The sequence below is a fragment of the Melopsittacus undulatus genome, chromosome 9, assembly GCF_012275295.1.
Source record: "Melopsittacus undulatus isolate bMelUnd1 chromosome 9, bMelUnd1.mat.Z, whole genome shotgun sequence".
NCBI classification, from domain to species: Eukaryota; Metazoa; Chordata; class Aves; order Psittaciformes; family Psittaculidae; genus Melopsittacus; species Melopsittacus undulatus.
Window position 1 is genome coordinate 11,609,243 of NC_047535.1, and position 404,286 is coordinate 12,013,528.

Below are 404,286 nucleotides of genomic sequence, written 5' to 3' on the forward strand. Positions count from 1 at the left end.
GGTACCCTCCTTTTGCCTGTTGAAACACCTGTCTTGGGTAAGATTTGGTCCCCAGGAGAGGTCCGGGAGTTCCTACCCATTTCTGAAACCCAGAGGAGGATGAAAGTGTCAATCACAGTGAAGCCCAGCAGATGAAGCCCACCAGGTGAAGCACACTCTGTTTGCCATGCCTGGATTGTGTGAGAAATGAAGGGGAGGGAAGAGCTATGGATTCCCATAGCAGGAATGGGAGACTGGAGAATCCTGGAGACTTCAATCCATTTGCATCAAAGGAAAAGCTGGGATTTCTCCTGCTTTGGGAGCAGGACATTTGGGATGTCTTTGGAGGTACTTCTAGTTTCTGGATGGAAACTCTAGGCTGGTGTTTTCCTGCTTTTTCTGCCCCAGGGGCCTGAGCTGCTACAGCTGTTTCCTTGCTCTTGGTGCCCTGCCCACAGCTCCACAGTCAGTGCTGGGCTGAGATCTACAAGTTCAGCGGTGGCCTCTGCTCCCTCACGGCATCCCAGCTGGCTCAGCTGATCTCCTACTGCCATCTGCCGTCTGACCCGACACCGCCGTAGCGTGGCGGTGATGTCCCCGTCCATCCCCATGCTCAACCTGCGAAACGAACCGGGAGGGGCAGTCTACTGCCAAGCTCAGGTGGCCCCCACTGCCCGGTGCTTAGGAAAGAGCTGAACGTGCCATTGCTGTGTCACCACGTAAACTGTTGTGTTTTCTTAGGTTTTAGCTAAATGTGTAACCCTATAAGCTGTGGACTGGGAGAGGCACGTGCAAGACGAGATCTCCAGCCGCAGATTTCCCAGGCTCAGATGAACCAAGCCATGGTTGAGTGGCAGATGATGGTCTCACCACAGCCGGGATGGGCTATAGACAGCCTCCCCCCAGCAAGCCCGCTGAGATGCAGTGTGGTTTTGGGTAACAAAACAATCGCTGAGCAAAAGTAAAAAAGGTTTTTTCCCATTGGTTCAATACTGAGAAGTGTTTGTGTCACGACCCGGCCCTGTCCCCATGCCTGGGGAACAGGATGGTACAAGACAAAGTCTATGCATTTTTCTGTGAAAAAAATCTGTTTTCTTCCCTGTCCAAAATTGCAGCCTGCTGTTAAGCTCCCACATGGGAGTGTCCTGCTTTCTCTGCTCAGGTCTCGGACGCCACCTCCTGGCTTTCCCACTGTACTATGCATCTCACCGACACGCTGACGCAGAGCGGGAGCACCTTTCCCATTGCACTATCAGATGTAACAAAGCCATGTCAAACCATAGTGGTTCAAAGCAGCTTTTATTCTTTGCAGCTTGACCCAGTCTTTTGAATCAGGATGGAGATAAACCCTCTAATAACCTGCCCGCGGTTAGAGAGTCCAGGCTTTTGTGCAGAATCCCATCATGGCAGCACCTTGACTCCCAAAGTTCCTCTGGGCTGTGACCCATCGCCTTGGGCCTGGCACATCTCACCTTTCACCAGATGTTATTGTGGAGGGTGTGTTTTGCTGCTAAAGGCAGATGCAGCCTGAGTCTGGGACTGCTTGAGACATCTCCTTATAGCTGTGGCCACTGGTGTCTGCCAAACAGACACTGGGAGGACAACAGTGATCATTGAAATGGTCTTTAACCATGAAAGGCTTCGGCCTAAGTGAGGAAGGATGCCTATGGAAAAGATGTGACAAACTCTTTTCCTTGCACTGCTGGTACACACCAGCAGATGGAAGTTGTTAGGATTTGCAGGAGCCATTTTGATCCCTTGCAGAAGCGGTTTCAGTTGCACTTCAGTTGCTCTTCAATGCATTTGCTGTAGAAACGGACTGAAGGCGCCAGATCATGGAATCTGCACAACTGAGCTGCATCTGGGTACCCTTCATCATCAGCAGGACCATGAGGAGAGCATCCTGACCTTGGAGACTGTTGTGACCAGCAGGCCCCTGAACAAATGCAGGTGTTAAATGACCTGCCTCCTTTCCTATATCTCTGGCTTCACACGGAGACTGAGTTTTGCATGTGGCCTCCTGAAGACACCCTGGCCTGTGACGTGTCTCATCAGCGCAGCTGTGCCAAGAAGCCTTTTTGCATCAGAACAGCTGGATTTTCTGTTTCCAAAGTGCTCGTGGGCCACAGGCCATGCCAGAGCACAGTGCTTTTGGGAGAGAAAGATTCAGATGCTCCCACATTGATTTAGCCTTTTGTCCCACCTTCAAAATGAGACAAAGAAAAGGAGAGTTTCCAGAAAAATTAAAATGTGGCAAAACCAGACTTTTCCCTTATTGTGCTTTTTCCAGCCCTGATGTTCAGGGCGCATCCCTTTGAGCAGGACACAAGTGAAGGCAGATGGGAGGGGCAGGGGCATCGCACACACCCAGGAGCAGGCACGGACACGGCAGCAAGCACACACACGTGTGCACCGGCCAGGGAGGGGGACGCCTGGGGACCCTCAGCACAGACGTGACCTACTTTAGCTCCGAGGCGAGCCACGTTTTGCAGGCCCGGGTAAAAGCTTAATAGAGCCAGGCATGAATTATTGACGGCCCGGGCATGTTAATGCATGGACTAACGGTGCTTTTCTGTAGCAAAAAAGTCTCCTCTATAATTTAAAGCCTCTCACACTCCCATCACTGCCCCCCTGCACTCTCTGGGGTGTTTCCGCTTGGGTGAGCAGAGCAGTGAGATGTGGATAGACCCAACAGGGTAGAACCGGCCCAGCAGGAGCTGGGATGAGGGTAGGAGCCAGGATGCAGGCAGGAGCCGGGATGAGGGCAGGAGCTGGGATGAGAGCAGGAGCCGGGATGCAGGCAGGAGCTGCGATGAGGGCAGGAGTCTGGGTGAGGGCAGGAGTCTGGGTGAGGGCAGGAGTGGGATGCGGGCAGGAACCGCGATTTGGGCAGCAGCCGGGGTGAGGGCAGGAGCAGGAACCAGCTTTGCCTGAGCCACAGGCAGGGGGATCCCGTGGGAAGAGGCTGGCAGCACTGCTCTGGCTCGGGCAGCCCCGCAGCGAGTCACTTCCCGGAGCGGCAGCGCTCCGCGGAGCCCATTCCCAGGCGAGGGGGCCACTGGGGCTATTTTTAGAGCTGCCTTTTGCTGCTTCTGGTTGTTTTATTTTCTCTCAGTGCCCCTCGCCTTCGCGCAGGGCTGCGCGCACAGCCCCGGGAGACAGGGAAACATCGGTCCTGGGGCGGGAACTTGTGCGGAAGGGCTGTAGGAGAACCACAAGGCAGGGACAAGCTGAGCTACAGGAACCCTTCAGCACAGCAGGGAGACTGCCCCAGTACATCTCCCACCAGGACAACCACCCCCTGCCCCAGGGGTGCTATTCCCACAGCCCTTTCAGCAGGTACAGATAAAGCTACAGGAAGACAGTGTCAGCAATGGCCAGGGCGCCCTGCACTGAAGGAGGAGCTGGGCGATGCTGCAGCTCCAGAGGACATTTGCCTTCTATGGACATCTCTCCTCGCTGCACCACTGGCACAGAGGAGAGGCCTCAGCCTCCACAGGCACTGGGGATGGAAACAAACACACCCCAGAAAGGCTCACTGAGGCCTCCAGCAGCACTCAGCCTCAACAGCCCCTTTAACAGATGGGAGCAGGCAAGGACTCACCCTGCTCCTATGGGGACAAGATGCCCCAAACCCCAGTCCCAGGGCTGGGGCTGCAGGCACAGAGGGGAAGGGGTGTGGGTACGAGCAAGCCTGAAACAGCCCCAGAAGAAAACACAAGAGACCACAGAAAGAGTCACAGCAGCCTCTGGGGATATATTTTTGTCCTTTTTTTTTGTTTTGCATTTCATATATTATCCAGTTTCACATTCTCATAGGATCAGCAATTATATAGCAACTTATTCTCAACTCTTTTAATACAAGCGAGACAGCCATAGTCATATAATACTGAAAGCACTTCAATACCAAGCAATAAGATGCTAGAACAAAAATTGCACAAGTTCTCATTTACTATGCCTGACTGAATCATTGGTACAGAAGACAACCCCTCTCTTTCAAGCTTTGAACTAAACATTAACTTATCTTACAGGATTACAATTTCTCTTTAATAATAATAATAATTAATTGCACACAAACACACAAAAAATTCTTTATGATGCATAAATATTTCCTTATTACACATGGTACAAAAATACTCGTACTTTTTTTGTTCGGTATTCCCATAAGGATGGCTGATGTTTGGCAGGACTGGATGCTCTCCAATCAGAAGGATGTGGAAAACAAAAAACCCCCCCAAAAAAAAGAGTTTAGAACTTTTACAGCTGTTCTATAGATAGAAGTTTGAGGAAGGAAAAAAAAGCTAATAAAATAACCCTGACTTTGAGAGCAGAGGAGAACGGCTGCGAACAGAAACCCAGTGCATTGTACTTGGGAAAAACCAAAACAAGGAAAAAAAACAACGGAGCATTTCTCAAATTTTTCTGGGCGTACTGGGAAGGGGAGGGTAGAGGTGGGAGAAGGGGTAAGACAAGGACAGTTTAGTATTTCTCAAAGCCCAGTCTTCACCGAAGCAAGATGAAAATGTTGATGGGTCAATCTGTTGGGCCAAGACCTGTTGCTAACGGTTACACAAACGCTAGAACAAACAAACTTACACTCACACATACACAAGTTAAGTGTTTTAATTCATGCCAGAAAACATGCAAAACCCATTGCCTTTCGTTCCCTTCAGCTGAGCCACTGGGACAGGGCGAGCCCAGGGAAGCCCAGGACAGAGACCCCCAGGCTGGGCTTCGGCACAGCCACACTGCGAAGCTCAGCCAGGGAGGGTGTTCTGGAGAGAGAGGGAGGGAGGAAGGGATGGAGGCGGCGCATAGCCCATGGTGGCTTCACAGTCCAGGGATGGGGGATGCTGGCAGCCCCTGGGGAGCGCGCCGGGGCTGGGTGCCTTGTCACCAAACCAAACCAAGAGGAGTTTGAGTGATCATCCCTGGCACATCGCTCCGGAGAGGCAGGGAGGAGGAACACAAGCAGAGGAGAGACACTGCAGGAAAGGAGCAGCAGTGAGCAGGGCTGGCTGGATCTGCTCCGAAAGCAGCACCCACAGCCCCTTCTCCACCCTCACACTTGGGGCAGGGAGGGTTTCCCTGCTCCCACAAGGTGGATTTGGCTTCATCATCCATCACTGTTAACCCAACCACACTGGGCTGATGTGGAGGGCTGAGCCCAAGCTCCCATCCCTCCTCCCCACAGGAGCCCAAGAATCCCAGGGATGAACAAGGCAAGCACCTAGCTCCAAGAGCCATCAATTACTTACTAAGGAACTAACAAAATTGACGAGACTTCCATCCTTGCTGGGTAGCTTCAGAGGGAGGATACCAGCGCATCTGGAAAAGAAAGCCATGCCAGAGGTCTATGATTCAGGATTATCTCAGCCAGAACCCAAACCACCAGCTCCTTAAGCCACGTACAAATTCCACTGATTTTCCATGCTGGAGTGAGCCACAAATACTACCTGAGTAGCATCCCAGCTGGGGGATGCACTGTGCCAGCCCTACACTGGCCAGCTCTGGTGGCTCATGCAAGGACAGGCCCAGGCTCACCAGGCACTGGAACCAGGTCCTCCCCTAAGGAGCACAGCAAGATCCCACACATCTCAACTACTGTCTGCCTACTGGCATAACCAGAAGACAGCCACCAAGTACACACTCATGCCTGGCCCCTGGCCACTACAACACACAGAACATCACCCTCCAAGCTGGGAAAGCTCCTCACCACCAAGCTATATATGAAGTTTACCACTGCAGAAGTGTGCACAAGGAGCGGCTGTTCCCCCTTAACCCAGCATGCTCCCACTCCCACACACACTCCAAATTTACATCCTTCCCCTTGTTGAGGCTAAGGCAGGTGGAGGCAGCTCATGTTGGGCATTCAGCATCCCAAAGCAGTGGCCGCTCCACCCTCAGACAGAAGGAGGCATCTCCTCACCACACATTTAAACCAGACCACATCTACATGACATGCATTGGGTAAGAACTGGCTCATCCAGCAGAGAGAAGACCCATGAAAATTCTAAGCCACAACCCAGCCATCAGAAAAGGCTTCAGCCAAACCACATCATAGGAAGAACTTGGTAGAGCTGCAAACCAGCAAGACTCGGAGGCTTCCCTGGCAGATCGCTGCTGCCATAATCTACAGGCGCTAGATGGGGACCCAACAAGAGACATGGAAACAGTAACTGAACAGACACTTTCCTGCTTGTCAGTAGATGCAGCAACCTGGCAACACCCAGTAGAACAGCATCAAACATCCAGATTCAGTACATCAGACTGAGCTAGCAGCTTCATGCCTGAGAGCAGCAGGAAAAGTCTGTATCACTTGACTGAGCACAGATCAGAGCAGGAACAGCTCATGGTTCAGTCCTGCTGCTGCTGCAAATGGAGCTGAAACACAGTGGCCAGCCCCCCTCTCCTGCCTCCTTAGCTGGTGCTGGCAGGCATCAAAGATCAGAAGCTACATAGAGGGCTCTGGGTACCAGCAGAACAATGGACTGTAAGATGGGCAGAAAGTGGCAGAAAACCCTCTGGAGCCTAGTGTGAGCTGTTCCCTTGTTAAACCATCCTGGCGAGGTTGTCCCCTTGCCTGAACAACCCCGGCTGGATGCTCTCCTCCCAAGCACATGAAGGGAAAACAACAGTATTCCCAGAGCAGCTCCAACCCCCACGCATAGAACTCTCCCACTAAGACGGACCCTTGGTCAAGGACATTCAGGCTTTCTTGAAGCAAGGACCCAGATCAGTTGGGCAAAGGAATAGTTGCAGCCACAGCCAAAGCATCTAGCTTGGCAGAAGCTTTAGAGCTTCTCTAACCCATACCTGCCTGTACCCAGCAAGGGAGAATCTGCCAGCCAGGGCTCTCACCAGAGTCAGGTCTCCTCTGCAGGCTCTAAGTATGCAAGAGACCTCAAGAAAGCCACAGTAGGTTGAGATGTAACTGGCAATGAGGGGGAGATGGGAACTGGCTATGTTCTAACCAGGCACACCATCTAACTGATGTACTACGTGACTTGCTGCAAAGGTAACCAGGAGTGGAAATGCAAACCTGTGTCCCAAGTCCCAGCTGTCTAGAAGCTGTGCACAGGCCTTCAGAAGAGTCAGAACTGAAAACCAGGACACCCAGAGTCTCAGTGACAGCCCTTGGATTATTCCGCAGGATAGGCACATTCAGAGTCATTTCCCTTCAAACCCTACCTCCTTTATGCCTGTAGGAAGCAGATGTCTGGCATCCAACGAGGATGCCAAGCCAGAGGCATTGTATTCACTCCTTCATGTGAAGACACGCAGCAAACTACCAGGACCTTGACACTGCAGCATCCTTACTGGAGCTGAAGGGAACAATAAGCACACACCTCCCAGAAAGCACAGCTGCCTGTGATACCCAAGCCCTCCCTCCACAAGCACAAGGGCTGCAATGCCAGTAACTGGACAGCTTCAAGCATGATTCAGTTACCTCAAGTCTGTCTTCTTGTGACAGCTCCCACAGGGAGGAGCTCCTGCTGGATCCCAGCTCCTGTTCAGGCACCAGCACCACATTTGAAGCTGTCTATAGCTTGGGACACTGGGCTGGTTGGACTTCTTGCCAGACACCTTCACAAGGCAAGTGTCACCAGATCAGCTCCCACCTGGCCCCATAGCTCGCTCCATGACACAGCAGCCAGATGTGTCCCATTTAGTCCAGTCTTGGGTGGAGGGAATCAAGGACATGGACTTGACCAAGACTCTTCTTCCCAGTCCCATCTAGCGCTATGAACAAAAAGCTATCTTGGTGCCATGCACACCATGCTCCATCAGCCTGTAACAGGGACCCAGCTCAACTGCACTCTTGGTGCCCAGCCTGAGGCCACCACACTGGTCTGGGGCATGGTTCTCTCCTTCTACCAACACAGGCCACAAAGACAGCAGCATCACTGGTAATTATGGGTCCACCACAGTGCAAGGACAGAGGCTCCTTCCTGCCCCCAGCCCTGCCACCGGGAGGTGCTTGCTCAGCAGAGCCACATCTCAGCAGCCACAGCCCTCCAGGGCCGAGGTTTCACACTCCAGCACCCTCCCCTCCACAGCTGGAAGTCGTTTGCTTCCTCCTGCCCAGCAGCAACAGGAAACTCCCCCTGCATTCACAAGGCTGTGAGTGCTTAACCCTGGGAGCTGCCTCCATCCCACGCCAGGCTCTGTGTGAGCAGCACCACTCTGGGTAAGTGGGCACAGCTCCTCATCCTCTCCTTGGGGGCCTAAGCCACTTCTGCCCCACACACACACCCCCCACCCCAGGTCTGGCCAAGCTTCAACAGAAATCCTGTTTTGTTTGTTTTCTTAAAGCCCACACTGTCAGTAGTTACAGCATTAATGAGCCTTCACTTCTGATGGAGCACTTCTCCTTGCCCCCCTCTATAGGTCTTCAATGCTCGTACATCAAACACAACCACCCTGACTCATGGCAGCCCCACATGCCAGTAGCACAGAGGAGTTCAGCCTGGAGGCTGGCAGGAGCTTGTGCAGATGCAGTGATCCTGGGCACAAGCCAAGGCTCTAACACCTTGGCAGGGTGAGGAAATGACCTGCCAGGTCTTTCAGCCCACAGAAAGAATAAGGACTTGATGGGATGAGGCAGGAACACCCCTCACCAGGGGGGGATGTTTCTGAAACCAGCAGAAAGCACCAGAAGAACCAGATTGGAGGCAGCGGCTGGGCAAGAGAGCAGTTTTCACACCTAAGGTGTCTAAGCACCTTGCTTTTGCTACAGGAGCAGAGGCTCTGCAAACAGAGGGCTCCTGGAGCCATCTGAAAGAGACCACCAGCACCATAGAAGAATGTACAGGATTGTCCCAAGAGGATTGCACCCTGGCAGGCCAAGCCAGAGCACTTACCATAGGGAGCAGGTTTCTCCAAGAGCTTTCAGAAGATCTGTTATCTCTCAAAATACTACATCTGTCAAGGAGGAAGGTGAGAAAGGATGATTGGAGACATCCAGCATGGGGTGAAGAAAGTAGAGCAAGGGAGGCTTTTACTGGAAGAGACACAGTTGTTTCTGTAACTGCATTAGCTCACAGCTGGAAAGGGGTCTGGCCACACCACTGCAAACATCGCGTCTGCCTGTGGGGATGAGACAGACACCATCAGCTCACTGCAGCCAGCCTTGAGCTGCAGTGTGCAACATCTGTCCCAGGAAACAGCTGGAGATGATGAATTTGTGCCTTTGCCTGACACCTTCCAGGGACCAGATAAAACATCCAGAAGAGAAGAGCCTCTCCCTTGCTGCAGCACAAGAAATCGTAAATGGGATAAATACCCCATCAGTGCTTCACTTTTCTTGTCAGGTCCTCCACTGCCTCTCCCAGCTACCCTCAGAATTTCAATTTCCCATCTTGCCTACCATCCTTACGGAGAACAATTCCTTCATTAAGGAAGTAGGATGAAGGATCGATGGCCTGAATACAGAGATCCATCCTCAAGCTGCATTTAGCTCAGGTGGCTTATCCTTCCTCCTTAGTTACTTCTAGGTCTTTTTATCTTTGCTTTGCAGTCAGTTCCAGCATCTTGTGGTGAACAGAGCTACCACTGGAATGGACCCAGCCACCTCCCCAGGTACAAGAAAGGCTCCCCTGTGCAGGCAGGGGCAAAGCACAATGTTGTGCTCCTGAGAGTTGGTGGGACTCCAGCCAACACATCCACGAGCTGTATCTAGGTTACCAGCTACTGATGTGCAAAGTACTGAGACAGCCTGACCCTGGCAAGCCACAGATACATCACGGTCACCACTTTCCCATGCTGAGGGTCACTGTGTGCAAGCCTTGGGCACACCACAGTGGTGGCCAGCAAGAGCTGCTCTGCTCCAGCTGGAAACGCAACTGACAGAGACACAACTCAGGGCAGGCTGGACAACCTGCAAAGGTGCACCCATGAGGGACTAACATCACCCATTAGCACTCTCTGGACACACGTTTCCAGGCTCAGCACCAGGCACTTCACCCGAGCCACACACTTCAGGGGTCTGGGTTAAGCAGGGGAGCATCCAAACACTTGCTGGTTAAGACCCAAGCAGCTCAACCCACCACCAAGAATACCTCACTTGCAGTCAAATCAAGCACATACATCCCCAAGGCAGCTATGGTGAGAGAGGGCTAGAGGACATCTCACACCATGTTGAGGAGCATGCAAGGCACAGAGGACAGGCACTGATCCATTCTGTTGCTTAGAAGGAGTTTTAACAGGCATCCATCCAATGCCTTGTACCCCTCTGAGCCTTGAGGCAGCTTATGCTGCAGCTCATGGAGACATTCCCATCTCAAAGTCCATAGCAAACAAACATTTTTCCTTTTTCCAGACTGGACACGAGTTGTGCTATTTTCCTTTGGGTTGAGCTAGGGAGAACCAGGTTGGCCACAGGTCAGGGAGTCACTTCAGATGGCATCTTGGTCCAGTTCACTCATCACATGTGATTTAGCAAGAATGGCTGCTCAATAGGTACCTGGAGGAGCCAAGAGCATCCTCTGCTTGCTCTTCTCCAGCTAGAAGGGCTGGCCCGGCGAGAGCTTGCTCAGGGCTACCTGGCCAGCTATGCTAGCACTAAGTCACTGGAGCTTAGAAAGACATGAAGGTCTTGAAGAGTGCTTCACACCTCTGGGAAGCATGAAGGTTGCCCAGAAAGAATAATGCTGCAAAGTCCTACACAACAGCTCCAACAAACACAAGTTTATCAGGTGTAGAAAATCCATCACTGTCTGCAGTCTCCCATCCCAGGGAGCTTCTATCAGAGCTCAGCTGACACAACATGAAGTTCAGGAGATTTTTGCAGATGGGACCATGGAGTCCAGAAGTTAGCGGTGCACAACAGCAGATGCCCTTGTCCAGCAGATCCACCATGGCCATTGCTTGGTGCTCCAGGGCTCAGCCAGGCTGGTGGCACCAGGCAGTCACACACCCAGCAAGCAGGAGCCTCCCAACAGTACAGTACTGAAGGAAGAGGACCTGAGCCTGCCCCAGCACAGCTTCACCATACTCACAGTTCTCACCAGATCACAGCCACCATGATCTGGCTCAGTCCATCCACAAGAGCAGCCCCTGCTCAGGAAAACCAGCTTGCTCTAAGCCAGCTCCGGCAGAAAACAAGAGGGGAAGGGTTTTTTTGAGCACTGACATCTTCTTTGATCACTGGGCTCTGCCTCAGCTAAGCCTGGGAAGCCTTAGGCTCCTTCTGGGCTCTTGCACCATCACCATAGCCATGGTCCAGGCCTGCTCCTTCCACCCACCATTTGCTTGGCCAGATCCTAAGTTCAGGGACCCACATCCACTATCTCCTTAAAGCCTCCAGACAAGGCTGCTGCCAGCAGCAGCAACATCCAAGGGTACCTTGAGCAGCCCACCCCTAAAGGACTAGCATCTGCAGCCTGCTTCCTGCCCTGAAAACATCTACCCAAGACACTCTCCTGGGCTCTGGGTACGCCACGTGTCAGCCTAGTCTCCTACAAGCACCATGCTATAACCACCAACAGCATCAGTCATGTTCTTAGGAAGTCTCCTACTCCCCACTCAGAGCTTGGCTTTGCAGCACTCCAAAACAAGCAGTTTCCCATCAGAGACACAATGTAGCCCAACTCCATCATACAGGCAACAGCTGTTCACCTGGTCCCAACAAAACATGACAAGCTGCATCATTATCTCCATGATTGCATCAAGTTCTCCCCATGAGACCAACCCTGCACATCTTTGCACCTCACAGTCTTATAAGGGCAAAGGCAGATCTGGCCTCCCATCTTTAATAAATTCTTTCCCCAACATTACTACCACACAGGAAAAATCACTACCCAGAACCACTGCAATGAGAAGTGAGCCAAGACTCAGTTCCTTCAGTTAGAGCTGACCACAGCAACCATCCTCCCTGACAACCAGTCCCAAGCCAGGCCTTCTTCCCCCTTCACCTGTGATGTCAGGTTGCAAGGGAGAAGCCAAGCTCCAGGTAGGAACTTGCTCCATTTCCAGTAACTGGAAAGGAAAGAGGTGAGATTAGACCCATGATTAAGGGCAGGATCTGTCCCGATATATGATTCTGGAATAAAGTGACTGGCAAGTGCTGTTGTCTAAGGTGCCCACTAGAATTTAGTCGTGTGCTATCACTATCACGTCACTCACCTCCCCCACCGTGTGCCAGGAGTGAGATCAAGGTGTATATTTCTGGTTGCCCTCAAAAGGTCATGGCTGGGGAGAAACCAGGTTTCCTTCATGCTGAGCAGCAGGGTTGCCTCTGCCCCTGGCTCAACCAGGCTGCTCCCCGCCCTCCGGCAGGACCTGGCTGAGCCTGGCTCAGCTGGGAAGAGTTGATGTAAGATGGTGCCATGCTGTGTGCGCCATGTCATGTGCTGCCAAGTTGGAGATGTGGGTTAGAAAGAAGGCCTGGCATCTCATTCCCCAGGCTCTGGTGGGTGGGTAGCGTGAGGCCCATGCACTGGGTTGCCAAGGAGATACGGGCTACAGAGATGGGCAGAAGCTTGCAAATCCCATGGTGCACCTTGGAGGAGAGATGGTTACCTTACCAGTCTTTCCAGACGGGGCTGCCATCATGCTTAACACTTCTAGGAATGAAGCTGTAGTACAGCCACTCCACTAGCTGCAATAAGGCATCACTAGGATGTCCCATCTCCAGGGACAGCTCTGAGCTTCAGGGCTAGCCTGCGCTGGCATCATGGCTGGAGTTCACTAGGGACATCAAAGGAGGGATTTGAGAGAGGGTGGGAGGGAAGGAAGGCAAATGGGACAATCTTAAAGTCAGCAGAGTTCCCACAGGTAGAGGCCCTTGGTGGTGCAGGGTCAGGCCACAGTCACATCTGCAGCAGCCAGGTGCCTGCTGGGAACATCACCAACAGCTCCCATTGTGCCAGGCTCAGTTTGTGCCATCTGCCCCTTGTCAAGCTGTCAGCCCTCTGGGCTGGTCTCAGGAGGCTGCATAGGTGCAGGGAGCAGCCACCTCCTCTCCTGCTCACTACCAGACTTGAACACAGCTGCAGGAGGGCAAGCACTGCAGGTTTAAATCTTCTGCACTAAGCTCTCACTTTAGCTAGAGCCTCCAGCTTCATGCTGCTTCCAGACTGATTGTTATAGAGCTACAGGTCTGGCCATCCCCATGAACATCCTCCCGCCAACACTAGCCTCAGGAGGAAGAGCTGCAGCTGTCCTGGAGAATGACCCATGTGCCCACCACCCCACCAGCAAGGAAAACCAGCCCCTAACCAGCACAAGCAGAGGGCTCAGCACACCGAGACTAAGGTTAGCCCAGTCTGTGAGCAAAAGTCACTTTACTGACTCACTCCACCCTGCCCCAGCTCTGCGAGGGAGAGGGCTCCAGCCTAGAGACCAGGCAGCTCGGACCTGCCAGCCTGAGTAATGTTTAACCCTATAAAACTTTATTGGTAACATATACTGTGTCAGAATGTCTCCCTGTGAGGTCACTGCCAGCTCCAGCACAAACCAGCAAGGAGCTCCTGTAACTACTCGGCCAGCTCAGGTACTCTTGAAAGAAAGCTGGGTCCACACTTGGGGAGGAGGAGCTACATTTGCTCTTTAAATGGTGACATGCCCCCAGGTCTTATGGACCTCCTTGGGCAAGGACTCCTACCTGTACAGGGAGCTCCTTTGTGCCTCAGGATCATTACTGTGACCAGAAGAGCTCTTTGAAAGCTAGTAGCCTGCCAACTGGAGGGCAGAAACTAAGACCCCAGAGGAAAAAGATGCAGCTGAAGGTGAAGGCCTCCTTGGCACTTCAGGAGAGCAGAGTTTTTCTCCCCCATCATGCACCATAAAGCTTGGGTTCTAACCCCTATGCTCAGGGTCTCCATACAGTCACCAATTATTATCCTTGAAGGAACTGCAGTAATGGTTTCATCTTCCTGGTGAGGGTGCTGAGGCGCTGGCACAGGGTGCCCAGAGAAGCTGTGGCTGCCCCATCCCTGGCAGTGTTCAAGGCCAGGTTGGACACAGGGGCTTGGAGCAAGCTGCTGTAGTGGAAGGTGTCCCTGCCCATGGCAGGGGTTGGAACTGGATGAGCCTTAAGTTCCCTTCCAGCCCAAGCCTTTCTATGACCTTATCGTCCCATCAACCACATCAGCCAGATTAGGAGGGTTTTTTATTGGTCCTCCTTGCCAGGGGCAATTCAACTGGCAACAGCCCTTAGCTTCATTAATACACAAGGGGCAGCAAAATAGGGCTACCCAGAAGCAGAGCACACTCATCTAGTTGTGGGCACCATCAGTAACTTCCAGATAACACCAACAAGCATCAGCCTCCTGGTGAAGGATCAGCCTGACTCTGGAGGCTCTTGAAGAGCAAGCCAGTGCCTGGTCCTGCCTTGGGCCCTGTGCACATCTTGCCTACCCTGCAGAAGCTTGTGTCCATAACTAGCTCACCAGTAAAAGGGCAAAAGCAGCAGAGACCTGCAGGGGTGCAAGGGGTGGGACAGACAAGCCAGGAGCTTCCATCCCCTCCACTGCCTCCATATTGCATTTGGGAGACAAGCTGGGGCTGAAGCTGGGCAGTTACAGTCAAGACACTTGCAAGAAACAAGAGGATGCCAAAGGGCCAACCAAGCATTGGCCAGGTGAACAAGGTGAGGGGACACAGATTTTCTTCTCAATTTGAGTAGGGAAGATAAACACCCTGCAGAGAGCACAGGTTAGTTCCCAATGCTCTGGGATTTAAGCGAGTCCAACTGCTGTAGTCCCCCATGGTACTACCAAAGGAGCAGAGACCAAAGCAGGCAGAGCACAGCTGGCTGGTAACACTAAGCAGGGCAGGGACAGGGCCTCCAGTTTCTTCTGTACAACTGCTCTAGACCAAGCACCTTAATCTGGAATTAGGACACTACTTCACTATTTCAGCTTTCCCTTACATTTCCATGGTTTCAGGGGCTTCATGCTCAGAAGGGGTGTTGGTCTCAATACATTAAAGCATTCCAGTTTCAGACCAGTACAGGCATCCCTACATCTCCAGCTGTCACTACAGACCCTGAGGGACTAGGCAGTGGATTGAACCACCACCAGTATTTCCAGGGGCTCATAGAGTAACCCTCTCTAGTCTGCATCCGGGGTATATAACACTGTCCTATCAGAGCTCCTCACTGTGACAATGACTCACTCATCTCCTGCAGGACCTTCTCCTCCAGCTTCAAGAGTATTTGAACTGCTTGTCCCCGGGGGGGCCCCAGCTGAGCCCCTCAGCTTCAAAGCTGAGCTAAGCCTGTTGCCTTTGCCATAACTTCAAGGAGGACATCTTACTTGCTGGCAGGTAGTTTTTCCTCCCAGCAATTCCAGCCTCTGGCCACAGGGATCAAAGCAGCCAGCCAGAAATTGAGCCCCGACTCTCCCATCTGCCTGCCTCCTGCAGGGAAGCAGGCTGGACCTCTGGGTCAGAAGTCATCATCCAGCCCTGACTGCTCTGGGCCCCACAAACCCATCCCCTGCTGTTTGATCCAAGCTGGGGGGCCCCAACGCACTTGAGCCAGGGGGAGGCTCTGCCCGGGAGCCAAGGTGCGGAGGCCAGGGTCGGACCAGCCAAGCAGAGCCCGCGGGAGCAAGTGCCAGGACAGGGGAGAAGGAAGCCAGGTTCTGGCACAGGGAGCAACTCACCTGAGCGTGAAGAGCAGCAGCTGCGGCGGCGGCTGCTGGGTAGGTGAAGGCAGCATGGGGGATGGCAGGGGTCAGCTCCGTGGTGTACAGCGGGTACGGAGCCCACGCCTCTGGTGATGCTGGAATAAGAGCTGCTCCAGTCAGGTCATCTACACAGCAGGAGACAAGGTGGCAGCAGCTCAGTTGCTGGCCCCAGCAGCTTGGTTCAAGGGGTTGCCAACCCCAAGCTGGAGCTTTGCACTGAGGCATAAAATCTTGCACCCCTCCAGCATTCCTGTGACCAGATGCTCCTCCAGCCTTGCCAAGAGAAGCCAGGAACATGCTCTGTCACTGCTGAGCTACCCACATGGGCTTTGGACACACACATAGGGTGGGGCTGGTGTTACAGGATGGCAAGACAAGGGACAGGGCTTTCAGTACCACATTACAGGCTGCCCAACAAGCCCCAGCAGGGCTGCTCACCCCACCAAGCTACACTGAGGGCACGTAGCACAGAACCCATCCTTTCTGCTTGGCACCTAGAGATGATTTAAAGGACTTTTGGTATCACTTGACCTACCCAAACCAGTTCTGCTCTCCCAACAATTCTAGTGTCAGTCAGAAGCCTTACCAGATGCCTGTTACTCTGTTGTAACCCTAATATTCCAGCCTTCTTGCACCAAACGTATTTCAGCCAGAGCATACATACATATGGTTCTTTTTCTACCCTGTCAACATTCCCAGGGTTGGGTACCTCCCAGGTTGCACCAGCCATGACCTCAAAGCATACTCACAAGGGTCCCGTGCAATGAAGTGTGCGCCCAAGGCAGGGTGGATGTTGGTAGGGTTTGGCGTGGCCATCAGCTTGCTCTTGGCCATCTTTGTGTTGGCTTTTGCAAACTCTAATCTCAAGGTCTGGGGGTTCTCTGGGTCGAAGCGGATGCCCTGTCACACACAGAAGAAAGCACAGGAATCTCTCAGAGGGGAGGTTTCCAGTCCAAGCAAGGGCTGTGCTTCCCAGTTGGGAAACCAAGGCCACCATGCTGGAGTCACATGCCCATGTCACCTCACCGCAACACTCAAGCTCTCACATGCTTGGATTTCTATGTTTGGCTGGCCTAGAACCACTATTTCCAGCATGATGGATATTTCTACCAACACTGGCCAGGAAACATCCACCTGTTGGAGCTGGGATAACCCACCTGTACTGGAGCTCCTACCTGTAGCGCTGCTACAGACAGAGACACTAGCACATGCGCAGTGCCCCAAGCAAGGTCTACAGCAGAGCAGAACCAGATCAGCATGTCTTACTGCCTAGCTCCCACAGAGTATGCAGATAGTTTTGGGTATGCCTCCCATGTTGACCATCTTCAGGTCTTTTTCTTGAGCTGCAGCAATTCAGAAACACTGCTAATGTGCTAAAGAGCCCATACAAGACAGCATAAGCCCTGCCATGCAAACAGCAGCATGGGAAGGCTGGTTTCCTTCCTTTCTGAAGGAAGGACCTTCCGGCTGCAGAGGTCTTAGCAGATCACAGCCCAGGACAAGGACCTGCTCTGCTGACCTGTCACACACTTGACACCTGGACATTTGTTAAGTGAGGCTTTAACAAGGCCACTAGCACCAAGCAAGTCCTACAGCCACATGACAGACCAGCTTTGACCTGAGCTCCTTTCTCTACCCTCATACCCTAGTAAGCTTGACCTAGAACTTCAGAAAGCTCATGTTAAACAAAAGTTGAGCTCCACATGCCTACTTAAAGCATTACAGGGTGTCAGATGGGTATCACTCTGTGCCTGGGAACCACCTATGCCCACAAGACCTCTCTTCTCATGTTTTCCAAGGGCTGGGTCCCCAGAGAAAACCTGGCTGCTCCAGGTACCCCAAACAAAGCCCAAGTCAAGTGAGCACCCACCTTGGTGCTCAGTGCTCCTTGAAGAGTAGCTCTGGGCACACATTGACACATGTATGTAATCCATGCTCATTTGAGCAAGATGGCTCTCTTAGTTCACCAGTCTTCCCCATACAGGAGGGAGCACTTAATGGATAAGAAATAGGCTTCGCAGCCTGGATCTTGTCATCAGAGGCCAATTGTTGAGTTGCATGCAAACTCAAGGAAAAGAAGTAGCTGTTCTTTCCCCGTACCCTCAGAGGCCCTGGAGCAGTCTTCCAGTGGTCAGAAACTACACCTACACTAAGTGTGGAATAGTCTGCATTCATTTGCTCACACTGACGTCAGCCTTAAACAGCTCTGCTACTTCCTGGCGAGATGCTGCAGGACCATTTAGCTTCTGTACTCAAGGGCACAGCTAAGACATCCTAACCCTTCCCGTGCTATAGGCAAGCCAAATACAACTTTAACCCACAGCTCTGGGTCTAGCTACAGCATATGGGCCCTAGACCCCCAGGGTCATCAGGTACTCCCAGCACATTGGGTACTCACATTCAAGGCGTTCTTTGCTGCTTCAGCACCAGCCCGGCTGTCAAAGGTCACAAAACCAACTGGCTAAAAGAAATAATGCTGATTTTAATTTGGATGTCTCTTCCAGCTCCTCAAGCTACCTGCTACCCCCTCTGCCCCACACAGCTTACAGCAAGCAGAAGAGACCACCTAAAGCTGCAGAGGGCCTTCAAGCAGGGCTGAAGTGCCTTAAGTCATCTGCACAAGAATCCTGCTCTGTGGCTGCTCCCACCACACCAAAATGTTTTGGCATTCATGTATGCAGGGGCACTGCTCATCCTGGTAGCCCCCAGCAAGGGTACCCCATGCTGACAAGAAGGACTTGTTAGGAAGGGGATTAGGGCGGGACTAGGGAAGGCTTCTGGCAGCACAGGGTTTGAGGCTGAAGCATCAAGTCTCATCCAGCTCATATGGCCCTGGGAAGCAATAGAAGATATGGAGCCATTCAGCACATACTGAAAGCTGGGGGCCACCAGGATAGTGGAGGTGAGCAGAACCCTGCTGTAGACATGGCGCTAAACACAACAATGCTCTACACAGTGAAATAGTATCTGTCCCCCTCCCCTCCCACCATGTCTGGTTTTCTAGCAAAAACCAAGAAAGCTGGAAAGAGGAGATACCTGCTTTGAAGTTAGCTTGATCAGTGACCCTTCATAACCCTGCAGAAGGGAAGAAAGCAAGTCATTGTCAGGTTCCTGAAGGAGCCAAGATACAATTGAGACATGACAATACCTCCAAGAGGTCCTGTAGCACCAAATCCTTCATGAGGCAGGGTTTGCAACAGCAGTAGGCACATTAACACTTCTTTCCCACCAAAAGAAGAGACTTAGACTAGACTAAGGGCAGGGAACATATCTGAGCTAGTGTTTTCTGGCCCTTTGGAAAGAAAACCCATTTTCTAACCTTTCATCAAGCTACTAAGACTAACACCCTGCCAGGCTAGTGCCTACAGAGCACTGTTCACCCCCCACTAGAAGAGTGCAAACAAGGAAATCCCACTTCCCCCAAGGCAGCCTACATGTTGATCTAGCAAAGGATGGAGAGTTAGGAGATCAGGATACATCCTCAAGGAAGTACTGATCCAGTTGGGCAGCAGGGCTGGCCAAGCAGCCTTCATCAAGCTTGGAGATGGCATGATTTCAACAACTGTCTCCAAGGGAGAGTCACCAGCTGAGTACAAGCCATAGGTTACCATGCTGGTTTCATAGCAGGTTCCCCAAACTTTCACAGAAGGCCAACCTTCCCAGTTCCTCCTTTCTGCCCCTCTGACAGAGATCCTGGCTGCAAGGTTGGCCATAAGACAGCAGCTTTCTTACCAGAGACCAAATTTGAAAACCTTCTTACCTTGAAGGGTCGGAAGAGTAGGTAGAGCTCTCTGGGCTTGATATCCACAGGAAGACCACTTACAAACAACGTCCGTACCTAGGAGAGAGGTCAACGAGGTCTACTGAAAGGAGATGCTTAGCACCAAAGCAGGAGAACAGAGCACAGCTCCGAATCTAGGTGCAACAGGAGTAAGACACCTTGCACCAACGGTGGCCTTGCATGCACCAACCTTTCCCTACTGTAGAAGGGCACTGACCAGGATGAAATACACTCACTCCTTTCCTCCATGCCACACGAGATTTAGACCTTTATAGTCTCCAGTAGAATAGTCTGGGTTGATCAGGGCATGGACACAAGCCCCACAGTCTGACTGGTCTTCGATGACCAAGACTTGAAAAGACCATAAACTGCCATAAGCACTAACACAGAGTTTGACACATATCAATGGTCCAGAAGAGACTAGTACATCTCTAGCTCTTTCTACAGATCATACACTAGATCTCCTTGCCTTAGCCTATCATGGCACTTCTGCCACTGATTCAAAGAGCCCTCAATTTTGGAAACCTCACTTGTATACTCACATCACTGGGAGGATGGTTTTGGGGTCTGTTCCAGTTCCTCCAGCAACATGCATCAGATCTTTCAGAAGCTGCTCCCAAACCAGCTCCAAAGTGTTTGTTTATTGTGCCCAACCAAAAGCCAGCTGTGCTGCACAAAGTCCATGGAGGCTGCTGCTCTCTCCAAGCTGTAGAAGTCATTTACTGAGACCAAACATACTCAGCACATATAAGCAAAAATTGAGTACCAGAGGAAGATTCCAATCCAAAGTCTTGAAATTATCTATGACAGCTCATGTGAATAGCCAGGAAGAAGAAACAGTGCTGAAGGCCCATGGCCTGGGAGAACTCAGACCATCATGGCCACCTTCTCCCTACACACTGGGAGACACTGGCCTGGCAGTCTGTTTCCATAGAAAGCACCATTATGAAGCCTCCAAGACTTCTGATAAAACAGCACAGATCTACAAAGAGAAGTTATGTGCAGAGGTCACAAAGACACTGGTGATCATTAACAAGGACCATGAGACCACAAGCACAGCTCAGGCAGCACTGACAGATGGGCAAGGGAAGCAAGAAGACTATATGAATAAGACGGAGCTCTGTATCCTTCACTTTTCATTGCATAGGGAGGTCACCCTCTGAGCCAGTCCTAAACAAACCATAAGAAGGTCATGGAGCAATGCCCAAATGTTCAGAATGGCACCAAATAGTCCCAGACACTTTTGAGCTGCAAAACATGCAGTCAGACCAGGAGCTCTCCAAGCCAGACCCCATCTCCTAGCCTGTTCCCAGGCTGGAGTAACCCCACTGCATTTTCAGGGCAGAAGAAATCTGCTCCCACATTTTAGCTTCCACTCCACGACGGTCCCTTCCCAGACATCTGACACATGGTTAAACTTCTTTTGCCACCCAAGTGAGCAGCACACACTTGCCCTGCTCCTGGGCTGGAGACAGCAAACACCTAAAAACACAGGAGCATGCAGCAGAGCCTCTGCACCCTCTCACTCTGGAGGCAACCTCCTCCAAGCAGGGAAGTTTCTCCTTTTTACAAAGACAACACAGGACTCCTTGAGCTCCTGTGCCCAAGGTAGTCCTGCCAAGGCAGGGAGACACCCTTCACATCAACTCAGGGCAGCTTAAGCCCTCCAGGACAGAAAGTAACCATGAGAGCCTTGGGTCCTCTGCCCTATTTGCTCTCTGTGCACACAGAGACCAGCTGCCACCACCCAGTGAACACCCCAGTGGGCTGCTACCACCCCATCAGTATGCAGAGCCCTTCTCCAGCCTGGTGTGCCTCCAGAGTGCTGCAGAACGCAGCCACTGAGCACCCTTCCCTCCAACACCAGCTTTCTTCCCATGCCCTCCCTAATTCTTCAGTATGAATGGCCCTACCACACACCCCAGCTTTTGTGTCTAGGCAAGCAGTATGCTATCTGGAGCACTCCAAAAACACTTTCCAAGCCCAAACTCAGGCTGACAGTATTCCCACCCTGCTCAGCCCCTCACTTGATGCTTCAATGGATCACTCCAGGGCCACCTCATGCCCAGAGCTGGCAATGGCACTGTCTCTCATTGTGCTGGCTGCCTCTAAGACTTTGGCGCCTGTGCTTCAGCACCAGCTACGTGGAGCACTTGCAGTGCATTCCCAGAAGACACACAGCCATCTCCTGCAGAGGAGGTCTGTGCAGTGTGGTGGCACACATGTGCTTCAGCCATGTGAAAGCACCATCCCTTTTCAATATTTCAGGATCTCAGGACCCCAGAATGGATGTTTCTTCCAAGCAGATAGAAATCCGCATCCCTGTTGGGCCTCTAAATGGTCCCGTGATGTGTCATTTGGTAAGTCCTTGCGACAGGCGTGACAGAATAGAAGATGCATGGCTGCTCAGGGAAGGGGAACTCAGCTACTCAGAGCCCTTAAAACAGCCTGAACAGAGCAATGCAGGTGGCTAGGAAAGCTCTTTGTCAGGGTAACAAGCTCCTAATACCAGTCCCATAAGTTGCTGCCAAAGACAGGAGCAAGAGACATTTCTTGAAAGCCAAAAGCTTCCCTTGGCCTCCATCAGCCTGTCACCATACACTGCATTGGGAAGGGTATCTCAGCCAAACCACAGCATCCACCAAGGGCTGGCATCACCCCAAAGAGAGCCTGGAAACAACCAAATGTCACCAGCTTCAAACCTACAAACAAGGTTTCCCCAGAGGATCTCAACACAGACTAAGGAAGGTCCCTGCTCAGAAGAGGGCAACAGGGTCTGAACAAGCATCTCCCAATGGATTAGCTGACCTGGGACTCCAGAGTCACTCCTCTGCAGTCCTGCAGGCTTTGGGAGGCCACCGGGACCAACCAGGGCCAATGGAATCCCACCTTCTAGCCCTTGCACTCAACATGCAAAGACAAGGTAGGCTTCTGCTTAAATAAATTTTCCCTGCTTCAACACCCTGCCACCAACCAGCAGGTTCAGCCTCCCCAGAGCAGCTGGAAAAGCACAGGAGAATAAGAAAACCCATCCCAAGTAAGATCTGGAGCTGTCTGGGACAACTGTATGCTCAGCAGGAACTTGGAGAAGATATAGCAGAAGCACATCTCCAGGAATACCTTGTTCTTAGACTCCACTTGAGACACCAGGCAGGAGCAATCCCATCTTGCCCAGGATGGCCAAACCGAACAGGAACCACAGACAGGAGGGAAGCAGGGCAGGAAGCAGCTCATGTACCAGACAGCCCTGCAGGGTCATGCTGCTGCAGGCCCTGCACAGAACACTTCCCTTTCCCCATCCTGCCCCCTCTGGGGATCTCCCCAGCCCAAGCACCTGGCAGGGATGGAGGAAAGCCATGGAAAACAGGACTTGTGCCAGGAGGAACAAGACCATCTAGGCCATCTCTTTGAGAGGGAGGATTCCAGCATAGCTTCCCACACAGGATGGAGGGAGGGACAAGGACAAACCCAGTTAGTGCTCAAGTGGCTCTGAAGCACTCACACAGCTGTATCTCGCAGAAAAGACATCTATTGTGAGCATAGCCAAGTACTTAGCACCAAAGCTTTTAAGAACCCAAGCAGAAACACCTGCCTCTTCCTACCAGAGCTCCAGCAATGCCAGGACATTAGGATGGGTCTTACAACATCCACATCTCCCAGCCATATCTGCTTTTGAAGAAGAGCTCTTGAAAGGGTCCCAAGAGGAGCCAGGCACTGCCCTGGGGGCCAGCAAGGGTCAAGTTATGTGAGAAATATTACATGTGAAGGCATGAGTACCCAATACCAGTGAGGTGGCTCTGGTGGGTCCCCAGTGCCAGGCTTCTATTAAGAGACTGCTCTAAATCATCCCAGAAGCCAACAAATCTGACCCTTCCCTCATGCAGGATCAGCCTTGTTTTTGCATAGCTGTGGCCTCTCCAGTGCCACAAAACCAGCCTGGTCCTAGGGCCATGCTCCCACCACCTGGAGCACACAAGCCTTTATCACCAGCGGTTAGGAGATGCCCAAGAACAGCTACAACAGGAACATACTCTAAGTGCCTCATTGGCACTATACCACTAGACACCCCCTGCTCCAGGAAGCCACCCACAGCTACATGCCATTTTTCCTGGACACAAGCCATCTCCCTCTCGTTCACACCAATACATCCACCGAGACTTCTCCCTGTGCCAGCAGCCAAAGGGAGCCCCTGCAGCATCCAGAGACAAGCTCAGCTGCAGCATCCCAAAGGCAATATCCTCAAGGTGCCAGCAGCTCAGACACACAGGCTGCAGCTCTTCCCCTGGGAGAGCATCACAGTGGTGTGCCCAATGGAACCCGGGGCCACCAGCAGAGCTGCAGGGGGAAACACAGCCCAGGCCACTTGACGCAAGGCCGCTGGAATGCAGCGAGGCTGCCCCAGGAGCCAGGACTTATAAGGCACAGAGGCAAAAGGCAGGGAGGCGAGGTGGCAGGACAGGGCTGCAGGGAGGGAAGCATTCAGGAGCCAGCCACAGGGCTTAGAAACAGGACAGCGCCCTCCTCTTACTGCCCGTACCGACATGGGGCTGCAGGGTTCCTGTCCTGGGCAGGTCTGCACAGCAGCACATCGAACCGCCCAGGACTCCCAGCAGAGGGGAAGCTGGGGCAGAGAGATGGCTGGTCTGTGCTAGGGACAGCTTGGCAGGAGAGCAGGGCAGCCCCACGGCCATGGAGTGTGCTTCCTGAGGGGAAGAGGCTTGCTAACAGCCTCCATCACTGTTCCGTGCCTCAGTTTCCCCCTCACCAGCAGTACTCAATAGCAGAGAGGCTGCAGGAGCTGTCTGCCCACTCAAAATTCCAGCACTGTGTCCTCAATCCCATGTCCTCAGGCAGCTCACAGACCAGTAGCCCTGAGTCCCAGCACAGGATCAGACCAGGGGCTGCTCCAGCCAATAAGCCCCAAGCACCAACACAGCAACCCACACACACAAGAAAGGTGTTCACCCATCCCCAGAGGGCAAAGAGGGCCTTAAATCATCCCCAACACTTGAAGCAGAGAGGCATTTCCCTCCTAAATCAGCCTTTTGTACATAAGACACCCCAGGACTCACATCCTGCTGACCCAGAGGGGAGGAAGACAGGCTCATCACAAGTATACAAGCAGTTTACTCCCTGAGGCTGGGGCATTTAACATGTGTCACCACTTACAGCTGGATCAGCCCATCCCAGCACAGCTCTTCCCTATGTTAGGCAGGGAGGGTGCCAGCAGGGCTCAGCAACCCCTGTGGTTAGGGTAGGAAGGCATCTGGAGTGAGGGGGAAGCAGAGAGAGGCACAAGCCCTGCTGGGGAGCAGGAAGCACATGTGAACCGATAACCCTGGGCACAACGAGCCAGAACCCAAGAATAGTGCATGGCCCTCACAGAGGAAGTGCTGCTGGAGCAGCTCTGCCCTCCTATTGAGTGCCATCCCCTGCATTGCTTCAGGATCCCATGGAATGGGTGACACCCACCCATGGGTTCAGAGCTGTTGAAGCATTTGTGGAGGTCAGTTCCACAGCTCCCAAGGAATTACTGTCCCAAAAGGCCAGCTCCCCAGCTCACGGAGGTGTTGGTTGAGCATCCTCAGGATGCTATTGTGGCCTTCCACCTTGCCAAGAGGTCTGCTGAGCTAGAGGAGGATGTGCACAAGTATCACAGCCAGTGTGCTGAGGGATGCTTACATCCACACACATGCTATCCAGCCCATGGTACTAAGCCCATGCCTTCAGAGACCCAGCAACACATGTGCCACGCTCTGATGTTCAGGGACCTACAGATCCCTTTCACCATCTGCTGGAGCCAGAGACCCTTCCCAGAGGGGCAGCTCTCATACCAGGTAAAGTTGCTGCAGACCAGCTCCTGACATTTGCTCTTCTGCCAGGAGACACAGAGGTGAGCCAAGTTCCTGTTGGCCTTCACCCAGAGAAGAACACGTTGGTATGGATGCAGGACCCTCACAAGGTACATTCTCAACTCTAAAGCAAGCAGAGCAGTCTGCTTCACCCACCCACAAGGGGATTCCTGAGCACTTTTCAGTCCTGTTCCTCCTCTGCTCACAAAGGTACTCAAATATCACCTTAAACCAACCCAATTTGGGGCAGCACACAGCTAGCTGCTGCAGCCCCACAGAGCATGCCTGGTACCCCCACAGCCCAACAGCAAGCAAGGCTCTCCCAAAAGCCAAGTGACAGCAAGCTGAAAGCTTGCAGCAGCTCTCTGCTGTTGACACTGGTTATTGGAGTTGCACCCCCATCACAGGGAGATGTCTTGGGACACCAGTAGGATGACAAGCACCCACAGGACTAAGCCACCATTGCATCAGTACAGTTCTTGGCAAGACAGCCCTCTCCACTGCCCAGTGGCCCTGTGCTATCCAAATATGGGCCAGGAATGCCAATCCCAATCAGCATCATGCCCCAATCTCCCCACAGACCCCAAGCAGGCACCATTCCACACAACACAGAGGCAAGACCCTGAGCCCAGAAGGAGAGACTGGGGAGCAGGGTAGAGCACACAGCAAGAATAGATACAACCCACAGCCCAAGCTTTAAGGTGCCCACAAGGAACAAGTCATGTCCCAGCCAGCTCTGCAGCAGCATCCCAATGTGGGCAGAGAAATCCTGGGAAGTGAAGCTTCCTTCCCTCCTCCAGTACTTCTCAGAGGAGCTGGGTGCTCTCTCCAAGTCCACAGCTTGTTCTGCACTTCAAGCCACTGCTACAGGTGGCCCAGGGAAGTCACACTTGATTGAATGTACCACACCAAACTAGGAGATGCAACATCTCCATAGCCTCTTCTGGGCTATGCAGCAGGACTGGAGATTCTCCTCAACATGTAAGACTGCCCTCCTGGGTCCTTGTGTTTCCAGCAACCACAGCCTATGGCCAGGTAGGCTTGGACTCAGTGACCAAGGGGAGCAATGTGCAAGGCCAGCACATACTGCCCTATGCAACTGTCCTCTAGAGAAGCTCGCCCTAGCAGCCACTCAGCTGGATGGAGGCAGGATCTCCTATCTCTGCTTGGTCACCCTGCCCTAGCACAGGACAATTGGTCAGTTGGGCTCAAAACTCTTCCTTCCCACAGAGCACACAGCAAAGGTCAACATCTTGTCCCTGTCCACAGAGACGATGCTCACTAGACAGCTGGACAGAGCAACCCTCAGCACTATCCCTGCTCCCATCTCCAGGCAAGAGCCAGCAGGTGAGCCCTGGGGCCAAAGGAAGCCTTGGCACCTCAGACACACCAAGAAAAGCCCAGACTTTGCAGAAGCCTTTAGCTCTACATGCACTGCCCTCTGGGCATCAGCCAAAGCATCACAACACCCCTTTGCTGGGGTGAAATGAGGAGAAGAGCAGGCCTGGGGACAGGCAGCATCTCAGCCATGTCATGACCTCCTCCTCCTCACCAGACATGCTGGGCTAGTTCAGGATCACAGGGTTACCCTAACCCTAACCCTAACCCTACACTGACACACCTCAGCATGGCCCTAGTTCAGCAGCTCCAGTGCTGGGGCCGAGTCCCACCACCCTGCTCCCCCACCAGGTCCAGATTCATAGCACTGGGAATGCAGGAGGAATTTGGTTTCAGCCATTCCACATGGCACACATGTCTTTTAAAGCACAAATGAATCCTTTTCATTTACAGCCTCTGTCACATGAGACTGCAGAGATGTCTACTGAGAAGGAATTGGGTCCCAGCCAGTGCCTGGTACTCCTGAAGAGAAGGTGCCCACCACTGCATGAGATGCTGACCACCTCACTTCCACACTCATGCCCTGGTGAGACTTCAAGCTGAAGCCTTTACTTCAGGCCCTCAGAGGTCCAGGACAGGCAGGAGGAGCATTGGTCTGTGACCCAAGTTTTTATGACTTGGCATGGCCAAGACCAGCAAGCATAAGGGATCTTTTGGCTCCAGAAGTCCTGTGTACCAGTTCCAGCAAGAATCATACTGGACCTTCTACACCACCAGTTCCTCTAGCAGAGGCATGAGGAAGCACAGTAAAGCCTGAACCACTCTTAGCTCCCTTACAGACACCTCCAAGCATTTCTGAAGCTGGGTCTCATTTACCAGATCAGCTACACAGCCAGGTAGCAGGAGGAAGAACAGTTACCCCATCACAGGGTCCAGCTGGGATACTGATGATCAAAACAACTTGGACTCATGTCTAAAACTTAGATTTGAAAGAGCAAGAAAGGAGAAACAAGCTTCTTTACAGGGTATTTACAGAGGCATATTTACATTGTCCTGGACGTGAGGAGATAACAGGGAGGTTCCCACAACTCTCCCCCAGTAAGAGCAATCATTGATACACCAAGAGGAGGCCTGGGAACACACCAGTTCCCAGAACCTCTGCGTGCATGGTGACTTCAGGGTATTTGCTCAGCCAACAATTTGTCACTAATAGAAAGCTGCATCTAACATTGAGGGGACTTTTATGATGCATGAAAACAGCTCTGAAGCACCATCCTGCTTCAGCCAGACCAAGTACAAGAGAATTAGCAAGTGGTGAGCATAACTACTACACCCTCAAGTTCTATGTAGCAAAGAGCAGCTTCACAGAGTCATTTGGCTTCAGAAATTATATTAACCTTATTTGTTTCAAGTCAGAGAGCTAGAATCCATGCATGCAAGAGGTATCCAGGTCCACTCAAGCAGAGATTACAGAAATCAAGAGATGCCTGGCAGTAGTCCAGGAAGCGCTACAGGCATCCAGCACGTAACACAGGCTGCTCACCACTGGCATTCCCATGTGGTTCTAGCAGCCTCATTGTGCAACAGCTACAAAAGGCTAGGGATGAAATACTCACTACTTCAGAGTCTCCCTAGGAGTCAAGAGCCTCCTGCCTCCCGTACCAGAGCATCTTTAACAGGTAATGCTGCAGCCTTGCTGTGGACCAAAAGGGAAGATGATCCTTCCATAGCAGTAGCTTCTCCTGGTCCTCATCTTACATTTGATGCTTTCCACATTCAGAAGTCCATGATGTCCAACCTACCATGATAGCAGCAGCCACCACCCATGGACTTGCAAGCAGGCCCTTGAGCCTGGCCAAGGGAAAGGGCCAAGAGGGCACGTGGGATAACCAGACTTCAGCCACCTGCATTGGGCATCTAGACAACAAGTTCCAGATTTTCCCTGCTCCCCATCAACACAGAACTGTACAGTGACCTCCTGGGAGAAAAAGGATGAACTTCCAGAGTAGAAGCAACACTTCTACATCAGAAACAGCAGGGTGAACACATAGAGTCCTTAATGCAACGTGGCCACAAACACAACACACAGTGTCCATGTTCAGGTCCTCCAGAGGCTGGAGAACACTCTGCCTGCAGCACCCAGGCAGCTCCTGCCTCACACCACCCCTCAGGAGTGCTGTCACACAGATTGGCGGCTGCCTGGAAAACTAAACAGAAGATAGCAGCAAGTGGGGAGGGATTGAGGTTGGGGAGGTGTCTGGTGAGGAACAGCAGGGACTGACATTAGGCCCTGTTTGTTTAACATTCCCGTTAACGACCTCGAGAGGAGCAAGAGGCATTCCTGTCCTCTGCATGTCACCGGGCAGGAAACGGCTGCGAGATCCAGGGGCTTGCAGATAAGATAAAGGGAAAGGCTGAATTTGGGAGCTTCGCCCCACACCATATCTGGGGCGCACGGCGCCCTTCTGCAAATGCTCAGGGATGCGGCGAGGGAGGCTCATGGAGGGGGGGAATGGAGGAGTGTCTGCAGCACCAGGATCTGGCTGTGTTATCCACACAGTACAGGAAGATATCCCAGCACACCTCCTATGTACGCTGGAACTGTAAGATTCCACTTTGGACTAAATATATTTATCACTCTGTGTCAAAGGAGCTCCAGGCAAGAATTTGGGCTGGATCTGGAATTAAGCCCCTCAGACCACACCAGGACCCCGAACACAAGGTCACTCCTTCTGCCACCATTAGCTGCTTCTGTAGCGAAGAATGGCTCCCAGTCAGCCAGGAGGATGTACAGGGAAAGCAAACGCTCTGAGGGCTCCCACAGGCTCAGTGTAGCCACCACAGAGCCCAACCAGGAGCTCATCACCCGCAGCGTTATTTGTGATGGATCCTGGCAGACAGAATCCTTCCCAACAGCAACCCCACCAGGGATGAGGACACCCCCATTAGTTCCAGTCCACCAGCTCCCAGGCATCCTCAGCCACCTCTATGGTGGCCAGTCCTTTGCTGCATCCCTGGGTGCAGCACTCAATGAAGCTGCAGACCACCTAGCAGGGTGGATGAAACCATTCCCCTCCAGCACACACCCAGCCATGACATGATGGAGAACAGCAACTGCTTCTGTTCAACTCCTGCCCTATTCTCAAGGGATGTAGTCTTTAACTCTGTTTTCCAGCCACTAAGCATCACTCCAGAGAAGACCTGGCCTCCCCAGAGGGCTGGGATTTCCACACTCCCAAAATGCCATGGCATCCATCACCCACTTTACCAGACCACCACCCAGCAGCAGAGAATAGGCCAGCACCAGAGGGGCACCAGGCCAGCTGGAGCAATGCCACTGGGATGCAACAGGCATCATTGACCTCGGGGAGCTTTGCAGGCCAGTGAATAATTGGATCAAGGAGCCACGTTGCCCTGTGCGCACACGTGCAGAGCCCACAGAACCCCTGGATCCGAGCCTCCAACACCAAGGAAGCATCCACGGTCCCTGGTGCTTGGTCTATCTCCACCCACACCAGAGCCGCCCAGTGAAGCTGGGACATGTCACCACCATCACATCATCTAAGCCTTACTCCACATGAGGGGGAGAAATGCTACGGCCACCACCTGCCAATCCATTCCACCCCATTACACACATCCACCCATGCCGGATTGGAGACCAGTGGGGCAATGGCCCCAGGACAGCTGGCACATGAGGACTGTGTGGTCCCGGTGGGTGGTGGAGCAAACCAGGCGCCATGTTGCGGCGGTGTGAGCGCACGGCGCGCTGGAGCCAGTGAGGGGAGGGGACACGGCACCTCCCCAGGCGTGAGGACTGCAGCAAAATGCTGCCGAGTCCAGGCATTTTCTGATACCCTTTCCAAGATGGATGGCAGCGGGTGACCCACTGCACCAGCACCTGCTGGAGGGATGCAATGAGAGAGGCACCATGCTCAGAGTGATGCTACCGACATCACTGCAAGAGAGCCAGAGAGCAAACGTGCAGGGCTGCAAGCTTGGCTTTAGCATGGTGCTACGGGCAAGAGACCCTTGCAAGCCCTCTCAGCACAGAGTCCAGCAGCAGCCAGGCTCCAGCTTGCAACAACCATCTAAGGAAAGGGGACTGTTGGCAGGGCAGCTCACAGCCCTCCAACACCACCAAGGCTGCCAACAGGGAGCTAAGCAAGATCTCCACCATCATGGTCCAAGTGTATTGGGCAGAGCAGTGCCCAAGTGCCAGAGCCTGGTGCTCTCCAGCCACAGGGACTTAGGAACAGGACACTTTGCCCACGGGCACAGGCTGCAGGGAGCAGGTACCTGCCAACCCCCTGCCCTGAGAAAGTACTACAGGAACACAGGGCTGACAAGGGAGCTCCCAGTCCCTGCTGCAGCCCCGGGGTGGCCCAGGGACGCCAGCCCTGAGAGCTGCTCGCAGCGCCCTTACTCGAGGTGCTCCAGCCCCAGACTCCGACGCTCCGTACCCCAGCTCCCAAGTCGAGGCAGCTTCAGCATCCTTTCCCTGCGCCCCAACGACCCAGGACTGCAGCTCCAACGCCGTACCCTCGGTTCCTCGAGCACGGCGCTGTGCGCCGGCCTCAGTTCCCCTACACCACGGTACCGCATCCCTGACGCCTCATCCTCAATTCCCCGACGCCGCCGTGCTCTATCCCAGGTCCTCCACCCCGACGCCCCATCGTTCCAGCCCTGCCATGCCTCGTCCCCGGTTCTCACCTCCTCTTCGACGTTGCCGCTGCCGTTGGTGTGCTCGGTGTCCTTGTTGAGGTTGCTCATGGTGAGGTGCCGGGGTAAAGGGACGAACGGGGCGGGGGTGGTGCCGGCTGCTTTGGAGCTCCGGTACGGTGCCGGTGCGCAGGGGCGGTGCGGGGCGGTGTAGGACGGCGCTGCCCTCCTGACTCACATGCGGCGTCCCGGGACCTCACCGCTGTTAAGGGCCGGGCCGGGGGTAGCGGGGCCGAGCAGAGCGCAACGAGCCACAGCTGCGGGGCCGACGCACCCCAGCCCCCGCCGCCGCTCCCGGTGCCGCCGCCGCCGAGCACCGAGCAGCGGGGCCGGGACCCGCCCGCCCCAGCCCCGCCCGCGCGGGGCCGCCCCCGGGCCTCCCGCCGCCAATCCCGGCCCGGGCCGGCCCCGGGGGAGCGGCGCCGCTGCTGTCCTCGCGTTGGGAGCCAGTTAGTTTAATTATTTTTGTCCTCCCCCTTTCTACGAAAACTTTCTCAACTTTGATGAACTTTTGGGCTTCGACTTTCTTAAAGGGCCCGCCCGCCCCTCCGCCCGCAGTGGGGCCGGGCTGCTCCCCCCAGGCACCCCCGGGGCGGGGGGATGTGGCTGAACCCCGCGGAGGTCCGAGAGTCCCGAGACGGCCCCTCTGTGACCCCCTGAGGAAAGCCCCGAGCCCCAGGAGCAGCAGCCTCAGGAGCTCGGGACGCAGGCCCCGTAACCCGGGGACAGCTGCCCTGCATCCCCCAGGATGTGGTGCTGAGACCGCAGGAGAGCAACCCCAGATCCCCTGAAACAGCAGCGCCTGGTTCCTGGGGACAGCAGCCCGATTCCTCTTGCCAAAGCTGCCCCACATTCCCGCAGACAGCCGGTGGGTGCCACGATCACAGCCTTGCTCTCAGGCTGGGAAGACAAGCCCGGTTGAGGCACGTCCATCTTCCTGTCCTTCTCCCTCCCCAAATCGGTGCCTCACCAGCCTCATCCTAACAAAGCAAGCAGGAAAATGGGCACGGGTTGGGTTCCCAGCTCCTCGACAGAGATCCCCGCGGTGCCCAGGGAACAGACCAGCCCATTCCCATCTCTGCTGTGATAGGTCCCTGTGCAAAGCAGATGTGCAAAACCCAAAGGGTCTGGGGTCAACCCACCAAGCACAGTTTGGAACTAGATGAACCCTAAGGCCCCTTCTAACCCAAACCATTCTATAAGCAGGAGATGCTCAGGGGATCTGAGCCAGTTACAGCATTGCTTGTCCCTAGTCCTTGCTGTTTCCCCAGTGCTGGGGCTGGGTAAAACATCATCACTACTCTGCCCCAGTGAACCCATAGCCCTCCTGAGCTGTCAAAGCAACGTGTATTCCCAGCCTTCAGCTTGCCAGGGTTAGCTCTGTCTGGAGCTGCTCTAATGCACTCCTGGCCTGTGCTGTCCCAGCTGCATTGAATGTCACTTCAAAATCAAACTGACCCCATGACCACCCCTGAGCACATTTGCTGTAGCTGAGGGATAATGTTTTGCTCATGTGCATGTTGTGAAGAGGTGTGAGCCTAGCTGGGGACAATCACAGCTGATTTCTCCACTCACACCTGGGCTTATGGTTCTGTTCAAGCTCCAGCCTCTGTCTTGCTTTGCCAGATAGGTATGCAGTGGCTGCCCATGAAAATTTAACCCTAACCTCAACCATCCCCTGCACAAGCATCATCCAGCATCATGTCCAGCACCGCAGATGACCTGCAGGCAGCACCATTGCTGGGGGGGGGGGGTCCTGTAGTCAAGCAAGTGTCTGTGGCACGGTGTGGTTTCATTGCAGGAGGTGTGTTGGAGGGGAGGAAACATGCTTCTGGAAGCGTCAGCTTTGCATTTCCTTATTTTTGAGGTTAGGGCTTTTAGCAGCAGCTGTTTGCATGTGGCACCATGGATTTATGTATTGAGTTCTCTTACAGACAGCAGCAAAGTGACAATTTCTTTTTGTAAGTCTGTGTAATGAGGGGCTCAGCCACAGAGCCTGGTCCCTGCTGGGTCCTCTAAGAGGGGACAAAAAAAACATGCTTTTTAATTTAAAAACCAATCTACTGATGTACAGTGATGTCCTGCAGCATGTTTTTGTGGGAGACCTTTCACACCCAACCCTGCCGAAGCACAGGGAGAGCCCCCCAACCCACCCATGGAGCTCGGCACAACAGAACTTCAGCAAAGAAAGGACTATCTCCGGTCTTCGGTGGTGCTTTGCTTCACCATAACCCCATCCCAGCATAAGGCTGCGTAGGAATAACTCCCAGGGGTAGCTTTGCCTGTGTGCTGAGAAGACTCGAAGCGAGCCTGCCCTGACAAAGACCAGGAATATTTGCTCCCTGACCTAAGCCAAAACCAGCGGAACCTCACAGAGCTTTCTCACTGGTTGGGGTTGTTTTCTTTTACTTTCTACACAGTTTAAGTCACGAGATGCGGAGCCTGCGGCAAGCGGAGGGAGACACAGAGGGTGGAAGCCAGAAGCAGCAGCAGGATTTTGTCAGACCCCCAAGGAGGAAACTGCTGCCTCTTCCAGAGCAGCAAAAACACCCGCTGCAAGTGGGAGAGCTGCTGCATCCATCACACTGGGGTGAGAACGGTGGGCCTATCACATCGCTGCCAGACTGATGGCCCATAACCTGTGGTCTATTCTGTAGGCAAGATCATGGTGTGACTGTTGGGCAAGAGAGAAGCATTCTCCTTGCATCACTACTCCTCAGAGCTGTATCTGGTGGCAGCATCCTTACATCCCAGCATCTTGTGGTTCCTAAGTCCCTTTGAGATCCTCATAAACATCACACCCAGGCAGCCTCTCCCCTCCCAGAGCACTGCAGAGAAGCAGCACGTGCTTCAGCACATGGAGCCTCTGATGGTATTTTCTGCTTCCAAGAGCTTGCAAGGATGGATGAAAACTGGGACAAATAAAGCAGTAATTGCTGCCAGCTTGTGCAGGTGAGCCAGCCCACCACCAAACAGTAATGGCTCTGAAGTGGTTTTGGCTGAGGATTTTTTCTTTGGGCGATTCTCCACTTCCACATGGAGATGCTCAGCTTTAACTGTACAATCTGAGACTGCAGTAGCTGAAGTGGTGCAGGACCAGGGTCACACTCTGGTTTGGACCATGCCTATTCAAGTCTTACAGCAATGTATTTTTGCACCAGCAGTCATGACCCTCAGGCATCTACCTCACAACAGCATTTACCTCTGCAGTCCAACCAAGGTCTGCATCAGAGACCCTGTCCTTGCCATACCATATGCACTGAGATGCCCTACTTACAAGAGTAGAGGTGATGCTGTGACTATCCAGCCTGCACCCACTAACCTTTCCCACATTGGTTCTCATTTGGGGTGAAAAAGCTGACAACAAAGTCAAATCCACATTGATGAAAAGCACCTGAAAGAGACCAAAAATTTATTCTTATGCCTAAGACTGCATCATCTCCTGTGGTCATCTGAACATGCACTTCACTTGCAGTGTTGTGACCTATGCAGCTTGCATGGGGTAACTCAGCAGCAGTGCCCACCTAAAACCAACTGTGCTGCATATGATAGGGCTCAGAAAGCAGCTTGCAAGGGAGGCCTCCAAGCCATGAGCCCCATCCAGGTCACTGTCAGCTGGAAAACAGCATCTTCACCTCTGGAGCAGCTTCCAGATCTCTTCCATGCTGCTTCACATACAGAGACAAGCAGCATGCACAGGGCTATAACTGTCCTGAGCCATCTTACTACAATGCCCTATGTAAACAGTTCTAATAGCTGTAAATGATGGAAACTGCAGTGCCTTGCCAAGAGAAAGGAGCAAAAGCAATGAGGTGCTCACAACCATCAAACAGTGCCTAGCTAAGGGACTACTTAAGTAATTGAGATAGAAACAGATTGTAATCAGCTGAGAGATCAAGGTGGGACTTGAAATGACAACCACCTGCACACAATTCTGTGTTTTCACACAGTTTCTTAGCTTGATGTTATTCAAGGGCTCTTTCTCACTCTTGAGCAAGCAGGTTACCAGCTCAGGAGGCCAGAGAGCCAGGAGCAGGCTCCAGCTGCTTAGATGCTATTACAGGAGGTAATGAGGGATGTCCCTCTCCAGCTGGGCTCCTATGTCCTGTATCTGCTGCCTATCTGTTTTGTGATCTGAGGACTCATTCACGCACCTGTAGATAGGTGGCAAATTCCATTGCAGGGATCATGGTGGCTGTCGCATGGTGGGTCCCTGCTGCCCTCAAGCCCATCGCAGCCTGGGCCAGCTTTGCATGAGGTGCTAGATTGTTTTGCTGTTTCTTGCTGCTTATCTGGGACAACAACTGAGCCTTGGCACTTGTCCCAAGGCAGAGCAGACTCTCCCATGCCATTTCCAACATATTTGAGGTATGGAGAGGGAGAATTTTCTCTGCTCACCACCAGCTCCAGCTCCCCCTCCTGTCCTTGCCCAGGAAGCCCCATGTCTCTGGACCATGCCAACTGCTCTCCTCCATCCTCCCCCAGAGATTCCCCTGTGCACTTCTCAACTGCTCCTGCCTCATGCCCTTAGTCTTTCTGATTAATTATTCCAGGCTACGATTTGTAACACCAGCTGGAAAGAGGCCATAAGCCATGGGATATGGAGAAACACTGATTTCCAAGCAAATAGCACAGACCACCTAACCCTGACACAGTGTCTGGCACTGCCACAGCAAGTGATGGCCATGGGCAAGCTGGGTGCTGGTGTCACAAAAGACTCTTTACAGGACCTTAAATGAATTCTCAGAGACCTTTCTGGCCACAGGCAGGAGAAGGCTTTAGGGAGGAGATGCTGCTTTTGGTATAGAGTGCCATCTAAACATCTGAAGACTTGTTACAGCATCACACAGCGATGGTGGGAAGAGATTTCTGGAGTCCCCCATCCAACAGCCTGCAGGACCGTCATCAGCACTGTATCATATTGGTCCTGCCTGGAAAACCCCCAAAGATGGAGCAACCCCACCTCTCAAAGTGTCTGTCCTAAGGCTGCACCATCCTGCAAGGAGAAGTCTTCCCTAACATCCAACCCTCCTGAGCCACCATATTTGGTGGTTGTCCCACATTATATAATCTGCAACCATCAAGGAAAATGTAGCACCATCATCTTTGTAGCTATCCCTCTAGGAGTTAGTTGTAAGCTGCTAGTAGACCCCCTTTCAACCTCCCTTTGGCCAAACTAACCCAGCCCAGCTCCTTGCCAAGCCCTTGCTGAGTCTTTCTGTGGTTCCCCTACCTTAGAGTCTCCATCTCTGCCCAGTGCAGAGCCTACATGGCTGTTCCTCCTGGCCCCACAACCTTCTGTGGCCCATCTGTCCCTAGACAGCAGGCACGGCACTTGGCCAAGGCCAAGCTGAAGAGCAGCTCCCAATCCCTTCCATGCTTTGGACCAAATGCCATGTGTGTACACTGATCCTAAGCACCACAAAGGTGCAAGTGGTGAAGAGCTGCTCCCATCAAACCAGATTCCTGCTGGTCTCAGTCCTTTTGCTGTATTTAACTGTGGTAGCTGCAGGACACATCGCTCTTCCCGGGAGAAGGGAATGGGCAGCCTTGGAGCATGTGAACACAAAATGCAGTTACAGGCAATGTTGTCATAAGAGGCATTAAAATTCCAAAGCAATAGGAGAATGTTCGAAGGCTGGAGAGCAGTGGATCACCTCATGGCATGCCCAGAGCAACCCCCTGATGCATCCACTCCATGCCCCAAATTGATCAGTGAGGCATGACCAGCCCCTTCCCCTCTGAACCTGTGACATCCCCAGGAGGGATTTAACTAGCAGGGAGACAATAAAAATAGTGGCAGGAAAATCGGTGCTGGGGACTGCTGATATCTGAGTACCAAATGACATGGTGCAAATAGCCCCAACCTGGGGGCTGTGCAGGAGTTTGGGTGGCCTGGTGGGTGCTGGGCAGAGATGAGGAGTCGGGGAACGGCTCATCCAACATCACATGCCTGGAATAGCTGCTTTGAGGACAGTGGTGAGTGCTTTCAAACTTTAATTCCTTTCCATACGTCACCACTCGTTTTCTCCAGCTCTGCCTTCCCTCAAGAGGACAAAGCTGAAGCTAACTGAGAGAGACAAGGGCTCGGAGGTGTGCGCAGTGTTTGCTCAGATGCATCACAGAGCTGCAGAGCGGCTTTTATGGGCATTTCAGAGCAGCTTCTGGCAGCGCCGCTGAGCTGAGCACTGAGGACTCTCCCTGTGTCCCATGATGTGAACCCACTGAGGGGGCTTTACACCAAAAAGGGGCGAGGAGAGCTCGTGTTTGCCAAGTCTAAATGAAAAGATGCCACCAAACAGAAGAGCCTGCTCGGAGCCTGGAGCAGAACAATGAACCCAAACGCTTCCCACCGATGGGCTGCAGATGCAGCACGCCAGGAATTTCCTTGTGGGGAAAGCACTGCTGCACAGAGAGCTTTTGCTGTTTGTTCACCTAGGAAATAGAGACAATCCTTTAGTCTGCTCCAAAACTCTTTAGTTTTTTGCCTTGAAGATGAAATATGGAGAAAAAAAAAGGCAGAACTTTCCCTTGCTTATGCAGTGCTTAAACAATGTGCTGTTATCTCTTCACTTCTATAATTAATGTGTCATTTCCATTTTGCAGGCATACTAATTATGGGGAAAGAAAGCAATGGGAATCCCTTATACAGGCTTTTGTTAAAGGCCCCAGAGCCAACCTAAGCCCATGCACTGAGTGTTTGCAAGCCTGGCTCCAGCACTCATCCTCCTCTGAACTGCTGCCCAAGAGGCATCAGTAGCTGGAGGCAGAAACCTGGCTTTGCCGAATGTGGGACGAGAGCTGTCTCAGTGCTGGAGCACCTTGCAGCACCATTTGAGCACCAGGGCTCTCCCTCCATGTCCCTCCCCTGTAGCTCGAAGTGATGAGCTCACCCACAGAGGAGCTGGGAGCTACCCAGGTTGCTGTAGTCCCATGCAGGCCATAGCAGACGGACTTCTGCAGATGGATATGTCACAGAATCATAGAATCCCAGACTGGTTTGGGTTGGAAGGGACCTTAAAGCTCATCCAGTTCCATGGGAAGGGACACCTTCCACTGGAGCAGCTTGCTCCAAGCCCCTGTGTCCAATCTGGCCTTGAACACTGCCAGGGATGGGGCAGCCACAGCTTCTCTGGGCACCCTGTGCCAGCGCCTCAGCACCCTCACAGGGAAGAGCTTTTTCCTTATGTCTAACCTGAGCTTCCCCTCTTTCAGTCTGTACCCATCACCCCTTGTCCTATTGCTACAGTCCCTGATGAAGAGTCCCTCTCCAGCATCCTTGTAGCTCCCTTCAGACATTTACTTCTCACTTGAGCATCACTGGAGCTTTCCCGCAGGAAGAGGGACAGGCTCTCAGCTCCACTGGGAAAGGCTCCCCCACCCCCACTATCGCAGCTCTGCTCAGCACCTGGCACTTGGCACCAACAAGGTAGTACCAACGGTATCCAGGTCTGTCCCAGGGCAGGGAAAAGGCATGGCACTGTGGCAAGCCCTCACCAGGCCAGATCCTGTCCCTCCTGCCCTCTGTGGTTGGCTGACTGAGGTTCTGACAGGGTGCACAGTGAGATCACTGGCTTCAGTACCCATGTGGGTGGCTGGAGCAGCAGGGACAGAACGTGGCTTGACCCAGGGCATTGTGAGAGGATCAGTGTCATTGGTGTCCTGAGCCCTCCTGTGTTGGCCTGGCCCAGGCACCTCTGGGTAACAGGAAACCCAGGTTGCTCAAGCTAGGATCCCTCATCCAAGTGCTGTGAAGTTGATGAGCCATCCCACTCAGCAGACCCACCTCTGACCATCAACGTGGCCTCTCCAGACCAGGATCTCTTAATCCTCTGCTAAATTATCTTCGTACCAAATTAACAGTCATTATGGATCATATGGAGGGCAGAAATGGTCCCAAACAAGCATTGTCATTAAGCATCTAGACAACCAAAAAGGGCCACCTTGAGGGAGGAGGTGTGCAGCTTCGAACTCTGCCGCATGATACATTCCCTGGTCATCACGGGAAGTGTTACCCAACCTCTCCCAAGAGAAAAGGCATCCCATTTTCATGCACGTTGTTCATGTCCAGCCCTTCTACACACTTGGAGACCTTGTCAAATAAAACAAAAGGACTTGTTGTGGAGGAATCCTTGGCAACATGACCAACATACACATGACCTTCCGACTTGGAAAACAGATGGTCAAAACCCCAAGTGAGCAATACCAGCGCACGCAGTGTGGCTCAGCTCCCCTGCTGCCGGTGACAGGCCACGCTGCACTGTACTCCCCAAAGCCTGGCAGAGCAAGCCAGCGAGTGCAGGATCAGCATCATTCCAGCCTGGATGTGGCACAATCTCTGGCAGCCAGTAGCCTGGAAAAGCCCTTTATCTGCTCATGGATCATGTCCTTCCAGAGGACACTCCCTGCTCCCACGGATTCCCCTTGGGCAGCCCACTCTGCACCTCCACCCTGGGGTGATGTGTCTCTGGGTGGCTTCAAGGGTAGGCAGTAAGTCTCCATGCAGCCTTTTTCCTCCTCCTTGCTGTTCTCCAGGTGCATGTAAAGCCAAAGGAGGGCAGCCTGGGGCACCTCCATTGTCACAGTGCACTGCTCAGCATGGGGGAGGTCACAGCCTACCAAGCATGGCATGGAGGAGAGCTCCTGCTGGGTTCAACCTCCCATCTCCCCTAGTCAAGGAGAACCCATGCCCTCCTCCTGGTGATAACTCCTGCTGGCCAAGGGTGCAACCTGCTCTGCAAATGCTGTGCTGATGGCACTTTGAAGGCTGCTCCTTGGTCATGTGGATAATGAGAGGGATTAGCAAGTCAAGGGAGGATGAGAGCCAAATGAAGCATTGCCTTGCAAGACGCTGCTCCATCCATCCTGCTTTGGGCAGAGAAGGGAAGCAGAGAGCAGTGCAGGCCTTCTGCTCTCCTGGAGTTGGACGTATGAAAGCCAATGCATCACAGCAGCACCCTTCCCAGTGCCATCCCCACACAGGGGATGCTCACAGCAGCTCAGTCAGGCAAAGCCAAGGAACCTGCATGATTTGCAGGGTTTTTGAGGGCTCCTTGGCTTGGTCAGAGCCCATGGTATGCCAACAGGCACAGTCAGTGACCTGTCCCCATCCCCAGGGCACCCCAAGTCTCACCCCTTGGAGTTTCAAGAGTTGGCAGCAAACTAAAGCAATATATCTTCCCAATTCTCAGCCCCAGAAATGCCAGACTTGTTTAAACTGGACTGTTTAGATGAATTTGTGTACGTTGGTATGTTGGACACCCAGCATGAAAGACTACAGCTCATGACTGAAGTTTGACAAAGACTTAAAACCACAGAAAACAAAGAGTTTTATCATGGGAAGCACTGGTCCCTGGGACAAGCTATAATTACTTCTGTTCTGCTTCGACCACAGCTCATAAACTCCAAAGGCCAACAGCCACAAAGGCCAACTTTCAGTAGCTGGCCTGTTTTCCATGGCTTCAGCTGATGGGATGGGAGGGGAGACGCTGTGGTGTAAAGTGTCCATGTCCCCGTGACTGACACACTGGGCTCACACCTGCAGTCCAGGCATTTCCCCCAGATCACAAATTCCTGCAAAGTACCCATTGCATCACTGACCATCACCAGAGCAAACTTCCAAGGAAAATTTCCTTTTCAGGCAGGGAATATGGCCTGGAGAGCTGCAGCCTCAGTGAGGAATGACAAGCAAGGGGCTGTGACAGAAACTGTTTTGCAACCTGAATGATCTTACCCCAAACAGCCCAGGCAGTGCCTCCCGCCCCATAATCTCATTAGTCTCCTTGGGAACACCCGCCCCACAAGAGCCCCTCTTTGCCCTCTTATCACTCCCTATGCACCCCAATCCCCTCCAGGCACTGAGACAAGCTCCCTGTGAGGCTCAGGGGTCTGGTGAGCCCCCTGTGTGTGCACCCTGCCAGGCACGTCCTGGGAATGCCTGATTTATAGCCCTGTGCCTCGTTCTGTTTACGCCAGGCGAGTTATTTAAAAGGAGCAGAGTGAGAGGAGCCCGGCTTTTGTTTAAAAGTCCAGCGAGGAGATTTGCCTTAAATAGGCAAGAGCTGAGATTGGAGGGAGGCCGCCTGCAGCCCGGACCTCCGGGGCGGGAGCGGAGCTGGCACCAGCGCAGGAGCTGGATGCAGGAGAGGTGGCTCCTGCTTAACCCAGGGAGCTGAATCATGCGGCAGCATCGCTCCAGCCCTGGCTTTGCGTGGTCCGTGGCACCAGAGACACGCTTCACCTCCATGACATGAAACACATGAAACAGCAGTTGCGGGAGGAATGGCACCAGCCCTCCCAAGCTCGCTCTGAACACTAATGGTGGCACTCCAAAAAGCTGCTCCATGGCCAGCATTGGTGCAGCCACCCCAGAGGAAGCCGTCTGCAGCCTGGCACAGCCCCAGCTATGAGCCCTCCGAGCATCCCCCCCTGCACTCCTCGAGGCCTCTTCCTTAGGGGCAAGGCTAAACGTGAGGCCATGCTGATGGAACAGCCTCCCACGGGGGGACAACCCCAGCTTGGTTTGTTTGGTGCTGAGCACAGATCTGATTGCTCTCTATAAATACATCCGGGGTCAACAGCAGGGACAAGGAAGAGCTATTTAAACTCAAGGGGGATGCTGGCAAAAACAAAAGGCTATATATAAACTTTCCATGAGCAACGCCAGGCTGGAGGGAAGGTTTTAACTCCTGGAGCAGGGAGGTGGAGAAAGAATCCCCCAAGGAGTGGGATGAAGCAGTGGAATGGGGATTTTTCTGCATCCCCGGGATGGGAAACCCCAAATTCCCTCCATCCCCCATGCCCAAGATCAGCAAAGTCAGCAGAGAAGCCAGCAACCAGCCTTGGCTCCGCAGCAGTAGCTCCCCAGCACTCTCCAGGCAGGACAGCAAGGGGCAAGAAGCACTTCAGATATTTTTCAACTTTCTTGACTTATTTGGTCAAAATTGCTGACGAATTAATCAGAATAATGAGTAACTTGCGTGCCTCAAAGCACTCGGCAGCAGCAGTTGAACACTGAACGGCAGAGCTCTTGTGCAAAACCTGGCACCCTCTGCTAATCCCTGCATCGCTGCTAATGCCTGCGCCCCAGTAATCCCTGTTCCTCCTGCTCATCCCTGCACCCCTGCTCTAAATGCTGCACCATTAGCACATGCATCACCTGCTAATCCCTAATCCCTGCAGTTTTGCTCATCCATGCAACCTCGCTGATCCCTGCGACTTCCACATGTTCATCCCTACACCCTGCTTCTCCACTAAGAACCCTAGGGAGCCCTGATGTCTACAGAGCTGCTCCTACCCGTTCCCAGTGTCCCCATTGGGTCCATCTGATCCTTGAATGCCAACAGTCGCGTGTGGGAATGGCATGGGCAAGATATACTGTGTTTGGGAGGTGTTACGGAGACAGCGAGGAGAAAAGGAGGAAAAGGGGCTGCATGGTGGGCAGGCTGGTGTCACGGTGCCACTGACCAAGCAGGCTTGTGGGACACGAACCTGCCTTTTTTTTGCAGGTTATCTCTGATTGATCTGAGCCCAGGGACATTGCCAGCTCCAGCAGAACAGAAGCACTATTCATGGGATGGGGGATGAAATATTCAGAGAGGTTTAGAGCAGGTCAGTGTCCCCACAGAGCACCCTGATGAGTATTTCAGGGGATAGGCACCCACAGGAGGGCTGGGCGGCACTGGTGGCAGAGCATCAAACAGGCACCCTATAACCGCAGCAGCCACTGGTGGTCTGGCAGGGAATTACTGGGATCAGCCGGGAGCATCAGGCCACACCAGCAGGTATGCTTGGCACAGCCAAGCTCTGGGACAGCCTGAAAACAGCTGGCTGAGGCAGCGACCAAGGAGGACACCTCTCCTTGAGGTGTCAGCAGTGAGGGTTTGTTCCCATACATGTGTCCAGAAATCCGTCAGCTGTTCAATGTCAACAAACACTGAGACAGACCCCATCTTACCAGTTCCTTCCAGCTGACCCCCGATCCGCTCATCCCCTCCAAGCAGTATGGTCACTGTACTCCTACACTGTCACCCCATGCTTTGGGCTCTCTGCAGGGGTGAAGGTGACTGTATTCAGTACAGAGGACGTGTGTACCCATCATGGGAGCCCCCTCTCTCCTGGCACACCCCACAGCAATCTGGTCCCTTCTGGGCTGTAAGAGAAGGAAGCCAGCCACAGAGGCAGTGAAATATGGGCTCCAGCATGAGGCCCTGTAAATCACTGTAAATTAAAACAGAGCTGCCCACGTCTGCCAGGCTCCCAAATCCCCTAAGACGCAGCCCTGATAGCAGCCCCACCGGCACTGGTGTTGCAACGGCCATGGGAGTGCATGGAGTCACGTCCTGGGTGAAAAGTTCACATCCGAGCTCGAGGAGCAGAGTAAGGGCTGCGGGGTATGCAATGCAACACCCAGGATGTGCTGGCACCCTGCTGTCTGCAGTCATGGAGCTGCAAGCCACCAACAGACAAGTGCCCTCTTTGCTCCCAGCAAAGCCAGCACAGGGCAGGACCTGCAGTGTGCTGGGAAGGGGCTTTAACTCCTGCTACGTGTCCCAGCTGTGGCAGTAGCAGGTCAGGAGCTGGTGGAGCAGGGATGTGGGCAGCTGATGGGGAGGTTTGGGGTAGCAGGAGGAAGGCAGCACGGTGCTGATGGTGCCACCACGACAGAGCCGCGCTGGGGCCGCATTCCCCCGGGACAGATAAAAGCTACCGTAAAAGGGGAGACCTGTCACCAGGGCTGGCCTGGCTTGTCTCAGCACCGCGGGGAGGGCGGCGAAGCACTCTGTGAGCGGGTGCCACCACAGCTCCTGTGGCTCAGAGCCACCTTATCACAGCGTGCCACGAGTCCTGTCACTGGCTGAGCCATGCCAGGAAGGCACTGACCCACCGGGCATCTCTGAGCTGCTCCGGCTCTGGCCCCTCTGTGATGGCAACCTGCAGCCACATGCTGGGATGAAGCCATCATATCCCAGCTCCGCAGTTCCCTTTGGTGGGAAGCTGGGATCGCTCATGGGGGAACCCAGAGTTTCCAGGGTACAGCCCATGCCTGGCTCCTTCCTTCACCCTTGTGCACTCAGGGGAGCAGGGACCTGATACAAAGGGAAGGCAGGAGAGAGCAGCACCTTCCAAAAGAGCCTGGAAGGCGATGCTGGGCACTGTCAGCACGAAGCAGGGGCCCTGTAGGAGCTGCAGGGGGGCCACTGACTATAACAGCTTTTGCTTATGACAGGCAAAATGCTCAAGATTCATAAGCAGGAAGAAGCTCTTTTGCAGGGAACGGCAAATTATTGTCTTTGCATAGCTCGACTCCCCCACCATGCCTTCTCCTGATGGTCTCACAGCTTTCAGGGGGAAGGTTTCCTTCCTCCTCACCCCTCCACAAGCAGCAATGCTCCTCCTGCAGCCAATTAGTGAGCTGGGGTCGGGGGCCAAGGGGCTTCCTGAGTTCACAGCACTCATCATGGAACCACTGCCAAGCGGAGCCTGCATCAACCAGCACACACGGGTCAGCCCCTCATGGTCATCCTGAGGACAACTGACTCGTTGTGTCCCGCCCCAAGGTCTCTGACTTCCCCCTCCATCACCAATTGGCACACTCCCTCCTCGCTGCCTGGCTCCCTGCTTCATCCCTCCCTCACCCTGACAGCCTCCAGCTGCCACCGGGCCTCACGCATCCCCGTGTGGAGGCTTCATCCCACCACGGGCAGGTGGCAGGGCTGGAGGAGGAGCATGCATCTGCCCACAGCCACACCAGCCAGGGAAGCCCCGCTCAGTGCCAGCCCCACCGCCAGCCCCACACCAGCCATCTCTTCCCCACAAGCTGCGCTGCAGCGAGCTGGTGGCCGCTATCAAATATTCATGGCACTGCTGGGTAAATAAGCATTATGAATTTATGACTTGCTGAATTAAACAGGCTCCATCTCAGGCCGCAGCCGTTCAGCGAGGTGGAAGGAACGCGGCGTTGCTGGCACATGCAGCAGCAAAAGTGCCGGCATTGCCCCAGAGGCCAGCTGCATTCAAACCCAAACCAAGGCCAGGCTTTGGGAAAACCCTGAGCACGGAGGAGCTTGCCTCAGGGCTCCTTCACCTCTTGCAGATCCTTCGCTGCCCTCTTCACTTTAGCTCTTCCCGGGGCAGCTGACAGTGCAAACTTCGCCCTCTGTGGAGCTGCAGTACCTTGGAGCAGAAAGGAGTGAGTGAATTCAGGCTCAGGTTCACCGCTTTAAACAATCTTTAGTCCAGTGCTGCAGCTCTGTGACTGACTGGGTTAATGAACAACATAGAAAGTGTTTGCCTGCACAGGCAAGAAGCACAAAATGATCCCGCTTGGCACAGAGAGGCCATCAGAAAGTCACCCGCGAAAGCCCTGGGCAGCAACACAGAAGGATGCACGGAACAAGCAATGCCCAGCTCTGCTGGAAGAGGCTGGTTTTCCACAGCCAATCCAACACGCTGGGTGCAAGCAGAGGCCAGCATGGCTTGACATCCAAACCCAGCCTCCTCTTGAGGAGATGTCCAGGTGTCTTTGTGAATATCTTTGCAAGAAGGGAGATGTAGGGATGGGATGTGAGGAAAAGAGATGGGATAAGCACTGCAGCAGCAGGTGAGACATCACCTGACCTGCGCCAGCAATGTAAATGCCAAAAGAAAAGCCAAGAGATGGAATTTCCAGGATCGTCACGACAGGGAATGCAGTGAAATATATAAAGAGCAGCCTGAAAGGCTCCCTGACAGCACTATCACCCAAGGGACCAAGGGAGCATCATTCAAGGCTGCTCCTGTGTAAGGATTCAATCAAGAGGGGGAAACATGCTCAGCAGATGGGACCCCCACCCCACCGTTAATGCAGCACATTTTCTCCTCATGGCTCCCTTGCAGTACCACGCTGGGGCACATCCTCCAAGGAGCAGCACTGCAAGGCCCTGGCCCAACACCATCAAGCCACCATCCTGAAATTGCAAATCATCCTGTGTTCGGGTGATCTGCTTCCCAAATCAGCCTCAACACATCTGCCCTGAGCTCCTTTTCCTTGAATGACAACTGAGCCACCACGGAGCATCACCGATGGGGTCTGGCTGGCTGGGGCTGCGTGAGTCAGTGCTGCCCCTTCCCACCCTATCTTCTTGCCCCTGTCGGGCATTCAGGGCTTTGCCACTGAACAACTGGAGCCATCCATGCTCCTGGTGTGCCTGGCTCATCACACAGCAGCCAGAGCCAGTCATGCTTTTCCTCTGCCACTATATTCACCCCTGAAGCCATTTTCCTCAGTGTGGCCCATTCCTGTCACTAGGGATGCTTCACTCCTACCCCTGCCACTTTCCCCCCATGTCCTCTGCCAGGACAGGTTGCTCCCACATGGCTGCACATTCTGGCAGAGGCCACATTCACACTCACGGCAGCATGGCCAGACCCCAAGGGTGCTCCAGCCTGGTCACCCCCAGCCTCTCAGCACTGGGGAAGAGCCTGCAGGCTTCAGCCTGGCCCTAGTGGGGCCCTTGCTGTGCCCACCATGAGCCAAAGCAGCAGCAGCAGCTCCTCTGCCCAGCTGGGCTGGGTGCTGCAGGGCACATAACAAGAGGCTGACAATGGGTTTGGGGGGCTGCACTCAACTCACTCCAATAAGGTGATCTGGGGACTGGGGGGGGGGGGGGGGGGGGGGGGGGGGAGAAGTGGCTGAGATGGGCAGAGGTGACAGAAGGGATGGAGGGCAAGCTGGGGGGAGATCCCCATCTCTGCAGTCAGTGAACACCAGCCAGGGCAGACCCATGACCTTGGGGTTTGCCGCTTTCCAATTCTATTATCCACAGGCCCTTTCTGGAGAGATTGTAATTGGCAGGAGGGGAAACCAAGCATGAGATAAGCCCTCCCCACAGTTTGCCCTGCAGGGTCCTGGCATCACCCCATACTCCCCTTGTCTTGGGACTGCACCGGTTTTGGGGTGCCAAGGAGGAGGCTGCAGTGACCATGACAAACCCCACTGCATGACTCTATGTGCCAGACCCAAGTGTGATGCTGTGTAGGCTTAATTCACATCACTCCCTCCCCACCAATGATAGATGGGAGCAGCCAGATGATGAACAGATCCCAGCTCCATTGCTGGATCCAGACCCACAAAAGCCCAGGGAGCTTGAACACTTAATTTACTGTGCTTCTGAGGCCACATTAAAAGCTCATTTCTGTATGGGTGTGCTATTTAAAACCAAGATCTTGCTGACCCTGTGTTCATCCAGAGGACATAGTCCCGAGACTATGAAATCCCAACCAGCACAGCATTAACAGGATGCAATGCTCTGAGTTCCTCATCTCGGAAAGCACAACTCGTGCTCAAGAGGAAAATGCTCGTTGTGAAAGAGTGACCCCAACCGTCGTGCTGGAAGGAAACCTCTGTGCTGCAGCTCAGCCAGTGTAAAACCACTGTGGGGAGGCACGGGAGAGGAACAGAAGTTCCAGGGTACTGCAGGTGACATGGCTCCAAGTTCCTCTCCAGCAAGAGCTGGCTGTTAAAACATTTAACAGCATAGTCAAGACCCAAAATGTCAGGTGTTAGCAGATGGGATTTAAATGCATCAATCTCTCCACTGCCAGCAGCACTGAGACAGACCACTGCTCCTGGTGGAGCCCTCCTGGTCCCACCTATGAGACCATGGGAAGATCATGCTATATGGTGTGAAGCCCATAAAATGGAGGAAAATGCTGGTGGGAATGTAGGGGACAGAGGACTAAGGGAGGCACAAAAGACCAGGTAATGAATGGGGTGACAAGCAACAGTGATGGGGGCTGCCTGAGGCTGGAGCACAATGGGAGCAGGGTGGCTTTAGGCTGATGATGAGGTTTTGGTCCCGGAGACCCCCCCACCCAGCACCATTCCCCTCCAGCAGTGGGTCAGCCCCTTCAGCATCACTCTCACTCCAGCACAGCCCAATTTGGACATCCTCAGTGACCAACACGAGCTAGGGCAGTACCAAGCAGACTGGGAGCGCTGTAGGATAACAAACCTGGTAAGCCACCACACGCCTGCAGGGCACAATCCCACATGCAAGACACCCAGCTCACACTGAAGTTGGCCAGGGCCCAGACATGTGGAGCTGGATGGTGCAGGAGCACACCACTGTCCCGTGGCTGCGCCTGCCTACGGCTTCTGGCCACAGTCACTGGTTTTTCCCTGACACCAGTAGAAACTCCTACAGAAAAACTCCTGGTCTGTATTTTGCCTTTGCTTCAGCCACCTGCTGCTGTTCCCTTTGGCTTCTAAGCAATCCCACACTCCAGTCCTGAATAAACCACCTTCCCTGCACGCATCCAGCTCCACTGCAGGACAAGTGTGAGCTGGAAAGGCACTGAGAAAACAGCCAGGAAATGTTGGCTGAGCTGAATATCCACTAAAAACACCCCCACAGGGCGATAGGGTGAATCGGGCCCAACAAGGCTATGCCTGGGGACAATGATGGGGCTCTTCTGTGCCCATATTCCCAGGGCTCTTTCAGCAGGATACGGCCCTAGCAAGCCCTGGAAGAGATTTGGGGAATGAGGAATTCCAGAACACATCATTTTTTCGATGAACTAAAAGCAAAACTTTGCAAATAGTTTTAAAAATGCTTAGAAAAAAAAAATGCTGGCAGAGCCAAAAGTGGCACTTTGATATTTACCAAGTACTTGGAGCTTTTAATGTTCAGAAGAGGCTCCTCACTTAATAAAAAGGAGGAAAATATTAAAAGGCACGAGACATTTCAGCTGGTCCATAACCTGCCCCTATGCTTCATGCAGCAGGCAGACAGGGGGTATGGCTAGTGGAAGTGACACTGAGAAGGAAATAGGGTGAAGAGGAGTGCTGGGGACCCCACTTTAGAGAGGGACACAAGGAGTGTGACCATGGGAACTCGTGCACAGGATGCATAGAAGCACAATGCCAGCCCCATGCATCCCATGTCATTCCATGCTCCCTCGCCCACTGCAGTGGATGCAGTGTGCTGGGGCGCTGCTCCTGCTCCCAGCCTTAGGCCGGTTCCCACGACCTGCTGCACTTCCTGCGGCTGCTGCACGGCTGCGGGACATGGTGGCGGAAGCACTACAATCCGGCTGGAAGGAGAGGCTGAGCCCCAGCCCCAGCCTGGGAACAGCCTCCATGCAGCATTCCCCCCAGCCATGACACCTGGGGTGGGATCCGCTTACAGCCAGGAACTGGTCACACCTGGCCTGTGGATGAGCAGGTCGCAGGAAATCAGACCTTGGACAATTCCTCGTGGATGTCTACAGCAGGACTGAGACTAAACAGGGCCCTTATAAGATGTTTTGCACATTGCCCAGGGCTGGCTCCAGCCCAAAACCACTTCCTCTGTCTCCAGAACGGCCGGCTGAAGGGGGCACTGCGGGAGGCGGATGTCAGTGCTGCTGGTCCTGCAGGGCTTCCCAGCCTTTTTTCCAGAGATGTGCTGGAGGAGGCAGGGAGCAAGGATGCTTCCCAGGCTAGGCTCAGCCTCTGCATGCTGAGCACCAGAGCTGCTGGTGGCATCTGTCTTAGGTATGTTGCATACTGCCCATCACACACAAGGCAAGCAGAGCTATCAAAAACCTCAAATCCAAAGGATCCAAGCACCAGTTTCCCTTTGAGAGGCTTCATGAGTCCCCTCCACAGGACAGCATGCTCTCCTAACAGCTAATGTACTCTGCAGTAAGGTTTCTAATGGGTGTAGTACCTCTACCCATACCCTAAAGCTACAGGTGAGCTCCAGCATCATGTGTACACTCAGCTTTTGGTACTGGATTTGGGAATGTCCTCCATGCAGGTAGCTCATGAACCTTTATATCAGTGTTTTGAAGCCTGCTCACGAACCCCTTACTCAGCTATTTGATGGGCATTTTCCCAAGTTCCTTGCAAAACACTGGGACCTTTCCTGAGCTTGGGCTCACTCGGTGGCTGGAACTAGAGCCTCAAGGAAGGCAGGCTGTCCCTGTACACAAGAACACCAGCATGACAGACCAGCCGTGCTTTTGGTTTGGGTCTCCTGAAAAAAAAGAGTTCTCTCTAAATATTTATAGCTTTATGTGTGTTCTTGATTAATAAAGCATTTGTTTCTCATGGAATCCTCTAGGTGGCCAATGCAGCAGGATGAATCCAGCTGGAGTTACCTGCAACACAAAGGTGTTTCTGTCCCAGGGCTGTGCAGAGCCCAGGGAGGCCCTTTTCCTGTCTCCCCCTCGTTTCTTTCCTCTTTCCATTCTTTGTGCAAAGCTGTGTTCAAATAACACTTCCCTGGAACAAGGAGAACTGCAAGGTAATGAAAAGGTTTGCCATCTGGACGTGCCCTGAGCTGACAAACTCTCACCCCTTATAACAAAGCTGGGAAACAATGCACAGCACAGGGGTTCACTGCAGGGAACCCGCCAGCAACAGCGCTCACAGAGACAGGGCACACACTGCCCAGCAGGCAGACACAGCCAGGGAGCAGGGAACATCACTTCAGGCACTCCAGAATGCTTGGGGGTGCTCTGTGAACAAAGGAAATGCACTGGAGAACCTCCTCTCCCACCTTGTGGGTGCACAAAACCTTCCCAAGCTGTGTTTCCTGCTCCCCCACAGGTGCACATCCCACATGGCTTGCCATGAATGTGTGGTAACAACCCCCAGGAAGGTTTGCAGGCTTCTTTGCAAGGTAAGATCTCTTCATCAGGGATTGTAGCAATAGGACAAGGGGTGATGGGTACAAAGTGAAACAGGGGAAGCTCAGGTTAGATCTAAGGCACAAGCTCTTCCCTGTGAGGGTGCTGAGGCGCTGGCACAGGGTGCCCAGAGAAGCTGTGGCTGCCCCATCCCTGGCAGTGTTCAAGGCCAGGTTGGACACAAGGGCTTGGAGCAAGCTGCTCTAGTGGAAGGTGTCCCTGCCCATGCTCAGGGAGCTGGAGCTGGAGGAGCTTCACATCCATTCCAATCCTAACCTATGATTCTATGAATCTATAAAACCTGAGCCATTCATCCTCTATCTTACAGGGAAATTTTGTATTAAAACCTCAGGTTTTATTTCCTTTCTACCAGTTTGTTGCCAGAGTTATGTTTTAAGCTTTGGAGTCTTTTACAAAAATAGTGCAAGTCTTGGTTGTAAAGGAGCTCATAGCATTTTTCTCATCACAAACTGCCCTCCATCCACTAAGTTAAACTTTCAACTCCTCCAGAATCCAAGATGTTTCTTCCCATCTGTGTGCCCAAATAGTGATTTCTGGGGTTGATTCAAATAAGGAATGTCATTTTATGAGGGTAAATTAAATCACACCTAAAAACCCCAGAATGCACTAGAGAATGGCATATTTGCTGGGTTTGAAAGGAACAGAAAGGAAAGGATTGTAAGTTTCCATCATATGAAGCAAATTAGTTATACATGTTGTGAATAAATAATTGGCCTGCATCATTTGGGAAAACATCCATTGGACCATGGAGCACAACCTTCCAGGAGACAAGCACCTATGTATACATACATTCATAATAAAACTACCCAGAGAACAGTTTTAACAGTATTTGGAAAATAGAAAGGAGCTCACCTCCAGAAAATCAGCACCTTGAGGGTTAGCAGCACCCTAGTTTGTGGTTACCACGCTGCAGCTGCAGAGAGCAGCCAGAAGCTACGCTTTGGCTCCCAGGCCATGAGCAAGACAGGCAGCTTTGCTGTGGGAAACATTCCTTCCACCAGCTCTTCGCCTCCATTCACAAACTGGAGGGCAAACACCCAGCAAGCCTCAGCGGGAGCCCCCAGCAATTCCACTGAGCCTGCACATTCCTGCGGGGCCATGAAAACATGAGTGTTATGAATCCAGCAGTACAGGAACAGAAATGCACCGAGCAGAAGCCTCACATGCAGGGAGCCACAAGAAAGAACTGTGGTGGCAGGGCCAGCCATGGAGGCAGAACTGACAAGTTGGTTAAGGAGTTTGACATGATCCACACACCCAACCAGTCAAGTGCTTCTGCTCCTGATGTAGGTGACCCAGAGGCTTTCTCAGCTCTGTCCTAAGCTGGATGTCATATGCTCCCCCTGCCCTTGTCAGGCCTTCCTCTCCACGGCTTGCATGCTGAAGGATCCTAAACAACTATGAGATTCAAAAGGTTTGATTTTGGGTTTTGCAGGGAGCACATCCCCAAGCTGAGCAGCCAAGTGCATGTTTGCACACATGACACAGAAAGAAAGGAACAACATTACTTTCTTCCAGAGAATGGGACAGAGGTGGGATCAGGTTTGAGAAATACGGATACCAGACCTCAGCTGAAGCCTCTGAGAGATCCAGTACTTTAAAACAGGCCTGGACACATTATTATGGGGGTGTAGAATTGAGAGAAACAAAATTATTAAAGCAAATGGAGAAGGTGTTTTGCCTGGACAGGTCCTCAAGATTCTCAGCTCTGTCTGCAACAGCTTCACTGCCAGCTCGAGGTATCAGCAAACAGGCGTTCCACAGCAGTGACAGAATCCTTCGCTTCCCTGTGGGAATGGGCATGCCAAGGCATCCAGCACAGCATCCCCGAGACCTGTCCCCAGACACCAGCACATGGGCCCCATGGAAGGATGGGACCAAAACCCGGGTGTCAGACCCATGGGACCCACTCCTAAGCTCTGTCTGCTTAAATCTGTGCTGCTAACATGATGGGAGAGTGTGGGTTATTGTGCTGCCTGTGTCACCTCACCACCACACAGCCTCTGCTTAGGGAATTTGGAGACAGTGCTTTAAGGATTTCAGGCCTGCAGGGACTCCAGATGTCCCTTCCAAGATTTCTTAGTTTGCAGTGCAGCCATAGGGTAAGAAAAATGATACAAAACAAGCTCCCCCAAGACACAGTTCTGAATTCTTGTCATGTCAGATTTCTAAGAAGCCTTGCTCAGATACTGAGAAATGCCATGAGAAGCAAGACTTTAATTTTTAGGTTGTCCTTGCAACGTGCAGTCAGCTTGTGGTCTTACAAATGAAACTCCAAGATGCCCTCAGGACTTTTGGCTGGACTTGCACTAGCTCCCACCATCATTGAGCCTGTTCACACCGACACCCCCATGAATCCCTTTCCACAACCCCATTTCCAGTCATGGAACCTATCCTGAATCACCAAAACCACACAGCAAGAACAGCTTCCAAGGAAGTCCTGTTGCACAGAGGCAGGATACAGGCCCAATTTTGGCTAAATTCAGGCAGCTCCATTAGAAACACCTCCAGCTCCATTCATTCCATCTTCTCATAGCATCTACAAGACGCCAAGACAAGACACCTTTAAAGTACCTGTCTTTCTCCAGGGGCAAGAGGCTCACATGCAGATGACTCAAGAGAGGTGAAACTATGCCATGCCTGTAGTAAATGAACAAGGGAGCAGAGATGTGCCAGAAAGGATGAGCTCATTGCAAAATTAATTGAAAGAGCTTTTACAAAAATCAATGCAATGATCTAGCTGGATTCAGACATGCAAGCTGCCAGCAGCAAGATACCTTCTTCTTGCCTGTGTGCTTTCCTGCATACTCCTTTTTACTGATTTGTCCTTGATTTTTTTCCCTTTTTGTCTCCTTCTGCCACCCACCAGAACCTGCACTGGGAGGCTTTGGCCATATCCTGGAGCATGACCTACTCCTACAGCTAAGGAAAAGAGCTCTGGACACAGGGATGGTACAGAGAAGAAGCTAAAGGCTGGTTTCCTTCACAGGAAACAGAGGCAGGGAAGCACAGAAATGTTTCATTGGGCCAGAAAAAGGTGACCTTTCAAGCTAACCTCTGCTGGGGGAGTGCTGCTTCTGCAGCTCTGCCATGCTGCCAGCTCCTGCCTGACAGGAGCTTGGGCCAGGAGCCGCATGCCTGGACCTCACACCTACATGTTCACACCCTTGCTGTAGGCTTTGTACTTCCTGACATGCTTTTTCCATCGTACCCCATTCCCAGGTTTTTCCATCATACCCCTGCCAGGAGATCGCATGAGGAGGGACCAACTGCCCCTTTTCCAGTGTTTGCTGGCAAAATTCCTGCCTGCCTCTCCAGGGCAATCACTCCTGACACTGTGTGCTTGGAGGGATAGCAGGTTTGACAGGGACTCACTCTGCAGTAGTATCTCAGCCCATGACCATTCCATCATCACATCAAAGTGTCTGCAAAGGTGTTGGCTCTAGCCCACAGCATCCTGTCGGAGCACAGGCCTCAGCAATGACACACAAGCCCACAACAGGCCCATCTCATGGTGGGCCACCATGTCCCATCACGAGCTCTCACCCCCTGACACCATCCAGCTCCTCATCCCAACCAAATCTGTGCTGCACATGAACATCTTCACCTGGTGCCAATGCACATCCCACTGGTATGAAGAGGGACAACACATCTTCAGAGAGCAGCAGAGGGAAGCCATACCTTGCCACAATTTCTACATCCTTTCTTCTGTGCACACTCTGGCCCAAGGCCTTGGACATGCCAGTTATGGCCCAAGCTTGATGCTCAACGTATTCTGAAACAAGCTGTTCTCTGACCTGCTTTTCTCTCATCACTAATTCACACCTAGCATATTTCCAGCTCAGCTCACGCATGAACTCTGCGCTGGCACCACTTAATGGCTAAATAATAAATTCTGACAAAGCTCATTAAAAAAGAAAGCAGTTGATGTCAGCAATGTGCCTTAAACTTGACCCCCAGCTCTGCCAAGGAATCATCTCATCCCGTTGGAAATACAAAGGAGCAGCAGAAAACTGTATCAGCACAGCTTGGAAGGAAATGCTTCTTTTTGTTACAGATGTGAAATGGACAGAAGACTCAGGTTAATGACACTAACCAATGTGACAGTTTAAACAACTAAAATCCACCTGTTGGATGGACACTTGCATGAAACTCTCAAGACAAGATTCCAGGCTCATGGCTGCATAGATGGGCTGGCTTTAGGGAATTTATCCACAGTTCACTTAGAAACACAGGGCGCCAAAATCCCAGGAATGCTCCTGGTACTTCTATGGCTGTAACACAATATAGGCATGTCAGCACAGGAGGATCAAGGTATGAAAACAAAATTCCCTGGCAGTGTTCATTTTAATTTTTCCCCTAGCAAAACAAGATCCCCTTGTTAAAAAAAAAAAGGGGGGAAAAAGAGCAGTCAGAGAACAGGGGAAGAAAAGGCTGCTGATGAAAACATTCCATTCCCAGATATGCCCTGGAAACTTCTGAAGGACACATTTCTAAAGATGGTTTTAAATAACCATGGGGTATCAATCCCATCTACAGCTCTCAATCCTTTTCTCTCTCTATTCTGAAACCTCTGTTTGGAAGAGTTTTCCATTAGGCAGCCCCTTTCCAAGGCAGCAGCTGAGCAGCGCTGCCGGAGGAGCTGAGGAACTGCATCCGAGGCTCTGGCTGGACATGGCATCACCACACACCCCGGCACTGGCTGTGCTTTACCCTGACAGGGAGGGCACAGCCAAAGGACTGAAATGTGGTACTCACTGGGGGAACAGGCACAAGGAAGGGCTACAGCTGCCACTTCCCTGGTACGGCCTCCTCTGCAGCAGCGCCGGGTTCCGTATCTGAGTGGCTGCATCACCACAAGGTCAGTGAGAGGGCCTGTGACTGCATTGCCATGGGGCCGGCTGAGTGGGTGAACTCACTTCTGCCCCTTTCTCATACAAAGGCAAAGACAGCACAGTCAGGACTGCAGCCAAGGAAGAGCACGGAGCAATGTTTGAGAGACAGCCCATCCCGCAGGGACCGCACTTGCCTCCATAGTCCCGAACATCTGGGCAGTGTCTCTGCTGTCAACCCTGTGAGCAAGAAGGCTGTGACCGAGCAGTTGTCCTCCTGTTGTCTTGTCCTTGCCTGTCTCCATCTAGTGTCTTCCATCCCATGTCAGGCTGTGATAACCTGAAGAAGCCCAAGAAGCTGTGGCTACCCCTGCTCAGCCACAGCCCACCAGTGCTCATCCGCTCTGGGAGCAGATGTACTCCAGTTCTTCAGTTCTCAGCTGTGGAAAATTGTTTCAGTATCTGTCCTGATGGAAAGTACTGTTCAAGAGCTATGTAGTCCACAATTAATCACAATAATCAACGAGAATAATTAAGGAGATATCCAATGAATGTTTGCAAGCCTCTAAAATAGAAAAGGTTGCAGATGTCATCTATTCTGTGTCTAGAATTTGGGATAACCCAAACCCACCCTGGCAAACAGCAAGAACTCACTACAAGAGAGACACTGAGGTGCTGGAGTGGGTCCAGAGGAGGTCAGCAGAGCGGGTGAAGGGCCTGGAGTTCCCCAGCGCTGCCAAGGCCTCAATCTGGTGCAGCTTGATGCCATTTCCTCTTGCCCTGTCACTTGTTAACTAGGAGAAGAGACTGACTGCACCTCACTCTATCCTCCTGTCAGGCACCTGTAGGGAATCCATCAGGTCCCCCCTGAGCCTTCTCTTCTCCAGACTGAACCCCCCAGGTCCCTCAGCCGTTCCCCATCTCTCTTGTGCTCCAGGCCCTGCACCAGCTCCGTTGCCCTTCCCTGGCCCTGCTCCAGCACCTCAAGGTCTCTCCTGTAGCGAGGGGCCCAGCGCTGAGCACAGGATTCGAGGTGCAGCCTCCCCAGTGCTCAGTGCAGGGACGATCACCTCCCTGCCCCTGCAGAAACCCCCTCCCATGCAGCAGCTGAGCAGGACTCAGGTGCGGGGCCTTACCAAGGAGGGGAAGGGAAAGGCCAGAGGCACTGTGGGCAGCGAGGCAGGTGCCGGGTGCCTGAGGAGAGGACAGGCAGGGCACTGCCTCTGGTGTTCCCTTGCCGGGCAGTAGCTGAGGGAGGCAGGGGCAGCAGAGAGCTCGGCCACGCCGTAGCCAGACCATAATATCCCAGTACAGCTCCTTGTGCAGGACAGCCTCACATGGCCAAGAAAGGCAAAAAAAGCACCCGCTGGATTCCGCTGGCAGCAGCAGCCCAACAGCTGCTGACACTGTGACCTGGTTGTCATGCCCAGCCCCAAAACTGCAGCACAACTGCACTTGTCAGTGCCAGAACCACGGTTGTGGCACTAATGGTGATCCCATTTCCTGAGCAGGGGTACTGGTCTTTCCTCCTCCACACAGGAGACACCAAGGCACAGAGCAAGCATGCGACATGATGAGTGCTCCTGGGGTTCAGTAACAAGGCAGGGGGTATCAGTGACAGTCCCTTGGCTTCGAGGCCCTTGGCCACCAGCACGTGTCCCAGAGCACCCACTGCCCTTCCCAGCAGGGCAATGCAGGCAGAGACACCCAAACCAACAGCAAAGCCTTCAAGAGCCGCGAGCAGCAGCTCTTTTGTGCTTTGCAAACTGTCCTCAGCCTAGATGGGGACACAGAGTGACACGCAATAAAAAAAGAAATAAAGCCTTCCCGTGGGTATACAAAAATAATACCATGAACGTTCCAGCTTCCCGAACAACAATCGTCTGTGAAGCCAGCACTGTGGGAAAGTCTCAGCTCGCTTTTCCTGGGTATTATAAATAGAATTATGGCTGCAAACAGGGCTTGAAATGCAGAGGAAGGGGGAAAAGGCCATTTCAGAGGCTGTGTTTGAACTCAGGCTCTGGCCAGCATCCAGCTTTCTGCAAACAGCTGGTCGCTTCCTGCCGCTTGAGGGCCGGTGCCGCAGTGCTGGGAACCAGGAAGCTCAGGCCAAGGGCTGCATGTTGGATCCCAGACCCCATGTGAAGCTCAGCACCCACCGAGCTCTGTGGGACCAAGTCCCCACAGGTTACTCACTTGGGGGCTGCTGCCACCTCTCTTCTGGGGTACATTGCTAATCACAAGCCCTGCAGAGCCCTGCCATGGGCAGGTCAACATCCTGTTACCCACATATTCACTCCTCTCTTCCCTGCTCTAGGTCCTGCTCACCCAGGTGCGGAGCCTGCAGCTCCCCAGGCCACCTTTTAAACACTAGCATCATACTTTAAGCAGGATATGGAACAGGCTAATCAAAGAAGTGATGAATGCTCCCTCCCTGGCAGTGTTCAACGCCAGGTTGGACAGACCCTTGGGTTACATGGTCTAGGGTGAGGCATCCCTGCCCATGGCAAGGGGTTGAACTGGATAATTTTAAGGTCTTTTCCAATCCAAACCATTCTGTGATTCTATGATCATAGCCAGCAGCTCACTGTGCAGTGGCACCACCAGGGCCCAGAATTCTTTCCTTGTCACCACTCCCTGACCTATTCCACCACCAGTTCTGCAGGAGCCAAAACACTCCCAGGAAGCCTCCAGTCAGAGGCCCTGGCCTCTTCCACCGTGACAAGCAGTGCAGACATGCTTCAGCTTCCCATCACAGGGCTGTCACTTCCCATACCTCCCTGCACCATGGGCTGCAGGCTGCCTGCTCCTACCCTTGTGTAGAATCACGGAAGGGTTTGGGTTGAAAGGACCTTAAAGCTCATCCAGCTCCAATCCCTGCCACAGGCAGGGACACCTTCCACTGGAGCATCTTGCTCCAAGCCCCTGTGTCCAACCTGGCCTTGAACACTGCCAGGGATGGGGCAGCCACAGCTTCTCTGGGCACCCTGTGCCAGCGCCTCAGCACCCTCACAGGGAAGAGCTTCTGCCTAAGAGCTCATCTCAGTTTCCCCTCGGGCAGGTTAAAGCCATTCCCCTTGGCCTGTCCCTGCGCTCGCACGGACAGTGACGTCACAACACGGAGGTTTGGAGCGCACTGAGCATGCGCGCAGGGTGGGCACGGCGCAGCGCGCGCCTTTGTTTGGGGCGGTCTTTTCCCGGCCTGCCCGGCGCCGGAGGAGCGCGCGCGGCGCGGGGCTGGGGGGGGGCGTGCCCGGGCGGCGCGCGAAGGGGGTGGGGCTGAGCGCGGGCCCGCGGGGTCAGTCGGAACGCGGCGGCGAGTGCGGGAGGTGGCGGTGCCGGTTGGAGCCGAGCGGAGCCGAGCGGGCCCACACGCACCCACAGACCCACGGAGCCCAGCGGAGCCGAGGATGATAAACACCCAGGACAGGTGCGGGCCGCCCCCTCCCTGCCGCGGCCTCCGCGCCCCTCGGAGCGGCGGGCCCGGGGTGGGCGGGTGCTGAGGCGGCGGGAGGGGTGCGGGCTCTCCGCTCCTCCCGGGGTGAGCCCCTTGCTTCTGCGGGAGGGCAGAGCCCATCGCGGTGTTTGGGCTCCCCGGGGCTGGGTCTTGCTTGAGGGGGCCACCCTGGCTAGCTCCCTTCTGCTAACGAGCCTTTAACGCCGGGCAGGGCTTGTGCCCTCCCTCCCACAGTCACAGCATCACAGGATGGTCCGGGTTGAAAGGACCTTAAAGCTCATCCAGCTCCAACCCCTGCCACAGGCAGGGACACCTTCCACTAGAGCAGCTTGTTCCAAGCCCCGTCCAACCTGGCCTTGAACACTGCCAGGGATAGGGCATCTCCAGGGAAAGGTGCTTCTTCTTGGCACATTGGCTGTCACCGACCATGAACTCGCTCCATTTCTGGGTATTTCTGTTCTCAGCTGACCAAATACTCTCGTGTGTCTGCTCCTTGTTTAGAGTCCCAAAAGTCATTTCCTGACCCTCTGCTATAGCGTGTAGATAAGCTCTTGGAGGATGTGTATAAACAGTCTTGTTTCTTGGCTGCTGCATGTAGGGTAATACCTGAGCTGCGCTGTGTTCATCAGGCAGTTATTTGCAAGTTGCTCCTCAAATCCGGTTCCTTAATATATGATTTGCCATGCCTCGCAGCATAAAATCTTATTATTATGGGCAAAGTGCAACAGCATCTTCAGAGCCTGTTTTGAGAAGGGGTAAAAAAAAAACCAAGCAAAACCAGCTTTGGTTCTGTAATGTCAGGTGAGCTGTGTGGATCCTCCTGTCTGATCCAAGTGTTCGCTGCAAAGAAAACCCCCAAAACCCAGGAAAATGTGAAGGTTTTGGGCCCCAAGCTGCTGGCTGTTGTGGACTGACAGCAGTGCTGGCCTGGGTCTTGGGTTGCTGAGGAGGAGCTGTGATGGGGTTCAAAAGTTGACGAGTTGTCCTTTGCGCTTCCCAGGGACAGGGCACGGGGTTGGGATTGCTGGAAGCTTAGCGAGTTAAAATTATACAGGCTGGCTGGAAACCTGCACTTGCTTCCAGCTCCTGTTTCAGGCTGGACTCAGTCACTGAGAAGCTTTTGCTTGGGAGTTCCTTTGGGGAAAGGCCCTTGGGGATCCAAATGCATTTTCATAGAATCACAGAATGGTTTGGGTTGGAAAGGACCTGAAGATTATCCAGTTCTAACCCCTGCCATGGGCAGAGACACCTCCCTCTAGACAATGTCACTTAAAAAAAAGAATTTTGATCTAAGCTAAGCTGATGGAAAGCAGCTACTGAGAAGAGGGGCTGAAGGGAAGCACAGTCCCAGTTGTTGAGTGTCACATGCTCTGGGGAGCAGAGTAGCGGTGGGCTGCGTGCACATGGATGCATGAGGGTTGTTGGATGCTTGCGTGAACTTCTTCCCAGCGTGTTTCTGGGAGAAGCAAAACCTCTCTTAATGTGTGCCACACGCTCACCCTCCAGTGTTGCCTGATGGTGCTGTCCTGCATGTGCTGCTCTCGGGACCCTACCAAATTCTGGGGCATGACAGTGGTGATGAGGTGAAATCCCAGTGCTGCAGGCAGAGCTCTGTGGCTGAAGGGGTCTTGTGTTTGACTTCTGCATGTGCCAGAGGAAGCAGAAGTGGGAAGTGTCTGGGACTGCTTTGCATGGAAACTGCAGCCTCTCTTCTTTTTTTTTTTTCTTATTTTGTTTTTTTTCCCACAACTACACTTCATTATCCAGCTTCTTGATGCCTTGGCCGCAAGTCGGAGAGAGCTATCAATAGCACATTGTTGACTGGGGGGTGAGGGAGGAGGGAAGGGAATAACAAAGCTGCCAACAGCTTTCTGGGGGTGGGGAACGGCACAGCAAAGTGCTTTGTCATGCCTCTCAACATCCACTACTACTGAATACACACTGGTCCATTGATAGCCTGGGTCATGCCTGTGGAGGGACTGTATTAACACAAAATGCCACTGAGCATGTGTGCGAAGGGTTTTGCCCTGAGACATCTACATTGCAACTGCTTTGTATCTCTTCCTAGTTTATTTAAACAGCCTTTTCTCCAACATGTGCCTGCTGTGGTCCTTGGGTGCGCTGCTGAAGAGCCCAGTCTAGCAAACCTGGAGGAGGAGATATATGGAGGAAGAATATTTGTGTTTCCTGTAGGAAGAGTATTTTGGTGTGAGGTGGCAAGCCAAGATCTTAGCAAATGCTGCCTGTGTCGTAACTGTGTTTGTGAGTTATTTTTTGGCATTCAGAAATGCCAAGTTTCAGTAGTCTGTCTGCAGTCTGGTATGGGTTCTAGCAGCACTGTGTAGGCAGTGCAGGTTATTCTGACAGTGCAGCTCGGTGCTTGTCTTTAGATACTTAAGCCTGTCTCCCTTGTGGAGACGGATTAGAGTGGAAAAACACTGCCTTGGGAACAACTCAAGTGAGAAGTTTTAGGACAGACAGTAAGTTATCAATACATTTATGGAGCCTGCCCATCATAGCCTTGTTCCTTGCTCCCTGTGCTTATTGAAGGCCCTCATGATCCCCTTTAATTTGGTGGTGTTTATATAGCTTTGTGCTGACATATTTCATAATGGGAATGCTGGGGAGCAACTGGTTTCTCTGGGTTGCTTTTGCAGGCTTTGTTAGAGGAATACCAGTGCTGTGCCTTGCCTCAGTAAGAACTTTTGTGGTACTGATAAAGGAAGCAATGCTCCAGAAGGAAAATAATTTGCTTTCATGAACTTCATAAAATCTAGAGCAGATATTAAAGCCTGTGCTCAAAGTGATGCTGAAAGATCACGTTTAGGACATCCAAACAAATTTACAAACTGCAAGGGAAACTTGTTTTCTGGTTTGTAAAAGTAAACCTGGGGGTGAACTTGTAATGTTTAGGGTTGAAGTGAAGGGTGCTGGTATGATGTTTCATTTGCATGTGAAAATGTCAACTCAGATCTTGTAGAGCCCTCAGAAAATATCTGAAGAATCAACCCTTTCACTCCTCCTGGTTTTGAAAATGTGAAACTTAAACCTCCTTCTGGGTCCTGTTGATCTATTTGTAGATATTTGTCTATAGAAAATGTGTGCTCATCTGGTCATGCGTTTCCAGCCATCTGCTGCTGGCAGCCTTCCAGGGGTCCCTATTAGCATGAGGTTGCTCAGCACTCTCTGGGTTCTTGGCTGCAAACCCCTCCACATCTGACAAGCGGCCGCTGGTTCTGGCACGGCTGGGGCAGGGATGTTTTTAACATGGGTGTCGGGGCACTAGAGCTGCAGTAGCTGCCTCTGATGTGGTGTGGAGGGGCAGGGGTACAAGTAGGTTGGGGTAGTGAGGAGCTGTAGCACCTGAATCGTTGTCCCTGCTAACCTAACCTGGTGTTCTCTCTCTCTTTTTTTTTTGCAGTAGTATTTTACCTTTGAGTAACTGTCCCCAGCTGCAGTGCTGCAGGCACATTGTTCCAGGGCCTCTGTGGTGCTCCTGATGCCCCTCACCCACTGTCGAAGATCCCCGGTGGGCGAGGGGGTAGCAGGGATCCTTGTCTTTCAGCTCTGATATATAAGGTGAGAAAGATCTGACATCCAAATAATGACCTGTACCCCTGTGGTGACTGTGTTCAGTTCCTCTTACAGACTGATGGGAATAAATGCAAATAACTCTGAGGTGATAAGTGGGAGAACAGTTCATTTTTCAGCAGCCCTGTTGGCAGATCGCTGAGCTGCATGCAGTGCTCTCCTGCTTAAATATCACCTGCCTACTAAGAAACAAGAGACCTTTTCTCAATGGTGTGCAGTAAATAACTCCCTAGTCCTGTTCCCAGAGGCTTGTTTCAGCTGTTCTGTGTGGAGCCACTTTAATCAAAACATCAAACAACTTTCTGAATGTCTTGCAAAAAGAGGAAGTGGGAAGCAGAAAGGTGAAATGCAGAGAGAGAGAATGGTTGATAAGCTCCTTCCTGTGCCCTGGTCCGGAAGGTAAAGCTGCACAGAGTAACTCCTGACTTTACAAAAGGGTGAGGCGATAGGAACGTTTCTAGAACGCAGGCACAAGACACGGTCGGAATGTGCCTAGAACACAGGTGTAAGACGAGGGAAGGTTGGGAAGGCTTTGTATGTGCAGCCTTCCTTGAGATCTGTGTAGCTTGGGTTTTGGCCCTCTTCATGCCTCGGGACCTTTCCCTTCGAATAAGGAGACTGGGCTCTTCCTTGCTGTAGAATAATTGGCACTTGTGAAAGTTTGTATTGTGTTATGGTGGTGCACATCTGTCTCTCTTCTGGCCAGGGGCTGCTTTTCCACATGCTGGGGGGTAAAGTGCTATCAGATGAGGTAGCCTAAACTTATGCTCAGCTTGCAAATTTAGCTGTTCAGATAGGAGTGTCATCATAGGTGTTTGACTTGATTTTTAATTACCCTGTGGGAGGCACATAGACTTCATGTGATAAAAAGATAAAGGCCCTTTTAGGTCACAGCTACCAAAGTCTCCTCTTGAAATTCATGAGAATCAGAGACCTCACATCTGCTTTCAGAGGAGTTTTATTTCATGCAGCCTTGGTGGATTTTATCACATGCCTCACCTACTTACCTTGTGAATAAATGTCAATCTCTGTAGTCTCGTAATAATATCAGCTTAATGCTATTGAGTTGAATTGTCACAGACGTTAGAGGGGTATGAAATCCAAAGAAGTAGCAGAGCGCAAGGGCCTTCCTGTCAGATAAAGATGATGCATAAATAGCTTCAAGAGGGCTTGGGACAAATAATGAATTCCCTCTGGGTGGAAGGGGATGAGAAACAGGTGACCCTGCAGCTTCAACTTCTGCAGACCTGCTTTGCCAAGCCTGGCACACAGCAGGCAAGGTCCAAAGGCAGAAAATGGGCTCAGTGTGGAGGAAAGAATGGCAGTTTGGAGACTTTGAAGTGTTTGAAGAGTATGGCCTTGAATTTGTGCAGAAGCTTTTTGTGCTGGCCTGTGGGCAGGATTTGCTGCCTGTGAGGATGTCATCTAGGTAGCTGCATCCCAGAAATACGGATGTCATTCATCCTGGGTTTATTGCTGACAAAACCTAGCAGAATCTGTCAGAAAATAATCCCCTTATGTAGCTTTGCTCATCCCAGACCAGAGTTGGCTGTGTTGCCCAATGGTTTAAAGTCTGACCTCAGATGGGGGTTATCAGGGCTCTCCCTGCTCCCCTCAGTCACCAGCTGAATTGAGTGGTGCTGTAGTTACAGCAGGATGAGCTTTGGAGCCAGCAAGCTTCAGCATGACATGGAAAGGTATCTAGACCCAAAAAGCTTAAGTCCTTTTTCCAGCTGTATTAGCTGGTGCAGCTCAGGGGATGCTCTGCCTCCTTCAGAGCACCCAGCACAGTCCTCATGTACAACAGTGCTGTAAGTTCAGCAGCCAGGACTCCCTATAGTTGTTGTTTTTGTGTAAGAGACTTAATACTCGGCCCTTGGTCAGGGAAGCTTTACCTGAGCTGGGAATGATGCACAGCCGGTACAGGCTTGTGTGAAAGGACATGCCGAGGCTTGCAGGCTTGGCAGGAGGCTGCAGGTGGAGCACATGCCAGCAGGAGGCTGCTTACACGGGTCTTCCAGTCGCTTGGCGATGGCAGATCAATAACATCCTTTCTTCTTACACTGCCAACACATAGGGGTCTCCCCCCATCCTTCTTGGAGCATCTGAGGAGTGTAGCTGGAAAATCTTGTGCTCAATGAGTTGTAAGCAAGTGGAAGCTGGTCTTTGTGGCTTTACTGCACTGAGCTGGAGCTGAGGGCCAGCCGGGTGGTGGTTTAGGTGGCTGGGTATAGAAGAGAGTCTGGTGGGATATTTTTTTTCCCGCAATAACGTGGTGGGGGATTTTGTAGGGGTGAACTAAAAACTGAACATTTGTTGTGTAAACCAGGATTTTGCTTTGAGCAGCTTCCAAAGAATTCTGGGCTGCTGCTTCACAGGAACAGCTTCTCTCCCCAGCATCTCTAGGCATTTCGGTGCCTAGAAATAAAATATCAGCTGCCCCAGACAGGATGTGTAAACATAATTCCCACTGAACCAGGGGAACTGGTTCTGTTAATCTCTGTGGTTGTGCTGCCTTTTCATGGGCTGTTGCATTAGGAGACTTTTAAGTGGAAAAAGCCCTCTAGGTTTGGAGTGCAGGGCATAACGTCTGGTGACAGAAGGGCTGAGCCAGGAGGCTCGGTAAGCTTTTCCCCTCCTATTGCAGGCTGCTGCCTGTCTTTCCACACAAATGCATGCGTGTGCCTCCCCCTCCAATGTGTCAATCCCAGCCTGCTTTTCTCAACTTCCTCACCCTGTTTTTGTTTTCATGAAGTGTAAGAAAAGAAGCATCTGTGAGCTTTTTGGGAGAGAAGGATCTTTTCTGAAACAGAGACATTTTCTGCTTGGTAACAACAACTGTAAAAGGCTCCTATGAAGTCACTGCTGAAGGATGTGCGTATAATCCCCTTGTTTTGGGTTTTAAACACACCTCTGTAATGCAGAGCTCCCTCTGGGCTCAGATCTGTGGGCGCTGCTGGCTCAGCTGCAGTCTGACTTCACTTGAGAGCTGTCGGTAGGTTTCTCAGTGTGCTTGGCTTAAAACTAGTAAAACCTGGCAGTAGATGCAGCCATGAAAACTTCTTTCAAACTTGATGAATAAACTTATTTCCTACAGGATATTTATTCTGTTGAAGTGTAAACTTGTTTTTCAGCTAAGCTTTGTGGGCTTTAAACAAACGGCAGCTTCCTCTGCTCCAGTTACCGAAGCCAGGCAGTTCCTCGTTTACATGCGGTGTTATTTTGATGCCAGCATTAACACACTTGATGGCTTTTTCTTTGCCACAATAGTCAAACTAAGAGGGATCTATTGTAATACACATGGTAATAGGAATTAAAGCACTGGGACATGGGTTTGAGGAGCCTGGAAAAGTTCTTGGTGGTGTTTTTGCTGAACCACTTGCTGGTCTTACAGCAATACTCAAGCTGTTGGAGATTAAACCACCCAGGAGACAACATCTGCTTGGAAAGTGGCAACACTGAAGAGTTCTTCCACATTCTTAATGGGCACCACTGGCTGCTGATGGATTTGTACTGCCCATCTTTTAAATGCTGCTTCACTGTAGATCCAGACTGGTCTGAGGTTTCTCTGCTGTACTGACTGCGTGGTTTGGTCAGAGATGACTGTATTAAAACTCATCTGGTGAAGTGCTGTCTCTGCAGCAGTGTCACTTGTGTCACTGTCAGTCTAGCTGGTCACCAGCAGATCAGAGCTCACAAGGAGCTGCTGAATTAATAACCCTGTTATAGTCAAATGCCTGAAGACTGGACCTAATGCCCTAATGGGCTGAGCAACCTCGGTCCCACCTGTTGGTGCTGTTGAGGAGAGAGGAGCGCGTGGCCTTCCCAGGTACTCTTGTGACTTAGGAACAGGTATCTGCTGTTCCAATATCTGCTTTGCTTCTGCCCTTCAAAGCTGTGCAGGTGACTTTGTAAGTAAGTGACTCGAGAGGCATGAGCCTGTAACCGAGCAGATGGGAAGGGTTCAGCTTCTGCTGCAATTGACAACGTTAACTCGGGAACCTAATGAATTTCTTCATCATTTCACTTGGGCTCTTGGCAGTGAAATGTGGAAGTCGTTTACTGGGTAAGCAACTGCCTGCAGAAATTGTCAGGAGAAGAAATGGAGTTTTAATGACAAAATTGTTTTCTAGGAACTTCTGGGCTGAATCTGAGGTGGTCTGCATGCTTGGCATGCTCCTTAGAGCAGTACTGGAGAGGAACATGTACACTTGTGGTCTCTGGAAGAGACCTTACAATCTTCAAGTCTCTGTAGCTTCTCCCTGTTTTGGGATCCTCTCAGTGCTGTGTATTTTCTTCCCTTATACCAGGAGACAAACCATTTGCCATTCCAGTTGGTTGTAAAATGTGGGAAAGCAATTTGTGGTCATCCCTTAAACAAAAAGACTGTGTTGAGGATTGGGGAGACAATGAAACTGGGTGAGATTGCGGCAGCAGATGCTCTTCCAGCTTGTGGTTCAAGTTGTGTTCTTTGAAGGGTAGTTCATGAACCGCCCTTCAAAGATGTGGCTGCAACCTGCAGTGATGATGGACTGTCATTAGACAGAAATTTAATATAATGTTAATATGCAAAATTACATTCCCTTGAACAGGAAAACATGACTAGAAAATCACTCTGAGGTCTCAGTACCTACTGTGGTGTGTATCTGAGCCAGCAGAATGGAAAGGGAAAAGTATAATGTTCTTCTTAGTAAAGCTGTAACACAATTTATTTTGCATTTGCTCTAGTTACACTTCCCTGGCTGTTTAATATGTAGGGCTTTCTTTTTTTTTTTTGTTCTTTATTTCTGTATTGGGTTAAAATTGAAGTAAGGTATTACAGGTAGTCCAGAGCAATACCTCTTACCCACTTAAACACTTGTTTAGAGCTCTGAGACTTGGGCAGAAGCTTACATCAGACTGTACATACCCTCATGAGCTATGGTGAGTCTCATGGTATGAATTTTAGCGATAGGCTGAAACCGTGGACACACACCAGTTTGTATGGGCTCATCCCTTGTCAGGAGGGTGCTCCCATTGAGAACAGTCTCTCTGTTTGCTCTTCGAGTGTGATCACTTACATTTCTTTGTCTGCAATCTCACGGCTAATTTTCTTCAACCCTAAAGCCTATTTCATGAGCTCTCCTCCCCTGCACAGGACGAGAAGATCACTGTTAACCAAGATGTCCCAGTGCACGAAGGGAAGCCTCATATTGTCCACTTCCAGTACAAGGTCACAGAGGTGAAGACCTCCTCCTGGGACGCAGTGCTCTCTAATCAGAGCCTCTTTGTGGAAATCCCTGATGGATTATTAGCTGATGGGAGCAAAGAAGGGTAAGTTCAGGATCCCAGAGCAGAACTGTGCTTACATGCATGATGCTGTGCATGAAGGAAGGGTGGGCTCTATGTACAGCAGCTCTGTTCCAGGTTTGTGTATATATGTCCTTACTCCCTTGTCTTCCGAGACTTGCCCTCCTGTTAGTCCTCCATATGTTTGTTTTTCTCTCCAGTGATATTTCAGATGGGTTACTGGTTTTTGAGCTTCTGTGCTAATGAGAGATAGTAAATGAACAGAGTGATTCTTTGTGTACTTGGGCATGGAAAATCTACAAGCTTTTTCCTGAATTTTTTGGGATTTATTCTATTTTTTTCTGCTGGCCACTTGGAACACTTGTTGCCAGCTTATTTTGGCAGCTATTTCCTCTCTTCCAGGGGAAAAAAAAACCAAACCCAAAACTCCATTTTACTGATGCTCTCCTTCAGTAGGTGGATCTTTCCTGGAGTCCTGCCACACAGGCGCTGGGCTCTGCCAGAGCCTCTGATTTTTCTCTGTTGGCAGAACACAGCAGTGTTTTGTCCAGACAGCTCTGCTCTGGGAAGTTTGTGTAAACGCAGCTTCCAGAGCAGCTCCTTCCTGCCAAGTGCTTTGCCAGAGATCTCCACTAGCAGAGAGCGCTGTAGTGTAGATGTGGCTTTACTGGATTCCTCTGCAGAGCTCTCTGAAGTCCTCCAAAAGCTCCAAATAGGCTTCAGCTGTAAATGACACAAGCTAATTGAGAAAAAAACCCCTCATTGGGCACCTTCAGTAAGTGACAGTGGTTTTGCTGTTTCACACTTGTCATATTTTACTCAATCTAGATAAACGCGTATGTAATTTCTTCATCCTGTAACTCTTTGCCCATTCTTTTGCGACTGGGTTCTTCTGAGAGGGTATTTGGACAGCTGTGTCATTATGACTTAGTGCTCAGTTTTGCCAGACCATTTTTAGCTAGGTAAAACAGCCTGGCAGAGGCTGTAACAGTTCATTACCGCATGAACAAATGCAAACTGAATCTCCCTTGCTGCACCCCGGGCTCACTGACTGCTCTTCAGCTAGATGTCAACTGAAGCCCTGTTTGTCACTGCTCTAGCAGCCTTCATCCTAACTGGTTCAAGGCCAGCAGTGACAGCGATGGCTCTGCCATGCTGATTGCCAGGGCTTGGAGAGGGGTTTGTGCAGTGCTGCTTCCATCAGGAGGTGGTAGAAGTGCTTTAGCTGGAAAGAGGGAAGTGTGGATTCAGGGAGTGCCAGCTGTGCCATGCCGCTGATGTGCTCAGGAATCTGCTTTGCCTGCACACGTGCTCCTTTAGTGGTGGTTTTCTTTGCTCTTCTGCCTGGCAGGAGCTCATTTTTTGATGTTGGCTTTTTTTATCCCTTCCCATAAAGCATAAACCTCACAGACCCCCCTGTGCATGTTGCCAGCGAAGGGGCTGTAGCCTGGCTCAGATCTGCTGCAATGTTCAGGTCCCCACGTACGAAGGCTTTGGTACAAAACCACTGAGTGGTGGGGACCAGCATTTGTGCACACTGGCCGACGACAGCAGGTTGGGTGACTTGGTGTGAGGACAGCTCTGGGTTCTGCAGGGGTGGACAGCAAAGCAGGAAGCCCATTGTTTCAGCACCCATTGTTCACTGGAAGGGGGCTGTAAACAAGTGATCTTGCTGCCTGAAAACATCCAAGCAGTTGATAATGCTCAGAGGCTTCCTCAGGACAGGACTTCCTATGGCTGATGTTCTTTTGTCTTCCTCCTCCTTGGCAGGTTATCAGCACTGCTGGAATTTGCTGAAGAAAAAATGAAAGTAAACTACGTCTTTATTTGCTTCAGAAAAAGCAGAGAAGATAGAGGTGAGAATCCCCCCACGGTCGGGTTTGATCCCTAGATCCACTGCTGAAGCGCTGGAAAAATGTGGTAATCCCAGGGCAGGACTCTGTGGGATGCTGCCTATTGCAGGAATTGCCATATGCATAATTCTCATGGTGTTCTTACAAATCAGAAATGGTTTCTTGTGGAGGAAATCAGCCCTCTCTTGAGACTGAAGGAGAAGGAGTATTTTTGGTTTCTCTAGCAGATACGCTTTGCTGTCCTGTCATTAAATTACTGCTAGTGCTGTCACGCTGAAAACTGCTCCTGAATTACTTGGAGGATTTTCTTGTCCAGAAATTGGTTAATCTGTCTCCTTTGGTAAGGAGTGAGGGTCTCTGTTTTGCACCAGGCTTCTGTGATTGGAAGGAGAAACAGGAGAAGTTGTTAAATGGGATAAGAACAATTTATTTCCCATAAATGTTTTATGGGAAAACACAGAATCATGGTGAGGTCTCAGGTTGGAAAGGGACCTCAAGGATCATTTGGTCCAAGCTTTCTAGGCAAAGCATGACCTAGACTAGATGTCCCAGCACCCTGTCCAGCCCAATCTTAAAAGTACCACTGCTGGAGAGTCACCACTTCCCTGGGGAGATTATTCCAGTGGCTGGTTGTTCTCATTGGGAAGAATTTTCCTCTTGTGTCCAGATGGAATCTCCCTGGGAGGAACTTGTGCCCATTACCCCTTGTCTTTTCCATGGGCCTCCTTGTAAAAAGGGAGTCTCCATCTTCTTCACAGCTACCCTTAAATACTGAACCGGTATTTAATGAACACTTAGAGCTTGTTGCCCTGAGGTTTATCTCCTTTTAAAAGATCTCCCAGCACTTTTTTCCCTTCCTAGACTTAAAGGTAATCCTGACCCTGGCTCTAGATACTTACGGCTTAAGGGGGCTGCATTAGGAGCTAAAGATAGATGTGTTGGATGAGTGATTACAGCACGGAAGTTTGAGGAGATTTGTGGTGAGGTACCAAGCTATGGATGTGTCACTTTAAATCTTACCAGATGCAGGCTGATAACCAAGTAATTGCCATGGCAGGAGTAATTCAAACCTGAATCTATTTTTACTCTGCTGCTTCACAAGCTGCATTGTCTTCTGAAGCCCGTTCATGGAGCTGAGCTGTGCTGAGCCCAGGAACACATCAGGCCATGTTGTGATGCCAAGACTGATTTTCGGATTAATCTCCTGCTATATTGTCACCAGTGTCATGGGTTGCACTGGTGACCTCCACAGTGGCTGCTCACAGGAGCTGTCTGATAATGGGGTTTGGTTTTTAAAATGGGCTCTGTGTTGCTCTTGGACCTTGCCTATTAGTCTGGCATGCTCCAGATCCTGGGTCCTTGTCTGTGCAGTTGAAAGGTGCTGTCTTGAAAACAGGTATCTGGGAGCTCCCCTGGAGTTCAGTGTCTCGGAGCTGACCATCAGAGGGTACCGCAGGTGCTGCATCAGGGTAACTTCCATGGGTCACAGGGAAGTGATGCTTTAGCACAAGTGAGGATACATCCTGTCACTGCGTAACTGCAGTCAGGCATGTGGGGTCTTCTGGACTGACCCTGCACTGTTTCTGTGCATAGCTCATGGTGGCTTTCCTGGGGGACCGCACTGGGCTGGGCTGGGCTGTCTGGAGTTGTACTGAGCTCTGGGTCCTCACAGAGCAAATGTCTACCTAGACCCTGAGTTTGCTGCTGTCTGACCCACTTTTAGGGCTCAAGGGGTGGAAGACCCACCTAAGTATAGAGTAAGAGCTGTGACATGCTGCCATGGCCACGTGCAAGAAAGTGGGTCTGTGGCTGCTGCAGGTAGATAACTAAACCATCGCTGTTCTCAGAGGGGATGGACGAGACATTGCAGGGTAGACATGGATGAACCTGCTCTGCTGCATAATTAAAATCCCCTTCCCGCTCAGGAGCAGCTGTGATGAATGCAGGAGGAGACACAGCCTCCCATTCGAGGGGCTGTCACGTTAATATGGCTTCCTTCTTTGCAGGAAGCTCTGGATGCCCTTTCAGAAGGTGCTGATATTTGTGGCTTTTTAGGGTGACAGGTAAAGAGGATTGTTTCTGGCAGTAACAGATTTCCTTCTCTTTGGTAGCTCCTCTCCTGAAAACATTCAGCTTCTTGGGCTTTGAAATCGTGAGGCCTGGTCACCCTTCTGTCCCGTCACGACCAGATGTGATGTTCATGGTGTACCCCCTGGATCAGAACTCTTCCTCTGATGAAGAATAGCTGCAGCGGGGAACTCCAGCGTGACCTGGAAATGCTGTTGAGGGGAGAGAGGGTTCAATCTCCTTTCTTGAGGAAAGGGAAAACAAGCTTGTGGACTGAAACTGCATTTTTCATTGTTAGGTTGGCCTGTGTATCCTCAGAGTTGACTATCTCATTGAAATGTGTTGCCTAGAGAACTATATATACACACATGTAATCACCAAATAGTAAATGGAAGATGTTTATGAACTGGCATAGGAGCTCTTTACGTGCAGCTGTGTGGTGTGTTAGCCTCGGGGCGCCTGGCTCCCCAGGCCAGGTGTGGGGAGCACAGCGGTAGGTGCAGCACCGACTCCTTGATTCTCTAATCCGTGTTGGTCCTTCCCCGATTGCCCGATGTGTGCTCATCTGACAGACTACATCTTGACGTTTCACTCAAGACTCTTAAGCAGGAGGCATGTTTTGGGTGTCAGGCATGTGGAAGAGACGTGCTCTTGCTTAACCTTTAACACTACATTAAACCCCCCATGTGTCTCCACCTTGGGGCGACCAATGATGTTTTAACTGGTCTAACCTTTTCTTTTTCCTTCCCCCCCCCCATCCCTTTAGAACTTCTTGCTCTTCCAGCTTTTGTTTTAAGCAGTCTTAGCTCTGTTCAGTGTTACCACTGCACTATCACAGCATTCAATAAAGGGGCATTCCGATGAACTTCACACAGCTGGGGCTGCTTATTTGAAAGGAGCAGAGCTGCTGGTGGGCCCATAGTGCTGCGATGGCCTCGGAGGGTCAAACGAGTGTTTGGAGCAGCACCTCCGCTCAGAGGCAGTACTTCTTCCCTGCCTGCAGTGTGATGGGCCAAAGAGCTCAAGCCTTTACCCTCTGCCCAAGGACGGGTGCGGAGCAGGCCCATTGCCATCACCTCTGTTCTCCCTCCTCACTTTTCCAAAATGTCAGGACTTGAGACGGAGCTGGCAGCTCTACCCAAACCAAAGGGGGTTGTGTGTGGGGACTGGCGTGGACGGCAGCTATGCTGACTGCAATGGGATGTTCTCCCTGTCCAGGGCCTCTCCAGGTAGGGAGAGATGGGGTCTGGTGGTGGCAGGCGCTTGTGTTTCAACCCTGCCCCTTAGCTGGAGAGTGAGGGTTGTGCTCTTGTTGTGCCATGGATGGGATGGAGGTGGCTTTCTTGGGAAGGCTGTGCGGCGGGGGTGTTTCTGCACTGCACCTCATGGTGAGCTCTGCCTGGCCTGGCTGCTTGTGTGTGGAACCATCCTGTGTGCTGTGTTAGGTTCTTGCCCTTCTTGGGGGAGATGGGGGGTGTCAAAAGCTGAAGCTGAGCCATTCCATAAAAGCCATGGTCAGTGCTTTCTGTCTGGGGGAGAGGTGGGGCTGGGATGTTTGTGTGAATAAATCATCTTAAAGTTTGTGTCTCTCTCTCCCTCCTTCCCTTCCAATGAAAGCAAAGGGCTTGTGGCTCTAATCCCTCTTCAGTGGGGCATTAAATGCTAAATCAGGTGTAAAATGAGAGGCGATGCTGCTGAGAGCCTCAGCCCCAGCTGTCCTTGCTCCAGGGAATGTATGGGGACAGATCAGACCTTGCCTCTGCTCCCCAGCTGAAACAGCGGTGTCTGGTTCTGGCCAAGTCTCATCCCTTCTCTTTCCCTGGCCCTCCCGAAGTGTTCTGTGAGCTCTAGGGCCCTGCTCCTGCCCTCTGCTGCTGTGGTGCAGTGTACTGGTGAAGTGCAATGTTCTCATCACCGGAACTTGGGCTAAGGATGAGCTCCTGCACTCACCAATACTGTGCAGTTACGGAGCATGTGCCAATCATTGTCCTGTCCTGACTCATGCACCTGTGGCCAGATGAAGGTCTCACATCAGCAGCTTGAGCAGTTCCCTGCTGAAGCTCCAAAAGGCACTTCTGGTTCCTCTGGGTGCTGCCTCGAGGCTGGGAGAACCACACCAAGAAGGGGCTCTGGGGAGGCCAGGGGGTGGTTGTCCCTTGCTAGTGCCCAGAGCTCCAAGCTTGGGGAGTTCTGACCCAAACTCACACAGAGCTCGGCTGCAGTGTCCCTGCATGAGGCCATGGATGCTGGTGGCAGAGCATTGGGTGCTGGGGGGCAGGACCTGCTGCCCCACTGAGCCACAGTGGCTGCAGACCCATGAGTGTGGCATCAGGAGCAGCATCTGTTTCAGCCCTTGCAGCTGCACCAGAGATGAGGACACTAGCCCATAACCCACCCCAAAGAAAAATCACTGGCTGCAGCTTTTGGGGACAAAGGACCAGAACTGGGGCAAGCAAGAAAAAAAAGCCACCCTCACAGGTTTGTGATTGTCTCTTAAAAAGATTTATTCTCTCTCCTTGCCCAAATGTACAAAGGCAAGAAGAGTACAGTTTGTATATATATATATTTATATATATATATATAAAAAAACAAGGAACTTGGTAATAATGTACACTTTACAGAAGGGCAGAATCAGGAAGACTGAAATGAAACCCAACACAGCAACGCCAATGGCAACGAGCTATAAACACCAACAGTTTGACACCCTGGCTGGCCACCTGGAGGGCCCAGGGGGTGCTGGGGAGAGGGGACCCCCCCAGCAGGGGGCTGCACCCCCCGGGCAAGGACTGACCAGGAGAACCCGGAGCAAGCCAAACCTCAAACCTATTCTGCATAAACTGCTGCTTCATTTAACACCTAAAGGGAGACGCAACTGGAACCCAATTGGGAAGGTGGGGAGCCCCCCCGGCCCCCTTCAACTGCCTGCATGGACTGTGGCACCCCCACCACCCCCTGTCCCGCTCAGGCACCTATGCCCATGGAGCTGCCAGCTCTGCTGGAGGCAGCTGGGGTGCGGGGCTCCCCCAGCACCCTGACCCCTCCAGTCTGCAGCCCTGTGGCTGCATCAGGATCTGTAACGGGCGCAGGGGGTTCGAGCCACTGCCCCGTCCCCAGGAGGCAGCGGGGCCACACAACCCTGTCTCCTTGCACAGACAACCAAGTGTGGAACTAAAACACGTTGAACAAGGAGAGCCGGCCGCAGCCGCTGCGCTCCCGGCCCCCCGCAACGAGGGCCGAGACCAGTGAGTGCCTCCTTTCCAACTGGGTAAATGGGATGGGGGAGAACTGGGGAAAGAAAACAAAACCCAAAACAACAGCTTTCAAACAATTGCTTTTTACAGTATGTACAGAGCCCGGTGGGCAGAGCATCCCGGTACAGCAGCCCCAAGGGGCCGGGTGCGACACGGACACACACACACACACACAACCGAGACTGATGCCCCCCTGTGTTCCCCCAGCCAGGCAGCAGGGAGAGCGCTGGGGCAGCCCGGCTGTGTGGGGCCGAGGTAGAGCATCGGCCCGGGGAGAGCCACTCTGGGGCTGGAAGCAGAGGACCAGAAAGCCCCTGTCCTTGGGCACGGGGGAGCAGCCAGGAGCAGAACCAGCTTCCTCCAGGGCCTGGTGCCTTGGCACGAGGCTGGCAAGGGGGAGCCTGGCAGGGCCCAAGTGCCTCTGGCAGAGCCTAAGTGTGCTTGTTCCTTGCTGGGCTCTGCCCGCGGTCTGGGAAGCACCTCAGAAGCACAAGGTGGGTGTGAAGAAGAGCCGCAGCCCTTGTGCCCTACCTCGATGCACTGCCCTGGGGCTTGGGGAGCACTTCCCGGGGCTGGAGGCAAAGGCTGGGGGGTGCAGACACAGCTTGGAAATCAAAAGCCTCAGGCATGAGCTGCCAGCAGGTCTGGGCCGTGCAAGGCACAGGGAGGAATCCTGCAGCCACCAACCCTGCAGAGCCCCACTTACCCTGGGGCAGGGGCTGCTTCATGGGGACCAAGCACAGCCCCGGATATCCTGACCCACACAGGCACAGAGCAGCGAGTGCTGTGGGTGCAAGGACTGACAGTGCGACAGGGAGAGGCTGCACCCCATGTGCAGCACGTCCCTGTGCCCCATGGCAGCCTCTGGCCAGGCTGACACCTGCCCCAGCCCCACAACACCCACCTTGGCTCTATGTGAGCCAGCTCTTCCTTTCCTGAGACCTCCCATCAGGCTCAGCCCTGCATGCCAGCCCCAGTGAGGAGCAGGCAGCAGGCAGTGACCCCGCCAGGCCCTGGTCCCATGGTGCTCAGCCCCATCAGACACGGTGGAGTCCCAAATCCATCGAGAAACCTCAGTGCTTGTTTCCTCTTCATATGCACCAGGCAGGCGAGTCCCCTCCAGCCCCAGCGCCAGTGCCCAGTAGAATAAATATTTCTGCAGGTACCAGCTCATCCGCTCACCGAAGAGGAGGGTGCAGAGGGGGAGTCAGTGTGTGTCCAATGGGGTGTGGGAGGGGAGAAGACAGAGTCTGCCTCGGATCACGGCAGGAACGTCAAGCAGAACAATTAACACCATTCAACTGATGTCTAAAGGAGTCTCCAGCGCTTCCCCATGTGAGCCAGTCACATGTCTCGTAGGGCCCAGGCGTCCCAGCGCATCACGTCCTGCCACAACCCAAGCTCAAGTCAGCTCCCACAAGCCCAGGGGGGATGGGCAAACCCTAAACCCTCTGCCCAGGGCAGCCCCTGCGCACCCAGCCCCAGTCCTGCCGGTGCTGCAGGAGCAGGGCCTTACCGTTCTCACCTCCGGGGAGGCGGGTACAGGGAGGGAGCAGAGCCTTGCTGGCTGGCAACGATGGCTGTGGAGGAGAGACCTGTGGAGGAGAAGCTGAGTTAGGAGCCAGCAGCCCAGGAGGGGCACCCGGCCACGCCAAGCTCAGCACAGGGGCACACACTGCCCAGAGGTGGTTCCAGCTCCTTCCTGGCCCCCCGCGCGGTGCAGAGGGAGGCTCTCACCTGTTGCATAGGGCAGGTTGTACTGCGCGGGCAGCAGCGAGTACCCGAGGTGGTGGTGGTGGTGGTGCGTTGAGAGCAGGCGCTGCGATGGCGACGTGCGTGGCCGGTCCGTGCTCCTCTCTCCCCCACCGGCTGCCCCGACGCTGCTGCAGCTCCCGCTGCCCCCCACCACCCCGCAGCCGCCACGGTCCCGCTCCTGAGACGTCTTCTCGCTTATCTGGAGAGGAGAAAGCAGACGCATGCTGAGGACCACTGCCAGTGACCCCGAGGTGCAGGGGAGCACTGGACCACAGCCAGATGCTTGAGGCTGAACCCTTAGCATGATATTCCCCCACCTTCACAAAAAGGCTCCCCACAATGCTGACGGGAGATGATAGGATGGCTGGTGACAAGCCCAAAAGCAGTGGGGAGGATGAGGGTCTGTCTCAGGGCAGCTCTTTCTGCACCATGTCAAAGCTCTGCCTTCCAGCTAAGCCCAAGAGGATCTTGTGCCCCTGCAGTGCCATTGGATAGACACAGCTCCTGCACCCCCCCACCAGCTCCAGTGCTGAGGACAAGTGTCACCTGGGTGCTGCAGGACCTGGAAGAGCCCTGGTGCTTCCCTGGACTGTCCATCCCAGAAGGGTTGTGCTGTGGGATTACTCCACAGTCCCAGGTCTCCTACAGCAGCAGGGATGGCAAAACCCCACGGCAGGCAATGTTGCTTCAGGCTGGTTATCCAGGAAGCACTCGAAACTCATTAACAGAGATGGGCAAAGCCAGCACCTTCCTGAACCTCACCGTGGGTGATTTGCTCTTGTAGTGGCTGGCATGCTGCTGCAGGATGTCCAGGGCCTTGGACTCTGAGCTGGATTTACAACTCACGCTGGGGCTGGCTCGGGACTTGTCGCTGTCGTCGCTACCAGATGCCTTGCTCCCGTATGGGGAGAAGGAATAGCTGGAGGGTAGGTATGATCCTAGGGGGGAAAAGAGCAGTCAGGGCACGAGAAATCTTTGGGTGGCACAACGGGAGCATGTGGCTCTGCACACAGGCCACCATGTGCCAGAGGATGTCCCACAGCCATCCCCTGCTCTGGCAGCACAGGGACAGCCTGGGAAGAGACATCCCCGAGATGTTCCCAGCTCCCTACCTGGGTAATTCTGCATCATGACGGTGGGCATGGCCCTGTAGCTGGGGTGGTTGGGGTCATACGACTGGCTATAGGAGTAGCCGTGCATGTAGGGGATGTAGGACTGATGCTGTGTGAGGGGTGAAGAAACAGGGACATGGACGCTGGGCCTGGGGTCCTTTCCCACCATGCGAGCCTCCTCGCTGGGGGTCAGCTTGCACTCGGAGCTGCTGCTCTCCTTCCCATCCTCCTTGGAGGCAGCTTCTTTGCTTCGATTTCTTTCTTCCTTCAACTTTCGGTCCCTTTCCTCTTTCCACCGCTCATCCTCCGTCTTGATGTCCGAGTACTTTGCCGGGTACACATAAGTCCACATTCGGGGCTCAGCTTCCTGCAAGAACCAGCAAAGCATCAGGGCAGCTGAATCCCCCAGCCCTGCTGGTCCCAAACCCAGGCTGCATGTGGGGGAGAACAGCAAACCTCACTCCCATTCCCCAAGCTCTCCTTGGCCCAGTCATGGCCTCCCAGACCCACCCTTTTGCTGGCTCCACAGGAACCTCACGGAGTCCCATCACAAGCAGAGGACAACACATGTTCTCTGAGGTGATGGCCCCAGCAAACCCCTGCAGCAAAGCCACATCAGAGGCTTCTTCCAGTAAGAAGCTAACTGCACCATTACCTGTCTGTACCAGAGCACAGGGTCCACCTCCGCTTGCCGGCCACACTCAGAGCCAGACTTCGTCTCAGCAGCCTCCTTCCCGAGGTGGCTGCTCTCACTCAGCTTCACCTTCAGCCCCTCAGCAACCTGGCTGCTAGGCAGCTTGGACGAGTCCTCCAGCTTGGGGATGATGACGGATTTGGCCATGTCAGGACCTCCCTGCTCCTTGGCCTTGCTCAGACCTGACTTGACGAGGTCGGTGAGGCTTGGGGCTTTGGTCAGCGTCGGGGGCATGGGTGGCTTTTGTTTCCACTCCTCTTTGAGTGCTGCCTCCCTCTCCTTCAGGCCCAGCTCTGCTTTCTTCTCCAGCCCTCGCTGCTGCTGCTCCAGGCTCTGCCGCTGCTTCTGCTGCTCCTCATACTGCTGGCGGTAGGCAGGGTTGGTGCTCAGCAGGTGAGCATGGTAGCCCTGCTCATTGTAGCCATAGGGGGGTACATAGGCATACTGGTTGTAGTAGAGGGACTGCATGTACATGTTGGGACGCTGCTGGATGACTGAAGGCTGCTGGCTGGAGCTGCTGAGCTCTGCTTTCTTCTCTTCACACCCTTCACTCTTCACCTTCACCTCCAGGTTCTCCTGCTCCTCGTCCTTCTTTAGCTTCAAGGCCTGTGTCTCAGCTGTGGCCTGACTGCTGGGGTTCAAGGGCCCTGGGCTCGCCTGGGGATAGCCAGGGGAATAGTAGGTTTCAAAGCCTTGGTAATAGGGAGACTCTTTACTCTGTGGTTGCGGGGGGAAAAGAGCTTTCTTGGCGCCTTCCTTGACCAGCTGCTCAGGATCCTTGGCCTTCATGCTCTCCAGCTTGCCCTCCCCATCCTCCCCAGCATCCGAGATGTCTGAGTAGGCTGGGCTGTTGGTCTTCACTGAGCTGGCCTCTGCTCCGTTCTGGGTGACGACATGCAGTGGGGTCATGGGTTGGGCTGGGTTGGTGTTCTCCAGCCTGCTGGCACCACCAATGGAGGGGCTTGGGGCATTGTCGGTGAAGCTGTAGATTTTATCAGCCTCAGCCTTGATGCTGGCAAGCCGGCTCTGGTGGGGATCGGAGGAGCCATTCAGCAGCCCCTCACTTTTCATTCCCAGGTCACTGGATTCCCCCCGGAAAGGGCTCTTGCCTTCCTCCACTCTGCAGGCTTTGCCTGGAGTCAAAGGGTTTTCTACCTCCTTGGGCTCCTTCTTCTTCTTGTCCTTCTTCTTCTTCTCCTTGGAAGGGGTGAGGGCAGGGTTGACTGCAAAGGGCTCTCCCATCACCGTGGGCTTGGGCTGGATGGGTTTAAGCTGAGGGCTGTTGGGCATGGTCTGGACCACAGTGGTGGCCAGGCCTGTGGAGGAACCAGGGCTGGCTGTGGTGAGGGTGGCTGTCTGGAACGTGTAAATTGGCTGGGGGGGGATGGCTGGCGCAATGGGTCTGGCAGACTTCAAGCTTTTGGAAGGGATCTTCTCTGGCTTAGCACCAGGTGCCTTCTTCGACTTGTCCTTATCAACACATCGTTTCTCCAGAGAGTCAAAGTCATCATTACTCGTCTCATCAGCCACTGAGGGACCATCCTCAGAGCCATCATTGGACAGAGCACCTGGGTCAGTATCTCCTTCCCCAGCCAACTTCTTCTTGCAGGCCACCTTGGCACTGAACTTGCTGGATGGGGAGGGACTGTGGGGCTCCATCAAGCGCACCTTGGGGGTGGCCGAGCGAGCTGGTGAAAGTGAGCCCTTCTGTGAGATGGCGGCACCGTTGCAGCTCCCCATGTCTGCGTGCAGGGACTGCTCCTCGCCATACTCGCTGTCCACATCTGCCTCCAGCTTGCTGTCATCGTCCGTGTGTGCGTGGGCCTGATGGTACTTCAGCCCGTTGATGTGCTTGTACTTCTTGTTACAGTTGGGGTGGGGACAATCAATGAGGATGGGAGAAGGGCAGTTTCGGTCGAGGACAGCCGGCTCCACCTTGACCGCAGCAGGTGGCATGGCTGCCGAGCCCATTGAGTTTGTGCGGATGCGTTTGCTGCCCTTGGAGTCCTCCGAGCTGGAGTTCAGCTCCATGTCGGAGAGGGGTTTGCTCTTCCGCTTGGTGACGGAGGAGGGACTGGCCTTCACGTCCTCGGCTGTGCCACCGGGTGGTGTGCGGTGGTCTGAGGAGTTCTGGCTGCCCCGGCGCCCTTTGCTGTTGGCTCCCGCCCGGGTCTTGCTGCTGTTGCTGGTCCCTTTGCTGTCCGAGGCAGCGGCCGTCTCATTCACAGGCGTGTTGCTGTTGGGGCGCATGCGCTTGCCCCGTCCCCGGCCGTTGCGCATCTCCAGGTCACTGGTGGGGGAGTCACAGAACCTACGGGAGGAGGACAAGAAGGTGTTAATGGAGACACACTATGTGGTGGTGACCCCCTTCCTCCCTTCGCTATCAATCTGGCAGGCTCACCCCTGCACTGACTAGTCAAAAAGAACTAGAGGGCTCCATTGCCAAACCCTCAACCTTCTCCAGTCTCCAGGACAAGGCATCCTGTGACCACAGGGAACAAACAGCCATGGGAGCAGCCTGGCTGGGCAAGGAGGAGATGCAGTCCCCCAAAGACAGCCCCATGAGCACAGGGCAGAGCAGACTGGATGCCGGTGGCTGTCCCCTGCCCCTGGGTGATGGGGACTGCTTACCGGGGAGGTGCCCAGTCGTGCTGCGTGCAGTCGAGCAGCGTCCCCACGTACGTCTTGTTCCTCCAGGTGACGTTGACCACCAGCATACCTGTAAGGCGAGGGGAGAGGGTCAGGCAGGGCCAGGTGTGACCCCAAGGTTCCCTGGGCATCAAGGGTAAAGTGGGATCTACCCTTTGAGACAGGCAGAACTCAGCTCCAGGGCTCGAGGAAGGTGAACAAGGGGTCTTGGGCTCCAAGATGAGACCTCAGGCTCTAGGCTGGAGTGGCACCAAGATGGGCACTGCAGGCCCTCAGCACGGCTCTCCCCAAAGCCTGCCCAACCTCTCTTCCTTGAGCCACTCAGTGCTCTTCCCTGTTTTTATGGGGATACTAAAACAACTGACCCCCAAAGGTCTGCAGGATTTGGAGGAGAGTGTGTGTGAAGATCCACATTGCTCCACATGCACTCAGCTAGGGTAGGGAAGGCAATCTCTGAGGAGTCAGGCCTGGGTACACCCCGAGAGAAATGCAGACCGTCCCCAGCAAGCCTGTGCACCCCAACACGGAGCAGCAGACCCCCCACTGGAGCTCTGACCGGCCATGTGCAGCCATGAACCTCATGGTCTTCCGGAAAAGGCTGTTACTGCCACTAGATGGCAAGCTGATACCAGCATCCCCATGCAGTGACTACCACTGGAAAGAAAACTGAAAGCTGGGGGAACAAGCCTCATCCTCCCACTTTGCTTTGGTCCCGCACACACACACACCCCACCCCCTGACATCCCCCCCGAGGACACACATCAGCCCTGTATCTCTGCCTGGAGAACCATCCATCAGGCTACATCTGCTCCGATCATGCAGCAGAGGTACTGCACATTTTGAAAACCTGGTGGGTTCAGCTTTTTCAAGCCCATTTCAGAGAAGCAGCCTGGCTCACACCTGCACTGAGGACACAGACCCCTGGCATCGATTCTTGGAAGTGGAGAATGATTCGCAGCATCACTCATGACCTGCAGTGTCACTCAGCTTTGTGGATATTTCCTCCTGCCATGGACCACTCTGATCACTGCAGAACTGATCTGACCGAGAGCAGAGCCCGTTGTGCTGAGCACATTTATCTGAGCAAGGTAACACTCAGGAGATGGGAAACTCATTTGCAAAGGCTGATGAGTGCACCAAGAGGCACAGCCAAGCAGCCTGAGAGATGGATGGCGCGGAGGGAGCCTGAAGCAGCTGTGCCTGGAGCACCTTTATAAATCTCAGCTTGTGCTCCCTGTTGTGCTGTGCCAGCAGGCAGCTGCAGGCTTTGAGTGGATAATACACAGAGACAAGGACCAACATGTGGGGCTCTTTCAGAAAAAGAAATGAAATGCAGGTTTTCTCATTCTCCTTCTGGAAAATGTTGGGTGCTCCAGTGGGAGCAGGTCATGGGAAGACAGTATCAGCACATGGACAAGACCTCTGGCCAGCTCATGCTTGAGGAGAGGCTGGGTCCTGCATTTGGAGGAAGGTGCTAGGGACCTGTCTTAACAAGGACATACCCAGGAAGTGACGCTGGAGACGACTTTCCCAGGGGCAGAATGAACTGCTGGGAGCCCACAGTGCTACACAGGGAAAGATTCATGGGAAAGAGGGGATGCTGACCCTAGGCATCCCAAGGAGTGCAATAGGAAGATGGTCTTCTACCTTCATTCCTCCTAATGAGGCTTTTCTGGACAGGCAGAAACTTGTCCCTTTTTTCTTTAAAACCCAGGAAGGTGCTGGCTACATCCTGTGCCCCAACCCAAACCCACCATCCCCAGGACACCTCTATCCACCTGTGGCAGGATGCCCCCAGGAGGTGCAGAAGGAGTAAGCAGCTGCTGAGGAACCAGCAGCCTTAATCCAGATCCCATGCAGTTCCTCCTGCTCTCCCTGCTGCACAGCCAGTGCTGGGTCAATCCTTCTTTGACGCCAGTGACCCCACATGTGCTGCTGGAAGCTAACTGCACGACAAGCCACTGGAGCCCCTCGTGCATCCTGCGGCCAGCGTGTGAGATCAGAAAGGACGTGCTGGCATTTTCTTTTCCCCCACCACCACAATCACAGGCGCCAGCTGAAAGATGAAGGGGTGAAGTGAGCCAGCACGTAGCGTCCCTCCCTTCCCTGCTGGAGCATCAACCCTCCAGCACACACCAGCCTATATTTAACTCGCTGCAACCAATCATACCAAATCCCCTCCTAATCCTCCAACAATAACCCAGGACAATTTAAACCCTGGGGATAGATCCTAAGCAGCTTTTTCCACTCGCACGTCCCCCTCCCGTGGCAGGATGATGAGCAGCATGGGCAGGGCAAGGGTGGGCAGTCAGGAGGCGATGCCCTTGCATCCCCCAGCCTCGAGGTGCTCATGCACAAAGACCTAGTGGAGGAATCCCACCTGGATAGCTCTAGTCCTGTCTGGTTTCACAGCAAGATGACACCCTTGAACCCCCTAAGCAATTGACAGCACCCAAATCTGGGTGCAAACACTCAGCATCCTGTGCACCGAGCGTTCACATCACTGCAGTTATACTCTGGCAGGAAAAATTAACAGTGGGTGGACGGTGCCAGGCTGCTGTCTAGGAGGCAATATATGAGATAATACTGTAAAAAAGGAAAATGAGATGAAAGCAACAGTGGGGAGGCAAAAAACACCACTTGGTCCTCGTAGGGTCCCCGCATGGGGGGAGCTCAGGCTTTGGTAGGTGCACCCAGCTGGTGGGGACACAGGATGGACAAGAGCAATGCTGCCTGAAGCTCTCCATCCCAACACAGCCCTAAATCACACCAGACTAAGCCTTTCCAATGGATAGTCCCTGCTGGGGCACAGTTCTCCCATGTTAAGATGAAGGTGGTAGAGTGTCTCCAGACCAGGGTCACGGCACCAGGAACTACAATATCAGCTGAAAATGTGTCCCAGGTCCCCCCAGTCAAGTTTCCCCTCTTTGAAAAGATGTAGCCCCAAAGCCTAGCCAAGAACATCTCCAAACCCTGAGGAGAAACCACAGTGTCAAGCACCAACACTGAGCAGGGATGTTCTCAGAATCATGCAGGGCCACTTCATCCCATGGCTCAACACCCCAGCCACAGTCCTACTGAGCCACCTCCAGCAAGGCCAGGTCCTCAAGTACCCCAGGGGTTGCTAGAGCAGTTGGAGGAGTGTATCCAGCCTTGTGGGGAACAGGGAGATGTTGCTTCTGCAGTTAGAGAGGACACTCCACTAGGCTTCCACTAGTTTTGGGGTGCAGAGGATCTTTGCAAGGCAATGGGATGATGACTGGTGGCATATCCCACTTCAAGGAGAGGTTACTGGAGAGATATGGATTTGATGGATGGATCGTTAGGAGAATGAGGAATTGACTGGATGGTCGCATCCAGAGGGTAGCAGTGGATGGCTCAATGTTTGTGCCCAAACTCCACAGCATGTGTCCACCTTTGTTAACAGCATTGATGTGACTATGGGTGAGGTCCTGCCACCATCCTGCAAGAGAACGGCATGTCCCACTGCAACCCACACAAGCCAGCACCCACGTGGCACTAGGGACCGCAGCTCCCTCTTTGTGGCCCAAAGCACCATAGAATCACAGAATCAACCAGGCTGGAAATCACGTTAAAGCTCATCCAGTCCAACCATCCCCAGCACTGCCCAGGCCACCCCTAACCCATGGCACTGAGGCCTCATCTCCACGCTGTGTGAACACTTGCAGGGACGGTGCCTGCAGCCCTGCCCTGGGCAGCCTGTTCCAATGCCTGAGCACCCTCTGGGGAAGGAATTGTTCCTCAGCTCCATCTAAACCTGCCCTGGTGCAGCTTGAGGCCGTTTCCTCTTGTCCCATCCCTTGTTCCTTGGGAGCAGAGCCCAGCCTCTCCTGGCTCCATCCTCCTGTCAGGCACTTGTAGGGAGCCATCAGGTCCCCCCTGAGCCTTCTCTTCTCCAGACTGAACCCCTCAGGTCCCTCAGCCGTTCCCCATCTCTCTTGTGCTCCAGGCCCTGCATCAGCTCCATTGCCCTTCTCTGGCCCTGCTCCAGCACCTCAATGTCTCTCCTGTAGCGAGGGGCCCGGAGCTGAGCACAGGATTCGAGGTGCAGCCTCACCAGTGCCCAGTGCAAGGGCACGATCCCTGCCCTGGCCCTGCTGCTGCACTGGTGCTGATACAGGCCAGGATGCTGGGGGCTTCTTGGCTGCCTGGGCACAAGCTGCTCATGTTCAGCTCCGTCAATCAGCACCCCAGGATACCTCCAGGATTTTGGGAATCCTTGTGCCTCTCAAGGCTTAGCAGGGTAGGCAGAGCATAGCCTCAGCACCAAGCCTCTGCGAGCAGTCCAGACATCCATCCTCACACTTCTGGAGAAGGAAAGCAGAGGAATCAAACTCTGTTTAGCTCCCGGGAAAGCACGGCAGAGCAGCTTGCAGCTCGAGAGCCTCCTTGTAAACAAGTCCTTTAATCCACGGCTCAGCAGCTAAGGCAGGAGCCCCAGCTGGTATTACCTGGGGCAGCTACAGAGATGGAAGCGAGCAATAGTCCTGTCTGGAGCAGAATATTGCTCACCTATTGATAAAACAGCCTCTGTCCAAAGCTGACAGATGCTTCAGGAGCGATAAGCGGTGCATTAGCTCTCCTCCAGCTCCTCACACTGTCAAGCCAGTAGCTATTAGACACGAAGAGGTGGCGCCGGGGGAGCACTGGGGAATGACACATAATAAAGCTGTGCTGCTCCACACCAACAGACCCGCAGCACTGTGCTCGGAGGTTTGCAGCCTCCCACCCACTGGTGAAACAGGAGGAGGGGGTGAGGCAGGAGCCCAAAACACCACCAACCCCCACGGCGTCAGAGACACTGAGCGATGCTGGAGGATGCTCCCACCAGTGCGAGGTGCTGGACGATGTGAAGATGAGAGTGGTCACAGCCGCACTGGTGCGGCTTTAGGAGGCCTTGCATCAGCTCAGCCACCCTGGAGGGGATTTACAACCCCTCATTAATTTGGGAAAGGCCATTAAAACAAATGAGAAATCCATATTCCCACTCCTCACCCTTGCTGCATCAGCCTTAAAAACTCACCTCCTGTTTTTTGGGTTCAAGCACACACAGCTAAGAAGACTGGAACATGCTGCAGGAGACAGTTTGAAGCCCCTAAACCTACCCATAAGCAGTGCAATCTTAGCACATTCAGCTTTTAAAACATCCCCAGAGGCAAAGAGCAAACAGAGGTGCAACTGAAGGCTGTGGGTAATGGCCAGCCAGCATGTTCAACTTGCAAGGCTATCAAATTTGGAGTCAAGCTTCCTCACGGTTATGGTAAAACATTCCAGTCTTTGCTCTCACCTTCCAATCCTTCCCTATCCTCCCCCAGCCTACTGCATCTCTCCTGCTCCAAGCAAAGACATGTCCATTCTGGCACCTGCAGACCCCAAGGACACTCCATCAGATCCCCAAGAGATGTTTGCAGAAGGACAACCCAAACACCTTGAGTGCACAAAGCTCACCATGGGTGACCCACTGCCACAGCTCCAGCGTGGAGCTGGAGGAAGGGATACGGAGTTGTTGCTGTTTTCTTGGTACTGCTACACCATGATCCTTGCTGCTGGAAGGTTTTGTGTGTCAGATGACAGATCGTTTCAGCTGCACAAAGCATCTGTGTAGTGCTGGGACCTGCGCCATTCACCACAAGCAGAGGTGAGGAGATGATGTACTCTGAGCCAGGTGACACCAGCTCCACTGAGAAGGATGGAGGAGACCTGGCAGCTAATGAGGCAGCAACAGAGCAACCCTTTCCCATGTCATTAGATCAGTTCATAGTTCCTGCAGAATGAAATCACACCCAACAGAATGAGGGGAACTGCTGAGACAGCTGCTCACCAAAGGTGTTTCCGTAACACATCCTCACACAAGATGGGCTTGGCAAAGGGACAGTGTCACCAGAAGAGCTGCCAGACAGCGTGTACGATCGGTGCCACCACCAGCAAGAATACACCTCAGCCCAACACCACCCTGGAGCAGTGGTGGAGACACAACAAAAGCCCAGAGATGCTTGGTGGTGGGAGCCCACCAGGATGCCTTTGGTGACAATCATGATCTTGCAGCACGCTTTCTAGTGGGGGGAGAGGACAAAGCTGGTGTTCAAGGCAGGAGGGACATCATGGGGCTCCTCAGAGCTTTATGCTCCTACCTCAGATGGGTCAGCTTCAGCTTGTCCTTCCAAGGTCACTCCAGCATTGCCTAAATCTGGTTAAGGGCTCCTAAAGCCAGAGCTTTAGCAGCCTTTCTCCCACATTTTTCAGCCCCATGGCTAACACAAAAGCCATTTTCTACCAAAAGGGAGCTCTGGTCAAAGAACTACATTGCCTTCCTCTCCCCAACCCCTTCCAGAAGCCTTCAAGGCAGGAAGACACCTCCAACAAACCATGGGCTTCTTTGGGGCATACAACTTGGTGAATAGCAACTGCCTGAGCCCAAATAACCTTTTGCCAGCATACTCCAGTGGATTCAGGGATGTCACCCCTGGGAAGAAAGCAGCTGAACCAGCAAGATCCTCTCCACCACTGGAAAGGCCACTTGGTGCAAGCCAAGAGCTGCTCCTGATGCTCCGGGTTCTTCCTGAGCAGTCCAGCAAGGCTGCAGCATCATGAGCAGCACAGTGAGAAATGGATCTCCCTGAAAATCTTTGGGATAGTCTCCAGGCACACTGCTGTGCACACACGTGCTGAAGGCACATCATTCGGCTTCACAGACATGCCCTTGGTGTAGCTTTCTCCTCCTGTATCCTTTGGGAGATGCTTGCTGCATCTCTATACATTTCACAAGCTTCAGCCTTGGACAAGCAGGTCCAGCATCTCCTTGGCATCGCCCTTTACCCCCACCATTAAAACCAGAAAGGCAGGAGAGAGATGACAAGCAGGAAAACAGGATGGTTTCACCCTGACTTTTCACTCAAGGACAAGAAATGCCACTACAACAAAAGCCAATGCCCACAGTGGACCAGAAGTGACAAAAGGCAGCACCAGGGTTTGTCTCCTGAAGGGCTGGCCATGAAAGTCATTGTTCCCAAAGGTGGCAACCAAGCAGCAGCCATCAGAGAAGGACCTTTGCATGAATTACATAAGACTAAGAATAGGCAGGCTGCAGGAAAGGGCAGGGAGCCTCCAGGGCATACTCTGGAATGGTGTCTGTGGGAGCGAGGGGTAATGCTGATGGACAAGCAGATGGGCCACAGAGCTTCACTGTGAGGTGAGATGCAGCAGAAAAGAGAGGAGAAACCAGAACAGCTCCCATGTAATTGCCTCTCAACCAGGAACTGGCAGTGGGTGAAGAGGATGTTTCTGTGCTCTCTGCCTCAGGGATGCTGTGTTCCCACGGACAGGGACACCTCACACTAGACCATGTCACCCAAGGATCTGTCTAACCTGACCTTGAACACTGCCAGGGATGGAGCTCCCACACACCTTTGAATGCAGCACCAGAAGTGGGAGGTGCTGATGGCCTAGTACTCAGCCCAGATGTGCCTCAGTTTCCCTAGCTGAAGGTACTGCATCCTGTAAAGCCATCAGGTTCTGCAGACACAGAAAAAGCAGCGCCTGTGCCCTGGCAGCTCAGCAGACCTCCTGCAGGTTTCCTCCAAACGTATCTCCCCCGGAGACACCCCAGCAGGGCTCCTGAACACTCCTGCTTTTGCTTCCTTGTCCCCACCAGGAAACAGAGCCCAAAGATGAGGATCGTTGGGCCCAATTTTACAATGTGTGGCATCCTTCTGCCTTAGAGCAGCAGAGAAAACCCAACACTTAACAGCTCCCAGCTGCCTCATTCCAGACAAGTTTTTTTCCTACAGAATGGACAGTGAAGCAGAGAGGACAGAGGAGTGTGGAGGTCCCCATTTCCAACCTAGCACATCTCAGCCTGCTCCAGCATGATCCATGCACTCCCCTCTTCCCAGATAGCTCAGGTCATGATGCTTCTCCTAATGGGAATGACTTCAGTGCTCACCAACCCCACATCAAGGGCCATCACAGCACTTGGCCCTGCATCAACCACCATTTCAAAACCCATTTCCCCGTGGGGAGAAAAGAAAGGCAAACTGGGCCCATCCCCAGCTTTCCAGAGCACGTGACAAGAAGGGAATCCCTCTCATAGCAGCTCCTGGGAATGCAGGTTTCAGTTCAGCTTCCATCAGAGATAACAAAGACAGTTGCAGTGAGAAGCAGTCAGTGAGTAAAGCCAACAACAGCTTCATTCTCTGCACGCCACAGTGATGGAAGAGTAGGAGCAGATGTCCAAGAGGAGCTCTTGGATACCCAACTGAGATGAACTTCCACACCATTGCTCTTTCTCACCTTTGTGCTTCTGGGCTCTCTTTCTGCTTCCAGCCCAAGCTGAAGTCAGACACAAATATGAGGAGCTTCCCCCAAGCCTCTAGAAGCAGAAACCTCCTGCATCAAAACAAGACTGGAGGGAAGGCCAGGTTCCAGCACTCACCGTGGTCCACTGAGCCACCTATTCATCCCTGCGTTACTTGGCAGAGCCCCAACAGCAACAAAAGCCCATCAAAGGCCCTGAGAAAGCAAAGCAAGCTGTGCACAGATGAGACGAGCTCCAGCGGAAAACAAGATTGGATTGGCTTGGCACGAGAGGCGAGAGCCTGATCTCCTGCTGAGTCCATTTGAGAGCTCCGCTGGGGTGTTTTAATCCAGCGGGAGATTGCTGCTGCCTCCCAGGGTTTGAGTGGGTTTGTGACAGACCTGTGGGTTGCCAAGCAGAACCAAAGTCAACTCCAATGAGTTCCTGTGCAGGCTGGCACTGCCCCGCTGGTCAGCTCTCGTAGGAAGGCAGAGAAATGGCAGCTTAGATCTTTCGCCCAATGTCTGGGTAAGGGGGCAATGCAATGCATTGGTCTGACGCAAGTTTTGGCCCATTACTCCCTTTGCTGGACAGATTAAGGGCCGCTCCCACACAGCTCCTCTGTCCTGGCCACCCAGACAGTGAGGGGAAAGCCCAGGCTGTGCCAACAGCAACAGAGCAGGGACACAGGAAGGAAGGGATTGCCATAACTCCATAATGATATCATAGGAGAGCAAAAAGCTCTCCGGTGACACTTACCATCCTCTGTCTCTTGCCAGACGATGCCCTCCAGGTTGACGCTGGTCCCAGGCTCGCAGGGGCCCAGGCACTCAGGCTCGGTGGCCAGGGCCACGTCGCAGGTGTTCACTCCCACCGAGCGCGTGCGTACCATGATCTGCTCACAAGGCGACGAGATGTCATTGTTGACAACGGGGACAAGGAGGTGCAAGGGCAGCACTGCAGGTGTGGAGACTGGAGACTCCATCTGTGGGGAAGGAGAAACATGCCGGTCACCACTGGGAATATGGGAAGGAGAACAAGTATTAACAGGCACCTACATTCCTGGAGAACCTCAAGCCCAGGCTGCCACCTTCCCAATGCCTGTGCCAGCAGGCAGTTCAAATCCCACACCCCATCACAGGACAAGGATCTCGCAGGTTTCTCCCATCCTGGCGTGCCCATACACACGTAACCCTGAAGAGCAGGCACTTTGTAGTCACACAGATCACACCCAAAAGTCTCTCCGCAGGAGATATCTGCTCTCCTGCTTCAAAGAGTTTGTGCCAAGTTCCTTCCCCGACGGCTTTTGCCAGAGTAATCATCCCCAGTGAGGGTGCCTCTGGCTACTGCTCAGATGTTAATGCAGTCAGTGACTTTGGACCTGATAGCTCATTAGAAAAAAAAACCTGGCAGGACAGGACCAACAAGGAGCAGCCTCCCTCCAGCACCCATCAAAACCAACGTCCTCCTCCTCCCAACCCCAACCTGGGACCACCTGAAGATGCAGATGTTCAGATCACATCCCTCTTCTCTGCATAAGTATCCAATTCAGAGCCTGATCTGGCAGATGGCGAAGGCCAGTGCGCCAGTCATCAAGCTCTTCTTGTGCATGGAAATCACATCTCATGGCCAGAGCTGGGCTTGGAAAGCCAACAAGCCAACATGCCAAGTGAAACCATGGCCAAGTCACCCTGCTGCTGACAAGCCAAAGTCCCTGGCCACGCTGCCACGCTAGCAGATTGCAGCAGTGTTGGGAGAAGGATGGCTGATGGGTTGATTTTGCTGCTGGCCAAGGGAAAGGTAGGGTGGAGACCTTCCTGTCCTTCAGGGTTCATCAGCCAAGCCAGCTGCAGGCAGTCATCCCCTTGCCATGGCTCACGAGGATGTGCAGCAGTTCTGGGGCCAGCTGCTCTTCCTCTGCTCCGATCTCCTCTCTTTATGGTTTATGATCTTGTTAAGACACTGAGGAACCTCAGAAGAAAACCAGACTGAGGAAACTAACCAAATCATCATCGAGTGCTGACCTGGGTTTTGGTTTCAAGCTGGGGAAGATCCCTCTAGAGCATCCGGCACTACAGCAGGAGATGTCCTCCTAAGTCACTGCTGAGGAGAGATGATCATAATACTGGAGAGGCCAAGCCTGCTGGTCACCAAGGGTGGACACAGACACCAGTCCACAACCACATCCAACTTCGCTGCTGGCTCTCCTTGGTCAATGATGCTGACAGCCACCAAACAGTCAGACTCCCACCCTGAACTGGCATCCTGCTCCTAATAAGCTGCCAAAATCATCTGCTCCCTCTCTAGCTCACCTGCCTCCATCCTTCAGCAAGATGATAAGCTCCAGTGACGCTCTTTTGAAGGGGCTAAAGCAAACAAATTGCTCATCAATGCCACCTTCTGCAAACCAAAAGCAAGGCTCCAGCAATGAAATAGCTGAAGAGGCAGCAGCAGGGCTGCCTGGCGCTGGTGGGAGCATACAGAGCCCAGGCAGTGATGGGGAGCTCCCTGTCACCATAGGAGCAGCAGCTCCGAGGACCTGCGGGTTTGAAGCCATTCAGCTTCCTCCCACTTTGTGACAGAAAGCCCAGCGCAGCACAGGAGTGTTTAATTACAGTTCCAGCTCTGCTAATTATCGCCTGGTCACATTCCTAATCTGCATTATGCCATGGTGCATAATAAGCAGCTCGCTGAGATCTCGCTAATAAGCAAGGCGGCTTGAGAGGATTTCATATTTCACTCTGCACTGGAACAAACAGAGCTTCGTTCAGCAGCCATGGGGACACCAGGCAGCTCCTGCTCCCTTGCCTGAAGCTCAAGAGCAATATAAAAGAGCCCAGGGTGGCTCTCCAAGGTGAGGACAGAACAGAGCTGCCTCACAGGGATACATCTGAAAAGAGCCGAAAGCCACACTGGAGAAAGAGATAAATGCATCAATTCCTGAATTCATCCCTCCCTGCATGTGTCTTATCTTCCAGTGCCACAGCTTTTCATCCTCCTGCTTTATCGAGCAAGGTCAGGAGATTCACCCACTGGTGGCTGCAGGAGGGCCAGGGGGAGCTGAGGCAGCCTGGGCCTCACCATGAGCAGGCACCCAGCTCTCCCAGGCCAGCAGGGAAGGGAGGTGCTGGCACTGGGCAGCGTTCATACCCTCGAGCAGCAGCCCTCGCATCTCCTTCAGCTAGCAAGGCTGGGCTGTGATCTCCAGCTCCCCAAAGCAAGCCCTGCACCCTGCTGGCTTTCAGCTCCAACGCACAACGCCCCCTGAGCAAAGCACTTAACGCTGCTGGGCCCTAAATCCCCTTTGCAGAAGGAGAATTTCTTTCTCTTCCCTTGCCAGGTAGGCTCAAAGATGAAATGCTGGCGAGTGCAAACGCGGCTGCTACGTGCTCGCTGCTGGAGAGAACTTGGTTTGCCTCCAGCAACCCCTCTGCAAGAGTTACATGGGGTGAAGCTTCCCTGTACCAGTGCTGGCTGTCTGCATCCGCCTGCCGCTGCCTCCCCTAATGAAAGCCCTTTGTGTTCCTTGCAGAGCCTTCCCCATCACGAGGAACGTGCTTTCACCACTGCCGAAGACAGAAGTGGAACGGAGCCAAGCCCAGGCAGCGGCAGCGGCCAGCACAAGCACTACTCGATGAGGGAAAAGCAAATCCACCAGCAGCCGGGTGATGTCAGTCCAGGGGGATTACACTCTGGGTGGGGGATTAAAACCCACCCCTCGACATAACCTGCACTCCAAGGTGGGACAGGGTCCCATGTGAAGGGAAGCACAGCAGTCAGTGGCAGCGTGGGGAGATGCACACAAAGCAGTTCCTGCCATCTTAGAGCGGTGCCAGAGCAGCTTCGTTAGCATCAGTCACCATTAAGGGATTCCACAGCAGCAATTAGGTAACAGGAGAAAGAAAAGAGGGCACAGCAAAAATAAAACCACCATATTAATATTGATGCCAACCCCCAAACCACCCAGAGCACCCACTCCTGTTCATTTGCTTTGCTCCCAATAATCAAAGTCAACCAGGCAAAAAAAGTGCATTTTTGAGCAATAAAAGCCAACAGGGATGCCAAAAACCCAGAGAAGAACAACCAGCACAGATATCTGTGGTGCAGCTGCACGGACAGAGAGAGGGTGAACAACACCACAGTGCAGGGCACCCACAGAACTACACCCTCCTTGTCAGCAAGGACCTTGCAGTAGTCAGCATTGCGAGCACTGATTCATTTGAGATAGCACTTGGCTTCCAGCATATGTCCACATCAACAAGCTACACAGCACAGTGGCCCATTTTTCTTATCTGGAAGGGTCCTTCAACTCCTGCAGATGAAGACAGACAACAAAAGCAAGGGGGAACCTCAGTATTGGTCACAGGAGTCACTGTGCCAGGAGTCAAAACATGGAGCAAAACTGTTCCATCACAGTAGAAGACACAGCACTGCAGCAGGTACTAAGAGAAAAATAACTGTTACAGCTGAACCCAGGACTTGCACTGCTCCAGGCTACAGCCAAAACCTCCCACACTACTGCATGGATCAGCCCAACGTTTGGGAGCTTTGATGTCCTGGGAGCTCTCATCCTGCTCTGTCACCACATCCCCAACAGCTTTGCTGTTTCAGAGCAGGACCTGGGAACATGAACTTCCAGTTCCTTGAAGAAAAATAATTAGCGAGCAGATCCATTCCCTTAATGCACATCTTTGGTGGGCATCTTCAAACCTCAGAACTGCAGCACCCAAGGTTTCTCTCCCCCATCACCAGTGACCTCAGTGAGGATTTCGAAGAGGAACCAGAATCTTCTCCAGCCTGACCCCCGAAGCCCAGTACGCAGAGGCTGCAGACACACCAGTGCCCATCACACCAGTGGTTCAATCTTGAATCTACCTGTAAGCATTACTCAGTACTCTCCAACAGACTCACCCAGAGCTCCCAGTCACATCCCCCAGGAACAACATCCCAATACACTAGAGGCACACAACCCCAGCAAGTGTGGAGGAGGCTTCAGGATGTATCCATGAACCCTGACTGATTGCTGCCTGGGTTTTTCTGGACCACAGCAAGAAAACAGTCAACAAGAGCTTCCAACAAAACCCCACGTGCAGGGAAACAATGGCAGCACAAGCAGGACATTAAAGATGGAGCAAGGAGCATGGTCTGGGGCAGCAATTCTGACACTGTTGCCCATTGCTCTCCCCTCTCACCGGAGGATGAGGTTGCTGACATTAAGATGTAAACCCAGAAATCTGTTTCAGAAGGAAGGTTCCTTCCCTGGAAAGATGCCAGCTTAAATAAACAGCCAGTTCCTTCTACAGACCATGGACACATGGGGAGGACCCTGCTGGGGAAGTCTGCCCTGGCCAGAAGAACCAAAGCCTGAACAAGGACTTCTGCAAGAAGCTCACATCCCACTGCTGAAAACAGACCCGGGCATGGTTAACGAGTGTATCAGTGTATGGGGTACAACCTCCCACCATGCCAGCGATGAGGAACTGATCCAAACGCCCAGGTGATCCAAGCAGTTGTATCAACCCTGGCCACACTGCTGAGTAAATGCAAGTATCACCCAGCACGACCTCCAGCGAGCCGCTTCTCCCCAGCAGAGAAGGGAATAAAATCCCTGTGTGAACACAACCAGTCTTATCTCAGTGCTTGCAGTGTTTCAAGATCAAGAGGAGGCAGACGCCACAAAGGCACAGTCTTGCATATTACTGCATCTTCAATAAAGCCAGGAATAGTATCCAAGACAGACGTGTTGGCACCAAGTCACCTCCTCCAACCACTTACAAGACTATCAGATCTTCTCCAAGAAGGTAAAAACACCCTGAAAGGTGTCTCCAGTAGGAGAGAGGTAGTGAAGAGCAGTGATAAAAGGGGACAGTTGACACGAGTGAGAAACATGAAAAAAGGAAATCCAAGCTGGGACTGCTGTGCATTGGTCGAGACCAATGCTCACCTCCTTTATGGAATTAAAACACGAAGTAGCTGGGTTGGTGATGAAAAGGGGAGAGATCCACTGCAGAGATGCACTAGAGATGTGTCTGGCTCAAGAGAGGGCAAAGATGGTTGGAAGCATAGAGCCTGACCACAGATGGCAGCAAGCATCCTTCGTGTTGACCAACACAGCCTTTGACGCCTTCTTCTTTGGTCCCATGCAGGGGCTGCTTCTGGCCACTGGTGTCATCCTCACCTCCAGCAGTGCTGCCTGAGCAGGAAAGCTCCAATAACAGCAAGCAACTTCCCACTGGGAACCCAGTGTCTCACATTCAGCCCCAAATACCGTGCCCATACTACTGTCAACATGGCCAGCACTGCACCAAGCATGGTGTCTGCATCCAGCTGACACCATGCACGTGTCCCTCAAGCCAGGATGCTGAGTGGAACAACCACCATGGGGCAAAGTCTTACATTTCTTTATTTTCTTTCCTCCAAACCCAACAAGATAACCACACACCTCTACCCAAGCAGAAACAAGAGACACAGCAGATGCATTTCCTGAGGACCTTCTCAACCACCAGTGTAGGCCTCCCTTCATGGATACTCGGGTCATCTTCTTGCTTTGTTGGCTGGAGGCCATGGTCTGTTCCCCAGGAACTGGCTCCCCAGCACAGTCCCAGTGCTGCACTCAACCTTCTTGCAGAATACTGCTCTTCAAGTCCCTGAACCCCCCAGCTCACGATGGATTCATCAGCTGCCATTTCCCAGCCACTCCCAAGCAACCAGCCCTATCTTCCTTTTCTGGTCTGCTCCCACTAAAAGACCTTCACACATGCAGATCAGAAGCAAGAGGATCATCACAATGACAGCGAGGCAGATGCATTTTCTGCTTTGGAGCACGTGAAATTCCTGCCTAAATCCAACCAGCACTCAAACAGCCACTGTTAATACCAGCACTCCTTGACCAGCACATTAAAGCAGCCAAAGGAGCAACACGAAAGGTTTCATGAGCGCCTTGGAGCATCAATCTGCCAGAAGGAGGATATAAATCCAAGAGGCCTTTCACGAACCACTTGCTGTGTGTGATGCAGCTCCAGGCACTGTTAAAAGCCCGCTGATAACCACTGGCTACATAAAACCAGGACACAGAGGTTGCAAACAGCCAAGCTAGAGACAACCCTAAAACAGCAATCCATCGAGACGTGAGGGAAAACACGTGAAAAAGCAGCATCTTTGTGGCAAGCTGCTTTAACCCTGCCAGCTCCCCGGTGGACAATGAGACCTATGGGGTCTGTCTCACCCTACAGAGCACCCACACCGGGATCCTGAGCACCAGGCCACACATTCATTTGATAATGACCACCCAAGCAGCTCTAGGGATAAGAAACATATGACAGAGCTTGTCAACAACATTTAGGCAAATCAACAGATCTGTCCTGCACTCGGTGTGGGTAATCCTGTAACACCCAGGAGGCTATAAAGCAAGCAGTTAATCTCTGGTTTTAGGGAGAAGGATATTAGGCTCAAACTGAAGTTCCTACTGCAAGCATTACCATGCCATGCCAGGTATGAGCCCCAGACAGCAGGTTTCATTGCAGTTAGAGGTCTCCATACAAACACCCACATCCGGATTCATCTTAGAGGATACCCAACTCCTCTACCACGTAGTGCCACAGTTTAATGGTGCACTTGGCAGTTCTGGTGTAAAGGTTGGACTTGATGATCTTAAAGGTCACAGCTTCTCCTGCCTGGTTCAAATATTTCTTCTTTTTTTCACCTAATTTTTCTCCACCTCTCTCTTGCAAGCCTAAACCTCCACCACCTGGAGCCTGGGGCTGCTGGGCCACAGGAGCACACACACCTACATGCAGCCTCAGAGCACGCACAATTAAATCATGTCATTCTTTAATCATGTCCATCCAGGCACAATGTTCTGCACAAAGTTCTTATCTTTGGAAAGCTGCATTACAGAAGTCAACCAGAGAAGAGACAGCTCAGGATTTACTAACAATCTCAGTATAAAACTGGACTCCAGCAGAAGGGAGGAGGAGATGGATTCAAGACTTGCAGTAGAAATGAGCTGGGCTCACATTACCTCAGCTAGGATGGGTTGCTCTGCTTCTGGGCACACAGGGACCACCTTTCTTCCCATCCATCCCAGTATCCAGAGCACCTGCACTGTTAGCATCCACTCCCAGGTGAGAAGGGACAAAGCCCAGTCCACAAGTCACTGCAACCACTCATTTGTTGCTGGGGAGACAAAGTACCCATGATGGGCAACACAACCAACATGCACAGATGCAGTTTTATTACGCCACTAAGAAGCCAACTTTTACAACTGGTAAAGCACAAGAGATGATGTGAAAAAAGGCCCTTGTATTTTCACAGAAGGACCTAGAAAGGACCTTCTAGGTGAAAGATGGGCTTGACTTGCAGTTGTTTTAATCAGCCAAGCTGCAAATGTGGCATGGGGACAGCTGTACCTTCCACAACAGCCAGAACTACAGCATCATTTTCATCTCCCAACATCCAAGGGCTACAAATGGATTCAAGAGCACCAGTCACACTTGCAGTCATTATGCAAGAAAAGCCGTGGGGATACAGGGTAACAGACATTCATAAATCAGTTGAGCATTACTCCATGGTGGTCCTTCCAATGATCCAGAAGGGGATTATCTCCATGATGACATCTTAGCATCACAGACTGGTTTGGATTGGAAGGGACCTTAAAGCTCATCCAGCTCCAACCCCTGCCACAGGCAGAGACACCTTCCACTGGAGCAGCTTGCTCCAAGCCCCTGTGTCCAAACTGGCCTTGAACACTGCCAGGGATGGGGCAGCCACAGCTTCTCTGGGCACCCTGTGCCAGCGCCTCAGCACCCTCATTGTAAAAAAATTATTTCAAAGCTAAATCTACCCTCAGTCTTTGTCCATGCAACGTGATCTGGGGCTCTTCTCAACACTGAGATGGCACAGAGGTGCAAAGCAGTGTCACCAAGCTGGCTTGGCTACCACTGGTCCTATTCCCCATAGCTACTGGGAACCCAGGTGCTAATGGAGTGAGACAAGCTTGCAAAGAAGACCGTAAGGCAGAGTCAGGAGCATCAAACAGCACTTTGCCCACCGAACTCTCCTTGCCTCTCCCAACCCAGAGTCACCTGGGACACAGTATGGGAGAAGAGGGAATTTCCTATTTTTTTCCTGATGGCTCTTCTCAGGAGAGCAGTGGCTGCACTGAGCTCTGGACATCTCATTACTTGAAAGGACACAGGCAAATTGGAGGAAGTTCAGAGAAGAGAAATAAAAATAACAAGGCTGAAGGGACTGGCTTGGAAGAGGAGATTAAAGAGCTAAATATGGACAACTTGGTTCAGCAACAGCTACATGGGGACACTGTCGTAATCTACAAACACAGGGGGGAGAGAGGAATTATACAGGGTGTTGCAGAGGGTGACAGCAGGAGGAATAAGCTGAATCAAGGATAGGAATATTTAAGAAAGATGTTGGCCACAGCTTCCTGTGGCTGAAATTGTTCCTAAGCACACCAATATTTTCCAAGTGGGAAAATCCATCCCTTCCACTGCCCTCCTCCTACCCACATCCTTCTGTCAGTACAAGGAACCCACATCACTCCCCACGGTACTCCCTCAGCACCCAAGTGCTGCTGAGACCCCAGTTCTCCCCCATGTTGGGCCCCGAATCACCAACCACCACATTCATGGTGCTCCCAAGACACAGCAGTGATCCTTGTCCTCTCCCTGAGAGCCAGCATCCAGCAGTTTGGGGCTTGCCCAAGTTCAGACGAGGAACCAGTAAATCTCAGGATGGCCGTATTCTGGCAGAGTTTTTTCCCTTGATGTTCTTCCATACTTCAACCATGGTAAAGAGCATTGCTTATGATGTGAGAACAGCTTCAGCACAGAAGTCTGCAGATAAGAAAAAATCCTTCTCTCATCGCATCAGTCTACCTACAAATGGCAGTTGGAGCTGCATCTTTTTCTAAGCAGTTCTTCTGCACAAGAAACCCAATAGCCTGAGGCTACAAACAACATTTGGTCCTTGTGGATTCATCTCCAAGGCATGAGAAGCCAAGCTGTGTGCTCAGTGCTTGTACCTATAACATTTGCTTAGGGAGGAGGTAGGAGGGAAGGAGATGACACAAGGTTCCTGCAAAGTGGGGTGCATCTCCTGAGCTACCTACACAGGTCCTGTAGATGTAGCACTGAGGGAGCATCACTATGAGGCACCAGGGGACATTCACCTTGGTGGCATGCTGAGAAGCATCACCTCTCATTTCCCTGTCCAGACCACAGGGCGCAGGCAGCTATGATCTGGGGGAAAGGCAGCACATCCATTCCTGGGGCACTGTGTTTGGAGACCTGTCAGCACACCACACATACACTACATGAGCAGGAGTGTTTTACACACACGTTGTAGCCGGGGATCCATGGCTTCTGGAGAGGCTCAATTCCAGGGTGACACAAATGTATTTCAAATGCGATAAGCAGCAAAGTCTAGGAGGAGTTTCAGATCTATTTATCCCCCAGGCAAGAGGAGACATCTTCCTTCTCTCTATGTAATATTAAAGACCTATTTTAGCATGATTTTCACAATCCCGGCCCCTGCAGGCTGCACGTTTAGGAAGCTGCCCACTTGGCTCTCATCTCCTCCTCTTGTAGATTTTGCTCAAGTTGCCAAGAGAGATCTTGCTGGTTTCCAGACACAGGCCCAGCTCCGTCCAATGCCTCATGGGGAGATTACAGGAGGGGAACAAGCAAGAAATAAGCCAAATCACATGATCTGGGTGGGAGAGCAAGAGAAGGGTGTCACCACGCGTGTCCCATGCAGTGTGGGTGGAGAGCAGGGACGAGCGTGGTGCTGCCCTTTGGGGACTCGCATCCAGAGGTTCCCAGCTCCACGTCTCCTTGCACACAGGATGGAAACCTCATCACGCTAAGACAAGGCATGACAAACATCTCCACTTTTTGTGCTGGGTCCCAGAACTGCATCTCCCTTCACTCCCCAGATCCCAGGATTCCACCCAACATGTTTCAAACGTGCTATTTTTGAAGCAGCACTCTGTGTTCTCCCCAGTACTTCAAGCAATAGCTGACATCCATGTCCGTCGGCTCCCACCAGGAACACGCAGGCATCAGCACCTGCAGGACACAGCCATTTCAATAGAAGAGTCTCCAAGCCACTTCCTGAGGTTTCATAGTGCCTGAAATCAAGCTGCTGTCTCTCCAACCCCCAGGCAGAACAATGACAGTCGCACACACCAACCCAAGGCAGCACAGCGCGTGCTTACGTTGACATGAAATCTCTACTGATGAGCTGCAAGAGGAGGAGGATGAGCTTTGCATGTGAGCCCATGGACTCCCATCACCTACCATCACTCTGGATTTTAATCACAGCCTTGGAGGTGAAAAGCAGCTTTCCCTTCTTTGCTTCAAATGTCCCTCTGGCCTGATCAAAAGCATTCGCAAGGAGGAAGGTGAGCTGAGCTAGGCTCTGCCAGGAGCATGGGCTTCACCATGCTGGGAGAACATCCCAGCCCACGCTGGGCTTTGCCAGTGAACCCTCCTGCAGCACAAGTCTGGCCTGCACCCACCGGATCAATAACGCACAGCTTTGCTCAGAGTTGCAGCATTCCACACAGCCCATTTTTAACACCCTGAGCATGACAGCATCAAGTGAGGCACCTTCGCTCCCACTGATCTCCCCATGCAGCATGAGTCAAGCCCTGGGCACTCCTCCTGGGCCCAGTTTCTCCTGGGCTGCCTTTGCCATAAACACACCCTTGCATCAAGCGCAGCACCTTGCAAACTCCACGTTGCTGGACACAGCAGGGATGCGATGCCTCAAGGTCTCACCCAGCAGGATTTGTGCTGACAGCCGCTGGCTGCAGAGGAGGGATCAATGGCAGGAAGCTGAGCAGCCCAGGAGAGAGGAGATGAGCTAGAGCTGAGCCAGCCCATAACTCATCACCTGTAGGCTACCCAACTGCCAAGAGCTGCAGCCAGGCTGGGGGCTTTCAGCACATCTAAGGGAGAGGGCTTTGCAATTCACATGATGGGATGATGCTGCCCGCAGCCATGCTTCTCCCTGAGAGCATTCCATAGAAAACCAGTTTCAAGGGGGTGCTTCATCGGCACCTCCAGACCATAGAGAGGGCAAGAGCTTGTATCTGAAATCCAAGTATGCCCCCAGCAAAGGGGGATGCTGACACTAGCTATGGCTGAAGCTTTCTTCCAGCCCAATTAAGCTCCAGAAAGGTTTTTAGCCTCTCACCTTAGTTTCTCAGCCTGCACACAGGGATACCCACGGGTCACCGAATTCCAGCTAATGAGAAACTGCTCCCCTTTGCCACCGAACAAAGCACAATGCTTGTTTTGAAACGAGACGCAAAACAGACACCACTGAAAAGCCACCATCCAATGGCAGCAGCTGCTGTGCCTCCTTCACCCAGCAGCACCTTTTGCATACACGTGGGCAGAAACCAGCTATCAGGGCTGGCAGGCACACAGGACACATTCAACCAGGGTCGTGTCCAACCAACGTGCTGGATTTTCAGCTGGCATCCCTGAAACAAGGCAAAGATGCTGCTAGAGACAGGCCCAGATCTTCATCACTTTTATTCCCTGCCCTCTTGAAATGTCATCGATTCTTCACACTGACAGCCAGCTAAAGCAGAGTAATCCTATGCCATGAGAAAGAGCAGAATAACAACAAATAAGGGTATTTTAAAACCTAGGACACCATGCTCAGGGCACCTTGCCATGTATCAGGCCTCGCTGGCCACTGCGGCCCTGGGCTTGGACAACCATCATTAAAAATCAGCCACTATCCTGGACTGAGAGGGGTCATAGTGCTCTCATCCAAAACAGGCAGCCTGTGGAGGAGAATGTGAGTCCTGCCTGGCAAGACAAAATGGAGTTGCAATCCAGAGCCTGAAGGGGCTTTATGCCCATCAAAAGGGGCATAGAGGAGCCCCTGGCAGGAATACAAAGCGCTGATGCTGCACCCTTAGCACCCCGGCTGGCCTGGGAAAGCAGCCATGGGTTCAGCAAGGGAAGCCCACTGCGGCTGCCAAGCACCCCAGTGCCTGCACAGAGGCTCCCACAACTGCACAGAGCAATCCCATGGCAAAAGAAGTCAAGAGGAAGCAAGCACTGGGGTTAAGCACCTGTGGCTGTGTGTTTCCACCTCCGTCATCCTCCCATCCTGCCTTGATGAGAGTTGAGAAGGGATCAGGGAGCTCCACAGCTGCTCCCCCAGGCTTTCCACACCCATGGGTAGGCTTGGAGGGACAATTAAAAAGCCATCTTGCTCAAGAGATGCTGAGGGTTCACAGATGGACTCCACCAAGGGTTCAGAGCTGGCCTGGAGGCCAGGGGTGGGCAACACATGCTGTTCAAGTCATCCTTCTGGTTGCTCTGTAAAAAGGACATCCTTATGCAGGAAGCCCACTACCCCACACTCCCAGGCTCCTCGGCAGGCTGGTCCCACAGTGCTTCTGGCCTTGGATTCCTATTCGGGACTTTTTTGGTTTTTTCCAATTCCAGGTTCTCAGGGAGTTAAAAAAACCCCAAAATACAAAATCAAGGCACGTGGGACAAGACAAAATACCAGAGCCCCTCCCAGGAACATCCTTGTCACATGCCTGTCCTGGACCAGTGTCATGATCCAACAGCACCCCTTAGAGAGGATTCCCATTACCAACGGCATGGCCTTCCAGAGCCTACATTGGAAGCTACAGGACTACCACAATGGTTGGCTAAGAGCTTCAGATACCTCCACTTCAGCCTGAAGCAGCAGAAATGCACTTCTGACTGTAATAAACCCATCTGACCTTTAATCACACTAATCACTCTCTTGAAATCATGGGAGTGGTGTGTCTGTACGCACTCATCTACTCTTACCTTGTACCTACTGGAAAGGAGTGACAGCTTTTTACTAACAATACTCACATGAGACATTATTTGGACTGAGGAAGAAGGTCCCAGATGTGCCAAACAGCAGCTCCAGGCTGTCAGGGCCTGCTGATGGGCTGCTTGTGTGCTGCCAGCTGGGCTGTGCACACCTGTAGGACACCCTGGGAGCAGGCAGGAAGGTGAACACAAAGGCAGAAAGCAGATGGATAGAGGGACGAATGGCTGCTTGGGGCAACCCCTGTGCTCAGAGCAGTGCTGGCAGCAAAAGCCATTCCTACTCCCACCACCTACCACTTTGGGTCAACATCTGCACCTGATGACAGCTTTCATCACACAGAGGCAGAAAGTGCCTGGCACCCTTCAAACATCACCAAGCTCTTCTCCATAGAAGACACGTCCCCTGAACATCATCACATACCTCATGCAGGGACAACCAAGGAGCTCCAACACAACACAGCCCAGCAGCCCAAGCCAAGGACATTGTTTCTGGGCAACCCAACCCACTCCCACCAAGAAAGCAGAGGCACAGGGCAAAAAAAGGAGTTAGGAAGCAAAGAACAGCAGTGTGGAGAAGCCATGCAGCCCCAGAGCTGATTTTCTGAGGGTCCCTGCTCGAGGGATCAAACATGCCCAGCAGCAGAGGCTGCCAGGAGAGGAGAAGGACAGAGCGGGTATGTCAAACCCCAGAGATGCTTCTTGGCCATGAAGAATAAAGACAAAATGCTGACATTTGAAGGGCACTGCCTCAGAGAAGACAGTTGATGGCTGCAGGGATGAAAACCTTAGCAAAACTGCATGGGGACTAGGAAAGAACATGGGGCTAGGAGGGATTCAACAGGATTAAAGACATAAAACTTGGTAGAAAGCCAAGACATTACTCCCTTCACATTGGGGAAACACCACCACAGACATGATGGAGAAGAGGATCTGAAGAACGAGAGACACAAACAAGATATAAAAAGCCAAAGCGACACAGCAAAGGGCAGTGCTAGAGGAGCGGAGCCAACTTCCAGAAGGAGAAAGCAAAGAGACCAGAAGACCTACAAGACACAAGGCTTGAAAGCCAGAGAAGCAGGCACCAGCTGGAGTCATGCTTTGGGCAGAGCTACATAAATGGGGAGAGATGTGGGATGCAGACCCATAGCAGAGAAAAACCTTTCCCCATTATATCAGCTCGTCCCTTCCCACCCACATCAGAGCAAATGTCTCTGTGGCCTCTCTTGCCTCTACGCCAGCAGCCCCTGCAGCTGCAGACCTCTGAGATTACTGAGCCCCGGCCCTGTTCCTTTGGCTGAGCATCTCCCATGGTCCATGGCTGCCACTCTTCTTCCCTTGAAAGCCAAGGGACCGTTACCCATCAATCATTCAGTTTCAGTTGCTGCACAAATGTTTCCCAGCCCTGCAAGATGTGCTACCCATCACTCATCACCACCTCAGCCTGGTAGCTCCGGCCCTTAGACATCAGCAGCAAGAATCCATCCAGGTTCTGCTCTGTTCACTTCCTCAGGAGCAGTGAGAGCCAAACAGCACCCTCCCAGGCCAGCAGGGACAACACTGCCCAGCCCTGCCCCAGCCACTTCCCCTCCCATGGAGAACCCAGCCCTGAGCTGCCTCCTCAAGCCAGCAGCTCTCCCCTCCCTGCACACAAGCCCAGGAGAGAGCAAGCACAGTGGCTGCAGACACATCTTGGTCTAATTGCGTCAGCAACCACTAAGCAATTAACAGCAGAGAAGAGGAGGGAGAACAGGGCACTGGGAGAAGGGGATGCAGCAAGCAAAGGGAAGTAATTTACTCTGTTCCCTAAGGAGAGGGGCACTATTTACATCCACAGCTGCAGTCACCTCACCTGCTGCATCCTGCTTCTGGAGCATCTCTTGCACTACACCCACACCACTAATGTGGATTCCTTTGTGCTTTGGGAAAAGCCAAAATCCTTTTCCTGGTCATCTCTTAGTTTCAAATGGAGGTCTCTGATACTTCCTCATGCACAAAGCCTCCCATAGGCTTCCCAAGAGCCACAAGCCATCACAAAACCACAGGTCAGGCAAACACCACTAAGGGCAGGCAGGGACACCACTGTGCTGGGGCTCTGGTCTGCAAAGGCACCACAGCTCCCACCCAAGCAGAGCCCAGTGCCACCAGCCACAGCCAGCAGACATTGTCCTTCAGTGCCTCTGTGGCTTAATCCCAGAGACTGCAGCTCCCCACACACAGCCTGGAAAGCAGACGTGCTGTGATGCCAGGAAAGCAACAAAACAAGTGCCAGGATCCATGACCAGCTTTGCTGCATCCTGAGCTATCAGAATCAAATGCTCAAGGAGAAGCCTAAATGCAGCAGCACTGGCAGCTGGAACAAAACCCTTCAAAGAAGAGGAAACCAAGCAGGAGCTGCTGGTTTGATTCCCAGGTGGAATTCCATGAAAGGAAGGCAGACAAATCATAGAATCATAGAATAGGGTTGGAAGGGACCTTGAGATCATCAAGTTCCAACCCCCTCTGCCATAGGCAGGGACACCTCACACTAAACCATGCCACCCAAAAATGAGGAAAGCATCCATGGGAATTGTCCACCAACCAGTTTGCAGCCTTCTCACCTAACTAACCCTCCTCTTCATGAGGCCTGGCAGCCCAGCCCATGGCACTGCTGCTCCCGGATGGCACGGGCAGAGCTCCTGCCGCAGGAATACGGAGCTATGGGAAGTTTCTGCTCTGTTCAGTGACTGTGGGGACTACCAGTACTTACACAGCTCAGAGCCTGGCCGTGCCCACCGGGCAGGTCCTGCTGCACTTCAGTGACAGAAAATGGCTTTTAGCCCATTAACAAACCAGTGCAGAGCTGTGGACTCACTCCATTCCTGCTCCTTACATTTTACAGGGCAGTCTGAGACACCCCACAACTCAGCACTGGTAACTCTCCAAGCCAAGCAAAACCCTTGGCCAGACCCAGTCCCTTCTCCTGCTTGTTAGCAAACCTGCTGGTGCCTCCAAAACCATTGAACAAAATGGGCACTGATTTCCCTTATGCTTGGAGGAGAGGCGCAAGCCTTTCCATGTCAGAAAGCTGCCAGCTCGTGTGGGGAGGTGGCAGGAAAGGCTCAGATGGCAGCAGAGGCTTCTCTCTGAGGACACCTGCAGGAATTTGGCATCCCCAAAGGAGACACCACTGCATTCTACCGCATTGATTTCACTGTTTCTAGAAAAAGGATGAGGCACAGACCCCATTTGCAGGATGAGGTTGCTCCTGGGACAGTTTGTGACCAATCACAGCAGATGAGTGAAGACCCGGTGCAGTTTAATCCCCACAAGCTCAAAACCTGATGCACCCCAATGCTAAGCACCAGGCAACTACACAAAACCCAAGCTTTGCTACAGCAAAACCATCCTTCACTCACTGATCCTTGGCCTTTAAAGATTTAGGCTGTTGGTTGAGGTTGGGCAGCAGTCCTGGTGTCTGTAAGAAGAATCACAGAACCAGAGTGCTTTGGGTTGGAAAAGACCTTAAAGCTCATCCAGCTCCAACCCCTGCCACAGGCAGGGACACCTTCCACTGGAGCAGTTTGCTCCAAGCCCCTGTGTCCAACCTGGCCTTGAACACTGCCAGGGATGGGGCAGCCACAGCTTCTCTGGGCAGCCTGTGCCAGCACCTCAGCACCCTCACAGGAAAGAGCTTCTGCCTAAGAGCTCATCTCAGTCTCCCCTGTTCTGGCAGGTTAAAGCCATTCCCCTTGGCCTGTCCCTACAGGTCCTTATGAGGAGTGCCTTTAGGCACTGGAAGCTGCTCCAAGGTCTTCCCAGAAAGGTCTGGTCTCCCCAAAGTGCAGCAGAGGTGAAGAATCCCGTCCCTCAACCTGCTGCTCACACTCTGGGGTGCAGCCCAGCCTGTGCCTCCAGTTTATCTGAGTTAATTTCTGTGCTCATCCCTCGAGAAACCATGTTAAAAAAGCAGAGGGGCCTGGAGGGGAAGCCCTACCTGCTCTGCTGCCCCAGCACAGCGATCACAAGCAGCACACCCACCCAGCGTGGGGAGCAAGCAGTAGCTTCACAGTAGATACTGAATTTGCCAAGAAGCAGGAGGGAAGTGCGAGGCACCGGCATCGGCAGGCAGTGATTTATAAAGCCGACGTGCTTTTCCAGGTCACACATGGATAGGAGCCTCACCTCCTCAGCAGGCAGGGAGCCAGGCCCATTAGCTGTCATATGCTGCAAGCCATGGTGCCAGCAGCCAGGCCCGGATCACCCAGCTTGTTTGTCAAATAAATAAGTAAAGCCACGCAGATGCAGGCAATCGGCTCTTGTTCAAGCCCCTGCTTGCCGGTGGAAGGTGAGCCAGCACATCAGATGCGTGAAAGCATGTAATGCCTAGAAGCTGCTCCTCCCAGGAGCTCCTGGAAAGAGGGATGGCAATGGGCAGGCAGGAGGCAGGCAGGAGCATTGCTCATGGGAGCAGCTCTGCTGCTGCCCAAGGCCTGCAGTGGGTGTTCTCCCACCTCCAAACATCCCAAATTCAGCCCCAGGGCTTTTGTGGTGTTACAGCCTTCGGAGGCAGAGCTGGGTGCTCTGTGAATCCCACAGAGAGCTGAGCGTTCCCTTCTGCAGGTGAGGAGCAAGCAGCAGAACAGCCTGTGCAAGGAGAGGGTGCTCCAAGGTCCGCTCACACAAGCCACAGGGCTTTTGCAATCAGCCCGTGTTAAGGACCACACTGTCATGTTGGCTGTTTGGGGGCTTTACATTAATTTTAAGAAGTTAATTTCTCATAAATTTGAATTTAATAAGGTATTTCCTCCAAATCCCATTTCCTCTGCAGACTGCAGGGATAAGCTGAGAACCACCTGCACCCAAGTCAGGCAAGAGCAGCCAGGCTGAACCACAGCAGATTGAAGGACACAAGCTCTGGAGCTGCCGGCCGCCAAGACCGTATTAACCTTTTTTCCTTCCTTCTGTTTTACCAAGTAATCCCCAGATACAGCCACTCTGCAGCAAGATGCCATTTGATATTCCTCATGGAGTCTCAGAGCCTTTCTTTCTCCTGGGATCACAAGTGGGAAAAGGTTTGTAATGCTTGTTTGACATCGCTGGAAAGTGCAATGCAGATCCCATCATTTCTGAAGCATATTTCATCCAGTTTTGAGAGAGGAACCAATTTACAGGGAGACCCAAGACATGCAGGTTGAGACTTTGAGAAGTGCTCACCAATTGTGTTGTTCCCTTTGGGTGTAGTAGGTGCCCGAGGACACCAATTTTCCAAGGAGAAGATACACGAAGGTCCTCCAAAAGAAGACACGCAACAGCTGAAGCATCCAAGCTAATCACTGATGAAAATACATCCCAAATGACACAACCTTGTGTTCTGAAGGAATGAACAAACCTGGAAGAGCCAAGGCACCATCATCATCACCAAATGTAACACAAAAGATTTTAGAGCCTGGGTGCAGAGGTGAGCACTCCTATAGAAAAAGCTTTATTCTAGTCTTTTTAGCCCATTTTGGTCCCACAAGCTGCATGTCCAGCCCAAAAAGACCAGCAAAGAGGCCAATACATGCTGCCCCATGGGACAGGAGGCTCCTCAGGTGCTGGAGCGGGGCCAGAGAAGGGCAATGGAGCTGGTGCAGGGCCTGGAGCATGAGAGAGATGGGGAATGGCTGAGGGACCTGAGGGGTTCAGTCTGGAGAAGAGCAGGCTCAGGGGGACCTGATGGCTCCCTACAAGTGCCTGACAGGAGGATGGAGCCAGGAGGGGCTGAGCTCTGCTCCCAAGGAACAAGGGATGGGACAAGAGGAACTGGCCTCAAGCTGCACCAGGGCAGGTTTAGATGGAGCTGAGGAACAATTCCTTCCCCAGAGGGTGCTCAGGCATTGGAACAGGCTGCCCAGGGCAGGGCTGCAGGCACCATCCCTGCAAGTGTTCACACAGTGTGGAGATGAGGCCTCAGTGCCATGGGTTAGGGGTGGCCTTGGCAGTGCTGGGAAAGGTTGGACTGGATGAGCTTAAAGGGCTTTTCCAACCTGGTTGATTCTGTGATTCAGAGAGGCAAGACCTCAGCCACACTGAATGTGAGCAACAAATCTTCACCTGCTACTTCCAACACCATGCCACACGGGAACCTGTCATGAGGTAATTACAAACCTGACCATTTTTACACCTAGGATACATCACTGCAGGCCACGCATGAGCAAGGCACCCACTGCTCCACAGCAGCGGTAGCAGAGCCTCCAGTGCTGGCCAAAAACGGGACCAGGAGCTGATGACCTGGGAATAAAAAATTCTTGGGCTTGCAAGCTAGGCTCTGTCGCAGCCAAGCTTGCGTGCTAGAAGTTTAAGAGGGGGGTTGTTTGCTGCCAGCTTAAAGGATTTAAGGGAAGGATTAACCATGGGCTTTGCTGATGAGGGAACGGGTGGCAAACTCTGAGCAATCCCATGAGCATGGGGAGAAGATGCAAGAGGACAGAGAAGGGGGGATGAGTCTACGATGGCAAAACCAACAGGGACAGTTTGCTTTGTGCAGTGAATTCAACCAGCACTACTCTTCTCTGCATTAACAACCTTGGTCTGCTGCCCACTAAATCCGGGACAGCCAGCTCTGGAGTGCTACCTCCACAACATGGATCATTCAGGGAGCCAAAGGTGCCCATATGCAGTAACAAGTGAGAACATTCCAGATTTCAGTCATAAGTAAAGGTGCACAACAGAGTGTGGAAGGCCTGCAGAAGGACACAGTGCTGGGAGTCCTGGCCGGAAGGAGGGAAATCCTGCTACAGAGCAGCAGGCAGCAAGGAACCACACATCAGCAGCACCAGCCGATCCAGGGTTTGTTGCCTGAATACTCCATGAAGTGTTTACAGCCAAATCAGGCTTATATCCAGGTGGACATAACAGATAAAAGCAGGAAGCAGATCTGCTCCAGATCAGCAGAGGAACACGCAAGTGGAGGGGGTCATTCCAGCAAGCACAGGGAACATACTTAGACAGATCGATGGACTTGTCTGGCAAGCTGGGGCCAGCGACAAGGGCATGCTCCCGCTGGGAGCAGCTAAACCACCCTCTCAACCCACTCCAGCTGCTCAGCAAACAGGCACGGTCCCCTTAAGAGAAAGCGCAATCAGCCCAGCTTTAGCTGGAAGAGGGCTGGGATATCGCTGAGCTCCAAGCCATGCTCTGAACCTTATCTGCTGCTTTAATACCTATCAGTGTTGATACAGATTAAAGGATTAGTCAGGATTACTGAAGGCCCCCCCTCGCTGTGGGCGATGAGGATGGGCATGGGTGCGGTGCAGCTCTGGCATTCCCCTTGCACCCACAGCCCTTTGCACTGGGAGAGAAGGAGCCTCCCAAAAGCATAGTGAAGAGGCTCCTCGGAACATCATGAGCCTTGGAACATCAACCCATCCTCAAGGGAGCCAGACTGGGCTCTCCGGGAGGAAAACAAAGCCTCACCTGCCAGAATCCCAGTAGGAGACAGGTTTGTCCCTGCGGCTGCCTACCAAAAAAGGCCATATTCCACAAGTCTTTAAGGACCAGCACCACCACCAGAAGAAATGATCCCATCACACTCCATCCAAGGCTTCCCATTCCTACCCTGGCCCAAAGCAGTCTTTCACCAACACAGCATTTGTGCAGCACTGGGAAACCGCCTGGTTAAAACCTGCTTTTGATGCTGCTCAGCACAGCTTTTAATAGGATCATTCCCTTGACCCAGTTCCCCACATGGTTGCAAAAACCCTCTGGCATCAGTGTGGGAAGAGGTGGCCAGGAGAAGGCAAGACACCTCCAGTGTACAGGGAAACTCTGGTGATCACACAAATAGGCAGGCAGGTTCCCATGCCCAAGCATACACTGAACACAGACTTTTTGTGGGGAAGCTCTCCTCTGAGATCTCCCATCTTCCAAGAGATAATAACCAAGTATCTGTGGTATTGAGAGAGCTGTCTCCTGAAACCTGGCTGGGCTGAAAGTGGTTCAGGACAACAGGTAACACTGGAGATCCAAAAGCAGAACAATACCCCAGCACTGCTCCCTCCAGGTAGGAGCCATCGAGTAGGAAGAGCATGGCAGTAGGGAGTGCAGCAGAACCTCACATCTCAGCCAGACAATCCAGGACAACCTGAGTCTAGAAGGACAAAGGCGCAAGAAAATACACTCTCCTTTTGGGTCAGTTTAGCTAGGGTCAGCACAGCCCCCGTTCACCAAATGCCATCAGATGAAGCTTTGCTTGCCCAGAGCACTAGTCGTGATTCTTCACACTTGGCTTAGGAGGGAGCAACATCCTGAGATGCAGACGGGCTTCAGCATGTGCCCACATCCCAACATTGCCGCTTTCATGTGCAAGTTGGCTTTGATGGAGATCCTACCAGTATGGAATCACCGGGCCATGTGAAAAGAGTCACACAATGGTTGAGGTTGGCAGGGACCTCTGAGGTCATCTGGTCCAACCCCCTGCTCAAGCAGGGCCACCTAGAGCAGGCTGTCCTGCTCTAGGGAGTGCTTTACATACCTGGCCTGCCTCCATCACCAATGACTCCCAGTCCAACACCTCCACACCAAATCTGCATGCTAAGCATCGTCTCAAGCATGGGAGGCTCTCAAACCACCACCCATCCAAAGGGCTTTGGAAGTCAGATACTGCTGAGACTGAAGATGGAACCAAACCTGGCTCCTCCAGTTCCCTTGCTTCCCCCACAAGGACAACGGTAGAGAATGGCAGCAGCACTGAAGCAGTCAGCACTCACATCCACATGCTAGCATCCCACATTCTTTGTGATTCAAGGATGACCCTTCAGATCAAGCTGCAAGGCCAAGGCCGTCCTCCTGCCTCCCACGAAAAGCAGCTCCTCTGCAAAGTGAAGCCCAGGCAGCTGTGCTCCAACAACCAGCTTCTGCCCACCAAAATGCCACCAGGCTGCAAATGGCCCCAGCCACATTCTGCTCATGAAAAACATACATAGGTAAAAGACTCCTCCCCACACTGAGAGGGTCTGCTGAGAGAGGACCAAAGCCTTTACAAAACATCATGTATCAGTCAAAAATACACACCTCTCCATAAGAAACAAGATCCAGAATCATGGAAAAGTTTGGGTTGGAAAGGCTCTTAAGATCATCCAGTTCCAACCCCCTGCCATGAGCAGGGATACCACACACTAGACCCTGTCACCCAAGGCTCTGTCCAGCCTGGCCTTCAACACTGCCAGGGAGGGCACATTTACCACTTCTTTAAGCAGCCTCTGCCAGGGCCTCACCACCCAGATGAAGCGTTGGACACTCAAATATCTTTCCAAGCCTAATGAGTATCCCAGTGCTGAGGTGTCCATCTCAGTCCAGTAAAAGCCAGCAGCATTTGTTCCTGAAACACATGAGCTGCAGGAGCTGCCCCTGGTGCTGGGGCACCCGCCTGCCAACAGCAGTCACCATCATAGCCCAGCACCAGGACAGGCCCATAAAGCCCCTATGGATTCCTGGCTCAGATGGAAGAGCCTGCTTTCGGTCCCACTGGGTTACAACACAAGCCAGACTGCCCATCCTGCCCCATCACCCCGGGCACCGTGGCTCCTGCCCAGCACGGGTGCTTCTGAGGAGCTCCATGGGCAGAGCCACCAAGCCTGATGGTGCTTCCAGAGTTTCTGTTTCTGGAGCCAAGAGAAGCCCCTGAAAAGGAACATGCATCCCACCACTAGGATCTTCTCCAAGTTAGTATCAAAACTGTTTATGGAGTCAAGGCAAGCCATGACTTTAATCTTCTGCCCACAGTCGATGGTGCCACACTCTGTTTGCAACCACCTCTCAATCCTGTTCCCTCCAAAGCCGCTTGTTGTTTGAACTGAGCTCAAGCACAGGCACGCTCAAGGCCTGGCTTTGTGTATTACTCAACAGGACATGACAGCCACTGATGTTCTCACCAGTAACGTCTCACCTACAAAACATGAACCCTAAGGCATGTGCATATAGATAGGTACTATCCATATTGACAGGATATGAAAGTCACCAGCCAAGAGGTTCAGAAGAAAGTCCTCACACAAGCACACTTTTCTTAATAGCACCTTAAGAGTTGTCAGCATTCAGTTAATCATGAATTGACCCCATAGAACCAATCCAAGTGCTTTGGGAGAGGCACGATACAGCACAGAGCCAGAACTGGATCCCCTGCAAGCCAGGCAAGCATGTTAAGCTTCCTGCAGCAGATCTAACTCTGCCCCCTACAAAGCAGATGGCATCCAAAGCATTATTTTGTTTCAGGGCCACACAACTTTGGAGAACACATGCTGCATGTACCTACACATCTCGTCAAGGAAGAGGCGTAGCTCCCTCTCACTGCACAAGTTGTCAAACAAAGTCACAGCATACGGACATGGGATTTCAGCAAAAACACTGCCAGAAGGAGCATGACGAGGGGGCAGAGTTAAACTGCAGCACTCAGCTCTGCACTTCCCAGGTGCTGAGAACCAAACGCTCCAGTGCTGCACCACCCTACTTTGCAGATGGTTCTTCATACAATACCTTAAAGATCATCCCTATCATGTTGTCACCAATGCATCCTCAACACCTAAAGCTGTGCCAGCTATCAGGCTTGTTATGTTAGTCACAGGATTGAATGCTAGAGGAGCAAAAGCAACTCATTGCAGGGGGTGAGGAAGATGGATGTGTGCAGCAGGTTCCAGACTGTTCCCATCAATCCAACCACGTGCACATAGATCCTTCCTCTCATGGATTTGGTCACCTCGACCACAACTCCCTGCAACTTCCCTGACCACCATAAGATCAGCTCACACAGCACATGACAAACTCAAACACTTCATAGTCCTCTAACCCCCAGCAGGAGCAACCAACTGGAGCATGTTCACTGTGCTCACTCACAAATTGCTGTACAAGAGGAAGTCCCAAAAGTGGTACCATAGTCTCAAGCAAAGATTATTTTTGGCAGCTTTATCCTAACAGTTCTCACTCCCTTAGCCTCTTCTTGAATGAAAGAACCTTTAGGAAACCAGTCCAGATGCTGGAGTATCAATAAACCAAAAAGCACTGGTACAACACAATCTTGAGGAGCCCTTTACAAATAAACACAACTTTGGGGGGTTCTGCTCAGCAGCGCCAGGCCCACACTCGGAAACCAAAACTCCACGTTCACCTCACCGGGACTCAGGAAATAAAAGCTGGTTTGGGTTATGGATCTGCAGGACAAGCACAGAAAGAACCACTCCTGCAGCTCTGCTTCCCCTAAATGGTCAAGCTACTTGTGCCACCCCATGGGGTTTTAATCACATTTTCCAAAATAACCAGGACTTACAGCTGAGCCAAACCCCAAAAGGAAAAACTTGAGCTAAGAAGCTGTTATGGGAAACTCACCATCAGCTCTAAGTGAGGGTCTGGGGAGCTGAGATTAATCTCCCATCACAGCAACAAGGTCTGTCCAAGCAAGGAGACACCCTTCACATATACCTCAGTTTGAACCCAGACACCACTCATGAGGGCTTTGAACCTCACAGTAGCATTTCTCACTCCCAGCAGCATTCACCATCAGCAACTTAGCACCACAGAACCACAAAACAGTTTGGGTTGGATGGGACCTTCTAAGACTCTAGTCCAACCCCTGCGATGGGCAGAGACGTCTTGCCCCATCATCCAACCTAGTCTTGAACACTTCCTGTCATGGAGCATCCACAACTTCTCTAGGAAACCTCTTCCAGTGTCTCGTCACCATCAGCATGAAAATATTTCTTCCTTATGGCCAATCTAAATCTCCCCTCTTTTAGTTTAAAACTGTTGCCCCTTGTTCTGTCACTGCAGGCTCTGGTAAAAGGTCTCCTTCCATCTGCCTTATGAACACCCTTCATACGTTGCAAGGATGCAATCTGTGGATTCCCAGAGCCTCCTCTTCTCCAGGCTGAAATAGCCCAGTTCTCTCAGCCTGTCTCCAGAGCAGAGCTGCTCCAGCCCTAAGACCATTTTTCACAGCTCTCCACCAGACCTGCTCCAACAGTTCCACATCCTTGTTGTGCTGGGGACCCCAGAGCTGGACACAGGACTGCAGAGCAAAGAAGGAGCATCCCCTCCCTTGGCCCACTGGCCACGGTTCTTTTGATGCAGCCCAGGCTGGCCAGGAGCCACTGGCTCCTGCCTGGGGTGATGGGAGCAGTGCCAGCTCATGTCACATTCAATCACCCACCAGTACCCACAAAACTGTGTGAGAAAGCACATGGCTTCTCCACAGGGCTGCTCTCAATCCATTCACCCCCCCAGTCTGCACCAACAGAGGGGACTGTGCCGACCCAGGGGCAGGACCTTACACTTGGCTCTGTTGATCTTCACAAGGTTCACATGAGCTCACTCTTCCAGCCCATCAGGTCAACTTCTTGAAGAAAACCACCCAATTCACACACTGCCCCAATGTGCAAGGCCACTGCTGTAACTTCAGTAACCTTCTCCTCAGCCACGCTGGCCATGGCCAGCATGTCTGGGACAACTTTCATCAACCGCTCTGCCTCACCTCCAGCTGACAGCAAGTCTTCAGCACGTTGAAGGCAGCTTATCTTCTCCCTCCTCCCACGCAGCCTGGGGCAGGCAGGAACACTAATATGATACCATTAAACTGGCAAGAAGAAACCCAACCCTCCCAAGCCACGGCCCCGTCTCTGCCCTTTCCATTCACTGCCAATCTCAGCGAGAAGCACGCTTGTCAGAAGATTTCTTGGGTTTCCTTCAGTTCTTCTGCCAAGTTCTGATTAAAATCTTCCTAAGTACTTTTCTCTTTATTAGATTCCCTAGAACTGAGGAGTAAACCGGACCCAAGAGCGGCACCGAGTGCCAGAGCTGATAGCCACCAACAGCCACGCCATCGACTCCCACACTGCCTCATTAGGATCAATGAGAAATTGAAAGTAATTCTCTTCCCTTATCAGACCATCAGCTCCCAGAGGAGACTGGTTTTTAATGGCCTTGCTCACTAGTGGGAGGCTGGAATCAGTCAGCATGTGCTGCTGAAGCACCTCTCACCAGGCATTACTTTAGTGTCATTTTGAAGCAGGATGACCAGGGAGGATGGTTCCCAAAAGGTTTTGGGTAATGCACAACAATGGAGCAGTGGGTAAGGAGCAAAGCACAGCACCATAACACAGGTCTCCATGCCCAGAAACCATGGTCCCATGTACCAAAACAGTGGTCCCCTGCCCCAGCTTAATGTGCTTTGCTTCATGATGGTGGTTTCAAATGAGGAGCCAACCTCTCATCATGGGCTCCTTGTGCTACCAGCTTGGGATCTGCACTAAATTGGATCCTGCACTTGCCCAGAAAATCTGGCTGCTTCAGTGGTCTGGAGGATGAAGCTGATGGTTTCTTGCCCAGAAACAAGTCACCTGCAAGTCTGGTGGCTCTTGTTCCTGTGGACAAGGGCTGGAGACCATGAGGACACCATGAAGATGTGGTGCATCTTAGCAGTCCTCCTTGCCAAGGGCAGCTGAGGAGAGCTGCTTCCCTGTGGGAAAGCGGATGCGTTTGACCCCAGGGCTCGAGCGTACTGGGAGTGCTGGGTATGGAGGTGGCACAGTGGGAACCCCAAAAGAGCTTCTTGCTGTTCACACAACAAGAAAAACCAGAACTGGATCTCTCGCTGCCCTCTCCAGTGTGTCTTCTGTCTTTGAAGGGCCTGCAGAGGGAGGAGCTCCTGCCAGGAGCCAAGGAGTACACAGCCTGGAAATCCCAACATTTCCACTTTTTAATGCCATGCACCTCCTCACACCCGTGGGGGAATGAGTTAACACTGAACCTGCTTAAAGGCCATGTGGGCAGGACACAAACTGGTCCAAGCTACCATTAGCTACCATTGAGTATCCCAGGGAACACCAACAGCTTCTGCTTTCGTGATCTGCAGGATGGAACAGAGAGGAGCACAGGCTGTGAGCCCCTTAAAAGCAGGGCCTTTTCCTTGGATGTTGCTCCTCCACAAACAACCCAGGCAGCAACCCAGCAAAGCCATGGCATGTTCAATCACCTTTATGCTGGAGGGTGGTTTCATGTGCAGCCTCTGCTTTTCGTGCAAGATCCAACCCCTGCAGAGCACAGCCTGAGAGCTGAACCCCCCTGCTACCAAGAGGCTTTAACTCTTCCCCAGATCAGGGCAGATAAGAAACACTCTGCTTGTGGCTGTAGGGTTCCTACCAAAAGGCTGGTTTCTTTCAAAGGCACATTCAAAGCTCAGCCCCTCCAGCTCCCTTTCCCCTGTACACAAAGCAGATTATTAATAGCCAGTGTGGAAGAAGACCATAAAATACTAAAGAGTTCCTGTACCTTGAAATGTTAATGCTAAGCAAAAAAAAGAAACCTTCCTGTTAGCAAACTGCTCAGCTCTGTGATATATACATATGGTTGCCTTCCTCTCCTTCAACCACAGAACAGCAAACAGCATCCGAAACCCTGAAATGTCGCTCTGCTCACAAGGCATCCTACAGATGCACTGGTCTCCCAGTGCTCGGGCAGGAGAGGCCTCACCAGCACAAGCCAGCTCTGCCTGATGACTTAGTTACCACCTCAAAGAGATGACTGGCACCTGGCCATCCTCCCCTTATAGGATCCTTTCCAGCCTCCCAGTGTGATCTCTCCTGGCCCCAGAGCATCCATGGCCTGGCTCTGGATCTCCCCTGTGCTTTCAAGCCTCCCTTCCACACTCGGTTGCTGGAGCTCAGCTCCAGCACTTGTGTCCTCCCTTTTCTCCCATGACTTTGTTCCCTCCTCCTTGCAATAGCCCTTGCTTGCCTCCAGCACAGTGGGTCAAGAGGACATGGAGCAGGGACCAGAGGCTGTGTGTCCTGCCAGGGAGGGTGGGCTGGGATCCCAAGCTGGCAGAGTAACACCAGCTGGAAATACTCGCTTGGAGCTGGCACAGTCACGTTAACCATGGCTCTCAGCATGGACCATGCTCGGCGTGGAACCATGAGGACAAGACAGCCCCTTTGCTGCACCAGCTGGTGACGCATCACCCAGGCACCAACACCAGCTCTAGCAGTATCCGTTATGTTTGGGACACCCTTCCCAGGGAACAAGACCCTTTTGGACAACACATCCCATGCCTCCACTGGGGAGCCACCGGGTGGGTGCTGCTTTGCCTTCTCCAGCCTGACAGACACAGGCTTGACCCCAGCAGCAAGCCCCAGCCCTGGGGTCTTCTTCGGCAGCCACCTGGCACACAGCTCGCTCCACAACAGCCACGTCCACCTGTGAACCAGAGGAGCAGGGCTGTTCCCAGCACAGGAGGCAGCGTTACCTGCAACCCAGTGAGCACAGGGAGGGACGGGGTGTTCGTTTACTTAGCACCTGGGGAAAGAAGATGGCCACTTTGCACCGGCATCTCTCACAGGGGACTGAGTTCCTGGAATGGAGCTGCTTTCTGGCTTGGGAAAATAAACACACCACCACAACCACAGGACCTGTAGCTGTAATGGTGCCTTCTTCACCCAGAGCATCTCAGGTGCTCTCCCTGACAAAGCCCACACTCATGTCTAACGGGAGCATCCCATCCGTGCAGGGATTGGTTTCCCTGTATCCAGGGGGGAAACTGAAGCACAGAGGCTCTTGCATTCACATCCAGGAGGGGCAGCCATAACCAAGAGTGCCGACAGGTCCTCTTGCTCCCTCAGAACCAGATGAAAGCGCTTTTGAGTCACATGGTGTCCCATTCCCTTGATGAGACTTAAAATGTGGTGACCTCCATGTCACAACCAGTATTCAAGTTCAGCCTGCAAAGCAGGTGAGCTCTCCACATCACTCACTGCAGCACACTCCAAGAGACCCCATGAGAGTATGGGCCAGACAGCATCTTAAAATAAATCCAGACAACTCACTGAGGTTTAAACCAATTTCAGTGTCAAGCACAGGGGAAACATCAGCAGATATGAGCACAAGCCATTACCACACCATATAAAAGCTCTGTGGTCAACGTCTTCCTGCAAAGGGATCTATCCTGTCTGCAGCGGGTGGGGATGGAGCTGGCACCAATCAGCTAGCCAGGGGCAAGGCTGGGAGCATGGGACAAGGAGAGACAGACAGCACAGGCACCATGCGTCCTCCTGGGCTGAGTGGTGCTGGCCAAGGTCACTGCAAGTCCCGCGAGAGGCAAGGCAGAGCCCCTGACCCCTCACACCACAGCAAGGTCCCGGCAAAACCCCCGTGTGCAGCCCTGGCAGCACCAGCACTGCCGTGATCCCAGCCCTGTCCCTGCGCCAGCTGCGACCTGAGCTCACCCCAGAAAACCCCGGCCACATTTATTTACACCAGCTCCATCTCTGATCTAGTCCGTGGGCAGGAATGAGTAACAGGGACAGGAATATCTCCAGCAGATGTTGTCACCAAATACAACACAGCATCGGGCTGCTGGTGCCTTTAAATCATTTCAGAGCCCGGAGATTCCTTTCCAACCCTGGGCTGCCCTCCCCAGCTCTGTGACTCCAGCTGCTGGCTCCACATCTAGGAGGCCTGGGGTGACTCCCAATGAGTCCCGCCTCAAGCTCCAGGTGTTGATTATCAAGAAGTAGGAACATCACAAAAAGTCACCCCAAAAAGTCTACTGCAGTGGCCTTTTATCCTGCACACAGGTGCTGCCTGCTATCAGCTCAGAATATTCAGGTGGCCTTTCACTCAACACATCTCTGATGTTGCCTGCACACAAGGACACACAAGGAGGAAGGACTTCACAGCTCCAGCCCAAAGCATCCTCAAAAACAGTGGCAGAGCAAAGCAGCGCTGTGTTTGCATGACAAACATCAGTAAATCAGTGGCACAGAAGATGCCAGGCCTGGAGAAAACAAGGAGAAGGCAGTGAATACCCTACAAGCCAGAATTCACAAGCAGAGGAAGGGCAAAGCAGGCAATGCTTTGCTTCACAGCCCTTCCCGAGGCCTCCCCACTGCTGGTGCAGGAGCAGCTTTGCTCATTAGCGGGTTATTCCTGGCAAACTCCCCCTGCATCAGCTCCCGGCAGGGCCGTGGGAGCAGGCGCCAAGTTTTGAAGCCTCCGGGGTCACACAGCGCTCCAGACGCATGGATCTTCCTTTAAAGAAATCTCACTGTGCAGATAAATGGTGCTGGGTAACAGGGGTCATTAGGCTAATAAGCAGCCAGCGCCAGCCTGGGAGCAAAGCAACAAACATGAGAGTCTACCCGAGCCAGTCAGCCTCAAAATCGGACCCATCTCAAGCAGTTCCCATCTCCACGGGAGGAGAAACCAGGTCCATGAGTCAGCAGCACTGATCACCCCCAGCCTTCCCATCAAAATCTCTAACCAGAGCACTGGGGGTGGGCAGATCTGCAGGTCAACTGCACCAAGGAACTGGTGCAAGAAGAAGCCATCCCCTCTCTGCCAGCCCCCTCACTAGCGTTGTCATTCTGCTTCCATCTTCAGGAATGGGAGACGTTTTCTCCACTTCTTATCACTCTGTCCTTGGTGCAAGTCCTGCTTCCCGCTCCAGCAGAGACCGGGCTGTGTTTCAGCACAATGATCCATTAAACAGGATACAGCAACGCCGGATGGGCATCAAAACTAACTCACTCCTTAACTAATCCTCCCCAGCACTGCCAGCCAGGAGAGCAAACAGCGAGAGAGGCAATTTTTCCTGTATAAAAGCTTCCGAGGTGGGATCAGCTGAAGCTCTCGGCCTGCTACATCTAGTGGTTAGAAAAAAAAAGAAAAAGCCCACATATAAATAACCTCTCAGCAGGAGCCAAAACTCAAAGACTAACCCCATGGTTTTAAGTGAACGAGGCCAATTTCCTCCTTTGTAGCTCTTGACACATGTTGGCTGCGTGCCCCCTTCTTGCCTTGTTCCTAGAGCAGAAGGCTCTGGGCGGCGGGTCCAGGGACGATAAGGAAACGAGTGGTGTAATTCCCAAGGCCTCCCCACACAGCCCTGTCAGCAGCTCTGGAGGCGGCTGATTCCAGCATGGCTGGAGAGAAGAACCCACAACAAGAGGAGCAGGCAGGAGCCGGCAGCTGCCTGCACCCCCTGCCACTTCCTTTGGGCTGCCAATGCTGCTCCGGCTGCCATTCTTTGGAAAGAGCCGACCCCATGGAGTGAGGGGTGGGAAACTGCACTGAGATGGCAAGAAACTGGCTTCTGCCCAGGGCTGTCAGTATGAGCAGGTCCCTACCCAAAGCACTAGGCTTCCCACATGCCTTAAAAATCCCTGCAGAAAACAGCAGAGCTCTGAAGGATGCAGAGGGAGCTTTGGGGTGGCTGTAAAGCAAAAATTCTTTTGACCAAACTCCCTCCATTAGGAGTTTCTCTGCCCAAACTCTGACCTCAAGACAAGGAAACCCACCAGGCACTGCACCTCACATCTGGGTCAAAATCACAAACACATCTTTGAAACACGAGGCTGGGACAAGCCCACGACACCCCATCACAGCCCCACATCATAGAATCACAGAATGGTTTGGACTGAATGGACCTTAATTCTCATCCAGTTCCAACCCCTGCCACAGGCAGGGACACCTTCCACTGGAGCAGCTTGCTCCAAGCCCCTGTGTCCAACCTGGCCTTGAACACTGCCAGGGATGGGGCAGCCACAGCTTCTCTGGGCACCCTGTGCCAGCACCTCAGCACCCTCACAAGGAAGAGCTTCTGCCTAAGAGCTCATCTCAGTCTCCCCTCTGGCAGGTTAAAGCCATTCCCTTGTCCTGTCCTTACAGGCTGTTGTTAAAGGTCCCTCTTCAGCTTTCTTTTCAGCCCCCTTTGGGTATTGGAAGACATCAAACAACTCCAATTCCCAAACCACCTCCCTAAATACAGAGTTCATCCTCAACTCACTGGGCATCTATTCTCAGAGCAGCCTGGGTTTTGCCAAAACCTTGCACCAAATGTCTTGACATGTGGAGTGGGAAAAGCTGCTCTGCTGTGTTGGGTTTTTCTGCAAGCACAGAAGGTGCCCAGCATACAGAGGGCTTGAGCCCTCAGCACAGCAGCTCCCTGCTCCCACACCATTCCTCAGGGAGCTCGGTGGTCAAATCCCAGTTGAACCAGTTTGTACTGAGCAAGACACAAAGAGCTGCCAGTAGAGGGTGAGATCAAGTCCTAAAAGGATGCATGGACAGGTCTGGGCAACGTGAAGCAGCCTGCACTGATGCGACCATCAGCTAGTGAAGGAGAGGACAAGCACTAAGGGACAGCAAGAAGCTGGTGATGGCCAAGACGCTGCGACAGAAGATGCCAGAGCAGAGCTGGAGCCCTTTACACACACTAGCAGAGTGATGTTAAGCAGCAGCACAGGATGAGCAGCTACATCTCCACAGCCACATTCCATGAGCTACCTCCATGTTCAGGTTGGAGCCAAGCCCATGGTGGTCTCCAGGCTCTGCACAGAAGAGCATCACCCTCCAAGGTGCAAAGCTGGAAGCAAATACAATATATAATACACAGAAATGTCCCCAAGAGAGTCTACAGCCAACTCCTGCTGGGCTTGCACCTAAGAGAGCTAGTGCCTTCTAGGAAGATCTCACCACTTCAAGCCAGAGTCATGCAAACACCTCTTCACCTGAACCCTCACTGCTCCATCAACCACCAAGTCTCATCCCTTCCACCAAAAATTACTGAAAAAGAAGAAGCAGATGTGATTTGATTCTAGGTAAAGAATGAATGGGTGGGAGACACCCAGCACTGGGGGGTAATCCCATGTCCTGGTCAGGCTGGCACAGTCGCAGCTTATAGGAAAAGCACGGACACCATGCAAATTTGCCTCTATGGGTTTAGGGAAAGAATGTCAGCACAGATAACACCACAGCCACACTGCAAACCACTGGACAAGAGAGCAGCAGCAGGAAGAGTCCAAGGATGTATTTTGGGGGACTATTTCTTTCTTCGGAGCTGCCATCAGCACCACCTCCAGCACCATGCTGTCCTCCCACAGCACCAGCAGTGTACGTTCACATCAGCTCTAGGGCCCATCCACTGCAGTGTTCCCCACCTTACAATGTCCCCTTCCTATTGGGCCACCCAAAGCACGTGCAGGCCATACCCACACTGTGGGTCAAATCCAGGGCACAAACTGCACCGGTGGCTTTTGCCTCCTCTCCCGCAGGGGGCCAGGACTGAACCCAGCCTCCTTGCTGCCCAAAGCCGCAGCACACATGACACAGGGAGGCTCTGAGGGGAGCTGAGCCTCAGCGGGCTCTCCTTGCCCTTCCCATGTTTGCGGCAGTGTCGCATCTGGGCACTCGTTGCAAGAGAAGAGAGGGGAAAAAAAGAGAAGACAAAAACCCGCCTCCTGCTCTGAACAACCTCTCCATCACAACAAAGCCGGAGCGGCAGCCAAGAGCCGGGAGCCTCTTTTGTCTAATGCTCACCGTGCCCTGGGCAGGCCGGTGCCGCAGCGCGGGCGCAGGCAGGGGGCCAGGCACAGCACAGGGTGAGAGGAGCTGGGGCGGCTCAGCCCCACGGGAGTGGCTGTGGGGCAGGGGGGGCCGGGGCTCCCCAGCCCGGCCGGCACCGCTTCCCCATACACGGCCATTTTGCTGAGCACAGCGTCTCACCCAGAGCAGGCGTTCCCTGTGAACCAAGCCTCAGCTCCAGGATGCCCAAGGACTCACGGCTTGCTGCTCGACACCGCAGGGACAGACCCAGTTGCTGGTCCACACGCTCCAGACGTGCTGCATTAGCACAGGCTCGTTTCCCTCACTGTTGCAAAAAGTACTAAGCTCTCACTCCTGCCCTAAATGTCTTCTGGGGCTCCAACAGCCTTGGCTGGTGCAAGGAGCTGCCCAGGTACCAAAGCACAGCCCAAGGCAAACCTGCGCTAGGTGCTCAACGCACCCCAGAGAGCCTGGCAGGTCTCAAGAGGGTTACTGCCAACAGGAGTCATCAGGACAAGCCCCATTCCTGGCAAAGTTAACCTTGTGTCCCAGCACAGAGATAGCATCAGGCTCCAGGAGGGTACATAACAAGCCAGGGCAAGCCACAATAGGAGGCGGGATATGGCCAGATAAGCACCTAGAAAAGGGGTGTTTGGGATCTTTGGATCCCAAGGCTTCACCCCAGGAAGCAGCAACCAGAGGAGCCGTGTGGTCACACTGGCAAAATATATTCTGTCGAGCCCATGGGCTGTGTCCACAGGCTCTATCATTGTCACAATGTCAGGTAAGCGTCACCTTGTCCTGTGTCAGACACAAGGTGCAAGGGTGATCTCGCCCATGGACACCACACCAGCTCAAGCAGCTGCTGACACGAAAGGGTGGCCAAAACTCCAAAATCAAAGCTCTTTTCTACACCCAGAAGGACTGGGAGCTGCAAAATCTTACAGTGAGATATTTAAAGAGCACAAAAGCAGAAGGAGGGGCAAAGAGTGAGCTGACTGTGGCACCGAGGCACCTTGTTCAAGGAAAAATACTCACTGCTAAAGTGCTCTTTAATCCTCAAGGAAAAATAGTCTCAGCTAAAGTGCTCTTTAATCCAGCCAAGGAGATCCAACAAAACCTCCTGGCTGGAGGCTGACTGCTCAGCATGCACGTAGGTATGGGGAGGTCATCTACCCCAGGCTGAAGCTGGTGAAGAAAGAGACATTCTCTCTTTCTTCATCCCCAGATGGAGACCAGCCTCCCTGCCTGAAACGGAAGTGGGAGCAGCACAGGGTTAAGCAGAGGACAAGCTGCTAGAGACCAAAGGTTGGGCTGAGTCACAATGTGGCTGTTCCTGTTTCAGTCTGAGCAAGTTTCTTTCTTCCCAGGCAGGGTTTGTCCCCAGGCCTGAAGGAACCAGCCGCCTTCGTCCCCCTCTACTGCTGCTGCCCTCCACCACTGGCTCTTCACTTGTCCTTCAGACTCCACACTGGGCATCTCTGCAGCTCCCAGGAAACAGGAAGAGCTCAACACCACTGCCCACCTCCACCTCATCAGCCACTGGCCCATCCTCAGGCTCTTCCTCAAGATATAAAACTGCTTTCCTACCTCTCATCATGCAGACAGCTTTCTTCTCCTCACCCTCAGCTTTCCCGAACTGAATGAATCCATCTAGCCAACAAAAGAGAGCTGATGGCTCCTCCCGAGTGCAAATGTGACACCATTTCCTGCAAATCCAGACCTTAAATCACTTCTCAAAACACGGCTGTGTTTGCATCCATGTGGGTGCACCAGAACCTGGACAAGTGAAACAGCAGAACCATCCTTACAGGGTATCTGTACAAAGATGACAGAACAGCATGGAAAGGAAGGGACCTTAAAGCTCATCCAGCTCCAACCCCTGCCACAGGCAGGGACACCTTCCACTGGAGCAGCTTGCTCCAAGCCCCTGTGTCCAACCTGGCCTTGAACACTGCCAGGGATGGGGCAGCCACAGCTTCTCTGGGCACCCTGTGCCAGCGCCTCAGCACCCTCACCGGGAAGAACTTTGACCTGCTGGTCATGCAGCCCAGGATACAACCAGCTTTCTGGGCTGCAAGGGCACAGCAACAGCTCATGTCCAATTTATCACCCACCAGTACCCCATGGTCTTTCTCCACAGGGCTGCTCTTAATTCATTCATCCTCAACTCTGCACCAACAGCAGGGATTGCCCCAACCCAGGTGTAGGACCTTGCACTTGGCACTACTGAACTTCATAAGGTTCACATGGGCCCACTCCTCCAGCCTGTCAAGGTCCATGTTGTTTGGTCCCTCTCTTCATAATCCCCACCTCACTTTGGCAATTCTATGAGCAAAGGGTTTCTGCAGCTGCATCAGTGGAAGACATAAATCTTTAACACAAAAAGCACAAGCAAAGCCATGCAGGGCACAACAAAAGGCCCAGTCAGCTCCCACAGTTTTCACAGTGGCCAGCAGCAGATGGCTATGAAGGAATGTAACAGCCAAACATGTTGAGATATTTTCCAAACCACTTCCCAAGCTCCAGCCCTCCTAGGGCTTTTTCCAAAAGACACTGCCCTGTACACCCGACCATGGGTTCCTCCTCCACAAATCCACCCAGGTGCCCCAGAGCATTGGTGAACTTCCAGCATCCAGTTTCTGCAGCAGCATTCAAGTCCACCATGCAAAAGAGCACCTGCTCCTCTTCCTGGTTTCATTTACTCTGCTTCCACTGCCAGAAAGGACAAGGCTACAACACGTCACCTTCATACCACTCCTTCATCTTACAGGCTTCAGTCACCTGCTCCAAGAGCCTTCCCCTTGAGCAAAGGAAGCACTGACCTACTTAGCAGCTCTTCTCCCATGGCTGACCATCCCCACCAGCCTTTTCTCCATGTATGCTCTTTTTGTGGATGTTAAAAATAGGCTCAGCAACTCTCCCAATCCCACTGAGCATTCCCCACACAACCCTTCTTGGTGCACAGCACTGGGATCCCCATGCCAAAACAGAACCTCTCCCAGCGAGCCCCCAGATACAAACACAGCAAACCTGCACCCCCGACACCCCCAGCCACCCTCCCCACACCCCAGCACCAGGGCTCAGCCACCCCAAATGCACACCCCACGCACAGCAAACGAGTGTCTTCACAGGCCTGGACCAGCAACACCACGAGGGCAGCTGGTGCGGGGAGCTTCTGCTCCAAGCATGAAGAACTCCAAGCACTCAACGTGTTCCCCATCTGCCCACGGCAACCACCGCACTTGAGATCACTAAGAAACAAGCTCACTCTGCTCCGGGCGGCTGCATTCAGAGCTGGCTGCACAGCCCCCAGAGCCAGGCACCGCTCGGACAGACAGACAGCTGTTCACTGGAAGGGCTCTTTGTACCCCTGGTGACCTGGAAAAGCAGCTTCACCAGCTCAGCATCGCTGCTGCACGTCAGCAAGGAGCGACATGTACAAACATCACCCACAGCAATCTGTCATCCCGAGGCTGAACGTCACAAGTGGGACAAAGCCCAGATACCAACAGCAGACCAAGAAATAAGGCAGTGACTCCTGTCAGCCCTTCACCTTGTACTTGTCTACACACCCACAGGGATCCCACATTTGCTAACATGTTAAGGTCTCCTCTCTGCAAATGATGCAACCACAGAGAAATAAACTCCCCCGGGAGCTGCAGGGAGCTTTCACACAGGACTTAAAGCCACCAGGAAGCAGAGCATGGTGGACAACAGACACGGCCCTGTCCCATTAGGAGCTGCAGCAGGCACAGGACTAGGACATCACCTTCATATTAACCCAGGTTCCTCCCACAGGAGCCGAACAGGCTCAGACCTGCTTGGCACAGACACAGCACTGAAGAAACCAAGTCCCCGAGGGCAGGGCAGGCTGGTGCCCTGACGCACGGTGGCTGCAGGCTGTTTGCTGGTGCACAGCTTGACCAGTGCCCTCCCATCGCCACATCCAGACCACCAGCCAAACCATCTCCACACCAGAACCAGGGGGCACCAGCCATACATGAGGGCTGGCCCCCAAGAGCACAAGACACATGGTCCTGCTGCAAGCTCCACAGCGGCACATCCCAGCACAGACGGGATCACCAGAGTCAAGCAGCAATGTCGCTTCCACCCACACCCCAACACCTCTCTTACCTTCTCCGACTTCACCTTTTTCAGCTGTCGGCACTCGCTTTCCCCGTCCTCCAGCTCCGACTTAACTCCCAAGGGATTGAGTGCAGCTCCCGTGTCAATAGCTATACTCCCAAGCTGCTCGGCAGCAGCAGGCTCTGTCCCCTGGCCCCCATCATACTGTCCCACCCTCACTGCCAGGGCCAGGGGCTGCAGCACGCTGGGCTCCTTCTCCGATGCAGCCCCTGCACCTTCACTCCTTTCCTTCTTGCTTTTGGACGAGCCGCCCTCCTTCTCCTTCTTGGAGCCGGCCACGCTGCGAGATGCCTTGGCCGATTTCTCTGAGCCCTTCGGGGTGACGGCAGGCACCAAGCTGCCTGAATTCGCACCATCCCCAGAACGTCCTTGAGCCTCCTTCTTGCCACCAGCTCCCTCGTTGGGAGTGAACAAGGAAGTCCCTGGGGCTGGCTTGCCACTGTCCTTGCCAGTCTTGCTCCTTTTTGACTTGGATTTGCCCTCCTTGCCCTGCGGGCCCGGCACTGGGCTCACAAACTTGATGTTATCCGGCAGGGTCGCCACCGCGTTGGGTGCCGGGAGCCCCACCTCTTTGGAGCCCGACATTTCCAATTTCTGCTGATCCTTCTCCAAATCAGCGTCCAGGTCAATGATGAGATTCCCTACGCCAATGTCCCACTCATCCCCGCTGTCGTACGTCTCAACCGGGTTCGCATCGATTCCTTTCCCTCCGGAAGCTCCGCTGCTCAAGGACATCTTAGAGTTAACAGCCCCTCACAGTTCAAGGTTCTTCCCTGCCTCCACACCCTGGGGGTCACCTACGTCCTTGGGGGGCTTCCAGTGGTCTGGGTCTGCCCAGGTGACGGCATCGCTGCTGGAAAGGAGAGCAAAGAGAACAAGGTTACACACGAAATGCCCAAGCAGGCAGAGCTGAATGTCAGAAGAGCCACACGTGCAGGCAAGAGCAGTCCCGGGCAGGGTGAAAGCCCTCAACCTCCCACATCCCCATCACAACAGCACGAGGCAGCATCTTCCTGCTCCCTCCCCCAAGGCTGGGGCTGCTCCTCAGCCATCCCCGCAGCAGCAGCAGCCATCTGGCACTGGTCCCTTGATCAATACCAGCCCTGGCAGGTCACAGCTCTCGGCTCCACAAGACATTACTCACACGTTTCCCTGCTTGCCATTTCCTTCTGAATTATCGAGTGCTGCCCTTGGGAGGGAGGATTGATTCCTCTCCTGCTGATGCCACTCGGGGGGAGGGCTCCTGTCCACACCAGAGCCACTTACTTGCCAGGGAAGTCAAGTGCTTTGGTGGGAAATAAATCCCAAGTTTTCAAGCACCTGTGACACTTGGGACACATCGAGCATCTGCTGAAGGCCAAATAGGAGCAGGAAGTGCAGGGTTTCCATCCTGCAGCTCCAAGCAGCACAACACTGCTCCAGTTTTGGGACATTAAACTACTGTCACCTTCAGCATGATGAGCCTGCTGGCTTCGAATGATGGGAAACTGAGACACAGCTACACAGGTACTGGTCTTAGCTGGGAAGAGAGGGATCAGCCCTACCTGCCTGCGCCATGGCAGACCCCACAGAGCCCAAAAGTTCTACTCCCAGCTTCCCCAGGGCAATGAGGGAGGAAAACAAAACAGACACCCACACACAACGTGGAAACACCAGAGCCCTCACTGGGATTAGCTCCTGGCAATTACACTGAGACACAATTAACACATGAAACAGCTTCTCCCCAGCAGCCACCCAGCCAGGTCTTTGGCCCCAGGTTCTTGGCCCCAGCCACTGGCTTTCCAGATTGCTTAAGAACTCCTTGAGTACCCATTTGGATGCAGCTCCTCTCCACAAGCACCATTCCACCTTTCCCCAACAAGCTCCAGGCCTGCCTGCTCCCAGTACTATTTATGAGCAACACTTCAAAAAACAGGTGACTTAGAGAAATGAGAAGGAAAAACAAGAAAAAAAAACTCTACACAGGCACAAATGTCTTCAAACCCAGCAGGCAGGAGCCTGGAAAGCAGCTTCATGGTGCGTTTCCAGAGATGCAAACACTGTAGAAATGCCAGGGATTCTTTCATCAGACAGGCTGCCACAGCCAGACCATTTTCCATCTGCTCCCCTCAGCATCCTCAGCTCCGTATAGCTAATAATCTCCTCTCTGACAGGTCATTACGAAGATTTTTAACCCCAGGAGCTAGGGGCTAGCATCAAGCTGGAAATGAAAAGCACTGACCTCTCATTTCAGTGGCAGAGAAAGTGCCGAATCAGGAGATCACTTTGTGCACTGGCATCACTAACGGCTTCCCAAAGCCACCCTGTAGGTTTCTACCGTCACCTTCTCCTCTTCCTCTTCTTGCCCCAGCACTCGCTCCCCAGCCCCAAGCCAGGGCACCCAGCCCAACCTGCCTCTCCAGAGCCTCCCTCCAAACCACAGATGGGGCCAACAACCAGCAGTGACCATCTCATCTCTGCACGGTGCAAAGCTCTGTGGCTGGTGCACAGCCAGCTCCCTTTGTGCCATGGATCCACTCTGATTCCTTTGTCTGGGTGGGCAGAGCTGGGAACAAGGTGGATGAACCCAATTTTTATCTGCTAACAGCCCCTTCCCAGCCAAAAGCTGTGACACAGCATCCAGCCACAACCCTGCTGGATCAACACATGGGATGAGGCTCAGGCTCCAACTCCAAGAGCTGTCACCCAGGGCTGGAGCATGCCCAGGGCCACAGCCAGCTCAGAGCAGAGGGACAAACCAGCCTCACAGTCACAGCAGGATGACAGACAACCCACAGGGTTGTGTTGCAACAGGCACAGCACCTCCTTGACGCCGGTTTGGATGGCTCCCAGCTCACACAGGGAGCTCACCTTGCTGTATGTGTGTGTATATACATGCACATATACATAAAGAATATTTATATATACAAGAAATAAGGAGAGCAGATGAGCAGGACTCGGGTCTGGAACTATGCAAAGAGCAGCAGCGTTTGCCAATTCCTACCACAACAAAAGGAAGAAGGAGCCCAGAAGGCCGCTGGGTCTCTAGTGATTAGAGAGCCAGGAACAATCAAAGGGCTCGAAAACAAGAAGAGAAAAAACATTCACCCTACGAGGCGTCGAGGGAGCCCCAGCTCAGCTAATGCAGAGGGAAAGGAACCGCAAACAGGACAGACGAGAACAGGCTGGATGTGCAAGTGGAGGAAAGGCACGTCGAGCCACAGTGGGGCAGGGAGCTCTGAAGGTGCAGCTGCTGAGGAGGGAGCAGGGCAGGAACTGGGCCTGAAGGTGCGACCTGATACACAGTCTGGGGGGGGGGGTTCCCCTGAACATCATCCACAGCACATGGCTCTGCAGCACAAACCCCCTCCCTCAAACTCCCATCCCATTTCTCCAAAGAGCCACTCTTGCAGGCTCAGTCTCTACAGCAGGAGGAGTATTTTGTGTCCCTCAACCAAGCAAGTCCCCACAGGGACCCACCATGCCACTGTGATTTTGGGTGGATAAGAACCCCCGGCTACCGCAGCCCCGTGGCCCAGATAAGGTCTTTTTCCCACTGCCTGGTTTGCCCAAGCTGGAAAAGTGCCGGATGCCATCCGGATCCTCCCCACTCCCCTGCTGGGGGTGGGTAATGCCACCACAAGTCACAGCATCTCAGAGAACAGACTGAGGAGATTGATTCAGCTCTAAACGCGTCCTTCCCCTTACCTCCTGCCACGGCAGGATTGATCCCCGCGCAACATGAAAAGCATGTGCTCACTTGTTGGCCTGGAGACCTGCCAACAAAGCATTTTAAGAGCAGTCCTGGAGCGCAGATCCTACAAGGAGACAGCTTTCTGCTTGGGAATGCTGCACACACACAGCACCAGACATGAATAATTCAGCTCCATTAGGTGCCGAGACCTCTACAATCCGCATCTAGGGGCTGGGAGGGAGCCAAGCATATTAAGAGACAAACCTGAAAGTTCACTTTAGAGCTGCAAACACACCTAGAGAAAGCTATTCAAACAGAAGAGCTCACCTTTGAAAGGGAGCGAGGAAACCGCACGAGCCCACGGCTCTTTGTGCTAAAGCATGTGCAGGATGCTGGGCACTGAACCCGCCGAGCCCGCGCCGCCCCAGCCTTTCCTGCCAGGTACTGCAGGCCAAGAAACCAAACTGGGACAGGACTGATCGCCCAAGGGAAACGAGCTGCAGAAGAAAGCTCTTCTGGCAGCAAGCAGCCCACACGCAGGGAGCCTGTCTCATACCCATGTGCTCCAGCCTGCAGCGCTCCAGGATCAGCCTCTGGTGGCTTCCAGACATGACCGACTGGCAATTTTCACCCTGATTAACTTTCAGGAATGCCCGCAAGAAGGAGCGGCGAAGGCGATGGGAGGGGGGGAATCTCCAGGATGCAGCATTTCCTCTGGCGGGGCACAAGGCAGGGAGCAGAGGGTTTCAGCACGATGCTCTGGAGCAACCGTGGAAGCAAACAGACCCCTCCGCTCCCTTCCACGGGGAGGCAAAGGCGGCTGAGGCAGAGACCCATGGAAGAGCTGCTGGCCCCCACCGCTTGCCGAGACCCCGAAGGGCTCCCCAGGAGCCGTGGCACGAGGGGCTGCAGCAGCGGGGCCGGCCCCCAACCTGCTGCCTCCGCACAACGTCCCTTTTTGTTTCCTTCTACCAGTAAAGCAGGTCGGGCGGGGGGGCCGCGCTGCTGCTCCCGCTCCCCGCTCGGCTCCCACCGCCGCATTTATAATCCCCCAGCTGGGCTTGTTTGGGTTGGATTTTTGTTAAGTAACTCCCATGTCTTTTCTGCAGATTTCTTTTTAAGATGTTCCTCTCTTTCCCCGCCCCCTCTCTCTAGAGATGGGGGAGAGAAAAGAGAGATGTTGAACGCGAGCCAGCTGGCACGCACGGGAGGAGACGGAGAAATCTGCACAAAGGAGCTTCCTCACTCACTTGCTGCTTTCAGCTCAAGAAATCACAGAGGGGAGGAGGGTTTGCTCTACCCCATACATCAGTCAAGCCGTTAGCAGACAAAGGAGATTTACCATGACACCCTCCAGAACTGCCACCCAACGGGGGCAGGATCCCCCCACCGCCTCCGCCCGGCGGGAGGCCGAGCTGTTGCAAAACACGCAGAGGCGCAGGGCTTCCAAACAAGCTGTTCCATGTGGAATCCAGCAAGATGTGAATGGAGGAGCCACGCTCCCGCCTCCCGCTCGCACAAGATGCCGGCAGCACTCGGGCGGCCCCGGGCCCGAGCCGGCATGCTGCCCGAGGGAGCGGGCTGAGCCCCATTTGAATAAAATGGAGCCACCCTGCTTTTTTTAATATGGAGGTGCACCCCGCCAAGACTACAGCTTCCAGCATGCACCGCGGCCCGAGCGCAGCCAGGCGCCACTAACTTGTGCCGGGACTCCCAAGTTTCCATAGGCTGAGCCTTGACACTGGAGATGAACCTGACCCATGAGTCATTTGCTGGCATTCTTGAGAAAAGCCTGAAATATTTCAGTGCAGGCATTCCAAAAGCAGGACAGACGAGGTCACTGGAAGAGGCTGGAGAGGGCCCAGCATGACCCAGCCTGAGCAGCAGGTTGAAGGAGGTGATCCTGCCCCTCTACTCTGCTCCCATGAGGCCCCGCTTGGAGCAATGTGTGCAGTTGTAGTGTCAACAGAAGGACATGGAGATGTTGGAGCAAGCCCAGAGGAAGTCACGAGGATGATCCAGGGGCTGGAGCACCTCCCATACAAAGACAGGCTGAGAACATTGGGGCTATTCAGCCTGGAGAAGAGAAGGCTGCATGGAGACCTCAGAGCAGCTTCCAGTGTCTGAAGGGGGCTACAAGGATGCTGGAGAGGGACTATTCATCAGGGGCTGGAGCGACAGGACAAGCGGTGATGGGTTCAAACTTAAAGAGGGGAAGTTCAGGTTAGATCTAAGGCAGAAGTTTTTTATTGTGAGGGTGCTGAGGCGCTGGCACAGGGTGCCCAGAGAAGCTGTGGCTGCCCCATCCCTGGCAGTGTTCAAGGCCAGGATGCATGGGCCTTGGGTGACACAGTCGAGTGTGAGGTGTCCCTGCCCATGGAAGGGGGTTGGAAACAGATGATCTTAAGGTGCTTTCCAACCCAAATTATTCCATGATTCTATGAAGGAAGACGGGAGAGGTGGGCAAAAACCTTTTTCATGCAGGGGTGGCCGGTCAGTCACCTTACCTGGATTTACCAGATTTATCAGTCACTGCAACCACTTGTTTCCAAATACATACTCAAGTGTCAACCTCACATCCCTCATCAGTCAGAAGATGCAGCTCAGATCGAAACTCAGTCTCACATCTACCCCATGTGCTCATGACCTTCAAATGCAATCTTTACAGCAACACCGAGCAAGACCGTGGCACACAAAGTTCACCAAAACTGTAGATAGAAGAGCAGATCTCAGCCCGGCTGTGTCTGAGGAATGGGCTTCACCAGATTAGCTAAGACTCCGTTCTTGCTTCTTACTGACACTCCTTTCACCTTGATACCAAAAAGGCATTGAGAAACTCATTCTGCACCTGAAAAACCCAACATTCTTGAGCACAGCTCAATGGCAAAGCTATCCTTGCCAGAACCCCTCACTTCCCTCAACATCCAAACACATCACTGACACACAAGGCTAACAAAAAAGGGGAAAACAAAAAGGAGGAAACATTTCAAGCCTTCCTTTATATCACAAAATGGGGAAAATTGGAACAAGTTCCTCTTTAATCCTCCCAACACGCTTGGAAGTGTCATCACCAAAGGTGTCATCACCAAAGTCCCAGTTTTTCATTTGTTCATGCCTCAGGAGCCCACAGTTCTTCAGATTTACAATGATTTGATTTTGAAGCCTCTCAACCCTTGCATTTTTTTCAAGCTCCAAGCTCTGTACTGAATAAAGCACAGCTCCATTTCCTCTGCCAAAACACAAGTCCAGAGCTCCAGGTTTCAAGAAAACTAATGGTGAGAGAAACATCACTCAAGCGCAGGGTCCTCAGCTCAAGCAGGAGGACCATCAACACCTACAGACCTACAGGAAGGCACCACACTTCATTCTGTTCTCATCAGGGCAGAAGGCAAATGTCACCTCAGCACATCTGCCTACTGGAATTACTTCTCCAGTGCAAAGCTGAGCAAGTACCATCATTACACACAAGCATGACTATACACGTCAACACAACTCCAGTCACAGAATGTAGAGTAGACGAGGTTGGAAGAGACCCTGAAAGGTCACCTGGTCCAGCCTTTTGTGGGAAAGGGAGCTCAGATGAGATCATCCACCATCCCGTCCAGTCACATCTTGAAAACCTCCAGGACTCTGCCGTGTCTCTGAGGAGGTTGCTCCAAGAATGGTTGTTCTCACCATAAAACATTTCTTTCTTACCCTGAGTTGAAACTGCTCTCGGTGCAACTTGTATCCACTGCCTCCTGACTTCTCCCTGGGGCTCCTTGTGAAGAGAGCCTTCACCCTCTTTGTAGCTGCCCTCTAAGTCCAGCAGTTTACCTGCATGCACAGCACTTCCCTGAAGAGCTCCTGGACCTCCTGCCAAGCACAGGACAGGTTTGTAGGAAAGGTCCCAGCGGTGGGATAAAGCAGCAGCATGGACTAGAGGAGCACCAAGCACAGCCAAGGTTGACGAGTGTTGCACCAGCACTTCATTAGACCTCTCACTGCACTGTCCTGTGCGAGGCACAACCCCTTCCCAGGTCTCTCTGCTGCAGAGATGAGCAGACAGCAGCAGTGCTCAGGCTTGGCTGTTCCTATGAACACTGGCTCATGCAAAACTGGGTAGAATTCTTCCAATAAACATGACCTCAGAGACTTCAAAATCTGACAGCTGAAAACAGCCAAGAGTTTTCTCAGCAACCCCAGCACTCAGATCTACATCTGTAAGCACAAACCGGTACCCAGCACTCTGAATGTTCAGCTGTACTGGGAAAGAGGAACTGAAAACCCCACATGCATGGGAGAAAAAGCATTCAGCGGGTAAAATAACAGCCCGCTTCCTTCCTGCAAGCCTAGCTCTTGGATCTATCCTGAATTAGAGAATCCCAACAGGGATTCACCCCTCACCATTGTGCCTGCACACTGGAACACACCACCATGTAATTGCCACGCCCAGACTCGCATGTGATGGTTTAAGAGTAACACAGCCTCATCTTCACCCAAAACCTGCATCCCCGCTCGCCCCACAACCCCCAGGTGCCACCCTGAGGCACACAGCACCCAGTGGGTGCCACGGGAGCAGGGAGGCACCACCACAGGGTTCGGCTGCTGAAGGCTGACACACAGGCCGCTGGTGGCTGCATGGTGGCAAAGGCAGAAGCAACCCTGTCAGCAATAACCAGCCAGGATTCAAGCATTTCAGAGGAGCCCAAGCCAGACAAGCTGGTGCGCTACGGCTCAGGGCAGGCTCTGCCAGCAGCACCAGACATGGTTCCAGTGCTCCCCTACCACCACAGAGCCCATTCCTGTTGAACCCAGCCAGACATGCTGCTGCTGCTGCTGCCTGCTGCCAAAAATACCATTAAATACTCCAAATGGGACAGCTGAGGAAATCAGTTTGGCACCGAGCTCTGCATCACGGTGCTTCCCATAGGGACAAACCCGGGGGTTGACAGTCCCTTGAGCAGAGCTGGTTTCCACCAGGAAAGTGGAGCAGCCATGCAATTTAAAAACCAGTCTGGTTACACACTTGCAGAAGTGAAATGATTTATGAGGGACTCAAAGATACCTGAACTGGTGGCCTGTCCTCACTCACAATCTAGAAGGGGGTACAGAAAATGTAAAAATAACCAAAAAAGGCTTACAAATTCCAGATAAAGCCCCGTGCAGGCTGGAAGATTGCCAGCAGACTGAGAGAGTCAGCAGTGGGAGGAAGCAGCAAGATGGATGTGACCAGGAAAGATCCCTGAAGCATCAGTCACGGAGACAGGAAGAAAGAAGAGCTGGCGAAGACCAACGACAACCAACAGGCATAAATAACTGCTGGAGTAAGTGCCGGAAACAAGGAGCTCGCCCTTTCCCCCCATGCCCAGCACCATCAGCGGGGCTGCACAAAGGCACCCACACTCTTGGCAGCAGCCTCAGCTCCTGGCACTCGTGGGAGCAGGCACTCGGAGCAGGCACGCAGAGCAGACACCTCTGGCCCAGCCATGCATATGTACACTTCCCTTACAGGGCTTTAGAGGCAGAGACGCTCCATCCCTCAGTCCTACAGTAGTCTCAGTCCCAAGCTGGGGCTCTCTCAGTTGCATCCACACATGCTTCCAATGAGGATCACACTCCATGGTGTTACAGGAAAGGAAAAGCATCGGCTGTATTGGCAGATGCAGGGAGGCTTTGTGGTGAAGTCAATGTCTCGGTTCTGCCTTCTTCATCCAAAGGAAGAGCAATGCCCAGTTGAGCAGCATCCTCCCAGCCACAGCCCTCCCTCAGCAGCAGAGGGGTACATAGCAGTGCAAGACAGAGAGGATGGACAGACGCTCACTTGCTCCCAAGGAAGGGAGAGAGCTGCTTGGATTTGTTTTCTTTTAGAAGAGCATGCAGGCAGCCTTGGCCACTTCCCAGGCTTCAGAAGAGGACAAGCATCTCTCCACAGCTCCAGAAATGAAGGATTCGCCACTTCACCTATTAATGCCTTTAATTCCCTTCATTCAATAACCAATTAGGGCACCTTGGCTACATGAGCAGAGGCTTGATTTGCAGCAGAATGAAGACTGTAGATGCTGCTGTAATCTCTCTTGCTGTCAAACCATCAGCCTGAGAACACTTGGGGGAAAATCCAACCAGGCTGCAAAGTAAAGGAGGAGAGAAGGCGTACACAGACAGGGGCAAATGCAAGCAGAGTGAGTGCCATGCCAAGAAATCCCTCTTTTTTTATTTCCTGGGAGGGATAATAAATAGGTGTATTTCACAGATTAATAAAGCACATTTGCAGAGCTATGATATACATCAGAAAGTTGCTAATTCACGCTAATGACCCATTGCAAATTGCTGAATTTTGTGAATTAGCCAGCATGGAAAGGAATACAATAAACCCTGCGAGAACCATGCATCAAAGTGTACAGGGCTGCTTTTGGTGGTCAGAGCCCACTTTTAATTACTTGTGGCAATAAGTAGAAGGAAAGGCACAGATTAGACACAAAACCCATAAAAAATATACAGGAAATCTTCAGGATAAGGAACTTCACCATGACATCAGCTAGTAAGTCTCTGGGGAAGGAGCAGGGATTCTCCTGGAGATTACCAGACTCTACCTCTTCAGTTGAGCTCAGGGTAGTTAACATTGGCTAAGTCATTACACACCTCATTTTCACTCTTTTAAGAACTGCAAAGCTGACTCCTGGAGCCACTCTCTCCTGCTGCAGAAGCACCTGAAGAACTCTTTGGCCTGGCAAATTCATCAAAAACATTCTCAGATTTATTAAAAACATTTACTGATAACATTTTGCTACCAGGAAATTGGTGCAGCCACGCAAAGCAACAAGACACCACCCGAGAGGCAGCGCTGTACACTGGTACCATCCTTCCAGCCCTCGGGAGAGTGGCCGAGGAGGCCACAAACAGCTCAGAGGGAAAATGCAATGCCACAAAACCCTCCTGCATCCACAACGTGCTCGGGAAAGGAGCAGTGTAAAGGGACAACATAATCTTCCCTTTTCCTTTCTTCTTTTCACACTATAAACACGGAAATGATTTGTAGAAGTTCAGCATTTAACGTTTAAATACAAAATATCAAGATTCTCCTGAAATCATCCTTATTCATGCACAAAAAAGGACTCACATCCTTTCATACCCTCTCTCCACACACCCCCCTCACACAACATCTGAGCTGACGCTTAAGCAGCTACGTCAGTAATTTTTGTGCATGTGAAGGACACTCAGCTGCAGCAAAAGCAAAGCAACCTCTTGGTTTCATCTCAAAACCTGATTTTTCACCAAAACCCAGAAGGAAAATAGGTACTTCCTTTAGAGAAATTATATAATTAAAAAAAACACAAATTACAGAAGCAACTGGAGCCACAGAGCAAGTTTCCCAGACAGGCAGCCATTCCCTCATTTCTTTACTGTAGGATTGTCAGAGTAAAACCTTACTCCTTCCTCTACAAGGCACTGATCTTCCAGGATTAACAGGAGAAAGCATTTTCAATGGAACTGTGTGGCAGAAGAAGCCACATCCCAGTGGGATTTTTCATTTTTCCCTTCCCCAAAAGCAAGCAGCACCCCATCCCTGAGCCAACCTGGCTGCAAGCAGCCCAGCTACTGGGGGATGGCCAAAGCCCCAGTTCAGTAGCTATATGTGGCCACCAATGAGCTCCCAGGGCAGCCACGAGCTCTGAGCTGGCTCACCTACGCACCCTTGATCTTCTAGAGCCCTTCACACCCACATGAGCTCCTCAACATACCCCCGACACCCCAAAACACAGCTGGAGTCAGGCACTCCCATGCAATGGCATCATCCTCCTTCCACCCTCTACCACCACAGCACAAGCATCCAAATGATGACCTTCCTCAACAAGTGGCCAAAGTCCACAGGGAAGGGACCAGCTCCACCCATACCCAGAGCCCAACAGGCTTGAGCTGTGCCTATGAGCATCAGAAGAGGCATCATGGGAGAGTTGTGGAGAGCCCAGGCCACCTCCAAGTGCTTCGGGGACTTTGCTGCTTCTCAACGTCTCTCCACCAAGCGCAACCAGCTGCCAAGAAATACAGGGCAGGTTTGGGAACAGACCTGTGATGCTCACCGCCAGCCTAGAGGCTGGTCAACACGAGTCCATACCCTGCAGCAAGCCTGCAAAGATCAACACAGATCTCCTTCTAAACTTGGTGGGAAACCACCCCATCTTCTGCAGACTACCCAAGGCCAACCTGCTTGCTGTGCTGCCTGTGTACACGCAACCAAGCACAGTTAAACTGTCACCAGCCCCTGGCAAGGTCACCTGCAGCTTCACCTCCTTTCGGTGAGAAGCCGGCACGTGACAGCAGGTCCTTGCCCCTGGCTGGGGAAACAGCCAGAAGCACCAGTGTCAGCACTCAAAGGGCATAGCTGCGCCTGCCCGCTGCCACACATCACCAGAACAGCATACTTGGGACCAGAAATACCATCTTATTTACATAATACTCCAGATAAAGGAGACAAAGAGGCTTACTGCATTACATCTGGGGCTGGTATTGCATCAGCACCCACAGGCCCTAATCCGAATGGGAGCCCTGCCACACAGGGTGCAGCAGGATGGCAGCGAGGCGCATCTCTGCTTCCGGCACACCCAAGGTCAAGAGCAACACATAGAGCCCAGCTCCCTCCACAAGCAAGCAGGGAAAGAGCCCTTTTTAGGCAGCACACACACAGGAGACACCAAGTATACCACAGTGTCAGGCATGACATTCAGTTCTGGTCCCCAACCACCCTTCTGTCGTGGCTGAGCCACAGGAATACAATCCACAGGTCTCCAGCCTCTGCCATGGCATGGACACAGCTCATGGACATCAACTTTGTCTTAGTGGAAGTGCTATAAAGAAGAGACAGCTTCTCAGTTTCTTTTAATTGATGCAATTCAAATTAAAAAGATACTGTAAATATAACCTGGAGGCAAATTTGGATTCTCAATTCAAACATGGCCCGGTTCTCAAAGAGAATAAACCAGACAAAGCCAACTCTGGTCCTTCCTTCTTATTCATCCATAATAAAGACACAAAAACTGTTAGGGGGCTCCAAGACAGTGTGAGAACCCCTCACCTGCCTGTATACTTTGCAAGCCCTTTCCTCCTGAAAAATGCATGTTTTCAGCTGGCCTAAGGATTTAGAGGGAAGAAGCTCTGGAGGTGGCAGAAGCAGATGCTGTGCCTGTGTTGTCCTGTGAGTTGGGTGCAGAAAGCACGAGAGGACTTTGCAACCTTGCAACTGCAGAGAAGGAGATGATTTGCGGCTGGCACATGGTCGGTGGCACGGGGCTGCGGATGGATGAATGCCCCTTATTCACAGCAGCTTCCCCCACCCCAAGAAAAATAACATCATTTTGGGCACACATGGAGGACAACTTGGGGGATAACACACATATTGAGACCCCTCTGCATACACGCATGTACGCAGCAGCCCCTCCAGATGACGAGCAGCCTAATGGCGACTCACACACACAACACACAGACCCTCCACTGGAAACCGAGCCCAAGCGCCCGGCTTGGAGAAAGCAGAGAAAAGCAGCCCCGTGTCCTGGCCATACTCAATTACAGATCATTACAACTTGCCTGATAATTCATTTCCTCAGGTGGCTCAAACCGGCTTGCAGCCCCTGTCCTGAACACAAGGCCAATTTAGGTGAAACATTAAATCCTTGTCCTTTTGCACCACTGAGACAGCCGCGCTCCCGGTGCTGTGCACATCGCCCTTCCTCAGCAAGCTCTACCCCACGGGAGAGGAGAAACCCTTGCTGGCTGAACGAGGGCACAAAAAAGGCAAAGATTTTCATTTCAAGACTGAAACGCCTTTGAAATAATAAATTATAAATTATTTCTGGTCAAGAGCTAATCAATAAAATACGCTGAGTGGATTTTTCGAGTGCCGTGCATGTGCGGTCGTGTACTGCCAACAAAGGGCTAGAAATGTGCGGCATAATCCGATGCTGGAGTCATTGCACAAAACGTGGAAATTGGTTTTCCTGAGGATGTCCAGGCAAGGAAGGCAGCGAGCCCGCGCCATGCAGGAGCCCGAAAGCCAGCCCCGATGCCGGCATCCTCAATTCTTCTGGAGCAGGGGGGAAAAAAGGGCCTGCGAGCTCTTCAGTGTGCTCCACACAAACGTGCGTGTCTCACACCTCCCCTGAGGCAAGAACCTTCCCAGAAAGGGGGAAAAAGGAAAGGAAAAATAAAAGAAGAGGGCTGCCGGGAGATGGAGGGGAGCCAAGTCTCACAGACCAGACCTGAACCTGTGACCTTCCCCGTGTACACAACGGGCGGGAGAGCCCCAGGCAGGAGCAGCGTCCTCGCCTCGCCTCTCCTTTCACCCGCAGACACCCGCAGCCTTTATGGGACGCCTCGGCCACGTTGTCACTGCCGGTGTAACCCCGGGACCGGCCCCGCGCCCCGGCCCTCAGGGAGCTGCAAGGGCGGCCGCGCGGGGACAGCATCGCAAAGGACCCCCCACGGGCCCTCTCCAAAGAGGGGCTGGAGCCGGAGCAGCTCTGCCCTCAGTGTCTGCCCCGAGCGCAGGGACAGTTCGGCCCCACTTAAACGCCTCTGGGGAAATGTAATCCTCCCTGATCTGTGCCGAGCACACCCCGCGAGAGGCTGCGCTCCCCCCGCTGGCACCCCAGGTCCCCCAAGTCCCCTGCACAGCGACAGGGGATCATAAGGGGAGAACCCCCAATCCCCACCCCAACCCCGACTCCCACCTCAAAACATGCCGCTGTGGTGACCCCACACACGGGGACCCCCCCTCACACACAACAGCTTCGAGGGCTCCACGAAGCCCCGCAAGCCCCAGGGGCGGTGGGAGCCGCGGGGACCAGCCCGACCCCCCCGCAGCTAGGAGGACCCGCACACAGTAACCCCACATCACACCGCCCGCCGGGGGGAACACGGCCCAGGCAGCCCGTGGTGTCCCGGCACCCTGCGGGGACCCGACCCTACCGGCCCCGACACCCGGCGGGGGGGGGGGGGGGGGTGGTGTCTGTGCCCGACGGCCACGGAGCGGGACAGGCCACACACCCCCGTCTGGCGGCCACGGAAGGACAGCCCCGGCCGCGGGAGGGGGCCCACACCGGGTGGGGGAGCGCGGGGGAGGCTGGGGGGGGGGCGGGTCCCGGCACCAACGGCCACGGAGAAGGCCCCAACGGTCACCGGGAGGGGGGAACCCGGGCCGCAACTGCTGCGGGGGGCGGCGACCCCGGCACAACGGTCACGGGGGGGGCGGGCCGGGCCCAACGGCCTCGGGGGATCCTGAACCGACACCTCCCACACACACACCCGGCCGGGGCGCCTCGGGGGCCGGGCCGGGCCCGCACTCACCCGGCTCCGCTCCCGTCCCGGGCGGCCCTAAGTGTCCTCCATGAGGCCGCCTGGCCGCTCCTCCGCTCCGCCGGCACTAAAGGCCGGCCGCCGCGGCCGCCATGCTACCCGCGCCTGTGGGCCGCGCCGCGCCGCGCAGGCCGCGCCGGGGTCCGCCTGCCGGGCGGGGCGGCAGGGGTGGCAGGGGCGGGCGCTCGGCTCCGCTCGTAACCGCTCGGCTCTGCTCGGGTTCTGTCGGCTCCGCCCGCCCGGCTTCGCTCGGCTCGGCCCAGCTCGGCTCCGTTCGGCTCTGCTCGGCTCCGCCCGGCGGGACGCGGCACCCGAAGCCGGGACCGACCGGCAGCCGGACCGGGGGTGGTGCGGGCGCGACGTAAAACCCGGAAGGTGGAGCGTGGAGCGGGAGGGCGCAGAGCACCGCCCCCGGCGGGACGGAAAACCCGGCGTGGAGAACCCCGGACAAAGGGGGGCGCGAGGTCCCGGCAGCCGCTGCCGGAAAACGCGGAGGCCGGATCAAGATCCGGGGCGCTGGACCAGAGGGCAAAGCCCGGAGCGGAGTGTTTGCCCTCTGCGGAGCCGGAGCTCCGGGTCACCTCGGAAGGGACGGGGGAGGGGTGGCACCCTTCTGGGGGTGTTTTAGGACCCCCTGCCCGGCACAGCCCCATCACGGCTCTGCTCTCTCCGGGCCACCGTTGCTGGTTCCGCTCCCTGAGCTGGTACCGAACTGCTCAGGCTGGGTTTGGATATCCCAGAGGGGTTTGGGGGGTACAGCTCCGAGGAAGCGGTCAGGACGGGGTCACCACCCAGAACGCACCCCAAAACCCTGCGACATCTTGCCCCACGCAGTCATCACTGACCCCCAAACAAGGACAACACAAGGGCTGAAGCCCCAGTGGAGGGGGTGGAAAGCTTGAAGGGCTGGGTTTGGGTGCCATCAGCCTCCGGCAGCACCTGGAGGACTGGGGAAGGAGAGGGGAGCCAGAAGAGATTTAAAGCAGTGGGAGAGAGGGATGAGGAGAGCATTCACTTTGCCTGAAAGAGATGAAGAGGAGAAATAATTCCTTGTCACGATGAAGAGAAGAAACTGGCTGTGCATGGCCTAAACCCCACACTGATGGGGTGGGCGAATGCCCTGAGAAAGTTTGCTGGGTGTTAGGTGTGATGGGCATCACACGAACCCCTTCTCCCCTTGTCCCATGGGGGTGCGATGAGGTCTCACTCTGTCATGGCTTGTCTGATGATGCTGTTCTCCTGGGATAGGGCGCAGGAGCTGGAAACACCAGGACTGCAGCATGTGGAGCCCAGCCTGGGTGCTGAGCACATCCTCCCTTGATGTCCCAAGCTTCTTTCTCATCCCAGGTCATGCGGGTGAGACATCAGTGATGTTCTGAGGAAGACATTGGCCCCCACATAACTAGATGCTCCTTCTCTGTGCCTGGAAGAGTATCTCCCCCACCTTGGTCCCAAAAGTGCTGGCTTCAGGCTGGCTCCTCCAGCAGAGATGCTCCAGGGAGCTGCCAGCAGCTCAGCAAAGCAACCTCAGTGTCCTGCCTATCCCACCCAGCCACCAAGTCCTCTCCTGCCTCTTTCTCCCCACAGCACCAGGAGCCGAGATGCTGCCCCAAGACCTCCAGCTCCACTTGGGCACTGTAACCAACACTTAATTTCTTCATTAAGCACATCGCTGTGAAAAGCCAACACGGATTCATCAGGGCACACTGTGTGCGACAAACCTGATCACCCCCTGAGATTAAGGAAGTCCTCAGTTGACCCGGGGCAAGTGGTGGACACTCTGGATTTCTCCCAGACTTTTGATCCCACTTCCCACAGCCTTCTCCTAGAGAAACTGATGTGTTACAGTCTGGACAAGTAGTGTGTGCAGTGGGTGGGCAATAGGCTGATGGGCACCCAGAGGGTGAACAGCTCTTTCTCCATATGGGGACCTGTCACCAGTGAGGTCCCTCAGGGATTGATATTGAGCCCAGCACTGTTCAGTGTCTTCATAAATGATCCGGAAGGTGGGATCAAGTGTACCCAGACTGAGTGGGAAGTGGCCACTTTGGCAGGGAGAGGCACCCTGCAGGTTGACCTGGATGGGCTGGAAGCATGGGCTAATGAGAACGTCATGGAGTTCAACAAGGACAAGTGCCAGGACTTGTGCCTGAGAACACACTCCAGGACTGCGGCACAGGCTGGGATCTGTCAGGCTGGGAGCAGCTCTGTGGAAAGGGAGCTGGAAATCCTGGGGGACACAAACTCAACAGGAGTGAACAATGTTCAGCTGCAGCAAAGAAAGCCAACAGGATGTTGAGGAACATCAACAAAGGCGTCACCTTGTTCATAAAGGTGTCATTGTCCCACTCTACTCACTGCTTGTCAGGCCACAGAGATGATCCAAGGACTGGGCAGCATGTGAGGAAAGGCTGAGACAGCTGGGCTTGTCCAGCCTGGAGAAAAGAAGGCTCAGGGGAGACCATATCCCCATGTTCCAAAGCAGATAGAGAATCCCTTTTTACAAGGAATCCCATGGAAAAGACAAGGGGTGATGGGCACAAGTTCCTCCTGGGGAGATTCCAACTGGACACAAGAGGGTTCCATTTTTCACAATGAGAGCAACCAGCCACTGGAATAATCTCCCCAGGGAAGTGGTGGATTCCCAGCACTGGACACTTTAAAGATTTGGCTGGACAGGGTGCTGGGACATCCAGTCTAGGTCATGCTTTGCCCTAGAGAGGTCGGCCCAGATGATCCTTGAGGTCCCTTCTAACCTGGGATTCCATGATTTTATGATTTCCCTTGCTCTCAAGGCACATCCACCCAAAAGAGGAGCACCTCCATGGTACAAGAAGAGTGCAAGGAAGTCAACAGGAGACCCAGCACAGCTGACTGGGCCAATACTGAGAGGACAGGGCCAGCCTGGTGGATGGAGGAAAGCAGACTGAGGAGGAAAGCAGCAGCCCAAGCCCATCTCCCTCTGCCACGCTAAACAGCAGCTCCCAGACCAGAACCTCTGCACCAAGCCCAGGCAGCTCCAAGCAGAAACACCCGCGAGGGTTTTCCAAACAAGGAATGACATGTGTGGGTGTTGAATCCAGATCCAGCACCTCCAAGATCCCACAGGCAGCAGAAGGAACCAGCAGGCAACTCCCAGGGCAAACAGCAGAACTCATGGCAGCTCCAGCACCACAGCATCCAGGGGCACGGGTAACTGGCACGAAGGCTCCGCACCCTCCTCCTCTGATGGAGCAACAATGGGAACTGAGGCAGAGGCCTGGCACAGCCTGCAACCACTACCCATCAGTGGAGCTGGTGGCCTTGCTCTGCTCCCTGCATTTACTCAGGCCAGAGGGGGAGGGATATTGGTAGAGGTCAGGGATTGCTCTGTCCCATCTGGAGGAGGATGGGATCCATGGAATGAGGAGGAGGACTTAGACCATGGTGAGACAGAGCCTGGAGCAACCTGGCACGAAAAGCTCTCAGCCCAGTGAACACAAATGCAGAATGAGGACAGAGAACATGGGGAGATGCAGGATGTGAGGGATTAAAGAAATTAATCTCACAGGAGAGAGGGACATTTTGGGAAGGAGGAGTTGCCAAAGCCAGGATGGAGCTACCTCCTGCTGCGAGCTCCCCTCACCAGTCTTGCGATCTGGTCTTCGCAGGAGACCTGGAGATGCCAGAGCCTGATTGAATCCCATCCTGCCAAGCTCCATCTCCCACCCACCCTTGTCCTCAGCCCACAAGGACTTCCTGGGAAGCACAAGGCTGTTGAGGAAGAGCTGGGTAAAAACGTTTCTTTTAATGCTTTTGGAATACAGTGGATAAAGCAATACCTAAAAGCACTCTGAGATCAGTCTTGCACCTGCTTTCAGGAGTTGAGGACCATCCCGGCACCCTTCAGATGCTGGCTGGGAATGAGGCACTGCTCCCTGCGGCTCAGCCTGTCGCCTTCTGCTTCATTAACCCCTTCTTTGCTCCCTGATGGATCTTTGCATCCAGCTTCCCTGTAAAGAGGGGATTAAAAAAAAAGAAACCCCACAAACCCTCATCACTCTTTATTTGTAAATGCCATTTGCAATGCAAATCAGCTGGAGGCACCGAGGTCTCCTAGTTAGTGTGTTCCTGTCACATCCAATTATCCTGCTTGAGGAGCCAGGCGTTCCCAGCCGCCACGGCCTCCCTCGGCAGGCGAGACACCAGGGAGCCGGGGGCAAGTGTGTCCGGCTCGGGAAGAGTTGCTGGAGAGGGGGAAATGCAGCAGGGAGGAGAAGAAATTAACATCCAGCACTCCCCTGCCACTACCAGCGGGGAAACCAATCCCTTTGCTTGCCCACAGGATGCATGTCAACACGTTTGAAGGAGACGGGACTGTCAAGCACCATGTCAGGGATGTGCTTCTCTGTGGTGTGGCAGAAAGCCGGGCATGGGGACGACAAACCCTCAGCTTGGGGATGCTGATGCTGTGTGGCACACGCTGTGCTGCCAAGCACCAGGTCAGTGGCCATCAAGGCCACCAGCTGGGAGGGCCGTGCTGCCTTTGCCACCAGGCAGCACCCTGGGGAGCCCAGGTGCTCCAGTGGGACCTAGAGGAAACTCTGCTTCCCCTCATCCTTCACAGCCCTTGGGAGCTTCACTGCCAGCCCTGCTTTCCCACCTGGGAGAGGAGCAGGACACCAGAACATGGGATTTGAGCAGTTCCTGTGGAAGAAGCCAAAAGCCAGGCATGGTGAGCAAGGCAGGAGGGTGATGCGCTGCCTCAGAGGAGCGTCCCCGTTCCCTCTCCCTGCCCATAAGAAAGCAAGGATGCTCCTGCTCCCACAGGCAAAGCTTCCTGCTCCAGAAGGGAGAGAAGGTGACCTTAAGTGAGGCAATACAGCAAAAAGCCAGCCTCCTGGGGATGCTCTGCCATCAGCCAGCGCCTGTCACCTCCTCTAATGCCATGTTTCCTTGGGAACTTCCCTGCATCTTCCCATCCTCCAAACGCCAGCCTTGTCCCATCTCTCCCTGTAGCTGGGGCAGCTCCAAAGCATTGCAGAAGCTGGCAACATAAACTGCAGAGCCCATTCTGAGGTGGGAAGGACAGCCCCAGTCCCTGGGGAGCATCCCCTGCATCCCTTGGGAGGGACACAGGGGTCCAACGGACTCACACCAGGAGTAGAGAAGGCAAAGGGATCAAGGACATGGACAGACAGAATAGGTTCCAGTGAAATCCCAGTGATGTGGATGGAGCTGGAGGTGCTGGCACTCCAGTCCCGTGCACCACCCCTTTTGGGAAACAAGCCTCCTGTCACCCCGTGGGTGAAGCACAGCACATGGAGTCCCTGGAAGAGCTGTGTTGCTACAACACAGCTACAGCACACAGCAGATCTCATCTCTGGCAGTCTCAAGATCCACCAAGCTCCAAACCAGTTCTGCTTTGGCCACTGCACCAAAGCCTGCTGGTAAATGCTCGTGTGCCCTGAGAAGGTGCTTGAACAGAGAAAATGGCTCCAAACCAGCCAGGGACCATCCCCTTCCCCTCAAACCAACTCCCAGAAGGTCAACACAACCTCCCCGACATCAGTCGTCCTCCTTCAGCTCGAGTTCTGGGCCAGCCTTGCTCCTGTCTCAGCTAGAGAGGGAAGTTCAATGCACCGAAACTGTAACACATGCAAAACATAAAACACAAGCAAGGGTCTGCAAGTCACCCTGCCACAGATCCACAAATGGATCAGGTTCGAACCGGGGACAAGAACCAGATGCTGCCAATGCCTTGGTGCAGCAGGTGCCAACCTGCAGCCCGCGGGACACAAAAGGCTGTCTGCAAAACTCTTCCATCACAAATGAGAAAACAAAACCCAAGGCCAAGCAAAAGAGTGAAAGTGGGCATTCCCTGGAGCATGAGGTCTGGGAGATCAGCACCCAGCAAGGAGCTGGCACAGCCAGACTGTCCGGAAGCACGTGTTGGACCAACGCATCGCCAAGCCACGGGGTTTTTGGCAGGAGAAAGGCAGCGAGTTCACACTCGCTCCATGCTCTGGTCCCCACCCCTAACACTGTGTCACCTCCATGGTTCATAGGCTTTGTATTTAACATGCCTGCCTCTTCCTCCTGCATCCCAAAAGTGATCAGGAGGCTCCCTTGCTCTACCAGCTGGTGAATATAAAACACCACACACAAACCTTTAGGAAAAGGCTAAAATCAAGGCAGCAGCCCCAGGGTCCCCTTCTCTTTCACTCAATGATATGGGGACTCTCACCCTGCATTATCACACGTCCCTGTTCCCGCTCCTCCAGCTGCTGGCTGCTGGAGGGAGGTTTCAGAGCAACACATGAGGAAGGCTTCAGGGCAGCTTTGCCCGGACCCAAGGAAATCTCCCACGAGAACCACCACTGAGCTGTGTCCTCACACACTAAAGCGAAGCAGGGATGTGTCTGGGTGAGCAGTGCTCCCAGATGCAACACAAAACACAGTGCCCATCCCTTCCACACAAACAATAACCCTGGCAGCATAAAATCAAGCTATGTTCCCTTTTTTTCCCCGTCCCTGGGCTGTTAGGAACAACTAATTTGCAACAGAGAAGCATTCGGATGTCATCATGGCAAGGTCCATGCTGTTATCTGGCAAGGAAGACCACTCTGGCTTAGCTTCCCAACAAGACAAACTGGCATTTTGTCATGGCTTGAGCCAGGCTTCAAGGAGACCGGGGCAGCCGGCAAGCTCAGGTGGGGACCTGAGCCAGCACCTTCCCCCTGCTCTTCTTCCAGCTTGGAGACTAAAGCTTTTGACTGTCATGGATGTAATGCCAGCTCCTATTAAAGTGGTGCCTTACCCCAGTGAAAGGTCAAAGGCTGCCCTGCTCCTTCCCTAGGCTGTCACAAATATCACCCAGATGGATGATGTCCCCTCCGGGAGCTGAACGTGCAACTCCACAGTCTCCCCCACCGCTGCTCTCGTGACAGCTCCTGTTGGGATGGAGGGCAGGAAAGGCAGGGCCGGCAGCAGGAGCAGGCACAGCACAGCACAGCCGGCTTCCTTCCCGGCTGTTAGACTGATCCTTCTCCAAGCAGGAAAGTGTCACAACACAAAGGAGACGATGTGACAGATGGGGAGGGGACCGGCAGCACCTGCACCCGGCGAGGCAGACGCACAGAGCCCTGCGCTCACCCCGTGCAGCAGCCTCCCCTCCAGCGGCTGCCAGCAGCTCTGCTCCAAACCATAGCCGGGGGGAGGCAGATGTGGCAGTGAAGGGGCTTGAGAGAGTCTGTACAAGAGCATGGGGATTAAGCCAAGAGAAAGAAAGGATGCAGCGGCTGCTCCAGCAACGGTTCCACCGCAGCAAAGACGTCTGCATCCTAAATAATCTGCCTGCTCATGGGTGCTGGGGAAGACCTGTCCCTGGGGGAGGATGGTGCTGCGAGCAAGATCCAAGCGCTACAGCTCACCAGCATCATTACTGCCATTGTCTGAACCCACTTCCCAAGTGTTGGTACAAAAGGCAGGAGAGAAACCAAATCACTTCGCCCTGCTCAGGGCAGGAATACTCCCAAAACCCAGGGAGAGACGAAAGCCATGGGAGAATGGGGCTTCTCTGAGTGGAGAGGGCAAAAATCCCCTCAATCCCAACAGAAATAACCCTTCAAAACCCCTTATTAACTGGTCCTGAAAAACCCTACTGCTCCTGCGCCACTGGGTAACTACTCCCAGAGAAACACACTGCAAAAGAGAGAGAAAACCCAGTTGTGGGCTCTGCTAAACAACAGCCAAGACTCTTTCTGCTTATGCTGCTTTTAGCCCCTCAAATTAATTCTTCCTACCCCCTGAAAGTACGCACCATGCCTTCCCCAGGCTGTGTGCTGGGAGGCTGATCCTCAGGCCGGAGCTGACTGCAGCTCCCAGCTGCCGCATGCCTCCTCCATCCTATGGCAGCGGGCAGGAGCAACCGGCAGAATGAGGAGGGGCTGGTGCCTCATAAAAGGGACTATAACGGTGCTGGCAAGCAGCACACGGACAGATGCCACGGCGCTTCCCTGCGCGCCCTGCCAGGACAGCCCATCCTGCCGGATGGACAGCATCCAGCTGGCCCTGCAGCTCCTGCTGCTTCGAGCCCTCACCACCCTCATGGACAAGAGGGTAATTCTGAACCACAGGCAAGAAGCAGGTGCCCAAGCATTGCTGCACCAGTGCATATCCCAACCCAGGCTGATGCCAGGAGCAGCTCGGTGGCAGCCACACAGCTCTTTGCCTCCCAAGTGTTTGCAGAAGCAGGAAGAGACTTGTATTTGGAAGGAAGCAACATCTGGAAAAAGGGGAACCGAAGACAAAAAAAATATTACAGACGTATTCGAGTCATTAAACAAACACCTACAGATCAAAGAGCACAGGGCAAAGGTTGCGAACTCATCTGACAAAGGCAAGCAGAGGTGGTGATGAGAGCAGGCCAAGGGGGGCATCTGTGGAAACTTTACTACTTACAGATTTTGGGTTTTCCTTTGATGGGAAACTTCACAACCATCTCCTGGGGATTCATGCAGATAAAGACAAATGGAGACCCGGACTCCTGGCTCAGATCCGGATACTGTGAAACACAGACACACACACACAGAACAGAGTCAGGCCGGCTGCTGTGGTGCAAAAAGAGCTCAGTGGTCAGGAGCAAGGAAATTGGCAAGAGGTGGATTATATCTGGGCTGTAGCAGCTCAGACTAAATCAGTTTAGTAACTTCTAACAAAAACTAAAACCAACAATTCCAGGTTTGGGTTTTAATCAGTGAGCTCCTCACTATGCCTCTTCTCATTGTGCCTCTGCCAGATCCTGCTCCCTTTCCAGACCTGTTCCCAAGCCACTTCCCTGTGTGCTCCCCAGGCCTCCTCAGCCCCCTTTAGCACTGATCTGTGCTTCACTGCCTCAAAGGTGCGGCTTCTTAGAGGGCTTAAACTCATCTAAAGCGTGGGGTGTCAACAGAGAGGTAGTCAGGGCCCTGCCCTCCCAAGCTTGCCTGCTCACTGCCTGCTTCACGCTGGGACAAGCATGATGCATTCCCAGATGCAGCTGGCTGGGGATGTAGATACCTCATTCAATCCCAGCCGGTCACCAGCAGCACACCAGCACCTCAAACAGAACAGCTTGGCAAACCCAAAGAGGTGATGGCCACATCTTCTACTGAAGCAGCTGTTGGAGCTACAGATATGTCCCCATCTTTTCACCTGAGAGCTCTGTCCAAACACAAAGGCTTTGAGACTTGGAGAGCACACACCATCCTGTGGTGGGACATGCAGTCCCTGAGATCTGGCTGCATCTAAAGGCTGAGCAATAGAAAACACTTGCAACTCGACAAGGTGATGGCTTGGAGAAGCTGGCTGTTCCTGTGCAGGACTGGCTCTGTGCTCAGACTATGGAGAGATTTTGCTGTGATGAAGACATGGGAGAATTTTATAGGAAGAGCATAACCAGATTGTTTGTTTCATTAACCATGGGGGGAAAAAGAAGAAGGAAACCACTCAGTGAGGGAGGTGCACCCAAGTCCTATCTGGATGCAGCTCAGCCTCACTGGTGTTCAGAAGTGAAATGCAAAACAGCAATAGAAAATGTATGTACCAACCACCACTGGGATTCTCCATTAGCTGCAGCCCTTGCACTGACAGCACAGAGGCAAGGGCATGCCACAAAGGTGCTGCAGCCCAGGAAATGCTGTTCCAGCAGACAGCAGAAGCGGTTTTCCTTCCATGGGAAAACTGCCCCCTACTTCCTTTTGCTCCCCTGCCTTCCTCAAGCAGATCCATCAAGGCTGCTGTAGGGGACAGGATGCCAGACCAGATGGAGCAGCGTGTCCTGGCAAACCCCCCATTTGTTACTAACAAATGACTCCAAGGCTGAGTGTTTGAAAAGCTCTCACCAACCTGCCAAGATGAGTTTGGATTTGCCCTGGAACAGCTGGGCATGGAGAGGGAAGCAGGGAGCGACCCGCTCTCCCTGCGCTGTAGCAGTGTTTGGCAGCTTTGCCAGAGGTTAGGGGAGATTTACAGAAGCCTGACACTGGAACTGGATCAAGCAGGGAAAGGATTTCCAGCTCCTCTCATTTTACAACAGCATGTAAGAGCTGTTCACCAAGCTAGAGAGAGATGTACATGCCCTTAGCTGCTCTGTACAATGCCTACGCCAGGGAGCATCACCCGCGGCTGCCTTGCTGTACCCATCCAGGCTTGGACAGGCTTCTTCCTCTCTTTTCACTGAGCCATGCTACTTGACTTGCTTCCACTGCTCCATGCCAGTGCCAAGGATTTTCATTTCCCATCTGCAGGGAAGGAGGATCTTGGAAGGATAGAAAGAGCCAATGTGAATATCCCCGGCCAACCCCTGGTGAGTGTGAAATGCTGGCACCACTTCATCGCTCTCAGCGTCACACGGGTGCCTGGTGGCCTCTCTGGAGCCAGAGGACCTGACATAGCCAGCAGCTCCCTCACCAACACAGGCTCCAAAGGTCACACCACAATATGTGGGGCACAAGCCACCATCAAAACCTGGTTACAGAGATAGTCCATCCCTGTTCTACCACATGTGGTTCAGACAGTGGCTTCTTCAGCCAGGATGTGTCTGGGACCAGAGGTCTTGCTGCCTGAGTCCAGCTGCTTCCCAAATCTCCCCAGCCACCACCTCCTAGGTGGATGTGACAATCACTATGTGCCTCTGACACACTGACAGCCACCTCTACACCCTGGCATCAGCAGTGAGAGACAGCCAGATTGGTTCCTCCACTGACAGCTTTCATCCGAAACCAGGATCAAACCTTCAGCTCCAAAAGCTTCCAGCTCAATTCTATCCCAAGGCCGAGGCGTATGTCACAGCTGCAACTTGGGTTTACACTTCCACACCGCAGCCTTTCATCTCTGCTCCCAGGGTACGTCTCTGTACATGTGCCAAATCCCTCCGTGTCCTGCATTTTAAAGGCTTCAGTCCTTCCTCTGGCATCTCACTCGCAGGAGGCAGGGAAGGAGACCCCAGTCGAGACGCTGCATTTAAGGCTTCCTATTGTATCTACCCCGGAAACCTCTTACCCATCTTGGTGAACAACAAAAGCAGAATATTCCTGCCTGCTGGAGCTGAGAAAAAGCTGTAACCCTTTCCTCTGCCTAGAGACGAGATACTCACAGATGGAGAAGATGAGGCTGAGCTCCCACAAGATGCTGAGTCCCAAGATGCTGAGCTAAGCTAATGGGCTCCCTCTTACCCCATTCCCTTTCCACAAGTCAATTAAACTCATTTATCCTGCAGAAATTTAGGGACCTTTTGGGTAAAGTCAGTTTTCTGGTGGATTAATGGGCTGAACTGCTCAAAAGAGGGTCTCATCGCCAGGAGCAAAAGCAAAGCCACAGTTAAGGTGCTTAGAAACCACCTCCATGAACCTCATTCCCTAGAGGTCACTGCTAGTATTTCCTCCCCAGAATCTCTCCCTGTTGCTGTTTAGCCCACTAAACAGTGCTTGCTCTCAGTGTCACGCAAGATTGCCATGAGCAATGTCACCTGTAGACACCTACTGATTAATCTGATGTATCTATAGTGTCTTGTCTGGTCATCAGACACATCACAACAGGCAGTGTGGCTGAATGGCGGCACTCTTCCACCTCTTGGCTCTTTCTGCAGCTTAGCTCAGCACTAGGACATTGGTACCTACCTGCCCTATGCCAAAGATGCCTCTCCTACTGGCAGCTACTGAGCTGACTTCAATACTGGCACAGGGTGCCCAGAGAAGCTGTGGCTGCCCCATCCCTGGCAGTGTTCAAGGCCAGGTTGGACACAGGGGCTTGGAGCAGCTGCTCCAGTGGAAGGTGTCCCTTCCTGTGGCAGGGGTTGGAGCTGGGTGAGCTTTAAGGTCCCTTCAACCCAAACCAGTCTGGGATTCTGATTCTATGAGTTACTCAGCAGAGACACTGCCACCAAGGCACCAAACATATTTGCCTCTGTTACCTTCTCCAAGGCCACTCAAGTGTCTAACAAGTAAAAAGCTCATTTCTCAATGTTTCTGCTGTGAGAGGTTGGTCACGTCACTCTACAATCCACAATACAGTAAGCTTAGAAGACAGAGAACAAATTTACTGCCAACTCCTACACCCCACAGAGAACAGCCACTGCCCATCATCACTTCAGCAAACCTGAGACTTGTAGTAAAAGCCCAAAAGCCGCATCTAGTGTGCCACAGAGGGAAGACAGAGCAGATTCCCAGTAAAGAGGATCTGCAACAGCAGGCCTTTGAATCAAAGGTCAACTTCGAAGGAAAGCAAGAGACAAGGGCTAAACTCAGCCAGGAGACCGATAAGGGATGCTCCTTCTTCATCCCAACTGCACTCATTGTTACAATCTTGATGTTGTAAACAACAAAGGTGTCAGTACTACAGGCTTTGACATTGCCTTCACCAGGAAGCAATGCAGTATTTAGGAGAAGATGGCTAAAAAGGCTCTTTACACCAAATATAGTCCAGAGGCCAGCTTGTCCTTCAAGGAGAACACCCACTTTCCTCCAATCCTGCAGATGAGCAGGAAAGCTCAAAAGAGAGGGATTATGCAATATAACTATGGTGTAAAAAAAATGATTCAGCCTCTTTTCAGACCTTCTGCCACCTTGTAGCGGGCTTGTGACAGGCAGTTGGGAGGACGATGGGCTCCGTGGGCTGCCAACAGCCGGCACAGCTCACCAACTGCTGCTCCAGCCCACTGCTTCACACAGTGGAAAACCCCCACGTACGCACTCCCTGCACCAGCGCCAGCACCGGTACTACCAGTCCTGCTCAGCCCATGGCTGCAACCACACCAGCCGGGCTTCCATTTGCTGCTAACAAACAGGTCTGTAAGATCCCTGCTGCAAAGAGATTAGCAGAGAATAAAAGATAACTCAAACCCAAAGCAGATCTCAAGGCAGCATAACGCACACAGAAAGAGCTTGAGGTTAAATGGCAAAGGGAGCTGAGTGCTGTGCTCCTGTGCAAACCAGCCACCACATTCACCCTCTCGCTGGAGTCGCGCTTTGAACATGTATTAAGAGGCTATCAGATGTCCCCAAGAGCCGCCCCAATCAAGCTGCAAGCAGTGATAATTGCTAATGAATGTTCCCTCCACTTTGTTTTCACCATCCCTCATCTCCAATCCCCAGCTCATCACCACCAGAAATAGCAGCAGGGCTGCCAGCCTCCTCACTCCGCAGCCCACAGCAAAAGAGCAAAGGAGGGGACAAGCCAGCTTGGAGCCATGGAGCCAGGAACCCACCTTCTCTGACATTTGAGAGAAACAGAAAATCCTGCTCATTTTTTTCCCTCCCTCCAGTCTGTTGAAGTAAATCTTTTTGTTGTGATTTGGGTACAGCCTGCAGCGGGATACAGGGGCCATGTGGTGCTCAGGACCCTCAGCTCATCCCAATTCCATCTAAGCACAGGGAAAAACAAAACACGAAAAAGGACTGTCCCGAACCCCTCGAGTTCTTCACCCCTCCGCAGTAAGGTGCACTTGCTTGAACCCAAGTGGGGTGCACTGATGGCAGGGGAATAGAAGGACCCAAAGGCAAACATGCCATGGGGGAGCCAAACCATCACTAACGGGATGAGCTCTGCTCCGGTGCATCCAAGAAAGGAACAAAGGCACTGCATGCACCGGAGTGGCAGCCCCGCACAGCACAAAGCCAAATGCTCCCCGGTAGCTTTGCTACCGACCTTTCAAGAGCATCTTTTGCTCTCATTAAGGTCTCCACATACAAAAGGAGACAAGCAAAGGCGGCGCAAGAGACAGAATGCTACCACCAGGTGGGAACGGCCCCGGCATTTTACACATGCTGGCCTCAGAGCCCTGCAATGCAGCCTGAGCTCTCTCCTCCACTCTCCTTGCCCACGGAGCCAAGCGCGCCAGCGCACATTCCCGGTGCGCATCCTGGTGAGCCAGAGCGCAGCGCAGAATTGCACGCTGGAACCTGTAGTCCTTCAGTGGGTGGCTGCCATCCTCTCCATCTTGCAGCTGCTGAGGGGTGGCCCTGGGGCACTAGCACCGAGCAGCAAGGAGGTGGTTGAGTTGTTCTGCAAGGTTAATAATGGAAAGGGTTGAATCATTTTCCTGGCATGCCTCCTTGGTGAACAACAGGGGAAATACAGCTGCTCTGCCAGGCAGCGCAGGGCCAAGACACCAGCTCCAGCCTTCATTTCCCTGCTGCTCTCCAACAGCTCTGAAATAAAGGAGGCAGCACTGGAAAGCAACACTGTCTGGAAAGAATAAAAGCAAGCAGAGCCCATGTGTTGGCAAGAGAGCTCCCTGTAAAATGCATTCAAAGGGAAAAAATCATCTTGGCGGCAACAGCATCTCCTCTGAAAGAGCAGGGCTGCCCTAACGAGCAGAGGCAATAAATCAGCCTTCCCCAGCAGGCAAAAACACGCACAGGGCTCTTCTCTGGGTGTTGTGAGAAGCCCCTTGGCCACGTGCAAGGGAGGGCAGTGGGATGTGAAGCATCCCCCGGGAGCCAGGCACAACTTCCTTCACCCCGTTTTCACGGTGATTTGTGGGAGAGGCGGTTCTGCTCTTCTTTCATGCCTCATAAGCTTCATAGCTGTCAGACCAACGTAACAGGTAATTAACTACTAAACAGCCATTTTCTCCTCCTCTCTGGGGGGAAATCGCTCACCATCCAGCTAGAAAATGTTTCTTTAGTGGTTTGCAAAAGGGAAAAGAAAGTCGGGAGTTTCTGGCAAGCACCAAGAGTGCAGTAGCCAAAGAGGAGCATTTGTGGCAATGCCTGCAACACAGACACATGGATGCAGGAGAAATGGAACCATCAAAAGGGAGAAAGATGATGCTTATCCGGTTGTGGGTGCTGCAAACTCCCTGATTCCAGTAAGTCAGCACCAGCAGTAACACTGGTTCCAGTGCCTGATGCTCAGTCACCAGCTCTGTGGTCCATCTGCAGGTAGGAGTTATTAATATCAGAAGGAAAAAAGCCCCATTCTTCTCCCAGCCCACAGGATCAGCCTTTAGGAATCACTGTGTCCATGCCACATCCCTCCTTGTTGCTTTTCCAAGGAGAATGACGTTGAAGCATCATTTCCCCATCTGCTGTTCTAACAGCATAGTTTCCACCACCCCATTAGCAGGACATTCACTTTGAGGGATCACCTGGCCAATTTTCCCAATCCTGATGTGCTCCAGGGCATGTTCACCCAAAGGTGGCACCTGACTGGCAACAGGAGCCATTGCCCGAGCCAGGAGTCTCAGGTTTGCCGCTGCTCTGTGCCACCTTCTCTGGACTCAGACCTCCAGCACCGCAGAGCACCAAGCGCTCCACTTCAAGATCTGATCTCCCTCACGATGTGGTCTGGCATCAAACTCAACTCTGAGCACATTTTCAAGCACCACCTTTTACGGCCCCGTTCCCTCTGCCTTAGCACAGGCCAACCAGCCTTTGGCCAAAGAGAAACAACATTTTCCTAAACAGAAACTCCAAAACAGATCCAGCTTTCTAGAAACGCCAAATTTTCTAGCCTAAGGCAGAAACATCCAGTACTGCAGCCTGTACACATGCACTCGAGGCATTCTAGACACCACTCTTCTCACAGAAGACTACATGGATGCAGAGGAGATGCTCCATGGAGGCTGCGTTACAGAAGGGATATGTGTTGATGCTCAATCCAAATCAACACAACGGGCAAAAAGGAAAGAAAGCAGGATCGCAAAGAAACACAAACAAAAGCCGGCAGCCAAACTTTTGTTTGAAAGCCTGTCAGGTCTAGACTGCAACGTGTGAGGAAGAAACAGCTCGAAACCACAGCTGCTAATGGTTATGGATTTGGCAATCAAAATGTCTTTGTTAAAAAAAAAGTTAACTGCCTTACTATTGAGGTTACAAACCGCAGCCTTGATGCATTGTTGCAGTCAACATCCTCCCCGCTGCTTTTGAGAGCTTACATCTGCTGCTGGCAGATCCTGTGCTGGCACCGGCACCCTTCGTGAGGATGCACAAGGAATTCTGCTCGCCTGCTTTCCTTTCCCCTTCATCCCACAGTGATGCCTCTCAGCCCTTGTCTGCTCTGCCCCTCGCATGCTGGTACACACCCAGATCCAGGCACAGCAGGCTGGGATCCCTGCAGGATCCTTCCCCCAGCCGGTTGGATTTATCCAGTGGGTGTTCTTCGTCTCTCAGCCTTGAGCCTGGCTCTTGTCATGTTCCTATACCACAAGCTGTACTTTGATTCAAAGGGCAGGGGAAGCAATTAAAACATAGTAAAACTAATACTAATACTTTGAAACGTAGATTTAATATTCAAACCTGTGCTGGTGCACTCGGATTTTAAATGCTGAGCAGAATGCCAGAGCTCCAGTCCACAGGAAGAGGGGAGGACTTAGCGGTGCTGGCAAACATGGGGCACACAATGCACCCCCCTGTTCTCCCTGAACTGGCCTGGCAGGAGCCACCAACACCCTCCTGCAGCTCCAACACCAGTCTGAGGAAACACCCACCCATGGTAAACGCTGGAAGCAGCATGAGAAGGGCTTGAGAGGTTTATAAAGTGCTTGGTGGCCATCAGAAAAAACTGGCTGGACTTGGAAAAACACTTAGTAGTGTTCTAAGCTCAGCTGGAAGAGCTGCTTTCATCCTCCTGTGCCCAGGGATGGAGGAGGCAGCGCTAATCCCAGCTGCAGTGGAGCCCCGCCACCGCACTCTCTGTCGACCTGGCAAGGAGCAGGCAAGAGGCAATGGGGAGGAGAAGACGAGGGGAAACCAGGGCACCTGCTTGTGGCTCGAGCAGCTCGCAGCACCTCCGCCCTCCTAGACAGACAGAGAGCCTCAGCTTCGTGAGGACCCTGCAGAAGTGAGAGCCACAAAGCACAGGGGTAAAACATCAGAGCTGAACGCAGCAGGTGATGAAGATCAGCTGAACCCTGGACAAACCCAGCACAGACAAGGCACTTGCATCCCTGCCCTGATTCACTTCACCCCCTGCTGGCCCTTGTTGCTGCTCCCTGAGGAGGAGTGATGCTGCTTCCAGCTACTGATTCGATGCCACCAGCAGCATGGGATTTCTCACAGCCCAACACACAGCAGAGCCGGGACACACATCCCTGCAACTGGTCTGTTTGGGGTTATGAAATCAATGACGTGACAGCGACAGCTTTAGCAAGTGTGGTCCTTGGGCACTGCATTTTTACCACAGTTGGTTATATTTTGTTGCTGCCAGCTCCCCTCTCATTGGGGGTCACCACCTCAGGGGTGGTTACAGCTCAGCCTGTTGGAGCTACAACCAGACGGTGAACGTACAGGGCACCTGAGTGGCAGCCAGGCTCGAGGTTGGTCTTACCTAAGCCTTGATTTCAGGATTAAATAAAAACCAAGCACCAAGAAGGCGGCACGTATCAGTGACCACATCTGAGGGAAGGGGGAAAACCTCGCAGATCACTGCCTCGTTTGCTGCAATGGTAACAGAGGCTAAGTCCACAGCCAGCAGTAATTAAGTCATATACTTCAGCCTTGGCTTCGCTTTTTCCCTAGGGTCTAGGAAACCAGAGGAGAGGGCAAGCTACCCTCTATCATTCGATTTCTTTGGCATGTTAATGCATTCCTAAATTAATCATCATCAAGTGACAATCTCTCCTTCATCTTAACAGACTGCGCAGTGGCCTCAGTAAACCTGCTGGCTTATGCAAGGCAGCTGGAGCCTTAGCAGAGCCTCTGATGAAAACCAAAGCACTTCACATCAGGAAAAACTCCCCCAGCTCTTACTGCCTATAATCCAAACCAGCTGCCTGCCTGCTCTGTTCTGCTCCTAGAACCATGAACTAAGGGCTTTGTGAGAAACCAAATAAAGGGATGCATCACCCTGCAAGCCAGGCTAAGGCCTAATACTGCTTGATCTGGCATCGGCCTACAGGCAAAAGACAAATTCAACTTAGGAGAATTCAGGGACCTCTAAAGTTCAAAGGCCTTTCGTTGATTTCAATCATTAACAACCACCTAGACTGCTGCTGAAGGAAGTATATCTGATCTAGCCTTTAAAACCCTCAGTTGAGGTGCAATAACTAAGCCTCAGGAATGAAAAAGCAAATATCCCATTGCGGGAGGGCAAGGAAGGTGCCAGGGCAGCCACAGCAGCACACAAACACGTTTGTCTCACTCACAGCCTACACTAGGAAACATTTACTTTAGGGAGAAGGTCCTCATAAAAAGTGTCTATGTATTTATACTGTTCTTCAAAGTCCACGTCAGTCTACATGTTTGTGTTTCTCCCTCTCATTAACTTCTTCCTTAGGAAAATATGACCAGCGGGCTATTGTTCCTTTATTTGGAGAGAATCTAAACAGGCACCTTCTGGAGTCTAAACGTAGAAAAATTCTACCCTGTTTCACTCCTGCTTGAGAATTCAAAACAAGTTCTCCATACCCGGCACCTGAGTCTCTTTTTATCTTACTGTTATTTTCACTGGGGAGGGAAGAGAAGGACAAGAGATTAAACACAGATTTCCTGAGAGGGAAAGATGATAAGTTGTTTAAATGATAGTTGCAATCTCATGGCACAAAAATAGCTTAGACGTGTTCCCTTGTGCAGATTTAGGACACTAAGTGAGCACCTAGAAATGAAAACTGAACACTTTACTCCTGTAAAACACAATTACCCAATATTTCAGCCCCCGATAATGGCTACAACTACATATTGGCATGTGTGTGTGCTCGTGTTCAAAATAAGTCCAAACACACTTATCAGCTACCAAAATAGCGGCAGCGGAAATGTTCTTTTTCCAGTTAAAGTAATAGTCTCTCAGATCAAAGTCATCAGCAAAACGAACATGGACTTCAGAGCACATTAAAAGGGCATAAATGTAAATACTTCCCTGCTTGGTTTAGCCTCCTGCCAAGCCCTGCCTGCGCCATCCCGTGTTTCCCCAGTGAGCACTGCTGAAGTCACCAACACCTCATGCAGGAAAAGAAAGGCAGCTCCTTGCTCGGCTCGAGGTGTCAGTGATGTCAGGCCCGGAGCAAGGAAAAGCCGTCGTCAGTGCTCAGATCTCAGCAGGGAGAAAATAAACCCAAAGATTCCAGGTCACCTTTAGCACCGAGAAGCAAAACAAAGGGATCATTCTGGTCTCCAGCACCGCTTTTTGGATGGCTGCCATGAAGAGAAGGAAGCGAGCCCAGAAGGCGCTCCCAGGAGGTGCAAGATGTGCAAAGCTCAACTGGAAATACTGAGATTTAAGAGCCACATGGAGGGATCTCCTGGCACCAGCCAACCCCCGCCCATGGCAGCGGGGCTGCAGTCAGAAAGTGGCTTTTGCTTCAGTCCCCTGCGAGCAAAGCAGGTGACACTTGATACCTGGGGTGGACTTTCCTGCCTGACAATGTCTTCTGCTCCTAAAGCAGCTTCAATCCAAAGATCATAGCTTTCAGCAGTAAAATGAGGTGTAAATAACCTCTGACGGGCTTTATTTTCCATGTAGGAAAGAGACCCAGAGGAATAGATTTAACTAGCTCATGCAATAAGTAGCACAACTGGGATTAGGGCAATGGCATCTGTTGTGACGCTGACTTTAATGACAAGGACATCTCTTCCCTGCTCTTCCTCTGATCCCTGCCAGCTACCACATACATGATACTGTTCTATCATCACTTCTCACATGGCCCTGAAGATCTCCAAACCACTTCAACAACGTCTGCTGTCTTCAAGCACTGCATGTGGGGCAGAGCTGCAAGATCCCTCCAAAAGGGTTATGCAGGGCCAGGCTTACATGTCCAGTAATACCAGGGATAAAAAACAAGTCCCTACCCTGACAGCAACACAAGCTGTCGGGCAGGGACTCAGCCTGAGCCTGCTGCATCTGGCAAAACAGAGCACTGTTGCTTCAGTTTGCTTCTTTGAGCCCAAGTGTTAAACAAAAAGATAGAGTAAATGAGGATAATGATAGAAAAATACCAGCAGGGTGCCACTAACATCTTCATTAGCAACCTGAGAGAGGATGCAAACAGCACGAAAATGAGATCTGCAGATAGTGCTGAGCAGGGAGCGGGTGACAGCATCATAAGGACTGAAATAACAGAGAAGTCATGGGAGGGACAGAGCAGGAAGAGTCTCCCTTGCCTATGGGAACAAATGGCCACAAGTCATAACAGACTTCTATGGCAGCTGCACCACCACAGGACAGTGAGCAAGACAAGGAAGTGTTTCATCTGTGGGTGGTGGGAATAATCTGTAGACATGACTTGTCCTGCACTTGCATAAGGATTTCTTCTGGAACAAGTTTCAGATATGAGCTGGTGAAGAGAAGTGTGAGGCAAAGCACAGTGACTGAAGAGAGTGGTATTTGCATGCAAAACCATGTTGTCTTCCTCTCCCTCTTCCCCTGAGCTAGGAGCTGTCCTTGTACCCCAAGAAATGCTGGATTACACTGCTGACAAGTGGTTTTGGTGCTGGTTGCTGATGAACCTGGTTTGAATCACCAATGTGAGCAACTGGGATTTCCTACTCCCAGTGTGATCCAACTCACATTTCTGAGCTGGCACTGCAATGCTTTTTCACCTTGCTAGCACTGCAGTTAAATGAATCTCAGCTTCATTCAGATGCACTTGCTGCTCATGACAGTCCATAAAAACACACATTTCCTCATAAACCAACTTCAGAAAGAGGCTCAGTTCTCAGAGTTCAATCTTACCAGCTAGGGAACTGAGCACTACATAAAGCAATCCTTGGGGGAAAATGGACAAAACCACTGTAAAAAGGCAAAAAATGAGGAATTACAAATAGTTTGCAATATGGGAGAAGCAAAAAGCCAATGAAATATAAAACAGGAATTGCCATGACACTGAGAAGAAGTAAATCTCTCACCAATAGGTGTAATAACAGCAGTCCTGGAAGACACTGCTCTTCCTCCCGTGCCTCTGTGGCCAGCCAGTGACAGCAGACTGGGAGGCATTTGCAGAGAACACTGCTCCTTGTGAGGTTCCTCCATGGGAGGATTAAAAGCTGGTTGCCTACAGCGCAATTTTCAGATTGGAAGAAGCTGTCACAGCCATTTTACCAGTGCCTGGAGAATGTATCCACAAAGAGGAGGAATTGTTCCAGACAGAGAAGTACTTGTGAGAGATCAAGGTGTACTTTTCCACCACTGTTATGGACAGCAAAAGGATGAGAATCTCCATTGAAGACCAAATGGCAAATGAGTGGATGCTACAGAAGAAAATCCCTACACTGGCCCCAGAGTCCTCTCCTCTCTCTAGAGGCCTGCTCCATACAAGGCCAAATACTCCACTAGATTTCATTGTACTCCAGTCCCAAAGCTCCCTCTGCTGCTCATACTCCAACCTCTCCCCCTTCCACCCAAGACTGAACAGGCACCACCTTGTCAGAAATACTCTTTTCATCTCTAGTTTCCAGGCATCTAGCCCTGCTAAAAAAACTTCACAGGGCTTGGGAAAGCCAGGAGAGCACTTCATGAGAAGGAGCCCCCAGGTGCTGGTGCCTCTCCAACACTTCATGGCAAGAAGATGCCCATCAGCCTGGGGGATTCCACCTCACAAGATGGTCTCAGTTCACTCTCAAGCCCTGCATGGTCTGGTCATTCCCATCAGACCAAACCTGTATGTACAGGGGCAGTGAGGTGAAGAGGTTATGAAACAGCATCAAGAACAGCTGTGTTGTGCTTGGTGTTACCCCCAGGTAAATCCACACCAGCTATTCCCAATGCCCTTCTCTGTGTGCCAAAATTGGCTTCCAAGAGGAGTTGCTCTATGAATTTCCTGGCCTGAAGTGTCCAGGATCATCCTTCCTTCCCTTTTCAAAGATGGATGTAATAGCCAGATTTCTACAGTTACCATGGTCCTCTCCTGATCTACGCAACCCTTCCAAGGTAAGAGTGGCTTCACAAAGACATCTGCCACACTCTCAGCATATCTGGATGCACACCATCAGCTCTTATGGACTTCTATTAGTTGGGATTTCTCAGAAGACTCCCAATTCTATCTCCCTTTGCTACAGGCAGTCCCTCTCCTCCTTGAACTCTTCCTCCAGGCATGAGATCTCTGGAAGATCTTGCTATTGAAGCCTGAGGTGAAGAAGGCCTCAACACCTGTCCCTGGTCACCAAACCTCCTGCCTCATTCAGAAAGAGGCCACTTAAATGTTCCTTGAGGAGTCCTGATCTCCTCAGTAATCTGCAGCTGTCCCTCCTTCCCTGTATCTAGGGGCTCTGATGTCTCTGCAGGGTCTCCATGAAGCCCCTGCTGCTCTCCTGCTCATCCTCCCTGGTGGGAGGGTGCTCACCTCCTCCCACAGCTCCTGCTCCTGGTGACTCTGCTCTAACCAGAGCACAGCTCTCACCAGTGAGGCCACTGTGATCTCCAGCTCCAGGAAGAAGCACTGGGCAGCTCCAGCAGCTACGGATCTAGATGGGCCAAGCACCCTCCCTCATACCAGGGTACTTGATCCTGCTTTGGAAGCCACATGCAAGTAACATGTAAGCTCTCGAGTTTGCCAAAAGAGGATGAAAACAAGAAATACAATGTTAATGCTTTGCAGGGCCTTGTCTTCCTCGGTCAAGCACAGTCACAGCATGTGGTGAGCATCCATCTGTGCAGCAAGGGGAGTAACGGCTGCCCCGATCCCTTGCAGCATTGGTTTAATTAAACAGGCACAAGTCCTTACGGAAAAGGGTTTCAGAATGTGAGGAAGTAGTTTAACCAAAGTACCTCACCACCAGAGAGGCTAACGATGGATTTAGTCTGTATTAGCCCACTGCATGCTTCCACCACTGCTGAAATGCATTTTCTCAGTACGTTTTCTTTCCAGGCATACAAGACCACATTGGTTGTGTCTTCTCTCAACACAAGTCTAAAATCTCCATTCACTGCCTTCTGCAGAGCACCTCATGGAGGCGAGTTACGCTGTTTAAAAGATGCTGGCTAATGCAAGCTTGCAAAGGTTTGTTTGCTGTTCTCACCTGCTCATTAAATTGCTCTTGCGATAAGCAATCAGTCACATCCACACAGCCCAGGAGGCATCCGGAGGGATAATCGCTTGGAAATTCCACATCTGCAGCAAAAGAAACATCTCTTCAGGGGTTCCACATCACCACACACATAGCTGAGGTCTGCTAACCCCAGGCACCCTTCCCTCTCCTCCACACACTGCTACTTTTTGAGGCACAAGGAGAAATACAGCCATTTTAACACCCCATCGTTCCTTATCCAACTCAGGATCTTCACCATGACAGGACTAAGTTTGGGAGATTTCATTATATAAACACCTTTCCCTGCTTAGCTTCTGACGGAGTAACATAGAGTGTGGGAAGAGCTCCTCGCTCTGATGAGGGGGCAGACAATCCTGCTGCATGACATTTAAACTGGGTGACGCACAGAAATACCACACAAACAGATGCAGAGTGCAGCCACTAGCACCCTCCTGCCCACATGAGAGAACATCTTCCTGAGACCTGCAGCTTTTCAATCCTGATTTCCACAAGGTCAGAATCCATGAAAAGCCTTTAACATCACTGTAAACAGACTGAAGCACAAGCCACTGCACATGCATGCAAGCACGTGCTTGACTGCTTCTTGCTCAAGCCAAGAATAAAATGAAGTCCGCTGCTGCTGCAGAAGTCAGGTGCCATTCAATAGTGCTTGTGGTTTGAGTATGTTATCAGCAGCAGGATGAAGTTAAATGCTGCCACCAGCCCCATGTGGCTGATGATATGCAGAAAGGATGAAGAGAATTTCAAGAACTGAAGGTTAAAAAGCAAAGCAGCAATAACTGCTCAGCAGAGGCCTTTCTGACACTGCTCATTATGTGGCTCAATGTACCAATAATACAAAGATCCAAGGAGAGAAGTTCACCTTTCCGGAGCAGCATCCTGTAGGTGGTCTCTAGTTCAGAGATTTCCTGAGGGGAAGGTCTTTTAGCAGTAGCTGCAATCCACAACCGCCCCCTATGAGAGGTGTACCAGGTCCTGCCCTCCACCCTAGAGGACAAAGGAGAATTTAGGACTTAAATTTCAGCAGAAATCACCCACATGGACAGGTTTTTCAATCAGACGTTTCACTAACGCAATCCCTGCTGCTCAGCTTTGCCCTGACTATTTCAACATAAAGCAACGTGTCAGCAAAAAGCTGAGATGGGCAACAAATAATGCCACAAGCAGAGCATGTCCTTATGGCTTCAGAGCAACAGCAAAGGACATCAATCCCCTGCAAGCACAGCAGTATCCCAGACACATCCATGGGGCAATCTGCTCATGCAATACCCTGACAAGCTCAAACAACTCTGCATGGTAAGAACACATACAAAGAAGTTGTTAGCTGCAGCTCCTGGGCTCCTAGAACAGACACCAGGCCCTGCAGCTGTACTGGGGCAGCCAACAGCATCCACATACCACCAGGATGCACAGCCAGGCACAGGAAGATTTACAGTGTCTGTCGCTTGGGAAGTGGAAAAGCTTTGCTCCCTAGAATAGAAAATTCTGTAGAGGAAAGGGGAAACAAAAAAAAAAAAGGCTAGAGAAGATTCTTCCATATGAATAGTAGGAAAGGTGAATTAACGTGCTAGGGATGCTGGGAGGAAGGAGCTTCTCTTTGTAACCTGATTCTGGAGGGGGAAGTAGTGGCAAGGGGTGTGTCCGTGTGGTTGTGTTTTTCAAACAAAGCCTAGTGCTACTGTTCACTTCTTTACAATGGTCAAAACGACCAGTAGAACATGTCACATGTTCAGCCCTTCTGCCTGTTCAAGTCCACAAAGGTACATCCCAACGGTAGTGCAGAAATACCAGCCTCTCTGTAATTTGCCCACTGTGAGAAAACTTGTACCCTCCAGGTTAGCTACTCTCCTGAAAAACAGCATCACCAGCTTCCCAAACCAGGAGTACACTGGAGGAGGAAGCCCAGCTTCGAAACGGGAGCTCTCGGTAGGTATCAGAAGCTATCCCCTGAGGAACACAACTTGCCATCTCACCTACAAAGTAAGAGCTGACCAGGACACATCACAGCTCAGGCCACTCCTTTACCTTTTAATTCCTCTTACAAGCAAGGAAGCCCAAGGTTGGTGCATGCTGAGGCACCAACCATCATCTGAGATCTCCTGCAACTCTCGATCCTGAATCCGCAACCTATTTCTCTCGGAGCCAGGCTCATTTCCAGTGTCCATGGAATGGATGGGTTTCCTGTGTGGGAGCAAACCAGTTTGGTCCACCCACTTCAGAGTGTTCAAAAGAAACAAGAAAGATGTTAGCACCACTCTAGGAACAACATATATCAGGTGTAAATTCTATTTGAAGTTTTCCATCATTTAAGGACAGAGGTATTACTGGGATCACTTTTCCTTCCATGCAAACCCACTCTGTTTCCATGCCATGCTTGGCAGTAGAGAAAGCAAGGTCATGCTCTGTTCCATGAAGCTTCTCCTTTCTATGAATCACAGCTGTACGATGGATTTAAAGAATAAACTTCTCCCTACTATCTAATCCAAATCTCCCCTCTGTCACCTTAAAGCCATTCCCCCAAATTCTATCCCTACCTGCCCTTGTAAAAAGCCCCTCTCCAAATTTTTTGTAGGTCCCCTTTAGGCACCTGGAAGGCTCAGAGAGCCTGAGATATATAAATAATGCTGAAAAACTCACATAACCTTAGGCCGAAGTTAAAATTCTTAAAAATTCTGCCACATTCCTGAAAAGGAGGCAGGAGACTAAAATTTGGATAAACCAAGAGCAGAAAACAGAGCAGGGCACTGGCAAACCTTCTTTGTCCCCAGATCAGATGGCTAACAGGGATCTCAGACACAGGGGAGGACAGAGGTACTACAGCCATGCCAGAATTCACAGCTCTTATGCTCAGTTCTCCCAGAGTTAGTTGCTACTCCAGAATAAATCATTCAACCCACACTGACCAAAGGAGCAGGCTGAAGAAGACGGGGATTCACTAAAACACCAGGACCCAGGGTTGTCTTTGCTTCCGGGCTCCTGGCTGGCTCGCTCAGTGTGCCACGATTCATGGCTTCGATGGTTTCATCCAACCTGCAAGCACAAAAAGAGAAATGAAAATTCCCCCCGGTAACGTCTCCTTTCTCCCCACACGAACATGTCTGACCCACAGCATCTTCCCTAACGACACAATCTCCTCACTCAGTCTGATTCCCAGTTTGAACAGTCACTCTTCTCTACCAGAGAAGCTCAGCTTGCTTTGAATTTGAGGTCAGTTGGTTCTGTCGGGATTAGCCTTCTGCAATATCTCTTTCCAGGGCATCTTTAACAGACACACCAACTACCGAAACCCTGTGCAAGCCTCTCACATGGGAACTTAGCAGAGGGGCTCAGCAGAACTGTACTGAAAGAGATGATATGCTGCAAGACAGAAAGACCCTCAAGGAAGAAAAAGAACCCAAACCTGCACCCTCGCATCAGAGGCACCCTTCAGGGGATCAGCTTGCTCAGTTTTCCATACATTTGCTCTCCAGATTCAGGCAGACCCTGTCACCTCCAGTTGTCACCTCCTTGCTCTCAGGCACACCGCGGTGTTGTTACCCCTCACTCACATGCTGTGGTACTCTGTCATGCTGTTGTCCTCCTCCAGGATCTGCCTGCCAGCGAAGTCGATGGTGATTTTCCTGGTAAGCCGAGAGGCGTGCCGCAGCTCCCGCAGCTCCTGCTCCCTCTTCTGGAGAGCTTCCCTCTCCTGCTTGGAGAGCCACTGGTTGGAGTCAGTGGCAAAGTAATCCGATTCATCATCAATGACCTGGGTGCGGCGCACACTGGTGAGAAACAACCAGAGCAGCAGCAGATGGGCAAGGTGTGACAGTGACACAGCACTGACTGCCGCAAACCCGCCCTCCTACCAGATCTTCTCTGTTCTTGAGAGAGCGAGACCTGAGCTGTCAGGGACACGAAGTGAGTTCAGCCTGGACAAGAGAAGGCTCCTGAAGGGGAGACCTGAGAGCAGTGCCTAAAGGGGCTGCAGGAAACCTGGAGAGGGGCTTGGGACAAGGGCCTGGAGGGACAGGCCAAGGGGAATGGCTTTAACCTGCCAGAACAGGGGAGACTGAGATGAGCTCTTAGGCAGAAGCTCTTCCCTGTGAGGGTGCTGAGGCGCTGGCACAGGGTGCCCAGAGAAGCTGTGGCTGCCCCATCCCTGGCAGTGTTCAAGGCCAGGCTGGACACAGGGGCTTGGAGCAAGCTGCTCTAAGGGAAGGTTTCCCTGCCTGTGGCAGGGGTTGAAGCTGGATGAGCTTTAAGGTCCCTTCCAACCCAAACCAGCCTGGGATTCTATGATGATTCTATGAATTCCAAACAGGACCTATTTGAGGGTTTCTTACTTGTGCCACAATTTACTCTTGTGCCCTCAAACTTCAGTATTAGAGTGTCTGTAGCTACAGCCCAGGTTTTAGAAGGAACTCTCTGATGTTTCTGTCAAAGGCAGCTTAGCTTGCAGAGCATTTGTGCTCTCTCACCCTAGTTTCACAGCTGGTATCTTACCTTGTCCTGTCAAACTCCAGCAACTTGTCTTTGTGTTTCACAGCCATCTCCAGGCCTGCTTTGAGTCTGGCCTCTTGGCGAGGCAGTAAGTCTTTGCTTATGGCACTCAAATTCCCTGAACTTTCAGCACCTAAGATAGAAAACAAATCACAGCTCAACAGCCAGTTTTAAAGCCCAGTCGTGGCAGGCCTGGCTGAGGAAATGCTCCCTAAAACAAACACCATTTTAAGGGCTTTGCCCCATGATCAGCACCTTTGCAAACCAGGTTCAAGTCCCAGTTTTCCCTCTAGCCTCTCTCACAGAGTCCTTTCTCCAAAGAGGAAGAAGCATTTAAATACTACAGTGACAATGTCCAGGTAGTGTTTACAGAGAAAGTCCTTGTCTTTGATTCTCCTTCACCCTTCCTTAACAATTTGGCCGGTCTAAACTCTGCCCGTCTCCAACCACAGACCCTGAGTCCTCTCCTAAAAGCCAAATTCTCTCCTAAGTGTTGTCACCTCCACAGAGAGACTCTTGGTGAGAACAGATCACTGACAAATGGCCAGTTAGCACAGATCAAGCCTCTGTCTGCTGCTGCCTGTGCCTCTGCAAATGCAATCCTCCCCCAGAGCACCTCAGCAGGTTTTCAGACCAGCTATTGTTAGTGAGGGAGAAATCCATCCCCAATAACCATCTCCTCTTTCTTACCATTCCTGGCAAGGGGCCAAACCCTGACAACCAAACAAAAGGGAACAAAGACCATAAAAGGTTTGCATCAAAGCCACAATGGAGCAAACCATTTCACAGAAGACATCCTGCAGGTTAACACCTTTCTTTCAGGGAAACAAAAAAGCCTGTGTTCCCCTGTTGTGCTGATCCAAGACAAACAACTAATCACATTTCAGCTTTCACCTACAGAGACAAGGCACAAAGCAAGGCCTGGCAGGGAGAGAGGGGAAGAGCAATAAAATGGGTAAGAAAAGAAGATCCTGAAGTACACTGGCATAAACAGAGCGACCTGTGATCAGCCTTTACTCTCAAGCACTTACAGGACCTCCTGCCACCTCAGCAGCTCCAAAGGGAAGCTGACACCAAGACCAAGAATAAATATTTCTCCAGTTCTTCAGCAAAGTGTATTTTCCAAACCAAGAACACTGTGACCTTGGCTATATTTCAGCTAAACTCAGACAAGCATCCCCATAACGCACAGGTCTTTGCTGGGAGACTGGGTATTATTTCCTCTCACTTTCCTTGGCTTTGTCCCTATTTTTAGCTCTCCAGATAAGTGTTAGACAAGAGGAGTCATTAGAAGATATTAACCACCACCTCTCTAGACCCAGCAAATCAGATAGCAGCACTTCATCTTCCACAGCATACATTCCACATGAGACTTATCCTCATTTTCAAGGACTGCTACAATGATCCGGTTTATGTGATTGATTCAGCAATGCCTAATGAGCAGCCCTGGGGCCTCTGTGTGAGGACATTTTATGCTGCCATTTGACACTCGCAGTTACCACCTCTGTTCCAAGTCCAGAAACGCTGCTGAGCTCTTGCAGAGAGGATACAAGGAGCCAACTTCCCAGCCCTTCCCTTCCCTTTTAATGCCCGCCACATACACTGTGCAGCAATGAGGGGAAGTGGCTCAGTAAAGTCTGTAGAAAATAAAGTTCACGACTGTCCAGGCAATTTACATCCCAGAGAAACACTCATGTGTCAGCTCCCAGGAAAGAATCACCTTTAGACTTTGCCAGCAATTCTTTATAATTTGGATTAATGGATTAGACAATTTCTACACCAGGACACAAACACTCTCATTTCTGCACAACATCGAGGTAAGTGTAGTGCAGGGAGGCAGAGGAGGGCTCCTGCTGATGTACAGCCGATAGGATTCATTATATTACACATGTAAAATTGATACTGACCTGCCATAAGCTTCTTCAGCAACTTCTGGCTCTTGTTTGAGTCCCGCTGAAGAATGTCCTGCTCTTCTTTAGTGCACACCTAAGGAAAGAAAAAGGAAATGAAGCCTTGAGAAGGATGCCACATGCTTGACCAGCTTTGGAGCCTGGGACAACAGCTCAGGGCAAGCTGCTTAAAGCACTAGACTAGTCCACACCTCCCTCCCTTCAGTGTTATTCACACAGGGAGACTCCCAGTAGTTCATTCTTTCCTAAAAGCAATCCATGAGAAATGTACAGCTTGGTCCTTCTCAGTTCTGTGGGTGGGCATGCTGCTAAGTGATCTTGAAGGATGAGAAATGCACTCAGAACCTCCTGAGCAGACGACCAAACACAGAACACAGAGGTCCCCCCTCTTGGCTGGCCACTTCCAATTAAACGGATCCTTAAAAATAGCACAGAATCAGATTTAAAGCATTTTCTTCATCCCACCAATGCTTTCCTCTCTCCTGAAGTTAACTTTACCTAATCTGCTGTCATTACCTTGCCTCCTTTCTCCAAAAGGTGACCTTTGAATCAAACACAGGGTGTAACAGGTATCCCAAATGCTGTTCACTAAACAAGTGTGGAAGGGAAGTCAGCACGCCAGCCCCAGCTGCATCTCCTGCCCCTTACAAGACTGCCCAGGATGGGGCTGAAGCCTTGCATGTGTTTTGGACACTGGTGTGATGTCTGGGACAGCCATGGGTGATTGTCATAAACCCGCAGCTCCAAAGTGATGTAAAGTATGAGGGAAACCTCTCCACTCTCTGATAGGGTACATCATAAAAGAAACACAAAGTGACTCAAAGCCACGGCAGTTCTTCCCCCAGAATGACGTTGTAGAGATCCTTCTCTGTCCAGCTTTAGAGGCTGGAGAACTTTGCCAGAGGAACTTTGATCCTAGAGGCTAATTCAGCCCCACGGCATTCCAAAGCCCTGAGCAAACTACACTGAATTCAAGCACAGCAAATAACCCCCTCCTTGTTACTAACCAGAGCTCCACAGAACAAGCAGGGCCCAGAGCCCTCCTGCTCACAGACAATGCGCCCACAATCCAGGCAGTTGTTGATGAGTTTGTGCTTCTGGCCCAGGCACTCACAGGCGTATCGCCCAGGGAGCAGCACTGCCAGCTTGTCCTGCCCCTCCTTGGTGTACAGGCTGACGTATTTGGGCTTCTTCTTCGAGGAACTGCTCGTGCTGCCAACTCCACTGCTGCTCTCCTGTGCCTGAGAATCAAACCAGGAAACAAACTGTATTTGCAGTGCAACACTGACAGCAAAGGGAAAGCACTGACCCTGGAGCAGGCTGGGGAGGCTGGAATGGAACTTGGACCAGACCCCAGATTCAACAGAAAGCTTAAGCCTGCCAGAAAGGGTCCAAGGAATCTAAACAAAGCAAGGACATGAGGATGTTGCTGGTCTATTTAATATTTGCTCCCTCTGACAGCTAAAACTGCCTGGGTTGAGGTGGCAGGTGTGCCATTCAGTGTTCCAGCCCACAGGATCAATTCACAGGTACTGAAGAGCTGCAAACAGAAGCTCAGCTGTGCCCTGATTCAAGGGCTATTTAGGTTACAGTAAAGCCCTGTGTGCCTTGGGTTGGGTTTTGCATCAGGGACGAAGGTTTGGGTCAGTCCCTAGTAGAGAAACCCTGATGAGAAACAAAGCAAGATATTGTAGACAGTGGCTGGATTAATCATCAAATAGTGGAATTCTCTGTTTTCTCTCTCAGATCTTACACCCTGATGGAAGAAACAAAGAGCTCCTCCTCCCACCCAGCATCTACAGCAGGTACCACTGAGAAGCGAATGCTTGAGAAGCTAATTGCAGGAATTAATTACAGCAGAGAAATCATTCCAGGGGAACAGAAGAAATCCAACTGTTCCCATTGCTCTGGCAATACTCAAAACCAGATGCTTTGAGAAATAAGCACAACGCATTCCAGGCACAAACCTGTCTTGTCACACTCGATGAGGCTGGTTTCAGCTGTGGACTGCCTGCCCGCCACAGCCACAATGACCAGGAGCTGTGGTCCCTTATCTATTTCAGCAAGCAGCACTCCAACAGAAATGCACTCTCTGGCCTTTAGCTGCCGAATGTGTGACACACTTGAAAATTCCCTTGCAGTGCAAGCACAGCTTTTCTTTGCCTCTCCTCTCCAGTGTCTCTCAACAACAGAAAACAGGGTTTGTCAGAAAGCCTTTCCCAGAAAACCTCTTTTCATTCATCACAGAACAACTCATGTTCTCTTCCTGCTGCATGCTAGAGGATCACTCCTGCTCCCCGTGACACCGCTGCTCTATGCCCCGTGTTGCTTTTTGCTATGCTGGTGCTGCACTGTGGCACTAGGATGCCTCTTGTGCTGACTGTTTTTGCCTGCTCTCAAGAGCAGCAGGCACTGGTCTACTGACAAGCAGATGCAGCATTCCCAGCACGCCAGTTCTGCCTAATGGCATTTCTGCCACTGCCAGATTAAAATGCTGCTGTCACGGAAAAAAAACAAACAACAAAAGCAGACAATGCAACTGTGCTCAGCAAACCTTGCAGAGTGTTCCCAATTTTATATATACATTTTAGTTAGAAGATAACTACAAGGAAATGGACCATTACTGTCCCTTTTTACACCCCAGTTCAAAAAAGGTGTTATTTTTTTTCTTATAAAAAATTACTTTCACAAACACTTTAAGCATGTTGAACTCATAAAGTTCAACAAGACCTAGTGCAAGGTCCTGCCCCAGGGTCAGGGTAACCCCCAGCACAACACAGGCTGGGGGAGACTGGATGGAGCAGCCTGAGAAGGACTTAGGGTACTGGGTGAGGAGAAGCTCCACATGACCTGGCTTCAATGTGTGCTTGAGTGCAGACCCCCCCCTGTTCTGGGCTCCCACAGAGCATGAGCAGCAGCTCAGGGAGAGGATCCTGCTCCTCTGCTCTCTGGGGAGACCCCCCCTGCAGCCCTGATCCAGCTCTGGGGCAGCAGCAAAAGAGGGACATGGAGCTGTTGGAGCAAGTGCAGAGGAGGCCATGGAGATGCTGCGAGAGCTGGAGCAGCTCTGCTCTGGAGCCAGGCTGAGAGAGCTGGGCTGGGGCAGCCTGGACAAGAGAAGGCTCCTGAAGGAGAGACCTGAGAGCAGCTCCAGTGCCTAAAGGGGCTGCAGGAAACCTGGAGAGGGGCTTGGGACAAGGGCCTGTAGGGACAGGCCAAGGGGAATGGCTTTAACCTGCCAGAGGGGAGACTGAGATGAGCTCTTAGGCAGAAGCTCTTCCCTGTGAGGGTGCTGAGGCGCTGGCACAGGGTGCCCAGAGAAGCTGTGGCTGCCCCATCCCTGGCAGTGTTCAAGGCCAGGTTGGACACAGGGTCTTGAAGCAAGCTGCTCTAGTGGAAGGTGTCCCTGTCCGTGGCAGGGGTTGGAGCTGGATGACCCTTAAGGTCCCTTCAACACAAACCAGTCCATGACTCTATGATCCTTCATTAACATTTGATATTACTTTTCCCTGTGTCCTAGGCTCAACGCATCCTCAGCCCCAGCCACACGTAGCCTGTCCTCATGTACCAGACACACTCACCTTGGCCAGGTCGAGTGGGGTTTTTACCTCTTCTACATATGCGCTCGGCTCTGCATGGGCAGGTGCCTCCTGCTTGTTTCTTCCTTTACGTTTACCCTTTTTCACTTGGTCTCCAGGCCGAGGCACTTCCAAAGTCTCTGGAAGCATATATAAGCACAAGAAAGAGTGAGTAACAGCATGAGAAAGATATCCACTGTTACTCAGTGAATGAAATGTGCTTTACATCGTCAGAACAGACATAAATAGGAGCAGGCACGAGCATTTGTAACATCTAATTGTTTGTAAATTGAATAACTGAGTGAAACTTATTTGAGACTTCAATTCCTTCCTCCCCATAGCACTCACCATCCCTTTTCCGATATGCCGGCACAGGCTCAGGTGGCAGCTGGGAGCACTTCCTCCACCGGGCCAGCAGCTCTTCAACAAACTGACTCTTCTTTTCATCAGTCCCCTGGATGAGGTCAACAATGTACTCCCGTATCTCGTCCTCGTTTGTTATTGACAAGATATACCTGTGAGGGGTGAGGATGGAGAAAAATGGGTAAAGGGCCTTCTGATCTGAGGAAAGCAACAGTCTAATTGCACACACATGCAACTTATGTCTCTCTTTTCTGTAGAGACCATAGGATGAAATGGGTTTGTAAGTCAAATTTTGAGAGACATGCTTTGGGAAATCTCTTGCAGTTATTTCACTTAAAAAAAAAAAAAAAAAGAAAATATGAGGTATATTATTGCAATGGCTTTAATCTGACAGGAATGGCTTTAACCTGCCAGATGGGAGACTGAGATGAGCTCTTAGGCAGAAGCTCTTCCCTGTGAGGGTGCTGAGGCGCTGGCACAGGGTGCCCAGAGAAGCTGTGGCTGCCCCATCCCTGGCAGTGTTCAAGGCCAGGTTGGACACAGGGGCTTGGAGCAAACTGCTCCAGTGGAAGGTGTCCCTGCCTGTGGCAGGGGTTGGAGCTGGAGGAGCTGGAGGGTCCATTCCCGCACGAAGCACTCTGTATTTCTACTCTCTTCTTTCCCGTTCCAGCACAGGCACATCACCCCCGACCCTTCTGCCGAGCACTGAAAACTCCACCCCGACGCTCCAGCTCCCACCAAGCCATGTCAAACACGGCGCCGCAGAACGCGCTCCTGCGAACACACATGAGACAGCGGCGCGCCCTCCCTCTGCTGCGCGTACGGAGCCACCCCCTGCAGGAGCGCTCCCCGAGGGTGCCCTGCAAACACCGCGATGCCCCGGTGCTGGCTCAGGGCCCCGTGTGCCCCGCTCACCTCACCACCTCCTCGCCCACGTCCAGCCCGAAGTCCCCGCGGAGCTGCTGCACACACCAGGCCACCAGCACGCTGGGCGCCGCCATCTTCCGCTCGGGGGACGGGAATCGGTGGCGCACCGCCGGCACGGCACCGCGCCCCGCCCCCGGGAACGCGGCCCCGCCAGCCACCGTTCCGCTCGCGGCCCCGCTGCTCCCCCGGGGCTGGCGGCGCTGGGAGAGTACCCCGGGGCGCAGCCCGAGCCCCGCACTAGGCCGGCACTAAAGGCTGGTTAAGCAAACACGCATGAAAGCGTACACTAAAAGGGAAAGGGAGCGATAACTGTTGCAAAGGGAGGGAATGCTTTTAGGACCGACAGCCGCTGAGACGGTGAGATTTCTGAGGAAACACAGAGCCCTGGCTGGGAATGGGAGTGTGAGGTCCATCACCTGGCCAAGGCGAAAGTCACCTGCCCCAGCAGCTGCCAGACTAAAGCATGTGAGCCCTGCATCTCATCACGTTGGCAGGGCACAGCTGACACAGTGAGGCCAAGGTTTAATCTGCCATAACCTGCAGGAACTGGGGTGCCTGGCCTTTCACACTGCTTAGCTAAATCTTCACAGCAAGACTTTACTTGTATGTCAGAGGGAGCTTCAGGTGCAGCCTGGAGCTACCAAATGGTCCCATCCCCATGTATGAGCTCCATGCCCAGTGCCCCTCCTACCTGCCCGGTGTCCCTCCAGGAACACCAAGTTTCCCGTTCATTGACGTGCCACCAGTCCCATGGTGCGTTTCACCTGGGAACAGATCTTGCTGGGAACAAAAGAACACGAAGAAGTGTAATTTTTCACAGAGCAGTTTTCTCCCACCCTGTTCCTCGTCAACTCACCCTGAGCCCACCTCAACTCATATGGGTGCACAAATAAACAGACCAGAATGCGGCAGGGCTTTCTGGGCTCCCGGCCACACTGACATGTTAACACGCTTTAGGCAGGCAGCAGACTGTTGGGAGCCAAGCACCTGGGAGCAATGTCCCTCTCTCAAAAGGCTCGGTGTTTTTGGTGGCACAGCTCAGCCCAGCCATTGTGGTTTGTCACAGCCGGGAGCAGTGTGGCTGCTCCCCCATGTGCTCCTCCCTGCCCAAGGCAGTGAAGGGCTGGCTGGCCCAGGGAGCAGAAGTCGGGTGGCAGCCATGGCCCTGCAGCCTTCAGGAGGCACAGACGTGCTGTGCCTGGGAGGGACTGCGGTGACGATGGACAGAGACGAGGAAACGGCCTCAAGCTGCACCACGGGAGGTTAAGATGGAGACGAGGAACAATTCCTTCCCCAAAGGGTGCCCAGGGCAGGGCTGCAGTCACCATCCCTGCAAGTGTTCCCACAGTGTGGAGATGAGGCCTCAGTGCCATGGGTTAGTGGTGGCCTGGGCAGTGCTGGGAATGGTTGGACTGGATGAGCTTAAAGGGCTTTTCCAGCCTGGCTGATTCCATGATTCCATGACTCTCAGGTGGGCTGAACGGACCGTACTGAAAGACCCTCGATGGTGGTGCCGAGCTGAGGAGTGCTGAGGGGCGGTGCTGAGGAGGGGTGGGGCCCCTCCGACCGGACGCATTGCCATTGGCCCGCCGGTGGCGGCTTTTTGCGCCCGGCCGGCAGGCGGGATGGTGCGGACGAGGGCAGAGTGCGGTGGCGCATAGCGAGAGGGTGCGGGAGCTGGCAGGGCGCCCCGCGGTTCACCTCACCTCACCTCACCACACCTCACCTCACCTCACCGCACCTCACCGCACCTCACCTCACCTCACCTCACCGCACCTCACTTCACCTCACCTCACCTCACCGCACCTCACCTCACCTCACCGCACCTCACCTCACCTCACCGCACCGCACCTCACCGCACCTCCTCACTGCACCTCACCGCACCTCACCTCAACGCACCTCACCTCACCTCACCGCACCTCACTGCACCTCCTCACTGCACCTCACCGCACCTCACCTCAACGCACCTCACCTCAACGCACCTCACCTCACCACACCGCACCTCACCTCACCGCACCTCACCTCACCTCAACGCACCTCACCTCACCACACCGCACCTCACCACACCACACAACACCTCACCTCACCGCACCTCACCTCACCTCACCGCACCTCACCTCACCTCACCGCACCTCACCTCACCTCACCGCACCTCACCTCACCTCACCTCACCTCACTGCACCTCACCGCACCTCACCTCACCTCACCTCACCTCACCACACCTCACCTCACCTCACCTCACTGCACCTCACCGCACCGCACCGCACCGCTCTGCTCCCGCGGGCCCTCAGGAGGATGCTGGGATCCAGCAGCCTCAGAGCGGGGCCGTCACCAACTGCTAAGAGAGGTGAGAGTGGGGTGTGTTCCTCCATCCCTCCCACTCAGCCTGTGGTGGAGCTGACAGCCGCTCTCCCCGCAGGCAAAGGCCACCGTGTGGTGGGGAACCTTGTGCGTGTGAGGCCTGCCGCCCTTGGCAGAGGAGCATTGGCAAGTTCCTGCAGCAGCTGCAGAAGGAGAACTGGGTGCCCGACGGAGAGGCGGCAGGGAGCGACAGTCAGGGGCTGACTGCTAAAATGTAGGTGCCAGCTCTTGCCCCTCTGCCCACAGCCTCCTGAAAACCACTGTGGCATTGGGGAGCTTATTTCTCTCTCCAGCTTGGAAACAGCACCATAAGTCTCCACATCCTGTAATTGGGATGCTCTTCCTTTTGCTTTCTTTTTCCCAAGCTAGCTGTGGTCCTCAGCCAGTTTCTCCTCTGAAGTTGCCTAGAGCCAGCTGAAATCACTGCACTCCTGCCAGATCTGCAGGTCACCTGCACCTCTGCTGGGGCTGGCAGAGGTGCACAAGTGCCGCACCTCAGGGCTGAGGGGCGGGGAAGGGGTGCTCAGTGTGTCAGAAGCAAAACGCAATACGAATAGGGTTTGTACACTTGAGTTCTGGTGATTGGCTGCAGCTGGGCTCTTGGGACATGTTGCTTGAGCTTCATGTTCACTTCCTTTAAACAAAGCTATTTAGAAAGCTGTCTGAAGCATGACAGAGCTAAGCCCACCTGCAGGGCAGCAGCAGCACAGACACAGCTGATGCTCTGTGTCATTGCTTCAAAGTGTGCCCTGGTGCTGTCAGTGTGGTCTGCGGGGTGGCATTAAGCAGCCAAATCCCTGGTGCTTTCAAATAAGACAGAAAACGATGTGCCTGTCTGCCTGCAAGGGCTGAATTGAGGCTGTCAGCTCATCCTTGGATGAAACAGATGTGATGAGTCTTCCTCTGTGACTGCTTTGAAACTACAATTGATTTTTGAAGGAGCTGAAAGTTGTCGGTGTGTCTCTTGACCTTTGTATGCTCCTTGAAATCCTGTTTCTAGTAAAGTCTGGCGAAACACAGCACCTGTCTCCACTGACCTCGTGGGGCTTTGCTAGAAATGGGTACAGTAATTTGTAGTTCAGACACACTGCACACAAACCAGAGCAATGTGATGCTCTGTGCCTGTCATCTCTGTTTCAGAAGGGCTTAGGAGACTGGAAGTGCCTTCTCTATGTCAGAAATTGAATTGCTCTACTGAGCTGATGCTTCTGAGATTAACTTGTGGGCTGCACTACTGACTCAAAAGGTAGCTGTGTCTTATAAACACTCTATCCTCAATTGTCAAGGGTTTTTCTCTCAAATATAGATAATATTAAGCCACCTGAGGCTCCCCCATGAGAATTATTCCTGAATTGTTTTGAAGGAAAGCAAACCAAGACTTCTAAGCACACCCCACCTCAGAGAAATAAGATGTGCACTGTCGTGCTGCACACCTTTTATCTCTGCTATTTAAACTTTGCTGGGCTAAGTGAGGGCCGTGTGGTGATAACCCTGTCGAGACTGCACAGTGTCACTGTCTAAAACAACTGAGAGCTTCCCTGGGTGTTCTGGAGGAAGCAAGAGCTGGACTCATTTAACTGCACAACTGGGGGGGGGGGGGGCTTATTTTCAGTCACATGGGTTGAAACTTGGGTGTGAAATGAGAAGTAGGTTCACAGGTTCCTGGAAGTGGTGTGAGATCTGCATGCGGCTTCTGGGTCAAGAAGGATGCTTAGAAAATGTCCAAGGTTGTATCAGTGTACAATATTTTCTGTGCTGGATTAGGCTCTCCCAGTTGAAAGGTCAGTGAGTGCTGCTTCATCTGGGCTACCAGAGCTTAGGATAAAGCAGCTTGTGTCAGTCTTAAAGTCTTGATGTGCAGTCTGGAGCCTAAAAGTCAGTTAGCCTCCTAGAAAAGGGCTTTGTTAGCCTTTCAAACAAGAGCTGATAGAGTTCTGCTAACCCTTTTCAGTTGATGATGCTTTTTACAGAGCCCAACCCCTGCTACCAGATCCTGCAGAAGGTGAATCCTCTGAAGAACAATAAATGTGATGTGACCCGGACCTTAATGATAAACTGCATCTCCTATGCTCAAGCTGGGTTTTGTGCAGTTTATGGCTTACATTCAGCTGTTGTACAGAGCTAAAAGTGTAAGTATGAGAGACTGCGAGAACACTGCAGTGAAATTAATACATACTTTTTGAAACTCAGCGTTCAGTGTAAGTTGCTGGTTTAGTTTTTATCTTGGTTTCCTTGAGTTCCTCAGAGACTCCTGCACATAATGTAGCTTTTATGTCTTGATTGCCTCGTGCTTGTCAAGAGACTTGCATGTTTGTGCCTGTTCTGGTTTTAGGAAGCAGATCCTTGGTTTTCTAATACACTGAAGCATTCTAAAAATACATGTGTGTCCTGACTTTAGTGAAGTAAAAATCTTCACATGAAGACAGGCTGAGAAAGTTGGGGCTGTTCAGCCTGGAGAAGGCTGCGTGGAGACCTCATAGCAGTCTTCCAGTATCTGAAGGGGCCTACAGGGATGCTGGGGAGGGACTATTCATTAGGGACTGTAGTGATAGGACAAGGGGTAATGGGTTGAAACTTAAACAGCAGAGGTTTAGACTGGATATTGGATATAAGGAAGAAATTATTTACTGTTAGGGTGATGAGGTACTGGAATGGGTTGCCCAGGGAAGTTGTGAATGCTCGATCATTGGCAGTGTTCAAGACCAGGTTGGATGAAGCCATGGGTGATATGGTTTAGTGTGAGGTGTCCCTGCCCATGGCAGGGGGGTTGGAACTAGTTGATCTTAAGGTCCTTTCCAACCCTAACTATTCTATGGTTCTACGATTCATGACAACCTCTTTGACCAAAGATGGGAAAGCTGGATTTGAAAAGACGTCAATGAGCTGGACAGCTCTCACTTGCTGGGGTTTAGAGGTGAAGGTTAATTAAAACAAACTGTGTTCAGTCATCATAGAACCATGAATCCCAGATTGAAAGGACCTCAAAGATTATCTGGGCCAACCTTTCTAGGGCAAAGCATGACCTAGACTAGATGTCCCAGCACCCTGTCCAGCCAAATCTTTAAAGTGTCCACTGCTGGGAATCCACTACTTCCCTGGGGAGATTATTTCAGTGGCTGGTTATTCTCATTATGAAAAATGGGAACCCTCTTGTGTCCAGTTGGAATCTCCCCAGGAGGAACTTGTGCCCATCACCCCTTGTCTTTTCCATGGGATTCCTTGTAAAAAGGAGCCTCCATCTTCTTTGTAGCTGCCCTTTAAATGCTGGAACATGGTGATAAGGTCTTCCCTGAGCTGCCTTTTCTTCAGGCTGAACAAGCACAGCTGATCTTCACACAGCTTCCTGGGTCTTGGATCATCAAGGATGCTGCAGAGGCTGGAGACAGGCTGAGGGAGCTGGGCTGGTTCAGCCAAGAGGGGCTACAAGAAACCCGGAGAGGAGCTTTGGACAAGAGCCTGTAGGGACAGGACAAGGGGGAAATTGATTTTTATGATTTTTTACAAACCCAGCTGGAGCCAGAGCATGAGAGTGCTTCTGTGATGTGATCTGCAATTTAGTTTAGAACATAGAGAACAGGACAAGCAGAGATCTGCTGGCAAACGTAAGGCCCTGCATTGACCAATTCATTAATCTCTTAGCCTCTGTATTTCCTCTGACTATTGGTAATGTCTAAGCTCTGAATTTCAAATTACTTTTTCTACGTTTGTTTGTTAAAGAAATAAGTACCCAGAGCTGACAATAGATGTCAGCAGCTCCTCCAGCTACCAAACACCGGCTGTGCCAGGGCAACGCTCTGCCTTCAAGTCTATTTTTTAGGTAAGGTGTGGGGAATATAGAAGCACATGGATGAGGGGCTGAAACTGTGGCCATGTCCTGAGACTCAGTGTTACCTCACCAGGTGTCCCCAGAAAAACAGCATCAGCACCATCAGCTGCTGTGTCACCAGCTGAATTGCTGTGGCTTGCTCAAAGCCAGTGCCAGAGGGGCAGTGAGGGGAACCTGCTCCTCACAATGCATGAAAGGTCTAGGAGCAGCTTCTGACCTGAGCTGGGGGCACCTGTACCTTTCCTGGGGGATGCTGGACGAACTGACATGGTGTCATTCATTGCTGGTCCCAGCTCCTTCAAGCCAACCCAGGGCAGCAGAAGCAAGGCTTCTCTGCTGGGAAAAGGGCTGGTTCCCCATGGAATGGCCAAAACTCCTCTTGTCCCTCAGTGCCGACACTTGGACTGAACTTCTGTCAGACAGGCAGAAATGTTGGGGTAGGAAGGGCGAAAAGAGTGAAGGAAGGCTTGGGGGCAAAGCTCGCAAGGGGGACATGGAGGGGGGGAGCACAGGGTGTTAACTGCTGGCACAATTAGATTTGTGTTTCCACAGGCACTCTTGGGTGTTCCAAAAGCAACTGCAGAGTGAGCACAAACAGGGTGTTTAGGAAGGGAGGTCATGTGTTTAGAGAATAAGAAATCCTAAGGGTCTAATATAGAATTATACAATCCCAGACTGTTTTGGGTTAGAAGGGACATTAAAGCTCATCCAGCTCCAGCCCCTGCCACGAGCAGGGACACCTTCCACTGGAGCAGCTTGCTCCAAGCCCCTGTGTCCAATCTGGCCTTGAACACTGCCAGGGATGGGGCAGCCACAGCTTCTCTGGGCACCCTGTGCCAGCCCCTCAGCACCCTCACAGGGAAGAGCTTCTGCCTAAGAGCTCATCTCAGTCTCTCCTGTTCTGGCAGGTTAAAGCCATTCCCCTTGGCCTGTCCCTACAGGCCCTTGTCCCAAGCCCATCTCTAGGTTTCCTGCAGCCCCTTTAGGCACTGGAGCTGCTTTCAGGTCTCCCCTTCAGGAGCCTTCTCTTGTCCAGGCTGCCCCAGCCCAGCTCTCTCAGCCTGGCTCCAGAGCAGAGCTGCTCCAGCTCTTGCAGCATCTCCATGGCCTCCTCTGGACTTGCTCCAACAGCTCCATGTCCTTGTGCTGTGACACCCAGGGCAGGGCACACTGTTCCCGGTGGAGCCTCAGGAGATTGGAGCAGAGGAGGAGAATATGTTGAATTTTGAATCTTAGGGGGCAGAATTATCTTTGAGCAAGAGGAAGTGATGGGACAGACCTTTTCCCACCCCCAGCACCTGAAGCTTTTCCCTCTTCCAGTAATATGGAGTAATTTCAAGCTGCTGCTGCTCCAGGGCATGTTCAACCTTTTCCCAGCAGAGCCCTTCTCTCCTTGTGCCTGAAGCTGGGCAGACTGCACATTCCTGGGGGATCTCTCTGGGCTGGGTGGAAGGATCTTCTCCTGCTCCCACACCAGGGCCATGCAGGGGCAGATGTCCCTGTGTGGGGACACAAGACTGAGCAGTGGGGAAGGGCTGTGAACTGTCAGGCTGCTGCCCTCTCACCCCACAGAGGGAAATCCAGCATGAGACCTTGGGGCCTCCTCACTGTGGCATGTGCTATGTCCAGTTACAATCACCGGCTCTTTAGTTCCCACTCCTTGAAATGAAGTCTCCCTGCTGCGGATGACGCAGTTTTGAGTTCAGGTGCTGTGTGCTGATGTTAAGAGAGGTGCACAGGATGCCCTCTTGCACAGGATCACTGTTAACTGGTGAATGCCAAGTCTGCCCATGTATATTCGTGCTCTGGGGTGAATGATTACAGGAGGTACTTCCATCAGTATCCTGGTACCTTCTCATTCTGTGGGGTTGCTCCTCTGCTCTCACTCTCCTACCAACAAATGCTCTTTTTTTTTCCCTCTATGACTTTGTGGGGTTTTTTATCTCTTTGCATGCTCACAGCATCACCCCAGAGGACACGAGGCCTCTTTGCGCTTTTGTCCTGCAGGGTCCCTCCTGCCCATGCTGCTTGTGTTGGGGTCGTGCTGCCCTGTGCCTGATCCTGAACAGGAGCCTCATTGTCCTTCCTGCTGTCCTGGACAAAGGGGTATTGTCCTTCCCAGAGCTCCAGCCCGGCACCCTGCGGCATCGGGCTGGTTCATCCCAACATGAGACACCGCAGGGCTTTCAGGAATGATAGAAGGACATTTCCCCTCTGTTCATAACAAGGCACTCAGGAATCAGTCCAGCTCCCACCTAGGTTAGTTCAGGATGAGGAGGTGAGCATTGTCTGGGAAAACTTCCCGCAGGATCAGCACAATCTAACAGAAAGGTTTTTGGGTCAGCTGCATGCTCCTTTTGCTCCATCTGTCTTTCAACATGGGGGCCTGTCTTGCGGTAGACTCCCAAAAGATTATCACAGGGCTAATGAGAATCTGCATGTTCAATATGACTGACCTAAAGAATGGCTTGGACTGAAATTCATAGAACCACAGAATCCCAGCCTGGTTTGTGTTAGAAAAGACCTTAAACCTCATCCAGCTCCAACCCCTGCCACAGGCAGGGACACCTTCCACTGGAGCAGCTTGCTCCAAGCCCCTGTGTCCAACCTGGCCTTGAAAACTGCCAGGGATGGGGCAGCCACAGCTTCTATGGGCGCCCTGGGCCAGTGCCTCAGCACCCTCACAGGGAAGAAATGTTTGACAATAAACCGTTTTTCAGGATTAAGATTCCTTGGGAGCTCCCAGATGGTTCAGAGCAGAAACTGGGAAAATTCAGATGACACTGGAGTTTCTACTGAAGGACACAGCATATTTCAAATATGCTCAGCTGCCCTGAGCCCTCCGCATCCTGCTCCAGAGTAACACCAGAATCTGCTTCCATGAATTTTTACCATTTTCTTCTTATGGCACTTTAAAAATGGGGTCTCTGTGTCTGAGCATTGCAAAAGCACTTCTTCTCTCTTCCTTTTTATCCAAGGTGAGGTCATGCTAATAGTGTTCTTCCTCTTTCCATGACTAAGATCCCAAAGAAACAAGAAGGGCAAAACAAGCTCATCCCAGAGCAGAGCTTGGGATCACAGAATCAACCAGGTTGGAAAAGCCCTTTCAGCTCATCCGGTCCACCCGTTCCCCAGCACTGCGCAGGCCACCCCTAACCCATGGCACTGAGGCCTCGTCTTCACGGTGTGTGAGCACTTGCAGGGATGGGGACTCCACCACCAGGGTGGGCTTTAAGGTGGCTGAATTAAGACATTCTACTTTTGGTATTAATAGCAAGTTCAAAGGTGCAGTGTGGTACCTGAGCTGGCAGACTGCCCAGGTGTGGTGAGAGTATGCAAAAAATATAGGGGAGTTTTACTAAAACTGAGCTTTTTTCCCCCACTCAATTACGGCACCAGGGGAAAATTTACAAGCCTGGGGTACTGGGGAAAAGAGATCATTTGAACGTATACATTGTGGATCTAAGCAGGACGTCCAGGTGGCTTTCCAGAAGTAACCCGTGGCTCATTCATGGTCGGGACAACGTGAGACACGTTTCCAGTCCCCGAGACTGCCCTCGGGGGCCGCCGACCTTCTCCTCACGGTGTTTGTAGCAGTTCCCAGGGAATATCGCTCGTTTTCCCACCGAACGCGCTCTGCAGCCCCTTTACAGACGCCTCCCGCGGGTGCTGCGGGCGGAGGCGAGCCGGGGCAGCGCTTCCTCCCTCGCTGGGGTTGATGTTTGTGGTTTATCACCCACCGCTGGCTCCTTAATCCCTTTTACAGCCCATTTTTCCCCTCTCACGGATGCGCAGGAGGCGTTGACCGGGGCGGCGGTGCCGAGGCCAGCAGCGCTCCCGCTCCGCCCCCCGCAGCACCCGCGCTACTTCCGCCTAGCAACGCAACGCGGTTGCTAAGGTGAACCTGCCGCCGCGGCGCCCCGGAAGCGGTTGTGGGCGGCGCGGGCGCGCTGCTTCCATAGGGCGGTGCTCGGCGAAGGGCGGGGTAAGGGGCTGAGCCCTTCCGGGTCGGGGCCCTCCCCGTCGAGCGCGGCGGAGGGAGGAGCCGCGGTGGGGCGCGGGGAGAGCAGCGGCGGGGCCCAGCCCATCCCGGCCCAGCCCATCCCGGCCCAGCCCAGCCCAGCCCAGCCCAGCCCAGCCCGGTCCGGCCCGCCTCGCCTCGTCTGCCGAGCCCAGCCCAGCGCCGCCGGAGACAGGTACGGGCGCGGGGGGCTCCGGGGCCGCTGCTGCAGCTGGGCCTGGGCGGCGGCGGGGCGGTCGCTGTGCCCCGCGGCTGGGCCGCTTGCAGGGGCCGCGCCGCCAGCGGTGGCGGGGGAGGCTCTGCTGAGCTCGGAGCGGGGCGGGCGCGGGTCTCCTGGGGCTCTCCAGCCGGGCGGAGGCCGGGCACGGAGCGGGCCGGGGGGCGCAGGGGCTTCCGTAGCTGTACCGGGGAGCGTTGGGGGATCCGGCCGTTGGTGGAGCGCAGCTCTGGGGGTCCCTGTTCATGTGTGAGGGAACCGGCCCGGTGAGAGGTGCAGTGACTTCGCAACGGCTGCGCACGGGCGGCTTTCTCCGGGTATTGTGGGCTACGAGCTCGGTCAGAAAGGGGGGATGTGGAAGGGGTGGCTGGACAACCGGCCGCCGCGGGCTGGGGGTCAGTCCGCAGCTGGGGCAGGGCATTGCCAGGGAGGGGGCTGGAGGCAGCCTGGGGACTTTTCTTCTGAACCTGATCGTGTCCCAGGTGTGAGGGAAACAAAGCACTCCCTGGGAGTGTCTTTATAGCTTCTTTGTGTGAAGAAGTTGTATATCCCTCTGGATCTGGGAAACGTGTGTGTGCTGTTTTGGTGTATGAAACTTTAAGGTTTGGGCTTTATTGCCTTGTCCAAACTGCTCGTGAGTCTTCATCTTCCCTCCGTGTACTGCACTGCTGTTGACCATCCTCTTCAGCCTCTCAACAGTGACTTTTCAGTTGGTAGGAAACGTTGTGTACTGGGGGCCGAGCTCATGGTCAGTCCTCAGTCCATGCTGCCTCCTGTTCCCTGATTCATGGCAGGTTTTCCCTTCCCTGTTCTGGGCTCACAGTGTTCAGGTCCCACTGTCCTGGGTGTGATCTCAGGCCTGGTTATTTTTTTTTTATTAGTGAGCTCATGCATGTGTGTAACCGGCCTGTACTGCCACCCTCCATGTGCTCAGGACTTGCCTTTGCCTCCTCTCAGCTCCCTGCCCCTGGCTTGATTTATCTCAATAAACCACCTCAACCCCCAGTCTAGTGCTCTCAGGTAACTTGGTGCCTGTCAGCCTGCTGGGAGAGGATGATGGGTGAACCGGGAAGTGGGAGCTTTGTTGTTGTTGAGAACCTGTTCCCAAATATCAGCAGCACTTTCCCACAGGTGCATTCCAAAAAGTACAAAGAACACCTTCGAGCCCCAAGTCTGGGGAAGTTGCTCTCTTAATGCTGCAGGAGCCATGGGGGATTCCTCACTGCGTGACAGTTGCTGGAGCTTTGGAAATGTTGCCCAGGTGAAATATTACTGCTAGGAGAATTTGAAGTTTATCATGTTGCTGTTGTAGTGAGATACATGGAGTGGTTGTCTCTGTGTGAAGCGGGGCTGCTGCTGGAGGTCTTTGAGGCAGAAATGAGCTGGAGATGCTGCCAGTCCTTGTGTAGGGAAGGTGACCGCTGGTGAGGGGTGGCCAGATCAGAAAGTAATTTCAGTATCATGGTGTGTAGAAAAAACAGTAATTCTTAGTGAAAGCCCCCGATCTACTTTGAGAGCATGGAGGGTGGTGGTGAGGACTGGCCAGGCAGTCTGTGTCCTCACACTGCAGGTCCTGCTGGCGGTGCACTGCTTCAGCTGCAACTGCAGCCTTTGGGCAAAAATGCTGCCGACTCCAGTGAAACTACAGACTGTCCCCTTGCTAAAACCAGGCTTTACGCTTACACTGTGCAGAAGTTCATAGGTACAAGTCTTTCTTCAAACATCGTCTGTCCTGAAACTGTTTTTTCTGGACACAGCAGAGTATCCTGGCTCTGCCTTTGTTTAAGAGCTGTTGGGCTGTGGGGTAGGCAAGGTGCAGCTCTGCTTTACCCTGCTGCGCTGTAGCAGCTTATTTGCTACATTGCTGCATTAGTGTTGGAAGGGCCCCTCTGCAGATCATCCAGTCCAGCCCCCTGCCAAGGCAGGGCCACTCAGTGCAGGTCCCACAGGAGCATGTCCAGGTGGGTTTGGGATGTGTCCAGAGACAGAGACTGCACAGCCCCCCTGGGCAGCCTGTGCCAGGGCTCTGCCGCTCCGTGATGGAAAGAAATTCTTCCTTGTGTTGAGGTGAAACTTGTTGTGTTTTAGTTCATGGCCATTGCTATGAGTCCTGTCACTGAGCACCCCTGGAAAGAGTCTGGCACCATCCTCCTGGCACTTGTGTTTGAGGTATTGATCTGTGTTGATGAGTTCCTCTCTCAGTCTGCTCTTCTCTAGACTAACCAGGCCCAGCTCCTGCCATCTGTCCTCCTGCTCTTGCTGGTGTAGGCCAATTTGGGCTTCTTGTTGGGCTCTTCTGCTATTCTCCAGCCACAATGGTGGACTGTACCACCTGTGTACTGACTCTCTGTGTTTGTGTCTCTCCTTCGCTTTCAGAAAGCACTCACCCTATGGCTTCTTATTTTCAGACCACACACACCAGCCTTGGCAGTTGCTCTTTTCCAAGTTTTCTGTTGATCTCTTCTGCACGTGTGTTTCTTTAAAGCTCATCCTGATTCCCACTGACCAAAGCAGGGCACAGAACAGCAGGGGAGGGCTTTCTGTGCTGCAGGTAATGTCTTTATTCTGGGCTCCTTCGCGTCTGAAGGAGGTTGGTGGCCCACGGGTCACAGCAACAAGCTAAAACTCAGTGTTTCGCTTGGATTAAAGAGCCTTTGAGTTTGTAGTACTGTTTCTTGTGAAGTCTGAAGCTCACAGCCTTGCCTCAGTCCAGTCCATCTATCTGGCTGTTCTGCAGGCGTTTTTATGCAGCTCCAGTTTTCTGTATTGACAACAATTTGACTTCCTACGGTAAAGCTACTGATGGGAAATGTGCTGGTGGGAGTGCTCAAGCAGGGAGGTTCACAGAACACCGTTTCGAGGGGAGTTGAGTGAGATCAAGCGCAGCCTTGTCCGCAGACAACCTCCTGCCTTCTTTACACCCAGATTTGCTCCTTTTCGTGTTTTTAAAACTAATTTCCAGCTCTTCAGAAGCAATTGGCTGCCGCATCTTTCATGTTAACAGATTAAATCCTGTATAATGCTCTAAAAGGTGCTACCAGATGAGACCAGGAATCCACCTGGCCCTGATCCTGCTCACTAGGAACTGCAGCAGATGCCTGAGTAGGGGAGTACACAAATACAGCAGATCTGATCTGGGGAAATGATGCCTTCTTCTTCTCTCTCCTATAGTTTATGCCTCCGCTGAGCTGGGTGTTTGAATTTAGCAACCTTTGCACTTCTTCTCCATGGGTTTGTCCTCTTGCTTGGAGCCATCTTGATGTTCATTGCCTTGTAGAGAGAGACACAAAGCTGGCCACTGAGTGTGTAGGCTACACATTGCATGGCCTGCACGTGAGGAAGAGACAGAAAAGAATGGGGGTGTCAAAAAAAAAAAAACACGGAAAGAAATAAACGACTTCTTTTCTTTCTCCATGATATTCACAGTTTTAGCATACTATTTTTTTCTGGTGGTCCTTTGGCTGGGATGAATTGTCCTTGTCTGTTCAGACTTCCCTTTCCAGATCTCTTTTACTTGCTCTTTGTGTCACTGCCAGCTCTGCTCCACCTCCTCGAGATGGGTGTCAGCAGGACCGGTGGCACACATGGCTGTCAGCAGAGGTGCTGTTCAGATCAGAAGAGGATGTTTATGGTGTTGTGCCTCTTCAGAAAACACTGGAAGCTGTGGATTTGTGTTTTATTTATATTATTGTCTCTGGTTACAGACGTTCTGCCCATTCCATAGTGATCAAAGCACCATGGAGCTCAGTTTTTGGGGAATACTCTGCTGCAGCCCTGGTGTCCTGTTTCCCAATGCTGGCTCGAGATCAGTCTGTCATATTTTTTGTCAAGTTGAAGTTAGGGTGCTTGTTCCTGATGTGCTGTGCTTTGAATTGTGTCACCCACTCATATCACGAGATTTTACTGCAATTTCTTAGAGTCATTGCTCTTACTTACTGATCGTGTTGAATTATTCACAGTAACAAATGCTGGCATCTTCGTATTCCACAGCTTGGTGGAGCAGAGCAGAGTCCTTTGGCCAGTCCCCTAACACTACAAAATTTACCAGTGGTGCTTTTCTTCCCTCTACTTTACCCTTTCTTAACCAGTTATTTTATACATGTGAGGGATTTTTCCTTTTATCCTAGACTTTTGTTCTCCAAAGAGCTTTGAAGTATCTTGTTGTGTAGTATATTTGTTTGGGTTTTATTTTCAGTTAACTATCTGCTACGTTTTCCTTACTCACACACTGTCTCCTGCAAAAGAAGGAAGGGGAAAAAATAGACAACAACCTCTAACTGACTCCTGAGACATGACTTCATTTTATAAAATATAATTAGCACTGCATCCATTTAGATGGTTCTTTAAGACAGTTGTGATGTGCCCAGCCTGGCTGCCTGGTTTGTGGTTGCTCACATGGCCCTGAATGGTTCTGAATTTGTAGAAAGCTGGAGAAAAGGGTCTTTCAGGTACCCTCGTGCAGCTTCAACCAAGAAATTCTGCAAGGACCTCCCTATCTTCCTCCTGTGTGATTCTGTATGTCAGGGGAAGTCATTGTTGTCACCTTATCTTTTGAGTGGTCCTCTGCCTCCCAAAGCCTTATTTGCTGGGCTTCACTTCCTGGAGGCAAGGAGAGAGAGTGGAGATGGCCAAGCTCAGCACAGAGTGTGTCAAAACCAGTTTTAACTGTTGGGAGATGCTGTCTTGATTATTTAACCCAGTAAGAAATCATGTGACTTTTTTAATATCTCTTTATATATATATATATAAGAACCTTACAAATTTTTATTTTACTTCCTTCTTGAACACTCAGCCTCACTGTGTTGACAGGGTTGGCTTCTCGGCTTCTATAACTTCTATGGCATGGTCAGATTACGTGGTGGGGGCTCATCTCAATACACCATCCTCCATTCAAGATAAAGGCAAGAACTGCTGCTTCCAGTGCCTAAAGGGGCTGCAGGAAACCTGGAGAGGGGCTTTGGATAAGGGCCTGTAGGGACAGGCCAAGGGGAATGACTTTAACCTGCCAGAACAGGGGAGACTGAGATGAGCTCTTAGGCAGAAGCTCTTCCCTGTGAGGGTGCTGAGGCACTGGTACAGGGTGCCCAGAGAAGCTGTGGCTGCCCCATCCCTGGCAGTGTTCAAGGCCAGGTTGGACACAGGGGCTTGGAGCAAGCTGCTCCAGTGGAAGGTGTCCCTGCCCATGGCAGGGGTTCAGAACTGTACCAGTCTCGGATTCTCTGTAGAGGTGAAATGTCAGAATTACATGCTGACTTCACCACTATATTCCATATTAAATCCCCTTAGATTTCTGGGTTTTTTTGGTGTTGTGGTTTTTTTTTTTTGTGCAGTGAAGAGGCATTATTTAAACTTGTAAAATGCAGTTTATTTCTTTTGAATTTTTGTTTTTCCTTTTTTCTCCCCTTTTTTTTCATCTCCTGAGATACTGCCTGCCTTTTTAAAGACCACTTACTTCTAGAAGTTGGTAAAACCACCCGTGAAACACAATCTGTGTGGGAGTACCACCGTTTTCTCATGGCTTTTCATACATTATTCCTTCTTGCAACAGCTCTTTAGAGCACCTCATCTACCAAAACATATAGGTGCCGCTTACCAAAGCAGAAGATTCCGACAGGTTTGCTTGTCTCTTGAGCAAATCTCTTCTGGGTAACAACTTAATAGCTTGAGGAGTTGACAGCAGTTCCACCCTGAAGATTAGCCTGACAGTTTCTGCTTTGTGCAGAACAATTGAATACCTTGGATTTGCCGCTTCTGGCATTTAATATGGCAATTGGGGATCCTTATTGGTGAGATGGGAAAACCATTCTGTCTGCGTCTGCTCTCCTCCGTTATTTAATTTTCTTTTTTTCCTTATGCTTATGTTACAGCATTCCTTTAGGCTGGGAACATTGTGGCTGTTTACAAAGAAGTGAAAGTTTCTTTGCAGTCCTGAATCTGCTGTGGTTTCCTCTTCCCAAAGCAGTTGTGTTTCTGTAGGCTTTCAGGAGGAGTTGGCCATATTGCACCTGGTGCTTTAGACAAGGCCACATCATTTATTCAGTATCCTGAGTGACTGCTGTCCTAAATATGTGTCCTAATGTCTGTTGGTAAAGCATTGTGAGTTCATACATTCTGTGATGATGCTGAGAAAGCTCTGGAGTATTGGCTTCCTTTAGAGGTGCTTCCAATGTGCAAGGAACCACTGTACTTCAGTGCTGAAGTTAATGAATTTGTAGAAGAACCCTGATGAAACTCTGAAGACAACCAGTCTGGAGTGTGTGTGTCTTCAAGATACTTGTTTTTACATTGGAAAATATGGTTGCTTCCATCTTGGCCTTTGCTCGGGAGCTTGGTTAATGATTGAACTCCTCTAATGTAGCAGAAAATCTTGGGCGCTGGTGCGGTTGGAACCTGCATCTGTGCATTTGGTTTTCTTAAATACTTATCTTTGTTGCACCTGTAGTGAGGGCCACATCATGTTTGTAGAAATAACACGCCAAACTCAGTGTTCCTTTGCCAGCTGCAGCATGTTCATTTGTGGGGTTTAAGTCAGAGGATGGATTTGAACGCATTAATTTTGCTTCCTTCACATTAATAGAGAGTGCATTACAAGAAAAAACATGAAGGAAATCTGTCTGCATCTGTCTAGTATTCATATCAAAGAGGGGCATTGAAACTGAGTTACTATTTATCTTGGGTAAAGTTCTTTAGGTGGGTTTCTGAAGAGCAGTAATTTTAAGCATCTCAAACTTTCTGAGTCTTCAAGGTTTCATCGCTTGTGACTCAAAACTCTGTGTAGCTCTGGCTTCTTAAAATCTGTTAAACAAATGAGAGTAATCCTTCTAAAATACCACTTATAATATTGTTCCATTAACAGTGCCATTTCTGATTGGAGTGAGTCCAGGGGAGGCCATGGAGATGCTGCGAGGGCTGGAGCAGCTCTGCTCTGGAACCAGGCTGAGAGAGCTGGGCTGGGGCAGCCTGGACAAGAGAAGGCTCCTGAAGGAGAGACCTGAAAGCAGCTCCAGTGCCTAAAGGGCTGCAGAAAACCTGGAGAGGGGCTTGGGACAAGGGCCTGTAGGGACAGGCCAAGGGGAATGGCTTTAACCTGCCAGAACAGGGGAGACTGAGATGAGCTCTTAGGCAGAAGCTCTTCCCTGTGAGGGTGCTGAGGCGCTGGCCCAGGGTGCCCAGAGAAGCTGTGTCTGCCCCATCCCTGGCAGTGTTCACGGCCAGGTTGGACACAGGGGCTTGGAGCAAGCTGCTCCAGTGGAAGGTGTCCCTGCCCGTGGCAGGGGTTGGAGCTGGGTGAGCTTTAAGGTCCCTTCCAACCCAAACCTGGCTGTGATTCTATGATTATTCACCTCTTCTCAAGTTTGGTACAAACTGCTTAATTGGAAGTCTTGTAGAAACCCTGTTTTCTGTCTGTCCTTAGGTATCTTGTAACTGTCTTCCTCTGTAATGTCCAAGGCTGGTTTCTACGATGTGTTTTTATTTCCTAGATTTCAACAGAACAAGTCTCAACGAACAAATTAAACTTAAGAACCTGTAATATTTTATTCTAATGAAGCAGAGACCACATACTTTGTAGTTGTCTCATTTCAAGTCCAAGTTAGACTTCAAAGGTCTCACCTTTAGGAGGCTCATGAAGACTGGTTCTTGCTGTTGCTTTTTGGCAGGGCTGCCGTAGCTGGTAACAACACTCTTGTTTGCCCTGGGAGGGAGGGCTGGGGGCAGCATGTGCTTTAAGCAGCTTCTTAGGTAGAAATAAATGCTTCCACAATACCTGCTCTGTGTGTATCCACTGAGTAGTGAGGTTCTTCCTCATCCTGAAAAATGTTTTCCCTGTGTTAGCAGTTCCGTCTTGCTTGCCATGGACTTCATCAGCTGGCTGAGCATCAGTGCCAGGTTAGGTGATTTGGAGGCCTTGGAGTTCACTCTGCTGCTGAGATCAGGCCCATAGCCACTTCAGCATCTGATATTGCTTCCCAGCTGTCCTCTGTTTGGAAAGGTTTTGACAGGTTTCTAGTTCTGAAAAAGCTCAGTGAGGTGTTGGCAGTACTCAGGTTTCAGTTTTACTGGTGATAGATGCAACACCATTGATGGTAAATCAGAGTTAGGTTGTGCTCTGCTTCTGTGGGAAGAATCTCTCCACCAAGATTTATGTTATTCAGTGGTTAGGATCCCAAATTGGTATTAGTCTCCAAACCAACAAACAGTCCTTTAGTTTTGTCTGGATTTACTGGATACAGCACTGGTACTCAGTGTTTTTTGCCAGTCCTAAATGTTAGTAGTCACTGCGCATGCCAGAGTTGCCTCGTCAGAATCTAGGATTGGGAGCTGTTGTTTTGGAACCCTTGGTTCTTTCTGGTTTCTACATAAACCAGAGTGCTTCAGTGTTAAGGAGACAACAGGATTGAAGGCAGGGGGTTGGGTGTAACTTGTTGGCTGCTGTGGTGATGCTCAGGGTTTTGGCTTGGAGGATCCAGGCTGGGGGGGCTAAAGGATCTTGGCATCCTCCAGCTGGAGATGCTGCAGGGCAGGTCTGGATTTAAGAGCAGCTACTTGTGACTGTCAGCTGTTCAAGCAGCCCCTTGTGTTATCATCCATTTGCAGAGGCTTGAGGGGATGGAGCATGGTTTACATCTGTCTTGTGGGGCCATGTGCTCAATATCTACTTCAAGAATCCTTCTGCTTCTCTGGACTTGGTGCAGCCTTATTGGTAATCCTGGTTTTGGTGGTGTGATTGAACTACCATTCTTGTTTGGGTTTTTCGCAGCAAACCATGTTCTTCAGGGTCTCTGAGGGCATGCAGGGCTGAGGCAGAGAGTGGAGATATTTCCCAGCAGTGTCTTGAAACCACATTCTTTAACTTTTTTTTTATGGATGCATTCTGTTGAACACTTGTAGTGATCGCAGATGTGAAACCACAGTCTAGCTCTGTGGTCCAATGGGCTCATAGCTGATACTGATCCTGACACCCAACACAGCTCAAGAACCTGAGTCATCACTGTCTTTTTGGCTTGGCAAATCATTAAACGCTTTACAAAGCTGTTCCCTGTGACATCTTTTGGTAACCTGGGGCTTGTCTTCACAAACTGTTCAATCAGCCTCTGCTAACATTTACAAGAGCTTGCAGTAATTCCCTCTGTTCTCGTTGATCCGCTCGTCTGTGGCGTGTTAGGACTGTAGCGTGAGGCGTGTTAGAGTAGGAAATATGCTTGCTAAGGAGGTGTTCTAAAATACATTTATGCTGAAACCCCATCTGTTAAATCTTCTTGAGTTTCTCTTACTGCTGCTGACGTTGAGCGTAGTAATAGTTTATACCTCTCCAGCAGCCTTACAACAGTATCGCAGGGTCCTGGTGTTAGTGTTGGGTGGTATTCACATACATCTCCTCTTTGAGGAATTGAGATCATGCTCCCCGCTAATAGCTTTGAGATCATTTGCAATTAAATGGAGTCAGGTCTTCCAAGGGATTTACCCTTGCAACCAGTGCTCAGCACCAGTATCAGCTACCCATAACTAACACACTTGCCTGAGGCACAGGTGGCTAAATTTAGTCTTCTAGCAAGCTTGCTCTGACCTTGTGTTGCAAGGACTTCTCCTTGTGCCTATAGCAAAACATAAAGGCTGCTTTTCTGTGGTTGACAGAGCTTTGAGGCTTGGTGACGCCAAAAAGCTTTTTGTATTGGATCATTGGCTGCTGCTTCCAGTGTCACTGCCGGCAGTGCTTAACTCTATGCCTGAATGCAGCTCAAAAGGCCTATAAGTGATCCACTGGTACAAAGCCATCCTCACTGGGAGCTGTTACAACTTCAAAGACAACAGATGTGACTTGGTGCGCAGAGCACTTGGTAATGAACATTTCTAATTGACAGCTACACTGAAGATTAAGGACTGAAGGTGGAATTTGAATCAAAGTAGCTTCGTACAGATGCAGTTTCCTAACTGTGAATGGTAATGTTTGCCTTTGAGGCAACATTAAGTTTATCTGTGCAAAATAGCACTTTATTCCAGCTTCTGGGAGAAGTTCTTAGTGTGTGTGAGGCGGTGCACAGAGGTAGATGGTTCTGGCATCTGCTTTATTGCATGTGTTTTCTTCCTAGTGTGAAGTGAGACTTGTCCTCCATGTTCAACTGTAGCAGCTTTTCGTTAAGGCTGCTACTAATCACAGAATCACAGAATCCCAAGGGTTGGAAGGGACCTCAAAAGATCATCTAGTCCAACCCCCCTGCAAGAATAGGGTAACCTAGAGTACATCACACAGGAACTTGTCCAGGCGGGCCTTGAATATCTCCAACGTAGGAGACATAATTAAATACATATTTCACCCTATGAGTGTAATGAAGGTGCCTTCCACGTGTAATCAGACTTCTGGAGCTCTTCTGCCACCCTCAAAAAGTGCCCAACTTCTCTGAAGTTGGTAACACGCTGCCAGCTGGGTTGGAGAAGTTGTTGCTGGGAAGTCAAACAGGATTTTCAAGGTTCTAGTGTGCTTGCTGATGTTCAGGATGCAGTGGGGGCTTGTGAAAGAAACTCTTGCAGGTAAGCGGGCAAAACCTGTATTGTTTGCTATGGACATGGCTTGAGACTTTGGCATTGACTTGATTGTCGTTAGCATGCTGGTTTTCTTGGTTGCTACAGATAGTAGACGTTTCATTTCTAGGAAGGCTTAAGTATTAATGTAATTAAGGACCAGGGTCATTGGGTAATAAGCAGAGTGAATTTCAGTGGGTGAGTGTGTATCAGCTGCGTTGTGTGCTTCTGGTGGTGGCATCTTCAGCAGAGTTGGAAGCATGCAGAGCAGGGCAGCTGAGTTGAACGCAGGGGAGCAGCTGCCCATCCTGGGGAGAATAAAATGTCCGGGACTCTCAGGATTGGAAGGGTTTCTTTAAAAAGTAGGCAGCAAACTTCTGGATATGTTGTTCTAGGAGTCTGTGGAAGCTGATGGTTTAGATGCATTCAAAACCCAGGCTCAGCATGTCTGGAAAATGAATGTTGGTAGGACTGGGCAGTTGTGTCCATGCCAACATCTGCAGTCCAGTAGAACATACTGCGGCTCATGTGTTTCAGGGTGGGATGGATAGGAACTGAAACCATGCAGATGATAAAATTAGAAATGAAAGATGAACAAAGTAATTGAACATGAAGCTCTTGGTCCCTTTAAAAGGGAAAAATTCTTGAAATGCCACCTTTTTGTGCAGGAAGTGGGAGGAGGTGATCATAATGCTTCCCTTCAGCTTTCCTAGTGTGGGCTCGTGACCAGCAGGCAGCCAGGCGTTTCTTGCTGGCAGTGATGGGCTGTTGGCCCAGAATGGGGCAGGGACAGCAATGAGGGAAGCATGCATCTATTAATGTCCTACTCTGCCTTGTACTAACTATATGGAGTATATACAATGGTGACTGCAGTGCTTTGCTGTTCCTGTTTTGCTTATGTTCATCATGGCTCACCAATTTGGAGCGCTTTTTAGTTTCTTAGCTTGCTGCTCTGTGCCTGCCAAAATCTAGTTTTAATCAGCAATTGGGCTGTTAAACTAGTAGCCTTTTTAGCATGGTTGAGATTCATGGTTCATGTAGTTTTGTACCTAGACATGAAACCTGGTGTCTCGATACCTTGCCTGGTATTGAAACCTGCTGTTACGGAGCATTAAAAGCTTGTGAGGCTGTGGTGGTAACTGCTGTGCCCAAAAGGGGAGGTTTTGGTTCTGCCTTTCCCGTACACTGCTGCTGGTGCTCGTCAAACCTGTTCCTGAGCTGCCCTAGCTCTCAAACCTGGCACAAAGCTCTCCAAGGATCACTGGGTTGGTTTTCTTGTGCTGCTATAATGAGTTAGACTTGTTCACAAATGGGTCCTATAAGCACATGCAGGGGAGAAACAAGCAGGAATTCCTGCTGGGGGTTGTTGCAGCTCTTTGGTTGCCCCGTCTCATAGAGAACTTGCTTCGGTTTTCCTTCAAAGATCCTGTTTCGTCCTGGTGCCAGTTCTAGACTGCAAATGTCTTCCCAGCTTTTGGGCCACATGTGGGTTGTTGGTCTGTCCTAAATGGGGTTTGCAGGTGGAAGAGGAGAGCCAGAAGGGATAACCGGGAGCTTCAAAGAACCTGAAGCCTACAAAAACTCTTGAGGAGCAGCAGAGGCCTTGATAAATGGAGGTTAGTAGGCTTTTCTTGGGAAGAGTCCCCTCCTCTTTGAAGGGCCAGTGGTGTCACACGAGTGCATGGGAAGCTTCCTGAATCTGTAAGGTGAGGAAGAAGGATCTCAGATATCTGCATTCGCCTTCCTAGCTTGTGATTAAGCCTGAGGAGGAGCATCAGCTGAGCAGGCTGTTCTAAAGAGCATTACATTACAAGTCTGTTAATGATTTAGTAAACCAGTATAGTAAATGGGGGAACACAGAGCAAATGGTCCTTGCTGCAGCAGGTGGGAGAGGCAAGTGCTCTAGCAGAGCTTGTGACTCTCTTCTTCAAAAGCATATGAAGAGCCAAAGCAGCTCATCTTCAGCTGTGAATCAAAGGGATCTGCAGGAAAACTCCTTCGACTAAATAGGATTTCTCTAATTTATTTATTTTTTTAAAATATGGTTGTATGAAGGTGCATGTTGGGATTCATGTGGGGAATGTGGACTCTGCCGTGTCAAAGAAGTTAAATGCCATTTGGGACAACTTCTTTTACTCTTGACTTAGGGCTTCTTTTCCCAGAGGGACTGGGAGTGGAAACATTTCTTGTGCAGACGCTAGAAGAATGTCAACTGTGTGACTCATGGAACCCAGAAAGGGAACCCGAGAAAAGAAGAGGCAGAAAAAATGCAAACTATGAGCCCAGTGCACTGTGGTAATAGTAATCATGCCGTGTGTGATCCAGGTAGTGTGCATGTTAGAAGAAGATGTAAGGTGAGTGAGTGTGTAGAGGCACTTAAGACAGATTGCAATCAGAGTGTTCCTTAAAGCCTCTTTCGATAAGATAGTGAGAGTTCAAAATCCCACTTTTAAATATTTATGGTACCTCAGTGTTTGATGGAGGTGGATGCTCCCTTTCCGTGGTCCTCTCTCAGCTCACAGCACCCAGGCTGGTACTTGGTGCTGTCTTGTTGGGTAACCCCCACTCTTGTTTCAGGTGGAGCCAAATAGGAAGCTCTCTTCCTTTGCTGTGAGGAAAAAATAAGAGCAAAAAGCAAATGTTTCATGTGAAGATGGATGGTGTTTTTCCCAGAGCCACACACTGCCTTTCTTCAGGTTGCTGCTTTCTTGCACAGTGTCTGCAGCAGTGTCTTGCACAGTGTCTGCAGGGGGGGAAGAAGGTTAAATCATCTGAAATTGCAAAGTAAAATACTCCCTGGGTGGGCTTTCCCAGTTTGAGTTTCAAGCTTTGGAGGCTGTATCCAACAGGTCAGGGTTTCAGGAGTGAGGGTGAGTACGGGAAGCATGAAATACAGTTACCTTCAGGAGCGTCCTCAGCACAGCCGTAACATCTCTGTGTGCTTAGGTTGTGGTGTCATTGAACCATGTAATAATGAATGATTCCTTGCTTCTGGAAACACGTAGTCTAGTTCCATGCTGGGATTATCACAAGTGGGTATAACATAAGTACCTTTATATAATGATATCTAATTTAGAGTAAGCAGGTCTCTGTTCCTGATGAGCCAAAAGATTTAAAGAATTTCATGTCATGATACACGTGTCACGAGTAGACTTTTACCTGAACTTGCCCGCGTGCTTTCCCCAGATTCTGTAGTCTCCTTGTCTTATTTGAGGCACTGTTCTGTTGCCTTTCATCACAAAGACCAATTTTGAAGGCATCAGTGGTCTGCTGTTAACAAAAGGTGGGCTTCTTGTTCCTCACTAGGAGTGGGTTTCTGCAGATTGCTGGCAATGTGCACCCTTCACACTCACCAAGATCAGAGTCAGGCATCCCACTGGATAACTCAAGAAACATTTGCTGTTTTTCTTTTGTTAAGGCAAGACTGAGATCTAGACCTTCTTGCAGCAGTCCCTTGCTACGTTTGAAATGCGTGGGCTACTCATGAGTCAAAGGAGCTGAGTGAGAGCTATCAAATGGGTTTTGCAAACAACAGTATTTTTAGGTTTTGGGGGTTTTTACCTGGGTGTCAGACAATAAATACTGTTCTGAGCAGAGCCCAATACAGTGCTACAATAAAAGCTGTCTCTTTCTCTAGTTGAGCACAATGAATGTAGAAGTCAGGGGTGTATTCAGGGAGGAATTCACAAATTACTGAGTTCAAGGAGGAGCTTTGTTTCAAGGCTGCACTTGTGAAGGCATTCAGCTTTGCATCCAGCTTGCTGCCAGGCGTTGAGCAGACTTAGTTTTGATGAAAGGACAGCAAAATCTACCCAACAAGGTATGACTTCCTGGTTCGACACTGCTGCTTTCCCTGTTTTGAGGGCAGGCAACCTTAATGTGGAGTTTGGGTCCTTTCTGCTTTGCTGCTGCTCTGTTGTCACTAGACATAGGTTTCAATATCTATTGATAATTGGGAAATAGTATTAAATAATATGTGTTCCAGCTAGTCAGCATATAATGATGCTTATTTAGTCTATTAGTTAGCCTCTTGCTCCTTCCCTTCTGACAAGAAGGCTTGTTCGGCCTGAAGAAGAGAAGGCTCCTTAAAGGGAGACCTGAGAGCAGCTCTGGTGCCTAAAGGGGCTGCAGGAAACCTGGAGAGGGGCTTGGGACAAGGGCCTGTAGGGACAGGCCAAGGGGAATGGCTTTAACCTGCCAGAACAGGGGAGACTGAGATGAGCTCTTAGGCAGAAGCTCTTCCCTGTGAGGATTCTGAGGCGCTGGCCCAGGGTGCCCAGAGAAGCTGTGGCTGCCCCATCCCTGGCAGTGTTCAAGGCCAGGTTGGACACAGGGGCTTGGAGCAAGATGCTCCAGTGGAAGGTGTCCCTGCCTGTGGCAGGGGTTGGAGCTGGATGAGCTTTAAGGTCCCTTCCAACCCAAACTTGGCTGTGATTCCAAGAAGGGGTTATTTCTATTTAGCTGACATCAAAGGGTCAGCAGTGGGTTAGGTCACGTCAACAAAGTCATCACTGGTGGATGTGGGAGGATGGTCTACTGCTGTGAGATTCAGGAGTAATCAGATGGAGCTCACAGGAGGTGGGTTTAGAAGCAGGAGGATGGTGTTTTTCAGGCAGCAAATAGTAGCTGTGTTGAACTAGCCGAGGGCTGTTGTGCCTACAAAACTTTTGGGTGAGTTCATAGAGGAACTAGACATGCTCATGAAGAGGCTGCACCAATTGTTCCTGAACACCCAGAAGTGCAAACTTATGTGGGGAGGCCCAGAAATAAAAACCTGCATGGAAATGTGCATTGAGAAGTTACAAATGGTTGCTCTCTCCTTTCCTCTTTTAAGTGTTGCAGGTTTTCTTTTACTGACTCAGGCTAAACTCTGTGAAATGAGAACAAAATACTGAGCTGTGAAGCAAAATTGATGAACCTGATGTTTATGCTGAGATTGTTTGGTGCCATCTAAGAGGGAATGGAAGCCTTTTTCTAGACAAGGCTTTGGAAGGCTTATGTATTTGACTTGGAACAGAAGTAAGTTCAAAGTGTTATGCTGGAGCTGTCTGGCAGCATTGAGGTCTCCGGAACAGGCTTTCTGGCACAGCAGAAATGGTCTACAAAGACCTGATTTTTCCATATGGGTATGGAATGCTTAGGTTGAAAATGTGCTCACCTGAACATACACTGATCCAGGACTGTCGGGGTGCTCTTCAAACAAGGCACTTGCTTCTGGAGGACTTCACATTCTGTGCTCTGCTGCTCAATGTTATTGTTGAAGCTTGATGTGAGTGCTGGAGCAACGTGTTTGCTCTTGAGGTTTTTTTTGTTCCATCATTCTAATGCCATTAGGAGATGTCTTACCTTTTTGGCCATGCTTGACAATGTAAATACTTTGGAGTAGGGCAGTGTCGATTAGGTTGGCATTTTAATCTTGTTCCCGTGCATTCACTTGGTGAGACCATAAATGTATGTAAAAGCATTACCCAAAGTTTTGTGTTGCTAACTGGTGATAAAATAACAATGAGCTGAAGTACAGAAGATCTCAAAACTGTCCATGTACCAGCTTCCTGAGAGAACAGATAAGGAAGGGGCTCGTAGAGTCATGTTCCCTGCTGCAGCAGAGGCAATATCCTCCAGGGGCTGAAAAGCGTCTGTGGTATACCCCAGACTTCACAATCACTGCACTTGGAAATCACATCTCTTGGCTCAGGCTAGCACAGATTTCCCTGGCCCTCGGAGGAGATGAAAGACCTGGTTGTGTACTCTAAGGCAGCAAATATCATCTCTTCCCAAGCTGCCTTCAGGGATGTTAGTTTTCACTCTGAAACTAAAACAAGCTTCTCATTTGTACTTTGCTTCAAAAACTAATGGGGGAAAACATCCGGTAAAGCTTTTGGTGTAGCCCAGTTCTCTCTCACTGACAGCTGGAAGAGGGTTTGGGAGTCTGTCAGACATTTCAGCCAATGTGATGGTGTTTCTCTGAATATTGTGGCCTTTGAGAGCTGAACAGAAACACTGCTCATGGACTGCTGAGAAGGTTGGGCTTCGCTGTGGTTATGTCAAGTGTCGCATTACATACAGGAGCATGGGACCCATGCCCAGCTCCACTCCCCCGAATGCCCCTTATCCGTCTGGTTTTGGCATTCTGTAAAGTAAATAGCTTTTCTTCCTGAAGCAAGCTGCCCAGCAGGAAGCAGAGCATCCCCTCCCAAGGATTCTGTGTGGCTGTTCGAAGCCAAAATCTCTTGAGTTCAAGCTGAGATGTGTGTCTCTGAGCCTAAGGCCATCAAGGAGGTGTCACAGGAAAGGGGTTCAGTGCCTGGAGGTGCTAATTAAACACCAAAAAGTTTAATTATCTGTCAAAAGTGGGAAGGGTCCCTCTTGCTGTTCATGGTTTCAGATTGCCTCTTTCACTGTTATTCTGCTTTCTGTGGCTGCTCTTTCAGCTGCCTTCCCTTCACCAAGGGGTATGATCCCTACATAATGTTAGGCTTTGGGCAGCGAGGCTCTCTGGCAAAGGAAAGACTGGAGCTTGTTACCCTGATAAACTTGTGCTCCAACCAGGTTTTCCACATATTCTTCACCTTAACCATTGCTTTTTGTTGCTGCAAGAGGTGGCTTTGTTTCATACCATTCTTGGTTCTTGGCTTCTCCAGTAGGCTTAATGTGTGCTGCAGTCAGGAGCTGAAGCCTGTTGTTACTTTGGGCTCCTCTGTGCTTTGTTTGAGCTCTCTTGGTACCAGGCGGGATTTCTGGTGAGCCCATTGCCATGGGTATGTGGCGGGGAGAAGGATGGGAGCTGAGCTCTGCCTTCTGAACCTTGGATGCTCTGAAGATGCTGCAGTTCTGTCTCTGTGAACATGGAAAGAGTCATGTTTGCTGTGCTGCAGCCAAAAGACCTGTTGGTAAGTGTCTTGTGTGAGGTGGCGATGTTTTTGTCATAGGTGCTGCTGGTAGGAAGTGGCAGAGGCTGACCAGCGCGGGGGGGTTTCTCATGTTCCACTTTGCCTCCTCCCTTCCATGCCTATCCTCTTGTTCTTCAGGCAGAGCCTGAGTGATATTTAACCCCTGGTACGAACCTGAACCTCAGTGTAGCATGAGATGATTTACCTTCTTTTATTCCTAGAATAAATTGTACTGTGGAGCAGGTTATAAATTGTCTTTGGTTTAGCTTCCTTGTTTGGAGATGCTGCTTTTTATTAGAGGTCGGTATTCATGTAAAGAAACTGAGACAGTTTCTGGCCAATGAACCCAGTTTGGAATTTTTATGCACAACTTCTGGGTTTTCTTTCTAAGTTTGACTGGAATGTGTTCGAAGTAGCAAAAGAGCGAACTTCCCAGGCCTAAAGAGTGCTCAGTATTTCAGTCTGTGGACATCATGTTAATGGGATGCTCCTACTCTTTGCCCAAGAGTGCTTTTATGGTTGCACTGTCAAGTAACTAAACATAGCGACAATTCCTCTTTCCCTGTGAATATAGGTACTTGTGTTTTCCCTTTCTTGTAGGGCTTCATGTAGGACAAGTTTGGCTGGTTCTTCCTTGCTGCAGCCTGTGACCTGGCCAAATAACTTGGGAGAACTTTAACATCAAATAGAACAACAGCTCACCTTAAATGCTTTGCAATAAACTTAATATTGGGGATATATTTAACTACCCAATGCCTTTTCATGGGTGTCATTCACCACTTGTATACTGGTGGTGTGCTCCTCATGCCAGTGGTTGGCTTCATTCAGGAGCTGGTGCTGGGTAATTGTAGATGAGGATTAGTTAATGACAGCTCTCGTGAGTTCATGGAGATGTTTGAAGTCTCCTGCGATGCCATTGAGCAATCCTCCTGGCTTCTTGAGGACGGAACTCATAAATGACATTGAGAGAACGTGTATGTGACCTGAACTGGACTAATAACAAGATTATGAAAGTACAGGGCAGAGGTAGAGCAAATTCCTGTGTGCTGCAGTCAAAGTGGCGTCTGTTGGCAGTGTGGTGATGGTGAGTTTGGTCTGTCCTGCACTTGATGCTGGAGAAGGCAAACATCTCTCCAGTGCACGGTTTCCTTCTGCTGTGGCCAGGGTAAAGAAGGCCCAGTTGTCTCTTGTGTGCTTGCAGAGCGAGCAGTTTGAGAGGTTAGTGTGGACCTACCCTTGCTGTAACAGTCAGGGAAATAGGGACAGAAGTGGCACAGGCTTGGAATGCCCCTTCAGCACTGGGGAGTCTGTGTCAGAGCATCATCTGTAAGGGAGTAGTAACATTGTGTTTCAGCGTTGTGACAAGAGCCCCCTCTTCTAGATGATGGTCAGAGCTTCTCAGAACTTAAAGTTGATTCTTAAAATTGTAATTTTTGTTAGAACATCCCACATGTTTCCTACCAAAGGAAGTTAAATGTCCATGTTTTAAATGTAGAGCAGAACAGCCTATGTCTCGTCACCCTGGGCAGAGTTTTCCAAAGTTTCACAGAATCACAGAATCCCGAGGGTTGGAAGTGACCTCAAAAGATCATCTAGTCCAACCCCCCTGCAAGAGCAGGGTAACCTAGAGTACATCACACAGGAACTTGTCCAGGCAGGCCTTGAATATCTGCAACGTAGGAGACTCCACAACCCCCCTGGGCAACCTGTTCCAGTGCTCTGTAACTCTTACAGTAAAGAAGTTCTTCCTGATGTTAACGTGGAACCTCCTATGCTCCAGTTTACACCCATTGACCCTTGTCCTATCACTAGATATCACTGAAAAAAGCCTAGCTCCATCATCCTGACACCCACCCTTTACATATTTGTAAACACTGATGAGGTCACCCCTCAGTCTCCTCCAAGCTAAAGAGACCCAGCTCCCTCAGCCTCTCCTCATAAGGGAGTTTCATTTTGGCTTGACCTTCATATATCTGTTACAGCACATTCCCCCTCGGAAATGGGTGCTTGGGCCCTCTTCTGCCCTATGGGCTGCGTGCTCTGGAGGGTGTTATCTTGGAGGGGAAAAAGGCACAGACAAAAAACCTCTTGTGCTTCCTTCTGACCAAAGTGCCTGGAAGCATCGTGGGAAATGGAGCCAGCCCAGAGGTGCTGCGTCATGGGAGTTCGGGTTTGGGAACCTGTTTCCCAAGGTGACGAAACACAGTTTACCAACAGCCAAAATCACTGAAGAGTCAGAAACATCTGTATTTTAAGAGAACACCATCTTCTGAACCAAAAGTCACCTTATTGCACAGAAAGCTTTTAGTTTGGCCTGATGGGGCGTAAGGAGAAATACTAGATCTTTCTCTAAGAAGTGGTGTTTGGTTCCTGTTTATCCACAGTATACTTGGAAGCTGGCATATCAAACTGAAAACTGCAAACAGTGCTTTTTCTTTCTTTGTTTAGCAGAATAAAGCAAGATTGGAAGTTGCTTGTATGAGCTGTTGCATGGAGACTTTCTAATATGTCCTTTCCTCTTTTCCAGATTCACCACAGATATGCCTGGCCAGCTGCTCTGCTGCTCCTGTGCCTCAGCACTTGCTGCCCTGTGATTGCAGATAACAAGCATAAGAAGTGATTGCAGATAACAAACATAAGAAGTGAGTTACAAAGTTGGGGTGAGTCTCATGTGGCTTTGATATTCTGGAGCATCTCAGCATGCAACTCAAAAACCAAATCCAGAGAAGACACTGTAAAAACCTGTAACTTACAGCCAGGGTACATGAACTGTCTGTCAAGCCTGTGGAAGGATGCTTAGAGACCTGAATGCAAGTTGTTGAATTCTTATTCCTTATTTCCATTTAGTTTTCTTTTCCTTTCAGTTTTGTCAGCATTTTTCATCTGAAGTAACTTCTCTGGAAACTTGCATCCATCACCTACTCTCCCTGGCTTTATTTTTAGAACATACGCGTTGAGCTGAGAAGTAGGTAGCTTCAGTGCTGCTTGTCAGTGATGAATATCTACAACAAGGAAATTGGGTAGGATTGAAGTCAGGGAGAGTACAGACTCTTCTGTGGTGAGCTGAAGCTTCTCTAAAAGAGCTTCAGCTCTCCGCCAAGTAGCAAAGTTAATGTGTTCTGTATATATGTACAGTTTGTTCCACTGTGACAAGTAAAATGTGGGCTAAATCCTGTTCTGTTACAAGTGACTTATGAAATGAGCAGAAAACTCACAAATGAAGATGTTGGGAAAGTTTTCCTCTCTAGAACAGTGAAATCAAAAGGAGTAACATTTGTAGGTGAAAGTGACTGATTCCATTGTGGATGCATACCTTGATTTCATGGAATGGACAAGTTATAGATTCATAGAATCCCAGGTTGGAAGGGATTCAAAGGATCATCTGGGCCAACCTTTTTAGGCAAAGCATGACCTAGACTAGATGTCCCAGCACCCTGTCCAGCCCAATCTTAAAAAGTGTACAGTGCTGGGAATCCACCACTTCCCTGGGGAGATTATTCTAGTGGCTGCTTGTTCTCATTGTGAAAAATGGGAACCCTCTTGTGTCCAGTTGGAATCTCCCCAGGAGGAACTTGTGCCCATCACTGTCATGGTTTAGATCCAGTCAACTATAAATCAGCCATGCAGTCTCTCTCTCACTCCCCTCCCCTTTTCTTCCCCCCGCTCCCAGAGGGATGGGAAAGAGAATCAGATGAATGTAACTGCCGCGGGTTGAGATAAGAGCAGTCCAGTAACTAAGGTATAACACAAATCACTGCTGCTACCACCAATAATAATAATGATAAAGGAAATAACAAGGGAAGCGAATACAATACCACCCTCCAACAGATAATACCCAGCCCGACTGAGCACCGACCGACACCTAGTCCAGCCCCGCAGTGAACTATCTCTTGACAAGTCTTTGATTTGAGCAATCCAGACTGGTGCAGTACAGTGCTTTTAGTATCTTAGTATGAGTCCAGTGGAGACTGTAGTCATTTGGCTGTGCTTCATTTTGTTCTTTTGTCTTAAAGATAAGCCCCTGAGGACTGAAGCTTTGTGATGTTGTGGAGGGTTTCTTCTGTGACTGAAATCACCCTTTTGTTTTTCTTTATCCTTCCTGTAATATGGCTATGATCTTCTGAACTCTTCTTTAACTTATCAAGATATTTCCGTGGGATTTGGGATCATAGTGTGCCTTTTCACCTGGGGGAAGCTTTTACTCAGCTCAGGATGTCTGATTCCCCCCCCCCCCTTACTCACTGATGAGGATGTGAATTCTTAACTCAGACTGCCAGGCAGCATGCATGCTAAGTGATATAATGAAGAGCTCTGCCTTCTACTGTGTTAAATACAAAAGATAAGTTGATAATGCATTACTGAAATCCCTTATCAATTCTGAGACACTGGAAACTGGTGCTGTCTCAGCCATGGATCTTGCAGTCAGGCTGCCTGTGTTGTATCCTGTTCCTGCCTGCTTTTATCCTTATGTATGTTTAAATGTAATATTTAAATGGTTTTCCCATTCCATGACTTCCACTTGCCCATATTCCTGTAAGCGAGCACCCTGACTCATGGCATTACTTCTTCAGGGAGCATTTGTGCCTTCATCTGTGTGTTCCCTGCCACAGGATCCAATAGCAGAGGTGCGCTGGTTGGACTTCTTCCCAGCTCCAGTGAAACCAGTGCTTCCACTCCTGCATTTGTGCTGAGGAAACAGGCATCGTCCATGCAAGTGAGGAGTTAACTCTTGACTCTGCTGGGTTGTCCTTCAATGTGCATGGTAAACCATTTCCAACTTGAGGAATCTGGCTTTAGGGGCAGTTTGTTTTCCCTGGACAGCATAAATGAAGAAGAGCAACAGTGACCACTGGTTAAATGGTTAAATTCTTGGCTTGGAGTTACTAATATGGCACATCTCCACTGAGCTCACCAACTGGTGTGTCGAAGCAGCTTTCCACTTAGTAGTAGATCAAGTCCATAGCAGTATAGGATAGACCTGGACTGATGGTGGCTTGTGCAGAGAACGTTGTGCTTCTAAGCAACTGGAGTTGACTGCAGAGAGGACTTCTCTAGCTGGGGCTGAAGGAAGCTAGCAAGGACCAAAGTCTTGGAGCCTGTGCCAAACACAGGGAGACAGCAGTGAAAGCTTTAGGTGCCTCCATTGTTCTTTGGCTGCATGTTGAAAGCGTTGAAAGGTCCTGATGATGTGTGGTAGCTAAATATCCTCCTGTACACAAAGCTTTCTAGTTGTATTAGTCATCCATCAGGCTTCTGGATTATTTAAGGGCAGAAGCTCTCCTCAAAGAGCAGCAGTATCTATTTGTAGAAAGGTACATAATGTGAAGTGCAATTCCAGTGTGTTAGAGCTATGCTGCTTGAGATGTTCTTGGGAATGCTGCCTCTCCTGCTATGATACTTCATGATCTGTAAAGCTGCACTATTGAAGTTCTGTAATCTTAGAAGGCATCTAGTTGGTCTAGGGACATGAATGGTGATAGTGTTGGAGCCCCTTCTCAACTTCTTCCACACCTTCTGTTCAGTGCAGCTTGCTTCAGCTGTTAGGTGCTGTTCTTCAAACACTGATGAGCCTCAAGGAAAAGGGGGCAGTGACAAAAAAAAGTGCTCCAAGGAAAACAATATTCTTCCACTAGGCATCAGGGAGCCCCTAACTTAAATAGTTAATGACCAAAACAATCTTCTATAATTCTTCAACTTGTACTGACTTGATCTAAGTCTGAAAATGCCCTGAGCAGAGCTGGTCCATTTTTAAGCTGTAATTCATCTCTCTCTGCTTGGAAAATCTTTCGGAAGTCACTGGCTAGAAAATTAATTGCAACACAGCATTATTTTGTTCTCATAAACTTAAAGAAAACTCAAACCTTTGTGGCTTTTGTAGTGTGTATGGGCTCACTTCATTGTATACTAACCCCAAAACTAAACAAGAGGTTTCAATGTTGTGTTTGAGGCTCCCTGGCTGGCAGAATTCTGGGTCTTGCTTTCGCAGTCTGGCTTTTATGTAACTCATTGTTTTTGCTCAACTGTTGCAGGGAGTCTGTTTCCTTTAGCAACAGCCAGCAGATGTTTAGCTGAACAAGTCTTAATTCTTTAAAATTGACCTGTAAGAAATGTGTGAAGGCGAATATGGGGGTGGAACAATTGTATGTCAGCGTGATTTCCATTTCCTTGCTGAAACCCAGTGCAAGCTGTGCAGCTCCATTGGAGCCTTGATGGATCCTTGGGTGCTGCGGTATGCTCTGTGGCCTTCTCCAGGGGCTTTACTATTTCTGTAAATGTGCTGTTGAGGGAGTGGGATTGAGCTGTCTAATGAGAATTAGCATTACTTGGTCAGTTAGCACTGTATGGGTTAAGTATATACTTGCAGTGATAGGACAAGGGGTAATGGGTTTAAACTGAAACAGATGAAGCTCAGGCTGGGTATAAAGCAGAAGTTCTTCCCTGTGAGGGTGTGGAGGCGCTGGCACAGGGTGCCCAGAGAAGCTGTGGCTGCCCCATCCCTGGCAGTGTTCAAGGCCAGGTTGGACACAGGGGCTTGGAGCAAGCTGCTCCAGTGGAAGGTGTCCCTGCCTGTGGCAGGGGATGGAACTGGATGAGCTTTAAGGTCCCTTCCAGCCCAACCCAGTCTGGATTCTGTGATCTGGTGGATGTGCCACCAAGCTGATCCTGCTAGGAATTCCAGTTATTATGGGTAGAGAAGTATGCTCTGCACATGGCTTCAAGGTTTCAGAGTTGAAAGTATCTGCTGCTTTAGTTTAAAGATGCTTTTGTTGGAAGTAATACTTACCTAGTGCTGGAAATGCTTTGGGCCACTGTGTGGATGCTCCAGTCTTCACAATTAGGGATTTTGTTATATGTTAGCCTTGGGTTTGGTGCTTTTTCTGAAGTTCTAGATGCCTGCCACAAAATTTTGACATTACTTAAGCAGGAGGTAACTTGAATGTCCTTTTCTACTAGGATGTGGGACTGGTACTCGAAGTAGGACCTCAGACTCCTTTCCCTAGTGCTGCTTGCATCAGGTTTGTGTTTCTAGTAGTCTTCAAAACTAGTGTGTTGGGATACTTAGAGTAAAGCCTTGCTGAAATGAGCTCACAGGCCGTGTGCTCGCTGGGTTTTACTGCAGTCAGTGGCTGTTGTCATCCTTGCACAAGTTGAATCTGTTTCTCCTGTAAGTACATGCTAGATACCTCCTTTCCAAAATGCTACCAAATTAGTTTGCTTACCAAATATCTGCCAGTTTGGAAATTCAGCTTTTCCATCCTGTTTTCTGCTGGTGGGATGGGAAGGAGGCTCTGCCTCGAAAACATGTGAGGGTGGAAGATGTGGCTACAGCTTCAGTGAAAGCTGTTGCTACGGCAGTTAACAGAACTGAAAGCCTGTATATTCTTGGCACTCTGTTATACCACAGGATATGGGAAAAGCTACTGAAAATTAGCAGGAATACATGCATTTATTTTAAGGTGTTAGAAGATCATAAATGTCCAGTTGTCCACGAGTTCTTTAGCTGTTAATTTAGTGGAACGACAATGTGTGACAACCTGCTGCTGCTGGAAAAGATGAGACCATTTATCAGTACCTTTCTTCAGGCTATCTCTCTGGCTTTTCTCTAACCTTTCAGTAGGGATGCAGCTCAGAAGCCTGATGGAAGGCGGTGCATTTCTGGTGTTGGCTTGTGGAGAGATCAGACAAGTGCCAGAGCCAGTGAAATGGAGAGACTTGAGGGTGTTTGATGGATAGAGGAACAGGAAGATGCTTTTTAGGGTAGCTAGATGTTATATAGGATAAGCCATCTCATTTGTCTGTATGAGGCATGGCTGTTGTGATAACCTAGAGGCTACTCAGCTCTTCTGACCAGGTTATTTCTGTCTCCTTCAGCTGAATCACCCCCAGGGAGACACATAAAGCCTGGGTTAGAATCCAGCTTTGTCCTTCTTGTACCCAGGACACAGGGAGAGAAAGCAGGTTGGGAACAGGTCACATTGAGGAGTAGGGAGGTGATGGTATGCTCAGGCTCTGCTCTGCCTGACCCATCCCTGGGGATACAGGTTGTAAATCTCTCCCTTCCACCCAGCACCAGGTTTGGGAGTCCTTAGACTTAGTGCTTCCCTTTGCTTGTCGTGTGCTCGCTGGTGCTGGGATGCTGCTGGTACTGCTTGGGAAGCTGTCTCGTACCTCACAGGCAGGTTGTTGGCCTGTAGCTGAAGATCTGTGACCCTGATCTGCGGTTGCCAGCTCTGGGAGCCTCCTTTGGGCTGGAGTTGCCTAATTTCAGGTTTTAGCCTGTCTCAGCCTGGCTGCTGAACTACTGAGGCTGCTCTAGCCTAGGCTAATCACGGTCTGTTACATCCCTGGGGATGGGGTGGAGGAGTTTGAACCACTCTGTGGTGTGGAAGCAGCTTTCTGGACCTGTGGGATGCTCTAGGGGAGTGGTGGAGCCATTTGGGGATTCACCTGAATGTAGCCACCAGGAAGCATATGGGAAGTGGTGAATGTTACTGGCATAAAGCTATGGCTGTCTGAGAAAGGTTTGCTGGCTGTTTACATCCCTTGGGTCATGAGATATCTGGAGGTAAATGCTTTATTGTTTCACTTCTAAGGTTTTGGAGGTTTTTCTCATCACTTTGAACATCTTCTGTGCTTCAGCACTTGCAGTTGATGGAGTATTAAACATGTCACCATGTATCTGAGCTACTCTTAAGATCAAAACCAGAAGCAGAGTATATGTGGAGCTTTGACTTGCACCTGAACTCTGGTAGTGCTGTCATAAATAGATCTGTGAAAGCTGTTTTTGAGCTGTGCATGGATGCTTTGTCTCACTGATTGCTTTCTTGGGGAAAAAAGCCCACCACCAGGAAAAGATCATATCTGATCACCACATAGCTCAGGTATGGGCACGTGAATTGGAAAAACTCATACAGTATCAATGACCTTTCCTTAAAACAACCAAAACCCACCGCTAACTTGTACCTACCACAGTAATACGGGGCATAATTCCTGTAAAAAGGCTGTCAGATCTTAATCTTTTTATTTCCTCAGCATGCCAGTGTGTAGGAGAAGGACAGAGAATATGTGGATGTCATCCCTTGTATTTGGTAGCATTTCAGGGGAAACCAAAAGGGTCCAAGCAGCAATAAAGTGAACTCTGATGTGGTTGAATCAGTGATGAACAGTGGCTGCTGTAACCCAGCTGTGCTCAGATAAACCACTGCTGGAAGTGGAGGCTTCGGTTTTCTTTCAGAAATCCTTTGGTGTGAGAGGACCAAGATCATGCTCTGCTACATTTGCACTTGTGCCCTGTGGAAGATGAGCAGACAGACTTCAGGCAAGGGCTGTCCTACTTGCTGTCCAGCAGCTGCCAGGTGACAGTAGGCCATTTGTAAAGGCAAATACCTGGTTGCTGTCAGCTTCTCTTCCTTCAGGAGCAGCAGCAGGTTTGCAGTGTTGTAGTAAATCACTTTAGAGAATGGAGGTAATGAAGTGAGGTCCCTGGGGAGGCTGTGGCAGCTGTTGGACATCTGACTTGTACTTTGCAGATGTGGTAAATCGATGATCCATCACAAAGAAGGGTTTAACTATACTTCAGTAGGCTGTCTCCATTTCCGTGTGCAGCTTTACCTTGTCTGAGGTACGTCCTGCAGGGGGATGATGGCCAGACCACTGTGGTTGAGTGTTTATTTTCCACTTTCATGTTGAGTCTTCAGATGTTAGGAAGTCCAATTTTTTACATTTCCTTTAAAAGGCAGCAGATGTCAGGTTGTCTTCAGCATCCTCCTTTCCTAAACTTTCTTCTCCAGCGGAATGAGAATCAAATCTGTACAGTTTCTATGACAAATGAGCTCTTCCAGCTCTGGTTCTTTTGCATAGTGATGGAAATGTCACTTAGAAAAAGAAAAGACCTTCCTGATGTAGATGTCCAGGCTGGCCATGCTGAAACTGTATTGAGTTTCACTTTATCTGGGATTCTGTCTTTGGGGAAGTAGTGCTGGTCCTGTGGGCAAGGATGCTGGTTAACCTCAAATGAGCTTTGAAGGTTGCAGCTTTAACAAGATGGTGACATACCTCACTTGATGCAGTGTTCTGCGAGCTGTGGGTATCAGAACTGAATGATCTTAAGATCCTTTCGAAACCAAACCATTCTATGATTCTTCTGAGGTTAGGAGGAAACCCCTGCATTGGAAAACAAACAAACACTTCCTGGTTTAGATCATGATATTAAAACTAATAGGGTGGAATAAGGTGTTGTCTCTTTTCTTAACAAGATTAATGCTTGTGAAATAAATGCTAAAGCTCAATGTGAAGAAATCTACTAGCCATAACTGAACCAAGGCCATGTGTTACAGGGCAAAGAAATGTTGTCAGGATGTGCTTTGCTTGGCTAAAAATTTCTGCCAGTACTTGTGTTGCATCTCTATTTTAAACTAGAAACTTAACTCTGAGTCTAGGTGAGTGTGAAAGAGTAGAACAAAGAGCTTTCTGCTCCAGCTTCAGGGACCAAGGACCTTCTCTGATCATCGCTCCTTGCTTGCTGTTTATTTCTTTGCTGGGCGTTGGCTTCAGTTTCTCCCTTTGCAAATACAGGGGAAGCCATGAGGTGTCTTCTCATCTCTACACCAAACTCAGATGAGTTGATGTAATCTTATCACAGGGACTTGGTTTGGGTCTTGAGAAATCTTCAGGCTTCTTTCCACAGTGTCTCTGATTCTGAGTCATTATAGGATGAGAAATAGAGTAGTGTGGTGCCGTTGACATGCTTGGAGGAAGAGATGGGATCCAGAGTGACCTGGACAGGCTGGAGAAGTGGGACCATGCGGACCTCAGTGAGTTCACCAAGGCCAAGGGCAAGGTCCTGCCCTGAGTTAGGCCAATCCCCAGCACAAACACAGGCTCGGGGAGGCTGGATGGAGCAGCCTGAGAAGGTCAATGGGCAGCTCCCCATGACCTGGCTTCAGTGTGTACTTGAGTTCAGAACCCCCCCGTGTGCTGGGCTGCACCCCCAGAGCGTGAGCAGCAGCTCAGGGAGAGGATCCTGCCCCTCTGCTGTGCTCTGGGGAGACCCCCCCCTGCAGCCCTGATCCAGCTCTGGGGCAGCAGCACAAGAGGGATGTGGAGCTGTTGGAGTGAGTGCAGAGGAGGCCATGGAGATGCTGCGAGGGCTGGAGCAGCTCTGCTCTGGAGCCAGGCTGAGAGAGCTGGGCTGGGGCAGCCTGGAGAACAGAAGGATCCTGAAGAGGAGACCTGAGAGCATCTCCAGTGCCTAAAGAGGCTTCAGGAAACCTGGAGAGGAGCTTGGGACAAGGGCCTGGAGGGACAGGCCAAGGGGCATGGCTTTAACCTGCCAGAGGGGAGACTGAGATGAGCTCTTAGGCAGAAGCTCTTCCCTGTGAGGGTGCTGAGGCGCTGGCCCAGGGTGCCCAGAGAAGCTGTGGCTGCCCCATCCCTGGCAGTGTTCAAGGCCAGGTTGGACACAGGGGCTTGGAGCAAGCTGCTCCAGTGGAAGGTGTCCCTGCCCATGGCAGGGGTTGGAATTGGATGAGCTTTAGGGTTCCTTCAACCGAAGCCATGCTATAATTGTATGGAACACAGGAATGGGTTAAAAGCTTGCAAAACAGGAGGGGTATCAACACAGCTAAGCCAACACTTAAGTAATTCCTTGAGGAATAGAGCAAAATATTTCTTTTTGTTAACTGCAAGACTTTACTCTGGTTCGTTCTAGGGGGTATTTATAGTTTTAATGGTAGTGCCTTGCCTTTCCTTCCTAATAGATTGTTGGACTGCAAGTGGCTGGAAGATTTGTTTGTTTTGGCACAATATTCCCTTTACATAGGCATGTCAAGTTTACAGCAAACAGAGAAGCCAAGCCATGAATTGTGCGAAGTCCTTAAGATGAGGGAAGGGAGAGAAATAGGACTAGTTGTCATGTAAAATTACCTCCCCAAACCTGAACCATCTCTGAGCTTATTTCTTCTTCCAGCTTGCCGTCTCCTTAAGGTGACGTTGCTCCATCAAATGCAATGTGAATTTGAACACTTGTGTCGGTGCTGCTTGTTCCTGCTGCTTGCAGCCATTGCTCGATACTAAACGTGCTGTGGGTTGGGCATTCAGTGTCCTCATTTTGAGTGTTGGGGAGCTTTGATGGTGGTCCTCTTCTGGCACTGTGCAGTTCAAACCTAACTGGTCGTAACCAAACCAGCAAAAGTAACCAAGGTGTTCACTTAGTGCCTGAGAACTGTTTCTTGACCTGAGAATTAAGTCTCACGTGGTGAGAAGGCGCTGGGATGCACATAAAGGGTTGTCAGTAATGGCAGCAGAAGTTGTCATGAAGTCCACTGCCATGACCTTAGCACAGTGTTGTCACCGAGTACATGTGGCTTTCATAATGAAATGTGCTGCGGAAGCTGGACATGACTTTGGAGCCATTGTTTATGACTGAAAAATGGGTCTGCTTGACAGGCTGCAGGCACCAAGTGCCCTGCTCTGAGGGACAGGGTCTGTGCCCTTGGTGTAGGGGGGGACCCTGTTGCTGCCCGTCTTCAGGCCTCCTTTTTGTGGAGGCAGAGGACGCTCTGGTGTGCAGGGAGGTTTTGGATTGCCAGATATCCTTGCTGGCTTTAACACCCTCTTGTGTGGTGGGGACGTCAGCCATCACCTGGCACAGGTGTGATGTCTGGCTGCCTCTGGTTGGTTGGGTACAGTCAAAAGAAAAAGCTCCAGAGCTTATCTCAAGACTGCGAGTCTGAGAAACCAGAGTATTTGTTGCCACCTTATGCTGCTGGTGCTCTCCAGACGTGCCTCAGTGTGCTTGATGGTTTTACATGGGATGCCAGTGTGGAGAGGCTGCCTCTCCTAATGCTGCCTTACCTCACATAGCCCATGGACATCATCTCAGCAAACGGTCCGGGTGATTTCTATGAAGAAACTGAATCCTATGAAGCATGAGTGGAAAAGTGATGGAAATGGGATAGTGTGTGCTAAGAAGTGTGGAAGAAGCTAAAATACCCATCCATGTGAAGGCTTCTAGTGCATGAAGACTTTTAAATCAACTTGCTGCCTTCAGAAGAACTTGCTTGTCTTCCTTTCAGGAAGAAAAACCCTCCAAAACCTACCAACAACAGAAACCTACATGCATGAACAATTTTTTTAGCTGTGTAGCTTCTTATCTGGAGTCTTGATGGCTTCTGCTCGGCTGCACGCTGTGGGCCGGTTGTACCAGCTAGCTTCTTGCCACTCAGAGGAAATAAGCAGGCACAAACATTGACTTTCTGTGAACAAACACAACTGTCTCACTGTGTACATTGGGATTACTGTGTCTAATGGCTCTTCTGAGGAAGTGCAGGTTTTATGGAGCTGATGATGGTTGGGTGGGTGTAGCTGATCTTGCCACTATGGGCACAGAACAAAGCGGTACCCAGGGCTGCACCTTGCACTGGGGAGGAGATGGGAGGTAGCTGCCAGCAGAAGGGCTGACCTTTGCTTAATTTAAAATTAAAAGGTTCAATAAAAACTAGAAAAGGCAAGAGCCTGGTTTCTTTCACAAGGCTCCTCAGAGCTCCTAAGCATCCTCTAGCTCTCCTGCAAGGGGGATGAACTTCACCAGCAGATATTTTGCTTGGTCTCGATGTAATTCTTGGCATCTTCTGATTGCATAGGCCATCCATATCAATCTCGTCTGACAGCTGAACTGCTTCTTGAGGATATGCAGTTGGGAGAGCCAAAACCAGGGAGTTGTAAATCTCGCAGAGGAAGGGAAAGGTTGTTCTTTCTATGCCATAAGGATGCTACCCTGTAGGATGGGTGAGGGGGGAGTGTTGATGTTTGTTTTGGGGCTGCAGCACTGCTGCAGTGCTCACTTGATTGGAGGTCTTATAATCCCATAATAGGAAAGGAAGACAAATCACTGCAGCAGGCTTCAGGCTTGGAGTGTAACTGAGCTTTAAATATTAAACTCTGTTAGTTTTTAACATAAGTGAGCTATGCCAGTAAAAAACTTTCCTACAAAACACAGAGGGGTGGGAGAGAATGAGGCTATGGCAGGGAACTAGGGTGCTGGCAGTGCCCCTTCTTGGTAGCAGCTCTGAGACTTGTTTGCTTAAGCGGAAGCAATGTATTTATTAAGCCCAAACAAGCAGGAGTCCTGGTTCTTATCTTTTCAGCTACCTTGTGCTCTTCAACCTCTGCACATGGTCACAAAGTTTGTCACCACTGTTTGCCTCCAAATAAACAGCACATTAAAGGCTGGGAGAGATTTCTCTCTGTATATAGGTCTCAGGTACATAGTTTCCTCTTTGAGACATAGGTTAGTTTCAAGCAAAGTATGTAGGTAATGTCATTTGAATTCCTGCCAAACATCTAATTATATGAGTGATGGCATGGGCTGATCTGTTCCATTCCTGCCGGAAAAGGCAGTATTCTAAACTAAGGAGAAGGTGAAGTTCAGGCATTAAAATGAAAACATATATACATTAAATCATTAAGTATGAAGTTTTTTTGTGTTTCCTCCTGATACATTAGTTGTCTCTCCTTTTGGCATTACATTATTATCTGTGTTTTGGTAAGAGATGCTGATGTTCCTGCTCACCATCTCTTGCATCACTGCATTTCAATTTTATTAACCAACTCTTACCAGAGTTTCTGGTGATGAGCAGTGTGGATACAGGGGCCAAGTCAAGTCTGTTGGGCAACATCGAGAGTCTGAGGGATGGATCATTTGGACTTGGCAGGGTTGTCTGCTTCCCCATTTTCTGCGGGGCCTCTGGGCTTTGCCTGCTAGTCCAGGTCTTGAAGTTTAGCTACAGAGGCTGTGCAGAGCATACTTTTATGACTTTTACTCACCTACACTGTTGTTCTTGGTCATGTTGCCTTCTCATAAGCTTCCTTTTTGTGTTCTCTTCATATGAGGTGGTGAAGAACAATTTCCTCAGTTTCAGTAATGCAACCCTGCATTACAACCTCTTACAGCCAAATTTGCTTAGGCCCATTGCTGGTGTTCATCCCTGGAGGACATACCTAAGCTGGGGTGAATCTTGCCTGATTTATGGCGTGTGTTGGCTCTTAGTGCCTAAACCCTTGCACCGAATTGGGTGGTTTAATAAAGCCCCTTTCTGAAGCCACTTACTTCTGATGCACCTTCAGAACTTTATTGCTGATGTGTGGAAGTGGTGTTTTCTCTAAGGCTTTGCTGCTTTGTGTAGTGGACACTGAGAGCACCCATACACCTGTACTTAGGGCTCAGTGCTGTGGGAGGCTAGAGTAGTTTTCCTTTGTCTCCTGAGGTGCAAATGCTCAGCAGCATTAACATGACGTTTCACACTGACAAGACACAGCACGTGCTCTTCCCTGTCTAGCAGTCTTTTGATCTTTGCAGCTATGTAGAATAACAGAATTGGGTTGGAAAGGATCTTAAGATCATCCAGTTCCAACCCTCTGCCGTGGGCAGGGACACCTGACGCTAGACCATGTCACCCAAGGCTCTGTCCAACCTGGCCTTGAACACTGCCAGGGATGGGGCAGCCACAGCTTCTTTGGGCACCCTGTGCCAGCGCCTCAGCACACTCATAGGGAAGAGTTTCTTCCTTATATTTAACCGGTACTTCCCCTATGCAAGTTTAAACCCATCACCCCTTGTACTATAGATGTACTGGGCATCGTTCTGTCTGTGTGCTGGTTAATACCAAGATCTGGGTGCACTGCTGCTCCAGACTGCCAGTGAGCATCATTTTTGGTCTCTGCTTAACCTGGCTACAGAGGCTGAAATACTGAATCTGCTCAATGGCATCTGAAGCTTATTTTACGAGCTGATAAAAGCCTTGGCAGAGGTTTGGTGTCCTGGTCTGTGGTAACTAATCTGCTTGTTTGTCCTTGCTTTTTGAGGTGCCTTGGGTATTGGTGTGACTGAGGAGAAGCAGCCTGCTCCTCTCAGGCAGCTGCAAGTCCCTTCTGGGGACCTGAAGCTCTTGAGTTGGGATACAAAGATCCTGCATCTGAATATGACTTCATTGCTGCTTTATAATGAAACTTTTAATTGATACTGGGAGGCACTTGACACGAATGTGTTCTTCCATGGGGAGGTTGCATACCTGATAGGTGCTTGTGTTTATCTCCATGCATGGCCAGCACCTCTTTGAATTACTCATCTCTAGCTGTGTTTCACTAACGCAGCTTCTACCTACCCCTGGCTGTCAGGGGGACTTCAATCTTCTTTGGCCCTGTCTCCTGAAGTTCACAAGGAGTTTTCTTCTAGTCAGAGGCTCTTCCCCGCCTCACACGCACACACCATGAAAGCTGTCTTGGCTCTGAAATTGATACTTGCATTCCTTTCTGAAAGCAGAAAAAAGCCCTTCATGGTTTGGATGCTGCAAAAGGGCTTTTTTCTTATGTTTAACTGCCAAATCTACCAGTCTTTTCAAGCTCCCTGAGCCTGTCTACAATTCATCCTCCAGGCTGCTTTTCCTTGCCAGGCAGTGCACAGATAAAACAGTTGCGGATTACTGAGGTGCATCTGTGTTAAATCATGCTATAAATCTTCAAAAATTATGTTGCTGCTGGTGATCTAAGCTTGCTTCAGAGCCCAAACCACAGTGGTAGTTGTCTTGTCAAGCACTTTGCTCATCACTGACACCAGTATCTGCAAACTGCATCTGTTGACCACCACGGATACACCTGAATCTGCCTGACATGGGTTATTCCTTGAAGATGCACATGGCTGTCTAAAAGTCATCTCATCCCTGGTAGGCTTTGCCCCTTCTTCACATCCATTGCCTGAAAGGAAGGGGATGGAGTAGGTATACCTGCAGCTTGATTTTTGCTGTTAAGCAGTCTAGTATTTTAAGGTGAAAAAAATGCAGGTGTATGTGATACCTGGATATCAGAGAAGAAAACATCTGCAGGGTTCTCATCCTGGCCCAGGGCTGTTGCAGACCCTTTGCTACTGCCAGATTTTTTTTCTCGGTAGCACCCTCATAAATCTCTATTTCTGCTGGAACTTGATCTTACACAGCCTCATGCAGCCTGTTTTGCAAGCAGAGATGCTATCCTGAATGTCAGGCTTCTTGCCAGTCTTTGAGAAACCTTTAGAAGACAGGATTTGGAAGGGGGGGGGTTGGTTATTGTGCTATCAGGTGGCAGATCTCACAACCCTCATGCGGTGGGATGGTTCCCTCCCGGGCTGCCGCAGATGCGGTGTGGGGCTGGAGCTGTGCAGGCAGCTGCGTGTGGGCTGCACACCTGCATCTTTCTGAGGGGCTTGGCTGGGGTTTGTGCCGCTGACTCCTGCAGCGAGCCTCATGAGGTCGAGGGGAGCTCATCTGGCAGGTGCTCTTTTCTCAGACCAAAAAATAACCTAGAATATGCAGAGCTCAGGTTTCATTAGGGGATTTTTTTCATTTTATTCCAATTTTATTCCAGTGTTCATTTATCTGTTCCAGCATAATCCAACTCTTCATAAATAGCATCAGCCCTCTTTTCTGACAGGTTATGGTCTGTAGTACTTTGCTACAGGAACAGGGTGCCCAGAGAAGCTGTGGCTGTCCCATCCCTGGCAGTGTTCAAGGCCAGGTTGGACAGAGCCTTGGATGACATGGCCTAGTGTGAAGCACCTCTGCTCATGGTAGGGTGGTGGAACTGGATGATCTTAAGGTCCTTTCCAAACCAAACTGTTCTATGATACGTAAGAATATGCATGGATGGCTGCTGGCATATGCTGGGCTTAAACTCGAATGGGAAAGAGGAGTCAATGAATCTGGCTTTCATCACATAAACTATTTCCCTGGAAAATGGTCTTTTCTTTTACTCTCTTTGTGTGGAAGAGCTAAATTATGACCCAGATTGCTTTTCTTTCCCTCCCTTGCATTCTTGGCCCTCAAGCTTAGCTTTTGTAGAGGGTATTGAGAGTAAAGTTCAGGAATGAACTTGGGTGCTTGGATCTCTCTTGAGATCAACTGAGACTCATTTGGAAAAGTAACTTGCCAACATATTTAGTTGAAGATTATACAGTTAATGTGTTTCAGCATGTTTACAAGATCTTCGAGGAAAAGACTTCATGGAAGTTCACTACTCTAGGATGGAAATTGGTGTGAGTTCACTTGGGTTCATCCTTTTCTGTAAAAACTGTAGTTGTAGGATGTCAACTTGACAGTCCTGTGCATTTATGAGTAGTGAATGACTGTAGTGATCTGCAGTTGGCCATCCTTCTCCCTTCCCAGCAATTTAGACTTAAATACTATTTGTAAGCCTCAGAAGGCATTTTTTCCTGAACAAAACTAGCTGCACAAGCCGAAGATTAAATTGTTGGGTCAAATGATTCAACAGAAGCCGCTTGTAGTGTTTAAAAGGCTTCTGTAGCCTTCAGAGTTGGAAAGAATCTCCAAGTGTGGGACATCTGACATGACATGTAGCCTGCAGCCAGCTTTGTCAATGCTGTTACCAGCTTTAAACTGCAACAGGGAATTTTGACCTCCCTTTTCACTTTTTCTGTTGCTTTTCACGTGTAGGACGCTGAAACCAGGTCATCCTAGTGCTGTTTAGGAAAGCCCAGGTAAAATGCTGGTCTCCTCTGTGTGGAGGTACTCTTGGGATAGAGGGTGTAGTTGAAATATACTCCCATAATGTGAGGCTTACTGAGGGAGTAGTAGAAGACCCTCTAGGAAATCAGAAAGCTCTTGAGTTGGAGAGAAAAAGGCAAAAAGAAGTATATTTCTCATGGCTGAGTGGAGGAAACATTCAGCATCTACATCTTTCTACTAGTGGGTGTAGGTAACCAAGCACCAGAGCAGGTCCTCTTCCATGTCAGACCAAGGCAGGATATTTGGTTATGTATGGTTTTTCACCCTTAGGAACCGGGTAGAGCTCATAACTTTTTTATGTTCTCATTAGTAGAACAGCAACTTTGTCAGAAGTGGGTAGTGAGGTGGCTTTGGAAAAAGGCAGTTTTGTTGGAGCCAGTTGGAAGGTAGCATTGGGCAGTAGCAGGACAAGAAGCAGAACGTCTTGTCCAAGATGAGGGAGGCAAGCAATAAGCCGTTGAGATGAGAAGGCATGAAGGGACCTGAAGCCCATGGAGATGTATGTTCACACAGAAGAGAGCAAAGCTGTGAGAAATTTACTAATTGTGGTTTAATATAGGGAGAGCGTTGACATCTAGGAAGTTGTTAGTGCATGCAGTAAAGCAGAGGCCACCAAGCCAGCTTGTTCCTCTAAACTTAAGCATGTAAGCTAATAAAATGTGTTGGCAGGTGCTGAGAACGTGAGTGAACGCATCGTGTCTGCTCTGGTTTCAAAATGTGTCTCATTACCTGTATGTATTCTGCCTGCTCTGCCTTTTCCAGAGGGTGAACTGTTTGTCCCCATCTGTGGCAAAGCACAGTTTTCTACTGCTAAAGGCTCTACTTTTTACATGGCATGAGGGTGGAAGCTGGTGATCTCATATCTGTATGTTTATAACGTGTCAGTTGGGAGCCCTGGAGGGTTCTCTAGTCTTTGAAGTCATGTGGGAAGTAGCAGATCTTGTCTGGAAAGCACACTCCAGATCAAGAGTCTTACAAAAAGTATTAGAGGCACGTGGGGTGGATGTTGGAAAATCCAGCGAGAGGGCATGTACCTTGTCCTAAAGCAATGCTTGTGGAGCTGCTTTGAGAAACTGAGTTCCTGTTTCTGTAGAGAGAGGGATGAGATCACCATCCCAACAGAAAATTGGGCTTTCTTGTAGATTTTTTCTTCAAAGAAGGAAAAACTAATGTAGGGCTGAACTGCTTCTGCTTGTGAGGGTGTTGATCCATCCACCAAACATCTGCAGTTTGATTTCTAGCATATATTGCCTCCTTCATGAGTCAGAACTGCACACAGGCCTGGATCAGGTCTCCTGGAATTGGTGTGAGGAAAGGGCGATTCATTTCCAGTTTCAGTTTGGACAGACTTTCTGAAATAGTGCCACAACCCAGGACTTTGACAGCTCTTGTTCTTACCTTGGAAGGGTCTCCAGAGTATCTCAAGTAGGTCAAAGATTTCCAGTGCAAGGGAAGTAAGCTTTTTCTTTAAAGGGTAGGAATAAGCATTGCTTTGGCTTCTTCACACCAGTCTTTTGTTTGCATTGGCCCGCTGCTGCTTTAAGACTTAAGGACTTCATTGAGGAGTCTGGATGGCTGTGAGCAATGTCACTGTGTCATAATGAGTGCTTGTTAAGCGATTAAACCTCCTTCATGCTAGGTGCTTCTACTGATCACAATGTGAATGGCAGCTGCCTTCAACACCACCTAGAAGCTGGTTTGTAGCTTTGGCTCTGTGATTTTATCAATGGAGGTGAGGTCATGATTTAGATCTTGGGTCCCAAGTGTTCTGAAGTGTGTAGGATACAGTTGGTTTGGGGTTTTTACTTAGTAATTTCCTTTCAAGCCTGTATCTTTTATTAAACAACTGTTCCCTTGCCTCCAACTGTATTGCAGTGAAATGAATACTGGAATTGGACTGAGTCACTGTTAGGGAAATATCTTCATGCAGCTTTGTTTAAATGGAAGTAACTTTCAGGAGCAATCTTGCTGAGTGGGTGGAAAGGTAGGAAGGAAAATCATTATGAAGAGGTTTGAATCGTGGCAGGAAATAGTCATTCCGAGTAGTCTTTAAATATTAATGCAGCTGACTTCAAATTACAGTCCTGTCTTCGTGCTTTTGCCACTCCTCTGCCAAAGCCAAGCGCTTTGTTAGTCCTCAAAAGCCATATTTGATGCCATATTTACTACAGCTTGTTTTAGGATATAGGTACAATAGTGAAAGATCTTTGTGCTGTTTGGTGTACTGACAGCTGGGACCTGCTCATAGGATTGGCCATAACAAAGGGATTCTCAAATGTTCAGTTCACTCGTTCGTTGCTGATTTGAATTCGTGTTTGTTGAAGGCTTTCAGCAGAGAGAGAGGATGGTCAGTGTTTGCAGACTGTCAGGCGTAACTTTTCCATCCTTCTCCCTGGGAAGGATGGAGGCTGAGTGTCTTGTAACTATTAACATCTTATTTTACTAGCCAGGAATGATGTGGTGGAGCTCTGCACTTTGCCTGCATGAGAAGAAAGGAGTTACTTGTCCCATCTGAGGTGCACTGAGTGAGATGGTGCAAGTGTCAAACCAAGCACTGTATTTTGATGTCAGATCTGAAACTCAGCACACGGGGCTTGAGCCAAGTTCAGACTTTAGTCTGGAGGAGGGGGAAGTTATATTGAGGTTCAGGAGGGCTTGTGCTCTCAGGAGGGTTGGAGCACTCAGGGGAATGATGTACTTGTGCCATCAAGCACTGCAGAGCACCACCTGCCCTGCTCATATCAGTGTTTTGAAACATGTTGAATGAACACCTTTACCTTTTGGTGGCTTTCAGCTCTATTTTATCATAGCTGGTAAACACTCCTCTGTAACAATGCTTGTGCCAGCAGGTAGCTAAACAACGTTGAAAAGATCCTCACCTAGGCACCAAAACCACCTCACTGTGTGGATCCATCTGCTCTGCAGGGCAAAGGCTGGTAGCACTTCATGGCAGGAGGAAGGTTCACCTGCTTCTGGCATCACACAGGAAGACACTATAGTGTGTTCTTAACAGCCTCTCTATTCCCAGTCCACCTCATGTGGTTTAAAAACCTTTTCTGGTGGTTTTAGCTTGTGTTTACTCTTATGCTTTCTGCTGCCCATGGAGCTGTTAGCTGAATGAGCAAGAAAAACCAAAACCTGTTTGTAGCTTTATAAAAACTGCAGCATTCCTCTTTGCTGTAATCAGTCCCTGTCAGGCACAGTTTTGCCTCTTTTGTTTGACCCTCTCCTTTTGGGGACAGGTTGGGGTCCAACCAAAGTGCTTTTTCACATATCTGCTAAAGTTATCATCATTGCTTATACAGGCTGTTTTCACAAAGCAGATACAACTGTGCTTGTGTCTATGCAAACAACTTTGAGAAGCAGCCCTAGTTCACCCCTCCAAAACAAACGCTGCAGCTGAAAGTCTGTTGGGATGTCTCTGGTGAAAAACCAGTTCATCCTGTTTGCCTGTAATGGATGCTTCCTGCTTATTCATTTTTAAGTATTAAATCTTGAATTAGGTTGAGGGACAATTGAAGCTTGGTAATGCTAAATACTGAATTCCTTGTATGTGAAAGTCTCCAACTCTGTCTCCAGCTAGGCCATTGAATGGCATTTCACACATTACTTAGTGCCATGTTTGGAGCGTGACACTGTGGTTTCTGGGCCAGTATGGCTGAACCGGTATTACGGACATGACACACTGGTTCTCAGGTGACCTGATGATTTTCAGACCTCCTGGGTTTGCTGCTAATGTGCTGTGTGATACTCTCTGCTGAGACTCACCTTTGTGCAGAGCAACAACAAGAATTCATCCGCTTTTCCTTCTAGAGAAAAGAGCTTCTGAGTCACAGGCTGGATGACATGTCCTGTGGGCTGTAACCTGTGCAACCTGAGCTGGGTTCTAAGCATTGGTATAAACTGTTGAAGTTGGGTGAGGTTGTGGGATTACACTGCATGAAGCATCTATTCGCATGTATGGATGTTTCTTTATGCTATTATTAGTTCCTCAGGTTCTGCCTAATATACACATCATCCTTTCTGTGAAGATGGAGTCTGACAGAGTCCTGCAAACTCTCTGGCTGATGTAGAAGCCTGCAGTAATAAATGAACAAAAGCAGTGGAAAGATAATTGCAAAGTGGTGTTAAAGTTGTGCATACTGGGCTGGGTCAGCCTGGAGAAGGCTCCTGAAGGGGAGACCTTAAAGCAGCTTTGGTACCTAAAGGAGCTGCAGGAAACCTGGAGAGGGGCTTGGGATGACAGGCCAAGGGGAATGGCTTTAACCTCCCCGAGGAGAGACTGAGATGAGCTCTTAAGCAGAAGCTCTTCCCTGTGAGGGTGCTGAGGCGCTGGCACAGGGTGCCCAGAGAAGCTGTGGCTGCCCCATCCCTGGCAGTGTTCAAGGCCAGGTTGGACACAGGGGCTTGGAGCAAGCTGCTCCAGTGGAAGGTGTCCCTGCCTGTGGCAGGGGTTGGGACTGGATGAGTTTTATGGTGCCTTCAACCCAAGCCATCCTGTGATCCTTTCACCTAGGAGAGGTCTCATGGTGAGATGTCAATTTGCCCTGTGCTCCCTGGACTGCACATGTGGAGCAGGACCCAAGAGGGTCTGTACAGTTCCTGCATGTCTCTTTTGGGATGGTCCATGGGTACAGGGGCACCACTTGGCCTGTGTGGGTTAAGAAGCATCTATTTCTTATCCTCTTTTGACAGAGTTAGCAGACTGATGCTTTTGAGATGCACCAGTCCACTGTCTGGAGTTGTCCAGGGTTGCCCATTGGTTATGGTGGTGACAAGTTTGGACATGCAGGAGTAAGGTGCACTTCAGTTTCTGTGGGACAGCAGTCCAGCTTTTGTTTGCCAGTCATCAGTGCAGGCTGCTGGAGAAGATGTTGGCCCTTGAGTCCCTCACCCAATTCCGTTAGAAGGTCTATTTTTCCAAAGCTTCATTTTCTTTGGGAAGTAAATCATGCTGGGAACATGAACTGTGTGTTGATACAATTGTCAGGAAATTTCTAGGTTTTTAAAAGGAATAAATCTTGACTTACCTGCTGCTTTTGGTCACTTCTGTAAGACAGCAGTTTCAGCCGGCAGCTATATCTGAGGTCAACTTTAAAAGACGGAAAATGAAGGAAAAGTCAGTATTTTCTTCTCCTGATGCTGTTAATTTCTACTTCTTTTTTTTGTCTGGCTTTTGTGTAATACTTTATAAACACATGAAGTGAGAAGAAAAGAGACTACACTCCACAACTGCTTTAAAGCTGGGATGTGAGCTTGCATTTTCCACCTGGTATGCTGGTGTAATTAAAATTGCCTTTCAGTTGTGTGCGTGGTGTGAGCTCCAATAACTCCAGTAGCAGGCAGTGGATGGACAGCATTTGTCTATCTTAGTCACTTTGTGGATTTTTATCAGACAAGTAAGGTAGTGGTGGAGTTTCCATTTAGCTGTGAATTTCCTCGAGGCCAGGAGCATTCTGGACATTCACCTCTGTCTATGTTTCTTACTGGGTAGTTTAAAATAATGATTTTTACTTCATATATCCTTTTTCTTTTCCCCAGGTAAGAAACCAAAAGCAACCTGCCTTTACTGAGTTCTCAAGAACATAATCGACCCCTTGGTACATTATCAGGATGCATTAAGGAACTGGATACAGTGCCAAAAGAGCTCCATGCGTTTCCATGACTCTCTTGAACCCTGACTCAGATACTTTTGGATATATATTTCTGATCTAAGGAGAAGAGTGTGTATTCCAACTCCTTTCTGCCAGCTTGCTGGCAGAAAGATTTCACTAAGACCATGGACCATCCTAATAGGGAAAAGGATGAAAGGCAGCGGACAACGAAAGGAATGCCTGGAAGGAGTGGGCATGGTTCTCGACCAAGCTCATCGGCATCTTCTGGCGTTCTGATGGTGGGACCCAACTTCAGAGTGGGCAAGAAGATTGGGTGTGGGAACTTTGGAGAACTCAGACTAGGTAAGAAGTAACCGTTTTAGTCACCTGCGTTCTGCAGTTAGCATTTCACCACTGGAATATAAATACATCAAAACTTAACCCTGGCTTGAGAAATGTGCGTGCTTGTCTTGTTTCCCAAGTGTTGAGCTGCCTTACCTGAAGCTTCTGACTCAGAAGATGTAACTGTTAGCATTATTTTTATTTGCATAAAGCCAAAGTGAATACACTGGAGAGGCCAAAGATGCAAATTTTGAACAATCCCAACTTTGAAGACTGTTCTCAGCGCTGAATGTCTTGCCTAAGGTGAACAAAAATCTTCTTAACTGCCTGGATTGCTAAATCTTGCTATTAATGTCATGTTCATAAGCTGGGATGCTCAATCAAAGTAATGGGTGAAACTCTTTCCCAGCACTCAGCCACATCCTTCACTAACCTCTGTGCCCTACTTTCAGCCTCATCACCCACTCCCTGATCTGTTCCATGTGTCTGAGGTGCTGACTGGCCATCTGGCTGCTGAACCGGCCCCACAGCCCAGCGCGGGCCATTGGTGTTCCAAACCGCATGCCTTGCAGCTGGTCACCCGCAGATGGCCATGCTAATGCGTCTCTTGTTTAGGATGGCTTAAGAGCAGCCCAGTGTGTTGGGCTCTTCAGTTATCCTCAACAAACAATGGCTGTGTTTGAAATGAGTGGGGGAAGCAGCTGCTGGTAATTGCACATCCCTGAACTCCCAGTATGGGGTAGTTGCTGTAGATCAGAAGGAGCACTTTGTGGTGGTCTTGATCCTGACTTAAAATGGTTGTATTTCTCCTCTTCTGCTGAATAATTTGTATTGCTGAAGATGGGTTCACTGACACAAACACTGCTTTCCCAAACTTCATACTTACTCGGAACTGAAATTACAATAATTTGTGCATCAGGTACAAGGGATGATAAATAAATCAGTCAGGGAATTGCTTCTGGTAACCAAAGGGTTATAACACTTAACTACTGATACTATCTTGGTGGATTCCTGTGAGAATCTACGTAATCTTAGATTAATACATGCAGTCTTTCATTCTAATGTTTGGTTATTGCATCTATATGATATACCACTTCCCCACGGTGTGAAGATTAACCAGCTTGGGTGTGATCTGCCTCAGTAAAGGGCAGTTTGGTTTCAGCATTACATCAGAGATGCTTTATTGATTTGCAGATGGAAAGATAATGCTCCAAAGGTGGAGAGGAATCAAGGGCTGGGGAAAACCTCCCACCTGCATGAATATGGTCATGATTGGCAGCTGAAGATAAGCTAGGATTCTGACAGTGACATGACATGAATAGCTGTACTGCATTTTCAGAGCCTCCCCCAAGAGCAAATGTCACACTAGCAGGATCCCCATGGAGATGTTGAATTACTTTGTAACCCAAGCTCTGCTCTGAGGTTCAGTGGCTGTAGTGGATCTCTTCAGTTATTATGGTTCTTGCATTTATTCAGCTGGTGCCCAAATCCCCTTTCCATCATTCTTCTTTGTCATGTTTCTCACCATTTCAGCAGTGTTCTGTCTCTGACTGAGATTCAGTCTCAACGCACAGGCTGTACAGGAGAGACTTTCAGATGAAAATGTCAATTTACAGAGAAATTCAGTTTTAACTATTGAAAAAGCAACACCTAGTAATCTAGTGACTCTTTTTCAGTACATTGATAAATGTTTTGTTACTCCTGGTTAAATGTTTTGTTACTCCCGGTTAAGTCACACGCTGTATGTGGGCAGTGAAGATGATCAGAGGATGTCTCATGAAGACAGGCTGAGAGAGCTGGGCTTGTTCGGCCTGGAGAAGGCTTTTCCAATGCCTAAAGAGGACATCTTATAAGTTCAGAGAGTGACAGGACAAGGGGTAGTAGGCTCAAACTTAAACAGGGGAGATTTAGGTTGAATATAAGGAAGCTCTTCCCTGTGAGGGTGCTGAGGGGCTGGCACAGGGTGCCCAGAGAAGCTGTGGCTGCCCCATCCCTGGCAGTGTTCAAGGCCAGGCTGGACACAGGGGCTTGGAGCAAGCTGCTCCAGTGGAAGGTGTCCCTGCCCGTGGCAGGGGTTGGAACAGTATGGGCTTTAAGGTCCCTTCAATCCAGTGCACACTGGTCTGGGATTCTGCGAATGAGACATACGTAGGGATAACAGCAACTGGGTATAAGGTCCTTACAGAATCTGTGTTACTTTTTTAAACTTCCATTGTTTTATTGCCAGTCACTGCAGCTTTAAGAGCTCCTCTGCTCAAATACCACTTGTATCTATTGCTCAGATGTGATGCTAATTCTCACTGGGGGGAAGGAGAAGCAGTATGTCTGAAATATGAGGAAGCAGGTCTCTGAGAACAGTGTTGTCCTTCAAAGCTGAACACATGCCCTCTGCTTTGGGCTTTTTCTACATCATTTGGGGAAGTTAAGCACCAGTGGATGCTTCAGTAACACATGAAGAGCAAGTCTTGTGTTGTACCACACGCCGGACAGAGGACTGATTGTTCAGGGAGGAGATGGCATGTACCTATGGAAGCTGTTTCCTGCCAATACCAAGCTTGCTGCTGAGGGTTGTTCATGCATATAGCCCCGGGGATATCACTTTTTGGAAGCACATGGGAACAGCACAGTTGCATTCCAGCCTGCAGAGGAGCTGGAATGGAAGGATGAACACAAAACTCGGCTTCTGGCACACAGTAATAAGATGAAACAGAGTTAACTGAGTGCTGTTTCTTCATACAGGCTGCAGATTAGGTGGTCTGTAAGAGCTTTGATGTCCAAAGGGGCTGAACCTACTAGCAGGGGACCCTGCTTGCTGTCCCTGAGCTGGACTCTGAGTGCTGAGAGGGTTTCATTGTCTTGGTGCAGCACCAAGCCCTATCCTGCAGCTCCTGGTTATTTGCCAAGTTAGTTCTTGTGCTGCCACAGGGGCTGGAGCACACCTGAAGTTTTATAGCGTGGCTTTTGTGACATTATGAGGTCCTGCATCTCCTTGCCAAGCTGATGGAGAACCTGCATGACGTAAACCAGCCTGGGAAACAGCTCAGTGAGCTGTGGAACTGTCTGATGCCAGGAGGTGCTCAGTGCAAAGGGAAATGGAATGTACCTGTTAAATGTAGGGCTGTCGTAAGCTGTGTCTGTAAACTTCAGTGTAGAAAAGAGATCACCAGCTGAGCTATGAGCCACCTCCTTACACTGACTCATGGACTTACCCTGGGTGTATTACCTATATTTACCTGAAATCCATGAGCCATGTTAGGGAGCAATAAGCTTCTTCAAAAGTCTCACTTTTCCCAGTGTTTGGCACTGTTACTTAGTAAACCTACTAAGTTGTATAAAGCCAGGTTGGATGGGGCTTGGAGCAACCTGGTCTAATGGAAGGTGTTCCTGCCTGTGGCAGGTGGTTGGAACTGGATGAGCTTTAAGGTCCCTTCAACCCAAACCAGTCTGGGATTCTGCGATAGTGCAACAAAGGGATTTTTTTGGAGAAGTCTGTTTTCAAGTGCTATCAAATAAATTGTATAGTGTGCACAAGCCACATATCAGCACGATTCGTGTGGGGCTCTCATGACCATCCAGCACATCTTGGCAGTGAGCAGGAAGACCCAAACTAGAAGGAAAGCTGCTTATGACACTGCCAGAGCAGGTCCATCAGATCTCAAAGTTGACCCCCTAAAGTGAGGACCACCCAACTGCCTCCCAGGCTGCAGTTTGAAACCAGGAGCTCTGCTTTGAAGCAAATGAAACAGTAGTAAATGAATCAAGATGATAATAGTATCTGATATTGGGGCTGGTCTGGTCTCTGCTTCCCAAATAATGAAATCAACTTGTGAATATTTGAGTAGAAAATTGTAGATGTGGAAGGTAGGAGTAGATCCTGTGTAGGTTCTACACTAGAATCTGTTATCTGGGGACACTTGCTTCAGAAGGGACAGCAAATCTGGTACTAATGCAGTGGTATGTGAGGTGATGAGCTCTGCTTGGTCTTTGGGATGAGTATTTCGATGTTTGCTCCATTACTCAGCACTGATCTGTCATCAGAGTGTATTGTCCATGTAGCGAGGAGCTAGAAGTAAGGCTCAAAGCATTTTTTTGGTTCATGTTGCTCACTATAGGCTTGTACTTGTGACTTTTAACTTCGACCTGTGGGAACAGTGCACACAAGAGATTGACCCCTTTGGGCTCCTCTGCTGGGCTGTAGTCTGTCCCTATATTCAACACATCTGACTGCCAGGGCTTGAGAAATCCACCCTGTTAGGTTTCCCACGTGAATGCTGGTGACTTAATGCAGCACTTCTCATATGTATATGTAGTTCATAATTGTCAGTGGAACTACCCAAAACTGAGGCATGAACTTAATCACTGCTCCATCAAAAGCTTTGCCTGAACTTGAAAGGCTTTTGTTAGCACAGTTATATCATCTCCGCTGGATTACAGATCTTGTGTCTTACTAAGATAAGAGGCAGCTTCTATTCATGGCTTACTTTACTCTGCAGATTCACTTTCTCCTGTGAGTAGCACTGCCATTTTAATATTAGTGCTGCCTTGTAGAAAGTGGAAGAAGAAACATTACACCTTGGACGGCGTGATAGCAAACCCAAGGGATAGATCGCAGCCTGGAGCAAGCTGAGGGAGAGATTTCAGAGATTTGCTTGTCTGTCATAGCTGACAAAGCAAACATCTCATGCTACAGCTTTAGGAGGGGTTTGGAGATCAGCCGCTGGACCCATTTGCACCTCGCTATGCTCAGTCTCCTCATAGTTTCTGCTCTGGAGGGGATGTACTGGAGGTTAGTTCATTTGCCTTTGGCTGCTGGCCTGATGTTTCATGCTCCTGTGTTTTGCTAATCCCAGTTTTTTTAACTGAGGAATTTAATTACCAAAATTGTCCTTTGTCTAGTCCTTGCCTTATGAACCAGACCATAATAGACTGGATTATGGCTCCATATATATGGAGGGTGTTGGCAGTGTCCTTCTCTGCCTTGAAATGAGCTTGGAAGAGCCCTGTTTTCCCAGTATCATGATCCTGCATTGGCAGGAGAGCACAAGCATTGCCAGAAGGTCTGTGGGTCATCACTCCTTTGATGCACACTGAGCCCCAAAACTACCTTGAAATCCCATGTCACCAAGACTGTGATGGAGGCTGTGGGGTCTGCAGGGAGTGGCATTCCCACACCTCTCTCCATGGGGTTTTTGCTGTTTAAAGCATCTTTCTCATGTATTTGGGCTGGAGCTTCCCTTAGCGTGGCTCAGTGTCCTCAAACTGAGCATCTTGGTAAGAGCTCAGTCTCTCGAGAGGAGGGGAATAGGAAGCTCAGTGGGTGAGCTGCAGCTGGAGCTGCTGCTGTGACTGACTGGCTAATACAAGGTATATAATCCCAGTGTATTTAGGCTGCCTTCCCTCACGTCCTTGTGTGTTCTTCCCACACCAGCATCAGAGATCTAAAGAAATTGTTTCACACAGCCCTGTATTACAAGGGTTAAGGCTGGAGCTCAGTTTACACGTCTGTTTGCATAAAACACTTCCTCCAAGGATATTTAACCTCACATTTAAATGCCTGCCCTGTGTTAAACAGCACTGCTAGTTACTGTAACTGGTTGAAGCTTTCCATACACCTAACTTCCTGATGGATGTTAAAGCAACCCGGTCCATGTAGGACCTGCCCTAGGAGTGCCTTATCTGAAGTTCAGAGGCCAGAACTACACTGAGAATACAGTGGGGAAGGTGTCAAAAGAAGTTAAATGCATAAAATATGACACTGTTACAAAGTAAAATGAATTTCCTCGGATGTTTCAGGGTTTAAAGGTGGCTGTTTGTCTTCTCTCGTGTTCTAATGGCTTGAATTTTGCTGAGTCTCCAAGTGCTGTTGCATTGGATCTGTGTGGAAAGGAGGATGTGATGTGCTTTTGAATAGTGGTGTGTGGAAAGTAAATGTGAGATAGAGCTGGGCCAAGCTGATGCCATAAATGAGCACTAATAACTTCCAGTGTAGACTGCTACAGGCACTCGGTGAGAGCACAACTTGTGCTGTAGTGGTGCTTGCAGGAACAAAGAGGGTCACTATTGCCCTGTGTAAAACCGTGGGGGTCTGTGGTGAAGGCTGCTCTCCTCAGAGGATACAATTGGACTAGAGGAGATAAAAAGGTAGCAGAAACTGTATGACTTCTTATAACACAAGGAGTGATAGGATGGGCCAAGGGGAATGGCTTTAACCTGCCAGAGGGGAGACTGAGATGAGCTCTTAGGCAGAAGCTCTTCCCTGTGAGGGTGCTGAGGCGCTGGCCCAGGGTGCCCAGAGAAGCTGTGGCTGCCCCATCCCTGGCAGTGTTCAAGTTGGACCCAGGAGCTTGGCAGTTGGACACAGGAGCTTGGAGCAAGCTGCTCCAGTGGAAGCTGTCCCTGCCATGGCAGGGGTTGGAACTGGATGAACTTTAAGGTCTCTTCCAGCCCAACCCAGTTTGGATTCTGTGATGAGACAGATGAGGTGCAAGGACTGCCTGAGCATCCTTCCCTAGTGATCTCTCTTCTGGATAGTCTGCTGTCAATCATGAGCAACATGGAGAAGGTGAGGAGGGAGCGATTGCTCAAATTTCCTAGCAGAAAGCTGGAGGACATTGACTGAAACAACAATTGGCAGCTTCAGAACACACGGAGAGATGGTTCTTGACACGTGTAGCTGTGCATCTTTGCCACAAATCACTAAGGAGGTGAAGGGCTTGGTTCAAACACCAGATGGGTTCCTGGAGGGAAAATTCACCTCCAGCTGCAGTGCACACAGTCACCAGCTCTGGCTCAGAGTTGTGGAGCCATGATTTATCTACAGGAGCTGGTTGTGTGCGTGCCTGGTTGTACTCATCATAGGCTCTTGATCTTCGTGCTTGCCAGAGCTGGTATCAGACTAGACACTGCTCCATATTTTGGGGTCCTGAGAACCGGTCTTGTTCTTTGAGTGTATTTTTTAACATCATTGGTACCATATTGCAACTGGGAGTTGTTGGCTTTATTGGATGATGAGGATTGCCTTTGTACCACTGGCATACAGAAGGCATTTTATGTATGCCTTCTGCCTGCCTGCTTATAGAGGAAGAAATAAAAGCTGTGTATTCATACAAAGGTCATTTTCTCTTCCCTCCTTGCAGAAGTTACTTTGATATGTAGCATGATAAAGCTGATCAAACTCCTCATACATCACAAGATGAAATTGTTCAGTGTCCAGCAGATGCAAGATATTGCTGAAAGAAATGATGCTTTGACTCTTCATTTTTTGTTCCTCAGACTTTTTTGACATGACGTGGATAATAAAACCTAATGTGTCTGGGATACCTCCTCCAATGCTTGCATCGAACATAAGTGCTACCATAAAACATGATTACCTTATGCTGAAGGAAAGATAGTGTTTACCTGCCCTGGTGAGCTGCTGCAACTCATTATTTTGAGGCTTACACTTTGCTAAAGGCATGAACTTCAGCAGGGAACTGAGAAAAAGCTCTTTGCCATCAGTGACACTCTTCTGCTTTGTGTCTCTACCTGCAAGCATTGAATGTGGAACTAAAAGAATTTCTCTTTTCCCTTTGCAGGTAAAAATCTCTACACCAATGAATATGTAGCGATCAAGCTGGTAAGTAAATCTGCAGGTGTTCTTAAATTACTTGTACTTAATGTTAGAAATTGAGACAAAAAGCAGCTTCCTCACTTTGGGCTTAATGCTGCTCTCACCCTCAGCTAAAATAACTGATTTAAACGAGTACTGTGGGGAATTCTGGTGTCCTCAGCATAAGAAGGACATGGACCTGTTGAAGCAAGTCCAGAGGAGGCCACAAAGGAATATTAGAGGCTGGAGCACGTCCTGTATGGAGATAAGCTGAGAAAATTGTGGCTGTTCAGCCTGGAAAAGAGAAGCTTCTTGAAGACCTCAGAGCAGCTTCCAGTGTCTGAAGGGGGCTACAAAGATGCTGGAGAGGGACTATTCATTAGGGACTGTAGAGACAGGACAAGAGGTGATGGATTTAAACTGAAACAGGGGAAGTTCAGGTGAGATCTAAGGCAGAATTTCTTCCCTGTGAGGGTGATGAGGTGCTGGTGCAGAGTGCCCAGAGAAGCTGGGCCCACACCATCCCTGCAGTGTTCAAGGCCAGGTTGGACAGAGCCTTGGGCGACATGGTCTAGTGTGAGGAGTCCCTGCCCGTGGTGCAGAACCGTGTGGTTCTGTGATTCTAAGAGAAATTCTTGAGAATGCTGAAAGCAAGGAAAGAATCCATCCCTCCACCTGCTGAATGTTGTTGGTACCTAAGTGGTCTGTAGCTGTTCTATGCCAGTGTGAGAGCCTTGTTCCTCTTCCCAGGCTGGCTGCCAGGGCCCAGTGAATGGCACAGGTTGCGGGCTGGCCACCTCTTCCCACTCTCCGGGTTGAGCCTTTCTGTTTGAGACTCTGCTAGTTCTCTGGACCCTTCCCTCTCTCTAGATGGGCTGTTGTTGGAGCATTTGGTTGGAATTGTGTCACTGTGCACCGTGCTGCTCCATGGTTTTGAAGTTGAGCAAGTGGTCCAGGTAAGGAGTCTTGTACTGAAGACTGCTTCAGGGCATGAAGGCACTGTGGTCAGTGGTTTGAAGTAGGAGTCTAGGGGATAGGGAAACTCAAACTTGTAGCTCTTCTGGATTTATAGAATTATAGCCCAGTAGTTTGTGTTTGTGCATTAACTTCTTCTATCTGTAAACCAAGACCCTCATTGGTCTCCTGGGGTTTTCAGCTGATGTCCTCTTTTTGCATTTGTCTGCTCCTTAATCAGAGACCCAAACCCTAGAAGCTGATGTTCAAGTTGTAATGCCATTTAATATTAGCAGCACACATGCTTGTTTGCTCAACCGATGTTTGGCAAAGTGACAGGATTCATTCAGGTTAGAGGAGATCAGGGTGGACTTGGTACATTAATTCCAGTCATGTTCCAGTGCCACAGTCTTTATATCTGTAACATTGGCTTTTTACAATACATAGTAGATGAAGCATAATTAGGGCTTTGTAGCAGGGACTTGTTTTCAAGCTTGTTGGCAAACGTCAGAAGATATTCCCTAAAATAAATAAGTGAATGCCTGCATTGGAGCTTAGGATGTCCTTGATACAGATGCACATCAGGAAGAAGGGCTGCTGTTTGCTTGCTTTTTAGGTAGACCTGACAATAGGAAATGCTTTGTGCACAGTTGAGGTATTTTATTGAACCAACAAGGTTTCTAATTTGCTTTCAAAGATAATGCCACGAAGTTATAGCATTAGAAGGCCTAAGGGATGAATAATACAGGAAAAAATACAGCTTTATTAGTCCAAAGGATGCTTGTTTCTCTCCAAAGATCACCTGCAGTGACACCTCCCAGTGCCCTGAAACCTTTAAGTCGCCATATGGCAGAACTGAATGACGTGACCTTATTGCTGCATTAATCTTACCTATTTTTTTCTGGTAGAATTCTTTCTCTCTCTCCACCCCCCCCACCCCCCCCTCCCCAAATGGCTGAATGTTAAAGCACTGGAGTGCAGCACACTCCAGTTTTCTTTGCCCTCTTATGATTCATGCTTAAAAATTTCTGGTCCTTCGTGTTTGAAGGACTGGAATTGCCATCCAGTGGCCATCCAGGCACCCACATACCTGCTCCCTTTTGAGAAGATGAATGAGGGAACAGCAGAAGAAATGGGGAGCCTGGGTCCATATTCCCCAGAAGTAAAAATTACTGAACATCCTCAGCATCAAATACCCTTCTCTTACATGTGTACTTAACTGTAATTTTCTTTACCATAGACTCGCAGGATGGTTTGGGTTGAAAGGAACTTTAAAGACTGTGTAGTACTATCCCTGTGTCACAGGCAGGGACACCTCCCACTAGAGCAGGTTGTTCCAAGCCCTGTCCAACCTGGCCTTGAGCACTGCCAGGAGTGGCACAGCCACAGCTTCTCTGGGCACCCTGTTCCTTGTAAATTATGCTCAAATACTTTGTGGTGTATTGGTAGAGTAGCTGCTTTCAGTGTACTTGAAAGCAGTGTTTTCTTTTATCTTTATTGTTGGACCAAGTCAAAACTCTGCTCCAAGTCCTTCAAGCTGTGTGAGTTCATCTTCTGCAACGGCAGCCCCGCTGTCTCAGCTATTTCTGCTGCCTGTCATGATGTTAAAGCTGGAAAATGAGAGAACTGTGTGATGGATGCCAAAAAGCTGATCAGAAAGTGCTGTGAAATGCAGTGCTAATGTCTCATGGTTTCTCTTTGGGGGTGAGGATTGTGCTAGTGATGGTGAATAGTGCTGGTGGTGTGATTTGTGTGGTGTCACCATATCAGTTCTCATTCTGCTCTTCATCTGAACGTTATTTGTTCATGGAGGAGTTTGTCTTCTGAAATACCTCATTTGCTGGTTTAATCTTCTGAAGGTTTTAATACTGAGTTGCACGTAGGAGGAATATCTTCCCAGCATGAAACCATTAACATACAGATGCAGCCTGAGTGCAGGTACCACGCGGAAACCCTTCAACAACATGATGCTGTTTGTTCAAGCTGTGGATTTTGCATGTTAGGCAGTAGCAATTCAGTTATTTTTGCTACAAACACAACATCTGCCAGCAGCCTTAAGCCCTTGGCCTACAGGACAACCATCTGTTCTGGTATGATCTTCCTGGAAGCTGCCACCGCTCTGGCAAGCATCCAGAGTGCTGGCTCCAGCAGCTCCTGATGCAGAAGTGGCTTGGGCTTACTTTACCTGTTTTGTCACTAGCAAACTCACATCATGATACATTAATCCTTCTACCTTTATCCTTCTACCTTTCTCCACATAGTTTATTTGGATAAATAAACTATTCACTGAAAGGCTGAGTTCCTGTTGCCCTAAATCCTGATACAGCAGGTGTCTGTAAACTCTCCCTCAAGTCACCATCAACAATTACCTTAATTTAAATGTGATTTATAGCAAACTTGGTTTTGTGTTGCTTTGTATTTGCTTTCAATACAAGTTCAGCTTTGCCTTCAGACAGTTTTCATCATTGTTTTCTAAGTAGTTGGTCATATTTGACTTCTGAAGCTTGTAAACATCAGAAAGTTGAGAAGCAGTCAGGAGCATTTGACTTGAGCTGGTGAAGAACAGCTTGGCTGGAAGGGAAATTGCCTAAATTCCTGTACAAAAACTGTTCTTCCAACTTAAAAAGAAGTCTTTAATGTGGACGTGACACCAAATGTGGACATTAGTCTTCCAGTGCAGAGCAGAGATGAAACAAGACAAAGTAGATAAACTAAAGCCTTTGTGTCCTCCCATGTAGACAGAAGAGTTATTCCACAGTATTGAAGATGTTGGCTCAGACTATGTCTAAGAGCAGCCTGCTCTAGTGGAAGGTGTCACTGCCCATGCCAGGGAGTTGGAATTGGATGAGCTTTAAGGTCCTTTCCAGCCCAAACCATCTTGTGATTCTATGAAGATGCTTTTCCTCCAACTCACAGGAGTTGATGTGAATCATGAAAGGACTTCTTTTCATGTTGGTCTTGGGCTCTGTTACCGGCAAGCTGCTAGATGGTGTGTTCATCAAATAGAGGGTTGTTTGGTAGGTTTTTGAAATTCAGGCTGATCTTGGTACCATTGTATGAATTTTATGTAGTTCTGAGCATGGAGCATTTATTTTTCTCAAAAGCAAGGAAATAAGCAACATCCAAACAAAACCTGAGGCCAGTATTAGCTTCTGTGTCAAAGATGCTGGGCAGTAGGTGAATCCGTGTTACTGCCTGTTGCAAGTGCACAGCTTTATTGAAAGTGTGATTACTCAAACCTCTTTTTTTTAACACTTTCAGGGATCATAGGCATTAAGTGTTGTGCATAAAGTGCAGATGATTAACAGCTGAGAAATGTAATGTTTGGGGTGCATTGCAGACTTACCCATTGTTTTCATTCTCTGTATCAAACCAGAATATTCTTGAGTGCTTTGAGATGTTTGACTGACACCTGCTACCGAGGGGGAAGACTGCCTGCACTGCAGTGCTCGCTGAGAGCAGGGTCGGATGTTTGTACAGCTGTGGTCTGACTTAGAGCACAGATACATGACTCAGGGTTTTACAAAAATACAGGCAGGTGACCATCAAAAATAATGTGAGCAAGAACAATCCACAAGGTGAACCTGGGACTTGATCTTTTTCAGCCTTGGCTTTCCTCCTACCAATGGCCAGGGTCATTCTTCAAGGACCAGGAGCTTTGTTGAATGATTCTTGAATGAGCTTTGTATTAAATGAGGAAGTTATTTCTCCTCCAGAGTGTGAGTCTTGTTGCTATTTGTTCTCTGCTTATTTAAATGATGTCTAATGATGCATTCTGTTGATGCTTGCCACCTCTGTTGTTAGACTTCCAGTCTGGTGTGGTTTATGTTGAACCATGAAGTATTCTGTACAAATCTTCAAGTATAGAACTTTATTCAGACAAACTGATTTTAACAGTTTTTGTTTTTTATCTTCTGTTTTAGGAACCAATAAAATCACGTGCACCACAGCTTCATTTAGAATACAGGTTTTACAAACAACTTGGAAGTGCGGGTAAGTAAACCTTAAGCTTATAGAAAGTTTGCTGTTTCTTTATTAAATCAAACATTACCATCATATTTGATGTGTAACTCTGACTCGAGCTTACTGATCTGGGCAGATTATTTCAGCCTCACACAAGTTTTGGAAGATATTTGGTCAGAATAGCATGATACTGATGCTGGGTAATTATGCGGACCTAGAAACTCAAGTTTGAGGATTGACTGGTACAGGAAATACCCATCAGTGTGTCCTTGTGAAACACAGGAGTTGTCAATAGGTGGAAAGCTGTTTGTGTGTAGAATGACAGACTTCTAAAAGGTGTCTTAAATCTAGGAAATTGTGTAAGAAGTATAGAGCTTTTCTAAGAAAAACCTGATACTAAATCATAAATGTCCATAAGTCCATGGGCTCAGTGTCCTCTCTGTGACCACAGCCTACAGCAGATCTGAGAAGAGTGTAACAGGGTAAGTCCTGCAAGCTCCCTGATTTCCCTAATATGGATTTTGAGCTTGTGTCTAATTGTGTTTGGATTTTTCTTCCCTGAATACAGGATTGCTTTTTAAACCTTTTAGCATGTGCTATTTCTCATGCCAAGGTTTTCCACAGCCTTGACTACCCACTTCACAAGGAAGTCCCTGTAGTAAAGACCTTCTGTGCTCCTCTGTGCTTTGACTATATAGTGACCTTGGGCTTTAGCAAGCTTCTTACATTACTGTATTTCTCTTTACACTTTCTTCTGATTTTATTTTTCCTGTTTTCCCTGGATATGCTCACATATTACCAAATACAGAGTTGAACAGAATGAGTGATCTGTCTGCTCTGAGCTCGTGATGTGCAGTGCCTGCGCAGTCCTCTTGCATTTTTCCTTTCTGCTTGTTCCAATTAATTCTTCTAATCAGGTCCATAGTTTTGTGTAGCTCATCCTCTGGAGACTGGGTGCTATTGCGCTCTACATATTGTCACTTCTTTGCTCCTTATAGGGTGCAGAATCTGGGATGTGGGCATCAAGTAAGTTGTCACCATTGGAAACATGAAATATTGTTGTTATTGTTTTTTAAGCAGAATTTGTCTACTGTGATAAGATTCGTTTCTGTGTATTTTGTATTCTGGTGCTGTGTACAAAGCCCCTGATGGGTTGATGCTGCCACTTAATTCCAGTTCCCTGTGTTTTTGAGACTGAGGGCATTTCTGCTGACACCCATGTAGTAACTCAAATGTAGGTTCACAGGATAAGTGATACACTTAATTCTGTTCTTTGCTTCTTCCTAGAGTTCTGTTGGTGCTTGTCATCTCTGTGATACCCTGTGGATGTCTCATGAATGAAAACCAATCTTTTTTCTTATCTGTTGGCTTTTTACCACTCTTTAAAGATGTTACTGAGGAGTTTTAAAACTGATAAATGTTGAAGCCCTGGCTTTGTTTTGGCTTCCTCCTGTTCCTAATGAATCTTAACTTTTCATTGTAGAATCCCAGAGTGGTTTGGGTTGACGGGAGCTTAAAGCTCATCCAGTTCCAACCCCTGCCACAGGCAGGGACACCTTCCACTAGAGCAGCTTGCTCCAAGCCCCTGTGTCCAACCTGGCCTTGAACACTGCCAGGGATGGGGCAGCCACAGCTTCTCTGGGCACCCTGTGCCAGCACCTCAGCACCCTCACAGGGAAGAGCTTCTGCCTAAGAGCTCATCTCAGTCTCCCCTGTTCTGGCAGGTTAAAGCCATTCTCCTTGGCCTGTCCCTACAGGCCCTTGTCCAAAGCCCCTCTCCAGGTTTCCTGCAGCCCCTTTAGGCACTGGAGCTGCTCTCAGGTCTCCCCTTCAGGAGCCTTCTCTTGTCCAGGCTGCCCCAGCCCAGCTCTCTCAGCCTGGCTCCAGAGCAGAGCTAGTCCAGCTCTCTGATCATCCTACAGCATTTACCCACGCAGAGCATTTCTGCCCTATCTAATGCTGCACATGCTAATGGAAGTATTTCTGAGTATTCTGCCATCAGACATGGACATCTTGTGTTCAGAGTCTCATTTCCCTTCATTCTGGAGGAGTTGCTGACTGTCAGGCCTTTTTGCCAGTATTTGTCAACAGGTTCTTGAGAAGCCTCATGAACAACATTACTTTTATTTCTCTCTTTGTGTGGTCCTGTGGGCATCACCAACCCAGCTCTGATAATCTGTTGAATGCCATTAGGAGCTATTGGGCTACAGCTTTGCTACAACAACGGGCAGTAGGCCAGGAGCTCGGGTGGAGAATGTGAGCCACATCTCGTCTCTCCATGAAACTTGGAAGCTGAGCAGAATAAATTTTGGTGGAGTCAGACTGCCAGGACCAGGGAGACTTGACTTGGAGTCTGCACACCACATGGAGAATGAGGGGAAGGCTGTCTGTGAAAACAGATTGGTGTTAAACATGTGCTGACTTTGGGGAAATAGATGGTTCTGTTCACAGGGACGTTGTTAATGGTTCTTGCCTAGAACTGCTTGAACAGACAGCCTTGAACTTCCAGTAATCAGGACTGGTTCTTGAAATTATTCTAGACTCTCCAAATGAAGACTGAAAGTGTCCAAAGCCCTGGTGTGTATGACTCAGAGAACAACAGTAGTGTTGCCTGTGACATACTGTTCAGTACATGTGCCAGTTCATCTTGCCAAATAACGTGGCTGACTGCAAACCTCCTACTGTCAGCCTAAAAAGTAGGACTAGTAACAGCGTTGCTGTAACGCCACAGGAGCATCGTGGTCCTCTTGTTAGTGCAACTGCTGCCTTCAGCTGCACCTACAACCAGATGGTCTCAGTCAGCAGCTTTGCTATGTCAAAATTGTCATCACCTGCAGCATTGGAAGGAAAATTAGTACTTTTCCTGAACAGAACAATTTTAATGGTGATTTCCTTTTTCCTGGATGTTCAGAATAAACATTTTTAAACTCTTGGATACTAATCATAGGCAAACTTAGGTTGGAAAGGACCAGCCTGCTTGGCCATGGATCAAGTCTGCTTGGCCACAGCCTCAAGCTGCACCAGGGCAGGTTTAGATGGAGCTGAGGAACAATTCCTTCCCCAGAAGGTGCTCAGGCATTGGAACAGGCTGCCCAAGGCAGGGCTGCAGTCACTGGCCCTGCAAGTGTTCACACAGCGTGGAGACGAGGCCTCAGTGCCATGGGTTAGGGGTGGCCTGGGCAGTGCTGGGAATGGTTGGACTGGATGAGCTGAAAGGGCTTTTCCAACCTGGTTGATTCTGTGATTCTGAGGAGGGACCTTCTTGTAGGGTAGCTATCAAAAAAGATATTTCATATTTAGTATGAGACTGGATGTGACCATGTGAAGGTGGCACTGGCCTGGAGAGACACTTCTATGGTCTTCAGCCTTCCAAGAGAATAGACTTGGCTGCTAAAAGCTGCAGAAGACTTCATCATTACTTGCTTTAAACATCCCAGATTCAGAAGTGCAGCCTCCAGTCTCCGGACCTTAAAGATTTTGTGCATCCAAACCCCTGCAGAATCCCCAGTGGTGTTGAGGAGGTGTGGAGTGTTCCATCACACTGGTCAGCAAGTGCTGCTTTTGGAGAGAAATTTGCAGCCAGCTCTGTACTGCTGCCTTTGGAGTCTGGTCCTGCAGTATATTGCACAGAAGACTTTTGGAGGGCTTTTGCCTCCAAGTTCTAGAAGAATTCTACAGTTCAGTGCCTGCAGGTTATGTGTTGGTGTCAGTGACCTGCTTCACTTGTTGCCAACATCAAAACCTAGTTCAATTAGTCCTTTTTTTTAAGCTACTCAGTCTAGGTTTGTGTAGTTGAAGTGAGTAGCAGAGTCCAGTAATTCAAGGCTCTGACAGAAGTTAATTCCTGGGGTGAGGTTCCATGTGTGATGTTTCCACATGAACAGAAGAAGCAGCACAGCTGTGTGGTGGCTGCCTCTGCCTTTTGTGTCTGCTCCAGGGCTTCCTGTGCCACACGCTCCATCAGCATTGATGTTTAAAGACTTTCTGACAAGGTACCCAAGTTGCTTCTGTTACTTCCCATCAGCACCAGCTTCAGGCTCAGCTGAAGATCACAAGTCAGCTTGGATTATCTGAGGAGAAGACTAGATTTCTTGTGTCTCATACATCTTAAGACATATTTCACACTAGATTAAGATACTCTGGAGCAGTAAAAAGTTTGATGAAGGAACCTAAACTGCAGGAGTGTAGCTCTTTTTGGTGCTTTTCAGATAATACTAGTGGATAAGTCAGATGGATTTAGAAGTATCTAACAGATAGTCCTGGGTCAGAAGTAACCAACTAACAGACGCCTCTGATGCACTTCTGCAAGTAATCAATGCTATGTGTGATGTTTCAATGCCTCTCTGTAGTAAGAGAAACTGGTAGCTCCCTTCTAATTTCCTACCTTGTCCCTCTAAATGTGGGAATGTTCACTTACAGAAATGGGTTTTCATGATTCTTTGTTGAACTTTTCTACCCTCCCCCCATATAAGAGAGGAGGCACGGACCTGCTGCACAGTGACCATCTGCTGGGTTCTTCTGTCTCGCTGTGGAATTAAATATTTAATAACCTAAAATAGTGTGTGACTCTTTACCTTAATGTAGGCAGGGAGACTGAAAAAACCCAAACCTCAGGCATGGAGCCACAGACCTGATGGTCAGTCCATAGGGTGTCTCAGGAAAGGATGAGATTTCCATTAGGTTTCAGATAGTCTGGGATACCATCTTTTTGCTGACTAGGATAACTGGAGCAGTTTTTAACAGTCTCACTAGTTGTGCACACTGGTTGCATTGCTTGTTGTCATAAAACCCATGTGAGCACACACAAACATCCTGACAAAAGTGATCTATCTTTGCCTGGGCTCTCCCCAGGATCTTGCTTTGGTGGTGGTGGCACAGTCAGTGCCTGGATCTGAATATGAGTAGCACAGCTACCCACATGAAGCCCAAGTGTGATGGGTATTCCCCAAAATTAAGCTCTTGCTCGATGGCCTCTGAGGTTCCAGGCATTCTCCTCCTCCCCAAGGCTGGTTTCTGGGCTTTTGGGCTTCCCTTCGCTTTGTACAGCTACTTCAACCTTCTGCTTGCATACCTCGGGGACAAAAGGAGTTCCCCCTCCCACTTGACAGGATGCTTTTGCATCTCCTAGGGCTGCCAGAAGCAGTTAAAGTCTCCAGCATGTTTCCAGTGTAGGATTAGTCACTTGGGCATGTCATTTGTCCCCTGTACTTGAAGTTTGTGGAGTAAAAGCTTGGCTTCTCATCATTCATAAAAACTCTTGAATAATCAGGTCCTACAGCTTGCAGGATGGCATGTGGAGCAGGAGCTCCATCTCCACCACTGGCTGACATTTGAGTGTCTGATTCCCTGTAAGTGAAATCTCTATCCCTGGGGTGCGGAAGCTTGTGTTGGCAGAGCAAAACTGAGTTCCTGTGATCGTGGTTGAGCGGACCCAGCTCCGTCGCCTGTGATGGTTCCTGGGCAGTGTACCAAAAGGCAAAGCCTTAGCTTTGCTCAAACTGCCCCCTACTTACCTAGCAGCATCCCAGGACCCTCCTACTTGATTTGGGGAGAATAAAGCCATTCCCACAGTTTGCAGGAGCTCTGCCAGGCCCATCTGGCCACCTTTAGCAGCTGGGTCCTGCTGGTGGCACACTGAGGTCTTAGCAGTTGTGTTGGTTTTGTCTTGTGGGTTCTTTTGCTTATTGACCTCACTTGAGCACCTTCAGCAGGAATGGTCTGTTTGTTTTGAGGCTGATTCCCCATTCTCACCTTTCCTTGAGGTTAAACTTTGTAGGCTTCCCAGGGGAAACAAAGTTTTTATTGGAAACTCCTCTTTTAGCAGCAAGCAGTGTCCATATTTCCTAATCTGTGTTTCTTGCTCTTCAGCAGCCTTTGGCTTGAGCTGCTTTTTCTTACGCATCATGTGGGCTTACAGGAGTAAGGAGTACATGGCTGTGCTTTTATCTCTGCCCATCCCATCATTTGGATTTTTGGCTGTGATCTGCAGCAGATCCTACACATCCTTTTGCATACACTGATATCCCAAGCAGCTCGTTTGGGTTGCAGTGATACTGGCCTCTCCTGTTGACTGACTGCCCTCATCAGGATGCGGGCTGGCCACGGGAGCTGTGTGCAGTACTGCTCCAGCCTGGCATGCCAAGGGTGGCTCCTACTGCTCTCAGCTGTAGTAGAAAACATAAATGGGTTTGAAATTTGTGAAGCCTTTTAAGCTTTAGACAGTGCCATGTTTCCTGCTGTAGGGGACCTCTGTGCCGTAAGTACACCTCTTGTCTGCAAAGTCTTCAACATCCCTTTGCCAAAGGGAAGCTGCAGACCCTGTTTGTGAGCACTTGTGGAGAGCTGTTGTGTTCCAGGGAAGAGCAGTGTGACAAAGCTGTCTGCAACTGGGGCACAGCAGCAGAGCCCATGGAGCCCCTCCCTGTTGCTTCATGTGCTGTGGGCACCTGTCTCTGCAGGCATAAAGCTGATGCTTCTCCTCATCCAGCTGCTGTCATATCCAGTGGAGCTCACATATTTGTGTCTGCAGAGCCTCCCAATGGAAATGGAAGCTAAATGATGAGACTTTAAGGCAAGGTTTGTCCAAAAGCTTTTTCTTTTACTCTCCAGCTATGCTGGTGGTACGAGGAAAACCAGAGTTGTCCCTATAAACCTTGCTGAGAAGGTGAGGCAAATATGTCTGCTGCATTGATACTTGCAAAGCTTTAGCTGTTTGTTTTCCCCATGAAAGTATGTTTGCCCCCCCCAAACCTTAAGCCTTTTCTGGAGGACAGGGAGACCACTGCTGCATGACCATTAATGCATCACTGAGCCCTGTTCCTCTCTCAAGATGTGACCATGGCTGAAAACATCTCCACACCATCAGGAAACTGTTCTTTAATCCTGTGCTTCCACACAAATAAATAATTCACCATGGACCTGGGAAGTGTTGACTTTGCAGCAGTGACTGGGAGATGTACAGGAATGATTTCTTTGGTTACTACATTTCAAACCATCTCTGTCATCTCTCCCCTATGTGATGCCTTCCCTGTAAGCTTTGCCTTTGGAAGGTAAGATGGAGTACTGCTTGTTTTCAGGTTCCTTTTGGCTGCGCTGAGATGGTGACGGAGATTTCACGTAGTGACAGCTTCTGCCTATGCACACAGAGTGAAGGAGTCGTGCATTTTTGATTCAGTAGTAGTTTATTTTAGTCTCAGCGGGCAGATGAGTCATTGCCTTCCCCCGCTCCTTCCCAGTCCCACCTTGGCACAGGGTATTCAGAGCAGCCGGGTGTCAACACGCACTGTTTCATGCAGTAGCTCTGGAGCCAGTGCTTGTCCCCAGGATGGGTGGGTGACACTGGCGAGTGGATGTAAACATAATGAGCCTCTATGGTGTCTTGGTGGGAGAACAGGAGAGAAGCCTGACACATGGGAGAATCCCAGGAAACCAAGATCATTTCTGTCCTCCCCAGCCCACACGAGAGCCGAGTCACAACGTACGAGCAGAACATACTGAGTGGGGGGATGTCGTTACATATAGAATATTGACGGATGCTGTGGTTTTGTTTGAATTCTTGCTCTGTAAACAAGTTCACCTCTAATGAAGTGTGGAGTCTGTGTGTTTACTTCAGGACCTCTTTCTGTTGCACAACTTGCTGGAGCGAAGCAGTCTGTTTACTTGTCAGGAAGTAGGACCAAGGGAAATGAAGGGGGTATAAATAACTGAGCCTTTTACATAGTCTACTTGATATTTGCATATATATTTTTCAGTGTAGCTGAGCTGTCTGCTACTCCATGCTGCATATTGAGTTTGCTTTTGGGGATAGCCTATGTTGAGCGTATTTTTCTCTTTCTGTGTTGCTCTTGCTTTACTCATGATTACTTTTTGTAGTGATAGGACAAGGTGTGATGGGTTTAAACTGAAACAGGGGAAATTCAGGTTAGATACAAGGCAGAAGTTCTTTCCTGTGAGCGCGCTGAGGCACTGACACAGGGTGCCCAGAGAAGCTGTGGCTGCCCCATCCTGGCAGTGTTCAAAGCCAGGTTGGACAGAGCCTAGGGTGACATGGTCTAGTGTGAGGTGCCCTGCCCACAGCAGGGGGTTGAAAATGGATAAACTTAAGGTCCTTTGAACCCAAACAAGTCTGGGATTCTATGATTCTGTGACCTGCTGCATGCTTGGTACCCCTGTCCTTTATAAAGAAATTCTTTCCATGCTGGTTGCATCAATGCTGTCAGTCACGTAACAATTAGGTGGGGGTCAGTGTGGTAAGACTTGTTCTATGGATGGATGTAAACAAGTCACCATGGTGGAGCGTGCTGCCAACACCAGCTATTTCATGAGTAACTTGCTGTGCACAGTGCTTTTCCCCAAGGGAGCTGGAGTAACTTGAAGCCACATAAGTGAGGGTTAAGGAAAGATGTCTCCACCCCTGTTTAATTAAGGAGTAAGGACTGCAAACATACGCATTAGCCATTGCTGTGGTCACTTTAATCTTCAGAGATCCCACTCGTATTTGGCACCTTGATGGAAACACTGGCCAGGAGTTATCCCAGCAGTTCACCCCACAGCATGGTGCTGGTCTGGGGCATGAGAAAGGTGCTGGGTGGAGATTGCCCCTCTGTGCCCCAAAGCAAGTTGTGCTGGCATGGAGTGACACATGGCCATTGCCTGAAGTGTGTTTGTGTCCTGCTTCATTGTGCAGAAAGTTGTTCGTAGCTGTCACAGAATCACAGAACCATCAGGATTGGAAGTGCCCTCTGCAGATCATCCAGTCCAACCCCCTGCCAAGGCAGGGCCACCCAGTGCAGGTCCCACAGGAGCATGTCCATGTGGGTTTGGGATGTGTCCAGAGACAGAGACTGCACAGCCCCCCTGGGCAGCCTGTGCCAGGGCTCTGCCGCTCCGTGATGGAAAGAAGTTCTTCCTTGTGTTGAGGTGAAACTTGTTGTGTTTTAGTTCATGGCCATTGCTATGAGTCCTGTCACTGAGCACCCCTGGAAAGAGTCTGGCATCATCCTCCTGGCACCCACCTTTGGGGTACTGATCTGCATTGATGAGTTCCTCTCTCAGTCTGCTCTTCTCTAGACTAACCAGGCCCAGCTCCTGCAATCTCTCCTCATAAGAGAGATGCTGCAGACCACTGAGCATCCTTGTGGCCTCTGCTGGATCCTCTCCAGTAGCTCCTTATCTCTTGTGCTGAGGAGCCCAGCAGTGGACACAGTACTCCAGATGTGGCCTCAGCAGGGCTGAGAAAAGGGGGAGGAATCACTTCCCTTGACCTGCTGCCACGCTTCTCCTGGTGCACCCCAGGACAGTATTGACCTGTCATGCTAAAGCACTCTGGATGAACACTGCAGCCTCCTTGTGAATTATTTAGAAATATTTTAGAATGTAAGTGTTCAGTAACTGTAATAAGTGACTTCCCTGTACAATGTAATACAAAACTGACATCCATTTGCTTGGAAAGCAACTGTGCCTTTGGGTCACATAAACTTCTGGTGTCCCCAGCATAAGAAGGACATGATGCTGCTGGAGCAAGTCTAGAGGAGGCCAAGAGGATGAGCTGGAGTACCTCTTGTATGAAGATAGGCTGAGAAAGTTGTGGCTGTTGAGCTTGGAGAGGAGAAACTGTGTGGAGACCTCAGCTTCCAGTGTCTGAAGGGGGCTACAAGGATGCTGGAGAGGGACTCTTCATCAGGGACTGTAGCAATAGGACAAGGGGTGATGGATTTAAACTGAAACAGGGGAAGTTCAGGTTGGACACAGGGAAGAAGTTTTTTATTGTGAGGGTGCTGAGGCGCTGGCACAGGGTGCCCAGAGATGTGGTGAATGCTCCATCCTTGGCAGTGTTCAAGGCCAGGTTGGACGGAGCCTTGGGTGACATGTTCTAGTGTGAAGTATCCCTACCCATGGCAAGGGGTTGGAACTGGATGATCTCACGGTCCTTTGCAGCCCAAACCATTTTGTTATTCTGTGATTTCCCTACCTCCCTGCAATAGACCCATGCACTCGATTTAAGTCATTGGGTTAATTTTCTAACAGCAAGAAATACCTCCCTTCATTATCAAACCTTGCAAAGAAATGTGCAATAGGTTTGAGATGCCTCAGCAAGGAGATGTGGTTTCAGTTGTCTGAACTGGCCTTGTGTCCTGGGTTCAGCTGTAGCAGTCATTTTTCTCCTTCTTAGTAGCTGTTGCAGTGCTGTGTTTTTTACTTTCGGCCTGGGAACAGCGCTGGTAACACCGATATTTTTAGTTACTGCTCAAATGTTTTCTCTGACCAAGGACTTCCTAAGTCTCATGCTCTGCCAGGGAGGAGGGGAAGCCGGGAGGAAGCAGCGACAGGACACCTGACCCAAACTAGCGAAAGAGGTATTGCATACCACAACATGTCATGCCCAGTGTATAAACTCGGGGCAGTTACCTCAAAGGCTAGATCGCTGCTTGGGTCAGACTGGGTATCGGTCGGCAGGTGGTGAGCGGCTGTATTCTCTTTCCTTGTTATTTCCCTTCTCATTATTATTATTGGTGGTAGCAGCAGTGGTTTGTGTTATACCTTAGTTACTGGACTGCTCTTATCTCAACCCGTGGGAGTTACGTTCTTTCGATTCTCCTCCCCACCCTCCAGGAGCAGGGGAAAGAAGTAGGAGAGGGAGCGAGTGAGCTGCATGGTTGACTGGGCTTAAACCACAACACCTTGTTAAACAGAAAGTGCAGCACTTGGCAGGTCCCCTCACATTTTGTTGCACCTTTAAAGAACGTGAGCAGCAGCTTCATCAGAAAGTCAGGGTGGTCCAACAAACTCCTGAACTTGAGGGTTCTCAAACTTCAGAGCTTCTGAATTGCAAAATAAACCATAGTGGATGAGTGTAACACACCCAGCTAATGCCTGCCTGCTTCCAGAGCTTGCTTGCTGCTCATCTCGAGAGAATAATATTTTGCTATCTAAAAATAGTTGGGGTTTTTAATGTGGCAGTTCCCTTGTTAGGAAGGTCTTCCTGAATGTGCACATTTCAGCATCTCTTTTAACAGCAGAAGTTTTTACTTCCTTGGGCTATATTTAGGCCTCATCAATTGGAAGCTATCAGATGCTTTTAAGGCAAGGCCATCAATATTTGAATATGAGATTGGGGCAGTTTCCTTTTTATACTTCAGAAGGTCCCCATGCACCTCTTACTCTTCCGGTAGTCACTGCAGTAATCACAGATCCAAACCCAGCAACACTGGGAATGGCAGGATGCTGAGAAGCTAGAAAATGCCTTTCCTGCAGACACTTGCCTTGAAGCCTGGTATGCTGTGCGGTGGTGGTCATAGATCTATAGCAGTCAGACTCATGGAATCATCCCAGATGCCTTGTTGGGTTCTTGAATAGACAACGGGTTGTGTGATGTGCCTCTCGCCCAGCGCCTCTAAGGATCCAGCTGGACTTGAGGAGGGGGATGGACCATTCACTCATGGTCTCTGTGCTGCTGTTGGTGCTTTGAGCAAACCTTGAGCTGGAATCACTCATGCTTGTGAGCAGCCCAGGTTGTGCCCGGGACTTTGAGTGAGGCATTTGAGCGAAGAGATGAAAATACTCAGTGTTTGAAGATAAACTTTGAGATTTAGGAATGGAACTGAATGAAAACCCCAGTTTGGCAATTAGCGCCATGTTCATTAATAAGGATGTAGCAACCAGCTAGCCTTGCTGTTCTGCTTGTCCCACTTCCCTAGCTCTTCCTTTCAAGCTGTTGGGATGCTGCACTTAGAAACTAATTGAGTTCTCAAGCTGTAGGAGTTGCTTCTTTTCCTGGAGGACTGATGTGTCAGGTGCTGAGTGCTGCTTTGATTCAAAGCCGATTCCCTTTGGGAAGGTGGGTGCCTGATTTAGTAGGATCCATTTTGCCTGTGCATTCTAAGCACCAGAAGCACCCTGTGCAGGCTGAAGGTTTTTAAGGTGCTTGTCACCTTAAAGAGAGAAATGTTTGAGCTGTGCCAGGGAGGTTTGACGCAAGTGAAGTTCTGGTATGAGGGGTGCCCGCCTCCCAGACCAGCTGTTAAATGGGTTTGGAGCCTGCATTTCTGAGCTGTGCCCTGCCTGCTATTCAAAAACCTCTTCCTATCTCTAAAAGATAAGCCATCGACTCTGCCCCTGGATCTGTAACGGCTCCAGCTTTGCCAGAAGAACTTCTCAGCAAGCATTGCCCTGCAGTTGTGTAATAATGTTTCTGTCTGAAAGCAGCAATTTTTCCTCTGTTCTCCTGCTCAGACATCTTAAGGTGAAATAAATAGATGATACCTGGAAGGTAGTATCTTGTTTAGCATCTCTGAACTTTGGCTTTGCAGGAGGTTCTCCTGTGATAAGAAGAATTTTGAGGTTTTCCATCAGGCTGGAAGGACCATTTTCTGAAAAACCCCTTTTTTCCCTCAAACACTACAATAGTTACAGGACTGATGAACGCCAATCCCATGACTTATGGAGAGTTTACATGTGCCTAGCTATCAGCATCCATCACTTACTAGTTTGATGCTATTGCAGGAGGAAATGTCCATCTCATAACTTTTTAATCCACACTCCTGCTGGGTCCTGTGCTGATGCTAAAGCAGCTTTGACAGCAGCACAAAGCATTCTGGCTACCCAGCTGCCCTCCCAGTAGGACCAGCACAAGTGTTGTGGGGATGAGCTGCACACAAAGAGGGTCTCAGCACAGCTGGGGGTGGTGCATGCGGTTCTGCTGCCAGGAACACCACCCACATTGTCCCACACTTCTGGTGTGCAGAAGCTGGGCAGCTGCCTGAGCATGGCTGATCATCACCTTGCTTGTGAGCACCCAAAGCAGAGGCTGGGTGTCCGATATCATTGTCTGCTTTATCTGGCAAAATTGGACCAATCTGATCTGTCATCCAAAAAGGAAATGCTGTTGGACCAATGATGGATACTGTCTGTATGTGCCAGTTTTCATAGAATCCCAGACTGGTTTGGGTTGAAGGGACCTTAAAGCTCATCCAGCTCCAACCCCTGCCACAGGCAGGGACACCTTCCACTAGAGCAGCTTGCTCCAAGCCCCTGTGTCCAACCTGGCCTTGAACACTGCCAGGGATGGGGCAGCCACAGCTTCTCTGGGCACCCTGTGCCAGCGCCTCAGCACCCTCACAGGGAAGAGCTTCTGCCTAAGAGCTCATCTCAGTCTCCCCTGTTCTGGCAGGTTAAAGTCATTCCCCTTAGCCTGTCCCTCCAGGCCCTTGTCCCAAGCCCCTCTCCAGGTTTCCTGCAGCCCCTTTAGGCACTGGAGCTGCTCTCAGGTCTCCCCTTCAGGAGCCTTCTCTTGTCCAGGCTGCCCCAGCCCAGCTCTCTCAGCCTGGCTCCAGAGCAGAGCTGCTCCAGCCCTTCCAGCATCTTCATAGCCCTTCATTTTGTCTTATGTTGCTGTGCCATCCTGGCTAGAACAACTCCTGATCACTGCACAGAGACGTGGGTTGCAGCTGAGCTGTAATTCAAGCTGTCACATTCTCTCTGCATTATCAGCACAGCAGTTTCACCCTGTTTTGCAGCTGCCCTGCACACTGTAATCTTGAAGTATCACTTAGCTTGTGCTATAGATTTCTGGTGTGCTGTGGGGAGGAAGTAGGGAGCCAGAAGTGCTGTGCCTCCAGCCGACAGTCTCCAATGGAGATGAGCTGATGAAGGGCAGGGGCCACCTGTGACTTGGTGGGATCAGATTAAAATGTGTCTCTGGACAGCAGAGGAGAGATTCAGCAGAAATCTTTTGGTATTGCTGCTTTCTTAGCAGTTTTCATCTGCCAGGAGGTAGCCTCTTCCTTGGCAGTGCTTCTGGAGTTACTTTGTGTGCTTCTGAGCACTGGGAAGTTCTGCTCTTGGTTTTTCTTAAGCTCTCTGTAGATTTTACCTGTAACATCATTAACATGCATGACTTGTTCTCAAAGAAAACAAAAATGCAGCCACTGAGCGTACCCTCAGTCATCTGAACTTCTCTTACCTAAATGGAGCAGCCAAAATCTGCTGCTTGATTCCCTTTCAGCAGGTAGAGCTGACCCAGTGCAAGAATTGCGCAGCCAAGAGGAAACAATTTCTCTTTGGTATTAACCAGCAGAACCTAGTTGGCCATCACAGATGTGCTCTGGCTTTGCACTGAGGTGCAAAACTCCTCTGACCCAGTGACCTGCAGCATGGCAGAAGCAGGAGAATACATCTTTCTTTATAGAATCCCAGAGTGGTTTGGGTTGAAACGACCTTAAAATTCATCCAGTTCCAACCCCTGCCATGGGCAGGGACACTTTGCACTAGAGCTCCAAGCCGTCCAACCTGGCCTTGAACATTGTCAGGGAGCAAGAAGGTCACTTCTTGCTAGGTCAGGCATGCAGGAGCCATGATCCCGACTGCAGTTAATGCCTGGGAGGTTGAGCAGCATGGAGGTGATGTGTGGAGCATTATTTGCCTTCAAACAACGAAGCTGATCGCGGAGGTGGTTCACAATGTGATTTTTGGTCAAAGCCCATTCAATAGGCTGCCATAACCACTCACTTAGCCCTCAAGAAGTTAAAACAACTGCAGCTTTAGAGCTTCTCATGCCTTTCAGCAAAAAAATAGGCACTATGTAAGTGCACAAAGAAATGCAGGGAGCAAAGAGGAATACTGCAGTGAAATGAAACCTTTTGGCATTTTCTTCCACCCTTGTCCTTGTGCCGCAGGTTGTGTGTGGAAAAGGAACATAATTAAGATAGAACTTAAGCTAGAACTTTTTGGGGTGGTTTAAAATAGCTCTTCTAAAATTATATACTGGTTTGATCCTTCTCTTCAGGTGTTGTGTTATGTGCCAGCTGCCATTGTCACTGAACAAGAGATTGCTGCAGAGGGTATATTGATACAAAATCCAACAGTAATGTGGAGAATTGAGTACACTCATTTCCCTTGAGCCCTAGAAATGGGAATTCAGTTTCCCGAAACTTGCCAAAAAAGCCATTTACTGTGGTGTGCTTTATTCTTTCATCTTTGTCAAGGATTGAACCAATTTCACTTGACTGTACTTTACTCACTACAGCTAAAAAACTGCCTGTGAATGGGTGTTTCTGAGTACATTTCCAAGATTCTGGAAGTCTTCCTACAGCTTGGCCTTTCCATGAGGGCTGATTCCCCTCCCAGTACTTTTCTTTCTAGTTTTATGAATACAAATGTGAACATCCTCTTGGTGCCTTCTCTTCAACTGCTGCTTTCATTGTGTATCTGAAGAGTAATTAATAGAGTCAAGCCAGGGCTCTGTTTCTGTCAGGAAAGCAGCTTGTGCAGCTCAAGGAAAGCCAAATGCCACCCATTCTAATAGCACAGCGATCATGACAGTTGTTTTTTCTGCAACTGAAGTAAAAATCAGATCGTTTGGATTTTTCCCAGCAGCAAGAACAAATATGTTCTTCCTTCTGTCCCTCCTATGTCTGTTTTTCTTCTGTTCCTTTTCCCATACCTTTTTTTTTCTGCAGATTCAGATACTAACAAGTTACTCAAAACACAGCAGGGATTCACTACGTCCTGCATATTCTGAGAAGATGCACGAAACATGCTGGGTTTCTTGAGGGAAGCTGGAGTCTTGGAATCTGTGTGGAATCCACGTTTTACTTGCAGACTCATTGGAGGTGACAGTAGCTCTGTCTACTCATGGCTTGTATGCAACTGTTGTACCATTGTGTACCAAGTATCATCCCTTCCCATTAAAAGCTTGCCTTGCTCTGCCATCATCAGGGGAGAAGGTATAAATCCAGCTAGTGATGTTCTCCCTTGCTTTATTTCCTAGTACCTCTTGGGTTCAAAGAGTGTCTGATCTGTGCCTTTCCCATGTCCAAGGGCAGGGAGGCACCTTTATCTGCTTCTCTTCCATCTCAGCAGCGGCTCTGCACCCTTTTCACCTACTGACAGAAGGTCCTGCCACAGCTACTTCTGCTGGGCAGTGACACCAGAGCATTTAGCATTTGCTAGAAGCGAGATGATTCACTGCCCACCAGGAGCAGGAAGAAGATGTGGAAAGCTCGCAGTGGAGAGCCAAGTGTCTGGCAGCAGTTGGAGCAAATGGAGCAGGAGGATGTTTGGGGGGAGCATGAATAAGAGGAGCATGAATAAGAGGAGCTCATGATGGCTCTGTAAAAGGGCTCTGAGGAACCATCTGGAATAGGGTGAGCAGTTATGGAGGAGATAATAAATGGGGCTTGGAGCAGAGAAAGCCAGCACAAAGGCTGGTCAGGGTTTGAGGAGGTGGCTTATCTACCGGCTGCTATAGCAGCCCTCTATGCTGCTTGCCTTGCAGGGCTTTGTGACTGGTTCTTGTTCAGTGATGTTCTGTTGGGAGCCCCTTCTCCCAGGGGAGCCAAAGCCAATAGTGACCCAGCTACCGCCCAGGCAGCACTGCAGGGAAGCAGGCAGGAGGTGGTTGGATGCTGCCAGATGCTCTGGGCAGGTCCAGTTGCTCTTCACCCTCTTCAGGTGAGAGAAAGCTAAAGGCTTTCAAACCACAGTATCACAGCTCGGGAAAGCAAGGAAATTATTGAGGAGCTTTACAGTCATAAGCCAGGCTGAAAGCACTCATGATTCCTAAGCAGATTGGTTATCTCCATTATGTCTATCAGAGCAGTGGGAAGGGAGCTGTCACAGCACCTACTATCCTCCAAGCACAGTCACCAATTTTAGTCACCACTAAGAGGGTTAGTGCTCTAACCCTCTTTCTGTATGTGCATGTTTTCATATGTGCATTGGGTCAGCTTACTATTTTTAGGTTGTTTTCCTAATCTGATAGCAGTTCAAGGTTTCTAAAGTCTTTGAGTGGTTAGCAAGACTGTGGTGGTCCCTATGCCATCACCTCTTCCACCTTCCTGCTGCAAGTGAGTTAGTGCTGGAGTTAGAAGTTGCCTTTTCTCCTTTGCATCTCAACTGCTGGGTGTTTTCTCATAAGAAACAAGAGAAAATATTCTCCATCACCTCAAATTTCTGTTGTTCCCCAAACTCCTCCAGTTAATGTTGAAGGTGGAGGGCTGTATTGAAAAGCTTTTGCAGTCCTACTTTGAAATAAGACACCTGAAACGTATGCAAAGACCTTTAGGATAACTTTATTCCAAGTAACAAGCCTATCTTAACTTTCCTCCCCTCTTTCTACTTTTGAAGCAGATTATTTAGAAATCTGCAAGTTCAAATGAGCCTTTTGAATCCCAGTTCATAGATGTAACCTGTGCACCAGCATACTCGGGTAGATTTAAACCCACTATCCTGGGGTATGTTTGAATAGGTTAAAAGATGAGACCTTGGCCCAGTTGATGCTGATAGCAAAGCTTCTCTTTGAGCCAGGATTTTATTTGGATTTGAAAATTAAGAGAAGGGTAGATCCTCATTAGTGTAATCAGCCCAAATGGGTTGACTACTCTAAAGCAATTTGTTTAATTTGTTTGGAACATGTTTAATTTTAGCTATGGATGTTCCGCACTCGCACAGTTGCTATTTGTGCTGGTGATGGTGTCATTTTGTGTGCTGTCATTTGTAAAAATAAACTTTCTGCTCTGAATGAGAATTTTGTGACAATCTACGTCCCATTCATCAGCCCTTTAAAATCACACAGAACTTGTTGTACACTCATGCTGCTGTCGTGTCTCTGCATTCATTTCTATGAGGAATAGTTCTTGCTGCTCACAGTATCTGATCTGCGGTTCCTCAAGTGTCTCCTCTTTGCAGCAGAAGCCTGCATGAAGAGGGGTTGTGAAGTTCTTCTGTAATTCTTCCTCTTGAAGTTGCAGACATCAGCTTCTCTCTATTTGGCCACACCATATCTAAGGGCAGTGGAAACCAGTTTCTCATGGGAGCAAATAAAAACTGGTGATTCAGGAGCTACCACTGCTGTTCACTTTTCACAGGTTGTGCTATGTCCTGGTGATTTAGTGTACAGGGACTTGGCTTTTGCACCTCCACTGATGTAGGTGCCACATGTAGCTTCCTGCTCTTGGTACCTTATCCCTCCTTGAGTGTATTTTGGGCTGCTTGCTGTTGCTTGAGGTTTATTCATAGCCTCTCACAATGCTCATATACAGAGCATCAATACATATTCTCTGCCACAGCAGATGGTTTCCGCTTTGCATGTGTAACAGATGCTGCAAAATCCGATTTCCCTTGGGCATAACCTTTGATTGGCATCTCTCTGCCAGTTGCCATTTCATAACAGGTCCTCTAAAAGGCTTTGGAGTCTTTGTGTGACTTGTATGTCTGAGGCCTAGACTAGTGTGGCTTGTTGGAGTATCCTGGATGTCTGACAAGTTATCAGAGCTGTTAGTCGTGCTGTAAAGCCTGTGGCAGCAAGACAGCACTACTTGTATCATACAGAATGCTTGCTCTTGCATGAAAATATGCTGAAAGGTGTAGTTCCCTGGTCTTAATAGAGCTCAAATGAAGCTTTCTTGAAGAGCAGTGGTCCTGCTGTTTGGTGCTGGGGACTTGGAGCAACCTCCTCTAATGGAATGTTTCCCTGCCTGTGGGAGGGGGTTGGAACTGAATGAGCTTTAAGATCCCTCTCAACCCAAACCAGTCCATGATTCTATGATTCTTGTGTTCAAGCTCAAGCAAACCCTTTGGGTCGTTTCAGTTTATTGCTCAGCCACGTGAGCCCAGGGAGGCAGCAGGACGGGTGAGGGTGGAGTGGGGATGGGACAGTCCCTTTTGGTGGCAGCCCACAGGAGCAGAGAGAGCTTTAGCACCTTGGGGAAACCGGGGCTGGAGTTGTGTGGCCGTTCTGAGCATGGTGGAAGCAAAGTTGAGTTCTTAGCTTTGATGTCTGCATTTGCTCTCATTCCAGTGCGATGCTTTAATCTCCAAAATGCAATGCTGGGCTTTCACTCTGCACAGCTTGAATGTTTTCCAAGACATCACACTGCTGAAATAGCAGAATTTGCCTGTGGATTCCAGTGCAGTGATCAGTGTATGTATTGGGGTGATAACCTTTCCATGAGAGCAGTGGTAGAGTGGGGCCTTTTACATGAACTCAAAGCCAAATAGCTCACCAGCAAGTCCAAAGCTTTTAAGCAAGCTCAGAAGATTTCTGCTTACAGCAGCTTTCACTGTAAGACACCGCTTTTTCTCCAAAGGAGAAGTTGCACGTGTCGTGCCTGGATTTTCTTCACTTAATGTGCTGTTCTTGTTTAATGCCACTGAGCAGTAACTTGTTTTGATGGGATTTCATACACTAATTGCATTAAACTGATCATGGTTTAAACAGACCCCTGCTCTGCCTCTGGCTTTTCATCCTGCACTCTTTGAACCCAGAACTGCTCATCTACAGCAGACCGCTCCACAGCACTGTGGCTTTGTTTGACCTTTTCAGTCCTCTGCTGACACAATTCCTTGCCATTAGAAACCTCAAGTTTGAGTGCCCAAACAAAAGATACCTTTTCCTCAATCAATCTCTTTTGTTGGCAGTGCCCTTCAGAAGTATTTACAGTTCTAGTGGTGATATTTGTGGAGCTCCTGCAGTTCACCATGGCAATGGACTCGATGGCACCAGGACACATTTCTTGTTGCTGAAATAGGGCCAAGCTACACCATGAATTATGCAGATTAAATAAAATTTGATGCAGATTTTCTTAGGCTGCCCCTTTTTACTGTTAATAAGGTCCAGAGAACCTAGCCCAAAATCCTCTAGTGGTGCCTGTCTGCTTGGATTCTGCAGGCAACAGCACCCTTTAATATCTACATCAAGCTGACAGCTTCACTTTTGAGCTTTGCCCCTTCTTAAAATGATGGTAAATGTTGATCTGTGTTTGAATGAGAGGCTTCATTTCAGTAACTGGTGTGAAGCCGAGGAGCCCTGGCTTGGGCTGGGAGGCTCCACAGCAATGCTTCTTTGGGTCCAGAATAAATGAGCAGTGATGCAGCCAGAGTCTGAAAATTAGATCTATGCTACAGCATTTCTCTTCTAGCAAAGCCAGTAAGTTCTTGACTGCAGAGCTGGCAGTGTTACTGCTGAAAACCCTCAGGGAAAAAGCAAACCCTAAAAATATGCCTCAAACTAATAACGGCCTCTGTAGGCTGGCACTTCAGATGCTTTTTTTAATGTTCTTTGCTACAGCTTCACCTTGTAGGAGCTCCCACCAAGAGCAGAGCCTTGCTGAGGTTTAGAGCTGAGAAGAGTACTCCAAGCTCTTGTTCGTATGGTTTTGAGTGGGTAAAGCTGACTGAAGGAGTTGGGACCCCAGAGAGCACTGAAGAGTTGCATTGCTGTTGCTTCCTTCCCTCCATGAATTCCCCATCTTTGAGTCTTGCTGCAACTTATCTTCCTGGTTCTTAGGCCCAGGAGGAATTTAATTGTAATTGCAGCGCTGTCTCTTTACCAAGTAAGGCTGTATTAATACCTTAATTAGCATGCTCCTAATCCGAGCTGTTTCCTTCCTCATTTGCACTTTTCAAGACCGTTATCCTGACGCAGCACTTGTGGTACTACTCACTGTGTGTGTCTCTTAAATTAGTACTCACTGTATTTGTATCTTAAATTTGTAATTGTCTCGATTTAAAACTTTTCATAGAATATTCTGTTACTCTCTTTTATCATTCTCTGTCATCCTTGGATTATTCTCTAAGAAGTAGAGATGACGATCTTGGTATTAGAGCTAATTACATAGGTAAGTCCTCACCTGATTCTACTGGAAACTCAGTGGCTTGCCATGAGTTACTTCAAGAGCTACTGCAATTACTCAAGTCTGCAGCACTAAGCTGAGGGCATTAAATTATCATTTATGTTGGTTTAGGTATATTTGAAAAAGGTTTCGAGCTGCCTTCATTTCACATCCCATTATTTTTTGGCTTTTGGAATTGGTTCTGTGTCATAGAATCCCAGACTGGTTTGGGTTGGAAGGGACCTTAAACTCATCCAGTTCTAGCCATGAGCAGGGACACCTTCCACTAGAGCAGCTTGCTCCAAGCCCCTGTGTCCAACCTGGCCTTGAACACTGCCAGGGATGGGGCAGCCACAGCTTCTCTGGGCACCCTGTGCCAGCGCCTCAGCACCCTCACAGGGAAGAGCTTCTGCCTAAGAGCTCATCTCAGTCTCCCCTGTTCTGGCAGGTTAAAGCCATTCCCCTTGGCCTGTCCCTACAGGCACTGATGAAGACTCAGACCATCCTGTTTTCTTAGAGGACTTAATTGCTGTTAATGCTTCCTAAAACACAAGGTTTTGTTAGGAACAGGAGCCTCCTAAAACCAGGATGGGTAAATGTTTTACATAGGATGTAGAACTCTGGTTAGACTGGGAATTCCTGCAATACTCTGTAAGATCTCATGAATGCATGCTGATGACTGATACCTAATATGATTCCGCAAGCCTGTGAGTTAACAAGATTAAACCATCCTACAGTAATTTTTGTCAAGCTGCGCTTTGTTCTTTTTGAGTAATGGGTGGGAGCATAAGTTCTGCATTAGTTAAGCTTTAGTAATCTCAGTGCTGCATTTATTGTGTTACTGGTGAGTGCCATCGGGCAGATGAACGAGGCTTCCCTAAATCTGTAGTAGGACATAAGGCTATTACATTGCTGACACCCTCCAGCCTGAAGCGTTTCCCTGTTCTGCCTTGGCCTGTGCTGGGCCAGGCTGTGAGCACACCACAGAGCAGGTACAAAGCTGAGCAGTTACACAAGCAATTTAATCCTGGTGTCTGATAATGCATGAAGGGGTTTGCTATTTTTAATATTGATCTGTCATGTAAATATAGGTGTGTGCATGCACTTGTGAAAACATGCTGTAAAAGTTATAATCACTGTGCTCGTGGGCCCCATGCTATTTAATTCACAGACTTCTGTGCAAAAAAGGCTTTGTTCATAATAGTGCTCCCTGTGCTGAGCCTTTACAGTGAATAACAGGATGTTGTATTTTGTGTATTCAAGCAAGGATGTTGTTTTGACATAGGACAAACCCCATATTTCAAGACAAAATCCCTTCCATTGCATTTTGGAACTGCTTATGAGATGTAGACAGGAAATATTTGTTTTAAAAGTGTTATGCAGCTTGATAGTGATGCTGGGATATGGAGCTAGATACTGACTAAACAAATTTGTGCTTGGCCCTGCACAGAATTCCCCTCTGTGTGGGCCAGGCTGGCTTTTCTTTTTGCTCAAAGGGTAATTTGAGGAGCACTGTGCAGCTCAGGGAGTGCTCAGACACCAAAGCTGGTTTGTTCCCTTTTCTTCTGGTGCTTTCAGAAAGCTGATCCACACAAAAAGCCACGATCAGTTGAGTATAAATATTGCGTACTCTTGCTGAGAAATCTGTTGCTGAGCTGTTAGGTGGGAAGAGGTGGTTCTGGCTCCTACCAGTTTGGTATTGAGAGTTTTGTGTGTGACTTACAGCAGAATGCTTTGCACATATGCTTTAATGACTGTGATCACTTTTTTTTACATGGTGACGGGTCAAAATGTAAATCTTTGCTCTTTTTGAAAGGAAAACAACTTTTTTTTCCTTTCTCATGAGTAAACTTTGCATAAGGTTTGCTGAATAACAACAGCTATGTATTATCTGGGTTGAAAAAGCAACCCTTTTTTGGACATGCCTCATTTTGTGCAAGGAATATCATCTTCCTAACTGCACAGATAAGTGCCAGCCCATGTTTGGGGTTGTGCTCTGCCTGGTGTTCTGTGCAACATAGGGAACTCCGTGTCTTGTTCTCTATGTCCAAGAGTTTAAGCTGTCAAAGCTAGATGCTTTCATGTGATCATGTTATTGCTTTGAAATCTATTTGTTTATTCAGAGGTGCAGATGAGCAAAGCCTGCACTGATTTGGCCTTTGGTTCATCCACAGTGCATGCTGAAACTTATTTGCTTGCTGGGTAACATCAAACAGAAGGGACACTGGAGAGGTAAAAAGGAAGGGCTTTGCCCAATGAAAGATTTACATGCAGGAGGAAAGGTTTAACATTGCTGCATTGACTGATTTCAGTTCTTTCCTATTCTTCCAGCTGAAGGCCTTCCCCAGGTGTATTACTTCGGACCATGTGGAAAGTACAACGCCATGGTACTAGAGCTGCTTGGCCCCAGCTTGGAAGATCTATTTGACCTCTGTGATAGGACGTTCACTTTGAAGACGGTATTAATGATAGCCATCCAGCTGGTGAGTAACACTGGGCAGGGCTCTGCCCACAGCCTCCACAATGCTGACCTGTGTTTATGTCAGTCCTGGGTTAGCTGAAGGATGGGGTTGTTGCAGTGCAAGCATCAGGGTGTCTGCTGGTTGGAGAGAGACTCTCCTTCCATTGTAGAATTGCAAAATGGGACCTTAAAGCTCATCCAGCTCCAACTCCTGCCACAGGCAGGGACACCTTCCACTGGAGCAGCTTGCTCCAAGCCCCTGCGTCCAACCTGGCCTTGAACACTGCCAGGGATGGGGCAGCCACAGCTTCTCTGGGCACCCTGGGCCAGCGCCTCACTATCCACATTGTGAAAAATTTCTTCCTTGTGTCCAACCTAAATCTACCCGCTTTCAGTTTAAAAATGTTGCCCTTTGTCCTGTTCCTACAGACCTTGCTAAAAAGTCTCTCTCCATCTTATAAAAAAAAGCTTCTCAGATTTGAGAAGAGCTCTTACTTACGAAGAGAATGTTACATTATGCTTATGAGCAAGCTTGCTCCTTGCATAGCAGAACCAGTGAAGCTGGATTCCAGTGGACTTGCATCCTGGATTCCCTACACACCCCTGCCCCAGTATCAACCCCAGCTCCCTCCCTCTGTTTGGACATCCCCAGAACATCTAATTTCTTACCCACTCCCCAGGACACAGGGAGCACAGCACCCTCCCACAGTCCTACCAGTTCTACCAGTTTGTTGCTACCAGGCTGCTCACAGACAGAAACCTCTCAGAGCAGTGGGAGCAGAGCAATCCTTAGCCAAAATACCAGCATTTGAGGTCTGTGCCTCGGTCAAATTTGGGCAAAATTGACCAACAGGTTTAAATCACTGACAGCTGGAAAGTACTATATCTACGGGCAGCATCACAGGGCCTCTAATTTACCTTAAAAAAGGAAGGAACCAAGCTGAAAGTTGGAGCTTGGATTTGTGTTTGTATTAAAAATGGACAGGCTGAAAACCGAAGGTACTAAATGTTGTGAGTGAATTTCCACAAGCCCTTAGGGCCAACAGTTATCATTTCCATTTGGCTTGCTGGTCCCTACCTGTGGTCTGCAGACACCCTAGAGGCACAGCAGAGGTGGGACTGTATATTCATATTACCAGCAGATAGATGTGCTAAAGGAAAGAGAAGATGGTGAGGGAGTGAGGAACGCAATCCTTTCTAAATGAACTGAAGTTGGCCACAGCAGAAGCTCAAATGGAAAATTTGAGATTTCTTCAAATGGAAAATTTTAGATTTCTTCTTCTCAGATGCAGAAGTTTGAACAGCGCCTGCCTGATAGCAAGTTCATGAAGTTGTTCTCCTATGGCTGAGTTTTGTTGGGTTTGAGTGTTCCTTCATCAGTGGAGAACCAGTTTATAGTATTGGTTTTTATTAAATCAACTGTCAACAGATGACAATGCCTTGGATATAGCTTGTATGGCCTTTTGGTTGTAAAGGTGTAAAACGTAAAGATGTATTCCCATGTGACTGCTGGAGAAATCAGGATTGTCACAGCAGTGTCCTTCTGCCTTTCACCAAGTCTGGGGCTGCAGATCAGCTCTGTACTTGGATGGTCTTCACTGGTACCATCTGCTGATCCTCAGCCGGCCTGCCAACTCATGTAGACAGTGGTGCCAGTTCAAGAAACAGATGCTTAGGGTGGTTCAGGGGCACACCAAAAGCAGTCACAAACAGAGGAGCTGGTGTTCTTCAAAAGGAGCATGCAGTGCTGCTACTTGTTCCATGGGGAGATGGTTTAGGACCTTCCCAATCTTCTCAGGATGACATGAATTATCAGCTTGGAGCATACGCAGTTAAGGAGAGAGATTTAGCATCTTTAGGTGTGCCCCATCTTCTTCCCTGAAGGTTTCCAAGGAGAAGGGCTCACCTAGTCCTTGGAGACTGGTTTTCTGACAGCCTGGCACTTACTGCTCAACTGGAAAGAAAACCCTTCATCCAGCCATGAGAGTTTGGGGGAAATTGTCTTGGATTTCTCTTAGTTCCTACGCTAAATCGTTGTTGTCCCTATGTCACACTCCAGTGTGAGAGACACATCAGAGAAAGATAGTTCGACTGTCAAATTCGGTGGGTTTGCCTCCATAAAATATGCTCTGCTCTTGTTTTTGACTTGCTTAAGCTGCTGTATTTCTAACCACAGGTGTGAGGAGATGTAGGACTTCACTGCCAGAATCCAGTGTGGTGCACGAGCAGTGTTTCTCTTCTGTGCTTGTTGATATGCCTGTTAACAAGCCTAGTGACCAGGGAGACCTCCAGAAGTGTGAATGGCCTGATAACACGCAGACACCAGAGAGGAGCACCCTGCCCTGATGTAGGCAGTAAGGGGCAGCTCAGCACATTGCAGAACACCGCTGCTCTGGTTCGTTTCCCACCAAAATGCTATCAAATAAAGCAATAATACTTGTCTGAGAGGCTTCTCTGCAGCATGGAGCTCAGGGCGCTCCCAGGAGAGGATCCCAGTGCTGGGAGTCACCTTGGTGCTGCCTGTTCTGCATTGGGCTTGATCCTCTCCGAAGGGGGAGGAAGGAAACATCTGCCATAGATGTCTTTGCACTTGTTGAAGCAGCAACACTGACATCACACTGCAAGCTAGTGGGATGTTACGCGTCCACCCCTTTGTCCCCTAGATCTTTCTCAACGTCACTTGCACATAATGATCCATATGTCTTTAGGAGCATCCAGTCCAGCCTCTGTTGTTTGTGTGCTTCCTTGCCGTTGCCTGCTGCAGGCTCAGCTTGACAGCAGCCAGCAGCTGCTTTCAGTTTCCCATTTAGCTGCCTTCTCCCCCTCTCCCTCTTTAAGCCTGACTGAACATCTTTGACACATCTACATATGTGCTGCGTGCTGGAACTAGGCAGGAATTTTGGATGCGGTGTGGTGGCACTTGGTCTCCTGTTTTTTGTGTACAGTGATTAATTTTCAACCAGAGGCATCCCTGAAATATGTTTTCTAATACACAAACATGCTTGGCTAGTCTTACTTAGCTTGGTAGGTAGCAGCATCTCAGAACTGGGGTGGATCCGTTAACTCTACAGATGTTAAAAGAAAGGGAAGCCCTGTAGGAGAAATAAATACATTGTCATTGCTTTAAGGAAGGTTGCTTGTGAGTATGGGAGAATTTAAACATGGTTTTACATCAAAAAGACTCTACTGGCTGAGGGAGACAGAGACTGGATGACAGTGAGTCTTCAAAGAGAGCCTGGCCTGGAATCTTTTCAGTTGAGATGACACAGTCGGAAGGTCTGCCTCAGCAGGGGGATGAGCCACACAGCCCCTCAGGTTTGGCACTACTGGCACTACTGCAATACTGCACCTACTGCATTGTGTCCGGAGCTGTGGCAGCAGCTTATCAAACAGTGTGAGTTGAATCAGAAGCACTCTCGGTCTAGTGCACCATTTCATACCTCTCAGTGAGAACCTGCATTGAAGGACTCATCTGTTTTCCTTCCTGGTCAGAGTTTTCCAGTTGTGTTACTGCTGTAGCTTGAGGGTCTCCAATGCTTCACATTGCTCTGCTAAGAGCATCAAACTGGAGCTGCTTCCTCCATCATCTGAGTGGAGCCAACTAGATCAAGCAGTTGTTCCTGAACAAAGCAAAGTTTGGCAATTAAAAATGTTTACTAAAGCCAGTCCCTAAAGCCCATAAACTGGAAGTCATCAATTTTATCAGGAGTAACTGTTATCAGGAGTAACCCTTGCTTTAAGTACTTGCTGCCACTGTGCACAGCACTGGGCAAATACTTGTGGCTGCTATCTGGAACAAGTCACAGTGGAAGGTTTTTTGACGGATGGCCATTAAATCACTTTGTGTAACAGACACCAAAGCAGGCTTTAAACAGGAGGAATTCTTTCTCTCTGCTGATGTGATCTATATTCAAGCAGGTGATGGTGTAGAAGGGTTCAGATATATCAGGAGAGTCTAGAGATGGGGTTGCAATCAAGATCAGATCCTTAAGGGATACCTTTCTGGGGGAAAAGGGTTTATTACACTTGCTTCCTTGGCAAGAGAAAGGAAAATAAAAGCATTGGTTGCTTTGCCATCTGGTTAAATGTCACAAATGTCCTCTCATCTCCCAGCTGCAGCGCAGGGAGGGGTCCTGCTGTCTGCTGGGGGTGCTCTCCCTTCCTGTTGTTTCTCGGACATCTGACATGGAGATTTGTGGGTCTGAAGATGGACTCTGCCAGTCATGGCCATGGAAATCCTGCTTTGATTTGCAAGCAGAAATCTCCCACCCACCTCTAGTATTCTGTGCCCTATGGTAAAATGCCCATGTCTGTTCTTATTAAATAAGAGAGCAGATGTTAACAGTGCTTCACAGTCACTGTTTTTCCAGTGTAAAAGCAGTTCCAACAGGCCCAGTTCCTTGCAGTGGTTTCTCTGTCTGTAGAAATAACGCACAGACATTAGAGCCTGTAGCTCAGTCACAAAGGAGTGGACGTAGTGTCTGCAGCCACACATTTCTGGACTGGGAACTCCTCTCCTTCAGCTGTGCAGTGGTTTGAGTCAGGCTGAGGGTGATGCAGCCTCCATCACAAGAAGCCACAAGCAGGGTGTCTTGTCAGAGTGAGTAAAGCACGGACAGGAAACATCATTCTGACCTGGAGAGCATCTTTCAGCCGTCGCTGCCAATGCGCAGCTCCAGCACCACATCCTGAAGCATCCAGGCAGGTGGAAGTAAAGAAAAAGGAATATGAAAGACCCAGCAGCATCTCTGTGCCTGTGGTGGAGGTGAAGTGGCTGTCCTGGCCAGTGCAATTTGCTATGAGTTTTTAAGGAACAAATGGTTTTTACAAGCTGTTGGCTGTTTCAACAGCTGAGCTCCTCTGGTAACAGGGACAAATTCAATGAGCTGGCCAGGCTCTGTTTGAAAGCTTGTTGTGTATGGAGAGGCCAGGAAATGCTTTGTTCCAATTTTAAGGGTTGCATCTTAATGTAAATGGCCTCCCGACATACCTTTTTGTCTTCCAGCACTGCTGTGTCCTGTAGGTGATTCAAAGCTGAAGAATGACTGAAGTGCAGAGCATCTGCTGTGTTCTGCATCAGCCTAGAATTGATTAGGAATAATGGCTGTTAGCCCTGAAACCCATTTTCTCAACACAATGAAATAAATCATTGCTTAGAGGCGGGGGGGGGGGGGAGCAGCAACACGTGCTGTTACCTTCGTTGGAGAGCCTCTCAGCAAGCCCTGTTTTGTAAGAGTGGTTCGGCTGCCGTTTTCCCTGCCTGCTGCCCTCCCTGTACAGCAGGTTTCATTTTCTGAGGAGTGCTGCCCCCTCCTGCCTCTTGCCTCTTTCGGAGTGCTGGAAACGCAGCAGGTTTTCCTTAGGAGCAGGCTATCCCTGTGCAGGAGGCGCCGAGCTCCCGACAGCACTGACCTGGTGCAGACCCACTCAGGAACCAGTGACTCCCCGCAGGCAGCTCCCGCCGGTAGCTTTCACCTTAGATGCTCCAGCACGATGGTGCGGCACTGACCTCTGCGGACTGACACTTGTTAGTGCAGAATGGGGAGTCAGAGAGCTCTGCAATGGTCTCACGTTGCAAACCTGCAGACAGGGAGACTCAAATGGCCTTCCTAAAGAAGCATCTTGCTTAAAAAAGCCACCATGCCCTACAGTGCGCAGGGCAGCTACAGCCCAGGACAGCCACAAATGGGGATTCACATGGTTTCATTTAAAACCTAAGAAGGTATTAAATTAAATTGGGAGTTATTTCCAATTGGAATAATTTCTTAAGTTAGGAACTCAAAGGAGAACTGCTTGGCAACCTGTCCAAACTTCACCTGCAATATATTTAGTTTCAAAAGCAAAACTAGTCAGGTTGGATGAAGCCTTGGGGTGGCATGGTTTAGTGTGAGGTGTCCCTGCCCATGGCAGGGGGGCTGGAACTGGATGATCTTAAGGACCTTTCCAACCCTAACTATTCTATGATTAATGATAAGCATCTGGATGAGGAATGTTGTTAGAGAGGAAGTGACCTTCCATGAGCTTTTCCCTTCCCTTCTCAGTCAGACTGCCAGAACAAAGTGAGTCAAAAGCTGGAAAGTAGTCCAGCTATTCCTAGTTGACAGCCAATGAGGTTGTGATTTTTAGTCAGCATTGAGGATCGTAAGGCTTCCACCTGCCCCAGAATCCCCTCCATGAAGAATCTGGTGTGTCTTAAGACAACATATGGATCGAGGGAGGAAGGTGGTAAGACACGGAGCAACAAGGGACAGCCGTGGACAAGGGAAGAGCTCTTGGTAACCAGTTTAGTGTGTCTAAAATCAGTACAAGAATGCTGCTGCAAGTCCCTGTGGCATCATTCCAAATGCTTTGTCCTGGTGGTACCATTTCAGAAACAGCCTTTCTGTTTTCCTATGGACATTTCTGTAGGTTTCAAGTCAGGGAGCACTGTATGGTAGCCACAGAAAGGAGGGGATGACAGGTTCCTCTTCTAACTCCATCAGAAGAGCTCCATCCAGTTCCAATCATAACTGCTGCTGTGGTTCTTTCCATCTGTGGTTGAGTTTCCGAGCTGAGGGTCAGTGACGGGTATCAAAACCTCACAGCTCCATTAGCCAGGAGAGCATGGAGGATGCTCTGCTTGCAGGTAACTTTTGCTCCTCACTTTGCAGATATCTCGCATGGAGTATGTGCATTCGAAGAACCTCATCTACCGAGATGTCAAGCCTGAAAATTTCCTTATCGGCCGGCAAGGCAATAAGAAAGAGCACGTCATTCACATCATAGACTTTGGACTGGCAAAGGAGTACATTGACCCGGAAACCAAAAAACACATACCTTACAGGGAACACAAGAGCTTAACTGGAACAGCCAGATACATGTCCATCAACACTCATCTTGGCAAAGGTTTGTGTGGTTGGTGGGAGCTTGCCGTGACCTCCAGCTTGGCTCATTATGGCTCGTTCCTCCCCTTTGAGCTGTTTGTAAACCTCTGCCTTTACAGTTGTGAGGCTTTTTCTTTTCCCCTTTTGAGGGATTGAGACAGCTGAAATGTTGAAAGCCTCATAATTATAGTTTTTATTAGGAGCTAAATAACTGGAAGCAACCCAGTACTGATAAAAGGCAAGTAGGTGGGTAGTAACTGCTCCACTAAATGATGACCAAATAGATTTTTATAGCACAGCTCTGTGCTGAGCTATAGAGCATCAAAGTAACCAGGACCTTCAGTTACGGGTGTTGGAGTTGGATGTTCCTTGACCTAATAATTGGTTGGAGAAAATTACTGATTTAACTCATTTTAAACATGCCTTTCATTTCCTCTCCTCACTGCCTTCTCTCATACCATAAAATTACATTTCTGTGGCTGAAAGGCAAAAAACCTTATTAAATGTTTATATTCACTTAAACCCATAAGAGCAGTAAGATAATGGAATATTCTTTGAGTAGCCTCCCAGGTATTTGATGAAGGCATTGCGCATCTTGTGGAGAGTTCAGTCCCTTTGGGTATAAGGAGGGATAAGCCCAACTAATCTTGAAAAGCCTGGTGAAGGGTCAAGAAGGGATGGAGGAATGAGCAGCTGCAGTAGGAGCAGGCTCGGATGGAAGGTGGATGTGGAAGAAGATGTGTTTGCATTTGAAGTCAATGCAAATGCACTGTGTGCCTTCTGTAGGACCCATTTCTCTGCAGGTGTTGCAGCTCAGGCCGTAGCCGGTGCAGGGAAGAGTCAGTCTGGGAGGGAAGGCTGGCTGCTGGTGTGTGCTGGGCTGGGCTGGGTCTGCCCAGAGTAGCTCCGTGGGGTGGATGCTTTGCTGGTGAGACCCAGGTGGAGTCAGACCCTTCACATTCCAGAACAAAGGAGTCTTACTGCCATTTTCCTGAAAGATGAGTGCACTCAACCATCTTCCTGAGCAGTTCATCTGCATCACTGCACTAAATTACCTAGGACATTCTCTTGGGTTCTATTCCCTTTTTACAGCTATATCAGGGTAACTTGCAGGAACTGTCATCTCAATTCCTTCTGCTGAGTTTTCTCACCCCCACCATATTCTGAGGGTTATATTTGCTGCTGGTGGAGAGCCATGCTGTGCCAAGCGCTGCCACCTTGCAGATGATGCAGCATCAGGGACAGCTCACACACAGTTTGTCATGCGTGTGGGCTGGATCTGCCCCAGCCTGTGGCCATGGAGCATGTTATTTGTTTGAAATTCAGAGGAGAGGAGGTTGCATAAAATCAGTCTGCAAGCTCAGCAGACCCCAGTCTGCATGATGCCACCCAGCACAGCAGCAGTCCCATGCTGTTGCACTCCACATTTGTTATTCTGTCTTATATCCTCCCATGGGGTTTTTTATACATTTTGTTAGATAATTTTAAGGATGCTTTTTTCCTTTGGCTCGAGGCCTCTTTTTTTCCCCCCTCATTTATAATCATAACATCTGCATGGCAACAGCAGCAAGTGTTTCACAAGGAAAAACAGTGCTAAAGGAGCTATTTTTGATCTGCTCCACTGTGATGAGCTGCAGAAGCAATTGAGAAGGGGTTGGCACAACAACATGGTAGTTCCCTGCAGCTGGTTGCAAGCATTCCCTGCCTGTTCCTATGTCATTCAGAGGAAATAACATCATCCAGCACCACATCACAGGTATGCCCTCAGCACTGACAGTCCAGAGAACTGGGTAACCGCTTTATTCCTCTTTATTCTTCTCATCCAGTTCACCTAATGCTGGGCAATGTGTCTTACATGTCCCATGTTATTTTATGCCTTCTAGCTGATCTTTTCTCCACGTTTTTTATGGGGTTTTGTAACAGCTTCTAGATGGTTTTGCACGAGATCTGAGCTATAGGTAGCAAGTGAACTTCCCTGTGATAACTGTATCTTGGAAGTAGGTGTAACTACTGATCAGGTCTCAGACCCATTCCTGCAGCTGCAGCAATAATTTGTTGTCTCTTTTGTTTTAGAGCAAAGTCGTCGAGATGACTTGGAAGCCCTTGGCCATATGTTCATGTATTTCCTCCGAGGCAGTCTGCCCTGGCAAGGATTGAAGGTATGTTTGAGCTTTAGGTTGTGCCCTTTGAAACTTTGTCTGGTCTCTGCCCAAATGAGAATCTGGTGGGGAAACATTTCCAAAAGTCAGCTAGAAGCACCGTCCTCTCCTTTGTGTCCTTGAAGCCTAAAAACAAGGCGTTAGCTTTACCTACAGGAAAGATTTTAAGATAGAAATATGTTACCTGTCACTCCAAGTTGCCATTAGCTGAATGGGTACAAATCTGGAGAGAGGATTGAGCAGAGGCAGATGAGCAGCTGGAACTGGGACAGCAGTGAGAGAGCTGTTGAGCTGTGGGAGCAGCTTTGCTGGAGCATGGAGCTGCCCTAAGCTGGAGTGCGACTGGGACACAGTGGTTGTTTATGGAATCCTGGTTACAGCACACAATCCCCCAGCTGCAGCTGTGGAATGTGGTTATAACAGGAGCAGTTTGATGGGTTCAGATGTGCAGATGGACTTCAGCTTGAAAAACGGGTTTTCAGGCAGAACTATGGAGCTTGGCTTCCCTCCAGAGGCACTGGACATTCAGTGCTTAGAAGTTTATGAATTGTCATGTACAATGTGGACGGCTGCAAGCAATTGAATTACAGCAACTGCAGCCGACATCCATCAGCTGAATTAACTAGTAGTAAGTCATTTGCTGGCTCTGGTGCTGCTGGTAGCTGCACCTTCACTTCTCCATCACTTTCTTGATGATTAAGCTACTGTGTTCAACTTTGTAATTGCAGTGAGTGAAGGGATCGAATTCAATCAGATTAGGAGCAGGTTTATTAATGAAGACAATAACTCCTGTTAGTACTGTTGAAAAAAGGAGACAAGCGTTTGGGCTCACAAATAGCTCAGCAGAGTGCTGCTGTGGTCAGTGGCAGTGGCTTGTGTGATAGACCTTGTTAAGCTGTTTTGTCACCATCTATCCAGAGTTAGTCTCTGCTTAGCCTTATTGACATGTGCCAGAAATGTTGGTGACAACTCATAAAAGCAAAGAAAGGGTTTTTCAGGCATGAAAGTAATTGTGAAAGAAATCAGAACCTCTCTGACTTTAACTTCACATCTCTGTAAGTGTGTTATTCTATTACATATCTTGTTTCTGGTTTGGTTGAGCTCATCTGCTTTAAATTAATCCTGTAAATTATTCTTAAAATAATTCCAGGTTTAGACAAGGTTCTACAAAATTTGCTCAGTTCAGTGCTGAACTTGATGAGAATTTGTTGACCTCTTCTTGAAGTCCTTGCTCCAGAACAAACACAGACTCTTCAGCTTGATCTAGAATATGGTATCTTCACTCTTCTAGGCTTCCTCAGCTTATACTTTTGGTGTATACTGTCAGTGCTGAGGTCTTGAGAGAACATCTTACAATGCTATGATGCTGCTGCCAGGTCTTACTGGTATGCTTTAAAATGAAGGTGCCAATGGGAGCAGAGTTCTCTGCTTCATTGGGATGTAGGTGGGAAATCTAGCTGAAGCTTGTTTCATTTTCTTGGTGATCAGCTGTTTAGTCAGTGCTAGCTCAGTGATAAGACAGTTTGGGAGTGAAAGGAGAGGTACTATGGGAGTAGATGGGATTTGGGAGAAGTGTGACTGATGTAAACTAGTTATCTGTGTGATTACATTCTGTTGTACATAGGAAGTCCCAAATTGCTGATGCAATTTATCTACTTAAAAGTTGTTTTTGAAGGCATCTTGATTGCCGATGGCTCTAAGCCCAGGACAGAGTACTGATGTGCAACTATAGTATGTGCAGCTTTGTTTTCTTGTCCCATGCAAGCTTTTCTATACAGTCCTTAGGACTGGGCTGATAAGAAATTAGCCTTGTAAGACACTAACAAGTGTCCTTCCTTTCAAGTACTGAAGATGTTTCGAATGTGTCCTTGGATATTCTTTGCCGACAGCACGTAAAATGTGTAGCGACAGTCACAACAGGGTGTGATAATATTCCTGCTAGTGTAGTCTAGGGTGCAGCTCAGTTACAAGTAACATCTTCTGATACCACCCAGAACTGGTATTAAATACCTTGTTTTTCTTCCCATACAGCATGTCGTTTATCACATGGTTGAACTCTTTCTCCACAACTGTTTTGTCTTTGTGCGCTACAGGCTGACACCTTGAAAGAGAGGTATCAGAAGATTGGGGATACAAAGAGAAACACTCCGGTTGAGGTTCTCTGTGAGAACTTTCCAGGTAAAGCCCTGATGGAAACATTTGAGTGCAGCAGGAGCTCAACATACATTAAATATGGTGGTTCTGAGCTTCTCTGGCAAAAAGTATTTGGATTATGTGTATCCATTATGTTGCTTCTCAAGCTGGCAAACCAGTGGAGCTGCTGCTATAAATTCATGGAGCCTGAGGGGCTTGTGGCTGTGGCTTAAAACAAGCATAACTCTTCTCACCATGGAGGCTGGACAAGGCTCAAGAGCCTCATGTTCCTGCTTTGCTTATTGGCTTCTTTCCAAAAGGGAGCCTCACTATTTTCTCTCTCTCAAGTGACTGTATTGGATCTACTGAGTTGATTATATTCCAAACTGAAGGTTTTACAGGTATTAGAACTGTAGGTGGCCAGCTTACGAGATGGGATGATGTGTCTGTCGTTGAATTCCACCTTCTGACAACAGTCTTGAGCAGAGCGTTGTCAGATGTTATTGAGAGTGTTACTAAAGATGTACTAGCCAAGCCCAACACCTTTGCTGCAGTTGAACAAAAGTTCACCTCGGAGCTAGGAGAGCCGAGCACAAAGTTAAAGCCCTCCCCTGGTCCCCTGTGACCTACCCTGTGGGTTTTGGGTTTTTTGAAATCGTGAGCACCCAGGTCCCCACAGTGAGTCCCCATTCCTATTTTGTCACATTGCTCTTTTCCAGCATGAGAAGCAGCAAGCCTGGAAGGGGTTTGTTGTTCATTCAAGTCATGCTAATTCCCTAGATGTAGTTACATCCCAAATCCACCTGGTTTTGAGCAAAACAGCTTCAGGTTGGCTGTTCTCATCTTTTTCCCCTGCTTTCTTAGAGCTCAGTCACACCTCCAGGTCTGGGCTGAAGGGAGATGAGAACTTATTTCTGTTCCTTGCTTACCTGAAACCTCTTGGTCTCCACCTTTCAGAGATATTAGAGGAAGAAGGGATTACTTTTCTCCTCCTCATTTTTTCTGTGTTTAAGCTCCATGTGACATGCAGGCTGCAAGCCTCAGGCAGAGTTAAGTATCGATGAGCAATGCTGCTCTTAGTTTTGTTAGCTAAAGGCAAAATCCATGCTGGTGTATCAGCCATACAGCAGTGCACAGGTTTGTGCCTCGTACCGAGCTCTGCTCAAACATCCTACCTTGGTTTAGGGAGAGCTGGGAAGGGGCAGGACATGAGTTACCAGGGCTCAGTCCTCTGTGCATGCAAAGTACAACCCAGATGCAGGAAATCCATCAATTAGCTTAACACCACTGTTCTGTGTGTGCCAGGCAAACGAATGTTGCAGCCTTCCATTCAAAGTCTTGTTCCGAATGTTCAAGGCTCTGACTGATGTAATGATAGTGGGTAGCATAGAGCTCTGGGTAGCCAGACCCTGGCTGTTGCTGGAGCTCAGAGGGGCCACAGGGTGCCCACCAACATCTCCTGCTTTCCTTCCCAGATGAAATTGCTGTGGCTATTTTAAATGTCTGTGTGTGAACATACACATGAGCATCCTGTTGGCAGGTTCAGTGAGTTGGCATTTATGGTGTTTTAGTGTTTGTTTTTACCCACATATACAGAGTAAAACTTGTGGAGCTCAGATCTGAGGTGGAGCAGCAGCTCTGTGGAGTTTAGGTGGGACTTCCATCTTTGCTTGAGAAGTGTTTGGATTGATTTTACTGTTACTAAACCCCACTATTTTAATGGGAAAAGCCAGAGGTAGCACTGATAGCCCAGACAATTCTCTCACAGCGTGATGCTTGTTACTAAAACATAGACCTTGGTTTCTAACAACTTGTTCAGAGATTCAGAATAAAAGCAGACTATTATTAGACTTTGGGCAGGGCAGGAGGGCTCTGGAAAGCTGAGTGAGATTCATTCAGCAATAGAAGACTGTTGAGTCAGTCTGATGTGGTCAGTCAGTCAGTCAGTGATCAGTCACTGATGGTGAAGACTTATGGGATATCCTCAGCTTCTGTCAGTCCACATGGCTCAGCTGAACCTGGCAGGACAAGGACAGTTCATGTCACTGGTGATGTGGCCTCAGCCTAGCTTTAAGCCTAGTACCATGGGAAAGCCTCACTGGAGTTAATCAGCATATAGTTCCAGTGTGTGTATTGGCTTTGAGAGGCTTGTGAGTGAAGGAGCTCACGTGTGAGCAGAACTGATGCTGCTGCTTTCTCCCCTTTTCCAACAGAGGAGATGGCCACGTACCTGCGCTATGTTCGGCGGTTAGACTTCTTCGAGAGACCAGACTACGATTATTTACGAACCATCTTCACAGAGCTGTTTGAAAAGAAAGGCTACACCTTTGACTACGCCTATGACTGGGTTGGCAGGCCAATTGTAAGTTGTCTGTGTAAAATGCAGGGCCTGGCCTTTCAGGTGCTACTTCCCACCACCCGGCTCTTTGTGCCTGATAATCCAAACTAATACCAAGGAGTTTAGGATCAAGTCTTTCACTTCTGCTCTCTAGCTAACATGGGCTCAAGATAGTGAGGTGTCCTGAGATGGTGTTCAGGGGGTTCTTGCAGTGCCTTGAAGTTTCCCTGAGGGGCAGAAGGCCCCTTCCGAACTCTTTGGACTTGCCCTGGTGGGAATTCAAACCTGAATTTCCCACCTGTGGCAATGAACATGACTAGATTTAATTTCCTCTAGTCTAGCACAGGATTTGAAACCAATATCTAAAGATATCCATCTTGAAGCAGGAGAGTGTACTTGCTGCCTCAGTACTGAATGGTGGAAGACCTCTAAAATGGTCAAGTTCTCACTGAGCCATATGGAGATCTAGGCAGGGCTGTGACAGTTGCTTGGTGAATAGTAACAGCAAATCAGTTCTAACCACAAAAGATCTTGGGGCTTACCCTACTCTGGAGACTTGAGCCAGCTCTTTATAGTGCATGGATGGGAAATGTGTGAGTAATCAAGCTCCATTTAGCAGTTCCCTGACACCAGATCATGACTGTAATCATGATCTCCTTGCTTCACTTCTATTGTCAAAAGCCATTTACACTCAAAAAAACCTTGGCCAAAAGGTGTGTCATGGGGAGATCGGATGGAAGAGTCCAAACTCTTCTGCTGGTTGCCTGTCGCTTGTGTTCTGTGTTATTATCCTGGTGGCCTTCTCGCTAGTGGCCAGTTACCACACACTGGCAAAGGCACCCGTCAATGACTTGCCACTGGTGCCAGATCAAGTGCCTTCAGTCCTAAACTGGGCACAGTGACTGGGGATTTATCATCCCAGCTATATTTAGCATTACCTATGTTTACTGCACTGACAACAGTTTATTTTCCTAAGACATCATTCCCTTTGTGAAGCATGATTTTTCACCTCATTTTTGTTTAATTACAAAGGCAATTGATAAAAAGCACCTTGTAAACCAAGCATGCTGTTGCTGACAACTGCAGTGGTTGCCATGGAGATTCTGGTGTTGTGAACAGGGATTATGACTTTGGGGAGAACAGAGCAGATGAAGCTTTTATTTTAACACGTCCTGTTTCTATGCAGGCGTGATTTTTAGGAGTGGCAAGACGATGAGATGAGGAAAACGAGTCAGTGTTTTCAGTTGTAATAATCTATGTGAGACACACAGGATCTGACACCAATACAGAGGCCGAACTATATCTTTTCTATTCATTTTTATACAAGAAATTTGGTGCTGGTGTCCAACATCAAATCACAGGGATTTTAGAGCCCTGGCTTTAAATTTCCTTGATTACTGTCAGTACGTCTGGGCAGTGTTTTGATGTTTTTTCTGCTTCTACCTGGTGGGAGCCAGCCTTACCAGCCAGGTTTGTACATGAAGGTGGTGGAAGAGAGTGAGCAGCGTTTTCAGCATTGGCTTCACCCTAACAAACACCTTCTTTTCTAGCCTACTCCAGTGGGATCTGTTCATGTAGATTCTGGGACGTCCGCAATAACGAGAGACAGCCACATCCATAGGGATCGGCCATCACAGCAGGCCCTTCGCAATCAGGTGCGTTGCTCACAGTTGCTCAGCACTACCTTGTTTGGCACCTCTGACTTCCTCTTGGACCAGAGCAGCAGGAGCCATGTGCCATTAGAGGTGGATGGGGCTGACTCACCTTGGTCATGGTATACACAGTTTCTGCTTCTGGAGACTGTGACTTGAGCAGAATTTTGTTAAAGCAACAGGTTGCCAAGTTACTGTATTTGGCAAGTGGAATTCCTCAGGATCATGAACTAAGTGGAGTACAATTTGGAATGGGTCATTTTTCTGTAGTTTGTGGGTAAGCTGTTTAAGTCAGCTGTCCAGCCTGGTCAGACTAGCTCAACTACCTGGCCACAACATTCTTTTGGGAGCTTTTACTCACAGCATGTGGACAGTTGTGATGGCAGCTCTCTTCCCATGGACCATGCCTTAAGGGTGTGCGTGTCCCCTGTACTCACAGTGTATCCTTCTTGGGTGTTCAGCTCACGGTGTGTTGCAGAGCATACACGACTGGCAGAGTAGGTCCTCTTGGGGAGGTTGGGCATCACAGTCCGGATCAACTGCCAGGTTTTGAATATGAATTTCCCCGTTTTTCCTTTCTAGTTGTAATATCTTGTTGGTGTTGAGAGTTTGGATTTTCTGTATTAACAGAACTGAGCAGAAGTTCAGTAGATCTCCAACTGCTGGCTCCTAGCTAGAGCTGTTGGTGCTCTTACTTCCCAGTGAGTGGTTCTGGGCTCGCTCTGCTCTAACCGCTGTGTGCTGTTCTAGCTCCTTGTCTGCCACCTCTGCTCCCACTCAGCTCACACAGGCTGGGGTTTGTGAGTGCAGAACCGAGTGTGAGATGTAATAACCTGTCTGGGCTCAGCTTCCCTTGTTCCATGTAGCTGGGCTGTGATGGTAGAGCAGCTAACATAGACTAGACTTGATCTCAGGCCATCAGCTACAATCAGGATGAACACACCTCTTTAGAAGTGTTGCTTGTAGGAATCTGGGTTGTTTGAAGCCCATGTGCTGTACTGTATTTATGCATGCTGATTAGTGTGGACTGGTTTAGGAGTACTAGTAAAATAATCTGCTTTAATATATTGCCTGATTAACACATTAACACCACCACCCCTTTTTTGGGTGGCAGTCTCTAGTTGCTTTGACCACAGACCTTGATATGAGGCATCTTGTTTCCTTTAATGGACAATGACGCCTGGCTTCATTTTCAAGCAGGTTAGTTCACAAATGTAGTATGTCACCCGAAGAAATCTATCCTAGTCCCAAAGTATTATGTAGGCAGCTTCAGTCCCTGTTCTTCTAAGCCTCACAAATAGCCCTGATGCTGTAGCACAACTTTTGTAGTTTTTCTTACCTAAACATGATTTAGGATGCTGATGCTGAATTATTTAATACCCAAACAGGCAAGGGAAATCAGGTTCTTCTCATCAAAACATGAACAACTCTCTTCCAAGGGATGTTTCTTTTAAGTACCAAGTAAATGGTTTCTCTAAAGGAACAAGCAGAAAACCTAGACATCTCAAGCAGTGAGTTGAGGACATGGGTTTGGATCAGTGGCTGTTTGATCTCCAGATTTAATGGCCTTAGTTTTGTTCCCAGGTATAATAGCTGCTGATTCTCTTTTATAATACTTGGTTCCCAGTAAAGATGCCAATAAAAAGTTTCTTCTTTTTGTAGTCTTCCTCTAGGAGGTGAAGATACTTAACTATAACAGATGGATGCCAGAGACAGACTGTTCATCAGGGACTGTAGAGACAGGACATGGGGTGATGGGTTAAAACTTAAACAGGGGAAATTCAAGTTAGATATAAGGCAGAAGCTCTTCCCTGTGAGGATGCTGAGGTGGTGGCACAGGGTGCCCAAAGAAGCTGTGGCTGCCCCATCCTTGGCAGTGTTCAAGGCCAGGTTGGACAAAGCTTTGGGCAACATGGTCTAGTGTTAGGTGTCCCTGCCCATAGCAGGAGGTTGGAACACTTTCCTTTTCCTTTCTATTTTTCTTTCCTTTCTCTTTTCACAGTGGCACTGCTCACCCGTGGTGGCAGGGAGTAACACAGAGCAGTGCTGGGCAAGAGCAGGGCCTGTGCACCTCTCCTTGGTTAGCTACTCAGCTTCACTGCTGATAACCTGGTATTTATTCACTTGAGCTCTCGTTTCCTGGTCAGGTCTATGGTGTTTCCCAGGGCCCTGTGCTCTGGGGACTCCGCTGCTTTGCCCTCTATTGTTCACACGGATGCTTCAGCTTTGAAACGTTTGCTTACATTTTTATACAGCATCCAGGGAGACACCTTTTAAATGTGTCCCATCAGTCACTTCAGGCTTCACTAGGTCCTCTGCTGCTGGCATGAAGCTCACACACATCTACCTGTTTGTCCTGCACTTCCCAGTCTTGGGAACTGTTCCTCCAGCTGGTTGGTGGGGTTTGGTTGCGCTGAGATTCTCCTGGTCTTAGGTGAACTCTGGATGTGTTATCATCAAAGCTGGGTGACCTGTAAGGAGCTTCACTTGCAAGTACAAAGTGGTTCCTTTAATAAAACAGATAAAATCCTAATAATTTAGTTGCCTAAAACTTGCCTCTGTTGGGGGTAAAGAAGAAACTGTTGGCAAAAGTTTCTCATCTACTTTTCTGCAGAAACCCAAAACATCCCCAACCCTCCCTCCAGTCACGCAGGTGTGCTGGATGTTCCTTTCTGCACTGGACAGGTGTGAACCTGGCTTTTGGTGAAATAAAATGTGCCTTTGTTTTATGCTGTAAATTTGAGTTTAAAAATACATTTTTAGGGAGCTGGAGCCTGTGTATTCGATCTTGCTGCCGTACCAAGTGCTCTGGGGTGTGTGACCTGACAGATATAGTTAAACTTATTGTCAGTGGGTTTATTTCTATGCTGAAACCCATGGAAATGAAGCCGTGTAAAGAAATAACTTCCTGACTAGATTTGAGCTTCCTCTTCATTTAGCAGTTAGAGGAGAAGAAATCCACTCCTGCAGTGGATTAATGCAGGCACTGCTCAAGTCAAGTATGAGATGTACTTCGTAAAAAGAAGTTTTAGCCCAGCTAAAAGTTTAAATGCATTGCTTTTTGCAAAGAAACTAACTCACTAACACACACCCTTTGGTTTCTTCCCCTTGTTCACCTTTTGCCCTCTCTTGTGTCTCTCTCATGCTTCTGAACCTGTGAGCAGGCGTCATCAGATCGCCGAGGGGAATGGGAGATTCAGCCAAGCCGGCAGACCAATACCTCGTACCTGACATCTCATTTGGCTGCAGATCGGCATGGAGGATCAGTACAGGTACCTCTTCTTCTTGATAAAAGAATTGTGTTAAATCCTCTGAATTTGCCTCAAATTGCAATAACGTCATGATCAGAAGAGGGATTTCCCAAGCTGGTTTGGTCCTGTCCGGTACGCAACGCTCAAGCCAGGTTCTGTGGGACCCAAGCTGCGATGGCCAACATTGTTGCTGTTACTGTTTCAGCAAAGCTTTTCCTCTGACAGCTAGTCTGAACTTAGATTTGCCAAACTGAGCACAGAAAGGAGTGAATGTTGGCAGGTCTGGCCTAGAGCACTTCCTGCACAAGACAGACTTGAGAACATTGGAGCTGTTCAGCCTGGAGAAGAGAAGCTGCTTGGAGACCTCAGAGCAGCTTCCAGTATCTGAAGGGGGCTATGACGATGCTGGAGAGAAACTCTTCATCAGGGACTGTAGAGATAGGACAAAGGCTGATGGGTTCAAACTGGAACAGCGGAAGTTCAGGTTGGATATAAGAAAGAAGTTTTTTATTGTGAGGGTGCTGAGGCGCTGGCACAGGGTGCCCAGAGAAGCTGTGGCTGCCCCATCCGTGGCAGTGTTCAAAGCCAGGCTGGACAGGGCTTGGAGCAACCTGCTTTAGTGGATGGTGTCCCTGCCAATGACAGGGGGTTGGAACTGAATGACCTTATGGTCCTTTCCAGTCCAAACTATTCTGTGATTCTATTATGTGATTCTGTATGGCACACCTCTGTCCCCAACTTAGGGATGCTCTTAGGTGGTGAGAAGCAGCTGAAATTGGGTTTGTTGCATATAAACCCCTTTAATGTTAGGTAAATAGTTGAGCTGTCCCAGTCCAAACTTAATAGGTGAGGTTCTAGTTGAATTCCTAATGCTTTGTGGCAATGTAGGAGTGTCAGGCTGGAGAAATGCACTGGGGTTGGAGGGGAGACAGGCTGCACTGCCGCTGCACTCACAGGTGTAGTGACCCTGCTCTCTTGCTCCCCGGTATGTTTGCATATTAGTTTTGGATCCAATGGCAGACCAGCAGCAGTGTGAAATCACGGTGGCTGCAAGTTGGATCTCTTGATGGTTGCTGGGGAAGGTGGATGAGCAGAGGATGCGTGACAGTGCCAGAGAGCATTAAAGATTGGCACTAGGACTAAGACTGCTTCTGTTTATGAAACTATGCCTGCCTCTGATTGTCACTGAGGCTTACCAAGTGAGTTTCTTTGAACTACTGCCAGAGTAAGATGCTGGACATGCTAGGGGAAGATGCAGGAGTCATTCAAGCAGACAGGAACTATCTGATATTGCTGGCAAAGTGAGCTCTTTGGCAGAGGTTTGCTTGGAGAGCAGGCTCTAGTGTCAGACACAGCACTGAAAACTGGCTCTGGTGAAATGGGAATTAGTGCCTGGAGTGGGACAGAGCTGAGGAGGTGGGTAGTGCAGGAAGGCCCTGAGTGAAATGTAGATTGGGTTGAACTTTTTTACTTATTCCTGATTCTTGGTTGCATTCAGTGAGTTTTTGGCTTGATTAGCCGCATTCCTTTTTCATTTAAAGATATTCTACTGAGTAGCAGAGAAACAGAAAGATAAAGAAGAACTAATGCATGTGCAGCTCTGGTCTCAGATGTGAGCAGACAGTAAACTGGAGAAGTGCTCAAGGCCAGGCTGGACAGGACTTAGTGGAACCTGCTCTAGTGGAAGGTGTCCCTGCCCATGGCAGGGGGTTGGAACTGGATGAGTTTTAAAGTCCTTTCCAACCCAAACTATTCTGTGATTCTGTGAATTGAACACTAAGTACAGAATGGGGGTGTTTATTCATATTTTCTTATGTAAAGGGAATAGTTTTCTTGTGCAAAGTCAGCATGAACTGTGTCTCCCCAGGAACAGTACTCTGCCAGGGTAGCTACACAAAGCCTGACTTCAGGAGGGTTGCCTACATGAGCAGTTTACAGACCTGTATGTGCCACCCTAAGCATTAAAATTCTGCTTATCTGCAGCTGAAACTAGGAAATCTGCTGCTGTCCATGGCTGCTGGGCTGCAGGTGCTTAAATTGTTTCTCAACAGAGGCCCCAGAACATGCTGAACCCTTGGGAGATCAGCAGTTCTGAGTGGCCATCAAGGCAAGGGTTGAATTTGCCATGTGCAAATGAAGTGGCAGCATGTTAAAAAAAGAAGAAGAGGAAAGTCAAAGCCTTTTGTAAAATGGAATTTAACAAGTAGCTGCAGAAAGTGTGGGAAGATCCCTGGGAATAGCACAATTAAGTGGTAGCATTTCATCAAGCTGTGTGGGAAGTGTGGGGGTCTGGAGGGCCTGGCTGGGCCCACAGTGTGGTGAGTCTGGTAAGGGGGCTGTGAAGGAGAGCTCTGAAAACCACGTGAGCTGAGTCCTGACCTCTCTTGACAGAGACTGGCCACAGGACCTGTTCTGCAGAAACAGCAGTTGCTCTTAGAACTTAAGCTTTCAAAGCAAGCAGATAGACTTAATAGTGAGGGGACATGTGCTTCAGTGGCTTCCTTCCCTTCATCTCTGGTGGTTAGGTCATCCAGAGCCACCGGGAGTACCAGGTAGCACCTTGACCCCCCCATATCAACACTGGGCCTTGGTCAACATGGTCTAGTGGGAGGTGTCCCCACCCATAGCAGGGGGTTGGAACTGGATGATGTTAAGGTCCCTTCCCACACAAACCATTCTCTGGTTCTGTAATAGCTTGTTATTGTATATAGGGGTGTAAGTTAATCCTCACCCTAGTGGCTACCCCTCCCAAAGTGGCATAGACTCCCAAAGAGAAGAAGACCTGTGCTGGGCCCAGGAGTGTGAATTAGTTCCCTGCCTGCCTTTCTGCTTGGGAAGAACCAGGCTGGTCTCTCTGAACCAGACATGCGATCCAAAGGCATCCAAGGATTCTGACAGCCTTCTAAGAGGGTGCAAAGAGACAGGAGCAAACAGTAGTTATTCTGCAGATTTCCCATTCCCACAGCATCCCTTGTCCAGGAGGATGGAGGTACATCTTGTCCAAGGGGTACATGTCATAACAGGATGTTGACTTGTGTTTCAGGTGGTCAGTTCAACCAACGGAGAGCTGAATGTGGACGACCCAACAGGGGCACACTCCAACGCACCGATAACAGCGCAGGCAGAGGTGGAGGTGGTGGAAGAAGCTAAGTACGTTTGCTTTACAAACAGGCTTTCCACTGTTGTGGTCATTAATCCTCCTCCTGGGAAACGAGTGGGGATGTTTACCTGTGGTGAAGTACTCGATGCTCGTGTCCCATGCCCTTTTCCTTGCATACTGCTGCTTTTGTGCATGGTGCCTTCAGTGCTGCTGCTGCTGCTTCTTTTTGACACTTGTCATGGCTGGAGAACGTAACTCTTACTCAGAGCATGTATTGCAAGATAGCAGTGTAGCACAAGTACCAAAATAATGTGAGCTGGTTTCAGGAATCCCGGTGAGCAGCCCCTATTCCAAAAGGAGAACGCGCTGTACTTGTGCTGAGAGTGTAGGAGTAGTTTGAGTACAGCTCAGTGAAGAGATTGTTGGTCTGAAAGTTCACGCTTTATTTCTGGCTGCAAGAAATGGATGCCAGGTATCCAGAATGGTCCTGAAGTAACTCTTACAGGGACAGGTCGTTTTCTCTGTGAATTCTCTTGGTCTCACCCAATGGAAGCAGAGTGAGAGAAACCAGAAGCAAGTCTCCTGCTTGTGTGCGGGAGCCGTGTTTCTGCTGAGCTGACTTCTCTGCAGTTTGCAGGCAAGACTGAGAACTGATGTACAAGTTGTTGCTTTGACCATTTTGGCCTCCTTTGCACACATGCTGCATCTGGCACCATCATGTCACCTTTCGCATGATCCTCTACATGGGACCTTCTCGCTGCCTCTGAACTAGACCAGGACCCCAACAGGTCATAGTGTAATCCTGAGACTCCCTGGGAGAGGGATAAATAGGCTCGGGGCTGCCTTTGAACTGGTTGTTGCTGTGACATTTCCCAACTGCCAGTTTGACTGATGATACTGGTGTTCCTTGTTCCACATTGTTTGTCTCAGCATTTGTGGGAACTTGAGTTAGGAAAGACTGTGGGAGGGTGAAGAGGAAAACTAGCAGACATGGTAAAGGGTGTATTGGTGGAAAAGGTCCCCAGGTATGCATTAGTCTGAAGCCAGTGCTCCTTATCCAAAAGGTCTTCTGCTGTCTGTTGTTTGTCCCTGAGGAGGCACTGGTGTGTGATCCTGCTGGCTGGTAGCTGACCTGGGCATGATGCTAGCAGCAACTTGCCTAAGCAACAGACACACTTTCTCCTCCCAGCCAAAGGAGCGAGCCTTGATTTCAGTGCATGCTCCTCATCAAGTACAGTGGTGGGTGGTGGGAGATCTTGAGGTGCAACTTGTGGACTGGGCAGTAGATGTGGGTGGTGCAGCCTGCAGAGACCACCAGCTTGGCATCACAGGCTCTGTCTTGGTCAGACTGAAGTCGGCCCCCCAGGCATGTGGCTTAGGATTGCACCTAGGGTGGGGAACATTGCCACCCTTAACAGTTCTCAATACAAGAACCCAGTGCGAGGAAGAGCCAGCTTTTAAGATTTGGCCACCTTCAGCCTGTGTTTCTGCAGCACGTTGTTGAGCAAGGCCAGGGTCCAGACCCCACATCTGCATACAGGGGAGATGTCAAGGCTCATGAAAAGGCTCAAGCTATGTCTTGCAACACAGGGACCTCTTCTGTCTCTCTCCAGCCCTTCTTTGTGTGGTCCCAATTAGGTTTTGGGGAGGTGCTGGAGAGCAGAGCATAAGTTGCTTTGCACTGACAGGTTTGGGGGTCTCTTGTAACACCCAGGTGTAGTCCACTTTGTTCTTCTTGCCATAGGGAGAGCTGGCTTCATCTTTCCTTGCATCTGTGATCATAAATCAGTTATACGAGGAGAGCAAAGGAGTTTTGGATTCTGCTGTGCATTAAAGTGGGCCAGAAGGGGCTAGAAGGAGCAGGTTTGAATGCTTTGAGATGAGATGTTGTAGAAGAAAAGTCTTTCCCTGGCGCTCCCAGTAGGCAGAGGAGCTGTGCAAGTGCTTCTGCTTTGGGGTGTGCTGGAGATAAGCTTCTGATCCCAGCGCGAGTTTCACATGATCTGGCCCTTGCGCCACAGGAGCTGTGAGGGACAAGAGCAGATTCCTCTCCTAGTGGCCCAGAGCCCCTTTCTTATCCCAACCCCAGATAAGAACCTCCTGGGGCCGGTGCCCTCATGGAAGAGAGGGGCTGTGTCTGTCAGAGGCCTGGAGCCCTGGGAAGCGTGGCAGTTCTCAGCGCACCGTGCCGAGGGTAGAGGTGGTGTGAGGGCTGGGGGGGGCGGTGGGCAGGCATGTGTGTGTCTGCCAGTCTGCACTGCATGTTTGCATGGCTGCAGTGACACGCTTTCATCCCACCTCTGTGAACTAATTGCTCTTTCTTCCTTTCTGTGTTTTTTCTCTACACTCTCTGTAGCTGCCTGAAAATGCTCAACTTGTGGTGAGTCCCTCTCTCCAGTCCACATGCAAGGGGGAGCGGACCAGACTAGACTGGGGTTGGCAAAACCAAACTGACCAAACCCTAAAAAGGCACAAAGTCAAAGCCAACCCAGAGCTGTTTTGATTTTAGGACCATGCTGAGGACCACATGCAATACTGGGGAGGGTGGGGGCTGTGTCTGAGCGGCCGCATTAGGCTGAACAATTCGGCTGATCTTGGAACTGATGGATGCAAAATATGGATTTTAATCCTTTTCTATTTGGCTTACCATCTCTCCCAAACTGTTAGGTCCATGAGCAGATGGTGTCTAATGGAGTTGGGCAGAGTTGGGGCCAGGCTTCCCAAGCATCTTGCAGGAATTCCTCACGCAGACAGTTACAAAGGGAAAACCCTGAGCTGGGTATTGAGGGGAGGGGACAGTCACTTCTCAGAGTTTCCTCTGAAGAAGCAGGGGCCTGTACTGTTAGAGAGGATGGAAAACATGGCCATGGAGACCTTGTTGGTGACAAAGCCCCTGCTTGGAGATGGCTCCTTTCCAGTGTGCCTGCAGCTGGCAGCTAAGGGTGCAGGGGAACAGGCTTCTCCAGGAAGGAGAGAGCAGAAGGGTTGGGATTAGCCTCTCTCCAAGCCCAGCTCAGGCATGTGTACGGTTTTCTGAGGGTTTTGAAGCTTAATGTCCCAGTCTCATGTTGTCTCAGGGAGCTGTTCCCTCCTTCCTTGCCCCTCGGGGAAACCACGTTCCCAGTAAGCTGAGGACCAAGCGGACACTCAGATGAGGAGTGTGTAGGTCCCAGGGAGGGCTGATGGGTTAGAATCAGCACAGAGCAAGGTGACAAAGCCGTTAACGGTGAGGAATGTCCTTGTTGGATGGGAGACTGACCGCCTCTGCCCTGCTTTCCATAGGCATTGCCTCCAATACCTCTGGCATCTCTGGCTTCTCTGTATGTCGTAGTCTGGGGCTGTTCTCTTGGGCATTGTCTGCATGCAGAGAGATCACGTTCTGTAATTGTCAGCCTGCCTTATTCTTTTATTTTGGTGTTTTGCCTCTGCCTGTCTGAACTGCCAGGGCTTCCTTTCCTGAACCCTTCCCTGGACCTTTGGAGTAAGAGCATTAAAAGACAGTCACAAGGGAAAACAGCCAGAAGTCAGTCAGCTCCCTTCATTCAGTGCCCAAGGAAACAAGTGCTGCTCAGCCCTCTTCTTCCCTTACCCACTGCATGCGAAACCATAACTCATGCATTTTCCATCCTCACTCCCCATTAACGTGTCCCCCCCTTACTCACCGTCGCCCAAGTCACGAAGGAAAGTGGCTGCTGTGGGACAGAAATACTGCAATAGGTTATAGCAGGAGAGGGTGGGAGATGGCCTAGGACAATGGAAGACCAGTCCTGGGGTAAGGGGGGTAAAAGCACACAAGGAGCCTTGGGTGGACGGTGCTTCAGACTGTGCTGCAAAGGTCAGGCTGGGTGGGTAGTAATGGAGTTGTCACAGGCAGCACCGAGCCCATTACTGCAAGGACAGGTGCTGTCTTTTTCCTTGTCTCACCTCCAGACTGGGCCTGTGCAGGAACCCACAGACAAACTGTGGATGTCAAACTTCCCTTGGCCCTTAGGCCATGCAGGTCAGAGGACCACGTGGTGGGGGTGGCCCTCCTCTCGCAGTAGCTGTTTGAGCTCTCCAGGTTTAGGGGGTTCTGGTCTCCCCAGCAGACAGTCCGTGCTGGTGGGCTTGGCTCATGGGGGTGTGGTGGTCACCCATCACTTTTGCACCCTTTAGTAAGGCTCTTGCATCTGGGGGCAAGCACTTTCTGTGGTGGGAATGAGAACAGATCTGTTCCTCCAGCTCTGAGAGGATGGAGGTGTGATGCTGACATTTCAGAGCACGAAGGACCCCACAGAAAACAATTTGGAGCAGCTGTTACAGCGGTTTTGAACACTTTTGGTCTGGCTGTTGGTGAAAGATGCTTTGTAGGAAAAAATGGTCTTTGCATACTCACATCTGCTCTGGTGGCTTAGCCAGGTATCCATTACACCAGCACCCAGGCTTCCCTGGGCATGGCTGTAGTGGCAGCAGGAAAACATGTAGTGCAGGAGCAGAGCACACAGATCACCTTTCTTCTGTGCAGAGGATTCTGACAGAGGGCTGAGGTTAGAAAGGTGGATACACCTTAAACGCCAGGGAATTCTGTAGGAAACAGCAGCACTACAAAACCTGGGCAACTGCCGTCAGCATATCCCACAGTGAACCCACCACTCCACAGTTCAGCTGCAACAAGTGTTGTTTTCCCCATCCCAGCCTCCACTATCCATCCTTCTTGCTTCCCCTAATCCCGGGCACTGTGCATCTCCCTTGCATCGGATGGGGGAAGAAGCAGGGGTTTTGCTACCAGCACTGAATGATTTATGTGAGGTGGAAGCTTCAGTTGTCATGAAAGGTTCAGTAAAGAAAGCTGGTCCCTGATGCGAGTTCTCTTTGGAACTTGTCTTAGTGAATGGTGGTGGAAACGGTGTGTAGCTGGGAAGAGCAGGCAGGGGTCACTGTCCCAGCCCACTCCCTCCAGGGTTCTGACAGAGGGAGCAGAGCATCTGGATCCTTGTTTTAGTGCTTTCTCACATGGCTCCTTGTGTTCCTGCCCCAGTCAAGCTGTGAGGGAGACAGCCCCATACTCGGGTGCTGTGCCACGCTGTTACCCACAGCCTTTGGGCCCCCAGCGTGCAGCTTATGTCCCTTTGCTGGTCTACGAGCCCATGCTGATGGTGTCAACCTTCAGCAGCATCTGTGCCCTGGCCGGTGATGGCAGGGCTGCCTGGGCTGGGCGCGCAGAGGGGCTGTTGCATGCGGCGGGAGCTGGGGTGCGCTGCGGGGTCACTGCGGGGTGCGAGGTCGGGTCCCTGTGGGATGTGCTGTGGGGTCCCTGCGGGATGCTGCATTAACCTGCCTTGTCCTTTGTGCCCCAGGTGCTGCTGCTTCTTTAAGAGGAAACGGAAGAAGACGGCTCAGCGTCACAAGTGACCGGTGCCTCCTGGGCTGTGCAGGAACCACCTCACCTGCAGCTCCTGCCCTGTCTCACTGGAAGGGGCTTCTCTTTAGGGGGAAGGAGGAGGAGGCAGAGAAGGAAGAGAGAAAAACATTTAAAAAAAAGTGACTTTTTAAACCAAAAAGAGAAGAAAACGTTCCAAAACAAACCACTCTGGGGTGGATCTGCTGAATGGTCTCCCTCGTTCACTCCAAGCCTGAAGCTCCTTTTGGGACCAGGACTGTGGCTGGCTCAGGTCTTGGTCACCCTGGGAGGGGGGCTGGCTGGCTGACCCTCCTTCCCGTTGTTTACGGCAAAGGCATCGTTCACGCAAACCTGAGGACTGTGCTTAGTTCCTGCTCACTTTCTTCCCTCCCTCCCCTGCACCCTCTGCTCCTCTGTCCTCCTCCCTCCTTAATCCAGCGAAGAAATGCCGTAGGCTGTTGAGAGGGCAGGAGGATGCAGAGGGAGAAGGGCCTGACTGCTGCAGCAGTGAGAGACCGGTTCCCTTTTGGCCTCCTTGGGAACAGTTACACTGTAATGTGCAAGCTGTGAGAAATTTGCAATCTACTGTTCCAGTTAGGGTTTTTGTTTCCGGCTCCCTTGACACCTCCCTCCTCTGATGGTAACAGAGCAACGTGGATTGTTTTAAAGAAGCTGACGTCATTGCACTTTTTATTATGTTTAGCATTTACAGATGCACATTGTATCTGTGGATCCCTGCGCGGCACCAGCGCAGACAGACATTCAGCGGGGAAGACGGAGGGGTGCAAAGGAAGCCCTTGAGTGGGGATGTCGATGACATCCACATGACCTTCGTGCCAGTCTGGGGTTCCTGACGCCTGCCTTGGGGCCTAGAAAGCATACTTGAATTTTCAGTCACCCTTCCTCACTACCGGTGAATGTCCCTACCATGGTTTCCTACACCCAACTGGCTGGGAGACGCGAGGCTATAGGCCAGCATTGGCAGAAGGGAGCAACATCAGCTTTGCTGAGCTGGAGGAGTTTGCTCTTGCTTAAGAAGGAGAGCTGGATTAAGGTAACTGGGAGGCAGCATTTCCCAAAGCATAGATGTTTCCCAGTGTGGGTAACCGGGCAGCCTCCTCAGACCCCTGTGGTAGGGGGGCTGTGAACACATACCTTCTGTGGGGAAACGTTAGCAGGAGCAAAGGTTCCCCGGCAGGGGAGGACACTTCATGCCTTAACACTGATTTCATCTCCAGATGGTCAGATAGGTTTGACTGGAATCGCCTTCATGTCCTCCCTGCACACATGGGTCTGGGGCCTGTGGGAGGCCATCCAACCCCACAGAAGCCACGGTTCTCATGCACCACTTTGGAGCCAAACCAGTAGCTAGCAAAGGGATCCGGGCTTCGCACATGTTTCATCTTGCATCGTGCTGCAGCTGAGGCTGCCCCAGGGGGGTTACCACAGACATAGCAGGGCTGTGGGAGAACTTGAGCAGCTCTTGGGAAGGTTGTGAATAGGTTCCTTGTACTTTGTCTTTCCATGTGTGACACTTGACTGGGCTGCAGCTGCTCACTGGAGGGACTGTCATAAACTTGGCCCTGGCTCACCCCCGAAGTCCCAGAGAGCTTGAAGGGAGAAAAAGGAGAGACTAGATCTCATTATCTTTTACTGGTTTTAATGATGATGTGCATATCTTGGAGTTCATGGAGCAGCACTCCCAGGAGATTCAGCTCCCGGGGTTGGGCAGATGCAGGCTTAGAGGGCAGGAGATCATCCTGGGCTTGCTCTTCGTGCATCCCTGAAGCAGGCAGACACTGGTGTGGTCCTGGGGCAGAAAAGCCTCCTTGGCAGGATCCCCATAGGATGTCTCTTCACCATTCCTCACTGCATCCTCCCCATGCCTTATCCCAACGAGTGCAGCTCAGACACATGGAGCCCTTTGCCTGTGCACCCACCAGGAGACATGTGAACGTTCCCACTCCCACTCCACAAAGCGCTTTCCTCAGGCCAGGGCAGGAAGAGCACTGCTCACCTCCCGCAGGCGCTTCACGCCTCGATCCCTCATGCCAGCGGGGGTACAGGACCATGGCCGTGTTCCACCCTTCTCTTTCCAAACTCCTCCGCTGCAGCAGCTTCCAGAAGCCCCATGTGTGGCACAGGCGCTGCCCTCTCTGCTGTAGGAAACCATGGTTTGGTGACTTGGGAGGGGGGAGGAAAGGGGCACAGGCGTCCTCCAGGGGGATGGAGCCAGGCCCTGAGACACTTCTGTTGCTGCCCTCCCAAGCCCCACTAAGTGCCTGTCACCAGAACTCGATTCCTTCTGCATCTCCTGCCGTGTTTGGTCATTCCTTGCTGCCTCTGGTCAAGGAGCAGCTTGTAGTTGCAGCATATGTAAGTGTTTGCAGGGTGAGGGAGGGCTGGGGGGGAAGGGGCCATCTCAACAGGTTTTGTTCTTAAATGTTTTTTTTGTTTTGTTCTCTTTTTTTTGTTGTTTCGGGGTTTTTTTTAAGTGAATGTATTTGATTGTTTAGAAACTTTCCTGACCTTGTTTTTAAGTGGGTCAGTTTGGAAGCTGTTTCACAGTGACCCGCTCCCACTTCTCTCTGGAGATACGATGTTCTTTTAATCCTACGATGATGTGTTTGTAGGGGAGGACTGTCCCCCCGCGGCATGCTGGTAATGCTCACTTGTACCAAGCCCTCTTGCACTAGAATCGTACGTTGGACTTTTCAAAAGGGCAGAGATGTGGGGTGGCTTCATTAACAAAAGGAAACTAAAGTGGGATAACAGCAAGTGCTTGAGGAAGCCGCTGGCCCCAGGGAGCTCGGGGTGACCAGGAGACACAAGCCAGACTGAGGCAGCTGTGCTGTGGTAGGAGCAGGGCATTCAGCCTGCCTGGGCCACGTCTCTCCTCACCAGAGGTCATCAGCACTGGGGACCCCAGGGGCGCTTGGAGCGGCGCCCCATGCCTGGCCCTCCAGCGATGCGATGCAGTCTTCTGAGGTATCAAGTGAGACGGTTATTATTATTTTTTTCAATAAAACATTGCACTGCTGCATTGTTCTCCATGAACAGATGTATTCGGTTCCCTCCCCTGGCAGCGTCGCTTGGGGGTTGAGCTCCCACGTTACCAGTGACAGGACAAGAGGAAACAGCCTCAAGCTGCACCAGGGCAGGTTTAGATGGAGCTGAGGAACAATTCCTTGCCCAGAGGGTGCTCAGGCATTGGAACAGGCTGCCCAGGGCAGGGCTGCAGGCACCGTCCCTGCAAGTGTTCACACAGTGTGGAGACGAGGCCTCAGTGCCATGGGTTAGGGGTGGCCTGGGCAGTGCTGGGGATGGTTGGACTGGATGAGCTTAAAGGGCTTTTCCAACCTGGTTGATTCTGTGATTCTGTTCTCTTTCCCTTTGTTTCTGGTGGGCACTGTTGGTAGCTTTTCACTCCTGTGAGAAGCTCTGAGCTCTCTTCTGAGGGGACAGTGCCTGGTGTAGGATCTTATACGGTCTTCTTAATACTTTGTGCTTTACAGCCATGGATGGCTCAGCCCCACAGAGTTTGGCCAAGGCATGATGACACTGATTTCTCTTTCCCCTGTGCCTGCACATTCTCATTTCAAGCACCCTGGGTGGTAGAATGGCTAAACCATCGATTATGTGGAACAGAGATGTGAAACACCCCAAAACATGCTGTCGCATGGCCCCCATCTCTGCAGCAGCATCTACAGCTGCTGCTGCCAGCATCAGGGGTCTTTCCCCATGTGTTAGGGCATTGTGTGCTCCTGTATGCTGCCTATGGGGCTTGAGCTCCCACCGAGGTAACAGCCAAACCCCTCAGCACACACTGTACTGGCAGCACATGGCAATGACACAGGCCCAATGTGCTGCCTCCAGTGCCACCATCCTCTGCACCTCTGCCTGCTCACTGGGATCATGCAGAACGGGCAAGCTCTGAGCTGCTTCCATGGGCTCAGCCGCTGGGATTGTGGGGGTTTCCAGTGTGCAAACCACTGCTGCTGCTTTATTCTCACTGCAGAGGAAAGCATTGAAGTGCCCCCTGCCAAAAACCAGCATCTTTTAAAGGCCGCTTTCACTGTACCTGGACAGGGAGAGCACCTGCAGCATGACTGGTGAGTGCTCCTGATCCCACTTAGCCACTGCTTCACACTGGGATCTTTGTCGGGACATGTTTTCTCCTGTTTCCCAGCCTTAAACATAATAGAGACGTAATAATGTAAATGTAATTGATGCTGGAGCCGCTCTGCTCTGGAGCCAGGCTGAGAGAGCTGGGCTGGGGCAGCCTGGACAAGAGAAGGATCCTGAAGGGGAGACCTGAGAGCAGCTCCAGTGCCTAAAGGGGCTGCAGGAAACCTGGAGAGGGGCTTGGGACAAGGGCCTGTAGGGACAGGCCAAGGGGAATGGCTTTAACCTGCCAGAACAGGGGAGACTGAGATGAGCTCTTAGGCAGAAGCTGTTCCCTGTGAGGGTGCTGAGGCACTGGCCCAGGGTGCCCAGAGAAGCTGTGGCTGCCCCATCCCTGGCAGTGTTCAAGGCCAGGTTGGACACAGGGGCTTGGAGCAAGCTGCTCTAGTGGAAGGTGTCCCTGCCTGTGGCAGGGGATGGAACTGGATGGGCTTTAAACTCCCTCAGCCCCGCGCTATGGCGGCCCCGCCCCTCCCCCGCCAGGGCCAATCAGCGCCGTCCCTCGCGCCGCGCGAGCCGCAACGTGGCACCCGCCCGGCTGCTGGCTCCGGCCCCGCCCCCGCCCGGCCGGAAGGGGCGCGCGGCCCCTCCTCCTCACCCCCCCCTATCTCCCCTCGCCGTTGGTCGCGCCCGGGCGGCTGCCGCGGGGCGGGAGGGGGCTCTCGGCACGGCCCGTACCACTGCGCGGAGGGGCGGGGGTGCGCGGCGGGCGGGGCCGGATGCAGGCGGCGCGGCGGGCGCTGTGGCTGGGCTGCGAGCGGCGCAGGATGAAGGTGCTGGTGGCGGCGGCGGCGCTGGGCGCCGCGCTCCTGCTGCTGCTGCCCGCCGCGTCCCGTGCCGATGAGCGCAAGAAGGGACCCAAGGTCACGGCCAAGGTCGGGGGAACGGGGAACCGGGGCGCGGGCCTGAGGCGCTGGGCGGGGGGTGCGGGTCAGGCCCGTGGGTCGGGCTGGCTCCGGTGGTGCCGCTCTCACCGACATCCGTCCCCGCTCCAAGGTGTTCTTCGACCTGCGGATCGGGGAGGAGGATGCAGGACGCGTCGTCATCGGCCTCTTCGGCAAGACCGTGCCCAAGACGGTGGAGAACTTCGTGGCGCTGGCCACGGGAGAGGTGAGGCCGCACTGCGAGGCGGGGCCGCGGCAGCGCCCGGGGGCAGGGGGCTCCGGCCCCACCGGCCCCTCACGCCCCTTCCTCCTCCCCCCCACCTCCAGAAAGGGTTCGGGTTCAAGGGCAGCAAGTTCCACCGCGTGATCAAGGACTTCATGATCCAGGGGGGAGACTTCACCCGCGGGGACGGCACTGGAGGTAACTGGGCCCACGCCAGCCCCGGGATCCCACCGCTGCCTGGAACCCCACTGCGGAACTGGAGGGTGATGCCCCGGTGGGAACGGGTGGGCACAGCGGTGGAATAGACCTGGCCTAAAGCAGAGCTCAGAGTGTGGCTCCCTGCGGTGGTCGTACTGATTCCCCCTCTGGATGTGCTCATTCACCCACGCGGGCTGTGGACAGAGCCACCATCATCACCTGTGTCCTGACACAGGTCAGAGCAGCGTGGCCTGTTTTGTTCCCTGCTCCCTTAGGTAAAAGTATCTACGGGGACCGCTTCCCCGATGAGAACTTCAAGCTGAAGCACTACGGCCCTGGTTGGGTGAGCATGGCCAACGCCGGCAAGGACACCAATGGGTCCCAGTTCTTTATCACCACTGTGAAGACGCCGTGGCTGGATGGCAAGCACGTGGTGTTTGGCAAAGTGCTGGAGGGCATGGTAAGGGGTGATGGGTGCTAGAGGGTGATGGGTGCTAGAGGGTGATGGGTGCTAGAGGGGTGACTGATTCCCAGGGGGAGAGCAGGACCATGCTGATGCTGGCTGGGAGCAGAGCACTGTGACATGGCTGGGAGCTGCCTTGCATGATGGGGATTGCACTGACCAGGCTCTATGCTGTTCTCATGCCTCTGCTTTCCCCAGGATGTGGTGAGGAAGGTGGAGAGCACTAAGACAGACAGCCGGGACAAGCCCCTGAAGGACGTCACCATCGCTGACTGCGGCACCATCGAGGTGGAGAAGCCGTTCGCCATCGCCAAAGAGTAACGCGCAGTCCTGGCTCTCCGGCGCGGCGAGAGGCCCAGCGCGAAGGGCTGCGGCCTGGGGCTGCCCTGCTCCCCCTCGTGTGTTCCCCGTGGTCCTGGGCGGGTGAGCAGGGGCAGAGCCCCCGTGCCCTGGTTCCTTTCAGCCTGCGGCGGGCAGGCCGGTCCCTGGCTCCTGCCCTCACTTTTGTAAGAAGCACATGCACCAATAAATGTGACCAATGTGTTTTTTAAAGCGCTGCATCTCCTGCTCCTGGAGGGCTGCAGCTCACTCAGTCCCACAGCTGAGGGCAGCCCCAACCACCACCCCCTTCTTCCAGGTTCACTAAGCTGAGGAGTTGGTCCTGGGTTTGGTTTGCTGGAATCACAGAGCGCAGCCATCTTTTGCCAGTCACCCACAAGTGATTTATTGCTTATGTGACACGGGGTTTTCCCAGTGCTATTCAGGGTCCAAAGGCTCCTACCCCAACCCAAATCACTGGAGCAGAAGGCAGCGGTCCCAATGAAGGCACATTGGATGGGGGTGGGTGGTCAGCTGTGGCTCCCACTGTGCTCCTTGGCTTCTCGCATCCTGCTTTCTTGCCCCAGCACAGCAGGAAGGAGTTATTCCTGTAGTGGGGATGCTGCTGCTGCCAGGGCACTCACCCCTGCAGCGCTGGGTGCAGGGTGGATGCTCAGGGCACTGCCTGGCTGGGGGTGCTTCTTGGAGGGAGGTAGAGGCCCTGCAGCACCCCACTGAGGATGGTGTCAGGGAACAGCTCTGCAGGGAAAAGCAGGAGCTGGAGCTGAGTTGCTGCCAGCTCTGGAAAAGGGAAAACACATTCTGGGGACCCAAAAGTGCCGTTTCCCCGGGAGGTTTTGGGACCTGCTCCTTACGGGTGCCTGGAGGCTGCGCATAGGGATCGGTGCAGAAGCCAACAACAGGGCGCTGGGAAGGCAGGCGGCTGGCACTGCTGTGGGAGAGGGGACATCAGCTCCCAGCAACCTGTCCGGCTTCTGCCTGCCTGTCCCAGCAGCCCCAACCCCGGCTCTTGGAGCACTTCACACGGGTGAGGGGATGATCCCAGCCCCATCCTGGGCTAACCCAGCTGCCCGCAGAGCCTAACAGCTCCGGGTGCTGCCTGGCTACTCACAGGGAGCTGCTGGCCTTGGGGTCCTGCTGGCAGCACCGCAGCTTCAGGAAGTCCAGCACGTCCTGGGGCAGCTCCTTGTTGTGGTACAGGACACCCTGATGTGCACCCAGGGTCAGCACCCGACAGAACCCAGCACACCCCAAAGCCACCCTCGGCTGGCACCGCACCTGGATGTAAAGCTCCAGGCCCTGCCGGCGCTGCTCCAGCACTTTGGGCATCCAGTTGGGGACATGGCGTGGGGGGAAGTCAGGGACCTTGCAGGTCTTCTTGATCTAGGGCAGAGCATGGGGTGGGGGCACATCATGGCAGCAGCATGGATGGGGCTGCTCCTCCCTGCCTGGGGAGCGGGTGTCCTCGTGTCCCCTGCCCGTGTCCCTGCTGGGGTCTCACCCGCTTGTGCAGAGCCTGGAACTCACTGTAGCGCTTCACAACCGTGTGCCGCCGGCCATTGCACAGCACCTCCACCCGGAACACCTGCGGTGAGGGACAGCCTTCCTCAGCATCCTCACCCCCATCAGCCTCATCCTCAACCCATCATCCCCTTCATCTTCATCAATCATCCCCTTCATCTTCATCAATCATCCTCATCATCATCCTCAGCATCCCCATTATTCTCATCTCCATTTGGTATGGGAAATTAAAGTTACTTGAAGAGTAATTTTAAGATTAAGAAGAGAAAGTGAAGACTTTCATTAGGGAACTATTCATTAGGGACTGTAGTGACAGGACAAGGGGTAACAGGTTGAAACTTAAACAGCAGAGGTTTAGATTGGATATAAGGAAGAATACTTTACTGTTAGGGTGGTGAGGCACTGGAATGGGTTGCCCAGGGAGGTGAATGCTCCATCCCTGGCAGTGTTCAAGACCAGGCTGGATGAAGCCTTGGGTGATATGGTTTAGTATGAGGTGTCCCTGCCCATGGCAGGGGGGTTGGAGCTGGATGATCTTAAGGTCCTTTCCAACCCTAACTATTCTATGAGTCTATGATTCTGTAAGACATCTCTGTTATATATATAACCCCATCATCCTCACTGTCCTCCAAGGGGAGTCAGGGGCCTCCAACTCACACACACTCTTGGGAACCTCCACCGTCCCCACTGTCCAGGACAGGCAGCCCCTAACTTCTGGGGTAGGCAGGGATCCCCTGGGCCCAATGCAGACCCCAGGAGCAGATGGACCCCCCAGAGGAGGGGCAGAAACCTCCAGCCCTTCTGTTAGCTGTGGCCATCCCCCCTGCCAGGGCAGTGAGACCCCAGAGACAAACAGGAACCTTCAACCCCCTTGGGGCATGCAGGGACACCAGTGAGGGGACACAGGGCACCTCAACCCTGGGGCAGAGGGGGACAACCCACCCTTCCCAGGACAGGTCAGGACCCCCTGGGGTCAGTCATGGCCCTGCAACCCCATCCACATCCCCACGTCCCCAAAGTGACCCTGTACCCCCTGTAGGGGGGACACCCCAGGCAGGGACCCCTGGGGACACACAGCGACCTTCACCCCAATGTGCGATCGGGACCCCCAGGCCAAGACACACAACAACACCTGCCAGGGAGACCTCAGCAGGACACGACCCCCAGGCCCCCCATGCAGAGACACCCTTAGGGCTCGCAGGGCAGGTGGGGACCCCCCCAACCTCCCTTGAGGCCAGAGGGGACTCACAGGACAGGGACAACTTTTATCTTGAGGGGAGGTGGGCTCCAGCCCCCAGGGCAGAACCCCGAGGGACATCCACACACTGTCCCCCTGCCCCGGTTCTCCAGCCCCTGGGACAAGTGGGGTGTTCCCACCTCCCCAAGAGGGACCCCCCACAGCCTGCAGGGGAGGAAGGGAGGTATCTGGGGACCTCCAACCCCTGGGGACAGGCAGGAGCACCCAGGGATCCCCTTGGCCAGGGGCATCTCCCCCTTCAGAGCCAGAGGGTCCCCAGGCAGGGGTCTCCCCGGGACAGGGCACCCCCTCTCTCCGAGGCCTCACGGGCACAGCCGGTGACCCCCACCTGCGGCCAGAGGGGAACCCCAGAAACTTCAGGGGTAGAAACTGCTCTGGGGGCACTTGCCCCCCTGTGGCCCCGCGGGGCAGAGGGACACGGCACAGCCTCCCCGTGGGGCAGGTAGGGGTACCCGGCCACAGAAAGGGATCCCCCCCTTACGCACAAACCCCCTGAGGCCAGAGGAGACCCCGGGGCAGGGACCCCCCTTTCAAAGGCAGAGGAACGGCCCCTGCTGCCGCTGCACACCCCAATAGCAGTGGTGACACTGAGGCACACAGGGAGCCCCCGGTAGAGGAACAGCCCCAGTCCCAAGGTACTGGGCGCCTCCTTAGAGGGCAGGGACCCCCGGGGACACTTGAGGACCTCCAACCCCTGAGGCGGGGGGGCATCCCGGGACAACCCCCCCCATGGGGGCTAGCGGGGACCACGGACCAGGGCTCCCCCACCTGCCAACGGCGAAGGTTCTGTGCCCCTTCTGCAGGGACCCCCTCCCGGGGCACCTCTGGGGACACTTGGGGACCTCTGACCCCCAACAACCCCCCGAGCAGGTGGGAACTCCCTCTCCAGCCTCCCCCCCCCCCCCCATAGCCCGCGGGCGCCCCTCACCGTGTGCGCCCTGTCGGGGCTGCGCGCTGCCGCCTGCGCCTCCGCCGCGGGGATGGACACGGCGATCATGGCCCCGCCCGGGGGCACGGGGGGCTCCCGCACCCAGCCCAGCTCCGACCCCTGCGGGGAGCGGGGGCAGCCGGAGCCTGGCGGCGCCGCGGGGCCCTGGCGCTACCGGAGCAAGGGGAAAGGAAAGCGGGAAGTCGGCAGGAGCCGGCGGCAGCAGAAGGGGCATCGGTCTGGGAAAGCCGCGCTGGGGAGTGGGAAGGAGCCGGAGCAGCCCCCACAGCCTCACAGCTGCCGCTCGGGGCCAGGCCCCCCCCCGGCCCCGGCCCCCACCCCGCAGAGCCCCGGAGCAGCCCCGCTGAGCTCAGACCTAAAAACAGCCCCGGCAGCGGCGGGGCCAAAGCCGCAGCAGGAGCCGGGCAGCGCCCAAGGTCACCCGCGGCCCCGTCACAACACGGCTGGAGCCTCCCGCGGCACCGTTACCGCGCCCGGCCCCAAGCACCCGGAGCCGGTGTGCCCTGATAGAAGTTTTATTACAGAAGTTAACAGCACTGCAGGATAAGATAACCATTAGGTCCTAACCCAGCCTGAAAAATATACATTTCACATAGAATGTTCCGCCCCTGCTGCAGGTCCGGTCTTAAAGCAGGAAACTGGATTCTCTTCAGTAAGAAAATATATGTTGCTAAATGAAAAATATACAGTTAGAAGAGTTACTGGCTTGCAAGCTGCTTGTCCAGGGGTTAAACCTCTACCAGCTCCAGAGTGTGGAACGAGGATTTGTGCACGTGTGAAAGAGGAAGAGGTATAGTGTATATAAAAAAAAACACAACCAAAAAAAGGCAAATCCCAGGCTTGCTCTTGTGCTCCTGTTAGGAAATGGCCTTGGCCTCGGGGAGGAAGGCTTCCCAGTACTTCACCAGCTGCAAGAGGAGAGACACCAGAGTCAGGAGCCTGCGGGGTTTTGCCAGCATAGCTCAAGCCCAGAGAGAGCTGAGAAGCACCGGGGGGTGGGGTATAGAAGGCCCTCCACAGGGCACAGTCCCTCCCATGGCATCCAGGGGGGTGCAAGGCTTGTATCTGCCCCTGCTCCCACCCATGGGGGCTCATCCCTCCCCTCGCCCACGGACAGGAGGCACCCACAGTGGGGGTCACACTGAGCTGAGCTTCAAGAGATAAAACCCACTCACCTGCTGCTGAGAGTTTAGTAACGTCTCAAGGTATTTCGTGACGTGGTTTCTGAAGTCCTTGGATTTCTCTTTCTGCAAGAGAAAGGCACAAGGAGTCAGTGCAAGGCTGAATGCATCACTAAACAAACCCCTCCAGCTTCTGAGGGGGAAGGAGAAACCACCAGGGTTTCCCTGTTCCTCCTAAGGCACCACAGAGACCAGCACAAGAGCCTGAGATGCTGAGCATGAAGCTCTACTCCGGTCACAGCCTCATGGCTGATGTGTACCCACCTTCATTTCAAAGGATATGCTTCTCACAGAGAAACCTCCCCATGGCCAAAAGCCACCAGCTCTGCTGGAGCAGCAATGCCCCAACAGGGACGTGTCCAGGTTTACAGACACTGCCAACTGCTGCGCTGGGAGCAGGGTCAGGAGTCCAGTGACCCTTGGCTCGTGTTCCCAGCCAAGGGACACCAAGGCCAGGCAGCTGGATGGCTGCAGGCTGAGAGCGGGGCCAAACCTACCTCAAACCGTATCACTTCCTTGCGGATGACGGCAGAAATCCGTTCAAAGTCCCTTTCGTACTGTGTGACACGAGACTCCCACTGCAGAGAGAGGAAGCATGCAGCTGTCTGCAGGGCAGGGGACCTCTCACTGCCCCCTCTAAGCAGCTCCATACTAATGACTGTGAGATAGGCTCTGCCAGAGGGAAGCTCAGCATTCCTGGTCCTCACCCTCACAGCAAGCTGCTCACTGGCTTGCAGTGAGCAAACCACAGGAGGTGGGACACAAGCAGCCCCTCCTGAGGCTTCCCGCAGGGCTTGCTCAAGGCTGGCTTATCTCTTGCTGCACACTTGGCAAGAGACACCCATCCCTTCAGCTCTGGGGCAGATCACAGAGGGAAGGAGTTGAGCAGAGACACAGCACACCCCAGTCCCTACCTCTGTGATCTCATCCTTGGCCTGCTGCAGCTTGTCGGGTTTGTTGGCCCACAGCAGCCTGGCCTCCATCTCCCTCTTCTTCTGCAGCATGGTCTGAGCATCCTGCCACCGCTGCCAGGTCTTCATGCGCTGGTCAAAAGCTCCCTACAAGGAAGGAGCAGAGACTGAGCTCTGCTCTGCTGCATCAAGTGAGGTCCTGGGCTCTCCTCTGCGTAACTCAGCCCGAGCCAGAACATGCACTGCTCTACAAGGTGCAACTTGTGCCTCAGGAACAGCTTTGGGGCCTCTCCCCACACAGGGGTTTGCCCACCAGCTTGAAGGTTTGGCAGGAGCCACTGAAGAGCTCCAGCCACATGCAGGGTCCAGTGCAAGCCCGGACAGACCTGAGGCCACCCATGAGCTGGCAGCACCCCAAGCACAATGTCTGGCACATCCCCAGGCTCTGCTGGAGGCCCACTTCAGTCCTGCCATGAAGAGTGGGGCAGTGAGGGGCTGCCTCTACCCCCCCACCCTCCCCACTGGGTCTCTAGCAGCAGCTCACAGACACCCATCAGGAGGCCAGATGATCTTAAGCAGTCCTGCAAATCATGAGTCCAAGCAAGGAAAACCCCATTAAGTGTCTGAATGCATCCAGCCAGATTGTGGGGAAGAGACAGAAAAGCAAAAGCAGTGTCCCAGTGTCCCAATAGCCTGGTCAGAAGAACAGAGCAGCCACGAGGCAGGTAAAGTCTGAGGGCTCCTTACGAGAACATCCCAGCCTTACACCTCCAGCATACGGGAGATCTTGGTCCTGCTCTGGAGCACCCACCACACCTCCCAGTACACACTGGCAGACTAAAGAGGCTTGTGCCTGCTCACGAGGCTGCATTCTGGCCTCTGCAGCCTCTGGAGACACCTGCACAGAGGCAGGACATGTTTGAGGCAGGAAGGAGTCAGCCTCCAGCTCACTTGGGACCTGTTTCTTTCAGCTCCCAGCACACCAGGCAGGCTGCAGGCTCAAAGACTCAAACTCTTACCCAGCAAATGTATTTGCAACACCCCAATCACAGGTTATCAGACCCTCTCCAGTAGCCAGAGTTTTCACCTCCAGAAGGGTTGAGGCCACCGGCAAGCCATGAACTTGCTGCACAACTTCCCCTGGAGAGCAGCAGCACAGTAAGGCCTCACCTACCCCACTTTTCCAATCTAACCACTCCAACACATCCACAGCTGGACAAGCAGCAAGTTTTCCTCTGCCGGGATAGGTCAGAAGCATTGCATGCTCTGTGCTTGAATTTAGAAGACCAGCTGCCCTCTGGCACACCTGAGCCTAAGGTCAGGACCAGCAGCAGAGCCTAGGGCTTGCCCCAAAGGAGTGCTCACCCTTACAACCGAAAGCAGGCGGATGTAGTCTCCCAGGAGCTCAGCCAGGAGGAAGAAGTCATTGTTAGCCTGTTCGTGGTGCAGCTGCTCAATCTTCTCTTCCACCTCAGCCAGCTGGGACAGTGCCCGGGACAGGGCTGTGTTGTCCTCTGAGCTCCCCAGCATGGCCAGGCTCTTTGCAAACTGGGCTGTGTTCAATGCTAGCTCTAGTGAAGGAAACAAGAGTCAACCAAGGGGCCTTGCTTCCCCAGGTGCTCTGCAAGCCAAGCCCCAGCCTAGAGGTCAGCCCTAGCAGTTGCTCTGCTGTAGCCCCAGATGTGGGCTGGAAGAGCCAGCATCATCTCGGGCAGAGCCGGCAGCTCCTGCAGCATGGGAAACTCAGCCAGGGAGGAGAAGGGAAGCAGCAGAGTGGGAGGACAAGGCAGAGCTTTGCAAAAGTCAGCCAAAATATGCAGGGGAAGAAAAACATTCCCGCTCCCTGGCAGAGGACAGCTTGGAATTGGTCGTAACATCAGCTCTGCTCAGGTTTGCTACAGCAGCCTCATCCAGTAGGACACTCACTCCAACACCAACACCCAAAACTGGTAGGGCTGGGCAGAAGAGGTGGGATTACTGTTCTACTTGTCTCCCATGATGAAGAGACAGGGAGTTCTTAATAAGGAAGCTCTGTGGTATCTCCTCAGAAGTGCCTCCTGGAACACCTGCACACCCGTGCAGGTCAGGTTTAACTGCTACAGACCAAGCTTCAGCTCAAGCAGCCCCCAGCTCATCACCTTTCCTGTGGTTCACCAGTGTCTCCACGACAGCGTGCAGCTTCCGGAGCCGCTGGTCCTCACATTCCACCTCCTGCAGCTTCTCCTCAAACCACTGAAACGAATCCAAGAGCTGATTCCCACATATGGCACCACTGTGGGGCTTTCTGGCATCTCCCACCCAAAGCTTGCTCTGGCACCCAGCTCCAGAGCGAGGACAAGGACAGCCCAGAGGTGTTCTAACACTTACTATGTCCGATTCATTCATCTTGATGGTCATTTTACTGACAGCATCTGTAGCTTTGTTGAACATCTTCAGTATTCCTGCTCCACTCAGGGCCTGGGTGCCCACTGCTCTTGGTAGCTATAAAGAAACAGAAATAGTTTGCTTTGCCAGGAGACAGAAACAGCTTAGACAGCAGCCACCACTTAATTCTCCCTTGTGGGTCCCTTGACAGACAGGGCTTCTCTGCACACAGCTCCTGCAAAGGATCAGCCAGACACTGCCTCAGCAGTGGCAAAGCCCACACAACATTCCCAATAATGGGATTGGAGTAGTTTCCAAACAGATGAGGAGCTCCTAAATGTTACACTGTACGTGGGATCTGCCTGTTCTGCTTGGCTGAACACAGATCTGTAGGAACCAGCCACACTATTGAACTGAGGGCTGCCAGAGCTGCCACAGGCACACAGGCACATAGCAGAGCTGCAAAATACTCTACAGCAACTACAACTACTTTCCAAGGAGAGCTGAAGTTGCCCAGCAGCAAAGTGAGGTGTTTCCATGATGCCTGCTCCTACACCAGAGCCCTGGCACAGCATTAGTGCTGCAGCCACTCAGGCCAAGGCTCCCCCAAGGCTTAACCTCTTGAAGAATGACTTCTCCACATCAGGCATGCAGATGGGCATGGTCACGCTTCCCACTGAGGAGCAGGGACCACACCAGCCACGTTTCAGTAGGAAGCCAGCTCTCCCACAACATCCGAGCATCAGGAGGCCCCTCATCTCCAAAGAGCAGGCTACACTGCTCTCATGGGTTTCAGAGAGCAAAGACCACCTGTGCTCTCAACACAAACCCCCACCACAATGGATGCAAATGAGGCTGGAGCTCTTTGTGAGTGTGCAGTGCTCCGACAAGCACCCACACAGAAGGAATTTCTGTTGTATTCACATTGCGTGGCAGGGGTTTGGTAGCAGGGGGCTGCAGGGGTGGCTTCTGTGAGAAGCTGCTGGTAGCTTCCCCCATGTCCAATAGAGCAAATGCCAACAGGTCCAAGACAGACCCAACACTGGTCAAGGCCAAGCCATTAGTGACAGTGGCAGTGCATGATAATATAGTTAAGGTGGAAAAGTTGCTCTGCAACAGAAACTGCAGCCAGAGAGGAGTGAGAATCTGTCAGAACTCTGCAGACACCAAGGTCAGGCAGAAGCTCATGGAGGCCCATCTCCTGTAGGAAGGACCCCACACTCAAGTGGGGGAAGAGTGTGAGGAGTCCTTCCCTGGGGAGGAAGGGGCAGCAGTGACAACATGCGACAAACTGATCACAACCCCTATTCTCCGTTCCCCTGCACCATTCTGGGGGGGGGGGGGAAAGAGAATTCAGGAATAAAGTTAAGCCTGGGAAGAAGGGAGGGATGGGGGGAAGGTGTTTTAAGATCTGGTTTTACTGCTCATTATCCTGCTCCAATTTGATTGGCAATAAATTCATTTTCACAAAGTTGGATATGTTTTGCCCATGTTGAGTGATCTCCCTGTCCTCAGCTCAGCCCACCAGCCTTTATACATTCTCTCCCCTGTCCAGCTGAGGAGGGGAGTGACAGCAACTTTGGTGGGCACATGCCATCCAGTCAGGGTCAACCCACCACATCTGTTACCACTGTCACCGGTTAAGAGCTCTTACAGTTTGGCTGCTTCTCACTGAGCTTTGAAGCATCATGCCTCATTGACTGGTTGCGTACTGGTGTCTTCTGCACTTCCAAGATACTTGGAGCTACATTATTCCTCACTACTGACCTCCTCCTTTTCCAAGAACTCCCGGACATCTGGGTCCTGCAGCATTGTTGGGTGGCTGACCACCCTCCGGAGGTACCTGTGCAGAGGAACATACCAAGAGTCGCTTTGGTGGTAACAAACCTGCCTCCGAGCCATCACAATGAGCCACAACATACTGCTTGTTCGATCTGCAACAGCAGTCTGGGAGCTGCTCTCCTTCACTCACCAGGAGTCCTACCTCCCTGTGGATTTCAGTAGGACCAGCCTGCAAGACCTTTGATTAATAGTTCCTATAGTGAGCAAGTTACTGGATCTGCCAAGTGATCAAGATCCAGCCTTACATCTTTAACAGCTTGAACAGATCTTTCAGAGGCTGCAGCTGGAAGGGATCAGCACCCCACTACTAACTACAACAGGCAACACAGAGCGAAGGCCACTTGCAGCTGTATAATTGGGGTGCAAGCTAGAGATCAAGTTGTTTCTCACCTGCTCTGCACTGTTTGTAAAATTACTTCACATTTTTGGGCTCCTGAGACAGCTCAGTTTGCTCCCTGCCTTGCCAGTGGAGTTTGGCCAGATTTAGACCAAACACCAGCAGAGGCTTTTGAAGCAGGAGATTCTTTTACAGAGTCAAAGCAACTCTCTGCAGCTGCAACTCTTCAACAGCCTCCAATCTGCCCCAAGCCTAGAAGCTTTTCTCATGTAGGGGGAATGTGCAGCCAGTCTGACCTTTCAGAGGTCCCTTGCTCGTTCAGGCAGGAGGGAAAAGCTGTTAGGGTCTGTACCTCTCTAGAGCAGCCCGTCTTTTCTCAAGGAACTCTGCAGAGGAGGAATCTTCCTTCCCAACTTTCACTTTGGTCATTCCTAGCACAGAAGGAAGACACAAATTACTGAGCTGCTTCACACTTGACACAGAACATAGCATGGTTTGTCACAAGGTACAGGCTATCAGGGTGACAGCAGGAGAGGCATTTTACAAGAGGAATTAGACCTTGCACGAGCAAGAGCTACTTGGATACCTGAAATCTCTTTATACCTAACACCTAGCAGAAGCAGACATGCGGGAGAGGCAAAGCAATGCCAGGAGAGACTGGAAAGGTTACATCTGCACCCAAGTAGACAGCACAGAGCAGAAGGCTTTACTCTGCATCAAGCAGGTGCGAAGGTACCTGCAAACCCAAACGAGGCTTTAAGCTCAGAGCTCCAAGTATGGAACCAGAGTTCTGTCCATACCACAGAAGTCAGATTATTTTCCAAAGCTGCTTCCTATGGCTGCAGTGCAACTTCGCTCTCAGCTTTGAGACTGCAGGCAGATCTGCCTTCAGGCACAAAGCTCACCATTGGAAGGACCAGCTCCACCACTCACCTATGAGACTTTTCTCAGGCGGCGGAGGAACGATGAACCCATTCTGGGCATGCTTCTCAGACAGCTTCTCATAGAGACCCAGGAAGTCACTGAACCTCCTTTTCACTGAGAACTGCTTGCTCCTGAACATTGGCATGCTCGTCTGGGGGAAGAGATGGGACTCGGGTCAGACTCACCCAGGGAAGCTGGCCCTGCATGCACAGCCTTGCTAGCTCTACCTGCTGTCACTTCTGGCAATGAAGTAGGACAGCTTGAGCTCTGCAAGATATGAGCAATGAAGAGAGCAAACTTCAGCCTAGGTTTTCAGCAGCTTACCTCCTAGCAGTTCTCCTTGGCCCAAGCAGCAGTATTAATGCCACTAAACAATAGAGCAGCTGTTACTGCAGTTACAGGCTGCTGGGTGAGCCCTGCCCATTACCTAATCCCATCATCCCTGCTCCACACAGGAATAGAGCCTGCTGTCATGTCACACTTGCTCACCTTAAGACTACAGCGGCCACCAGTGGCTTTTGACTGTTTAGAGAGCAGGACCAGAGACTAACAAATCCCGCTCACACACCATCAGCTTCAGACCACAGGATGCCTGTAGTCCAGCAGCTGCTGTACAGACACTAGGAGCAACCTTTTGCAGAGCTCAGAGCAGCACCTCAAAGCTCTAAGTAGGGCAGCAGCTGCAGAAGGCTCCATTTCTTGTGACTAGCCCAAGACAGCAGGTCCTGAAATAAAGCAGCAGCAGCTCTTCAGTGAGAGCTGAGTTCAGGTTGGCTTAATCTGACACTACCATCACCACTGAACTTTTAGCAACAGCCCCAACATCTGGGGCTCTCCCTAACAGATGTCATTCCTGACGCTCACTCCCCGTGCTGAACATTGGTATCAGCCAGGATGGCAAAAAGGTAACTAGCTGTAAAAAACAGTCTCCTTTCAAATAGATTCAAACCCTGTTTCTCAGCTAGGCTCATCCTTTGATCTGCAGAGGTGGATTACAACTCCCGAATCCATGTAACAAGGTGCTCAGACCTCCCATCTATTTAGGTCACCACTGGCTTGCCTAAGAACAGACAGTCTGGCTGCCTTGGGAAAATAAAGGCACCCATGTCAGGTGCCAGGAATTAGACATACCTGTGTTGACACTTTGTAGGCTACGTAGGCATTCATACCATCCCCTGTGGAAAACAGGAACAAGGCATCAGTATCACAAGATCAACATCATCTGAATGCAAAGCACAAGGCTCCTGCAGTCTCCTGGCTTTTGCCTGTCTCAGTGGTTCTGATCTTCAGCCTGATAGAGCCCTGAATCCTCACACAGGCAGCATCTCACTGCAGGACCTGGACTCCTGCCCACTAGGCATTTCCCCACCCCAACTGCTGAGCCCTCCTTTTCCTTCCTAAGGCAGCCAACACTGACAATTGGGGACTTGTTACGCTGACAGCGTTTGGGCTGACTCTACACATCTGCTCAGCACGCAACAATTTGGTGGCTGTGCAGCACATGAAGCGGCCTATTGAGAAGGTGCAGGTTCAGGCAGCCCCTGGCTGCATGTGGCTGGATTCTGAAACATCACACGCAGTTTCCTGCAGCTAACACAGAAATCCCCTTGTTTACCTGGTAGTTCAGCTGCAGGGCACTCTCAGAGGTCTGCTGCTGCCCCTAGGATAGCTCTGATTTACAAGTCAGTGTACCTCTCAGTTCCAGAGATCACAAGATGGAGTGAGAGCAAACTGCCACTTGTGAGGCCGCTCCACTGGCTGTGATCAGATGTTACCTTCGGTTCTCTGCACCCCAGGGACTGCCACATAGCTGGTCAGATTCCTCTGACCCCCACTTTCAGAGAGAAACCCTCTTGCATCTCAGTTTGAAGCCAGAGCTACTTCCCTGGCAAGCACAGCTGCTAGGGAAGATGCCAGAGCACATAGTAATTTAGGAATTTAGGTGAAGGCAATTTTGCTTCCCCCTTGCCAGCTGGACACAGGACAGTGCTGCCTGGAGGTCAAGTCAAGTTGGTCACCACAGTTCCAGACACGAAGCTCTGCTACTGCAAGCATCATGTTTCACCCTCCCAAAAACTCCCTGCCTTTTGGTTCCTTGTCTTTCCGGAACCTGCCCCTGGTTTCAGGAGCATTTGCTTGCTTTGTGTAGCTTCATTTCTTCTAGGTGTTGGAAGAAGCCTTGGAGAAGCTGCTCCAGGATCAAGTTTGCACTTGCAGAGACAGCTCGAAAGCTGGAGCTGTGGCATGTGGATGCAACAGCTGCATTTGGTCCTACTGCCAAGCTTGGCTTCTCTAACTGTGCTTCACCGTGCAGCAGTACAGCACATTAACTCACCAACTTTCTCTGGGTCACTCACTCCTACAGTCAGCTCAAATTTGTCCTCCTGTTCCTCTTCTTCCAGCTGTTTGGAGTAAATACAGAAAGACAGCAAGTTAAAACTGGAAAGTCAAGCTTCAAACCACCCTAAACCATGAAGTCCCATACATTACAGTGAGCTTGTCACGCTACAAAGACGTCTTTGGCTTTTCTGTCTGGCTAAGACCACTCTATAAAGTCCCAGAGCTTCTCACTTGTGTCCAAGCTACATATTTCAAGGATCCCAAACTGGATTTGTTTTACTACATCACCATCTGCACAGACTGATGTACAAATTGCTCAGCCCCAAAGTGAAACTCCAGAGTCCAGCCTGAGCTTTGTGCAAGAGAGTTCCCTTTAAGCTCTTTTACATCATGATTTCAGTTCTCACTTGAAACAGCATCAGATACTGAACCTATGCAGAAGTTGTACTGTGTAGGCACAGGGGGATGGAGAGTCACAATAGCAACAGGCAGTCCAAGGCTGAACTGGCCTTTTCATCATACCCTGCACTTAAACCAGTCTGAAGCCAACCTGAGACACTACTGATGGCACTGCAGAGTCCAATTTCATGAGTTTGGGGCAGAAAAGGAGCAATTTCCTCATCTCCAAAATAGTTTAAGTCTCTCTACATTAAAAAAAAAAACAAACAGATTTAGGCCAAGCACCACCTGATTAACTGGGCTTGGCAACCAGATTACAAGTTCTGCTTAGGGACCCTGTACTCTCATGTCACCCAGGAGACTCTCTTTCAAAAACATGTACAAGAGTTGCTAAACCACTTTCCCCATCTTTAACAATACAGTGTGCTAGAGGTCAGAGTCATTGCTCAGACCCTCAGGACCAGAGCAGGCACTTGCTATGTGAGCTCTCGAAGCAGTTCTGCACCACCACATGAACAACAATGCCATCAGCCTGATCTGAACCCCACTTCAGCAGTATTAGTCCCAGGCTGATGGCCCAAGAAGCAAGCCAGCGCATCCAATATGGCAATTACATTGATTGCATCATTTAAGATGCATGTTGACAAGTAAGTAAACAGACAGGTTCCTGCCAATTACAGTCTGAAACCAGCTGGGCAAGTTGGAAAGCTCAGAGCAATTCTTACCTCCTCATAGCTCTTTGAAGGGTTTCTAGAAGAGCTTGCAGCTACTTCTAATGAGGGGACAGGATTGGATGCTTTGGCCAGTTCCTTCTGGTTGTTTTGCGTGCTGTCTAGAGACAACTCTACAGTGGCATCTGTGGTCAGGAGAAATTTGCGAGGGTCAGCCTCTCTACTTTGGAGTTCTGAAAAGGTAATTTTGGTATCTCGGAGACATACATGGGATCTAGGGAGTAACAACAGCCTTATACAGAAAAAAAAAAATCCATAGGGATGCCACCTGCAAGCACTGGGAAAAGCGTAACTTAGTGCATCTCCATTCCAGTATCTGGTCAATCCTGCTGGAGAACATTAAGCTAATGCAATAAACTTATTCTAGAATGAGGCAGGCATCACCTTCTTACTGTGTGCTAGAGTTGCTGCACACTCTAACAGCTAAAGCCAAGCTGGCTCCTACATGGCACATAGGCCAGCATGGAAGGTTGGCTCCTTCCCAGGACATTTCCCCACCCACAGGAAGTATAACCTTCCACCTGTTAGCAAGTGTCTCCAGAATTGACCTCCCTGCTGGAAGTGTCCCACCATGCCAGGCATGGGGACAGTCTGATGACCCTCCTTGTTTTCCCCTGCTGAGGGGTGTTATGTTTCCTGTTACTTGGGAACAGCCATGTCTCTACTGAAGATGCTTCCTCCACCTGCATGGAGGGAGGAGAAGGTGGAGAACAAAAGCCTTTTAACTCTGACAGACACTCACCACCTTACAGCTTAGGCAACAAAACTAAATCAAATCCCATTTTTAATCCTCTTCAGCTTCAAAACAGTTATCCAGCTGCATGATTATGCCAGAGACCTGGAAAAGGCTACTTCAACCTTCCCAAAAATACCACCAGAGCTCAATGCTTCCAGAATAGGCTGGAACACAAGCTGGAGATAAGGACCTGAGATAGCCCAGAAATATCCATGACCCGCATACCAGACCTAAAAGCAGATCGCCCCAGGTTTACAGTTCAGAAAGCCCCATCAAACACCCAGTAGATACAGACTCACCTGCAAACAAGTCCTGATCATCTTGCTCTACACGAACCCCATTCTCTTTGGAAGTGCTGCTCACAGGGAGAAGAGATTCCCTTTTCGGAGCTGCTGGCTTGCTCTAGATCAGAATTAAAAGCACATAGACAAGAGGATATTTACACGGAGGAATGGAGGCTGGAGGAGCAAACAGCTCACCTTCCTAGCCACTGCCACACAGGGTCACTACTGTGTGAGCAGAGTGGGAGGACATCACAGACTGCTTCCCTTCCATCCATGGTCTCTGCCAGCAAGGCTGCACTGAGGCATCCCTGCCATTAAGGATGCCAAGTGTCACATCAAACTTCAGAGCCAGTTTCTCTCCAATGCTGAGCAGAGCAGGAGCAGCCAGCAGGTCACTAGGACGTGCCAGGTCACTGGGACATGCCAGCCCACAGGCAGAGAGCCACAGCCCCAGTCCTTCCACTACAGGCGTCAGGAGCAGCAGGCAGCTGAGTACACCAGGGTGCTCCTGTTCAGAACATCCACAACACAGCCGGCCATGCCACTTGCAGGTAGTGACTTGCACAGCAGCACTAACGTCACTTCAAGGCAGGTGGGCAGCACTAAGGAGCCTCTGAGCTAAACCACAGTGAACAGAGCATACTGCCAGCAGGAGATCCCTTCCCTTGGGGAAAGCCAAGCCATCAATCACTGGCAGCAGAGGCAAAGGCAACACACTGGGGACCACAGGAGCCTTGTCAGCAGCTTAACTTGTGTGGCAGCTCAACCACTACCATGAGCAGAGCTGCCCTTGCCCAGAGGGCTGGTTCTGGCCTACTTTAATGGAGCAGCCCTCTTCCATGTGGTGCAATGGAGCTCACATACTCCACTGCCCTGGAGTCAGAACATCTCCTACACCACCACTCACAGCTGGACCAAAGCCCAGCATGGCTCTCTGTATTTTGCAACCAAGTTTTGCACATCACACTTTGCAATCCAAAGCTCATGCTCCCCTTGTACAGCTTGTCCAGGACAAGCCCGCCCTGAGCCCCAGGGCCAGGACTTACCACACAGCTGATCCTGCCACAGCAAACAGCCCCTTGGCACATAGCTTCACTGGGGGGGGGCATCCTGGCTACTGGGAGCAGGCATGGGAACAAGGTGAAACTGCACTCAACACCAACCAGTCCACCACACCAGAAAGTAGAACTATTTCTGCAGCAAGCACTACGGCAGCCAGCATCACAAATCCTCCCTCGGTTTGGAGGCAGACAAGCAAGAACCAGGCAGCAAGAGCTGTTCTCAAATGTCTCTGCAGAGAACAGAGCAGGTCTTTGACAGCCAGTAAATAGAGCACTATCAGCAGTGACTCCAAACCAACAGGCTCCTTTGGTACTTCCTTCTGCAAGGAAGCATCAGTTCCCACTTCTCCCAAAGGAATAAAGCAGTGGGTTTGAGTCTTCGAGTACATAAAACACCAGTGCCATTAGATGGTGAGTACTCCTATATTTTAGGGTATTTTCCAGAAGAAAGCTGGGACATGAGCTACATCTGCTAGTGACAGAGTGGGGAGCAGAGACACCCATGTCAAACACAGCACCCAGACACATCCCCGCGCACCTTCAGGGCACCCAAGCCAGTAAGAGTGCTACCACCACAGGGACCTCTTCCAGCCAGTGGCCAAGCCAACAAGAGAGCTACTACCACCAGTGACCTCTGTAGGTCTCATTCAGATCCTCTGCTTCTACAGCTCTTCAAGATGGTAAAAAAAAACCCACTCCCCATGGACAAGGTGGGGTGGGCTCTGAAGTTTACCTAATGACTCTGCAGCTCCCACATGCAGACACAAGCTGTCTGCTTTTCTATCATGACAGCTTCTCAGCTTGCCTTAAGTTTAGCTCCTAGGCCTATGAATGCACCACACTGTTCCTACTCCATCTGCCACTACAAAAGAGCCACAGCCCCTTCCAGCTCAGCCCACAAGGCTCCCCCTGCCATCCCCAAGGGTTGATTTAGCACACCCCAGCCACCACATGTGCAGGCAGAAATTCACTAGGTCCTGCAGCAACAGCCTGATGCTTACACCATAGGGCTCGGGGAGCTGACCCTTGAGGGCATCCCTGGAAAAGACTGTAGTCATACATGGATACAGTCTTCATCAACAAGACAGATGAGGTCCAGCTCAGCACTTGTGCCTAATCCAAACACCTCTTTGCTAGCTACTGTACAAGGGCTAACACTGCCAAGCCACCTGGACACTGCCAGCCATGTGCATGGGCCTCACCAGCCCCCTGCTTCCCACAGTGTTTTGCTAACGCTCAAGGGCAGATAGACAAGCAAGGCCACCAGGTCGCACAGGAGAGCCAAGTCTTAGTTATAACAGTTGCTTCAACAATACTAAACACCAGATAAGCTGCTTTAGCTCAACAGACTCCAGCTTCAGGAGAGGAACACTTTATTTGCATGAAAGCCTGTGGCAGCTGGCACTCATCTGCAGAGGCTGCAAAGCAGCAAGACCTACTACATCTTCCAGGTCTTCAACAAAGAAAGGTCCTAAGAAGTTCGAGACCATACCAGCCAGACATAGCAGCTTCTTTCTATTGCAAGGCCTGGGCTGCACTTTTCCATGGTATTCTCACTGCTGCATTGCTTTGCTTTGCCCAGACCAATGTGAGAGCTTTATCCTCTCACACAGGGCAGAATCTACCCAGATCTGCCTTGTGCCCTGCTCCTGCATGAGCACAGCTCACAGGGGCCAGAGCAGCACCAGGCAGGTGTCTGGAGAGCTTCCTGCCAGAGCCACCACCTCAGGCCCTGCTGGCAGGAGTGGGCTGGACAGAACCTGGGTGAGGCCGGCAGAAGCTCAGTGTCAGCCCTTGCAGGGGACAATGTGACCTGCCTCAGGCTGCAGAGCTTCTGGCTGCAGAGCAGCTGGCTGGGAGGGATTCAGCTTGGGAAAGCACCAGCCTGCGTTTGAAATCCCCTCCTGTCTGCTGGTCACTGACTGGAGCAAATGCTGGTGCAGCTGGTATGGGTTAATGCCAACAGCCTTCAACAATATTGGTTCGTGCACAGGAGGCAACAGAAAGCAAAGGTGCTGAAACCTTTCACCATTCACACCTCCACCTTCATCAGGGAATTCATACAACAGAGCAATCTGCTTCACTGAACCAGTATCACCAACCCTTCCTAGAACCTCAGCTGTGCCAGCACAAGGCAAGAGAGTTCACCAAGGTATTGACAGGCTCTTCACTATGAGCAAGGGACATCAGAAGCCCCCAGTCCTCTCACCCTCACTGCAGGGAAGGGTTCATCACCCAAAACCAAACTGAGGGCAGCAAACACCACATCAGCCACACCAGCACCCTCTGAATGTTGAGGGGCCAAGCACTGATGCCCGGGAAAGGCAGACAGGGCTGTGAAGCCTCACAAACTGCCCAGCAAAGCTCCTAAGCTGCAGCAAAACACCAGCGAGGAAGCCTGCCTGGGAGGCACTCAACACTGACCCAGCTGGGCACCAAGAAGCAGGGAACTTCCCCCAGCGCCGTGCAGAGCCATCTTGACCCCGAAGGGCTCCTTCAGGGTACTTGGGCTGTGCAGGACAGGCATGCTCTAAGAGGTTTATAACGGGGGGAAGCAGCCTGGCAGGAACCCTTTCGCAGTCCCACAGCCCCTGCGAGCCAGGGCGCCTGAGGTGCTCTGGGGAGGGAGGAGATCCGGGCCTCCCGTCGGGAGCAAGAACTCAGACACCGACCGACACCCCCCACCCCCCCTTCACTCTGGGGAGGTTCAGAGAGCTTTCCCCTTCTTTTAAGCAAGCTCGGCAGACCCTCGCCGCTGCCTGCAGTCCATGGGCCGCCCTGCAGGGCCCGGCGCTGGAACCTCCCCCTCACAGCCGCCCCAGGCCGGGCCTGCCCCCGGGAAGCCCCCGTTCCCCCTGCGCGCACTCACGGTGCCGGTGAAGATGTCCTCTCCCTCCGAGTCGCTGTCGGCCGCCCCCGGCGCGTCACCGCCGTCACCGCCGCTGGAGCCGCGGGGCTCGGGGAAGGGCGGGGGCACGCGTCCGGCTGGGGACGGGGAGCGGGAACCGCCCGACGCCATGTCCGCGCCGCCGCTTCCGCCAGCGACCGCCGCGCCGGAAGTCACGGCCACCGCCTTAACCCGCTGGGGCGGGCCGGGGGGGCAGACGGCCTTCGGATTGGCCAGTGCCTCCGCCTGCCCCGCCTTCCCCCGCAGTGAGAGCCAATGAGCGCCGTCGTTTTCCTTCGCTGGCAGGCGTCTCTACGTCCCCATGGAAACGGCCACGAGCGTGGCGGGGTAGCGCACCGTTCCGCCGGCAGAGGGGAGCGAGTGTCCCTGCCCCCCCCCGGGGGCAGTGGGCGAGCCCAGGCCTGGGGGCATGGCCGCAGTGCGCAGCGCCCGGGGGCTGCAGCCGTGGTCCCCCCAGTGCCCCCGCTGTGGCACCGCCACCCGTCGGCCCTCACCCGGCCGCCGTGGTGCCTGTGATGTCCCAGCCGGAATAGCCACGGCCCTTCCCGTGCCCCGGCCACCCTCCCCGCGCTCCCCTCCACACACCGACAGGGGCGGCTCAGAGGCTGTGGGAGCAGCTCAGCAGAGGCAGCGCTGCCGCACAGCCCCTCCGGTTCCTGCCCGGAGCACCCAGTGACAAGCCTTGTGCAAGCCCGAAACGTCCTTCCCAGCACCGCAGGATGAGCCCCGTGCATCCAAAGACAGCGACTGCCCCTGGGGCAGGCACGGTGCGGGGTCAGCCCACTCCACAGGGCTGATGGCCGTCTGGGAACAGTGCCAGAGCAGCCGGGCAGGGACCCTGGGCTCCATCAGCTTCGGGTTCAGGAGAAAACCCCGATGCAGATCCCGGACACGGGAGATTTTCCTTCTTTTGTCACAGCCGGTTCCTGCAGCGGAACAGCAAAGCCCATGAGAGACCCCCGAGCCTTCTGTGTTGAAGCATTTGGTTTTGCACGCGATTACATCCATGTTGTGCTTTCTTTCTCCGTCCACACTGCTCTCAGGCAAGGGGCAGTCACGCTGGGTCCACGCTCTGCTCCGCTGCGAGCAGAAAACATGACACATCCTTATCCTTATCTCGAAGGACGCGCGGTGTCCTCGTCTCTTCTCCCGCAGCAGTGGGCAGCTGCAAGTACCCTGCAGTCTGAAATCACCTCTGGGCTAGCAGTGATCAGGTCCACCCTTCTGCTTGCAGGTGGGTCACTGCACAGGGATGCTCCCAGAGTGCCTCACTGGGTTTGCAAGTGTGGGTTTCACCCTGATGCCAACCCCCCCGTCACCCTGCTGAAGTGGGTGGTGAGGGATGTGTAGGGATGAACACAGCTGGCTCAAAGATCAACTTCCCAACAATAAAGCATGAGGAGCAAGTGGAGAAGGCTTTGAACCTGCTTTTGGTAAACCTGATTGTGAAGGCAGAGAAAAGGCTGAGGCTGGAGGACACAAAGATGAGCAGGAGAGAGGCATCAGGATGATCTGGAGCCCCTTCCAGGGGGACCTCAACACACTTTGACATATCAATAGCCTACATGCCAGCTCTAACACAAAGGGCAGGAGCCCCCCCCCCCCCCCCCCATCACATCTGCAGCATCTCTCATCTCTGCACAGCTGTATTTGGACATCTCAATTGCTCCTCTACTATGTATTTCAGAAACAGAGATGTGAGCAGCCTTAACAAGCAACAGAGATAAATCCTCCTCACCCTTCCCTTCCCCTCCCAGTCACATCCTTGAGTCCTGCAAAGTCCCACTGTGCATTAGCTTGACCTTTGGAGGATGTTGGTTTAAAAGGGGTAATTTCACCTTCTCTCAACTACATGGGGTTGGAGCTGGGCCAGAGGGGATAGTTTCCAGAGACAACGTTCTGGTGCGAGCCTCTTTTGAATACACACCACACTTTGGGTACCAAGCTCAGACCTCCAGCTGGACATAGGTGTCCTATATCCTACAGAATCAGGGAAATCCCACCACAGAACCAGGCAGGAGTCAAAAACATTTCTACAGACATTGTCCCTGTTCAGCCCCTCAGCCTGAGATGCAGAAGTGAGGGTGAGCCTGTGGTAGTGACAGTCAGTTAAAGTTGCTGAAGGAAGATGCTTCAAATCCTGAGGATGAGGATTTCTGCAAGCCTTTAAGGCTAATTAGTCTGAGTGCTCAGAAAGAAGAGGTGCTTTATCACCCAACCCACCCATCTATGTTTAAGATCCCCCATATCCTGCCCATCTGTGCCTTCCTGAATACATAAGGTCTTCTGTTTCCCCTCAGGGCAAGCTCCGAGCCCATCTTCCCCATCACATCCCTTTCCTTTCAGCCCATTCCTCTTCCTGGAGGCTCAATTCCCCTCTGGCCCCAGCCACATGTGTCCCCTTACCCCCCCCCCCCCCCCTTTCTCCTCCACCCCCTCCCCCCCTTTAATCCTGTCAGGGTTCTCTGTGCACCCCTCCCTGCTTCTCCTTCCTCTTTAATGCACACTCAGATCGAAGGGGATGCCTGCAGCACCCCTGTGCTCCCAGCAGGAGCTACCCCCAGGAGACAAAGGAGCTCATGAATCACCTTTTTATTTGAAGTGTACACCAGTCACTCACCCAGGTGCTCCCAGCGCCCCTGTGCAGCCCCTGCCTCAACACCCACCACCACCCACAGCTGTGAGGCACAGTAAGTTACCCTTGTCCCCGTGCTGTGCTCCCCGGCCCTGGGGCAGGTCGGCACCAGCCCTGCCAGTGCCTGGGTCACCCAGTGCCCTGCACCAGGGTAAGTGTTCACTTTGGCATCGGGCCCTGCCCGATTGTATTCCCAGCTCTGGTCCCAGCTCCCAGGGCTCAGCACAACATGGCAGCTTCCGACGGTAGCGGGGAGCACCTGCAGGGAAAGAACAGGCTTAGAATGTCATGTTGTCAACACTCACACTGCCCCGGGGAAGCAAGAGCAAAGCCACAAGATTCAGCTCAGCCCATGGAGATTTGGAGACTTGCATCCAACAGGGTCCTCCCCCCCCCCCCAAGAGAACAAAGCAGTGAGCCCCAATGCTGTCCAATCCTCCTCTCTGAGGGGATGCCCAGCAAAGGCAGGCAGTGTTCCAGATGGTACTCACTCCATCTTGGCTTCCAGGTGGTGGACAGTCTGCTTGTCCAGGTAGCGACAGAAGAGCGAGAGAAGGTTGCTGGGCAAGAAGAGAGGCTCCACCAGTGAGGCCTTGGGCACTTGTGACAGCTCCCGGGCTACCAGGAACACCACGTCCGTCCTGGGAACACCAACATAGGGATGAACACCCCACGGGATGGGGAGCCCCAGCCCCACTGTTCACACACCCCTCACCATGTCTCGAAGTCCCCGCTGCATGGCTCCAGCGGTGTGTCAGAGGATAGCAGCTTCTCACCATGGCTCAGCAGGGAGTAGAGCAAGGAGATCCCAAACTGCAGGGAAGCACCAGGTGTCACAGCCAGCAGCAGCAGCATCCCATGGACACCACACACAGGTCTGCTCACCTCAGGACCACGTACCTGGTTCTTCAAGGCCATTGTGATGGGGAGCTCAGGGGACTCGGGCAGGGGCCTGCTCATCTCCTGCAGGACCTCGATGAGTTTGCTGAAGGTCATCCTGCCCACCACCTTGTTCAGTGGGCTGTAGAGCAGGGGGAGAGACTGCACAGGGCAGAGGGGAGAGCAAGGATCTGAGACTCTTTGACCTGGCACAGCCCCAGCCCCATCCCAAGGCCTGGGGGGACACAAAGGCCAACACCACACCTCCCCCTGAGGGGAGAACTACCACCACCACTGCTTTACCCCCTTCCTAGAGACCCTTTCTCCTCCTCCACAGGGAAGGAAAACAGTTCCCATCTCATGTCAACCCTGCCAGCTGCCTGGACATGCTGGGACCCAGCAGGATGTGCTCCTCATTGACTAGGGTGCCCCTGCAGCAGGAGCAGATGGGAAGGAGACAGCCTGGGATGCCCCAGCCCTGCTGGAGATGCTTGCCTCATCCAACACATCCTTCTTCATGAGGAAGGGCAGGTGGTGGGTGATGGTTAGCAGGATCTTCTCCGCTTGCTCCGGGCTCAGGTGGGGCAGGAGCCGGGCAGTGAGCTTCTTGCCTTTCTGCACACACAGGAGTTGTAGAAATTCATCCTCTGCCTCCCTGGGGATGAAGGTTCCATTGGCACAGATCCCAAGGGACCCATAGCATCTCTGTCCATCCAGAAGGACCAGCATCAGCTCCAATGGAGGATAAAGCTCATAGGTACAGTCAGCACAGGCCACAGTGACACACAGAGTTAGGTCTAACCTTTCCCATCACCCAGAACTACTCATCCTTGACCATCTGAGCCCAGTGAGGGCCAGCACATGGTGCCCTCTTCCCAAAGCACAGACTCACTCTTCACTGCTACAAGCCCTGATTTTCAAGGCTTGGTAGATACGCTCTGCTTCTTGGCTCTTCTGCTCCTGCTCCTCTGCAGCCAGGGACATCTTCCGCTGCATCTCCTCCACTTCCAGCAGCTGCAGGAAGAGCTAGAGGAATGGTACAGTAAGGGGGCAGCTTGGAGCATCTTTTCATAACTGGGACCCCTCCCAGGTAGACATCCCCTTGCAGAGCTCCTTGGATGAGAACAGAGTCTGCTCCAATCATGGCTCACTCACTCACCTTCTCGATCTTGTGCAATGCCCGAAGACGGTGGCTCCCCGTGGCCTTCAGGAGGGAAAAAAGGAAGGCACAACAGTTACAGCCAGTACCTGACACTGCTTCCAGCAGAGTGTGGGACCAGCTGCTCCCTGGGGATCAGAGGCAGCTTCAGGACATGGAGCAATCAATCCCACAGGGAGGCCACAGCCAGCTCTGGCTGCCCAGAGCCCCATCCCACCCCCATTGATGGGGACAAGCTGCCACCACTGCTCCAGCCATGTGCCCCATTCCACAGCGTGGAGCAGCACCCAGGCTTGGCCACAGCAGCTTCTAAAGCTCCCACTAAAGCTGCTCCAGGACCCAGGGAAAGCTCAGGCGGCATCAAAAGCACCTGCCAGCACAACCTCCCCTCACCTACCTCCTCCACCAGGGCATGGTGCACAGCATCGATGGCCCGGCGCGGGCTGTAGCAGGTGGACACAGCGACCTGACCCAACGAGCCCGCGATGCGCACCACTGGAAGCAAGGGGACACGGTGAAACCACGGCCCACAGCCCCTCGCCCAGCCCCCACCGCTCCCGCAGCCCCTCACCGGAGTTATAGGTCTCCACCTTCTGGATGAACGGCGTGACCAGCTTCGGCGGCTCCTGCCGGTTGCGCCACCCGAGCAGCTCCTCCTCCGCCTGCCGCTGCTCCAGGCGGTGGTAGTACATCTATAACAACAGGCGTAGCCTGGAGGGACGGCACCACAAGCTCTGGCACCCCCAAAGAGACGACACGCCAGCCCTTAGGAGAATAAGCCACTGGTGCTGCCAGCAAGAGCTCACCTGGTAGTAGTAATCATCATCCATGTTCTCGCTCTGCAGCTGAATCATCTCCACCTTGATGACCCAGTCCTTCTCCTTGGAGGTCATCAGCCCAGCATTAGAGTCCACTTTAGGAGACCACAGCTTCCCGGAAGAGATGCTAGCACAGGGAAGACCACAACCTGCTGTGACCACCCAGAGCCCCTACCACCACCACCACACAGGTCCCCAGGGACCCCCTCACCTCTGCTGCTGCCGCTGGGTCAGGATGCGCTGGTGCTGTGGGTGCAGCTGGGTCAGACGGTTGGGCACACTGCAGGGGGGACCAGCCAGGGGTCAGGGGCTCAGCACCCTCAGAGCTATGCCCAGAGAGGGAGAACACCCCCAGCTGTGTTGGGGGGCTCCTGCAGTCCCACCCGAGCACCCCACACACTCCCATTACCTGAGGTTCAGCTGGCCACTGGCTGATGGACTGAAGAAGAGAGCAGGGTCCAGAGAGGGAGACATGGGACCAAAGTGCATGGCGAGAGGTTGTTGTGGGCAGCTGATGTTGGGTGACATAGGCTGGAAAGGGGTTGGAGATGTGTACCCTGTGGTCTGGAAACGGAAAGAGAATTGATCAGATGACTGAGCCTTCTCCTCTAAGGGCCCTGGAGAGGTTTGGGGTGTCCATACTGGCTTCTGGACCCCACCATGAAGGGGCCACCTTCTCCCTGCACAGAGGGGATGCATGGGGCACCATGGCAAGGTGATACCTGCGCCAGGATGCTACCACTACAGTGAGCAAGATGAGGAGACTCATGTGTCACTGGGGTTTGCAAGCCCCAGGTCCATCACCAGTGCTGCAGCATGACACCAAGTGCACCACCATGCCCAGTGCGGGTGCTGTGGGGACATCAGGACAAATAGATTAATGAAGCAACGACCAACCAGCAGCTCCACCTTCCCAACTATCGAGACACCAGAGATGGGTGCCCAGGAACTGCAAAGTCCGCTGCAGATGGCAGAGATTTGGGAGACCCTGCCCCAACCCCTTGCTACTCCAGGGTCACCTCAGAGGGGACACACAGGGGCTCAGAGACCACTGCATCACCTGGTTGGAAGTGAAGAGCAGAGGGGGTCTGCGAGGTGGCACAAAGGGCCGAGGGGGGCGCTGGGAGCGAGGAACCAGAGGCGGCTGCTGCAGGGCAGGAGACAGGAGGGATCACTGGGACAAGCCTGTCCTCAAGGCTGCACTTCTGGGGAGGGGAGGGCAGAGAAATGGGGGTGCAAGAGTTGCTCAAATCCGTTACCTGTCGGAGAAAGCGCTGTGGAAAGGACTTGGGGGACACCAGCCTTATATCAGGGCGCTTGAGCCGTGGAGAGCCCCCATAGCCCCTCTGCACTGGGGAGCCAAGGAAGTCAAGAGCCACATTGCTGGATGGTGGGGGCCTCTCCAGGACCTGGACAATGGCTTTATCCTGTAGGGAGGAGGCAGCAGGAGGTGGGAACGAGGCCCAGCTGGGGTGAGTTTAGCACTCCCAGCATTGGGCAGCTCACCAGAACCAGATAATGCACCAGCCAGGCTCCAAATCTGGCAGCCTGCAACACCAGGGACACCCAAACTCAAAACCTTTAGTCTCCAACCCAGGTTCTGCTTTGGGTGGTCACTTCTGCCCACAGCCTTAGCACCCAAGAGACACATCTGTGCACCTCCAATCTGACAACAAGACCTTAGAGGTTCCCTGATGACCCCAAATTGCCTGCATGATCCTTAGCCTAGGGTGCCAGGAGGTCCCTCAGCTACTCCCCAAGGTACCCACCTCCAGCATGTGGGGAGGGGGGATGCTGCCAGGGCAGGAGCCCCACACTTTGGGATCCATGGCCAGCTGGAAGACAGGGAGATAGTCAGCACAGGGGAGGAGGACACAAGAGAGGAGCAGCCTCATCACCAGATGTGAGGGGACATTTTTACCGCATCCTCTTTGCCAAAATCTGCCCAGCAAGCACCAATCCTGCTGTCCAGCACTGCCGAGTCCTGGCTCTGCAAGCAAAGAAGTCATGTTCTCAGCCCTGGTGGGTTTCTTCCCTTGGACACGGACCAAGCTACCCCCAGTGCCCTCTGTGGGGCAGGACCCCCAGATATGGGAATGGAAGGTGAGCAGTGAGCCCCCTCCCTCTCCATTCATGCATCACCTCCAGCGTGGGTTTGCTCTGCACAGCTGTCATCACCGCTGGGTCTCCCAGGTCACTGGGCTCCTGGTCTTCCTCCTGATCCTTAGTATCCAGCTCTTCCTGCTCCTCCAACTCAGATCTGAACTGCTCCATCTCCAGCTCCATCCCACCTTCTTCCTGGGGCTCCTCTAGCTGCTCAACTGCTTCGGGCCTCAGTTCCTCCCCTGCCTCAGGCTCCTCTGCCACTGTTTTGGTCAGCTCAGGCATTGGGAGTTTAGAGGTATCCTCTTCAGTAGAGTCTCGGTCTTGGAGGTGGGAAGCAGAGCACATCAAAGTGGGTGAGAGCCTAGGCAGGGCCCCCTACAGTCCCTGCTCCCAACCCAGCTCCTTACCAGGCAGGAGCCTTCTTCACCCCACCACCTCCATATTCCTCACCTCATTGGGTGCTGGCTGGTCTCCCTACCACTAGAACATCCCTGGGATCTTACCTATCCCAAAAGTCATCTCATTGTACAGGTCAAGCTCCTCATCCTCCTCAGCCATCTCCTCCAGCAGATGTGCATCTTCCACCAGCAGGTAGTCCTCAATGATCTGCAGTCAAAAGCAGTAGTATCTCAGCTAAGGAAGAGATAACCCTAACTTGGTCCCAAAGTGGGAGGCATCCAACCTCACCCCTCACCCCACTGGTGGGGCCGGGCACACCCCAGGGCTCACAGCAGTCCTGAAGCTGGACAGGGAAGACAGGAGACACTGCACTACCAGCGAAGGCTCGGCACAGGGTAGGAGCCCATTGGAGCCTCTCAGGACCAGGACTGCTGCTGCCCGGAGGTGACGCCACCACCACAGGGGATGCTGCCATGGAACAGCACCGGTGCTTTAGGGCTGAAGGACACCATTAGACTCCAGAGTGAGCACCCTCCTATCGGGACACGAACAGCAGCCGAGCACAGGGAAGGAAAGGGAAGGGCAACCCATCAGCACCTCCAGCCCAGCGCCTCCTCCAGCACCGACCGCCCCGGGGAGAGCCAGCACAGGGGGACGCGGCACCCGAGGGGCATGACCCAGGGGAGAGGGAGGGGAAGCTGCCCGGGGCCAGAGCATCGCGCCGGCGGGGCGGGCACTCACAACCGGCTCGCCTCCCTCCGCCATGCCTCTACGAGGCCGGGCTGCCCCCGGCCCCGCCTTTTACGGACCAGAGCGGCATCGCACCTGCACCTGCCGTACAGCACGGCGGCGTACACCTGCGCCCCGCGCCTGCGCACTCTCCTCGCTACCCCCCCTCAACTAGGCCACGCCCCCCCGTCTTGTCCCCGCCCTCCCAGCTGGGCCGGCCGCCGGCGAGGCGTGCTGGGATGGGGCGAGGATCCCACCGGAAAACTGGGGAGTAAACCGCGAACACCGGCCGCTAACGGGGCGGACGAGGGCCTAGCCCGGCTCCTCCCACTGCGGCCATCTCTGCCTGTGATGGAACAGCCGTTCAAAACCGGAGGGATGAGGCCTGTCTGGTGGAAGGCATGACTTGGAGATCTACAGCAGCAGGCTGGAAAGCAGAGGGAGCAAAACAAAGATGAAGATGATGTAAATTTGTGTCCCAAGAAGTGCAGCGTGCTGCCGGGAGTGCCTCGGTTGTCAGGCCTCACCTGCTGCTTAAATATTTATATTTAAATAGCCTTAGAAGAGGAACATCTGGCTCTTCTGACCAAACCAGCATGGCCTTTGAGAAACATCAGTTGGAAGAAACTTGTGATTCACCTTCTTTTCACAGGAAAAGTCTGCTGGGTGTTGTTGGTCCCAGCATCTCCAGCGGTTCCCATCCCAGAGGGGTATCAGTGCAGGGGAAGGATCCGTGTCCTGCAGTCTTGTGTAATTACCCCTCCCTGAGCCAAGGGCATGGCTCACCTGAGCAGATCAGACTGGCCTGTGGGTCCAGTTGCAGCTAAGCTCCCAACACAGCTGCTGGGGCTTATTTCTGCCAGGGCCCCGAGATCCCTGATGAAACTCTGGTGGCAGCTGCATCACCTTATCCCACACTGAAAACACTTAATGGCAGTTATGAGGCTGCCAGTGCTGCTTGTCAGGCAGCCAGCAAACCCAGCAAGAGCTCATCTGGTCTGGTGAGGATTGATAATGAGCCTTTGCAGGTTTTGTCTACCAATTTACCTTCTGTCTTTGGGTGGGGGATGTTCTCCCTACATGCTTTATTGATTTAACTTTGGGAGCACCTTGCTATTGGTGTTTTCACTTGTAGAGATTTTCCATTCTCTCAATTTTTTATATTTCTAATCCTTATATGCAGCAAGGCAGGAGACAATACACATGGATCTGCTTGCCATTTTGAAACAGCAACTCTAAACATAACCTGCGGCCCGTAGGGCCACAAGCAGACAAGCTTTTAAGCATATAAAATACCTACGTGCCATATAATACTAACTCATTTCATTGTTTTGACCTTAGTTTCTTAATGTTGCTCTACTACTCTCCTCTGAGCTGTGTTACAGGGCCACCTGGAGGTGTACCCAGCCTAGCTAGGCTTCTGGAGGAGGCACCAGAAAACCCGGTTCTTTGCCCTTTGGGTCCTTGCGTTTGGTACCATGTTGTGAACGAGAGAGTTCATCTGTCATCCTGCAGTTGCTGGACAATAGCTCCCGCACAGGCAAAGAGAACAAACCCGGGTTGAGAAGGGAAGACGGCCGGGCTATGCTGGTGCAGCCTGTCGATGTGATACCAGCCCTGGCTGCAACATCTGCAGGAGGTTTTACCTCCTTGTGGTGAGGGGCAGGAGCTGCGTGCGCACCTCCCAGTGCCTTGGCTGGCTTCCGGGGGTGCTCCTGACCGCAGGTGTCCAGCTCCACTCCCGGGCTCGGCTGGTGCTCGGTGCCATCATCCCCGAGGCCGAGGACAGGCCCCCGGGCGGTGCCCCTGGGCAAAAGCGGAAGCGACGATGCCCACAGTGAGCAGGAGCGGTCGCTTTGAAAACCCCTCCGCTGCCTGTCTGCCGAGATACTGATGACGCTCAAGCAGCGGCTGTATAAAATGCGGCGAGCGAGGCGGGCTGGGACCTGTGCGGAGCGGTGGCCATGGGGCTGCTCGGAGCTATGCGGGGTCTCATCGTGCTCCTGGTCCTGGTCGCGCTGGGAGAGGCGGACGGTGAGAGCCCGGGGCTGGGTGACGGGCACGGTACCGGTTACTCACGGGCGGGCAGGAGCTTCTCTAGGCGGTCAGAGGGGAAACTGAGATGAGCTCTTAGGCAGAAGCTCTTCCCTGTGAGGGTGCTGAGGCGCTGGCACAGGGTGCCCAGAGAAGCTGTGGCTGCCCCATCCCTGGCAGTGTTCAAGGCAGGTTGGACACAGGGGCTTGGAGCAAGCTGCTCCGGGGAAGGTGTCCCTGCCCGTGGCAGGGGTTGGACTGGATGAGCTTTAAGGTCCTTTCCCACCCAAACCACTCTGTGGTTCTCCTTGGTGGTGCCTGCTGCAGTCCTGCTTTTCACTGCCCCCTTTCTTTCCTCTCCAGAGGCACCAAAGGTGGATGTATACTCCCGAGATCTTGTCACTATGGGAAAGGAAAACACCCTCAACTGCTTTGTGAGTGGTTTCCACCCTCCAAGGATTGAAATCTCCCTCCTCAAGAATGGGGAGCCCATGAACAACGTGAAATACACAGACTTGACCTTCGATGACAAGTGGCACTTCCAGCGCCTGGCATACGTGCCTTTCACCCCCCAGAAGGGTGACATCTACCTTTGCAGAGTGGTCCATTCTACCTTCAGGGAGCCACAGTATTTCCAGTGGGGTATGGTGTGCCTTCCTCCTTGAGCTTTGCCATCGTTTCTGTGCAGGAGCCAGAGCTTGTTAATTTATAACCACAGGGGGAACAGGGTGCTGTAATGGGATATTGAAGGTCTTGTGCTATTGATGGAAAAGCATCTGTGCTGCTCAAAGGGTGGTGTACACATACCCGGGAAGAATTCCTTAGTAGCAGATGGAATGCCTTGGTATTACCTCTAGGTGTTTGGTACAACGGCTCTTAGCAGAGTACTCTAAGCTTTTTCTAGGTGAACTTGCCTGGAAAAAGGTGGGTCATGCAGCAAGTTTTGGCTTTCTATTTGCTGACTATAAGGAAGGATATAGCAGTGGGGACTGGTGTTGGTGGCCCAGCCTGACAGCAAGGACATGGACAAGAAGCAGCAGCTCTCTGGTTCCGGCACTGTGGGTTTGTGGTGACAGGGGACACAGGGTGCTCTACCTCAAAGCCTAATGCTCTGCCCTTCTTTCTTGCAGATCCAGACTTCTAAGCTGTTCCTGGAATAAGTGTGGTGAGTTGCACTGATGATCTGTGCCTTGTTGATAAGGGGAACACATGCCCCTTTCTGCAGGGGCAAGTGTGTAGCTTGCAGAGTTGAGGAAAAAAAGCAGTCACCCCCCAAAACCACAATATATAACATGTCACTGCTGACTGGGAGTGGGGTTGTTCCCACACCTTTTCTGCCTGCTGTTTTGGCCAGTTCTCAGCCATGCTTTGCCTACAGGAATGTCCTTGGCCCAAAAGAAAGGAACCCCATTGGAGCAGAACTTCCCCATGTCTTTTTGGTGTGTGCCAGATATCATTTGGACAGTTGTTGCATGTCCTCTTGTGCTTCTCCACTGTCTGGTGAGGAGTAAGTTGACTGTTCAAAGCCAGGTCGGACAGAGCTAGCGTGAGGTGACCCTGCCCATGTCAGGGGGTTGGAGCTAAGTGATTCTAAGGTTCTTTCCAACCCAAACCATTCTGTGATTCTATGTTACTTGGAAATCCCCGTAGCTTGTGGAAAGGCGGGCTGGCTCCCCCGGTGGCAGGCAGCATGTCAGCTTTGTAATGTGGGATCTATGAGTCACAAATTGGTGCCTTGCTGCCAAACCAGGAGCAGTCTTCCTTTTATTCACTGCTGTGCATGAGGGCTCCTGGTGCTTCAAACTACATGGCCATAACTAGTCTGAATTTAGCAGTCTAGTAAATAATAGTTTCATCCTTGATAGAGAAAGGGAAACTAAAACTTTGTTGCCTAGCTGATGTGGCTGCAATGCTGGCTGGAATGCCCTAGTTATGTACTCTGATAGAGGCTGGGTAATTATTGACTGTGCCCAGAGAAGCCTTGGCAAGACCTCTGTGAAATGCCCTAACTTGGTACCACAAGATGTTACTAATGAGCTTTTAGGCTGAGATGGAATCATGAGTCAAATTAGTTTTGTAAATGCCTTGGACATTTCTTCTTGGGAAGATGTAGATGGACCAGAGTCCTTTACTTCTTACTGCCCCTATAAAGCTCTCCAGTCATTCCCTGCTGTAGAGCACCAAAGGCTGGGAGGGGTGTCAGGTTTTCAGGGAGAAAATGAAGGTGAGTTGACCATCTTTCTAGTGGGGGACAACAGAAGAATATAAGCTTTTAATTTACAGCAGAAAAGCTAATATTGTGGGATATTGAGGAAAGGCTCAGAACATCAGCAGCTTTAGTGGGATGTCAGCTTGAGGGTCACTGGTGGTGAAGGTTGCCAAGCTTGGTTGGAGGTGGGACATTGGTGACTTGGCTAGAGTCTGGGGACTTACTGAGCTGGTGTGGAGTTGTTGGGTGCTGATAAAAAGAGAATATCCATGCAGCTGGTGCTTGGTGTGGAGAGCAGAGATCATCTTGTTTGCTTGTTGAAATCTGAGCGCCCACCAAGGAGGGGAGGGGAAAACCAGTTCCTGCTAGATTTGTAGCTAAATAAAACTGGACAGTGGGAGTCTGCTTGCCTGAAACTGGGATTCTGCAGTTGGAGTTCCCCTGTGAAAAATGCTCTTATATTCTCCTGAAATAATTTGGTGAAGGTGTGAACAGAGTGACTGATGTCAACCTCCCCCATGCAGGTCTGAAAAGTTCTGCCTTGCAAGTCCAGATCTTCTCGGAACTTCTGTCCTTTCTGCACATCTCACTTGTGGATCTGATGAAAAGCAGCTATCGGCTTCATTGCAGAAGAATTTTCTTTAGTAAAGCTTATGTCATTTACTCAAAGCACTACAGGTGATAGGCCTGCTTTTTAGCACAGAGCTATAAAAGTCTGTGTTACTGATTAAAAATCAGTCTAAATTCTTCAGTGCTCTGAGTTGCACAGGATTTTTATCTCAATAAAATTGAATGACTTCAGTAGGGTCTCTTGAAGAAGAAAGAAGAATTAAAGTTTCATGTGGGATCTGCCTGGGCACAGCCTCCTGTGTGCCTCTGAGGGGAAGGCATCAAGTTAAAGATAAAAGGGAAAAAGTAATTCTGGGGACGCTCGGTCTGATCTTCAAACTGTGTGAGAGGAAAAGGAGGGATGGGCAGGATGTGGGACCCACTTCAAGGGGGAGAGCTCCAGCTGATGACTCTTGTGAGCGTGTGTTGTAAAGCTGGACTGAGGGGAAGGCGAGGTGTGTGTCAGTGACTTTCACTTCTGGTTTTCTGTTCCATGAGTGGTTGACCACATGGAGAAGTCCTTTTGGGGACAATCTCCTGCTGTACTGTAGGGGTTTGATGGTAGTAGTCCAAAATGGTGCTACTTTGTAATGTTCATCAGACCGCTTTCATTCTATGGAGAAATAAGTAGGATTGCTGGATGAGCGCTGGATCAAAGAGGATCTCATCAGTGTGGATATCATGTATGTGAACAAGGATTCCTGGCAACCCAGTGGGTGTGATCTAGCACATGTCTCTTCTTGGGTATATTAAGATTTGCTTTGGCTGGTGGTGTAATGCACTTGGTATTTAGGCTTGTTTTGCAGCTTATAACCACAGTTCTATTAAAGACTGGGAAAATTCAAACTGTTGCAGTTCCATTTGGAGGTTGCTGGGGTGTGTATGGGGACTGATCCTTTTGTGCTCATTGGAGGAGGGTTCAAACAGGACAAGTGGGGATGTCCTGGCTGGGTGATCATGCAAAAGCCTCATCACCCAGCATAGGGCAGCAGGACTCACTGGAGCCACCTCACAGATCGGCCTGTGACACCAGCCAGGGACTGCAGCAGCCCCAACACTGCTCCCTCTGTGGTAGAGGGTGGTCTTGGAAGGAGGAAGAGGTTTAGGCTTCTCCAGAGACCCCAGCAGAGCAGCACAGCCTGCTGTGAGAGCCTGAAGCAGCCTAAGCTGTGGACCACGTCCTGGCCTCCTCTGTTCAAAACCCATGTAGACAAGGCCCTCAGTGCCATGGGTTAGTGGTGGACTTGGCAGTCCTGGGGTAAAGGTTGGACTTGGTGATCTTAAAGGCCTTTTCCAACCCAGCTGATTCTATGAAGAGCCACCAAAATGCCTACAATTGCCTCAGCTTCACCTTTACTATCCTCAAGAGCACCAGGGAGTAACAACTGGATACATCATGCCAATAGGGAAGTCTCTGCCTTGATCGTATCTGTGGGTTTTTTCTGGTCTTCAGAAATACTTTGATGGTTTAACCAGAAATGCCCCTGTGCAGAACAGCTCACACCAAGCCAGCAGCTGGCTCGCTTGCGTTAACATCTGCATTTCAGGACCACAGCTAAAACCTCTGCTGTTCCATCAGGCACCCTTGGGTGCAGCCTGGGGGATACCTGGGGTGTAGCTGTGCTGCTGCTGGCTTTTAGTGAGCGTTCCCTGGGGATGGAGCTGCTGAGGGATCAGGTTTGAAGCACAAAACAAGCCTCATTTGTGCTTTATGCAGTAAAAACAACTTTACTGCAAGAAAACTATTTCTGAGTAAACCAAACACAAAGAGAACAACTTCTAGGGGAACGTTTTGGAAGAGCAATTTCTTCAGTGTCAGATCTCCCTGGTTTTATGCTTCACCAGTTCCTGTGTGGAAGGGATAAAACCTGAAGGGATGGGTGCAAGAGGAGGGGAAAATCATTCAAGACACACGACTGAACACAGATATCCTCCAAGAGAAGTGCAACCAAGTGAAAGAGTCAGGACATATCCAGTCAGAGTGAGCAGCACCACAGTGCAGTTAAATGTGGCCCAACACTTCTTACCTTTTCCCCTTCCATTTGCCAACATTGCCAAGTCCTTTGTGCACACGAGCAGAAATAATCCTTCCGTTTGTGTAAAACCTGCATTAAGAATCGGCAAGAACCAAAGACCAGTGCTCTGTGCTCAGTTCTGCTGACACCCAATGGCCTCCTGGGCACACTCAGCTTTGCTTGAGCGCATGAGCACGAGCATGGCTGTGCCCACCCGTGAGCCCTGCAGGGACACCAGGTCTGGAGGTGCTGAACTGCCTGGCACAGCAGCCCCTGCCACTGCAGCACGGGGCTGAGGGGATGGGGCCTGGAGGGCAGCACTGGTGGCAAGGCAGGACATGGTGTCTGGGCAAGGAGATGCCTCGCTACCTCCCCTCTGCATACAGAGGACATGGGCTGCACCCCAGAGCGTGAGCAGCAGCTCAGGGAGGGGATCCTGCCCCTCTGCTGTGCTCTGGGGAGACCCCCCTGCAGCCCTGATCCAGCTCTGGGGCAGCAGCACAAGAGGGACCTGGAGCTGTTGGAGCGAGTGTAGAGGAGGCCATGGAGATGCTGCGAGGGCTGGAGCAGCTCTGCTCTGGAGCCAGGCTGAGAGAGCTGGGCTGGGGCAGCCTGGACAAGAGAAGGCTCCTGAAGGGGAGACCTGAGAGCAGCTCCAGTGCCTAAAGGGGCTGCAGGAAACCTGGAGAGGGGCCTGGGACAAGGGCCTGTAGGGACAGGCCAAGGGGAATGGCTTTAACCTGCCAGAACAGGGGAGACTGAGATGAGCTCTTAGGCAGAAGCTCTTCCCTGTGAGGATGCTGAGGCGCTGGCACAGGGTGCCCAGAGAAGCTGTGGCTGCCCCATCCCTGGCAGTGTTCAAGGCCAGGTTGGACACAGGGGCTTGGAACAAGCTGCTCCAGTGGAAGGTGTCCCTGCCTGTGGCAGTGCTGTAAAGGGCTCAGCCGGTGGCGCAGGGGGAGCCCGCGGGAGGGGTCAGAACCCGCAGGGCTCCGACTCCCGCTGCCCGGCACCGGGGGAGCAGCGCCGGGGACTTCTTTCAGCTCCCGTCCCGCGGGTTCTCGTCCTCGCCCCTCAGTGCTCCTTCAGCCGCCGCCATGTTCCGGGGCCGCAGCGCCTGGTTCTCACAGAGCGTGAGCCCCGGCCGGAGGGAGCTGTGGGGTGAGGGTCTGGGGATGGAGCTGACAGAGCCTTGGTGGGGCAGAGCAATGGGGCACAGCCCCTGCACCCTTCAGTGGGGCAGAGCAATGGGGCACACCCCCTGCACCCTTCAGTGGAGCAGAGCAGTGGGGCACAGCCCCTGCACCCTTCAGTGAGGCAGAGCAATGGGGCACAGCCCCTGCACCCCTCAGTGGGGCAGATCAATGGGACACAGCCCCTGCACCCTTCAGTGGGGCAGAGCAGTGGGGCACAGCCCCTGCACCCCTTACTGACCACCCTTCACACCATGATGCCCCCACACTGAGAGAAAGCCTAGAAGAGTCCTCAGTGGGGCAGTGGGAGACCCACACCCGGGGGGGGGGGGGGCACACATCACACTGCAGGGCCCAGCTCTGCGGTCCCCACCCCATGTCACCAGAGCTGGACCCTGCTGGGTGCCCAGCTCCCTGCTCTCTGCTCCTCTCCGCAGCGGCCGGTGGTGGGGAGTGCGCCCACTGGCAGGATGCTGAGTACCTGTTCAGCAGTGATGCTGCACACCCGGACACCCGCAGGTGAGCTGTGTGCCCCCTCTGTCACCCCTGTGCCTGCAGCACCCACCTTGCTCAGGGCATGCCTGCGGCCCATGGAGCCTCTCCATGCGATGTCTGTATGGAGCAGGTCGATGAAGGTGGATACCAATTCAGTGTGTTTAATGGATGTTGACATCCTTGGTTTAGTGGTGGCCTTGGCAGTGCTGGGGAATGGTTGGACTTGATGATGCTAAAGACCCTTTCCAACCTCATTGATTCTATGATCCTTTAACATATATTCTATGATCCTTTAAAAGCCAGGGTGGTGTTTTTAAAGCACCTGGTACGGATCAGCAGGGTTTTGCTGCTTAAGAGGGTCTGAAAACTCAGCTCCACACTAAACTGGAGCTACAGAAACCCAAAACAGCAAAACCCATCCACGTGTCAGGCTGGCTTAACGATGCCAAGGGAATTAACCTAATAATGCTAGTTTTATTACTACCTTCTAGTTGATCTACTAGAAAAGTCAGGGTCTAACACAGAGGTCACACCATCCCCAAAGAAGGAAGCTGAAAAGCTTCAAGAGTTGACTCTGAAAGCAAAGCATGGAGGTAAACATGGCTGGAAGATGGATGAACTGCTGTTTTCCTTCTGCTTGCTTAATATAAAAGAATGAGAAAGCTCAAGAACATTTCTACAAATACAAGCAAAGGCTTCTCAGGGTCTTCCTCCAGCTGGTGAATCACAGAATCCCAGGATGGTTTGCATTGGAAGGGACCTTAAAGCTCGTCCAGTTCCAACCCCTGCCACAGGCAGGGACACCTTCCACTGGAGCAGCTTGTTCCAAGCCCTGTGTCCAACCTGGCCTTGAACACTGCCAGGGATGGGGCAGCCACAGCTTCTCTGGGCACCCTGTGCCAGCGCCTCAGCACCCTCACAGGGAAGAGCTTCTGCCTTAGATCTAACCTGAGCTTCCCCTGTTTCAGTTTGAACCCATGACCCCTTGTCCCATCACTACAGTCCCTGATGAATCTTTATATATATTCAATATCATATAAATATATTTATGTGGAAGGAACCTGCAATGTTTCCTCTCTGTGCTTTGCAGCAGACTTTGCTAGGCTGGACTAAGCAGCTTCCTTTAACTGCTTTAAATTGCTTAAACCTGTCCTAGATTTTTGTAATCCTCAGACGACCATTCCAGCTGCAGAAGGGGAATCCCAAGAAACCCTGAGCAAAGACCTTTCTTCTCACACAGCGTCTTGCTGGACTGGGTTGTTCAACCAGGAGAGTTTACATATATATATAATATATATATTCAATATATTTATAAGCATCACAGAAACATGGTGGAATGGCTCCTATGACTGGAGTGTTGGAATGGAAGGTTACAGGCTCCTTAGAAAAGATAGGCCTGGCAGGTGGAGAAGGGGAGTTGGTATTTATGTTAGGGATAGGCTGGAGAGTATGGAACTCTGGGGACAGCTGAGCAGTCAACAGAGAGTTTGTGGGTCAGGGTTAAAGGGAGAACAGTGATGGGATACATCACTGTGGGGATATGTTACAGACTGCCTGATCAAGAGGAACCTGTGGATGAAGAACTCTACAGAGAGATAGGAACAGCCTCATGCTCACAGGCCCTTTTTCTCATGGGGGACTTCAACCACCCTGATACCTGCTGGAGCGATGGTACGGCCTGGCACAAGACATCCAGGAGGTTCCTCAACTGTGTGGAAGACAACTTCCTTCAGCAAGTAATAGAGGAGCCGACAAGGAGAGGTGCCCTGCTTGACCTCGTGCTCACCAACAGGGAAGGGCTCATTGGAAATGTGACGCTGCAGGGCAGCCTTGGATGCAGAGATCATGAGATGGTAAAATTGGAGATCCTCAGAGCTCACTGCCCTGGACTTCAAGAGAGCAGACTTTGGCCTCTTCAGGAGCCTGCTTAGTAAGGTTCCATGGGATATAGCCCTAGAGGGCAGGGGGGCCCAAGACTGTTGGTTAATATTCAAGGATCACCTGCTACAAGCTCAGGAGTGTTACATCCCAACTAGAAGGAAGTGCAGCAGGAGGGCCAGGAGACCTCCTTGGATGGATAAGGAGCTGCTGAGGAAAATTAGAAGGAAAAAGGTGGAAGCAAGGACAGGTGGCCTGGGAAGAATACAGGGTTGTTGTCTGGGAAGCTAGGGACCAGGTTAGGAAAGCTAAGGCCCAGATAGAATTAAACTTGGCTAGGGATGTTAAGGGTAACAGGAAAGGATTCTGTAGGTACGTAGCAAATAAAAGACAGACTAGGGACAGCATAGGCCCCCTATGGAAGCCGTCGGGAGAACTGCCTACCCTGGATTTGGAGAAGGCTGAGGTTCTGAATGACTTCTTTGCCTCGGTCTTCACTGGCAAAGGCTCTGACCACACCACTCAAGTCTTGGAAGGCAGATGCAGGGACTGTGAGAATGAAGACCTTGGGTTCACTGTAAGAGAGGATCTGGTTCAAGACCATCTTAAGAACCTGAATGTACACAAGTCCATGGGCCCTGATGAAATCCATCTGCGGGTCCTGAAAGAGCTGACGAATGAAGTTGCAAAGCCACTGACCATCATATTTGAAAAATCATGGCAGTCAGGTGAAGTTCCTGATGACTGGAAAAAGGGAAATATAACCCCCATTTTCAAGAAGGGGAAAATGGATGACACAGGGAATTACAGACCAGTCAGTCTCACCTCTGTGCCTGGCAAAATCTGGGAGCAGACTCTCTTGGAAGGCATGCTAGGGCACATGAAAAATAACAAGGTGCTTGATGACAGCCAGCATGGCTTCACTAGGGGGAAATCCTGCCTGACCAATAGGGTGGCCTTCTATGATGGGGCTATGGAACTGATGGACAGGGGTGGAGCAGCTGATGTCATCTACCTGGTCTTGTGCAAAGTGTTCGACACTTCCCCACATGACATCCTTGTCTCTAAATTGGGGAGACATCAATTTTATAGGTGGACCACTCAGTGGATAAAGAACTGCCTGGATGGCTGCATGCAAAGAGTTGTGGTCAATGGCTTAATGTCCAACTGGAAACCAGTAGCAAGTGGTGTCTCTCTCAGGGATCAGTGTTGGGACTGGTCTTGTTCAACATCTTTGTCAGTGATATGGACAGTGGGATTGAGTGTGCCCTCGGCAAGTTTGCTGATGACACCAAGCTGTGTGGTTCGGTTGATACACTAGAGGGAAGGAATGCCATCCAGAGGGACCCTGACATGCTTGTGAGGTGGGCTGATGCCAACCTTATGAAGTTTAACCATGCCAAGTGCAAGGTCCTGCACCTGGGCTGGAGCAATCCCAGGCACAGCTACAGGTCGGTCAAGAAGGAAATTCATGGCAGTCCTGCGGAGAAGGACTTGGGGGGTGTTGGTCAATGAGAAAATGAACATGAGCCGGCTTCAGTGTGTGCTCGCAGCCCAGAAAGCAACCGTATCCTGGGCTGCATCAGGAGCGTGACCAGCAGGTTGAAGGAGGTGATCCTGCCCCTCTGCTCTGCTCTCGTGAGACCTCACTTGGAGCATTGTGTGCAGTTCTGGTGTCCTCAACATAAAAAGGACATGGAACTGTTGGAACAAGTCCAGAGGAGGCCACGAGGATGATCAGGGGACTGGAGCACCTCCCATATGAAGACAGGCTGAGAAAGTTGGGGCTGTTCAGCCTGGAGAAGAGAAGCTGCGTGGAGACCTCTTAGCAGCCTTCCAGTATCTGAAGGGAGCCTATAAGGATGCAGGGCAAGGACTCTTCATTAGGGATTGTAGTGATAGGACAAGGGGTGATGGGTTAAAACTTAAACAGGGCAAGTTTAGACTGGATATAAGGAGGAAGTTCTTTACTGTTAGGGTGTAGAGGCACTGGAATGGGTTGCCCATGAAGTTGTGAATGCTCCATCCCTGGCAGTGTTCAAAACCAGGTTGGAGGAAGCCTTGGGTGATATGGTTTAGTGTGAGGTGTCCCTGCCCATGGCAGGGGGGTTGGAACTGGATCCTTTCCAACCCTAACTATGCTATGATTCTATGATTATTTATTGGAAAAAAGTGTATCATTATCCATACCCTCTAAACCAGCAAACAGTATTTTTAATTCAGCTCTGAGGACAGTGAGTGCTTGAGCATCCTCCACCCTCACCTCTGCACAGCTGCTGGCTGCTGCTCTTTGAGTCAAGAATAAATACACAAAACCCACGTTTTCCCCCTCCCTGAAGAACCAGCCTCATGTTGAGTGCAGAGCAGTGCCAGTGAGTCCCATACAGAAGATGGTTTTACCTGCTCCCCAGTGACATTCCTCCAGGCTGCTCTCATGATGTGCTGGCAGCTGGGATTGTGTTGCTTCAGAGTTAGAAACTTGCAGAACATGAGGTGCTGTTGTCAGTTGTAATGACAGTGCTCCCCTAAAACTTTTGGGGGTTTATGTGTTTTTGGGGTTTGTCCCAGGTTTCCCTTTGGAAACCAGCTATCTTTTTCTCTTCCAGAATACACGAGAGCCTCAGTTACTTGGAGGGCAGAGCCACAGTCTTCCACTCCTCTTACCTCTCTGCATGGGCCAACACCAGTGCGGGAGAGAAGACATCGGTGGCTCTTGGCCACTTTGTCCTGCCACCAGCTTGCCTGCAAGAAGGTTGGGGGGGAACAATCAGGGTTTTGCTCCCCTGGGGGTTCCCCCATGCACACAAACTTTTGGTGGTGTAAAACAGAAACTCCAGTTACTTCTGCTGTAGATGAAGGGAATTTCCTTCTGCTGGGAGTGACCCTTCCTCTGCAGAGGCAGGGGACACTCCATCTATTAATCATAGAATCCCAGACTGGTTTGGGTTGAAGGGAGCTTAAAGCTCATCCAGTTCCAACCCCTGCCACACCTTCCACTGGAGCAGCTTGCTCCAAGCCCCTGTGTCCAACCTGGCCTTGAACACTGCCAGGGATGGGGCAGCCACAGCTTCTCTGGGCACCCTGTGCCAGCTCATCAGCACCCTCACAGGGAAGAGCTTCTGCCTAAGAGCTCATCTCAGTCTCCCCTCTGGCAGGTTAAAGCCATTCCCCTTGGCCTGTCCCTGCAGGCCCTTGTCCCAAGCCCCTCTCCAGTTTTCCTGCAGCACCTTTAGGCACTGGAGCTGCTCTCAGGTCTCCCCTTCAGGAGCCTTCTCTTGTCCAGGCTGCCCCAGCCCAGCTCTCTCAGCCTGGCTCCAGAGCAGAGCTGCTCCAGCCCTCGCAGCATCCCCATGGCCTCCTCTGCACTCACTCCAACAGCTCCAGGTCCCTCTTGTGCTGGTGCCCCAGAGCTGGATCAGGGCTGCAGGGGGGGTCTGCCCAGAGCACAGCAGAGGGGCAGGATCCCCTCCCTGAGCTGCTGCTGATGTTCTGGGGGTGCAGCCCAGCACAGGAGGGGGATTCTGGGCTCAAGTGCACACTGAAGCCAGGTCATGGGGAGCTGGTCATCACCCAGCATCCCAAGTCCTTCTTAGGCTGCTCCATCCGGTCTCCCCCAACCTGTGTTTGTGCTGGGGATTGCGCTGACCCAGGGGCAGGACCTTGCACTTGGCCTGACTGAACTCCTATGAGGTTCACATGGTCCCACCTCTCCAAGTCCCATCCCTATTCTCCAGCGTGTTGACTGCATTGCACAGCTTAGTGCCATAAGCAAACGTGCTGGGGGTGCTCAGTCCTACTGCCCATGTCACTGACTGGTCCCAGTACGGCTCCCTGAGGGACACCACTCTTCACTGCTGTCCATGCAGACATGGAGCTGTTCTGTTGTGGTGCTGTGCAATGAGCTCCTGCCTGGGCTCCTGAGTGCCTTTGCCAGTGTCTGTGAGGGGCCGGGGCTTGCACAGGCAGCGGCCACCTCCCCAGCCACAGTGATGCTCTCACTGTCATTTATCTTTTCATTCACGGCAGAAATCAGAAGGCAGATCGGTTGTTTTATTTGGGAGCAGGCAGATGATTCACTGGCAGAACAGGTAAGATGAGAAATTGCTACTACAGGTGTAGGTTAAATAAACCAGTGGGTCTATGAGCTTCAGGGAGCCTCAGCTTCACCCCAGCCCCTCAGTCCAAACATGGGATCAAATCCTGTGCTTGCTGCAGCAAGTGTGTCCTTCCCAGTGTGATATCCCAGAGGACAGCACCAAGATCGAGTATGGGATGTGCAGGAGGGTTTTCTCCCTCATCCAGAGATGTCCCATCTCCAACACATCTTTCCAGGAATGATGATGGCAGAGATCTGAGCTCAGCCCTTCATGTAGCATTCCCCTTCTCCTTGTAGCTCCAAGATGCTGCTTCTCTCTCTCAAAGCAGCTCCTCAGTCCTTTTGAAGCAAAAATGTGTTCTAAAACCATTCTACATTATGAGATCCTGAGTCCTAACCCCCCCTGTGCTGGGCCCTTGGGGCTGCTGCTCTGCCTGAGTCCCAGCAGACCTTTAACTCCATCCTGCATCGATGCTCACAGTGCGACAGGAATCTGACAGACAGACCCAAGGCCGTGGGCACAGGCGGGGAGGAGGAAGAGGATGAGCACGTGCTAGACCTGACACAAAGGTATTTTGCTGCTCTCAGTGGCTGGATTTGGGGCCCCCTCCCCCAAATCTCAAGACAACCCCAAAAAACATACCAGATTTTTTTTTCCCCCTTGATACAGCAGTGAAGGAGAAACAGACCCCACAGCACCTGAGGAGGAATGTCCACACTGTGCCCTGCATGAGTACCCAAGGAATAACATAGTGACAGGTAATGTTCCGTGGTGCTGGGGAAAGTATCACCGAATCACAGATTGGCTTGAGTTGGAAAGGACCTTAAGACCATCCAGTTCCAACCCCCTGCCATGGGGAGAGATGCCTCACACTAGAAATATCCCTGAAAACTGGGAATATCCCTGAAAATGGTTCTGGATGAAGCAGGGATCCCCTGCGTGCCCAGTACTGACAGCAGTGGAACTGCTGAGGGTGCAGGTCACTCCACTCCCTTCCTGTTTCCTTGGGGAGGGGGCAGCTCTCCGAGTACTTCCTCTCCAGCAGTACCTCCTCCAAGGAGTTCCCTTTGCAGGCTATGCCTCCGCTCGGGACATGAGGAAGTACGTTGGGGAACTCCATGACTTCATTCCCGGCACCTCGGGCTATGAGGCGTATTGGGTTAAACAAAAGATCAACATCTTCGGTGATGTGAAGACCCGAATGAAGAGGAAATTATAAGTCACAAGTGGCTGTTCATGTCAAGAACTCCAGTAAGAGCTGCCAGAGGTACCAGTTGTGTTTGGAATGTCATTCCCATGGTTAAACTGCAGGGATGCCTCCTTGCTCACTCCCTCCTGTGGATTAATGATTATTTCACCTGTCAGCCTGTTCTGTGTCTGGTGGTTCTGAACTAACTGCAAATTCTGAGTTCAAGCTCCATGCCAGGCAGGGGGTTTTATCAGTTACCCTGCTTGGCTCATCCTGCCTGCAGCCCCACACGCTCGGGGTGTGTCAATACCTGGCTTCAGTTACTGGCAGCAGGTTCTTCTCTTTAAATAATTGTTTAAGACAGATTTCACAGCAAACTTAAATACAGACATTTCTCCCCCACACACAACCCCTTTGTCTTTTTATATGTAGGGGGGTGGGGGCTAAGATGTGGCTGCAAACACACCTTCACTGCAACAGCAGCTTCCCTTGTTGCCCCCTGGCACAGCTGTGCCCACCCTGCCCACAATCCTGGTAGGACTCCACAAGCAGAGCCTCTGCACAGCGGTAATTCAGCGGGGGGGGGGGGTGGGGGGTGAAACCCCAAACTCTTCCATGCCTCTTGTACCCTGGGGAATCGTTGGATGGAGCATCTTGCCAAGGGAAGGACAGCACAAGCCTCAGCAGGGCCCACACAGGGGAGCTGCTGCCCTGGCCACAGTGCTCTGCTCAGCCAGTTCACTCCCCTCTCACAAAGATCCACTGAGACTTCTTCCTTTCACTTAAAAACAGCCTGGTTTGTGAATTGTGAAAAGCAATGCCAGCACAGCATGACACAGTGTCCGCTCCAAGGAGGCACAGACAAACCCTGGGCACTGAGGGTGAGGAGCACTGGGAAGCCCTTGAGGAGCCACGAGGGTTGTCATCTCCCAAGAGCAGGATAACCTGTAAAAGAACAACTCTGCACCTCAAACAGCCAGGAAAGAACCCCAGAAGATGTTGGCAAACACAAAAGTGTTGAGTCCTCCTCATCCATGCACCCATATTTGAGACATGGCATCCTGAGGAACCAGCCCTCCCTCCACATCCTGTGGAAAGCAGGCTTCCAGAGACCGGGCAGGCTGGTTTTCCCACATTTATTGGAAAAGTGACACACAGCAACCGACTCAGAGCGCTCCTCGGGGCGTTTTGAAGTTCATCCCCACTGTGGGCTGCGTCACCTGCAGGTTGGACAGGCTGCCAAAGTCCTGGAAAACAGGGATAGGGATCAGTGACACGGCCCTGTCACTATCTGTGTCCAACCCCACCAGCAAGAGCAGAAAGTGTGAATGTGTTGTGGTAGCACAAAGGGTGGATTCCTGTCTCCAGAAGAAGGGGAGATGACCATCACCACCCTGGAAATCAGCTAGTCTTTTCATCCATGCTCACCTTCACCCAGCAAGAGCTGAGGAGGAGGCCATTGGGTGAGCACCCCCAGGGTGCTGTGGGAGGAGCAGAGGGAAGGAGCACACCCACCCTTGCTGGTGCAGGCCTGGAAAAGCCACCATCCCACCCCCCTGCATGTCCCAGGGCAGGGGAAACCACCCACCAGGAGCTTCAGCATTTCCTTGGTGTCTGGGTCCACTTCAATGATCTCCTGGTCGAGGGCAGAGACCTGGGGACAGAGGAGACACAGATGCAGTTTGATGAGTCCCCACAGCCACGTCCCTGTTGCCACCAGGATGGCCCCACATGTCCACCCTGATCCTTGTCCCACAGCAACAAAGATCTCACTGCCTGTCATGGGGAGGGGCTCAAGCAACAGAAGCAGCCAGGAGGACCCCATGTGGTCCAGCTCTCCTGCCAGAACACTGAGAGGCCACCCAGCAGCAGAGCTCACCAGGCAGGGGGCAGCTCTTCTTTGGCAGGCCCAGGCGGCTCCACACCAATGCTGCAGAGCCAGGGTCAGGTTCACGACTGCACTGGTCCCGGTGGTCACCACTGACACTTGCACTCATACTGTGACAGTCGGGCTGGAGCCGGACCCTGGCAGTGCCAAACAGCTACAGCGAGTGACCACCACGGCTGTCCCACCCCAAGGACCTGAGGTCTCCTGCTCTTTAATCCCAGAGCAATCTCCTGCAACCCTCTCACCCCCAAAACCTTCACCTCCACATGCTTCCTTCCCCTGAAGGCTGCATCACACCAATGCTTTTCTAAGGAACCACAGATAACACAGGTTCAGCTGCACCACCAGCTACAGCACAGACCCCGCCTGGGGTCCCACCAGCAGAGGCATCTCCCACCAGCACCATCCTGTCCTGCCTCCCAAACTTAGCTGGAAGGTCTCTCTATAAAACACTGCCCTCAGCTCGTCCTCCATGCCCCAATAGCAGCCAGGCAGCTCAGCACTGCGCTGACACCTAAAATCTGGGGTGCTGGAGCAGCTAGGAGGAGATCTGCAGGTGCTGCCAGTGCTCCACACATTGTTTGTAGCCACTGGGAGTCAATCAGGCCCCAGTCTCTTGTGGAGCCGTGTTGCCTGCCCCCAGGCAGCAAGGCAGGGAGGGTGCTCCTGGAGTAGATCTCCAAGGGGAGGCAGCACCACAGTGCCAGGACACCCCAGCATCACCCCTCTTCCTCCCAGATCCTCACTGAAACAGCCTTCCACATAAGCAGACCCCAGCACCAACAGTTTAGGAGAGCCCAGGTGACAGGACTGAGCGTTTGGGGCAGCACAGAAATCAGCAGCTCCACTGGAAGCTGATCAGGGAGAGTTGAAGAGGGGCTCTGTGCCATGGCTGAAGGGTTTGGGTGCAATGGGGTTGAACCCATTGAACAGGGAAACACTTCTGGAGCTCCTCTCCCAGCACCATCAGCAACGGGCTCATGGGCAGACCCTGACAGGTACAGGTTTTAGCCATCTCCTCTTTGCAATCACATCTGCTGTGGCAGGTTTAAGGCACTCTGACACATCCTCCCACATCCCCACAAGTGATTTTTTTCCTGATATTAAGTTAGCAAAGCTGAGGACCGCTTGCTGATCATCACTTGCTGACTGGTGGCAGTCACAACGCAGGCATATCACTGCCCTTCCCAGCCCGGAGAGCAGCTCTGGATGGGACACCCGATACAAGGCCAAGATCCACCTCAGCCCTTCCTGACCACAACCCTCCTCAGCCCATCCCGGCCGGAGCTGTGTTTTAGAGCAACAGACACCGCAGCCGGAGCCTCACCTCGGGGACATAGTTATCCCTTCTCTCCCTCTCCTCCTCCTGCAGTTTGATGGAGATGCCTCGGACGGGTCCCCTCTGGATGCGCTTCATCAGGTGGGTGACATACCTGTGGGGCACACACGGGCCATCACGCTCCCACACCCCGGGCAGGGCTGAGCTGTGCTCGCCCCCGACGGGCCCCCCACGGGAGGGCAGTGTTCGGCAGCAACAGGGTCGGCGGGGACGCGGCCCCGCAGACACGGGGGAGCCGCCGCCGTTGCTCTCCCTGCACTATCGATGCCCGGGCCACCGTGAGGCCGCGGCCACTTTCGATGCAGGTGCCGGGTCCGCGCGCGCGCGCCCGCCTCACCCCGCGATCTTGTTGCGCAGCTTCTTGCTGGGGATGATGGCGATCTCCTCACACACGCGCTTGTTGGTGTGGAAGTCGTTCCCCAGCCGCGTGTAGTACTTCTCGATGATCACCCGCGCCGCCTTCTTCACCGTCTTCGTCCGGACGCGTCCCTGGGCGGGAGGGGGGGCACGGAAACACCGCTCAGGCGCCGCCGGAGCCCGCGGCTCCCTCCGGCCCGCAGCCCCTCAGCAATGCCCCGGGCCCTGCGCTCCCTCCCGGGGCCCATCCCCGCTCTCCGCCCCCCGCCGCAGCCCGCAGCCGCTCGGCACCGCGGGAGGAGCGGCCCCGGCTGCGGATGGCGGCGGATGGCGGCGGCCGGCGGCGGCCATGGCCCACACTCACCATGTCGGCGGCGGCCGAGGAAAGAGAGCAAAGGATGACGGGAGGACACGGGGCCGCCGGGAATTCACAGCGCCCCCCTGCGGCTTGGAGGCCTCCTGCGAGGGGCGGGGCTCCGGGGGGCTCGGCTGAGGCTGGGCGGGGCTCTGGTCTCTGCGTGCACCCCCGGGTCCTAGCGCCCGGAGCCAGCTCCAGCCTGCGGCTGGAGAGCCACGGCGGACGGCGAGGAAGTGGCTCTGGGGAGCGGCTGACGGCCCCTGGACTGCGCCAAACACAGCAGCCGAGGGGTGCTGGGCCCCTGCGAGCATCACAGCCTCAGAGGATGAAGGGACAGCGCCCTGGGGCAGCTGTAGATAGAAGGATGGGGAGCAGGAGGAAAGAGCCCAAAGTCCTGTCTCCCCGCGAGGGCACAGGACACCCAGGGTGCCCCTGCCAACAGTGTCATTGCACCCCAGCTCCCACTCACCCCCTCAAATCCTGCCTCTAAAGCCCCCACTGCTCTTGCCCCATTAACCAGCCATGGCCTTAACTTCAGGTGAGTCCCAGCTTCTTCTGCAAAGTACATCTGAAGGCCTTTGGCTCTAAAGACCTTTGGTAACTTTGGGCAGGGGACACAGAGGTATGGCTCAGAGATGCAGTGAAAGGATGCAGGGGTGCAGCAGGGAGGCAGCAGTGGGTGTGGGGACACAGCAGGAAGATGTAGGGCCATGGAGGATGCAGCAACAGGGCTGAGCCATGGCCCCTTTCAGAGCCTGAGTCTGTCAATGAGGACAGCAACAGCTCCAGCAGCAAAAAGGAAAAGGGGGAGGAAGGCAGCAGGGAGCAGTCTGAGGACAAGGAGGAGGAGGAAAAAGAGGCTGAAGAGGAAGGAGAAGGAAGGCTCCCAGAAGGTAGCCACGGGCAGCACAAGCAGCCACCCCCCGGGAAAGTGGGGTGCCCCAGACAAACCCCCCCTACCTGCCCTGAGCCAGGCTTTCCCAAGTCACGTACAGCATCCACACATGCCCCCACAGCAAGACCTCACAGGGATCCCACCCCCTGTGCACCCAAGGAGGACAACAAAGGTGTTTTTTTTTGCTGCAACGTGTTTATTATGTGCCAAGAACTACACCACAGCTTACTCCACGCGTCTGTAGGAGAGTGCAGTCTTGCCTGCGTATACTACAATGAGGTAGAGACTTCACACACAGCTTCACAAAACCCCACAAAGAGCAGCTGGGATATGCAACAATGCAACATCAGCTCAGCAGGAAAAGAGGAAACAAAACCAAAAACACAACGGAAGAGGGAGAAATTATGACACTGGTTCTTTGGCACACAGCTTCCAATAGAGGGGAAAGTAAAAAAAAAATAACTCAAATCATAATGAAAGGGTCAAATCCCAGCAGCAGCAGCAGCATTTCAGTCGACTGCACCGTAACTCCGTACATTTCGTCAAGGAAGGGAAAAAGAACTCGTCCCCTCTAAGAGAAAGGGCTCCTGCGAACCTCCATCCATGCTCCGACACGCAGCCCTTGTGTAGCTCGGTACAAAAGAAAAAGGTTTTAAGTCCTGTGACTTGGTGTGATTAAAAACCTCTATCAACCCCCCGTAAGTGCAACTTAAAAAAAGTGCAACAAACTATTTAAAACTATATACAGCAGCTCAGAGATCCGTTATCCGGTCCAGTTTCAAACCCCAAAAAGAAAGGAACACAAAAATCAAGCCCGTCCTGTTGCAAACCCCTCGATTCACAACCTTCCGCCAGCAGCCCCCAGACACAAATTGCAATAATGTTAAAAGCTGCCAGGAAAGAAAAAAATCTCTCGTTTCAAACGACTTAAAAACTGTTTTTAAGAGTGTAAAAAGGAACTGGTAAAAACCCTCGAGCGTAAAATATGAAATATGATTTGGTTTTAAATGAAGAGCAAAGTCTCCTTGTTGTTACAGTAAAAAACGCCAGCTGAACATCCAGTTTATGCCGTTCAGGTGGGGGTTAAATGAATGGAAAGGCACTGTATGGCAACTGCAAAGAAATGGAGCCAATGAGACCTGCATCATCACCACTGGTATTGCAAGGAATGTAAAAAAGCGCCTTTAATAAATAAAAATCCTCGGAGAAGGCGGGAACACCTTCGCAACACGTGGCCCTTGGAATTAGGTTGCTTTTTTTCTTTTTTTGCTTCTCATCAGCAAACTAGGAACCAAAGTCTGGGAACTGCAGAATCGCTTGAGGGGCGCTCCTCCCCCTCAAAAACACCCCCAAACAAACCCCAACAAAATTCACTGTGCATTAGTGCAGAAACAAAAAGACCAGCAAGTGCAAACATGAATGTAAGATTATTGGTTTCTCCCCCCCCTCCCCGTTAGTCCTCAGGAAGCGCGTTCCCAGCCTGGGTCTGGCACCAGCGTCGTGCGCTCTCCGCTCGGCGGGTTAACAAAGGACTTGCTCCTGCGCCTGCGGCGGCCCCCGAGCCCTGGTGGCCCCTTTAGCTGGAGTCTCTGTTCTTCTGGTTGCGCATCAGCGGGCGGTGGTGACGCAGGACCTCCATGGAGTGCTGCCAGTGCCAGCAGGAGCGGCAGAAGTACTTGAAGCAGATCTGGGGGGAGAGCAGAGGGGCAGTGTCCTAGGGCTGGGAAATGGCACCATCCCTCTAGCGAAGCGGCATCACCCTCCTGCCCTCCCTAAATTTGCAGCCCTCATCCTTGCAGCAGAGGGAGGGAATTCTGGCCACTGAGATTCCAGGTTGGCCCTTTTAAACTGGGTTTGAAAATGGGGATCTGCACACTTGCAGGCAGCTGTTGCCTGGCTCACAGCACCCCCACTGCCAGCTCCACCACCCAGATCCCATCCAGACTCCATGGGAAGCCACCGGACCCTGGCAAAGTTCCTTTGCCAGAAGTCAGCCAGAGTCCCCTGGGACCAGATGCAGGGTGATGGCACTTCCAGCCCATCACAGAAACAGCACCTCCCCATGGGAACTCCTCCTCCTCCTCAAGGAACCCCCCCATTCCCTCAAGAGTGCAGCACCTGAGCAGGAAAAGCCTCACCTGGTCTCTGCAGAAGAAGGGGCCAGGCTGGGTGCTGCAGACTTGGCACATGGAGTCTTCCAGGTACGGGTCAATTTGAACCTGCAGCAGGAGAACCAGGCAGTGGGCATGAAACAGTGCTGGGGGCACCCCAAATCCTCTTCACAGCTGCCTCCATGGGCAGGCTCTGTGGGTCACAGTGCTCCCAGGCCCAGCATCCACTCCACAGACACAGCTCCACAGATGCTCCAGCAGCTCCACTCACCTTCTTAGTAAACTTGGTGGTTTTGATCTCTACGAATGCAGCAGTCACAGCCTTCAGGTAACTGCGCTGGTTGTTGAAGGTGACACGGCCAGACCCTGCAAGACAGACCAATCATGAGCGTTAGACTGACCTGGCGCTTGTGGCAGGAGCTGCCAGAGGCCAGGGGGGAACTGCCGCTCCGCAGTGCCCAGTCAGCGGCAGCTTCCAAGGGAGACCTCATCCAAAGCCTCATGGCTGCACCTGCCTCCTTCCCCAGGCAGCCAGAGCAGCACAGCATGGAGCTGAGAGGAGCAAAGCTTCTCCATGAACACCTCTGGGCTGCTTTGACCTGAGCTTGTGGGTGGCAGTGGCCGGGCAGCAGTGGGAGGCTCAGGGGCAGTGCAGCAGCAGCAGGAGGCTCCACACCTGCACCTGAAGGAAGCCAGGGCCCAGGCAGCTCAGCAGCTTTTAAGCCTCCCACTCATTCCCAGCATGGCACTTCACAGCTTCTCTCCCTGCCAGTCAGCAGCATTCCCGCACCACTTGCTTCCAGCCAAGTTTTGCTAAGCTCCAGAAAAGCATACCCATGCTTACCTACGTGTTTTAGTGTAAGGGAAGCTCTGGTTGTTAACAACACTTCCCAGTCTGTCAGCAGACAGCTAAAACCAGAGCAAAGCCTTACCCAGGACCCATCTATTACTCTCCTGTAGCACCACAAGACTGGAGGGCCCAGTGCTGGCTCAGCATCACTGCTGTGAACAAGGGGATCCTTCTTTCAAATAGGATCAAGTCCACCTCCTTAGCAGACCTCCAAAAGCTATCTGGGCAACTGCCATCAGGAGCAGATCTCACCCATTTGAAGGAGCACCCTGAGCTCTGCATGAAGCTCCATGTTAACTCTTGCTCTAGGAGCCCACAGTGTCAGCACAGGGCAGATTAGAGTGCAGGACTTCATCTATGATCATCCCAAGGATCTACTTACCCTCATCCATCCAACCCCCTAGGACTGCCCTCCCCAGAGCCACTTCGGTGGCAATGCACTGCAGCACCACGGCACACCCTAAACCCAAGCCCTGACCGGAAAAGCCTGAGAGGACAATGAGCAGACAGCAGCTCTGCAAGCTCCAACATTGCTCCTGCCTGGCAACACGCAGGAGACTCACTGTGTCACCGAGGGCCTTGTCTCCATGGTGTGTGAACACCTGCAGGGATGGGGACCTCCAGCACTGCCCTGGGCAGCCTGTTCCAATGCCTGAGCACCCTTGAGGAAGGAATTGTTCTATCTCCATCTAAACCTCTGCTGATGCAGTTTCCTCTTATCACTTATTACCTATGAGAAGAGTTTGTCTTCCTCCCACCGCTCTCACTCTCATTTCTACTGGAGAACTGCTTGGGGGCAGTGAGGGAATGATCTAAGGGCTTCCAGTTCCCAGGAGTGTTGGCTTTGCTGGCCCTCCCAAGCCTCATCTTACCTCCCCATGGCCAGGGGGCAAGGAGCATTGCCTCTGGAAGAGGCTGGCTGGATGTCTGCTCCTAGAGTAAGCACAGGTAGAGCCTGGCACCCTGGGCATTCTTCCTCATTGAAGGGCCAAGAGCCTTGTTGCAGCCTCCTCAGAGCATACTGTGGATGACAACGGGATCCCCACTTACCGATGGGGTACTTGTGCTTGTCCGTGTCGATGCCAGCGTAGACCACCCCTCCGAACAGGTCATACATGACAGCCGCCAGCGCCTCCGCGTTGAGCATTCCATGCAGAGCCCCCACGAACACCGTCTTGCTGGGGTCAAGCCGCTGCGATGGGCTGCGCACAAAGTTGCTGTCTGCCAGCACCCATGGGATCACCTGCACCTGCAGCCACACAGCGCAGCTCAGGTCAGCCAAGGGCCTGCACACCACACGTGTGTTGCCCCACTGCACCTCAGCTGAGGGGAGTGGCCAGCTCAGGCCCTTGGGCTTGACCCCACCCTGCAAGTGTCACTACTGCTGCTCAGGGTCTATATCCAGAGCTCTGGAGCTCCAGTTTTGCTCCAAGCGCCTCCAAGAGCCCACAAAACCCAACAGCCACACTGCTCCACTTCCAGCCAGATGGGAGTCCAAAGCATTAGTCCCTCAGGGCTGGCAGCCAGGATACAATCCATGTACAAGTGGATTCCTCCTGCTGTCTGCACCCTCTGGTTACAGCCCAGTCAGATGCCTCCCAGAACAGAAAACCAATGAAACAACCCATCCATGGCCAATTTCAACAGGAGTTTCCATATGCAAAGCAGCTGATAGAGGGCTCTGGAGAGGATAAACATCTATGAGCACTAGGTCACCAAGCATGACAGCACTGCCAACAGCCATGTACCAGGAGAGCTTCTGAAGCACAAGGAATTTGTGCCTGCCTAGGTAAGAGCTGAATCTCAATCCTTTAACTCCAAAAGTTTATGCAGCTGTACCCCATCTATAGCTACATTCCCCCTTCACCAGGAGGCTGAGCTCAGCCTCAGCACCTCCACAGGTCAGCCAAACACAGCCAGACACAGTCATGCTGGGGAGAAGCTGCAACTTCAGCTGTGGATCAAAGTACCTGCCTGTAGTGAGCACGAGACCCATTCGTTCTGCAAGCATGGGAGTTCTAACAAAGCACTAAGGAGACCAAAGTTTGTCCCTGCAAGGAAAGGTGTGCTGAAAGCAGCATGAAGCAGAAAAATTCCTGTTCCTGTGCTCCTTTCCAGCTGCACAAAACCACTCGGCTTCATGAAGCCAGTTCTGGACACAAGCTGTTGTGAAGGGCACAAACACTGACCTGACACTTCCCTCCTTGCCCACATCCAGCCCCTCTACAGGAACACATCAGTTAAAGAGAGCCAAGAGCAAGTTGACTTCTGCTGTTCTTTTTAAGCCCTGCTTTCCCAGAGCATAGCAACACTGCCCACCCCTTGTCTCCAAGGATCTCATCAGCATCTCCTGCTGTCATCTGCAGAGCAACTCTCACAGGTCTGCTCACCTCTTTGCAGCGCATCCTGCGGCTGGACATCTTGAAGTAGTATTCAGAGAGCCCATCAGGGCTTAACAAGTCCTGGGAGCATGCCTGGAGCAGAGCACGCACAGATTTCTCCGACTCAAACACCAGGTAGACGTATCCTTTCAGAGGTAAAGGGAAATAAGCAGTTGTTAGAACTGCAGCAGATGAGAAAGATCATCCCTGTTTGCAGATACCCTCAAAAATCACTTTCAGATGCCAAAGGATCTGCACTGTATGCTCCTTGCTATTCACAAGCCTTTCTAGGGGAGGGCGATTTGCAATCCCTCCACACATGACCCACCCAAGATGCACAGAGCTCAGCCAAGCTCAGAAAGAGCCCAAACCCAGCACAAGGGGGCAGGTTATCCACATCCAGTGTCATGTGGACCACTGTCCATCCCCCTGCCACATTTAGATGCTAACAATGGGCACCACCAGCCTGACCACAGTGTGGTCTGCAGGTAAACAGACTTTGCTTCATATTTAAGATGTCTTGGCCCAGAATTACAAGTTCAGGGCTTCAAAATCATTTCCCACAGCACCAGCACTCTGCACCTCACACTGTGCTAAGTAACTGAATGAGGCGACCGGGTACCACCGAGCCTACAAACTAGTTATCCCTCACTGAGTAACTCATCACTGCTTACACAACCCATCAGCCCAGCTACCTCAGGCACAAGGACACCCCAGGCACTGCTCAGATCACCAGTCCCTGAGCTGCCAACTTACTGCAGACACACGACTGGATTCTAGAATGCATGTACTGGCAGCAAGCACCCAGGGCAAGCCAGACCCTCGTGGGGCTCCAGAAGCACCAGAGAGGGCTCCCCCCCACCCCACACTCTGCTCAGCCCTGCTAGGGACAGGGTAGGGACACCAGGTTCAAGGTGACAGTGCTCTGGTGCTCACCCAAGTGAGTGTGGGACATTTACCCTAGGGTGCTCTGTACCATCCAGTCACCAGCATGCAGCCGTACCAGCCCAGATCCGTGCTGTAACATAGCATGGGAAAAAAGTAACCCTACCGTGTCGCTATTACCTTTAGGCATATTACCTTTGGGAGGGCAGCGTGGGTGTTTGCCATCCTTACCAGGCCACTCCACACTCAGGGAGCCAAACACACGGAAGGTGTTGATCAGTCCAGCTACAGACAGGAGGAGAAGAGTCAGTATCCCAGAAAAGGCTCCACCTCACACCCTCCTGATGGCAAAACCCACAGTGCAGGGCCAGGGGCTGCTCACCTTCCGTAATGTCCCACGGGACTCCTCCCAGGAACACTTTGCAGGAGTAAACAGGATTCTTGTAGTTTCGGGGAGGCAGCTGCCCACTCCAGGTACAGGTTGCTTCATTCACAGCTTGGACAAGCACCAACACCACTCAGTAAAGGACCATTTACTTCGCTCTCCCATAGGTCTCCAAGCACATCCCCATGTTTCACAGACATAGGTTCGGCAGAGCTGCAGCAGCAGGAGGCAGCTGCCACTGAAGCCTGCTGAGACCCACCATCCAACTTACCTGCTGCTTGCCTGTGAAGCCTAGCTTCTCTTTCAATACTGAAGGGGTCATCTGGAGAGTCCAGAAGATCCCAGGAAGGCCACGCTGATGCTCCAGGCCATCTTTTCGATGCACTGGCTGGGGAGGAAGTTACTGCAGCCAGAGCAGCTTGATCTTGATCCAGCTGGGACCCTACTCCCATCTTTAGGGGGTCTCTTGACACCCCACTGAGGGGCAGGAAAGGCAGAGGGGGGGAGATCCGAAGGCTTGACTGCAAGAGAAAAATCCACATTAAGACCCAGCTTTGAGTAGCATCACATAATACTGGAGGACATGTGCCACACTGGGCCCTGCCCTCACCTGCAGGAGAGTGGGCTCTTGGCAATTCCTGGTCACCCAAGACCCTCTGAGATGTGGCAGCAACAGGAAAGCAGCCCTCCCACTGTCCCAGCAGCCTGACAGGACCATGGTTTCCCTGGGAAGGGCCTAACCCTGAAGCCATTTCCCACCCAACCCATGAGCAGCAGCAGGGACCTGGAACAGGAGGCACCCTGCAGCCCACCAAGCCATCAGCTACTCCATATATGTGCAGCCTCTAGGACAGCTGCCAGCCCCAGGGAGCACTAAGGCACCCCAGGAGCAGCCTTGTGCACCACCGAAGGCCCTGCCTGCAGGACATGCTGGCAGCACTCACCAGTTCTGCAGGCAGCCAGCAGGCACTCACCCTACACAGAGCAGCTCCCAGCCCAGGGCTCAGCTGCCTGCAGAGCCAGCTGTTCCAGGCTGAACATGCCTCCCCGAGTGGATGGAGCAGAAGCAAGGATTAATGAGCCAGCAGGGATAGGAGACACTGTGCAGCTCAGAATGCCACCCCACACCAAGGGAGACCTGACCTTATGAACAAGGCCAGCACAAAGCCCTGCTGTCCCACACTGCCTGCCCTCAGCAGCATCCCTGCTCCAGACTCCAATCCTCTAGGAGAATCCATTCCACATCAAGACAGCCATGTCCTTCCTGCCCACCACAATGTGGGGGTCAAGGCCACAGCTACACCATGGCAGAGCCAGGAGCAGCTCATCCATGGCTGTGGCCTCAGACCCTCAGGATGAGCCCTGCAGCAGCAGCCAGAACTGGCTGGAGCTACTGTGACATAGACCCAGCAGCCCAGACTGGGGCAGCAACACAGACACTCGCCAGCTTCCAAATTTAGCTGTGCTGTAAGGAATGGGAGCAGGCTAGACCCAGTTTGCTCTAGAAGCAGCTGCCCTGAGATGAAGTGCAGTCAGCAAATAGGAAGGGGAATGAAAGGCAGGGACAGGAGCCCCTGAGAAGTCCAGGCTGGAGGCATCTGTGCTGATCAACCACCTCCCTGCTGGGAACAGGGCACAGCCCACTGCCTCACACAAGCTCAAGCACTCAGACCCCTCTGGGAGCTACTTCAACCCCTTGGGGCTGCAAGCACAAAGCTAAAAGGCCAAAACATTATTCAGGCCAAAATTATACAAGGATAGTGCTAGTTTGTGCTGCAGAAGGGCCGCATGAGCAGCCCTTCTTCCAAACCCTGGGCTGCAGAAGCTTGCTGTGTCTGTGTGGGCAATACACCTCTCTGCAGCACTCTTTTCCCCTCCTGAGTAGGCAGGGCTGTGCCTTGCAGCCCCTCCAGCTCTCCCATGCTCCCCAGAAACACGACAAGACACCAGGAATCAGACAGTGAGTGCAAGACCAAAACTTACAATCAAGTCTGAGAGGTGGTCAGAGCCAGAGCTGAAGCCACTGGTGTCCGAGTCCGAGGGGCTGCTGGACCGGGAGTCCAGGAGGGAGCGGGAGTCCAGGCGGGAATTCCTCAGCGTTGGTGTGGAAAACTTTTCTGACAGGTCAGAGCCAATGGGGTCCAGAGGCAGGAAACCCAGCGGGGGCTTCCCCAGGACATTCCCCAGAGGGTTACTCAGCATGCTGAGAACTGCAACAGAGACACAGCCCATCAGCACTGCAGCATGACACACCTCCTTCCTTCCCTCCCAGCTCCTCTGGCAGCAGCCCAGGAGGGCAGCTGGGCTCCTCTCAGCCCATAGACAGCAGCACATGTGGCAGTAACCAGCCCTCCACACAGCTCCAGCCAGGCTGCATTCTTTGCCATCTGCTGCAGCACAGCACTACACAGCTGCAGCCAGCAGCAGCAGCCCAGTGTGGTGAGAGACAAAAGCATGGGTTACTCTCCCAAGGCTGCGATCAGTCAGAAGATGCCACTTCATTTGGGAAGAGAATGGTAGTCCCCATGTCCTGGTTATGGACCTCATGCTGGTGCTCCACAAAGGCCGCTCCACTAAACCTGTGTTGTTAAGGTAGCAGGCTGGGCCCCAGCAGTGTAGATGTCCATGCAGCTATAGCGGGGGGGGGGGCACAGAGCAGGCCCATGGCCAGTCTCTGCTACACACACTGCTGGGCAGGCTGAGAGGGGCAGAGCCTTGCCAATGAGCAGGCACGGGAGCCTCCACAGCAGGCCACCACACACCAACCCCAACAGGAGCTGCTCCAGGCAGACAGCAGCATGCCAGCCTAGCTTGCTGACAAACGACACACTTCCCAGCAGCAGCACTGTCCCCAGGCCACGCTCACAACAAGCCTGTCTGGTCAGGCCCCTGCCCCAGAGCAGACAGACAGGCGCACACCAGGCTGCTTCCCTCATGCAGCAGCTTCTCCTCCCACTGAGGAACCAAAGCAAGCAAATTCCTTCTTACAAACAGAGCTGCCCCTGTGCATGGAGCACCGGGCCACTGAGGAGTCAAAGTCCCACCCTGCTCCATGGGGCAGTAGTGTGGGATCAGCTGCCACCCAGAAGGGGAGGGAACACAGGGAAGACTCAGCCACACTGCATCCCACAGGGGCATGACACCAGCCAGCTCTATTCAAAAGGAGCAAGTCTCAGCAAGCTGAATGTGTCCCCAAACCAAATGGTAAGAGCAAAGCATTCAGAAATGGTTTTAATTATTCAGAAGCTTCAAAACAAGGCAGCTCACCCTGTAGCTTTCAGTTTTCAGCAAAGCAAGTTTGGGATCCATTTGATATCCTCCAGCCCCATCTGAGCCCATCCCACTACGACCACAAGGTTTACAACCAAGGTTTTCAGGAGCTTTTGTGCAGAAGAGCATTAATAACCCAAGACACTGCCCAAACCAGGTGAGTAAAAAACATCACCATATTCAACTGCTCTATCAGACACCAGCACCACCTCAGTGCCAGCACCAGAGAAAGCTGTCGCACACACCCAAAGCCAGGTGCTGGGACAGACCCATCCCAAGCCACATTATCAAGTAGCACAGCTGCTGGGGAGCCAGCATCTCCAGCCTCACATCAGAAACCACACAGATGTGGAAGTGGATCCTTTACTTAAAGCATCTACCTCAATCTGAGGCAAATCTGCAGGAGCAGCAGCAACAGTCACAGCATCTCCCCGCTGACACAGAACCTTATCCCTGTGAGTTCTCCCAACAGGCACAGATACATTCTGGCTACTGCACAGATCTACAAACTCACCTCTGACCGCACTGTGAAGAGACCTCAGGCCCTTTGAGCATCTGCTTAGTTCTCGCAGCAGCAACCCCTGTGCCGACAGCCAGCCCAGTGCCATAGAGCACTTGCTGGGCAGTGGTACTTACCCTGGGCAGAGCTGGGGCAGAAGCAGCCCCACCAGCAGTGGTGGGCAGCAGAGGGAACGCTGCAGCAGTAGCTGGAGCTGGCAAGGAGGCTGTTCCTTCTCTCAGTCCCAGCCCAGGGCAGAGCATCTCCCAGCCCAGGCAAGCTGCTCTATGCTGGTTTGGCCACTTCCCTGAAGCCACGTGATTTGTTTAAAAATACAGCCAGTGCATTGTTCAAGGGAGACAGATGAATGTGTGAAACGGGCTCAAAAATCTGATTAGTCACTAAACAGCACAAGAGTCAAAGCAAAGCAGCTGATCCCACAGCCAAACCTTGCTGCCAGCACACACCCCAGCACTGACACCCTCCTCAGCCACTGAGCACCGTGAGTTTGTAAAACGCTGTGCTGACCCCATGCACGCAGCATTGCCAGACCTGGAGCAGGGAATGTCATGCAGATTGCTACCAGGCAATGCTGTCCTGCACCTCACCTCCTGGTTATCAGAGATGCAGGACCAGAACTCCATCTGGGATGTGGGGATACATCAGCAAGGACTCGGGCTCATTAGGAGCTCCCAAAGGCATTACAGGATCCATCTGCTTTGCACCATTGATTCCACCCTCATCTCTGCCACCACACTGACTTGCTACAGCCACCAATTACATATTTGCTCCCAGTATTGCACAGCTCTCATTGCACCTAAAAAACCAGTAAGGCCAGTATGAGTGCCTTCAAGCAGCAGGGTTACTGGCCTTTGAAGGGATCTGCTGTCTGGGCATCCAAGTTTCAGCAACAAGCAAAAACCTGCCAGCTACAACTGACCCACTCCTAACCTCACATCCTGCTGTTAATGCAGATGGACTTCATCTACCCAAGAAGGATGCTGCACAAGCACTCAGTCAGAGAGCTCACGGAGACCCCACATCACCTCAGTGGGTCTTACTTTGCTTCACTCAGCACCTACAGCTACTCACATGACCCACAGTCAGTTTCCTCCTCTCCACTTGTTCAGCAAGGGCCCTGAAGCCCAGCTTTGCAGGCAGCCTTGGAAACACCTGCAGGAGAAGCCAGGTCTCAGTTCTCACTCCCCAGCCCAAAGGCATCTAAGCTTTAACCCATGGAATCCCCATGGGTTGGGGTGCAAGAGCCTCTCAAAGTTGCCCACCTAAAACAAGCCCTCAAGCCAACACAGCTGGTTAGTAAAACCACAGCACTTGCAGGGAAGTTGGCCTTGTCTCCCCTTCCAAGCAGACAGCTCCAAGGGAAGAAACCACTCCCAGTGCACACACAAGATGCATCAGCAATTCTGGTGTCAAGAGCATCCCTGAAGATCCCAGAGGAAGCAGCAAACATCAGCCTAAAACCAACCCCCTTAGTGCAAACGAAGTACTTTCCACATCTTGGGAGGAAGTTTTAAGGGAAGGGTCACCACTGTTCCCATTCAGGCGCTCCCACAGCAGCTGGAATGTAGCTGGTTGCAGAGAGCTTCTGGAACTTTCCCTGCCTCCACCCAGAGCTGCAAGCGAGGCACATGCCAACGCTCCTTTGCAGGGGACAGCAGAAGAGGCAGCTTTTAATAGAAACTCAGCTCTGACTTTTGCCTCACTGCTGCAGCTTTAATGCCTGGATTTGGAGCCAGCGTGCTCCATCTTGGAGCATGTCAGCCAAATGCTGACAGATTTAAGAGCTCTGTGGAGCCGGCTCGATCCCAGTGTGGCAGTGGTCCAGCTCGCAGGCACTCGGGTCACTCCCCAGAGCTCCACAAACCACTCCTCCTCCTTAGCATTTACTAGGAAAAGCTCAGCTATCAGCACAGTGCTGCTGCAATGTGTGCCCTTCATTCCTGTGTTATCCCAGGGTGCCTAAACATACCAAGGGGAGCACATGCAAGCATCTTGGACACATTGCACCCAAGCCAGACGCTTCACATTGCTGTACACAGCTACACAGGGACCACAGCACAGGCTCCACAGCCTGGCTTGTTCCTACTCTTCAGGCCAAATCCGTCCCACAGCCCCCAAGTTATGTTTTAAATCCAGTTACCAGCCACTGAGCTACTGTGTTCATAGAGCCACAGGCTGGTTTGGGTTGAAGGGACCTTAAAAGCCCATCCAGTTCCAGCCCCTGCCACAGGCAGGGACACGTTCCACTGGAGCAGCTTGTTCCAAGCCCTGTGTCCAACCTGGCCTTGAACACTGCCAGGGATGGGGCAGCCACAGCTTCTCTGGGCACCCTGTGCCAGCACCTCAGCACCCTCACAGGGAAGAGCTTCTGCCTAAGAGCTCATCTCAGTCTCCCCTGTTCTGGCAGGTTCAAGCCATTCCCCTTGGCCTGTCCCTACAGGCCCTTGTCCCAGGCCCCTCTCCAGGTTTCCTGCAGCCCCTTTAGGCACTGGAGCTGCTCTCAGGTCTCTCCTTCAGGAGCCTTCTCTTGTCCAGGCTGCCCCAGCCCAGCTCTCTCAGCCTGGCTCCAGAGCAGAGCTGATCCAGCCCTCATAGCATCTCTATGGCCTCCTATGGGCTCTCTCCAACAGCTCCACATCCTTGTTCACCACAAATTTAGCTCCACATGCATTTCACAGCACATACGTTGGAAAAGGCACCCCAACAGAAAGATGTCCAACCAGATCCAGAACAGCTTTTATTCTTTCATGTGCTGGTTTAAATTTGCAATTTCAGACTTCCAGCACCTGCTCAGGACCATGCAGCTTCCTGGCCTGTGCTGCCATTCACAGCCATTTCAGAACTAGACCTTACTGGTAACATTGACCAAGACCATTTTAGAAGAGATGGATGTAAAGATGAGCCCTAAGGAGCTGGGCTTACAGATGCTGACAGCTCAAGGAAGGGCTCTGGGTAAATAAACCGCCTTCCCATTCTGCTGATGACAAATGATGCTTTAATGCCTTTAATAAGACCTTAAGAAAAACACCATATGGAGCATCCATTGCATTTACTCCTGACAGCTGTGGTCAACAGAAAGAGCTCTGCAACCATTCAGCTGTCCTCTGAACAAGTACTTGTGCTTTAGTTTGGGCCTGCAGGGCACCACTGAACAGAACAAGCCAACAGCACATCAGCAGAGCAGCACTGATGCTCTTTACTCCTTAGCATGACAGTTTTAGCCAAGTTACCTGGAAACAGCCCTGCCCAGTGCAAGAAAACCTCTCACCTTACAGCTGTCCAGGGCCTTCTGCTCAAGTTCTTTCCCCAAACAAAGAATACCAGTGGACACCCCTTACAGACTCCTCATAAGCCTGAAGGTGCATGTAACTATGCATGACACAAGAGACAGCACACCAGGCCACAGGTTCTTACACTGCCACAGTGTGTGGTATGTCTGGCCCCTACCTGCTCAAGATGCAGGCAGTTCCTCACTACATCCAGCAGTGGCACTGAATGCTGGATGAGCACATGCACACACTTCCTGAAGTCACCCTCTGAAGAAGTGTTCCAGCTTTTAAAAGCTGCAGGACCAGAGTAAAAAAGCCTATTGAGGAGTGACCAGCAGGCCTACAGAGCACGTCTGCAATGCCAAGGGCTTCAGAGGGTCACTTTTGCTGACTGGCACCACCAGCAAGGTTTGACAGAGACATTTCCATCTCCAGAGAGGAGATGACTCAGTGCAGGATGGATGGCAGACTTTCAGGACACCCCCCTTCATCCATCAGCTACTGCTTACACTGAAAGCTCACCCTTCTCCCCTCACCTCCTAGTACAGGCAAGGACAGATGAACAGGAAAACTCTTAGTAAGAGAAGCAGGGCAGAAGAGATGGGTTTCAGTGCCACATGCTTCTGCCTCCATTCATTACACATGCTGGGCCCAGAGGCTGTGGTGCCAAAGGCACATTCAGGACAGGGCAGCAGAGTTGGGAAGCAGCGTGACCAAGGCCCTGGAGACCAAACACAGGGCAGTTTCTTTTGTCATTTGTCAAATAAGCCCACAAAGAGCAAAGGCTGTGTCCTGAACAATGGCCTGCTGCAGCTCCAGAGAAACAGCTTGTCTGCAGTTTCTGCCACCAGCTAGGCCTCACTGTGGTGGGGTGGGAGCAGGCTGAATGGCTTTAGTCAGCCAAAAAGCAGCACCTCCTCCAGACACTAAGCAACTTGATGGCAAGAGAAGCATTTGCCTCTCTGAAAGACACATGGGCACCTTAACCACCTCCTCCAGCTTCAATGTACATCCCTGTAGTTCCAGCAGGGACACAAGCTGCCAGAGTGAGCTTCCCCCCATCACACAGCAGCACCAAGCTCCTGCTCACTGCAGGGGAAAGGGCAAGTGATGCTCTAGCCTAATTCTAAGTGAAGTTTCAGCACTTCATGGGCCCTCTCACTGCCAGCAGGAGCCAGCGAGCCCTGGGAGCACCAAAAGAATCAAGCCCAGCAGAAGCTGCCACCACAGATACAGGGCTGCAGCACACAGGACAGGAATGGGCTTTGCTCAGCACATTATTTCCCACTCTATTTGCTCCTCAAATGGAGCTGCAGCCTCTCAGAGGTGCACAAAGAAACAGGGAAAAGCTGCAGCAAGGCAAGTGGCACAAAAATTCCTTCCTCTTAAGTGAAGCAGCCCCAGGACAGGGCCCAGAGGTGGAGGTGACCCTGCCCTTGGTCCCTCAGAGCTCACTGAGTAGCACAGACACCTCCAGAGGCCCTGCCCAGCTCCAGTCCTCCCCATTTAATTATTATACTCATTACTCCCTTGAAAAAACAAGTCAGTGCTGGTGTAAAGACACCTGAAGTTCCAAGCACACATCCTCTCCAGAGCTGTACATCACAAGTCTCAATTGTCTTGAACCATCTGCCAGAGCTGCAGATGTGCTCAAACCAGCAGCAGCCACCATCTAAATATTAACTCCAGCACAGCCCTTTCTGTTTCTGAACTACCCAAGAGAAACCTCTGCCCTGCCAGATCCTTCATCTGGGGCAGAGAAGAACTGAGGATATGCAGGCAGCTATTTCTGGTTTGTTAAGAAGGGGGCAGGGGAATAGAAAAAGGCAGCATGATCCCATAGCTCAACCACAGAATTGGAGTCAGGACACCTGAGGGCTATTCTTGGCTCTGGCACCACAATGGTAAGTCACTTCCCCAGTATGCCCTGAAAAATGGAACCAGAACTAGGAACAGCTTCTTGCACTAACATTGAGAGCACAAGTACTTCTGTGTCAAGCAAGACATGGATGGCAAAAAATCTCACAGCTTCCTGAGGCAGGCATTTACTACTGTGTTCTGGGAAGGGAAAACAGAAGCACACAGTAAATATAACAACGGTCAAGACAGCTAAAATATGAGGCAGGATTGGAAGCGTGCAGGTGATTACATTCACTAAGCAGACTGCCACAGCAGAGCTCAGCACACTGAAACACAGCAGGTTTTAACTGCATCAGTCCCAGGAAGTTTTAAACTCCAACATATTCAGGTCAAATACTGAACAACATTCAGCTTTGCAAGCCTCAGGAACACACACCTCTATATTTAAGCACCGAACTCCTCTCCATTTCCTGCTGCAAGCCCAAGGTGGCAGCTCCACAAGTGTGACTGTATGTGTTAACAAGGGTGACTCATGTGCACCATTTGGCTGCATCCACGTTTGTGGGTGCCAGTCCATCAGGGTACCACCCTTAGAGGTAAAGCATGCTCTTTGGGGGTTCAATGGGAGCAGGCTGTTGGCCATACCCCACTGGGCAAGGCAGGATGGCTAAAGACAGGCTTTAGTCACAAATGCATGCAACCTTCTTTGAAAAATGGCACAAAAGCCTCTCAGGCCTTCAGCTGGCAAAAGGCTACTTGCTGTTGCTAGAGCAGCACACCCAGCACCACCAGTGATGCTAGCAGATTCCCAGTTCCCGCAGCTGCATGCCTCAGGTACAGCATGACAGCTTTAGGGGTTTGCTTCACCTTCCCTCTGCACTCTTGGAGAGAAAAAGCCCAAGCCAGAGGGGCAAGGAGGGGAGTTGGGCCCTTCTCCAGGGCCATGTCACACAGATGGTGGCAGCTGCTGTGTCAGAGCAGACTTGAGGCCTGCAGCAGCAGCACAGACATCACCCGTGAATCAGCTCTTTTGCCAGCCCTTAAGGGACACACAGAATGTCCTCTCAGAGAGGATGTGGTGCTGCTGGAATTGCCACCCCTGCCCTCAGCCTGTGCTCCCAGGAAAGCTCTTAGCTGAGGAGCACAACACCCTCTGGCAGCGGATCATTGCACTCTGAGTAGGAGGTTGAACTTCAGGAGGTCCTTTCCAACTTGAATTCCTCTATCACCCTAAAGACAGCCTGTCAAGAACACTGCCAAGGGCCTACGACATCCTCTTACAAGAGTCCCCACACAAGTCAGCCAAAGGCATTTCAGCTGTACAAACAGGTCACCACAATGACAGGTCATCCCACAACACCAACTCCACAGCCTGGCTGCCACAGTGACACCAGGGACAAAGTCAAGTCTACAGCAGGAACAGATGGATGTTGGACACTCAGGGTCTGTCTCACCAGAGCTGGGAAAGGGGAGGAGCAGCATCACTCCTACCTTCTGCTGCAGGCAGCCCCCATACACTGGGAGAGCAGCTCCAGAAGCTGCTGTGTGAAGTCCAGGCAGGTCCCTCCTTGGCTCTGAGTGGAAGCACACAGACCTGCACACACTGTGTTGCTGGTCATGAAGGCACTGAGCCAAAAAGCACACTCAGGACCTCTTCTAGAGGGTTACCACATTACTACTGCAGCAGACAGCACCTTTTCAATCCACATGCACAGCAAGCAGACACTCTGCTCTTAGGCAGGTAGTGGTACAATGGCTGGAAGAAAATACCACTCACCATTTCAGTGGCACCACCCTGGGGATCAATCTTACCCCAGGCCAGAGCTCCCACACAGCTAAACCACCAATAGCAATCGCAATGGGAAAAAAAGACTAAGCTAGAGCCACCCAAGAGCAGCTCTGATGCTCTTCTCAGAAGGGAGCTGCTTGTTCCAGCTCACTCAGGATCCAGCCCATGCTCCAGACCATAGCTGGAGCCAATAGCTCCCAGGCAGCTCTATGGGCCCCAAGTGTATTTGCAGATGGCAGCACCACCAGGCAGTGGAGCACCAACTGCATGTCTATGAAGAGAGAAGATATGCCACTGCTGGAGTGTTTTCCTCATCACATCAACAGTTCTAAACAGCTTGAAAAGCCTGTGCCTTCCTTGCACTCACGCTCATGTGCTGTTACCTCCAGAGAGCACACAGGCAGCAACAGCAGCCCCTCAGGGTGCTCCAAAGGCTGCAAAAGAACATCTTTCCCAGCAGAATCTAAGGGGAGGGGTTTGGGTGCCTGCTCCTGCAAGCACAAGAGACTGCCCTGACCCACTTCAGCTGGAGCTGGATGCAAGCAGAGATGCTGGTTCAGTTCCTGTGCCAGTTACTGCAGCTTGTTTCACAGCATCAGCCCAAATAAAAATAAATCTGTTCAGAAGCTGCTCAAATGGAAGCTTTAAGAGGAAGATTAAGAGCAACTTATTTGATACTTATTTGATTCTGGTAAGGAGCACACAGTCTGAAGCTATTCAGTGCTGGCTGCTTTCTACTCCACAGCACACAGAGCATGAGCAGGCCATGCTGAAACATGCTCAAGAAGTAAGTGCCCATTCAGCAGCCACATCAAGCACAGCCACAGGAAAGCCCTACAAGAGCTAAGAGGGCATGGGGCAAGCTTTTAGTAAGGCCATTTTAGGTACTCCTAAAGTACAACCACCAAGACAATAACCATGCAAGTCAAGCCAGCTCCCAGCTTTGCTCCCTTACAGCATTATTATAACAACCCCCAAAAAGGCACCACCACATTTGTGCCTCCACCAAGCCCTGAGCAGTAAGCTGGCTGCTCCAGCAGGACCAAGGCATACACACAGCTCTCAGGAAAGCCTGTGCTCCCCTCAAGGCAATAAGGTACACCAAGAACACAGGGAATTCAGGAACATGCACAGCCCCCACACCCTCCCCAGGTCTTAGGCTGGCAAGAGGTGGTCTGGTCTCCTCTCTGCTGCCACACTGCCAGCAGCATGAAGGAACCTTGCACCAAGTTTTCCAGGCAGGCTCAGGCTTAGCTCCAAGCCTCATTCAGGATGAGGTGCTCACTCCTGGACCTGAAGCTCCACTTTCACTAGAAAGAAAGGAATAAAAAAATCCCTGGATGCTCAGGGGACAGTCTGGAGTTACCCAGATGCTGAGCTCTCCTCTACCAGCATAAGCCTCCAAAACCTCCCTCTAGCACAAGGATTTTCATGCGGCCAAGCAGGAATACACAGGAGCTGAGGGCACACGCAAGCAGTCACTGAAGCCACTTGTCCAAGAGACTGCAGGTGAAAGAGCAGAGAGAGATGAGACACGCAGAGGGGCACAAAGCAGAGCTCTACGGAGCAGGCACTTAGCTCCATGGTGGATTAGCCCAGCAGCAAATCAAACACCCAGAGATGCGGAGGACTTCCCTCACTAATCCTTTGCCCCTCCAGGGTCTTCCTCAAGCCCTGCCACTCAGCATTGAAGCCAGCGGCTCAAGGAAGACCAGTGACTACTGTGTTGTACTTATCAGCATCAACCCCCCAGCCTGATCAGCAGCTCTCACTGGAGGGTTCTCAGGCGCCTGCCATCATACACAGCTCTCCCTGTGGTAGCAGCTCTCGAGTCCCTCCCGCTGCCACTGAAAAGAACGGCTGGGAGGCCACGACAACAGCCACACTCCCCTCTTACCCTTCAGAGGGGCTTTTGCCTTGAAGGTTTCAGAGTGATGAGCACTTGGAGGCCTCAGCTACCTGCCAGGCAAAACCCACACGCTGCCTGCAGTTCCAGCCTGGTATGTTTTCAGCAGCTACACATCAGTGTGCTCAAGCTGATTGCAGAAACAAGTTGCTCTGAGAAACAGGAGAGCCAGGGCTAGAAAGAGTCAGCAGGACCATTTCCCCAGCACCACAGTGACTCGAGCTGTAACCTTGCAGGGCAGAGAATGAGATAGCAGCAGCCAGCAGAGAGAGCACAGAGGAGGCTGGAGCTGCAGTCTCAAGAGCAGATCCAAGGAAAAGCTCAGATCTGTTGCTGCACCAGCAACTTCAGGGTCACACAACAAGCAGACACATACACAGCAAGGTGGTCCATCCAACATAATCAGGAAGCACTCAGCTGCTCAGGCTGGGTGCCTGGAGAGGCCAATGACCTCTTCAGAGCTGATCCTTTTGAAAACCCCCTTGCTAGCTGGCATTGCAAACCCAGTGTTAACAGCCTGCTTTTAGGATTATTTCCCCAATGGGAAAGTCTGCTGTCCCACATAGGGACAACCTCCCAATGTAGGGCAGGACAGACCAGCCAGACCAAGCAGCTGGCACACAGCTAGAAACCAGCCAGGGAGACACAAAATCTGCACACAGATTTGCCTGTGTCCTGCTGTCACCTGTTCTCCAGGCAAAAACTGGATCAAGACCCCATTTCCTTGTGCTCCTTGAGGAGCAGGGCAGGGAAGGTAAAGGATACCATCAAGGGCAGTCCTGTCTCACTGCTTCTAACCCCTCCTTGCCTCTGCAGTGCAATGACTTGAAGGTTTAACACATGCATCTGCCTATATGAGGCTACTTTAAAGAAGGGGAAACTGCCTCAAGAAATACAGCCAGGGATGGTTGGACTGGAAGTGGTCATGGACAGTTTCCTGCAAAAGCCCCTCCCTAGGCCACACAGCAGGTTTCTGGGACTTGAAGTATTTCCAGCCTGACAGATCTAGGGGCAGCAGTGGGTTTGAGATGCCTTTCCTGCTATGAGACAGCAGTTCAATCCTACAGCCAATAAATGCAGGCAGCTCAAGCCTGCAGCAGATGCCTCCTCTCAGAAAGGCACCCTCCAGACACTTAGCTTAGGGACTGGCAGCGCATCTGGCATGCTCAAGGGCTAAGGACACGTCCTCCGTGTGCTACAGCTCTGGATCCAGGAGGAAAACTTGCACCAATAACCTTGTCTGGGTGCAAGGAGCTTTTTGGGAAGTGGGGATGTGGGCAGGATCAGAGCATACAAACCACTCCGGCCTCCTTCAGCATGGCCCCACCAGCAGCAGGCACCTGATCCCACTGCACCAAGCTGCACAGTGACACAGCCCCAGGAGCACAAGGTGACACCAGGAGGGTTTGCAGCCAAAGGTCCTTCCCAGGCCGAGACAGCTCCGCGCTGGAGGGACTGCGCAGAGAGGCCCGAGCTCATCAGTACTGGAGAACAGGCACTGCAGGGGACCACATCAGCAATATTTTTAGCCTGATTGTTTGGTTTTTTTTTGCATTTCCACCCTTCCAGCCACCTCCCCGTGGGTCTGCGCAGCTGAGTCACTGCTGGAACCTTCCAAACGCTTGGGTGCCAGCAGCACAACGGCTCTTCCTGGCAGTGCCACCCCTCCCCAGCCCCTGGAACAGCCCAGCACTGACACAGCCTCACCTGCTCTTGGGACACCCCAAGGGAGACCCCAGCTCTGAGGCTCTCAGGCCTCAGCACTGGGAAGCAGGAGCACCCAGACACAGCAATATCCTTTCCATGTCCTCCTTGTCTCCACCACAGCACTGCCAGGCCACCTGGCAGCATCAATATCTGCCAGCTCATCTATCTGTACAGCTGTCAGTCACAGAAACACTTCTCTGCCACCCCAAAAGGACATTTCACAGACTTTCAGAAGACATCTCTAAACTACAGGAGCCCCCTCCCCAGGGGCTCTTCGTTGCCACTCCAAGGCCCTTGCAAAGGAGGAAAGATGAAGCTCTACAGAAACAGGTGTGGGCCAGCTGAAGCAGCACCATAGTGCTGCACAGGTATCAGCCCTTTACTTCTCCAGCCAGCAAATGCCATCCCCACAGCTCTGCAAACGGGGGAGTAACAGGAGCCCAGACCAAGAAGCACTCCTAGGAGTGCTAGGAGAGTGGGACTGAGACAGAGCACTGTGTCAGAACCACGACACCCCCAGCCACATGGCACAGCCCTCTGCAGAGCTGCTGAAGGCCAAAGGCTCCTCTGCAGAAGCAGCACAGCTGCGTTTGGGCTGGTTCTACACCCCAGCCATCCCCCCTTCACATACCAAGGGGAATATCAAGAGAAGTGAGAAAATAGGCCTCTCCACACAGTATTGGGTGCCATCTTCCAGACGCCATTACCATGCACTGTCACAAACACCCACTGGGTGCAGACCACCAGAGCACAGGGCAGTGCCCGAGGTCAGATCGTTTCAACAACAGGCCTCTGCAGCAGCAGGAGCTCCAGCATGAGGAACTGCAGTCAGCAGGGGCACCCAACACCACATACACCCTCAAAGAGCAGGTAGGCTGCTGGAGCGCCTTCAAATCAGCTCCAAATCCATCTCCCTCCTGAAACCAGAAGTCCCTCCATGCAGATAGTGACACCCCCACCATAGTCCTCTTGGCCCCACCAGCCAGGCCATGACATGCAAAGGCTGCCACAGGCTTGTGTGAGCACTGCCTGCCTGAACACTGCAGACACAGCCCTGCCTCTACCAAAGCAGCCTGCCAGGAACATGACCGGGAGAAGACAGAGGCAGCAGGTCAGGTTGGGCTGGGACACCTGCACAGAGTGGTCACCTCTGTGTGCAGTAGCCCCTGTTCTGCAGCACCGTTGTGCAGAGGCCAGGTGTCGTGAGCAGCAGCAGCAGCACCATTCCACAGGGATGTTGGCTGCTTTAAGCGTGCTCTTCACAGTAAAGATCCTGTAACAGAGGTTCAGTGCCCCATAGTCTGCTAACCACTGTGTGCACCAGAGTGCACAGCTCTAAGGCACCTGGCCAGCCCACCGCACACTAATAACTTTCATTTCTGCCTACTCTACCAAGGTTTTGGCTGGCAACTAAAGAAGGACAGGTGTTGAGCATGTGGTATTACCTGGCTCATTAGGATAAGCCCACAGGACCATGTGCTGGAGGACAGCTACTGCAGCCTGACTGTACTAGCACTCAAGCCAGTAGTACCCTAAGTACCAGTGCTGGGGCCCACACACAGGCCGGGGTGCTGAGTCTAGTGGAAGTCAGCTGCAGGAACTCAAGTGGGCCATGCTGATGAAGCTGATCCAAACTCCACTATCGCAGAACTGATGTCTTTGTTTTACAGCCCATGCAGCAACATTCAGGGCTGTGTCCAAGAAGCTCTCTCTATTCAAGGGCAGCATCCTCTGTACATCAGAGGTGGTCAACAGCTCTCCCTTGCCCCCCCAACATCTACATGGGCAATGGCACTGCCCATGCCACCCCAGAAGCCATCTACATTCCTGTCAGCACCAACTTTATGCCTGGGGCCTCCTGTGTCACCCAAGCCTGAGCAGAGATGCACTACCCTTTTAACAAAGCAGCAGCATGCTGCTATAAAAGGATGAGTTTCTGTAGCAACCAGGCTGAACTTGTACAAACTCTGCCAAAGCACTAGATCTTTCCACAGACTGATACTTGAACAAACACAGCACTGCTTGTGAAACTGTTTTTTAGTCCTCAAAGGCTGGGAAATGAACTCTTCCTTCTGTTTTATCCCCCTGCTCTGTCAGCATCCTGAGGAGATGCTAGATGCATCACCCCTTTCCCCTCCTGTGGTATTAGAGAGGGCTGCTGCCTCTGGAAGAGTTAACTGTACCCTGAACCACTGAAAGGGAACCACCCAGTACCCCAAAACCTCCCGATACAATGCCAGCTGCAAAACCAGCCTGAAAAGGATGTAGAAGGAAGGGCAAAGCCAGCAGTGCATGGCTGCAAGCCCAGACCCTGCCCATCATGTAGGTTTGCACTGGACCAAAAGAGTTAAAGGCAGAAGCCATTCCACTGCATCTCCTCCAGCCCACTGCCAGGCACAGGCCGCTATTTCTGGTTGAACGTAGGAGTGGAGAAGGATTCCTCCAAGTCTCCCACCAGGCTGTGAGCTAGTGCCTGAAGTTGTTCACCCAGTGCCGGCTGCGCCTACCACACCCCACGGACCAAGTTCCAGTGGGAGTGCGGCTGAAGCACAGGAGCGAGCAGGATGGAGCGGGATGAGGGAAACCCTGCTGCAGAGCTACCTGCCACCAGGTATTTGCAGAGGCTGACGTTGCAAAGTTTAGCCTTCAGACACCACACCCCCCACCCACTCCCTCCAAACAGGGAGAGGATTTCTCATCTTTCAGAGAGGCTATCCCTCCACCAGCCTTGCAGCATCAAGCAAAACAAACCCCGGCACTTCTTGTCTGCAGTGAACTGACAGCAGAGCATAGGGGGCTGTGGCACCTGCAGCCACAGCCTCCCCAACTCAAACCACCACATTACACAAGCATTACAGGTCACAGAGCCCCCATCAGTAACTGCCAGCACCCTGTTACACAAGCAAATAGCTCCACATTAGCTTTAAACCAGCCAGAAAAATAGAAATGAATACAACAACTGTTGCTGCAAGTGTCAGACTCACCCGACTGTGTGCTGGTTTGTGCTGCAGCGTCAGAGTCCTGGGTGCTCCAGGGTCTGTCCCACCCTGTCAGGTTGAGGGACTGCAGGCCAAGGCACAGATCATTGGTGTCTGGGAGGCCACGGGAAGACTCTTGCGTGGACGTGGGGAAAAGCATCCTGCTTGCCACTGCTTCTTCAGAGTCCTGGAAGTCTGCTCAGATTGAGAACAAACAGAAGCTTGAGAGTTCAGGGCTGCTTTTTTTCTTTCTAAAGCAGGAGTTTTTCCAAAGCGTTAAGCCCTGAGTCGGGTCTCTTGCTGCTCTGAAGCCACAGCTCCTGCAACTGGCCGTTGCACCCCAAAAGGGAGGGCTACCATATGTCCAGAAACCAGCCCCCCACCCCCTAAGCCCCTCCACCTTCCTATCCCGTCTGCATTACTGACTGGGTCAGCATGTGACCAGGCTGCTGATGCTTACTGTGCTGACAGTGACGTCACTCAGCCATGCAAGAGAACTGCATCAGCTCTTACAAAATAAAAGGTAAGAAGAAAAGCTAAGATTTCCCCAAAAGATGAGGGCAGGCAGTAGGAGAGGTGCAGCTCCAAAGAATCGAGGGAGCAGGCAGCACAAAAGCAGGGCTCCACAATACAGCACGGCAGCCAAGGCAGCAATCCCCCCAGCAACGACTAAAGCAGCAGCAGCAGCAGCAGAGACAGAGCAGACAGTTAGTTTTAGTGCTACCCAGCACTCCTGTCCCCGCCTCCCTCCACCCACAAAACCTAAAAACACTTTAGTTCTGGACAGGCTCCAGCTGCTGGCTCCAATTCAGAGCCCAATGCAAAGCTTCACAATTCTGCTAGCATAATCTATTTGGTTCAACTTGGCCACTGTGCCTCACTGACTCTGCATTGTTTACCACCAAGCAACAAGGATAACCTTCAACCCCCAGCTACCCAGAGAGAAGCCCATTATCCTGCTCCAGCCTGGGCAAGTACATCACACCAGTACAGGAGGAAGAGAATGGGCTGGAGAGCAGAACATGTTTCCTATCAGGAATTTTTCATGGCCTGTTTACTTCCTGCCTGCCCAGTGCCCCCCTTTCCCTGCGATCCTCTCCCCTGCAGGGTGTTCACAAGCCTACAGTACTGGAGACACCGGATTCTCACCTTGGTTTAAGCCTGTGCCAACAGCCTAAGGAAACCCAGCAGGTTCATAGTCTGAGAATTCCAGTTTAATGCAAGGATCTGGGGGCTGATGAAACCACAAGATGCTCAGCTGTGTTACCCAAAATCTGAGTCAGAGGGCATTTATAAGCCAGCTACCAAGCAGCAGCAGCTGCTCCTCCTCCTCCCCCTGCCCCCACAGCCTCCCACTGTGCCATCAGATGTACACCTCAACACACCCTACTGGCTCCCCAGCAGGCCCTGCAGTCACTCCAGCCTGTTCACGTTATCCCTCACATGCAACCCTGGCCATCCCAGACAGCCCAACAGCATTCCTGGCCTCCTTTTCCACATCCACATCCCATGCCACTTAGTTGCTCACATCCTAGACAAGGGCTAATGGCAGCTGGGTACCATACATAAGACAAAATCTGTTGCTGCCACTGGAGGTGGGACCCTCACCTTCATCCCATGGCAATTTGGGAAGCACCAACATTCTCAGTTCACAGTGAGGGGATACTGCAGCACAGTAGTTGAGATAAAAGCAGCTAAAACTGTACCTGCTGACAACACACCACCTTCCCCCTTCCTTCCCAGCTGCAGCCTCCCACAGCCTTTCACCAGGATAGCATCCACCAGGGCTTTTCCTACTCCTAGTAGTACTAGTACAAGCTGTAGTGCCAATTCAGTCACATTACTATCAAGCACCTGTAACAGCATCAGCTATTCCCCCACTAGCACCACACTGCATCTTCAGCAGGGTTTTTCACTGCACTCATTCTTCCAGTATAGTTTTTGGATCACTTGTTTTGGACAGGCCCTAAAAACATTCCCAACGCAGCTGTAGGGAGGAAGGATAAAGGCACACTGCTCAGACAACTCTGTTCCCACAGCAACCATAACTTGCCCATATGAATGTATAACATTCCTGCATTTATGCAAATGTACAAGCCCTGTGCACCAGCCCAGATCCCCAGCAGCAGGAGACCTTTGGGGACCAGAATCCCATTCGGTCTTATATCTTCAAGATTAATCCCCACCAAGCTTCACCTTCTGGGAAGCATGGACACAGACAGAAAGCTGACAGAACTTGAATCCTACCTGGACCCAACATCTTGGATGAAACCCACCACTGAATAAAGAAAGCAGGGAACAAATTCATCAGCAACGGGAAGCATCCAGCCCCAGTTTCCCCTAACCATCCATATTTTTCAGGAAATCAGCTGTTTAGTTTAATGGAATCCAACCAGACTCAAGTTCAGAGGATCCCTCTAACAAACTTCAATCAAAATCAAAGACAAGCACCTGCAACCCAGTCACAGGCCTAACTGGTGAAGCAGAGTAGGGTTTGCTCAGATAAGCAGCATTTTAGCCTTAGCCCCTCTCCCCTCTGCAGCAGACAGGCAGCACAAGCCTGCTCCCCCCCACACACACACGTCCCCATCCCCAACACTCCCAGCCCTGCTGAAAGATGAATCCAGGTCATTGAGGAAAAACATCTTAAACAGAAATCAAACAGATTTCTGGAATAGTTATTTTAAGAGTCAGAGTCTGGAAATCTGTTACAAAGCAACTCGGTTGTTGAAGGCAGACAAAACCAACAGGATACTAGGGCAGGAAGAATTATTCTCCTACAGAAACTCAGTCTAAAGATTCAATATCAAGTTATTAATAAGCAAATGCCTACCAAATATTAAAAACCTTCACTCTGTAACCTGACACAGCCCAACCTGAACGCTTCCCTGCTGACTTTTCCAAGCCCCAAGAACCAGCATGAGTCTTTCCAACCTGGATTTTTGTCCGGAGTTGCTACTGGAAGCCAAGCATCCTGGCAGAGGGAGTCGTGCTGCTCCGTGGTGGAAGAGGCTGAGCTCCCACCTCCCGAACCCCTGAGCTTGGATTTCCACAGCATTTCCAGAAGAGCTCTTCAGTGATGTGCTCACTTGCCAGTCCCAGAGCAGGCAGCTCTCCTAGAAGATGTCTACCTGTCTGTTCCAGAGATCCCTAGAGCTGGGGCACACCGCAGCACAGGCTGGTGGGCTTTCCACACCACCACCCAGATGGGAAGCTGCATTTTTCAGCCTTCAAATGTTAGCACTGCATTTAAGATGTGTCAAAGGCTTCTCAAGGGGCAGCATCTCGACACAGTTCAGCTCTCCAGTTCAAGCTGAGCAGCCCAGCCAGCAGACACAAGCTACACCTCCAGCCGCTTGTCCCCACCCCAGCACACCCTGCCACTTACACCAGTTTAGGCAGATGAGTTTCCAAACAGGAAGCTGGGATGGGGAGCTGAGCTGGTTAAAACCAAGCCATGGGGAGTTAGGCTCATTCCCCTGGTCTGGTATGCAGTGTGGCTGCAACAGACAGGCATTTGAAGCAGAAAAAGAGTTAGAAATTACAGCCCAAGCCTGCATGGGGAGAGCAAGAACAGGCTGGCACCAGGATCTGGTATCCACAGGCAGTTTGGGGCAGGTAGGTTAAGGTAGCATGAGAAGAGCTGAGCCTGATTCAGCCCCTGTCCCATAGCAGCAGCATCTCTGCACCATCAGACTTAGTCTTGAAAGGTGATGCTTCAGCCAAGCACAAAGCCACTCGAGTATCTGAGGCTTCCAGACCTAGGCCATTCACAAAGCCAGTTAAAAAGCCAGCAAACAAATGGGTTTTAAACTAAAAACCTGAGAAAATCCAGAGACAGAAGGTAATAGAATAGTTAAACATGAACCAAACAAGCCAGATCCTATTCCTCCTGCCTCTGCAGCCAGAAAAGGTCTCCCTTTGCTCCCACATGCTAGTTTCTAACAGAGCCCGACTACAGAGGAGGTCCCTACACAGACAAGGCTGGCTCCTGAGCAGAGTGCAGGGGAAGGATAAGCACAACTCAGCTGTCAGCTCTGCTCACTGACAAAACCAGACTCACCCCTAGAGCTCTGTCCAAGTCTGAACTTCCAAATCAGATCCAAAGTAAGAGGCAAGGTGAGCATTTCTGAGGCTTCTGGATCACACAAATGTTTTGCCTTTCACACCTCTTTACACCTCCAGTTGTAAAAGGCTGGGAATTGCATCACGGAAAACTCAACTCCAAGTACATTTTGCACACAAGGCAAGCAACTCAAGTGAAAGGGTATAGAGGATGAGTCAACTGTATTCCTGAGGTACAGTACGAATCATCAGGAGCTTCAGGAAGCTCTTGTTAGGCATAAACCTGCTAGTTATAGGAGGTTTTTCCAATACATAACTAAACATCTCCCCTGTAATCTGAAAAATTCCTCAAGTGGAGACATTTGCTGCTGCATGACCCATTTCACAGCCAGAGAGGAGTCTGCCTTGTTCCCATAAGAGCACCTACACAAACCAAGGAAAAGAAGGCACTGGAGCTCACCCTGCTGCTCTGCCTACCTCTTCCCAGAGGAAGAGCCATAGGATCACAGCCCCAAAACTTGACTGACAGAGCACATTACATCATGAAACCTGCTGGATCCTCAGCACCACCATCCAATTTGCAACTACTTCAGAGTCACATAGCTCTAGGCCAAGTCCCTGCTCTCTATAGAGCACCCACTGTGATCTGTTGAAGAAGCTCATTTACTTAAGCTACCTCCCAGCACAGAAAAGCACTGCATCCAACTAGGCAAATACCTGTTAAAGTGACACTTAAAATACAAAGGCCTAGAACCAAAGGCAGTAGATTTACATCTTTTTTGAGACACAGGTGTTAAAGTTCCCCATTCTGGATGTGCATTCCTGGCACACAGCAGCTACCTGGGGAAAGCAGAACAGTTCACAAGTGCCAGGGTCAGGTGAGCTCCTGCTAACAGCCTTGCCCTGCCTCAGGCACCCTGGTAACCCCATGCTCTCCACCCAAGCTGTGCTACATTTTGGGTCTCTGCAACACCTTGTCCCTGCATCCAAGACCACAGAGATCAGGTCAGCTGCATCCGGAGCAGCCCAGACTTTCCTCATGGCTGCAGGGCAGTGAAGAACAGAAGAATTTACATTATAGTATCAGAGAGGACTTTCTGGGTGGCCAAACAAATGCTAAGTCATTACTTGAGTGCAGTTGAGGTCAAGCATGAAGGCAGTTTTGATATCAGCTACTCTGGGTTTGCATTTGTCCTTCAGTTTTCTTTAAATAAAGTAGCCACTGAGAATTGTTAGGACCTGATGGGCCATAAGTAACTGAACTACCCACCTTAACCCACTCCCATCCCCAGGAAGTCATTGAAGCAGCTCCTGTTTTCTCCACAAAAAGAACTATCAACTTAAAGCAAAATAGTGGCTCCTTAGTCTCAATTAAGTGAGCAGAGGTTAATGAAAGGGAAATCAAGGCTGCTGGGACACTTGAGGTACCTACAATCCTTTTAAGCCCTTTGTTTTAAGCCAGCATTGCCTTCAGTTGAAGCCAGGTGAGGAAGTGGACATGCAAAAGGTGAAGATGGAACTTTATCCACCACTCTACTTTGAGATGGAAGGTATGCCAGGACAACAGGATGATCATTTCAAAAGCTGGTTTAGGGGTTTTAGCCAAATCTAGTAGCAGCAGGTTCCACCCAGCAAGGCCCAGCTTTAGAGCCTGGCCAACAAACCACCTACTACCTTCAGAAACTGACTTTACTCACACTGTTATTCAGGCTGGTGATGAACACTCAGATCAGCTTTAAATCTGGGAGAGGAGAACCACATTTCCTGTGAAGCAGTACCTCCAGGACAGGCTGTGCTCGAGCAACACTGGCAGGAGTGGAGCTGGTGGCAGGTTGGCTCCTGCCTCTATCAAGGTCATGTTTTCCCTCCCATCTCCAACACCACACTGAAGGTTAATGTCTGTACTATACACTCGAGAGAAGACTGAATCAGCCTGAAAGGCAGGTGTTTTGAAGCACCACATGATCCTGCCCCAGAAGCTACCAGACAGGTTCTACAATTACAGCTTTCACCACCCTACTCCACTGTACCCTTCAGTCTGGGCCAGCAACCTAAACCTGGTGCTTGGGGAGCTCCCAAACTGCTGCAGTGACAACCAGGCCAGGCCTGACAACTCTGCTCATTTTGAGAAGGCAACTAAGTTCACCAAGGATTAGTATTAACTGCAAATTGATCTTTCCAGAGATTTAATATTAGGTACAGCAAGCTCAACCTCCAGTGGCAGCCCCTTCTGCTACACAGCTCTGGGTAACTCCCCAGCTGCTGAGCAAGCCTGTTCTCTCACATTGCTCACACAGCTGCTGTGCTGATCTATTCTCACACCACCTTGCCACACACCTCATCACACCAAGGAAGGTGTCTCCACACGTGTTTCCCCAATAGCATTAGTGAAAGGTCATGAACTTCTGCCTTCCCTTCTCACCATGTGTAATCCTCTTAATGCTGAGAGGGGCTTCTTAAACACAAGTCCAATCCAGGATAAATTTAGTTTGACCTGAGGAAGACAACTGAAAAGCTTGAGGGACCACGAAGAGATTAAAATATAAGTATTTCCCCTGCTAGAACAAAATCTCTTACCCAGGCTCTCACTCCAAAAGTGTTTATGTTGTAAAGAGACAATCCCTTCACCTGTTACAGCTGCTACATTCAGAGTGGATCTCCAAGCTCATTAAGCCTGCCCAAGCCATGAGTTTCATGATAGTAGAACTTAACTACAATGCACAAGTTGTTCTTGCACTGAGTAGAAGCACCAGAGGCTCATGAATTCTTCAGAAATGATTTAACCTAGGACAATGACAAGACCCCACATAACATCAAGGGTCTCTGCTCTACTGGTCACCTACCTGGAAGCCAGGCTCACTGAAGGCAAGACTGATTCTGCAGAGCCTCATCTTGTTCACTCAGAGGCACAGCCCACAGCTCCAAGAGTCCACTTCCAGCTCTAAATCACCTGCCCCACACAGGGGAGTTGCATTATATTCTGGTTTAGTAATCAGCTGCTCAGCCTTACAGCCACTGGGTACTATTCCTACAAAAAACAAGCCAGGCCAGGGGCCAAGTGCTGACACCTCCCTACCTTGCAGGTCACTGCTGCCCAAGGATTCACATCCTTGCTGACAGCAACAGCTTCAGGGAGAAAATGCCCAACAGCAACACATGAAACAGATTCTGCTCATCTTTTCTGACCCAGAGACAGAAGGAAGCTTGCAGAACTGCTGCATTCAGACCCTCATCACCTACTGAGACATCCTGACTAAATGCAAAGGAAGCTAGGCTGGCACTGCAAGGAGACTCATAACTCTGAACCCTGATGCACTGGCAGATGCTGACTCATCCACGTACTTCAGCTGATAACTGCTGCCTGGCTGGGGCAGCACAGGTTGTACTCTATTATCAGCCTCTCTTGTAGCCCGAAGCACTTTCTGAAGGAGAACCCACATTTTCCATTAGCCTGAACAGTGAGGGCACCCCTGGCAGCCACTCCCAGCCCTGGCTCAGCAGGGTCCAGCTTCCTTCAGGAAGCCTCTTTCCTCCCACCATCACAAGCATTTGTGCCACTGTACAAAGGATTTGATACAAGCTAAAAGCCTTCTGCCAGCTTAACTCACACTGAGAAGGGCCTCCACCCTGGTCCCCAAGGTGCACAAGTGGCTGTGTCAACACTCAATTGTGAGACTGGCCTCAACTGCTACATCAGTAACAAGAAAAAACTGCTTAGGATAGCCCAAAAAGCACAACTTTTGGCTGCTGGTTGCCCTGCAGCAGAAAGTGTTTGCTAGAGGAAGCCTCCCTTTTCTACATGCAAGCCACATCATACTTACCTGTAAGAGCTCTTGCCCCAGCTTAGAGAAGAGCTTCCATAGTCTAGAAGCCAGTACTGCAAATTAAAACGGATGTTCCAGCTCCAGACCTCAAACCAAAACAAACCCACATCATCTCTAGTGGCAGGGGTGTTTCTTTTACCAACTAAGTTAACTTTGACAAGTAAGGTGAAACTTAAGAAACATTCCCATTGCAAATTCTAAATGGAGTATGAAGGGCTATAGCCAAGATTCCAACAAGGCAGCCAGAACCAACTCTTTTGTAATGAGATAAAGGAAAATACTGTCATTTATTTCTCCCTCATGCTACCAGTGCATCAAGAGCAGATACAGCACTGACTACAACTGTGCCACGAGACAAAAAAAAGTCCCATGAGTCTGACCAGCTCAGTACAACAGCAAATCTCTAAAAATGCACTACTAACCACACCACTGCCCTGAACTTGTTAATATTCACTGTGCAGCAGCTGAGGAGTAGCCAGCACATCCTCCAGTATCAGTTCACCAGGCATACTTTAGGCAGTGCTGGCTATAGATCCATACCTTGAAGCAACTGATTCCCTTCCTCTGGCTTTTCTGCAGTGCCAGCAGAGGATCACATGGCCAGATCAGCCCCTGGTGCACAGTGCTAAGCCCTTCAATACCACGGAGATTAAGCTGCACTGGAAGTCATCTGGTAGCAGTCACTGCACAAGCATCAAACAGACCCACAGGATGCCCAGACACCCCTTTGCAGTTTGTTTTTTGGTTTCTTTTGACACCCACATGATGAAAAGTCAGCTTACCCATGAGGACGAGACAGCCCTGTCTCCAAGTGACTGCAGAGAAAGCTGCTCTGCCTCCAGCAGCCTGCAAGGTCACCACCGGGCAAGGCCTTTCCCATTACTTCCCACTTTGTTTTGGGAAAAGTCCAGAGGGTCAGTTTGTTTCCAATAATGGCCAGAGTGTTTATTGACCCTATAACTCAGAGGCTGGAAGAGCAACAGCAATCTCTGAAGTGCCTAAATCCTTGGCACAAGTACCATTGCCCAGAAGTGCAGTGGCAGGAGGAGCATCAGGCAGGTACTCTTATTGGCAGGTCTTGCCTCCTCTAAAGGGACAAAAGCACATCCTTTGCCTCCACAGAAATAAGATTGGAGCCAACACCCTTTGCTTTGGCAGTTCTGCAAGATGGCAGATATATGCCTGCTCCCCTTAGCTGTTGAAAGCATGAACTTGCAGTACTGATTTCATAATACCAAGCCTGCTTTGCAAGAAAGTCCTCACCCACCTGCACTGCTTTGGTGTGCTCTTAAATATACAATTAACTGACCTGTAGCAAACATTTATTCAAAACTCTTTTGCATTTTCAATGTAAGCAACAGGTCAGCCATACTAACTGCTAACAGATTAATCCCGCCTCCAGGAAAGGCAAACTAAAGGAGTCTGCTGGAACTAGCTACACCAGGAAAGACCTCACATCCTTCTCACGCAGTGACCCACAGCATCACCGAGAGTGTAGGCAAGACCTCCTAGGCACCCTACACTGCCAGGAAATACTTACTCATTTCAGGCACACAAGTGAAGTCCCCAGTACCAAAACATCATTAACCCTGACTCCAAGAAGCTCTCTGGCCACAAGCACATGCCAACACCCACACCAAGAATCATCACCACACATTTACTGGGTCCCAGCAAGCAACTCCCCCCTTCTCCAGTCCCATATCCTCCCTCCCACCTCCATCCCAGCCAAGCCCATCACCTGGCAGGATATCACGTTTGCTTTCTGTGACAGGCGTGGTGCAGACTCCACTGAAATCCAAAGAGTTGTCCAACATTGCATTTATCCGGCGGAATATATTTGCATTGCTGCAAGTGGAGAGTGCAGGAGCACTAGGGCTATCCCAGCAGTCCTTTATGCTCCTCCCAGGATCTTCTTTCTGGTAAAAAAAGAAGAAATACTGGTGTCAAGCAGGCTACTACTCACCACTTAGTTCTCAACACCTTGTGGGAAGTCTGGACTGCCTCCAAGACTTAACAGTAGCTTTAGCTCTAGGTCTTAGCAACACTCAAGTGCAATTGTTAGTATTAAAGAAACAATCAAACAGGTCAGCAATTTGCCAGCACAGCTCATCAGACCACACCTGCCCCAGCCACAGCAGGTACCAATGCATCACAGCTGGGATGAAGTTCAGACTAACAGCCACAGCACACAAACTAGCTTGGTTGCTACCATGAGTTCTCTGCTGCTTCTGACCAGCACATCACAGCAGTAAAGTGGAGATCTTACTAACCTTCATGTGCCTTCTCCCCAGAATCAGCCTCCTGACACTGGGGGACAACAGGAATGCTTACAATGAAGGAAGCTACCATGAAAAGTCACATGCCCCTCCAGCACATGGCTCTCACCCACACTTGGGAGCTTTGAATATCTCGGAATGGTCCAAGCCAGCAGCCAAGCAATCACTTCAGAAAGCAGACTTGCAAAAAAAACACGTGGCTTCCCAGGCAATTAAACAGCCCCAAATCCTGAGGTCTCCCTCGGGAAGGCAAAAAGATCAAATCCTGAACTTCCCTTCTACCTAAAAGCAGCAGCTCCTGACTACAGAGGGAGGTTACACCAAACCAGCTCTGCTTCAGCACAACCCTCCACAGCCACCAATCCACCAGCAGTGAGGTTTTGGGACTATCCCAAACCATCAGAGCTCTCGTAAAACTATCAGAGCTCTGCATGATAAAGATCAACCCCCTCCTGCTTCTTACTGCTGGTCCAGAGAACCAGCAATAGCAGCTGCTTCCCTCAGCTCCTCTTGCAAGCCACTTCTGCATCCAAGCTTGTTTCAGTGCAGCTGCATAGCATTCCAGCCTCTGCCAACCTAGAAGCCTCTAAACTTAATCTCTGAGCAGCATTTCTGGACTGAGGGCCAGTCTGCCTGCCACCCAAAAGCCACTGCAGCACAACTCTGCTCCTGAACATGCTGAGCAAACGCTATCACTGGCAATTAAGACCCACATTAAAGAGAACAGCAGGAAGATACAACCTTGCCAGTCCTGGCCTCCGGAGCAGAATCCCTGCATTAAGCAAATCGAGTTAAAGTCAGATTCAAAGACCTGAACTGCAGCAGGGCCGGCAAACGAGCGCCTGCTCCTCCCAGACACACACAAACCCATACCTCTAAATTGGGCCATCCGTACTCGTCAAGGAGACATTTAATACATTTACCTTCTGTATGCACTCCTGCATGTGGTTTGGGCCCGACTTCCCCAACACTTACCCTCCAATTCAGCCACTGGCAAGCCTGAAGCACCGACCTGGTTTTCCTTCCAGATGATCCCTTACCAAGCTTTCCAGTATGCAGCCTATGGCAGGTCTAAACCGAATTTCACAAGCACACAGGAACTTTAGCCCAGCCTAAGTGTGTAACTTGCAGTTCCCCCCTAAACCCTGTCATTAGGAGCAGTTTTACTGCTACAATGTACAATGCATAGTTTTTCTCCACACAGAGAGCATATAGCTAAAAAACAAAGGAAACCTTTTCTGGTAAGGAGCAGGGATAAGTTGCTGAGTTGTCAGCTCACACGATACCTCCAGGCAGGACCTGAACAATTGATTCAGGATCTCAGACCCTTAAAAGGCTATTAACATCTACTCAGTAAAGGGTCCGAGATCTTTTATCTATTGAACGGCTCAGCCTACCCCCAGGTAAGGTCCTGGCATTCTGTGGGCACAATGCAGGAGCATTCACAAGCCAAGAGGAAAACATAGAGGGCTGAAGATGAGCTTCAGGTAAGAGAAAACAGGCAGAGCAAACTTTAAGTCATCTTCATAAAAAGCAACTGAGGAAGCTGAAAAAGCTATAAAGTGAGCTGAATGAAACTCAATTTAAGAAAGTACTACCAGTTATCTTTAATAAAAAGTGCCACATTAGGTGTCTTTGGCACAGGGGTGAAACTCCGTATTCCAGCCCTGTTACTGCTTAAAAGAACCACCTCCAGCAGAAGACATTTCCCTCAGAGTTCGTGCTAGCAAGACAAAAATAAACCCGAGCAGCAAACCAAATGCCTGTCCTTTCCTGCTCAGTTCCCAAAACTGGCAGCACCGGTGCTGCTACAAACAAGTGCAGAAAAGAGTAAGAATACAGCCAAGAATCTCCAAAACCATTCCTTCCACTTACAGCACTTTTACCCTTAAGACTGTCAAGTATATCCTAGAGATACTGCAAGCATCCCAGACACGGGAGCTGGCATCCAACCCCTCGGAGGAAGTGGCTTGGGTCTACACCCCCCACCCCCCTCGGTAAAGCTCCTCCCTAAACCCCTAAAACAGAGATACTCCTTTGAGCCCATCTCCTCAGATCTTCAAAGCATAAGGGGCCCAAGCTATTCAGCAGCCTGGATAGTCCCTTGGAAAGTGTGCAAATGTGTAACTGGAGAATGCACCCATAGCCTTTAGACTCAGCAAATAAAGCACAGGGAAATATCATGCCTGAGGCTGCATCCACCAGAACCTGCTCTGTATCCACATCCCCACGCCAAGACAAGCAAAAGAACACTCAAGCCCAGCAAGGATTCACTTCCAGTGCTCCATCTTGAAGGATTTCACAATGTTAAACACATACAGGCTTCTCTGGCAGTCCTTCAGGCACAGCAGTTACAACCCAGGCACAAATCTGGTGATTCCCTGCTTCAGCATCACAGACACAGCAAGGTGAACTTCAGACAGTAGTCCCCTGGATCCTGGCTCAGCTAGACCCTCAGGCAAGAACCCATGTCCATGCAGGAAGATGCACCCACAGGATGCTATGAGGGTTTGTGGAGGGCACTGTCAGGCTCCAGATACTTCTATCATTCCAAAAGCCATCAGAGATATCCAGAGTGGAAATGAAGGCAACTCCACAGTCCTGAGGCACACTCACCTGCAGGAAACCTAGAGATAATGAAATCCCAGGGCTAGGCAGAACCCACAACAGCCCCACACAGGATTAGGATATCCTGTTCCTCAGGGAAGTCATTAAACACAGCTCAGCTGCTGGTATAGCCAAGATCTGCATTTGCTCCTGGGGACGCTCTGAAGCAGAGAAGGCCTCTCCATGTTAGCTACAATTCAGCCTTTGCTTTTTACATCTTTTGTGAAAATTCCACCAAGGCAGCACCAAGCCAATGCCCAAAGGGGTTCTCAGTATTGCATCCACAGCCAAAGGGGGCTTGAACCCTAAGACAACATGTAAGATGCTGTTAAAGTGGTGCCAGTCTCAACATAATCAAGCCAAGGTAACTCCATGCTTTGATGAATGACAGCTCTTAAAAGTCTTTTTATACTGGTAAATTTCACTTCCCAAGCTGAAGTCAGCTACACCAGTTTAAAGCATAATATTGGTGTAACTGTTCCTACCAAGCAGCAGCACTAATCAAGCAACACCCCCACCACCACAGGGGGAGGGTTAGGGTAGCCTGCACCACACTCATGCAGGGTGAGCTTCAGCAGCTTCCCCAGGGTTCAAGATGGGGAGGTCTGGGACACATCTGACTCGAATCAAGGCTGGAAGGGATTTTGATGGTAGCACTTTACAGGGGGGTGCTGACTTCAGCACTGATTTCACCAGAACTCCTGCTTTCCAGGAAGCTTCCCTGTCAAGGCACCAACTTTATGGTATTTTTATGAAACAAAACATTTTGAAGCCCTCACTCAAGTAATACCACAGCTGTGTGTTTCACTATATTATAAAAGCAGAATAAAGTTCTATTTGGTTTAGGAAGACTTGCTGCTTAGGGAAGCTGCAACAAAGAACAGGGTCCTCAAAATCTTCAGAGAGCCCAGCTCCCACCCTCAGCACATCCACCAGCACCCAGCTGCAGCACATATCATCAGCCTGCCACAAAATCAGCTGCAACGAGTGATAATTGGGTTTAGCTGGGGAATACTGAAGAGTAGAAATAAACATGCTTTTCAAAAACCCTCTTGGCTGCACAGCACAACCAGGGACCAAGTCTCCTGGGTCACCAGCAAAGCCCCATTTTGCTACATGGGGCTCACAGTCACCTGATTTAAAGTTAAAACAGCAGTTCCTTTTGCTTTGTATGCTAAAAAGGACAGCTCAGAAGCACTCAGAACCACTCGCTGCCAAGCAAGGCCACGAACACCTCAAGCCAAAAAACACCCCACCACCGGGAACCAGAGCTCAGCACCTGCAGCTCGGTTCACCCTAATAACCTGCCATGAAGGCATCCACAGGCACCACACGCTCGCCGAACTGGGACCACTGTGTTACTTCCAGTACCAGCTTCAACCCTGAATGTGGCAGGGGGCTGCTGATGGGCTCCCTGAGGTGAAGCTCCCTCAGAGTTCCCCGTTCTCTCAGGGCAGGGAGCCGCAGCACCTCAGGGCATCACTGAGCAGCAGAACCCGGCTTCGGAGGAAGGAGGGAGGGGGAGCGGGGACTCATCCCAGAACTCCCCCGCCCCGGAGCCGGTCCCAGCGGATGCGCTGAGAGCCGGGACCCCATCCCCGCTCCGCCACCACACGGGAAGGGACGGGAATCACCTCAGCGCCGCTCCCGCCCCCCACAACGCCGCCAACGTGTGAAATCACGTGACGGGGGAGTCCTTAAAGGGGACGCGCCCTCCGCCTCGGCTCCGTGAGGCACCGGGCCCGCCGGCACGTGTCCCTCCCGGTCTCCCCCCACCTCTCACCGGCGGGAAGGCCATGGGCGGTGCTGCGGGCGGGCGGATCCCGGAGGGGAGGGGAAGGAAGCGGCAGCAGCAGGGAACCCTACCCGCCCCACTGGCTTTTATGTGCCACCGCCCCGCCGGCGTTGAGGGGGGTGGGGGGGCGCTGCTGAGGGGAGGGGCCACGGACGCATGCGCGCGGTGCCCGCCCGCCGCGTGGTGCGCGCCGCGGGGCCCCCCTCCCATCCCAAAGTGCTCCTCCCGTGTCCCGGCGTGCCCCGCGGGGGCGAGGGTCCCGCTCTGCGCTCGACGCTCGGCGTTGTCACAGCCCGCGGGGCCGCCTGAGGCTGGGATCGGAGCCCACGGGGTTACCGCAGGGAGCGGGGTGAGGGGGGGCTCCAGCTGCCACAGCCCGTGTGGGAGCAGGGTTCTCCCGGTGGGGCCCACCCGTTGCTGCAGCGGCCGCTCCGGGCAGCGGGCTCTCGCGGGGCAGAAACGCTGAGGCGGTTCTGTCCCGGCACCTGCACGTGTGCTGGGGACCCCTCACCCTGTGTGCAGCACCACTGCCTGTTCGGGGATCAGCCCTTCCCCTGCATCCCTTGGCTCCCTGCCGGCCGCAGCCACAGGGGAGCCGGGGCTCTCCGAGCCCACCCAGCCCGTGCTGCAGCAGTCACTTTTCCATCTTTTTTTACCTTTCTAATCCCACTTCGGAGATGAAAACTGTCCCCAGAGCTGGCACCAGGGATCCTTCCCGTGACAGTGCAGAACAGACCCAGCCCTGACGCTGCAGGCATTTCTGCCGTTGAGTGATGCCACTTGGAATAAATAGCTGGAAACCTCCCAGGGCTCCTTAGATCCCTGGATAGCACCAAACGCCTCCTGTCCCCCTCTGCAGGGCCAGGGGGTGTTCACCCCCACCTGTGTCCGTGTGGGGGTTTCACCAGGAGCCAGCAGCCCTGGGGGACTCCTGTGTTCCCAGCTGCTGGTCCCTTGATGTCCCCAGTGCTGCCCCAGAGGGGCTGGCAGAGGCCAGTGCAGGGCAGTTTGGGGCTGATCTGGCTCCTGTGCACACAGAGCAGAGCAGGGGAAGGGAGCGGGTTTGAGAAGAACTTTATTGGGAGGTCATGGCCATAATAAATAGGGGTTGCACTGGGAGATGGGGAGAGGGACTGGGGGCTGGAGGCACGCTGTGCTTCCACGGGGGCTGGAGCCACCACCATCCTTCTGAGTGGGACATCATCCTGCATCCTGTATGCCCCATATGGCTCCTTCCTCCCAGCAGTGAAGCTGACCCAGTGGTCACTGCCTGCTGGCCCTCCAGGGATTGGAGCAGGGAATAACCCAGCAGGAATTGGGGCAGGGAGTGTTTTGGGGAGTGGTGTGGGGCAGAGCAGGGTGGGAGGGCAGGGCCTGGCAGTCACTGTGCCAGGGCCTGGATGATGTCCTTCACCAGCATGGTGCCGATAACCATCTTCTCACTGTTGACTGTCAGCTGGGCCGCAGCACCCTCCCATCGCTCCAGGGTGATGAGCACGAGGCTCCCACTCGTCATCGTCTTGGCTGCGAACCTGCCCACCAGTGAACACGGGGTTCAGGGTGAGCTGTCCCCCTGTCACCCTCCTGTCCCCCAGGATGCTCCGGTGGGAATCAGCAAAGTGTCTGCCACCCCCAGCCACCATCATATGTGGGCTCACGCAGACTTCTTGTCCCAAAGCAAGCCCTGAGTGCCCCTGCTGTGGTTGGTGTGGGACCGGGGAGGTGACAGCGCTACCTGTACTCATTGTTGGCACCGCAGGGCACACGGCCCACGTTGGCAGCTGAGGTCACTTGCTGGACGATGGCGTGGTCACTCCGGCACTTCTCAGGCAGTGTCAGCTTCTCCGTGATCTCGCTCATGCCTGTCAGCTTCCCTGGAGTGGGCAGCAGAAGCACTTGCCTGTCTCTGGTGCTGTTTTGACATTCCCAGACCAAGCCCCTCCAGCTGCCAGCTCCCTGCATCTCTGTCCCCCATGGCATCCCAAGCTGCCTGCCCTGCCTGCTGACGGGGTTTCAGGAAAATCCTTCTTCCACAACCCTCACTGGACTCATCCCTGTGCCCCTGCCCAGTGGCAACGTTCCTGTGGATGGGATCTGGACAGGGACCTGGCAATGGGGCCAGGTGCCACAGGGCACTGAGTACCCACCGCTTAGCACAGACCCCTGTGTGCTGCTCCTCGAGGAGCAGGGGGATGTTGGGCCAGGGTGTCCCCATTACTGGGAGCACCAGGAGTGGCACAAGTCCTCCACGGTGTGTGGGGACCTGGTTGGGGCCACCCTGGTGCCAGGGCAGTCACCACAGGGGGATGAGAGGGCAGAGCTAGTCTAGGGACCTGCGGAGCAGCCACTTACCCTCGCCTGGCCATGCGAGGTGATCTAGGACCACAGTGAGAGCAGCAGAGGGGACAAAATGGGGCATGAGCATTGGCAGTGGGGCGGTGGGTACCTGTGCAGCCTCTATCCCTGTCCCCCACTCACCCTGCTCCTTCTTGAATTCATTCTCGCTCATGAAGACGGGGGCCATGAGCTCCCCCACGGGCGGCTGGATGGAGACGTAGAAGTGGCGCGTGTGGGTGCTGGGGAGACAAGTGGGTGAGGGGAACACATGCTCAGAATGTCCTTCCCTGTGTCCAGCTTCCCATCCCTGCCCTGGGCAGGCAGCAGCCAGAGGGAAACTGAAGCATATGAGGCTTTGGGAATAGGGGGAACTCAGGCTGGATCTTGTGTTGCTGCCATCTCCTTGTCTCCCCCCAGTTTCTCCCCTCCCTTGAAGGATCCAGGTGCATGTCCTGCTGTTCCCCATCCCCAGAGCCCCTGGGACACTGGGCACTCACCACAGCTGGAAGTTGGCTGCCTGTGTGGAGTCACAGAAGTCAATGCCCATCACCACGTTGGCCGTGTCCCCAGGTGCGAGGCGCTCTGAAACCACAGTGCTGCCACTGAGTCCCGTGTCCCCTCCACCAGCCAAGCCCTGTCCCCATTTCCCCCCTCACAGCATCGCAGCCATGCCATGCCGTGATGTGCTGTGCCATACCTATCTCCGGGAACTCCTTGATCCTCATCCCAGAGAGCAGCTTGGGCTCACTGACCCGCAGGCTCTTCACCTCGGCATCAGTGTTGTTGGAGATCTGGATGTGGACAGCCACCATGTGGGGGTCCCCCGGGAAGGGCCGGCGGCTGAAGCAGTACTCCACCGAGAGCCCCTCGCCTGCCATGCGGTGCAGCAGCTCGTAGGTCCTCACCGCACCGAACGCTGGGCTCAGCAGCTGCCAGGGGCCGAGGGGCTGGTGTGTGATGCTGAACCCCCAGCCTGCAGCCCCCATGGGGGACAGGGGTCCTGGGACACCCCAGGAAGGGCATGGGGGACACTTACAGTAGGTGTCAGGGAGGTGTCCGTGAGCGTGAGGCCCTCCAGGTCAGTCACCAGACTGGTGGAGATGACGCTGCTGGAGGGGATGGGCTGGGGAGGAGGAGGGGTGACTGCAGGGGTGGGTGGAAAGGGTTAATAGGGCTCTGATGAGTCACAGTCCTATGGGAACAACCCCAGTGGCCCCATGGGACAGCTGCATGGGGACAACCCTGGTAGCAAACCTGCATGGGGACCGTTCTATAAGAACAACCCTGCTGGTACAGCCCTCTGTCCCACAGCCACCCTCTGGGGACAAGGACTGCCCCCCGCACTGGTTCTCATCCCAGTTTTGCAGCTCCCAGAGGACTGGTGGGGCCCTGACCTCAGCGACTGTTCTCAGTTTCCCCAGTGCCACCGGCACAGCCACCCCGTGTGCCCTGGACAGACACTCACAATCATCCAGGTCAAGCAGGGAGATCTCCTTGGGGCCGGCCCTGCTTCTGGGGGGCTGCAAGGGGCACAGAAGTGGGGGGCTGTAAGTGGGGTGTCCAGGTGTTCCTGGTGTCCCCAGGTGTCCCCCCAGCCCAGCCCGGCCCTCACCGCCTTCCTCCGCTTGGCATCTGCCTCGGAGCCTGACTCGGAGCCTGAGGAGCTGCTCTCGGACGTGCTGGCCTCCTCTGATGAGGTCTCGGCATGGCCCTTCCTCCCCGGAGCTGCCTTCTTCTTCTTATCCTTCTTTGTCCCCTCTTCTTCCTCATCCTCGCTGGGGCTGTGGGGAGGGCCTGGCTCAGGGCAGGCAAAGGTTTGGCCGGGGCACCCCACTTTCCCAGGGGATACCTGCCCGCACTCCCCGCGGCTGCCTTCCGGGAGCCTTCTTTCTCCTTCCTCTTCGGCCTCTTCTCCTCTTCCTCCTCCTTGTCCTCAGACTGCTCCCCGCTGCCTTCCTCCTCCTCCTCTTCCTCCTCCTCCTCCTCGCTGCCGGAGCTGGAGCTGGAGCTGCTGGAGCTGCCACTGTCCTCACTGACAGACTCAGGCTCTGCAGGGGGCACGGCTCAGCCCTGCTGCTGCATCATCCCGACAGCCCCACAGCTCCCTGCTGCATCCCACTGCATCCCACTGCATCCCCTCAGCCTCCCACTGCATCCTCATACCCACTGCTGCTTCCCCCCACCCTGCTGCACCCCTTCACTGCATGCTCTTCACGGCATGCTCCCTCTGCATCCCTGCATCCCTGTGTCCTTCTACTGCATCCCTGAGCCATCCCTCCATATCCCCTACCATGTCCCCCCAATGATGGGATGTCCCTATTGCAGTGTCCCCTGCCCCATGCCCTGCCATGCCCACTGGGTCCTCACCACTGTCAGCCGACTCCGTGGGCCCCGACTCCCCATCTGAGTCGGAGTAGAAAGGTTTCTCCGCCTTCTCCTTCCTCTTCTCCCGGCTGGTGCACTTGGTCCACTCCGGAACCTGCCAGAACAGGGCTGATGGAGCGGGGCCATTGCCCACGGGTGGGGGGCCCAAACAGCAGCCCTTGTCCTTCCCCTTCCTGTGCCCAAGTGGGGTGTGGGAGCCTTCTGTGACCCTCTGAAGACCTTGAGATGACACCTCTGCCTTGGCCCCCATGCACCCAGCACCCTGGGGTGCTCCACGTACCTCCACGTTCCTCACAGAGGGGTCAGGGGCCTCGTCCGGCCAGTCAGGCAGCTCCTGGTAACCCACAGCCTTGGCATTGAGCAGGTGGGACAGGGAGCCCAGCTGGAAATGGTCCCGATCTAGGGCAGGGTGAGAAGGGGCAGCAGCTCAGGGGTGGCCATGCAGCACCATGCTGACAGCCGGCCCTGTGTCCCCATGGCCTGTCATCAGTGGGGGTACCTTTGAAGGAGGACTCCAAGATGGGAGCAGGCTTTTGAGCCAGGAAGAGCTTCTTGGCGTATTTGTTGAGGGCCCCGCTCTTCTCAGTGGGCACGATGAGCTGGCGGATGAAGCGGGCCCGGTCGCGGATGTCGTAGTTCTGGTCATATTTTGCCAAGTTGAGGACATACTGGGTCAGCAGCTTGCTCTGCACCAGAGGACGTGCTCAGGACCAGCCTTTCCCTCCCCACTGGGGAAACTGAGGCACATTGTTGGGCCACGTCACTGGTACCTGCTTGGAGTTGGTCAGGTAGAGCTTAGCTGCCAGGTTGATGACCTGCAACTTGACGATGTCCTCCTCATTGGTGAAGGACTTGGCCATCTTGCGCAGCACATCGGGTGCAATCTTGGGCACATGCTCGCAGTACTCGCCGATGAGCCACAGGATGCTGGCCCGCGCCATCGGCACCTGCAAATGGCCCCACGCACATGGCACTGCTGCCACTGCCCCGGGCCCAGGGGTCCTGCAACGTCCCGACCCACCTGGATGTTGTCGGTGAGCTTGGCCATGTGCTTGATGATCTCGCTGTGCTGCGCCGGCTGCATCTGCAGCAGCTTTTTGATGACCACCACGGATTCAGCCACCACCAGCTCTGCAGGCAGAGACCTCGGCCTCAGCAGGGTCCTGCCCCAAGGGCGATGGAGCCCTCGTTTGAATCCCACTGCAGACACTCACCATCCCGGTTGGAGAGGAGCTGGACCAGGCCATTGAGGCAGGTGTCCCGCACCTTCCCGATGTTGGTGGCACAGCGCCCGATGGCTTGGATGGTGGCTGCCACAAAGTCCTTGTCCATGCTGCGGATGTAGGTCTGTGCAGGCATGGAACACACACACACACACATGACATGTCACCCACCTGCCAGTGCTGGGCGTATCCCCATGTGGTGGTCACACGTTTGGGTTCTTTGGAACCATCCATGGGGTTGGCATGGCCTCAGCCCACTCCTGTTGGTAGGGCCTCCTCCATCCCCCCATGGTGAAGTCTGTGCACCCAGAGCCATGTGGGGTGGCACCCCAGTGGCCTCAGGATGACCATGGCATACCTGGAACTCCCGCAGGATAGTGGAAATGTTGGTCTCATTGGCCAGGTTGGTGAGGACCTCCAGCTGCAGGAAAGACGAAGAGATGAGTATCAGAGGGACATGGTGCTGGGGCACAGGGTCCTGCCTGTCCTCCTGTCCCCAGGCTGTGGAGGGCAGCTGCCCCATAGGGAAGGGGTCTGTGAAGCCTCAAAGCAGTGTTGGGTTCTGCTGGGTGTTTCCAGCTCACCTTGAGGATCTTGATCTGTGTGGGGTCTGTGGAGCGGATGTAAAAGCTCTTCAGGTACGGCTCAAACATCCCCTGCATGCAGAGCCAGTGCCATTAGTGCCATCCCTGTCCCCTCCTTGCCAAGGCCACCTGCAAGCAGCTGGCCCTGGTGACCCTGCTGGTTTGCCCTCATTCCGCTCCAGAGTCAACAGGGCAACTCTCCCACACTGAGTCCGAGCCTCACCCGCCGTTTGATGGACATGGTGGCCACGTTCTGCAGCACGACATACTGCACCTCGCTGCAGGAACAAAGAGAGGACACCATCAGTGGGGCAGAGCCAGACCCACCCAGTTTGTCCTGTGAAGATGGGGCAGGACCCATCACCAAGCTGGTGCCACCATGATGCTGCCCCCCAGTATCTGATTGGGCCAGGCCAATCTGTTTTGGTGATTCACCCCAAGCCAATGTCCCTGCAGGGTTGGGCTTTATGGGGCTCTCTCACAGGGTCTTGAGGATTCTGATGGGTCCCACCAACCAAGTGGTGGGGGAGGCAACCCCTGCAACCCAGATCTGTGACCACAGACCTGTGACTCCGCAGGAGCCGCACCAGCGCCTTGGCAATGACCCCAACCTCTGCCTTGGGTGCCAGGTGGAAGTAGAGCTGTGCCACGGCCATCACCACCTGCGGGGACACATCCAAGGGTCAGCCAGTAGGCACAGGGACACCTTGAGGAGTGGCTGCGTCCCCCACAGCACCCGGGAGAAACCCGACCCTGGGTGTCCTTCAAGCACCTCAGTGACTCCTTGGCCAGTGGGGACAACATAGGCCACAGGTGATGGACACCATGGGTGGCCTCAGGGGATGGAGAGTGGGGGGCTCACCGCAGCATTGCGGCTCTGCAGCAGGGGTTTGGTGTTGCGCAGGAGCAGGCGGTGGTCAGGGTCCATGACATAGGGCTTGCGCTTGGCCAATGAGGCTGCCTCTGCCTTGGGATCCTTGGTGTCCTCCTCCTCAGAGCCATAGAAAGCTTTCTCTGCACTCTCCTCCAGCAAGGACTCCTGTCAAGAGGTGGGACACCTTGCACCCCCCCCCCAGCAGCACCCCTCCTTTCACCCCACCTCCCCAGGGGCTCCCAGGGCACCCTGAGGATCCCACGCTCACATTCTGGTTGGGGCTGAGAAACTGGGTGCGTGCGTAGCGGGTGAGCATGTTGATGATGACCACCTGTCCCCACTCCTCCACGTCGATGAGCAGGTTGCAGAGCTTGCGGTAGTTCTTGTGGATGAGGTCAATGCGCTCCGGGCACACCTCCTCAAAGGCCATCACCACACTGCCGGCCACCAGCTGTGAAGGGAAAGCCCAGGGTGACTCACTAGGATGGTGGCATCTTCGTCATGGTGCTGGCTTGATGGGGATGGTGGGATCCCCATGAGAATGCTGGTTTGGTGGGGATGGGATGGCAGCTCAATGGAGCTGGTGGGATCCCCATGAGGGTATTGGTCCGTTAGGGATAGCAGTATCCCCACAAGGACTCCAGCTCTGCAGGGCTGGCTGCATTCCCATTAAGATGCTGGTTTGGTGGAGATGGCTCCATCTCTGTGAGAATGCTGGATCAGTGGGGACGGTGGCATCCCCATGAGGATGCTGGCTTGGTGAGGACAGTGACATACCCACAGAGATGTTGTCTCTGGGGATAGCTGCATCCCTGCACCATCAGGTGTTGGAACAGTGGGGATGGTGGCATCTGCAACGATGGCTGCATTCCCATGAGGGTGCCAGGTGAGGGGGCACGGTCACATCCCCGGATTTAGGGGTAGGAGGGGACCCGGCGCCTTGCTTACTGTGGTCTTGTCTGCCAGCAGCTTCTCGATCACTTCGATGAGCTGGTCCTTCTGGTCCGAGTCGAGGCTGTGAGGGAAAAGCAGGGCAAGTGGGGCCAGAGCAACCCTCTATCCTTCCCTGTCCCTGCTGCACCGCATGGCTGAGACCCTGCACCCTTGTTGTTGCCCCCAAAATTCAGCAGCTGAGCCCCCATTACCTGTACAGCTTGGGGATGGCATGGGCGGCCGTCTTGCGCACATAGGGGGACATGTCCGAGGCTGCCTCCTTGATGGCCAGCATCATGATGGGCACAATGATGGGCACGCGGATGCTGGAGAGGACCCGCAGGGCACTGGCACGGATCAGCTGGTTGGGATCCTGTGGGGACATGCAGGGGCTGCAGTGCAGCCATGGGAGGCTTGCTGCTCCCCCAGCCTCCCCCTGTGTCCCCAGAGCAGCCCACCTTAAGTCCTCGCTGGAAGGTGGAGATGGAGAGCAAGGCCAGATCCTGCTGCTCCTCTGCATAGCGCACCAGGTAGACATACACCAGCTTCTTCACCTGTGAGGTGAAGGTAAAGGTGGTCAAGCCACCTCAGAGCCCCACAGAACCCATCCCATCCCGCAGTCCTGCCTGCAGGTGAGGTGCCAGACCCTGGGGACACCAATGGATCCCATCAGGGCCACTCAAGACCTTCCTCACCTCAATGTTCTTGCAGGCAACATTTTTCACCACGGCTGGGAAGAGGTCAGAGGCGTTTTTACCCCGGGCGATCATCTAGGGGTTAAAGGAGCAGCATGAGTCTGTCTGGCCAGCACGGCACAGAACAGCTTGGCACCAGCAGTGTTCCCACCCATCTAACACCCACCGCCACAATCCTCTTCATGGCCTCCAGCTTGAGCGAATCCTTGTTGCTATCAAGCATCTCCTTGAGGTCATCGTGTCTGCACCACACAGGGGCAAAAAAGAATCCCATTTGACATTTTTAGCCATTTTGAACCAATTTTAATTTTTTTTTTTCTGCTCCCAGCCTGTCGCTGCCACCAGGGTGACAACAGAACCCTTCCCCATGCATTATTGATGGGGACAGGAATTGGGTTACAGCCAGGTGAAAGAGGAGATGGAGGGACCAGTGCAGCGCTGACACCCAGCTCTGTCCCCATCCTGGGCACTGGGACAAGACCCTATCCCAGCCCAGCTGTGGTTCTTACACCAGGATGTCCCCACATCACTTTCCAGGGAGCAGGTGCCCATCACCAGCTCCATGCTGGCCGCACTGAGCATGTCCCTTGTCCCATCCCTCATGGACACAATGGCATGGATGTGCCAGTGCGCCCTAATGCAGGTGGTCCTTCCAGACCTTCCCTGGTCTGGGAAAATGTCACCAGCCTTTCCTAAGGGTGGTTGTCACCACTGTCCACTTTCCTAAGGGACATCTGTCCCTGCCAAACCAGGGGGACCTGTGCTGTGTCCACCCACAGCAACTGGGGGGGGCACCCATGGGGCGATGTTCATCCAGAGCCACCATCACCAGAGGGTGCAGGGGAGCTCCCTGGAGGGATCTTACCGCAGCGGTGGCCCGGTGCTGGTGGCCACGGTGGGCTTGGGGCCAGCGAGCAGCCGCAGCTCGTCGGCTTGCAGGGCGCTGTAGCAGGCAGGTTGTCCAGCCTCGGTGGCCAGCACTGGGCTTGTCACCTCCTCAGCTGTGTCACCACCCACCGGTGGCTTTGCTGGCCCAGCCGGTAGCTGCCGCAGCAGCTTCTGCACTGGTGGCAGGGACAGCATGGCTTTGGCCAGCAGTGGTGGCCCTGGGGATGGTGGTGGCAGGGCTGTGGCCCTGCTCCTCCTCCTGGCACTGCCACTGAAACCTGACGTGGGGTTGGTGTTGGGTTGCAGACTATTGCAACGCCCTTCCAGGTGGGCAAGGCCACCCCAGAGCATCACATCCCAAGTGACACCCATCCTGCAGCAGAGCTCGGGAACACTGCAGGCAGCACCTTCTCCAGGGCCAGGGACCCCCGCACAGCTGGTGGGGTGGCACAATGGGACATCTGGGGTTGTGCCACCTGGGTGATGAGGTGACACTTCCCTTACGCCATGCATAGTTCACGGGGATGGTTGCAGAGCTGGTGTGGCCACAGGTGGATGGGATCTGGGTGAAGGGCAGTGATGGAAACACTGCCGGGGGGCCAAAGATGGGTGGACACTACCAGGATGGGGGACACTGATAGCATGTCACTGGGGGAACCTGGCCAGACTGGGGGACACTGCCAGGGTGGTCAGGGCTGAGAGATGCTGCCATACCAGAGTGCCAGTGGGGCACAGTGGTGGGGACCCTGCTGGACCAGGGAACACTGATGGCAGGTCAGGGCTGGAAGGACACTGCCAGTAGAGGCCAGGGGACACTGCCAGACCTGGGGCCAGGGGAACACTACCAGGCTGGGGGACGCTGCCAGGGGGCCAGAGATGGGGGGACACTGCCAAACTGGGGAACACTTCCAGCCTGGGGGACTGCCAGCAGGACAGGGATGAGGGGACATAGCCACCTTTGGGGACACTGCCAGTGGGTCAGGACTAGGGTGTCACTGCCACACTGGGGGACACTATCAGGCAATAATGACTGGGGGGTCAATGCCAGACTGGGGACAATGCCAGGGGGTCAGAGGTGGGGGATACATCCAGACAGGGAAACACTGCTACAGCATTAGGGAGGGGTCCAGGGATGAGGGACACTGCCTGAACGGGGGACGTCATCAGTGAGTCAGGGAGGGGTGACACCGCCAGTGGGCCAGGATGGAGGACACTGCCAGGGCAGGGGTGTCAAAGGGACCCCCATGTTCCTGCAGCTCCAGGGACTCCCCTCAGCCCCAGCGTCCCTGCTGCCTTTCCCCTAGCAGCCTACCCCATGCAGAGGTGACATTTCCCGGCTTCCCCCCTTACTGGGGACCAAGATGGGGTGGGGGGGGGGGCAGTCACCTGGGAGCCCCCCAAAAGCTGCAGGAGCCGGCAGAGTGCATGGGGGGGACACGGTGCCTGTGTGCCTCCAGCCCAGGGGTGGGGGTGCAGGGTGTGTGTGGGGTCCCCACGCATCCTCCCCGCCACACTGTCTCCAAAACCTCTCAGTTTTCCCGCAGCATCCTCCCTGGCCTTTGTAACCTGCAGTGGAGGTGGTGTGACGGGGTGCCCTGCGTCCATCCCTGTCCCCATCCTCATCGTCATCCTCATCCCGTCCCTCCACAAGGGCCATGGACACCCCGCAGCCGGGTACCGGGCCCCAGCCGGGGACAGCGGCCAGGCCCCGCGGTGGCAGCCCCCGGCCCGGCTCCGCCGCTGTCCCCGGCTCCCGCAGCGTCCCCACCTCTTGTAGTCGGAGGAGAAGATGCCGCCGCTGGCGGGGTCGTGGCCGTACTCGGGCTCGCCCAGGCTGGAGGCCCCCCCCTTGTCCTCCCCGTAGGCCGGGCTGGCCGCCATGGCGGGGGATGCGGGCGGGATGCGGGTGGGATGCCGGGACTGATGTCAGCGTCATGCGGGGCCGGGACCGCCCAGCGCTGCCCGCGCCCCCAGGCAGCCGGGGATGCTCCGGGGGCCGAGCCCCGCCTCCATCGGGGGTCCCCAGCTACGCACCCCGCGCAGGGTCGGTGCCAGTCAGCGGTAACACGGAGGTGATTCAGGGTGTTATTAGCGGTGTTTGGGTTATATGTCATACATCAGAAGAGATTGTACAATTATACGTATTCAAATTATATCAGATTATATTAAATCAGATGATACTGTATCATGTTACATTGCATTATATTATTATTTCGTACATAATACAGTATTTCATACATATATATAGTATACATTATATATTATGTACTATCGATAATATGCTACATAGTATATACCACATATTGCATTTATATATTACATTACGCTATAATATACTAGAGTATATTAATCAGATGACTTTATATATATTATATATTTTCCAATATTATATTATAGAATCATAGAATGGTTGGAGTCAGAAAGGACCTTAAGATTATCTAGTTCCAACCCTCTGCCATGTCAGGGACCTACATAGTCCATATATGATATAATATATGCTAGGTAAGTGTTATACATTATACATTACACATATGTTATATATGTTATATGTCACATAACATTATATGTTATGTGATAGTATGTATAATATCGTACATTATACATAATATATGTTATATACATCTGTGATAAATAATACATTATACATTATACATGTTATGTTGCATATGTAATATGTCATATAATATTATCTATAATATACAACATTATATTGCAGATAATAATTCCATTCTATATTCTATCACAATATATTATATATTCTACATGATATAGTATATCTACATAGCATACTATATATGATGTATGATGCAAATATTATGTATTAAATTATAGCATTCCTACAGTAGGTGAGATTCTTCTATTATTATTATTATTATTAATAATACTGCTGTTGTTGTTGTTCTTTTGTTATCATTGCTACTGGCAATGTGTTAGTTCTGCTGTTCCTGGGCAGCAGAGCAGCCCCAGTGACTGGCTGCTCCCCAGACAGCTCCCACCCACCACGAGATGAAAACAGGCACATTTCAGGTAGCAAGTTATAATAAAGCCTCTCATCAATGCAGGGCAACTAAGCTACACAGGCAGAAATGACCTCCCCTGTCCCCCTGCCCTGCCCTTTGTGCCCATTGCGGATGGGTTCCCACCAGCCCTCCTGGGAATCCTGAAAAGAACACAAACCAAACTGGGTTGGTGCAGGGTCTCCATGCAACCATTTATTGCTACACAAGAGGGAGGACAAAGCTGCTGGAGCAACACTGGTCCCCCAGGAAGGATGCTCCAGCTCTGCATGTTCCCGAGTACATCACCACCTCCATCACTGCAGTGCTGGGGATGCCTGGGAGACAAGATGGGCTGTGGTGACACATGGCTGGGGTGGGTGTCAGGGTTCCCAGGGTGGTGGCACCCACCGTGGCACCCGCGAGCTGGCCCAGCCCCAGCAGGGTGAGGGCAAAGTGGATGCAGTTGCAGGTGACAGCGTCGTACTCCACCGGCTGGTCCATGGCCACCCGGATACGCTGCTGCAGAGCAACCACATCCATCCCTCCCTTCCTCCGCAGCACCTTGGCCGGGCCCCGTGTCCGCAGGAGGTGGCTCTTGCTGTGCTTGGCCACTATCCCTGATGGGGACATCCCTGAGCTGCCTGTGGGGTGAAGGTGATGCTGTACCCATGTCCCTTTATGAGGACCTCCCCCCAGCATGACCACCTCCTGGGGCTCACCTTCCAGGTGGATGATCTCCCCATCACCACAGTAGACACCAGCGTGGGCACCCCACCAGCCAGGGCCCCCTGAGGCCAGTGGGAAGAGGAAGAGGTCCCCAGGCTGTGGCTCAGCCACCCCATTGGGTACCACATTGAAGTGCTGGCCCAGCAGCCCCTCGCAGAGGAAGAATGCCGCTGTGCTCGCTGCCCCAGCTACTGCCTGGAGACACGGTTGTGTTTCAGGGACACCGGTACCCTGCCAACACTGGCAGCATCACCAACCCACTGGCTCATCCCCTGTCCCCATGGTGACTTAAGCACAATTTGGGTATCAATAGATGGGGAATCCCCCAAGGAGGGACCACCTCCTCATGGTATTGAGCACCGTGGGTGCTGTGGAAGAGGCCGGGCATGCAGGATTTGGCTCTGTTGTGCCAGGGGTGAGGCAGTCATTGCGGGACACAGAGGGAATGCCAGTACTTACCTGCCTGGAGTTGCTCACCTGGAAGGACAAACATGTGGTGTCAGCCCCAGTGGTGCTGGGAGGTGGGACCCAGAGCACCAGTGCCATGGCTCAGCCCCTTCCCAGACCAATGCCACCCCCTGCCCAGTCCCCACACCAGCACCACAAGCCTGTCGCACCCAGGAGCCCAGCCAGCGCTGGGGTTGGAGGAGCAGCGCATCCCGGGCTCTCAGGGTCTGCACCAGGGAGCTAACCTGTTGGGAGAGGGGCAGAGCAAGCCTGGGACCCATCCCTGCTTGCACCCATCCCTGTTAGCACACATCCCTTCTAGCATCCCCCATTCCAGCACCCATCCCTGCTGGCATGCACCCTGGTAACACCCAGCCCCAGCCCAGAGCAGCCACCCTTACATCCCCAGACTCAACACTTGTCATGCCCCCATTGCAGGGTCTCTGGGTGCTGGGTGCCACAGTAGAGGGGTGGCACTGCCTCGGTGCAGGTGCTCTCCTACCGGCTCCCCCTTTACCTGGGCAAGGAGGTTCATCTGCAAGGAGAAAACGTGACATGCAGGAGCTGAGGACATGGGCCTGTGCCCAGCCCCACCGTGGGGACCTCTGTGTCCCCAAACAACTGTGGTACCACGTCTCTCTGCTGAAGCCCAAGCAGGCACCATTCCAGCCCCAGCGCTCATGCCATGCCCTGCTCCCTCACCTTCGGGTGCCTCTGAGGTCCCTTTGCTCCACCGTGGTCCCCAGGCAGCTGCTGCTCCAAAGGTGGACACAGGGCAGGCTCTCAGCCCGCCCCAGAGAGCACTGCGGTGGTTCCTGGCACACACTGATGCCTGGGAATGTGCCCAGACCACACAGACCGGCCCCACTGTGGCACGGAGCCATCCCACAGGGCCAGTCTCAGGGGGCCCAACCCAACCTGGTGTGACATTTCATCAACAAACTTCTTGGTAACCCGTGAAATGGTCCCATAGCCAACATGCTGATAGCCAGTGACCACCAGGCTGCTGCTAAAACACCACTGGGTGCCAAAAAGCCTCTTGCCTGGAAGGTGGCCACCAGCCTGGCCCCAGCCCCTGTCCCGAGGGTGGTTCGTGCCTGGGTCAGCTCCAGAGTCACATTAAATTTTAATCTTGGTGCCATGGGGTCAGTGGAGGCTTTGGCAGGGCTTGGAGCGGGTGATGTGGGAGCTGTCACCCTCTGTCATCAGGCAACGCCAAAGCATCATTTATCATCCAACAAACAAGAGCTAATTACAGCCGAAATCGGAGCCTGCTTGGACACAGCTCAGAGCCAGGAGGCCTCATTAACCCTTCACAGCCACCTTCAATCCATCTTCAACCCTTCCAGATCTCCATGTCTTCTACTTGCTCTTATGCCCCCCTGATCCCCGCCATACTCTCCTGGTCCCTGTTGTCTCATCCTGATGTACCTTACAGTTCTCACCAGCCCCTTCTGGTCCCTATCGTCCTCTTCTGATCTCCACCATCTCCTCCTGGTCCTTACTAGTGGCTCATGATGATTTCCTCATGATCCCTCTAGGTTCCCTTGGCTCCTCTGTGTCACCATTGTCCTCTCCTGGTCCCCATCATCCCCATGCTGCCCCTATTGTCCTGTCTTGGTCTCCATCACCCATCCTGGTCTCTGCCATCACCTCCTGCTCTTCATCATCCCATTCTGGTTCCTGCCATCACCTGCTGCTCTCCATCATCCATCATTGTCTCTGGGTCACCATGAAAACATCCAGGTTCCCATTGTCTCTTCCTGATCCTCATCATCCCCTCATAGTCCCCGTCCCCTCCTCCTGATCCCCATCACCCACTCCTGATCCTTGTTGACCCCTCCTGGTCTCCTTTATCTCCATTGGTTCCTCCTGGTCTCCATTGTCACCTCCTGGTACCCACCATCTCCCCTTGGTCTCCAATGTCTCCTCCTGATTACCAACATCTCCTCTTAGTCCCCACTGTCTCCTCCTGGTCCCCTCATCCCTTTCTGGTCCTTGTTGTCCTTCTTTGGTGCCCACCATCTTCCCTTGGTCCCATCGCCTGCTCCTGGTCCCCACCATCCCTATCTTGTTCCTAATGTCCTCTCCTATTTCCCACCACCCTGTCTCACTGTTGGATAAAGGTGCTTCCCTGGGACACCCAATGTCCCCAGCCAAGCTGTCCCCTGCCCAGGGCTCATCCGCCAGCTCCCCACAGCCGGTGGGATTAGGGTGGCTGGAGCCCTGGGGCTGCTCCCAGCCACAGGTTTCAAGCCCATCACCAGCATCTTTGGGTAATTAGTAAATTAGTAATTAAATGCTCTGTGCCTGGGGGGGGGGGGGAGGGGGCAGAGCCCCAGGTTTTAGGCTGGGTAATCCCATGGCATCTGCCCCAGCGTCTGTCACCGAGCCGAGTCACGGCCCCACCGCGGGCTTTAACGTTTGCTCCTTCACCCCCACCAGCTGCCTGCAGCCCCTTGCCTGTGGCCTCAGGCCTGCTGGGGTGCTCCCCAGAAATGGGCCTGGAGGAGCTGCCCTGGGAGCCTGGGTTGGGTGCTCATGGAGTGCTCAGCTCCAGGGTGCTGCTTGACAAGGAGCCCATGCTGCAGTTGACATCCAATAGAGAAATTGGGTGGGAAACCACATTTTGGGAATTATTGGCTTTCCTGGGTGTGCTGATGATTGGCTGGCAGCAGATGGTTGGCCTGGCTAATCCCCATCCCAAATCCCTGCTCTGGAGCTGGCTTTTACCCGACAGCAAGGAGGGGACAGGCAAATTAGCCGACTCAGCATGTATTGCCATCCACTGGCACCAGGCGCCTGGGTCCCCGCATCACCCATGGGTGGGCTGACAACCCTTGAGCGCTGCAGGGTTGTGTCACCCATGGGTGAAGGTGCACTGCTGGAGCTGGAGGCACCTAAGCTGTGGGCAGAGGCTGGGCAGGGAGAGGTGACAGCTTGCTCCTGCCGCATTAACCCAGCGTCATAATTCTGAGGAGGGAGGAGGGCGGCCGCAGATGGTGCTGTCAGAGATCTGGGTCAGGATGGGGTCCACCACGGCATGGGGGCTGCAGGATGGGACGGGGCACCCCCACAGGACAGGGGGTCCCAGGGGTGCAGGGGTGATGCAGGCAGGGGAACATGGGGCAATGGTGTACGCAGAGGTGATGGAGCAATGGTGTAGGCAAGATGATGGAGTTATGCTGCAGGCAGGGCAACATGGAGCAATGGTGTAGGCAGAGATAATGGAGCAGTGCTGCAGGCAGGATAAAGGAATGATGCTACAGGCAGTGATGATAGAGCAATGGTGCAGGCATGGGAACATGGAGCAATAGTGTAGGCAGGATAACAGAGCAGTGCTGCAGGCAGGGGAACAGGAAACAATGCTGCAGGCAGGGGTGATGGGGCAATGGTACAGGCAGGGGTGACGGAGCAATGCTGCAGGCATAGGTGGTGGAGCCATGCTGCAGGCAGGGGTGGTGGAGGCATGTTGTAGGCAGTGTGGATGGAGTCAGGCAGCAAGCAGGAATGACAGAGGGGTGACCCACAGCCACCTGATCCGCTTGTGTCACTGCTGCCAGCACCCACCCCATGAGACACCTCCATGGGGGCCCAGGCTGAGCCCCCCCTCCTGGAGGACACAGGGGCTGGGACCCATGGCCGCAGGCTGGCCCATCCCTGGGCAGCAGCCGGGCCGGGTGAGAGCAGCCCCCATCCCCTGTGCCGGGCGGGGGGGGGGGGTTTAACAGCTAAAGCCTCAAATCCCAAATTGTGCTGCCCTGTCACAGCAAGGGTTTAGCGGTGGTTGCGTAACCTCGCGGCCACCCGGACACCCGGCCCCCACCCGCTGCCGTGTCAGCAGCACTGGGGGGGAAAACTGAGGCACGGGGGGGGGGGGGGGGGGCCCTCGGAGCATCCTCCCTCCCCTCGCTATCAAGGCTGGTAATTAATTACTTGGGGGCAGGGAAATCACCCCCTTTAATTACCACTTTTCGTTATTCCCCTCTAACCGCATTAGTGAAGGGCTTATACGCTTATAGGGCCTGGTGGGTCCCAAGGAGGGACACACACACACCCCCACACACAGGGGGTCCCTACCCTGAGCCCCATGTCCCGCACAGCTGCAATCTCAGCCCTGCAGTGCTGGGTGGGTACAGGCGGTGGCAGGGTGACACGGTGCGGGTGGCAGCACGCGGTGGGGGGGGGGTGTTGGGTGTCGCGGGTTTAGGGTTACAGGGCTGGGGCTCAGCACCTTGTTAATTCTTCATCGCG

The 404,286-nt window shown here is 51.7% G+C and overlaps 15 protein-coding genes and 1 non-coding gene across 40 annotated transcripts; 5 read left to right on the forward strand and 11 right to left on the reverse strand.

The window, feature by feature from the left end:
- Nucleotides 1–3,730: 3,730 nt before the first annotated feature.
- On the reverse strand, nucleotides 3,731–31,595 carry RBPMS2 (RNA binding protein, mRNA processing factor 2). Its single transcript, XM_005142507.3, has 8 exons — nucleotides 31,296–31,595; nucleotides 19,375–19,452; nucleotides 18,651–18,689; nucleotides 18,013–18,075; nucleotides 16,364–16,514; nucleotides 15,591–15,739; nucleotides 5,238–5,307; nucleotides 3,731–4,964 (listed from the first exon to the last, which is right to left on the reverse strand). Exons 1-7 carry the CDS (start codon nucleotides 31,353–31,355, stop codon nucleotides 5,245–5,247), a joined length of 603 nt encoding a protein of 200 aa, XP_005142564.1. The 5' UTR covers nucleotides 31,356–31,595; the 3' UTR covers nucleotides 3,731–4,964; nucleotides 5,238–5,244.
- A 27,615-nt stretch (nucleotides 31,596–59,210) lies between these two features.
- Nucleotides 59,211–72,939, forward strand: OAZ2 (ornithine decarboxylase antizyme 2). The gene is given in 5 exon segments (NM_001290057.1): nucleotides 59,211–59,243; nucleotides 62,692–62,849; nucleotides 67,999–68,174; nucleotides 69,921–70,006; nucleotides 72,115–72,939. Coding segments are annotated over 5 exon segments (573 nt in total). The 5' UTR covers nucleotides 59,211–59,223; the 3' UTR covers nucleotides 72,249–72,939.
- A 1,610-nt stretch (nucleotides 72,940–74,549) lies between these two features.
- ZNF609 (zinc finger protein 609) lies at nucleotides 74,550–143,303 on the reverse strand. 3 transcript variants are annotated; one of them, XM_034066056.1, is made up of 10 exons: nucleotides 143,162–143,303; nucleotides 128,158–129,022; nucleotides 90,605–90,830; nucleotides 81,514–81,601; nucleotides 78,844–81,193; nucleotides 78,189–78,555; nucleotides 77,839–78,014; nucleotides 77,059–77,275; nucleotides 76,847–76,916; nucleotides 74,550–76,707 (listed from the first exon to the last, which is right to left on the reverse strand). In XM_034066056.1, exons 2-10 carry the CDS (start codon nucleotides 128,902–128,904, stop codon nucleotides 76,701–76,703), a joined length of 4,248 nt encoding a protein of 1,415 aa, XP_033921947.1. In that variant the 5' UTR covers nucleotides 128,905–129,022; nucleotides 143,162–143,303; the 3' UTR covers nucleotides 74,550–76,700. The 3 variants fall into 3 exon arrangements, with proteins under 3 accessions (XP_033921947.1, XP_033921949.1, XP_033921948.1); XM_034066058.1 differs by having other exon boundaries at nucleotides 76,838–76,916; XM_034066057.1 differs by having other exon boundaries at nucleotides 128,158–129,019; nucleotides 143,162–143,291.
- Nucleotides 143,304–146,931: 3,628 nt separating this feature from the next.
- Nucleotides 146,932–177,468, reverse strand: TRIP4 (thyroid hormone receptor interactor 4). 2 transcript variants are annotated; one of them, XM_005142504.3, is made up of 13 exons: nucleotides 177,359–177,468; nucleotides 176,429–176,595; nucleotides 176,084–176,220; nucleotides 173,510–173,743; nucleotides 172,500–172,578; nucleotides 170,596–170,725; nucleotides 169,659–169,874; nucleotides 169,014–169,140; nucleotides 168,136–168,323; nucleotides 166,973–167,097; nucleotides 166,081–166,172; nucleotides 151,613–151,715; nucleotides 146,939–147,162 (listed from the first exon to the last, which is right to left on the reverse strand). In XM_005142504.3, exons 1-13 carry the CDS (start codon nucleotides 177,442–177,444, stop codon nucleotides 147,095–147,097), a joined length of 1,752 nt encoding a protein of 583 aa, XP_005142561.2. In that variant the 5' UTR covers nucleotides 177,445–177,468; the 3' UTR covers nucleotides 146,939–147,094. The 2 variants fall into 2 exon arrangements, with proteins under 2 accessions (XP_033922297.1, XP_005142561.2); XM_034066406.1 differs by lacking the exon at nucleotides 166,081–166,172 and having other exon boundaries at nucleotides 146,932–147,162.
- Nucleotides 177,469–187,620: 10,152 nt separating this feature from the next.
- Nucleotides 187,621–295,201, forward strand: CSNK1G1 (casein kinase 1 gamma 1). Of its 6 annotated transcripts, none has more exons than XM_034065988.1 (14): nucleotides 187,621–187,753; nucleotides 207,731–207,863; nucleotides 229,299–229,714; nucleotides 237,268–237,308; nucleotides 242,159–242,228; nucleotides 265,139–265,290; nucleotides 271,919–272,153; nucleotides 274,205–274,290; nucleotides 276,384–276,468; nucleotides 278,637–278,785; nucleotides 280,312–280,416; nucleotides 283,578–283,685; nucleotides 286,708–286,814; nucleotides 292,101–295,201. In XM_034065988.1, the coding sequence occupies exons 3-14, from the start codon at nucleotides 229,537–229,539 to the stop codon at nucleotides 292,153–292,155; spliced, it is 1,371 nt and encodes a 456-aa protein (XP_033921879.1). In that variant the 5' UTR covers nucleotides 187,621–187,753; nucleotides 207,731–207,863; nucleotides 229,299–229,536; the 3' UTR covers nucleotides 292,156–295,201. The 6 variants fall into 6 exon arrangements, with proteins under 6 accessions (XP_033921879.1, XP_033921880.1, XP_030899064.1 ...); XM_034065989.1 differs by having other exon boundaries at nucleotides 207,731–207,845; XM_031043204.2 differs by lacking the exon at nucleotides 187,621–187,753 and adding an exon at nucleotides 188,091–188,112.
- A 1,824-nt stretch (nucleotides 295,202–297,025) lies between these two features.
- On the forward strand, nucleotides 297,026–298,649 carry PPIB (peptidylprolyl isomerase B). The gene is made up of 5 exons (XM_005142500.4): nucleotides 297,026–297,204; nucleotides 297,326–297,439; nucleotides 297,541–297,634; nucleotides 297,910–298,094; nucleotides 298,296–298,649. Exons 1-5 carry the CDS (start codon nucleotides 297,049–297,051, stop codon nucleotides 298,416–298,418), a joined length of 672 nt encoding a protein of 223 aa, XP_005142557.1. The 5' UTR covers nucleotides 297,026–297,048; the 3' UTR covers nucleotides 298,419–298,649.
- Nucleotides 298,650–299,088: 439 nt separating this feature from the next.
- On the reverse strand, nucleotides 299,089–302,235 carry SNX22 (sorting nexin 22). The gene is made up of 6 exons (XM_034066158.1): nucleotides 302,144–302,235; nucleotides 299,938–300,021; nucleotides 299,715–299,819; nucleotides 299,548–299,642; nucleotides 299,291–299,367; nucleotides 299,089–299,174 (listed from the first exon to the last, which is right to left on the reverse strand). Exons 1-6 carry the CDS (start codon nucleotides 302,210–302,212, stop codon nucleotides 299,089–299,091), a joined length of 516 nt encoding a protein of 171 aa, XP_033922049.1. The 5' UTR covers nucleotides 302,213–302,235.
- A 428-nt stretch (nucleotides 302,236–302,663) lies between these two features.
- SNX1 (sorting nexin 1) lies at nucleotides 302,664–318,311 on the reverse strand. Of its 2 annotated transcripts, none has more exons than XM_034066152.1 (15): nucleotides 318,144–318,311; nucleotides 314,229–314,331; nucleotides 313,188–313,318; nucleotides 312,059–312,125; nucleotides 310,855–310,898; nucleotides 309,733–309,874; nucleotides 309,152–309,230; nucleotides 308,388–308,463; nucleotides 306,624–306,737; nucleotides 306,395–306,488; nucleotides 305,622–305,827; nucleotides 304,260–304,403; nucleotides 303,843–303,923; nucleotides 303,340–303,411; nucleotides 302,664–303,072 (listed from the first exon to the last, which is right to left on the reverse strand). In XM_034066152.1, exons 1-15 carry the CDS (start codon nucleotides 318,291–318,293, stop codon nucleotides 303,022–303,024), a joined length of 1,554 nt encoding a protein of 517 aa, XP_033922043.1. In that variant the 5' UTR covers nucleotides 318,294–318,311; the 3' UTR covers nucleotides 302,664–303,021. The 2 variants fall into 2 exon arrangements, with proteins under 2 accessions (XP_033922043.1, XP_033922042.1); XM_034066151.1 differs by having other exon boundaries at nucleotides 306,395–306,506.
- A 2,993-nt stretch (nucleotides 318,312–321,304) lies between these two features.
- PATL2 (PAT1 homolog 2) lies at nucleotides 321,305–324,206 on the reverse strand. The gene is made up of 12 exons (XM_034066159.1): nucleotides 324,083–324,206; nucleotides 323,885–323,953; nucleotides 323,662–323,800; nucleotides 323,427–323,547; nucleotides 323,253–323,350; nucleotides 322,856–322,900; nucleotides 322,589–322,722; nucleotides 322,118–322,351; nucleotides 322,070–322,085; nucleotides 321,718–321,966; nucleotides 321,533–321,630; nucleotides 321,305–321,458 (listed from the first exon to the last, which is right to left on the reverse strand). The coding sequence occupies exons 1-12, from the start codon at nucleotides 324,199–324,201 to the stop codon at nucleotides 321,305–321,307; spliced, it is 1,476 nt and encodes a 491-aa protein (XP_033922050.1). The 5' UTR covers nucleotides 324,202–324,206.
- A 4,078-nt stretch (nucleotides 324,207–328,284) lies between these two features.
- B2M (beta-2-microglobulin) lies at nucleotides 328,285–332,605 on the forward strand. The gene is made up of 4 exons (XM_005142519.3): nucleotides 328,285–328,941; nucleotides 329,305–329,583; nucleotides 330,072–330,106; nucleotides 331,675–332,605. Exons 1-3 carry the CDS (start codon nucleotides 328,872–328,874, stop codon nucleotides 330,083–330,085), a joined length of 363 nt encoding a protein of 120 aa, XP_005142576.2. The 5' UTR covers nucleotides 328,285–328,871; the 3' UTR covers nucleotides 330,086–330,106; nucleotides 331,675–332,605.
- Nucleotides 332,606–334,871: 2,266 nt separating this feature from the next.
- TERB2 (telomere repeat binding bouquet formation protein 2) lies at nucleotides 334,872–342,656 on the forward strand. The gene is made up of 7 exons (XM_034066301.1): nucleotides 334,872–334,935; nucleotides 335,405–335,486; nucleotides 339,947–340,092; nucleotides 341,367–341,428; nucleotides 341,918–342,006; nucleotides 342,107–342,195; nucleotides 342,511–342,656. Exons 1-7 carry the CDS (start codon nucleotides 334,872–334,874, stop codon nucleotides 342,654–342,656), a joined length of 678 nt encoding a protein of 225 aa, XP_033922192.1.
- A 1,091-nt stretch (nucleotides 342,657–343,747) lies between these two features.
- On the reverse strand, nucleotides 343,748–346,661 carry RPS17 (ribosomal protein S17). The gene is made up of 5 exons (XM_034066331.1): nucleotides 346,575–346,661; nucleotides 346,191–346,342; nucleotides 345,842–345,947; nucleotides 344,215–344,280; nucleotides 343,748–343,873 (listed from the first exon to the last, which is right to left on the reverse strand). The coding sequence occupies exons 1-5, from the start codon at nucleotides 346,575–346,577 to the stop codon at nucleotides 343,793–343,795; spliced, it is 408 nt and encodes a 135-aa protein (XP_033922222.1). The 5' UTR covers nucleotides 346,578–346,661; the 3' UTR covers nucleotides 343,748–343,792.
- LOC115945411 (small nucleolar RNA SNORA71) lies at nucleotides 346,037–346,160 on the reverse strand. The gene has a single exon (XR_004079757.2). It is a non-coding gene; the product is annotated as a small nucleolar RNA SNORA71 (small nucleolar RNA).
- A 2,063-nt stretch (nucleotides 346,662–348,724) lies between the features above and the next one.
- CPEB1 (cytoplasmic polyadenylation element binding protein 1) lies at nucleotides 348,725–385,959 on the reverse strand. 12 transcript variants are annotated; one of them, XM_031043208.2, is made up of 12 exons: nucleotides 385,930–385,959; nucleotides 381,002–381,179; nucleotides 371,381–371,569; nucleotides 356,059–356,285; nucleotides 354,347–354,596; nucleotides 354,073–354,186; nucleotides 353,922–353,975; nucleotides 352,815–352,951; nucleotides 351,475–351,673; nucleotides 349,846–349,940; nucleotides 349,602–349,682; nucleotides 348,725–349,150 (listed from the first exon to the last, which is right to left on the reverse strand). In XM_031043208.2, exons 1-12 carry the CDS (start codon nucleotides 385,942–385,944, stop codon nucleotides 349,040–349,042), a joined length of 1,650 nt encoding a protein of 549 aa, XP_030899068.1. In that variant the 5' UTR covers nucleotides 385,945–385,959; the 3' UTR covers nucleotides 348,725–349,039. The 12 variants fall into 12 exon arrangements, with proteins under 12 accessions (XP_030899068.1, XP_005142554.1, XP_005142555.1 ...); XM_005142497.3 differs by having other exon boundaries at nucleotides 353,871–353,975; XM_005142498.2 differs by having other exon boundaries at nucleotides 353,886–353,975; nucleotides 385,930–385,944.
- Nucleotides 385,960–387,014: 1,055 nt separating this feature from the next.
- AP3B2 (adaptor related protein complex 3 subunit beta 2) lies at nucleotides 387,015–397,806 on the reverse strand. Of its 2 annotated transcripts, XM_034066417.1 has the most exons (27): nucleotides 397,629–397,806; nucleotides 395,139–395,214; nucleotides 394,973–395,047; nucleotides 394,736–394,831; nucleotides 394,490–394,650; nucleotides 394,293–394,359; nucleotides 393,613–393,795; nucleotides 393,333–393,509; nucleotides 393,035–393,132; nucleotides 392,694–392,748; nucleotides 392,471–392,542; nucleotides 392,245–392,307; nucleotides 391,878–392,010; nucleotides 391,685–391,794; nucleotides 391,434–391,610; nucleotides 391,163–391,349; nucleotides 390,944–391,062; nucleotides 390,646–390,757; nucleotides 390,128–390,326; nucleotides 389,891–390,059; nucleotides 389,744–389,798; nucleotides 389,315–389,421; nucleotides 388,976–389,207; nucleotides 388,776–388,860; nucleotides 388,420–388,517; nucleotides 387,677–387,815; nucleotides 387,015–387,473 (listed from the first exon to the last, which is right to left on the reverse strand). In XM_034066417.1, exons 1-27 carry the CDS (start codon nucleotides 397,739–397,741, stop codon nucleotides 387,323–387,325), a joined length of 3,309 nt encoding a protein of 1,102 aa, XP_033922308.1. In that variant the 5' UTR covers nucleotides 397,742–397,806; the 3' UTR covers nucleotides 387,015–387,322. The 2 variants fall into 2 exon arrangements, with proteins under 2 accessions (XP_033922308.1, XP_033922309.1); XM_034066418.1 differs by lacking the exon at nucleotides 395,139–395,214 and having other exon boundaries at nucleotides 397,629–397,668.
- Nucleotides 397,807–399,055: 1,249 nt separating this feature from the next.
- Nucleotides 399,056–400,851, reverse strand: LOC115945409 (uncharacterized). 4 transcript variants are annotated; one of them, XM_034066304.1, is made up of 5 exons: nucleotides 400,735–400,851; nucleotides 400,550–400,567; nucleotides 400,203–400,277; nucleotides 400,045–400,062; nucleotides 399,056–399,780 (listed from the first exon to the last, which is right to left on the reverse strand). In XM_034066304.1, the coding sequence occupies exons 2-5, from the start codon at nucleotides 400,565–400,567 to the stop codon at nucleotides 399,079–399,081; spliced, it is 813 nt and encodes a 270-aa protein (XP_033922195.1). In that variant the 5' UTR covers nucleotides 400,735–400,851; the 3' UTR covers nucleotides 399,056–399,078. The 4 variants fall into 4 exon arrangements, with proteins under 4 accessions (XP_033922195.1, XP_033922196.1, XP_033922194.1 ...); XM_034066305.1 differs by having other exon boundaries at nucleotides 399,056–399,500; nucleotides 399,579–399,780; nucleotides 400,203–400,567; nucleotides 400,735–400,819; XM_034066306.1 differs by having other exon boundaries at nucleotides 399,089–399,194; nucleotides 399,268–399,780; nucleotides 400,203–400,567; nucleotides 400,735–400,819.
- Between the last annotated feature and the right edge of the window lie 3,435 nt (nucleotides 400,852–404,286).

Coding starts and splice junctions, on each gene's coding strand:
- RBPMS2 (XM_005142507.3), bottom strand. CDS start 31,355: ATGAGCAACCTCAACAAGGACACCGAGCACACCAACGGCAGCGGCAAC. Junction 19,453..31,295: donor GCGGCAACGTCGAAGAGGAG/GTGAGAACCGGG, acceptor CCTCTCTCCTAG/GTACGGACGTTGTTTGTAAG. Junction 16,515..18,012: donor CAGCAAAGAACGCCTTGAAT/GTGAGTACCCAA, acceptor TGTGTGTGACAG/GGCATCCGCTTCGACCCAGA.
- ZNF609 (XM_034066056.1), bottom strand. CDS start 128,904: ATGTCCTTGAGCAGCGGAGCTTCCGGAGGGAAAGGAATCGATGCGAAC. Junction 90,831..128,157: donor AAAAGGTGAAGTCGGAGAAG/GTAAGAGAGGTG, acceptor CCTTCCCCACAG/ATGGAGTCTCCAGTCTCCAC. Junction 78,556..78,843: donor CTGTGCTCTGGTACAGACAG/GTAATGGTGCAG, acceptor TGGTTCTTGCAG/GAAGCTGAGCCCCGAATGTG.
- TRIP4 (XM_005142504.3), bottom strand. CDS start 177,444: ATGGCGGCGCCCAGCGTGCTGGTGGCCTGGTGTGTGCAGCAGCTCCGC. Junction 176,596..177,358: donor GTGGGCGAGGAGGTGGTGAG/GTGAGCGGGGCA, acceptor CACCCCTCACAG/GTATATCTTGTCAATAACAA. Junction 170,726..172,499: donor GCTGAAGAAGCTTATGGCAG/GTCAGTATCAAT, acceptor TTTCTATCTTAG/GTGCTGAAAGTTCAGGGAAT.
- CSNK1G1 (XM_034065988.1), top strand. CDS start 229,537: ATGGACCATCCTAATAGGGAAAAGGATGAAAGGCAGCGGACAACGAAA. Junction 237,309..242,158: donor AATATGTAGCGATCAAGCTG/GTAAGTAAATCT, acceptor CTTCTGTTTTAG/GAACCAATAAAATCACGTGC. Junction 265,291..271,918: donor TAATGATAGCCATCCAGCTG/GTGAGTAACACT, acceptor CTCACTTTGCAG/ATATCTCGCATGGAGTATGT.
- PPIB (XM_005142500.4), top strand. CDS start 297,049: ATGCAGGCGGCGCGGCGGGCGCTGTGGCTGGGCTGCGAGCGGCGCAGG. Junction 297,205..297,325: donor GACCCAAGGTCACGGCCAAG/GTCGGGGGAACG, acceptor CCCCGCTCCAAG/GTGTTCTTCGACCTGCGGAT. Junction 297,635..297,909: donor CCGCGGGGACGGCACTGGAG/GTAACTGGGCCC, acceptor CTGCTCCCTTAG/GTAAAAGTATCTACGGGGAC.
- SNX22 (XM_034066158.1), bottom strand. CDS start 302,212: ATGATCGCCGTGTCCATCCCCGCGGCGGAGGCGCAGGCGGCAGCGCGC. Junction 300,022..302,143: donor GCCCCGACAGGGCGCACACG/GTGAGGGGCGCC, acceptor CCCTCACCGCAG/GTGTTCCGGGTGGAGGTGCT. Junction 299,368..299,547: donor CCCAAGGCCAGCAGCTCCCT/GTGAGTAGCCAG, acceptor CCTCTCCCACAG/CAGTGCCAGCCGCCTGCCTT.
- SNX1 (XM_034066151.1), bottom strand. CDS start 318,293: ATGGCGTCGGGCGGTTCCCGCTCCCCGTCCCCAGCCGGACGCGTGCCC. Junction 304,404..305,621: donor GCCTGCTTTCGGTTGTAAGG/GTGAGCACTCCT, acceptor CCTTCCTTGTAG/GGAGCTTTTGACCAGCGCAT. Junction 303,412..303,842: donor AGGAAGTGATACGGTTTGAG/GTAGGTTTGGCC, acceptor TTTCTCTTGCAG/AAAGAGAAATCCAAGGACTT.
- PATL2 (XM_034066159.1), bottom strand. CDS start 324,201: ATGTCACCCAACATCAGCTGCCCACAACAACCTCTCGCCATGCACTTT. Junction 322,352..322,588: donor AGGGCTTGTAGCAGTGAAGA/GTGAGTCTGTGC, acceptor CTTCATCCCCAG/GGAGGCAGAGGATGAATTTC. Junction 321,631..321,717: donor CAATGGCCTTGAAGAACCAG/GTACGTGGTCCT, acceptor GCTTCCCTGCAG/TTTGGGATCTCCTTGCTCTA.
- B2M (XM_005142519.3), top strand. CDS start 328,872: ATGGGGCTGCTCGGAGCTATGCGGGGTCTCATCGTGCTCCTGGTCCTG. Junction 328,942..329,304: donor CGCGCTGGGAGAGGCGGACG/GTGAGAGCCCGG, acceptor TTTCCTCTCCAG/AGGCACCAAAGGTGGATGTA.
- TERB2 (XM_034066301.1), top strand. CDS start 334,872: ATGTTCCGGGGCCGCAGCGCCTGGTTCTCACAGAGCGTGAGCCCCGGC. Junction 340,093..341,366: donor ACCAGCTTGCCTGCAAGAAG/GTTGGGGGGGAA, acceptor CATTCACGGCAG/AAATCAGAAGGCAGATCGGT. Junction 342,007..342,106: donor GTGCTAGACCTGACACAAAG/GTATTTTGCTGC, acceptor CCCTTGATACAG/CAGTGAAGGAGAAACAGACC.
- RPS17 (XM_034066331.1), bottom strand. Junction 345,948..346,190: donor CTGCGCAACAAGATCGCGGG/GTGAGGCGGGCG, acceptor TGTGCCCCACAG/GTATGTCACCCACCTGATGA. Junction 343,874..344,214: donor AGGAAATGCTGAAGCTCCTG/GTGGGTGGTTTC, acceptor CCTGTTTTCCAG/GACTTTGGCAGCCTGTCCAA.
- CPEB1 (XM_005142497.3), bottom strand. Junction 352,952..353,870: donor CAAAGGTAATATGCCTAAAG/GTAATAGCGACA, acceptor TACCTCTGAAAG/GATACGTCTACCTGGTGTTT. Junction 349,941..351,474: donor CAAGCACAAGTACCCCATCG/GTAAGTGGGGAT, acceptor TCTGTCTTGCAG/GGTCTGGCCGTGTCACCTTC.
- AP3B2 (XM_034066417.1), bottom strand. CDS start 397,741: ATGGCGGCCAGCCCGGCCTACGGGGAGGACAAGGGGGGGGCCTCCAGC. Junction 392,749..393,034: donor CGGCTCCTGCGGAGTCACAG/GTCTGTGGTCAC, acceptor TTGTTCCTGCAG/CGAGGTGCAGTATGTCGTGC. Junction 387,474..387,676: donor GGTGCCAACAATGAGTACAG/GTAGCGCTGTCA, acceptor ACTGGTGGGCAG/GTTCGCAGCCAAGACGATGA.
- LOC115945409 (XM_034066303.1), bottom strand. CDS start 400,313: ATGGGTCCCAGGCTTGCTCTGCCCCTCTCCCAACAGGTTAGCTCCCTG.